The sequence below is a fragment of the Balaenoptera acutorostrata genome, chromosome 7, assembly GCF_949987535.1.
Source record: "Balaenoptera acutorostrata chromosome 7, mBalAcu1.1, whole genome shotgun sequence".
Classification (NCBI taxonomy): Eukaryota; Metazoa; Chordata; class Mammalia; order Artiodactyla; family Balaenopteridae; genus Balaenoptera; species Balaenoptera acutorostrata.
In genome coordinates, this window is record NC_080070.1 from 23,623,779 (window position 1) to 24,160,146 (window position 536,368).

A 536,368-nucleotide genomic window follows, 5' to 3' on the forward strand; every position below is an offset into this window, starting at 1 on the left:
AAAGAATGTACTATGCCTCTGGAGAGACGCCATCCCCACAGAGGTACTCTAGACAACCCAGCTGTTCCCTGGGTGGCCAACGGCAGTGATGTTTGGTTCATCTGGCTGCCATCAATTCTTCCTCTGGTCCACCCTCTCTGGTGACAGACAACAGGTGACGACGTGCCATTTGTTCAAGAAGAGAGGGAAAAGGTGTCACTGGCTTTATCGAGCCACCATCAGTCAGCAAGGAAAACACTTCTGGCCTTCACATGCAACTGTTCTAATCATTATCACCAGGAAACCGACCCAAACATCCAAGGACAAAAGGAAAGAAAGGGGTGGCGGAGGCGGCAAGGAGCGCGTCACTCCAGGCTGAGGCTTGTGGTGGGCACAAGGGGCACAACGCGGAGGGGCAGACCCAAGGGGCTTGGAAGGGCCTGAAGCTGGGGCTGTGGCAGGAGGCACGGGCGCAAGAAGGGCAGCTGCCACATTAAAGTAGCGAGCTGTGCGCAAGCCCAGGGAGTGAGGGCCTAAAGAAACAATTAACGGCTTGGGGCCCCTGCTTCAAGAAGGACAAGCCACTGCAGTAGTGAACAGCACTCATGTGGGGAGGACGCAGATGGACGGGCACCACCACCCACCCTGATGTTTAATGTGGGATGCAATTAACCCCTAGAAAGGGGACTCCGGAATAGAGGTTTTCAAACTAGATCCCCCTAATCCCCCAGGACAGCATTTTACAAAACTGATTCAACAGAGCTGCTCTGGTTATGGGGGACGGACAGGAGGCCCCAGCCCCACCCTAGCACTCCCCTTACAGGACTCCACAGCGCCAAGGAGCACAGTTCAAAGATCACTGAGCTTGAGTAAAAAGCACCTTTTCCTTTTACAAAGCAGAACAAGCCACCCCAAAAGAGAGTTCCTAAGAGGCTAAGTGTTCCTACAGAGATGAACAGTTCCACTTCCCATTGCCACTTTGTTAACTATTTATTGAATGAGGCAGTAATAGACAGAATGGAAAACGACACAGAATCCATGCTCTGCTACTGGGGTCTTGCTTTTCTTCTTCTTCTTCTTGGCAATTTCTCAAACTATTAGGAGGTTATTTCACCACAAAGGAACACGGACTTTAAAGCCCCTGGACAGTTTCACAACGACGATAAAAAATAATAATTAAAAAAATAACAAATTGTAGAACTAGGACTGTTTTATGTAAATCTCCCTCCCTCCCCCCATTACGTACAGAAAAAAACATACAAAGAACATTGGATAGTTTTATATAAAACAAGCAAATACAAGAATCTGAAACTTTTCTCAAAGGCTGAGCAAGACGTGAAGAATCTTTTAATGTCGCATTAAAAGAAAAAAAAACACATTAAATACACTATCACACACGGGGGGCCCGGGAGGAGGGAGGAAGAGTTGTCCCTGTACTCAAGGAGCAGAGATTTGGCCTGTCAAAAAGTCAGGTGAATTTAGCCGCTGGAGACTTGGGGCTTGCAGCTGAGAAATCACAGAATTTAGTCACAAAGAACACCCAGACCAATCAACACCTGTGAGAAGGAAGCTGTGCGGGCCCGGGCCCGGGCCCAGCAGGATGCACCTGGGAAAACTGCAGGGTTCCTTCTGAAACAGGGCCTGATCCAGGAGTGCAGGAAGCACCCTCAGCCCTCTCTCTCTAACGTCCCCCAGCGTGATGGCCAACCTTCCTCGCGCCAGGTGCCCCCGTCAGTTTCAGTCTCCTCTGTTAAGCTACAGAAAGTTACAGGAAAGGAATAAATTGCTCCCATTGGTGTAACCTGGTCTTTGAAGATTTTTCTCTCCCTCCTTCCTTTCCCCTTCCAACCCCTCCCACGCCCCCATTCTCTCCGCACCACGCACACACCCACAGCACACTGAACGCGCACGCACTCCTCAACCCTTAACACTTCTGTTACCTTCAGTTCATATACATGACCAATTCAGGACCGACCTTAAAACCAAAGCGACATGTTAATAATAGTCATGAGATCAAGAAGGTTTCCTGGGGAGGGGAGGAGATGGGAGGCTGAGGAAAACCCTCTCGTCCCTGACTGGGAGTTTTAAGGACATTCATTTGCCCGTGGCAAGGTCAGCACCTGGGCCGGCCCGAGGAGCGTCCCAGCTGCCAGACCACGAGGCCCCTGGACCTTGCAAGCACAGTTTCTGGACCTCACCCCATTCTGGAACATCCTTCCTCAGGCGAGTCCAGCAGGGAGAGTTCTGGGTGGCCACTGGGAGGCAGCTTTGGTGAAGGGCATGGTCACCTCTGCCTGAGTTTGTCAGTAGCTCAACGCATGACCCTGGTATGAACAAAAACCGGTGGCTGTGTCTGGCCACGTACCCAACACCCACTAAACTGGGTGAATTATTTTTTCCACAGCTCACCTTGATCTCATACAGATAATTCCATGCGGGTTTCATACATACATATATATATATATATATATATATATATATATACACACACACACACACACACACATACATACACACACATACATATACATATACACACACATACATACACACACACATATATATACTTTATCTATATATGTAAATGTGTATATCCATATGTACACATATACATATATTCACACTCACACATACACACACAGAAGTATACACACGTTTTCGCAGAAAGAAGTCCTTGCCACAATTTGGCTTTTTTTGGGACAGTGAAATTGACAATGCAGTATCTTGTTCCACCAATCCCAGAAAATCAAGTGGTGCTTTAAAAAAATGCAATTCCAAAATCCGCTGCCTTTCTTCCTTTTTAAAAAAAAGGTTAACAAAACTTTTCTTCCAAAGTCGAGAGACTTAATTCCATTTGATTGCACCTCTGCAAACGTGTAAAAAATTTTGAAGTAGACTAGAAAACGATGCCATGATATGGCTGCATGTCACTGTTCCAACGTCACCACCTCCACAGCCTGGCCGTCCATGGTGACTGCGCTGTCCGATATCCTGGTGGTCACAGGGGCCATGGCCACCTGCACCGGCCCATTGCCCTGGGCGAGGCTGGTTACCACAGTCTGGTACATGCTCACAGGGATCTGGACCAGTCCTGGGGAGACAAGGGGAGACCGTTGGTGGGGATTGGGTGCAGCTTCCCAGATGCTGGCTGGACAGGGCAATCAGCTCCAGCCCTCAGAGTATCACTGTCTGCAGCCTCAGGTAATTGCACACCCACTGTCCAGGCACACATACAACCCTTTTCTCACCCCATTTTAATTCTTTAAAACAGACTATCAGGAAAGAAAATTTGGAGAAATTGTAGAAACATGCCTCAGAACAGGGCCTCCCCAACTTGCCAAGAGATGACTCTGCCTGCCGGCCTACCTTCAACTTTAGGAAGCATATACAGGCCCATCAGGTGTGAATTCTCCTCTCAACAAGTCCATCTCTTCTGACTGCCTTCTTCTCCAGGAAAGGCCACCATTAATTTTCCTTGATATTCTGCTACACTGACTTGTCAACCCTCCGGCTGCCTATGCTCAAGTTCCTCTCAGCTTGAAAAAACTTCTCCCTCAATCCTATCCTGTCTTCTGGCCATTCTCCCTCTCCTCAGAGTCAGCTTATTTAAAAAAGAAAAAAAAAAAAAAAAAAAAAAAGCCTAGGTAATTAGTTTTCTGATATTAGACTTCATAGACCAGTAAAAGTTTTAAATACGTTCTGGGGTCAACTTAAAAAAAAAAAAGACCCCCAACTACCTCCTAATATCACTATTATTTTAGAAAGGAGGGTTTAACAGCAAGAAAGGAGGAAGCAAACAATTTCAGAAAAGGGCAGTCCTCCCTAAGAAAGGAAAGTTGATAATTTTATATAACATATTTAAAAAAAGAGTTCCAATTAAATAAGACAGAATAAATGCACATATAAAATTCCTCTTCCTTCTAAAATAAAAATTATAGTGAAGGAGGAAAAAAAGATATAAATGAGGGATGTCAACATATTTCTGGAAGATGCAAAGCAGACGTAAAGGGGTTCTGACTTATCAGAGAAGGGGGAGCTGCAACTCCTGTGTCCCAGAGAGCTCAGGACATGGAGGCTCAGCCACTGCAGAACGAGAGGAAGAAGCCAGAAACAGGCGTTAGCTGACAGCTTGTATTCAACTGACTGGACCAGTGGGTCCCACCAACCCCAACACCCAGACCTTTGTTGACAGGACATCTGAAGTTCACCCACCGTATTGAGAAACTGACCCGGGGAGGCTGCAGAGAAGACCTACGGTGACATCTGGTGGGTGGGGAGGGGAGGGGAGGGGGGTGTGGAGACAATGAAAAACCTGGCTTGCGGCCCTAATATTTACCACCCTGAGGCTTACAGGCCGCCCAGCTCTGCCCTGCACACCCCGACAATCAGTGTTTCAGTGTCTCACTCTTAGGGAACACAGAGGGAACAGAGACGATGTGGGGAGCAGAAAAAACAAAAACGAATGCCCCCAAACTCTAATATCTTCAGAGAGAGAAAAGGTTTGTATCATAAAAGTGGATAGCTTTATTAAAAAGGAATGAGAGAAAAATTCTTTAAAAATCAAATAGATGAAATCCATGCCACAGAAAGATCAGAAGGTAAAGTTAAGGAAATCTTCTAGAGAGTAGGAAAGATTAAAAGATGGAAAGTAGGAGATCTTAAGAGGTCCAATCTCTGATAAAAGAGAATTCCAGAGACTAGAAAAAACAGAAGGTAGGAAATTATCAGACACATAGTAAGTAAATTTCGAGAACTGAAAAATATGAGTTTCAGATTGAAAAGGCCCACTAGGTGCCCAGCAGGACAGATGAAAAAAAATCCAGACGCTAAGACACAGCTTTGCAAATTTCAGAACACCAGGGATAAAGCAAAGCTCCCAAAAGATTCAAGAAAAAAAAAAAAATCGTCATATACAAAGAACTGGAAATCATAATATTGTTGGACTTCTCAAAAGCAAGCCTGGAGGCTAGAAGATGATGGAGCAATGTTTTCAAATGTCTGAGAGAAAATGCTTTCAGCCTAGAATTCTCTCTCCAGACTATGAAGCGACACCCCGGTCAGTTAAGTATGGGGGCTCTAGAATAAACACGTCTGCAGACTGGTACGGGCTCTAAAAACTGGCCCGCCACGCACACTTTCTTTGGAAGCTCTGAAGGATGTGCCCTATAGAAACGAGAGAGAAAACTTAAGAAGTAAGTGGCCGTGGGGTCTAGGAGACAGAGACTCCACTGCAGGGAGCTTGGGGGCAGCAGGAGGGCCCAGGAAGGGGGCCGTGCAGCACGTCTGAGAGGACAGAGGGGAAGTGGCATGAGCTTGTGGGATAAAGTACCTCGAGGGGTCTTCCAGAATTGGGTAGAACCGGTGATTACTCCTTAAAAAGTAGAAGAAAAAAAAAGCAAGGATTAACCATACCCACTCGTCTTGGCAGTGAACAATTTTTACGTTTATAAAATTTTATGTTTCTAACAATATAAACATAGAAACTGAGTTATCAAAAATTGATAACAAATAACGCCTCAACTCAAGACTATTGTTTAGAGCAATAAAGATACATACCAGAAAAAAGAGCATGAAGTGTTGCCCTTGGGGTACAAATATTTTTTAAAAAAAGGCTTTTAGTCCTTTTTGTCATTTAAAACTATATATCACTTTGATGAAAATAAAAATTAATTTTAAAAAGGGATGTTTTAACAGAATATTTCCTAATACAAAAAAAAAATCAAACATAAAATAAAATGTTATTTTACAATGTCAAATTGTATCTAATCGTTTTCTGGGGGTAAGTGTTGCCAGTTTAGAAATAAGTATTCGATGATGCAACCTGAAATGGGGCCTAAGGTTCTGCTTTGTCGACATTTTTGGGAATCCAGGCTCACCCTGGTGTGTGTTAATGGAAATGCAAGGCATGGCCCACCATCCTCACACTTGAGATGCTGGGACCTAAAAGGAGGAAGGAGGAGGCCAGCTCACACTCGCAAGTGACGCTGGGAGGAAGCAGGCTGAGGGGCCACACATTGGCTTCAGAAGGCTGTCGGGTTCAATTTCTTTCATCTAGACCCTTGCAAATGACTCTTACATGTCTCTAATCAATTCCTCTTTCCGTTCACCCCTTCTTGCCACCTGTTATCTTTCTATAACTCGTCATTCCCCAACCTCAAATTTTCAAATCCCCTGATGTTAAAAAGGTTCCCAAAGCCCATAATAAAGTTCAAATGTTGGGTATGGTATTCAGAACCTCTTGTGATTTGTCCAGTCTCATTTCCCTTACTCCCTGTGCTCTGGGTATCACCCTGGACTTTCTCTGGGCCTTTGCTCAAGTTGTTCACTACCTAGAATTCCCTTACTGCCCACTCCTTCCCCTTTAAAACCCTCCTCTTGGAAGCCTATCCCAGCCCTAGTCAATACTGACAGCAGCCTCCTTGGGGTTCTCAATAAGCGCTCGACAGTGGGGTATAATCTGGCTTGGCCCAGTTAATGCATGTAGATAGGCCTTCCCATTAGACTGAAGGCTCCTTCAAGGCCAGGCTTGGCTCTGGTTCACGTTCTATTCCCCACAGTATGAGGTACAAGGTGTGCCAAACACTGGCATCAACATGGCCTCAAGGGCAGCAGGCCAAGGGACTCTATTGTTGGTCTCAACCAACGTGCAGCTGGGCTCTACTCCCCAGTGTCTAGACTCCAGGCATGGATGGGCCTGAGTGTATCTGAAGACCAAATTACCCCCTTCCATCACCCCAGTGTATCTTGATCATCTTCACTTTCATCCTCTCTTCTGGTCAAAACAGAAAAAGTTAGTGAAATAACCCAAAATGCCCTGTGGCAAAACCAGGACACCTCCAAAGAACCCACATGTTAGTAAACAGCAACCAAAACCAGAAGCAAAGATCAGTCTCATTCCACTGTTGTTGCTTCTGGGCTTGATTCCGTTCCAAAAGCTCCAAGCTTGGGGAACAAGTTACATACTTTACAAATACAGTGAATACTATGGGTGGGGAGCTTCTTCCTGACTATGAGCAACCGTCCTGGGTTAGTGATGGGGTGGAGAGAACCTTGAAGAACTGTGAGACTTAAATCTCTTCTACCCTGGTTTATGATGTGTTCGGGTTACCTAGGGTGCGGGTCCATGCCCAACACTGTTGTTAAAACACTTTTTAGTATCGTGGAAGATTTGCCTCAAAATAAAATGGAGAAAGGTTCAAATGCAAAAATACAAATTGGCTGACACTGCTATAACCAGAATGATCTTTTGAACACAAACTGATCTTGTTGCCCTCTTTTACAATTCTTCAGTGGTTTCCAATGGCCTGTGGGATGTAAAGTCCAGATCCCTTTGCAGGTATTTCAACCCTTCACATCAGCCCCTGTTGCTCAGTTCAGCCTGGTGATCCATGAATCCCCACCCACTGTACATTCCAGGCAGGTGAACTATTTGATTGAGGTTCTCTCCACACACACCTCCATAGTGTGCACACACTGTGACTTCTGCCTGGAATGACTGTCCCTGGCTTGTTCCTTGAATGGGCTTCTATTCTTCCTTCAATAGTCAGCTCCAATCTCTCCTCCTCTGTCTTAGCTCCTCTTTCCCCAAGGGCCCACAGCACTTTGCACTGGCCTCCGTGGAGGCAATGGTCATATTCTTTTTTTTTTTTTTTTTAATTATTTATTTATGGCTGTGTTGGGTCTTCGTTTCTGTGCTAGGGCTTTCTCTAGTTGCAGCAAGTGGGGGCCACTCTTCATCGCGGTGCACGGACCTCTCATTATCGCAGCCTCTCTTGTTGCGGAGCACAGGCTCCAGACGCGCAGGCTCAGTAACTGTGGCTCACGGGCTTAGTCGCTCCACGGCATGTGGGATCTTCCCAGACCAGGGCTCGAACCCGTGTCCCCTGCATTGGCAGGCAGATTCTCAACCACTGCGCCACCAGGGAAGCCCGGTCATATTCTTTATCACTGTTTGCATGTCTTATCTCCAAGGAGACTGTAAATTCCTTAAGGAAGAGATGGAGTCTCCATACTTGAGTCCCTAGCGATCAGCAGGTGCTCAGTAAATGTTTTCTACACTCATGAATGAAACCTGCCTTCTGAGATTTCACAGGTGTCCTCGCCTAGGGACTAAATGACTGAAGTGGGTGAGTCTTCAGGTGATCAGGCTGTTTCAGAATGGGAGCTCTCAGTCCAGAGAAAGCAATACAAAAACAACTACACTCAGAGCTCTTCCAAATAAAACCATTTTTAAAGATTTCATCTTCTGTACTTCACCTCACAGTCAGGGAAGGAGTAAATTTGACCTCTACAACTGGGTGATAAAATGACTCCCATACAAAGCTGTCTCGAGAGTGAGTAACTGGTGACAGCGACTACATATCTAAATAGCTTCTCGGAGGGAGAAATTCCATATACAGGGTCATTTCGTAACCTCGAATGCCTTGAAATCCCAAGTCCATTATTTTCTACATGCAGTTTCAGTCTACCTCTACCTTAAATAAGTGCATTACCATCCCATTGTGGGGATTTTAGAATCTCTGTCTCTCTCACACACACAGCCATTCTGACATGGGATTAGATTAAATCGACTCAGTGTCTCTGACCTAGCAGCCCTTATGTCTGTGGCAAGGGAAAGGGGGAGGGGGCTAGAGGCTTGGAAACCCAGCGTGCACTAAATCGGCCGGCTGCCCTTGGAAGAGAGATGATTAAATGCTGAGGTTCAGTAATCAGGCCAGGATTGTCCCTGCATCTGCTCAGCCTGCCCCTGATTAGCCCTAATCTAGAAGGCGTATGTTAATCTAAGCTTGTATTCTGGGTCATTTTGATTGATTAGGCAACAGGAAGCCCCTCCCATTCTACTTTAAGGACTTGAAGTTCTCCTTCAAGAGAACTTCCTAGTAATAAGACTAGCACAATCCTAGTAATAAGACTCTCCTGGCATTTGTACAGCACTTTTCAAAGCCCTCTCACACCCACTGCATATCACTAGATTTCTGCTAAGACTCTGGAGCAGTAGGCAGGGCAGGTATTCTTCCCTTTCACAAATGATAGGCAAGTTCCTTTGGCAGAACCATGGACTTATCATAAAGGCACGTACTTAACAAAATCCTGAAGATTTTAGTACCCCAATCTCTAGTACCTCTGTCTTTCAAAGCTATAAGAAACCTTAGAGTTCCTCAGTTTAGAAAATCTAATCCCCCTTTTCTTTAAATTCAAAAGTAAACAGATAAAAAGTTTACTTAAAACAAAACACGGACTGAGAGAGACTGAGTGACTTCTTTTCCCCTCAAGATGACCGAGTTTGTGGTAAAGTGAAGCATCTGGGAGCCTTTGCACACACTAGTAAGCCCTTACCATCAAACACTATGTCCAGCAGGGACCCAGAAGGGAAAGGACTATCTCCTTTGGGCTCACTGCTGCCTCTTCACTCAGGCTTCTTGGTAAGGTTTACAGAATTGGCCAAAATGGAAAGAGGCCAGAAGAGACTCAGGAACTTCAGGTCTCAGCACAAGGATTTCCTTGCCAAATAGCAGTCAGCCCCAAATCCTGGAGGAACTGCTGGCTCCAGGACCACATTTCCCTGTAAAAGAAAACGAGACCTGACCCTGCTCTGTTTTTCTACCAGCTGGGTATCATTCTTGAGCCCAAATGGTCAAGCACACTGCTCCCACTCTTCTCCCACCTCAACAAGTGGTGATTACATCCTTCCAGTTGCTCAGGCCAGAAACTTGGAAGTCAAGCCATCTTTGACTTCTCGTGCAATTCATCAGCAAATCCTGTCAACTCTCCTTTAAATATAAACCCAGAATTCAACCACGCCAACTGCCGCCACCCTGGACAAACTCCTATCCTCTTTTGCCTGGACTACATTTTAGCTTCCCCTGTGATCACCCTGCTTCGGCCCTGGCTCCACTGCACTCTGTTCTCCCCCCACAGAAGCCAGAGGGATCCTCTACAACTTCCACACGAGGTGATGGACATGGGGGCACATTCTGAAAATTCAGACATTTGCTTGGCCTTGTTTTCTGCAAAACAGGAGGTCATGAGGTTCTGTAGTGGTCTGTCTCTGATGGTGTCACCAGGGGAGGCTTTGTGGTAGACCATGGGCGCCAACGAGAGTAAAATAAAGGTTAGTGTCACAGCCTTGCACGCTCTGGATTTATCATTCATGAGCTGATCTACTCTATTCCTGACCCCTCGCGAGGTAATGAGTTTCATCACTTACCTACCATGTAATGGATCTCTCACGCGCGCGCGCGCGCACACACACACACACACATACACGTATGCGTATAATTGGAAGTTACTTAGGGGAATTAATTCATTTTTCCCAAGACTAACTTCTTTTAGTATTCTGAGATTTGATGAATAAATCTATACAGCACAGTTAGCTAAATCTTCTTGAAATATTGTTTGGCAATGGCCACCCCGCCACCTCTCCCCACCTTTTTGGCAGCTCTCTACTAAGGGAAAAATAAAGTCCAAATAGCTAATAGATGAGGGATTACACCAGCCTTTCCCATAAATACTCTACATTACCCCTTCATCACAACCATATCTGTCCTCTCAGCATACCCTAACCATCACATGTATTTACTCAGGCAGATCCCTCTGGCCTAGAATTATCCCTGCCAACCTAGGTCCTGTTCTTTCAACAATTTCCCTGTCTTTCAGGGGTTCCCCCAGACACAACAGCCCACTAGGTTCTCTCCTTCAGGGGATTTTACTGCCTCACCATTCATTTGGCACCAGATCTGTGCTAACCTGTTTCCAAATAATTAGTTTTTCTCTATACAAATCTGCTTACTTAGATTGTTGGCGGGACTATGTCTTTGAATACTGAGCAACCTGAACATAGTAGATGTTAATAATTGAATATGACAATTGATCATGTTCTTCATGATTTTCAGAAACTTGATTACATTCCCATTAGCCTTGGCCTCTGCAGCCTGAAGAGGCTTAAAGCCTTTTACTCTGCTCCAGAATGAGTAGGATTTTCTCCACAACATTATTAAGGTAGCACAGCCAAATGCTGTATGGTAGTTCAGGTGCATTTTATGTGAGGGTAAAATAGGAGGTTTTATTTCCATTAAAGGTTTCCTAGTCAGAAAAACCTACGTGTGAATCCTGGCTCCTTCACTTACTGGCTTGTGAGTCTCACTTTCCTCACAGGTAAGATGGTCACTACTAGTTTCACAGCGTTGTTGAGAATTAGATGTGCCGACAGATGTGCCGACATAGATAAAGTCTGGCACAGTGCCTGGCACACAGTAGGTGTACAATCAATGTCAGCTGCTTTCAAAGATGACTTTGAATAAGAGGTTTGATGAAGTCTGGCTAGGGTCACAGATGTTAGACTAAAGCTCTCAGGAAGCAGAAAGGAAAGCAGAGACAGCACAGATCTCCTTTCAGCAGCGATTTGCTCCTGCCAGGAAGCACATCATTCGCCAAAGGCCTTCAAAGATGTAAAGATTAGAGATAAAAACCATGAAATCAGGGCAGATGGGCTGGCAGGCAGCTTCCTTTCTGAATGCAGCTACGGTCAGAACAGGCACTGGAACTGCACCATGACATATATGAAATAGCTGCTGATTCAGTGCATCAGTAAACAAACAACCTAGGCTAAACCATTAATCAGTATTAAGAATGTTAAATATATGATCAGGGACAGTATGATATGATGTCATCATGCTGATAAACTTCTAAACCCAAAAACTAATAACACAGGCTAGAGCCCAGTAGAGCACAGAGCTGCAGGCCTAGTCAGGGTCACCCAGAACCACAGACTGCCCTCCCCCCACCCCACTCCATGACAAGATAGAGCAGGACAGACGGCCTGAGGAAGAATGGGCCTTTCATTTGCCCTCACAATCTGGGAAACCTTTGGGAATTGTTGTTTGCTGTAACTGAATCTTTCAGCCCAAAGGCCTTCCAAGTTGGTCATGGAAATATCTTTAGTTGGAAGAAAAATATTGATAGTTGTGAGAGAAAAACAGCTAAACAAATAAATTATCAAATAAACACAACAGTTGGTGGAAGCGCAATAATTCTTAAAGCCCAAAGGAAAAATTCACAATGTAATGCCTTCTGTGGTTTATGGACATGAAAGCGAACTCTATGTATCAATATTAGGAAAATGCTGGCTTAAATGGGGAACCAGAAGACTGTGACTGGAAGGGATCGGAATAAATAAGAAATGAAACCATGTATTGTATTACCTAAGTCACTTCTGCAGTTTTTAAAGAGCCATCGAGGGTATCTATAAGTGTTTTTAGGGATGACAGGCAGGATGGAAGTCCTTTAAAAAATCTTACATTCAGGTCTGGAAAGAAGTTTACGTCAGTGCCTGACATCTAAGGAAAGCCACTATTATATGAAGAAAAATAGGCATGGTGTGTTCTGGTATAGAAATGGGAGAATATGAAGGGAAATCAGGTAAAGAAGCTAGTGCAGTAGGCAGGTGGCAGGCAGATAAAGAGGCTGAGAATAACAAACATGGACCAGATGGAAAGAGGACAGACGAGGGAAAGAAAAGGAAGGTCATGAAAAGAATGTCGATATCAAATGAAAAGGAGCTCCAGGTAGCCCTCATAATAGTAAGACAAGGGGGAAACAGAAGAAGCATTTCTCTCCCAGTGGTTCTGTTTCTGTTATATTAGCTGCTTCTGGGACATTTAATCTTCCTTTTCCGTGTTTTTTAAGTCCGTGGCTTTTGAGGGCATTTGAGGGATTTATGGATTAAAATATGTATTACATCTGGCAAGTACTGAATATTCTCATGAAGCCAATAGCAGCCTCACAGGTGCCCTGGTGTAATAGGCACTTCTCAGCATCCAAAGTTTTCTCCCCTCTTGCTAGACAATCTCAAGGCTCTCTTGGAAAAACCACTTTCTGGAATAACTTCCATAGCAATGACTCTCTCTGTGTAGGACAGTGTCACTGTGTCCTTAGCCTTGATTTTGCAGACCACCAAGAAAATCCTCTTGCCTGTATCCCATAAGCCAAACGTTAAAAGTGAATTCATTTTTACTTTATTAGTGAATGTATTTCAAAACATATTTTGGAGATATAATTTCACAATTCCCTCTTGAAATTACTGAAGTGCCCAAGAACATTAACAAAATCAGGATTTTGTGCTTCAGAGTTCAGAATCATCATGGTTTATATCCTGGAGACTGAACTCCCAATGTGAGACTGAACAAGCTGACTCCAAGGCCTGTTGCCTGACCAAGAGGGCTTTAAACTGAAAATGGCAGGAGAGAAAAATGTTCAGCTAAAGCCTGTGGGACATGTATATGCTAGGGAGGACATCTGATCAGAGATGTACAGAGAAGGGCAGGAGCTATACAGTAAATTTCCAGAGATCACTGGGAAGGGAGGTAGGGAGAACACCCAAAGTCTCCAAAGTCTATGTTGTGGACAGGGTGTGAGCAATATGTGAAGAGCTGATATCTTTAAACAGGAAATGGAGCCCACATGACAGAAACCTCAGGAGAAAGCTACCAAGCTGTTTAAGAGTTTGCAATAGTCAGGTGTAGAAATGAATACGAGGGCCAATCAGGAGTTATCCAGAGTTAAGAATGGAGAGTTATTTATTTTTCTGTTATTATTTTTAATTTTTTTATTATGGAAAATTTCAAATAGGCACAAAAGGAGAGAGACGAGTGTAAGGACCCCCATCCCCAGCCCCATGTGCCCAGTATCCAGTCCTTGCCTCCTCTATCTGAACAGGTAAAGACGGAGGCAAAAGGCTTCCAAAGATGCTCTCCTGATTTTTCAACCCCTCACTTAGCCCAATCTGTAGAGCACCATTTAGAAAGCAAGCAAACAAACAAACATCACTAGAACTTTCTAAGAGCATGCGAAGGGCAGAATTAAATTTGCTTTAGGCAGTAGGACACCTGAAGACAGCATACTGGAAAGTGGAAATAAACAGTTATGGGGTTTGACGGTCACAAAGAAAGAAATCTATCTTATAAACTTCATTTTAATAGATTATTTATCCTGCCTTTCCTACCTGGACTGTATTTAGCATAACCAAATTGTTAATGGGAACAAGTTCTTTATAAAAGAATTCCAGCTAATAAAGGCAGAAGGAATACTAACACTAGAGAAATCACTATTTTGAAACTCTTGGTGAAATAATGGATCTACACAAAGTCATCAATGGTTACTAAAACCATTAGGTGATCAGGTGATGAAGAGTGTAGAATAGAGGAATCCCACCACCCAGGCAGGATGCAGCGCCTGGAAGGGTATAGCCTCTTAGTTACTCTTACCCTCTAGCCGCTTCCTTCCTTCTGCAAAGATGAACCCCCTGTGGCATTGTGTCAGCATCCACTCGCAATGGGCCATATGCCATACAGAGGCTTGACAAGAATACAGAACTTTTAAAAAGCACTGAGCAGGAAGGGCTGCCAGAAAGTGGTGTGGAGAGGCAGCTGCAGGAAGACTGCCTCCACCCACACCCTGGTGCCTGGGCCACAAAGGTGTCTCTGACATCCACCTGTGGAGGTTTACAAATCCTTCGGCAAACATGCCAGCACAATGAGTGCCGATGATGCACATGTGTCTAAAAGTAGACCTTATAGCCAGCTCTTAGCTGAGCCAAAGGCAGGAGAGGTCATTTCCTCCACACCACGCCGTTAAAATGGAACTTATGATGTGCTTTTCTTGTAGCAGACTTACTTTCTTTCTTCTTTTTTTTTAAACATCTTTATTGGAGTATCAGACTTACTTTCTAATTATGTCTTCTTTAAGCTAATATGAAAACTAATTTGTATTCCTTAAGAACACAGCAGCTGGCTGCGGGTGGAGGAGATGGTCCAGGCTTACCCTGGCTTGCTTAGAGAAACTGTCCAAGGATTTAAAATGTGTCATGAGTCATCTGCATACCAGATAATCTGTGTGTGGCAACTAAGAATTGACTATGTTTACATTTATAAAACCGACAGGCCATTTCTGTCTCATAGGGCTGCTTTGAGGATAAGCAACATTATATTGATATGATTTAAGTTCCTGAGAAAAGAGATACTGTCTAAATTTGGGGTAGTATTATTATTTCATATAGGTTTTCTCCCAGGAGTCAAATCAACCATGTAGTAGCTACTAGAGGCAGACAACTGGAAGAAACAAGCTTAAAGGTCCTGCCCTTGCTCCCCAGAGGAGCTGAAAATGGAAGATGCCACCAGCTCAGTGCTCCACCCCCAGGAGTGTTGTTCACGCCCCATGTCATGCATAAAATGAACAATCCATATACACGCTCTTGGCCCCTGAGTGTTCACATGCCCTCTTGTCAATGAGAAGCTCTGTTTAATGAGAAAAGAACTCTCCAGTCAAACAGTAGGGAGGGATGTGAAAGCTTAAGGAAGGGAAGGCCAGAAAGCAAGTCAGCTGTAAGTGGGCATTCCTAAAATTAAAGTCCTTTCTCATGGTTACAATTCATTATTATCATTATTATTATTGTTTTGTGAGCAGTGAGCAGGGGGTGGGGAAAGGACATGAGATTCTTGGAGGAAAAATAATTTTAAGGTGAAAAGACAAAACTTATAGTCAAGTAACATGGCTGGAAGTTGTTGCAAAAACATTCAGGCAAATTTCCTTTTCCCCTTCCAGCAAGCCTGAAATTGAAAGTCCAAGGCTCACTTAAGCAGTCAAGACATTTCAGGAGGTACAGACCAATCTCTAAACAGTCCTGTACACAAGAACTCACTGTGAAGATGGGCACATTGTATTTGTGCACTGGCAGTAAAGTGGCTATAGAGCACTTGAAATGTGGCTAGTGTAACTGAGGAACTGAGTCTTTAATTTTATTTGATTTTAGTTAATTTCAGTTTAGAGAGCCAGGGCACAGCTCTAAAACTTTCCCAGAGCTTCCAGTGAGCCAACTCCACACCATAAGCATGCTTCACTTGCACACACACTGTAGAACATAAGTGTTGCCTTTGTTTAGATGGAAACTCAATCTGAAATTGGATGCTCTGCACTTACCTAAAATATATTTCCCTGGCATTCCTCTTATTTATATATCACAGGTTTTTTCCTTTGCTGCCCTACCCCATCAACTTATTTTAACATACCCTACCTCCTAGGCCTCTGGGTGAGAAAATTTATCAGCATTTGAGAGTACTACAGTATAGCTATACATTATAGCGCTACAAGTAGTAGGGAGAGGCTGGGCTGGGAAGAGTCAGAGAATTGCTGGACGCCTCTTTAGTGAGCCAATCTGATAGCAGTGTCTTTGTAGTCTCGCTCAGAGCAGTGTCTCAGTTTCCATATTTAGACCCCTTCAATGATTCTCAGATCCATTTGCTAGCTTTACAACGGAAAAGATGTTTTTACCAATTCTACTTTCAAAAACCTCATTTAGGCTCTGAAAATCTCTAAATTGGGGCCTTTCTAATAATGAAGATTTGGTATAATTATAATGTCACAGGCAATTGTGCTGACAAAATAAAACCAATATGTCTCCTTGCTGGGCCTTTGCTCTCAGTCTGACCAACAGGAGGAGAAAAGAGGCTTTGTCAGGAGCAGATACGCAGTGGGAGGCGCCGGGAAAGCAGATCTGCTGAATGAAGCAGGTGCCACTTAGACATTCACTTTACTGACTCCGACCACAACCTCCCCTTCATTTGATAGCCTGCTCTTGGCAGGAGGATGGGGAAAGAGCATCACACAAAAAGGAAGCACGTTCATCCTGTTCAGATTACTGCTCTGCTAGGCTGCTGTTGCGGGGTTCTGCACATTTGCTCTTTATGAAGCAAACGGTAGAGCTGGGAAGTGAATCCCTGTATTTACACAGGTAATCTGAGAGCCAGAGGGCCCCAAACCATACTGGCTGAGCTGTGCAAGCTATTAGAGTTAATAACAGTGTGCTGACATTCCTTCAAAATCCTAATGGAAGCATAAGTAAAAAGAGGAAAGTTCCCTTTACCCAAGAACCTTAAAAACTTTATTCTGTAAGAATTTTTCCTGTTATGATATTCTGGTTCTTGTGTGAACAGTGATTAATCCCCTTTTTACATGCTCAATTAAAACCGTTTTTTTTTCATCCACATGTTGAATAGAAATGACTCCAGTTAAACTTGCCCAATTATGGCTCTGGATTTGGTATGCAAAAAAAAAAAAAAAAAAAAAGAAAAAAAAATCCCTTTACAGAATATTACCTGCAATGACAGGCACCAAGATTCTGTCTTGGTTACAAGGAGCTGGAATCATCTAAGACCAGAATCTGTCTTTCGAATACAAAGACTCAGAAAGATCTGGGGACCTAAAGGGAAGGAGAATGAGATAACGAAACATGTAACTTGGCCTTGAGGACACAGGGGATGGAGAGGATACCATGGTCAGTGGTATCTATCTGCCTGATGGCAGGCACCTTCTTGGGAATCTCTGCTCTGAAGCCCTGACCTGAGTCCTCTGCCTAGAATATCCCTGGCTTGTCAAGTTTCCCCAAGCTGAGAATACCTGACACAGTCAGACCAACCTGGCTTCACATGTGTGCTAATTCCCTCTGGGGTCCCGAGGAGCCAACTCTGAAGACATTCAGCTTTCAACATGGAAAGCATCTAAAAGCATCTGAAAGACATGGCCATGGCTCAGATGAGTACTAAGAATAGAGACCAAAGTATAGTGGTCATTCCATTGTAAAGGCCCTCTTTTTCTCTGCAGGGCCTAGATTAGCAATTCCTGGTATAAAATGATGAATGCCTGAGGCCACCTCGGTTTATGATGGTGTAGTGGAGACGACACATCCCCTCTGGACTTGCAGACTCTGCAAGGAGAAAGATGAATCTAAACATCACAATGACACTTTTTTTTTTTTTTTGGCTGCACCATGTGGCTTGTGGGATTTTAGTTCCCCGACCAGGGATTGAACCTGGGCCCTCGGCAGTAAGTGTGGAGTCCTAACCACTGGGCCGCCAGGGAATTCCCCACAATGAGAGCTATTCTGGAAGGCCTTTTGGACTTCAGGAGGTCACAATGAAGGGAGTAGGAAAGGAGGACAAGCTTCTATGCTATGAAAGGGCTGGGTGAGTAACATACATAGGGCAGAGAACTGTAACCCCCTTTGGGTTCTAGAATCAAGAGCCCCATTACACATCTCCATGCTCCCATTTCTCAAAAGCAGCCACGTTTCATTGTGAAATCTGGAATTCATCCAATGGTAATGGCTTCTTTCAGCCTGTAACCCACCAGGCTCTGGATATTTAATTCTTTTTGGGGTCATGATAAATCCATTAGAGCACCTGACCTGAAGACGGCTGTAGTTGAGAAGAGAAATTTGCACTTGTGGAGCATCCAAATGGAAATGGGCAAGTGGCCTAGGTCATGAATAAGGCGACGAGGAAGTGGGTATAGGTGTTGCCACTGCCTCCAGGCTCAGGTTTTCCTGCTCGGAACTCTGCAGTGCACAAAAATAGGCCAGTTCTTCTTGCAACCCTCTGCCCAGCTGTCCACTGGCTGCGGATTACTGTAGTCACGTGGCAGTTTTTTAGCAAAGGCTGGCTGTCTCTGTGCTGAGAAGGTCACTGGGAAGGGAGGCTCATGACGTATTTCTGCTGCCCTCCCCTGTGCAGAGGGGCACAACTTGCCAGAAGACTACAGTATTCCTGCCACAGTCTTTAGATCAGCGCTGTCCAATAGAGCTTTCGGCAACGATGGAGATGTTCTGTATCTGTGTGGTCTATTACTAGCCACTAGCTGCATGTGGCTATTTAAATTTAAATGTGAATAAATTAAATTAAATAAAAAATTCAGTACCTCAGGCCACATATGGCTACTAAGCACTTGAACTGTGGCTAGTGTGACTGAATAACTGAATTTTAAATTTTATTTAATTTTAATTAACTTGCATTGAAATTCAAATAGCCACATATAGCTAGTGGCTACTGTATGGGACACACTTTTATTTTATTTTATTTTTATTTTATTTATTTTAAAAATTTTTAGGCGTGGCTTGCAGGATATCTTAGTTCCCCGAGCAGGGATTGAACCCGGGCCCCAGCAGTGAAAGCGCCAAGTCCTAATCACTGGACCGTCAGAGAATTCCCGGGACACACCTTTAGATCTTGGGTTTTGATGCCATTTACTTATTGGCTTCTGTTAAGATTCATCATGACACTGACTTCTAAAGTGAGCAAAATATGGCTGTGACCATTCCTCAAAACAAGCCTGCAAAATAGTGAGCCACACCAAGTAATAGTTTAATCAGATAAACAGTAAAGATGATTTTCATTTGTTTTATACCTTCTTTACTTTCTTGGTTGGGTTTATTGGCAAGATGGAGGGAAGGGGGAAAAAGGGAGCCCACAGAGGCAGTAGAAAGAGTCCTGGAGATCTGGGTTTGGTTTCCAGTTTCACTATTTAGTAGCTGAGTGACCCTGGGCAAATCCTAGCTTTAGCTGCCTCTGCAAAACAGGGCTATAAGGTCTGTTCTACTCACCTTACTGGGTGAAGGTAGAACAACGCAGACTGCTTACTTAGTCAACTGCAAGGCAGTGGTAGTAGTAGTAGTAGTAGTAGTAGGAGTATTGGTTAAAAAAAAAAACAAAAAACAAGAAAGGAAGAAAAGGAAAGGAAAGAATGTAGAAAGAAAAGACGAAGATGAAGGCCCTAAATAATAATGCTTAACGCATACAGTCAAAAGGCAAATAAAGAGCAAAACTGAAACAGTTATTTTCCCGGTATGACATCTACCAACATGCTTCCCAGAATGCAAACTTCATCTCAGGAGAAAAGTTAGCTGGCTGAAATGGGGAAAACCCTGTCTGCAAACAAAGCGTGCTTCCCAGAGCAGCCCGGGGAGGACAGACTGCGAAGCGTGCTGTTCCGAGCGCTGCCCTGGCTACTGCAGTTCCCCAGTGTGGCACGAGCTTCTCAGGCAGCCCCAGATGCAGGTCCCGTTCATGTACTCAGCCCTTACTCTTCTTCTTTCTGAGCCACAGCTCAGAGCTCTCCTTATCTTATTTGTTCTAAGAAGTAATCTTTTCAGGTCTCTGAGTATGTCCCACTCCCCCTCCACTTAAAAAAAGACATGATTCTGAAGGGGAAACAGTTGTATTACAGATGAACCTTCATGTGTTTTTTCTTACAGAACAGGCAGTGCCTCAGCTTGGTCTGACTGACACCATCCTAGTATCTTAGCTTCCCTTCAGGTCTCCCTGTCAGTGGAAAAGAGGGCCATTTACTTTACAGGAGGGTGGCCTGCAAACCCAGAGCGCCATAGGCGCTGCTCTCTAGGGACTGTCAGGATGCGGGGCTTGCAGCCTGGGACTCTCAGCTCGCACGAAACACTGGTGCTCAGGAGCGGCTTGCTTCCAGTCCCGGAGGCACTGAACTCCCCGTCTTTGCATTAAAGGTACAGCATCAAAGAACACAACAGTTCTTTTCAAGCTATTATCATGCTTTAATGGTGACTGAATATGCACATTTACAGTAAAACTTTACTTAATACCTTTACTTATTTAAACTTTAATTAAAATACTGAGGCAAAAAGTAATTTAGTGTGCACTAGAATAGCATATTAGCATCTTCTGGAGGGAGCAACGCGGACACATTTCCTAAATTAATTTAATATTTACATCTCCACTGTCTCTTTTAGGAACAAGTCCTTATACTAATGTGTCCAGAGAATGAGGAAAAGGGAGAATGAGAGATGTATTTTATAGTTTATCAAGATGAAGACTGGCATTTTCTCTCTTATTTTTAAAGAAGAGCTGGAACAGAAGGACATGCTGTAAGTAATAATGGATGATGGTGGTGGTGATAATAAGGAAAAAGTGAAAAAAAGTCACCTTTCATGATGGAAGTTGAAATGCTGCTGGAAGAGAACAGCAGCCCTGGCCCAAGGAGAGTGATATAACCAAATGCAGGAGCTATCAAACAACATCACCTTCAATTTCCTTCACTCAAGGTTATAGAAAAGGCTCTGATCTATTCCCATTTTTACAGTATTCATCTCTGGAGCATAAATTCTTCAACTGCATAAGGTAAGCATTTAGATCTGTCCTTAAGACAGGAAAGCAGGGTCTATAACAGTACTATGCACTCTGTACAACTTAACATATTTGGGGGAATGCTGGAGAAGAAACTGATGCTGACAGCTAATAATAATTTCACGTTTACGATGGCTCTATGTGCCAAGCACTATGCTAAGCACTTCACAGGACTCATTTTGTTTAATGCTCACAACTACCTTATGAGCATGGAACTATCATCATCCTAATTTTACAACGAAGGCTTAGAGAGGTTAATGTGCTTGCCCAAGAACACAGAGCTTGGTAGTGGTGCAGCTTTCAGAGTATCCATCTAGGGGCCTGCAGGTCCTCCCATCTCCCTTGCCCCTCCTTTTACTCTCAGTGCCACACCAGATACTCACAAAGTGAAATGACCCTAGCCACACTCTCTATAGCAGAGGTTCTTAATTTGGGGAGGGGGTGGGGAAATGGGAGCTCTCTGTGATCTATTTGCACATCTGATCAAAGCTGTGGACCCCAGAAAAATATAAAACTTTTCTGCAGAATTTCTCAGGGTCCACAGACCCAGGTTAAGGATGCCCTAACATTCATATAATATACATAAAGTAGGTTTCCACAGAAAATTAAAACACACACATGTTGCCCCCTTCAGGTCCAGCTGGGCTTACCTCTTTATAATAAGTACAGGACAGACCTTTCAGCCATCCTGTCTCACTTGGGAGGCCTTGCAGGATAGGAATGTGTGTTCCTCATGCAAGGACCCCACCTGAAAGTCCTGCTCCCTTATCTGAACTCCATGCTTCTGTCCTCATCCATCTACTCTTTTATCCCCCTTGCTAAGAAGGCCAATTTTTTAAAAAAAGGCATTCCAATGAGCATGGTTGAGATTAAATTAACTGGGAAAACATATATATATTTTTAAAGTTTATAAAAAGGTCAGAGAAAAACGGAGGTGAAAGTGATAACATGGTCAATGTGAAAAGAAGATAAAGTGTTTTTTCTGAAAGAATCTGAAAATCGATTTAGTTTGATCTGGCAACTGGAATGGGTAGTAAAATGTACATGTGTTACACAGTGCATCAAGACTGAGTGGGGTCTTTGGGTTGTAGGAAATTTTATATCTACGAACCTTAAGGGGGAACCTCAGCAGCAGGACTGTTGCCAGGGCCAGGCCAGAACAGAGAGGGACGTATGGCATTGAAGAGAAATGAGAAGGGCTGCTCTTTCTGTGAGTATAATGTGAATGCCCTTGTAACCAGCTTCAATTTTTAAACAGACCAGCACCCTAGTCCACTTCTCTTCATTCAGGGCACGAGGAACGTAGCTGGCCCCCGGTCTCAACCAGGACAGAGCAGGTAGTGGATGGTCTCCAGGTGTCGGACAATAGAGAAAGATGTACTTCACGAACGCTCTGGGGAATGAAATCAAGGGCTGGAGGCAGAGCCAAGGGGAAGGCTTCAGTGAGCAGCAGGGGAAGCAAATTAGCCAGTCAACTTGCTCTAAGCAGAAATGTAAACTCCCCTGAGCCCTTTCCCACATTCCCCAACCCTAACACCTCAGTCTCTATTTCCCTGGAAACAGGTGGGGAGGCTGAAAGAGCCCTGGCATAAACTGAAGGGCAGCAGGAGGGCTTGGGTAGAGGATTCTAGAAGGTGAGAAAATAACTCTTCAGCTGCATTTACTCCCTTCTGACCATCATCTACTTCCCCCCAGACAGTGTCCCCTTGTTCTAAACAGCACCCACCCGGGAATTCCCTGGCGGTCCAGTGGTTAGGACTTGGTGCTTTCACTGCCGGGCCTGGGTTCAATCCCTGGTTGGGGAGCTAAGATCCCACAAGCCGTGTGTGCGTGCCAAAAATAAAAATTAAATAAATAAGTAAATAAAAAATAAACAGCACCCACCCATCCCTCTTATATTCACTAAGTGCAAAGCAAGCAGCTCACTGAAAATACTTAAATCTGACAGCCAGCTGCTGACTGCTTCTGTGACTTCTGGAACCAGAGAAACACACAGACCTATAGGCTTCTCCAGGCTAGCAAAGGAAAGCCTGTGTGTGCGTGTGCGTGCATGCGTGTGCAGTGGGTGGGCATGCTGAGCAGGGGAGCACTTGGCATCAGAAACCACCAGAGGATCCCTACAGCCATGCGGAACAGCTGGGGCAGATGGGCACGGTGGCTAAACCAGACAAAGGCAAGTGGCCTTCAGCAGAGATGGGAGAAAGGCCCTGACATTTCCAAACTTATTTGTTCAACACTGGGAGACAATCATCACGCTGTATTTGTGGAGTCCAGGTAGAAACAGTTCCCATCAAAGGGAGGCAGCAGAGCAGAGCGGTTTGGAAACAAACTGCCTGAATTCAAACTTCACTCTGCTACTCTCTGTGTGAACCTGGTCAAGTTACCAAAACTTTCTGTGTCCCAGTTTCTCCATATGTTAAATGGGGATAATAGTGTTTACCTTATAGACATATTCTGAGTTTTAGATAAGTTAATGCATGTAAAACACTCAGCAGAGTGCTTGCATAAGCACGCATTACAGAAATGTTTGTTAAATAAATAAAATTAATGGGACAATGGGACTGAGAGACAGAATGCAAGGCTATCAGCAGAAAAGAATGCTATGTCCTACCTTGGAGTACACCGTAAGTGGGCAGTGCCCCCACCATCATCTTTAATACAAAAATGAAATTGAAGTTGGGGAAAAAAAGAAATTAAAATTTCAAAGTGCAAGAACTGAGCCTCCATAGAATTCTGCATAAACAGAATGGATGGCCACAATTTCTTAGTCTAGAAAGATACATCTGGTTTGGTCTTAAGAGAATGAACACGGTTGCAGCAGGGACAATGTTTTCTCCAGCAACAATTACTGTCCCATTATTCAATTCACTGGGGCAGTATTCAGAGCACTTGTCTCCTACTCCTGGTCCATCTTTGTCATGATGAACACTCCCCATGTCCCCTGCCCCGGGGAAAACTGGGGCAGAAGGAGAAGAGAAACCTTAAATTAGTCAATTTTAAAACTTCTTAGCAGTTCTGCTAACAGGCTTGGTAGGATTTTTTTCTAGGATGAGGCTTAATTTTTCCAGATGAACTTAAAAATTATTGTGAAGTTCACTCTGCAAAAAAACTCTTTGGAATTCTGACTGAATTTTTTTCAAATTTGGAAATAGGCCTTTCACTAGCCGCTAAGAATAACATCACAATAATAAAATATTACAGTATAAAGAACAGAACAGATGAATAGAAACAAAAGAGCCCCACACAAGACCTTACACAGTCTATTTAAGAATTCTGCATAATAAAGATGAGATTTCAAAACAGGTTTAAAAGGATGGATTTCAACCTTTTTTATAGGATAAATGATGCTGGAATAATTAATTATGTAGGGGAAAAAATGATTCAGATTCCTACCTAATGCCATATACCAAAATAAATTCCAGATATTCTATAGTATTTAAAATGAAAATTGAGTCCATAGAAGAACTGGCACATAGATATTGATCTGACTTGGGGCCTATGTAAACATAAAGGTAAAAAGAGAAACAATTAAGGAGATAAAAGTGAAAGTGGGACTTCCCTGGTGGCGCAGGTGTTAAGAATCCGCCTGCCAATGCAGGGGACACGGGTTCGATCCCTGGTCCAGGAAGATCCCACATGCCGCAGAGCAACTAAGCCTGTGCGCCACAACTACTGAGCCTGCGCTCTAGAGCCCACGAGCCACAACTACTGAAGCCCAAGCACGTAAAGCCCGAGCTCCGCAACAAGAGAAACCACTGCAATGAGAAGCCCGCTCACCACAAGGAAGAGTAGCCCTGCTCGATGCAACTAGAGAAAGCCCGTGTGCAGCAACGAAGACCCAATGCAACCAAATAAATAAATAAATAAAAATAAAATAAATAAAATAAAAAGTGAAAGTAACAGAAGTGAAATAAAAATAAACAGGGAAAGCTTGCAACGTATACAATAAAGGGATTACATCTTTCTCTTTCTCTTATCAATTTGGAAAAACTCTTCATATGTTAAAGACTTCAGCAGAAAAACAGGTGAAGAACACAAACAGACAAATACAAAAATACACATGTGTAGATAAAATCATGAAGGAAAAAGTAAAAATATCTATCACTAATATTAAAAAATGCAAATTAAAATGAAATACAACTTATTGCCTACCAAATAGGCACACACACACACACAAAGCAACTTATGCTAATATCCAATTTCAGTGAAGAGTAACGAAGCAGGTTCTAAACAGTTCTGTTGTAAGTATAAACAAGTATGAGCTATGTAGAGAGCAAAGAATCAAAGGTATGGACAAGATTTTATACCAAGATGAACAGTATTATTTTTGTTGTAAAAATATTATTAATAGCCTAAATTATCAACAATAGGGAACTGGTTATTATGATGGATAATATGATGATATATTAGCAAGTATTAAACATATATTAGCAAGTATCAAAAAATATTTAACCACATGAAAATGGTTAAGATATTTCAAAATAAGTTATGAAATAGTACAACATGATCTTAATTAGGTTAAAAAACCTTATGAATGGGGAAAAAAGGCCATATTTTAAAAACTCAACAAAAACAAAAACAAACCCTCAAAATATTAACATTCTATGTAGTGGGATCATAGATGACTTTTTATAATCAGGACCAAAACAACCAAAACCAAAACAAACACCCCCAGCAAATGCTATGCTCCCCTTTTTTCTTGTGGTGTTGTTAGAAAAAGTGTCACCCATTTTAGAAAATGTTGATCCTTTCTCAGCAGCTCTGGTACAAAGCTTGATGGACAATAACTGAAGCAGATGATTCCCATTACCTTTATTGATTAACTATGAACTTCAATTATTTGTTTTGTTTTCCCCCCATCTAGCTTTTTTCATTATTTTTTGCAGAAATAGGAAGAAAGATGAAAGATCTGAGGATCTGGTTCCCTAGAGAATTGCTAACAATGGGCGGCAAGGATGGGTGAGAGGTGAATATCACTCAAGAGTTCTTCAACCCGTGTGAGTCTGCCTTCATTGGTTCTGGAGTCCATTAGCAAAGGGAGTTCTAGGGTATAGAGGATGGCGGAGTAAAAGGAAACCAGTGGGCAATTTTAAATTGTTCAACCTCTTAAGATGTGTTGGGGGGGAAAAGCAAGGGATAACTGTGTTAAAAAGAAAAAAAAAAGAAGAAAGAAAAGAAAAGGTAAAGGAAGGAACTCAACCAGAGGCCTTTCCCAGACTTCGGCATTTCAAAGAGAAAGGCACCTGTGAAAATCTTTGAATTGAAACAAACCATGAAACACCATCAAAAAAGACCAAAGACTCATTTACCACTATTAAAAAAGGGAGAACATAGAGTTTTAAGGGTCTGGAGGAAAAGGAAGCTTGGGGCTCGCAGAGAGAGGGTCCGGGAAGCCCGCGGCAAGAGGCTCTCCAGGTAAAAGCAGAGATTAAAGAACTTGTCTGAAGTTAAGGAACTTCTGGAGAGAGAGGCTTAAAATTTGGATGCATACAGTTTCTTTAAAAGCCGTGTGGATGAAAGGCTCTTGGTGCTCCAGCCAGGCATCAGGGCTGTGCCTCTGAGGTGGGAGAGCCAACTTCAGGACACTGGTCCACAAGAGACCTCCCAGCTCCACATAATACCAAACGGCGAAAATCTCTCAGAGATCTCCATCTCAACATCAAGACCCAGCTTCACTCAACGACCAGCAAGCTATAGTGCTGGACACCCTATGCCAAACAACTAGCAAGACAGGAACACAGCCCCATCCATTAGCAGAGAGGCTGCCTAAAATCATAATAAGGCCACAGACACCCCAAAACACACCACCAGACGTGGATGTGCCCACCAGAAAGACAAGATCCAACCTCATCCACCAGAACACAGACACTAGTCCCCTCCACCAGGAAGCCTACACAACCCACTGAACCAACCTTAGCCACTGGGGACAGATACCAAAAACAACGGGAACTACGAACCTGCAGCCTGTGAAACGGAGACCCCAAACACAGTAAGATAAGCAAAATGAGAAGACAGAAAAACACACAGCAGATGAAGGAGCAGGGTCAAAACACACCAGACCTAACAAAGGAAGAGGAAATAGGCAGTCTACCTGAAAAAGAATTCAGAATAATGATAGTAAAGATGGTCCAAAATCTTGGAAATAGAATAGACAAAATGCAAGAAACATTTAACAAGGACGTAGAAGAACTAAAGAGGAACCAAGCAACGATGAAAAACACAATAAATGAAATTAAAAATACTCTAGACGGGATCAATAGCAGAATAACTGAGGCAGAAGAACGGATAAGTGACCTGGAAGATAAAATAGTGGAAATAACTACTGCAGAGCAGAATAAAGAAAAAAGAATGAAAAGAACTGAGGACAGTCTCAGAGACCTCTGGGACAACATTAAACGCACCAACATTCGAATTATAGGGGTCCCAGAAGAAGAAGAGAAAAAGAAAGGGACTGAGAAAATTTTTGAAGAGATTATAGTTGAAAACTTCCCTAATATGGGAAAGGAAATAGTTAATCAAGTCCTGGAAGCACAGAGAGTCCCATACAGGATAAATCCAAGGAGAAACACGCCAAGACACATATTAATCAAACTATCAAAAATTAAATATAAAGAAAACATATTAAAAGCAGCAAGGGAAAAACAACAAATAACACACAAGGGAATCCCCATAAGGTTAACAGCTGATCTATCAGCAGAAACTCTGCAAGCCAGAAGGGAGTGGCAGGATATACTTAAAGTGATGAAGGAGAAAAACCTACAACCAAGATTACTCTACCCAGCAAGGATCTCATTCAGATTTGATGGAGAAATTAAAACCTTTACAGACAAGCAAAAGCTGAGAGAGTTCAGCACCACCAAACCAGCTTTACAACAAATGCTAAAGGAACTTCTCTAGGCAAGAAACACAAGAGAAGGAAAACACCTACAATAACAAACCCAAAACATTTAAGAAAATGGGAATAGGAACATACATATCGATAATTACCTTAAATGTAAATGGATTAAATGCTCCCACCAAAAGACACAGACTGGCTGAATGGATACAAAAACAAGACCCATATATATGCTGTCTACAAGAGACCCACTTCAGACACCTAGAGACACATACAGACTGAAAGTGAGGGGATGGAAAAAGATATTCCATGCAAATGGAAATCAAAAGAAAGCTGGAGTAGCAATTCTCACATCAGACAAAATAGACTTTAAAATAAAGACTATTACAAGAGACAAAGAAGGGCACTATATAATGATCAAGGGATCGATCCAAGAGGAAGGTATAACAATTGTAAATATTTATGCACCCAACATAGGAGCACCTCAATACATAAGGCAAATACTAACAGCCATAAAAGGGGAAATCAACAGTAACACAATCGTAGTAGGGGACTTTAACACCCCACTTTCACCAATGGACAGATCATCCAAAATGAAAATAAATAAGGAAACACAAGCTTTAAATGATACATTACACAAGATGGACTTAATTGATATTTATAGGACATTCCACCCCAAAACGACAGAATACACATTTTTCTCAACTGCTCATGGAACATTCTCCAGGATAGATCATATCTTGGGTCACAAATCAAGCCTTGGTAAATTTAAGAAAACTGAAATCGTATCAAGTATCTTTTCTGACCACAATACTATGAGACTAGATATCAATTACAGGAAAAGATCTGTAAAAAATACAAACACATGGAGGCTACACAATACACTACTTAATAACGAAGTGATCACTGAAGAAATAAAAGGAGAAATCAAAAAATACCTAGAAACAAATGATAATGGAGACACGACGACCCAAAACCTATGGGATGCAGCAAAAGCAGTTCTAAGAGGGAAGTTTATAGCAATACAAGCCTACATCAAGAAACAGGAAACATTTCGAATAAACAACCTAACCTTGCACCTAAAGCAATTAGAGAAAGAAGAACAAAAAACCCCCAAAGCTAGCAGAAGGAAAGAAATCATAAAGATCAGATCAGAAATAAATGAAAAAGAAATGAAGGAGACAATAGCAAAGATCAATAAAACTAAAAGCTGGTTCTTTGAGAAGATAAACAAAATTGATAAACCATTAGCCAGACTCATCAAGAGAAAAAGGGAGAAGACTCAAATCAATAGAAGTAGAAATGAAAAAGGAGAAGTAACCACTGACACTGCAGAAATACAAACGATCATGAGAGATTACTACAAGCAACTCTATGCCAATAAAATGGACAACCTGGAAGAAATGGACAGATTCTTAGAAATGTACAACCTGCCGAGACTGAACCAGGAAGAAATAGAAAATATGAACAGACCAATCACAAGCACTGAAATTGAAACTGTGATTAAAAATCTTCCAACAAACAAAAGCCCAGGACCAGAAGGCTTCACAGGCGAATTCTATCAAACATTTAGAGAAGAGCTAACACCTATCCTTCTCAAACTCTTCCACAATATTGCAGAGGGAGGAACACTCCCCAACTTTTTTTTTTTTTTTAATTTTTATTAAAGTTTTATTTATTTTTTTATTTTTTATTTTTTTTAAACATCTTTATTGAAGTAAAATTGCCTTACAATAGTGTGTTAGCTTCTGCTTTATAACAAAGTGAATCAGTTATACATATACAATATGTTCCCATTTCTCTTCCCTCTTGCATCTCCCTCCCTCCCACCCTCCCCATCCCACCCCTCTAGGTGGTCATTCTACGAGGCCACCATCACCCTGATACCAAAACCAGACAAAGATGTCACAAAGAAAGAAAACTACAGGCCAATATCACTGATGAACATAGATGCAAAAATCCTCAACAAAATACTAGCAAACAGAATCCAACAGCACATTAAAAGGATCATACACCATGATCAAGTGGGGTTTATTCCAGGAATGCAAGGATTCTTCAGTATACGCAAATCAATCAACGTGATACATCATATTAACAAATTGAAGGAGAAAAACCATATGATCATCTCAATAAATGCAGAGAAAGCTTTCGACAAAATTCAACACCCATTTATGATAAAAAGCCCTGCAGAAAGTAGGCATAGAAGGAACTTTCCTCAACATAATAAAGGCCATATATGACAAACCCACAGCCAACATCAGGCTCCCTGACTTCAGACGATACTACGAAGCTACAGTAATCAAGACAGTATGGTACTGGCACAAAAACAGAAATATAGAACAATGGAACAGGATAGAAAGCCCAGAGATAAACCCACGCACATATGGTCACCTTATCTTTGATAAAGGAGGCAAGCATATACAGTGGAGAAAAGACAGCCTCTTCAATAAGTGGTGCTGGGAAAACTGGACAGGTGCATGTAAAAGTATGAAATTAGAACACTCCCTGACACCATACACAAAAATAAACTCAAAATGGATTAAAGACCTAAGTGTTAGGCCAGAAACTATCAAACTCTTAGAGGAAAACATAGGCAGAACACTCTATGACATAAATCACAGCAAGATCCTTTTTTGACCCAGCTCCTAGAGAAATGGAAATAAAAACACAAATAAACAAATGGGACCTAATGAAACTTAAAAGCTTTTACACAGCAAAGGAAACCATAAACAAGACCAAAAGACAACCCTCAGAATGGGAGAAAATATTTGCAAATGAAGCAACTGACAAAGGATTAATCTCCAAGATTTACAAGCAGCTCATGCAGCTCAATAACAAAAAAACAAACAACCCAATCCAAAAATGGGCAGAAGACCTAAATAGACATTTCTCCAAAGAAGATATACAGATTGCCAACAGACACATGAATGAATGCTGAACATCATTAATCATTAGAGAAATGCAAATCAAAACTACAATGAGATGTCATCTCACACCAGTCAGAATGGCCATCATCAAAAAATCTAGAAACAATAAATGCTGGAGAGGCTGTGAAGAGAAGGGAACCCTCTTGCACTGTTGGTGGAAATGTAAATTGATACAGCCACTATGGAGAACAGTAGGGAGGTTCCTTAAAAAACTACAAATAGAACTACCATACGACCCAGCAATCCCACTACTGGGCATATACCCTGAGAAAACCATAATTCAAAAAGAGTCGTGTACCAAAATGTTCACTGCAGCTCTATTTACAATAGCCAGGACATGGAAGCAACCTAAGTGTCCATCATCGGATGAATGGATAAAGAAGATGTGGCACATATATACAATGGAATATTACTCAGCCATAAAAATAAATGAAATGGAGGTATTTGTAATGAGGTGGATGGAGTTAAGAGTCTGTCATACAGAGTGAAGTAAGTCAGAATGAGAAAAACAAATACAGTATGCTAACACATATATATGGAATCTAAGGGGGAAAAAAAGGTCATGAAGAACCTAGTGGCAAGACAGGAATAAAGACACAGACCTACTAGAGAATGGACTTGAGGATATGGGGAGGGGGAGGGGTAAGATGTGACAGGGTGAGAGAGTGGCATGGACATATATACACTACCAAATGTAAAATAGCTAGCTAGTGGGAAGCAGCCGCATAGCACAGGGAGATCAGCTCGGTGCTTTGTGACCACCTAGAGGGGTGGGATAGGGAGGGTGGGAGGGAGGGAGACGCAAGAGGGAAGAAATATGGGAACATATGTATATGTATAACTGATTCACTTTGTTATAAAGCAGAAACTAACACACCATTGTAAAGCAATTATACTCCAATAAAGATGTTTTTTAAAAAAAAAAGGGGCGAACATAAATGAAATAGAGTAATGCTAGTGCTTGAGTAGTCTCTTTAGTGTTGGGGTGAGATAGGGTCCAGAAAAAAGAAGTCTTCAGATACAAGATCTCTTGTCAGGTCTGCCTTGGTAACTTGGAATTTAAACTTCTGCCATGAAGGTGTCATTATCCTTAACGTGAAAACCACTGACCTACACTGCCCCAGCCATCTCACACTGGTTACTGTACTCTATCAAGCTTCACACACAATGGTCCTCCATCCCCTCTAGTTCCATCCCAGAAGATGCTGAAACTCCTGCTTCAGGTCGGAACAGGCCAATATCCGCATTGTTCTTAGAAGAGTCATCTGCTAGTAGGATTTTTATTTAAGCCATATTCTGGAATCTGGGATGTATTTTTTTTCCCAGTAGTGTCTGTTACCAAATAGCACCTTGTTCTGCTATCATCTTCCTGATAATAAACTCTTCCTGATAATAAATTTGGTCTACTGGCAGATACCATAAGCTTGTCATCACAAAAGTGACAAACAATGCCAATAGGACACAATCTGAAAGAATAATGAAAAAAGAACCCTTGAAATTCCAGACAGATAAACTAGTTGGTTAAATGAGAATATTTTGGTTCCAAGTCCCAGAGTAAATCCTACAGCACTCTGGGTAAAAATGCTAGAAGGCAGAAGGAGCATCAGAATTACCTGGATCATATCCAATGTTAGATTCATCCTCTGGATTCCCAAGGGATAGATGACATGATATGTGCCTTCACCTAATATTACTAGGATAAGGCACAACTCAACAGTCTGCTTTGATATAGCACCAAGAAAGTGGTAAATCCAACTCTCAAGTCTGAGTTCACACATATTGGCAGGTCACAAACTAGGGAATGGTCTGCTTTGGGGAACCACTGGCTTTTTGGATGAGGATCATAATTTTCTCTTATCACAAATGCAGCCAACAACATGAAGTCAACACAACTGATTCACACAACCCAAGCTACTGAAAAGCAGCAGCTTCCAGGAATCAACAGTAGTGGTGTGGTTCACCTTTATCTCATGGCTGAATAGATCTACTTGGCAGGAGCCCCAGAGAGTCCTTACACTTACCTATAAATTCATCTACCTGAAAAGGTGAGGCCAGGGAGGAGCCAGAACTATAAAGCAGTCTCTTCTCCTCACCCGGACAGGTCAAGACCATTGGAAGGGATAACAAAGTCTCCCATCAAACCCACACAGGGAATTATTTTTAGTAGTTCCATAGTGAATAACAGGAATTGCACTTCAGAAGAATGTGACACAGTCAGATATCTTCTGTTCAAGGTAGATGAGGACTGAAATGAGGAATAGAAAAAGATAAGGAAATAGGGGTAGGATTCGAGCTAAAGAGGGAGGCTTTCCTTAATTCCAACTATGGTCCATTTCACCCTGAACATACATGGCTATAAGATGCCCTTTACCTTAAAGTGTTCTGGCTAAGATCAACTTTATCTCTATTTGGGTTAGTTCATGGAAGCCCCTAGCCCTACAGAAAAAGCAGGCTGTAGTTTTAATATGTGATTTTTTTGTTTTTTTGTTTAAGAAAATGATTCTCAGAAGCCACATGGCTCTTTACATTTCCTGTTATTCTTCTCTGGGAGACAGAAGTGCTTTCTTCTCCCCACTTTTGAAGGAGGATGCAGCATTGTGTCTTTCTTCAAAGACTTTTCCAACGAACATGTTATTTAGTTCTTAGGGATCTACCCTAAAAAAAGTGCCAGGGACTTTTCCTTCAGCCACTAAATACCATTAAGGAACTGTCTGCCTAAATAAAAGTATGTCATTATCTATCCTCTTTCCAGGACTTTAAACTACAAATCTCCAAAAACCATAGGGTAGTTAATTTGTCCTACTTAACCTAATTATATGTATATTTGAAAAGCTTAATAAACAGTCACACAGAGTCTCACAGAACAGGACTGGTCTTCCTCTTTGACCCAGACTTTTGAGGCACTTCCGGGCAGCTCAAGACTTCGTTACTGACTCCCAGAGCCTGCTGAAGTAGATCCAAAGAGCTGGGTTGGAGCGGTAAATTTTTGTCATCATATTTCTATGAACTTTATCCCTCTTGTTTATTCAGGATATCACCAATATCCAGGAAGTCAAAGAGCCGGGAAAGAAGGGCAGGGTGGTGAGAAGTTATTGGCTCAATCCGGAGGTCCTTGGTGAGGCCACATTTAACAGGAAGCAGAACCCATAGCATCAATCAGAAAAGCGCCTTTATCACAGCCTGCTGGCTGACCTTGTGGTGAGATGGTGGTGCCTTTCTCGAGATAGTCAGAACATTCCTCGCTACCACAATGCACTCGCCCACAGGAGAGTCTCTGCTATAGTAAAGGACACTGATCTACACCATGGGAGAAAATGGACAAAATGTACCCCAAGGAAAATTTAAAAATCCCTCTCAGCAAGTCCTGTCACAGCAAATAGTCACTTTTCAAATAAGTCATTCAGTTAGGTAGCCATTATTATGGCTTTTTTTCCCTCCCAGGAAACCCCAAGTCTCCTACTAGTGAAAGGAATCAGAGGCTCCTAGAATTTTCCTAGGTATCAATTGCCTACCAATATAAAAAAACTCAAAGTTCAACCTCATTCTGAAGGGTTTGTTGTCAGTCATGTCATGAAGGTTTAAGTGGAAACGGGGAAGAAATTCAATAAAATATTTATGCTCTCTTACCATTAGCATCTTGGACTCCAGTAAGTGCTCCGACAGCTGCTGCGGTTTCCCCAGACAGGACTATCTGTCCCCCCCCTTGTAAGGTGGCCTCGGCCAGGGTGGCGACAGCATGGGCGGCAGCTTCGCTGTGGGTATAGAAGGAGGAGGGGGGATGTATGAGTTGAATAAAGGTATAGCACTGCAGCAAGACAAACCAAACTTTCAACCCTTCCTAGGATCTCTCCACTGACTCCGTGTTTGTGAGCCTACCAGCACATAAGGGATTCCAGTGCTATTGACAGAATCAGAGCAATTTTTAAATGATAATAATAAATAGCTAGAGAAATCCCAAGTCTTTCACGTTTATACAGCTAATGTGAGATTTTCTTGAAACCTAGGAAATGGGTGTTTGAGGACAGAAGGCACGCGTTCCCAGTCTCTTCTTTATCAAGGTCAATTGAGTGCCTGTGAGCCACAGTGGGAGCTCCGATCCATATGCACAATGCAAAAGCCATTCTGGTTGTCAATCACAAGGTTTTCCTTTTCTCTTTTCTCTTTACGGTAACACAAGGCAGACCATCTGAAACTGCCTTTGTATAGCTAAGGATGGATGATAATGTGAGGAGTCAGCAACCTGGCCTTGCTATTCAATTAATATTAAATAATAACTCTAATCAATGCTCTGCAATAACCTATATGGGAAAAGAATCTGAAAAAGAATAGGTATGTGTATATGTATAACTAAATCACTTTGCAGTACACCTGAAACTAACACAACATTGTAAATCAACTATACTCCAATATAAAATAAAAATTTTTTAAAAGATACATAAAAATATATCAAATAATAGCAATTTGGTTTACATCCATGATTCCAAATACAAAGTAATGGTTGACTAGTATCTTGCAAAGTTCAGCCCTTCCTTTTGCTTCATGTACATGTAGGCAGCACTAAATTAACACTTAAAAGTTTAAATTATCACTATAAGCCCCAAATCCTTGACTCTACAAACATAATGAAATAATAAACCTCCCTTCACTGCAAACCAAACACTCTGCAGAACAGAAAGATATTAGCCATCTATTTATAGTAAACACTATTCTAGCAGTTTGTATCCCATTTTTCTTTTCCTTATTGTATGCTTTTACTATATGCATAAATACCCACTTTTATTGATTCTATGATGATACACACTATAAAATGTATTACTGTTTCATGTGCCAGCAAAAAAAGAAAAGTTCCTGGGCATTCCCTGGCGGTCCAGTGGTTAGGACTCCGTATTTTCACTGCCAGGGCCCGGGTTTGATCCCTGGTCAGGGAACTAAGATCCCCAAGCCCCACAGCACAGACAAAAAACAAAAAAGTTCTTGACAGTTGTAATCGTAAGATTATAGTTTACCATCCAAACTTCAGAGATGTTAAAATGTGGAAGAAAAAAAAAAAAGAACCCACCAGATAAATTCATCACCTCTCCTGGGAAAGCACCAGGTACCACTCTGCACAGTTACTGAGGGAGTATCAAAAGTGGGCATGGAGAAGAGGAGGTGGCGTCATTTAGTTTATCAGAGGTGGACAAAGTCCTGGGTTTGACACTGAATAAGCCAGTTGATTCAGCTTTGTTCTGAAGCTGCAGACTTTGCCACAACTATGGCAGTCATCTTGCAAAAACAAGCTGTAGGGGAGGATGGGGTGGGGGGCTGTGGACTGGTTAGGGCAAACGTGTCACGACTGTGGGCAAAGCAATGTGTACCAAACTTAACAGTGTCACTTTCATCTAAGAGAGTCAGCAAACAAGTAAAGCAACTGACATAATCATTCTTCTGGGGAAGACTTCTTGGTCACTATAAGGATGTTAGGAAGCAGTTTAAGAAATCCAATGGACAGAAAAGTCTCATTAAATAGAAAATTCTCCCCTTCTTGCTAACTTGCCTTGCTTTTTAAATTGTTATGTGTGTGTTTAAAAAGTTATTTTTCTCTGATAATAAAATGCATGTAGAAACTTGTAAAAATTCATTTAAGTATAAAAGAAAATTTTTAAATATCATACAGAGATAAGAGCTATTTTCCTTCTAATCTTAAACACAACTTTAAACAGATAATCAGGATCATGCTGTACACACAGTTTTATAGCCTGCTTTTCTTACCTAACTTGGTATTTCCCCATATAAATATTCTTTGACATTTATTCAAAATAATAAGTTAAATGTAAAACTGCTGATTCCCCCCACCTCCTTTTCTAGTTGTTCAGCTGTGGTAACTTTTAATTTCCAGGCTTCCTTTAACTTAGTTCAAGATCATGATTACATATTTCAAATTTATTTACTTACTTTATAAAAAATTTGGGGATGGAATTGAGGTTGAGCAAAAAGCTGAACAGAATCATAGAGTTTCCATGCGATCCCTTTAAAAGCTAAGATCAATCTCTGTGCTAAAACGTACTTCAGATCTGATACCCACAGCCAGTCATTCCATAGTATCTGTAACATGAATTCAGAGCCAAAGTGGACCCTTGATCTGGAATTACTACTAAGGCTATTCTTTACATTTTACAAGGTAGATTTTAATTTTAGGATGCTTTATAATTATTTATTAGAGATAGTAAAACGAATGATTATTTAGTGCCTAGACCCTTAACTTTTAATATTTTTCTGAGAAACTTGTGTCAAATAATATTACCAGCCAATTCTACAGTGTTCAGCTATCACAGATTAACGATAAAAATATTTAACACTCTGACCTGAGACTTCATGGAAAGCCAAAAAGGATATTCTTTGGAAAATGCTTCAGCTGTGTGGTATTTTGAAGAAGAAAGCTGGTAAATGAGAACTGTTTATATGGAAATAGGAGCTGTGTTTACAGGTTACCTCAGCAACTGCTCATTTCCCCACTGTTTTTATCACAATCTCCAATAATCTTATTTCTATGACCATCAAAGGTGATGTCCTGCCACTCTTGGACACATGCTTGCAGTGTGAAATTTCACAGGCTATGAGGGGGAGAGCAGCCACCCAAGCCCTGACCCGGAAGAGTCCCTGTATCCAGTCATACCCATTTTATAATGTCTGAAGCTCTAAATATTTGAAGTCATTTTCTTTAATACCTTTCTAAAATATGTTATGCTGGAAGAAAAGCTGTGAAGCAGCAACAACTAAAGCAATCTGGGATGCCAGGGATGAGGGGTCCGACAGGGATGACAGGTCCACAGGTCGGTGAGGTTAGTTACTGCATGCCCTGTTCAGGAGTCAGGGGCAAAGCAGCAATGGATGGATCTTTTACATGGTGCAAAAGACAATGGTGACGTCTGTGGTCAGCAGACTATCATTCCCGAATCTATTCTAACCACTAGACTTCATGGGAAGCGATCAAACTGTATTGCGAGAAAAAGGTTACCTTCACTTAAAAGGTGAGATAGGATCAAAATGTCTCTAAGCTATCACTTAACAATTTTTCGACAAAAGTCATTTCCAAACCAGAGTTACAAATGAGAAGTTTCTAACACCCCCCGCCACCCGCCACCTTTTTTTCTGTCAACGTTTTATCTGCAAGTGTCCAACCTTCACCTACAGGAAAAAGAGGCAGTTGCATAGTCCCTGTCCTCTACTTCCAGAGAGGATTTCTGATCTAGGTTGTCCATCCCATGTTACTGGACAAATAAATACAAGTTCATATATTAAAGCCATGTTTTATTTTAGTAATATCTCTAATTTTAAGTCAATATTTTCATTTTAAAAAATGGTAAGAGTAAATTTTTCTTTAAAAATATGATTCACTTCTTTTTTTTTAAGCAAAGTCTCTTCACAGCAAAAGAACAGCAACTCTAACTTTCTTGAGCATTTGTTTCCCCACAGCACTGAGTCACAGCACTACACACAGTAGACACTCAGTAAAAACTGTCTTCCTGTCAACAACATCGCATAAATTTCTACCAGGGCAAATGTAGATTCAGTCTACCAATATTTATCATGTATCTATCTCTATGTGCAAGGACTGTACTGGCTTTGCAGGACTTGTGTAAGAGGGAATGTAAGTCTAGGACAACTTAACCAACAACCTGAAACTTCAACTTAATCACTGTATTGCAACAAGCAAACGATGATTTCACTTCCTTTCCTGTCTGGTTGTTCAGGGTGATCAGGTCTTTTTTTTTGAGCTGTGACGCTCTGCTTTTCATTTGTTCACTTTGATTCTCTCTCCATCTCCATCTTCCTAAAAGTGTTGATTTATTCTGTATTTTGAAAATAATTAAAATTAACTAGCTTTCAGATTTTTAAATGACAATTTCTCCATACCCCTTTTGGGTATGGAGGGTGGGCTACAGGTTGTCTGAGCCCAGGGCCCTCATTCTAACTCGCTATACAAAATTCTTTTAACAGCATGGTTGAAAAAAAGGTCTGTCCTGCACCTGTCCTGATCCGCTTTCCCCTCAACAGTTGAGAGAACCCCTCTGCCTTCTTGTTCTCCAGCTGCCATTCCATGTAGCCCGCCTCCCTCTCTTTACTCTGCACCCCCATCTGCTGTTTACAGTGCAGCAGAGGTGCAGGTGATTGTTAGAGAACCATGCTTGCTCCGTCTGCACCTGAAAAAGAGAGGCTGGAAGGGAGCAGCTTTATGAAATCGTTTTGTTACCACAGGAACAAAGACCAGATTCGCAGTGTACTTTTCACTAAGATGACTTCCAGCAACAAATTCTTTGGAGAGGCTGGGAATGGGTCTCATCCCATAGAGAAGCAAACACAAAGGGCTTGTGTCTTAAGTCCAAGCCTCCTGACGTTAGACAGTGGGTTACCGCTCTTGGAATTAGAAGCCCATGATGTTCCCCTAGTAGCCTGCTATAGTCTAGTCTTCACTGCCAGGCTTGGTTTCTTCACCCCCAGCAGAGGCTGCAACACACCATCCCCCAACACTCATCGGGGTGTTGAACTATCTGATTGCAAACAGATTTCAACATCTCTTTACTCCTCCTACATGCCACCGTGAACCGTATCCTCCTTCCTTTGGAGTAAACACTGTAGCCACCTCAGCTGCATCTGAGTTTGTTAACAAGCCCTCAGGGGAAACCATTACCCTCCTTGCCTTTAGAAATAAGCCCTGGTCCCTACACTAAAGGGAGCCAGAATGTGCCTCATGTTTTCCACTATGTACAGGGTTCCCAGGACACTCCCACTTCACTGGAATAGCAAAGGTGCTGGCTCGATGAAATGAAGTTTTTCTGGTCTTTGATGGTGACCTTTTAGATCCCACGCTATAGTGAGTGGTTACTGGACCAAAAGGAAGGAGGGTCTCACTCTGGCCACAGCTTTCAGGAAGTTTATCTGTGTGTCCTCTCTCAAAGGTACAAGTAGGACTGAGTCAAAGTGTAAGGAATCAAATAAGACTTTCATGTTACTGAAAAGTGATATGGTTCAATGGGCTAAGAAAAAAGTTTCTATCCCAGGTCACTCAGGGACTCACTGGTAACTCTGGAAGGACAAGTGTTTGTGTATGTTTCAGTTTTTTATACCTGATCAACCACCAAATCCTGACCATACTTCCTTCAAAATCAGTCACTTTATCTCCACTCTTACTACTAGTTTCCACGCCTTTGACAAGTCATACCTGGACTGCCTCTTCTTAACTGGCCTTCTATTTCTAATCTCTTCTCATTATAAACAATTCTAAGTAGACAAATCTTAAATAATAAGTATAATTCCTGAAATGCTAATTACAGGCCAGACATTTTGATGAGAGTTTTATATACGTCATTTCATTGAATCTTTATGATTCTACATGATGAAAATTATCCTTATTATAATGATGATGCGACTCATGCTCAGGGGTTAAATTTCTCAAGATCGAATGGCAACTAAATGGCAGAGGTAGGATTCAAACCTGAATCTATATGACCTCAGAACCCTCTTCTCAGCCACTATACTATACAGCCTGATGGAAATCTTCTGTACATAAGCCTATCAAGGCTTTCTAGTGTCTACCACAGCCAATCTAAACTTTAGCTGATTTTTGTATTTTGGAGGAAGTGATCCCCTTACTCTGAATTCCTACTATGTTCATAGTCTACACCATACATTTGGACAGTAAATTACACTCTGAGTAATATGTTTGCTAAGTGTTTTACTTAAATCAATCTCCCCATTCACAGTATGATTTCTTTTAAGGCAGACATTATATCTTAGAGCATTCTTTATTTACAGCCTTACCTAGTAGAGTGCTGGCATGTCGCAAGAGTTCAAAGACTATTTGAGGCTAGCAGCTGCTGCACATAATGTTAACAGCAACCTTACCATATGCTGGGCACTGATCGAAGGATCTCACATGCATTGACTTTTCCCATTCTCACAGCACCCCTACAAAGTAGGCACTGTTTTTACCCCCATTTTACATAGAGGAAAGCCTTGGCATTGAGCTCAAGTAAATCACCCAAGGTCAAACAGCCAGTAAGTGACAGAGCTGGGATTCAAACCCAAGTAGCCTGGCTTCAAAGCACACACTCTTAACCATTAGTTAAAATGTCTGGGTCCATTGAAAATAAAATTGTGTAAGCAATGAACAACAAGAAGAAGAATATGGGGATGATTTTTTTCTGTCAACAACGAATAGAAGGAACCAAGCACGGAACAAAACAATTTAGTTTTGGAAATTACCTCTTACTAGAGTATTCCATTCTGCAGTATCCTTCCTAAACATATCTGAAGAAAAAAAATTCAGTTTTTCCCAATAATCCAAAACTTATTTTATTTCAAAGTCACTGATAAGCAAGGGAAACAAATTTCCTGAAAAGTCAGTAAAGTCAGCTCTTGACCAGATAAAACATGGATTAATACCCATAACAGAAAGCAGTTTCTTAGTAGGGTAAAAGGAAAATCAATCCTGAAGCTTCTTGATTTTTTATTACATCCTTTGGTCCCTTTGAAAACAAAAAGTACTTACATCTTGCTGCTTTTGGTCTGTTAAGGAGCACAGAATAGGATAAAGCAAAAGGGACCCATGTCCCTTGACCAGAAGGCTTGAGCTGGAAGTCAGGCTGGACTGGTTGCTGGGGATGGGATAGGATGGGAATGCAGTAGGTGAGGGCTGATTATAAAACAACTTACAGTTTCCTATGGGCTAAGAGTATTAAGTTCCAAATGCCAATTGTGACAAAGTGAGGTACAACATTTCTCTTTACATCTGTATACAGGGACAGATTCGCCCTCCTCTTTTATCGCCCACCCCTGCCTCCACCTGTTGAGTGCCATGGTGACTGTGGCTCCCTGCTGCATCTCCTGAGAAGCTGCCACTGCAGCCTCTGCCAATGATGCCACCGCCTGGGTAGCCTCTGATGCTTGTGTCGTCTGGATGGTCATCTCACCTCCTTGTAACGTGGCCCAATTTTGTTCCACCTGAGGCAGAAAAGGACGTGATAGTTAAAAAATCAAACTCACAGAAGGATTATGATTTCTAAAAGTCATTTTTCTAAAAAACTGCTATGTGCTCAGCCAAATACATACATACTTTTAAATTAACATGAATTACAACACATAGAACAGGGTTTTTAGCATATCTTTGGTGTTAAAAAGGGGGGTATTATTAGAATATATATTTGAATTTGCTTATATTTGCATAAAGAAATTCTGGAAGGACACAAAAGAAACCATTGAAAATATCTTCCTCAGTGTGTGCAGAGGGAGGAGTTGTGGGAATAGGTTAGATAGAAGGCAGAAAGATTTCCCACTGCATCCTTTTACATAATTTTTGAAATATCTGAGTCATATCAATATAGTACCTATTCTAAAATTAAAGTTTCTGAATAAACCATAAGTATAATTCTAAAAAAATTCAAACTGTACCAAAGGGAATATAATGCCAGTACTCCAGACCCTTTACCCAAAGGCCACTGTTGTTACCTATTTCTCTATTTCTCACGCATCTTTGCAGGGATATTCTCTTGATATGTGAGCATATTTACACATACACATACACACACTCAAGAAAAATGGCAGTACATGCTACATGTTTTTTGTACCTTGCTTTTTTTCATAAACAATACGGCTCTGAAATGATTTTATTTTGGAACGTATCAAACTGCTTCACTCATTCATGATTCATAATAATGGCTGCATAGCATTATACTATATGGATACACCATGATTTACTTAACCAGCCATCTTTTAATGGGCATTTAGGTAGTTTCCAGTGTTTTGCTATTACAAACAGTACTGTGATGAATATCCTTATACACTACTTTGTATAGTTTATGTGAGTCTACTTATTGAGTAAATTCCTAGAAGTGGAATTATATATCAAAATTATTTTATATTTTTATTTTTGATGGAAACTGCCAAATTCAGTAAACAATTTTTTTAATGTAGCAAAACCTGCTTTTCTTTTTCTGGGGAGGAATTATGAAGAAATGAAACAAGCAACAAAACAAACAAAAAACATACTATCTGGTTATACAGAGTAGATTAGAATTCAGCTTTTCTAGATCTAGAACAGGGTTTCTCAACCATAGCACTATTAACATTTTGGGTTAAATAATTCTTTGTTGTGAGGTCTGTCCTGTGGATTGTAGGATGTTTAGCAGCATCCTTGGTTTCTACCCGGTAGATGCTAATACATCCTCCCCAGTCATGATAATCAAAAATATCTCCAGACATTGCCAAATGTCCTCTCTGAGGGGTATAAGGGGTTGCCCCTTATCAGTTCTTATCAGTTGAGAACCACTGATTTTAGTACAATGCTTTGCCATTTAGAGATTTTTTTTCAGTCCTGGATACCTGAATCTAGCTACTTCAGTCCATTTTGCTCAATAAATACTGGTTAAGTATCCCCTCGCCCCCTGCCCCCACCCCTCCACCCAAAACCAAAAAGCAACAGGGGCAGTGAAAGCAGTTTTTATTCTAAAATACGGTAGGTGATAAATCAAGCAGCTCAGGTATACTATTTCTCCAGACTCAGGTCTCAGGATGTTAGCTGTGTTTACTGGAGCTCTTTCTGGGGCCCAGTGAGTGGTAAACTTGTGCTTTCATGTTACTGTGTCCCAAAGAAAGTGTCACAAGCTCTAGGAGACACAGATACTTAAAATGCCTCCTGCGGGACTTCCCTGGTGGCGCAATGGTTAAGAATCCGCCTGCCAATGCAGGGGACACGGGTTCGAGCCCTGGTCCGGGAAGATACCACATGCCGCGGAGCAACTAAGCCCGTGCCCCACAACTACTGAGCCTGCGCTCTTGAGCCCGCGAGCCACAATACTGAGCCCACGTGTCACAACTACTGAAGCCCACGCGCCTAGAGCCCGTGCTCCACAGCAAGAGAAGCCACCGCAATGAGAAGCCCACGCACTGCAACAAAGAGTAGCCCCCTCTCGCCGCAACTAGAGAAAGCCCATGCACAGCAACGAAGACACAACACAGCCAAAAATAAAATAAATAAACAAAATATAAAATAAAATAAAATAAAATAAAGTGCCTCCCGCTTTGGCTCTATTGCTATACTTAGATCATAGTGCTCCTCCAAATGTTTGTCAAAAGCTCCCCAGAGAATGAGACATTCCTTTGAGGTACATTAATTTTTGCCCTGAGTTATTCTAGACAGTGGGCTGTGCCAGAAAGCCTTCAGGGCCCAACATTAAGAGCCAGAGATACCCTACTTCCTTCCTGTAGAGCTGCAAAGTTGCCCACTCAGGAATTCACGAAACTCTTGCTTCTTAAGGTATTATCTCTTTGGTCTCATTATTCCAATGAGCATCACTGCAAACAATGCCACTTTAGATGGCGAGTTACACTGCCAATCCATAGATGCTCGATGATTCCACTCAGAACATCAGCTGAAGCTGGCCAGCCCCGTAGCATTTTCCTCTTTCCAGATCTGCCCCTCTATATTTCTGCCCATCACATTGCTGAGTATGGCCTAGGGCAGCTCTCCCAAGTACTCATACTCTACGGCAGCAACTTAATACATATACATTTGGTTACAGCTATATTTGTAGTGAAAATGGTATTAGAATGTTGCCATATACAGTATACTTTAAGGAAGTTAAATTTGTGGCACAAAAGATTAATGGATGGTGGTAAAGGGTGGAGAAGTGGGAAGAAGCAGATGAAGAGATTTCTATTCAGAGTAATGACAGGTAATAAATAAATCAGCTTAGGTGTTAACGCTTCTTTGGAATTTCCTATTCTTGAGTCTCAGTGCTTTAGAGTTGTGTTTGCTTGAGCTCTTGCTGTGCTCCCTTTCCATCTTTTGGGAGCCACTGTGTGGTTATCTATGCCTGGATGTCACCATGTCCCAGAGAAAGGCCACAAACTCTAGAAGGGAAAGATATTCAGAGGATGTACAGTTAGCTTCTGTGCTTTTCTGAGAGAGACCCAATACAGCGAGGCCCTTCAAACTGTGGCTATCCTTGTCCCTCTGGCTACCGTGAACCACCTTGGCTTTTCCACACTTTCACACTGTGATGCACTGCATGTGATGCTCCCTTTGAGAGGAACACAACTCCCATCCTTTGCTTCCTGTTCACCCCTCTAGTCTGAGCTCAGGTGAGATTAGGGCCAAGACAACTCCACTGAAAGACAACTCCCTACAGTCCAAGGCTCAGGACCTCTCCTCTGTGTTCCACAGTACCCTGGGCTTGCTTCTACTAGATCCTTATCTGATTGCCATTTTCTCTGATGTGTTTTTCTCTACCACCTACCTGTGTGCTCCTTAAGAGCAAGAATGGTCTTTACTTTCCTCTACCTATAGTATACATAGTGTCTGGCACAGGGCTCAGAAAGCATTTACTTAATGGATAGATGAAGAACATGTTCCTTTATTCATATTTCCCTACTTGCTCTTCAGCATACCTATATTTCAAATAAATTGATATTCATAAATTGATATTCAAAAAAAAACCCACCTAAAATAAGCTGTGCTACTTCAAAACTGTTACATGTGTTGACGGTTCAGTTTAAAATTCATGTCTCTAATGTCTCTGTACTTTGGTTTCTTCTGTTTCTTCTTCTAACAGAAGCACATGTCCTACTATTATCAGATATCATTTCTCTTTCAAATTCAATTTTTCTGACACATAATGCAATTAATATCACCCATACCAACTGGTGGTCTTACCACAGAATAAATTCTCAAATCCATTTGTATTTGTAAATATGCCATCAAAATGGAAATTGTGTATTTTGAAATCAATATATATAGTTTATTTCATATTATTTTGAAATTCTTTCCTTATTCATTTCTAAATGTTTATGTAATTTGTTCTGTGTCCCTAATTAGTTTTAAGTTGCATTAGGTTAGAGATTCTTTTGGTTTCTTTGTAACTACTTAGATTATTCGATATTCTCAGCACACAGAGTACTCAGAGTTGGGAGACCATGTTATTACCAGAAGAGACAGGCCCACAGAAGGTCCTTCTTATAAATGTAACCAATTGCAACTAACTGGATGTTAAATGCAGTATGATCTAATGTAAGAGCTCTCACTGGCAAGGCTAGGATAACAAAATAACCTTAAAACTTCCAGAAGTATAGGTATTGTTTATTTTTGTAAATAACTTTCTGTTCCTTGGAGAAACAATGCTACATACAGGCAGTAGGATGTTTCTACTGAGTCCCCTGATGCAATGCTTTGCTGGCTTGATATGGTCTTATCTGTCCCAAGTCAGTGAGATATTCTGACTAATCACAGTCCTCACGGCTCAAAACTAAGATGCTGACAACCATGTCAACATCTAATCCGAAGGCACATAGAAGCAAACTATAGAATCTAAAACATTTTGCCACTTTCTGAGATAACCTATGCTTCTTTTCTTCATATTTTTGTTTCACTGTAAGTGTGGGAAGGGGTAGAATTTTTTTAATCTGACTGAATTTGGGTATTAGCCAACAGGTTATTTGTATATGTCATTCACACAGTTCCACACAGATGACTTTAAAACGATGTCAGTGTGCTGGAAAAGCCATAGATATATGACTAAGATTTTTGTATCCTTCATATTTTCCATGAACTTTTTGGATACATTGGTTGTATGAAGTTATTCTGCAAAATGGGTTTCAAAGAATTAGTCTCTAGAGAAGTGTTTAAGCAACTCAAAGTTACTTTCTTTAAAAGAGTACCCAGGAAACATTCAGTAGGGAGATACCGAAAATAACTTTGACTAAGTCAAAAAGTAACAAATCCCATAAATGTACCCACCACTGTCTTTGCTACCTCTTTCACACTTCAAGGAGTGTCTGTCCTCTAGTTTTAGTGTTTGGGGACTGACGAATTTTCCCCTCAGCTAATCCATTCTCTTTCATGATGTTTATATACTTTTAAAAGTAAATCTGTTGACTTCTACCTTTCTATACTGGAAAAGCAAAGGGTAGCTCCTGCCCCAAACCCTCCCAGGCTCCCTCACTGGAAACATTCTCTCCTGAAGCTACAGACCACTTTGCAGCCTCTCTGACAGCAGGAACCACAGTTCATTTATGTAGACGCTTCTCTCTCCCTGAGAGCAGGGTTCCTGTGTAAATCAACTCTACACATCTAACACCTCAACTGTAGCACAGCGGGGGGCTCAACACATGCTGGCTGACAGGAGCCTGCTGTATTTCTCTTCACCTTGCTAGCCATGACCCTGTATCAGTTCTCTCCCTTTCCTGAGATGCACAAATGATAGTGACTTTGTGGTGTTCTGAGTGGAAATATTCCATGGTTTTGAACAAGGGTGAGATAATATTTTTAGCTTTATTTCTGATATTGCTCTTTGACATTTGTTGGCTATTTTTCAAATTTCAGAAGTATAACCTTTAGGTGAAAAGTCCACAGTGACTTAACGAACCCTTTCCTGAACTTCACTGATGGCTCAGAGCTTAGACAACATTTTTCTAAATGCGTTACCTGGCTTCAACACTTACACTGTGCCTTTGGGCAAGTCACCTAACCTTTCAGTTTCATCACGTATAAAGCAAAGATGATAACAGAACCTATACTTCCTAGGGTTGAGGAGTGCTTAGTTTACCGAGTGTCAATAAAGGTTAGCTACCTTCCTTTTAAGTTAACATCCCATAATTATCTCAGTTTTGATAGGGAAGGATTTTCCTGTTCTTTTTTTTTTTTTTTTTTTGGCCATGCCACGCAGCTTGTGGGATCTTAGTTCCCTGACCAGGGATTGAACTCAGGCCACAGCAGTGAAAGCGCCGAGTCCTAACCACTGGGCCTCCAGGGAATTCCCAGGAAAGGATTTTCTTGTGAAGTCTTTTCAAAGGCTCATTTAAAATGCAATAAATCATGTCTACTGATTTACAAATATATATATCCCTTCAAAGAATGTTTTAGTCAGCTTTAGCTTTCATGATCTAATTTTTTTCATAAAGTCCAAATATTAAATTCTTTGGGATTCACAGCATAAAAGTACTAAATCCTATGTTACAAAGATACAACTGTAAGTTCCTGACAGTTATACCTGAATCATAAGGATCCATAAATTTCGATTGTTATAATTAACATACACAGAGTAAGCTACTTCGCAAAACTGACATGGTGTGATGTCTTAAACAGTTTAAATAAAACAATGCTACAGACGTGTAGGCTACTTACAGTCTCTTCATCTTCTGGACCCTCCCTCTCCCTCACCTATACATTTGAGTATTTAAGTGGAAACAGACAGAATCCTTTCTTACCTCTCCATCAGCCACAGCAGAATAATTCACTTGGGCAACAGTGACTGTGGTTGGCAATTCTGAAGCATCAGCCAATGTGGCTACTGTTGCCCCTGTACCAACCTAAAGAAAAAACATGGAAAGTGATGTCAGTGGATGGATCCTTCAACCTCTCCTTTACTCAGAAGTTAAGATTCATTTAATCCCAAATTCAGCAGAGGTAATGATTAATATGCCTTGTAATATGAAATGAATTCTTAAAATCACATCTCAGACACTAACATGAGTTTCAGAGTTTTACTTCAACCATATAAGTCACTATGAGAAGCCATCATGTTTCATCATTGGTGCCCAGTGTCAGTCAACCAACTTTCTACTCTCACCCCAATCTGAATTTTAGACGCTCCCTCTATCTACCAACAAATTGTGTTTCACCTCAGAAGTGGTAATTCAGAAGGAATATTTCCTGGCCACTGAGAGAGTGAAATGGGAAAAAAAAAAAAAAAGCCATTTTTACAGTGCTTTGATTTGGAAATGTCCAGAAATGCTATCTATAGCTTTGTATTTAGCAAAATGCAAACAATTTAAAATATTATTCAAAAAATTGAGTTCAGGTAAGAAGATCTTGGGGAGCTGTATAAAATTCATACAAGAATTTATATGAAGACAACTTTCTCGGGCTTCCCTGGTGGCACAGTGGCTAAGAATCCGCCTGCCAATGCAGGGGACACGGGTTCGAGCCCTGGTCTGGGAAGATCCCATATGCCGCGGAGCAACTAAGCCCGTGTGCCACAACTACTGAGCCTGAGCTCTAGAGCCCGCAAGCCACAACTACTGAGCCCATGTGCCACAACTACTGAGGCCTGCGCTCTAGAGCACGTGAGCCACAACTACTGAGCCCACGTGCTACAACTACTGAAGCCCGCGCGCCTACAGCCCATGCTCTGCAACAAGAGAAGCCACCGCAATGAGAAGCCCACGCACCACAACGAAGAGTAGCCCCCGCTCGCTGCAACTAGAGAAAGCCAGCACACAGCAATGAAGACCCAACGCAGCCAAAAATATATAAATTAATTAAAAAAAAAAAAAAAAAAAAAAAAGACAACTTTCTCCAGTCTGAGGTGAGGTGCCCACTGATCTGCCTCAGAAATCACAATCTGGTAACCAGAAGGTTTACTCACCTGGATAAGCGAGACAGTGCCATCAGGGTTACTAAAGGTCTGGACTACGGTCTGTGATGGTACAAGATGGGCTATACTGTGTGTGGTTGTGGCCTGTGTTTGTGTTTGCTGATCTTCAAAAGCATACAAAAGGTCCTCCCGCCCATGCTGTTTATAACAGTTTTTAACTATGGTCCGTAGTGCCTGGGTCCAAGAAACCTGTCATCAAAAGACCAGAAAAGCACATTAAGTCACAAAAAATGTTGGTTATTCAGTTCTACTGTGGAATAAGCAGCTGCTTATTTATCAAACCAAACCAAACCAAACTTGTATGGAGTAACTCTCTCAGGATTATTTCCCACAGACCGATTTGGACATAAAGAAATTCAGCACCAAGTACCAACAATTTCACGCTGGTTTCCTTCCTGATCAAAGTCTGGTTTAACTTTTGGGTTTTCCTGAGGCCAACTGTTAAACTTCTCACAGAAGAGGGTTACTCTTTCGTCAAGAATTTTATTTAAGATTTTAAAAAATATTTATTTATTTATTTGGCTGTGCCGTGTCTGCTGTTGCGGCACGCAGGATCTTCGTTGCAGCATGTGGGATCTTCAGTTGTGGCATGTGGGCTCTTAGTTGCTGCATGAGGGACCTAGTTCCCTGACCAGGGATCGAACCCGGGCCCCCTGCATTGGGAGTGTGGAGTCTTAACCACTGGACCACCAGGGAAGTCCCTTTATTTAAGATTCTCAGTAGATTTTTTTTTTTTTCAAGATGAACCACACCTTTTTTTTTTTTTTTTTTTTAAAGGGAACGCTATTTATTTATTTTAGTTATTTATGGCTGTGTTGGGTCTTCGTTTCTGTGCAAGGGCTTTCTCCAGTTGCGGCGAGCGGGGGCTACTCTTCATCGCGGTGCACGGGCTTCTATCGCGGCCTCTCTTGTTGCGGAGCACAAGCTCCAGACGCACAGGCTCAGTAGTTGTGGCTCATGGGCTCAGTTGCTCCGTGGCATGTGGGATCTTCCCAGACCAGGGCTTGAACCCATGTCCCCTGCGTTGGCAGGCAGATTCTCAACCACTGCGCCACCAGGGAAGCCCCTCTCAGTAGATTTTTAAAGCTAACTGAAAAAAATGAATATGCAGAACAAGTAAGGGAGGACACCTGGTTTAGTCTTTCTTCTTTTTTAAAATAAGTTTCATTATCAGCAGACTTTACTAACCACATCTCTCTATATTTATATTTTCAACAGTGATGCTTGCTAACCAGAAATAAGGACATTTCAAGTCTTCAAAGTGATTAATACCTTTTACTTCAAGTTTTGTTAGTTTTTCCAAGTACCTTATAAAATTAAAACTGCTCCAAAAGGCAACTATATAGAGAGAAGTGTAAATTCACAGACCCATCCCAAGTCTTTACAGTGATGGAGTGATGAATGGGAAAGGCTATAAATCAGAGAATATCAAACCTCTTTTGGGGGATAGGTTTGACTATTACACAAATGTTTTTAGACTTTATAGCATAAGAAGTAGAATAACAAAAATGAGGTGGTTGATTCAGAATGGAAAAGCAATAGGAAACTCAGGCCAGAGGAACCCTCACCCTCTGCTTTTGCTCTTCTGTGCGGACATCGCTCCGAACGTTTGCCCATGGGATATCTTCAGGCCACCAGATGGGCTTGCAGCTTTCTTTACCCCAGCCTGGTTTTCCCCGACCTGTGGAGTACTTCAGCATCTCTGGAATAAATGCCCGAAGCTGGGCCTGGAAAACAAGAGTGTGGTCATCAGCAGTCATGAAAGACATCTGGGATGTGTTTGGGCCTCCCAACCAATTCTAAGATTATAAAACAGAGAGCCTTCCTGGAGGGTTGTGGAGAGTCCCAAAATGTGACTGTGAGAACCGACTGTTTCTCATAGGTTACTATAGCCCCATGGGTGATAGAGAATTATACATATGTTGGTAAAGTACATCTTAAGCTGTATTTCATACACTTGTTCCTATAAGATCAAGAATATCTGCCCCCATGTTTGATTTCCGCCCCCTAAGGTACTATTGATGCTATAGCTTATTTCCCTTCTAGAACGTCCATGCATTTACGGTGTCAAAGTCAACATGTCTTCAACATGTCGTTCTGGAGGTAGCAATCAGAACAATTAGATGAGAGAAATAAGAGGTGAGGAACAGATAAAATCACCACTATTTGTAAATGGTATGACTGTGTATCTGGAAATCCCCAGAGAATAAAATGAAAAAACTACTATAAACAATGAGAATTTGGTAACATGATTGGTCACAAAATATATGAAAATAAATGGGCTTTACTTAATAAAAAGGGAAAATAACCCTAAAACTCTTCTAAAAAGTTTCTAGTAAGATAGTCCAATGTCTGTGAGTCTGACATATAGATATACGTAATGAAGCATGTGTTGATCTTAATGAATTTCATTCAAATTTATTTTACAAATCAAATCCAGACCAGACAGATGTTAAACCACAGAGACAACTACCTTTCTTTATCTCCTGGCATGGTAACCATGCTGTGTGTGTATGTTGGGGGAGAAGGGGAGCCTACTTTGTGAATATTCTCAATTGCTGACAATGATTTTTGGCAAGAGAAGCAGTTTATCAAGTTATAAGCTTCCTCCTCAGACCTACTGCTTTCCTTTGAACCTGGTGGTCTATAGTACACCAGAGATAAGCAGCATCCTTCATCTAAGGACACACTCATACTGCCTCTTAAGACCAAAAGGAGAGGACAATTTTAGCGTGAGTCACACCCAAGGACATGGGCTTGTAGCCGTAAAACAGAGAAAGAGAAAAATAGAAATGGGAATACTTAAGTATTAATAGAGGAAAGAGTACAGCAAAACTTGTATTAAAGAGCCTATTTAAATATCGTGTTCTCATTTAAATACTATTTTACCAGAAGATGACAGAAATTAGTACATAATAGGGAAGCATGAAACCAAATCAGTAATGTTTACCTAATAAAGACAGTTCTTGCTGACAGTACTTACATCGTTAATTCTTGTCCCAAGCCTGCCATTTCACCTCTCTTTCTAAGTACCCCCCCATCTCCCAGACAGTCTCCTGCCTTCATTTTTTTCAGTTAGCTTTAACTCCTCCTATGGTATTATATACTCCGTTATATATTTGGCTCTGTGGCATCAAGCAGCAGGCTAACAGAAATGTATGCATTTGCAAACCCAGGCTATCAGCTGGCTCATGAGGTCACTTCTTCAGTTATTTTAAGAAAGTGCATCGCAAAGTCATTTTTCCCTTTATCCTGGCTTCCTGGGAGTGTCTTTTTCTAGCCTCAGTTATCTAGAGAAGGAAAAGGCTTAATCCTCACACACAATATTTACATTTCTTCATATAAAGAAATAATAGCTTTCTCAGATGCATAAACAAAATAAACTCATACCACAGACTTTTATAAGTCTTCCCCTTTCTTTTAATCCCATTATCAGTCTCCAAAAGGAGAGTTCTATATATCCATGCCCAGCAGAGTGAGGAGATAATGAAATAAGAAGGCCAAATAACTCTAAATTAACAAAAAATGAAAGTTTTTAAAAGATGTTTTATGTGCTAGAATTTCTGGATGGGAAATGTTTCAAAGCCCCAGGAAGAAGACAGTAGAGGCTAATATGAGAGGCAGGAGAAGCGGAAGCAGCACAAAGGAAAGGTTACTTCCACAGGCAAAAACCTCATTAAGTTAAAAAATGGGCCCAGAGTGAAATTAGTAAGTTCCAATTCAGAGTCAGATCTTAGCTTTTTAAAGTACTATCAACTGTACAAAATTTGTCCCTATATCAAACAAGAGGCAAAAAGCACTTTCTACTACAAAAGTTAACTTTTCAAGCCTGTACAGTTTAGAGATGAAGGACAATCTTTGCTTTTAAGTGCAGAGATAATGTGCCTTCACTGAAAGAAGCAATTTTCCACCAGACTATTTTCATACTGTCCCAAATAACTAATGCTAATAAAGGGATATTAATAAGGGGAAATGAGCTGTCCGGTATAGAAAGAGTTAAATGATTCCTTTCCAGAATTCAGCACTGTGCTCTCATTACCAGTTGGATTAATTACTGGTCCCGGAGAGTTTTGGAAACCCAAGCTACTCAATGCGCTTGTTAAGGAAGGTTTGTCTGTAATCCGCAGGGGAGACAATCAACAGGATCAGCAAAGGTAAAGCCTATCCTCTCCGGCTATCCTTTAATTGGGCTGCAACAAGCTTTCCCAGCCTCTCATTCTAATTTAGGGCTCTAGATGGGCTTCAAGTGCCCGGCGTGGTCAGCAAGCCCACCTCAAACCAGCTGAAAGTAGAAAATACCACTCCTTCCAGGGCACACTCAGCAAAGAAAAAAACTATTAAATTCATGCCAGTGGCAATCAATAGTAAAGATTATGTGGAAACCACAGATGGTTTAAAAAAAAGATTTTCTAAAACTCTGAAAGTTTTAATCTGGCCAAAATGAAACAATATTTCTTACTATGCTAGGAATTTTCCACTTGTAAATTTTGTTACTTTGCTGTCCAACAATGCATTATCCTTATATATTCCCAAGTACCCTTCTCCTCCCATTTCCTCTCTCTTTGCTCTGCATGTACCCGAGATGAGGAATTTTGAGGCTCCAGATGTCCATTTAGGTTCAGTAACCAAGAAAAGGCCTTTCAAACCAAAATGTTTGCCAACTCCATATCTACTGAAGAGATCAGAGAATATGTAACAGATTTAAAGAGAAGGTTGCTAAAATCAAACCACACTGAAAGGTGATGTTTTCTATACCCTACAGGAAAACAGCAATGTAGCAGGGAAGGAAAAGTGAAGAATTTTCAGACTGTGGCTTCATTACTGTAATTTAAAATTATGAACTTCCAGGTTGACAGTCCCAATCATACTCAAATGGATATTTAAAGGGCATTAGAAAATAAAAGCAAAATGATTTTTTTGCTCACTTTTGGGAATTATTTGTACCGCTGACCTCTGTTCATAGAGATAATGAAAGTGGCTTTCCTTACTAGAAACACCAGTCCTATATCCCCATGTTCCCTAGTAGTGCCAGCAGAAACACTGGTTTCTCTTAATCGCATTCTCCCATAAAACACATTCCCATAAAAACATGGGAAGAACAAGTTTGGAAGGAAAGATAAAATTAGAGAATTCAAGGGACAGCCAATGAAGACACTCCTCTCTCAAGCCAACACTTCTGCTTCTCTATCTCCACACCCCATCTACCCATTACATTGTCTCCCTCCCATTAATCAAAATGCTCTTAAAATTCTACCTTCTCTTTGAAGGAGTCTCAGATTAGTCAGTTTCTGCTACCTTATCCTAGTTGTACTCTTTTGTATAAAAATTTAAATAACACAGATAAAGTCAAAGCTCTCTTTTTGATCTACCCTTCCCCAATCTAGTCACCTGTCCAGAGGCATCAATTTGATGAACATCCTTTCTTACAGGCCAAATTCTATGCATTTACATAAATACATGCTGGAAAGGAAGTTTTATGTGATGAAAGAAAACACATGTATTCACATATTTTAGTATAACTCACTTTTTCTACTCAACATTTTGCCATAGAGATCTTTTCACAGTAGAACAACTAGAATAATCTCATTTTTAAAGAAACAGTTGCTTAGTATCCACAGTATAGATTTTTCCATTTTATTTAACCATTCTCCTATTGATAAACATTTAGGTTGTTTACAGTGCTTGTACATGCTTCTTTGAACACACCTGTGAGTATTTCTCTAGCAGAAAAGTGGAACTGCTGGTTAAAGTGTATATGCGTTTTAACATTTTAATAGATACTGCCTAACTGTCCTCCTAAAAGACTGTCAGTCCTATTCCCACCAATGGTACAGAACAATACCCATTATTTCAAAACCTCCCTTCACACGTTAAAAAAAAAAAAAAAAGCTTTAAATCTTTAATTTGTTTTCATGTTTTTCCTTCATTTTGCTTCCAAAAGGAAATGAGAGCATAGCTCTGTCACCTGTATATTGTCCACAGCCTCTAGGCTGGGGCAGGTCCTGACCCCTGCCTGCCGGCTGCCTCGAGGGCACAGGGCGCCTGGGGGTTCAGGTGCAGCCCCAGGGGTCGCCTTCACATTTCTTAATTACCCTGCTTTCTTATTTTGGCTCATCGGATGTTAGGGAAATGATTTAATTTTCATTACTAGTGAGGCTGAGACTCTTTTTATATGTTTACTGCTTATTTTTCCTTTTTACAACTGTTCATAATGCTTTGCTTATTTTTCTAATTATCTTTTTTCTTATTAATTTGAAAGAAATATTAATCTGTTCTAGATATTCTGTCATATAATATGCAACTATTTTTCCCTAATCTAGTTCTGTCCTGAATATGGAATTTATATGCGTGCTCCCTTCTCTTGGTATTCCTGAATATACCCCTTAATTATTTTACTCTCAAAATATGCTGTGTTCTATTATATTCCCTTAATCTCATCCTGCTTACCTGACATTTACAAAATGTGGAATGGCATCATATACATAAACACTTTTTGATCATTTTAGACAGTAAGAAAAGCCTACTCTGCACATAGATTCTGACACAACAGTAGGAGAAACATTTGGGAGCTGTGATCTACAACAGTGGTTCTCAAAGTTGGCTGCACACTGGAATTGCCTGGAGAGTTTAAACACTGCAGAAGCCTGTATCTCATCCCCAAAGATTCTGACTTAATTGGTCTGGAGTGTGGCCTGGGCACTAGGATTTTAAGTTCCCCAGGTGGTTCTACTGTGCAGCCAGTTTAAGGACCACTGAACTAATTTAAATACTTTTTATCCAGCCCTTCCTCTTTAAAAAAATTTTTTTAATTGTTGTAAAATATACATAACATGAAATTTACCATTTTACAATGTACAATTCAGTGGCACTAAGTACATTCACAATGTTGCACAACCATCACCACTATTTCCAGAACTAATTCATCATCAAACAAAAACTCTGTACCTATTAAACAATAATTCCCCATTTCTACTTCCCCCAACCCCTGGTAACATCTATTCTACTTCGTCTTTATGAATTTGCTCATTCTAGATACCTCATGTAAGTGGAATCACAAAATATTTGTCCCTTGTGTTTGGTATATTTCACTTAGCATAATTTTCTACTCTTTAGGTAGAAGAGGCCAGATCTATGCTTTTTCAAAACAAAACAATACTCAAAAAACCTAAACTGATAACTGATGAATGTTTTCTAAGTAAAACATGTCAATCCCTGTGAATAATTTCTTTCAAAGAAACAGTCACTGTGTTGAGTGCTTCTGAAGGTTTCCCCTGAAAACTTGTGAAGAATTACTATCCTGTTGCATCATCACTCCAAGGGAATATTAAAGCAACAAAGATTGCCCCAGTGAGAGTAAGAGGAGGGCAATAAGTTCAAGGGAGGAGAGGAAAGGGAGAGGGGGAAAAGGAGTGGATTTTAACCAGTAATACCGGACTGGTCTTTCCAGAGATATTTTTTCTATAATTATATTCTTTGCCTGGATCTCTTCTAACACAAATTCCAAAAAGATTAACAACCTCCCAAGAACAAGAGACTACCATAGGACTCAAATGTGGTAAAGAACATAACTGATTTTCCACTAGCAAAATCATAATTATTGCTTAAAGACTCTACAAGAAACAATATAAGTCCTTAAACTCAAAAAGTAGTCTGTCGTAGAGAATGGACTTGAGGACACGGGGAGGGGGAAGGGTAAGCTGGGACGAAGTGAGAGAGTGGCATGGACTTATATACACTACCAAATGTAAAACAGATAGCTAGCGGGAAACAGCTGCATGGCACAGGGAGATCAGCTCGGTGCTCTGTAACCACCTAGAGGGGTAGGATAGGGAGGGTTGGAGGGAGACGCAAGAGGGAGGAGATATGGGGATATATGTATATGTATAGCTGATTCACTTTGTTATAAAGCAGACACTAACACACCCTTGTAAAGCAATTATACTCCAATAGAGATGTTAAAAAAAAAACACAAAAAAGTGTAGTCTGTGACTCAGCAGCATTGGCATCACCTAGAGGTTAGAAGGCAGAATCTCAGGTCCCACTCCAGTCCTACTGATTCACAATCTGCATTTAAACAAACAAGACTCTCAGGTGATTCCTATGCATACTGAAGTTTGAGAAGCACAATTTAGCCCATCCTCTGGTCTCTGGTCTGAAGTATCCAAGAAAATTTTGCTGACCTGGCTTTCAAAATCTCTGAAAAAGATGACTTCATTATTTCATTGTAAATGGGATTGCAGAATCTATACCATATTAATGATTTCTTCTCCTAAGCCTTTTCTCAACCTCCTTCAATTCTTACACAAAGAGGCAGACAGAAATGGGATAAGTTCTAGCCACTAGCCACTATTCTTAAAGGTGCCTAGAAATTCAAGTTTTCATTTTTTCACTAAAAATACTACAGAGCTATGTGTTTTTTACCACATACACCGAAAAAGACTTTCTCAGAATCAAGATATATTTATAATAGTAAAAACAGAAGCTTTTCAGATAAACATTTTATTTACTCATATAGAATTATACTTTTACCCAAACCAAAAACCAACAAGCAAAACACAACAAAAACCACAACTACAGACCCGCTTCCTGAAAGAATCAGGACATTCAGCTCACACAGAATGTAAGATACTATGTTATATGTAACTTCAACCTGTTGCAGAAGACAATTTTGATAGTTGCTGGAGCAAGTCAAGAAATTCTTTTACAACAGTAACTGTCCCGTGTAGATTACCAGAGATATTCAGTCTGAGCGATGATGGCAGTATAGTTTTATTGAAAAAAAAGAGAGGGAGAGAGAGTAACGGGGGGCAGGAGGAGACAGAGAGGCAGAAGAAAGCACTGCCAATATGGACTCCACCCTAAGTTCTATGTGTTTGTCACTAGCTTGCTTCATAGGTTGCTTCCTCTCTTTATGCCTCAGTTTTTTAATACATTATGACCTGTGTTGTCCACCTCACTGCTGAGCAAAAAAAAAAAAAAAAAAAATCTAGGTTCATTAACTTTCTCTAAGTGAGAAATGGTATGTTCAGATTATTCAAAAGTTAATATAGGTAACGTATATAACTAGTATTAATAATTAGTAATAATACCTTTGTGTGATTCCTTAGTTTTCAAAGTACTTTCCAATATAACATCTCATTTTTTCTTCCTCCAACTCCATAAGGTAGATGGGCAGGTATTATTCTCACTTTCATAAGATGAAACTGAGAACCAAGGCTACTATGTAGTAGAACGGGGATTTAAAGACTAGATCTTCCAGCTAACTTCCTAATTTGTAAAGAATTAAAATAATGGGACACATAACTTTAGAACAATATTGAATATAATTTACTCTCTTTGGATGATTCAGAACTCATCTTAGGATCGTATATGGAATTATACTTGTAAATTAGGGTCATCAATATAAACACTAGTCATCTCCATAGCATTCAGCGCAGATAAGATGATTAAGAGAGCTGTCTGGTTAACCCAAAGTCCATCTCTATTCCAGTGCACTTTTATAATTCTGGAATTTTATCAGTTCAAGGAAGTCATGAATTATCCATATGGTTTCAACTCTAGAATTGGTGTCCACTTAAACTTACATTGTCCTTTATGGCTACAGACCATATCTGAGCTCTTCCTCCTTGACTATAATAGAAATTACACACACACACTCTCTCTCTCTCTCACACTGGAGAGCAAGGGTTAAATGAGATACTCCTGTAAAGAACTTAGTGTTGTGCCTTCCAACACACAGTAGCTACAGAAGAGAAAAATAAGAGAGAAAGAGAGAGAGAGAAAAGAGTTGACATCTTCACTGGAACGTTAAAAAATCATTGGACAAAACAAAGCAGAAACATCATCAAACTAACACTTTAAAAGATTCAATCTGGGGTTTCTATGGTTATAAAAGAAATTCATGCTTATTAGACAAAGACACTGAAAATCACCCATAATGCCACCACACATATATAATCACTGTTAATATATTGGTGTATATCCATCTAAAGTTTCACACACACTCACACACATACAGGCAAGTTTCGTGTGCATGTTTTAAACAAATGAGATCAACTAACTCAATCTTGTATTCCCTGGGGGGGGGGGGGGGGAATCTACCCGCCCCCGCCCCAAGTAGAAGAAAACAAACAAAAATAAAGCCCTAAACCCCTCAAATTAGAGTACATAAGAAATGCTATTTTATAACTAGTTTTTAATTTAATATACCACAGTATTATTCTACTGCAATAGAGAGCAAAATCATCATTTTTAGTGTCTAATATTTCACTGCACAGTCACTTCTAGTCTCTTTTTTGGGCTAAGCTGCTCTTGCCATGTAAATTCTAAACACCACTATTATAATTTATTCAATCACACTGTTCTCAGATTTTCCTATTGTAAACAATGCCATGAGCATACATCTTTATTTACTTGGAGGGCATGACATGCACATTTAAAATTTTGACAACCTGCCGTCTGGAAAAATTGTACCAATGTATATTCTATTGATGATGCTTTATATTCCCATAACCTTGCCTATCTAGGTTTGGTTTGAAATAGAACCCTGCTTTTACTACCATTAATAGTGAAAGGTTTTAGGATCCATAAGTTAAAAAAAAAAAAAAAAAAAAGAGGTGTTTGGCTAACATTAAGAAGAAAGCAAATATTTGAGGAAAACAAAATAAAACACAATTAAAAAAAAAAAAGGGTTGTGGGGGTAGGAACCCCAGGATCCAACTCCTCAGAAATTCCCGTTCAGCTGGGAGCTGGGTTCTTCATCACCCTGCTCACTCCTCCTCACCATGTTTGTTTTATTTGTTATGTGTTATTTTTTACTCATCCTGTGGTGAGATGGGTAAGGAGGGAATGTACAACAATAAAGAAGATGCATGCTTCCAACAAAGTACCCCTGAGACTAACTCATGACTTAGTACCAGCTTCCCTTGGAGATACCACTGCACCAAGCTCTACTGAGTGCATATTTCATAAAAATGGAAAACAATAGTTTTAAATGTTTTACCTCCAATGTGATAATTAAACTGTTTGCTCTGACTTCTGTGACAGTCCCCAAATTTTCCTAATTATCAGTAGCCATGATTTAATATAATAAAAACCTCAGATTATTTCAACCTAACACACCAAATGTGACAAAGAAGCAAAACATGCCCATCACAGGAGAGGAGTTTACCTAAACATAGTGCACTCCTTCTCCTTAATGACGACTCCTTACTTCTGATTAAGTAAGCTTCTTAATCAGAAGCTTAGTTAGCTTTAGATGTACTTTATATCTGAGATAGAGAGTAGATTCTGTACATTAATCAGATAAGATTCACTTTATGTTTTCTTTAACCAGTCAGAATGGTCCTAGGGATAGAATAACAGCAGGTATGAAATGACAGGAAAAAAGTTTGGATAATGCTTTCCTTTGGAACCATTATCCAGAGATACTTCAAGTGTCCACAGAAAGATCTGTGAATCCAACAATCAAAAGATTACAATTCAGCATTATATTTATAAAATACTGCATTACTTCAAACCAAGTTGTTAGTTCAGACTTAGATAAAAATAAAGTGTCATCTCTTGAGCTGCAGCATCAATGTCTGCACTGAGTGAACACCCACTCAGGAGACTTGTGATCCAGTTACCCACTACCCTGGATTCATTTCTGCTCTGCCTCTTAGGTCATTTACTGAACAGATATTGACTGAGTACTACAGTCGCCCCTAGGTATCTGCAGGGGATTGGTTCCAGGACCCCACCACAGATACCAAAATCTGAGGATGCTCAAGTCCCTTATATAAAATGGCACGGTATTTGCACATAACCTACACACATCCTCCCATATACTTTACACCATCTCTATATTACCAAAATACCTAATACAATGTACATGCTATGTAAATAGGTGCAGCGCTGCAAATTTAAGTTTTGCTTTTTGGAACTTTCTGCAATATTTTTCCCCCAATATTTTTAATCCGAGGCTAGTTGAATCCACAGATGCAGAACCCACGGATATGGAGGGCCAACTGCATTTAGAATACAGATATTGTCTGGTGCCAGGCAGCTGCACTGGACAGCAGTGAAGAACAGAACTAAGCCCTTGCTCTCAATTCTAGCTGAAGAGACAGACCACACAGAAGTGTAAATGTTAACAAATAAGATAATTTCAGGTAGTGGTAAGTGTTACAAAGACAATAAAATAGGGGATGTACTAGGCTGTAACTTGGTGGTGAGGAGAAAGCTTCATTAGATAGGATAATCAAGAAAGGCTTGTCTCAGGAGGTGATATCTGAGTTAGACTTTGAATAAGATAAGGTCAATCATGCAATGATTTGGGAAAACAATGTTTCAGGCAGAGGAAATAGCAAAAGTAAAAGAAAGAGCTTGGAGAGTTTGACAGGAAGAAAGAGGGTGAGTGTGGCCAGAGCACAGTGACTGAGGGGGAGAATGAGAAATGAGGTTGGAAGAGGCCAGGTTAATATAGGGTCTCAGAGGCCATGGCAGAGTCTAATTTGATTCTAGGAATAGTGGAAAGCCATTAAAGGGCTTAAACAAGAGGGTGATATTACCTGATTTAAGTTTTTTTTTTTTTTTTTTAATTATTTATTTATTTATTTATTTATTTATTGGCTGTGTTGGGTCCCCGCTTCTGTGCGAGGGCCTTCTCCAGCTGCGGCGAGCGGGGGCCACTCTTCATCGCGGTGCGCGGGCCTCTCACCATCGCGGCCTCTCCCGTTGCGGAGCACAGACTCCAGACGCTCAGGCTCAGCAGCTGTGGCCCACGGGCCCAGCTGCTCCGCGGCACGTGGGATCCTCCCAGACCAGGGCTGGAACCCGTGTCCCCTGCATTGGCAGGCAGACTCTCAACCACTGCGCCACCAGGGAAGCCCCCTGATTTAAGTTTTTTAAAAAATCTCTGGTGGCTCTGTAGAGCGTGGACTGCAGCAGAAAGGAGATCAATAGAACTGATCAATGTAAACAGTCTATGCATGAGATGCTAAAGGCTTGGGCAAGGGTGGTGATGGGAACTGAGAAGAATGGTCAGACTCAGAATACATTTCAGACATGAAATGACATGACTTGCTAATGAATTAGATGAGGTTTGTGTGGGAGTGAGGGCAAAACCAAGGATTACTCCTATGCTGGGACCTGAGCAACCAGATGGGCCGTGGTGCCATCAGCTGGCGTGAGGCATACTAGGGGAGGAACACATTTGGAGTGGAGAGTGGGGGCAGTCAAAGGTTCTGTCTCAGGCGTGTTAGGTACTGGAGATCTAACAGTGGTATAAGCCGGGGTACAGACAGCATACGGATGGGATATAAAGCCCACAGGACAGGATGAGTTACTTGGAGAAAAACTACAGATAGAGCCCTGGGACTTGCCAGTGTTGATCAGGTGAAAAGAGGAAGAGGAGCCAGCACAAGAGCTGAGAGGGGGCACCCGGTGAGGTAGGAGGATATTCAGGAGAGGGTGGGGTACAGAAACCAAGAGAAGAAAGTATTTTTAGAAGGAAGGAGTAATCAACTATGTTAAATGCTGCTGGGAAGTCTGAATAAGATAAGGAAAGAAAACTCACAACTGGATTTAAAGCCAGAAGTATTAATAAAGGAATAAGGTAGAAAGATATGTTATAAAAAAGGCATTTGATCTCGATCAAGCTATCACTTTTAAAGCTAAAAAAACTTATAAGGGACAGTCTCAGCAAAATCCCTGAGGGATGTTGATTTATCAGGCTAAGTACATTTTGACTTCCCCTCTCAAAGGGAGAGGAGGAAAGCAATGACTCAGGAGGGTGTCCTTCTGAGTTTTCCATTCTTACTCCCTGCAGAAGCGAGCCTTCCTTGGCAATAGTGTGGTGGCATTCAGAATGTATATGGAAAGAGGAGCAGCTCAGCCCAAGAAAGACTGAAAGTTCACTTGCCCCCTGACTGTGATTCATCAAAGTCCTGACAGTCTCCTGCCCAAACCAACTCCAGCTAAAAGTTTCTTTATCTAACCCAAGGGCCCAAGTGAAAGGAAAAAACTGCCAACAGAAGTAGAAGACCATATCCACGCCCTCGGCTGGAGCATTCTCCTGGCACTACATTTTCTTTTCCAAGGCTGCTACTGTTTCACTATCAGACTCCAGCCTGTGTCTCACTCTGGTGGTATATCACTGAGGACAAAACTAAAAAAAGTGATCTGAGGCCCGCCCACACCTGTGCCACCTCACTCCCTGCCCCTTACCTGAGTCATTTTGTCCACAGAGACTGGAATTCCATCGATGGTGAGAGGCGGCAGCTCTGAGTTAACCTCCTGTGGCGCAGGGGCGTGCTCTGCCAGGGCAGACTCCAGGTCTTCTAGGATCATGCTCTTGTACTTACGCACCTGCAGGGAATTAAAGGCAGAAGTAAACAAGATGCCCAACAACCAGGGAGGGTTGGTGCCAAGCAACCAGAGAGCGGGTGGGGCTGGCCTCCCTCAGCCATTGCAGAGCCCTAAGAACAAACACGTCTACAACTAGCAGATAAAAATACCCGCTGGCCCCAAAGACATCACATTGTACAGAATTAAATGAAAAGATGATGAAATTACAGGTAACAATTGTAGAAAGAAACCAGAGGAAAAAAGTTTTACAGAAATACCGCTCCTCAGTTAAAATCACCTTTTCTCCGTAAATGCTAGCCCCAATACCTGTTCCAGATTTAACAGGAATGGCATTCATTATTCTGCATTTCCCAGGCCATTTGATAAAACCTAGCTATGGCAGTTAATTACCAAAATCATTTTCAAGATCACCGAGGCCTTATGTCTCTGAAACTCTAAGAAACCTTTTTGAAACTTTCCTATGCCGTTACTTTCCTGCAAAGCTAGACTACCAAACAAATAGGAGATTCAAGTGTACAGGAGGCTGCACTGAAAGGCATCAGAGAAAAAAACCAAGCTGGGTGTCATAGGTGTCACTATCAGCAAGGCCCAGGGCCAGAGAGAGCACCACAGGTCAAGTCCTCCTCCTTTCTGGTACTCCCTGGTGACAGAGGTGAACCTCAAACCCCTGATGCGTCTGTAACTCTGACAAGCCCAGGTCTGAAGCAGATACTGTTACTCTGACTCCATTCCTTCCACTGCCGGTGAAAGGTCTCTCAAAAAACAGAACTTAACAGCAGCACATTGTACATGTACACATTCTTCTATCATGAGCAGAAACGGTAGACAGACACTGGATCCTACCACCACCAATAATGGGTTCATTCACTTACAAGAATACACAAGGGGGATGAGGATACCTTTGGGGATAACAAAGAAGCCATGGAATTATAGAAATGTGACAAGATGGGATAGAAAATTAACTTGCTTTCAGGGCTCAGGCCATTATCTTAGAAAAAAAGGGTAAGAGAAAATGAGGTTTACCCAGAAGTTATGACAATGTTTGAGTCCTGGGTTTTCTGCTAAGTGGACTGAACTCCAATCACCACACACTTCCTTATAAATATCTCACTATGAAGATTAAAAGAGAAAGATTCCCATACTCAACCTCAAGCATATGGAAAAGTAAAAATTATTGTTGGCTACGATGTACAACTTTTACAGAGTTTTCCAAATAGATCGACAATAAAAGTGATGAAAGAAAAATAGTGCAAACGTGTAGAATCATTATTATCTCTAGAGATTCAATTTTATCCTAAAAGAGAAAGTTTCAAAAATTACTGCTGATATATTTATTGTAACAAAACAGCTGTGTTGTCATGGCATCTTTAAGGATACATATTTTCTGATTTCTAGGTTTCTATATCCTAAGTAGAGTTTTTACACTACCAACTCACAGAAAAACTGAGTAAGCCTACTTTATGGTCTTTGAACTTTAATGTATCAGGTTAAATCATTATATTAGCATGTATTCCCATAGTAGGAGTGAATGAAAATAATATGAGCAAATTTCATTGTGCAGAAACACCTGGCATTCAAAGACAAAAAATCATTAGATTATTACTATTATTACATTATTAGCTAGTTTCAAACAATTTCAGCCATTTGTATGGGTCAGCAGAATTCTAGGAATTCAGATCCAGGCATTTTGCTATACTTACCCGTGCTATATAATTCCTTAAAAAAATCTTGATTAAAAAAAAAAAGAAGAAGCTGGTAGAGCATCCCTCAGAGTAATTTACAACTTCAGGTGTGACCACAATATTTCTAAGTCTGCTTAGCAAAGTTAACTAACTTTCCCAGAATTAAAAAGCTAGGGCTTCAATTCTACCTGATCTATCAATCCTGAGATGAACCCCCACCCCCGCCACATTTATCATTCCTCTGAAATTGGAATACATGTTAAAATTGCTGTAGACCAGGTGTTATGGGGCATAGCAGTCACTGACTGCACATATGTGAACATGGCTGTTATCCCTGGAGGCATGACTGTAATCCCTGGCCTTTTAAATCAACAAACCATTTAGCACCATTTCAGAAAGGAATGTGAGTCTTGGTTGTGGTCTGATAACTTACTTCCCCAGTGATCCTTCTGGTAAGACCAAAAAGCACCAGCATCAAACTTGTCACAGCTTGGAAAAAGTCTCAGAGACAACAGTAGAGCTTTTTTTAAAGAAATGAAGCACCACCCATGCTCTTCATGGCATAGAGGACAATATTACATGAAACCACACATACAATGATGACTCTGAAGCAGGAAGTAATCCAGAAGAATTGGACTGTGAGTGCGAAAAAGTTTTAGGAATAGCTAAAAAAAAATTCAGAAATAGGAAATTTATTTCACTTACATTTTCCTTTTTATGTATTTACAAAAGCAGTATGATTAAAATCTGTATCTAAGTAAGCCTGAAAGAGCTCTTTCAATAAGTATAAAATAAAAATTCTAAGTGATAATAAGCATTGTGTCAGAGTTTGTCATTTTTTTTTTGTACTACATAAATAATGGTGCATCTTATAATTGATGGTATCATAGATATGATGAAATACAGGTTTGTTTGTTTTCCAACTTCCACCTTCTATTCAAAAAACCACAGCTAAAGCCTTTGTCACTTCACACCAATATGTCGCTGTCAACTAACTTGTTTCACAATTAAAGTTAAAAATCACTTAAAAACAAAATCAGATGGTCTGCCTACCAATCTCTCCTCCCCCAATTCATCCTCTATGCTGCTGCCATTTTAAATTTCTTAAACACTGATAAATTATAATGAAATACCATTTATTGAACACTTGCTATGTGTCATGTACTGCATACATTATTCAATTAATTCTCACATAATTCTATAAAGAAACTACCATTATACCCATTTTGCAGATAAGAAAATTCAGGCTTAAGTAACTTCCCCAAATTATATAGCTAGTATATAGGAATATAGCAGAAAATCAAACTAATTTTTACATAGCTTCAAAGCCTCTATGTTCAGCCACTTCACTATCATTTATCTTTTTTCTCAAAAATACTCCTACAGTTCCCCACTTCTTATAAGATGAAGTCCAAACTTCTCAGTCTTGCATTTCAACTGTTCTGATCATTCCCTACTTTCCCAATACTCTCCACTAGGGCCACCAGGTACAGTTGTGCATGCCCAGCTCTGAGAACTATGTGAATAGCACCCTCCTGAGTTCCCAGCGCATAACCCAGAGTCCTACTGGGCAGCTTTGCTCACCATCCTCCCTCTTTAGCTGGCCATCCTCCTCACTAACTTTTGCATCTAGCAAGTTCTTTTCTGTCTCTGGGTCTTTAATTCTGCTTCTTATCCAAATATTATCCATCTTTCAAGGCCCAACTCAACTTCCACTTTCTCTGAGAAAACTTCCCAAGTGTTCTTGCCATAATTCTCTTACTCCTTTAAACTCCTACAGATTCAAATACTCATGTGTCACTTACATTGTTATTTCCAGGGTACACTTGTACACAACTAGTGTTATGACATCACTGAGCACAGGAACCAGGTATTTTGTTTATTTTTAAAATACATATTATGAAACATTTCACATATTCAGACATGTACAGATAATACATTAACAAACATCTTCATAATTAACAGAGATGAGAGCATTTAGGGTGTTTACAGGAGCCATTAGAGTTCTGGGCACAGAACGTGCTTGTTGAGGATTTAGGAATTGGATGCTACAACCGTTAAGGTCAATGGGCCTTCAGTGAGGTTGCAAAAACAGTCCCAGACAAGATATCATAATTCTTTTGCATACTCAAAGCTTTTCTGGATAAAAGAGGAATCTTCAGGAAGGTCTCAAAAAAGATTTTTAAAATTATTTTTTACCTATGAGCCCCTCTGAGATTAAAAATATATTGTCATCTGAGGTATATAACAAAGAGATGCTCAAGTGCAAAGCTGCCTTCAGACTTGTGATCCTGAAGCATGCCTGGCACAGACCCAGGCCACAGGCTGTGGCCCATGAAATCTGTTGGCTTCATTCTGTTCTCTATTCAGTCCCAATGTCAGCCTCTTCCCTCTCCTGCCTCAGTCCAGATCTCAAGTTTTCCCCTTGCCCCCTGGATCCCTAGTTTTGAACCTTGAAACCTCAAAGGACTTAGATGGATGGAATCCTTATCTCGTACTTTGTATCTAACAGTGTTAGTTATTTGTTGAATAAGTTAATAAACAAACAATAGGGCTTTTCCTTTACTAATTTTTAAATATGCTTCCAGATTTCATGTTAACCTGAAGCCATTTTTTAAAAACCTATCTAAGGGCTTCCCTGGTGGCGCAGTGGTTGAGAATCTGCCTGCTAATGCAGGGGACACGGGTTCGAGCCCTGGTCTGGGAAGATCCCACATGCCACGGAGCAGCTGGGCCCGTGAGCCACAATTGCTGAGCCTGCGCGTCTGGAGCCTGTGCCCCGTAACGGGAGGGGCCGCGATAGAGAAAGGCCCGCGCACCGCGATGAAGAGCGGTCCCCGCACCGCGATGAAGAGTGGCCCCCGCTTGCCGCAACTGGAGAAAGCCCTCGCACGAACCGAAGACCCAATACAGACAAAAATAATAAAAATAAATAAATAAATGTTATCATGGTTATAAAAAAAAAAAAAAACCTATCTAAATAAGTGAATGACTTAGAACAAGAAATCATGATAGTATTGGAAAGGTGGAATTAAACAAAGGCAGAAGGATGACTTCAAAGAAGCTGGTGATAACCCCAGAGCTACCTCTTGCTTCTGTGACTGTGACGAATTTCTGTACCTTAGAACTGGTTAGTCATACCCAGAGTATCCCCATCTAAATGCTATGGATTATTGACTCTGAGGAAAGAGCTCCACCTTCAGAAACTCCCATGGAAAAAAGATGGAAATTCTCTCTGTCCCTCAATAAAATTTTTCTAGGCCTATTCTACGAAGCTCATAAAAGTATGTGATAAGGCAGTAAGCCACCAAGAGAATGTCCTTAGGGCACAGCAACTTTAAAATCTACCATTTGCCAATGCCTTTCATGCCAGTTCTCTGTAAACGTTACATATAGGGGAATGATAATAAACTTTAATTAATTTCTACTGCTCCCTAGTGAAGTTGGTATTATCCTTATTTCACACATGAGGACACTGAGCCACAGATAGGAAAAATCAATGTGGGAAACCACTCAAGAAATCAAAGCCTAAACAGAGTTTTCACAAAAGGGAAGTTTTTAGCTACATATGCCCACTCTAGTTAACATCAACCCATGCACAGGATTGAATTAGCCTGTCTAAATGTTGATAACTCTATGTTTTACTATGGGAGCCACACCTTCATTCACTAAGAATGATACTCAAAAAGACCAAAACATTCAATGGAATTATTCTGGAGGTCTTTTAACTTGCTTTGTTTTAAAGAGCAGAAGCTTAAAAAGACAAAAATTTTAAACTGCAGAGGACATTAGATCTGAAGGTAGTAGATCTCAAGCAACTTAAGAGAAATCTTGAGTTTCTAGGTTGAGGAACTCTCATTCTCCATCATAGTCAAAGTCCCTTTCTGAGAGTTTGCCTAATTTTAAGTTATTTCACTACCCCCATGTTACATATATAAACATGGCATATGTCATCTCTGAACCAGCAGCTTCTCCATCCAAAAAATATTTATTATTCATTTGTATGCTAGGCACTGTGCTAAGGAAAGGGCTGGGGACAAAATGGTAAGCAAAGTTATCAGTCACAGTACCCCATTGTTGTATATATTCTAATCTAGTGGAGAAGACAAACACAAAAATAATCACAAAAATAAATGTGTAATTACAAACTGGGACAAGTACTATAAAAGATGACACAATCTAACTTAATAGATCTTTACTTCTCAAGATTTCAATTTCGATCCAATGCAGGATCAGAATTTAGAAACCAAATCTGCATTCTGAATTTCTGAGTGCTGCCAAATGTTTAGGATGCTTCATTCATTCAACAAATATCACTGAGCAACTGTTCATGGCAGGCACAGTGCTTGGCACTGGGAGCATAACGGAGAATAAGGTAGATCCAGTCCCTGCCATCTTAAGAGCTCACAATCTAGCTGGGGACAGACATTAATCAAATAATCACACAAATCAGTAAATAATAAAGCATCTATAATAAGTGCTCAGAGGTGCTGTGAGAGTCTTGGATAGAACAAGGGGCTTTAATCTGCACAGGGAGGTCAGAAAGGCTTCACAGAGGAAGTGTCAACTGAGATGAGTTCTTAAATATGAGTCAAAGTTAATAAGGTGAAGAAGGAGGTAAGAGAGGGCAAATCAGAGGGAAGAGCATACACAACAGCTTTGTGGAGGAATGAAGCAAGGGAATGAACAAAGACTCTGTGGTTGGAGTAGAGAGAGAAGCTGGGGGATGCGGCAAGATGAGGCTAGAGACAGGTGGGAGTCAAGCAGAGGGCTCCTGCCACCAAAAAGGGAACTGGATGGACACCAAGATTGGTAGCTAGGGTCGTGGCAATGGAAACAGAGAAAGTGGGCCAATTTCAGAGATATTTAGGAAATGAATGGAGAACAAAGTAACAGATGGGGTGTGGGGTGGAGAAGAGGAGAGGGAGGTGCTAAAATGGCTCTAGGTTTTTGCCTTGTGTAACTGGATGAGGAGGACAGATATTGGAAACAGACATTAATTTCTTTGGCTGGGGAGAAGAAGACTTTAGTTTTGCTGAACTTGAGATGCTATTAAAATATCCAGGAGGAGATTTTTCTCTTTCCTATTCTCTTTCAGTCAATCTTTTGAAAGTATTTTTGATAATGTCTGTTTTGTGTTATTTGCATCTTCAATATATATGGAAATGACTTTCTTCCTTAAAAACTGCATACAAACATATGCACATATAGATGAAGTTTCTCTCTCTTACTTCCTACTATCTTTCGCCTCATCACTTACTCACCCCCAAGGTTCTCTGGCCTCTTCTCTTGGTTCTGCAGGTCTGACCAGGAGGAGGGAAAGGGAAAGTGACCTTTTCTGTTCAGTGGCACCAGAATAATGACCTTTATACTGCCTCTTTCCCTCCTCAGAAAGAAGCTAGCAGTAGCTATAGTGGGTGCTTGCTTATAACAACCATACTGACCTTTCACAGAACTGGGAAGAACTGGAAGGTATATTTGTCCCCCTTTAGAGGAGTGGGGGAAAGACTAAGAAAATGAGATTAAATTTGAAACTCCACATTCAATATCCTAGACAAACCTATGGGAGATGTTGGGCCCTGGCTCTACTATTCAGAAATTGGGGACTCTTGGGCAAATCACTTAACCTCTCTGAGCTAGTATTCTCATCTGCAAAATAAATACCTACATCTCAGGGTTCCTGTCAGGACTACTGAGAATATAAATCTGCTATACTATACAAATGTTAGTTACAACAATCCTCTGCACTCAGCAATTTCATCAACATGTAGAAAATGCAGATTTACTTTTAAAGTATGATCAAATTCTGTATGGTTCTATAACCTGTTTTCTTCATTTAATAATTCATCATCAGCATCTGAAAATATTAGAAAGATCTATGTCATCATGCTTAATGGCAGTGTAGAAGTCTTATCTATGGACGAGCCATCGATTTATCTGACCAACCCCTTATCTTTGAACTTTTAGGTTATTCTCAATTTTTAAAAAACTACTATAAATAGTACAGTGACTGATATCTTTGCTCATTTAATCAATTATTTTCTTAGGAGAAAATTTCAAAAGGAAGCTGGATTAAAAAGTGTACACTGGGGGCACTTTTTATACCAGTTGCCAAAATGCCCTCCAGAAAATTACACCAATTTACATTGCCTGTTTGATATGCCAACACTGCAAGTTTTATATTTTTTTCATGTTTGCCAACATGAGCCATGTAAAATGACTTTTTGCTTTAATTCCCATTTCTTTGAAAATTTCTGTGGTTGTTAAACATTTGTAGTTTCTCCTTTTGTTTATGTTCTTTTCTCTTTTGTCTTTGGGTATTTTAAAAAATATAATTTTTAAATGAAAAAATTTAAATATACAGAAAGGTGGAAAGAACAGTAAAATAAATGTCTGTACATCCACCACTTAGATTCAATAGTTGTACATTTTGGCATAATTACTTTATCTGCCATCTATACACACACACATTTTTTTGGGCTAACCACTTAAAGTATAGACTTTGCAACACTTTTTTAAAAAAATATTATTTATTTATTTATTTATTTATTTATTTATTTAGCTGCGCCAGATCTTAGTTGAGGCATGCGGGATCTAGTTCCCTGACCAGGGATTGAACCCGGGCCCCGTGCATTGGGAGCTCAGAGTCCTTTAACCACTGGACCATCAGGGAAGTCCCAACACTTCTTAATATTTCAACATGCATCTTGGAAAAATAAGGGCATTCTCATATATAACTACAATACAATTATCACAACCTGCAAAAATAACATACCTCCTTAATACCATCTTCTAATATCTAACCCATTTTCAAACATATCTTTGGATCTTTTTATTCATTAATCTGTTCATATTTTTATTGATTTTTGAGAGCTCTTTATATACTAAGAATGTTAATCATTAGTTCACTCTTTACTGTGTGACCCTGGACAAAATACTTAAGCTCTTAAACCTTCAATTTCTACATCTGTAAAGCACAGATAATAACAGATATATATACATCATAGGGTTGCTGTAATGATTAAGTAAAAATCATAAAGTGCTTAGCAAAAACAGGCACATTGTAAACACTCAGTAAATTGTAGTTGTTGTTATTTTGAAAAATTTTTTTTCCAGTTTGTTGTTTTTGTTTACAGTGGCTTGCCATATATCCCAACTGTGGGCAAGGAGGTAATATGGGCAGAACACAGTATGGAGAAATAAATAAAACCCTGGAAAATATAAGAGAAACCTCAACACCACCTATTAAAAGACCCAGTAGGGACTTCCCGGGTGGCACAGTGGTTAAGAATCTGTCTGCCAATGCAGGGGACACAGGTTCAATCCCTAGTCCAGGAAGATCCCACATGCCGCGGAGCAATGAAGCCCGGGTGCCACAACTACTGAAGCCGCGCACCCTAGAACCCGTGCTCTGCAACAAGAGGAGCCACTGCAATGAGAAGCCTGTGCACCACAACGAAGAGTAGCCCCCCGCTCGCCGCAACTAGAGAAAGCCTGCGCACAGCAACGAAGGCACAACGCAGCCAAATAAATAAATAAATAGGTAAATAAAGTTAAAAAAAAAAAGAGGCCCAGTAAGGTTTCCAATCCCCCTTTGACAAATTTGTAAAATAACTGACAATCTTGAATCTGAAATCCATATTCCAAAGATGAACGGCCCTACTGAATTTTAATTTTCCAGAGTTCCCAGCAGCCTCCAGAAAGAAGAGCAAGAAGGAAGATTAATGATGGCGTCAGGTAGGAGGACAAAATGCAAATACCAAAATTTTAATAATATTTAATGAGATAATACATGCAAAGTGCTTATAACTTATAACCTAGAACACAGCATTCAATAAATGTTAGACATTATTACAAAATCCAAATCATTTCTTTTACTGTTGTTAATATGAGATTATGTGGAATACACTGCATAATTGATTATGGTAAACATGAGCTCTGATTCTTTAATACCACCCTGTGTACTGGTATATATATAAGATTAAAGAATATTCTGTACTTTGAAGGTTTAACAGAAGTCACCCCAAATAATCAGGAGCGTAGTATCCCTTTGAAGGATATGGTTTAATTACTTTTTCAGTTTTGTACATGTTTATTATCCTACTGAGGTTTGGATATATTTTCGTTATTTTATTTTCTTATTGAATTATCCACTTAGTAAGGATTTTTAATTTAAAAGAACAAAATTAATGCATATCATTTCCTTACAATGTTCAATCTATTCTTATCTGCAATTATAACTCTTATCTCACTTCTAAGACTATATTTTTCTTCATCCTTTTTCTCAATTAGCATGCTAGAAGTTTTTCTATTTCATTGGATTTTTCATAGTACCATTTCTTGAATGTAACAATTCTATTTCTGTTTACAAAATCATTAATTTCTTCCTCATGTTTACTTACTCTATTTCTTTCTTAGACTTATTTTATTGTTCCCTTTCCAGCTTCTTGCTTTAGATATAGTTTCTTTTCCTTCTTTCTTGTGTATATAAAAAAAAAAAATCAAGGCAATAAACATTCCTTTGAGCACCAGTGTAGATCATAATTTTTAAAGTTTTTAAAAAATTGTTTTTAAATAGTCTGCAAATTAAGTTGTTTTTTCATATTTCCATGTGGCTGAAAATTCCTGTCAATCTTTTTTATATTAAGTTCTAAATTTTCTACACTTTGGTCAAAAACATGGCCTGTGTAATTTTCTGCATTTTACAATTTATTAAGATTTTCTTTGGGGCCTAATAATAACATATGGTCAATTCTTATAACCCATTCATGTAATTTTTCAAATATGGTATATTCAAAAATATATTTGTAAGATATCAATGTTAATATATCTATCCTTTATATTAACCTTATTAATTCTATTATTCAGACCTCTATGTTCTTATTTATGTTTTTCTTCCTTGATCAGACAAAGATAGCAAAGCCTCCTACTACCACTGTGGCTTCTTTTTATTTTTTTCTCCCATTTCTAACTTTTTGATCTACATTCTTTGCTTTAATGTTACTTGAGACATAAACTGCTTATCAACACTAGAAGACCTATGGTTCTCAGTTAATACTCATTTGTCTTGAGAATCTGGCTTTGTCTGATATTAATGCTGTGATCCATGATTTACATTTGTAGGGATTTGTCTGACATACCTTTGCCTGATATTTTGCTTTTAAAATTTTAACAGCTTTACTGAAATATAATTCATATACCATACATATTAGTTTCCTATGGTTGCCACAAAGTATCACAAACTTGGTGGCTTAAAACAACAGAAATTCATTCTCTTAGTTTCACAGGCTCAAGCTGTTGGCAGGGCTGGTTGTTCTGGAGGCTCTAGGGGAGAATCCATTTTCTCATCTTGCCTAGCTGCTGTCTAGCACATATTCCTTCGCTCCTGACCCCTTCCCTGCACCCACCCTCTTGCTTCTGCCAACACATCTCCTACTTCTACATCAATCTCCCTTTGTCTCCCTCTTATATAAAGACACTGTGATTAGATTTAGGGCCTACCTGAACAATCCAGGGTAATGTCCCCATCTCAAAAATCTTTAACTTAACCACACCTGCAAAGTCCTTTTTGCCATATAGTAACACTCAAAGGTTCCAGGGATTTGGATCTGTATATCTTTGGTGGCCATTCATTAATCAGCCTACCACACATACCATACAATTCACCCGTTTAAAGTGTACAATTCACTCTTTTAAATATCTGTAGGGTCATGTAATAAGCATTATCATAATCTATTCCCCCTAAAAGAAACTCCATACCCACTAGCTGTCACTCTCCATTCCTTCATCCCCCCTCTCCAACCTGGCAACCACTAACCTCCTTTCTGTCTCTATAGCTTTGACTATTCTGGACATTGCACATAAATAAAATCATACAACATGTGGCCTTTTGTGAATGGATTATTTCACTTAGCACAATGTTTTCAAGGATCATCCATGCCGTAATATTTATCAGTACTTCATTCCTTTTTATTGCTGAGTAATATTACACTGTATAGATAATACAACTTTTTTTAATCCATTCATCAGCTGATGGACATTTGGGTTATTTCCACTTTGTGGCTATTATCAATAATGCTGCTATGAATAGTGTGTATACGTTTTTGTATGTAAGTTTTGCTACAATGAACACTGTGTGTATAAGTTTTGTTTTCAGTTCTCTTGGGTAAACGTAGGAGTAGAATTGCTGGGTCATATGTAACTTTGCTTTTAACATTTTGAGAAATTGCCAAAGTTTTCCAAAGCAGCTGCATCATTTTACATTCCCAACAGCAATGAATGGGGCTTCCAATTTCTCAACATCCCAACGCTTATTATTGTCCATAATTTTTCCAACACTTATTATTGTCCACCTTTTTTATTATAGTCATCCTAGTAGGTGTGAAGTATTTCACTGTAGTTGTGATTTTCATTTCCCTAATGATTAATGATTATTTATCAAGTACTCATGTGCTTCCTGGCCATTTCTATATTTTCTTTGGAGAAATATCTGTTCAGATTCTTCGCCATTTTAAATTGGGTTAATTGTTTTTTGTTTTTGTTTTTGTTTTGGCCGCACTGCACGGCTTGTGGGATCTTAGTTCCATGACCAGGAATCGAACCCATGCCCCCTGCAGTGGAAGCACGGAGTCCTAACCACTGAATCACCAGGGAATTCCAGGTTGTCTTTTTATTGTTGAGTTATAAGAGTTCTTTATATATTCTGGATACAAATTCTGTATCAGATATATAATTTGCAAATATTTCCTCCCATTCTGTGGATTGTATTTTCACTTTCTTGATGGTATCGTTTGCATCTACTTTGAACATTTGTGAGCCACTGTATGTCACATAAATTTAATAAAATTGGGTTTTGATTTGGGTTGTTGTTGTTCCAATCTAAAAGCAAATCTTTATTTTTAACAACAATATAAATATAGTATTTATATTTATGGTTTATAACAGAATTAGTTGATCTCACTTATATTACTTTATTCTATACTTTGTGTTTTGTTTTTTTTTAAATTCCTCCCCTTATTTTCTATCTTTTGTGTATAGACTTTTTCCTCTTTAGTGGTCTGGAAGACATATTTTGTCTCTAATTCTACTGGTATTTATTCTTTAGCCTATATTTATCAAGTGTCCGTCAACAGAAAAATATCTCCTGCTTTTTCTCAGTTTTGGCTATCAAATGACCATTTTTTTCCTGTTTCATAGAGTCTGTAACTTTTTGTATTCTATGGAGGACTCCAACAGTTTTCTAACACTTTCTTTTGAATTTTTCAGTGAGTAATTTTCAGAGGTATTTTTCTGAGTCTTCCAGATGAGGCTTTTTCATAGATCACATTATAGTAATAGTAATACTATCTAAAAATTTTAATACTGAAGAAGACATGTCCAGATTTCATGTTTGTCAACTACATGAGGGCTGCCTGTCAGGTACCATTTTGCACTAGAAGCCATCTACCATATTCCTCTAAGGAAAGGTCCTAATATGCATCCTATTCTAGGGCCTCAGGAATTTAAAGGAAAACTCAAAACAAAACTCAAAAATGTTAAGAAAGAACCACAACATCTGTGTGTGTGAAAAAAAATACAATAAAATCTCAACTGATTACTAATTCTGAACTCTTGTAATATCTGTTCAATGTGGGAGATCTAATAAATGTTATTGTAAGCTAATAAATTTTATCCTAGTAAAAATGAAATGCAATTTAAATCTGGACAGATCATCATTCTACAAATGATTCAAAGTTATTTCAGCCAGAAAAAGAGTAGTTCACATAGTATAAGTATGCAAGGGCAAAATACTATTTTTATAAAGTTAGCTATGGATAAATATATAATCAAAATATTCAACTATATTTCAAAATTGAAGCAGTGTTAAATCAATTCTTTGAAGAAATACAAGAGATTTAAAATATGCAACTCAGACTTCCCTGGTGGTGCAGTGGTTAAGAATCCGCCTGCCAATGCAGGGGACATGGGTTCAATCCCTGGTCCAGGGAGATCCCACATGCTGCGGAGCAACTAAGCCCGTGCACCACAACTACTGAGCCTGTGCTCTAGAGCCTGCGAGCCACAACTACTGAGCCCATGTACCACAACTCCTGAAGCCCGTGCACCTAGAGCCCGTGCTCCGCAACAAGACAAGCCACCGCAGTGAGAAGCCCGCGCACCACAACGAAGAGCAGCTCCCGCCTGCCGCAACTACAGAAAGCCCAAGTGCAGCAACGAAGACCCAACGCAGCCAAAAAATTATTTTTTTTAAGTTAAAAAAATAAAATAAAATATGCAACTCAGATATCAGTGATCAATAAAATGCTCCCAGGTTTGCCTCATGAAGTTCACATCTTGAGTAAACACCATTTTGTTTCTGACATAAATCAGTAATATTCTTACAAAATCTTGCATTGGTTTCTTAAAGAACACAACGTCATTTTTTTCCATTGCATCTGATGAGGTAAAATACCTTGTTATGGAAAGTAGAAACAGAAATGATCCTTTTTATTTTGATCTGCATAAAGGAGTTTGAAAACCAGTCCCAACTCCAACCTCTGGATGAAGGGAAGACAGAATACTATTGTGCTAGACTAAGGATCAAAAAAATGTGAACAACAACCCACAGAAAGCAAAGGGTATCTGAGAACACAACTCAAGGTTTCTTACCACATTCTCCAAAGGTGCTGCACCGAACACTTTAAAGACAGGGTTGGGTTTGGAGGGTGAAATACAAAGGACAATAGCTTGCTGTCCCACTCGAGTAGTATATTCATCTAATGTGGCTCGAAGTTTCCTGAATCAGAGAATGAAAAGAAACAAAAACAGTTAAAGAAGATAGAAATTACAGTGATACAGACACAAGATTTACTTTGACTTGGGACAATTTATTCTGATTAGATGTTTCTTTTACCTGAATTGTGAAAAGGGAGTGTGTGAGGTTTAACATCCTGTTCAGTAGAAATATGTAGGTCCCTTTGTCCTGAAGACCCACGACTAGCTCACTGATAGATATAAGGGTCTACCTCAGGTTTACCTCAGGACACAGCCATGACACAATGCTGAATACAGCGAGAATCATACTTCCGGATCTCATCAATACCAAAGGGGTTTTCTCTTACTGCTGCAAAGATTAATGCTGAGATGTCCTTTTATAGACTTTATTATATCAACTCCATGTTTAATGAAGGGGCCTTAAATGACCTGCTTCTAATTTCTTTGACTGATATAATCATTGTTTATGTCTTACTGACATAATTTTATCCAAAAATACTACTTCAAAAATGTTGCCATTTGCAGATTTTCATTGTGATATAAACAATAATTCTTAGTCCCGAAGTATTTTACAAATGAGGATGGAGTAAAAGAGCTTTTTCAAATATATCAACATTGGATGAAATAGAAACACTGTCCTTTCCCTCTGAAATCATGGGAGATTAAAGTCCTACATCCTATAATTCTTCTGGGAATTTGGTCTACCCTTTCAAGGGACTGGTGAGTCATGCCAATTCAAATGAAGCAAAGCCAACATATCACAAGAAAGTTTCCCATCTTTCTCCAAAAGCATATACTATTGTGTCTATGCCCATTATAGAAAAAATATTTCTATAAATAATACATTCTAATTCCTCCTGCCTGTACTATCATTAAAGGAAATGAAATTTATCATTAAAGGAAAGGAAATTTTTTGGCCCATCTAGTGGTATATAACTTCTTTGCTGAAAGCTACTGTTAAGTACTTTCTGGACTTTCCCTTCAGTTTCTTACTTATGTTCTTAATATAGACTATATTTTCCAGCTTTTGTCACATATCATTTCCATGGGCTGGCACTCTGAATTCAACATTCCAGTAAACATCTTAAATATTTGGATATAGTATTTAAAACACTACAAGAAGAAACTTCTGGAACATTTTATAGACTAAATTTCTTATCATATATGAATACATGTTATGCAACCTGTCAAAATATTAAGTCCTCCATGCACCACATCTGTGTAATAATCTTTCTTTGCAAGCTACAAACTCTTCAGAAGAAATAAAACTGAGCAAAGGACCACATACCAAACAAGAAATTTGGTGGCATTCCTTGAAGGAATGAAGATAGAAAATATATTCACTGTCTCCAATTCCTCTCTTCCCATTCTGTCTTGAAGACACTCCAATCCTTTCATCCTTACTGCTCCTTTGAAAACACTCTTGTCAAGTTCAATCATGACCTCCATGTTGCTAAATCTAATGGTCAATTTGCATCTTACTCAACCTGTCAGCAGCATTTGACAGAGCTGATCACATGCCCTCTTTCTTGAAACACTTTTTGCACTTGGTTTCCAGGATACCACTCTCTTGGTTTTCCTGCTGACTCACTGGTTGTTTCTTGGACTCCTCTGATAATTCCTCTCACTTCTCTAACCCCTAAGGGGTAAAGTGCTTCGGTCCACACTCATTCCCTAGGTGATCTCTTCCAGCCTCATAGTTTCAAATACTACCTATGTGCTTATATCTTCAGCTAAGGTCTCTCCTTTGAATTATAGACTCATATATCCAACTGCTTATTCTGTATCTTCACTTAATGGTTAAGAGGTATCACAAACTTAACGTGTCCAAACCAAATTCCTGATTCTGCCCTACCCTCACTCTCATACTTGCTCCTCTTCCAGTAGGTGTCATCTCAATCCTTCCAGGAATCAGACCAGAAACGCTGAGGTCACCCTTCACTCCTTTTTTTCTCTCACACACCACATCCAATCCATCAAGGAATCATATTGGGGTTACTTTTGAAATACATCCAGAACTTGACCACCTCTTACTGCCTTTGCTACTGCCACATTGGTTTTAAGACACTGTCATTTCTGGCCTGGATTACTACAATAACCTCCTAATTGGTCTCCCTGCTTCCATTCTCATTAAATCTGGACAGATCATCATTCTACAAATGATTCAAAGTTATTTCAGCCAGAAAAAGAGTAGTTCACATAGTGTAAGTATGCAAGGGTAAAATACTAGTTTTATAAAGTTAGCTATGGATAAATATATAATCAAAATATTCAACTATATTTCAAAAAACTATTCTCAACACAGTAGCCTGAGTGATACTTTTAAAACATAAGCCAGATCATATCATTGCTTTGACCAAAAGTCTTCATTGACTTCCTACGTCACTCAGAGTAAGAGTCAAAGCCCTTATATTGGACCAGAAGATGCCATGGTGTGGCTCTCCACTACTACTCTGACCACACCTCCTCTCATTCTTTCCCCAGCTGTTCCTCAAACATGTCTAATACACTCCTTCCCACTTCAGAACCTTTGCTCTTACTATTCCCTCTGCCCAAAAAGTTCTTCCCCTAGACATCAACATAGTTGCCCTTATACTTACTTCAGGTCTCTGTTCAAAGGTTGGCTTATGAAAGAAGACCATTCCTATAGAAAAAGAGAAACTACTATATCCCCCCTAATCCCCTAACCTTTCTATTTTCCTTACTCTGCTTTGTTTTTTCCCATAGCACTTTCATCATCTGATGTATTACATACTTGTTTATTTTCTTTTTCCCTCCACTAGAATATAAGCTCGTTAAGGGAATTTATTTTGTTAACTGTTATATTCCCAAGGCCTAGAACAATGCCTGGCACATAGCAGGTATATAAATTTTCTCTGAATGAATTAATGTGATACTATTCATCTGTTAATCATACTGCTAGTTTCATTTATTTATTTTGTAAGAGTACTTTAAAGTCTAATTCTGTCATCAAAGAATTTAACTTGGTGTCCCTTGATGAACCTAATAAGGTATACTCTAACTCTGTCATCCACTCCGTAAAGTATTTGAGGAACAGCAACAACATGAGAAAGGAAGCCCTCACCTAAGCAAACGTGTTTGCTGTCTCTTCCGGATAGACGGATTAGACTCAAACACATGAGGCCGTTTTCGTTTCTTTCCTGTTGCCACAGCAGCAGCAGCAGCCATTCCCACAGGACCTGAAATAAGAAGGGATGCGCTGAGATTAGGCAGAGCCTGTTAGCTATACAAGGCAGAAAACAATTAGAGGTACAAAAAAGTAGCACTTATTTCCTCATATGTTATCAATAAATATAGATACTCCTGATATCAATATACTTCACTACTGTTCAACATGGATCATTTTTTAATTTACCATTAAAACTTACAACAAATCTTTTTAAAAAGTAAATGACTTATACTTCCCCACCACACACCAGCTTGAGTTTTATATAATGTGTTTTTTTGTTTTGTTTTGTCAGCATACCCATACTGTTAAGGCAATATTCTCAAAGGTGCTAGATGAAATTGCAGCATTGAGAGAAACAGTTTGCCAAAACAAAAAAGTCGCAGATTTCAAATTTCGTTTCCATCCCCGTGTCCCTCTATCTACTCCAAGAAACTGCCAAGTTAAGGAAGTCAGAGAAAATCACTCATACCTGGAACTCCAATACCACCACACCACATATAAGAGAAATATCTAGAAGGATACCATCTTAATTGGAAAAATTTTTTTTTCTATATCTGAGAATTATGCTCTAAATGGAGCTGTTGACCACAAGGTCATGTTGATGAAAGCATCCTGGCAGGAAAGAGATGAAAACTGTCCCACTCTAAAGAAAAAATGTTAATAAAATTTGGTCTGGTTTGCCCTGAAACTAATAACTGAAAGAAAGGGTAGGCCTTAAGGAATTATTATAGTCTCTGATTCATGCAATCTCAACATATCAAGGGCATTCCTTTTTTTAAACAAAACAAAAAAACAGACAATCCACCTTCATCCCTATTTGTGAACCCTGTAAAAGGCTTAAATGAAAATTAGGTTTAAGTGCTCACGGTATCCTGGCATATATGGTCTATAAGTGGCTCAATTAAAATAGGCCTCCCTATTTTAATCTAGATGAGCCTCTCTACATGTTGTTTAGTAGTATACTCAGTCTGACTTAAATAAACCTCTCTAAAGAGCCCAAAGGTAATTAAAAAATAAATTAATGCCTTTTACCTTCCTTTCCATCATAAACAGCTGGTAGAGGAAAAAAATCTTATTGACGCATTTTTTCCAACATTTAATTTTTTAAAAATTGAGGTAATAACACTTAACATGAGATTGACTGCCTTAACAAAATTTTAAGTGTACAGTACAGTACTGTTAACTATAGGCACAATGTTGTATAGCAGATCTCTAGAAACGTATTCACCTGGCAGGACTGAAACTTTGTGCTGTTCAACAGCAACTCCCCATTTCCACACCCCAGCCCCTGGCAGCCACCATTCTGCTCTCTGCTTCTAAGAGTTTGAATATGGTACCTCATATAAGTGGAACCATGCAGTACCTGTCCTTCTGACCTGGTGTATCTTACTTAGCATAATGCCCTCAAGGTTCATCCATGTTGTCATATACGGTAGGATTTCCTCTTTCTTTAAGGCTGAATAATATTCCATATATACATACCACATTTCCTTTATCCATTCATCTGTCAATGGACATTTAGGTTGTTTCCACATCTTGACTACTGTGAATAATGCTGCAATGAATACAGGAATCCAAATATCTCTACGAGATCCTGATTTCAATTCTTTTGAATAAACATCCATAGGTAGAACTGCTGGATCATATGGTAGTTGTTATTTTTAATTTTTTTTTTTTTTTTAAAGGATTTTCTTATTTATTTATTTATTTATTTATTTATTTTTGGCTGTGTTGGGTCTTCGGTTCGTGCGAGGGCTTTCTCCAGTTGCGGCAAGCGGGGGCCACTCTTCATCGCGGTGCGGGGACCGCCCTTCATCGCGGTGCGCGGGCCTTTCTCTATCGCGGCCCCTCCCGTCGCGGGGCACAGGCTCCAGACGCACAGGCTCAGCAATTGTGGCTCACGGGCCCAGCTGCTCCGTGGCATGTGGGATCTTCCCAGACCAGGGCTCGAACCCGTGTCCCCTGCATTAGCAGGCAGATTCTCAACCACTGCGCCACCAGGGAAGCCCCTATTTTTAATTTTTTAAGGAACTTTCATACTGTTTTCCACAGGGGCTGAACCATTTTACATTCCCACCAACAGCATACAGGCTTCCAATTTCTCCACATCCTCGCCAATACTTATTTTTTGGTTTTCTGATAATAGCCATCCTAACAGGGGTGAGGTGGTATCTCATTGTGGTTTTGATTCATATTTCCCTGATGATTAGTGATGTTGAGCATCTTTTCATACACTTACTTGTTGGCCATTTGTATGTCTTTAGGGAGATGTCTATTCAAGTCCTTTGTCCATTTTAAAATCAGGTTATTTGTTATTATGCTACTGAGTTGTGGGAGTCCAACATTTTATTATTAAAACTTTAAAATATATTAAAAAAAACTTTAACATATATAGCAAAGTTGAAAGACCTTTACAGTGAACATTCATATATCTACCACCTAGATTCTACCATTAACATTTTAGTATACGTAACTATCCATCTTTCTACACGTTCATCAACCCATACTGGTTTTTTTTTTAATGCATTTCAAAGTAAACTGCAGTATGATCCCCCTAAATACTTCAGTAGGAATATCATTAGCTAGAGTTCAATATTTATTCACAAGTTTTTTCTTTTGAGGTAAAATTTACATATTACAAAATGTACAAATCATTCAATAAATTTTGAAAAATGCATACAACTATGAAACCCAATCCCCTACTAAGATATATAGTAGTATCATCACTACAAAATTTCTCTCATGTCCCTTCCCAATCAGTTCCCACTGTACCTCCCACCATAAGAACACAATTATTGTTTTTTCACCCTATGTTAGTTTTGCCTATTCTAGAGCTTCAAATTAATGGAATCATATAGTATCTACCCTTTTGTGTAAGATTTCTTTCACTTAGAATAATGTTTTTAAGATTCGTCCATGTTGTTATATGTATCAGTAGATTGTTCCTTTTTATTGCTGAGTAATACTCCAGAGTATGAATAAACCACAGTTTATCCATTATTCTACTGATGGTCACTTTCACTATTTCCAGTTTTAGGTATTATGAATAAAGCTGCTTAACTAAATTAATTAATTAATGCAGTTTAAAAAAAATCCCCATTTTTTTGTGTGGAACTTGATAAACTTATTCTAAATTTTAAATGGAAGTGCAAAGGTCTAAGAATAGCCAAAACAATTTCTGTAGATTTTAAAAAGGAGGCAGAGGCACTCATCCTACCAAGTATCAGTAGTTACTATAAGGCTACAGTCTTTAAGACAGAGTGGAACTGACTGAAAGATAGACAAATAAACCAACACAACTGACTCAAGAGTTCACAAACACCCTCCTGTGTCAGAAGACAGAGGTGGGAAAAGGATGGACGATTAAAAGTATGGTGCCAGAGCAACTGACTGTCTGCATGGAAAAATAATGAAAGTAGATTCCTACATCATACTATACATGAAAATAAATTCCAGGTGGATTAAAGGCCTAAATGTAAAACAAAAACATCAATAAAACAACAAAAATAAACTTTATAACACAATAAACTATTGGAAAGTATTTATAAACTCAGGGTTAAGAAGAACTGCTTAAACAAGACTCCAAAAGCATAAACTGTAAGGTAAAACACTAATAATTTCACAATAATACAAATCAAAACCTTTATGGACAAAAAGAAGTAACACAAAATTGGGGAGGGAGTGGGCAACAAACTAGAAGATAATTGCAATACATATTACCAAGAAAACACTAGTACTAAAAAATATCAATAACTCTTAAAAAAAAAAAAGACAACACATTTGGAAAATGGACAAAGGAAATATGTAAAACAAGAAAAGTTAATAGTCAATAAAGTTCTGAGATGATGCTCTATTTTGTCTTCCCTCACTGGCTGGAACCTCTTGTTCAGACAAGCAAATTAAACCAACACTGAGACACTGTTGCATATCCATCGGACTGGCAAAAATGAAAAACAATTGACAATATCAAATGTGATGAGGATGAGAAGCAACAGGTACTCTAGTACACTGCCTCTGGGAATGCAAATGAATAAAACTATTTGGAAAGACACTTGGGATATCTAGTAAAGTTGAAGATGTGACTGTCTTTGCCCTCCAATTCCCCTCCTGGTTATACCCTCAAGCAGTGTTTTTGTTTTGTTTTTTTAAGCAGTGTTTTTCAAACTGCGGATTTCCACCTGTTGGTGGCTCATGAGTAGTTTTTGTTTCTGTTTTTTTAATAAAATGGAATAAAGTTAAGAGATTAGAACACATGAGAATGTGTCACTTGCAGTAGGAGTAAGTATTGCTTCATGAGAAATTGTTATTTTAGTTATATGTGCATCTGTTTATTCTAGATCACAATGTATTACTGTGGGACACTGTCAAAAGAACTTTGAAAACCAAAGCCAAGAGATCTCTCAATGCGTACAAGAAAACATATAAAATAATTTTCATTTGCAGCAATTGTAAATAGCAAAAAATTATAAACAACCTAAGTGCTCTCCCAATATACAACATACTTAGATAATGAATGGAATACTAATTAACAGTCAAAATGAAAACATCTAGCCACATTATCAACATAAATGAATCTCAGAAAAATAATACTGAATGAAATAAACACTGTTAGACAAAAAATATCAGAGTGATAACCATTTATATACAATTTAACACATGCAAAAACAATGCTAAATATTGTTTACTGATACATACACATACAAAAAAATATGAAAGACATGCAAGAGAATGATAAAGACCAAATTCAGAATAGTGGTTACTTCAGTAGAGGGAGAGAAGGAAATAGGATTAGAAAAAGCAGTAACCAGCTACCCTTCCTGCTCCATTTACCTTACACTTCATTATATTCTTCAGAGCAATCAGTGCTTTATGAAATTATTTTACTTTTTTATTTGTACCCTTCTCTCCACCACTGGTCTGTAAGCTCCTTTAGGAACAAGCTCTTGCCAGTCTTGTTCACAGTATCTATATATAATAATATAAGGTATATAATATTGATAATTCCTCAATAACTGTTGAATGATTCAATGGTAAATCATTTCTACCAGTTGGGCCTCAGTTTCCACATCTGCCACATGAAAGGGTTAAAGTTCTTTGCTAATCTTAACACTATGACAGTGCAGTACAGTAATGTCACAAAACTGTGCCTCAAAAGCATCTTCCTTCCTAGGAAAGAAGTTGAACTGGATTTATTATGTTAGGATGCCCTCTTCTGGGAAGTATAAAAATTTCAAAAATATATTTCACAAACATTTTATGTGTGTTTTGTCACTAAGCCTTATTTTTAAATTCACCATTCCAGAAATACACAGTAGATAACACCTGACAGGAGTAAGTTTATTTTCATTGCAGCTGTCTTCTTCACCTTAAATACAGCATATACTAAAAAAAAATTTAGTATTTTGGCCATTTCTGATCATTGATTTCCTGTCCAGCTTTTCCTAAATATCTTCTAACATCAGTGTTCCTTATACAATATTAGACCCATCCAGGCATGGTCTACATGTAGTCTTCCACACAGTGCAAAATATACAATGCAAATAGCAAAGAGAATGATACAAAATATCACTCAGCTTTCAGTCATTTAGAGGCCCAGAAAACCTCAAAACCTTAAATTGGATTAAGATGATCCAGGATTGCTAGTGCCCTCAGGCATTTGGTAGAAGCAAACAAAAATCCTCTCTAGAGGAGGATAATATTATTCTAGTTCCCAAATTATTTCTAAAAATGGTTTTCCAAACACACACACATCCAGCATTCATCCAAATATAACCAATATGTGAAGAGAAAAACCAACATGAACAAGAAACAGCACTAGTAACATATCACAGGAACAGACCCATAGGCACTTCAGAAAGTAAAATGACCAAATGGCCTGTAAAATCATAACGCTTACTTTACTCATGGATATTAACAAAAAAAATTTTTTTTCTATAATAACTGAAAACTGTAATACTGCAAATTTGGGAGGGAGGAAAAAAAATTAGAAATTCTAAAACTAGAAAACAAAACCATTACCAAAATTAATAACTCAATGGACAGACTTAAAATCACCTTAGACATAGCTGAAGAAGAAAATTAATAAACTGGAAGACCGTCTGCAGAAACTACATAGAATGAAGCATGAAGAGACAAAAGGGTAGTAATATAGAACAGAAGGAAAGAGACATAAAGGCTTCAATATGAAGACTAATATATTTAATTGGAGTCAAAGAAGGAAAAGAGACGGAATGGAGGGGATGCAAAACTGAAGTAAAATGTATGGCTAAGATTTTCCAGAACTGATGAAAGACATCAATCCAAAGATTCAAGATGTTAAAGGAACTGTAAACAGAATAAATGAGAAGAAATCCAGAGCCAGATATATCACAAAAACTAAAGACAGAGAAAATCTTAAAAGCAGTGGAGGAGGGGTCTGTATGGCAGATAACCTTCCAAGGAACAGCTGTTAGAATGAAAGAGCTGAATGCTCAAAAGCAAGAATGGAAACCAGAAGACAGTGGAATAGCATCTTCAATATGAGGAGAGAAAATAACTGCCAACCTAGAATTCCACACCTAGGGAGACCATCCTTCAAGACTGAAGGTTAAATAAAGACATTCTCAGGTAAGCAAAAACTAAGAGACTTTACTACTAGTTCCTTCCTACTGAAGGAAATCAAATGTTATCTTTAGGCAGAAGAAAAATTCTCAGAAGGCAAGTTGGATATAAGGGGGAAAATAAACATTGACTATGTATAAAACAAAAATAATGTTGTATAGGGCTTAAAATATACAAAGAATTAATACACAGAACAACAGCATATAGGTCAGAAGCAGGGGAATGAAATTCAAGTGTTCTAAGAAACTTGCATTATCCCTAAAGAGGACAAAAGTACCACTTACATAAGACTCTGAAATAAGTGAAGGATGTATGTTTCTAGGTGTACCACTAATAGCAAAAGTATGTATAACTTACAAACTAACAAGAAAAAAATGAAAAAAAAAAAACTTTTCAATCACTCCAAAAGAAAATTGAAGGAAAAGTAAACGGAACAAGTGAGACAAAGAGAAAGCATATAGTAAACATGATAAATTTAAACCCAAATATATCAGTGATTACATTTAATGTAAATGGACTAAATGCTTGAGTTAAAAGTGAAGAGTGGGGACTTCCCTGGTGGCACAATGGTTAAGAATCTGCCTGCCAATGCAGGGGACACAGGTTCGAGCCCTGGTCTGGGAATATCCCACATGCTGCAGAGCAACTAAACCCATGCGCTACAACTACTGAGCCTGCGCTCTAGCTTGCGAGCCACAACTACTGAACCCGCATGCCACAACTACTGAAGCCCACGTGCCTAGAGCCCGTGCTCTGCAACAAAGAGAAGCCACTGCAATAAGAAACCCATGCACCACAACGAAGAGTAGCCCCGCTCATGGCAACCAGAGAAAGCTCGCGTGCAGCAATGAAGACCCAGTGCAGCCATAAAAAAAAATTAATTAATAAATGAATGAATTAATTAATTTCTTTTAAAAAGTGAAGAGTGCTGGAATGGAGGAAAAAACAAAACCAAAGTTCTTATCACTAATAGTACATGAGTCTGGAACTTAAGTCTCAGTGTAATACAGGTACAAGTTATAAATTTAAGGCTTAAAAAGAAACCATGAAGATATGATATGACAATAAATGTGAGTGCCTGTATCCTAGGTTCTTTCAGATAAGCACAGTATCAAGTTAAGCCAGAAATGAAGAGCTCCCAATACAAACATTACCTGCAGCAGCCAGATGGGCTGTTACTTCATCAGCCGCTGTGGAGTTGAGTATGTCTGAATCATCATACGAGGTGTCCTCAGGAGAAGAAGGTGAGTCTTCATCAGCACTCAACATACTGTGTTCAGTGTAGGTAGCCACATGGACCTGCTGAACTTGTTGGGCCACTGCATGGGCTTCTATGGTAGCCATGTGTTCAGTTTGGGTCACTCCGTGTTCCTCCATGAAGATCTACTGACAGAAAAAAGGCAAAGAACAGGATTCAGTGTGTAATATATTCCAATGCTTAAAATAAGAGATATTTTCCTCAAGAGCAGAGGAACTCTGACAAGCCTTTGATTTTACTACATACCTCACCACACCAAGTCATAAGAAATGGGGAGCATCATTCCAATGTGACATAAAAATAGTAGAATATTTTCCTTGTATGAAACTATTCTGATGGAAATTCATTGTGCTAATTTTATACCTCAAGTCACAAAACAATAAATATCCTTGATATTATATTTAATGATAAAAAAGATACTTAAAAGATCCTGGTGACTAGCATTTGACATTGTGGACATAAAAACAGTAAGTAAAATACTTAACATTTTCTTTATATTTCAAACACAAATGGGAGTTAAACATTTTGTCCCAAAAATGTGATTATTCAAATTGGTTTTTCTGCTTATAAAACTGTGTTTCTTATAAACCCTGAAATGATGCAGTAGTAAGATAAAGGTTTGCTCTCCTACTGTACTTATGATCTGTCCCCTCTTCTCCCCTCTAACCTACAGAGAAGTATACTAACCTTAAAAATTTTTTTGAAGCATACATACATACATATGATTTAAAATAAAAAGAGGTTCACAATACATATATTATTCTTTGACAATATATCTGGACATTTTGACATGTCAAAACATACAAATCTACCAGACCTGTCTAAATAGCCAAAGAACACTTCACTGTATCGATGTGCAATAATTATGCAACCAATCACCTACTGATATATAGGAAGGCAGCTTCCAAATTTTTGGTATTGTAAACATCAGTGAAGTGAACATCCTTTTATATCAAACTATGCATACTGGTCCTCAAAAAACTTTAAGAAGAATTACCATATGATTCAGCAATTCCACTTCTGGACGCTATGCTGGGAGAACTGAAAGTAGGGTCTCAAAGGGCTATTTGTACACCAATGTTCATAGCAGCATTATTCACAATAGCAAAAAGGTGGAAGCAATCCAACTATTCACTAACAGATTAATGGGTAAGCAAAACGTGGACATACATACAATGGAATGTTACTCAGCCTTAAAAAGGAAGAATGCAAACTAGGAATAGAGGAGATCTTCCTCGAATTGTTAAGAAAAAAATCTACAAAAAATCTACAGCTAGCATCATACTTAATGGTGAGAAACTAGAAACTTTCCCCCTAAGATGAGAAACAAGATAAGGATGTCCCCTCTCATCACTCCTTTTTGACACTGTACTGGGAGTCCTAGCCAATGTAGTAAGACAAGAAAAAGAAATAAAACTGTCTTTGTTCACAGATGACATGATTGTTTATGTAGGAAATCCAAAAGAATCAATAACAATTAAAAAAAAAACCTGGAATGAGTAAGTAATTATAGCAATGTTGTAGGATACAAAGTTTATATACAAAAGCCAACTGCTTTCCTATATACCAGCAATGAACAATAGAATTTGAAATTAAAAAAACACGATTACCATTTACATTATCAACCAAAGATATGAAACACGTAGGTATAAATCTCACATAATGTACAAAATCATGAGGAAAACTATAAAACGTTGATGAAAGAAATCAAAGAAGAACTAAAATAGACAGATATTCTAGTTCATGGATAAGAAGACTCAATAATGTCAAGATGTCAGTTCTTCCTAATGATCTATAGATTCAATGCAATCCCAATCAAAATCCCAGAAAGTTATTTTATGGATATTGACAAATTAATTCTAAAGTTTATATGGAGAAGCAAAAGACCCCGAATAGCTAATACAATATTTATTTTATTTTATTTTATTTTATTTTATTTATTTATTTTTGGCTGCGTTGGGTCTTCGTTGTTGCACGTGGGCTTTCTCTAGTTGCCCTGAGTGGGGGCTACTCTTCCTTGTGGTGTGTGGGCTTCTCATTGCAGTGGCTTCTCATTGCAGAGCACGGGCTCTAGGTACATGGGCTTCAGTAGTTGTGGCTCACGGGCTCCAGAGTGCAGACTCAGTAGTTGTGGCGCATGCAGCACGTGGGATCTTCCCGGACCAGGGATCGAACCCGTGTACCCTGCATTGGCAGGTGGATTCTTAAGCACTGTGCCACCAGGGAAGTCCCTAATACAGTACTGAAGGAGAAGAATAAAGCTGGGAGACTGACACTACTTGACTTCAAGACTCACTGTAAAGCTACAGTAATCAAGGCAGTGTGGTACTGGTAAAAGAACAGACAAACAGATCAATGAAACAAATAGCAAGCCCAGAAATAGATCCCCATAAATACAGTCAATTGATCTTTGACAAAGGAGCAAAGGCAATACAATGGAGCAAAGATAGTGTCTTCAACAAATGGTGCTGGAATACTGGACATCCACCTGCCAAAAAAATGAATCTAAACACAGACTTAACACCTTTCACAAAAAGTAACTCAAAATGGATCACAGACCTAAGTGTGAAACGCAAAACTATAAAACTCCAAGAGGATGACATAGGATAAAACCTAGATGACTTGGGTATGGTGATGACATTTTAGATATGATACCAAAGGCACGATCCATGAAAGAAAGAACTGAAAAGCTGGACTTCATTAAAATTAAAAACTTCTTCTGCTCTACAAAAGACACTATAAAAAGAATGAGAAGACAAGTCACAGGCTGGGAGAAAATATCTGTAAAAGACACATCTGATAAAAGACGATGTTCCAAAATACAACTCTTAAAACCGAACAATATTGAAAACGAACAACCCAATTAAAAAATGGCAAAAGACCTGAACAAGACAGCTCACCAAAGAAGATACACCTATGACAAGTATGTGAAAAGATGTTCAGCATCATATGTCATTAGAGAATTGCAAATTAAAACAATGAGATAACACTTTGCACCTACCAAGAATAACTAAAATCCAAAACACCAACACCAGCAAATGCTGATGAGGATGTGGAGGAACAGAATTCTCATTCATTGCTGGTGGGAATGCAAAATGGTACAGCCACTTTTGAAGGACTAAGCCTCAATTTCCTCATCTTAAAATTAGACATCCATCTCTGAGGATATGGTTTTCTTAATTGTGTGCAAAAGATTTTGAGTCAGGCATCTAAAAAGCCTTTCTTTATTCTATTAATTCCAACGGCTCAAATACTGCTCTCCAAAACATTAAAATAAGGAAATTACAGGGAACCAATGCCCCTAACATAATTTCATGAGAGTGCACAAAATGGAGAATGGACCCGACAATGATTCCTCTGAACAGATATGAAAAGCAAGATGAATGCCCGGGCAACATGTAATGAACTCTGGTTCTAAACATCACATCCAAATAAAAAGGCATATCTGTCTATTACCTGGAACCAGTGATGTTCAGCAGATTAGTCAACACAGCATTTAAAAAAAATCATTGCCCCAAACAATAACATAACATGGTAGCAATTTTACTAAAACCTGTTACTTAGCCTGGATCATCACCTGGGATGCAACAAATACTTCATCTAAAGGTTCTTCTTTAATATATGATCTATAAGGGATTGGAGGAGGGGCAGCTTTGTACAGAGGAGTTCCTACTTTTGCCATTATGGACCAGCAGGCGTGGGACTAAAGATAATGGAAGAGAACTCAGAAAAACAGATTTTCTGGTCAGGAGCACGCTGGTAGCTATAGTCAACAATATCTAAGGAGCTACTGGAATTTGGATAAAATGTCTAGGGGTGCTAAATTTAGTCTAATCCACACATAATGAGATTAAGTGTAGAGTATTTTAAAAATCAAAGTTGGAAGAGCAGTCCAGGATATCCAATCAAGGTATAAATAACTAAAAGTAAGAGAAAGCCTTATTCTCATCAATAGCATTACCATATCAAAAGAAAAGCTGCAAGAACCGCCTAGGGGAAAGTCTCAGAGCAAGACTGTGTCTACAGCCAAAACGAGGGACAGGAAAACCAAGAGGCTCAACTTAATTCCTAGACATGTCCAGAATCTAAATTTCATAACTAGGATAGAAATTTTACTCAACACAACAACCTTTCCCAAAAAAGCCTAAAGCCAAAGACAATATTTGATTCTCGGGCAGACAAAGGGTAATAGGTCAAAATTTCACCAGAGCAGGAAAAACTTTAAAACAACTGCACAGGGGCTTCCCTGGTGGTGCAGTGGTTAGGAATCCGCCTGCCAACGCAGGGGACACAGGTTCGAGCCCTGGTCCGGGAAGATCCCACATGCCGTGGAGCAACTGAGCCCGTGCGCCACAACTGCTGAACCTGCGCTCTGGAACCCACGAGCCACAACTACTGAAGCCTGGGTGCCTAGAGCCCGTGCTCCACAACAAGAGAAGCCACCACAATGAGAAGCCCGCACACCGCAACTAAGAGTAGCCCCCGCTCGCCACAACTAGAGAAAGCCCGCGCGCAGCAATGAAGACCCAATGCAGCCAAAAATAAAAAACAAACAAAAAAAATTGCACAAGAAAGTCAAATGGAAAATAGAAGCAAGGTAAAATGTGGTTTAATTCTGAGTAATAAATGGAGCTTAAGACAAGAGGAATCCATTTGACCTTCCTAGGAATATTCTCTTTTAAATAGCCCAAGGGTGATATAGGACTTGCAGAGAAGAAAAAAAAAAAATCCTCACATCACGGGATCTACCAAAAAAAAAATCAAGAAGCCATAGTCATGATGCAGTTTATTGTTTTCCATTTTGACTACAATATAGATAAAAATACAGAAAATTAAAAATGATACAAAGCAGAGTGTAAAAGTTATGAACCATAACAAAGTAAAGGCAAAGATAAGGCTGAGAGAGATAAGGAGGTAGGAGAGGGTAGAGAGGTGGAGGAATGGCTAGGAGCACTAATATCCTATCTTTACACATTAAGGGAGTCAGACCAAGAGCAGATATAAGAATTAGTATTACAATGCAACACAAAAGAAGAGGGCAGAGGAAGGGAGTACTGTGAGGTAATATGCAGAAGGAAGTTTAAAATGCCCAAGTTTGATAAATCAAGAAAAAGTAGTATAGACATATTTCTTAAAGTTATGGAGGTAATACTGCTTGCTAATACTATAAACAAAACAGTTAAACTATAAACAGAAACAGTTAAAGTAACTGTCTCTAAAAAGTGGGACTAGGTATAGGGGAAGAGTGTGGCAAAAGGCCATTGATTTTTTATTATAAATCCTTCTATTTGAACTTTTATCATATGAATGTATTACTTTGACTTTTAACAAAATGAACTTTCAAAACAAATAACTGTAATAAAGCCTCCAAACTGATCATTTTGAAACTTAAAATTAAATGACATGCTAGAGCAAACTGTCACTAGAAAAATCAAGTCCCTTTCTCATGGTAAGTACCAAGAGAACAGCACAGTTCAAGTTTAGAAATAGTCTTGCCTTGAGTGAGGCTAACTTCCTAATTTGGAGCATCTAAAACTAATTTATGACTGCAATCACATAATATTTTTCATTCCAATGTTGATAAAATTTATAGATGTTCATTAATATTAATAACAACCCAAGAAACCCAGTTAATAATAATGCTTTTATACAATATGTGAGAAAAACAAGCTTTACCACACAACTTCATAACGACTTGAGGGTGAGTGGATGGTTTTGTGAAAACAATATTATAAGTTCACTGAAGGCAGGGCCTGGGTACATAAAGTCTCTATGAACAGCAGCCATCATAATTTGTTCCTTAATAAATGCTTGTGGGTAATTGGCTGCACATTATAATTAGTAAAGCTAGACCCAGGCAATTACAGTTTCCACAATTCTCCTATAAGGTTGTGCTGGCCATTCATCTCATCTCTCAGCTTCCAAGTCTTCTATTCTATACTTGTTCTGAACTGCTCTATAGCCAACTCTGGGTTGGGTCGGCCAACCTTATTTACCAGACTTGTCTGCCAGCTTCACATTAGGTTTAACCAAGGGGAGGCAACACGTTAAGATGGGAAGAGGCGGGGAGAAGGGATTTTCTTGCTGTTTTCATTCTTGTTAAAGTTGCTCCAACAAGAGAGGACAGCCTCATGTGCCGACTCCAGCTGTGCCTCTTCTCCCCTGCTGGTTGAGTACCAGCTGCCTGGCATCCACGTGGAGGTGAGATTACCAGCTGTGTGGGGGCCCCTCTGAACTCCTAGGTTCTTCTATTCCGTTCCCCCAGCCCAAGGGGTGGTTATTAAGATCTGGATTACTTTTGCTCTTTTAGTCTTCCAACGCCTGTGTAACCAATTAAATTCTCTGAAGTACCTCACATGGTTTACTAGGCCCTGACTGATACAAAGGGAAGAAAATATGTACCTTTCTTGAAATTACTCATTGAGTGCTGGTAAGCAGCAAAACTTTACACTGATTTATATGTCAATACAATAAAATGTATTGACATTTTTATACTATCAATAAAGTGATTCTAAGGACATTTTTATAAGGCTACCACTAGGGTTTGTTTCCATACGCCAATGGAAGTTGAATACAAAATCTTGAGTTTGATTAATCATTAAAAAGAGGCTAAGTTAGAGAGTATAAAATGCCTCAGGAAGAGAGAAATGGGACACAAAAGTGAGAAGGGGGTACAGACAGAAAAAGAAGTAGGAGATATACAAACACAAACTTTATCTGTTTATGAGTCTGTCTTACCTGCTCTTTAAATAAGATATTTAATAAGTCTAACATTCCAGCAAACCACAAAATCAACATCACAGTAATAAAATAAGTGCTTTTTTATGGCAATAATAGTGACAAACAATCACAAAAAGATTTGTCATATTATTCAATGAATATACTGGATCTGGTATTTGGACAAACCAAAGAAAATGTGGTAGCAATGGCAGCTCTGACCTTCATCTACCACTCTAAGTTCTTGGCAGACTATATGGAGAGATCTATGCCTATCTACTGAAAATCAATAGTAGGTACTAACTATAATTTCCAGTGTGGCTTGCAGAGATTTAGAGTTTTGTTTTCTTATTATACAACTAGGCCCAAAGAATCCAGTACAAGAGCATGCCAAGAGTATGCAAAGTGTCCTCTCCAACCCACCTCGTTCCTGCTAAAAGGCTTATCCTCACTTCCATAGCAGGGTGGTTAAGAGTGCAAACTCTGGAGCCAGAGTACTGGATTCGAATCCTTGCTCTGCCACTCACTACCACCTTAGACAAGTCCCACTTGACTCCTATGCTTTAGTTTCACCATATAAAAGGGCTTAAAACAGGACATGGTATATAATAAGTGCTAGATAAGTGTAACCTATTACTAGTAGTAGTACTATTCCACATAAAGACAGATAAAGCATAGAAATGTCAAAGGGAAAGTTACATGGGAGAAAAAGTGCTTATAAATTGGGAGAAAAAAATTTATACATTGGGAGAAAAAATGCTTATAAATCACAAACTAGGAGTTTTGACCATACAAGGACCTGTATCAGAACATAGTTCTTTTCTGAAGTACAGACTCTTTTGAGGATGTGTGAAAGCTACAGAACTCCTCCCTAGAAAAATGCATATACACACAAAATTTTCCAAAATATTTTAACGTTCTTGGACTCAAATCACAAACAGGTTATTTCACGATGATATAGCTATACCAAAGCTGAAACACTAGAGGGTGCCACAACCAAGGAAAAATGTAAAGAAAGCGCAGGGAATTTCAAGCTGCTTAAAATTCTTCAACTAGAATAAACATCCTTCCACAGAAAATAGTTAGGTGAATCTACTTCACCAAATACTTCAAAATACATCAACTCTTCTATAGGCTCTAGATCAGCACTGCTCAACAGAAATTTCTGTGATGATGGAAATGTTCTAAATTTGCAGTGTGCAAAATAGCAGCCACCAACCACATGTGGCTACTGACATGAAATGTGACAACTGCGACTAAGGAATTACATTTTAAAATTTTACTTAGTTTTAAATAATTTTAATATAAATAGCCACATGTGGCTGTGACTATCACAATGAACAGTGCAGTTCTTCTACATTCTAGTCTTAAGTTTTGAAATTACTTGCTTCTAATTGTTGTGAAAGAAATTTCTAATAGAGTAGGTTCATACAATATTTCAAGCAAATCCATCCCTTGGTGAAAATTCAACACTGCAAAGATAGAAAAAAAGACTGTCCGTGTCTCTCCCTCACCCTGCAGGTGTTCACAGTCAAAAGTAAAGCTTTCTTTTACTCATTATAGAAACCCTGCCTACCCAATTCCCTGACTGTATTTCTTAAAGACCCTGGGTTAAAAGAGCTTAAAAAAAAATAAGTACAAATTGATAAAGTTAACTTAGAAGGCTTTTGCCTTTAAAAAAGCCTTTTCCAGGACTTCCCTGGCAGTCCAGTGGTTAAGACTCTGTGCTTCCAATGCTGGGGGCGAGGGTTCAATCCTTGGTCGGGGAACTAAGATCCCACATGCCATGCGGCATGGCCAATAAATTTTAAAAAATAAAATAAAAAAGCCTTTTCCTTAAAAAAGAAAAAAATCATATTCTAGTGATAATATCACCAAGGGCTAAAGGAGCACTGGGAAGAGAGGACTACAAGGACATCGAGTAGGTACCATGAAAGGGAGGACAGAGTCTTTAGCCAGGAGTTCGTCAGGTGCCACAATGAAAGGAGACTGCAGGCTGAGGCAACAGCTTGTGAAAGCACATGGTACAGCAAGAGGACATGAATGAACACCCAGACTCAGGAGGAGTCTGGGGACCAAAGGAACAGCTCTCGGCTGCTTTCACACCAGAATCTTTCTTTACACTGTAATTTAACCTGCTAAAAATAAAGTGATTCTAAGAACACTGATGCTGACCCACCTGCCAAAGAGGAAAGTCGTCTCCACATTACAGCTTACAACCCTGTGTCTGTCACAGTGCCCTGAGTGAGAAGGTACCTAATGAATGTTGATGACAATGAAAAAAAGGATTAGAAAATGCATTCTCAAATATTCAGATGCTTATTAACAGCTACAAATATAAACAAAAAGCAGGTGAGTTGCTGAAGCTATCCCTGGATCAGAAACATGGTGGATAGGAAGTTTAGTAACGCCTAGGCATTTGCAAATGGGTAAGAATGCAGCTGGCTCTCTTTGCAGAAAAATCATTTCTCCACAGCTGCTCCCCATATTACCAAAATATCAAATAAGTAGCTGTCATGTGATAGCAGGATTAGAGGCTCCCTCAATTTCCATTAAGGAGAAATTACATAAATTGCCCCAAGACTCACCCCTCAATCTCACAAGCACAAAGGACACTTTTATTCAGATCCTGCTTACTGTGAAATATAGCACTGTTGCCTGGCTGCTTCTGTGGTGGGCCTCAATCCTGCTGGATTTGCCTTTACACAACCAACATTCAGTTAAAGCTGTTTCTTAGATTCTTCAATACATGATTTTTCTTTTGAGATAACTGAACTAGGACTTGTTTCTGGATAATATTATGAATGTATAAGTGTCAATACTATGGATCTAGGAATCTCTGCAATTCAATCATTCTCTCATTCATTCCACAAATATTTACTGAATTCTTATCAGGTACTCCTAGATTATTTTAACATTAGTATTCCAAGAAAAACTATGACTGGCAATTCTAATTTTTTATCTTTAGTTTAAAAAATGTATTATCATAAAAGTGACACGTTCTTTTTGGGTAAATGAGAAAATACAAGTCAGGAAAAAACAAAAAAGAAACAGAAATCACCACCACCTGAGATAGCTACATTACCAAATTAACAATTTGGTATACATGCTTCTAGCATTTTCCCCCTGAGTTTCTTATATGCTTTTTTTTTTAAAACAAAAGTGAGGCTGTTGTGTATATACTGTTGTAGAAATATTTTAAAATTTAATATAGAGCAGAATTTTTCACGTTATTAACATTTTACATCATGTTTTAACGTTTACAGAGCATTCCCTATAAAAATGTACAGTAGGTATTTTACTAATTCCCTAAAGTTAAATCATTTAGGTTTCCAATATTTCACTATTATAAATACCACTGTGATGACAAGTTTGATATTCAATAAATATCTGTTGAATAAATGAGTAAATGAATGGTTTACTAAGTTAAGTCTTTGAGTACATACCCAATTATTTCCTTAGCTTTTAAGAGACATAAAACTTTCAGTAGGGCTTCCCTGGTGGCACAGTGGTTAAGAATCTGCCTGCCAATGCAGGGTACACGGGTTTGAGCCCTGGTGCGGGAAAATCCCACATGCCGCGGAGCGACTAAGCCCGTGCGCCACAACTACTGAGCCTGCGCTCTGGAGCCCGTGCGCCTAGAGCCCGTGCTCCACAACAAGAGAAGCCACCGCAATGAGAAGCCCACGCACCACAACAATGAGTAGCCCCCGCTCGCAACTAGAGAAAGCCCTGCACAGCAACGAAGACCCAACGCAGCCAAAAATAAATTAATAAGTTAATAAAATAAATTAAAAAAAAAACTTTGAGTAATCATGTAGTTATGATTCTAGACATGCTATTATAGCAGGCACAGAAAGGTAATGTGGTAAAAACAGTAATCTAAACATAAAGGTAAGTACATAATACTTGGGGGATGCAAGACAAAATAAAAATATTAACCTTAATGATGTAAAAGTAGAGTACGGCTCCCAGAAGCTGGAATATAGAAAGAGGGTAGTGCAGGAGCACTTATAATGCCATTCTACAAAATGGCAAGTTGAGAAAGTTGAAAGTTGGTGGATCAAAAAATAAAAGTTTATCATTTAAAATTATAAAGATAATTATTAAAAAACTTTCAAAAAGAATATAAATATCAAATAATGGGAGATGGAGAAAGGAGGGAGTAGAAAAAGTGACTTAAATTCTTATTTTTCATATCAAAAATGTCCACAGATATTGTGTAAAGTTGATCAATCAAGAGAAGTTTACACATATTATTAAGCCTTATGGAAGTAATTCCAAGAGAAGCTAAAAACAGAAATAGTGAAATGGTTTTTAAAGGTTGTCTCTGGACCGTAGGGCTAGGGATGGAAAGGAAAGAGAAAAGGCAGGAGACATGTTATTTTCATCATCAACTCTTCTCTGCTATTTAATTTGTTAGGAAGCACAAAGAATACCCTGATAAAATTGGCTGAAAAACCTGTAATTATTCACTTTGGATCCCCTAACTATATATATCTTCTTACCTTGACAACCAGTCAGATGCAGCTGCTCACAGAGTTTTCCTTTAACCAGAGGCAAACTTAAAATGCCTAAGACCTTGGAGACTAGTCTGATTTTCTCATTTTACAGATTAATTTGAGACCCAGAAAGACTGAGTTACCCAAAGTCACAGCTCTAGTTGGCGGCAAAACCAAAACTCAAACCCACATTTCCTGCTTTCTAATCAAGTGCTCCAACAGCTCCATCAGAGACCCACCCTTTGTCCCAGAGCACAGTCTCTAGCCATTACTGGCTTGGGCACGTTGACTTCTATCCCACACTATCATGTGTATATCTTCAACCCAAGGGTTTTACTGAGGGGCCAGTGAATTTGTATTATAAAATAACATGCATATTGAACTGCAGTGATTTTTCACACTGCACCTGCAGTCACCCATCCCAGTCCCTCTAACATGCCTTCTGTTCCCTTCACTCTTCAACCCTCACCATCACTGCCTTAGAGGATACAGCTGCTTTGAGGAATAGTTCCTACAGACTGAGAGGCCTGACAGCGTTCTTCCCAGACACAGGAATAAATGCAACTCACGAAGTTGCCAAACAACAATGTCTTTTGAAGCTACTGTCTTCTGTGAGCACCAGGGCAGTCAAATCATTTCATGTTTTTCTTCACCCATATTACATGGGTTTATTTAGCTTATTACCCACTCCCACTTCCAATAGATGGAAAGGGAACAAAACTTTTTTTAAAAAAAAACGGAGGACAAGGGACTTTTTTTTTAAAAAACGGAGAACTGTGCTCACATTTTAATGTTTGTAATCATTATACCATTTTATAAAAATTATTTTAAATTGAATTTTAAATGGTATAAAAGTCCATTTATATAAATTATTATTTGTATAGATTATTATTTACGTAAATTTAGAAACAATAAAAAATAAGTGTATGCAGAAGAGTAAAGATCTAAAAACCAAAACCCCGGCTTCCCTGGTGGCGTATCGGTTGAGAAGCCGCCTGCCGATGCAGGGGACACGGGTTCAAGCCCTGGTCCTGGAAGATCCCACATGCCGGGGAGCAACTAAGCCCGTGTGCCACAACTACTGAGCCTGCGCTCTAGAGCCCGAGAGCCACAACTACTGAAGCCCATGTGCCACAACTACTGAAGCCCAGGCGCCTAGAGCCTGTGCTCTGCAACAAGAGAAGCCACTGCAATGAGAAGCCCACTCACCGCAACAAAGAGTAGCCTCCGCTTGCCACAACTAGAGAAAGCCCGTGCACAGCAACAAAGACACAACACAGCCAAAAATAAATGAATTTATTAAAAAAAAAAAAAATCCCAAACCCCAGTATTGACTGTTTTTTCCACAAATTGTGCACAATTTATGGACAGCGTATGTCTCACTAATTTAAAATAATTAACACTGAATGTTTAAAAGCATGCTTTCACACACATGGAGCTGTGCATAATGGGATCAGTGGGGCAACAGCAATACTGATTAATATTGAAAAGCAGGCTGAGCAGTGAGCCTAACACTCATCACTTCCTGGTTTACTTCCTGCATTTTACTTCTTTTTTTTTTTCTTTTTTTTTGCCACTCCTGCATTTTACTTCTGATCCACTGTGAAACTGAGGGCTAAGGGACACATATATACAGTTTGATGGTGGCAACATCAATTGAGGCTTTTAAAAAAGTCAAACAATGTATATGAAAGCACCTTGTAACTGCAACATGCTAAAGAAACATAAGGCATTATTTTACTGTATTTTATTGTGGAGCAAGAAAGTGATGTAGAAGAGGAAATGATTGCTGCATCCATCCAGCATTTGAGTACCAGGATCTTAAGGGTTGGACCATAAGCAGCTCCAGGTCTAGTCAGAGAAAAACCATATAAACCAAAGCAGCCCTTCATACCTGTTTTGTCTGGTCTGCAGTGTTTTTTGTTTGGTTTTTCAATGTGAATGAATTGCCAACATTTTAAAATAGGGAAATAAGAGTAAAAGTTTCAGACTTCTGACTTCTCTTGAAAAATCAGGAAGATCTGGGGACACCAGTAAGTAGTACTGTGTTAAAAGCTTGGGCTGGAGAGTCAGTTCTGTCATTTGCTAGTATGGTGATACTTAACCTCTCTATGTGCCTCAGTCACCCTATTTATAAACTGGTGATAATGTATTAATACCTTCCTCAAAGTGTTAGTGTGAGGATTAAATGAAATGAAGTAATTAAGTAAAGGACTCAGCAGAGTGCCCCGCAACCCCCATAAATGCTAATTGTTATTATCATTTCAGATTGGCAACAACTGACCGGCTAGAGGGAGAAGAACATGCTCTTATCAACAAGATAATAACAAGACTCTACAATGCAATGTATAAATGCTAAGTAAGAAAATTATAGGGAGAATGGGGCTCAAAGGAGAGGGCTGATAATCCAATCAATCAACAAATATTTAAGAAGGCATACAGATGGCTAAAAAGCACAGGAAAAGATGCTCAATATCACTAACTGTTAGAGAAATGTGAATCAAAACTACAGTAAGGTATCACCTTACACCGATCATAATGGCCATAAAAAAAATCTACAAACGAGAAATGCTGGAGAGGGTGTGGAGAAAAGGAAACCCTCCTACAGTGGTTGGTGGGAATGTAAATTGGAGAACAGCATGGAGGTTCCTTAAAAAACTAAAAATATAGTTACCATATAATCCAGCAATCCCACTCTTGGGCATATATCAGGAGGAAACCATAATTCGAAAAGATACATGCACCCCGATGTTCACTGCAGCACTATTTACAATACACATGGAAGCAACCTAAATGTTCATCAACAGAGGAATGGATAAAGAAGATGTGGTACACATAATACAATGGAATACTAGCCATAAAAAAAGAACAAAATAATGCCATTTGCAGCAACATGGATGGACCTAGAGATTGTCATACTGAGTGAAGTAAGTCAGACAAAGACAAATATCATGTGATATTGCTTATATGTGGAATCTAAAAAAAGGGTACAAATGAACTTACCTACAAAACAGAAATAGAGGGCTTCCCTGGTGGCGCAGTGGTTGAGAATCTGCCTGCCAATGCAGGGGACAGGGGTTCGAGCCCTGGTCTGGGAAGATCCCACATGCCGCGGAGCGACTAGGCCCGTGAGCCACAACTACTGAGCCTGCGCATCTGGAGCCTGTGCTCCGCAACAAGAGAGGCTGCGACAGTGAGAGGCCCACGCACCGCGATGAAGAGTAGCCCCCAGTTGCCGCAACTGGAGAAAGCCCTCGCACAGAAACGAAGACCCAACACAGCCATAAATAAATAAATAATTTTAAAAAAAAAACAGAAATAGAGTTACAGATGTAGAAAACAAACTTATCGTTACCAGGGGGTAAGGGTGGGGGAGGAATAAATTGGGAGATTGGGGATTGACATATACACACCACTATATATAAAATAGATAACTAATAAGGACCTACTATATAGCACAGGGAACTCTACTCAATACTCTGTAATGGTCTACATGGGAAAAGAATCTAAAAAAGAGTGGATATATGTATATGTATAACTGCTTCACTTTGCTGGACACCTGAAACTAACACAACATTGCAAATCAACTATATTCCAAAAAAAAATTTTTTTTAAATTACTGACGACCAGGTTCGTGGTAAGCAAGAAGGCAGAGTCCCACCTCAAAGAACTTACAGTCTGGAGGAGGGAGCCATGACAATAAAGACATAAAGGAATAAACAAGAATTTCTGGAATTGACGTGCTATGCAGAGGATAAAATAAGGCAATATGATAAGAAAATGCCTGGGGAGAGGGGTGGTCTCTGATGAGGCACATCTGATTTGCGACCTGAATGGGTGAGAAGAAGGCAGTCACAGGAAGAGCCTGGTAAAAAGGGAAACGGTGGAGGGAGACAAGATTGGAAAAAATCACGAAAGGCCTTTGTAGGCCTTGGAAAGGAGTTTGGATTTTATTCTGATCAGGAAAGATTTTACGGGAGTAGCTATTTGAGAGGTGTCGCTGGGAGCTGGGAAGGAGGGTGGGGTGGAAGTATTCGGAGCAGAGGAAACAGTGTAGCATATGGAACATGACCAAACATGGAGTACACCAGAGGTTCAGCTAGGGGGAAACCAGATGGTGGGGGCCTATGTGCTGTGCAAAGTAATCTGTACTTCATCTTATAGCTCAGTGGTACTTAATATTATGAAGATCCGTTTATAACAACGGAAGGAAGGAAGGAAGGAAGGAAGGGAGGGAGGGAAGGCGGGAAGTGAGGGAGGGGAACCTCTACTACATGATAATTGTATTTATTCAGAAAACCAGATAATGAAAAGAGTACACTATAAATCACTTAATTTATTTGAAAACTCAAATGTAAGCAATACTTTTGAGAGACAGTACTATCTATTCAGTCTACAAATAACCACAGGTCACAAAAGCCCACTGCAATACCTTCTGGCCACCCTTAGAGTTCTAGGTTATAGGATGAAGCATTGCTAAAGGTGATAAGGAGCAAACACTCCTCCCAGCTGTGTGAAGAATCGCTTGGGAAGGACTGAGGCTAGACTGCCTAGTTACCAAACCAGTCAGGTAACTAATTCAGTGGTCCATGAGGGAGCACTAATGGGGGCCTGAACTAAGACAGTGGGGATGGAGAGCACGTGTGAAATATTTAGGGGGTGAAAATGGAAAGGATTTAGTGAACAACTGGATGTGAACAGTGAAGGAAAGGTAAGTCCAGGATGATGCCAATGTTCTGGCCTGGGTTAAAGAGTGGCTCCTTAACCAAGACAAGGAATAGTAAAAGAGCAGATTTGCAGAGGACGACAGTGCATAACAATATTTACATGAACTGTCCAATGAGATACCCAGATCTGGAGATCTGCTGCAGGAGCCTGTGATGCAGGTGTAAGTTTGGGACTCATCAACAAGGAGATGGTAATCAAAGCACAGAGCATGAATAAAATTGACCAGGAATAATATGTAAAATGGGATGATAAAAGAAGCAAGGAAACTTAAGGATATTTAAAGGAGCATATAGAGGAAGGAAAAAAACGTGTGAACACAAATGAGAAGTTGGAAGGAAAAAAGAGAATCAGGAGATAGTAAGTGTCATGGTAGGCAAATGAAGAGAGAAGTCAACAATATTAAATCCGGTGGAAGAACTGAGATAACGACTTGCCAAGAAATTCAATTCATTCATTCATTCAATACATACATAAAAATCACCTACTGTGTGTCAAGCATTGCTGTAGACACAGGAGACAGCAGTGAATAAAAAAAAAAGTCCTCCCCTTCTTGGATTTTACATCCTACCAGAGGGAGATAAACTAATCAAATATATACATATTTTAGGGAGAGGAGAGGTGTGGACAAGAGAGGGTGCTGGCCAAGAAATGCCTTTCTGACAAGATCTCTCAGTTCACATCTGTAGGAAGTGAGGGAGACAGCATGAAATACTTGAGGGGAAGAGTATCCAAGGCAGCAAGAACAGCAAACGCAAAGATGCTGAGACAGGAGCATGCTTGGTGTGATCAAGGAACAGCAAAATGGCCCATGTGCCTGAAGCACCCTAAGCTAGGGGAGAAGAAGCAGATGAGGTCAGACAGGTTAGCCAGGATCAGGCCTGTGGGACCTTGAGGGCTACTTAAGACCTTTGGATTTTACTCTGAATGAGATGGGAAACCTTTGGAAGGTTTTGAGCAGGGGTTAAGATGTAAACTGATTTTCTTATTTACATTTTTAAAGGGTCACCTGGGCTGCTATATGAGAGTAGACTGAAGGGAGGAAAGGGTGGGAACAGGAAGACCAATTATAAGGCTACTTTAAGATGAACATGGCTTGGACCAGGGTAGAAGCATCAGAGGTGATAAGAAATAGTTAGATTCTGCATGTTTTAAGGGTACAGCTGCCAGGATTTCCTGACAATTGGGATGCATGGTAGAGTGAAAGAGAGAAGTCTAAAAATGACTCCAAGGTTTTTGGTTTGAGCAACTGGAAGAACTTAATAGGCATTTACTGGGATGGGAATGAATGTCAGAGGAACAACTGAGATGTCTATTATATATATATATATATATATATATATATATATATATATATATATATATATATATATCTCCACGTGGAAATGTGAGTAGGATATTGTGAACTGGAGGCTTAAGTTTGCTATTTTTAAAACTGCTTTTAGATGCTTTTAAATGCTTTTTAACATTTATTTTTGCTCCTTTTTGGAAGACTATAATTAAGAATTGCACTTATATTCTTAGAAATATTGAGGTAAACATTTATTATTTAGGTTCATTCATTTCTGGACAAATCAGCTATAAAAGTGCCACTATTACCCTTTCTAAGGTAACAATATAACACTAGGTCACAATTATCTATCATATCTCAGATTTCTGTCAAACATTTTTCTTTATGGATGTCAAAACAGTCTATGAAAACAAGATAACTAAGTTAAAGTAACTATGTTGGAGAGATACAAGGATGTGCTCTATAAATTACTATATGAATACTCTTTCTTTCTTCTTTTTTCCTTTTCTTTCTTTCCCTGATAGCTGTAGTGCAAGCAGAAAGAGGCCAGAACTTGGAGTGAGAAATGTGTGGTTTTGATTTCTAGTTGCATAATCTTGGAAAATCATAAAATCTCTATGAGCTTCTGACTGATCATCTGCAAAACTGACAAGGATGATGCCTGCCTCATGGGTTAGTAATAGTAATAATAGCTAACACTTATTGAGCCTTTACTATGTGCTAGGTGCTTTTCTAAGTACCTTTACATATATAATCACATTATAATGTATAATGTAATCCTCACAACTCTAAGAGGTATTATTATCATCTTCACTGCCATGATGAAGTGAGGCACAATGAGGTTAAGTAATTGCTCTAAAGCAAACAGGAAATGAGTGACAGAAACAAAATTTAAGTCTTGTCAGTGTGCATAATAGTGATTTACAGTTTATAAAACATGTTCATATTTTGTTTTTAAAGGTAGGTACAGCACAGTATTAGAATGATCAATGTGAAATTGCTTTTTGTAGGTCCAAAACAGCCAAATATCAGCAATTTCACACAGTTCAACCAAAACTATTATGCTATAGCCACTTAAAAAAATGAAACATGAAAATGTTTTTTAACTGTAAAACACTACGGAAGGTATCATTTTATTTATTTATTTATTTATTTAAAAAATAAATTTATTTATTTATTTAAAAAATAAATTTATTTATTTATTTTTGGCTGTGTTGGGTCTTCGTTTCTGTGCGAGGGCTTTCTCTAGTTGCGGCGAGCGGGGGCCACTCTTCATTGCGATGCGCGGGCCTCTCACTATCGCGGCCTCTCTTGTTGCGGAGCACAGGCTCCAGATGCGCAGGCTCAGTAGTTGTGGCTCACGGGCCCAGTTGCTCCACGGCATGTGGGATCTTCCCAGACCAGGGCTCGAACCCGTGTCCCCTGCATTGGCAGGCAGATTCTCAACCACTGCGCCACCAGGGAAGCCCCGGAAGGTATCATTTTTAAGCAACAATAAATAGAACCACACTAAGAATTAACACAATTGTGAAAATGATAGTATGAAAGGGAACAGGCAGTAAATACAGGAATCTGTTCAAATTACACACCACTCAATGACCGATAGTCAATCTGAAGTCCGTTATATATCCAGCCCAGGTTTCCATTTGCAGCCTTGGTATTTTTGAGGATTAATCTTCTGAAAGATACGGAGACAATCTCAAGCAGACATCACTTTCCCCATGGCACTCATTACCCCCTGATGTAATATTTATTTACCTTTTTAGACAGTAAGTAAGCTCATGGGGGCAAAGATTTTTCTGTTTTATTCAATGCTTTATCCCACCACCTAGAACTGTTCAAGGCTCACAATAATCACTCAAATTTGTTTATTGAATGAATGAGAAATTAGAACTTCCTAAGCTGGACAATAACATATGAAATAAAATTTAAGACAAAGAGTACTCAGAGATTTTGTAACGTAAACAATAACAATAAATAAACCTTTCTAAATAGAATAATGGTCCCTACCATAAACACTTCATAAAGTGTCAGACATCTAAATTTGAATAGTACCTATTCAAAAATTAAAATCCCCATATTTACTTTGTGAGTAAATTAAAACAAAGTATATCTTGAATTACTTCCAAAATTAAAATTAGAATAGCAAATAATCAAAGTTTCAGGCATAGTAGTAAGAAGGAAAAATTATCTTAGAATCCTGACAAGGAAAGGAAGTTAGAAAAAGTAAAAAAAGCACATGTTTCAAGAATAAAATTTACAAAGTGGTTGAATATAAAACTAAAATGACTCATTTAAAACTGGGAATAACATTTCCATTTATGAATTTGTTTAACCTGTACAAGATTTCCCTAAACTTAAAAGGGGGAAGAAGAAATGCTATCCTAAGTTTCTAATGAAATATAAGCTGCTTAAATAACATTTACACTATATTTCCTGTTCAAAAAAAAAAAAAATCACCAAAATTTTTCCATGACTACGGAAATGTTGCATCCATTTAGAATAAGTTATTTGAAAAATTACAGAGCACTACACAAAGAAAAAATAATAATCATCCTATAAGAATAAAAAACATTTTTCTCACTACCAATCTCTCAACGTGATTGTTGATAAAATTCTAAAATCAGAAGGGGAAAAGGGACCATCAAATGTAATTTACCACAAATATTTATCAGCAGCCGCTTAGTCCTGACCACAAAAGACGTCCTGCAGCTAGCTAGCTGTCAAACCACCAAAAGCTGCTTGTCATCCACCTTCCTGGCGCTTAGAACTAAGCTCACTTGGGTCAAAACAAGTCAACTGCCTTTCTCATCAGTAGTAATATACTGGAATAAAAGTATAATTCTGTCTGCCAAGATTCTGTTCTTAAGAATAGTCTTGTAACTATTAAAAGGAAACATTAAATTAGAGCTATTGAAAAGGGTTATCTGCATCTGTAGCTTGACTGGGATAATACTTCTGAGGTCTTGATGTGTAATCAAACCAGAGGAAAGAGAAGCAACTGGAAAAATTAACAAATATCATAACTCCCAAAAAGAGTGAATAAAGAGTAAACTACTGAAAAAAATGTGTATGCCAGTAGTAATATGTAAATAAAAGTAGGTTCATACTTAGAATAGATTCCATGTGTTGTGCAACAAGGAATATTCACACTGACTTAGCATAGTTACAAATCATTAGTCAGAGAAATATTACGTGAGTATTAAAGGATGAAGTAGACTGATGTGTACTGACACAGAAAATGTCCACAATATACAGCTGTAAACTGGGAAAATAAACAACAAAACAAAACACCCCAGGTTATAAAATCTGCTAGAATAAGTGTGGTCTCATTAAAATAAACAAACAAACAAATAAATTACAGATATGGCTATGGAAAAACAAAAGAATCTAGAACGGTATACTGAAACTGTTAAGAATGCTTTTCTTCTGTGCATAATGGAATTATGAAGACTTCTTGTTTTACAGATTTTTTTTCTCCCTTTAAAACAATAAGCATGTAGTTACTTTTATAATGAGGGGACTGGAGGGGTGGTTAATCCCAGATCTGGGAAAGAAAAGACAAATAGCATGATAAGCCCCTCTACCCCTTCACCGAATGAAAAATCTGAGGGTGACCTCTAAGCTCATGGAATCAGAGAGACTCATATATAGACCATCAAAGCTGCCCAATGTCCTCTGGGTACTCTTTCTTTAAAAAGAATCCTATGTAGAACCTCAAAATATAAGATAAAAGTGGAACACTTCTTATTGAAGGAGCTGGGGAATGCTGACAGCTATAGGCATTCATCCCCCTCACCTCCTGCAATACCCTCTGAGACTCAGGACTCCACAGAGCACAAGTGGAAACTCCCTGATTAATGCAAGTCTTCCATCATGCAGTTGGGAAACTGAGACCCAAGAATTAGTCTCCTGTTAAGATCTCTGCCTTACAGACAGGCTCCAGGGTTATTTTATATACTAGGCATTATAGACACAGTCCTTGGGGCCTGCAAACTTTTCAAATACATACAGAAAAGTTTAGAGAAAGCTGAAAACACAAAAGAACTGGCTCCAAAATACCAAAAGAATGAATAATCAAAATTAATAAATGTCCAAAAAAAAAAAGAAGAAAAATAGATATAAAGCTTCTCAATGTTCAACATGATTCAAGCACACTACAGCTCCCTAGTGGCTCTGCAACTGTACATATTTTTCTATTGTCTGAGGTTTGTGTTTAGCTATACATATCCATCAAAGTAACACAAGCTGGCATCTGCCACTGAGAAAAACAAGTGGAAAAAAAGGCAACAATGGAGGGACATTGTTTTGGAAACTGAAAAGAGACAGAAAAGATATGTTAATCAAATAGGTTGATAACTTGAGATGCAAGGGATAATGAAGTCTGTCCTTGGAGGGTAAAATCAAATTCCAAAAACTCAAGCAGCCTAAAATAATGAGCAAAATATCATAGGATAAATTTTAATAAACATAAACATAATATTTTGAACTTTGGCTTAAAAAAACCCATTGCAGAAGAACATAGGATGGTGAAGACTGTGTCATCACAAGAAAAAACAAAACAAAACAAACAAACAAAAACTCAAGGGGTGCTGGTTCACACTAAATTTAGTATGGAAATAAGCACCATGACAAGCATCATATGTAAAATATGAATAATGAAAGCATCAACCTGATCACACTTGTATTTAGTGCTTGGCACTACACATTTTTTTTTTTTTGAGTAAAATGTTTTATTTTTATTCTTTCTTATCTGTTGATTAGAAGAAAATGAACAGTAATTTTAATATGGGTGTGAAAGGATACTCTACCTGCACTTTACCCTCCCTTCCCTTACTACTCAATATTCACCACTGTCTCTAAGTCAGGAATTATATTCTTTTTGGGATTATGTTTTTAAATTGTCATTTTGGGAGCATTTATATTACCTCAAGACCAAACTTCAGAACTAGACATTTCCTGTTGTCATTGTACTTTTTAAAGACACAGATTATATTTCATTGGGACTGTGAAAAAGCCAATATTATAAGGAACAGTTGGGAAAAAATATATATGTCTAAACCTAGAGAAGAAAGGGCTTTAGGAAAATGACCTCTTATTAAATATTAAAGAATTATTATGAGGAATTATAAATATCATGTGTCCCAATAAGAACAAATAGCCAAGAAGTTAGGGTAGACAGGGCAGAATTGTGGCCAATATAGATCATTCTTCTAACAGGGGTGTGAAAACAGAGCAGGTTGCCAGGAAGCAGTGAGCTCTCCCATCAATAGGTATCTTCATGCAAAGCAAACACAACCACTTGGGGGCATGGGAGAGGTGGGCTTTACACATATACTAACAAGCCAGCATGCAGAAAGTAAGGGAGCAAAAAACAAAACAAAACGACTCTTAAGATTTTGCACCAGGAGATTTTGAACCACGGGGTCCACAAATGTGTATCAGGAAGACTGTCAGGTGAACTGGATACATACCCCAAAGAAGATGTGATACAGTTCCTGACCTTCATCTACTGAGAGAATATAATCTATTGACACATAATTCTGCTGCAGTTTGGGGTATGTACAAATGTACACACAAACAGAATTACATAGATACTATAAAACAAGCTTTAACTAAAGGTTTTGTCCTCTTTGAGAACTGTAACAGCAGAAACTGAAAGGTCTTCCTAGAGAAATGTAGGGAAAAAAACAAAACTCTTCTGCTAGTATAGACTTAAACCATTTTAAATCAGTTTCCTTATTTTTAAATTATAAAGCAAAGAAGGTTTTATTAATGTACTGCTCCTCTAATCCCATCTTGGAAGATCTGTACAGTGAAGCTAATCATGCAACAACTTTACTAAATGCTGCAATCGTAACCATCCATAACATAGCCAAGAGACCCTGGGAAAGGGTTTTAGTTTTGTCTTATCTGCCTTTTAAATCAGTACACTAACTACCAAATGTAAAATAGATAGCTAGTGGGAAGCAGCCACATAGCACAGGGAGATCAGCTCTGTGCTTTGTGACCACCTAGAGGGGTGGGATAGGGAGGGGATATGGGGATATATGTATACGTATAGCAGATTCACTTTGTTATATAGCAGTAACTAACACAACAATGTAAAGCAATTATACTCCAATAAAGATGTTAAAATAAATAAATAAATAAAAATAAATCAGTACACTATTCTAACAAGCATAGCTCTCTCATTCCCCAGGCCAAAGCAAGGAAAAGCAGTAAGGAAGAATAAAGAGAGTAAGAACAGTAAGGGAGAACAAATAAAACAAATAAATGAAAGAAAAAGCAGACAAGAACAAACAAAGTACAAACAGCTGGTATTATTTATGAAGGGACAACCAGCCCTAAGACCTCAATTGCTTGTAAGGGCATCATCCTATCATAGGACAGGCATTCATTCCTTTACATACCTGACAAATGTGCTTTTGAAAAAGCATAAGCAATGTAAAACTACATATGTCAGTCACTTTGGAAGCCAGTTTGGCAGTTTCTTACAAAACTAAACATACTCTTACTATATGATCCAACACACTCCTTGGTATTTAGCCAAATGAGCTGAAAACTTATGTACATGCAAAAACCTGCACATAAATGTTTATACCAGCTTTATTCATAACTGCCAAAACTGGGAAGCAATCAAGATGTCCTTCAATAGGTGAATGGATAAACAAAATGTGGTATATCCATACAATGGAATATTATTCAGCACTAAAAGGAAATGAGCTATCAAGCCATGAAAAGACAGGGAGGAACCTTAAATGCATATTACTAAGTGAAAGAAGCCAATATGAAAATGAAAAGGCTACATACTCTGATTCCAACTATATGACATTCTGGAAAGGGCAAAACTATGGAGACAAGAAAAAGCAGTGATTGCCAGGATTGGGGGTGGAGATGGGGGAAATGAATAGGCAGAGCACAGAGGACTTTTAGGGCAGTGCCAATACTCCTCGTGATATAATGATGGATATGTCATTATATTAATATATTTGTCCAAATCCACAGAAATATACACCACCAAGAGTAAACCCTATAGTAAACTACAGGCTTTGGGTGATTATGATGCGTTAATGTAGGTTTATCCTTTGTAAAAAATGCACCATTCTGGTCAGTGATGTTGATAATGGGTGAGACTATGATGTGTGAGGGAAAGGGGGTATACAGGAAATCTCTGTACCTCCCTCTCAATTTGTTGTAAATCTAAAACTGCCCCTAAAAAATGAAGTCTTAAAAAAATGAAAAAGAAGCCTACAATGACTATTTGTGTGCCGTTTAAACCAAAATACTATGTACTGATTATAATTTTATCTTTTCTTGGCAAATAAACGTCATGGTGGAAAGCACTGATTACTGAACAGTACTGGAATTTCTTTTGACCTAAGTGCCTCTGAACTCCTGTGCACTTTTAGTTAGACCTTTATTAGCATACCATTCCACTGGGAGGAGGGGAACAGGAACAGCATGACACAAAATTTGAGACAAGTGTCATCATAGGCTACTGCTGGCAAACATTAGCTCCATCAAATTATTATTTAAAGTGAAGAAGGAAAAGTCATAGGCATTTCTCTCACCAGGGGCAGTGTTAGGACAGCTCCACCAGCAACACTGTCTCTTCATTAGATGAAGTTGACCCACCCCTGATTTCTTCAGTCTTTCCCCACCACCATGCATCCTATACATTCAAATGTATTCAACAGTATATAACTATTATTAACTATACATTATGTATATTATATATAAATTATATTTTTACACTTATATGTAAATTATAAAATATATATACCATAACATTATATAACTATAAAGCTATTCAGCATTATCTAACTACAGGCTATGATGATTTAGTTTGCAGGAGTTCCTGACTACACCTGAAGATCCCTGTCCCCCACCTCTACCATGGAACATTGGTGTTTGACATATGTATTTTTCCCATTAATATATTTTATTTTTAGAGCAGTTTTAGGTTTATAGAAAGCTGAAGCAGAAAGTACAGTGAGTTCCCATATAACCCCTTCACCACTTCTCCCTCTCCTATTAACATCCTGCTTTAGAGTGGTAAATTTGTTACAGTTGATGAACCAATATTAACTAAAGGCCATAGTTTACATTAGAGTCCACTCTTTATGTTATACAGTCTATGGGTTTTGACAGGTGTATTATGACGTACCCTCCATTTGAGTATCATACAGAATGGTTTTACTGCCCCCAAAACCCCGTGCTCCCTCTCTCCCTTCTCCCAAACCCTGACAACCACTGATCCTTTCACTATCTCCATAGTTTTGCCTTTCCCAGAACTTCATAAAGCTGGAATCATACACTATGTAGCCTGTTCTGGTTGGCTTCTTTCATTTAGTAATATGCATTTAAGATTCCTCCATGTCTTTTCATGGCTTGATAGCTCACTTCTTTTTAGTGCTAAATAATACCCCATCATATGGAGGTACCAGTTATGAATTCTTTCTTTCATGGATCATGCCTTTGGTGTTGTATCTAAAAAGTCATCACCATACTCAAGGTCATCTAAGTTTCCTCCTATGTTATCTTCTAGGAGTTTTATAGTTTTACGTCTTACACTTAGGTCTGTGATCCATTTTGAGTTAATTTTTATAAAGGGTATGAAGTCTGTGTCTACATTCATTTTTTGGCCGGTAGATATCCAGGTGTTCCAGCACCATTTGTTGAAGAGACTATCTTTGCTCCATTGTATTGCCTTTGCTCCTTTGTCAAAGATCAGCTGACTATATTTATGGGGATCTATTTCTGGGCTCTCTATTCTGTTTCATTGATCTGTTTGTCTATTCTTTTACCAATACCACACTGCCTTGATTACTGTAGCTTTATAGTGAGTCTTGAAGTCAAGTAGTGTCAGTCCTCTAACTTTGTTTTTCTTTAATACTGTATTAGCTATTCTGGGTCTTTTGCCTCTCCATATAAACTTTAGAATCAGTTTGTTGATAACCATAAAGTAACTTGCTGGGATCTTAATTGGGACTGCATTGAATCTGCAGATTAAGTTGGGAAGAACTGACATCTTAACACAATTGAGTCTTCCTATCCATGAATATGGAATATCTATTTTTAGTTCTTCTTTGATTTCTTTCATCTGAGCTTTGTAGTTTTCCTCATACAGATCTTGTACATATATTAGATGCATACCTAAATATTTCATCTTTTTCATTTTTAATCAGAAAGTTAAAACCAAAAAAGTACTTAATGTTTAAAGAGATAAGCATCACTCATCTGATAATTTTGTTTACTAGAAAAATCTCTCAGATAAGTTTAAAAACATGTTAAACAATACTACCTAACTCTTCCCAGATGTCACTTACACAGTGTTTCCATACTAAGAAATATGCCATCAATATTTGATATAGATAGTAAATTTACTAGGTATATGTGGAATACCTGGTATATGTAGAATACCTAATATGGAAAGCTCATTTTCTTTTCTTTTTCAACTAAAATATGATTACAGCCCTTATGTGGCTATTTTGCAATTTTATGTAATCCATAAAACTGTGTCCCGTTCATATTAAAAGGTACCCAGAAAATACATAAACTTAAGTGGGAGGGGGGGAATCAAAGGAAAAAAAATTAACTGTGGTATCTCTGGATGGCAGAGCTACAAATTTTTTCATCTTCATACTTTCTTTTATTTTCAAAATTCTCTACAAAGATCATATATTACTTTCACACTCCATTAAATCAAATATTATATAGCATGTAAAATGAGTAAACTATAACTACATGCATCAATAAAGATTAATCTCATATAAGTTTAAAAACATACAAAACAATATGATATCTTTCCTATGGATACAACACATAAAGGTATAGTTTTTCTGTTTTTGTTTTTGTTTTTTAATGCAGGGGAAAGGTAAACATCAAATTCAGAATAATGGTCACAGCTGGGAAGGGAAAGGATGAGGAAGGAATGCCCAGGAGGCATTATTATCTGATTTTTTTTTTAAGTTGGGTAGAAGATACACGGTATTCATTATATTGTTCTATATCCTTATTTATGCCTGAAGTATTTAACAAATTTTTAAAGGTGGCAGATACAGAAGTCATACCAAAGTAGTAGTACTTAACCCTAATCTCCTCAAACTACTTAACTAGGATATGGTACTAGAGGAATAATAGACACAAATATATCTTCCATAAAGGATAAAATTCTTTGAAAAATTTAAAGTAGGAGTCCTGAAAGTGGGTTTTCATGTGTATATTTACAAGCAAATAACAATCTGAAACCTATATTCCATAAAATATCTGCAGCAACCATTCCAATCTGTGCCTTGCACACAGAGCTCAAAATTAAATCTGTTCAGGAAATGTAATAGATAAATTATTTTTAATTTGACCTTATTTTACATTTCCACTTACAACTCTGTTTGAAAGCAGACTTTTTACTTTGGTCAGTTTTAAAACAGTATTTAGTCTTTTAAGGATGTCGTAAAAATAACCTTATTTTTACGACATCCTTTAAAGGTGACTGGCATTTTCCAGTTTGATTTTAAATGGTTTCTAACCAGGACATGGCACCTATGACATGAAGCACAAATAAGTGGCTCTCACATAGTAACACACCCGTGTACTAGCTGAATCCTCTCACGCTGTTACATAGGTATGATGATGACCAAAGTTTAGGTAACGCCTACCTAACCAACTTTTTGGGAGTATCCATTGTAAACTGAAGCAATGACCTTCAAGGACAAAAGGTAAATTCACAAGATGTTTGAAGGAACTTCTTAAAGTAGACTCAGTAACTTTTAACATGAAACAAAAAAAAGTGTGTGGTTTTGATTGTTAGAAGTGCCTTAACTTATCTCTTACAATCTTTACTTGAAATAGGAGTAAAAAGTTTTTTAAAAGTTGGGATTGGTGGTGAGGGTAGAGGAAGGCCTGGGATGGTTTAGAACTAATACTGTTCCTTCCCATTTCCACCCCCAATTTACTGCCCATTCCTACATCCTAGCCCTAAACTAGAAATAGACTGTAACAAACCAATCACTTGAAAACAAGAGGAGGAGGAGTACTATTTAACAAAATTTGAGATTATCAAAATGTAGCTAGATGAACTGAGGCTTACACACTAAAAGAGGGTATATCACACCAATTTATCACCCAATTTCTTGCCCCAAAAATACATAGTAGGGTATTAATAGGACAGGTTTCCTTAAAGAGGAAAATGACTACCTGGGTCTGCAGTTTATATAGTCCCAGGACTTTTAGTCACTATTCTTCAAAAAAAGTGATTTGTTTTTAACATTCACTGTCAGTAACTCTTTTTGAAAAGACTTTACTAGATTAAGCACAACCTACAACCTACTGAAATTTAAATGAGATGTTTGCTTTTCAGATAAAATCCATCTTACTTGAGGATCCTCTCTTAGACTGCTACAAGTTAAAGGACCCAAAAAGTAGAGGACTCATTAACAGAAACCTAACAAGGCTGAAGTTGTTAGCTGTGTAGGAACTTGTACATGTGTATCCTTTTCCTGTGCATTCCTGAAATCAGTTAGTCCTAATTTCAACACCATCTTATTTGTAGTTATTTCATCATTTGCATTTACCAAGTATATTATCATCCACATTCCATTAGCTCAACTTATTCTCACCAATGTCTGTGGGAAAGCTGCCTGATCAAGATTGCTTGGATGCATGTAGGCTGCTACATAATTTTACTCACCAAGTTTTGTCCTGTTTAAATGTCATCAAATCACATTCATAAAACAAATATATTTTGAGCACCTTCTCTGTGAAAAATCCTGGATCAGAAACTGAAGGGGGACATGTGGGGTGATTAGTTTAACCCTCAAATAGCTTACAGCAGCAGTTCTCAAAGTGAACCTTATAACCCTGGGAATCCCTGTGATTTCTTCAAGGGATCAGTGAGGTCAAAACTATTTTCATAATAACTAAGACATTCTTTGCCTTTTTTCACTGTACTTATATTTGCACTTAGAATGCAAAAGCAATGGTAGGGTAAAACTACTGGCATCTTAGCACAATTAAAGGCAATGGCACCAAACTGTACTAGTCATCATTATATTCTTCACCTTCATGTACTCACAGTAAAAGGAAAGAGTCAATTTCATAATTTAAGAATGTGCTGATGAAAGAGTAAAAATTATTAATTTTATTAAATCTTCACCCTTGAATTCATGTCTTTTTACTATTCTGTGTAATCAAATGGAAAGTATACATACAGCACTTCTGCATTCGGGAAGTGTGATGGCTATTTCAAAAAGCACATAAACCATGCTTTGAGTTGCAAACTGAATTACCCACATTTTTCCCCAAGGAATACCATTTTTACTTGAAAGAGTAGCTGACAAACTATATGGCTATTCAGACCTGGGTAACTGATAGTCATTTTCTCAAAAATTAACAAAGTGAGCCTATCACTTCAAGGAAAACAACTGAGAGCATTTGTTGTCAATGATAAAATTGGGTATTTCAAGTGATAATTAGAATTTTGGAAAACTTGTATCTGCCACAGTGAGCTTGACAGACTTCCATTACTTAAAAGTCTTTTCTGATGAGATCAGTGGTAGTGTTAATGAATGTGATTTTTGTGTCAACATTTAGAAGATCTGCATAACTCAGTAAACTAATATTTTCCAAATGACCAATGTATGATGTTACAAAATCATGCATGGATTAAAAGATCCATTCAAAGTGTATGATAAACCAACAGATTTTAACATAACAAAGCACAGATATGGTTTCAGATTCCACATTGTAATTCACCTTTAAGAAATTAACACTGTTGAGTTTTCATGTAATATCAAAGAATATCATCCACAGTAATCTGAAAAGGTTCTTAAAATACTCTTCCCTTTTCCAAACAGATCTTCTTATACTTTAACCAAAGCTGTAACATACTGCAGCAGACTGAGTGCAAAAGCAGATAGGAGTATCCAGCTGTCTTCTATCAAGCCAGACACTAAAGAGATTTGCAAAAACTGTAAAACAATGTCACTCTTCTCACTAAATTGTTTTTGTTTTGGACAATATAGTTATTTTTAATTAAAATGTTTCATTTACTTTATCATGTAGTGGGTATATTATTTTAAAATTAATAAACATTTTTTAAATTTCTCAGTTTTAATTCTTAATACAGTAAGTATCAAAAGTTATAACCCACATAAACAAAAGCTCTTGAGTCCTCAATGACTATTAAGAAGGGTCCTGAAACCAAAGATTAAGAACCACTGGCCTGGGACTTCCCTGGTGGTCAGTGGGTAAGACTCTGCACTCCCAATGCAGGGGGCCCGGGTTTGATCCCTGGTCGTGGAACTAGATCCCGCATGCAGGCCGCAACTAAGAAGTCCACGTGCCACAACTAAAAGATCCCATGTGCTGCAATTAAGACATGGCAGAGCCTAAATAAATAAATAAATATTAAAAAAAAAAAAAGCACTGGCTTACACTGTAACAAAAAGGAGGAAAAACACCCCCACATATAATAACCCAAGGTAGACTGCCCATCAACAGCTGAATGGATAAAGATGTGGTATATACATACAGGAATATTACTCAGCTATAAAAAAGAATGAAATAATGCCATCTGCAGCAACATGGATGGACCCAGAGATTATCATACTAAGTGAAGTAAGTTAGACAGAGAAAGACAAGTATCATTTGATAATCACTTATATGTGGAATCTAAAAAATGATACAAATGAACTTATTTACAAAAGATAAACAGACTCACAGACTTAGAAAACAAACTTATGGTTACCAAAGGGGAAAGGTGAGGGGAGGGATAAATTAGGAGGTGGGGATTAACATGTGCACACTGTATATAAAATAGATAATCGACAAGGACCTACCATATAGCACAGGGAACTCTACTCAGTACTCTGTAATAACCTATATGGGAAAAGAATCTGAAAAAGAATAGATATATGTATAACTAAATCACTTTGCTATACACCTGAAACTAGCATAGCATTGTAAATCACGCCCTATACTCCAATATAAAATAATAATTTTAAAAAAAAGAGAAATATTGGCTTACACTTTAACAAAAGAGGGGAAAAAAAACCCCACAGATAATAACCTAAGGTAGAATGTTATGGCTACCATAGCCCTCTATTCTTGAATTTTCTAGTTCTTTTTAAACTAGACCTATATTACCTACCTGGCTCTTGAAATAATTTATTTCGCCTTGCTGTCAATATAATCAAAACGAGTAATTCACTTAGCAAGCATGAAAAGGCCTCAAGCAACACCAGAATAATGTTTTAAACCAATTTGATGAGTTTTTCTTCAGTCATTTTCTAAATAAGTAGTCTGAATTAAAACTGGTTTTATTTCCCTGGTATAAACAGCCTATAAAGAGAATTCTTTCACAAAGAACTATATAATATACAACTCTCTTGGAAATGCATCCCACACAATCAAATCAGTAATAGAAAGCTATGAAATTTGGTTCCCTGTCTCTCAACAATAGGGCAAAAAAACTAGAAATCCTACACTGGTGCTGAGGGTCAGGATACAAAACATGACATTCAAAAACAAACAAAAAAAAACACTTTCTAGAAGACCATATGCACAAAAGCAATCATTTGTGTTTTGTAAAAAGGACACACACACACACTTTTGCTTACCCTACCTTGAAGATTACACAAGAAAACTGATAGTGGTAGTTGTTTTGGGGGTGGGAAACTATGGGAAACTCACTTTTCATTGAATTCCTTTTATATTGTTTGATCATTTAACAATGTGCATGTAATACTCTAAAATAACTATTTTAAAAACACCATTTCTACATCATCCATTTCTCCAGTCTTTTATCTCAAATGCAAATTCCAAATACTAGTAGATATGGAAATCATTAAATGCATATTTGTTAAATAAGCAATGGACACATATCTCATATACCTGATGGAAGTATCAAAAGCAACCCATCCATCAACCTGGAAGTGATCAGCCATTGATTACCTGAAAGAGTATCTAGTGATGCCATCCATCTGCCCAATATAACTGATACAGTTGCTACTTCAATGGTAACTCTCTTCCTTTTTATATTCACCCCAGCGTTTGTTTTAAGAAATATTCTCTGAACAACACCAAAGTAGATAAGTTTAAAGATTCCTTTAGGGAATTCCCTAGCGGTCCAGTGGTTAGGACTCTGCGCTTCCACTGCTGGGGGCCTGGGTTCGATCCCTGGCCAGGGAACCAAGATCCCACAAGCCACGCAGCGCAGCCAAAAAAAAAAAAAAAGATTCCTTTAAACCATGCAGCAACATTAAATTCAGCATAAATTTTGCTCCCATTATGCACTAGGCACTATGATTTGATAATGTAACGCTTATAACATACAGTGTAACGTGAAAATGTACACTTGGTTCTAAACACCTAACTACACAATAGAAGTTTAATAGTTACACCAATGAAAAAGAAATGGGGTTTTAATCAATTCTAAATTTAATGAGTCAATCTTATGATGTGGCTACAAATAAACATAATTCAAACTTGGACTACATTAATCATAGTGGCTATACACTGCCCCAAAAAACAGAAAAAAATGGACCCACTGTAGTTTGTACTTATCAGACCAGTTGCACTTGTGCTGGGTTCTAGGCCATGCTTGATATCTAGGGGCCCTGACAAAGTGCAGTAGGGTCAGGGTAGTTTGATAATATGGAAGGCAACATGTAGAGTTAGTTACCATGTGTCAAGTACTTCACCTGAATTTTCCTTAAATCTCCTCATATCAAAGATACAAGTATTATTGTCCTTGTCTTAAAATTAAGGAGATTCAGGCTCAGAGAGATTAAGTAACATGCTCAAGGTTGCAAAATGCTAGGAGGTAGCATTATCAGGATTTAAACCCAAGAGCCCCTTTAGTTGGTTGAATGGTGGCTCCCAAAAAGATATGTCCACATCCTAACTCCTGGAAACTATGAATGTTATCTTATTCGGAAAAAAGGTTCCTTCAGATGTAACTAAATTAAAGATTTTGAGATGAGGAGATCATCTGGGATTATCCAGGTTGGTACTAAATCCAATGACAAGTGTTCTTATGAGAGTGAGGCCAACAGAGATTACCGACAGAAGAGTAGGAGACGGTGTGCCCATGAAGGCAGAGACTGCAGTGATGTAGCTACAAGTCAAGGAATGCCAGCAGCCACCAAAAGCTGTAAGAGGCAAACAACAGATTCTTTCTTAGTGCCTCCAGAGCGATTGTGGTCCTACAAACACCTGATTCCTGACGTTTGGCCTTCAGAATTATGAGAGAATAAATTTCTGTTGTTTTAAGGCACCAAGTTTACTTGTAACTTGTTGTAGAAGGCCTAGGAAACTAACATAGCCCCCAAACTCTATCCTTCCGGCATATCTCATTACCTTTCCAAGAAGGTTTAAGGATCTCCAGATATTTAAACTAAAATAGAGATGACTGAAAGGACTTTATTTAAAAAACAAAAACAAAAAACTATACTTATTTTTGGAAGTCCTAAAGAGCAAAAGTGAGACCAGTAGGTAAAAATTACAGGGAGAAACTTCAGGTGAAATTAAACTTTCTAACCATCTAAAAAAGTATTAAAGACCAAACCGAGTTTCAGTAGTTAGTACCCACCAAAATGATTTCTTATCACTGGATGTGTTCAAGAAGACTGATGACCATGTAACTTTGGGGAGCTGAGCTGGCTTAGATGACTTAGAATCTCTTCCCATTCCCAAGTTCCTAAAAATTATAAAATATTAGATGCTACCACAAAAACCTAGTAATAAGATAAAATATTACGAGTGAATTTTGCAAGGTTTCTACTATCATGTATTCAAATAAATACTATTAGCTAGTTATGTGTCAGGCACTGTGCTTGGTGATGGACACAAACATGATGTCTACTTTCATAAAGCTTACAGTCTCGTGGGAGGGACAGACATATAGCAAGTAATAGACCAACAAATGTAAAATGACATGTATAGACATAAATGGTGAAGAAAAAGTACAAAAACAAGGGAAATGTGGTAAACCTTCCCTGAGGAAATGATGCTTGAGTAGAGACTTGAATAAAATTTGCAAGATTTTACCAGATAAAAGAGAGGAAAAAGCGTTCCAGGCAGAAGGAACAATAGGAAAGGTCTAATGGTTAGGGCAGCATGTTTGATACAAAATGAGTCCAAAGGTAAGTACAGCCACATTGAAGAGCTTTGTCTTCATCCTAAATGTGGGACATGATCAAACTTGTGTATTTAGAAAAGATCAATTAATTCTGCCTGCAATGAGGAGAATGGATTAGTGCTCAGCCAGAGTGGATGCAGGTGGACCAGTGATAGGTTATTGCAACAGTCCAGAAAAGAAACAATAGCAACTCAGACAAAAGTGATAATGGTGGAAATGAAGAGGATAATTTGAGCTTATTTAGAAAGTTAAACAGGATTTGACAATATGGAAAGACCAAGGTTTCTGTTCTGAGAAAACAGATGAAACAGTGATACCCTTCACTGAGGTAAGAAAGAATGGAACAGGGCCAAGTTTGAAAAGGGAATCTCATTTTGGGATGAAGAGCATCTGCGGCATCTGAGAGGTGTCAATTAGGCCACTGGATATAGAGTTCTTAAACTCTGTTGGCAGGCCAAATCTGAGTATACATATTTACATGGAACAGCTGCATATTCTTTTACCTTTAAGGGAAAACAATTATTGTTATAAAATAATCATTATTCTTTAAAAAAAGATAATTTCAAAATTGTGCTAGCCTAAAACACAAGAATCACTACCTTACCAAAGGCCCTAAATTAATACTAACCAAAGATTACCTATTTAAAGGACATTAGATATATACCACTCATTTAGCTACAAAATGGATTTCTTCAGAATGAAAACAATCCATCTTGGTGGATTCTCGAGTTAGGATTAGTGACTGCTCTCACATCTTTCAAACACAAAAACTGAAAAAAAAGTTTGAGGCAAAAAGTTTGTACTTTTTATTCCCAGATTGTCCACCTCCCCCTATGTCTGAAAAATACTGACTTAAGCATCTTAATTGTCAAGTATAAATGATAAAGTTTTTCTCCTGGAAAAGATTCTAATTTTCAAAGTAGAAGAGAAGAGAATAAACAAATCAGACTTTTTTTCTTCCAACACATACCTCCGCAGGCTTTGCATTATACTTAGATGAAAAATGACTAGACTGGGCTTCCCTGGTAGCGCAGTGGTTGAGAATCTGCCTGCTAATGCAGGGGACACGGGTTCGAGCCCTGGTCTGGGAAGATCCCACATGCCACGGAGCGGCTGGGCCCGTGAGCCACAACTACTGAGCCTGCGCGCCTGGAGCCTGTGCCCCGCAACGGGAGGGGCCGCGAGAGTGAAAGGCCCGCGCACCGCGATGAAGAGCGGTCCCCGCACCGCGATGAAGAGTGGCCCCCACTTGCCGCAACTAGAGAAAGCCCTCGCACGAACCGAAGACCCAACACAGCCACAAATAAATAAATAAATAAAGTAGCTATAAAAAAAAATTTAAAAAAAAAAAAAAAAGAAAAATGACTAGACTACTTTAGATATTAATTGTGATAACTAAGGAAATATTTACCCTAGATTTGTTTCCATTTTATATAAACAAACAAACTAGCTACCAGAAAGATGAAAGACAGAACTAAATGAGTAGGCAAGAAAATTGGATTATATTACTAACTTTTCTAAAGAGAATCTACTGCACAAAATCTTTGAGAAAGAGCCAGTATTCTTTACATAAAACTAGAATTATATATATCACATACTTCACTGAGGCAGAGGATGAACTAGACTACATAGCATTTTATATTTATAAATATATTTATATTTTACGTACATAAAATCTTTTGGACTCCCCACAGATAATGCTTTAAAAATAACAAACAAGCATTTTTAACACTCTTGTATTATATGATTGCTGCTACTAATATCAATTTGCTCTCAGTGGGAATATAACAACTCAGAAGGTCCCAGGGTAAAATAAAAGACTAATAATACTGAGACAAACTTGTTCGCTTTAGAAACTATCCTACAAATAGGAATCTTGGCTCTTGAAGTGTGAGGGCAGAGTGGAGAAAAAGCAAGTTAATATGTGAATGAAACTGAGGTTAACCCAGGATTTAGCTCTCATTCTTCACTAAGTAAGCTTTCATAGGCAAGCCCTTCCGCCCTTACTCCAAGTTACCCTTACCTCAGCAAAACCACACAGAGCATGAAACAGACAGTAAGCATTTCCTGGACTAACTTGTATTTGGATAGAAACTTTAATATCTTTTATATTTCATTAAAATGGATTTATAACTGCCCCATTAAGAATGTTTCAGGGCAAAAATAGACAAATCAAACACCCTTAGACATTTTTGGTTCAAGACAGTATACAGAGTATTATTTCATATTATCATATACAGTATGTCCATGCACAGTGTGTGTGTGTGCATGCAAGTACATACATGTACACTTAGGAAAATATCTAAAACCATATAATTGAAATATTGTTAAATATGTATGATTGATTTACAATTAAATTTTCTTCTCTTTGCTTTTCTATAATAAACACGTATACGTAACTTTTTACATTAAGAAAATATATTTATTGTTTACCATGTCATAACACAAGACTCAGAACTAATTTTAGAAGGAATTTTTATTTAGAAGAAACTTTACCATTTCTGTCCTCTTCATTTTTCAAGTGGGGAAAAAGGCCCAGTGAGGATAAGTGACTTGCCTGCCCAAAATCTGATAGTTGACTCCCTATGGCCATAATTATATTATTCATACTTATGTTTATTTTTTATAATTATGAAAGTTAATGCATTTTCATTAAAAATAATCTGAAAAATAATGAAAGCTATAGGAAAGAAAATGAAAATCACATATATGCTTATAAACCAAAAATAACCATTGATTTGGGGGGTTTTTTGTTTGTTTCCTTTCTAAAAATTTTCACTACAAAAATAATACATTTTCAATGTAGAAAAACTTAAAAAATATAAAGATAAAAATTAAGGAAGAAACACAAAAATTTTAACACTCAATCACATAATTGGTGATACTGGAATTGTTTCTTTAGACTTAGTTCCTAAAGCCAGTTTGGGGTCAACAGACTCGTTCTATGATGGTGTTTTTATGTAGCAAACCCTGGTTGATTCTTTAATTTGTGATTATTTTTATATAAAAGATCTATTACTGAAAATTTTATTTCACAATTGTTTAATGAAAGACAAAGGACTAAAAAAAGGTGAACAAAGAAAATACTCCAGTTCTATTTAGGGACAGATTTAGGGAATGTAAACATAATCCACAAACACAAGCCCAATTGCAAGCTGCATAACACAAATTTTCTTAAGATTACCCAATATGTTTATTCATGTAATTCTTCTATTTACCAATACTTTTACAGGGTAACCTATACAGTTGCCAACTGGCATTAATTACAGAAAAAAAATGAATTATGAGCAAATATATTTATAAAAACAAGCAAATCAAACTCACATATTACTGAACCATCATTAACTCAATTAGCAAGACATTTGAAAATATTCATTTTTATCTGATCCTTTTAAAACGTATACCTTCTACATATTTTATAATGTACATAAATGTATTAGTACAATAATAGGAATACCATTTATAAATAAATTTGATTCAGAATGTGTGCTCAAAATTTACTTGTAAGGGTGACAATAAAATTTGGAGATCACTGCCCAGAATCCGGGGCCTAGCTGACAAAACTGTCTCCTAATGTAATTTCAAAGATCCAAAGATTAGAAGAAGAAAGTAAAAATGACCAATTATCTAAAACTTCATATGAAATATTTTAGGAATCAAATAAGTTCTAGTATGAAACATTATTAAATGATTTGCTTAAATTTCCAGATTCTGGGACTTCCCTGATGGTGCAGTGGTTAAGAATCCGCCTGCTAATGCAGGGGACACGGGTTCAATCCCTGGTCCGGGAAGATCCCACATGCCACGGAGCAACTAAGCCCATGAGCCACAACTACTGAGCCTGCACTCTAGAGCCCGCGAGCCACAACTACTGAAGCCCGCACTCCTAGAGCCCATGCTCCACAACAAGAGAAGCCACGGCAATGCGAAGCCCACACACCGCAATGAAAAGTAGCCCCCGCTCACCGCAACTAGAGAAAGCCCATGCAAAGCAACGAAGACACAACACAGCCAAAAATAAATAAATAAATAAATAATTTTTAAAATCCAGGTTTTATCAATGGCTTAAGAAATGTGAACACTAGCAATCTGTTACCATTATATCATTTTAGATCTCAAAACATTTCATAATTGTCATATTTCACACACACCCGATAAGACAGGCCAAAGGCATTTTCATTTCATGGTCAGAAAAATTAAGCAAGGAGAGAATAAATGTGTTGTCCCAGATCACTGGATTGATACATGTGTCTTTTAGAAGTTTTCCAAAGTGCATATAAACAACTACCACCTTAAAAATGAATTTGACTTTGCTGTACACCTGAAACTAACACAACATGATTCAACTATACTCCAATATAAAATAAAAATTAAATTTTTAAAAAATGAATTTGAGTGCAGTCTAATGAACCATTTAGCTTTCTTTCAAAACTCACTTTCTCTTTAAAACAATAGTAATTTGATCCCCGCACAAAGCCTATTGTATAGAGTGCATGAATAGTCATATACAGTGTGAATTCTGGAATATAAAAAGCAAGGAATTCAGATGACTTGACAAAATTCTGAAGCTGGTTAAGCTTTGGTTTGGCATTCCTCCCACCTTCCTTCTGGTGCTCCTACTCCTATCTCCGAAAGGTACCTTACATCTTCCCAAAGTTCCTCACCCCAGACACCTACTCAAAGTTTCTTTCCCTTGCTTGATCTAGCCCAGTCAGGATAACTGATTTCAGCCAACTAACACAACCAACATTTGACTTAATCATTAACATTACCAAAAAGGCCCCTGACTTTTCTGTCTGTCAAGATCCCCTTGAGAATCTCATAAAAGTTAAGGACCCTCTCCCCAGAAAAATCACACAGGCCCATACAGTATTTTTCAAACAATTTCAGGATTCAGGATCACACAGCCAAAATATATCCATGAACCCCAGAACTATAAACCCAGGTTAAAAAACCCTGCACTTAACCTATAAATATCATAAAACTTCAAAATCCTTCAAAAGAGATTATAAACTTTAAAGATTATAAACTCAAATATACGATACTATATATACTCAAATACATAAACTCTAATTGTTAAAATTTAAGTCATCTCCCAAAGTTTTTATGTTGTAATTCCCATGAGAGAAGGAGAGTAACAGGACCTATTTCTAAGCACGGGGCATCTATTAAATTGTGTTTTAAGGCCCTACCCCTATATTCAATAAGACTCCAGAAATCTATTGTGTTTAATTATCATGATTCATGGCAAAACAATACATACACACACACACATAAACACATTCAGAAAATTTATTTTATTTCTTAATTGCCAAATCCAGTTTTTATCCCAGTGAGCTCTGTAGTATTTCACATTGCTAAATCCTCTGTTAAAATTCCATTAATCACTATCCTCAGCTTCTTCAACCCTATACCATTTATCTTATCTCTTCAGCCATTGTTTTTCAACTTCTTTCACAGGCCTCTCTTCTTCCACTTGACCTTCAGATATAGATGCTACCCAAGCCCAAGGTTGCCTTAGTTGTTTCCTCACTCTTGATATTATACTCTTTTGCACTTTCTATATGACATTATGCCAATGAATACAAATCTCCTAATAGATCCCCTCTTCCCCTTGAGCTCCAGTCCAACTCTTCAGGTACCTAACCTATTTGACATATCTTGATTCCCACACCTAGCATCATACCCTATTACCTTCCGCCTCAAATTCTGTTCTCCCTATACATTCCCTACCTTATTAAAGGCATCATCATCATCATCATCCATTAACCAACTATAATCTTTAACTCCCCCATGCTCTTCCCAATCAGGCCACAACCTCATCAGCTTCATTTTCCACTACTCCCTAAGTACAGCAAAATCTGCTTGCTCTTTCTCAAATCAGACTATCGTTCCCTTCATCTAGCCTCTTCTTTTTCATCAGTAAAACAGCTACTCATCCTTCAAAGTCCTACTTAAGCATCCACTACATGAAAAGTCTTCCCTAACCTCACTTACTCTCCCTGTATCACTCACCCCTTCCCCCAGAATTCCCTCCCTCCTTCTATAATCCCACACCACTCTTTATTTTAGTTCTCAACAAACTGTATTACAGTTAGTTGCACTCTTATCTTTCTCCGCTATAGACAAAGCCCATGGTTTATTTGTTACTCTTGCACCTAGAGCATGACTGGAATATAGTATGTCTTTAATCAATGTCTGGGGAATAAATGGCAAAACTCGAGTGAGGACACACTTAAGGTTACTTCTCAGTGGAGGGTACGCGTCATCCTCTTTTGAACATAAAACTAATTAAGTCCCCTAGTCTTTAGCTCCCCATTTCTAGTCCACTGCTTAGTTTTAAGCAATGTTTCATGGGAACATTTCCTCACTTCCTCTTGTTCTTTGTAGGTTTAGCTGCCAGCCTAACCACATTAGCATTCAGTGGCAGCAACAAAACAGACTCTCCAAGTTCTAAAAAGTAAAGACTTTACAACTACCAACAGTAAAATATAAGCTCTTTTTTTAAAATGGTCTAAACATTTATGCATACAAAGTTCATTCTTCATGATTCTGAGAAAGGCTTGGCATAGTTTATCCAACAGGCACCATTTAAGAGTTCTGAAGAAAATGTCCACTTAAACTGTCAGCCAAACTTTTCACATTTGTAACCACAGAAATCAGCATACATGAACTAATCTAAATACTGTGCTTATATACTAAACAATACACTACAAATAGCAGACACTGTATATCACCAAACTGATGACCCAAACAAAAGTAGCTTTTAGCTTCTTTTAAAAATACTACACCTCCAAAATTCCAGCGATCATCCCAATCTGTAAAACTAGATTCTTTTACCAGTATCATCTACCCTTTCCCCCTCTCCTCCCCACCAACTCTCCCCCAACACACACACACACACACACACACACACACACACACACACACACACACACACTCTCTCTCTCTCTCTCTCTCTCTCTCTCTCTCTCACACACACCCCTCCCTTACTAGACATGGCTTCCTCAGAAATTATCTGATGGCTCGGGAGCAGTTTGATAATGAAGGCTACCAAGTCTGGAATTCTGGAGAAGATTCCTTATGGTCAGTTTATTTTCTAAGTGACTGCTGCTGATGATACAATACAGACTGACCTCAAGGATCACAAATGTGGTAGGCCTGCCTTAACCACCCCCTAGTTTTGGTTTGGTTGTTTTTGTTTTGGGGGGGGGGTTCCTTTTAAAAATATACTAGAGTATCTCTATGAAATTTTATTTCTAATTTTTTCTTCAGTTCATATAAACGTTCACATTTTAGGACTAAAGACCACGTGATGAAATCTTTTTGAAGCTTCAGTTACTAAACTGCACTGAGTGGGGTTGAAAACATTTTAGCCTAATTATGAAATGCACTACAGAAAAAATATATATATTCCAAGGTATATATATAATCCACTTATTTTCCTTGAGCAATCAAAAATTCTGTTCATTTTCTAAGTTTTGTCCACATTACATCAAAATAACTTCAGATAAAGCATTCTTGTTGCTCCAGGATTAAGTTTCCAATAGCTCAATGTGGTTATAATCTTCTGGAAACACCTGAAATTGGTTTGTTTCACCTCCTTTACTTTCTCTTCCAGCCTGTTCTCCTTAGTAAAATATTGATGGATAAAAGCACTAGCTGAAAAGCCAAGAAAGTGGATAATCCACTCCCTAGTTAATAAGGAAGGAACTATATGATACATAATGCTCAAAATTTAACATGTATCCAGAGCCTAAAAAAAATACTGATTGGACTTGGTCTAAATAAAATGTTTCTAAAATAAACTTAACAAGTGGGTTTCTTTTTCATTGCTGTTTTACTAAGCATTCATGGAAAATTATATTTGGGTAAGCTCAGGCTGAAAACACTAGCTTTAGCTCTCAAGGAAAACATGAAAGAACAGAGAGAAAATTTCCTTCAGTATAAAACATTTTCTGAAATGTTTTTTACAAATCCAAAGATTGGTATTTACCTGTAAGACTGATTTTCCAAATACTATTTATATATGTATTATTAAGCATCACACATATACATAAACGTCTAAATTCAAATATCGAATTTCCTGGATTAATTACAGCCCCAGCGAGAGTATGCCAAAACTTCTGAGGTTAGAGCAGACACTTCTGAGACTCAACAACCCACAGAGCCTTTACCCTCCAACTTTTCAGAGTGGCACTGAGTAGATGAACAAGCCCACTGCAGCATGAAGGACTGGGCTTGCCTAAAGATATCTGACAGAAGCTGAACCTATGCAGTAACTTCCTGTTCTCCAGAGACTGGAGGGAGTGCTTCTAAAGGCTGACAGTTTACAGAACTTCCAGAAACCAAAAAATCAGCATACCTTTGCAAATACTTGTGAAAAAAATTTTAATTTCAATAATACTGTTATTATTATTCCCCAACAAACATTTACTGAATGCCTTATTACATATACAGAAAGAGGTATAAAAAATTTAACCCCAGACTACAAGGAGCTTAAATTTCCCTTAAAAGTCACCCATTTTCTATCATTTCACATAAAATACTTCTTGAAGTAAGTCTGCTTGAACCTATGATGTATAGGCAATGCAAACTCAGATATTTAAATCATGGGAAGTTGGTCTCTAGCTCCCTAAAAAATTAGAGATGGATACATAATTGTGACTTAATAAAACCAAAAAACCATACAATTTTGGGTTCCACTGGAGTATACATGAATTGGGAGGGAAACCTGAAATCTTTTCTCCTTTAATTCCCTCTGTATCTGGACAAGGGCCCTCATTATCTCCTACTCCTATAGTTACTTCCCTAAATCTGCTGAATTTCCTTAAAATCTGGTAAGAAAACTCCTGTCTTGGGGGTAAGAAACCTTTTTTTTCCCCCCCTAAATGAGAATATACCAAGACTCCCGAGCAAAAAGTAATTTTCTTCATGTATACTGAGTTTGAGATGGGGGGTGGGGGGGAGGAGGAAGGCAGGCAGATGAAATCAAAGGACTTCAAATAAAGATGAACCAAAAGATAGTAAACAGTAATTCTTATTCTGATGGACCTTGTTGAAAGCCACATCTAACTCCTGTCAAAAAAAAAAAGGTCCCACAAAGAACCCAGCTTTAAAGAGCAAAAAAAAAAAAAAAAAAAAAAAGTCCCACAAAAAATTCTGCACACAATTCTGGACCCAAGTTAAGAATAAGTATACTGGGCTTCCCTGGTGGCGCAGTGGTTGAGAATCTGCCTGCCAATGCAGGGCACACGGGTTCGAGCCCTGGTCTGGGAAGATCCCACATGCCGCAGAGCAACTAGGCCCGTGAGCCACAATTACTGAGCCTGCGCATCTGGAGCTTGTGCTCCACAACAAGAGAGGCCGCGATAGTGAGAGGCCCGCGCACCGCGATGAAGAGTGGCCCCCGCTTGCCGCAACGGGAGGAAGCCCTCGCACAGAAACGAAGACCCAACACAGCCATAAATAAATAAATAAATAAATATAAAATAAAAATGTGATTTGAAAAAAAAAAAAAAAGAATAAGTATACTACATTACATTTACATTTGATAATTGTATGTTTGCTTTTGCACTCATAAAATAAGGAAATTACACTTGGATGCACAGATGGAGCTAGTCATACATATTTTCACTACCTATGAAATAACACATCAAGAACTTTCAAACACAATTCTAGGGAGTCAGGCCACTACTGAATTAAGGGAAGGAAAAAAACCCAGCATCTCCAAAGTCCCCCCTCCCCTGAGTGAGGAACAACTCAAAAACTTACTGTTCAAGACCAAAGGAAAAGGAATTTTTTTAAAGGCTGGGCGAAGGTGAAATGGGCAAAGGATCACTGTGAGCTGTGACAGCAGATGATGCCCTTCGACAAAAGGTGTGAGATGTGCATACCCATTCTCCCGCAGAGCTGACAGTCTCACTCACACTACCTTTCACCTTAAGAGTTTCCAATATATTGTCTCTACACACTTAAGAAAATGTGAATTTTGCTCTGACCACAGAAAGAATTAAGCACAAGTGACACCAGCTGTAAAGTAAGCAATTAATATATGCTAATCTAATGTTTAAGAAGGAATGGATACCAGGCAACAGCTCCTCCAACTGGCTGGATATCATTTGAAGCCCTAAAAATATTAAGATTTTTAAACAACTTCAAGTTCCGATGGGCACAGTCAACTAGACTGTCGAAACTTTAGGACGTACAGCAAAGACACAACAGGTGAGAGAGGTGGTGGACATCACCGCCCAATTAAGTGGATAACATGCAAAGGGCAAACCCCTGAGTTCCCCGGAAGGCTGGGGATGTGGGCTAATACCCATGCACAAGGCCATCCAGAGCCCCTGTCGTTCCAGTGGCAAAGGTTCGGTCCCTTCCCGGGGTCGCGCCACTCCCCCTGTCCCTCACCCAGGGGACCAACACCCCAAGCACAGGAAGAACCGAGCCCCCTCCACGGGCAGCATCTCTGCTAGGGAAGAAAACACAATGTCGCTCCTTATTTCTGCGTACAAAAGGACTTCGCGCCCTCCTCCTCGAACTGCCGCCGCTGCCGCCTCCTAACTTGCAAGAAGGTGGGCAACGCGCCATATTCCAGCGTCCCCCAGTCTACCTGGGTAACAAGCCCACGCCACCCCGGCGGGAGGGAAGCTTCGGAGGTTGCCCGAAGAGCCAGCCTCCTCTCCCGCAGGAGACAGCAGCTCCCGCGCCCCGGCCCAACCCGCCGCGCCGCGCCGCCCGCGGACCAGACCCGGGAAGGGCCAAGGAGGCGAGCTGGGAGCCGCGGCTCCCGTCCCGCGCAGCCCGCCCACCTCCCGCTCCCAGGCCGGCGCGCTCTCCCGGGCCTCCTGCTCCCGAAGCCGCGGGAAGGCCGGACCCGGGCCCCGGGTTCCACGGCGGAGAGAAGGCCGCAGCCCCGAGAGCCTCAGGCGGCGGGGGAGGCCGGAACCCTGGGGCTCTCGGGAGGGCAGCGCCTCCCTCCCGAGCCCGCCAGGACGCCTGGGGCCTAGTGAGGCCTGCGCATCCTCGGGGTGGCGGTTTGACTGGGCCGGGCCGGGGCCCCCCGCCCGAGGCGGGCCGAATCCGGCGGGGGCCCAGGCCTGGAGCCGGGGGCGGCAGGGTGCCGGCTGCGGGGCGGGCCGGCCGGCCGGCGGGCGGGCGGCGTGTTGCGGCTGCGCCGGGGCTGAAATAGCTGGAGATTGCGCGGTAGGGCACTCACCTCAGAGCGGCTGCGCTACCGTGGGCCTGCGCCGTGGAGACTGCGACCGCGCCGGCTCCTCGCAGCCTCCTGCCACCAGCGGCAATGGCGAGCGCTGCCGCCTAAGCCGCCGCCGCCGCCGCCGCCGCCGAGGAGGGGGAGGGGAGGGAGAGGAGGCACGCACGCTACGCACGGGCTCGGCTTCCCCGCCCGGCCGCCGCCATGATGGGGAGGTCGGCACTGCCTCGGCGGGGCGTCCCGGAGGGTGTTTGGGCTCGGTCCCCCGCCGTCCCCCGAGGTCTCCCCGCGTTCACATTTCCCTGTAGAGGTTTGGATGGAGCCGGAATCACGAAAGCAACTGGATTAGGGAAATGTGCACGCCCCGGGGAAGTAACGCAGACGACCCAAGATGGTTGCTAATCTGTAAATAGTCACATTTCTCGCCCCCCAACCCCGGGAAATAGGACCTCCTGAGCGTGCCTCGATAATCGGAGAGGGGCTTTCCCACCTTTTCCTCCGCGCTGCCTTGCCAGTCGCTCCCTCACCCTTTCTTTGAAATGACCTTTGCTTCCCTATTTCAAACCCTGCCCAAGTATTTAAAAGCTTAAGTTTTTGTACAAAGCAATATATAAATGTTTTCGCTCATTCATTCGTTTGGCAGACATTTCCAGAGGGCCCATTCGGTGCCAAGTATTTTTCTGGGCGCGCTGGAGATGTACCTGTTAGGAAAAGGAAGTCCTCACTCTCATGAGCGATGAGTGGAGGGACTCAGAAGCAATAGGGACCCCCCAAGCAAGTGCCTGAGAAGTAGGGAGGGGTGGAGACTAGAAAAACTACTGTTAGAGACACAGGAGAGGTAGTTTTTGTTGTTCTTTGTTTTTTAAATTGTGATCTGGAGAGTACCTGCATCAGAGTCATTCAGACTGATTATTTAAATCCTGGGGTCTCTCCAGGATCTTGGCTTCTTAGCCCAGGAACCCGCATTTCTAACACCACCACCCCCACCCCACCCCACCCCCAAATACACACATTCTCCTGGGGATTGTCATACGTACCATAGTTTAAGAACCGTTGCTTTAGGGAATTACTAAATATCCCAGAGTGTCAAAAAACAATTTGACAAAACCAGGATACTTTAATTTTCAAGAAGATTCCATTTACCTCAAAATTCAACATAATTAAACACGGAATGTCTCTTTTGTGCAGCGTTTCTAAGAGAGTGTCACCGCCTGCCACCCAGGTGTTCAAGCCAGAAACCTAGGAATGGTCCATTACTCCTTTCTCCCTGAAGTGCCATTATCAGTTAGATCTTTTAAAACAGTCGTTCCCTGTCATTTTTACCTTGGTCCAGGTGACTCTCATCTCTCAGCAAGATACTGCAATAGACCCTTCATGGTCTCCCTGCCACAGGAATTGCGGTCTCCAATCCATTCTCCACCCTCCGGCTTGAATGGCCTTTCAAAAAAGTAAATCATGTCACTTTTCTGCTTAACAGGCTTAATAAGGTCCCATTACACATAAGTTAAAGTCTACAATTCTTTGAGGTGCCTGCAGGGCCCTTCGTGATCTCAGCCCCTGCTGCATCTCTAACCTCACCTGTCACAGACTTCTCCCTCAGGCTGCAACCAAACTGAGAAGCTCTCAGGTCATTCAAGACAGGAAGTTCTCCCACCTCACAACTTTTGCAAGGGCTGCTCTCTCTGCACAAAACTTCTCTGTCTTCTCCTTCTATTCATCTGCTTAAACCTGCCCCTGAATAATTCCTACTACTCCTTAAGGTCTCCTCCAGAAAACGTTCCCTCATTTCTCCCTTCCATCATCACACCCAGTATTTACCACCTATGTTTATTGAGCCCTCACATTGTGTCAGGCCCTATTTTAAGTCCTTTACACACATTATCTCCTTTCTTATTTAATTCTCAAGTGGAGTCCATGAGGTAGGTACTATTATTATTATCTCATTTTGCTGATGGAGAAACAACGGTATGTAGAGATTGCTTGCTCAAACCCAGACAGTAAAAGGTGGAGCCAGGTCTGAAAGCCATCAGCCTGACCTCAGAGTTGTGCTCTTAACCATTACCATATTTTTTCAGATTGCAGGTTGATACCCACTGATGAAGCACAAAATTAACTTAGTGAGCCATGACCAACATTTCATGAAAGAAATAGAAAATATCAGAGAACATCAAACTTAGTAAGACTCTTGTTCTATGAAACTCATTTCAGATATATAAATGTATGTGCATAGGTGTGTGTGTTTGTGCTAGATCATGCTATAAAATGCATTTCTTCTTGGATTTCAGTTGCAAAAAAGTTTGAAAGCACTGCATTATTCTTTCTACACAGTACTTCTCCAATCATGTATCCTCCACAATCCAGAAGCTGCAGGAGGGCAGGGATTTTGTTTTGTTCATGACCATATACCAGCATCTTGTGCAATGCCAGTCTCATAGTAGATCTTTTTAAAAATTTTTCTTTATTATTATCATTTAAAAAATTTTTTTAGGCCGTGCCGTGCGGCATGCAGGATCTTAGTTCCCCAACCAGGGATCGAACCTGTGCCCCCTGCATTGGGAACAGAGTCCTACCCACTGGACTGCCAGGGAAGTCCCAGTAGATCTTCAATACACATATGATGGAAGACCTCTGTGTCTACCCTCCTCAGAAATACAAATTACAGGGCTTCCCTGGTGGTGCAGTGGTTGAGAGTCCGCCTGCTAATGCAGGGGACACAGGTTCGAGCCCTGGGCTGGGAAGATCCCACATGCCACGGAGCAACTGGGCCCGTGAGCCACAACTACTGAGCCTGCGCGTCTGGAGCCTGTGCTCCGCAACAAGAGAGGCTGCGATAGTGAGAGGCCCGTGCACGGCGATGAAGAGTGGCCCCCGCTTGCCGCAACTAGAGAAAGCCCTCGCACAGAAACGAAGATCCAACACAGCCAAAAGTAAATAAATAAATAAATAAATTTTAAAAAGAAAAGATGACTACTATCTAAAAAAAAGAAAAAAGAAATACAAATTACAAAAATAAATAAATTAAAAAAAAGAAATACAAACGACATCGGCTTATGGCCCTCAGCATCTGAGGGGGTATAGTTCTAGGCCCCCCACAGATACCAAAATCCCAAGATACTCAAGTCCCTTATATAAGATGGCCCACGTAGTATTTGCATAGAACCCACCCACATCTTCCCATTCTCCTGTATACTTTAAATCATCTCTAGATTATTTGTAATACCTAATACAATATAAATGCTATGTAAATAGTTGTAAATACAATGTAAATACTATGTAAATAGTTGCCAGTGCATGGCAAATTCAAGTTTTGCTTTTTGGAATTTTTTGTACTTTTTCTCCACATATTTTCGATCTACCGTTGGTTGAGTCTGAAGATGAGGGACCTGTGGATACAGAGGACCACTGTACTTCCCTAGACAAGTGAGCCTGGGAACCCCAGTTGCTCTATTCAAAAGACTCAAAATGACCTGAGATTCTAGAATCAGTCTCAGAAAAAATGCAGACAAATCTACCGTAAGAGATTAAAGAAGAACTAGATTCCAACACAGTTGGAATGGTCATTTGATTGACTGGTTACCTATAAAAAGTTATACTGTGTGCTAAGTACCAAGTGAGTGGTGATACAGATAGTAAGCACTCAGGTAATCAGAACTGAAGTTATGTGAGAACTCCTAGGGGGAGATAGAAACAAAGAGAGATGAGCTGGGGCAACTGGGGACTCTTCAGGACCCACTGATAAACTTCGTGGAGTTCCAAGAGCAGCAGCAGCTTCCCCATCTCTGCTTAGGAATGTGCACAGCCCCAGCCCAATAAGGATGGATGGGAACCTGACACTGTGGGAGCAACTTCAAGGGAGTTTTGCCTCTTTGGGAATGTCAAGGACTGGCCCAAGCAGGGTCTGCATTTCCAGAGAGTGCTAGCCCAAGTGGCCAGAGCCCATGCTTTCAGAGGCCACAGACCACTACTGGGGAGGCATGTTGCATCATAACATGGGTGCTGGGGTCAAATTCTTGGTTTAAAGCCCGGCCGTACCACTTCCTACCTGTGAGACTTTGGCAAGTGGTTTAACATTTTAAGCTTCCTTTTCTTCACCCATGACGTGGAAATAAGAAGATAATATTCACAAAGGACTCAGGACAGTACCTGGCACTCAGGAAGCACATAGTAAGTGCTGGGTATGATTAGCTCTTCCCAATTACCATTAATCATGTAAATTGCTTGGTACAAAATACAGGTGTGGGGGCTTCCCTGGTGGCGCAGTGGTTGAGAATCTGCCTGCTAATGCCGGGCACATGGGTTCGAGCCCTGGTCTGGGAAGATCCCACATGCCGCAGAGCGGCTGGGCCCGTGGGCCACAACTACTGAGCCTGCGCGTCTGGAGCCTGTGCTCCGCAATGGGAGAGGCCGCGATGAAGAGTGGCCCCCGCTTGCCAGAACTTGAGAAAGCCCTCACACAGAAACGAAGACCCAACACAGCCAAAAATAAATAAATAAATTTATTAAAAAAAAAAAAATACAGGTGTGATAGGTGGTGGCTGCTGTGATGGTGACGATGACGATGATGAATGAGTGTTCCTGAACACGTGTTTCTATCCCTGGGGACTCCCCAAAAAAGTTGGGAAGAGCATTCAAGGGATGCCAAGACAAGGGATTTGTGTAAGGGAGCAGTGTGTAACAAGGTTAGAAATGTCACGATGAGTTCTTTTATACCTAAGGGTGATTTGTGAGAGAGGGGACAGAAAAGACTATTTATTGTTACTTGTTTTTTTTTTATTAATATTTGCTATATTAAGGTAACAACTTTTAAAACCAATCTTTCTTTACACCTTTAAGCTTAATTCATTAATCTCATCTATTTATACATCTAGGGAGTTTTAACAATCATTTTCAAAGGGCCCTCCTCTCACTGAACCCAAGCTCTGCTGATGATCCCCCATAATATATATCTCCTGTTCCAAACTGTTTCCCGTGGGTCTGCCCTACACATGAGACTTCAAACTGTGATCAGGAGCTCATGTCATACAGACGCCGTAATTTCAGTAGGTTAAAGCCTGCCCCCTGTATCTTCCCTCAAAGCTCCTCCTCCTCCTGTGGTCCCTGTCTCAAGTCACAGTGTCTATGGGTTATAACATCTTAGAATCTTTTTTTTACATGACTTCTCAGTTCAATTCAACACATATTTATTGAGCACCTATTAGGTACCAAATGCCTTGGTGATGGGGTTACAGTGGGAAACATGGACCTTGTCTTTCTTGCGAAGAGGCTGATTAATGCTCCTTCAACTCCATTGGAATACACTAAGGTCCCTTAAATAACTGCTTCACTTACAACATTGTCAATAAATTTCCCTAAACATTTTAATCAGCATGTATATACATAATATATTCACTTTGCCTTTTAAATATGGTAATTAAATGCCTGATCTAACAAACAAAACCTCCTCATATACTTAATAACAATAACAATAGGGGCTTCCCTGGTGGCGCAGTGGTTGAGAATCTGCCTGCTAATGCAGGGGACACAGGTTCGAGCCCTGGTCTGGGAAGATCCCACATGCCGTGGAGCAACTGGGCCTGTGAGCCACAACTACTGAGCCTGCGCGTCTGGATCCTGTGCTCCGCAACAAGAGAGGCCACGATAGTGAGAGGCCCGCGCACCGCAATGAAGAGTAGCCCCTGCTTGCCGCAACTAGAGGAAGCCCTCGCACAAAAACGAAGACCTAACACAGCCAAATAAATAAATAAATAATAATTAAAGATGCTAATAATTTAAAAAAACAAAACAATAACAATAACATTGAGCATTCATTAAAAGTCAAACAGTATTGCAAGCTCTTGTATAAATTCATTCATTCCCACGCAACAACCTTATGAAACAGGTACTATTATCATACTTATTTTACAGATGAGAAAACCAAGGCAAAAAGTTCAAGTTACTTGCTCTTAGTCAGATATCTAGCAAAGAACTATTAATCGAATACTCTTATAAATCTAATATATTAAACTTATAAAGGACGTCAGATTCTCTTTCAATATTATTTGCACACTAGTAAAAATCTCTAACACGAGTCCAAAATCAATTATTCAGTTATATATCTTACATTGGAATCACAAGCTAATTTGTCAGGTTCTCTAATTAATACATTATCTAAATCTTACAAACATTGAAAATACCAAATTACACAGAATACTACTAAAGTTAACACAAAAATGAATACTATGGATTTGGTGTATTTCATCTTTCTCGTATTTAATTCTGAACTGTTTTAGGATTAAATTACATTTACCATCCCGAGCACATTGAGGGTACTGTGTCAAGCCTCCCGGGCTTACCTTTGCAGGAGAATGGGGAGTCGTGTCTCAGCAGCCTGAGGTTGCTTTTTGGCCAAGATGTGTCAGATTCTTCTACCACCACTGTGAACACGCCAAGTCCCCTCTGTGTGATGCTATGTCAACAGGGTTCTCCCAGACCCCCCTGTACAGATTAGATTCCCATGATGCTTTACCTAGTTCTTTCTGGACCTATTGATTAGGTTATAAGGTCTGGAAAAAATCTGGTAGCCACCCAGGTTCCCTCCCTTCTTGGTTAGATCCAACTGACCTCTTTATTGGATGATTATATTTGCATTCTTTTCCTTTTCTTGCTCTGCATGCCATAATCCTAAGATCATTCTAATGACAAAAAAAAAAAAAGGTAGGCTGAGACTGTAGAGGGTCCTAATGGCCTCCTTAGGAACTGGTTCTTAACTCAGTAGGCAACAGATAGCTTATGACAATTTTGAGCAAGGCACTAACAAGATCAGAATAGTGTAGATTCACTAGAATCCAAATATGAGTTGAGCCACTGGTCCCTAGAGGGCACTCAAGACTCTTCCCTTCTTCACCCTCTTTAGCATGAAGTCAGGGTGATAAGCAAGAAATTTCACCCCACTCCACCCCACCCCCATGAAGGAAGAAAAGCTTGCTAAAATTGGAGAATATGGACAAGTTACATTTTCTAGGGATAGAGCCTTTAAAGGGTAAAAGTTTCAGCACGAGTGGATGCGGTCTTTCTCCCGTCTTCAACATATCCTGAGTGGTAACAACGGCTGCCCTTGCCCTGCTGGAGGCACCCCAGCCAGCATCCTCTCTTTTCCTCTTCCACGAGCTTACCAGGCCCTGGGGCTACTGCTGAAGGCTTGGGACAGCCCCAGCCTTTGGGCAAAGAGACTGCGGATTTGTCTTTCGCTTCACTTTCCCTGTTGAGAGTGGTTTTTTGTCCCACTAGGCAGTAAGAGTCTAAGACTCATATTTGTGTATTGATGGGGGAGAATAGGCAGACAGAGATGACCAGAGTCCAGCCTATCTTTCCTGACTTCTGCATTGTGGTTTGAGGCCAAATACCCAGCTAATAATAAAGTTCTCTTTTGCCTGGTTGTGTCATTGTTCCCTGTACATGTAAGTCCCCCTGGCACCTCACGGGAAGGGAAGATGGCTGGCCAAGGCAGGATTTAGGCATTCCCAGATCCCCAACCAAATATCTTCTCCTTACTATCCTAATATCAGTCCCTGAAAGATAAGCTGAACAGGCCAGAATTAAGCTGGAGATGGCTAAAATAAATGAAAAGAAAAGGACCAATGAGGGAAATCAAGAAAAATTCGACACTGCTTGATAACTGATGAGATACTGAAGGACTAGGAGGGCAAAGGTCAGAGGTAATTCCAAGGTTTGAAGAATTAAATGATGAAAAGAGGGTGGTGTCATTGACAGTCATCTAAAGGGACAACCTATTTCGATGGAAAGAGGGTGTGTTTAGTTTCAGACAGATTGAATGACGGGTGGCAACAGGGAAGCAGTGTGTTGTGGGAAGATCACTCTCCGTCAGCAGCATGGAATGGAGGCGGGGAGGCTGAGGCAGAGCAACCAGACGTTGAGTGCAAAGGCCCGTGCATGGAGGTGTCATGCTGGAGGTGCCGTGGGACAGAGGGGAGGGAAGGATTTGAGAGACCCTGGGAAGAACGCTTAATCAGGGCTTGGAGACTGATTAGATTTTGAGAGTGACGAGTGAGTGAGTTATCCAATAACTCCCTAAGACTTACCTAGTAGCTTTGGACAGTTGCTCTTTTTAACGGGATTATTCACTCATTTCATTTATTTATTCAACAAATACCTTGTAACCGTCATCTTTGAGTCCCTCCAAAGGGAGGGACTAGCTCAACAGACTCCGCCTTCTCTGGAAACTGCCCCCATTTACAGAATGGGCCCCAGAAGTCACACCTGTACTTCAGAAACACCTCCCCCCATCCCTATTGGTGATGGGTGCAGACATAAAATCATCTGACCCACGCTGTGCCAAGTTTAGAAATTTAGAATGTTTGGCTAAGAGACAGAGACTGGAAGCGTGCTGGAGCTGGGTCACATTAACGATGGAGTTACAGATAAAAAGTCCATGAACACCACTGAGGTCCTCAAGGCTGCGGTATTCCTATTGTGCCTTCTGGCCACAGGTGATTAGTCCAGAAGCAGGTACCTGACTAAAGCTGGACTAATCAGATCCTTTCATGGAGATATTGAAATTGAAATTGTGATCTCTCTCTCTCTCTCTTTCTCTCTTTCTCTCTCTCCTTGACCAACAACTTACTTAACTTTGGGAGCTGGAGACAGAAGCCATTTTCCACCAATGAACTGGGAAACAGACAGTAGTGAGAGAAGAATGAGGCAGACACACACAGAGACGCCAACATCACATAGAATTTCTCAGGGTCCCCACAGTGCTCTAGTCTCTGGTTCTCTTCCTGGGACCCACCAGATCCCCGTCCTGGGGTTCCATAGGTTCCTGAGTATTCTCCTAACAAATTGCCTTTTTTTGCTTAAAGCACTTTGAGTAGACTTTCTAATGGGCAGAGACTCCCAACCTAGAGTTCTAATGAATATACATCTGCTGTTTATGAGACTCTGGGCAAGGCACCAGGGATCCAACATGGATCAGGCTTGGTTCTATACTCAAGGAAATTTGAGCACTGGAGAGAAGGTAAACCCCGTTATCAATAACTATGATACAGGTAGGAAGAGAAAGCCCACTAGAGATGTACGAAGCAAGCTCTTTGGGGGTTTAGAAGGGTGTGGCACTTGTAGAACCTCAAGAGTGAGTGCCTCCTTAAATTCTGCACCTTAGGTGCCTTGCTAGGCTCACCCCACTCCTGGCCCTGGCTTATAGTGAGGGTCAGGATAACTCCATAGAAAAGTTAGTTAACTAAACCTAGAAGCAGCGAGGATTTGGACTTAGTATCAAGGTCATGTACCTCAAGATAAAGTAACATAATAGAAAATACTCTCATGAGAACTCACAAAGTCTGCTCTAGGATAATCAAACTCTTAAGTATGACTTAAGTGTTCAGAGCATGAAGGAAGAGGGGATAGCAAGAAAAACGGAGGCATCATAGAGACAAATTCTGCAGGCACCAAGAAAATAGTGATGACTGTGAATCTGGGAAATGACATAGAGTGGTGCTTAAGAATATTAAGCGAACAGAATAGCATGAACTGAAGGAAGGGCTAAGGTTGGCGCAAACAGTGGAGGCTATTGTGTTAATCCAGACAGAAAGGTGAAAGTCTAAATGAATTGGCACTGGGAATGCACAGACTGTAGGAAAAATAATATACAATTAATATAACTTGGCAGTTGATTGGATGTTGGAGACAAGGGAAGAGAGAAATCAGAAATGCTGTTGAACTCTATGCAGCTACCAAAGGATGAAAAAGCATTTGATGAAACTGTGTCCAAGACATGTATATGAAAAATGAAAGGGGTAGAACTATATATATGATATTCTACCAGTTTTATTTTTAAAGGAGAAAAATATCTAAATAAACATATTTGCTTACATATGCAAAGTATATGTATATATCCCTAAAGGAATCCACACAAAACTTACGGCATTAGTGGCCACTGAGAGGGGAAATGGGTGGCTGGGGTCAGTAGGGGGAGAACATTTTCTCAGTTCACCATCAAACCTTTTGAATCTTGAACCATTTGGTTGTATTACCTAATGAAAACAATTGCTTAAAACTGCTAAACAAAAACAACCCTAAAGCCCAAAGATGATTCTGAAGTATGGGGCTGGTGACAGTAGCTCCATTAACAAAAATAAAGGAGACAGGAAGAGAAGTTCATTTGAGAACACCTCTGAGGCCATGTGAGTTTTTGTGGGTTATATGGAGTGCAAATATCTTCTCCTACTCTGTGATTGTCATTTCACTCCTTCATGGTGAATTTTGGTAAGCAAAATCAATCTTTTTCTTAATGGTTAGTGCTTTGTGTCTCCTGTTTAAAAGATCTTTGCCTACCTTAAGGTAATGAAGAGAGTTTCCTATATTATCTTCTCGAAACTATATTATTTTAATTTTCACATTTAGCTCTACCACCTACATGGAATATATGTTTGTGTAATGGTATGAAGTAAAGGTCAAGCTGCTGCTTTTTTTTAAACATAAGGATATCCACTGGACCCAGCATCGTTTATTGACTGCCCTTTTCTGCTGTGTTCTGCCTTGCCGCCTCATCACACAAGTGATGGTTTATGTGTGAGTCTGTTTCTAGTTTTGGGTTCTCTATTCTGTGCCTTTAGACTTCACAGGTTCTTTTTAATTCATTAAAAAAAAAACTTTAGGAGGGAAAAAGGGATGGGTTGGGGCATTCATTATAAACATATGTAGGGCTTCCCTGGTGGCGCAGTGGTTGAGAATCTGCCTGCTAATGCAGGGGACACGGGTTCGAGCCCTGGTCTGGGAGGATCCCACATGCCGCGGAGCAGCTGGGCCCGTGAGCCACAATTGCTGAGCCTGCGCGTCTGGAGCCTGTGCCCCGCGACGGGAGGGGCCGCGATAGAGAAAGGCCCGCGCACCGCGATGAAGAGCGGTCCCCGCACCGCGATGAAGAGTGGCCCCCGCTTGCCGCAACTGGAGAAAGCCCTCGCACGAACCGAAGACCCAACACAGCCAAAAATAAAAATAAATAAATAAATAAATAAATAAATAAATAAGAAAATCCTTTAAAAAAAAAAAACATATGTAAATAGTAAAATCATTACTATTATTTTATTTGCTTTAATTTCAAAGTTATCTATTTTTAAAAAACAAACATTCAAAACTGCAACATAAACTGTCAACCACTGAATTTTTTTTTCAGTTCTATAGACCATTATAGATGAAGGGGTGATGAGGTCCAACAGAGCAAATGTCAAAATGATTCCCCACTGGAGCACTTTGTACCAACTGTTTAAGGCACTGAGCTTTGAGTATGATCTTTCAAAATTATTTCAACAAAGATTACATGCTTTATTAGAGACTTGTTTACCTAAAAACCATTTGATATACAAATAATTTTTAGACTCCACCAACAGTAGGAGCATACATTTCTTAGTTTAAATGTACTTGTATATGAAATGTGGAATTCAACTTTGGTTTGTATCTTTGCAGGGAAGTATCAGGCACTTAAGTTTTAAATTTGATTTAAGTTTTTGGATATATTACTTGTGGTTCAAACATTAAAATGTATATAAAGGCATACAATGAAAAGTCTCTTTCCACCTTGATCAAGTTTCTATCTAGTTTCCATCCACCTCAAGAAGTAACTACTGCTAGTAGTTTCTTATTTTTCTTCCAGATATTTTTTATGCTTATATAAACTACCATGAAAATATATTTTTCACTTTTTTTTTACAATGATAGTGTGCTCTATACACCCTTCGGCACGTTGCTTTTTTAAAAAACTTAACAACATATCATAAAGATTTTTCCATAATAATACAAAAAGAGTCTTCATTCTTCTATATAGCTGCATAGTGCTCTATTATATACATGCATCATAATTTAATTACCCTGGTGATGGACATTTTAGTTTGTTTTAGTCTTTTGCTATTATAAATAATGCTACAACGAATAATCTTGTCCTAATGGCATTTTACCTGGGAGGGAGTAAAATTGCAGGATACGTTCCTAGAAGTGGAATTGTTAAGTCAAAGAGTTTCCTTGACCAGATGCTGACAAATTCTCTTAGAGATTGTTCCAGCTTACACTCTCCCAGCAACGGATGAAGGTGCCTCTTTCTGAAGAACTTTGCTAACATATCATGGTTACTTGTTTATCTGGAATAATGCAGAGTAGTAAAACAATCAAATATATGTAATCACATTACATGTTATCATTTTTTAAAAAGATTTTTTATGGCCACTTACTGCAAAAAAATAAAAACTTTATCCATAAGTGTAACACGCTACCTACCCCAAATCTTAAGCTCTTTGCTGTGCTCCATTTTTCCTTTCTTTTCATATTGATGATTCTTTACTTCCCTGTAGCCCCAAAATAATTTTGACAACTATTTTGTCAATTTAAAAAAATTTATCACTTTAATAGCATCATAAGCCTTAAAATTGTTTTTATTACATAAAAATGATCCTCCTGTTACCCAGCTTCAACTCAATTCATAGCGGATCTTATTTCATCCACATCTTCTCTACTCAGGACTATTTCAAAGCAAATCCCACACTTCATATCATTTCTCTATAAATATCTCCAGATGCATCTATAAAATATAGGGACAGAACCACACTAGCATTACCCTACCCTAAAAAAAGTAACAATAATTTCTTAATATCATTAAATATCCCATCAGTGTTCATTTTCCCCTGATGTCTCTTTAAAATTTTTTCTCGGGCTTCCCCGGTGGCACAGTGGTTAAGAATCCACCTGCCAATGCAGGGGACACAGGTTCGAGCCCTGGTCTGGGAAGATCCCACATGCTGCAGAGCAACTAATCCCATGCGCCACAACTACTGAACCCCGTGCACCTACAGCCCGTGCTCCATGAGCCCGTGCTCCGCAGCAAGAGAAGCCACCGCAATGAGAAGTCCATGCACTGCAAGGAAGAGTAGCCCCTGCTTGCCACAACTAGAGAAAGCCCACATGCAGCAACAAAGACCCAACACAAACAAAAATAAAATAAATAAAATAAATTAATCAAAAAAATTTTTTTCTCATTTTTATTTAAATCCTGATTTGAACGAAGAATATATATTATGATGGGTTACATTTCTTTTTAAATCTTTAATTTCTTTTAATCTATATGTTCTTCCATTTTATTTTTTCTTGCAATTTTTGGTTGACACCTGATCTCAGATTTCCACCCTCCAGAACGTGAGAAATAAATTGTTGTTTAAGCCACCCAGTCTATGGTGTTCTAGCATTCCGAACTCCCTAAGAAATCTCCACCCATGAACTACTCCCTTCCTCTTCCCCAGGGAAGGAGGTAACACTCATTGATTGTCAATGCTGGAGAAGGACCTTTTAGAGAGGTTATCTTCTGGATGAGACGACCCTGGCCTCCATGTGGTCAGCTCCAGAAAATGATCTGTCCCTGCAGAAGGCGGTTCTATGTGGTGACTCTAATATGCGGGAGGGACCCAGCAAGAAGTGTGTGGCTACAGATCTAAGTCCCGTTCTCCAATCTCCTTTATCTAATAATGTTGATATTTTATCTCTATTTCCGCACTGCTTCTACACTCAGAGAGTGCTATAGACTGAATGTATGTGTGTCCCCCTCAAATTCATACGTCGAAAACTAACCCCCAAAGTGATTGTATTAAGAAGCAGGGCCTTTGGGAGGTGATAAGCCATAATAATAATAATAATAATAGATGGGGCCCTCATGAATAGAATCAGTGCCCTTATCAAAGAGACTCCAGAGAGCCCCCTTACCCCTTCCGCCATGTGAGGACACCACAAAATGATGGCTGTCTATGAATGAGGAAGTCAGCTCTCACTAGACACCAAATCTGCTGGCACCCTGATCTCAAACTTCTCTGCCTCCAGAACTGTAACAAATAAATTTCTGCTGCTTATAAACCACTCAGTCTATGGTATTCTTTTATAGCCGCCTGAATGGACTTAGACGGAAGGAAATTCTAAACACAGCAGATTATCTAATATGTTTGTATGAAAAATTCAATTGAAAGTCTGTTGGAGGGCGCGCTTCATAGGAAACAAATTAAATGAAAAACCAAGGTAAATATTAACTTAGAGGGTGTGTGTGGAGAGGGGAGATTGTACAAACAATGAAATTAAAGCACAGTAAATCAGCAGGCTCAGCACTCATTCACTCCAGGTGCTTACTGATAGCCTTCTACATGCCAGGCATGTTCCTAGGCCCGGGGGACACAGTGGTAAACAGCGTCCCTTTCCTCAACAAATATATAATCACTATTTAAGTCAATAAGTACATAAAATAATATCAGGGTGTATGTGTGATAAGTTTGTGAAGAAAAGTAAAGCTGGAAAAACAGATGGAGGGGGAGGGTGTTATTTTAGCTAAGACAGGCTGGAAAGACTTCTCTAGTCAGGTGATATTTGAGCAGATTCATGACTGAAATAAAGAAGCAGGTCAGACAAACATCAGGGAGGAGTGTATTTTGATAGAGGCAAGAGCAAGTGCAAAGGCCCTGAGATAGGAATGCACTCAGTGTGGTCACAGGTTTGAGGAACCAGGGAGGCCACTGGTGCTGGGGAAAAGTGATGGAGAGGGAAACAGCAGGAAGAAGAGGAAGCCAGGGGCCAGATCCTATAGTGCTTTGCAGAATGTGGCAAAGACTTGAATGATTCATTAGCGTGATAAAGTATGCACTGAATATTGATGTAACTAAAACTCATGATAAGAGGATGGAGGTTGTGAAAAAATGTCAAATCCTCATCTACCATAACAGAAAGTCAATAGATAACATCTAAAATTGGTAAATCAAGCAATCTAAGAATTAGCATATTATTTGGAAATATAGAGGTAAATACTACCAGAAGAAACAGCTAAAAGAGTTGACAGTGGTTGCCTCCAGAGAGAAGCCAGGCTGGATGGCAAGGGAGTGGGGAAGGAGACCATTGTTTATTATTTTAAGGCTTTTAGTATAATGTAATTTTTAAAACGATATGCCACATTGCTCTGACAAAACCAAAAAGCAAAGCAGGAAACAAAAACCACCGAAAAACCAATGAGTGACTTCTCATGTCCTAGTGTCACAGGCAATGACAGGGGTAATCTCCTTCTATTAAGCTGAAAGCTGGATCCTTGTAATTGTCACCCAGTGGCCTAGTTCAGCTGTTTGGAAAGACCCAGAGAAGGCCCCTCCCTCCTCCCCATGAAGGGCCTCAGGTATGTGAAGCAGATCTGTCAGGAGACACCCTGGGACGGCCCAGCTACTTCCAGTCTTCCTCACTAGACATGGTTTCCTCACAGAACCAACTCAACTAGGCAATAAGCAGCAGCACAGATGGGCAGGCTGGGCGCTAAGGCATGGGACAGGGTTTGAACCTAAAACTCAACCGACCAAGGCATTCCTACGCAGCTTCGCCATTCTGCGGGCCACGTTTAGTGGGAGAAGTTAGGAGGGAGGCGAACCTACACTCACAGAGTATTCACTATGCTCTAGTTTTAAGTGCTAGAGGCTTTACATACGTTATTTCATTTAATCCTCAAAAACAACCTGGTGTGTTTAATACCACTGAACGCCACACTTAAAAATGGTTAAGGGCTTCCCTGGTGGCGCAGTGGTTGAGAGTCCGCCTGCCAATGCAGGGGACACGGGTTCGAGCCCTGGTCTGGGAGGATCCCACATGCCGCGGAGCGGCTGGGCCCGTGAGCCACAATTGCTGAGCCTGCGCATCTGGAGCCTGTGCTCCGCAGCGGGAGAGGCCGCGATGGTGAGAGGCCCGCGCGCCGCGATGAGGAGTGGCCCCCGCTTGCCACAACTGGAGAGAGCCCTCGCACAGAAACGAAGACCCAACACAGTCATAAATAAATAAATAAATAAATATTAAAAAAAAAATTCATATATTAAAAAAAAAAAATGGTTAAGATGGATGTGTTGTACAACATGGGGGATATAGCCAATATTTTGTAATAACTGTAAATGGAAAGTAATCTTTCAAAATTGTATAAAAATTAAAAAAAATTTTTTTTAATGTCTGAAACATTTATATTAACATATTTCCATACATATTTCCATACAAATACAAATATAAGATTTTTAGAAATTTCATGTAATGTCTGAAACATTTATATTACCATATTTCCATACAAATAACTCAATGAAAGTTTAGTATTAGTTGTTTTGTTTGTTTTTTTATACTGCAGGTTCTTATTAGGCATCAGTTTTATACACATCAGTGTATACATGTCAATCCCAATCGCCCAATTCAGCACACCACCATCCCCACCTCACCGCAGTTTTCCCCCCTTGGTGTCCATATGTCCATTCTCTACATCTGTGTCTCAACTTCTGCCCTGCAAACTGGCTCATCTGTACCATTTTTCTAGGTTCCACATACATGCATTAATATACGATATTTGTTTTTCTCTTTCTGACTTACTTCACTCTGTATGACAGTCTCTAGATCCATCCACGTCTCAACAAATGACTCAATTTCGTTCCTTTTTATGGCTGAGTAATATTCCATTGTATATATGTACCACAACTTCTTTATCCATTCGTCTGTTGATGGGCATTTAGGTTGCTTCCATGACCTGGCTATTGTAAATAGTGCTGCAATGAACATTCGGGTGCATGTGTCCTTTTGAATTACGGTTTTCTCTGGGTATATGCCCAGTAGTGGGATTGCTGGGTCATATGGTAATTCTATTTTTAGTTTTTTAAGGAACCTCCATATTGTTCTCCATAGTGGCTGTATCAATTTACATTCCCACCAACAGTGTAAGAGGGTTCCCTTTTTTCCACACCCTCTCCAGCATTTGTTGTTTGTAGATTTTCTGATGATGCCCATTCTAACAGGAGTGAGGTGATACCTCATTGTAGTTTTGATTTGCATTTCTCTAATAATTAGTGATGTTGAGCATCTTTTCATGTGCTTCATGGCCGTCTGTATGTCTTCTTTGGAGAAATGTCTATTTAGGTCTTCTGCCCATTTTTGGATTGGGGTGTTTGTTTCTTTGATATTGAGCTGAATGAGCTGTTTATATATTTTGGAGATTAATCCTTTGTCAGTTGATTCATTTGCAAATATTTTCTCCCATTCTGAGGGTTGTCTTTTTGTCTTGTTTATGGTTTCCTTTGCTGTGCAAAAGCTTTGAAGTTTCATTAGGTCCCACTTGTTTATTTTTGTTTTTATTTCCATTACTCTAGGAGGTGGATCAAAAAAGATCTTGCTGTGATTTATGTCAAAGAGTGTTCTTCCTATGTTTTCCTCTAAGAGTTTTATAGTGTCCAGTCTTATATTTAGGTCTCTAATCCATTTTGAGTTTATTTTTGTGTATGGTGTTAGGGAGTATTCTAATTTCATTCTTTTACATGTAGCTGTCCAGTTTTCCCAGCACCACTTATTGAAGAGACTGTCTTTTCTCCATTGTATATCTTTGCCTCCTTTGTCATAGATTAGTTGACCATAGGTGCGTGGGTTAATCTCTGGGCTTTCTATCTTGTTCCATTGATCTATGTTTCTGTTTTTGTGCCAGTACCATATTGTCTTGATTACTGTAGCTTTGTAGTATAGTCTGAAGTCAGGGAGTCTGATTCCTCCAGCTCCATTTTTTTGCCTCAAGACTGCTTTGGCTATTCGGGGTCTTTTGTGTCTCCATACAAATTTTAAGATGATTTGTTCTAGCTCCGTAAAAAATGCCATTGGTAATTTGATAGGGATTGCATTGAATCTGTAGATTGCTTTGGGTAGTATACTCATTTTCACAATGTTGATTCTTCCAATCCAAGAATATGGTATATCTCTCCATCTATTTGTATCATCTTTAATTTCTTTCATCAGTGTCTTATAGTTTTCTGCATACAGGTCTTTTGTCTCCCTAGGTAGGTTTATTCCTAGGTATTTTATTCTTTTTGTTGCAATGGTAAATGGGAGTGTTTCCATAATTTCTCTTTCAGATTTTTCATCATTAGTGTATAGGAATGCAAGAGATTTCTGTGCATTAATTTTGTAACCTGCCACTTTACCATATTCATTAATTAGCTCTAGCAGTTTTCTGGTGGCAGTTTTAGGATTCTCTATGTATAGTATCATGTCATCCGCAAACAGTGACAGTTTTACTTCTTCTTTTCCAATTTGTATTCCTTTTATTTCTTTTTCTTCTCTGATTGCCGTGGCTAGGACTTCCAGAACTATGTTGAATAATAGTGGTGAGAGTGGACATCCTTGTCTCGTTCCTGATCTTAGAGGAAATGCTTTCAGTTTTTCACCATTGAGAATGATGTTTGCTGTGGGTTTGTCATATATGGCCTTTATTATGTTGAGGTAGGTTCCCTCTATGCCCACTTTCTGGAGAGTTTTTATCAGAAATGGGTGTTGAATTTTGTCAAAAGCTTTTTCTGCATCTATTGAGATGATCATATGGTTTTTCTTCTTCAATTTGTTAATATGGTGTATCACATTGATTGATTTGCGTATATTGAAGAATCCTTGCATCCCTGGGATAAATCCCACTTGATCGTGGTGTATGATCCTTTTAATGTGTTGTTGGATTCTGTTTGCTAGTATTTTGTTGAGGATTTTTGCATCTATATTCATCAGTGATATTGGTCTGTAATTTTCTTTTTTTGTAGTGTCTTTGTCTGGTTTTGGTATCAGGGTGATGGTGGCCTCATAGAATGAGTTTGGGAGTGTTCCTTCCTCTGCAATTTTTTGGAAGAGTTTGAGAAGGATGGGTGTTAGCTCTTCTCTAAATGTTTGATAGAATTCACCTGTGAAGCCATCTGGTCCTGGACTTTTGTTTGTTGGAAGATTTTTAATCACAGTTTCAATTTCATTACTTGTGATTGGTCTGTTCATATTTTCTGTTTCTTCCTGATTCAGTCTTGGAAGGTTATACCTTTCTAAGAATTTGTCCATTTCTTCCAGGTTGTCCATTTTATTGGCATAAAGTTGCTTGTAGTAGTCTCTTAGGATGTTTTGTATTTCTGCGGTGTCTGTTGTAACTTCTCCTTTTTCATTTCTGATTTTATTGATTTGAGTCCTCTCCCTCTTTTTCTTGATGAGTCTGGCTAATGGCTTATCAATTTTGTTTATCTTCTCAAAGAACCAACTTTTAGTTTTATTGATCTTTGCTATTGTTTTCTTTGTTTCTATTTCATTTATTTCTGCTCTGATCTTTATGATTTCTTTCCTTCTGCTAACTTTGGGTTTTGTTTGTTCTTCTTTCTCTAGTTCCTTTAGGTGTAAGGTTAGATTGTTTACTTGAGATTTTTCTTGTTTCTTTAGGTAGGCTTGTATAGCTATAAACTTCCCTCTTAGAACCGCTTTTGCTGCATCCCATAGGTTTTGGGTCGTCGTGTTTTCATTGTCATTTGTCTCTAGGTATTTTTTTATTTCCTGTTTGATTTCTTCAGTGATCTCTTGGTTATTTAGTAATGTATTGTTTAGCCTCCATGTGTTTGTCTTTTTTACGTTTTTTTCCCTGTAATTCATTTCTAATCTCATAGCGTTGTGGTCAGAAAAGATGCTTGCTATGATTTCAATTTTCTTAAATTTACTGAGGCTTGATTTGTGACCCAAGATGTGATCTATCCTGGAGAATGTTCCGTGCGCACTTGAGAAGAACGTGTAATCTGCCGTTTTTGGATGGAATGTCCTATATATATCAATTAAATCTATCTGGTCTATTGTGTCATTTAAAGCTTCTGTTTCCTTATTTATTTTCATTTTGGATGATCTGTCCATTGGTGTAAGTGAGGTGTTAAAGTCCCCCACTATTATTGTGTTACTGTCGATTTCCTCTTTTATAGCTGTTAGCAGTTGCCTTATGTATTGAGGCGCTCCTATGTTGGGTGCATATATATTTATAATTGTTATATCTTCTTCTTGGATTGATCCCTGGATCATTATGTAGTGTCCTTCCTTGTCTCTTGTAACATTCTTTATTTTAAAGTCTATTTTATCTGATATGAGTATAGCTACTCCAGCTTTCTTTTGATTTCCATTTGCATGGAATATCTTTTTCCATCCCCTCACTTTCAGTCTGTATGTGTCCCTAGGTCTGAAGTGGGTCTCTTGTAGACAGCATATATATGGGTCTTGTTTTTGTATCCATTCAGCCAGTCTATGTCTTTTGGTTGGGGCATTTAATCCATTCACATTTAAGGTAATTATCGATATGTATGTTCCTATGACCATTTTCTTAATTGTTTTGGGTTTGTTTTTGTAGGTCCTTTTCTTCTCTTGTGTTTCCCACTTAGAGAAGTTCCTTTAGCATTTGTTGTAGAGCTGGTTTGGTGGTGCTGAATTCTCTTAGCTTTTGCTTGTCTGTAAAGCTTTTGATTTCTCCATCGAATCTGAATGAGATCCTTGCCGGGTAGAGTAATCTTGGTTGTAGGTTCTTCCCTTTCATCACTTTAAGTATATCATGCCACTCCCTTCTGGCTTGCAGAGTTTCTGCTGAGAAATCAGCTGTTAACCTTATGGGAGTTCCCTTGTATGTTATTTGTCGTTTTTCCCTTGCTGCTTTCAGTAATTTTTCTTTGTCTTTAATTTTTTAATAAAAATAAGAACTAAAAAAAAAGGTTAAGATGGTAAATTTTGTTATGTGTATTTTACCACAATTTGAAACAAAACCTTGTGTGGAAAGTATTGTCCCCAGTTTTCAGATGAGGAAACAGGGACTCAAGAAATTAAGCACTTGTAAAGCAACTATACTTCAATAAAAATTATAAAAAAAAAAAAAAACGAAAGAAAGAAATTAAGCAACTTGTTCAAACAACCCAAGCAGTAGCTGTCTGAGCTAGGTGTGTCTGACTTCAAAGCCAGTGGTTTTCTGCCCTCTGGGAAGTCTCAGGCGATAAGGTAAATGCCAAATGAAATGGAAGGAATCAGCTCCAGGAGGGGATCGTGGTCTTTCTCTAGAATCTCACAATTTTGCCGGCTGCCAGCTTGGCACTCCTCCCTGGAGAAGCGGGCAAGTGCCGACGTGAGGCTCATTAATTAACATTCCCCTGCGCTCAGCAGCTCTGGGAGGGGGGTCCATCAGTCTGTTTCTCACCCACGAAGGCCAAGTCCACGAGGGCCGACACTGTCTGCAGCAGGGGATAATGCAGGTCTGAGACTTCTCAGCTACTCTGCGGGAGGCTCCTTTCACTTGATTTCAGGTTCCGAATTAGCTGAATTTTTAGATGATGCAAATCCAATTCTTTCCCTGCAGGAGTTGGAGGAAATGACAAGTACTTGACAGAGGGCAAAGAGAGCATCAGCATATCATTAAAATCCAGGTGGGAGAGTGGGGGTTGGAGAAGGGAAGGCTTAGGAGGACAGGTGAAGGTGTGAAGAATACTTACAATAATAATACCATCAAACACTTTTATAAAGCATGCCATGTGGCAGGCACTGTTCTAAGCACTTTACCTGTATTAATTCGTTTAATTCTCATAACCACACTACGGGGATATTATCAGTTAGTTAAAGAGTACACAGTTTATAAAGCATTGAATTATCCTATATGCCAATTTCCACCTGAGAAAGTGGGACAGTACAATTTATAATAGACAAAAACTAAAAACCGCCTAAATGTCCGATAATAGGGAATATTAAAGCCATGGAATTTATGCAGACAAAAAGGATAATAATAATAATAACCATTACTTACTAAGTGCTTGCCATCTCCATGTGTGCTTTACATATATTACCTCTTTTAATCTTTAAACAACCCTTTAAGGGAGGTCCTTATAGGAGCCCATTTTACAGGTATGGAGACTGAGGCTCAGAAGCCTTAGAAGGTTAGCTGGAGTAGATTTGAAACCCAACCCCATCTAACTTCAGGACCCAAGCTCTTACTTATGACATTATCCTGCCTCTGAAGACTGGAAGGTAAAAAAAATTGTACAAAACTGCTACTCACCAGGATTACAATCACATAAAACCTGAGGTCGTGGGGAAATGCCAGTCATGACTACAGTATGTGAATTCAGTAAGGGGGTCACGAGAGAAACGAGTGGAAACTGTTCTCTCTAAACACATTGTTAAGGGAATCCCAGAACAGGGCATTTTCTTCTCTGCTTTCATAGGTAACAGTCCCCCATTAGCTGTCATCATATTCTGTGCTACTTTGAGCATCTGGGCCTTCGTGTCCTGGGTTCCAAAGGGAGAGAGGTGGCAGAAAACAGTATCGAGTTGGCCAAAAACAGCTTACGGAAAAACCCGAACAAATTTTTTGGCCAACCCAATACTTTTCCTTTCCCGGTTCCCCTGAGGCCTGCAGACCTGCACTGACAGCTCTTACCTGAAGTCACACCTGCTTGGAGCAGAAGACTGTGGCCCGGGTGTCTCTGGGCCCTGCATTTCAGTTGAGTCCCAAGCCTTCTGGGAACCCAGGGCTCCACTCACATGCCTCCTCTTTGCCATGGGCACCTGTGTCCTCCTATGTACGATCGATGGCCCAGGGTGTCTCAGGGCTGAAACTTGGCTCCTTCCTTGACTTCCACCAAACAGACCACTTTCCCAGAGCTTCTGTTGGTGTAGCAGAGTTTCCTGATGATTTCAGAGGGCAGACCAGAGAGGTTCACATCGGAACCACACAACTGTCATCCTTCTCCAAAGTCCTTTGCCTTTCTCACCTGTGCTGGCTTCTGGCCACCGCTCTGGCTCCTCTGTGTGTCTTCCGCTTGCCCCTCTCACTCATCTCTCCTTTCACTAGCCTCCTCCCTGTTCAGGAGCAAAGCCAGTAATTCCCCCCTGGCCTCTTGCAAGCCTCTTCCCCTCCTCTCCCTGCTAACTCCATTCCCACAGGTCACACCAAATCCCCAGGAGACTCAGCAAGGTTCCTTTCCTCAAAAGACACCTCCTTTCCGAAGAGGAGTTCTAATAACAACTGTTCAGAAAGAAAATTTGTTAAAAGCAAAAAACAAAAAAACCCTGTTACACTTGAGATCATCAGAAAACAGACTGGGTAAGACAGAGATTTGTGTGCAGCAAGTTGATTGGGACGTGCTCCTATAAGGAGTGCGGGAAGCAGGACTGAACAGAGGGGGAAGTTCAGCTCCAATGCCATTGCAGTAATAGTCTTCACCCAATCCTGCAGAAAGTTCTGGAATAGGATGGCCCTTTGGAGTTAGGCCATTGAGGCAAGGGGGCCAGGCCTTTGTGCTCCTGTCTCCTCATGCATACTGGCGGTCAGTCACTGCGTGCCGGACAGGCCCCTCGGAAGACTGGTCCAGATGGGGACAGAGCAGGCAAACTCCCAGCAGCCGAGGGAAGGAGCGCCTGACTCCTAAAGGGGCCACATGGATGGCAGACATTGCGGTAATAATAATTTTTTAAAATATGAAACAATCTAAATGCCTATCTATTGGGGATTTTATAAATCAATAATGGTACATCCACACCAAAGAATACTATGAAGTTGTTAAAAACTCAGTCTATTTACTGATGTGGAGTGATATTCAAGATATATTCTTAGGTGAAAAAACAAGCTGCAAAACTGTATTATCTTATTATTCCATTTTTGTATTTAACAAACATATATTAAAATATATATATATGTAGTCTAAAAATATCTAGTCCAAACTTTTAATACAGACTGCCTCTGGAGAGGCAATTATACTAAAAAATTAACAGTAAACATTTTTATTATAATAATCTTGAGCATAAAACTCTTCTGGAAAAAAAAAACAAGCCCTAGCCAAATGAAACCAGGTAGCTGTTGATCAAATTTAAGCCAAGGAAGTGACTTTTCTTGCTGCTGACTTGTATTTCTCTCTCCATCAGTTTTCTCTAAGAAATGGCATTTCTCTCCACTTCCTGCCTTAAATTGTGCTGCAACCTGAGCAGCTGTTGAGCAGCTGTCACATCCTGTTCCAACACAGAGGTGGCTGTGAGCACCTATTAGGAAGGCTGTTGGCTTGGTGTCCAGTGTGGGAGGAACAGGAAGAGCTGGGGTTGCCCAAATTCTACAGATTTGTTGCCATGCAACAAACTCCCAGGCTGTGGCCATTGCTCAGCCTCCCTCAGTGGAGGAACTCCGGCCACTCTCTCTTCATCCGTCATCCTAGTCACCATCATCGTCCAAAGAACAATGGCCACTTAGGGAGAGTTTACCGTGTGCCAGGCAATGTACTAAGCGCTTTATATCTCATTTCTTTCTCACAGCAATCTTATGAAGTTATATACAATTATCCTGTTTTACAGACAAGAAACAGAGGTCTGCACAACTTTGTGAATATACTAAAAGCCATAGAACTGTACTTTTATGGCATGTGATTACTTTCTCAAAGATTTTTTCTTATTTATTTATTTAAATAAAAAATACAGAGCTTTTATTAGATACCTTGCCCAGTCTAGATATATAAGATACAGTGATGACCAGCTGTGTAGAAGGCTATCAAAGCTTTTTTAAAACAGAGAGAACTAAAGTCCGTATAGGTTAGACGACTTGCCCAAGATCACAGAGGCAGGTTGTTGTCAGCAAGAAAGAAGCAGGTGGTGGATGCTTGCAGTGTCTGCTACACCAGAACCCCCTGCCAGCATGTGGCAGACGCTGGGGTGCTCAGTGTCCCTGACAGCCTGAGTCTCTGGGGACCCCGGGGGCTCTGGGGTGGGCAAGCCCTCTGGGCAGTCCTTCTAGCTGTGAGCAGCAGCCTCTGAGCTCCTCAGAGAGTGGCCCTAGCAGTGCGGGTGTGGGGAGGCAGTGGTAGGAATGGGAGTGAGAAAAATGAGTGCCATCTATCACAGGAAGTCCCCTGCCGAAAATGCTCCACCGGCTGGTTGGCTGCATCAGGAGCTGCTGCAAATCAGCCATGCACAGGGTGGAGAAGGGGCCGGAGGAGCTGCAGGGGGATTTATGTTGCAGGTGCCCTGGGACCCTGGCATCCAACTAAGGCGATAGAGAGCGCGGGTGCAGGGAGGCGGCCGGGCTGAAGGGGCAGCCCCAGGCTGGGTCGCAAATCTGTCTTCACCCATGCTGGAATCTGTCCTTCTGCACCGATGTGCCCTTCCAGCTGTGTATCTGAGACAGCTGCGTGAGGCTTGCGCTAAGCACACGTGAATGTGCTGTTAACCAGACCGGCAGCATTATCTTGAAATAGTTAGTATGGAAAAGTTTGATGGGTTTGAAATCCTTTGCCTTATCACAAGAAATTTCCATAAGAGCTGTTAAACTCTTTAAAGATAATTTTAACTGCTGTAAAACTTTGAAGGGTGGTAAAAACACTTTTCAATTTTTTATCTCCTGGTTGGGCAAAATTTCTCACTGATGGTGATTACTAAGAACTCGAATAAATCATTATTCAAAAATCTTCATTAGCAATTATTTATCGCCATTGCGAGCATATAAAAAACATTTGAAAGAGTTATGTTCGTGCTATGTTTACCATCCTCACTGCAGAGCAGTGCCACCCAATCAGGCAGCCACATGGGGCCGTCGAGCACTTGAACTGTGGCTGGTTCAAATGGAGATGTGCTGTAAGTGAAAATACACAACAGATTTCGAAGCCCTAGTAAGAAAACAGGCATGTAAAATGTCTCATTAATAATTTTTATATTGATGACATGTTGAAATCATAAAATTGTGGCTATATTAAGTTAAACTATGTTATATAAATGTTTTAAAAGTTATGTTCATGGAACAAGCTCAAGTTTCTCATTAAAATTTGAAAATATTTTATTTGGAAAATTTTATACAAATGCAGTATTTAATATGTTCTCTAATTACTTCATATTTTATTTTTATAATTCTTTAATATCAAGAAAACATAATTACGTTTTCTATCAAGCCCCATACAGATGTCCTCAAATCCCCTCCAGTTTACTTGAGCATGCCATAAAAATGTGAATGCTTCTTGTGAGTGTGATGACATGAAATAATTTAAGAGAAGGTATTTTTGAGCATCTTTCAGGTTTGGAAAAGGCATTTTTGAGCATCTCACCATGCCCGGAGCCATGCTGGATTCTTACACAGAGCTGTACATATGGTATATTGTATAATATACACAGGGACAATTATTCACGGGAAATCTTTGTTGTTCCATTAAGGAAAGAACACCTGGCAAGAAGCCCCCAGCAACTTGCTCTGTTGGCCGCAGAATTCGTGGGCATCTTATTGAGGCCTGGACCAGCCACAGAGCAGCAGGCCAGAAGGCCTCAGTCTGAACACAGTGACAAGGAGAGGTGAGGCTCTTTGATTTTTTGAGCTTTATGTTTAAGTAGAGCCTCTGGACCGGTTCCATATTGCATGTTTCCAGGACACAAGGCTTCCTCTCTTTCCTTCTGTAAACTCCAGAAGCCCTGGCTCAGCTGCTGAGCATCTGTGGGTGGGTTTCCTATAATCCAGATGCTTGAGGCAAGGCGTGTCCAGAAGTCAGAGGCCAGGCTACCTGGGTGATTGTAAACTTGTTTAATTTTTGCATGTGTGGCTTTGGCAAACCATTTAGTCCTCATTATGGGCCAGCTGAATGCCAGGGCTGACTTTCTGTTTCCAGCCTCGCCCCCTTGGGTGGAATCCTGCACTCTCCATAAAGGGCCTCCGCAGTGCAGGACATCCCCTGTGTGCCCCCACTTGTGTTAAGTGGAGATGCTGGCATTTTCTCAGCTCCTCTGAGGTGAAGCCCAGGACAGTCCATTTAGAAAATCATCAGGAGGACTTCCCTGGTGGTGCAGTGGTTAAGAATCCGCCTGCCAATGCAGGGGACACGAGTTCAAGCTCTGGTCTGGGAAGATCCCACATGCCGCAGAGCAACTAAGCCCGTGTGCCACAAGTACTGAGCCCGCGTGCTGCAACTAGTGAAGCCCATGCACCTAGAGCCCGTGCTCTGCAACGAGAGGCCACCGCAATGAGAAGCCCACGCGTGGCAACGAAGACCCAAACACAGCCAAAAATAAATAAATAAATAAATAAATAAATTTTAAAAAAAAGAAAAGAAAATCATCAGGGAGCTCTGAAGGTGATGGAAATCAGTGTTAGATCCCAGACTTTAGGGTCACTTCCCGTAAATGCAGAGAAGCAGTATGGCATCTGTTCAGATGAATATTTCTTTGTCAAATTCTGTGTGGCTTTGGGGCTGTGCTGTGATATAACTGTCATAATTTCTCCATCTTTGCCCCAAAATACCTATGTACTTGTGCCTAAAGCAATTGATATATAAGCATAGGTGGTACATATTACCATAAAAACTATGCATATGTGTGGAGGGGAAGTACTTAGCTATAAGAAGTGTTGGGCTTCCCTGGTGGCGCAGTGGTTGAGAGTCTGCCTGCTAATGCAGGGGACACGGGTTCGAGCTCTGGTCTGGGAGGATGCCACATGCCGCGGAGCAACTAGGCCCGTGAGCCACAATTGCTGAGCCTGCGCGTCTGGAGCCTGTGCTCCGCAACGAGAGAGGCTGCGACAGTGAGAGGCCCGCGCACCGCGATGAAGAGTGGCCCCCGCTCGCTGCAACTGGAGAGGGCCCTCGCACAGAAACGAAGACCCAACACAGCTAACAAATAAATAAATAAATAAAATAAATTTATAAAATAATGTCTTTGAGGTCTATTTAAAAAAAAAAAAAAAAAAAAAAAAGAAGTGTTGTACTGAGATGACAGGGGTCAAGGGTGTTGTTTACTAAGTTATTTAAATATTAAATAAACATTTAAAGTTTTAAAAACTGTCCAATTTAAAGGGGAAAACTAATAAAGGCCTTTGAAGAAAGCCTGTCAAAAGAATTTCGACCATTTAAATGTCCAACAATAGGGGAGTGATTAAGTAAATCACTGTAATAATGAGTAACCACTTACTGTACACTTTACTCTGTATTAGGTGCTAACCTAAGTGTTTTATATGCATTATTTCATTTTGTTTAAGTGCTCAAAATAACCCAACAGAAGAGGACTATAGTCATCACTATTTTCATTTTCTAGATGAGAAAACTGGGGCATAGAGACATTAAGCCACTCACCAAAGACCACACAGCTAGTTAGTAGCAGGGGTGGGATCTGAACCCAAGACCGTTAGGTCCTACCACCAACTGTCAACCGCTAGGTTACCAGACAACCCACTATCACACAACCATGGTAAGTTTTCATAGCCATGCACATTACAGGTGGGGCTATAATGGTTAGAACCTTCTAAAAAGATGGCAGTTTTGCGGCATCTATCCCAATGTTAAGGTGCACATACCATTTGTCATACAGTTCCACTTCCATCCAAGAGAAACTGCACGTACATAAAGACAGTTGCACAAGTGGTTGGAAACATTGTAAATGTCCATTAACAGGAGAATGGCAAGATAAGTTTTGGTACATCTATAGATGAACTATGTGGCAGCTTTCTTAAAATGAAGTGGATTCCTATGGAATAAGGAATATGTCTTCAAGACTTAAAAAAGCTAGTTGTAGGACCATTTTTAAAAAGCTGTTTTGTATGAGTATAAAGAAAGGTCTGCAAGGATAAAAACTAAACTGTTAAAAGTGGTTTACCTCTGAGGCATGACAGGAAAAGGAGGAGTGGAGGGAACATTTTACTTTTTCCTTTTTATATTTCTAAATTGTTTTAATTCTTTACAGTGAGTGTGTATTACTTTTGTAATTAAAAAATAATACAGAAAATTTTTAATGTTCTCAACCAATTTTTAATGATATGGGAAAATATGGTAACAAGTAAAAAAAATTAGAGCATGAAATTATTTATACTGTATGATCTCAGCTACAGAAAAATGCATTTAAAATCCAGGAAGGAAATATATCAAAATGTTAATAGGGATTGCCTCTGGGTGGCAGGATTAGAGGTGGGTTTTTTTTTCTTCTTCTTCTTTTTTTTTTTGCTTTACTTTTCTGTACTTTCTAAATATGCCTTATTATTTTTGTAGAAAAAAAATTAAGTAGATCTGCCAAAGGTGCACGGCAGGTTGTAAAACACAAACAGCTGCTACACATGCTGGGTGGCATGACGATCTAAGATTCCCAGCCACCTAGGGGAAACTTCCTAACTGCAAGGGGACAGATGAGGAGAAAGGACGGTTTTTCTCCATCTTGCTTTTCTGATTAAATTGCAAGAGGGGAAAAGAGGAGGAGATACCAAAAGAAGGTAGAGTCTCCCAGCAAAAAGAGTGAGACTTGGAAATGGGGCCAGAATGAGGTTGTGAAGATGAGAGCACTGGGTCCCCAAGGGAAGGTTTCCGATCCCGGAGGTCAGTGATGGCTTTTGGCGGGAATGGGGGGATCACTGTGCCTTTAATAGTTTCTGCATTCAACAGCTGAGTGGCGGGAAGGCAGGCACCACACCAGCTGAAGGGGCTTGTGCTGTTCCCAGAGACTGGCTGGGATGCTGCTGTGACACTGTGCAGAGGTGGGGGTCACAGTGGTGATGGCTGCAGGGGAAAACAGCTCCGTTACTTGACCCATGAGACCCAGTGGGTCCAACATTCCTGAAGCACGGCTCTGAGACTGGGATACCTCCTGGAGCCCAGCAGTCATCACGGCAAGCTCTAACATTCCGGGGAAGAGTACATTTCTCTTCTTTTTAAAAAAAAAATTATTTTATTTACTTATTTTTGGCTGTGTTGGGTCTTCGTTGTGGTGCACGGGCTTCTCATTGCAGTGGCTTCTCTTGTTGCGGAGCACGGGCTCTAGGCGCGTAGGCTTCAGTAGTTGTGGCACGCAGGCTCAGTAGTTGTGGCTCATGGGCTCTAGAGCACAGGCTCAGTAGTTGTGGCACACGGGCTTAGTTGCTCTGCGGCATGTGGGATCTTCCCGGACTAGGGTTCGAACCCCTGTCCCCTGCATTGGCAGGCGGAGTCTTAACCCCTGGGCCACCAGGGAAGTCCCAAGAGTACATCTCTTTCTACAAGTAATCATTCTCATTTTGGTAAAGAGCTCTTGGCTTATGTGCCCATTCTAGGCCTGTTTATCATTGGATGTCTTTCTCGCTCTTCTCCTGCTCTGCTCGATAAATCAGAAGGGCTGCTCCCTGAAGGCTGTGTTTCCAGGCCTCCTGTGTCAGCTGAATTCTGGCTTTTAGCGGAGGTGAGACGCTGTTGCTATCGGGAGATTGGAAGACAGGAAGTAGGGAGGAGTCAACGTATTTCTCCTCCTCCCTGTGCCTCAGGTGATGTCTCGGCAGCAGATGAGTTTCCTCCATGACACCAGCTGGGTAATCTGGGGCTCCAGTTACCCCACTTCCTCTCTGTTCCCCCTCAGCGTAGGGGCAGAGGCGACTTCTGTTGTTACCTCTGGCTTGTTTGAATTCACATCCCTTGTTTGGCTTCGCAATGCTTCTATCACACATGTAATCAATTCCCTGCCGTTAACTTCTCTCTCCTGAAAGTACTTTAAAGTGGTTTCTGTGGTCCTGCTTAGATCCTGAACTAACACCTTCTTGGTCTAGGTTTGTCCCCATAATGAGAATCCCAAGATGGGAATATTGAACAAGACGAATTATATGCCAATGGCTTACCCTCCCTCTTACCGTGTCCCCTGGGGAGTGCCCAGTGCTTCTCAGCTTTTACTTTACATACCTAGAACCTGGGGATCTTATTCAAATGTACATTCGAATTCAGTAGGTGTGAGGTAGGGCCCGAGAATCTGTATTTCTAACAAGCTCCCAGGTGATGCCAATACTGCTGGTGCAGACCTGCCTGAGTAGCAAGGCACAGAGGCATCGAGAACTATATTAGGGAGGGAAACACCAGTGTCCTTTCGTAGCTCAGTGGCTGGCGTCCTCTGTGGCACTACCACCAAGAGGCCTAACACTTACTGAACCTCTGTGTCTCTAAGAGGCAGCACAATTCCACATACGAATGTGCTGTTCTGACCTATTTATTGAGTAGGGGACAGAAGGTGGAAGCCAGCTACCTGGTGGCAGGTTGACTGCGTTCAGGTAGCTGCTGGCATCTGACTCCTTCACTGAAACCTTTCCCTCCCCACCACGGCCTCTCCGGCTCCAGCTAAATCATCTGTGCGGTGACTCCACGACTGGAAAACCAGCCCATGTCCCACGCTCTATCAACCTGCTCGGCGTTGCCACCATCCTATGTCACGATGCTGTTACTCTTACTAACATTCCAAACTATAAATAAGGAAAATAAGACGAAAAAATGCTGAAAACTGAGCTGACAATTCAAGTTGCATAAATTAATTATACAGGGGAGACAAAGAGGGGGACCTGCGGGTGCCTGAGTGTCCCTGGGTGGAAAGCTGCCTGCTCATTCCACCAGGGCCTGGAGAAGGTGCTGGGTGATGGGAGCAGGAGAGCCCCCCATGTTTCTGGCCTCTTCCCAGCCCAGGCAGCACCCGCCCCCTACCCCAGCCCCAGCGAGCCTGCCACATGCACAATGTCAGGAGAGTCAACTGCGCACGAAGCGGTTTTCATGCCCAAACATGCTGGAGGCAAATGTGTTCTTCCCAGAGCCTCAGTAGATTCGAGCATGAGCTGAGGAGAGAAAAGGAAAATAGAGGAAGTGAGGTCAAGGTCATGTCCCGATCAAGGCCTGGGCCTGGCCTCTCCCTGAACCCAGACCTGGCCTTTGGACCTTAGGGGAGGGGTGGGGGGAGGCAGGAACCAGAGGGAGGTGGGAGAGCAGAGGCTGAGAGGCCGAGCACAGGAGGATGAATTTTTGTGCGTGGAAGAGAGCGGGCTGCCAGGCAGGCCCCTTCTCTTCCCTCTTTCCTGTGTTTTAAAATGAACGCAGGATTTTGTTTTTATTCAGGTATGGTGAAGCCAACAGACCAGGAGACGACTGCCATTGACAAAAGTTTGTTACCCACAGTTCCCAAGAGGAGGGGTTGCCACGCCACCCAGGGGCTCGCAGGGGGGCCCAGGGCTGTCAGGAGTGAGGGGAAAGCCTGGGCCAGAGCCTTCACGGCGGTTTCTGTGGATGAGGCAGGGCAGATGAGCTGGGCAGGCTTAGGATGGGTTGGTTGGGATAATTTTGGTGGGCGCTGGCTATAGGGGTGGTCCTCAGTTGTCTGGTCCCTGGCCCTGGGGTGACTTAGGGTAGGGGGTAGTGTCCCCGACCACAGGAGTATGATAAAGGGAGAAGCATGGCGGGGATATCAAAGATGTGCTCACACGCAAGCTGTTCACTATTTCTAGAAAATAGCTAACCTTGGGAGGGGCAGTTCCCACCCCTAAGGTGTCAAAACATCATAAAATACAGAACATAAAAAGCAGAATGAAAGAACATGCCAGAGCATCTGTGAGTCTTTGCGGGGGCTGGAGCCTCTCCGAGTTCCCCACCCAGTAGGGTAGGGCACGAGAGCCAAAATAGGGACGTGAAAGTCGGATGTGTCCAGGTTCCATCAACCACCCCATTCAGCCTGCAGTGGGGGAAACTTGCGCTTTCCCCCTTTTCTACCGGATACAGTAGGGGTTGGACTCGAGCTTTGGCATCAGACAGACCTGACTTGAATTTCACCTGGTCCTCAGGTACTGCTGTGTGACCGTGGGTAAATTACTTCACCCCTCTGTGCCCGAGAGAATCGTCTTACAGAAGCTTCTCTACTTTGGCTTCTGGCTCTGTGTGTTCCACAACTCCTGCCTCAGAGAGCCCTCCAGCAACAAAACGCAGATTTCCTGGCTCCTCCCAGACCTTCTTGCGGCCGGTGCCTGGGCGACACTCAGTACATGGTAAAGAGATAGCCAGACCAGAAGTGACTGTGTCAGGGAGAGGTTTCAGGGAGCCGTGGGGAGACGCCCGGGCAATGCCGGCTCACTCCAGGTGGGCGGGGGCCTGGCCAGGCTGGGTGAGCCTCATCTCTTAGGTCGGAAGTGGGTCCGAGGCCCCGGGACACAGAGCATGAGCAGCTCTCCCTGGTGCCACTCGCAGGGGGCCAGCACCCCTCGGCTGGGTCCACAGACCCACTGGAGCCTCAGTACTGAAGTCACAGGTGTTCAGTGAACTCAGGACAAAGACCCATTTGCAGCTCTGTTAGGCCCAGGATGAGAAATAAATCCACATCCTCAGAGGAAAATGGAAATATCACATCCTTTTCAAGTTCCTGCTAGCACCTGTACATTCCAAACTGTGGAGAATGGACCATTTACTTATTTATTTCTTTAAGAATGGACATTTTTAAAAGTAAGCTGATTTTTCCTGGTCATCTTTTCTCAACAAATTCCATGAAGGCTGAAAATCTAGAGTTCATCTCCTCTAATACTCCTTAATCCTGCCTACTCCCAACACAAAGATGTCTTTGTATAATTTCTGATGAGAGAGCGTTTCACCGAGGTGATTTCACAGAATTCTGGAGCCGACGTGCTCTCGGCCCCTGTCTCCCAGCTGTGATGGAGCAAGCTCAGACTTGGGGCCCCAGGGCACCCCTGCTTTCTGAAATGCCTGACTCATCCTACCCCACTTCACTTGAAGAAAGTGAAGTGAAATTATACCCTCCCACACTCCTTTAAAAATGTATACTCTAAATTCCAGTTGTCGTAGTAACATCTTCACGCTGCCCTGGTGCCTTTTATATATTTCGGCACTGATGGACCATCAGTTACCATGAGAACAGGAGTGGTTTCCAACACAGCGAATCTTGTGGTGCTTATCTTTGTGTCTTATAAAAAACAAAACCCTCGTCCACAGGGACAGCCTCAGCAGAGCTCAGGTAGTTTACCGATGGAAGGACGCCATCCTCAGTCAGTGGATCCTAGAAACCACTAGAGGTTCACTTTATTTGTTCTCTGAATTGTATTTTGAAGAAAAGGTGTGTGTGTGTGTTTTTTTTAAAAGATTCAGTTCCTCTATTAATTATCACTCTTAAGTGAGTAGATTGGTTTTAAATGTATATTCCTACCCTCAGCCTTGAAGACAAATTTGTCACTCCCACCCCACAATTGTAATCATTCCCTGAGCCGTGCTTTGCTGTACTCCCCCACGCCCAACCCGGCGACCCATTGGTGAGCAGGCAGTGCCAACTGATCAAGTGTTCCCTGCTATTTCAGACCCAAGGTCTGTGCATTTATCCTTTCTTTCATAGCTGAATGTTTGGAAAATGTAAGCCCTTTGAGTTCAAGGACATAACACATGACTCTTCAGAACTCTCTGCACAGTCCTATCTGTTAATTGATTTGACTTTAAGCTTTCTATTCTGATGTACAGAATTAAGTTTCAGCTGAGAATTTTAAGTCATTTCAGAGGATTTGTGTGTGGGTACAAACTTGAAGGGAGGAAGAAACCAACCCCACAGTCTGAATAGCAGGCTGTGTCAATGACACATTCTTTAATTAGTCCTATCGATATAACTAACTTGTATCCTGTGCTTACCACATGCTAGGCACACGGCAAAACACGTGACATGTATTATCTCATTTAATCCTCATAATACCCTATGATGTAAATTCTGTTTTTAATCTTTCATTTAACGAATGAGAAAACAGAGCCACAGATATTAGACAACTTGACCCAAGTCACACACTAACTACCCAGTGGAGCTGGGATTTGATTACAAGCATCTTGCTCCACAACCCATGCACTCGGTCACCAAGCCAAGTAAATCTACTTTCTACAAAGACATCCTCAATCCAAGGCCAGCTGTACATCTGTGCAAACTCAGCAGCACAGAGACCCTGTTGTAACTGGTCATTCCCTGCGTTCCATCTTTCTGTGTTACCACTTTGCCACTCCTGCCTGGGCAGAAGCAACCGAGGCTCCACTACAAGTGTGAGAATCATTGCCCTGTGAATCAATTCCTGGTCTTCTGGGAAACAAGATGGCCCCTCAAAAACCAAGTCTCCGGGCTTCCCTGGTGGCGCAGTGGTTGAGAACCTGCCTGCTAATGCAGGAGACGCAGGTTCGGGCCCTGGCCTGGGAAGATCCCACGTGCCGCGGAGCGGCTGGGCCCGTGAGCCACAGTTGCTGAGCCTGCGCGTCTGGAGCCTGTGCTCCGCAGCGGGAGAGGCCGCGATGGTGAGAGGCCTGCGCAGCGCGATGAAGAGTGGCCCCCACTTGCCACAACTAGAGAAAGCCCTCGCACAGAAACGAAGACCCAGCACAGCCAAAAATAAATAAATAAATAAATTAATTAATTAAAAAAAAAAAGTAACTGAAGTGAAAAACCAATTGAGGACACAAAACAAGGCAAAAATATTAAAAAAAAAAAAAAACAAAAAAAACCAAGTCTCCATAAAAGGATTTCAATTTTTGACCGAATACTCCCACTCATGGGAATTTATTCTAAGAAAAGTATTCAAAACAAATCTATAGGGACTTCCCTGGTGGCCCAGTGGTTAAGACTCCACGCTCCCAATGCAGGGGACACGGGTTCGATCCTTGGTTGGAGAACTAAGATCCTGCATGCCGTACGGTACAGCCAAAAAGAAAAAAAGAAGAAGAAGAAAAAAAAATAAGCCATTCATTTTGACCAGAGGCTGAAACCAGAAGGAGAACTTAAGCTGATCCATCAAACAAAGCAAAGCTGGGCAAAGACTTTCTTCTTCCCACCACTGCTCCCATAGTAACTCCTTCCCCTCTTTTCATTGTCTCTCAAGGTCAACAAGTAGCTACACCTTCACCTTCCATATCTGTACTGATTGGACAGTGGTTTCCATCTGTGCCCATGTGGTGGTAGTGTATACACACACACACACACAGTCTGGCTGTACTGTAGCAACATAGCAACAGGCTGCCGTCGTCACCTTGGTGAGTTCTTGGAGGTTGACTTCGGCGGTGTGGATGGAGCTCAGAAGAACAGAAGCCTACAGACTGCTGAAGAGTTCAGAGTGGAGGGTACAGGGAGACTGAGAAGAGACCAAAGGGCTCTGGGCAGCTCAACTCCCACAGCCAAAGGGTGGACCCAGATGGGTAGACGGTGCTGTTTATAGCTCTCCTGCTGACCTATCTGTGGCAAGTACAATGGTGACTGTTGCCCCAGAAGCCAGGGACCAGGAGGCCCAAGAAGACGAGGTCTGAGGGACCCCCATGGGGGCAGCGGCCCTCAGTCTGCACTCTCCTTGTGCTGAGACTGCCTCGAGCCTGACCTCTCATTCACAGCGTCTCTGCCTCACTTATCATTAATGCACTTTACATCCTAAGCAGGGAGAGAAAAGACAAGGTTGAAATATCTGGGGAAGGCTGTTCACAGAGCAACAGATCCAGGTGCAGATGAGCAGGCAGGAAGTGCAGACTCCAAACCAGGGAAGGCAAGAGGGGAGAGTTTTCTGAGGGAGGTGGTGGAGGTAGATGCAGGGTAAAGGGGAGGATGGTCCCGTGGCAGGTAATGTGGTTCAGGGCCTGGAGAGCGAGCTGTGCAGGAGGACACAGAGAGCACCGTTCTCTCCATATCACAAGGAAAAGATGAGAAATAAGGCTGCTGGCAGAGTGAGTGAGCTGGGTGAGGGGGTGGTCCTGGAGGGGGATCATGCCTGCTCCCACCATGTCCAACTGGAAAGAGAAAGTCTTTTGTGGGAGGTCTGCCCTGCATACGCCCTCCCCTCCCACCTCTACCAGAGATCTACAACAAAAAGGGAAAATCCTTGATTTTTGTGTTTTTTTTAATTGTGGTAAAAATATGTAACATTTATCATTTTAACCATCTCTAAGTCTACATTTTAGTGGCATTAAACACATTCACGGGACTTCCCTGGTGGTCCAGTGGTTAGGACTCCAAGCTTCCACTTCAGGGACACCGGTTCGATCCCTGGTTGGGGAAATAAGATCCCGCAAGCTGGCGCGGATAAATAAATAAATAAATTCATTAATTAATTCACAATGTTGAACAACCACCACCACTATCCATTAGAACTTCTTCATCAACTCCAACAGAAACTCCACACCCCTTAAACAACAGTGTCCCATTCTGCCCTCCCCTCAGCCCCTGGTAACCCCTATTCTACATTCTATATCTATAAATTTACCCATTCTAGATAACTCATGTGAGTGAATTATACAATATTTGTCCCTTTGTGTCTGGCTTCTTTCACTTAGCATAATGTCTTCAACATTCATCCACATTGCAGCATGTGTCAGAATTTCATTCCTTTTCCAGGCTAATAATCCGTTGTATGTATAGACCACATTTTGTTGATCCATTCATCTGTTGATGGACATCTGGGTTGTTTCCATCTTTTGGCTATTGTGAATAATGCTGCTATGAACATGGGTGTACAAGTATCTGTCTGGCTCCCTGCTTTCAATTCTTTAGGGTGTATACCTAGAAGTGGAATTGCTGGATCATATGGTAATTCTATGTTTAACTTTTTGAGGAACTGCCAAATTTTTCCACAGTGACTACACCATGCCTTGAGCTATTTAAATGAAAAATGAATCTATTCCAAAAGCCTCATGTCCGCTTGGCTTGGAAGCATGGTCTAACGTCCAGGTTCCGGAAGGCCACAGCCTCACTGGGCTATGAAATGTGGGTGCCCCATCTTAACGACAGGGTCAATGGAGAACTGGTGGCATCCAGGAGAGGGTGACCAAGAGGGGTCTTGTCAAGTAAAAGTGGTTGATGGGAATTCCCTGGCAGTCCGGTGGTTAGGACTCCATGCTTTCAGTGCTGAGGGCTCGGGTTCAGTCCCTGGTTGGGGAACTAAGATCCCCCAAGCCGCACAGCTTGGCCAAAAAAAAAAAAATAGTAAAAGTGATTGAAGGGACTGGGTGTTTGGCCTGGAGAAGAACAGGTGTTCCTCTACACAAGGAGCTGTCTCCAGGTGTGTGAAAGGCCGTGACATGGCAGAGCGGACAGGCCTTTCTGTAGCCATGGAGGGAGAAGGGGAGCCGGGAGAAACCCACCAGGAGACCGACTTTGGCTGAACACTGCTCTGAGGGCCGGAGCCCACCGTGGCAGCAGTGCCCACACCCTGGGCAGTGGCGGCAGGTGGGAGAGGGGATTCCTGGGATGGGTCATCACTAAGGCTCCATGAACTTGGGAGGCCAGGGAAGAAGACAGCACAGAGCAGTAGCTCACACTTCCTGGGCTTCTTTCATTGTGGTTGTTCTGCCTTTGAACAAATGAGAAGGTTGAGGTGGGAGGATTTTTTGCAATTGAAAGAAATCTCACACTTTCCTTTTTACACAGGAAATCAGGAAGCACACAGTCTCGATACAAACGTAATTGCTGGATTATGGATTTTGCTTTGATAAATTTAAACAATCAAAATAAACTACTGAAGAAGAGTCATCTTATTTGAATGGTTTCTCTAGGAGCTGGAGGTGCAGAAGAAAATGGTATCAGAGATAAGAGTTTTGAGACTGAAAACTGCTTACTCGGGTATCCTTATGGCTTTGGACACCTCTACGGGTGGCTCAATAAATAAAACCTGAGCACACAGATGCAGCATCTTGAGGATGCATTTCTTCTTTAACCAGATTCGCAGGACCTCTTGTTTCTCAGCCTTATTTCATTTTTAATTGTTTTCTGAGTCCTTTTTATGTCTTACAAAAGTAACGCACTAATACAATAGTTACTAGTGCTGTCCAGCAAATATTTCTGGTTTTCCTCTGGGGCGTGTTGGGCATTGAGATTCCCCACTCCCTTAAAGGTAGGTGTGGCCATGTGACTTGCTTTGACCAATAAAATGAGAGAAGCAACCTGGGTCACTTCAAGGTGGGAACTTTAAGGGCCTGTGTGCAATTTCCACTTTCTTTCCTTGCTGCTGCCCGGCAGCCTGCAACGCTCCACGTGGTGGTGGCTGCATAAGCCTGGGTCCATGAGTGAAGATGATGAGAACAGGCCCCCAGCTTACCCTCAATGGACACGGAGCCTGAAGGAGAAAGAAACTTTTGGGACAGCCCTCCATGAACTGCAGCCTTAATAAGAAATAAACCTTTGTTGTTTTAAGCCACTGAGACCTGGAGTTTGTTACCATAGCATAATTAGCTTGTTAGAAAAATCCTTCAACAAATATTTATGTGCCAAGGTGCTGTCAGTATAGCTGGGACCAAGAAAGCCATCAATAAGCCACCAAGCCCCACTTATCAGAGAGCCATTTCCTAGCAGTGAAGATAACCATTAAATAATGAATTGTACAAGTCACCATTCAATTGTAAAAGTGTGGAGAAGCACAGGACCCTGAAGAGTGTGTACAGCAAATGATCTAATTTGGCGCGGGGTGGGTCAGGGAGACTTCTCTTGGAGGATATAAGGCTGGGATCTAAAGGCTGACAGGAGTTACCTGGGCGAAAGGGAGAGCAGTGTTCCAGGCAGAGGGAAAGCAGGAGCAAAATCCCTGAGGCAGAAGGGAGCTTGAGCAGCAGGGATGCCGAGAACAGGCCAGAGAATTGCTGGGAGGCAGGGAGGCAGGGGCCTGACCACGCAGGGGCTTTGGGTCACGGTGGGAAGTTTGGTCGTATCCCACGAGCGACGGGGTAGGCACGGGAATGTTCGTAGCAGAAGAATAATGTGAGCTTAACTGTATTTTTAAAGAGCAGTGGCTAACATGGGATTTGTGGGTGGTAAGAAATGTCAGGTGGGGAGAAAATCAGTCCCTAGTTGGCCCTGACCCGCAAGACAAAACACGGACGCAGCCCCCAAACCCAGCAGCGGTGGCTCTACCTGCAAGTGGGCCCAGCCGCCAGGAGCCTCAGGCCACTGCAGTGACCCTGTTGCAAGCAGGCAGCGTCTCGGGCTGTCGCGGCTCAGGGACACACGCTGCATCCTCCCACCACCAGGGGGCGATGAGGAGACGAGGGCTACAGCCTGTCGGGCGGGACGCAGACCGGGATTCTGACACCAGCAGGCTTTGGTTTGTGCGCCACGGAAGCCCCTGTCCCTCCCTTCTACATTTACTCTCATTTCCTGTTTGGTATATCTCCTGAGACCAAGAGGACCCCTTGTCCAACAGATCATGGTCCGTGTTCCCATTCCCCATCCTCTCTGACATCTCTGCAGCGTGCAGCCCCACAGACTCCCTTTCTTCCAGGTTTCCTCTCCCTTCTCGTTCTCCGACTCCATCTGTAACAGTTCCTCTTCTTCCTTCTGCTCCTAAATCAAAGGAGGCGGTCCGCAAGGTTCCCAACTCGCTGCTCCTTTCTTACCTCCGCACTATCCTGACAAGCTCTCGGTCCCAACCACGCGCTTGCACTGAAGTTGCAAACGTCTAAACCTACACCTCTGGCCAGCCGCTCTCTTCTGAGCCCTGGTCCCCAAATCCCGAGTGCCTGCAGGGCATCTCCCTGAGTTTTCCACGCCACCTCACGTCCCCAGGGAGGTGGTCTGATTCACCTAGCTCATGTTTTACAGCCAGGTGACCAACCCTGGTGCAATCACAGAGGGTGGGAGGTAGTGGGTGGGAAGGGGGCGAAAGAGGTAGAGAGCACAGCCAACGTGGGGAGGCAAGGGGAAAACCAACATACAAATAGAGACGACAGGAAGAGGAGAAGTAAAACAGATATAGAAGTACAGGCAGAGCTAGAAGGAGAGCCAGGAGCGACAGTGTCAAAGAAGCCCAGAGAGAAGAGTCTTGAGAAGAAGGGAGTGGACGCAAACAGGCTTTGGCAATTACCAAATTCCATCCATTCAAAGGCACTTTCCCCACCCCACCCCACATTTGAACAGAGTGTGTCATACAACTGGAGGCATTTCATTGTTAATTGGTGGTGAGTCTCCCACCCCCCCCACCCCCCCGCTGCCGCCTCGTTCTTAGTTGTACAGAAAATGATAGTATGGTTTGCAATTCTTGGAATTTTAGAATTAATGGAACAATGACATTTATCAAGCAATTTCACTGGAGCAGTGGAGGCAGAAGTCTGAATGTAATGGGTTGAAAAGAGGACATTCCACAAAACAACTGGGTCTAGGGAATTCCCTGGTGGTGCAGTGGTTGAGAGCCCACCTGCCAAGGCAGGGGACACCGGTTCGAGCCCTGGTCCGGGAAGATCCCACATGCCACGGAGCAACTAAGCCCGTGCGCCACAACTACTGAGCCCGTGTGTCACAACTACTGAGCCTACGCTCTAGAGCCTGCAAACCACAACTACTGAAGCCCACGTGCCTAGAGCCCGTGCTCCACATCAAGAGAAGCCACCGCAATGAGAAGCCCGCGCACCGCAACCATGAGTAGCCCCCGCTTGCCGCAACTAGAGAAAGCCCACGCACAGCAACGAAGACCCAACGCAGCCAAAAAAAAAAAGGGGGGGGGGGGAACATCGAGGAGTTCTGTGGCCTAGTGGTTAGGATTCAGGGCTTTCACTGTCATGGCCTGGGTTCAGTCCCTGGTTGAGGAACTGAGATCCTGCAAGCGGAGCGGAGCGGCCAAAAAAAAAAAAAAAAAAAGTCAATGTCATAAAAGACCCACCCCCACCCCCGCGAAAGGGAGGAAACTGTTTTAGATTAACGGAGACTACAGAGACACGATAGCTAAACACAATATGTGATCCTTGATTAGATCACTGATCAAAAACCAATCCAGCTAACTGGGATAATTAGGAAAAAACGAAGACGGACTGTACTGATGTCAATTTCTTGACCATGAAAATCCTATTGTTGTTATAAATGAGAATGTCCTTGTTCTCAGGAGCTAAACTATTTAGTAATGAAGGATAATGATGTATGCAACTTACTTTAAAATAGTTCAGGAAAGAAAAGCGTATGTATATATGTATGTATATATACACTTTTACGTATTTTAACATTTTGCCACATTTGCTAGGCATGTAAAATACACATAGATGCATATATACTACATATACATTATATGTATATGCTGCTTTATGTAGAGATCCACAACTTAACAGTTTGCCACATTTACTTACTCTGATTATCTGTATATAAGAAATATATATGTAGATATATATATGTTTACATGTATGTATTTGTATTATATAGATACACATTATATGTGTATACACACACACACACGACAAAATGTTAGTTCCTAAATCTAGATCAATCGTTCTCAACTGGGGATGAATTTGCCTCCCAGATTTGACGATGTCTGGAGACGTTTGTGTCTGTCTCAGTTGCAGGGGTGCTACCAGCATCTGGTAGGTAGAGACCAGGGATGCTGCTAAACATCCCACAATGCACAGGACAGGCTCCCACAACAACGAATTATCCAGCAGCCCAAAGTGTGAATAGTGCCATGGTTGAGAACCCTGGTCTAGGTAAAGGGCCTGGGTGTCACTGCACTTTCTTTCAACCTTTTGGTAAGCTTGCAATTTAAAAAAATACAAAGTTGATGTAAAAAAAAAAAAAAAAAGCGAGAGAGGAAGAATATGTGACAGAAAGGTAAGGAAGTGAAGAAAAAAGTGTAAGCAGATTCTTTCCAGGATTTTGTCTATAAAGGGATGGATTACAGCTGGAGGGAAAGAAAGAAGGCACTCCTGTCCACCACACTGCCAGTCCCGCCATGAAGAGTCACCCTACATGCCCTGCTTATAGCACCTGACCAGCAGACCTGCACCATCCTCAGGCACAGAGGTCAGACCAGTGGGATACCCCAACCCCTGACAGCTCATCCACTGGCTACTACCACAGAACCTGGTCTATGGTAAGACGAGGTGGGTCTCTGATTCTCTCCCCTGTAAAGACCCCGAAAACGAGGCACTTAGGAAGCTGACGCTTGGAGGAAGCACAGAAAGAGACCACGGGGTAGAGCTGGAGTCACAGGGCTCACGACAAGCTGAGGTTGTAGAAAAACAGAAACCTAGAGTAAGCAGAACTTAAGAAGCTGAGAAAAGACGTGTGCAGCACGGGGGTGGGGGGTGGGGGGACAGAGGTCAGCAGCTGGTAGAATCACTACAGCGGCGCAGGAGTGAGATCACCGCCAGCTGCTGAGCTCCCTGACTCCGACCTGAATCCTGGCCCCCGAGGGTCCCGCTGGACCCGCAGGTTCTCATCCTACGTCTCCCTGGTCTCTGTGCTCTTGTTCAGTTCCTGTGACCTGTCATGCTCCCCCCCTGCCTTTGCAGAGGCTCTGCCCCCTGCCTAATTTAGTCCTAGTTAACGCCTTCCTAGGACAGATCCAGGTTTTGTGGCACCCTCTTTAAGAAAAAACAACAGCCAGAATACAAGATCAATAGGGCTTCACCAGCTCTCCCTGACACCACCTCTTCCAGTCTCAACTCTAGCATCACTTCCTTGGTAACATCTACTTGCCCTCTCTCCCTCCTCCACTAGGTCAAATCCCTCCAAATGTAATTCTGTGCTGTCCAACCCAATGGTCACTGATTACATGAGGCTATTTAAATTTAAATGAATTACAAGTAAATCAAATAAAATATCCAGCTCTTTAGTCTGCACTGGCCATATTTCCCATGCTCAAGAGCCACAGGTGTGGGTGGCCATAGTGTTGGACAGAACGAATATAGGACATTCCCATAGTTGCAGAAAATTCTGTCAAACAGTGCTGGTCCACATTGTCATAGCACTAACCAGTGACTATTCACCCCCGTCCACCTCAAGGCTGAGCTCCATCACACGTCTGTTGGCCTGATTGCTGTCACTCCAGTGCCTGGCACATAGCAGGTCCTCCATAAACGTTCATTAAATGATTTGATGACTGTGCCATTCTTACCGTTACAGGCATCTCCTTTCAAACCCCGTTTCCAGACTATGGTGAGCCCCCATCTCTGCTTTTTAAGGTGGGGGAGCCCTTCCTTTTCTAGGCTGAGGGAAAGGAACTGGCAGAGAGGGAGAGCATGAAAGTACAGGAGAAAGACCTGTCCTAAAACAAAAATACACACTCTCCCACATATGGAGATATATTCATATCACCACGTAAGAAAAAGCCCAAGAATATACCAAATATGCCAAAATGTTGGTAGAGCTTATCTCCAGATGGGTTAATTGGGGTGAATCTAATTACCTTCTTTGTGACGTTTGTTTTTCCAGAGTGTTCCCTGTGTACGTTATTAAAGGGATAATTAAGTAAACTCTACACCCAAAAATGGAAGGGAAGGGATTCAGAAGCCTAGTGGAAGTAAGTCCAAACATGCAGTCTTCCCCAAAGACTATGTGAGGGTAGACAGAAGGTTGAAGGGAACTATTCAGCTCTGAGAGCCTCTGATTCCCCATGAAGGGGAAGAGGAGGTGAAGGATGAGGCTGGATAAGTGGCTGGGACTAGAGCTGTGGTCTCCCTTCTAGCCCTGAGTCTAGTGCCTGCCAGATGGGGCTGCTGAAAACACGTTGTTGAAGAATAAAAAGAGGATGGAGAAAAGGCCACTGTCCTGGGCACCTGTTCTGGCAACTGGTACCCACCCTCACCTCCTTATCACCCAGGCTTTTTGGACCTTTGCTAGCTAGCTGTCATCAACTTGTTAAAATGAGATATATTCACATACCACAGAATTCACTATTTTAAAGTGTACAATTCAGTGGTTTTTAGTATACTCACAATGTTGTACAACCATCACCACTGTCAATTCCAGAACACTTTCATCACCCCAAAGAGGAACCCCTACCCATTAGCAGTCACTTCCTATTTCCCTCTCCCCCTGGCAATCATTTATCTACTTTCTGACTCTATGGATTTGCCTATTGGGGACAGTTCACATGGAAAGAATTACACAAGATGTGGCCTTTTGTGTCTGGCATATCTCACTTAACACAAGGATTTCAAGGTTCATCCATGTTGAAGCAGGTATCAGAATGTCATTCCTTCTACTTTTTATTTTTTAAAATATTTATTTATTCGGTTGCACTGGGTCTTAGTTGCGGCTCCCTGGCTCCTTAGTTGTGGCTCACTGGCTCCTTAGTTGCAGCACGCAGGCTCCTTAGTTGTACCATGCGAACTCTTAGCTGTGGCATGCATGTGGGATCTAGTTCCCTGACAGGGGATCAAACCCGGGCGCCCTGCATTGGGAACACGGAGTCTTAACCAGTGTGCCACCAGGGAAGTCCGTCATTCCTTTTAATGGCCAAGTAACATTCCACTGTATGGACAGACCACATTTTGTCTAGCCATTGTTAATGGACATTTGGGTTGTTTTCACTTTGGGGCTATGATGACTAATGCTGCTATGAATGTTTATATACAAGTTTTTGTGTGAATGTATATTTTCAATTCTCTTGGGCATATACGTAGGAGTGGAATTGCTGGGTATATGGTTGATAGTAACTCTACTTATAACATTTTAAGGAACTGCCTAACTGTTTTCTACAGCAGCTGCACCATTTTACATTTCCATCAGAAGCAGACAAGGGTCACATTTTCTCCACATCCTCGCCTACACTTGTTATTGTCCTTCTTTTTAATTGTCATCAATTTTGCAAGGGGCACTGCCATTCTAAAAAGTACCCTCTCTCGGGAATTCCCTGGCGGTCCAGAGGTTAGGATTCTGGGCTTTGACTGCACAGAGGGCCCAGGTTCAACCCCTGGCCGGGGAGCTAAGATTCCCGCAAGCTGCGTGGCTCTTGGTCCTCTCTCCACAGGCATTGCCAAGTCCTCCTTCCTGCTCTGGGGACATTGTGCTTGTCCCTGTAGTCACCGTTCATGGGGCGCTGCCTCCTCCCCCCACACTTGAGCAGAGCCTTCCTCACAGCAAGGACGCTTCCTCCACAGAGCACGTGTGGCCTGTGTGTGGACTTTCCCATCACGGCTCCTTTCACACGCTCCCCTTTGAATCCTCATCCACAGGAAGGATCAGGATCCTGGCTGATCTGAGTTTGGCGAAATAAAAATAGCAGCGTTCAAGGACCTATTTTATCATCAGAGGTGCTCCAGGTGTCCTAGGAGGGCAGTCCCACCCTCCTCTTAATCACCTTCATCAACTGTATGATGCTTTATCGAAGTTGAAATAGAAATGTAGCTGCTGTCACAATGGAACCTGGGCGTCAGCCCCCTTCACCAGGTTGGGAGCACCTGAAGGGTAGGAGCCCTGTCTTATCCTCCTAATGCCAAGCATAGGAGATACTCAATAAATTGTTAAAATGAGATAATTTTGTTGAAGAAAGTTTTAAATGGAATATTTCACCAAAAAAATTGAATTTCTCTCGAAGTAAAATGTGCCACAACTTTTATATGGCTTGCGTGTGATAGTTCATGTCATACACTCACTATACCACCACCATAGCTATTTAATCCAAAATTCCTAACGGCTTCTCAGAACCCCAGCGTTGCAATGAGGACAATACTAAATAGCCTTTAGCCACTCTGCTAAAACCTGGGTGGAGACCCCGAGTGCACAGCGCCCCATCCAATCAGGTCAGTACTTCTTCTGTTCCAACGCTTACAGTCCTTTCTGCTCATCATTTAACCATCTCAAAAGAAGAAGGCATTGCCACCTCCAGATGATCTCCTAAGCCTGTAAAAGTCTGCTGACTGGCATGTCTGTCCTCCCCTCAGCGATGTTATCCTGCTGTGCTGTGGACAAGATCAGAAGGCAGCAATGCAGATGCCACCTCCTCAAGCTTCCCATAAACATAACTGCTCAGACACGAGCTCCTGAACCCAGCCAGGTGAGGCAGAGGAGGGCCTTAGACATCCTACACGTTCAGAGATTCGTCAAGTCTTTCGGCATCTGGTGTGGCAGCATGAACTAGAGCAGTATCTCCAAGGGTCTGGTCCAGCAGCAGCGCAACCTGGGAGTTTACCGGAAACACAAATTCTTGAACCCTGCTCTTCCTACTGGGTAGGGCCCAGCAATCTGCGCTTTCAGGAGTCCTCATGTGACCACGGTGCACACCAGGTTTGAGAAGGACTGGACTAGAGTTGGTGTGTCCACAAACAGAAACCGCTCGGATCCAGCCCAGCAATCTCAGCAGAGTGGGAAGGTGGCCCTGTTTCCCAGGCCTGTAGACAGAACAGAAAAGGTCCCTTCAGGTTAAGAGGAGGACCAAGTTTCACCTGAGCTGAGCCAGGGCTCCTCTGGCAACCAGCCAAGGGCTCACATTGACTCCACACGGACGGTACAGCTAGACAAGTGTCATCCCCAGCAAACTCATGTGGGTTCCGAGCACCTCACTTCTCTGGTACAAAGATTCACGGGATTGCCTTTTTTCTCTGATATTTATAAAATCCTGAGTCCTGGGTTGCAGACTTCCTTAGCAAGCTTCATGAACGTTTGAGATCCTCACAAGGCAGGCTGTGACATCGTTATAAGTAATTCAAACAAACTAGATCGTCTCTGGACTGGTGCTGCCTAGGGGAATCAGCTTCAAGCTCAGAATTGTGAATGGAGACAACAGTGCAGGTGTCAGCGCCAGGGGAGGTGGCAGGGAGGTGGCAAGACGTGCCAGGAAGACAGAGCAGGAGGCAGGGATGGGAGGCTATGTGATTTAAAGATGGTGCTTACACTTAAAAATGCCTTTCCTTCCAAGTTTCACATTTGGGGCCGAGCAGAACCAACTGCAGTTTTCTCTTTTAAGTGTCTCCACACAGGCTGGGGAGATCCCAGAATATCATCAGCAGAATGCCCAAGGAAGGCTTCCCTGGTGGCGCAGTGGTTAAGAACCTGCCTGCCAATGCAGGGGACACAGGTTCGAGCCCTGGTCCGGGAAGATCCCACAGGCCGCGGAGCAACTAAGCCCGTGTGCCACAACTACTGAGGCCGCGTGCCACAACTACTGAAGCCTGTGCGCCTGGAACCCGTGCTCCGCAACAAGAGAAACCACTGCAATGAGAAGCCCGTGCACCACAACGAAGAGTAGCCCCCGCTTGGCACAACTAGAGAAAGCCCGCGTGCAGCAACGAAGACCCAACGCAGCCAAAAATAAATAAAATAAAATAAATTTATAAAAAAAAAAGAATGCTCAAGGTACATTTCTAGCACCAACTCCAAAACTCAGAGTCAGCCAAGTTTAAAAGAAAGGCTGCAGAAGGTGGGAAGATGTAAATGTGTAGAAAAAGATGAAGAAGAGTCGGGTGAAAGAGAAAGGAGAGAGGGACGGGGGCTGATTGGCCTCCTTCTCCCCGTGCTCCAACCACTGACGCTGTCAGCTCATTTGAGCCGCTGTTCCTGCACACTAGCAGGTTCAGAGCAGGACTGACAACCCTGGTCTCTACCGCTGTCTGTGGCTAATTCGAATCAGACAAGAGTCAGACCTCTGAGAAGAAAATTATAGAAACAAAATATTTATTAGTTTTCCAGAAAAAGATGAGGAAAGGAAACTGTGCCCAAAAGAGGGACACATAAGCAAATTCTGTGCTTTTTGCCATGTCTTCTCTAAATAACAGACCCCCTTTGGTAAAAGAAAACAACTCACGCAAGCTAGAACTGCCTTTGGAGAGCGAGGTTTAATTCTGACCCAGACTTATAATAATTTTTTACAGTCCTATCAATTCCACCACCGTGTGGGAATTACTCAGACTTTTTTTTCCCCTCTTAACTACTGAAAAACCAAAGTGGCTCACCATACCCGGGTTTAGCTGAGGAAGTAAAATGCATTTAGCATTAACCACCACTGAAAAGCACACTTAGCTTGCATCTCAAATTGTCTTCAGTAAAGTCTATTTTGCTTGCAACAGTGGTATTATCCTGATTTCTCTTCCCCAAATTCTGTCCTCTGTAGTAGAGAGAAGCTGGGAAACGCTCTGGCTTAAGTCTTGTTTTCCCCCTTCTTTGACTTGGTAGCGCCTGGCCAGCGGAAGCCGCGCAGGTGCAGGCAGCCGGCGACGTTGTGGACGATGTAGTAGAGGTTCAGCATCGCGGCGGGGCTGAAGATGTCCACTTCCGGTTTCTTCTGCTTTTTCCCATGGGACTTGCCTCGGCCTTTTCTTTTCCCTTTACCTGGCTTTCAAAGACAGGTATATATACGGGGCAAAAATTAGTTTTTATAACATTGACATTATATAATTTTCAACATTTCCTACCGAACTTTAGAAAAAAAATTCCTAAAAGGAGAAAACTGTGACAACAACAAAAACTTGCATGGAGTGGGAAGAGAAGTCATATGCAGTCTGATTCAACAAATGCCTATCAAGACCCCCAGTTTAAAAGAGATCCAACCTGATTCAAGCGCCCAGAGACTGGGAGAGCAAGGCAGAGAAACTGAGGTACAACCCAACACCTAGACATTGTGGGCTGTGTCATTCAACGAGAGGGTGAACTATAATGAGGTGACCCAGGGCGAGGAGAGAAGGCGAAGGGACAGAGGGCTCCGAGGGGAATCAGTGTACGGGGAAGGGAAGGCTGGTGCCAAGGGTAATTCTCATGGTTCACGGCTCCCCAACTCTCACACACCTCCCCAAAGGAGACACTCTTTTAGCAGAGAAGCAGCATTCTCCTGCTTCTTTTCTTTCAAAAACAAAACAAAACAAAACAAAAACTAAACCCCCCACCGCCAAGAAAACTAAAAAAAAAAAGACCCAACCTAATGCAACTAATGTGTGGACTCTGCATTTTGATTAGAACAAACAAGCCATAAAAAGACATTTTTTCATTTGCAAATATTTTCTCCCATTCTGAGGGTTGTCTTTTCGTCTTGTTTATGGTTTCCTTTGCTGTGCAAAAGCTTTTAAAAAGACATTTTTTTAGGCAATTGAGGACATTTGACAATATCGAGTAATTGTTAATTCTATTAGGTCTGACAATGGCATTGGGTCATGGAAGAAAATGTTCCCACATTTCAGAGATGCACATTAAAATCTGTAGGAATGAAATGAAAGAAGGCCTGAGATTTGCTTTAAAATACTGCACCTTCCTCCTCCCCCCCCCCAAGTAAAGTATAGATGAAGCAAAGGTGGCAAAATGCTTATAATTTCTGAATCTGAGATACGGCTATATTGGGATTCATTTTAGTATTCTATTTTTGTGCATGTTTGGAAATTTTCCTAATAAAAATTAAATTAAAACAGAATAATTAGGATCAAATACATATTTTGGCATTTGTTATGCGAGAGTCTCTACCTCATTAAACAGTCACGAGGATTAAGTGAGACACGAACATAAGGCACTTAGCCAGTGTCTGACACGAAGAAAGCACTCAGTGAAGGATGTTGCCATCACCTTTGTCACTGCTAATCCTCAGAGCTGTGTTTCAAGGGAGGGAGGTATCATTTCCGTCTTAAAAATGGAAATGCAGAGGCTCCGCAAGGTCACAGTGCAAACCAGCATCCACCAGGCTTGGGGGCTGTGCTCTGGCCACAAGCACACTGCCAGGTTAATGCCCTCCCGGCAAAGGAATGGCTACCATCCTAACCTGGGAATAAACTATCTTCAAAGTTTTGCTAGAGCTGCACAAAGCTGAATGGAATTCTCTATGTCCTATGACCCACCCATACAGAAAATAAATGATGGGAATGCATTATTGAAAAAGTGTCTCTTCTAGGCAAGGGAAAGGAGGAGTGTATAAGTTATCAAGAATGCCTGCAAGGGCTAAATGTTTGTGTAAAATAGATGTCCTGTTCATAGCATCTCACTTTTAAAATGTCCCAAGTTAAACAAAGAGAAACATAGTCAATGTGTCAAAAACACTAAAATACATTTTGTGAAATGAAATGGAGGACATTCCTAGACACAAAACCCAGAAATGAAGATGAGATATATCTTGCAACACAGTGGCCCAGCTTCTGTGAGGAAATCCAAATGAAGAGAAACAATATGGAGTCCCATATGATAACTGCATCTCCTGATAAAGCATCACCTTGGGGTGTGGGATGTGCACTGCCATAAGCTCTTAAAGATTTTGAGTCTTGCCTTCCTTTCTGATTTTATACTTTTTTGCATGTCAAACACGCTTGACTTACCTGGAATAAGTGCCCCCGAAAATGTATGTGTTCTAATCTCTAAAATGGTTTGAGAACTAAGATTCACACCAAAGTTTGACATTTTTATTCAAAGTTCTCTTCTTTTTGTAGATGATTCTAAAATTCATATGGAAATGCAAAGAACTCTGAAAAATAAGAACAAATTTGAAGGACTAATACTACCTTATTTCTAGAATTATTATAAAGTTTCAGGATGCAGACAGTATGGTATTGGTATTAAGATTAATAGAATAAAGAGTCCAGAAATAGATCAACACATACACAAACAATTGATTCAACTGATTTTCAACAAAAGTGCCAAAGCAATTCAGCAGAACAAGGATAATCTTTTCAATAAATGGTGCTGGAACAATGAATATCCGTTTGCAAAAAAAATGAACTTCGATCCATATTTGCACCATATGCAAAAATTAACTCAAATGGCTCATAGACCTAAATATAAAACCCAAAACTATAAAACTTATAGAAGAAAATATAGAAAAAAACCTGTGTGACCTTGGGTTAGGCAAAGATTTCCTGGGTATGATATCCAAATTGATGTCTGTGAAAGAACAAATTGATAAATTCAACATCAAAATTAAAACTTGTGTTCTTCAAAAGATATAGTTAGAAGAATGATAAACAAAGCCACAGATTGGGAGAAAATATCTGCAAATCATAAGTCTTGAATGTGGTGATGGCTTAATGAGTGTATGCCTATGCCAAACTGAAACTGTACATTTTAAATATGCACAATCTATTGTACATCAATTATACCTCAATAAGTCTGTTAGGAAATTATTGTAAGGGAGTGAAATTTTTCAGTTTCTGAGCTGGTTGGGTTGGTTGAATACAACTCCATGGCTCTTGACTATTCTTGGGCTCAGAACACAGAGCTCCTGACTTAAAACTCTCCAAACTCCTTAATGAAGACCATTCCTTCTTTCTAGTTTCCAAACTCGCCAAGCTCTTCCCTGATTCCTCCTCTTCCTGCAGATCTTCACAGAGGGCATAATTTGTTTCTTATCTTTGTGCTAGCCTCTGCTCAAATACCACCTCTTCAGAAAAACCTCTCAGACATCATGCCTCTATTCTATCTATAATTAGGGTGACCATATAATTTATTGCCCAAAACAAGACACTTCAACAAACATTAACTGGCACTGTCCCAGGCAAAGGGGGAGGAGGTACAGATGGCCTCTTAAAAGCCCTCCCAGGGCTTCCCTGGTGGCGCAGTGGTTAAGAATCCGCCTGCCAATGCAGGGACACGGGTTCAAGCCCTGGTCTGGGAAGATACCACATGCCACAGAGCAACCAAACCCGTGTGCCACAACTACTGAAGCCTGTGCGCCTAGAGTCCGTGCTCCGCAACAGGAGAAGCCACCACAATGAGAAGCCTGCACACCGCAACGAAGAGTAGCCCCCGCTCGCCGCAACTAGAGAAAGCCCGCGCGCAGCAATGAAGACCCAATGCAGCCAAAAATAAATAAAATAAATAAATTTAAAACAAAACAAAAAAACCCCTCCCAGCAGTGTCACTTTCTATCTCTTTACCCTAAGCACTCACTAGTTAATAATATTTTTTTGTTTGTGTATTTATTGTATGTTTCCCTAACCAGAGGTTTTGTCTGTGAGTTCACTGAACTTTCAGGACCTAGAACAATGTCTGGCATATTGTAGGGATGAATAAAATATGCTGAGTGAATAAAATGCAACTCAGGGAAAGCAAATGTAGATTTCTCCTTCTCTGGATTTTAAGATGCCTCCTTCATTCATTCAACAAATTTTTAACAAATACTTCCTGTGCATGAGGCCTCAAGTTAGATGGAGAGCAAAGCAGATCTCAGCTCCCGCCCTCAAGAAACTTACAGTCCAGTGAGGGGGAAAATCACAAACACATTTAGTCACCAACTATGCTGTGAAGGAAGCCCAGGGTACATGGCATTATGATGACATGGGATGGGCAGGGAGTGACCTCGTCTGGGACATGAAGGAAGAAGGATTCCTGAAGAATGGCCTGTGGGCTGAGGGGTAGGGAATTCCCAGGCAGAGCAAACAACCTTTCAAGTCAAAGGGACCAAAAAAAAAAAAAAAAAAAAGGTCAATGTGACTGCCCTGTAAGCAACAACCATGGGGGCAGTGAGAGGAGTTGAGGCTGGAAAAGTAGGCAGCGTACAGCTCTGGCCTGTAGGCCTTGCAAGCTAAGGTTTGACCTTTATCCAAGGAGCAGTGAGAAGCCATCAGCTTAAATGGCTTTACTTATTAAACCATTCTGCTTCAGTTTCCTGGCCTCTGAAAGAAAATGGCAGTGTCAACCACGTGAAGTAACCAGGGAATAGCTCTCAATTTAAATCAAGAGATACTTATTTAGTGCTTTTACATGCAACACACTGCAAGAAACACAGGTTTACCAAACACATTTCTATACTACAGTCTAATGGGGGTGAGGAGTAAGACTTTCCAAGAAACAGGCAAAGCACAGTAAGTGAGGTGCAGAAGGCTATGGGTGCCTAGGAAGCAACAGGGGAGCAGGAGGTATTTCAGAGGTGGGTCCGTCTTTAAGTAGGTTGATCATTCGAGGTGGGGAAGGTGCAGAAGACTTCCAGAAGAATGTGGGTCTATGTGGGATGTGGTTTTGTTTTTGTTTTATAAAGCAGAGAAGAATATGGTAGATAAAGCTCAAGAGGTTGAGGCCCCCTTACCAAGGGCTCCCAGTGCCAAGCTCAAGCAGAGCAGTGCCTAGTTCAGCAGACAGTGGAAGTCCCTGAGGACCTGGTCACAGCCATTATGGGATGATCAAACTGGCAGGGAAGGACAGAGGAGATGGACAGCCCCTGAACAGTGATAGGGGGCTACTGCCAGAACCAGGCAGGTGGTAGTAAGGAGGGTCTGACCAACAGTGGCAGGCAGGTCACAAGAGACTGGATGAGGACTCGGGAACAGGAATGCTTTCGAGTTTGCGGCCAGGAGAATGAACGTGCCATTGGGAAGTGCAGAGATGGTAGTGGTTAAAAGAGCTGGATTTTGAACACAGTTTGAAAAGGCTCTCTGATGGAGAGATCCAGCAGGAAGTTGGAAATGAAGGTTTGGCGTCAGCGAGGTTTGGTTTAAGATGTAGCTCTGTCAGCCAACGACTTGGGGTTCAGATGGAAGTAAGGATGTTGCAAGATTTCCTGGGCATAAACCCAAGAACTCCCTGCACAAAAGGTCTCCTTCCAAAGCCTTTCCTCAAACTGAGGTTGGAAAGAAAAATCACTCTCTACAGCGGGCACTCCGAGTCCCACCAAGGCTCATTTTCTAATTCCGTAATCCACCGAGAGGAATCCCACCTGGGACCCTAGCGGGGGCAGCAGAAGCTACATGCCTGGCCAGTCACATACTGGCGCCCTGGGCATTTTCTGGGTGTGAAAATTGCTCAACAGAAAAATTGCTCAACAGAATCAAGGGACTGCAGTCAACCAACACACACACACACACACACACACACACACACACACACACACACACACACACACACACACACACACACACACACACACACACACACACACACGGCTCAGCCTGATTCTGCGGTTGCTGTCCCCTTCGGCGGGCGCAGACCACCTAGCAACCCCCTCTCCCACCTCATCTTGACCCAAAGCGTTCAGATCACTGGATTGGACACCACCACCAACGCGAGGAGATAAAGGCACCAATCTCGTGGCGCGGGCAAATCTTAGTAAAGCGTGCCTCTACGAGGCAAACGGTATTAACCTAGTTTAACAAGAGCCTGGGAACCTCTTACACTTAAATAAGACGTGTATTACCATGGTAATGCTTTCTCAGTTGAGCCGGTGAGTGTGGCATGGGTTCCTAATCCTGAAAGATACCCCAGTTCTCCGCGTCGCTTGGGGGCGGCGCCCCCGCGCCCATTCCTGCGGCTCACTGGACTGCCACCTCCGCTCTCGCCCCCGAACCGCCGCAGGCCCGGGACCTCGCCACACTTCTCAGGAGCCCGCGCCCGCGGCGCGGCGCGAGGAGGCCGAGGCGCTCAGGGGAGCCCGGCGGGGTGAGGGGGCAGTCAGCCACTGGGCCGCCGCCACTACACGCTGGGGCACCCACCGCAACGAGGTTGCGGGCTGCGCGTCTCGGACGAGCGCGCCTCGGGCGGGCTGGGGCGCTGGGCTCGCGGGTGCCGGCGGGCGGTGAGCACACACGCCAGGCGGCGCACGCCGCGGGGGGCGGGGCCGCTCAGTGTTTACCTGTTGCCAGGACACCGGGGCCTGGCGCCCAGCCGTTGGACGGAGCCCGGCCCACCCGCCCGCAACCGCCTTCGTGATAGCGGCTGCTGTCCCCTGCTGGCCGCGCCGCCCTGGCTGGGCCATTTCACCTCGCGCGACTGCGGGTAAGGTTGAGAACGCCCGGAACCCGGGCTCCGCGCGGGGGAGGCTGTCTTTGGGCGACCGAGGAGGGCGCAGGCGAGCTCCTGGCCAAACCCGGCCGGGCAGGCGATGCTCCGCGTGTACCGTACTGGCCTTGGAGTGGGCGGACTCGGCTGTGCGTGCGAGCTAGGTCACTCACTGGCTGACGTTGGAGAAGTTATCGAAGACTCCATGACCTTTTTTGGAAAATGAGATAAAGCCTTTGAGGATTGAAATGAAAATAACATGGGGAAATGTTTGTAAAAAAGCCTGTCATAATACAAACATTACAAAATGTTTTTTAAAAGCGCCTGAAAAAAGTTCTTATACCCGTCGTGGGATTACGCAAGGATACAGTAGATTCAGTTATGCTTCCAACCTTGAGTTCATCCTGACATCCTCCTCCCCGCAGGAGAATACACAGTTTAGGAGCTGGACCCTCATTCATTTTAATGACTCATTTCTTTTTATTCAAGTTATTAGGCATCTACCATGTGCCTGACACTCAGTTTTGGGCCCTGGGAATTCAGCCCCGAATGCAGAAAAGTTTTTTTGGGGGGGGGGTGTCAAATGGGGGACGTGGCAGACATTAAAAATGATAGGTGCAACAGGATGTATTACATATTGGGTGTATTAAATTGATACGATGATAGCTGACTACTCTTTTAGACTGGTGAATGGGGAAGGTCTCTCTGGGGTTTCACTGAGATTTGGGTGATAAGGAGGAGTCAGCTATGTCAAGATCAGGGGACAGGACATTGCAGGCCCAGGGCAGGAGGAGGAGACTGGACCCAGAAGCAGGGGTGGGGTCCTGAAAGGCTCTGCAACCAAGGGTAAGGTGTTTTTTTGTTTTCCTTCTTTTGATTGATGACCTCACTTCCAAAGGGGAGTATTTGTGTACCAGGTTCTCATGCATTTGCTTTCTCTAATCATCAACAAAGCAAACCCAAGTTCCAATGACTTTTAATTTGTCTGGTAGTTTTTTTGAGTACATAGGCCCTTGATATGGCAAATTCTCCTGCCTTCTGCCTGTGCTTTCTCCTCTGCTGGCACCTTACTCCCTGGGTAGGGGTGGCTCACACTCCCTGTGTACACTTCTTTGGGTCATCACAACTCTCTCAGGTTAACCCCTATCGGGCTCACTCCCAAATCTGTTCTAGTCCTACTTTTCCTGAGTTCCAGATTGGAGGTCTGAAAAAAAAGATAGAAAGCACAAGAAAGCATGATTTGTCGGTGGACAGGTGAAACATAAAATGAACAGTCTAGTGACGATTGGTACAACTTCAATGGCAGCACCATCTTCCATTGACTAAATGGGTCGTCAGCCTTTGCACTGGAGAAAGCCTTAGCATTGACCTGAAGGGAGGTGAGGAGGGCTGCTGGGGGGTGGGGCTGAAAGGCAGACTTTCTTATAACAAAGAACGCAGGTTACTGTTAGAATCAAAGGAAAATGTCATTGACAACATAAGCATTTTTCTTAAACACCAGTCCACTTAAGAACCTCTTAATGTTTAGCACTTAAGATCTGTTTATTCTACAAGAACCGAACAAATCTTCCTGTATAAATTGGAAGATGATGTTAAATTTAGATAACTATTCAAACTCACATTGGAAAAGTACTAGTTAATTTTATGTTTATGAGTACACATCCTTATGTCTTCTTTATAAATAGTAACATTAACTGTGCTGCTCTTTAAAAAACAAATTACCAGAATTAAGGTGCACATTCTTAGAATATTCAAACTTAGAATATTCTATCACTATCTTTCTTAGAAGTTACATTTAAAAATTCCTATTTCTTCCTCTCTACTCTGGTGGTCTCTCTTCCTCCCTGCCTTCCTCCTTCCCTTCCTTCTCTTTTTCTTTTTATCTCATTAAGTTCAACAGTATAGCACTGTTCACTTCACCCACTATAGCCCTAATTTTGAAGAGGAGGTTACAGAAAAAATAAAATGTTCTTTGTAGATAATCTCTGGTCAGTTACTAGGGTCCCAGCAATGAGAACCTTGGGGTACAGTAAGACCAGGCGGGGCAGACTCAGGAAACTATCTAGAGCAGGGGTTGGCAAACTCAGTAAATATTTTAGGCTTTTCAGTTCTCATGTCCTCTTTTTTCCAACCACTCTGCTGATGTAGAATGAAAGCATTTATAGACAACACGTAAACAAATGAGTGTGGCTGTGTTGCAATAAAACTATTATGGAAACTAAAATTTGAATTTATAGAATTTTCATGTGTCATAAAGTATTTTTCATCTATGGATTTTTCCCCTCAACCATTTAAGAATAATAAAAAAACCATTCTTAGGGCTTCCCTGGTGGCGCAGTGGTTGAGAGTCTGCCTGCCAATGCAGGGGACACGGGTTCGAGCCCTGGTCTGGGAAGATCCCACATGCCGCGGAGCAACTAGGCCCGTGAGCCACAACTACTGAGCCTGCGCGTCTGGAGCCTGTGCTCCGCAACAAGAAAGGCCGCGATAGTGAGAGGCCCGTGCACCGCGATGAAGAGTGGCCCCCGCTTGCCGCAACTGGAGAAAGCCCTCGCACAGAAACGAAGACCCAACACAGCCATAAATAAAAATAAATAAATAAATAAATAAAAAACAAAAACCATTCTTAGCTCACAGGCTGTATAAAAATGTTGGTGGGCCAGTTTTGGCCCATGGGCTATAGTTTGCTGATCCCTGAGCTAGAGAATTTAAATGCTATTTATTATTCTTGCTGGGGGATTCTTTAATAGGGAGGGGAATGAGGTGGAAATAACCAGCAATTTTTGAACACTCATGTTTAACAAGCATTATTCTAAGCACTATTATATTGACACATTTAATCCTTACAACTCTAGAAAGTAGGTAGTGTTATTATCCCCATTTATAGATGGGGAATCTGAGACATAGAGAGATGAAATAACTAGTCAGTTATCACACAGCTAATGGAGGCAGAGCCTGGGTATAATAACTCACCAAGTTGGGTCCAGCACTGTCAATCTGAGCCCTTATGCTGTATGGCCTTTCTGGGTAAAACATCTCACATCTTCCAGCAAAGACATATTTTCACAGGCATCCACATGGAGAATCTTTGTCCTGACAGCTCCATTAAGCATTTGAACAAAAAGTTACAGAATGTTCAAAGTAATGTTTCCATTTGGAGGCAAGGGGACAGATGGCGCTATCTTATTTAGGAAGAAAGTCACAGTCACCAAAGGTGTTTCAGCAGAGGTGGGATGACTTTTGTACTCTTGCAGTTCCTTTGAAAGACTTTTTCTTTTCTATAAAAGTAAAAATTTAAAATTCTTCCTTTTTGAAATTTAAATCTGGCTAATTACTGAAGGAGCAAATAGGCTGAACATCTCCCCATGGCCCACTCAGGCCCAATCTCATTCCATTTACAGGATCTGGGGGTGTCTGGCCAGAAAAACTGCTTGTAGGAAATTACATTTCAGATTGCTTTGGCCTATTGCTATGAGAACTGAGTGAATCTCCCTTCACCTCATCCGCCACCACAACATACACACATGCACACGCACACACACACACCCTATTCTTCCCATCTATACCCTTTCGTATAACATTTCTTCCTAGCTAGAAAATGTCTGAAAGTATTAGGGAAGAATTATTTGATTTAATTATTTGATATATTAAATTTATAGTCATATAAGAGAATATTGATATAGAAAAATAGATCTCCAGGATAAATGATAAGAGCAAGAATAGAACAGTACATTGTGCTCCTAATTGTAAACAAAAAATGTCGATGAGGAGGAGATGGGTATTATCATGGGAATTTTCTGAAAGAATAAAAAATAGAAAAAAATATTGGCAGTGATTACTTCTGGGGAACAAGAGATCTGGGTTGCGAGATTACATTTTTCTTTGTGTACTTTGAAAATCATTTGAATTTTTTGCATGTATCTTCTTAACAAAAATACCAATACATAAATGTATTCTTCAGTTTTACACATGTTCCCTCATGTCATATCCTCTACCCAAGCCTAAAACTCTTTCTTTACTTGAATCTCCTTTGACTACATCAATAGCTGCAAGTATTTTCTAGATAAAAATAACTTCCCTGGGTCTTGCCTTAAACCTCTAATACTGATAGAGTAAATGAATCCATATTGCTATTTGTTAGTGTCTGATGAGTTTTAGTGGGTTGAATGGTGGCCCTCCAAAAGGTATGTCCATGTCCTCATCCCTGAAACCTGTGAATATGGCAAAAGATAAGGATATTTAGATTGCTTCCCTGGTGGTGCAGTGGTTGGGAATCCGCCTGCCAGTGCAGGGGACGCAGGTTCGAGCCCTGGTCCGGGAAGATCCCACATGCCGTGGAGCAACTGAGCCCACGTGCCACAGCCGCTGAGCCCACGCACCGCAACTACTGAAGCCCACGGTCCTAGAGCCCATGCTCCGCAACGGGAGAGGCCACAGCAGTGAGAAGCCCTTGCACCGCAACGAAGAGTAGCCCCCACTCACCGCAACTAGAGAAAGCCCGCGCACAGCAACGAAGACCCTATGCAGCCAAAAAAAATTAATTAATTAAAAAAAAAGTTAAGGATATTTAGGTGGTTACAGAGCTCATCAATTATAGCATCCAATGAGATCAAAGTCGTGAGTTTGATTGTTGTATAAACAAGTGTCATTTTTGTTCCAAAAGCACAGGTGAACTTTTTTTTTGCGGGGGCGGTGCTGCACAGCTTGTGGTGTCTTAGTTCCCCAACCAGGGATTGAACCCAGGCCCCGGCAGTGAAAGCACTGAGTCCTAACCACTGGACCGCCAGGGAATTTCCCCACAGGTGCATTCTTAATCTCAGCTAGTTTTATTGTAAATATGGGTCATCTCAAGAAGGACTAGAGGAATTAATTCTAACTTACCACTACTTGGGGGAAAAACAGAAACCATCAAAACACTTGTCTTTATATAACAATGATTAATAATTTTTAGGTGGAAGAGCTGGGGATCTATGGGCAAGGAAGGTCAAGAAAGCCACACTGCAAGTATCAGCATAAAGCACTGAAATGAGTGTTTTCAAATATTCACTGGAAAGCTGTTGATATTCTCAAGAAGAATCTCTAGGGAGTTCCCTGGTGGCATAGTGGTTAGGGTTCCAGGCTTTCACTGCCCTGGCCTGGTTCAGTCCCTGGTGGGGGAACTAAGATCCTGCAAGCTGTGCAGTGCGGCCAAAAAAAAAAAAAAAAAGGAATCTCTCAGATAGTCCCACCACCAATCTCAAGAGCTCCCTGGAAAGCTGCTCTGACTCACTGTCTACCCATATGTCTGGTCGCAACTTGCCTCCCTATGGGTAGTATGCTTCTCTGGACCAATGCTAGGCTCACCTGCGTGAATTGCTTTTTGCCAGTGGACTATGAGCAATTTAACTTGTGCCACATCCAAGCAGGAGCTTTATTTATTTATTTATTCTTCTGTGAGTAGTGTTTGTTCAGTTGGAATTTCTTCTTTTTTTAAAAAATATTTATTTATTGGCTGCGTCAGGTCTTAGTTGCGGTACGCAGGCTCCAGAGTGTGTGGGCTCTGTAGTTGCAGCACGCCGGCTTAGTTGCCCCACAGACTGTGGGATCTTAGTCCCCCAACCAGGGATCGAACCCGAGTCCCCTGCATTACAAGATGGATTCTTAACCACTGGACCACCGGGGAAGTCCCCAAGCAGGAGCTTTAAATGTGTTTTCGTGGTATGGTTTGGTCTTTTGCTCCTGCCCTTTACTATGAGAACAGTATGTCCCAGGTAAGGGCTATTCCATCAACCTATTGCCAGAATGAGACAACATACAGAGCAGAGCTAATCTAGCAAGTCAATTGAGTTGAGTAGAGCTGCAGCTGCTTGCCAGAACCAAGAACAAGAGAAAAAGGTTTGTCATAAGTCACTGAGATTTTGCAGTTGTTTATATCAGTCTAGCCCCAGGGAATACTAATACAAGATTTTATATATTCGTCTCTTTAATTATACCCTTCCTTTCTAGATATAATGTCTTTAAGATTCTCTTGTGTTGAAGAAGTTAAAGACCAAATTTCTAACTCCAGTTCAATTCTTTTTATTAAAGTGCTTCAGTAGAGAAACAGTGTTATCAACAATCAACACAAACTTTACTGAAATATTCACAAATAAAAATCTTCTACTTTATAAATCACTCAAATAATGTTCTTCTATGTTGTAACAGTAATCACCATTGGAGGTTGGTTACTCTGATTTATTCCTAACCACACACATGTATTCTCAAATTGGGAGATTCAAATCAGTTACTGTAACATATGGGGCTGGCTATCAGTACCTGAATGCTAGTCCCAGAAAGTCGGTAGAAAAACGATGTGATTTGAAACTAATCATTTATCCTTGGTGCCTCAGTTTTTCCATCTGCACTGAGAATTAATTTTCCCTTAGAGAAGATTTATTAAAAAATATGAAATGTTAAAGCTTAGCAGACATCTATGCCTTGGAAAGAATTCACGTGCATATTTTTAAGAGGATAACTTATCTGTTCTTGATTAAATTAAATACTATATACTATTTATTCAAAATAAATAGACTGATAATTGTTCTTTCCTTGAAAGTTGTCTTTTCACTTAAATCACATTAAAATCATAGGTTAATAGGGTTCAATAGGGTTCAATAATTATATACTGAGTAAATTATTTTAATTGCAATGAGGACTGCTGTCCTACTCAGACAAAATTTACAGACTATTTTAAGTTTCATCCATTACATACTTACATTCTTCATGACCTCACCATAAAAACAGAAATCCTGCTACCCGTAAAGCACAAAGAGGTGAAATTCAAGCTATAATCAGAATTTTGGTATAGTTCCTTTGGAAATCATTAGCAATCTATCATGACTTCAGAAGAGACTGTGGTTGACAAAGGATGGAGTAAATAAGCTGATTTTGACTAGACCTCCTGGCACAATTAAAGTAGCCTGGTGCTATCATAAAAAAGATTCAGTTGTGTCCATGTTGCAGGGTGGGGGCATTTAAAGTAAAAAAGCTTGAAAGTATAGATGCCATAATTTTGAGGACAGAAGAGAAATAAGATGATCCTGATTGAATCAAAAACTTTTCTAAAAACCATGTTTCGGTTGGGAAGACTGTGATTCTGCTGTAAAAGGGAGAAGTTTAAACAGGTTGGTACATCAACCCTTATATTTTCAAAGAAATGTGTAATACTTCTAGGTAGAAACAGTATTGCTAAATACCCACATGACACTTTGAAACTGCTAGCAGTAAAAAGGGGAAAAAAAATCATTAATCAACATAAGAGAAAAAGAAAAATTAACCTGTGATGCTCTTGCTGTTCTATTCAATTAAAAAATAAATCGATCATGAGCACAAATGGACATGCCATCTCAATTTATAAAACCTCCTGTAGATAACTTGTCATTTAAAAATGAATTGGATGAAAAGAATAATTTTCTGCAATGTACTCAAGTCATTTTAAGACTGAAATAGTTTCAGGAAAACATGAAACATCCTTAGAGGAGGCCTGTTTCGTACTGGTTGTGGCAGAGCACTCCATGCCCTATACAGAGTACACAAGGAAATACTTTTCACACTGAACATGGATCTCTTAATAAAGAAAAAACACTACACAATATACCTTTCTATAACATGCAGTATTTAGGTAATAGTAAATCATCATCCTTCACAAAGAAGATGCAGTTGCTCTAAAAATCATCTCAGAGCTAATGATTTTAGAAAGAGGTGAGTGTCAGAATTTTAAATTTAAAATACAGACTTAATTTCAAAGTTGGGTTTGCCAAACCTCTGGTAATCCAGGGTGAGCAAGAAGGAAATGATCTCCTATTTTATGACCTGCACTTCCCATTACCTATGATGAATGCCATGAGTCAAATGCCATAGTAAACTTCTCACTTTTGGAGCCAGCAAGGCTAGCCTGGTTCTAGGCAAGACTAAAGCAGGGAGTAGTCCCACAAAAGAGCCTGTCCAGGACTGATCCAGCAGGAGATTTCAAGGGCAACTGGGCACCCAAATGACCCCAGGGCAATCAGATCAATTTGTTATCACTCAGGATCCCAGCCTTGTATTATCTCCAGGCCTAACTGCCCCCATAATAGTCCTGAACTACACTGGATGTCCTAAGGCTGGGTCACCGCTACCCTGGACAAGCACTCCTAGAGCTGGAAACAAAGGCTGAGTGGGCAGGGTAGGCAGAGCACCATTTATTGGAGCCAACCCCCATCTATCAGATGCTTGTTGACAAGAGCTCAGTCAGTGATTCTGGAGCAGCTCCTCCCAACAGATGGGCTGTGAAAAAACCTCTCTCTCCAGCCAGAGCTCATATGAGTAGTGGAAATCCTCAGGCAGATCCAACCTCTGCCCCAGCACACTCTGCAAGCAGTTATCCACAGGTGAAAACTCAGAGTCCTGGGGTCTGTCATACCGGCGGCTGTTAAAAGCCTCAATGTTGGCCCTCAAGGTGCATTCTTCTGCTTGGAAGTCCCACGGCCTGGCATCGATGTCTGTGTTGGGAAGATTAGAAAGAAAAAGATGTATACACCTCAGGACACTGCTCCTGTTAGCACAGAGCATGGTCTATGGGATACCAACAGTGCAACTGCTCAGAATTTCCTTTTTTGTAAAGAGCAATGTACAAAGTAAGTATATAACATGCTGCCAGTCAGGTTTAAAAAATATACACATGCCCACATACATGTGCTTATATATGCAGACACTATCTTTGGAAGAGTCTAGAAACTGGTTAACAGTGATTACCACTGAGAAGGAAATGAGGGCCCTGAGGGAGGTAGACTTCTTTTTATTGTATTTCCTTTCCATTATTTCACTTTCTTACTAGTTATATGTATTATATTTTCCAAAACAGCAACTCAGTTCCCTTTATTGAACTTTCCTTAGGAATGGGAGTTTCCCACTTGAACAAAATCATAGTTTTCAAGGAATGGTAAGAGGCAGGAAGGGGCACAACAAGGAGAATCAGAATGAACCAGTTACTGAAGACTTTCCTGATTCCATGGAACCTCCTCCAGCACACGAAAAATCTATATGCAGCTTATGTTAAGATTATGAGGTGGGGCTTCCCTGGTGGCGCAGTGGTTAAGAATCCGCCTGCCAGTGCAGGGGACACGGGTTCAAGCCCTGGCCCGGGAAGATCCCACATGCAGAGCAACTAAGCTCGTGCGCCGCAACTACTGAGCCCGTGTGCCACAACTACTGAGCCCACGCGCCTAGAGCCCATGCTCCGCAACAAGAGAAGCCACCGCAATGAGAAGCCCACACACCGCAACGAAGAGGAGCCCCCACTAGCCGCAACTAGAGCAAGCTCGCGCACAGCAACAAAGACCTAACGCAGTCAAAAAAAAAAAAAAAAAAAAAAAAAAGCAAGCAGACAAATCCAGCAGGATTCTACAGAACAACTGGCCTAGTTCTTCAATTATGTCAGTGTTATGGGGGGGAAAAAGAACCCTGCTAGATTCAAAACAAATAAAAGGATATAACAATCAGATGAAATTTGTGGTCCTGGGTTGGATTATGACTTGGAAAAGAACAGCTTTAAAGAACATTTTGGGGCAACTGGGAAATTCTGAACATGGACTTGATTATTAGATAAAACGAAAATGTACTGATATAGAAAGGTAGAAATAATGTTAACTAAAAAGAGAATATTATACACAACACTGTAAAGCAACTATACTCCAATAAAAACTAATTTAAAAAAGAGAAGATTATAAAATAGCATACACAATTTGCTTTCATTTAAATAAAATGTAGGGCTTCCCTGGTGGCGCAGTGGTTAAGAATCTGCCTGCCAATGCAGAGGACACAGGTTCGAGCCCTGGTCTGGGAAGATCCAACATGCCGCAGAGCAACTAAGCCCGTGTGCCACAACTATTGAGTCTGTGCTCTACAGCCTGCGAGCCACAACTACTGAGCCCACATGCCACAACTACTGAGCCTACGTGCCACAACTACTGAAGCCCATGCGCCTATAGCCCATGCTCCACAACAAGAGGAGCCACCACAATGAGAAGCCCACACACCACAACGAAGAGTAGCCCCTGCTCGCCACAACTAGAGAAAGCCCGCGCACAGCACGAAGACCCAATGCAACCAAAAATTATAATAATAATAAATAAATAAAATGTATGTGTATATGTAGAGGAAAAAATCTGTATGAACATACAATAAGATTTTGGTGGCGATCTTTGGATGGTACAAATATGGCATAAATATGGTAATATTGTAAAATGTTTGCTTCCTTGTATTTTCTAACTGCTTTGTAATAATAAAAGGTTATTTTTTTAAAAAAAATCTCTCAGAGAGACTGTCATACAGAGTGAAGTAAGTCAGAAAGAGAAAAACAAATACCGTATGCTAACACATACATATGGAATCTAAAAAAAGAAAAAAAATGGTTCTGAAGAACCTAGGGGCAGGACAGGAATAAATACGCAGACATAGAGAATGGATTTGAGGACACGGGGAGGGGGAAGGGTAAGCTGGGACAAAGTGAGAGAGTGGCATGGACATATATACACTACTAAATGTAAAATAGTTAGTGGTAAGCAACCGCATAGCACAGGGAGATCAGCTCTGTGCTTTGTGTCCACCTAGAGGGGTGGGATAGGGAGGGTGGGAGGGAGATGCAAGAGGGAACGGATATGGGGATATATGTATACATATAGCTGATTCACTTTGTTATACAGCAGAAACGAACACACCATTGTAAAGCAATTATACTCCAATAAAGATGTTAAAAAAAAAAAAATCTCTCAGAGAAACCTGTCACTTAAAGGAATGTTTTGAAAAGGGGTAATTATCCCTCAATTGACTTGTTTTATAAAATGGATTTTCATAGTTTACATGGGACAGGGTACGTGCTGGAATTTGAAGCAGCGCCTTAATGTTTGTTATAACAGCACCTGACTATAATCATATATTTTCTCATCTAAAATATGTAACAATTCATACCAAAAGAGTAGAGATGTTTGTTTAGTTTTGTTTCAATCCTGGGCAACTCCTAGAGGTCAAAAGCTCTGAGAATACTCACCATTCCCATAAGCCCAGTCATCATTCATGCGGTGGCGTACTTTCTGATAAATGGCTGACATGGTTTTCATGTTGCTTTTCCTCCACTGGCGCCCCAGGTACTTGGTCTGTATTTTTAGCAGCTTCAGCACATAAAGTTGCAGCATGGCCTGTTTGACCTTGAGGGCCCGCTTTAAGATTGGAGCAGATTTAAACACTACCAGCATCTGCCCATTTAAAGAGGGATAGGAATGAAGAAAGATAAGGATCTAAAGTTTCTTGGAATTTACAACTCACAGACAAATTAAGCCAAACCTGGCTAACCTCAGACTACCCTGGGGAGCTTTGGAAAATCTATGGTCCAAGCTCCACTTAGACTTAGTCTTTAACAACAGAGGAAGCACTACATTTATATTTCACAATTCAAAATTTCTAATATTCAAAGAGCAAAAAAATTTTGTCAGCCACACATCCCCTTTCCACTGTTACCAGCTTCCTGTGTATCTTCTGGAGATAATTCTATGTATGTGTATGTTACTTTTATTAACAGAAATGATAGCAACTACATACCCTTTCACCTTGTTCCATACCTTGATTTTTTTTTCAATTTTATTTATTTATTTATTTATTTTTATTTTTTTAATATTTTTTTATACAGCAGGTCCTTGATTTTTACTTAACAATATATCTTGAAAATTATTCCACAGCAGTACAGAACCGTCGCATTCTTTTTAATGGTTGTATTAATATTCTATTATAAGGATGTACATAAATAATTTAACCAGTTGGTATTAATGAGCATTTATGTTTTTTCCAGTCTTTCATGATTACAAATACTGCTGCAGTGAATAATCTTAGACTTGTATCATTTGAGATACGTGACTATAATCCAAAATACAATGCTAACTTCCCTACCAGAGCTGCCCTGAGGGAGGGTCCATATTCAGCTCCCTGAAAAGAAATGGACTGGTAAATAATTATCATAGAAAAAGTACCCAGAATTAGGAGGTGCTAAGTCTTACGGAGCATTCAGTGTCTATCTATAAAGCTCGCAAAGCGAGAAGTCCATATTTACTAAAGATAAAAAAAACCCCAATTAGGTGGACACCATGATCTGAAGCTCCACTCACCATGGTTCTGGAATGCTTCCATTTGGTCAGTTTATTGAGCAGCCTCAGAAGGTTGATGCAGGAAAAGAGGTTCCTCCAGCAGAACTGGTTGTTGTCTCCAGCTTCCTGTAATAAGGCATGCTCATCATTATCTCAACACCTATAAGGCATTCCTTCCCACAGAAGTATGGAAGTCACGGTTGGTCAGTTTAGGTGAGGCCTTCCATATGAAATGCTACCTCCTTTCCATCCCACTCTTCATGTAGTGAGGCCCCAAGGCATGCAATATCCTTCATCTGAAAACACACAGCTGCCAATCCTGGAAGACTCTACCTAGAGCAAGTACTGGCTAGAAAGATGGTACATGAACATAGAAACTTCATTTAAGCAAGCTTTCTTGTGTAGCTTTCTGCTTTAACATCAGAAAAGAGATGATAGAATTTTGCCCTCATATACTCTGCACTTAAGTAAGCTATGTTTATAATTGCTAAGAGTTATTCTGGTAGATTTCAAACTATTGGGTTAGCCAAAAAGTTCGTTCGCATTTTTGTAAGATGTTACAGAAAAACCCGAACGAACTTTTTGGCCAACCCTATATATTGTATGGATCTCAAATTCATTACAATTAATTCTTTAAAAAATCAACCTCCACCCTCCTTTATCAAACCATATTGCAGTAAACTGCTTAATTCTCTAGCATGGAAGGAAAAAAGGCAGATGGTTAATTGGAACCAGGTGTTTCTCTTGAATGTTTCTTGATAGCTTGTGAGCACCCAACCAGAGATAACAGATGGATGTCAGATCAGAAACAGGTAACTACTCATAGAAACATCTTTCAGGGACAAAAATAAGAGTCTGGGTTTTGGGGCTTGCACCTATATACTGGTGTCAGAAGCTATATAAATCAATTAACACACTTGGTGGTCAAACTAACATCTTGGAAATTTCTCATGTCTACAATGTGAGAGGAGAATGTAGGAGTGGGAGATGTGTAGAAGTGAACTGCTTTCTGGTGAGTGGAAGATTACCCCCTACTCTCCCAAATTAATTTGAAGCAAGCAAAGCAGACATACATCAACTGTGGAATGAACAGCCAAGACTTTTGAGAATATTAGGCTCTCCTAAGAAAGAAATAAGACTGAGGATCAAAAAGTTGCAGGGATACTTTTCGGAAATATTGTTTAGAAATAATGTTCTCCTGCAAATTCCCTGGTGGTCCAGCACTTAGGACTCGGCACTTTCACTGCAGGGGCCCAGGTTCGATCCCTGGTCAGGGAACTAAGATTTCACAAGCCGCGCGGCATGGCCAAAAATAATAATAATAATAATGTTCTTCTTCCTCTAGTAAATGTTCAATATTGTGTTTAGAACTAGTTCCAGGAAAGCTATCTGTTTTGTTCTAAGAGAAACTTCCATGGGAGCCTCCACTCTAGTGCAAAACAGATCAGGTTTTATAGATGTTACCTTTTGTGTGGCTAACAGAGGAGACAGACTTCTAAATGTTTATGTTTTAAGAAGAAGCAGGGGAAACAAAAACATAAGAGAGAAGTAAGTATATTTCAGCTGTGAGCTTTCTTCTTCCTGACTTCTAATACGGTAGCCACATAAAAAGACTTGCATCCCTTGTGGGATATGGGAGTAGTGGCATGGTCTTGGAGAAGCAGCACTGGAGTAGGCATCAGGACACCCGGGTTATGGCTTCAGTCCTGGCTGTATCACCTTAGGCAAGTAATTTCCCTGTTTCCTGTAAGAGGCTGAACTAAGATAACCTTTAAGATCCTTTTATCTCTGACCATTCAATAATTCTGTGGCTTACAAGTTAAAGTTTTGAGGGAGAGAATGCTGATTGTGGCTGCCTTTTTCTCAGAGCTGAGTCTCAAGAGTCCCAAGAGCTGCCCCAGTCCCCTCCTGAAGGTAGTCTCACCTGCCCAGGGCCCTTCCCTCTGATAATGCTTCCCTGATGTCTATAACTAGCCCCACTTCTTGCATCACTAGATGCTGCCTGGAGTGGGCACTGAAAGCACACATGCTGGTCAGTGGCTCTCCCTGGAGAGCTGAGTCCAGGCTTGTTGTCTTCTTTGCTGGAGCCCTGCTCAAGCCTTCTCCCTTCTTCCAACCCAACAAATAATCTTTTTCCCAGAAAGCCTTTAGGTCCATGGGTGCCCTTTCAGAATTGCCTGTCTTGAGAGTTTTTTCTTTTTATGTTCATTTAAAGCAGGTTTGGGCTTCCCTGGTGGCGCAGTAGTTAAGAATCTGCCTGCCAGTGCAGGGGATATGGGTTCGAGCCCTGGTCCAGGAAGATCCCACATGCCACGGAGCAACTAAGCCCGTGCACCACAGCTACTGAGCCTGTGCTCTAGAGCCTGCGTGCCAAAACTACTGAAGCCCGTGTACCTAGAGCCCATGCTCCACAATAAGAGAAGCCACCACAATGAGAAGCCCGCGCATCACAATGAAGAGTAGCGCCTGCTCACAGCAAGTAAAGAAAGTCCGTGCGCAGCAACGAAGACCCAAATCAACCAAAAACAAATAAATAAATGTATAAAACTAACTAAATAAAGGTTACCTTCTTCCTTCCTCTTTTTTTTTTTTTTTTTTTTTTCAGGACTCAGCATATTAAGTAAGATGCAAACTTCTGCAGGGGGATATATTTTGTGAACAGCAGCACTTGGCTATATTCTCTTGTTCCTGGTACTTAGCAGTATCCAAAGCAAGACCTTTACTCACTTTCAACCAGCTAAAATTAAAAAAGAATTGCCCATGTTCCACTCTCACAAATAAATATTTGTTTGCATACACATTTGGTCTGAAGATTCAGTTTAGCAACCACAATCCTACCCTTTCAGAGCATCTCTAAGGCACTACAAGGGTTCTGCTCTCAAAGATCCATCCATAGCTCAGCTGAGTGAGCCAAGCCAAATAAAAACCCATGCTTTGGACTTCCCTGGTGGTCCAGTGGTAAAGAATCCGCCTTCCAATGCAGGGGACGTGGGTTTGATCTCTGGTCGGGGAACTAAGACCCCAGATGCTGCGGGGCAACTAAGCCCGCGCGCCACAACTACTGAGCTCTGGCGCCTCAATTAGAGAGCCTGCGTGCCGCAAACTACAGAGCCCATGTGCTCTGGAGCCTGCGCACCACAACTAGAGAAGAGAAAACCCACACGCCACAACTAGAGAGAAGCCCGTGCACCGCAACGAAGAACCCACGCGCCACAACGAAAGATCCTGCATGCCTCAACGAAGATCCCGCGTGCCGCAGCTAATACCCAACACAGCCAAATAAATAAATAAATAAATAAAGTTAAAATGTTAAAAAAAAAAAGAAAATACATTAAAAAAAAACAGGCTTAAGACAATTAAGTGGATAATTAACTCAGATGACTGTGGAAAGGAAGAACAGAGTGTTTCTTTTGTACTGAGGAAATCAGATTGGTTAGAATCTGAGCACTGGAAGAGACTTAGCTGTTCTAGTCCAATTCTGTTATCCATAGAAGCAAAACCTGAGGCCCAGAAAGAGGAAGGTGGTCTGGCCAAGGTCACATGGTAAGTGCCCCAACCAGGGCTTGAACCTAGATTTCCAGTACTTACTGAATTCTAACACTTTGTCTTTGTTTACTGTTCATCTTCTGATTAAGTTACTGCTAGGTTAAGGACCCAGATCTAGGTATCATAAGAGTTATGATTCTCAAAAGTGATGTGAGGAGGTATGGAGGAAGGAGAAAAGAAAATTTCAAAGTCATCTGGGGAGCTTTAGCAAACTACTTGTGCCCTGGGAGGGACCTGGGCATGTGAGTTAAAAAAATCACCCCATTACAGAAAGGGTGACAACCAGGAAAATTGATAAAATGCAAAAAAAAAACATTTATCCATGGTCCTTCCTCTGTATAAATACCTCATGGAAAATGGATATATACCTTATGGTATGTTCACATTTTGTCTAGGATAGAGAAACAATAATGCTACTGGTGTTATTGGTTTTAAATAGTGATGGTGAATGTCAAAGCAAAGACTTTTATTTAAGGAGGTCACAAATCACTGGTTAAATAATGCCTAAAAGGAATGCTAGAGACCTTAATACCTGAACATAAAGAAAACAAAAATCAAAACAATAACAAAAATCTTCTGGAATATCTGTAAATATCTGGATTAGGAAGTTATAAAACTAATAAAGATAGATGAAAGGATCAGGTATATAAATTTAAGTGACATGAACATATTTTTATAGGTATTTCTGAATATAAATCATACCCAAATTTGAAGAATTTTGCAATGAACTACCTTTTAAGAATTAACTTAATAATTTCACTTGCCTAGATCTGAAAGGAAATGACAAATATTTCTTTGCAAATGGCTAGGTCATGCAAATTCTTACCCTCTGCTTTGGACAACACTTCACCACTCCACCTGCTTCCATATCAGTAGAGGGTAAGACTGGGCAAGATACTAAGAAACTTCTAGGTCTGATACTCAATGACTCCAAAATACAGTGTATGTTTAGTTAGAAATTATAAATGCATTGTTGTAATAACATGATATATGTTATAAAGTACATCTAAAGTAAAAAAGGATATTAATACATATAAAAAAGATCTAATATATCCCACCCCTAAAGCATCATGTTGCACACCCTATTTTTCATACCATTGCTCTAAACAACCACCCAGATGCTGAGCATCCTACAGTACTTGAGGCCATACCCACTGCCTTCTCTAGCAACCTCCTTCTAAAGACCATACCTAACTTCCACACAATCATACATTCACCATCCTTCTCTTATGTTTGGAATTTAATTTTAATTTTTTCCTAGTTTAGTGGATTGAATTTGAATACAGACTTTTGGAGATCTAGAAATTGTAACCCTTCCTGCACCAGGTAGGTGAGGAAACTCTTCAGTACATGAGTAAAGATGGCCTACTGTAGAGCTAGATGTTTTGACAAGATGAGAAGACCGTAGATATTAATGTGCCATTAACTTTGCCTTTATTTCATGTCCATTATATGTGTAGTTGGAATTCCAAATGAAGTTGAACTCAGTTCAAATACAGAAAACTGAGAAAATATGAATCAAGACTACCTTAGCCAAGTAATTCCACTTCTAGGAATCTATCTTAAGGAAATAATCAGAGATGAGGTCAAAGATTCATGTGTAAGGATGTTCATTTTGGATTTATACAAAGAACACTGAAATAAATGCCCAACAATAGTAGAAAACAATCATTTTTAAAAAATTAAGTAGTGTAATATTATATGTAGCTATTAAAAATTATGTTCTAAGAATGTTTAATAAAATCATATTGTGAACATTTAGATTTTACTATGTGAATTGAAACATATGTAAAGTCCTTATTTTCTTAAATAATATGTGTGTGTGTATATATGAGTGAATATATAAATATATATGGTTAACTGTAGCAAAATAATAACAGTGGTTTATTTTCTTTCCCATATGTTTCTGTATTTCCCCAATTTTCTGCAATAGTATATTGCAATACTATATTCAATTTTAAAGTCAGAAAAATAAAATTGAAATGTTACTTAAAGAAAATCCTATACACTTAAAATGCCAGTACATTTTCTGTGCTTACAATTAATTCACTGAGCCTGAAAAAGACATAAGTCTTACTCATATAAACACTAGTCCTTTCTGAGTGCAGAAGCCATCAGTTTAGATAAACAGACCACTATACTGAGGATCTATGTGGAGTAAACTTGCTAGTTAAGTCCATGACTGAGCTCAGGGAAGTACTTCTAAGTTCAAGTAAAAAATTTAAAAAACTGTGGTTACCAAATGAAACCACCAGGCGCCACTGTTGCTTCACAGAAAGGACAGGAATCCCTAGCATGAATCTGTTTTTCATTAAGAATAGATACATGTTTTTACCTACTCTTAGATACAATAAAGTCTTCTCAGAGGCATAACAAGTATTTCAATAATTTTCTGTTCATATCCCAAAAGGTCAATCAGAAGAGATAAAGTTTAGTTCCCATCAATTCCTACTTATGGGATTGAGAAAAGAGAACACATTATATCAAGAAATTGATTCAGGTCATAAAAGCTGACTTTACGTTTTGAAGTACCCTACTAATAGTAGCGCTTTAATGCTATCCCTGTACCACTGTTTCTGTGAGAAAGTGCATTCCTCATTGCAACTCTGAATGACAGGGCTGCATGTCTCCACCCTGGCTCTGCTACTTTCAACTATAAAGTTTTGGCAGCTATTTAACTTCTCCATCTATAAAACACTGAATACCAACCTCATACAGTTGTTTTAAAGACTGAATAACATCATAAACAGGGTTAGACAACTTACTACCTCTCTCTGCAGAGGTAAGAAGCTCCCAGCTTCCTTGGCTGCTGAGACCACATCCAAGTAAGACAGGGAATCTCTGCCCCGGTGCTTAAAAAGGTGCTAGACTTAGTGTCTCAGGACACGGGTCCTTCTCTAATTCAGGGTCTGTCATGAGGAGTGGACCTGACGAGTCACTTCATCCACTGGGCCCTCAGGTTTCTCATCTTTGAAATAGGGGGTTTGGCCAAATGGCTCTCAGGTCCCCTCTAGCCAAGAATCCTATGGTTCTGTAAAACTTGTGCCACAGAAGGTACCATTCTACTTTTGCACAACAAACTTCTCTGATGTGACATCTTGCAGGTACTAAAGTTGGGGGACAAGGGGTTGGGGCACACACGGGTGCCATCATCTGATCATTTATTAAGGTCCTTCCATGTACTGAACATGGTGCTAGACTCGGGGGATATAAAATGAAGATGATACTATCTCTTCCTTTAGGGAGTTTTCAATCAAATGGAGAAACAGATACAGATAAACAATTACAGTGCAACAGGGTGAAGGTATGGGCTGAGGTATATCTAAAGAGCTGTAGAGATGAGATAGGCACTCGAGTTCAACATGCTGGTCATGAGTCAGTTTCATGGGATTCAGAATAACTGAGGGACTTCTATGATTTGCCTAGAACTGTTTCCAGCATGAGGAACTTTCTGGGTCATCCTTCTGTGGCCATATTGAATTTTGCCTCAGAGAGACCTAGGTAAGGTATTTTCTGAAGTACACACCCCTGGGTATTTTCTGTAGCACAGCAGAAAGAAGACAGATAATTGATTTAGGCTAGACCAGAAGAGATTCTCCTGCCATTTATCACAGATGTTCACACTCAATTTCAGTCCCATTATCTTTCTAAATTCCCTCTCCTCCTTAGTGTTTTTCACTGACCCTTTTCTCTATAAAATGCTACACTCAGCTTCTCCAAATCTTTCTCAACTGGGTCAGCAGCTCTAGACCCCTACTACCTCTGTGCTCTTGCCAATATGCCTCTACTGATCTGAGACCCCCAAACCAGGGCATTAGGGGGCTAGAGAAGAAAAGGAAGAGCAAATGCCAACCTCTGCCACCTGGTAATTTCAAAGGGTATCAAATCCCCACTTGCTTACCAGACTCTCCGTAGTAAGCTCTGGCAAATCCTGGATGATACAGCATGGGTAATCCAGGACCGAGATACTGCAAGATGCAGAGATAAGGACAGGCTTTAGGTAAATGGCAATGGCAGCAAATGGCTATATCTGAAAGGGCAAGAGGTATTTCTCTTCAGCAGGCCGCATCTATTTCCAAAACTGCTTAGTGATTTCAGCTGAAACTGAGGGTTCTGGTGCCAGGCAACTCCAGATCCAGTCTCCTCTCCTCACAGCCATGAGAGGAACCAACAGAATTCTTTCAGGCTGGCCCCTATCTGGCAGAGGCAAGAGAAACCAGAAGGAGAGCCTCTGTATAGCCACCTTTCTCCTCCCTTCTTTAAAGGAATACATAAGCTTGTGTGCATTTGCGTTTCTGCATTTAAGTGTATGCTTGTGTGTATGCGTGTACATAAAATTGTGCTCCCAGAGATGCTGCCCAAACTCATCCCAATAATAACCACCTGTGGATGTGAGAATGAAATGAAGACCTCTCCTGTGTCCCTTACCAGATGTTCCTGAAACTCAGGAGCTCTGGGGAATGATCACAGAAGCCACTCCTAGAGGAAGCTTGAGACAGAGGCAGCTTCCTGCAGCAGGGCCAATCTAGTAGCTCAAGAATGGTAATAGCATCTGCCCCCAAAACAGACAGTGGGGAACTGCAAGGGAGCTGGAGGCTCTGCGGTGAGCCCAGGGAAGCAGGCATGAGTCAGCAGGGGAAATAAGGCACCACATGATGACAGGGACACGGTCACTCGAAATGACGGCTCTCTTTCTTTCCTCTTCTCCCTTCTTCACTGGTACAATGCAGAATTTAGACTAGCTAATCTCTAATGCTCCTTCTGGCTCCAACATTCCATAAGGTTTTAAACACCAATCCATCCGAACTAGAGTAGTTGGAAATGAGTAAAGGATGTTGGCAAAGCATAGGCTATAAAGAGGAATATGAGGTTCCTTCAACCTGTCTCTACATTTCAAAGTCAAAACTTCTATCCAAGCAAAACGTAACAATTTATTTGACAAGAAATGTTGACCTTGTCCAAGAAACCCACAAAGGTAACCTAAGGGAACCAAGGTAGGAGAGGAGAGGGCAGTGGACCTACCTACTGGATTCTCCCAGGGCTCTGCACTACTCCATTAGGATAAACATTCTCAGCTGGCTCATCTACTTATCTACCCACCTCCCAATGACAAAGCCCCATGGCAAAGTAGGTACTGGCAACCAGGAAATGAGGGTGGGAAATCAAGGATGGATTTGTTCCAATCTCATTGTACTGAATTCTAGCCTAAGGGGGCATAAAATAAAGTTACAAGTTTCTAGGATATCTAGATTTTAAGAGCCATGAGGAAACTGCAATAACGAGCTGTAGGTGCTCAAGTTCTCAAGATCATGCAACAGTAAAGCTTACAGGTAATGCATGAGAGGACCACTGTATCCAGGCCAAGCTTAGCAAACGGTGTAGTCTGGCACTACCGCTCTTCCAACTCCAAATTGAACCTGATGGACACCTATTGGATTGTCTGCCCCCTGCTTCTAGGCCCATGGTACAGGGGGCATTTAGTTCCTGAACCCCACTCCCCAGTCACAGTTGATTGATCCAAGGGTGGATCAACCCTGGGAATGTAAAACAGGGATTGAGAGCCAATTCAATCTCTGAAGTGGCACAGGAATATGTTTAGTTCATGTGGGCATATTTCACTAAGTGGCCTAGGAAGCAGACAAAACTATTTGTCAATGAGAGAGGAAAAACTGGAGTGGAGGTACAGAGGCTTGGTGGCCATAGATGGAGGTGGAGAGCTTCCTTGGCTCCTTATGCTACAGACCAACCCTGAGGCCCAGAGCTGCATCTTGTCCTAGGTTCCTCGAGATGATATACTGCCCATTTTCTCCTAACAAATTCCCATTCTGTGTGAGCCAGGTCCAGCTCTTTTTGGTTCCTTATCACTAAGAGGGTTGACTGATACACACAGGTACCTTCATGAAGCTGTGACCCTTACCCAGCCCGACCTACACTTTCATTTTCCCTGGTAACCCAACTAGTATGTCTTAAGTGTCTTTTTTTTTCTGGCCGTGCCACGCGGCTTGTGGGATCTTAGTTCCCCGACCAGGGACCAAACCCGGGCCCTCGGAGTGAAAGTGCAGAGCCCTAACCACTGGCCAGGGAATTCCCGTAAGTGCCATTTTTTTTTTTTTTTTAAACATCTTTATTGGAGTATAATTGCTTTACAATGGTGTGTTAGTTTCTGCTTTATAACAAAGTGAATCAGTTATACATATACATATGTTCCCCTGTCTCTTCCCTCTTGCGTCTCCCTCCCTCCCACCCTCCCTATCCCACCCCTCTAGGTGGTCACAAAGCACCGAGCTGATCTCCCTGTGCTGTGCGGCTGCTTCCCACTAGCTATCTATTTTACATTTGGTAGTGTATATATGTCCATGCCACTCTCTCACCCTGTCACATCCTACCCCTCCCCCTCCCCATATCCTCAAGTCCATTCTCTAGTAGGTCTGTGTCTTTATTCCCGTCTTGCCACTAGGTTCTTCATGACCTTTTTTTTTTTCCTTAGATTCCATATATGTGTGTTAGCATACTGTATTTGTTTTTCTCTTTCTGACTTACTTCACTCTGTATGACAGACTCTAACTCCATCCACCTCACTACAAATACCTCCATTTCATTTCTTTTTATGGCTGAGTAGTATTCCATTGTATATATGTGCCACATCTTCTTTATCCATTCATCCGATGATGGACACTTAGGTTGCTTCCATGTCCTGGCTATTGTAAATAGAGCTGCAATGAACATTTTGGTACATGACTCTTTTTGAATTATGGTTTTCTCAGGGTATATGCCCAGTAGTGGGATTGCTGGGTCGTATGGTAGTTCTATTTTTAGTTTTTTAAGGAACCTCCATACTGTTCTCCATAGTGCCGTAAGTGCCATTTTTAAGGGGGGTGGTGCCCAAGTCTCTCTGCAGTTAGGAAAAACCCATTCTCCAAGGCTTCCTCCAAACAGGAAAAGTAAAGCACTCTCATCTATGTTTATCTTAACTAATGCTTATAAAAGCTCTATGATATAGTCAGAGTAGGTATTATTCTTATTTTAAAGATGAAAATACTGTGTCTCAGAGAAACAAAGTGTCTTACGCTTGAGATGACACAGCTAGCAAGTGGCAGATCCAGGTCAGGAATCCAGGTCCCGTGACTTCAGGTTCTGTTTGTGTGTTTTAAACTACATATAAGTAGGCTGCCTCTCCAGGGTGGAGTTTCTGGCCGTGCTGACAGACTGGTGGGGCAATATCTCCTAGCCCCTCTCCAGTCACCTCAAGCGTCAGGTCAGCCTTCTTCTACTTTACGAACTTTGCCTCTGGTAAAGCACTTCTGGTCAACTCTACTGATTATCATGCTTCTAGTTTTTGTGTAAGTAGCAAACTGAGGAACAAGGATCTACTCTGTTAACCCCCCAGGTCCCCACTTGGCTGGAGCAATCCATAGCAACTGTGATCAGAAAGCAATCTATGTTTTAACCCTGCCTCTGCTGCTTACTTAAGGGGTCTCACTAGCATGTTATCCTTAAGTAAGTCAATTAACCTCTCTGAATTTGGTGAAATGGGAATAAAACTTATTGTGATATGTCTTAGCACTACTGAGGAGATTAAATGAAATAATGGATGTGAAAATCCTATATTTTTTTAAACTACAAATTGATCTATCTAAGTAAGGTTCTATTATTTATCTTTAGTTACAAATTCTGTATAACACTTTACAAAGTAGTGTGATTGATCCAACTTATGATTTACACCAAAATTAGGGCTGACCAGACAAGTAGGATGCTTCACAAAAAATATTTTCTGGATCCTTCTGCCACAGGGCTGAAATTTCATCGTTGCAGTTTCATTTCTTTGAGTCATGGCATTTTCAGTTTTCAAAACTATTAAAATTCAAATATCTTTGTGAAGAGGCCAAACCATACACCCCACCAGTAACACTTCAAGGAAATTAAATTTGACAGTGACAGCTCTAAGATAGAAAGGACCAGGGACACCAGGAGAACAGAAAGTCAGCTCTGAGACGATGTAACTTCTCAACCATCCCAAATATCCCTTTGAAATAAACCTGTCCAGAGTTCTTACCTGTTTTTGGCAGTGATGTAGGACAAAATATTTTGATTGAAGAACTTCAGGATCAATGGAATGCAGTTGGCAAATACCAAATGTTGTGATACATATTCAAACTGAATTAAAAGATCAAAGCAGAAAGGATGCTTATTTGGGGGAGAATAGAAGGTCTGTATGAAAAAAAAAGAGGCAAGTACAATTCTAATATCCATTCCTAAGAATATCCACTGTCCACTTGTGTTATCAGTCTTCCTGTCTGGGAAGTGGGAAGAACCATCTTCAGCCAGCCCATCCTACAGAGAAGGGGACAATCCGCAGTGTGTGTATGTTGCAAGCACCTGACCAAAAGCACAAACATAAACAAGCCAGAAAGAAAATCCCACTCCAGATAAATAGAAAGAATTGCTGTGAGATTTGTTCCTAAGCTCTACAGGAAAGGAAGGCTCCCTGAGGGAGTTGTCTTCCATACCAAAGCTCTGGCTCATAGGGTTTCAATTGTGATTGATACAGCAGGAACAGGTGCAGCCCAGCAACTGCTGGCATCACTCAGTCAGGATGGATACGGCACACAGTAACCAAATGAACCACTGGAATGTGGGCTCCAGCGTGAGTCTGGTTCACTACATTAGCCCCCATACTTAGAATATCAGTATTTTAATGAATGAATCAACAAGAGTCCTTCAGTCAACAGATACTGCACTGAGAATAAATCCAAGATCTTTTTGATGGGCTGGACACCAGAACATAGGGCTACATTTTGCTCTCTTGAATCTGGATGGGGTTTGCATCCAGGAAGACCTATTGCGGCAGTGTCATGGAGTTGTGTCACCTGGATTTTGCCCATGATACACTGAGGAACATCAGCCACAGTTTGTCTCCAGATCCAGAACCTAGACTGCTGGGAAGTGTAGAAACTGGGTTGAAAAAGCAGAAAACTGTAGTGTTTTAAATCCCTTAGCTCTTCCTGATCACCGAGAAATAGCCATGGCAGCAAGCTAAGCTGCCCTTTGCTCAGGTGTGTGGTTAGCAGTGGGGAGTCAGGTTGTGTTGCCCATTTCTCTCTTCTGCCTTAATACTTTCTCCCTGGCAGCTGACCCAGGGTATTTTCCAAAGCCTCAGATGGAGAAGCCAATGCATACCTACTATCAAGTGATGGAAAACATTTTTCAGTTTGAGACATGTCTGTAGCCTTGTCAGGATGCACTGATGCAGGGCAAGACCCATCAAGCCACCCACCTGTCTGGCTGTTGATCCACATACTGCCCACCAAGAGAAGCAGACAGAAGCACACATACACAGTTCTCTTTCTGCTAGGAGCACTATTTCTCATCCATCCCTACTCCTTCCAGCGCTGCTGCTGCTGCTCAGCAAACACTGGCAGAAGAAGTGTGAGTACTCAGGGCACCTAACACACCCAAAGGTGCCTCTGAATCTATGAAAGTGGAGAAATAATCCTGGTTGTACAGTCAAACCTGCCATGGACACATACCCTGCAGGGGCTTCCCTGCACTCTGAGGTCCTGCTCTTCTACCAGCGAGCTTGGTTCTGACTCCTTAGGAGGAAAATGAGGCAGAGGCCCTGTGCAGGAATGAGAAGGCTCCCTGGCCTCTCCATGTCTCACCACAGAGAACATCCATTCACTGCCCCCATGTTCTCCTATATCCTGGCAACACCCATAGCACCAAGTCCAAACTCTTTAGCATGGCAAACAGTGCTTTCATAGGGAAGCAGGTTCTTAACCTTTTTTAGCCTCAGTGGAATAAAATAAGACCCACCTCGTAGGGTTGAGAGAATTAAATGAGATCTTACGTGAACTTAACAGAGTGCTGGCCACATTGTAAGTACTCAAAACTGTGTGCTAGCGTATGTATTATGACCTGCTCCCTGCCATCCCCTCCAGCTTCGTGTATCACCAGACCTCCCCACTCCCTCCACTCCAGGCAGAACTCCAGCAACATTTAATTAGTTTCCAAGGTACTCTGCTCTCTCCCTTCTGGACTTTCACAAATTAGCTTTTCTGCTTGAAATGTTTCCTGCTACCTTTCCCTGACAACTCCCGTATCCTGGCTAACATCTGTTTCTTTAGGACTCAGGTTAGAAGTCACATCTTCTCCACCTCAGGTTGGATTAGGTGTTTCCATAGCAGCCAATGCTTACCTGTATAACAGCACTTATCACTCCATAATTGGCTATTTATACATCTGTATCCTTTACAAAACTTCAAAGCCCTTAACAGCCAGAAGTGTGCCTTATATAGAATTACATCTCAAATGTTAGAGAAGTGCTTCACGGGACTTCCCTGGTGGCGTAGTGGTTAAGAATCTGCTTGCTTGGGCTTCCCTGGTGGCGCAGTGGTTGAGAATCTGCCTGCTAATGCAGGGGACACGGGTTCGAGCCCTGGTCTGGGAAGATCCCACATGCCACGGAGCAGCTGGGCCCGTGAGCCACAATTGCTGAGCCTGCGCGTCTGGAGCCTGTGCCCCGCGACGGGAGGGGCCGCGATAGAGAAAGGCCCGCGCACCGCGATGAAGAGCGGTCCCCGCACCGCGATGAAGAGTGGCCCCCGCTTGCCGCAACTGGAGAAAGCCCTCGCACGAACCGAAGACCCAACACAGCCAAAAATAAAAAAAAAATAAATAAAAATAAATAAATAAATAAATAAGAAAATCCTTTAAAAAAAAAAAAAAAAAAAAAAAAAGAATCTGCTTGCCAATGCAGGGGACATGGGTTTAAGTTCTGGTCCGGGAAGATGCCACATGCCACAGAGCAACTAAGCCCGTGCGCCACAACTATTGAGGCTGCGAGCCACAATTACTGAAGCCCGCGCGCCTAGAGCCCATGCTCCCCAACAGGAGAAGCCACCACAATGAGAAGCCCACGCACAGCAACGAAGAGTAGCCCCCACTCACCACAACTAGAGAAAGCCTGCGAGCAGCAACGAATACCCAACGCAGCCAAAAATAAATAAAAGTAAATAAATTGAAAAAACAAAAAAGGGCTTCACATAGAGAAAAGTATGCTCAGCACTCCCCCACTTCCCCTTTCTGTGGCATGTTTGAATCCTGTCGTCCACTGCTTCAAAGCTGGCTGGGTATATTCCCAAGAAGCTAGGGATTCCTATGCACAATCCCTGGATAATGTTCAAAGGACACAGACATTTGCAACTTTCTAGGACAATTCCCCACTTCCTACCCCAAGCTTGTGCAACAGGTATCTGGATTCCGTGGACAAAGAAAAGGCTGAAAGATGCTTAGCTGGACCTCAAAGGCCCTTTCGTTCCTCCTTTGGGAGACAGGACCTGGAGGACACCTGAGACATGTGGAGAAGCGCTCTAAGCTGCTCACCTGGTAGATATGATTCAGTTTGAAGTGTTTGAGGAGTAGCAGGAGCAGGGCAGAGATACTCTTTACAATGATCTCCTTGTGCCTGTTCACATCAATGCCCAACTTCATGCTCTGGAGAACAGTGATGCTACAACGGGGAAAGGAAGAGTCAGTGCAGAGGGTGACCTTAGAGCGAGGCCTACAAGGACCCAGGTATTTGGGTCAGATACAATAAACACGAGAGCCAGAACTTGAGAAATCTGAACTGTGCTAGGGAAAACTCCAGAGTTCCCACTTACGAGTCAGGAGAAAAGCTCCTCTGATCTCTTTGTTTCTCTCTCCTTTGGCAAGCTCATCCCTTGGCAATGTCCACCCACATACATGTGCAGCCAGTAACTGGCACTGATGTTACCCTCCAGACTCTCAATTCTGAGCTGAAAAGAGCACAGCAGAGAACACTGCAGTGGAAAGGGGCTACTGGTGGCAGAGAGGCGGTCTCTTTGGAGACGATCCCTGTAAGTGTTAACAAGGTGAGGTGGGGACTAGAGAGACCCTGCAGACAAGATAGCTAATATTTAGCAGGTGCCCCAGTTGAAGCACTCACGGCATCTCCTCAGGCAGGACATCTGCCAGGATATTGATAGAGTCTGTCTTAGCCTTGGAGGTAGGGGCTGCAGCCAGTAGAATCTTAAGTAGAGCAATCTGGGAAGTAGAAAATAAGGAAATCCACCCCATTCAACAAGGTTATTCTTCCACAATTCAACAGCCCTACAAGAAATGTTTTAAAGCCTTTCTCTAAGTTCTTCCCTCAATAACCAAATCTGCCCGGCCTCCAGAAGGGCAAACAGGTGCCCTGCCCTGACAGGCCTGCCTGTGAGGCTAAGGAGCCAGAAGGGAGCTTATGGGCTGTTCTGCTTCAAGACTGCTCTTTCCAAAGAGGACTGAAGGAGCAGAGTGAGAGGGGCAATGCCTAGAAATTAGGTGGGAGGTATAAGCAAGATCTCCCTCCCCGACCGTTTTCCTTCCTCTACCTCAGACCATCAGCGTCCTCACCATCATAGCCTGAGGCCAACTAGGACACCAGAGGCCACGGCAGACCTCAGGGGGACTAAGGCACTTACTTAGGAGGAGGGCCCCCTATGCATCCTGCAGGGATCCCACCTCATTCTCCACCCCTCCCAAAGAAGGACTTGGGAGTATAGCCAAGTCCTTCTTCCTCTGGGAGGAGCCCTGAGGAAAGCTCAGAGAATGCCTTGCCTGAGGGGTGAAGGCTCAGGAAGCAAGATCAAACGACAGATGGCTCAGCTTAAGAGGGCTCTCAGCTATCTATTCCTCGCAGCTGAGAAGGGCAACTCTGGCCCAGCCATCTCCTTACCATGTACTGGGGGAGGCTACACAGCATGCCCTGGTAGAGGATTTCACACGGCGTCTCTGCTACTACCTCTTCCCCCTATGGCAAGAAACATACAGTTTGCCCAGGCCATTTTCCAGTTGACCAAAACCTATGTTTCCTTGGTTGTGGAGGGTGGCAGGAAAAGATCTGGGAGTCAGATCTGGATTCCTACCCTAGCTGTGTTAATGATTCATTGTAGGACCTTGGGTAAGTTACTTTCCCTCTCTGAGACCTAATTTCCTCTTTCTAGGATCAGTGGGCTGGTCTGGATGACCTCTGAGGGCTCTTCCAGGCCTGAGAATCTATGATTTTGGTTGTCCTGTTATCTGGAATCAATCCAGAATTCTATGTCACTTTTGCTAGGTCAGGAGTCAGAACTCCCACCAGCGCAGTGGTTAAGAATCCGCCTGCCAATGCAGGGGACACGGGTTCGAGCCCTGGACTGGGAAAATCCCACATGCTGCGGAGCAGATATGCCCGTGCACCACAACTACTGAGCCTATGTTCTACAGCACGCGAGCCACAACTACTGAGCCCGCGTGCCTAGAGCCTGTGCTCTGCAACAAGAGAAGCCACCGCAATGAGAAGCCTGTGCACCGCAACGAAGAGTAGCCCCCGCTCACTGCAACTAGAGAAAGCCCGCGCGCAGCAACAAAGACCCAACGCAGCCAAAAATAAATAAATAAATTTATTTAAAAAAAAAAAAAAAGTACTCCCATCAAGGAGTTGGCTCAGACTGCTGCTTTGCTGGACATACTTGGGCTTAGCTCAGGCCACAGGTACACCTGGGACACTGGAACTGACACCCCACACAGAGGCACTTCCTATGGTGTCAATCTGAGGCCATCTGAGAGCTCTGGGCTGCTCCAAAGCCAGAAAGGAGAGGTAGGTGACTCAATAGAGAGGGTTAATAAAGGCCTGGAGAGGCAGGAAGGGGTATTAGCAGGGAAAATTTTAGGTGGAAGCTATTTTCTTCCCTTCTCCACTACCCTCTACAACATCCCTTCCTCCTTTCTGACCAGGCCCCTCATGCACAGCTCTGTCCTTGTGATGACCCCATTTAAGCCCTTTATCAGAGTAGCCCTTTATCAAGAGGCTACTCAGGCCACTGTCATCTTTGGCCAGTGCAGTCCTTCCTCCCCCCAACGTCGCTCTATTACAGGACAAGGGTCACTGCCATGAGACCCTAAGGCAAGGAGGAGTAACCAGGCCCCTTCTATCCCACACAACTCGGCTGCTGCTTAAATGGATAATAACCCCGGCAATCCTGCATGTTTGCCTTGCTGTTCTCTAAAAGGCCTATTTCATACATTCTCCCCTCTCTTCAAACCAATCCCCTCATCCCACAGCCCCTCAACACTTACTGACCCTACCTCTCACTTCATGGACAAAACAGAAGCAATCAGACAGGCACAGCCTCATTTTCTCAACACCAAATCTACCAGAGAGTCTCTACCTTCCTCCTTGACATGAAGGATGAACCACCTGTGGTCCTATCAAAGGCTACCCTCCGGTGGTGCTCACACCCTTTTGCTTTATCGAATGCATCAGTTCTGTAATTATCTCCTTTCTCCTGGATCAACTCCTTTAGGACATAAACACACTCCAGGATCTCCTAGCTATAAAGCATTCCCTTGACCCGCATCCTCCTTCAGCTACCATCCCATTTCTACCTTCCTTTTCACAACAGAACTTCTATGTGGTTTGTCTGTGTTGACTAAGTCTACCTCCTTTCTTTACATTCCCTTTTCAATACACTCCAACTAGGCTTCCAGCCCCACCACTTCACTTGAGGTTGCTCTTATCAAGGTCACCAGTTATCTCTATGTTGCCAAAGTCAATGGGCACCTCAGGTCTTATCAAGCACCATTTATCAGCAACATTTAACATAGCTGATCACTCCCTTCTTCTTTAAAGACTTTCTTTTTTTTTTTTAAATAAATTTATTTATTTTATTTATTTATTTTTAGCTGTGTTGGGTCTTCATTGCTGTGCGCGAGGGCTTTCTCTAGTTGCGGTGAGCGGGGGCTACTCTTCATTGCAGTGCACAGGCTTCTCATTGCGGTGACTTCTCTCGTTGCGGAGCAAGGGCTCTAGGCACGTGGGCTTCAGTAGTTGTGGCGCACAGGCTCTATGTGGGATCTTCCCAGACCAGGGATCTAACCCGTGTCCCCTGCACTGGCAGGCGGATTCTCAACCACTGCGCCACCAGGGAAGCCTTGAAAGACTTTCTTTGCTTAGCTTTTATGGCATCACAATCTCCTGGATTTCCTCCCAGCTCACTAAGGGTTTTCCTTTTATTTGGCTCCTTTCCTGACTCATCCCATCCTTGACATATTGGTGTGCCCCAGGGCTTTGTCCTGGATTCCATTTTCTCTCTAACTTTACTCCCTCCTCGGGTTATCTCAGCCAGTTCGATGGCTTTTAACACTGTCCATGAGTCAACAGTTCCCAAATTTATTTCTCTAAGTCAGTCCTCTCTCTAGAACTCTAGACCCATATACCTAATTGCTTGGCTGCTCTGCATGGGTGTCTAATGGACATCTAAATCTTAGTACAACCAAAATAGAACCCTTGATAAGACAGAACTCCTAGGAATTCCCTGGCAGTCCAGTGGTTAGGACTCCACGCTATCACTGCTGCGGGCCAGGGGTTCAGTCCCTGGTTGGGGAACTAAGATCCTGCAAGCCGCATAGCACAGCCCCCCCCCCCACCCACAAAAAAGAAAAGAAAGAAAAAGAAAAACAGGGGGAAAAAAGTACATTAAAAAACCCAAAAAACAGGGCTTCCCTGGTGGCGCAGTGGTTAAGAATCCACCTGTCAATGCAGGGGACATGGGTTAGAGCCCTGGTCTGGGAAGATCCCACATGCTGCGGAGCAGCTAAGCCCGTGCGCCACAACTACTGAGCCTGAGCTCTGCAACAAGAGAAGCTGCCGCAATGAGAAGCCCACACACCGCAACGAAGTGTAGCCCCCGCTTACTGCAGCTAGAGAAAGCCCGCGCACAGCAACAAAGACCCAACGCAGCCAAAAATAAAAATAAATTAATTAAAAAAACAAAAACAAAAAAACCAAAAAACAGAACTCCTCATCTTGACAAATGGTACTTATTCTTGATTGCCCTTTATGTCTCTCTATCCACAGCCAATTGAACTGCACCTCCTGTCAACTATACCTCCAAAATATAAACCAAATTCATCCACTTCTCCCTATCTCCACACTTCCTACCCCCGTCTAAAACACCATCATCTCTCACCTTGACTATTTTAAGAGCTTCCCAACCTCCCTGCTTCCACTCTTTCCTCATCCAGCCTTTACAGAGTAGCCAATGGTTTTTATTATAAAAAGATAGATCATGTCACTCCCCGGTTTAAAATCTCCAAAGGCTTCCCTTTGTCACGTGAATCAACTTCAAGCTCCCTATCTTTGCTTAAATGTCCTTTGTAAAGTGGCCCCAGGCCACCTCTCTGACCCCATCTCAGACAACCCTCCCCCTCCCCACTGTGCTCCAGCCACACTAGCCTTCATCCACTACCTCTAACATTCTGAGCTTGCTCTCACCTTCTTAATAAGTCTGTTCGCTCTGCTTCGAATGCTCTTTCCCCTGATGTTCTTACGGCCAGCTCCTTCTTATACCTCAGATCTTAGGTAACTATCACCTTCTCAGAGGTCTACATACCCTGACTGCCCAATCTAAAATAGTCTACTACATGATATGTCACCCTATTTAAATTTTATTAACCATATCTACCATTCTCTGAAAGTCTTCTCGTTTCCTTAATTACTTATTATCGTTTTTCTCCAACTTTAATGTATCGTGAAAGTAGAGACCTTGCTTTGCCTAGCATACAGTAAGAGTCCAACAGCATGCACGCGAGTTCTGCGACAGCACTGCAGACAGATTTCCTCCTGTGCAGGATCCCCCTTGACTCACCAAAGACATGGGGCACTTCTCTAGCTCCTCCTCATTCTTGATCTGAACATCTGCGATGGAGATGTACTTGTGCTGGGAAACATAAGACATCAAAAAGGGGCCGAGGGCCTCAATCACATGTGTACCAGTGATCATTTCCCCAATGACAAGGAAATGTCCTGTTTATGGGTCTGTCAGCCCAAATACACCACGCACCCTTTGAAGGCAGGAGCCTTATTTACCTTTGCATCATGAACAGCAGCAAAGTGCTTCAATACAGTGTTTATTCCATATTTCCATGTTTGAAGGGCAGCAAATACCTTAGCATTTACCTTCAACCAAAGTGCAAGGGGAAGGACTTCCCTGGCGGTCCAGTGGTTAAGACTCCATGCTCCCAACACAGGGGGCACGGGTTCGATCCCTGGTTAGGGAACTAAGATCCTGCATGCCGCATGGTGCAGCCTTTTAAAAAAAAAAAAAAACGTGCAAGGGGAAGCCAAGAATAGGCCCTTGCCCCCGGACCACTGCCCTGAGAGTTTTGCTGCATGTGCCTGTATGTGCGTCCGTGTGTGTACAGAGTGATGATGGGGTGGGGTGGGGATCAAGGTCTGTGCAGGGAATGACTATTCGTGCACACACACACTTTGGATACAGAGCAGACTGCTACTCAATCCTGGGCCTGTGGAAGTTAGTGAGCCTCTAAGGAGAGAGAAGGAAAGGAAAGGAAGCAATAAGTGGGAAGAGAGAGAAGGGTGGGAGGAGGGAAAAGGAATGAGAGGAAGAAAGAAGAACTTGTTCATCTATCTAAATGTAGGACACTGAGTAGGTAGGGAGAGACCTGATTTTTTACCTCTTTGGCCAAAATGCCTGTGGAGGAAGTACAGAATAACAGGTTCAGAACGTGTCTGGTGGAAGAGCACCACCCATGACCCAGGACCCTAGTCATCCAACTTGCCTTGATGGCTCCCTATCCCTGAAGACTGAGAGCCCACCCTGGTCACCTGCTTGAGGGTCTTCACACTCTCATGGATGGGCCTGGGCAATCCAACCAAGGTATCTGTGTCCCTGTGAAATGCAAGACACACCAGATCATAAGGGTCAAAAGTATAGAGAATTACCAATACCCCCTGGAGTCATGTGGACCATGCCACTTTCACCATCTGGTACCCTGGATCTTTCTCTGCAAGCTACCAGGTCCCCCATCGTTGCTTCAGGACACAAAAAGAATAATGGTACAGAGAAGTGTCCCTGAAAATTAGGATTTCTGTATAGTCTTTAGGGGACTCACTTTGTCTGGGAGCAGGTTCCTACTTAAAAGGGCATGTTGCCCAACACTTTTGACAGTGAAATGGTAGTAACAATGGTTTCTCAGGTTTTGTAGTGACCAGTGAGGATTCAAGAGGGTGGGGGAATGGGGAAAGATCTGTTCCAACCATGTCGCTTCTTAACAGAATTCTGGCCCATTACAGAAGGGCTTGCAGGGGCCATCTAATAACATTCTGACAAGGAAATTGATGTTCAAGAGGGAAATGACTTGTTGCTCAAGGTCCTACACCTGGATGAGAACATAAAAGTTCTAGGAAACTGGAAGGAAAAAACTCCATGGCAAGAACCCAAAGCAGTCACTGAGAGCTGCCCATGGCTCTGGGTTGTATAATCACGACCAGGCAACATCTCTCACTCTAGGCCACCCGTTCCCCTGGCCCCCTAAAAACCACTCTATAGCCAGTTCTGACCATCCAGTCACTTACTGCTCCAGAGTGAATCCGATGAACTTGTTCCTGCTCATCTCCAAGAAGTGTTCAATGTCCTTCTGTCTGAGAGGACGGTGGAGAGACAAATCCCAGAGAAGGGAAGAAAAGCAAACCTTGAGAGAAGGACCCTTACTGGGCTCCTACTCCTCCAGTTGGAGAACTGGAACAGTAGGGGAAGACAGCAGGGAACTTCAAACCCAGGAGTTCTGACTCCCAGCCCAGCTTATTGAGCCTTGAATACATAGACCATTCCACCCTGGGCCTCCAGTGACTGAAACCCCAAAGCTCAGGGTGCTTGGTGTTATCAAACCTACCTGACCTTTGGGGTCCACGGTAGGCCCTTGGGAAAGGCCACCCGCTCAGCAGAGAGGGGTGCCTGTGAGGGTGGAGGTGGCACTAGAGGGTCCTGCTCTAGCAAGTCTAACTCTCCATCCAAGGTACGCTCTCCTTCGCCAGCAGACTCCTCTTCCTCCTCTGTGGCTGGTTCCTCAGTCTTAAAGAGATCTCTTTCGTTGTAGATGTCCAGGCTGTCCTGCTTAGTAAGGAGTTGCTGGGGGGTTGGAGGGGAGTGGGTGGAAGGAGAGAAGGAAGGTGTGCAGAGATCTCACCCTGGGCATCCTTGTCTGAGACCACCCCAACCCACAGGCTGCTAGGCTTCAGGGAACATGGAAGTAAGAACCCACATCTAGTGAGACCTTTCCCTTCCCATCTCAACCCTACTGTCCCCACCAGGCCCAATTCCAGGACAAGCAGTTCTCACACAACCACGCCAATGGCTGGGAAACAGAGCATAGATAATCCCAAAGTCACAGTTACTTAGCTTTCAGAAAGCACTGATGCCTTTTTTTTTGCCAGCACTTTCCTTCCTAATTATGCTCTACTTAGGTGAACATTCAATTAGTTTGCCTTCTGTGAGCATACACCAGCTGGCTGACTGAGGAAGAGGAGGACAGAAGCTTGCTGCTAGGCAGAGGGAAGCAAGTCTGGAATTTTAAATCTTGTCACAGAAAGAAAAAAGATTGGACAGAAATAGGCCAAAAAGTTAACAGTGATTGCCTCTGGTTGTTAAGATTGTGGGTGACTTCTTTTTTCTCCCTTCTTCACATTTTTATATTTGTTCTAAATTTTCTATAATGAGTAAGCATTACTTTATAAAACAAAAAAATAAAGGTTAAAAAAAAATCACATTGCAGATAATGTAGACTAGATTACTGAGTGTGACTGTCCGAGCCCGTCACCTGTAGTTGGTGAACTCAAGTAGGTCAGGCGGGTAAGTTCATGGGAGCGTGGTCAGCTCTCAGCGCAACTTGTCATTGTGACCTTTCTAGGGATGCAGACTATAGAACCCTAACCAGTCACCTTGTAAGTGTAAGCCTCTGGTTCCAAGGCCAGATAAGAGCATGGCTGGCTCAGAGTAAATCTTACTGCGAAGACAATGATAAAGTGCCTCAACCAGGTACCTACGCCCAGGATTATACCCCAACTGTTGCTCAGGGTGCTAGGGAACTCCAGGCACTGAGGTCTAGACCAATAATCCTTAGCAAGACATGGATTTATGATGTGATATCACAGTGTTACATCTTGACAGCCCAGGACCCTGTCAGGGCTTGGGAACAGAGGCCGAAGTATAGACTCCAAGATTTCAGGTTGGTCTCAGGGCCAGCCAGGGGCAGGAGAGCTGGGTCATTTACTGCTCTTTCCTACCATATCCAGAGCTGCTTAGAATCTTGATTTTTGGCCAGCTAGGGTCACAACACTACTGTCTGCTTTAGTCCATACCCTTCGAGAACCACGGCGGCCTCGCAGTTTGGAGGGTGGTGGTGCCAGCTGAGACTCCCCCAGGTCGAGAGTGTAAGAGGGCGGGGAGGCAGCACGCATGCTCTTCACCACCTGGATACTGTCCTCAGCCAGTGGAGGCAGGCCCAATTCTTCCCGCTTCTGTACTTTGAGAGCCTGCAGTTGCTCAAATCCACCGAGGGTAAACTAAGGGTTAAACAGGAAAGGGGCAGAGAAGAGAGGAAGGGAGGGAAGTCAGAGGGAGCAAGGTCAGGGAAGCACGGATGGAGAGGAAGAGCCACAACCTCCAGTCCCCTCAGACCCCCTCCTTAACTAGGAAGTAATAAAACAGGAGGAGGCAAAAAATGTGGTCACCATCCCCAGTCTCAGAGGTGGTTACTATCCCTCAGAGCTCAGGGGTCAGGATAAAGCATTATTTACTGACCCAGGGCTGGAAACATCACCAGAAATAAGGAAAAGGACCACCGGGGGCCTCCACTGAAAAAAACAGGAAAATGTACCCCCTTTTAAGGAGCAGATCTAGATACTACAACCCCCCAGAATCACTCAAGGCCTGCCCTGGAGGGTATGTTGTTCAGCCAGTCAGAGGAAGGATAGGGTTGAAAAATTAGTAACAAAACTGCAACCATACACTTATGAGGACTTCATTTTTTAAAAGCAAATCCTCTATTTATCTGGATGGAGAGCAGGCACTAAACCCCACATTTTACAGCTAGAGAAACTGAGACACAGAGAATTGCCCGAGGTTTCTCAGTATCAGCAGAGGCCAGATCTCCCAACTCTCAGCCAGGGTTCTTTCCATGAAACATTAGCTCTATCAGGGGAAGGTGCAATGACACCCCAACTCAAAAAGTGGCATCTCCCATCAGTCCAACAGAAATAGGTAACCTACTCTGAAACAGAACATCTGATTTCTCTAGGACAGCCTTATTGCCCCTCCACTGGTTAACAGCTGCCCTATTCTTCTGCCTAGCTCCAGCCTCCTGGAATCAGACTAGAAGAAACTGAGGTGGCAGAGGGCACTGCTGATCTGATGAGATGGGAGAGGGGTGAATCAGTCACTCACCATGACTACTTTCCAGAGCAGAAGCAGGACCTTCTTTATGGGGAAGTGGGGAGCCAGGCCACTGCAGAACTTGGTGACCATAGAGAAAAGCAGAAGGGCAAAAGGCTCCTCATTATGCATGGAGAAGCCTGGGGGTTGTGGAGAGAGGCAAGTGAGAAAGTGAGGATGAAGCAGCTGAAACCCAGTCCCTGTAACCCTGTTTCTGGACACTGAGGAAGGCACTCACCTTCCCGCAAAGAATCTGAGTACTTGGTCCTTAGAAGGAGGCTTAGAGAGCCCCCAGAGTGAACCCCCCGAGGGCAGGATAAGGGAGGTCATGGAGTTAAAATGGTATAGTTCCCAAAGCTTGGGGGTGGATATCAAACTAGAAGTAACAGTAATAAAGATAATAAATGGTAATAAAGATGCTTCCTGGCTGAGGAATTCAATGCATTTTGTAGATCACAACTCACTTTCCCACATCAACAAATATAGTATATATTTTAAAATCCCAAAGGCCTTCATGTCTTATCCCTGACTGATGACAATACCAACTCATATTTTCAAGGTAAGTCAACTCATATTTTTCACGTGGGATTTGTGATCGAATGGGAGAGGGATGACTATTCCCATTTATAACCAAGGAAACCAAAACCAAGATATAGAGAAGACATATGACTGGGCCTAGCTCATAGACACAGGGACAATCAAGCCAGACCCTCAAGCCCACCACAAAGTATCTCTGTCCTAAAAGAAGGATGTTAGTTCTAAAAAAAAAAAAAGAAGATGAAGAAGAAGAAAAAAAAAGAACTGTCTGTCTCTCCTAGGCAGATGCTATGCCTCCCCTCCGCCACAGGCACCTCGAGTGCCACTTCTTACTCAGTTCAGTGCGGAAGGTCTCCCGGGCTCTCCTCCACCCGTAGGAGTCTGTCTCTCGCTCCAGGCGGATATTTTCCACCATTAGGTACATGACACTCAGCAGCACCCTGAGGTTATAGAAGGGTCACAAGAGGTTCCCAAGGCAGTTTCCAACCTATAGTCTGAGACCTCAGGGATGGTCTCTGAGGTGGCCCAACCCAGTGGAATTAGCAACTTCTAGTGGCCTGGGTGCATCTGAAATTTGGGCAAACGTAACCCATTGCTAACCATCCCCTGTTCCAATCCCATGGGCAGGCCCACTCACCGGAGCTCTGTGCTATCAGCAATGGAGATGGCTGGTTTCCGAAGAGCACTGCTACAGGCCTGGCTGTTGCTGCCACAGGGACGAGGGAGAAAACGGGAACCCGTAAGGCCTCTTTACTCCGTGTTGCACACTTATCATATGCACAAACATGAGTACCTGCCATTCCCTGGCTATGTAGCTAAAGAAATTGGTCTAAGGTAGAGGAGCCCATAGAATTCTCCTGCCACCTAGACAAACCCTTATCTGTGGTGAAGATGGGCAAGGGCAGGGTCTATGATATTGGCTCCTCTTAAAATCCCCGCTGTGTCTAGTACTGTGCTGGACACAAAACAGATGCTAAGCAACACTTGGTGAATAATAAACAGAATTCGCCCCACTAAAACTCCTGGGTGATAGGCATGAGACAATATGAGGGGTCACTATAGTGGTAGCGGCAGATAAGGCCACGTCTAGAGCTGTAACCGTGAGGGAAAGAACTGGGCACAGCAACAGGAATTGGTTCCGTCCCTCTTGGGTCATGTTCTCAGGTAGAACAGTTTCCTTCATGGAGTCCACAGTTAGGCTGAGCTAAGAAGGTATCTGGATACAAAAGCAATACAGGATCGGCCCCTGAAGCCCAGGATTGAAGCTGTAAGTGGGGCAGAGTCTGCTGATGAGCCCAACCTTAGGGAGCAGGACAGACTATCAGAGACCACGGCTGGATGGAGGGGGACTCTCAGTGAGCTTTGGATGAGGTGTGAATAGACCCAGCTTCCACAGAGGGCCCTACAGTGAGGGAACCAGCATAGGAGATGAGGCACTCTTCAAGGAAGGGGGTCGCCAGCCCTCCCCTAAGGCTTCTCACTCGATTTCCATGTGGAGTAGCTCCAGGAAGGCCGAGAAGGTCCCCATCTGATAGAGCAGGAAGCAGTTGTACCTGGACCAGTGGAGTACATCGACTTCTGAATCACATTCCCCAAAAGTGCCTAAAGGACCAGACAGTGCCACAGGGGTTGAGGTGGAGGGGGTTATCCCAGTTCTTTCCACCCTGCTCCATGATCTGAAGGCTATCTTCCAACACTCTGCCCAACAATTAGGCTGACAAAGGTAGGACAAGTGCCCCCCAGAACTTCCTGGAATGAGGCAGGGGAGAGGAGAAGCAGTCTCCAGGGTTAGGTCCAATGTGCTCATCACTGGTCTGTCTTAAGTTTGAGTTCCCTGAGAAGCAGATCCAGAGATAAGGATTCAAGTGCAAGTAGTTTATTTGGGAGTTGACCCCAGGAACCATCGGTAGAGAAGTGGGGAAGTGAGATAGGGAAGAGAAGGCAGCCAAGAGCTCAATCCCAAGTGGGGAGAAGCTCTGGAAAACATAAAACAAACAACTCAGAATCATCCCACCCAAGAGGGGTGAAGTGGTCAGGCTATTCATCCACTAACTCCTGGCAGTCACTGAGGAATGCTGCTGGACTAAGGGAGAACATTAATTCCCTAGCACTTCCTGGCTGCCCTATGTGGGCTGCACAGAAAGCCCTCAGGCAAAAAGATGAAGGTACTGGCAGCTGGAACTTGGCCAGAGCGCCAGACCCAAGAGATAGGCTTGGGCACTGCCTTGTTTACTGCAGTCGTCCCTTCACCAGATGTCCACTCTCTTTCCTCTCCATTTATGATTTTTCTTTTACAGTTTTTTAGCTCCCAACTAGTTGGTTCTGCCAACAGTCCTCTTATTTCTGACCTCAGGGCTTTCTTTTACTACTCCAGCTAGGCTCATTTTTCTTTCCAACACCTGGCTAATAGGTCTCTTCTGGGAAGCTTTCCTCAGTTAATTTCATTGAGTTCTGATTCTCCAAATTACTCACAGCAACCATTCCTGCTGCTATGTTGGCTTGGACCTTCTAAATGCCAATGAGAAACAATGCAGAGGGTCCATGTGTAAATTGGTGGCACCCTCCCTGCCTCCTCTCAGTGTCAGAGCCAGGCCACAGCTGGTAAAAGAAACCTCCATGCTCAGCTGGTGGTACATTGCCAGCTCTGGCCACAATGACCTTCTTGCTAGTCTCCACATAGGATTACAGCCCAGGCTAAGGAAAAAAAGAACCTTATAAGAAATTCTGGCATGCCTGGAAAGAGAAAGGCCGATTCCAAGGGATCCAGAACAGTACCTACCATCATCTCCTCATCTTTCGCATAAGCACAAGGTTACTTCTAGCACATGACAAGATCTGTCCTCGAGGGGCAGGAACCTTGCTTTCCCAGCGTGGCTTGCCTCATCCTAGTCCTGCTAACACCGTCTCTCTCTCTCTAGTGTCCACCCCTCTCAAGTTGGCAAAGCTGGCCACTCACCTTGGGCCAGGTAGAGAACAGCTCGGGCCACCTTCAGTCGCCGTTCCCTACTGACCACCTCCAGCCGGTCCAGGAGTCCCATCACATAGGTCTTCTGGGCATCTTCCTCCAACTCCAGCCACTCCTTACCCTGCACTGGGAACAGAAGGCCATACAGATCTAGTGTCAGCTGTTGCCTCCCCTTCCTGGAAAGGCTCCTGAGAGCATATGTACCTCTGATCTCAGTCCCCCAATAAATTCTTCTCTTCAAAAGCTTTCCTTGTTTAGCTGAGAAAGAATAAGGGATGGGAAAAGTAAAAAACCCAAATGTTCTGGCCTGAACCCACTCTGTAGCCTCATCTTCCTCCACATCCCCTCCATTTCCACTTCCCCCTCCCCAGCCTATACGGTTCTATCTCTCTGCCTTTCCTCAAGGAGTTCCCTCTATCTCCCTATGTATCCAATTCCTATTCATCCTTACAGGTTCAATACAAAATCACCTCTTTCCCACTAATGCTCCAGCCAGAAGCTCTGTCCCCCATGATACTTTTTACTTCTCTAACGACACTTCCCATTTTCCTCTTGGCCTCAGCCAGTTTTGTGACGTACACATCTCCCCTCTGCTATCTGACTATAATTTCTTTAAAGATACTGTAAATTCACCTTCACCCCTGCCTCCTGCATCTCTGGCACAAAATGGGTACTCACCACACATTAGCTGAGTTGAACACTGAATTGCCACTGACCAAGTAAGGAAATGGAGGTCTGAGTGGATCACAGGGTGGGCACATGAAATTATTACCAGATGCTATGAGGAGTGAGGCAGAATTGGAGACAGGAATTGAACGCTAAGGTCGAAGACTAGGCTGGGCACAGGGTTACCAGGCAGCAGGGAACCAGTCCAGCCCCACCTCCCCATTCCTCTGTTCTCTGGGCCCTTGACATCAGGGAAAGGGACCCAGTTCAGGCTTCTCTTGCTTCCACTCCATGACCTCTCCACTTGAGATATAGGAAACTCTGTGTCCCATATGCAAAAAGGAATAGAGAAGTTATATGGCTATGGAGAGGATGAAGAAGGATCATACTTTGTTTTAGGCTTTTTCTAGATCAGCCTTGAATATCATGGAGAGAAAAAGCAGATCTCTATGAATAAGGATCTGGGATCACCTTGGGTCTTGAAATCTTCTTCAAAGCACCTCCTGTTAGTGGTGAATTCCGGGTTTTCAGTGTAGCTATACAATTCTGTGGCAGGAAAGATAGGACAGAGTCACAAACATTCAGCAGATCCTTATAGAAGGGGCCTGGGGTGGAAAAGGTGGCATGAAAGAGCTAAAGCTTCCAACACATTCCTGTGTCCAATTCAATCCAGAGTCAGCTTCCTCCTTTTTGGAGCAGTTAAAAATAGCCACTTGGGTCCCTGGGTGATTAAACCATCAAACCTGTCCTCCTCCTGCCAGCTGGCTGCTACAGCAGAGAAGGCAGGCTCCAACATTTGGTGAGGGCCAGGAGGAGGGCTGGAACAGAGAGGGCTGAATGTCATCACTCCTGGTTCTTAGGGCTGCAACCCCTTCTGCTTGTCAACCCAGACTGGGACTAATCCTGTCTCTAGGGAAAAGGGGGGCAACACAACTCCTGAAATTTAGAGGCAAGATCCTTGTGCTATTCAAGGAGCCAGGTCATTCTCTCCCTGCTGAGTTTCTTCGAAGGGTACAGAAGTTTATGTTCCTGCCCACAGCCACCCGGGCAGAGGCAGAATCAAACCATATAGAAGCAGCTTTGATTGCCAAAGGGCGGCCTGTGCCCAGGAAAATCTAACTTTGCTGACAGCAGCCTCTCAATACAAAATGCAGACAGCTTATGAGAAATAAAAATGCCCTTTCCTACACACACATACACACACACACACACACACACTCCAGAACATCACACCAGTACGCTCAGAAGAAGTGAAGTCATTAAGTCAATAGGTGCTTCCTCAAAACTCTGTTCCCTAACTAAGACCCTTGCTGGAAATTTAACTAGGTCACAGATAATTCACAATGCAAGAGAAATTCACTTATATTCCAGCCAGCTGTCTAATGGTCAAGAAATACCTTGTCTGGGAGCCAGGGCTTTTGAGTCCTGAGTTCCAAAATCCTGGAGTGACCAGAAACAAATCCCAAAACTGTTTGTTAAATTCTTCAGTCATTAGTGAGTAGTGTAGATATATATATTTTAAGAGTAGAGCACAAACCCAGTTAAAAAAGGGAGCAAGGCTCTTAGGTACTAAACTTTGCTTTTGTCTTATTTTTAAAGTTTAGATCATGAACTTTCATATACTACCGGTAAATACAGAGTACATAAAAGACACCGTGTTTATCTTCTACTCAGATTAAACAAATGTTAACACTTGTCATATTTGCTTCAGACAGCTAAAGTCCCTTCTTCCTTCCCAGTCTTATTTTCCTCTCTAGAGATAATCACTATGATGAAATTGGTATGTATGCTTCACATGCCTATTTTTATACTTTTAGTACATATCTATGTGCCTGTAAACAACACATGATATTGTTCTGTTTTTCAAGTTTTTATCCAAGCAGTATCATATTGTATAAATTATTTTTTCTTAGAAGCATTTTTTATTATGTCTTTCAATAGTTTACATGAAAAGCAGTGTGATGAACACATCCATTCACTTAACTGACACGGTTCTCAAATCAAGTGTGCAACAGACTTCCCAGAAACATCTTTTAGACTTGTGTGTTTAAGCAGTTTTTTTGATGCATGTATAAATTATTTTGTCACTGTTTCTTCTCCCCTTTAATATGTTTTTAATATTTATTGACACTGAAGCATATTGATATAGATCAATTATTTTAATGACTATACAGTAGCCTAATATATTGATATACTACAGTTTATCCATTCCCCTACTAAGTTGTTTTCAATTGTTCACAGTGGCGACAATAAACATCCTTGTAAGTGTTTTCTTGGGCCCAAGAATTTCTTTAAAGTGTGCATCTAGAATCATTGGGTCATAATACGTGTGAATTCGACTTTGCTAGATATAACCAAACTGCTTTCCAATTTTATACTGTTCCCTCATGCCAAGCCATGTATAAAAAGTACTCATTTCTCTGTACCCTCACCAACCCCAGGCTTTTAAATTTTGCATCTGATGATTGTTGAATAATATCTCACCATTTTAATTTGTTTTTCCCCATTTCCTAACATAATTGAATATCTTTTCATATATTTACTGACCACATGGTTTTCTGTTCTGTGAATTCCTGTTCATATTCTTTGACCATTTATCTATAGTCTCTATTGGGATGTTCATTTCTTTCTCTCTCTCTATGTGTGTGTGTGTGTATGTGTGTATTCATATTCTGGATTCTAATCCTTTGTTAGGTATTAAACTTAGCTCTCTATTTCTGTCACTCATCACAAAATTTATTCCCTATGCTTATTCACAAGAACTTCTTTAAAAGCATTTGTCTCTTTTCTCTGAAAAAAGCCTGTCTTAAAGTGTCACTTTCATGTGACAGAATATTTAACTTTCACACAATTTCCACCCAAAGCTCATTTATTAATAATTGGCATTTGTAGCACATGTAACATGGAGGCCCTTAATGCAAGGAGATCACGTTTAGCCAAGCTAAGAATCCAGAGAGAAGCAGCCCAGCATTGAAAGAAGAATGGGATCACTTAACACCAGCTCAGAAATATCCAAGCAGAGCTCCACTGTGATGGATATAGATGACATGTTCAGCTTTGCTCAGCTGGCCAGTTGTCTATACAGTTTTTCTTCAGACATTGCTGAGACTTTAATAAGGGGCAAGTATTAGGGGAAGGGGGCGAGATGGAGGTAGAAAAGAAAAGGAGAGAGAGATGGAATGGGAAAGCAATGGAGTGGGTGGCAGAAAGAAGCACACAAAGATATGGGTGACTGTGGGAAGAGAAAGAAAGGAGAAATGGGGAGAAGGTGGAGAGAAAACAGATTTGAGAGTGCACCAAGAGAATAAAGAAGGGTGAGCAGAAAACAGGGATAGAATGAAAGAATGGAGAATGCCATACATAGCCAAGGAAGCATTCACAGAAAGAAATGTGAAAGCAAACAAAGAGATACTGACCACTGGAAGGTGTAGAGAAGTGGGAATGTGGAGAACAGTCTGTGTTCTATAGCCACTTGCTGAGAACAGACAAGCTGCCAGGGGAGAGCACAGGTATCTTCCCTCTCCTCCTGGCCAACCTTCCACTCTTTACAGACCCATCTATCTCATACCTGACGACTCTGCTGCGTGCCCGTCTGTGTCTCCATACTCAAATTCCAGGGTAGGGCAGTCCACAGAGCCCTGTAATGGAGAAATCTGTGGTAACTTGGGAAAAAGGTTGACAAAAGGAGATCATACCCTCATTTCATTTTCCACCTCTCTTGGAGGCCGAAGTTAGAGGAAGAAGGCAACTAGGAGAGTTCCATCTGGGCCTTTCATCCAAGAAGTACCCTCCTCCAAGCCAAAATTAGAGGCTCAGTGTGGGGCTGGGCTGAAGATTCCTATATAGAATCAGAAACTCTGGGCAAAGGACCAGGATCATGAACAGATACGAAAGCTACAATCTGTGCCCATATCTGATCTACATAAACACAGACCTGAAGAACATCTAGCTGATCTCTAGAAAAACAAGACGGATGAAAACAAAAGAAGTAAACTGGATTCTGACTTCAGCTCTGTCATTAACCCATTGTATGATTTTGTATGATTTCATTCTGTGGATCATAGTTCCTCATCTATAAAAAGAGGTCCTTCAGTTCCAATATTCCACAATTTTAGGACTGTCAAATAAGGTAGCATTTCTACTTCAAATTGTATTAAAGGCTAGACTTCCTATGATGTTGTATGTATAAATTTATAATACCCTTTTAAAAGTATTTTTAATACAATCTTACCCCCGAACCTCTTTAAGCATTTTGGGATAGATTTTTCCTACCAATATATTAATAAATATGAATTTTAAAAAATTTGGATTCCAGCTCTTGTCACATACTATGTGACCTTGAACAAGTTACTTAACCTCTTTGTGCCTCAGTGTGGTATAAAAAATGTATTTGGTCTTTGCCCCCTCACCCACCTTCCTGGCACAGAGCTCTTAAAACCTTTGGAATTTCCTGAGTAGTAGGAGTGTCTGTTATTCATAAGGAGCTCCTGTCAACCATACTTGAGTTTATGCTAATGAGGTGACTCAGAGTGAGAGTTTCAAAAAAGGGACTCCAGGGAGGGGAGGAGGCTGGAGACTGAGTTCAATCAAGTGGCCAGTGGTTTGACCAACCATGCCTAGGTAATGAAACTCCATATAAAAACTCTGAAACAATGTGATTTGGGCACACCAATGTGCTAGGAGGGTAATGCCGCAGAGAGGGCATGGAAATTCTGCACCACTCCACCTCCATACCTTGTCCTATGCCTCTCTTCATTTTGTTCCTGAGTTGTATTCTTTATAATAAAATTGTAGTCATAAATATAGCACTTTTCTGAGCTCTGCGAGTTGTTCTAGCAAACTATCGAACCTGAGGGGGACAGCCATGGTAACCCCTGAATCTGTAGTTGGCCGGGCAGAAGTGCAGGTAGTCTGGGGATTCCACTGTGGCTGGCATCTGAAGTGAGGGCAGTCTTGTAGGACTGAGCCCTTAACTTGTGGGGTCTGTGCTAACTACGGGTAGTGTCAGAACTGAATTGGTATCAGGGAATTGTTGCAAAATGACGTACTCAGTTTTCTCATCTGTAAAACGAGGATAATTCATAGGGTCATTGTAAGGACTAAATGAGATAATAGAGGAAAAGCACTTAGCACACAATCCAGCACCTGGTAGCATTATGTGGACAGTTACTCTAAGAATTTTACTTACTCTACTTATGATTTTAATATTATATTATAAAGGCATTTTTCTCATACTATTATTATTTTTTTAAAGATAAAGGTTTACTTTTTTAAAAATTAATATTTATTTATTTATTTATTTAGGCTGCGCTGGGTCTTAGCTGTGGCACACAGGATCTTCGTTGCCACATGCAGGATCTTTGTTGCAGTTTGCTGGATCATTAGTTGCGGCATGCAGAATCTTTAGTTGCGGCATGCATGTGGGATCTAGTTCCCTGACCAGGAACCCATGCATTGGGAGTGTGGAGTCTTAGCCACTGGACCACCAGGGAAGTCCCTTTCTCATATTATTATAACTGTCACTTTAAACAGCTAAGTGAAGAGCTCCCTGATGGCCTAGTGGTTAGGATTCTGGGCTTTCACTGCCACGGCCTGGGTTCAGTCCCTGGTGGGGGAACTGAGATCCTACAAACTGCACGGCACAACCAAAAAAAAAAAAATTTATTAAAAATAAATAAATAAACAGCTAAGTGGACAGATATCTATTGGCTTACTTAACCAATTATCTATTGTTGAACATTTGTTTTTAATTTTTCTTTACTATATACATGAAGCTGTAATACACTTATAAATTTTTTCATATTTAGGATCTTCTCTGACAGTTTTTTTTTTTTTTTTAACAATGGTTTCATGAGCAGTGATGGGGGGCCTCTGTGTTTTGTTTTGTTTTTTTTTTAATATATTTATTTTTATTTATTTATGGCTGTGTTGGGTCTTCGTTTCTGTGCAAGGGCTTTCTCTAGTTGCGGCAAGCGGGGGCCACTCTTCATCGCGGTGCGCGGGACTCTCACTATCGCGGCCTCTCTTGTTGCGGAGCACAGGCTCCAGACGCGCAGGCTCAGTAATTGTGGCTCACGGGCCCAGTTGCTCCGCGGCATGTGGGATCTTCCCAGACCAGGGCTCGAACCCGTGTCCCCTGCATTGGCAGGCAGATTCTCAACCACTGCGCCACCAGGGAAGCCCTGACAGTTTCTTATAAAGGGAATGAATGCATCAAACCTTATGAATATTTGTATGGCTCTTTGTACATGACAAGTTGTTTTCCAAAACCACTTTATGAATTTACACTGCCAAAAAGGTGATTTATGTTTAAATCCACTATAGCAAAGATTTCCAAACTTCTGGATTACAGGGACCAGTAAGAAAAAAGAAAGGTGGATGGTGGAGAATGACATAAGGTTGTTGATGTTTTATTTTCTAAGTAGAAACTTTAAAAATCTCTTATATATATAATTATTAAAAATCGTTTAATACCCCCAAAATGCAAAAGACAAAATATCAGAATAAGAGCCATTAAAAGCAGTGAAGCTTTTTTTGACTGTAAGTCAAAGTATAAGTAAACTTTACATCATGTCCCAACACACACAAAACTGGAACAGAAGTTTAACAAAATAATATTTACCACTACTATATGTGATACATCAGTACTTCCTATTAGTCTATTTCTTTAAAAAAATGTTGGGATTAATCTCCAAGATTTACAAGCAGCTCATGCAGCTCAATAACAAAAAAACCAACAACCCAATCCAAAAATGGGCAGAAGACCTAAAGAGACATTTCTCCAAAGAAGATATACAGATTGCCAACAGACACATGAAAGAATGCTCAACATCATTAATCATTAGAGAAATGCAAATCAAAACTACAATGAGATATCATCTCACATCGGTCAGAATGGCCATCATCAAAAAATCTACAAACAATAAATGCTGGAGAGGGTGTGGAGAAAAGGGAACACTCTTGCACTGTTGGTGGGAATGTAAATTGGTACAGCCACTATGGAGAACAGTATGGAGGTTCCTTAAAAAACTAAAAATAGAACTACCATACGACCCAGCAATCCCACTACTGGGCATATACCCTGAGAAAACCATAATTCAAAAAGAGTCATGTACCAAAATGTTCATTGCAGCTCTATTTACAATAGCCAGGACATGGAAGCAACCTAAGTGTCCATCGACAGATGAATGGATAAAGAAGATGTGGCACATATATACAATGGAATATTACTCAGCCATAAAAAGAAATGAAATGGAGGTATTTGTAGTGAGGTGGATGGAGTTAGAGTCTGTCATACAGAGTGAAGTAAGTCAGAAAGAGAAAAACAAATACAGTATGCTAACACATATATATGGAATCTAAGGGGAAAAAAAGGTCATGAAGAACCTAGTGGCAAGACGGGAATAAAGACACAGACCTACTAGAGAATGGACTTGAGGATATGGGGAGGGGGAGGGGTAAGATGTGACAGGGTGAGAGAGTGGCATGGACATATATGCACTACCAAATGTAAAATAGATAGCTAGGGGCTTCCCTGGTGGCGCAGTGGTTGAGAATCTGCCTGCCAATGCAGGGGACACGGGTTCCAGCCCTGGTCTGGGAAGATCCCACATGCTGCGGAGCAACTAGGCCCGTGAGCTACAACTACTACTGAGCCTGCGCGTCTGGAGCCTGTGCTCCCCAACAAGAGAGGCCACGATAGTGAGAGGCCCGCGCACCGCGATGAAGAGTGGCCCCCACTTGCCGCAACTAGAGAAAGCCCTCGCACAGAAACGAAGACCCAACACAGCCATAAATAAAAATAAATAAATAATTAATTAATTAATTAAAATAAAATAGATAGCTAGTGGGAAGCAGCCGCATAGCACAGGGAGATAAGCTCGGTGCTTTGTGACCACCTACAGGGGTGGGATAGGGAGGGCGGGAGGGAGGGAGATGCAAGAGGGAAGAGATATGGGAACATATGTATATGTATAACTGATTCACTTTGTTATAAAGCAGAAACTAACACACCATTGTAAAGAAATTATACTCCAATAAAGATGTTTTTAAAAAAAAAATGTTGGTCTCAACTCACAGGTTACTCCCTACAGTTTGAAAAACATTGTTTTAAATTACATACACCCTTTAAATTTAACGTATTGAACTACATTTTATGAAAAACTCACTTCAATGCCTTGAATTTTCCTCATTTTGCTACAAACCAGTTAAACTTTATCAAGGACTTTGGGAACCACCTAAAGCAAGGAATCTGGCTATAAGAGGTCTGAGGTGAATCCTTTGGTTAGGTTAAGAATCTTTTTATTAAGCAAACAATCATTCTCTAGCTTCCTTTTAAGCTTAGGCTATCCATACACTAAGCCATTGGGAGAGGGTAGGTCAACGGTGCCCCTATAAACACAGTGATGTACGAGGCTCTGTTGACTTGTGCCAAAGGTAATTCTCTTCCAGTAATTCCTGAAGCCCTAGAGAGGAAAGAAAATCATCCTCCCCAGGACTGTCTTCCACAGGAATGCAAAAGGAGGGAGGGAAGGAAAAGCAGATAGTCATCTATCTGAGAGTCAAGCAGAGAGTCTGGCACCTGGGTGTTGTGATAGGGGATGTAGTGACAGGTAAGAGCAGCTCTCCTGCTGCAGTGGAAGGCGAAGGAAAGCTAATGTTTCCAGCCAACCTTTGGGCAGGCAATGAGCTCAGATGGTGAGGATCACTGCAGTTGCTCATTTCCACATGAAAAGTGCAGCTGCAGACAATCAGGCGGTAAACTGGGTAAACTGTGGTGCAGGTGGAAAGCTCTGAGTCTCTGGATACTGAACTCACTGGCAAGAGTAAAACTATCAGAGCCTTTTCCTGAAGGAAGACTTGATAGGTAGGGAAAAAGCCTCCTGGTTCAAGAGGAGTTTTAATTCACCCATAGAACATATCATTCTGAAATTATTTTATTCACTCCCACACTGTCTGTCTCTCCACCCCAACTGTGGAGAGACTGCTGTATCCCTAGCACCTAAAACAGTGCTGGGCATATAGAAAGGACTCAACAACTATTGAATTAATAAAAGACTCATCCCCCTGCCCCATCCCCCAAAAACCATCTGAACAAGAACGATGTCTCTATCGGGGAAGGAGAAACAGGGTGCCCTAAAAGGCCAGATTCGTACTGAGGCAGGGAGGGAGATGATATGGTGTATAAAACCCTGATCCAGTATGGCAGGAGGGCTGAGCTCTGCCTCTGAAAGGTGGTGTGATTTGGGGGCCAGTCTTTTCACCTCCTCCACTTCTCTCTTTTATAAAATGGGATGGATTCCTGCTTGTCTGTATCAAAATGGAAAGCATACATGAAATCCCTTTGAAACTGAAATACAATTCAAATGGTAAACCGTGGACTGGGATGCCTAAGATCTGGCTTCTACTACCAGTTCTGTCCCTTGATGATGATGATAATACAGTACTAAGAGCTACTGTGTGCTAACCAACTACATGCACCGTGCCTGCACTGAATTAAACATTTAACATTCAATTATCTAATTTTGACTTTATCGCAACCTTCTGAGGCAGGTAGTATTAACCTCATTTTACAGAGGAAGAAACTGGAGCTCAGCGGCTGGCAATCTGCCAAAATTCACACCGAGAGTAAATGGTAGGGTTGGGATTCAAAACCTCAAAAACCTGCTCTGACTGAACCCAAAGCCTGGTACCCCTGGCCACTGTGCCAGATGTATGACCTTCGGCAAGCTACTTCTGTCTCCCACTTCCGTCAAAGCAAGGGCGAAAACCCGGTGACCTCTACAGACCCTTCCACATCTGACATTCTGTGGTCTGATTTCCCGCTCAGATCCGGTTCTGCTCTTGGCTAGTTGATGGAAGCTGGCTGGATGAGGGGGTTGGAGTGAATGTTAATTCACTCCTTTCATCCTCCTAGTTAGGGTTTCTTTTAAGAAGAGGGAACATTCATACTCCTCTCTGTGGGTCTGTATCGTGCGGGGGTCCATCCACTCGCTCCGGTACTGCCCCGCCTGACTCCTGTATCATTAACCCTTACGGGGAGGGGGCCTGATGTCCGTGGAAAGTGCTCCCTCAAGGGCTCGCCAGCACACGGGGGAAAGGAGAAGGGCCCAAGTCACGCGGCTGCTCTGCTCGGCTCGGGGCGGGAGGGCGGCTGCCCCCACGCCGGCCCCTCTTCACTGCGGCCGGTCTCCGGCCTCCCACCCCTCAGGCCACTCACTTCACCTCTCCGCGCCTGTTCCTCCTCTGTAAATCGGCCTTACGAATTACCACTCCGGGGGGCTACAGCGATTAAGTGAGATAAATATGTGAAAGTATATCACGCTCTATCTTCGCGCCCCCAGAGGGAGGCCAGAGGGCTAGAAAGCCCCCGACCCGCGGCAGAAGACGGGCGGAGAGGGTCAGGGGCTGCAGAGCCCGGAGTTCAGGCTGCGGCGGGCCCCGCAGGCGCCCGCTCCGAGAGGCGGCACGGGGCGCGCAGGGGTCTCCCGGCGGCGGAGGGGGACGCGACCGAAACACCTCAGCCAACGCTTCTCCCTCCGGGCGTCTCCCGGTCCCAACTGAAAGCTCTCCGGGCTCCTCACCTCCGACTCCCGCCGCTGGCTTCTGAACGTTTCCCGGCCTTTAGGCGCCGCCGGCTTCCCTTTGCCGCCGTCGTTGCTGTTGCCGTTGCCGTAGCCATTGGCAGGCGGGTTCCCGGCCCCGGGTGCCGCGGGGTCCTCCATGCGGGTCTCCTCAGCAGCTCCCCTCTGCCGCTCTGCGCTCTCTGCCAGGGGTTACCCCACAGCCGCCGCGCGCCGGGAGCCAGACCCCGCCCCCTCCACAGCCATTGGTTGAGACCTTTCTCCGCAGCCCCACCCTGCAGCGCGATTGGCTGTTCGACCTCTCTGAGCGGGACTTGGAGGGGGCTCATTCAAGGGGTTTTTTCCCACTCCCGCGGCGTCGCTGGTAGCCTGACACTCATGGGTCGGCTATTAGCTCCATTTCCCACGTCCTGGGCCTTGAGCTCTAGGTGGTCAGCTCTGCTTCTCACTAGGTGTCCCTCAGCCCTCACCCCCTCCCAAATAGCGACCTTTTCGGGGAGCTCTAGTCTCCGCCTCCTGCTCCACTGCAGTCTTCGTTTCCCCAGTATCACAGACCTCTGCCCCCAAGTCCTGGCTCCTGAATACTTCCCAAATCCCGCTTCAGTCGAAGGGGAGGGATGGCACCGCCGGGTGGCCAGGGACACCGCAGGAAACGAGCGACTCTCCCTCTCTGGAAGCTGAGATTTCAGAGGCGAACTCATTCCACTCGGAGTGAGGGCTTGACTGGGAGACTGGGGGTTGAGGGGTGGAGTAGGGCGTTTTTACTTAACTGAAATTGCTGGTGCCTTTCCGGGCTGTTCCTGGCCATCTGCCTTTCTCCGCTGAAGGGGGGCATCTTCCTCATGGTGTGAGCTAGGGAGTAAAAGTTGATTGGAGAACAAATCCCCAGCGCCACCTGTTCCCCAGTCCTTTCCTTCATTCTAAGATCCTTCCTAAGGGCTCAGTGTTACCTGGGGCAAATGAGGCTGTGTGGTTTGCCCACTTTGGAATTTACGTTAAAAGCGTCTTACAGTAAACATGTGTGCAGTCTGGGACAGTAATAGAAGCCCCAAACAAGATGGGGGGGATTGTTGAACTGCCACTTTGTTCCAGGCATTGCGCTAGACTCTTTCCAGATATATCTCTCCTACAGGTTGTTTTCACTAATCCAATATTACTGACAAGGAAACCAGGACTCTCAGAGACTAATTCCTCCTTGCCTGCAGTTCCCAAGGTATCATATTCCAATATCTTGTTTCAGTGTCTCTCACTGGAGGAAACTCTGCTCTTCTCTTGGCTAACTTCTATTCTTCCTTAAAGATTCTATTTAGTCATCACCTCCTGCTCCAGAAAGCCTTTCTTTTGACCCTCATCAACCCACTCAGGCTGTGCTGGTGTCAGCCAAGTCTGCCTGGATCCACAATCCTTATATTTTCTACTATATCCTCAAAGTAAGGGGCCCAAAGGAATTATCCCCCCTTCTTGTATCATATCTCTCCCTCACACTTTCCTCTGCTAATTAGTAGGTGACAGATCAAGGCAGAGTTGAGAGTGAGCACTCCTTGGAGATTTCTGAGTTCCTTTCTCTCCCTGGTCTCCAACATCTCCTTACTGTACCCACCCACAATTTTCCCTTTCCTCTCCCATTCCCACCTCCCACCCACCTCAACCTGGATATAAGCTCTCTGAGAGTAGCTTTTGTTCATCTGTGTATTGCTCATTTCTGTGTTTAACACAGGGTTTCTTCTGTACTATCGACTGAAAAATGTCTTGTCGTGGGGAGCTGTTTTGTGCACTGTAGAATGTTTAGCAGAATCCCTGCCTCTCTTCACAAGATGCCAGCAGTACCCTCCCCCTAGCTGAGACCACCAAAAATGTTTCCAGATATTGCAAAATATCCCTGGGTGGGGTTGCGGGGGGCAAAATCTTCTGTGGTTGAGACCCGCTGGTTTAAAGAGAATTGAATTGATATGAATTTCTAAGAAAGTCCCTGGCTCAAGGCCTAAACTATTTGATTTTGGAATTTTTTTCAGGGTATAATTTTGTTAAACTCTTAAAGATTCATACTCTGCTTTAAAATTCACAACCCACACCTAGCTCATCACTGCTTCAGTGTGGTAAACCTGCCACAGCACAGCCCATTGGGGCTTCTATAAAATAATTAATTTTCTACCTTCCCTCTTCCCAGTACATCTCCTCCTAAGCAGTCAGAGCTCTAGGATTGACAAGCCCAGAACTTCATATTCTTTTGTGAGCCTAGTCAATCATCAGGATCCCCAGCAATGGTGACATACAGGAGTGGCTACTTTTGAGGTTTTGTTCTTTTTCCAACCTATCCCTAGGGCCAAGGGAGCAGAGTAATCTTTAGTTGGGAGTAGAATTGAGGACAACAGCTCTCAAGTCCCCTCTGGCCTTTATGTAAATCCATTTGCTGAGCCTAGAGCTCCATCTGGCTTCACTTTGGGAGATGGGGTTTAAAAAAGCGGTGCTATGGAGATTGCAAAGAATCAACATGGGGAGAGACCTCAATCCAGTATCTTTTCCACACTGCAGTGGAATGGGAGCCAGTAAAGATCAGACATCTATCTGATCATTAGAGGCCCAGACTTTCAGAGCTTATCATAAGGAGGAAGATATCTGGAAACAACTACTGGAAGAAGTAACAAGAAACCACACATTAACTGAAAACTTTGAAACTCTGGGCCATGTAATTGGCACACACACTCAATTTCTTTTAGTTTATTTGTCAACAAAGAAGTGACAGCCATCAACACCACTGACCACAGGGGTACCCATAAATATACCTTGGAGCTAATTAGGGACTGGTCCACATCTTGCAGAGATGGTTCCAGTGTGGAATTATTTCTAAACCTACACTACCACTTTCCCTTGTCCCCAAACTCAGGTATTCTGAGGCTGCTGGCAGAGGGCTAGAGGTATAAATAGGTATAGTTACAAGGACCAAACATACCCCTTTCCCCATATAAGCACTCCACTTTAATCCAGAGGTTGGATATGTGATTATATAGATAACACCTGGCATTGAAAAAGCTTAAAAATAAGCTTGCAGGAAGTCTTAAAATACCTAGTTTTTGAGGGTATCGGGCAGCCAGGATAAAATAGTACAATAGAAAAAGGATAGAATACCCTCTTTGCCCTATAAAGAGCACATGTGGGTGTAATGAGGCAATTCAGACTGTAGGGCCCTAGGCTGAGACAAGGAATCGATATTCATGTAGTACCTAGTGTTTGCTGGGTCTGTAAGCAGTATTTTAAAAATTAAATCAGGTCATTAAATCTTTACTCTAGGAGATAAGCATTATCCATTTCACAGGCAAGAAAACTGAGGCTCTGAATGGTTATATCATTTGGCCCAGTCACACAACTTGTAAATGGTAGAGCTGGTCAAGTCAGCCTGACTCCAAGCTCTTTCCACAGTATCACGAGATTGAGAAACTGCACAGCAGTGGGCAGCCTGGGATTACCCTGTGAATCTGAAACTAAGACCGAGGCACTCAAGTTTCCATCCTTCACAAAGGAGGAGTCAAACCTTGCTGTAGTGGAGCAAATCCTGTCAGCTGGCTCATAGGCTCCATGCTAGCTGCTGCATTCTCCTTTGAGAATGGGCCACCTTTGAACCCTTACCAATTGCCCAGGCTATTCCAGCCCTGCGGCCCTTAGTTTAGACAAACAGAAGTCAAAGTGGCATGAGATTCTGATAGGGAAGAAAACATCTTGCATACAGGATATAGAACTCGTTTAGGTTGTCAACTAAAGAAAGTGGCTATCTTTAGTAGCTATTTCTCAAAAATGGCTACTCTACTGGTAGTTGAGAAAGAACAGGCAGTTGGACTTATCCTCTGGTTATGATTTAGTCAGGCAAAACCTGACTTAGAGACAATTCTCTGCTAGGTTCATTTCTTTCTTCTCTTTGGTTGGATGTCATAGTCAGGTCCTGTAGTCAGGGTCTTTTGGTCCCAAACCACAGGATGCTGCCTTTCTGTGCTCTCCAGCTTATGGCAGCACACAGAGGGCTTGGGGGACCAAGAACCAAGGTTTAGTTTCTCTTCCTTAAGCCTGTACTTCTCAACTCCCCAGAGTGGTCGCTTTACGAAAGCAGGTTCTTTATACACATAATGGGGTGGGCAGTGGGTGAAGGGTGATATTTATGAGTGGAATGACGCACCATGGAACAAGGGACTCAAGGCTAAGGACACTTAAACATGCCTATTGGTAAGTGCTTCAGCTTTTCACATCCTTGCGCTACAGCAGGCTCTCTAGCCTGTTGCCCAGAAGCCTCTCTCATCTCTAAATTCCTAGTTCACTGAAGCAAGGAATACTCTCAGTACAAGAATCCATTTTAAGAATATTTTATTTATCTTTTGAGATTACATATTCATTATTGCTGATCTAATACAATCACTTAGACATAAAGGTTTCCAGGAGCCTCTCAGATATGGCAATCTTTAGAGGTTTTATTTCCTTTCAGTAAGATGACAATGAGAACTAGATGATTTTACATATATATGTATGTATATATAGTTTAGAACTCGTCCACATATAATTTGCTGGTGTTGCCTATTATTTCCTGTAATTTTCCTTTATTAAAAAAGCTTAATGCAACAATGCATTTTGATTTCTTTTTTTAAAACCATGACAAAGTTAATTTTGAGAAAACCACAGGAGCAGCAATTTCAGATCTGTTCAGAGAAAAGCCAAGCAGCAAAAAAGCTTTGCAGGAGTATGTGGCCATGGGGAGCCGTGCTCATATGGGAGGGCAGGATGAGGAGGTAGGAGGGCAGAGGGAAGGTAGACCAGATACTCTTTTTTTTAAATAAGAAAAAGAAAACAGTATTTCCATTAAGAAGGCAAAAAACCTTGAAAACTAGCACAAATTCATTGCAGAGAAAATGGTAAGATCCCCACATGCCAGCGCCACATATAAAGAGCTAATTAGTCTTCTTTCCCACGCTTCCAGACACCTAGGATGCATCTAAGGTGAGAGCTCGAGGGAAGAAGATGCATTTGTTCTGATTACACGGGCAGAAAGAATAACGACCAAATTCCAACACCAAGGTAGAACCCAAATACTCAGGAGGCCTGGACCTCCTTTTCCTTAATGGTTATGACACAGAGGTCCCCAGAAAGAAACGAAGAGTGGTCACCTGAAACTCAGAGGCAAATACCTCACCATGGGTAGCAACATGGGCAACCTAACCTAGAAGCCCAGTGTGGCTCTTTTTCATTTGGAATGGGTCTCTTCACATTTTCAAGGCAGAGTATGTTCTGTCAGGATCAGCACATCGTAGCTCCACAGGCAGCCAGGCTTTGCTGAGAAACAGCAGGTTATGACTTTGGCTTAAGAACATAATAAGCTAGAGTCCAGATATCTGCCTAATAGAATCTTCTCTGGATATAAGAAGAGATACAAATTTCATCTTCTGAATCTTCTGTTAAAGGGATCCAATTAATTAATACAAAAGCCAGAACTGGGTGGGCAAAAGGAAGAATTGAATGGCCTAGTGGGATTTTCAGCATTTATGATCTTCTCCATGAAAGAATATAGCCATGCATGTGGCATTTTTCCAGTACTTGCTAAGACATACGGCCTCTGAGGAACTAGATTCTATGGGCTGAGACTGTGTACTATTTAATGAGGCAAACAACCATTTACCTAAGATCCACCTCCCTACTTCCAAAGGGAAGGTCACTTCCAGACTAGCTCTGTAGGTATATGTGAAGACCAGGAGAAGTTGGAGAAGGTAGAAATCGGAGAGCAGAATTAGGGTGGGAAGGTTATGGTGATCGTGGGTGGTCTGGTGTTTCCTTGGGTCACCTCGGTCTTGAGACTTTGAGGCAGACCAGGATAGGGGAAAAATGGAAAAACAAAACTGAGAGTGTTAAATAGGGTTGGCAGGGGGAAAAAGGACTCATTTCATTCAAGATTCCTAGGACCACTCCAGACTTTAACTCTTAGAACAAATCTGGTCCCAATGGAACCCTTAAGACCAACAGGTCAGTCTCTAAAAGGAATCCAACTCTTAGGTGGGACACAAAATTTCAGGCTGCTCACATTACAAATTTTTTGTAATGTTGGAGTTACTCAAGAAACTACCTCTGCAATACAGAATCCCAAGATGGCCAGAACATAAAAAGATATCCCAGCAGAAAAGAAACACCACAGACCAAATTGCAGAGACATTAGATCTCAGTTTCATATTCAATGGCAATGGCCAAAGGGATGAATGTCTGGCGAGGTTCAAACTAGTCAAACTAGCTTTGATCATCTGGATTCAGTTTACGGTGTCATCTTTGTATAGCTTAGCCAGTTAAGCTGCAAAGCCCTTCCCAGGAGACAAATAAATATATTCTGCTTCTTTAGGGTGTTGAGCTGTGGGTCTGAAAGATCTGTCGCATTTCTGAAGACCTGCTCTCCCAAATCCCTTGGAAAGTAAGCCTTTCCTTGCTCAGTTTCAGAAGGAGTTTTAGGCAATAGGAGGAAGTTTCAGGAAGCAGTGTTTCACAACAAGCCTCCTTTTCTGAGACAGTGCCAATCTGTAGGGAGCTTCCTGGGAAACTATCCAGTTAAATGACAAGGAAGTAAAATTATGGGCCCCAGTGGGGCTGGCCCTCACTTCCTGAGCAGAGGCTAGTTGGGTTAGAAAGAGGGCAAAACAAATGTCTGATAAACATCAGAGCTGCTGAGGAAATAATAGAGGCACATTCCTCTTGGAACCTGAAATTGTTACAATGGACATAAATATTCAAGGAGAAGAAAGGAGTCCTGGGTAAGGAAGGAGACTCCCAGGCAGCACAGGCACAGCTGAGTTCTTGGTGTAGCTTGCCAAAGCCACAACACTCCTTCCTTCCTTCCATTTTATAAAGAAGGCAGTGATAGTGATGGTCAAGGCTGGGAACCCAGGCCACGTTAATTCAGTGGCTTCCAAAAGGCCTCAAATGGGGAAGGGCCAAAGCTGAGAAAGGCAGCTGCTAAAAATTTATTCCAGAAAACCTCAGAGAAGGAGGAGTCTGGAATCCATGGACTAACTCCTGAGCCTGGACCAGAGAACAATGACCAGTGCTGAGGATTCTGAGTCAATGGGGAATGACTCAAAAGATCCACTGGGAACCCCATTTCTTTCCTTCCTCAGCCTGTCCCCTGCGGCTCTCACAGCCCTCAGGACAGCAACCACACTCTGGGCCAAGGCGACATTTATTATTTAGGTTAATAAATAAATAACCTAACATATAGGGTGAGCACGGCAGGCAGCTGATTGGAGAAGCAGCTTGCTGGGTTCTTTCCTGTATAGGAGTGGAGAAAAGACTTGGAGTTCTATTCCTTAAAACTTCTTCTGGCTTGAGTTACAGGAACTTAATACCTGCAGGAAAAAAGAAAGATGAGACTGTGATGTTATCAGCTTGTGGGGGTGCTGGGACATGAAGAGCCTGCCTAAAGGTATAACGGGGAGGCAGGGACTTTTCTGCAGTATATGGTGAGGGTAGATAAATGTGGTGCTTTTTCACCTCAATGAAGATGGCCAGTTTTTCTCCATACAGGGGTAAACATCATATCAAGAAGATGAAATGGCAAATTCAGGAAAGGGAACACTATTTAATGTCTGGAGAAGGCCTCAAAGAATCCTTTGGGGGTGGTAGTGAGGGGGAGTGGGTTTATTTTCCTGAGTTCATGTAAATATGGTGATGGATGAAAAGACCAATTCCAGTGCAGGAAGCTCATCACTACTCAGGCTTCCCTATTTTATGGGGAATCCAAGGCACCTGTAGTAATTGGGCTTGAAGGGCCCATTCTTGTTGAGCCCCAGATACTTGGCCTGTTCATCTGTCAGCTCGGTCAGGTGGGCATCAAAGGTGGGCAGGTGTAGGCTGGCCACATACTCATCTGAAACAGATCACAAAAGACCTGGTATAAGCATTCTTGCCTCTTGTCTGGCTGTTCTCTCCAGCCTTAAAAAGTTGGAAGACACCTTCTAATTCTCGGAGCTGAATGAAAAATGCTTAACTTTTGCTCACTGGACCTCAATTCTAAGGAATGGTTGCTTGAGCTTAAGCCCAGTGCTTTTCAAAGTCATAACATTTCTTCCTTACAAGCTGTTTCAGCCTTGAACCTTTCCTTCTCCCCAGAAAAGTGAGAAATGAAAGAAGCAATAGGCCTTAGAGTCTAAAAGAAAGGATGGGACAGTGGGTGGACTAAAAAACAGGAAGCACCAACTTTAGTTCTGCCTTGAACTTTATATTTTAGGTCACTCAGAAAAACTAACACCTAGGGAGCTCCGAAAGGAGTGACTGAGAAGGACACTACACCCTTAGTTCTTATGGGTTTCTATTTACATTCTCTTACCTGAATACATATTGTTTATTCAGAATTTTGAGTCATTTCCTATGTATTTGTTTGGTCTCCCTAACTTCATTATACATTCCGTTATGGACTGTTCTACTTTTTTATATTCTTCCAAAGTGTCTATTAAAGGGATAATATGTCAACTTCTCACAGTTGCTGTGCATCTAATGCTGAAGCAAAACAAAACCAGAAGCTGATTTATTCCCTGATCTTTGGCTTGGGAGTTTATAAACATACAGTATCAGTTCAGGTGCTTGAAGCAGGTTCTTTAAAAATTTAAGACAGTTTAATGTTTCTCCTATACGAAAGGGCCACATAACTAAACTCTTAACAGAAGCTATTCAGAGTCTTCCCTTTGGCCTGAAGCAACAGGGTCAGAGTTAGAAGGTGTAGTATGAAAGTCTTCTTGGTCTGAGAAAAGTTTGGTAGGAGCTACTTAGCAGCCTAGAACTGGAGTAAGTCAGATGTCACAAGGTAGGAGATGATTCCTCTTTCTTGGGGGGGAAGAGGTTTTTTTTTCCTTTGAGATTTTTTCTTGTGTAATAGATACTTTGGGAAAATCCTTAAAATTCACAGGCAGGTAAACTAAATCACAGCAAAATGTCCTTACTTCATTAGGACAACCTATTTGGAAAATGTGATAAATCAACTGTGGATGAAATCTAAGAATCCTAGCTCCTACTTTACAAGATGAAGATATCTTTCTTCTATCCCTAAGAAATATAATGCCCCCAAACTTCCCTTAGCCTCTGACTCTGAACTACTTGGTAAGGACTGGGATAGAAGAGCTCATGCTTACCCATTTTCTTGGGCAACAGGTAGACATCCTGCTTATAGCGACCCTCAGGAGCATTGTAGAGTTCTATCAAGGCAAGAGCCTAGAAAAGCAGAGAAATCGATGCTGACATGCCATTCACAGCAATCTACCCCATATCAAGTGAAACCCTGCTGCGCTAATGACTCTCTGCAGCCCACTGCTTCCCCACTCTGGAGGCCTTACCTGAGTAGTTGCAGTGATCGAGAGCACAAATGTAGGCACTGTGGAGCAGCTTAGGTTCAGCAGACGGCCCTAGAAAGCAAAGGTTAACACACAAACGGGTTGGTTAGATGAAGTCTCTGGCTTTGAGGAGTGAGGGAAGAACACGACAGCCATTTTCCAAACACTTCCCAACTAACATGCTGGACAAAAAGCAGGTGTTCAATCAGTGGAAATGAACTGATTGACATTTGAGTGAAATGTTAAAAAATTCTGGAAAATCTGATGAAGATAGTAAGATAAAAGATCTCTGCGTTTATGTAAAAAGGAATAGAGATAGTCACATGATACTGGGGCTTATGTCAAGGAAGGGTATATTTCCCTTGAATTTTCTACTTGCTACAACAGAATATCTTCCCTCTGAGGCATCGATATTCCTTCGAAAAACTGTCCTAAACAATGATCTGGTCAAATCCAAGGGCAATCTCTCCAGGTTGTGATGGGAGATATTTTTTGACTTAGGAAGCTGTGATGGTTTCTGTGCTTTTTCCTCAACCTGGTTCTCCTGAATTCAAGGGCAGTCATGTATTTCCAGTGGGTGATTCAGAGAGTTAGAATAACTAGAACCTTCCCCCAATGCCATTCTTTCCTACTTTATTTCCTAGGAAGCTTGACCACCTTTTTTGCTCAACCATTGTAGCCAAAAACAACTATGGTGCTAGCTTTTGTCACCAAAATTACTAGATGGGACCTAGAAATAAGTCACCAGACAGTGGGCTGACTTTAAAGCAATTGGTGAATATTTAACAACCTGCCGATCCCCTTCCTGTACACACTCCTGTACATACTTTACAGATGCCCTAAAGTATTTGAGAAGGTGAGATAAGGTGAGAAAAGGTGAAGAGAATAGGAAGAAGACTCAAAAATAAATTTAAAGGCCCCTAAATGAAGACAGTATATGCTTTATACTTTCATATTCAGTTTCTTTAATTAAAAAAAAAGACTGAAAATCAAAACTCAAGGAAAGTATTATTGTCCTCTTTGTAATCTTGGTATCTTTCCCTGAAGAAGAGAAAGTGTTAAGGTAAAAACAGGGGGCATTGTTACAGCTGTCAGAAATCTAGGATAGGAAAGAGAAGCTGTCAAGAAAGGAAAAGTGGCCAAACATTGACATGGGAGTCTAAGTGGCCTGAAAGTCAAGACTCAGGCTGAGCTAGAAGAAGCCAGGAAAGGGAAATATCAATCACACAACCAATACATAGCTGGGTATCTACTACACGTCTGGCTCAGTTTAGGGGAATGGACACTCAGAAACAGGGAATCTATTAGCAAAGACATGACCTTCTCAGAGTTTGCCTAAGATTATCTTAGTTACAGTCAGGAATATCTACTTTGTGCTTCCTGATTAAACCATCCCACAAATGACATTATCTCTTTATAAGCATCACTCAAAGTGGCAATGGTTCTATCCATTAATTCCTTCCACAGTAATAAGTCATTGTCTGACTCAACCTGTAGAGTGACATAGAGAGACAGGATAATTGGTGAAAAGTGGGGAACCAAAATAGTTTCTTAATTGCTGAATGAAAAGACCTTTCACAATTAGATGTAAAATCCATTGGTAAAGTAGTTAAGCTTATTCTTAAGAGGAGTTGAAAGTATGAGAGAACATGAGGGGGAGGAGACCTGGGTACTGCAGTCTCTCCTGTCAGGGGTGAACTTCTCCAGCCTCAGGTCTTACCTCTGCCAGCAACACTATCCTCTTGCCATCAGGCCATATTACATGGTCAACTTGGGATCTCACTCGCTCCCAGGTCAGTTCTGGTGTCCGAAGACTCGCCTGGAACACATACAGCAAGCACGTCATCAGCCATGCCAAGTCCCACTTTCTGGATGGAAAGATGTTGAAGGGAGCCATTTCAAATAGCAAGTTGAAAGAAGCAACCAACATGCCAGATGGAGAATACCTGTCCTGGGTTGGTTAGGACTGTTCCATTTCAGGGAATTTAATCTTAGGCCCAGCCAGGGAGAGATCACTCAGGATGTCATTCCACAACATATACTGTGAGCCCACTCTCTGCTGAGCACAGTAAAAGGTGCTATGGGAAATACAAAAGAAACCAAAGACATGGTTTCTGCCTTCAAAAAGCTCATACTTTAGTTCGGGACACAAAACAATATATATGTGAGGGGATAAAAGCCTTTAATACTTATGAAGCAACATGCAAACAAGTGCAAATTAATACAGTGCAAACTGAATACTTAAGTGCTGAAGAGACACAGAAAAAAGGAGGGTCAGAGCTGAGTGAGATTAGTTAGAGAAGAATGAATGTCCTACACATAGCATGCCGGGGCCCACGGTTCTGCCCTCATGTCCCAACATCCCAGGTTCCACCTTCTCAATGATGGTAGTTCACCCTAAAGTTACAGAAGCTTTGTGACCTAAGTGCAAATGTGAGGTAGCCTTTAGAGCAATGCTTAATGGTAGAGTAAAGCTCCCAATGGCTCACCCTCCTTCCATTTCTGTGTATTGTATATTCCGAGAACAAGAGAAGAAATGTTAAGTTTATTAACAGCAGTAATCAAATAACAGGCACAGGGTTTAGACTTAAGACAACTTCCTTCTTCCAAGAGGCAATGCCTAAAATAGAAAGGGAGTCTGTACTCTAAGACTACTCATTGGCTCAAGTTGGTAAAATTGAGAAGTTCTGCCAAATAGTAGTTATCAGACAAATAAAGAGAAACACTTCAGTTATATGACAATCATTTACTGGAGTACATACTGTATTCTAGGCATTATAGCAAAGAACACTATTATAGATAAGACCGTGGACTCCTCTACTAGACTGTGAGCTGTTTATTGACAGGGGCTGTATCTTCTTTTCTTTACTAATCTAGTGGGAAAGAAAGACATATAATTATAATTATATTCAGTATATTCAGGACTTTATTAATGGTCTGGACCATTTCTTTATTAGGTAGATAGGAAATATAAAATTTCTTCAGATGTCAAGTTTCATAAATTAGTTCAACCTTTCTAGAGGGCAATTTGGCAGTAGCTAACAAAATTTTATATGTACCTAATCTTTGACCAATCAAATTCACTTTTAGGGCTCTATCCTATAGAAATACTTGTTCAAGTTCAGAAATATAAGTGCCCACGAATGTTTAACCCAACATTATTTGTAATAGCAAAAAATGTAAATCAACATGGGAATGGCTAAGTAAATCAGGATAATTCCATACAGTGGAATATAGTGTAATTCTCAAAAAAAAAAAAAAAAAGAAATTAGTAGATCTGTATTTGTTAACACGAAAACCATACATTATTAAGTGAAAAAATCAAGTTGCAGAAATAATATGCTGTAACCTCAATTTTGTAAATTTTTTGCTTCTTACTTTATACATATTTATATTGCTTGAATTTTATTTATTTATTTATTTTTGGCTGTGTTGGGTCTTCGTTTCTGTGCGTGGGCTTTCTCTAGTTGTGGCAAGTGGGGGCCGCTCTTCATCGCGGTGCGCGGGCCTCTCACTGTCGCGGCCTCTCTTGTTGCGGAGCACAAGCTCCAGACGCACAGGCTCAGTAGTTGTGGCTCACGGGCCTAGTTGCTCCGCAGCATGTGGGATCTTCCCAGACCAGGGCTCGAACCCGTGTCCCCTGCACTGGCAGGCAGATTCTCAACGACTGCGCCACCAGGGAAGCCCAATGTTGCTTGAATGTTAAATTGAGGAAGTACTACTTTAAAATTAGGATTTTAAAAAGAAATTTTATAAATAAACACTTAAATAGAGTTAAAAAGAATTTAAGCAAATAGGCCATTTTGGGACGTTAAGGATATACAGAGTAAATCCCTCAGCCTTTAGGAATATCACCATGGAGGACAATAACCATGTAGAGCCAAGAGATACTCCTTGGTAACACTAGCAATTTTATTGAGATAATGGGACTTTAAAGTATTTCAAGTTCTTAGCGTTTCATACTCCTAATCTTCCATTGGACAAGCAATCTTGATGACTGGAAGTAAAGAGCTGACACAATGATAACAAGAGTCTCTTGTCTTAGGAAGTATTCCCTGGGAAAAAAGATGTGGTGGAATCAAGGAAAGGGAACTTCTTAGGAACATCATAAAAATGATCAGTGCTTAGTAGAGGCAATTTACTAGAGCACTGGGATGGCTATGATGCAAGCAAAAGACCTGAGGGTTTAAAATGGGGTTTGAAGGGCAACTTGGTTAAGTTATCCCCAGCACTGCCCATGCAGTTCCAATAAACTATTAAAGTCTATTTGGCATTTACACTCCTTGAGAGAAGGGTTTCTTATGGCTAGCACAGTTTTACAAGAATTTCTCTTAAAGACATCCAATGTCTTTTCTGTGGATTTACAGTCACTAAGCAATCTACCAGGAAAAAGGTCCCCTATGCCCACTCCCTTCCCAAACTAGGTGTACGTCCCACTGTAAAGCCAAGAACAGTTGTCGTTCTAGTCCTGCGAAGCATGGAGTCAGTAGCAAGTCTCAGGCTGTAATTCTTCGGCTGGCAAAAACTTTTTTTTTTTAATTTATTTACTTTATTTATTTATTATTTTTGGCTGCGTTGGGTCTTCATTGCTGCACGCAGGCTTCCTCTAGTTGTGGCGAGCGGGGGCTACTCTTCATTGCGGTGTGTGGGCTTCTCACTGCAGTGGCTTCTCTTGTTGCGGAGCATGGGCTCTAGGCGCTCAGGCTCAGTAGTTGTGGCGCAGGGGCTTAGCTGCTCCGCGGCGTGTGGGATCTTCCTGGACCAGGGCTTGAACCCATGTGCCCTGCAGTGGCAGGCGGATTCTTAACCACTGTGCCACCAGGGTAGCCCAGGCTGGCAAAAACTTTTAAAGCATGTGCACATACTGGTTTAACCACCTGAACTGTGAAGCTTATAATCACACAGGCTGTCTATGTGATATATACGGGTAAGCAGGTTTCTTTTCAAGAGAAAGGAAGTATGTGACAGAAAGACTTGGACAAAAGGCAGCTAACAGCACATCCCTATCACAGGCCCCCTAAGTATTCATGGTATTATTTTTCAGAAAAAAATACAGCTTTCTAAATGACCAACTCTTTCCATGAGCAATTGCTTCCTAAAAATGCAGCAGTCAACATCTCAAGGTTAGGTAAACTGTAAATTCCTCCACAAAAAAAGATCCTTACATTTTTGATCACTAAAAAATCTGGATAAAAATTTACCAAATCATTTTCCTTCCCAGTTTTGCTGAGTTAACTTATAGTGATTCCTCTCTTTTTATCACACTCTGCATCCAATCCATGTAGCAAAGCCCATTGGTCCTACCTTCACAATATATCACTTCTTATCACCTCCATTGTTTATCCATCTAATCCAAGCTACCTCCTTCTATTGCTGGAAATACTGAAAGAGTTTGCTATCGTCCCTATCACCACTCAAGCTCCAGAAGTGTTTTCTTCATACAACAGCCAAAGTAATTTTTTAAAACATATGTCAGATTTCATCAGTCACCCACACAAAGCCTTCCAGTGGCTTCACTTGTACGCAGAATAAAATCTAAATTCCGTACCATGGCCTACAAAGCTCAACATAACCCGCTACCTCCTTGCTGTCTCTTATCCTCATCCCCTTGCCCATTCTGTTCCTGCCACAATGGCACCTTTTCTGTTCCTCAAACACTTCAAGCATGTTTCTACCTCATGGTCTTTACTCACCATTCTCTGAATAGAATGGTCATTCAAGTTTTTGTTCAAATGTTATCTCCTCAAAGACACCTTCTTCGATCACCCTAATTAAATAGCAACCTCAATGTCCTTATCTTTCTGTTTTACTTCAGTATTAGGCACTAACTGAAAATAACTGTCTATTTTTTTTTTTGGCTGTGTTGGGTCTTCGTTGCTGCGTGCGGGCTTTCTCTAGTTGCAGCGAGCGGGGGCTACTCTTCATTGCGATGTGCGGGCTTCTCATTGTGGTGGCTTCTCTTGTTGCAGGGCACGGGCTCTAGGCGTGCGGGCTTCAGCAGTTGTGGCGCATGGGCTCAGTAGTTATGGCTTGCGGGCTCTAGAGTGCAGGCTCAGTAGTTGTGGCGCACGGGCTTAGTTGCTCCGCAGCATGTGGGATCCTCCCGGACCAGGGCTCGAACCCATGTCCCCTGCATTGGCAGGCGGATTCTTAACCACTGTGTCACCAGGGAAGTCCATAACTGTCTATTTAGTAATTGTTTCCCACACTAGAATATAAGCTCCAGGAAAGCAGGCATATTGTTCACTGTTATTTCTTCAGCCAATTAGTACTTAGCACAGAGCAGAGCGAGTACTCAACACAAATTTGCTATGTAGTGAATCAACATGCTGGAATCAGTTTAGTTGAGTTTGCTATTTCCTTAAATTTCACTTTGCATGCCCTGTGACACTACCATTGAAAGTTGCATAATTAAACTTTTCCAAAGTCATTCTGAACATCTCCCTTTCTGGACTGCTTAGTCATATACTTTCTGCTAAGAAGAGCACAAAGAGAGTTGAAAGATGGCTCTTGGCTAGTGTCAGTGGCAGATACTGGGGCTACCTAGCAACACCTGCAAAAGTAGGTCTAGTCTCAATGCAGCAGCCAGGGTGATACTTTTAAAATAAAAAATCATCCTTTTAAAACAGAAGGCATAAATCCTACAGTGGCTCCATATTCCTCTCAGAACACACTCAGGAGTTTCTTACAAGGGCCTCTGAGGTCTTATAAGATGTGGCTCGTTACCCCTCTGACCTCATTTTCCACTCTTCCCTGCCCCATGCTCTTCTGCTCTAGTCATACTGGCCTCACTGTTGATCCTCAAACCGCTAGGCAACTCGCGCATTAGGGCATTTGCTCTGGCTGTTCCCTCATCTTGAAATGTCCTTCACCTAAAAGTCAACATGGCTAATTCCCTCAGATATGCTCAACCATCACCTTCTTAATGAGGCTTATACCTTGATCCCTCTATCTAAAATTACAACCCAGCACTCTTGATTTCCCCTTACCATGCTCTGCTTTTTCTTTTTTCTACGGTGCTTTCACCTTCTAACATACTATAAATTTTACTTATTATGTTTATTGTCCTTTTTTTTTTTTTTTTTAAAGAAATTCATGTTCTTTTATTTATTTATTTATGACTGTGTTCAGTCTTCGGTTCTGTGCGAGGGCTTTCTCTAGTTGCGGCAAGTGGGGACCACTCTTCATCACGGTGCGCGGGCCTCTCACCATCGCGGCCTCTCTTGTTGCGGAGCACAGGCTCCAGACGCGCAGGCTCAGCAATTGTGGCTCACGGGCCCAGTTGCTCCGTGGCATGTGGGATCTTCCCAGACCAGGGCTCGAACCTGTGTCCCCTGCATTGGCAGGCAGATTCTCAACCACTGCGCCACCAGGGAAGCCCTATTGTCCTTCTTCTCACTAAAATATAAGTTCCACGAGGGCAGGAATCTTTGCCTGTTTTGTGCACTGATCCCAAGCATATAGAGCAGCACCAGGCATATAGCAATCACACAATAAGTATTTATGATTGAAGGTAAAGAGTCTCCTGGCCTTTATCCTGAGAGATTACTTATATCTGGGCTGCCTTTGGAGAAGAGATTACCACCACAATTTGAAGGTAATCTAAAAAGCATGAGGAGATCATAGTATAACATACAGAAAAACAGGGAATTCCCTGGTAGTCCTGTGTTAGGACTCGGTGCTTTCACTGCCTGAGCCTGAGCCCAGGTTCAATCCCTGGTCAGGTCAGGGAACTAAGATCCTGCAAACTGTCAAGCACGGCCAAAAAAAAAAAAAAAAAAAAAACACAAAAAAACTGGACTAGAAGTCAAAAAACCTGAATTTTGTGCTTCAGTTTCATTTTTGAATCAACGGCTATGACTGAACAGTGTACTTAAGCTTTTATTTTCCCAACTGAAAATCAGGAATAAGAATACTGCCTCGTGGGGTGGTCAAGAGGATGAAATGAGATAAAGTAAAAATATAAAAATTACATGACTGCATTTGAAATTATCTTTATTTTAGAGCTTCTTGAGGGTTTAGAAGGGAAATTCCTTCCCCGTTCGCTTACTCAGAAGATTTCACTTCAGGGCTCAGAGCATGACCACTTCCCTTTAAGCTTTTTCCATCTGGGGGCTCTACAAGCAGATCAGTCCAGAAAAGGACAGTCATAGGCTAGATAGTTTTAGAAATATTAATACCTCTGACCATTTAGTAAACGGGCAGTATGGCACAAAAGTGAAACTTAACCAAAAAAACAAACCAAACAAAAAAAAAACAACAAAACACCCCCCCAAAACAACAACAAAAAATCCCTCAAAAGCACAAACTAAATAAATTACTCATTTTAAGCAAAATATCATGGAAAGACAGAGTAATGGAGCCATGCCACTCCAAAACCTCAAAGGTAGAAACAGGCTTCGGGAGGTTGTTTTTCCAGCTATTTTTAATAACAGAAGAATAGGGCACAGAGTTAAAAAGAGAAACCATTTAAAATAGATATCCAACAGGCTCTCAGTATACCAACTGATCCTTACCTGGCAATGCTGAAGCTCAATCAGAGCAGCCCTCAGTGGAGATGAAAGCATGCTTTGCTTGAGCCATTTACCCAGAGAGAAATATAGTTGTGTCAGAAAAATGCCATAAAAACTTAAAACCAGAGTGAAAGTCACACTGAGAGATACTTTGGTAAGTCTGAAAAGAAGTAAATAACACTTCTATTAACTATTACTTGGGCACCTTAATAGGATCAAGTGTTCTGTTGGATCAGAAAATTTTAGGTGACTATAATAAAACTAGAGAACCAAAGCTATAGGTTTTCCAGGTTTGAGGAACACATGCTACTGAATTGATTGTGACATCTATAGATCCAATACTACAGTTTGGAAAATATGTTAAGGGGAGACCTAGCCCCATAAAAGAGGGAGAGAAAAGGGAAACCACCATATTTGACAGACACAGTCAGTCTTAAGCAGTGTTCTCAACCCAGCCCATAGATTTCCCTCCCTTGACTTGTTTCCTTGGACCAACCTACTAATCTCACCTTTATGGCAAAATCAAATCTCTCCAAAATACTGACTAGCATACTGACTCACATTTATTGTATCCTTTTTGTAGTTTTGAGTTTACCCAGCTCTTAATCCTAATCATAAAGATAAAATGGCTTACAGTACAGGTAGGTATCAAGCTTAGGTGGAAAAAAACCCAATCATTTGAAATGATTAAGTTGAGATAAAGAAGCTTTGTAGAATCCATACGCACAAGCCATAAGGCTAGTGAGTGAACAGACTGTGAACAGCTCTACCAGTACAGTCATGCTTAGGATGGCTGGTGACCCTGCTCGTTCTTCTTCTAGTTTATGTTTCTTGGGAAGGAGAGAGAGAAAAAAAAACAAAACCCAATGATGAGTCACTTGAACTTACCACATCAATCTCCGTGTTGGAATGTCCCATGTTACAAACGATGCAGCTATTCTTCATACGGTCTAAGTGCTCTCTGGTTACCACATTCTTGTTACCTTAAAAACAGAAGAGATAGCCACATGAAAAGGAATGAAGTTGGACCTCTTCCTCACACCATATGTAAACTTAACTTAAAATGGATCAGAGACCTAAATATAAGAGCTAAAACTATAAAACTCTTAGCAAAGTATAGGAATAAATCTTTGTGACCTGGGTTAGGCAATGGTTTCTTAGATAACACCTAAAGCACAAGCAACCAAAGAAAAAATAAAGTAAACTGGAATACACTGAAATTAAAAACTTTTGTGCTGCAAATGATACCACTAAGAAAGTGAACAGACAACCTACACAATGGGACAAAATATTTGCAAATCATAAATCTGATAAAAACTCTTACAACTCAATAATAAAATTTATAAAGAACTCTTACAAATCAATAATAAAAAGACAGCTCATTTTAAAAATGAGTAAAGGATCTGAATAGACATTCTTAAAAGAAGATGTACAAAAGATGTGCCAACACACTCATGAAAAGATGCTCAACATCATTAGGGAAAGGCAAATCAAAACCACAGTGACACACTACTTCACACATACTAGGATAGCTATAATCCAAAAATCAGACAATAACAAGTGTTGATAAGGATGTGGAGAAACTTCAACTCTCATGCATGGTTGGCAGGATTGTAAAATAATGTAGTTACTTTGGAAAAGTTTGGCATTTTCTCAAAATGTTAAAAGTAGTTACCATATGATCCAGCAATTCCACCTGTAGGTATATACCCAAGAGAACTGAAGACATGTTCACAGAAAAACTTGTACACAATGTTCATAGCAGCATTATTCATAATAGCCAAAAAGTAAAAACAACCCAAGTGTCCATCAACTGATGAATGGATATCACTGAAATGTGATATAACCTTAAAATGGAATATTATTCAGCAATCAAAAGGAATGAAATACTGATACACACTACAACATACATGAACCCTGAAAATATTATGCTAGGTAAAAAAAAGCCGGTCACAAAAGACCACATATTGTATGATTCTGTTTATATGAAATATCTAGAACAGGCAAATCCATAGAGACAGAGAATTTAATGGTAGCCTAGGGCTGCGGAAAGGCGAAGGGTAGAAAGAAGAGTGACTGCTAATGGTATAAGATTTCTTTTTGGGGTGATGAAAATGTTCTGGAATTAGATAATGGGATGTTGTACAACTTTAGTAAAAATCACTGAACTGTATGCTTTATTTTTTAAATATTTTTTTTGATGTGGACCATTTTTAAAGTCTTTATTGAATTTGTTACAATATTGCTTCCGTTTTATGTTTTTGTTTTTTGGCCCCAAGGCATGTGGGATCTTAGCTTCCCCGACCAGGGATTGAACCCGCCCCCCCCCCCTGCATTGGAAGGTGAAGTGTTAACCACTGGACCACCAGGGAAGTCCCTGAACTGTATATTTTTTTATTTTTATTTTTTTGAATTTTATTTTATTTATTTTTTTATACAGCAGGTTCTTATTAGTTATCTAGTTTATATATATTAGTGTATATATGTCAATCCCAATCTCCCAATTCATTACACCACCACCATCCCCCCACCCCCCGCCACTTTCCCCCCTTGGTGTCCAGACATTTGTTCTCTACATCTGTGTCTCTGTTTCTGCCTTGCAAACCGGTTCATCTGTACCATTTTTTTAGGTTCCACATATATGCATTAATATACTGTATTTGTTTTTCTCTTTCTGACTTACTTCACTCTATATGACAGTCTCTAGATCTATCCACATCTCTACAAATGACCCAGTTTCGTTCCTTTTTATGACTGAGTAATATTCCATTGTATATATGTACCACATCTTCTTTATCCATTCGTCTGTCGGTGGGCATTTAGGTTGCTTCCATGACCTGACTATTGCAAACAGTGCTGCAATGAACATTGGAGTGCATGTGTCTTTTTTGATTTTGTTTGTTTGTTTGTTTATACTGCAGGTTCTTCTTAGTCATCAATTTTATACCTATCAGTGTATACATGTTAATCCCAATTGCCCAATTCAGCACACCACCATCCCCACCCCACCGCGGTTTTCCCCCCTTGGTGTCCATACGTTTGTTCTCTACATCTGTGTCTCAATTTCTGCCCTGCAAACCGGTTCATCTGTACCATTTTTCTAGGTTCCACATACATGCGTTAATATACGATATTTGTTTTTCTCTTTCTGACTTACTTCACTCTGTATGACAGTCTCTAGATCCATCCACATCTCAACAAATGACTCAATTTCATTCCTTTTTATGGCTGAGTAATATTCCATTGTATATATGTACCACATCTTCTTTATCCATTCATCTGTCGATGGACATTTAGGTTGCTTCCATGACCTGGCTATTGTAAATAGTGCTGCAATGAACATTGGGGTGCATGTGTCTTTTTGAATTATAGTTTTCTCTGGGTATATGCCCAGTAGTGGGATTGCTGGGTCATATGGTAATTCTATTTTTAGTTTTTTAAGGAACCTCCATACTGTTCTCCATAGTGGCTGTATCAATTTACATTCCCACCAACAGTGCAAGAGGGTTCCCTTTTCTCCACACGCTCTCCAGCATTTGTTGTTTGTATATTTTCTGATGATGCCCATTCTAACTGGTGTGAGGTGATACCTCATTGTAGTTTTGATGTGCATTTCTCTAATAATTAGTGATGTTGAGCAGCTTTTCATGTGCTTCTTGGCCATCTGTATGTCTTCTTTGGAGAAATGTCTATTTAGGTCTTCTGCTCATTTTTTGATTGGGTTGTTTGTTTTTTTAATATTGAGCTGCATGGGCTGTTTATATATTTTGAAGATTAATCCTTTGTCTGTTGATTCATTTGCAAACATCTTCTCCTATTCTGAGGGTTGTCTTTTCGTCTTGTTTGTAGTTTCCTTTGCTTTGCAAAAGCCTTTAAGTTTCATTAGGTCCCATTTCTTTATTTTTGATTTTATTTCCATTACTCTAGGAGGTGGATCAAAAAAGATCTTGCTGTGACTTATGTCAAAGAGTGTTCTTCCTATGTTTTCCTCTAAGAGTTTTATAGTGTCCGGTCTTACATTTAGGTCTCTGATCCATTTTGAGTTTATTTTTGTGTACGGTGTTGGGAGTGTTCTAACTTCATTCTTTTACATGTAGCTGTCCAGTTTTCCCAGCACCACTTATTAAAGAGACTCTCTTTTCTCCATTGTATATCTTTGCCTCCTTTGTCACAGATTAGTTGACCATAGGTGCGTGGGTTTATCTCTGGGCTTTCTATCCTGTTTCATTGATCTATATTTCTGTTTTTGTGCCAGTACCATATTGTCTTGATTACTGTAGCTTTGTAGTATAGTCTGAAGTCAGGAAGTCTGATTCCTCCAGCTCCGTTTTTTTCCCTCAAGACTGCTTTGGCTATTCGGGGTCCTTTGTGTCACCATACAAATTTTAAGATTTTTTGTTCTAGTTCTGTAAAAAATGCCACTGGTAATTTGATAGGGATTGCATTGAATCTGTAGATTGCTTTGGGTAGTGTAATCATTTACACAATATTGATTCTACCAGTCCAAGAACATGGTATATCTCTCCAGCTGTTTGTGTCATCTTTGATTTCTTTCATGAGTGTCTTATAGTTTTCTGAGTACAGGTCTTTTACTTCCTTAGGTAGGTTTATTCCTAGGTATTTTTTCTTTTTGTTGCAGTGGTGAATGGGATTGCTTCCTTAATTTCTCTTTCTGATCTTTCGTTGTTAGTGTATAGGAATGCAAGAGATTTCTGTGCATTAATTTTGTATCCTGTGACTTTACCAAATTCATTGATTAGCTCTAGTAGTTATCTGGTGGCATCTTTAGGATTCTCTATGTATAGTATCATGTCATCTGCAAACAGTGACAGTTTTACTTCTTCTTTTCCAATTTGTATTCCTTTTATTTCTTTTTCTTCTCTGATTGCCGTGGCTAGGACTTCCAAAACTATGTTGAATAATAGTGGTGAGAGTGGACATCCTTGTCTCGTTCCTGATCTTAGAGGAAATGCTTTCAGTTTTTCACCACTGAGAATGATGTTTGCTGTGGGTTTGTCGTATATGGCCTTTATTATGTTGAGGTAGGTTCCCTCTTTGCCCACTTTCTGGAGAGTTTTTTATCATACATTGGTGTTGAATTTTGTCAAAAGCTTTTTCTGCATCTATTGAGAAGATCATATGGTTTTTATTCTTCAGTTTGTTAATATGGTGTATCACATTGATTGCTTTACATATATTGAAGAATCCTTGCATCCCTGGGATAAATCCCACTTGATCATGGTGTATGATCCTTTTAATGTGTTGTTGGATTCTGTTTGCTAGTATTTTGTTGAGGATTTTTGCATCTATATTCATCAGTGATACTGATCTGTAATTTTCTTTTTTTGTGGTATCTTTGTCTGGTTTTGGTATCAGGGTGATGGTGGCCTCACAGAATGAGTTTGGGAGTGTTCCTTCCTCTGCAATTTTTTGGAAGAGTTTGAGAAGGAAGGATGTTAGCTCGTCTCTAAATGTTTGATAGAATTCACCTGTGAAGCCATCTGGTCCTGGACTTCTGTTTGTTGGAAGATTTTTAATCACAGTTTCAATTTCATTACTTGTGACTGGTCTGTTCATATTTTCTATTTCTTCCTGGTTCAGTCTTGGAAGGTTATACCTTTCTAAGAATTTGTCCATTTCTTCCAGGTTGTCCATTTTATCGGCATAGAGTTGCTTATAGTAGTCTCTTAGGATGCTTTGTATTTCTGTGGTGTCCGTTGTAACTTCTCCTTTTTCATTTCCAATTTTATTGATTTGAGTCCTCTCCCTCTTTTTCTTGATGAGTCTGGCTAAAGGTTTATCAATTTTGTTTATCTTCTCAAAGAACCAGCTTTTAGTTCTATTGATCTTTGCTATTGTTTTCTTTGTTTCTATTTCATTTATTTCTGCTCTGATCTTTATGATTTCCTCTACTAACTTTGGGTTTTGTTTGTTCTTCTTTCCCTAGTTCCTTTAGGTGTGAGGTTAGATTGTTTATTTGAGATTTTTCTTGTTTCTTGAGGTAGGCTTGTATTGCTATAAACTTCCCTCTTAGAACTGCTTTTGCTGCATCCCATAGGTTTTGGATCGTCGTGTTTTCATTGTCATTTGTCTCTAGGTATTTTTTGATTTCCTCTTTGATTTCTTAAGTGATTTCTTGATTATTTAGTAACATATTGTTTAGCCTCCATGTGTTTGTGTTTTTTACGTTTTTTTCCTTGTAACTGATTTCTAATCTCATAGCATTGTGGTCAGAAAAGATGCTTGATATGATTTCAATTTTCTTAAGTTTACTGAGGCTTGAATTGTGACCCAGGATGTGATCTATTCTGGAGAATGTTCCGTGCACACTTGAGAAGAAAGTGTAATCTGCTGTTTTTGGATGGAATGTCCTATAAATATTAATTAAATCTAGCTGGTCTACTGTGTCATTTAAAGCTTGTTTTTCCTTATTAATTTTCTGTTTGGATGATCTGTCCATTAGTTTAAGTGAGGTGTTAAAGTCCCCCACTATTATTGTGTTACTGTCGATTTCCTCTTTTATGGCTGTTAGCAGTTGCCTTATGTATTGAGGTGCTCCTATGTTGGGTGCATATATATTTATAATTGTTATATCTTCTTCTTGGATTGATCCCTTGATCATTATGTAGTGTCCTTCCTTGTCTCTTGTAACATTCTTTATTTTAAAGTCTATTTTATCTGTTAAGAGCATTGCTACTCTAGCTTTCTTTTGATTTCCATTTGCATGGAATATCTTTTTCCAATCCCTCACTTTCAGTCTGTATGTGTCCCTAGGTCTGAAGTGGGTCTCTTGTAGACAGCATATATATGGGTCTTGTTTTTGTATCCATTCAGCAAGCCTGTGTCTTTTGGTTGGAGCATTTAATCCATTCACGTTTAAGGTAATTATCGATATGTATGTTCTTATTACTGTTTTCTAAGTTGTTATGGATTTGTTTTTGTAGGTCCTTTTCTTCTCTTGTGTTTCCCACTTAGAGAAGTTCCTTCAGCATTTCTTGTAGAGCTGGTTTGGTGGTGCTGAATTCTCTTAGCTTTTGCTTGTCTGTAAAGCTTTTGATTTCTCTGTCGAATCTGAATGAGATCCTTGCCAGATAAAGTAATCTTGGTTGTAGGTTCTTCCCTTTCATCACTTTAAATATATCATGCCACTCCCTTCTGGCTTGTAGAGTTTCTGCTGAGAAATCAGCTGTTAACTTTATGGGAGTTCCCTTGTATGTTATTTGCCGTTTTTCCCTTGTTGCTTTCAATAATTTTTCTTTGTCTTTAATTTTTGTCAGTTTCATTACTATGTGTCTCGGCGTGTTTCTCCTTGGGTTTATCCTGCCTGGGACTCTCTGTGCTTCCTGGACTTGGGTGGCTAATTCCTTTCCCATGTTAGGGAAGTTTTCGACTACAATCTCTTCAAATATTTTCTTGGGTCCTTTCTCTCTCTCTTCTCCTTCCGGGACCCCTATAATGCGAATGTTGTTGTGTTTAATGTTGTCCCAAAGGTCTCTTAGGCTGTCTTCATTTCTTTTCATTCTTTTTTCTTTATTCTGTTCTGCGGCAGTGAATTCCACCATTCTGTCTTCCAGGTCACTTATCTGTTCTTCTGCCTCAGTTATTCTGCTATTGATTCCTTCTAGTGTATTTTTCATTTCACTTATTGTATTGTTCATCTCTGTTTGTTTGTTCTTTAATTCTGCTAGGTGTTTGTTCTTTAATTCTTCTAGGTCTTTGTTAAACATTTCTTGCATCTTCTTGATCTTTGCCTCCATTCTTTTTCCAAGGTCCTGGATCATCTTCACTATCATTATTCTGAATTCTTTTTGTGGAGGGTTGCCTATCTCCACTTCATTTAGTTGTTTTTCTGGGGTTTTATCTTTTTCCTTCATCTGGTAGAAAGTCCTCTGCCTTTTCATCTTGTCTGTCTTTCTGTGAATGTGGTTTTCCTTCCACAGGCTGCAGAACTGTATGAACTGTATACTTTAAAAGAGTGACTTTTATGGTATGTAAATTACATCTCAATAAAAAAATTTGATTGTCTTGGTTGTATGATCTTGTGAATTTGCTAGAAAACATTGAATTATACACTTAAAATGGGTAAAATGTATATGGTAAGTGAATTATATCTCAATAAAGCTACTTACAAAAAAAGAGATTGAAGGATTGATGTGAAACAAGAACAGTTTCTTTTTTCTTTTTTTTAAAAAATAAATTTATTTATTTATTTTTGGCTGTGTTGGGTCTTCGTTGCTGTGGGCAGGCTTTCTCTAGTTGCGGTAAGCAGGGGCTACTCTTCGTTCTGGTGTGCGGGCTTCTCATTGCGGTGGCTTCTCTTGTTACAGAGCATGGGCTCTAGGGCACACGGGCTTCAGTAGCTGTGGCACACGGGCTCAATAGTTGTGGCTCGTGGGCCCTAGAGTGCAGGCTCAGTAGTTGTGGCACACGGGGTTAGTTGCTCTGTGGCATGTGGGATCTTCCCGGACCAGGGATCGAACCCACGCCCCCTGCATTGGTAGGCAGATTCTTAACCACTGTGCCACCAGGGAAGCCCCAAGGACAGTTTCTTATGGTCCCTCTTTGCCCCCAGCTCTCCTTGAGACTACAAATAATAGTTTTATTCTTTTTTTTTTTTTAATTTTTATTTATTTATTTATTTATGGCTGTGTTGGGTCTTCGTTTCTGTGCGAGGGCTTTCTCTAGTTGCGGCAAGTGGGGGCCACTCTTCATCGCGGTGCGCAGGCCTCTCATTATCGCGGCCTCTCCTGATGCGGAGCACAGGCTCCAGACGCGCAGGCTCAGTAATTGTGGCTCACGGGCCTAGTTGCTCCGTGGCATGTGGGATCTTCCCAGACCAGGGCTCGAACCCGTGTCCCCTGCATTGGCAGGCAGATTCTCAACCACTGCGCCACCAGGGAAGCCCCTAGTTTTATTCTTAAATATTCGGATTTTCCTCCTTTAAAATAGAATTATAAAATAAACCCAATATTCCAATGGCTTTTGGTTCTAACATAAAGATAAAATATCTCAGTCCAAGGAAAGTAGCCATATCTGCACATTCCTCTCTAAAACTCAAAATCTACCTCTTTGGGAATTAACACAACTACCTTTTCCACTTTCTCTAACTACAAAGAATTTTGCTCTAGCCTTGCTTTAATTACAGGGACTAGAGAGAAATACACATCACTTTTGGAAGTAAAATTTTTAAAAATGTACAAATTTAAGATCTAGCTTCCCAAATAAAACTCACTGGTAGCCATCTCCTAGGTAGCTGAGGATGGATGGAGATATGGAACAGTTAAAAAGACTAGAGAGAAACTTTCCTCTAGGGATGACCTAATGGTATACTTTTGGTCAGAGTTCTAAAGAGGTAGGAAGAATGTGAAAGATTGGTTTTGTGGACTACTATCTCTGGCTTTTAGAGTTTGGTTTTGTTCAGAACATTTCCAGTCATTTTTCACTTGTTCCATGAAAGTGTTCCCAAGTGCCACCCCACCTTATATGTCATAATCATACCTGTACAGGTAATAACAATATCCACTTGTCGGATGACCTCATTTAATTTCACCAGTCGAAATCCATCCATACTGTAGAAATAAAGCATGATCAATTAACCTAAAAAAGCAGCTGGGGAGCCTTCTGCCACATAACCTCAAAAGCTATTACCCAAGTTGCTTTGGTACCTACATCACTTTTTGATACAGCTGGACTATTCTTAGTGAAAAATTCAAACTCTTTCCTTAGTTCATACAGGACAGAAATAAAAGGTTCTTTCTAACACTGGGACCTAATTCTTCCTGATAATAGGAAGGCAGAGTTAACCATGAAACCCCAATCAGGTTTCTAGAAAGTGCCATTTTACCTGAACCTACTACCCCATTGAAATTGCTCTCCCCAAGATCATCGATGATCTCCTGAATGCCAAAAACAATTTTTTCTTAGACTCTAATATTACTTGATATCCTCTGCTACATTAAACATTATTTGCATTCTTAAGGTTCTATACTCTTGGAGTCCATGATACCATTTTCTCTTGGTTTTCTTACTTTTCTGATTGCTCCTTCTCGATCTCAGTCAACCTTTAAATGTTGGTACTCTGTAGGGTACTCTTTTCTCTATTCTTTCGGCACTTATCCATTCCTTTCCCTTGGCTACAAATGATGCCTCACAGGTGGCTGATTTGCACAATAACATCCTTAGCTTAGATCTCTCCAAAGCTTCAGAGCCATAGATCAAATTATCTACTGGATAGCTCCTCCTCACGTCCCACAAGGACCTCAAACTTATTGTGCTTGAAAACAGACTCATTATCTTACCCACACCACCAATCCTGTTTCTCTTCTTCTATATTTTCTATCTTAATCAACAGCATTACTGTTCACCCAGCTCTACGAGTCAGATAAACTAGAATGTCCTAGCCTACTACCTCTCCCTAATTAAAATTGTCACCAAATCTGGTTGATTCTTTTTCCTTAATTCCTTAAAATCTTAATTCTTAATCTATCCCCTCTTTTCTAGACGTGCAGGCCTGATGTTCAGGTCTTATTATTTCTTGCTGTAGTAGCCCCTAGCCCCATCTCATCGCCTCTAGGTTTATGTCTCTCTAATTCATTTTGCAGAGTGATTTCCTGAAATGCCATCTGGCTCATGTCACTTCCTTGCTTAAAATACTTCGGTGACATTGTCTGGTATCAGGATAAGACCCAAATACTTATGTTGATATATGATTATACTGACATATGATTCCTACTCAGGTATTACCACTCCCCCAAATTTATCCTATCGGCCAGCTCCATTAAAACACTTCCAGCTTCTTAAATATAAACATGCCATGCTCTCTACTTCCTAGGTGACCTTGCATATGTTCCCTGTACCTGAAACTTACTTCCAAACTAAGAAGTCACTTAAATAAGTTTTAAGACTCAGCTCCATTGACACCTCTTTCTACCCTCACCACCCTGCTCTTTAGTTAGATATTCCTCCTTTGTGCTCCTACAGAAGCATGTGCTGTTTATCTCTATCACAGCACTTACTACACTGCACAGAGGTTATTTGTCTGTGTGCTTCTAAAAGCAGGGACCTTGTCTCATTCATCTACTCATCTTTCATCCTCAGCACAGAGCACAGTACCTAACATAGAATAAGTGATCAGTTCACGTCTATAAGATAGTTTGAATCAGTACCTCAGTCAATATTAAAGCACATTCAGGTTTCTCTAATGAACCCTGAAAAAGTGCTAGAATGGTGATAGTTTCCTTCGTGTGCTGGAGCCCTGACTCAGACAAAGCCAACAACTCTGTTGGGGAAAACTGTGTGTTGATGGCTACGGTGTGTGGGGAGTGGTAGGACAGGAGAAAATGGTTATGGAAACATCTTTATGCCATGCCTCGTCTATGCTGGGTGCCTTCCTCTGGAGGGTTAATGGTAAAGACCGGGTGGGTTATTCAGGCTACAGACACGGGGACTTTGCAGTAGTTTTCAGGGACAGTGGTATTTTATCCTGCTGAGGGTGGCAAGAGACAATTTTAATAATAGCTACCACTTAGTGAGCATTTATTATGTGACAGCACCTCTATACTTTACATAATTATATATTTATTATATAATGTATGATCATATGTAATAATTATATCATTATTTTCTGAACTTTCACAGTTGAAGTAGATAAGATTACCCACATTTTTAGATGGGAAAGGAACTATTTTTTTTTTAAACTTTTAATTTTGGAATCATTTCAAACTTAAGAATTATAGGAATAGTACAAACAACTCCTATATACCCTTCAGTAAGAGTTAGTAGAGTTTATCCTTCATTTAGATTTGTCTGATATTTCCTCCTGATTACATTAGGTTATGCATTTTGGGGAGGAATGTGACAGAAGCGCTCTTTTCAGTGCATCACTTCAGAAACGATCTGATGCCAGCCTATGTCTTTTTTGATCATTGTTTTCAAAGGGAGAAGGATGGCATGTGGAGCTGATAAGGGGCTACTTGCTCTCTGGCTCAAGGCGACCCCTGTTACTATTGCCACAGGAGTTCTAAATTGTAGCTTCTGACAGTCTCTGCTCTCTCAGAGCAGAGCTCCTAGATCTTTGAAAGACAGGTGCTTACAGTTAATAGCAGCCTCTCAGGATCTGGGCAGCTTCTCAGGATCTAGACCCCTCTAAGATGAAATGTGGCATTAACTAGGCCATTCTTTGGAGGCAGTTAGAAGATCATATGTTAGACAGTGGTGAGAGGAAAAAGCAAATCTCCTTTTGTATGCTTACCAGGCTTGAAGAGCACAGATGGGGTCAATCTCAGTTACATACACAATGGAGCCCATAGCTTTTAAGGCAGCACAGCAACCCTTCCCCACCTGAAGAGAGGAGAAAGTACACATAATAAGGAAAGTCATAAAGAAAACAGTTTCTCAAAGCTTCTGGTAAAGTGTACCCCCCTTTCCGCCCCCAAAAGGAATTTCACTGAATAGATTCACGCTTAGGGAAAAATAAGAAAAAAATAAAATGAATGCAGTTCATAAACTCCTAAACCCTGCTTAGCACATGCATGTGCACAAGAACACCCACACTCAACGATCTATAATCAAAACACAAGCTAAAAGAACATCACAAACAGTGCACTGGAACAGTCAGAAAATCAACTTAAAGAAAAAATAGCAAAAATGCAAAGGGAAAAAGAAAGATTGTACTTTAACCAGAGGGCCTCTGAAGTTACTTTTTTCCCATTTAAAGTGGTAAATGAATGTACTTTTATGTCCATACAAGTGAAAAATTCTAGTATATTTCAGCAAAATACATTTTAAACACCTAATAATTGAAAGGTTAAACCTTACCTCTCCATAGCCACAGACCACCACCTGCTTCCCACCAAACATCATGTCTGTTGTTCTTTTAAGTCTACGGGGGAAAAAAATTAAATCAGAAAAATCTCTTGTTTCTCCCTTGAGATTAGATTGAGCCCCTTTGTTTTCATGTTTGGGTTTTGGTTTTTTTTGGTTTTGGGTTTTGTTTTGTTTGTTTTTTTTTTAATGTTGAAAGCAAGCCTGGTTTCTATCTTAGAGAAACTATTTAATGACTAGAAAGAAACGTTCAATAAAATATGTATTTTCTTATCCATGCTATCCAATCAATTCCATCTCTATGTGAGGCCTTTTTTCTTTTTGTTCCCCTTGTTTTGGGAGTGGTACAGAAGGGAAGAAGCTATAGACCACAAAGTAACTTTTAAACATAAATGTAATTTTTATTTAGCAGGTGACAAAGCTCTGGCTTAATGTGAATGTTGTAGCTTATTGAATTAGACACATAAAACATAACGCTGATAAATGAGTCCTACATTTAGTAGTATCAAAATTGCCAATAGGTCCCACATTAATTCACCAGGGAGGGTAATGGGCAACAAGGTGGAGAAGAGCCTTGAAACACACCAACACTGACTACATGAGGTAGTGAGTTTTCTGGGCTGAGTCCTTCTCAGACATGTTCTACCTCTTTGTCTCTGATTCTCTATGAAGCTAGAATAAAGGTCCTTACTGTTTTCAGGGTCTCTTGGAAGAAGTTGTAGGAGCAGTTTCTGGTTTCTCTGTAGGGTCAGTTGGTCTCCCTTCTCTAGGAAGCCCTGGCTAGGCAGAAGAAACTTCAACTAAAACCTGCCATTCTGAGACAGACGGTTCCGACAAATATTTGTAGGTCTTTCTACTCATCTGTTAACTTCTCCTGCTGAAAAGTCTATAAATGCCCCAAAGGCAAAGTAGAAATCCTATCTTTTTAATGATTTGACAACTCCACTCACTAGGAACTAGTATAACTCCATGAACTCCAATGAAACTCAATAAATATCAATTAAGTGCAGAGGCAGTTTCTGTTGAGTGAAGAGGGTAAGTCTGGCTGGGCTACCACCATACTCAAAAGCCATGGCTTAGAATGGTCCTTGACTGGCTCAGCACAGCAAGGAAATCAATAATCATATTTCTGAGCCTCCTTTGCTTTGACTACCCACAAGTCTTTCTGACTCTCTTCCCAAAGGAAGATGACTCTCTCTTTGTGACTACAAATGACTGTGTGGTGGAAGGGAAACTTCATCAACACCACTACTCTGCAAATGATAGGATGACAGACCAGGATGGATTCCAGTTAGGCAGTGATTTCCTTGTGATCTGAGGGACCCAGATCTGCCTCAAGGTTCAAGGATAAAGGATAGAAAAGACCTCCGTCAAGGAAGGACTTTTGGGGATATGAGTGTAAGCTGTCTGGCGGTGTATAAGAGTCATGCCAAGTCTCTGACTTCTCTCTAATTCTTCTAGCCCCAGAACTCTCTAGAAGAGTTCCTGAAATACGATCTGTTTTATGATCTAAAAATCCTATCTGGGATATCCTTTTTCTTACTACCAAGTCTTCCTTCCTCAGTCTCCATAAGGCTGCACCTGCCTTGCTTTTTGGCATTGCAGACCAATTACAGAAGTGTCCTCTAGGACTGAGTGGGGCCATTCCCTCATAGCTTATGGTGCAGTGTGCAACCAGCTCAGAGCTACAGAAGCTCAATCCCTAATCCCTTCCTCATATGGACTCTCTATTTTGCAGCCTTCCCTGGAGCACACTTTGCCTCTTCTTTAACTTCTCCTACTCTCAACTCCTCTGAGTCTACGGTCGTACCACCCTGAACGCGCCCAGTCACATCTCAACTCCTCTGAGAGGAGCAACTGCCCATGACCCAACTGGAAAGTTTTTCACCATCTGAAAATGCCAACAAGCTCTTACTACTACTCAGCAGGTTTCCAGTAGATGGGTGATGTTTTCCTATTTCTTTATTAACTTTAACTCCAGCTCCACTGCTTCCATCTTACTTTCACTTTCATACATTTCTGATGTTAAAGTATCTTTCTTATCCACAGAGTAATCACTGCTTAGGAGGGACTCTGTCCATGTTTATGAGTTAGTAGAGGTACCTTCATGCATCTTTTACTAAATATAGGCAGATTTTAGGCTCACAGATTTGGGAGTTGAAAAATCTATAAGAAACAGTTGTGGATGAGTAAATATTTTTGTGAGTATATATCCAAATCATTATTATCAGGTGCAAAGCTGTGCATCACAATAACAGTTATATGTGGACAGAACTAGGGACAGTCTGTAAACAGCCTGATGGAGTAAGGATTCACTCAAATGTCCAATCTATCTGATAATACTACTGACTCTATAGGAGTAATAATTAAAAATAGCTTGAATTTGCATTGAACACCCCCCTCCACCCCACAAAAAAAAAAAAAGATCTCAAAGTAAAAGTCTTCTTATAAGATCTAACTCAATCCTAAACTTACTATATCGGGTTCTAGAAAGAAGGGCAAGGGAACTAACATTGATCCCCAGCATTCATACCTTATCTCATTTAATCCTCACAATAACTCTGTGAGATAGGTCTTACTGTCACCATTTTACAGATGAGGAAATAGGCACAGAGAGGTTAAATAACTAGTCTGAGGTCTTAGAGTTAATAAATGATAGAGCCAATTGTTAAACCAAAGTCCTTCTTGCGCCAGTGCCTGTGGTGTTGCAAATTGCCTGGGGTTCAGACTAGTAATGTGGCCCACAGGCCCTTTCTTCACTTTTCCATTAACTAATACATGATGGAAACCACTTGGCTTGGCAATATTCTAAACCAACTTAATGGTTTCACATAGGGAATTACTGAGTCTTCCCAGCAAGAATGAAGGAATTTCAGGACACAAGTGTAGAAACAGAAACTGGACACTGGACAAACACAGTTTTTGGTATATTATATATAAGTAGATTTTGTCAGACTTGCAGTCCTTACAGATTTGAAAAACTACAAATGCCACTGGGAAATAACCCTGTGCTCACCACAGCTTTCCAGATGGCCAGAGAATTGTATGATAGTTGGAGCTTAAGAACTGACAACATAACCTGGAAGAGAAATACCAGGAACCTTTTCCTAAACCATCAAAGATACTTACTTATTTATAATGACTTTAGTTACTGACTCCCAGGCCTGATAGGGTGACAAAGTAAAAACTCTGCCACCAATAGATAGGGGCTGGTCTGACTTTTTAAGTAAAATAGATTTGCTTGAAATAGTGATAGCAATGGTAGCTCTGGGTCATAAAATATTGAGTGTGATGTAACAGTGACAGCAATGGTAGCTTTGGGTTACAAAATATTGAGTATGATGTAGTAATAGATCCAGAGGTGCCACACGAATCATTTCTAGAAATAACCAAAACCAAAATATTTAGAACCTCAATTCAACAACTCAAGTTCATCCCAAAGACAACAAAACATTACCCATCAAGAATTGATTCACGGCAACAGTAGAGGTTGTCAAATTTCTGTTTGGTGACTGAGTCATTGACATTCATGGCTGGAACACATAGTTTCCCAGCTTTGGATAGCTGGTACAGCCTGAGGATGAAGGAAATCAAGAAGAACATAAAACAATGAGATATTGCAATCTACCATCAGTTTCATATCAAATTTCACAAATAAGTTAATTGAGCAGGCATGAGAGCCTGAGACACAACTAGTTTCATCCTATAAGGTGTATACAGAGAAATAAAGAATACCTTTCCAGAATCTGTATACAGCTTAGAAATAAAGATATTAATCAAAAGGCACATGGGGAAAATCTTTGACCCACCACTAAATTTTAAGCATTAAAATGTAAAATTTTGGGCTTCCCTGGTGGCGCAGTGGTTGAGAATCTGCCTGCCAATGCAGGGGACACGGGTTCGAGCCCTGGTCTGGGAGGATCCCACATGCCGCGGAGCAACTAGGCCCGTGAGCCACAACTACTGAGCCTGCGCGACTGGAGCCTGTGCTCCGCACAAGAGAGGCCGCGATGGTGAGAGGCCCGCGCACCGCGATGAAGAGTGGCCCCCGCTTGCCGCAACTGGAGAAAGCCCACGCACAGAAACGAAGACCCAACACAGCCATAAATAAATAAATAAATAAAAATTAAAAAAAAAAAGATAATCAATATAAAAAAGAAAAAAAAATGTAAAATTTTTAATTGCTTATTAGTTTTATTTCCCTTTTTAATTATAAAAAGAGAAACTTTAAGTACTATTTTAATCCCACTACTCTAATGCAAAAATTTTAACTTTCAAATAGTTTAACTTTCCAATAGTCTCAATTTTATAACTTCAATACATATACCTATAATTATGTATATCTGTATATAGGGGTTTTATTTAAACTGAGTCAACTAAAAATTAGAATCAGGAGTTTTATTCAAAATTCATCCCTTTCTAAAAGTTTGAAAATATGGGACAATCCATAGTTTTATACATTCAAAAAGATCACAGTATATTGAAGCAGTATGGTGGCTTATTCAGAATTTACTTCCCTAAAACTTTCAGTTCTTTCTGGGTAAAGAACAGGAAACAGAAATGGTTACAATTTTACTCAGGGAATTAATGCTCATTTGAGAAACAGGAAGCTAAATCCTTGTTCTCTGTGTAAGAACATAAGCTCTATGAGGGCCCAGGCTTTTGTCTGTTTTCCCCACTGCTAGATCCCTAGCATGGTTCTTAGAGTAGTTCCTGGTTCACTGTAGAAGTTCAATAAATAGCTGTTGAATAAATGAATTCGTCCAAAAAGGACAAGCGGTCATTGTACTACAATGACTAGAAAACATGAGGACTACACTTATTCCCCTAGCTACTCCCCCCTCACTATTTTAAGTTTGCTATTTGTGTTGTTAATTTAAAAAACAAGTGTGCAGACTCATATCTCATCATTTCAGATCAGGTTTCAATTTTTAACATAATGTATTCTATAAGTATGTGATTGTAAGAATATATATCCAGGGGCTTCCCTGGTGGTGCAGGGGTTAAGAATCCGCCTGCCAATGCAGGGGACACAAGTTTGAGCCCTGGTCCAGGAAGATCCCACATGCCGCAGAGCAACTAAGCCCGTGCGCCACAACTACTGAGCCCGCGTGCCACAACTACTGAAGCCCGAGCTCCTAGAGCCCGTGTTCCACAACAAGAGAAGCCACTGCAATGAGAAGCCCACGCACTGCAATGAAAGAGTAGCCCCCGCTCACCGCAACTAGAGAAAGCCTGCGTACAGCAACAAAGATCCAACACAGCCATAAATAAATAAATAAATAAATAAAAATTTGTGAAAAAAAAAAAAAAAAGAATATATGTCCAGGCTGCACAAAACCAGGCATACCCATGTCAAATCTTACCTGTGGACTCCAGTAACACTCTCTTCCACTATGCCCTTGATTTTCTTAAACATGTTGGGATACTTCTTATAAATCCAGTGAGTAAGATCCCCTCCATCATCCAAGATCTGCAATAATAAGCATCAATAATGTCATATTTCAAATTTCCCAAATGGTTATGCAAAGTAACTTAAGAGTCAGTATAATGACCAACAGTCATTACACTGAAGAAAAAAAAAACAGTGAGGGACTTCCCTGGTGGCGCACTGGTTAAGAATCTGCCTGCCAATGCAGGGGACATGGGTCCGAGGCCTGGTCCGGGAAGATCCCACATGCTGGGGAAGAGCTAAGCCCGTGCGCCACAACTACTGAGCCTGCGCTCCAGAGCCTGTGAGCCACAACTACTGAGCCCACATGCCACAACTACTGAAGCCTGCATGCCTAGAGCCCGTGCTCCGCAACAAGAGAAGCCACCGCAATGAGAAGCCCGCGCACCGCAATGAAGGGTAGCCTCCACTCGCCGCAACTAGAGAAAGCCCGCGCACAGCAACGAAGAGCCAATGCAGTCAAAAACAAACAAACAAACAAACAAACAAACAAAAAAACAGTGAAATGAAAGGCCAACTGTAATTCTCACAGCCAAGTGACCTTCCCAAATGACATACCCACTAGGATCAAAATATACAGCAGCGCAATGAGGATTTTCTTACGGACTAATAGCTTAAGTGATTACCTAGACCATTAGCTCTTGGCTGTACTGTTGGTAGTCAGAAAGCCTAAACTTGATATTAGCATATTTATATTGGTTGAATTCAGGACTTTAAATATCATCAGTAAAAGCTTAGTTTAAATAAAGCCAGATAATTAGTCTCCCTCCCAGAAAAATGGCTTACAAACGTGTATTCGTTAATCCTTTACGTCTCCCAAAGTACAGGCACTCTCCTATCCAAAATGATCAGGCAGCACTGTAGGGTTTTGCCTAGCACAGCCTCACACTCTCTATAAACCAAATTAAAAATAACTAGGGAACTGTGCAGCATGTAGGTGCGCAAGCATGCCTCTGAATAGCTCATCACTATTTCAGGTTGGGATTAAAGATAAACACAATGCTGTGCCCACTGGAGCTTTCATCAGCAGAGGAAAGTTTCTGAATTATAAATGAGCTAAAGAAAGACCGGATTAGAATACTATTAGGCAGTAGGCTGTGGCATTTCAGCCCTTCATCTAGCTGTTAGAAACGCTTGGCAGGACTTTCCAAGTTGTTACACCCACCCTCCTGGAAAGACCCACAGGACTAAGCTGCCCTCCACTGGCAAGCACCCATTTTGCAGTCCCATCAATTATCAACTCTACTACAAGTGCCAAAGATGCCATACTGGACCCCTGGGTACACAAAATCTCCAACCTCATGTCTACCACCTGATCTATTTTGCTTCTGCTCGTTTTTTGTTTTTTTTTGGCCGTACCGCTCGGCTTGTGGGATCTTGGTTCCCTGACCAGGGATTGAACCTGGGCCCTTGGCAGTGAGAGCACTGAGTCCTAACCGCTGGACCACCAGGGAATTCCCACTTCTGCTCTTGTTGTTGATCTATTTTCTCTGATTCCACTAAACCTTATTTGAGAGCAGGGATCCAAGGCAGGATTCTTATTAAAACTCTTACACTTGCTCCATACCATAAGATAGTGCTCCATTTTCTCCCAGTAGAAACCTTCAGAACAGATTCCCTAAGAAACGGAAAGGCTCCTCTGAGTTTCTCTCTCCCTTTTTACATGTATGAAATCCCTCATGGAGTTTTTCCTTGCAGCCTCTGATCCCTAGCCACACAAAAGATCAGAGACAAAAAAGACTGTGTCTTAGTCTCAGTATTCTCATCTACCTTTCCCTTTTAACACAGGTGTTGAATACAGGCAGGTAGGTGCTATCCCCAATATTTATTTAATGAATGTAGCCCATAATTCTCACCCTGTCGTCCTACTGCAGAAAATTATTGTCACCTGGGAATCTTCCTGAAGTTGGCAAGCAAGTAAAAGCACTAGATCTTGACAGGATCCAAAAAGATATGGATCCTGTTTCCAAGTTGTTCTTACCCTTGTCTTACTCTCTTCGTCAACCTTTCCAGCAGTGTGTGCTGGCTCTACAGTCTATAAAAGCTCTCCATGTACAATCGCCTGTCCTCCTTATGTTCATGACTATAAAATTAATGTTTTATTTCCAGTAGAACCCCCCTGGCATATCTTCTTTAGCACCTGTCAGTCACACTCCCTTCTGTCACCGTTAAACTCCGCTGGAATGAGCTGACTCATCTTATAGCTGAGTCCTCCCTCCCTTTCAGGATACAAAGGTTTTAACCCAGCTTCCTCAAACCAACACTTGGTGCAATGTGACCTGGATCACAGAATCCAGAAAGACAGGCTGCTTCTCTCTGCTGTGTCCCAGGTGAAGCCTGCTCTGCAGTCTTTAGCAGTAAGCAATAGTTGGACTAGAGCTTCAAGGATTCTTGTTTCAGTTGATTCCCTAATTTCTCCTCTCACCCATATGCAGAAAGGTTTGCAAAGCAGGAGTGCATCGTACTTTGTGAAGCTTTTTGCTTCCCCTTGTGAATCTAATATGCTCTCAGCCTTCAACACTTGATCTTTTAAAAAATGAAACAAAAATAAAAACTAAGCAAAAATTAAGACCCCAAAACTTTGCCTATTCATCTTTCTTCAGGTGAGAAATGAATAAAGAGAAGAAATTTGAACTTGGAATCCCTTCAGGTTTACTATAAATTTAGCACGTGATTCTAGAAAGAAACCTAAGTACCATAGGAGCTGTGTGTGCATGTGTGTGCTTTAATCATTGATGTTGTCGGGCGGGGTGGGTGGGGGGTAGGGGGTGGTGGTAAGCAGTGGTAGGGGATGGTAACTCATTAATCTTACTTTTTAACCAGTCATGTGTGAACCCTGAGCAGTATTTTAATGTTGCTGATGAATATGAGTGCTTCTGAGATCAGCACTGACAATGAAAAGCACTTTGAGGCTATAAAGAGGTTGAATATTCTTGGGATGTCCTAAGCATAAGCATCTAGTTCTGCCAGAAGCCTAGGTACATCAGATGGAAAAGGAAGCATTTGCCTTCCTTCCTGTTGGGAAACCCTCTCCCAGACCACACTCTCCCTCTCTATACCTCCAGGCCCCAACAGAATTGTGTTGGCAGAGATCTAACCCACCATGTTTGGCTGCCAGCCCTCCACATTCACACATCTATCAATGCACCACCAGAAGTCATCTTCTGACTCTCCTTTCCAGGCAAACACAGGAAATCCTGAGAAAAAAGAACAAAGAGAAACCATTAAAGCCTGAAAAAGGGCTGACCCTAAATTTTGGTAAGAAGATGCTGGTTTTCCCCAATTCCAAGCTCTCTCGTTCTGCTATACTTCTTGGGTTGACTTTCTTCAATGATTAGTATTGTCTTCAGTCCTTTTACACTCGCCTTTGTCTTTGGTGGTCATTTCACTCCTGTTAGACCAAAGAGGACAAACAAAAGGGCCAAGAGTATGACAGATGCTAAAAGTATGACTAAAGGCAAAAAAGAAGAAACCAGAAATATGTACTTCTTCATCCAGTCCAACTGGAATTCTCATCATTTCCCAACTACATTTTGATCTTTCTTGTTTCTATACTTTAGTCATCCCATCCTCTGCATCAGGAAAACTCTTACACTCTTCTCCCTCTGTTCAAGTGTTGTTATACTTCATTGTCCAGTTAAGTATCATGTTCCTAAGGAAGCCTTATAACTCAGCTGAAAGTGATCTCACATGGAATCTGAACTTTTATAAGCCCCTTGTTGGTATACTAAATGTGGGTTTATGATCTGTTGTGGCATTATCATATATGCCCTTGTACTATCATTATTTATATATGTGTCTTTTCTACTTAACCACAATATAAGATTCTGAGGGCAAAGACACTCTCATTTGTTCTTAAAGTAGGTCAATAAGCATTTGTTGAAAAAAAAAAGAGAAATGAATGTACATGTACAATTAATTGGACTATATATTTATATATGTGTACTTTCTATACATATTTTATACATTAATAAAAATTTTACAAACGAATGACTGTAAATGAAAGAACAAATAAAACGCTCAAAGTGCTTGCAAAAAGAGAGGTATGCATGCACTATAGAGCTTTCCCAGAATTTCTCAATAGCTCTGAAGCAAGTGTTTGGTATCCTGATCTGTGTTGGGCTATCAGAGAGTGAAGGCAAGGAACTGGCAAAGTCCAAACTTCTCTATTTCTTTTGTCCTTCAAGTGTCAGTGGTTGTTGTTATCAAATATTAATCTGCCAGGTCAAGTCCTGTTTACCGCTGAAGCAGAGCACCAAACATTAACTGCTGAAAACCAGTCAGACCACAAAATTATGCCTGAAGCATTTTCTTTTCTAATCCATATGACCTTAGACAGTGAATAATGTTCACTGGTGCTCTGACAAGGCAAAGCATTAACTAATAATGTGATATTAGACATAAGATGATATTTGTGACTGTAAAGCAACACAGTTACCTCGATCATATTTAACAAGAGAAGCCCAGAAAGAGGGCAAACTCATCAAGAATAGGGACCCACCAAGACATGTAAGCAACCTAAGTGTCCATCAACAGATGAATGGATAAAGAAGATGTGGTGTATACATACAATGGAATATTACTCAGCCACAACAAAGAATGAAATAATGCCATTTGCAGCAACATGGATGGACCTAGAGATTATCATACTAAGTGAAGTAAGTCAGAGAAAGACAAATATTACATGATATCACTTATATGCGGAATCTAAAAAAATAGTATAAGTGAACTTATTTACAAAACAGAAGGACTCACAGACACAGAAAACAAACTTATGGTTACCAAAGGGGAAGGGGGAGATTAACAGATACACACTACCATATATAAAACAGGTAAACAACAAGGATTTACTGTATAGCATAGGGAACTGCATTCAATATCTTATGATAATCTATAGTGGAAAAGAATTGAAAAAAGATAGATATGAAAAAAGAAAGATATAGATAGATATATATAGATATATATACACATACACAGTGAATCACTTTATTGTATACCTGAAACTAACACAACATTGTACATCAACTATACTTCAACTAAAAAAAGAATATTTCTTTCAAGACAACTTTAAATGTCAACTTTCCTTACAGATATTTATTGAAACAATGGAACTTTCTGGAAACTTTAGCCAAAGACAAAGAGAACACACAAAAGATCTTACCATTTTCTGCTAGAGCAGCAGCCACTTCATTGAGAGTGGAATAGATATTGCAGGCAGCCCATCGGCACTGTGCCCCCAGAGCGCCCAGAGTTTCCATAAGCACCTATATTAAAGAGAAAGCAGGAGATGAGCAAGCATGGGCCAAACAACTGGTCAAGGAGATTAAGTTTATATATTTGACAATGAGAAAGTACATTAGGAATAACTAACGCCCATGATTTTCAAACTGTGCTTTACAGAAACTTCAATACTTTGAGAAGAGGGCAAGGGTTGGGGGTAGGCATGGGGAAGGCTCCAGCTGAGCTGTATGCTTTTACTCATTTAACATATTGGGCCTCCCTGTAAGATTTAATTAAACCAAGGCTTTCAGTGCCAAACATCTTTTTAAAAACCACAAATTTATAGCTCTGCTTCTCCTTAGGATGTAGAAAGCTGCAAGAGAAGCTTCCACCTTAATAAGAAAAAGCTGGATAATCTACAAAACCATAACTTTTCTTGAGTACATCTAAGAGCTGAGGTCATAATGCAACCAAGGAACTCCAAAGAGCAACAAATCCCTTTAAGGAGAGCAGGAACACTGTTTCACCCTTGTCAGAGCACAGAAGGAAGGGGTGGCTGCCATACATCATGGTAAGAAAAAATAAGCTAAAATTTTAATGAATTAGTAAAGGCTGAGTGTGGGAAAGTATGTCAGTTTGGAACTTCTGGTAGCCCCAGGCACAAGGAGAGTTCATACTCACATGCAAGCTCTTTTCCAGGGGCTTCCAACCAGGGCTCACAAGAAAGATTGGGGGCAGGGAGCTGATTGGCTGGGCTCAAAGGTAAGCATGAAACCTCGGCACTTCTCCACAGTCTTCTCTCATAGGAAGCAAAAGCCTTAAACTGTAGCAAGAGGAGCAGGAATTATGCCTGCCATCAGGGACCAGGCAAAGAGCCATTGCTTCTGGGGAAGGGTGGAAGCAAAAACTCTGTGCTCCTGGGGGAGTAGCAGAAAATCATCTTGGGCCCAGGACCCTACATTGATACAAAGTAAAAATCTGCTACCTCTCCAGGAGGGACGGGAAAATATCTCTGCTCAAGACCTACCACCAATACAAGGCAAAATTTGGCTGCTACAGAGAGGAGTGGCAGGAACACTGAAAAAGTCCTACCTTCACAGAGGCCTGCCTAACACTGAGGCTGGACCAGAAAATCTAAGAACCCCACTTGCCCTCACCTTGAGCCTAGCTCCAGGAAACAAGGAGTAGCAGTCGCGTGCTGCAGCGGGGACATGCACTTGAAGACAGAGCCCCCCTGTGGCAAGCATGTGCAGAAGCAGCTGAAAGCCCGAGGGTGAAGTGCAAACACTGAGGAGTACGAGAGCCCTCCAGCCTGGGGGAATTTGTAGCCTTTGGTATGGAACAACAGAATTGAAATCCAGCCCAATTCATGGCAATAATGGAAAATAATATACTACCATTCAATGTAAAATCGCAAGGCACACCAAAAAAAGTGAAAAAAAAAACCAACCCATTGTCAGGAAAGTATTCAAGAGAACCAGACTCTGAGATGAGATAGATGTTTGATCAGACAGGAACTTTCAATTAACTATGATTAATATATTTATGCTAAGGGGTGTAGTGAAAAAGAAGGACAACATCCATGAACAGGTAGGGAATTTCAGCAGAGAGATGGGAACTATAAAAACAAGTCAAATAGAAATGTCAGAATTTTTTTTTTTTTTTTTTAAGGATCAGATTTAAGAATTCTTTCATTAGGCTTATCACCAGACTGGGCATATCTAGGGATAGAATCAGTGAACTTGAAGATAGATCAATAGAAATCACCAAACTGAAATACAGAAAGAAAAAAGAGTGGGGGAAAAAATCAGAAGAGAGCATCTAAGATCTATGGGATACTATCAATGGCCTAATTTACAGAAGGAGAGAACAGGGCAAAAGATATATATGAAGAGTTAATGGGCAATTATTTTTGAAAATTAATGAAAGAGGATCCAGGAACAATGATATCCCAATAGCAAAGAGCACACTAGTGTACAGATCCACTAAAAGGAAAAGGAACCAGGGCTCCTTGGAGAAATGGCTGATTCCAGGGATAGGACAGGGAAGGTACAAAATGAGCTTAGATCATCTTGTACGAGAAGAAAGGAAGTGCTCAAAGAAAGAAAGGGATATGTCAAGAGACAAGGCACAGAAGCCAGACTTAAGGAGTTCCTCTTGGCCAAAATTGGAACAATTTTTATCATAATAAATAATGATAGTAATGGATTATAACCCATTAAATAAAATAGGAAACAATGACTCCACACAAATACATAAATGAATGAATAAATGGAAAGTTTGATGAAGAATGGGATATTTACACAGTTTCGTATTACTACCTCACAAAATACTTATTAATTACAAAAGGGGAAAAATAACTTTTACACTAGAAAAGTCTGGCAGACACCACCTCCATCAAGGGATCAAAATGAACATCAGTTATGGGACAAATCGAAAACAAGTGCCATCCAATAGGATTAAATGAAAAAAGCACAGCATCATTTTCTACGTACTAAGGACATACTACAGAATAATTTGTCTATAATCTTCAAAGTGTCAAGGTCATGAAAGTCAAGGAAAGACTGATGAACTATCCAGCACTGCAGGAGACTAAAGAGATGACAATTAAATGAGACACATAACTATGGACTGGATCCTTTGGTTATAAAAAAGTATTATTGGGACAATTAGTGAAGCTCAAATGGGACCTGAGGATTAGATGGCAATAATGAATCAATGTTAATTTCCTAATTTTGAATGGCTGTACTGGTTGGACAGGAGAATGTTCTTGTTTGTAGAAAATATACACTAAGGTATTTGTGGGAGCATCATAAGGTTGGCAACTTACTCTTCAATGGTTCAGAAAAAAAGTTATCTGTACTGTGTTTGCAACTTTTCTATAAATCTGTGTGTATTTCAATTTTTTTTTAAATTATTAAAATAAATTTAATCCACTGATTTGATTCTGACTTACTTTCACTTCAGTATGTAAGATGGAGATAGGCTTCTTTATAAGAAGGTAGTATAGGGACTTCCCTGGTGGTCCAATGGTTAAGACTCTGCATTCCCAATGCAGGGAGCCCAGGTTCAATCCCCGGTCAGGGAACTAGATCCCACATGCCACCACTAAAAATATCCCACATGCCACCACTAAACAGATCCCACATGCCGCAACTAAAGATCCCACACACTGCAACGAAGATCCTGCATACCGCAACTAAGACCCAATGCAGCCAAATAAATAAATGAATAAATATTAAAAAAAAAAAAAGAAGAAGGTAATGTACCACCCTACTGCTTCAATTAAGAGCTCTTTTAACAAGGATAAATCTTTGGTGAAAAGGTTTGTTTTAAAATTTCCTGACAGTGCTTAACTTTGGGTACTGATAATTTTCATTTTTAAAAATTTGTATTTTCTAATATTTATATACAAAATAAAAATTCTAATTAAAAATATGCTCTAATTAAAAAAAAAATACGTGCAAACAACTCCACTAGGCTAACTCTCTCACATAATTCGTCTAAGGCCACAGCAGAACTACTCTTATATCTTAATTTCTTTACCTTTCAATATCCAATCCAATTTTTTTCTATCCTGTTTTAATTTTCACCTTAAAGAATTTCTGAATTTCTATAACTAGGATTCCTCAACGTGCCAAACAAAAGAATGATACTGAGACTTACCTACAAAGCAATATAAATTAACTAGAAAAGTGACTAGGACCAAGAATATAAGAACTATTTAAAGAACTATGAGTCAAGACTGCTGGCTATTAGGGCTCAAGCAGAAGTGAAGGCTGGTAGAAGTGGGAGGAGGACAGAGCTCAGAAGCTGGTTTAACTCGACTTTAAATCATTACTGTTTAGAGAGAGTAGCTAAGGAATCTGGTTGGAAGGAACTATGGAAAAACACCTAAAAAATATAAATATTTAGATCCAAGTCTATTAGAAACATGGACAGGAAACTGTTAACTATGATAGTTATTTCTGGAGCATGGGATTATAGCAGACTTTGTCTTTCTACATTACAGATTGTGGTAATGCTTGAATATTGTAAAATGAACATGAATTACTTCTGTAATCAGAAAAATAAAATAGAGATTAAAAAAACAAAGCAAAATTCCTTTGTAATTATTTTTTTAAAGGAAACAGAAAAATGTGGGGAGGGAACAATAAAATAATATTAAAATTGGTAAACTAATTTTGATTACTCCATTCAGGAAAAAGAAAGAAGGTAAACTTGAAGAGTGGTAATGTTTATGAGCCAGGGGGTAAAAAAGAAACTAGATGTAATTTAGCAACATGAGACAGTACAGAAGCACTAACTATTTTAAGCCACCACACTGAAGTCTCATGTCCCTGACTGGGGAAGCCGAAAAAAGGTTCCAAGAGTGTTTCTGCCTTGATTCATTAGTCTATAGCTCCAAAAAGTGATAGCTTTTCAATTTATTATACTAATTTTGGGGTGCCAAGGTATCCTTTTCCTCAGAGAACACATAACCCAGAAAAGTCTCACAGGGAAGATGCTAACAGTAGTTGTATCTTGAGGAATCTCTGCTGTTCTGAATAAGGAACGTGGCCACATAGTGTTGTGCTTACGAGACAATCTTTTGGAAGAGATCTAGTCATACAAACGACCTGGATCTTATAAATCCCATAAAAGAGTCCAGACAATTTCTTAATACACTGATTTCCTGTAGTGGTCTCATTACGGTTGGCAACTTAGTATGTATTACATCTTTGATGATGGCGACTCTAAGTCCGTGGTTCTCAGCAGAGGAACTTTGGAAAACCGTGGGGGCATTTTTGGTTGTCACGGTAATTGGTAGGGGAGTGTTACTGGTATTTAGTGAGTAGGGCCAGGGATCTTGACATTTCGAAAGTGTAGGACAGTCTCCCAGAACAAAAAAACCATGCCATATCTGGTACAATTTTCAAGTGTTCCAATGAAAAGTTCACATGAGTGAGAAATCTATTTATAATTATCTGAGTTTAGAACTTTATTCCACTTTACATATCAACAAAGGTATTGTTGTAGTTTTAATACAAAACAATAATAGTTTTTCCAAGAATGCAACAAGTGTATAAACCAAGAGAAAACTCATATATATATATTTTTTAATGTAACCTTATTTGGAAATAGGGTCTTTTTTTTTTTTAATTTATTTTTATATTTATTTTTTGTCTGTGTTGGGTCTTCGTTTCTGTGCGAGGGCTTTCTCTAGTTGCGGCAAGTGGGGGCCACTCTATCGCGGTGCGCGGGCCTCTCACTATCGTGGCCTCTTTTTGCGGAGCACAGGCTCCAGACGCGCAGGCTCAGTAGTTGTGGCTCACGGGCCTAGTTGCTCCGCGGCACGTGGGATCTTCCCAGACCAGGGCTCGAACCCGTGTCCCCTGCGTTGGCAGGCAGATTCTCAACCACTGCGCCACCAGGGAAGCCCGAAAACTCATATTTTTGATATTGTTGTTATTCAGAAATTTACAAAAAGTTGTTTATAATTTCAGAAAATTATATAATTTGGCAATATTTCTCTGATGCTCTGGAACCAGTAACACATTTCTATGTATATACATTTGTAGCACTCACATTCAAATAATGCTATAAGTAAGTACAAATATCTGACTATTCAACTCTACTTGTACCCAAGCACTTACATATTGAAATACACGTTATTTTATTATAAATTACTTTCCTTTTATTCTTCCTTCATATTTCAGTAAGATTTTACATTTATTTTTTAAAAATTATATGTACCTAGCTATGCTATATCTGAATTTCATTTCAAGAAAATACTGGGCCGTTGCAAAACATATTTTTTAATCAAAAGGGGTCAGTGAATCTGACAAGGGTGAAAATTACGGATCTAAACCAATCACGGTAACCCCAGTTCCTTTGCCAGGACTGGTGGGGCATGAGCATGTGATCCAGTTCTGCTCAGTGACATGACAGAGTACCCTGGAGGACTTCTGGGAAAGGTTTCCTTGCTCTTGGGAGAGAGGAAGAAATGGTCCTTCTTCCTCTTCATGTCAGTCTGGGATGGCTTAAAGAGCTGTAACCATCTTGCTATCAGCCTGAGGATGAAGTAAGCACAGAGAGGAGGCAGCTCCAAGAGAATCACAGATAGATGAAACTGAGCCCTGAGAGCCTTCATCTGAAGTCCACCTTACCTCTGGACTTCTAGCTATGTAATGTCATGAATTCCCTTATGTACAATCCAGGTTGAATCAGGTTTTCTCTTATTTGCAGCTGAAAGCAGCCTAACACAGAGGTGTCGTGTAGAAATGACACTGGAAGGGAAGATAAGGGGAAGCAGTGGAGAAGACTGGAGAAAGAATAAGCTTGGGAATCCGATATATTGAAGTTTAAATCTCAATTCTGTGGTTTACTAGCTGTATAACCTTGGACAAATTACTTAACCTCCCTGAGCTTCAGCTTCCTCATTTATAAAATGGAAACAGGAATATGTGCTTTTACATGGCCAGTATGAGGGTTAATGAGCACTTGTTAAGCTCGGAACTAGTGCTTGGCATGGTGCCAGCCCTCAATAGCTGGTGGCTGTTATTAACTATTGTTATGTGGAGAAAGGAAAAGGACTCACAGCAGTCTGAGCAGTGATGTGTGTGCAACCCACAATTTTGGCTCCAGCCAAAGGTTTCTCTCCTTGAGCTCTCTTCCTCAAAGCCATCAGCGCCGGCATTTCTGAAAAGGCCCAATACACATGCAGCAATTTTAGAGAGGAGGGATGAGAGGTAAAGAATAACAGAAAAATGTACTCTCTTAAGATAAGATCCTTCCCCAATCAGGTTCTCTGTTAGATTAAGCTTCTCAAGGGATCAAAACTTTAAACTTGATTTTTCTGTTATAAGAGACTTCCAGAGGTAAATGGTCCAATGTTTAATTCCCTATATCCCAGTCCCCCTTATCTAGTCTCTCCCCCTTTTCCTTGTACAGAGGTTCTTTCTAGACCCTCTAGAGTTTACTCCCTCCCCACAGTGTTTCCTGAGCCCATATTTCTTTTGTTATAAGTATTCTTCAAAATCACACTGAAATTTCACAAACTACTAGACCCCAGGATGTAAAAAGGAATTAACATGGACAAAAAGACACAGGCAGCTTGAGAGGAAAAGGTGTTTACTTTCTTTACCTTGTTCAGCAATTTCAATTTCTCTTCGTCCAAACTCTGCCTGTTTGATGTTCTTGACACAGAAGTCACTGTTTCCCTTAGAGTTCTTTTGCTGCTTGTCCCTGGGAGATGTCTCATCATCAGAGCTATCTGTATATGAAGCAGCTGGAATGACAGAATAAAATACCTTTAGAGGGAAAAAATGGCTTCCTCTAAAACTCCAAACCATGGAGTGAACTGAGGCTTTTCTAGTAATCCAGCACCTTGTAAATTTACACATTTGGTAAGCACCTAAGTGGCACCAAGGAGCTGTGTCAATCATCACCCATGGAAAGTGCTATCCACAGGCCAGAAAGAGGAAGCTGAGAGACGTTGCCAAAGACATTCCCCCTGGGTAGCATTAACTTGGAATCTAAGGCTAACTTTATCTTCAGAACATGCAGAAGTCCTTGAAAATGAAAAAAGAGAGAGGTTATTCCACGATAGCAATAGGTTCAAGTTCTTAATGCATGATCATGGTGATTAACCTGTGGGTTTCTGGGATCCTAGCTACCCTTCTCTGCTTGCTGCTTAAACACCTGATGTAATTTGTGTTTCAGTACAGTAACTGAACAGATAAGAATTAGAAAACAAGGAACCCATGGGAAAGTAATTAAGAACCACACAAAAAGTGTTTGTCTGACAAAACAGAGCTTTCTTTTTTAAGACTGGCTCTGATGAGGCTGAACTATGCCTGCAGACCCAATTAGACATTGACAATGAAGTATTCAGTGTGTTCTCCCTTCTTGCTGGCCTCAGTGGGTCCTGCATTAGGCATTTTAGATTCCCAAAGAAGCAGATAAATCCTCTTTCAGTATAATTAAATGCTCTGATGACTAATCCATTTAGCAACATACACTAGAGGGTGGAAGGTCTAAGACTTTTGATTGTGGCTAATAGGCAGCTACTGCTGCTGCCATTCCCATGTTTGACTGAGGTCTTTTTAGTCTTCATATAATTCTGTAGTTGCTAATCATTTGCTGGATGATTTGAAGTAATCTCTTTCTTTGATTTATGTTTAAGTTCCTGAGGATAGTTTCTTCCTAAGCAGTCCTCAAGGTTTTGGGGGGAGGAAGGTTGGGGACATAAAGCACTGTCTATAAAGCATTATATATTTCTCAATGAGATAAGAAGTACTTCCATCACTTTTAAGGGGAGAAAGCTGCAAAAGCTCAGAGCTCCTAGGGTCTCCTGATCTACTTATATCCAGAGAATTAAGGCATTTCTGGGATTTCTTAGCAAAGGGTCTATCTCTGGGAGGGCTGTAAAAGGCAAGTCTGACCTTGCCCAGTTAATCAAGCATGGTGCTACAAAATGTTTGGGCAGCAGGGGCCCGAGTGTCTCTCTTGGAGCTGGAAAACTGCCCTAGAGCAAAGTCCCAACACGAGGCAACAAGAAAGAACATGAACACCAGGGGAGGTGGGGGAATTAATAAATCCCCAAAGGGACTTTTGTTCTTGAAAGGAGATAATCTGTACAAAAAGTCTATGGTTCTCCCTCCTAGGGTGAGTGAGAGCTCAAAGTACCTTTGGCAACAGAGCCCAGAAACAGTTTCTTGGGCAGTCACCTGTTTCACCAATCAATACTCAGAAATGGCTTATGAGTCAGAGGCTTAGGGGAACCATGCTTCTATCACCTGAGAGAAGAAAGATAACAGCCATCCTAATCCTGATCCAAATTTATAGAAAAGTTGCTTTTGAAGAAAGTCTTCACATTCAGAGTATCCTGAAATTTCAAATCCTTTTCCAGAGCCATGATGATTTTTATGCTCCCTAATGGCCATTTAAATACAGTGGTTAAGTGTTCTGGAGTCAGAGAGATTTTGGTTGAAGTCTCAGTCTCTGCTTCTGGGTATAAAGTAGAGGCAATACCAGAACGTTTTTCATAGGGTTGTTAATTCATTCATGTATCCAGTCATTCACACATTCAGTTGTTCATTCAATGAACTTTTATTGTGCATCTACTATGTACCAAGCACAGTCTAAGTGCTGGGGATACAGGACGGATATCGACTGTCTTTGCCTTCATGGGATTTTCAGTCTAGTAGGTGAGTCAGACATGAAATAACTAATTACAGAATTAATTATTTAGAGTTATTCTTTCCATATGGTTGTAATATGTGCTATGAAGCAGACTATATAATATGCAGACATGATTTGTCAGAGTCAAGTTGTTGAGAAGATTAAATAAAATAATGTACGTAAAGTGCTTAGTGCAATGCTGGCATAAAGTAATTAAGCACTCAGTAAATGATACCTGATATTATTACTGGTTTTTGTACATATTTTAAATTCAATACCAAATATAACATCTTTAAGGGTTCTTACTTAGCTTTAGGATTTTGAATGGGAAAGGAATGACATACATACAATATTATTTAGCAGTTTCTTTTTTTCTCTACCTCCGTCATCTATTAATTTACCCAAGCAGCAGGTGGTTGAATGGCAGTGATGAAAAAGGTTGAGACTGGAGTCCTAACTCTACCTAGAATAGCTCTCCTCTCCCTATGCCTCTTCAGCTTTTAAGGACGAGTCAGGGGAAAAAAGCCAACCAAACAACAACAAACCCCCCTAAAATTCTCCTTAAGAGAAGTACTCAAATTTTTGGTTTTCTTCCAACTCAAAGAAAAAAATTATTTATACTACTTCCCTTTTCTAAAGGGAAAAAACAGTATTTTCTTTTCTTAACAGTAGTCAACTGGTTATAGTTAGTTCAACCAATCTTTTTCTTTGAGCCAAAATGGATTTGTTTTCAAAGAGCCCTTTATAGAGACCTGTTATCAAGTGAGATCCAAAAGTATCAGTTGTCTAGACTGTACTAATATGTGAATGCAAAATGGCTGACACACTTAGACCAAGAGAATGTTATTGTTGCAAACACAGTGGAAAGATTATTCCTGAACTACCATTTTTTTTTAATCCATAACTCATTTCTGCCACTATATTTAAAGTAGCATATTCATAAAAATAGTTGAGATAGAATTAAAAATTCTTCCTGGGAAAATTTAGAGAAACCCAACACACATATATATATATATATATACACATGCTTGAACAGTTTCTAAAGTGTTTGGAATTGTCAGCACATTCTGAAGCCCAGAGTCATAATTTAGTTAAAAATGAACAACCGATAATCAAGACAATCACCTACTGAAGTACAGGTCTGAGACCTTAGCTCTAGCTTCACCTCTAACTGGTTAAGTGACCAATTTTCAATTTATCCAACCATAAAATAGGGAGTGTAATAGATCCTCTCTCGCCCCATGCTCTCCCTTTCCCCTAACTCCCACCAGAAAAATCTTATGACTAAATGAGATAATCACAAAAAAAGGGTTCAATTTCTAGGTAGAAAAGTAATACTAAGTACAAAATAACTCTATCATGGGATGTTCTCTTGTTTCATGGTATCGCAGAATCAAAACATAACTTGGTGAATCACTAATCCACAATCGACCCCATGGAACTGGCATACATATGTTCTATGGCTCAAGCCTGATTAAGCCTTACCTCCTAGCAGCTGTGATATTGTGGGTTATTGCTAGGAGAAGAAGCAGTCAGACTTTTCGCTGAATTAGTCGTATTAGACTATTTTAAGTCAGGCAATTCCTCTTGGGCCCAATCTATTCATTTGGTAATGGAATAACAGTAATGACCTGTGTGTCAACGTGCAGCAGATTTCATTGATAACACTCTAGAAATATGTGAAAAGCTATGTTAGCAACCAAAATATAGACAAACAAAACTTTGTTATTTGGAAAAATCTGAAAATACTTCAAGCTTTAGGAGAACCAATTATGAACTAAGGAACTTTACTCCTCTTTCCTTACCCTTAACCAATTAACTCACTGCAAAGACAGCTTTTTCAGAAATATATCACTGAGAATGATCTGACTTTGAAAAAAAGTCTCTTCTATTCATTTGTTTTTAAGGGTTTTGTGCTTAGAGAAAGAGTTTTTAGAAGTTTGTTTTTTATAAAATAATTTCAAGGATTGATGTAGCCCCTTTCAGTCTGGGTTCCACTAGAATTAAGCCCTAATGTCTTGAAGCATCCACTGAATATATGAATTAACTTCTCTCCTCTGCATCTAGCAGGGTACTAGTTATGATCCCTCCTTTGAAGAACCATCCTTTTCTGTGTTCTATGATTCCCAGGAGGAACCTGGTTGAAAAGGCCAGAAGAGGTTCCTAAATAAAAGCATGGCAAAACTTAGTATTAGGATCATTAGGAAGGGAGAGTACGCCACAGCCTAAGTAAAACTCTAAGTATCTTCATCAAAACAAGCACTTTGAAAAAAAAAAAAAAACGAGCACTTTGGACAGGAAGGTATCTTTTTTTGAAATGTCATAAACCTTCTAACTCTTCACATACAGAGAGTGTATCAGAGGTGTATGCTCCTTTACAGGGGTGTAAAGTTGTATAATAAGAATGTCTCTGGACACCTTTCCCCAATATGTATTTACTGAGCACCTCTTATGTGTCAAACACAGTTCTAAGTGGTGGGAATAAAGCAATACCCAAGAGATAAAAATCTCTGCTCTCATGGATCTCATATTCAAGTAAGGGAAGAAAGACAACAATAAATTATATGTTATACGATAATAAGTGCTATGGAGAAAAAGAAAGGAGGAAAATTTGATAGGTGTAGGGTGTCTGTACAATTTTAAAAGAGGATAGGTCTCAGTGAGAAGGTGATCTTTGGTTAAGAACCTAAGGAGGCAAGATACCCAGTGAGGGTATCCTAGAGCATTCCAGGCAGAGGAAATAGCAAGTGCAAAGGCCTTAAGGCAGGAGAATGCCTGGCATGTTTCAAAATGATAGTTAGTAGGATAGCACGACTGGAGTGAACAAAATAGCCAGGGGAGGAGGAAAGTTTGGGAAATTAGAGATGTGATTAGAAATATAATGTGTGGGTGGATGGTATAGGGTCTTGTAGGCCATTGTGAGAACTTTAGCTCTTACTCAGAGCGAGACTGGGAAGCCACTGGAAGGTTTGGAGCTAAGAAGTGATACGATCTGACTTATTTTAAAAAATGAATCTGGCTGCAGCATTGAGAATAGACTGAAGAGGGGCAATGTTGGAATTCAGCAATTCAGTTTTTAAGACATGGGAGGGCTGAGATGCCTATAAAACATCCAAGTGAAAGGACTGAGCAGGCAGTTGAATATCTGGGGCTAGTGTGCAGAGGAGAGATTTGGGCTAGAGATAAAATTTGAGAATCAAACACCAGTATATGGTATTTAAAACTATGAGACTGAATGAGTTCACTTGGGAAGAGATAAACACAGAAGGGAAGAAGTCCAAGGATCAGTCTTTGGGGCTCTAACAATGTTAATTTCTATAGTCAATTAAAATATAACATATGCTGAAAATGGGTTCCAAGTTCTTACTGACATGCATTTGCATATCTTCTCATATTTAGAAAGCTGTAATTCTGTTATTCCTGGCTTTTCATTTGATGAGTATGGAGCTTTTTCTGTGTTACCTCATATAACTTTCCCATTGCCTCTGTTATGAGCATTTCAGGCTGTCAGAGTTTTCCAGGATCACACAACAAATCACACACTGATCAAAGTCTAGAAACTTGGGCTTCCCTGGTGGCGCAGTGGTTAAGAATCCGCCTGCCAATGTAGGGGACACGGGTTCGAGTCCTGGTCCAGGAAGATCCCACATGCCGCCCACACGCAGCAACAAAGACCCAATGCAGCCAAAAATAATTAAAAAAAAAAAAAAAAAAAGCCTAGAGACTAGGTCTCTCCTAACTCCCAGTCCAAGACTATAGGCAGTAGGCATCTCCATTCACAGTCTGTTTAAAAGGGTTTGACAATTGCTCATGTGGAAACAAGAGAAGGTAACAGTGTGTGTGACACAGCTGCAAAAGAAGCAAACATAATCTTAGGTTTCATTTGAAAAGCACTGAGTTTATGGAAATAACACCTACTATAGATTATTTTGGACCATACCTAGAATATTATATTCACAGGCATAATATTTTTAAAAGGACACAATCTGGACTATATCCAGATGAGGTTAACCAGGACAGTGGGATGCCCCCCAAATCAGGCAGCCAAATATGGTGATTTTTATTTCTAAATAAAATCTTTAAATATTAGGGATTGTGTAAGAGCTTATTGGGAGTTAACTTACTAGATCAAGCAAGGATCAACCTATGATCTAAAATGCTCCCAAAGAGGCCAGATGGCCATTTGTCAGGGATGCCATCAAGGCAATTCCAGCATCAAATGGGAAGCTGAATAACTGATCTTTAAGTTATTTTCCAGGTCCCAGGATGTTTCGACTCCATACTCCCGAACTTAGTACCCTTAAATGGAGATATAAGGTTGATAATTTTTTTTACTATAGAAATGGCAATTTCACATAGTTCAACCTAAAAGGTCCAATCTATGCAGGGTGGTGACACCAGTCAATATCACTCACCAATGAGCTATACCAGGCAACTATGTGTTCACTTAAAAAAGAAAGGCGTCAAACCCAGTCTTCTGGGTAAATAGATATTTTGTAAGTACCCTCCCTGCATAGGGGACTTCTGTGGGAAGGCAGGCATTGGTTTTCTCTGCAGGAACATAGTTGGAAATGTGGATCCAGTGTGTAGGGAAGAGATTGAGCTGAAGTTAAATTTTAGTACTATTATTATTTAGTTATCAATCTTTAGATAACATGCACAAACTCAAGAGTCTAAAATGTACACACTCTTTTACAATTCACATTTGCACAACTATTATAGTTTCCAGAGTTATAGTAACTGGTTCATGAATTTTCAACAGTTATTGAAAATTATTTATTTAATTATTTATTATTCTGCTGGTTATTTTAGCAGAATAAGATAGGTACAAAATTCGTATCTTTAGACCAAAATCCCTAGGGATTTACATTATGTGATTGTGGGGGAAATGTAAAACAAGAAATGTAAAAAGTGTAAATAACAATCTACCCAATCTAAAAGTTACAGTGTCTCAAATAAGCTTTCTTCAACTTTACATAACAAACACTACTTTCCTATTTGTGTGAAAAACAAAATTTCAGGTCACGATGAAAATTTTCTAATGAATGTTCTATTTATAATGTGAAGAGGTAACTAGGATAAACACTCAGCTTCCTACCACATTCCTACATAAGAGCAAAATAAAATAGCTCCATATTAGATCAGACATAAACTGGGCGCTGATGAACAAATGGTCAATAGCTAGTGGGAAGCAGCTGCATAGCACAGGGAGATCAGCTCGGTGATTTGCGGCCACCTAGAGGGGTGGGATAGGGAGGGTGGGAGGGAGACGTAAGAGGGAGGGGATATGGGGATATATGTATACATATAGCTGGTTCACTTTGTTATACAGCAGAAACTAACACAACATTGTAAAGCAATTATACTCCAATAAAGATGTTAAAAAAACAAAACAAAACAAAACAAACAAAAAACAAATGGTCAGTGCTGACAAAAGGTCTCACATGTTAATATTCATCTGGCATTAAATGCTAACTCAAGCCCAGGGCTCATATATTGGAATTAATGCCACTGCCAGGAAGGAAGGAGTAACAGACAATACAATGTCACAGCTTAGAAGAGAAGGCAAAGGGCTCACTTGAACTAGCTACAATGATTTCACTGTTTCTCGGGGCAATTAAGGTTTCCCAGATGGATGTATGGGGAACCCCTCTTTTATTTTCAAAGAATGGAAAAAACACAAGTCTTCATACATGCTGCTCAGTGAAGGTCATCAGTGAGCAACATACTCTCACCCTCTGAATAAGTCAGAGCTCAGTTTCCTTAATCACCCTCTTCTGCCTTTACTGGAAGAGGAAGCCTCTATTAAGCTCCACTCTGAATCCCCAACAGGAATCCAAAGTTTCCATCCAGAATTTTGGTCCAAATTTCCACTGAGAATCAAAGTGTTTATACCAAAACATAGGCTTGATCATTCTTAATTAGCCTGGGATAGACAGGAGGGTCCGTTGATCATACTTAAGTAGCCTCCACAAGTGGGTCCATAGCCGTTCAGTCCTCACCTGAGCTATAGCTGTCAGTAGATGACTGAGAAATGGAGCGAGACAGAGAGCGACGTCCAATTTTGGTGGGACGTTTGTTGAATTCTTGCTTCTGGTCAGCAAATTGGATCTGCTAAGAAAAAGAACTCTAGTTACACAAAGGAAAATAACCTTCATTTTGAGACAGCAATTCAAGGCTTGCATTATAGGATCTTACCTTCCCTCATAGCTGATCTGATTGCACTAACCCACATTTGGAATGTTAAGACTCTTGGAGAGAATGATTTTTCATTCTTTACTTACTCTGTTTCTATGAAATTTAGATCCTGGAACCACTCTCTGACTATATACCTCTTGCAATCAAAGGGAGAAGGGGATGTACTGGTTAAAATAAATTTTTAGAAAGTCGAGTCATATTCAGAAATCCTTTCTATAGTTTCACTGAAAATTAAAGCTGGAAAGAATCTTTGAGACTATCTATTCCAATCTTCATATATCTAAGATGAGAAACTGCAAGATACAGAAAGGTAGAGTGACCTGCCTTCAGGTTTTAAGATTCTCAGGAAATAGTATGGTATAATAGAAAAAAAAAAAGCTTTCTATTCATACAGAGATTTCTGGAACTGCATTTAAACCCTGGTTATGTCACTCATTAGCTATATGCTGTTCATCAAGATGTTTTTGTGACCCTCCTCTTCTCGTAAATACAACAAAGATGAAAGAACTTACTTCAAAAGTTTTAGAGAGGGTTATATGAAACAATGTATGCAAACCGTGAAACATAGCAGGTGATTCAATTAATACCTGGTTCCCCAACTCCCACCCCTACAAATTCACTGTTCTTGTAACTCTTGCAGGTAGTCACTCTAGCTTTTTAAAGGCTTTCTAAAATGCATTAATTAGCTTTTCAGTACTAATAAGTATAGTAAAAATTAATCTATTATTTAAAAAAATTTTTTTAAATTTTGGCCACGCCCTGCAGCTTGCAGGATCTTAGTTGCCCAACCAGAGAATGAACCCAGGCCAGGGCAGTGAAAGCACAGAGTCCTAACCACTGGACCACCAGGGAATTCCCTAATTTATAATTTTTAATGTTTGGTATCACAAAATACTAAAAGCCACAAGGTTGATAATTTGTTAACTATAACAGATGTAGGAGTGGATAAGTGGACTGAATATGTATAAACCTCAATACTCTTGGAGGTTGCATTTTGGACAATATCTGATCATGACTTTTTTGTAATTTTATCTCTTTTTCCTACTGTTCAAGGTTCAGCTGATACTTTATAACACTTCACATCAAAGCTCATACCATTATTCAACAAATATCTTTCTTTCTTTTTCCCTAATTGAATGTTTGCATAATTGCTTAGATGTAGATCCAATTGGCACCAAGGCAGGAAAAATCAAAGATCTGACAACTGATTCTGCTTTTCATGATAAAAAGATGGTTCCTTGATGGGCAGAACACAGATACGGCATACCAGAATGAAAGCAGCACATTTCCTGCAGTTAGAGGTAACTACTGAGTCATTTGAGTATTCAGACAAGGGGACCAATGCCAAACCAAATTAGCTTAGCATGCCTTTTAGGGGAATTCATAGCATTTTCATAGCTATAACAACAAATATAGCCTGTGTAGTACTTTAGAGTTTGCAAATTGTTTTCAGCAATAAGAAAATTCTTTGGATCAGAAGCATTTCCCAAAATGAAAAATGGCAAAATTATTTTACTGAAGTAGCAATTTATTCCAAAAAGATAAAGTGCCCTTTTATGCAGTTCCATGGAATGTACATGAACTTCCATGTACTTCTCCTATCACAGTGAATACAACTATCTACCTGTATCCTGTACAAACTAGGCTCCATAAAGGCAGGAGCCATGTATCTTATTCACCTTTATATCCTCAGGCGAAAACGCCTGACACATAATAGGCAACCATGTGCCAAAACGATGAATCTTACTCTATCTTCAGAGTCTGTACTTGATTGAATATTAAGTAAACATGGTAACCATAAGCCAAGTCTACAGTTAAAAGAATTTTTATGGGTAAAAAAAAAAAAAAAAAAAAAAAGTGGGGAAGGGGAAGAAGGTGGGTGAGAAGATGGGGAGGGGAGTAGCAGTCAAGCTCAAAACCCTGGCTTGCATTTCACCAACCTTGTTCAAGACAATAATACGTCTTTATTCTTTTTTAGAGGCCCATCTAGGAAAAGGAGTAGTCATTGACTTTCCAAAGGCCACAGTGAGTCACTAATGTCAGTAGTGCCTACTTTTAAAAAAGAGTAACAGACAAACCCTGCCTTAGATTATGTACCACCCCCTCCCACTCACACACCACTAGAGGGGGCCAGTCACTCTACCTCTCTGGATTTGTAGGATGGGGTGGGTGGGCACACACCCATTTACCCCAATACCAAACCATGTAGCCATCTAGCTGCGCCATCATTTCAAACCAGTTACCTTAAACTGAGCTCTCTTCTCTATAAAGTCCCCTCCATTTACAGTACTTCCTCCTACCCAAGTCAAGTTTAGGATATCTTTTTTTTTTTTCTGGCTGCGCTGTGCAGTTTGTGGGATCTCAGTTCCCGGACCAGGGATCAAACCCATACCCCCTGCAGTGGAAGCGCAGAGCCCTAACCACTGTCCCGTCAGGGAATTCCCGAGTTTAGGCTATCTTTTGGCACTCAAGACTAGGCTAGGTAGGCTTTCTGCTCTCAGAGACATAGGGTTCTAAATCTTGTTTACTTGTCAGACCCTGAACTCGAGTTTCTTTAAGACAGAAGAATATTAAAAAGAGACTAATCACTTACATAGAATAAGTTATACAATTTCCCCAAGAAATAAATGTTTATCTTTTACTGACAACCCATCCCTGGTGCCCACCTCCCCTTAACAGTTATGTGCCATTACATTTTTCACTCCTACTTGTAATACAGTAATCTTCCCACCCCGGTTGGGATACTCTGGTAGGTTCTACCTCTAACTTTCCTACCTTATCTGAAATCAGAGAGTCCTTTAAGGGAACCCTCCTTATCCATTTGAGAGAAAATTGCCTAATTCCAACAGGCAGCAAGGCGAGGAAGGGAAAGAGACTGTTAGGAGAGGCGCAGCTCACCTTACGCCAGAAGAAGGGACGAAAGCAGGAAAGGAGGGCAAAAGCAGCTGGCCTTTTACAACAGTGGCTATAGCGGCAGCAAGACTGGTAAATAAGAGCTTAGCCTCACCTGGGCTTTAATCCCAGAGTTGCCATTGACAATGTATTTCTTCTTGTTGCTCAGCATAGTGACATCACCAGCCCTACTGCCACCTCTCCAGTCCAGGGGCCCTTGTGGCTAGGCCTTTAAACTTTCCTCATCAGCAATTCTGTTGGCTCTGGTTCCAGCTAGCTTTTCTTTTTGTTGTTTTGGTGGTGGTGCCTTCCCTGGAAACCCTGAAGCAGCTCCAATGACCCCTCCAGCAGTAGAGCCCAATTTAATAAGGCATTTCTGTTAGTGGCTCATCAGCCATTCCTAATTCTGGTGGCTGTTTTGCTTTTATTATTATTATTTTTTCCCTAAACACCTAATTACACGGATCCTCTGACCTCTAAACTTTAACAAGTCCCTTGACAAGGCCCAACTTGCATGTGCATAACAATAGCTTATTTATATAACCGGTGCACTTTTTTACTTGCTATAATTAACTTGCTAATTAGCTTCCTTTTTAACCTTACCTCCTCCTTTTCCATGTCAGATGACTTTAGTTAACCTAGTCTCATTAGAAAAAAATTAACTACAGAGCCACTAAAACAATGAGGGAATTTATAAAGATGGTAAGAAAAAAAAAAAAAAAAAAAATGGAGCCAAGTGCTCAGGCAGCCCCTAACCTACACTCTGTGTCCTTGGGTTAGTCAAACTGGGAACACAGGTTTCAGCTCTGTCACCAAGAAAATCAACTTTCTCAGACCACTGCTTTACTCTTAATTGTTCATCTTTTTATGCAGGTTTTGACATTCAGTTTCTAGTCCCATCTCAAGATTGTTGCTGATTAGGTGTCCAGTGATCTGCTTGCTTTTTTCAAAAACTGTGTTTTGTGAAAGGTGTGACTGGCATAGGGAGTTTTCTATTTCCCCAGGGCCCCCAGAATCATAATGACCTTGTTGCTTATCAAATAGAGTCAAATGAAAGGGCAAAGAATCACATTATTTATTTGTTGGTTTCTGAAAGGGACCCAGTGAATAGGAAAGCTACATTCAACTATATGTTACAGAGATTGGGGTGGGAATGTGATTTGAATTCTTCCTTTAGAATGAGTGCTTGTTCATAACATAATGGCACATGTGATGATCAGTAATGTCTTAGCATCACTGAAATGAGGGATCACATGTCTGCTACTCCATGAGAAAGTGAGCTCCTCCAGGTCAAGCATCATGTTTACTCATCCTTTTATTCTTCCTGCCAAGTACAACATTTGGCACAGGGAGAAAGGTACTAAATATATATATGAATAAATAAATGAAAGATTTGTTTTTATGTGTACAGCTTTTCTCCCTTAATGGAGGCATAGACTCTGATTGATTCTTTGATTTATGCATCAGAAACTTATTGGGTTCCTAGAGTGTCAGGCGTTAAAAATGTAGAACAAAACATATAGTTCCTGCCCTCAAATAGTTCATGGAAGAGTCAATCACAGGTACAGAAAGATATACAAGCCTGTACTATAACAGAAATGTGTTCAAGATTCAGTGGCAGCATACAACTTGGTAAGATAAAGTCAGCAGGGTATGTTAGGGAAGTTTTCCTAGAAGAGGAGTTTAATCTGATACTTGACTCAGGAGAATGAATTTGCAAGATGAGTGAAGTAGGGTGGCCCTTCTAGGTACATAGAACAATATTCACAGAGCAAAAGGAACAGGGAACTGCCAGGAGCCCAGTATGACAAAGAACCAAGTACATGTATATAGGAAGTTAGAAGTAGTAGGGCATGTAGCTGAAGAAAAAACAGGAGCTAATTTGTAGAGACTTTTATGCCATGATAAATCTGATAACTTTACAATTCATAAAAATATGCCACAGAAGATATAAAACAAAATCTTGCACAGAGGTGACTCCCTATTAATCATGGAAAGATTCTATGGGCTAATGCATGATAAGAGTGACCAGTGTGGAGAAAGGAACTGGAGAGACATATTCTCCTGGGAAGGCTGATGGTACAGATGAGAAGGGTAGGAGAACAAACTACTGGCTGTATATCTAATAGACAATTATGCGTCGTGCATTTCCCCAGAGACCATTTCAATTTATTTGTTTATCCGCTTGTTATTTTCAGTAATTTACTATCATTGCTCATCTCCAAGATATGGGAGTTTGACCCTAGAGAGAACAGGTAATTTATTTTTGAATTTGAATAGAAGATGAAAGGGGGTTAGTGATGTTAACATTTGCATGCCTACAGATGTGTCAGCAAATGGAGAAGAGGTTCATTATTGGAATGTGACCCTTGAAAGTGTCATATTGACAATGCCACAGAAAATCACCGCTGCGTGGACCAGGAATCGGGCAATCAAATTAGGTTAGTTAGATCCCAGCAGAAGTCAAGATCCTTCCACATTTATTTTAATTCATTCTCTCTACCTTATTTCCTCTGGTCTTCATAATAGATTGTTAGTTACATATTGATCTCCTCATTAGAAAACAAGCCCTCTGAACCAGCCCTCAGTTGTGAATCATTTCTGTATTTCCCCCCAGTGTCATCCATATAGATGGTGTTAAGATAATAGCTTTGGAAATTATTTGGATTTGTTCATGTTCTTTGTAGTTATACCATTTTAAATTCCCTAACTATAAAATCCCGGATATGATTTTTTTTAAAAAAAACGAGTGCTTGTTGAACACAAGAAAGAACATAAGATGGTAGATTTTTTTTTTTAGGATAATCTTTATTTTGAGAGAAAAGGTCCCTGGAAGAACAAAATAAGGGGAGGAGAACTAATATTTATTAAGAGCCTACTACGCACAGGCCTGTGTATATGTTACTTCTGTTAGTCAGTATAAGAATCTTAAAAATTTGGCATAATTATCCCCATTTGACAAATTAGGAAAGTACAAATGACTGTATTGAGAGAACAAATGATTTGCCTGAGGTCTCACAGCAAGTAAGTGGGACTAGAATGTGAGCCTGTGTTTATACCAGAGCAGAAGCTCTTTCCACTACACCAAACCTTATGATATTGATCAGTAGACCAAAAACTCCCCTGGGTGTACCAGCCCCACCTCATTCCTCTTTTTTTTTTTCTTTATTAGTCATCAATTTTATACACATCAGTGTATACATGTCATTCCTCTTAATTTATCTTAAATTTATTTAATTTAAAATTGCTCCTTAAATTTACTTTCTTATTGGATTGGGTTTCAGAAGGGACATCATCGCAGATAATTTTGGGGCTCTGATCAAACCACAAGTCTGAAATGGCTAAATCATATAAGAATTTGAAATCTAACAGCGCTTTAATTGGCAACTTTGCCCAATGCCACTACCAAAAATTGAAACGGAAATTAATTGAACTCAAATATTGATGTTCACCATCATCCATGACAATCTTGATCTCTAATTCACAATTTCATGAAATGAGACAGACCAATATCTTTTTGCTTGCTTTATGAGTCTCTAAACTTCTGCTCTTCCTAACCAAGGATATTCACCCTAGAACACTCTTAGCTGGTTCCTCATTTTCCTCACTCAGGTGAAAAGGAACTCCTTGGTCTAATGGCTTAAGTCACTAGGCCTGAGCAGAGGGAGCTGCAGCTCTATACCAAATACAACCAGAAGGCAATTTAGGGTACTATGACTGACAGGAAAAGCCTTACCACTTAACAAGTTCATCTATCAAAGCAGTTCTCAAATTTTAGGTTCATCAAAATCACCCAGTGAGCTTATTAAAATGCATTGCAAGGCCCCACCCCAGGGTTTCTGATTTAGTAAATCTGGGTGGGGACCAAAATTTTGCATTTCTAACAAGTTTCCAGATGCTGCTGCTGCTGCTGCTGATCTGGGGACCACAGTTTGAGAACCACTGCTCTAACACTCTCTCCAAGCATGAATAAATTCGCCCGAACTCTCTTAACTCTCTCCTTAACCAACCATTTTATCCTATCTATGGCTATGACCATGGAGGCATATTCATAGGCAGAAAAGAAAAGCTTATTTCAAAGGTCAGAGAATGGAATGAGGTAATCCTTTCTTTATACACAGCACAGGATATAAAGAGAACTGGGTCTAATTCTGATTTCTACAATTTAAGGCTAAGAATAGACGGTTAACGCATTAAGAAAAATAGGACTCATGGGGAGGATAGAAGATCTGTTTACCCTATAGAGGAGCACGCCAAGAAAAAACAAATTAATTCCTTTTCAAGTACAGAAAGTAGTACTACAAAGGATGGTGATCAGAGGTTCTTTTTTGTATCTCCATTTCTTAACATTTCTAGTACTTAACATCTGTAATCCTCATTTGTAAAATAGGAACAATAATACCTACTTTGTCTATCTCAAATGTGTGCTGAGAAAATAAAATAATGTATGTGAGAAGGTTTTGGAGGCAACATAATGACACACAAATATAAAATATTAACATATCTACTTTTTTAGGTCAAAAGTTCTTCACCTAGAGTCCATGGATGTCTAGATGCTCTAAAACAGAATGCAAAATGTTGAGTATGTGTATACTTTCCTAGGGAGAGGGTCCATAGTTTTCATCAGTTTCTCAAATGGGTCTTTGCTTTAAGTGTCAATCCTGACCCAGAGTTATAGTGAAGCTACCTCTACCGCCATTTACCAGATACCTTAAAGGTTTTTGTCTCACTTCCAAATAGATATGGTTCAAGCATTCTTAGAGACATCTCTCTCTTCCAAGCCAAATGAGCTGCTGGAACAAATTCTTCATCTATAAAAGGGATTACTTCTAGCCGAAAGAAAATCGGGTAACCAGCTGGCTGGGTACTCAAGAAAGTGAATTAGATTTCCTACGGAAAAGTACCAAGTACTACAAAGAGCTTGAGTGGGAGGAGGAAATATTAAGATGTAGAAACTTAAAAAAAGGTTACTGCTGATCTCCATGCACATAAGAGGAGGTATTTTCACCTACCACTAGGGACTAAAGATTTCTCAGGGGAAGTGAAAATATATTAATAAAGACAGTCTTTAAAAGGATGAGTTCCCCAACCTTTTAGCAGTAAAACTGCCTGAACAAGGCTAAGAAAATCTTTCACATGAAAATAGCTGGGGAGCAGAGGCTCTAGCAGAAGTTTTCCAGTGAATGATGGAATGTTAACTCGAAGGTCTACCTTGTCAATTCTCAAGACGGGTTCTTCAAACTTCGTCCTGGCTTATTTCCCTGCTGGGAGTCAGAGATGTGAGTACTGTCAACCGCTGTCTGTGGTCTTGAGTCCTATTCTCTGAGGGGTATGCCAGTCCCTTTTTGCTACTGATCATTAACAAGAAGGGAGGTATTATAATGCACCTTTCTCTGCTAAATTTTCCCCCTGAAAGAAGGTTTGAGAGCCTTGTCATACTTCCTTTGGGGGCAAGGATAGTCTCAGTGGAAAATTCATTACATTAATATGTAAACTGGAACATGAGTTATTTGTTAAAGCTGTCTTAAATGGAAATTTTGACCCACTGTGGGAACTGGCTCCAGGGTTTCCTCTTGGGGATTAAAAGGCACTCTAACATTTCACAGGTAAAGTCTGGAAATCTATAGGCAACACACTAGAGGGTGCTCAGTGGCTCACAGCGGAGGCTAAGTGGATACTGGTGGCAGCCTAATGAAGCACTCTCAGACCAGGTCAGAACTTAACAACTTACGTGGTATCTGAAAGAAAGCCTCAAGAGGTTAATCTTTGGCAAGGGAAAGATAACAGATGAAAAAACTGAGTTATTGAGGCCAGCCCCTCCCTACTTTTTCTCATTGTTCTTAAAAAATCTACTGATCAAAGGTATTTTGCTGGTTTTTGAGAGAGAAGGGCCAGGAAATCGCTAAGTAAAAGAGGCGCCGTATTGAAAACAAAGCAGAGCTGTGCTTTATTAAAGAATGTTTTTTAAAAGCTGGGAAGTCTTAGGTGGTATCGCTTGAGCAATAGTCACACTAACTCCTTTAGGACAGTTATCTTGTTCACTTAAATAAAAAGAAGGTGAGTAGGTAAAAGTCCCGTAGGAGCTCCTCTTGAGAGGATGTGCTCAGCAGATAAGATAGCGCCGAGATGTATTATTATTTATAAGAATAAGAGTTACTATAACACTTTCGTTGATTGAGTTGACACACCAGTGTTCTGCAGAATTCTTCTGTAATATTCCTTTATAGAGGTACCAAAGGTTAATATCTTAATGTGGGCCCTCACCTAAGAAAACCAGAATTCCTGCTCCCCTTTCTTGTTATTAGTGAGTGCTGGAGGTTCAAAAACAAACTTAGAAATCCAACTAGAATTATTATCTGAATTTTTTCCATTAATTCTAATGTATCTGTGGGAAGGAAGGTGATCTCCACGTCTTACTCTTCCGCCATCTTGCCCAGACCCCCCCCATTAATTCTAAAACACTGCGTTATTTGAAATAAGCTTGTGGATGGGTAGGATTTCTTTTGATCAAATGTCTTAAAACTGAGCACAAGGTTCTGGAACAACATTAAGAACAACAAGAGGAATAACCGCAACAAAAATAATATTTGTTATGGGAGTTGAAACATGGGCTAGTCAGTTGGGCCTTTGTTAGGTCTACTATATATCAGTCTCATTACTGATGGTTATTTCTCTAAGCCCATAATTCCATAAACACTGAAAAGAACTTGGAATATGTTGTATACAGTCTAACCAGTTTTCAACACTGAAAAGAACTTGGAATACGTTGTATACAGTCTAACCAGTTTTCAACAGGGAAAAATATATACATTTAATAAGTATGTGTGTGTGTGTGTATATATATATATATATATAAACATAAGCAGTATATAGACTGTAAGAAATCAGGCTAAACCCGGAAGAAAGCCTACAGGAACATAAGGATGGTTGCTGTTTTTAAATCAAAAGTTAAAATTGGATCTAAAATACTAGGTTTTATGTGCTAGTTCTTATCAACAAATTAAGTCCTTATTATAATTATATTAAAAATATCAGGCAAAAAAGATATTTTGAAAAATAGTACCAAGGGAGCTACATAGGGACTTCCCTGGTGGTCCAGTGGTTAAGACTCCACTATTCCACTGTAGGGGGCACGGGTTCAATCCCTGGTTGGGGAACTAAGATCCCACATGCCATGCGGCATGGCCAAAAATTTTTTTAAATTAATTAATTAATTAAAAAAGAGAGCTATATATTTCCTGCCTTTTAGAAACACACATATAAAGAATATTTTGGGAACTGCTTTGGCTGGTGGGAGAAAAATGGGAAGATAGGGGATAAATGTCTTAAGTCTTTTCAGGCTTGAGAGAGAGCACCATTTCTACAAGTTGTTTTTGTTTTTGTTTCCCTCACTATTCTTTTTCTTTACCCTCATGAGAAGTAAACTAAGCATCAGTTTGCAAATAGAATGCAAAGCAATCACAGTATAACACAATCCATGCGGTACACCGGCAGCAGTGGGGAAGCTCACCCCAGCCCAGACAGCCAGGCAATAAGCTGACTCTGGCCAGGCAGCTCTCAGACCTTCCCAGCTCACTCATAATTTAAAAAAAAAAATTTTTTTTAAGAAAAAAGAAAAGAAAGCTGCAAGGGTGACCCAGGACATAGGAATTAATCAGAAATTAGAGTAATAACTGTTTTCCCAACCACAGGTCTTGGTAGGGACTTTGCACAGCGATCCCTATCACCTGTCAGAAATGGCTGCCTCATTATCAAGAAACAGAAGGAAAAGCAAAGTGACCAAAGAACTCACCATCCACTCAGGCATGTGAAAAGCTGAGGTGCCCTCATTACCGTCCCCATTCTCCATAGTGCAGGCTTGGGTAATCTATGTCCTGAAGCAAAAGGGAAAGTGGTTTGGAAATGCCAGGGTTTTCTGAGTGCCCAAAAGCAGAGCCAAACCTAGTGATTCAGAAGTTCACAATATCTAGCAGAAGCTGCATCCCCTTTCACAGAGGCTTCCTATTAAAATCAAGATCATTAGTCAACTGTCTGATAAATCCCTTACTGGCCAGCTGCAAATCTTCTGATTCAAAATCAGAGCCGATGCAAGGTTCTACACCCAGGCACTACACCCAGGCACCCAGGCACCCAAGGTTCCTACAGGGCACTCACTGTTTAATGCTACCCAGACAGTATCCCCACCTCCCCCGTGGGGACTTTCTGCAGCAACAGTCAGGCTTCCTCTTTTTCCAACCCCCCCCCCCATAAGGCGTTAACTTTCTCCCGCCCCTGAGGACGCGTCACTGGAGGTACTGATACCAAGATCAATAAGGATCGAGGTCAAGAAGGCACACCCATTTCTTGAGAGTTGCTTGATTTGGATCTGCACAGTAAACAGGCGTTTCCTTTCGATCAAGAGTTCCTTATGGCTTTCAAGTTTAAACAGTTATGCGGAAGCTCCCCATCTGCTCACACCAGGGATCTGGCACCAAACTCAGACATATCTCAAGTTAAATTCTTATTGCACAGGAGATTTGGATGGAGCCAGGGAAGATCTCTTGCAAAATCAGAACTTAGAAGCTCTGAAGAAAGTTCTAGGACCACAACTCCCTCTGCTGGCTCCCTGTGCTATGTACATAAAAGTCTAAGGGTCTTCAGCTACCAAAAGATAGGCGCCCACTGTAAATTACCTGCTTCCCTGAGGCTAGTCAGGAGCTACCACAGCGTAGGTAGGTAGGTTTGGGGGAGCCAGGGTTTCCAATCAAGACTAGTGCTGTCTATTTTATACATAGTAGTTTGTGCCTCTTAATCCCCTACCCCACTTTCCCTTTGCCCACTGGTAACCACTAGTTCGTTCTCTATGTCTGTGAGTCTACAAGGATATACTGTACAGCACAGGGAATATAGCCAATATTTTAAAATAACTTTCAATTGAGTATAATCTATAAAAATATTGAATCACTATGTTGTACACCTGAGACTAATATAATATTGCAAATCAACTAACTTCAATTATTTTTTTTTTCGTCGTGCTGCATGGCTTGTGGGATCTTAGTTCCCCGACCAGGGCCCCCAGCCATGAGAGCGGGAGTCCTAACAACTGGACCACAAGAGAATTCCCTATACTTCAATTTTTTAAAAAAAGACTAATGCTGCCTCGAAGTCCCTATCCAATGCTGTTTCTTACTCACAGGTCTGGTTTCAGAAAGAAACAGGATGCCAGCACAGTACTCTTATACACTATCACCTTAAGGGACCTCAGAAGCTGCTTCCTCCTCATGTCCCCATACCAGCTCCCTTCTCTTTATACACTTCAGAAATTTGGAAATAAAACAAAACTAGAAAAAAGGTGACCTAATCTATTTACCTTCTTAATTAATTCCTAGAGTATATTATCCAATAAGAGTACCATAGATTTCAGGCACAAACGAAGCCCAACAAGATATGCCTGCTCTGGTCCCCTTCAAAACCAGGGGCTCCTTACAGTGTTAATTCCCATTGCAGAGGATAATTTCCCTGGAGCTGATAGTCATAATATTGTGATTGTGATTTTAGGTTCATTGCCCTTTTGGGCTTTCGCCGGTTAAGAGAATTGTCCTTTGGATATGGAATGGAGGAGAGGAAGGTAACTTCTAGGGGAAGATGTGTTATTGCAAGATGCCAGAAAGGGCAGAATTCAAATGACTGACCTGGAGGTCTGGACTGGAGAGAAAGGCAATTGAAAACAGAAGGGGACTGTTGGACCAGGTGAATGCAGAAGTGTCAAAGGATTAGAGATCACAGGGCAGGTAGAGATCAGATGCAATAAGAAAAGAGAACAGCAGGGGTGGAAGTAAAGGAAGCTGTGGTCATAGAGGAGCTATGGAGTGAAGCAATTTGAGTGACAGCAAGATACAGAAGGTCGATGAAATGCAGGAGAGATTTGAGGTCAGGGTTTAAATTTTGATAAAGCCCTCTGTAATCAGATTGTCAATTTCGATAAAGCTTCAGCTCTCAGCAACCTCCAGTTATTGTCCTCTGTCTGGTCTTCCTTTTAATCCAAACTTCTTAATAAAATGAGAAGTTAACATTTGTTGCCTAAATTTCCAATGATATATTTCATTTGATTTTTTCTTTCTTTTGGCCATGCTGCGGCTTGCAGGATCTTAGTTCCCTAATCAGGCATTGAACCTTGGCTGCGGCAGTGAAAGCGGTGAGTCCTAACCACTGGACCGCCAGGGAATTTCATCTGGGCTTTAAATGCAACATATCTAAAATCAAAATGATTGCTCCATCTTTCCTTTCCCCCCACTCTTCAAACAATAGTTTCTTCTCCTTACTTTTGTACCACTGTTCCCTCAGTCATCCAGATATAAAAACCTCAGTCATCTTTTTTTTTTTTTAATTTTATTTTAATTTATTTTTTATTTTTGGCTGCTTTTGGGTCTTCGTTGCTGCATGCGGGCTTTTCTCTGGTTGCGACGAGCAGGGGCTACTCTTCGTTGTAGTGTGCAGGCTTCTCATTGTGGTGGCTTCTCTTGTTGTGGAGCACGGGCTCTAGGAGCGTGAGCTTCAGTAGTTGTGGCACGTGGGCTTCAGTAGTTGTGGCTCGTGGGCTCTAGAGTGCAGGCTCAGTAGTTGTGGCACACAGGCTTAGTTGTTCCGTGGCATGTGGGATCTTCCCGGACCAGGGCTCGAACCCGTGTCTTCTGCATTGGCAGGCAGATTCTTAACCACTGTGCCACCAGGGAAGCCCCCTCAGTCATCTTTGATTTCTCCTTTTCCCCTAGTTTCTAGAACACTCAGTTGCCAATTATTTTTGAGCCCTCCGACACCAAGCATCTCATCTCTCCCACCCGATCCATTTTCATTGCCTCCTAGAAACCCTCTACAAATCCTTTCCAATAGGATCTTCCACCACTTATCCCTATATATTCTGTATCCCCAGGTAAGCTGTATTACCTGTTATTTCCTGAATGTGAAGACTGTACAGCAGAGCATCTAAGAGCTCTGGTTTTGGAGTTAAACAGACCTGGGTTCGTATCCTGGCTGCCATGTAATTAACCTTTCTAACCATCCAGTTTTCTAATCTGTACAGTGGAAATAATAACAGCCATCTCACAGGATTGATGCAAGGATTTTAAAAGTTTGCATACACTGAGTACTTAATAAATGGTAGCTCTTACTTGTGTCATTGTTATGCCATCTCCTTTCCCACCTCAATGCCTTTGCTCATGCCATTTTCTCAGATTGAAATGCATTCATTCTGCCTTCACTTCCATCATCTTCACATATTCAAATACTTTGAGGAATTCCCTGAAGGTCCAGTGGTTAGGACTCCGTGCTTCCACTGCAGGGGGCACAGGTTCAATCTCTGGTTGGGGAACTAAGATCCCACATGCCACACACCATGGCCAAAAAAAAAAAAAAAAACACCCCAAAGACGAAAAACAAATTCTTCGAGGTTTGGCTCAAATGATTGTTCTGCCATGGAATCTAACCTAAAAAAACAAAGGAATCTCCCTTTTCTCTAATACTGTTCCTTGGTCACATCACTATTTTCACCTTTCCTCATATTACAATTACTGGAATATGTGCTGTCCCTCATTAGTTCAGGCTCTTCGGGGGCTTAGCCAGCTTTGATTTGCCTACAGTGTCCGGCATATGGTAAGGGCTTAAGAAATTGTCAAATTTTGTATGCTGTACATATACCTTATAGTACTCTGGGGCAACTTGCATAACCAATGTGTTAAATACATTTATGTCCATTTTATAGGATTTGGAACACTATTTTATACCTTTAGGGGCTTAGTTATACACTACTGAGCAAAGCTATGACTTACTTGTGGTGAGTCCTTAGTAGGGTTTTAATCCTTAATTATAATATTATCTCTGCAAGAACATACAATCTGCTTTCCATTGCTTGATCTGCATCAATTGTAATCTATTATGATCTGCATCATAATGAAGCTTTTAGAAACAAATCAAGGCCAAAGGACTATTTCACTGCTAGAGTAGAGCCCAACCCTTAAAATATGTCAGTGATCAGCAAAGTACTAGATTCTTGGTACTCCTGTTGATGTTTTCTGCATAATCTGTTATTAAATAAATGGGGAGAGGGAGGGATAAATTAGGGGTTTGGGATTAGCAGATACAAACTACTATATATAAAATAGATAAACAACAAGGTCCTGCTGTATAGCACAGGGAACTATATTCAGTATCCTGTAATAAACCATAATGGAAAAGAATATGAAAAAGAATATGTATATATGTGTATAACTGAATCACTTTTTCTGTACACCAGAAACTAACACAACATTGTAAATCAACTATACTTCAGTAAATAAATAAATAAATGGAAGGTGACTGCCCTCATAGTATTGCTAAAACATGGAAGAAGATAACTTTTAAAGAAGACAGGGTTGGGAATAAAAGAATAAGCACAAGTAAAATATATCACTTCAGCTAAACTAAATGTCATTTTAGTCGTGACTTTTTTTAGAATAGGTTTTAACTAAAATAGACTTCATTTGAAAACTGCAGCCTTATTATACCTTTCTGTAATGACTCTGAAACAAAAATAAAACAGTAGCTATTACAATTGAGAACTGAAGGTCTATTAACTGAGTGGGACTGCACAAGGCACAGGGTATAGGTATAAGTACTAGTTATAAAGTTGTTTTCATTCTAATTTAATTTTACCATAATGTGCCTTAGGGGTCTCACCCCTGCGTATGATTATCTATAATAATCACCCTGAACATTTAGGAGTTTGCAACTTGAAAAGGATACACAAACTGCACCTGCTCCTGTAGCCTTCAAGCTTTACAAAAATTGACCAAGTGTGTGAATAGCTCAAAAGAATCTCATTTTCACTCCAAGAAGAAGATGGACTTGAAGTTCTGTGTGCCAGTGGTGTTCCTACCAGTGGTGATTTGATACTAGTATCATCATTAAATTAATGAGGGCAAGCCAGATGACTTGCCGGAGTGAATATATGCTTGGGGCTGGAGGGGAAAGGACAAAAAGTTAATAGTTCCAGGGGCCAAAGTCAAAAAGAACAAGAAGTAATTACAATGTGATGAAGAAGTAACTACAATGGCAGAAAAGTTTTAAACAGGAGGCAATAAATCTGGAGCCTAGAGAGTCATAAGGCACAGGGCAAAGAATACAAGAATGTGACCCTGTCCTCTATTCCTGGCTTGTCCCTAATGGTTTTATTAGACTTTAGCAAGTCACCTAAGTACTCCCTTCTTCAGTTTCCTTATTATAAAATAAGGGGGAGGTGGGTAAGAGGGCACTGTGGAAGGTTAGAACTGGTTCCTTCCAGTTCTGACATTCGGTATTTCTAATCCGTCTGGTTTCTCTGAGGCCATAAGAAAAAGCAATAACTACTCCTTAGTCACCTAAGTTACAGCTTATTGTAGAGGCTAAGATTTCTAACCAGCAGAGTTCAGAGTTCCATCTGGTCAGTTATGAGGTTGGCTGAAATTGCTAGACTTTAAATCTCCTTTGCCCCTTCAAACTTGAAATGCCCATGCTACCCGAGCAACTGGAGTTAAGTCCTACTACCGCCCCCCCCCCGCCCACCAACTTAAATGTTAGGCATCCTATCTCTCAGTTCCTCAGTGATCTTAAGACTCACATCCCACAGGTATTTTATATTCCACATGGAGGCATCATCATTACTGGTAAAGACTACAGGCTTTAAGAGTTGGATAGACTTGGGTTTAAGGCTAGCTCCATTACTTACTAGCTGTGTATCTTTTGGTAACCTATATAACTTTTTGAGCCTTTGCTTCCTCATCTGTAAAACAGGATAATAAAACCCTCCTCAGATTGATGTTATAAAGATTAAAAAATACATAGAATACATAGAAAGCACTTAGCACAGTGCCAGGGAACTATTTTGTCCAAAACTAGACATAGCAGAGTAGTACCAGATGGGTTTGAATCTTGACTCATCACTTACCAACTGCATAACCTTAGACAAATTACTTATCCTCCTTGTGCCTCAGTTTTCTCATCTTTAAAATGGGAACATTAAGAATATCTACCTTATAGGATTGCTGAGAAGATAAAATAAATTAACATATATAAAGCGCTTAGAACAGTGCCTGCAACTTATCAGTGCTATTTAAAATTTACTATTATTATTAATAAATATAACATGTACATCCCTCAATACACCCAAATTCATCTTTTCTTCTTATACATGGTGAATTCATTCAATTGAACCACAAATATTTATTGGGTGCTTATCATGTGCCAGGCAGCATAGAAAGACAGTCCCTGCATTCATGGTGCAGGAGAGAGACAGGCAGTTCAATAATTACTAAAAATAAAGTGTGAAAAATGATAAGGTAAGTACAGGCTGCTATGGGAGTATATGGCAAGGGTACCAATCATGTGTACTGGGAGTGTCACATCAGAGAAGCTCCATTTAAGCTGAAAGGTAATGGATGAGTAGGGGGTACCTGGTGTACATTTGGTGGGGGAGGGGGAGTGAGAAGAGTATTCCAAACAGGAGGAAGAATATGTTCTCCACATTATCTCTTGCAATCTGTCCTATCGTCTTCACACCAGCTGTCTAAAGCCTGACCATCATCCTATCCATCTAAATCAGTGCTTCTTAAACTTCAATGTGCCTACAAATTATTTGGAGATCTTGTTAAAATTCTGATTCTGATTTAGTAAGTCTGGAATGGGTCCCAAGATTCTACATTTTTAACAGCTCTCAGATGATGGCAATACTGCTGAGACTACACTTTAAAACGGCCTAGGTAGCTCCATCCCTGTCATAACCTACTTCAGTTCGTTAAATTAACTTATTTATATGTGATTATCATCAGCACAATTATTTTACACATCACTTCCTTGTTCATAATGCCTCAGTAGCTCCCCATTGTCTTCGAAATAAAATCCAAACTCCTCAGCATGATACACAAGACCCTTCATGACAGCCTCCGTGTATCTCCTGAGCCTCACTCAGTTCTCTGAATTCCCCCAGATCCCCACTCAGAACACATATACTCTAACTTCCTTCAGTACATATTTCCAGCTCCAGGTCTAGGTTAAGAATCAATTCTAGGGAATTCCCTGGCAGTGCAGGGGTTAGGACTCTGTGCTCTCACTGCTGAGGGCCGGGGTTCAATCCCTGGTCGGGGAACTAAGATCCCACAAGCCGCATGGGGAGGCCAAAAAAAAAAAAAAAAGAATCAATTCTATGAGTTACTGAATAATCACCCAGACTGATCTCTATTATGGCACGTATCAGTGCCGATAGTATAATTGAACATTTATCTGTTTACACACCAGAACTGAAAGAAATTTGAGGGCAGATATTATGTGTCTCATTCCTGTATTCCAAGCACATAGCAAACCACCAATGAATATGTACTGAATTTTTAAAAAATGACTTAATCAAAGAACCGCTAGCTCTGAGTAAAGCCCCGAATGAATAAAATATACCACAGGCACCTGAAGGGTAAAAGGAAAGAAAAGGGACTCAGGTATGAGTAAGTATTGACAAAACCATAAAAAGAAACTGCATCATAACAAAATTATGCCTAGTACCCCTAAATGTACCTCCTTGCCACTGACTAATCCAGTCACTGTTACAATTAAGCAATACAGAGACTACAGTACACTAAAGCAGGCACCAAGCCACCTTTCCCACTCCCTGTTAAGTCCTCTAGAATCTGGGAGTGGAGTGTGGACTTGAATCCTCAATCTCCCTGACACAGCTAATAGAGCTCCACTTAGGTCAGAGTTCAATTTGCTGCATAGTTAGCACCTCTAGCTAAAACTGTCCTCAAAAAGAGGTCAAGCTTAAACTTGAAAGCTTCTTCTTAAACATGAAAACAACTAGAGTAAGAGCGGACAAGGATTTGCATTCAGGACCCTCAATTTTATCACAGAGTGGGAAGTAGGGGAAGGGTAGGAAGGATGCAGGATGAAATAATGAAGCATAATGCCATTAAATAAATGTGGAATGTAGACTTCTCACTACATTATTTTTTATAATAAACTTTAAATTGAGGCATAACGTATCTACAGAAAAAGTACATAAGTCAGAAAGTTACAGTTCGATAAAATTTCAAAAGTCAACACACCTATGTAACCACTACCCAGATAAGGAAATAGACCTTTACCAGCACCCTAGAGTCTTCCCTCATGTCCCCTCTCAGTCATTACCTTCACTCCTCCTTAAAGGTAATCTCTGATTCCTATCACTACTTACCAATTTTGCCTATATTTAAACCTGATGTAAATACCATAAAAGATGCATTCTTAAAAGCCTGGTTTTTTCCTACTCAATGTTTCTAACAGTTATCCAAGTTCATTGATTTAGCAGTAGTTCATCTATTTGTATTGCCTGAAAGTACCCCATTGCATGACTATTCATAATTTATTGAATCCATTCTCCTGTTGAAAGTTGGTTTCAGTTTGGGGGCCTTAAATAATAATGTTGCTATGTATGTTCTTGTGTATGTCATGTGGTACCCATATGAAAATATTTCTGTAGGATATAGGTACGTAAGAGTGGAATTGCTGGGTTATAGGGTATGCATATGTTCAGCTAGGTAGATAATGTCAAGCAATTTTCCAAAGTGTTGGTACCATTTTATACTCCTACCAGCAGGATATCAGTGTTCCAGTTGCTTCATATCCTTGCTAGTGCTTAGTATTTTCGGTCTTTTTACATTTTAGGCATTCCAGGTAATGGTGTCACACTGTGATTTTAATCTGCATCTCACCACCACCACTACCATTATGACCACAACCTGAGCACATTTTTTTATGGCGTTTATTTTGTAGAGGTACATTTCCTCTATAGCCACTTTGTTGAGAGTTTTTTTTTACCACGAATGGATGTTGAATCTTGACAAATGCTTTTTCTGCATCTACTTAGATGATCGCATGATATTTAGCCTTCATTTTGTTAATCACATTGATTGATTTGCAGATACTGAACCATCCTTGCCTCTCTGGAATAAATCCCACCTGATCATGGTATATGATCCTTTTTATGTATTGTTAAATTTGGCTTGCTAATATTTTGTTGAGGTTGTTGAGGATTTTTGCATCTATGTTGATCAGGAATATTGGCCTGTAACATTTTGTGTGTGTGTGTGTGTGAAAAAATATATATATACGATTTGCCATTTTAAAGTGTACAATTCAGTGGCAATAATTGCATTGTTGTGCAACCATCACCACCATCCATCCCTAGGACTCTTTCATTATCCCATACTGAAACTCTATACCCATTAAACAATAACTCCTCATTCCCTTTCTCCCCCAACCCTTGGTAACCACTATTCTACTTTCTTTCTCTTTGAATTTGACTAGGTACCTCATACAAGTGGAATCATACAATATTTGTCCTTTTGTCTGGTTTATTTCACTTAGTATGTTTTTAAGGTCTATCCATATTGTAGCATGTATCAGAATTTCATTCCTTTTTAGGCCTCAATAATATTCCATTGTATGTATACAGTACATTTTGTTTATCTATTATTCATCCATCAATGGACATTTGGGTTGTTTCCACCTTTTGGTTATTGTGAATAGTGCTGCTACAAACATAGGTGTACAAATATCTGGTTGAGGCCCTACTTTCAATTCTTTTGGGTATATACCCAGAAGTGGAATTGATGGATCATATGGTGATTTCTGTTTAATTTTTAATTTTTATTTATTTATTTATTTATTTGGCTGCGTCTGGTCTTCATTGTGGCACGCAGGATCTTCGTTGTGGCATGCAGGATCTTTCTTTGCTCTTTGTTGTGGCACTTGGGCTTCTCTCTAGTTGCGGCACGCAGGCTCCAGAGCACTTGAGCTCAGTAGTTGTGGTGCGTGGGCTTAGTTGCCCTGCGGTATATGGGATCTTAGTTCCCCAACCAGGGATCGAACCTACATCCCCTGCATTGGAAGGCAGATTCTTAACCACTGCAAGTGGTTAAGTCCCCTGTTTAATTTTTTGAGTATCTACCATACTATTTTCTACAGAAGCCACACCGTTTTACATTCCTTCAGCAATGCACAAGGGTTCCAACTTGGAGAAGTTGGAACTCTTGTGCACTGCCAAGAATATTTTTATGCTTATTGGCCATTTGGATATCCTCTTATGTGAAGTGGCCTTTCAAGTATCCTGCCTATTTTTCTTTCGTGTTGTCAGTCTTTCCCTCATTAATCTGTTTAAGTCATTTACAGATTCTGATTATGAGTCTTTTGCAAACATCTTCCACTTTGTGGCTTCCACTCTTACTGTTTTCTTTTTTTTTAATTTTTGTTTTGAAATAATCATAGACTTAGAAAGAAATTTGTAAAAATAGTGCAGAGAGCTCCCATATACACTTCACCCAAGATCCTCTAATGTTAACAACTTGTAAAACCAGGGTAATTATCAAAACTAATAAATTAACGTTGGTACAATCCTATTAACTAAATTACAGACTTTATTTGGATTTCAAATGTTTCTCCAAATGTCCTTTTTTAGTTCTAGGACCCAATCCAGGATCCCACATTACATTCAGTTGTCATGTCTCCTTAGTCTCCTCCAATCTATGATAATTCCTGTCTTTCATGACCTTGGCAATAGTAGTTGACTGAATCCTGAAATAAAGCTATGCATTAATTGGATTTAAAACAAAACAAAACATCTGCTCATCTTTTCTGATTAAATTTTTAGTCCCCACCCCAGTTTTACTGATATAATTGACATATAATATTGTATTAGTATAAGGTGTACAACATAATGTTTTATTTTGTTTTTTGGGGTTTTTAAAAAACTTTTTAAATTTTTTATTTATTTATTTATTTTTATTTATTTATTTATTTTTGGCTATGTTGGGTCTTCGTTGCTGCGCGGGGGCTTTCTCTAGTTGTGGTGAGCAGGGGCTACCCTTCCTTGCAGTGCTCGGGCTTCTCATTGCGGTGGCTTCTCTTGTTGCAGAGCATGGGCTCTAGGTGCACAGGCTTCAGTAGTTGTGGCACGCGGGCTCAGTAGTTGAGGCTTGCAGGCTCTAGAGTGCAGGCTCAGTAGTTGTGGTGCACAGGCTTAGCTGCTCTGCGGCATGTGGGATCTTCCCAGACCAGGGCTTGAACCCGTGTCCCCTGCATTGGCAGGCAGATTCTTAACCGCTGTGCCACCAGGGAAGTCCCAACATAATGTTTTGATATATGTGTATATTCTGCAAAGTGATTGCCATTTTAAGTTTAGTTAACACCTATCACCCCACATAGTTACAGATAATCTTTTCTTGTGATGTTATCTGCTCCTCTCTTTTGGTTACTTTTTAATAGAATGGAGATACCAACTTTATATAGTAATAAAGTTTAAACAATTTTAAAGATCAGCTAATTCAAGTTCCTTATTTTAAGGATAAAGAAGTAAAGAACTAGAAATATTACTTATCCAAAGTCTTACAGTACTCCTTTTCCCCACTGATTTTATTTGGAAGGTGATATATTTTTGTTTGTGACTTTTAATAGATTTTTGGGGTGCTTTAAGTGCCTTAAGTGTTCGGAGACCCTCTCTTCTTAGCATGAGCCAAGTGGCTCCATTTCCATTAAGAGATCAACAGGGATTAAATGCCTCCTGAATTGCCGCTCATTTTCTGATTTTTCTGGAATGAAGATGTATTACTCTTATAAAAATAGAAATAAAGAAAAGAAATGTGTGGTAGACAGAATAATGCCCCCCGCCAAGATGTCCACATCCTAATCTCCAAAGCCTGTGAATACATAGTATGGGTAAGGCTGCAGATGGAATTAAGGTTGCTAATTGGTTGACCTTGAGATAGGGAGATTATCCTGAATTATCCAAGTGGGCCCAATATAATCAAAAGGTTCCTTATACTTGGAAGAGGGAGGCAGAAGAATGAGAGCCAGAGAGATATTTAAAGATGCTATAATGCTGGCTTTGAGAATGGAGGAAGGAGCCATAAGCCAAGGAATCCTGGCTGCTTCTAGAAGCTGGAAAACGCAAGGAAGTAGATTCTCCTCTAGAGCCTCTAGATGGAATATAGCCCTGTTGACATTTTGATTTTAGTCCACTGAGACCCATTTTGGACTTCTGACTTCTAGAATTATAATTAAATACATTTGTATTATATTTAAGCCATAGAAAATTAATAACATGAAGGCTCTGAAATTTTAAGGGGGAGAGGGAGAGATTAGCTGTTTGGTCTTAAATATCTCATTTTCAACTAACTACCCATGAATGCTCAGTTTGGCTAGCAATATTTTCATAACTTTTTAAATTCTGCACATTACAACGACTAACATTTTAAAAAGTGCTTGGAAATAAGATTCCAGTTTTACCAAATCCTTATTTTGTATAAGAACACTGTCAATGAGAGAGAGTGTTAAGATGTGACTGGAGAGGTAGGCAGGGACTGACTGACCACGTAGGGTTTACAGGTCACGGAAGAGTTTTAATTTTATTCTAAGAATGATAGGAGGCTACTAGGGATTTATGTTTTTAAAAGATCACCATGGCTGTGTAAAAAGAGAAAAACTAAATGAACATGAATGGAAATGAGAAGAATAGTTAGAAGGTCATTAAAACATATGAAAGATGATGGTAGCCTGGATGATGATGACAGCAGTGAATGGATTTAAGACATATAGGTTGGTTGACTCAACTGGACTTGGTAACAGACTGAATGTGAAGGGTAAGGAAGATGTCAAGAATAACCAACAGGTTTCTGGCTCAAGCAACTGGTTAAATAGGGATGCCATTGATTAAAATGTGGAAGAATAGGGGAAAAATAGATGTGGGAAGAATATCAAGACTTCAATTTTGGCCATGTTAAGTTTGAATACAGAGTCTGGAGCTCAGAGGAAAGTCTAGGCTGGAAATATAAAATTGGGAGTTATGATTTCATCGTTTCTATAATTTAAATCCCATGTATAGACAGATACATAAAACCATGGGAATGGATAAAAATTGTCTAGAGAGGAGAAAAAAGCAAACAAACAAACAGAATTCAAGTCTGAGCCCTGATCCATGATCTACCATACAGGATAGAAGAAGAAAAGCCAGCAACTGAAATTTAAGAAGCAGCAACCAGAAAAGTAAGAGGAAAAATCCAAAGAGAATGGTGTCACTGAAATCAAGAAAGGAGATTTTTTGAAGACGGAAAGTATGGTCAGGTATTTCAAATACCTGCTGAGAAGTTTAATAAGACGACAGCTGAAAATAGTTTGTAGGATATGGCAACGTGGAGGTTTTGATGACTTGAGGGAGTAATGGAGGTGAAAGCAGGATTAGGGAAAACTGAAGAATGGCTGGGAGGTTAAGAAGGAGAGATGGTTTGAACAGACAAGTCTTTTGAAAAACTGGGCTGTGAAGCAGAGCAGAGGTATGTTAATAACTAAAGAGGGATTACAAGTCAAAGGAAGTTTTGTGTGTGTGTGTGTGTCTGTGTGTGCTTTTGTTCACAAGATGTTTACTAAAGCTTGACTGAACTCTAAAAGAAATGATCCAACAGAGGGGGAGGATAAAAATGTGTGCGTCTGTGTGTGTGTATGAATGTGTGTACGTTTAGAAGTGTAAATAAAGTAAAGAGAGGGGTAAATAGGGTTGCCAGATAAAATTCAGGACATCCAGTTATATTTGAATTTCAGATAAACAACAAATAATTTTTCAGCATAAATGTGTCCCAAATATTGCATGGGACATGCTTATACTAAAAACTATTTGTGGTTATCTGAATTTCAAATTTAACTGTGCAATGTGTTGTTGTTTTTGCCAAGTTTAACAACCTTAGGGGTAAATCAAGAAGAAAAGTCTCAGAAGAAAAGAGAGAATGGGATCCAGGGCACAAGTACTTCTTCCTCTGTTATAGAAAGAAAAAAGAATAGATGTAGCAAATTTACAGATGATGGTAATAAGATGAGGGAATTCACATCTAAGAGGTTCCTGCCCCCCAACAATGAGTCATGACATAATATCAATTAAGGGAGGTGTTGGGGGGGTAGTTCCCTGGTGGTCTAGTGGTTTGGATTCTGTGCTTTCACTGCCATGGCCTGGGTTTGGGGAAATAAGATCTCACAAGCCGCGCAGCACGGCCAAAATTCAAAAAAAAAAAAAAGGTAGGTGGGGAGGAACAGCTGTAGGAGAACTGAAAAGCATTAAGAGACAATTGGTTTATAGTAATTTAAAAACAGACAACTTGGGACTTCCCTGGTGGTCCAGTGGTAAAGAATCCACCTTCAACGCAGGGGACGTGGGTTCGATCCCTGGTCAGGGAACTAAGATCCCACACGCCGCGGGGCAACTGAGCTCGTGCGCCTCAACGAGAGAGCCCAGGTGCCACAAACTACAGAGCCCATGTACCCTGGAGCTTGCGAGCCACAACTAGAGAGAGAAAACCCACACGCCACAACTAGAGAGAAGCCCATGCCCTACACTGCAACTACAGAGAAACCCGAGCAGACTGCACGCTGTAACGAAAAAGATCCCGCATGCCTCAACAAAGATTCCGTGTGCTGCAGCCAAAAGAAAAATAAGAAAGACAAATAAAAATAAATAAATAAATAAATATTTTAAATAAATAGGGCTTCCCTGGTGGCGCAGTGGTTGAGTCCTCCTCCCAATGCAGGGGACACAGGTTTGAGCCCTGGTCCGGGAAGCTCCCACATGCCGTGGAGCAACTAGGCCTGTGTGCCACAACTACTGAGCCTGCGCTCTAGAGCCTGTGAGCCACAACTACTGCAGCCCGTGCACCTACAGCCCATGCTCCGCAATAAGAGAAGCCAACGCGATAAGAAGCGCCACAAGTAGAGAAAGCCCGTGTACAGCCACAAAGACCCAACACAGCGAAAAATAAAGCAAATAAATTTATCAAAATAAATATATAAATCCACTGAAAATCTACATTTGGAAAATTAAAAAAAAAAAACAGACAACTAGCAGCCACTGAAAGTTTCTAAGTAGGGCAGTAATATCTCTGCAGAATGATACGATAAAAATATGCTAAAGTAAGATGCATTCAAGGGAGGATGTGGCTGAAAGAAATGAGAGCAACTTTAAGGTCAACTTGAAGATGGTTAAAGTCTGTATTTCCAGATTACTATTACATGAATGAAAAAGAAAGGAAAAATTTGAGAAATTACATAAAGGAAGAACTAGCAAGATCTAGACAAAGATCTGAATCCAGAGTTGAAGGAGAGAGATGTTCCTATAATATATATGTATATGAGAAGCCATGTTCAACATAGTACATTCAAATTCTACGCACTCAGCAACTTATATCATTACCGCTTTTATGTTTGTGATAATAACCACTATGATTATTTTTCCCTACCTGATAATTTACTGCCAAAAAGTTCTAATTGCTTTCCAAAATTCTTTCGTCTTTTCACTTTTTCCCATGAAAGCCAAATAGGGAATATTCTGATGAGTTTCAAAGCAAAATCAATCAAGCATAGTTATGATTAGGAAACAGATCTTTTTACCTCCAAGGGCAGGATATAATATATTTAAGAGATTCCTTATAAGAAGCAAAAATTGTCCTAGAATCTGAACATTAAAGAAAACCTACTATGTGGATTGCCCCCCACCATCCTCCATATAACAAATAAATTACTGTCTAGCAGCCAGTTTTTGAAAGTTGTGTTGATGACTGAGCTAATGTCTGTAAGATACTTTAATGTCATTGAAGGAAAGAATATATAAAATACAGTAGATTCTCACTATTCACGGTAGTTATATTCTAATAAAGTCACGACAAACACTGAATTAGCCAACACTGAAGCATTCGTCCTATGGGAAATACAGGGTTAGGCTCCTATGAGTCTCTGATCACATTTTTGTCAAATGATCAACAGATAAACTTGTTTTATATGTTTCTGTTTAAAGACACCTTACTTAACATATGTTGTTGATTCATTAACACTGAACTCACAGCCAACAGCACTATAACTCATGGCTGCATGAAGCTTATCTAGCACACATTTTTCTCTATAAAACACATCACAGCCTTTTTTGTGCTTAGGAACACTAGACAGCACTTTAGCACTACATTTGGGGGACATTTTAAACAGGGAAATCACCAAGAAAAAGCACAAAAATAAGTGGCACTAAGTAGATCATGTAAAGCAGGGGTCCCCAACCCCTGGGCCCCAGACAGATACTGGTCCGTGGCCTGTTAGGAACCGGGCTGCACAGCAGGAGGTGAGCGGCGGGCAAGCAAGCGAAGCTCCATCTGTACTTACAGCCTCTCCCCATCGCTCGCCTTACCACCTGAGCTCCGCCTGTCAACATTATGGTGAGTTGTGTAATTATTTCATTATATATTATAATGTAATAATAATAGAAATAAAGTGCACAATAAGTGTAATGCGCCTGAGTTATCCTGAAACCATCCCGCTGCCTCCCTGGTCCATGGAAAAATTGTCTTCCATGAAACCGATCCCTTGTGCCAAAAAGGCCGGGGACCACTGATGTAAATCAGGCCAAGTTTTTGAGACCAGACTTATTTTGCAAACAAATTAGTCTTAATTTGGTTATATTTGGTAGAAATGAAGGTAATTTTAGAGAGAAAAAGATGTTTCAGTGAATGCTAAATCCCAGTTTTGATAACGGAGGTCTGTATTTACTAAGACTCACCTCCCAGATAGTTCCTTACTGTTATGTTATATTAATGTAAACTTTAATTAAATTATTAAAGGACACTTTCTAAGTTTGTTACTGCAGCTTATCTCAGTAATCTATCTTTGGATGAAGATCAAATGCCCCAAGACCTGCAATCAGGGGATTATGCATACTGGAAAAGACATAATTTAAAGGACTATCTCCAACCTGGACGGAAGCTCCCTTATCAGGTACTCTTAACTAGCTCATGCACAGTGAAACTGAAAGGAATTGACCCTTGGATTAATTTCCACTCACAAAGGGCCCTGCTTGGTCCCTGCACTGGACTGGCCTATAGAGAGGACAGCTGACCTCAAAATCACCTTAAAACAATGCTCAAACAGAGAAGAAACTACACTCATACCAGGGCTAAAAGATGACATCAGAAGTAGACAGCTTGCCCAAGATTCTCGACCTGACTCGTATGATCATTTATAATGTTTTCTTGACTTCTTGGACCTCTGCATATGAATCAAATGTTTTTCTATCATAGGCATGATCCTATGCTAGTTTTAAAAATCAATCCAATTGTTGATTTTGTGGCCAATTACCTGTGTCTAGTACTTCTGGGTTACCGGGATGGATTTCTCCACTCCAAGGCTCTAATTGGTTGGCTCTTAGGAAACTTGTTTATTTATTTTTGTTTCTTTTTAAAAATTAATTAATTAATTAATTTTTATTTTTGGCTGCGTTGGGTCTTCATTGCTGCACGTGGGCTTTCTTTAGTTGCGGTGAGCGGGGGCTACTCTTCGTTGTAGTGCACGGGCTTCTCATTGCAGGGGCTTCTCTTGTTGCGGAGCACAGGCTCTAGGTACGCAGGCTTCAGTAGATGTGGCATGCCAGCTCAGTAGTTGTGGCTCATGGGCCCTAGAGTGCAGGCTCAATAGTTGTGGCGCACAGGCTTAGTTGCTCCGCCGCATGTGGGATCTTCCTGGACCAGGGATCGAACCCGTGTCCCCTGTATTGGCAGGTGGATTCTTAACCACTGCACCACCAGGGAAGTCCCAGGAAATTTATTTTAAAAGAAAAATTATAGTCATGTTCAGGCCACTATCGATATTACTAGATGGAATCCCCTCACCCGGCCAATTAATAATGCCTGCTCTGACCCTGGCCGTAAATATGAATTTTCCTCTATTACTCAAGTTCAGAGCAACAAGGAAGATTTCAGCCAAGGAATAAAACCTCCCACAATTATGGGATGGATTCATGTAGTTAACACCAAACTATGGTAATTTAAGTTTAAATGCCCCTCTGTGTTGAGAACAATTACATCATATTAAGGATAATCAGTCTAGCAACATTGGGAAATTAAGCTGGGTGTCTCATGGACAATGCCAACATATAATTTCCCTTAAAGATAAGGATTGGTACAGAACACACTAAGTCAGACAACCTGGACATACTGGGCCACACCTAATGGAAGTTCTTTGCTTCTTACTTATGACTTTACTAATACTGCTAGCTATTTTAGTTGTATTTTGCCTGTTTTACAAAGTTGTTGTTTCTTACATTACCAGTGTGTGACTGAGCCTCTGAGAAAATGATGATATATAGTTCCATATAAGATCAATGATTGGGCTTCCCTGGTGGCGCAGTGGTTGAGAATCTGCCTTCTAATAATGCAGGGAACACGGGTTCGAGCCCTGGTCTGGGAAGACCCCACATGCCGCAGAGCGGCTAGGCCCGTGAGCCACAATTACTGAGCCTGCGCGTCTGGAGCCTGTGCCTCGCAACAAGAGAGGCCGCGATAGTGAGAGGCCCGCGCACCGCGATGAAGAGTGGCCCCCGCTTGCCACAACTAGAGAAAGCCCTTGCACAGAAACGAAGACCCAACACAGCCATAAATAAATAGATAAATAAATAAAATTTAAAAAAACAAAACAAAACTCTGTGCTCCGAGTGCAGGGGGTGTGGGTTCAATCCCTGGTTGCTTCACGGTGCAGCCAAAAAAAAAAAAAAAAAAAAAAAAGATCAATGATTGTAATAGTGTAACTCTAGATATGGGAAGAAGCAACAAGAGGGAATATTTTCCTGGACCACAAGAGACTAGTAAGACAGGTGGTCCAGAGACTTTTTGCTACTCAAAGGCCTAGTCCAGTAATAGCACATTGAGTGGTCTATCAGCAAAATCTTCGCCAGACCTGGGAATGAGCATTCCTAGTACTGTGGGACAAAATGGTCATGAAATGCCGCAAAACCATGGTCGAATTTATGACCATGAAGGGGCCCTGCCGACTGGAAACTGGCACTTGCCATCTACCTCTACAAAGATTAAATCATGTGCTGCTGCAGCTGCTGACTTTCAGCACCCTCTGAAAGGAGTTCAGGTTGGAGATAAGGAATGAGGCACTCTGTGCTCTGGGAAAAACTGACAGAACAGGCCTTCAGATAGTTAGATTCTTCCAGGAGAAGATTTTATGAGCTCAAATTCTTGCATTTTCCCATATCTAGAAAAGCAGTGAAATCATTAACAGTGACATCTGCTTTAACATTGAGGAGGGAAATGCATTTGAAAGTCAAAATGGAGTAATGATGGTAAAACTAGGTGACCATTGTGGATGTGATTTCAGATGCATTCATTCCTGTATTGCTGCAAACTTGAATTTTCTAAGCTACGTCAGACTCCACGAGGATTTAAAAATTCCCCTACACTCTTCAATGAGATTTTGGCTAAAGACTTGAGAGGATTACACCTGGATCAAGGTTGAATAGAGGCCTTTCCAGCCAAAATGGAAAAAGCATCAGAAATGACAAAAACTTAAGTGACCTTCTTAAGGACATTATTAAGAAAACTCTCACCAAGCTATGAAAAAAACTCATCTAAAATGGGACAAGGTCTTTCCAGTTGCTCTCCTCTGTATACTGGTGGCCCCTAGAAGCAGGCTAGAATTGAGCCCTTATGAAATTATACACAGGAGACCACTCTTAGCTCCTAAGAGTAAAAAGAGGAACATTTCTAACACAGGAGGTAAAAATGAAACAGTATGTTCAACAGACTGGACAATTCTGAACTGCTATGTGTGAGTTTGTGTTCCACAGGTCTCCCCCTCACCTGGAAGCTACCTTACATCCCTTCAAAGCAGGAGACCAAGTGCTGCTGAAAGTGTGAAAAAGAGCAATGACCTGAGCAACAACTTGAAGAAAAATGGAAGGGATCCTATGAGGTTCTTCGTACTACTCACACCTCTCTAAAACTGGATGGAGTATAACCGTGGGTACATCATACCAGAGTAAGAAGATTACCAGAGACTGACCAGCCAAGCCTGCCTACAGCCAGCAAGTGTACTCCCAAGAAGCAGACATCTCACCCTTTGGGAAACTTTAAGTATTTGTTCCAACAAGCGGAATGAAAGTTCTGTTTTCTTCTTTCTCATACCTTCTACCTATAGGTTCATATGCTGATTCTTTCGATAATTCTAACTGCTAGATATGTGGTCAGCTTCCTATTACTGGGTCTTCAGGATTGCCTTGATGGGTTTTCCCCATACAGGGAATGGTTTGAAAACAACTGGCTACAATAAGACTCTCTGAAGTGCTGGTTCTAGACTGGGCTTCAGACTTATTTTCCTGAATTCCTAAGGAAATGAGATCTATTCTTTCCACTAAAGTTCTAGTTATCACTCCTCTTACCTCTAACTGGTTTTGCTGCACCAAAATGGCAGAACAAGGGATGAGATCTTAATCATGTAAGACTCGAATCCAGGACTTGGAACTCAAATACTTCTAATTCGTTATCTATTACCCCAAATTTAGGCAGGACTATGCCCTATTTCAGCAGGAAGTAGTTAGAGTGTTTATCGCCCCGTTCCCTAAAAGATTTTGGGAAAGATAAAACCGAAGTGGGGATTAAAACTGAGTTCCCGGGCTTCCCTGGTGGCGCAGTGGTTGAGAGTCTGCCTGTTAATGCAGGGGACGCGGGTTCGAGCCCTGGTCTGGGAGGATCCCACATGCCGCGGAGCAGCTGGGCCCGTGAGCCACAAGTGCTGAGCCTGCGCGTCTGGAGCCTGTGCCCCGCAACGGGAGGGGCCGCGATAGTGAAAGGCCCGCGCACCGCGATGAAGAGCGGTCCCCGCACCGCAATGAAGAGTGGCCCCCGCTTGCCGCAACTGGAGAAAGCCCTCACACGAACCGAAGACCCAACACAGCCAAAAATAAATAATAAATAAAAAAAAAAATAGATAAAGTAGCTATGAAAAAAAAAAAAAAAAACTGAGTTCCCTTAAAACTGAGCTCCTCTGCTGAGTTTATGATTAACATCCCTATCCAAAATGATTATTCCCTTCCTTGTCCAACACCTGTTCACCTCAAGACTGGGGAGTTTCAAAGAAAAGGGGAGATTGATACTGAGCAGGGCTCTGTGGGGTTCCTGGGCACAAAGCCTTTCTGTGTCCCCCATTTCTTTGATCACAGGAAATAGCCTTCATTTAGCCTCCATGACCTTCCCCAACTTGCAAAGGGCAGATTCAAGCAGTTGTTTATTAGGGAAGGGAGGGGGATGCAAGACAATGGAGAAACAAACAGTCAAGAGAAACAATAGTGCAGCCTTGGGGCAAGGTCCTGGTTCCCCATCAATGGATACACACAAAGACATTTTTGAGCTGTTTTGCAGATACTGAAACCCCCTCCAGGTGGGAGAAGTTGATTAACGATTAATGATGGTATGCTGCCCACAAGCACCGAGACCCCAGACCAGTTGGAACCTGAAGGTTGATGATGCTGACTCCTACTTACCTCACCACCAATCCATCAGAAGAATGCAAGCCCATTACTGCCTTGATCCTTATCACCTACCCATGACCACGAGCCCTGTCTATAAGACCTCTCCCTATTCTCCAGGGAGAGGGGCACAGTTCTTAGGGCATTAGCCTGCGCTGTTTCTTCTTTGTCTGGCAAAGAATAAAGCTACTCTTTCTTTCTCTTCCAAAACTCTGTCTCTGTATCTCATTTTGGCATCGGTGTACAGAGAGCCAATATTTTGGCACCAAACTCTTCCAGAAAAACCACAAATGAAAAACTGAATAAAACAGAAAGACAAACCTTTAGGATTAGAGGTAGAGTCTACTCAGGAGTTATAAATTTTGTTGAAATAATTAGTAGACAGTAATGGGGCCTGCTGTTCTTCTAAAAATAATAAGAATCTCCTTTAATTCTAATTCAGATAGGTACCTGACAAGGAGAGAACGAAAAAAATCTACATGACCTTCATGGTGGAAATCCCAAACCTATCAGGAAACAGGGCAGCCAGTGCAATCTGAAAGCCCAGGGATCCAATGATTGAGACCTGATTCTGAGCTGTTCTGCTTTTTTTTTTCTCTCTCTTTTTTTGTCAAGAAAACAATAGAGGCATGGGCATTCATAAAGAGAGCCTTGCTAAGGGATTTATGCAACAAAGTAATCTTAGGAGAAAACTGGTTCTAAATTCTGATAGTCAACAACTCTCCTCAACTACTTATCTACTTGTCCCACAGTTCAGTGTAGAATCCCGGGAACTTAGTCTCTTTATAGGAAAATGTACTCTGACCCACCCATTCAATGAGGCCCTTTAATTCAAGAAACTGAAACCTACCTCTCTGACTAACCAGTGCAACAGAGGGCCATTTTCTTAAGGTAGTCATCAAAATTATCAAGGATATTCTGATTGTGGGATAACAAGACCATGTTAGCTCTCAAAAGAAGAGTGATTTGAAGGTCATCATTGTGCTACCCAACACAGGGCAAAAAGAGAGCATGACATTTTTCCAGGTGCAACCTAACTTTGGCAGGAATAGATTCTCTATGGTAAAAAATTTTACTTTTGTCAAAATATCTGGGAAATCTCTAAATTGACTACTGTTCAGACCTCCTAGATCATCTATTACGGTGACTAACATATCACTAGTACTTACAATGAGACTTGCTCCAAACGTATTACTTACTGAGAGAGTGAAATGAAGTAATACATAGCACATACACCTAAGGGAAATGTCTAGGGATGGTGGTACTCTGTTTATAAAATCCTGGGTACCCAAATTAAAACACAGACAGAAAAAGAATAAAGTTCTTCCTAGATTCAAAAAGGTCAGCTCAAGAGCTCACTCTTAAGGAAAGAAAGGGAAAGCAGAAGAACTATAGCTGAACACAAATAAATACAGAATGTGTGTGCAAACTAAATTCAATTAGCAATTACCATTCTAAGGTAACCTGAAGAAAATGACAAAGAACACAATCAAGATTGTAAGTGCATGGAGTTGTATAAAACATTTTATACACAATCCAAGTTCATCCTTGAGGTCTCAGCTCAAATGTCACCTCTTCAAGGCCTTCCCTGATCATCCTATTTGGTCCTGCCCCCATCACTCTGAACCACTACCTTATTTTATTTTCTTCAGTTATCACTATCTGAAATTACTTTTGTTTTTCCCTCCCCATTCTGGAATTTAAGCTTTAAGAGGACAGGGACCTTATCTGTATTGTTCACCTAGCATAACATCTGATACATACAGGTATTCAATATATATTTATTGAAAATATATGGCCTCTACCTTGGAAGGCCTAAAGTTCAGTAGCAAGAGAATAACAACCAAAGAGCTGCAGGAACACAGCTCAACACCTGTGAGATCTGTGAAGGCTTCACTGAGCAAATAATATTAGATTTGGGACTTGAAGAAATAATAAGTTATACCTAACTCTGTAAGTCTCCAAACTGTCATGGTGCTTTATGTCTTCATGTTTTTAATAGCAACAACAAGAAAAAAGATACTAGTTATAAAGAGAAAACTGACAGCAGAGTATTTTCTGGTGGAAGGAAACATAAAATAGAAAAATGGCTTAGATCATGTGTCAATTTTTTTAGGGCCATGCGACCCTCCTTAGAAAATATGATGAAAGTCACATACCCTCTCTCTAGAATCTACAGTGTTTGGTGTCTGCTTACACAAAATTTGGTATACAATTTCAGAGAGTTCACAGATCTATTCAGATTGACAATCTGAATTCACTTAGGCCTAGGTGAAGACAATAAATCCTCCAAACAGTAATTATGGAATTGGAGGGAAAAAAACAAGAACAAAGGCTATCATTTATTGTATATACATTTACTATATGCCAAGCAGCACTGCAAGAGATTATATACATGACTCATTTAATCCTCAGGACAGTCCTAAAGATAGGTTTTTTAAATCTAGATTTTATTTTTTGATTTGTTCATTTGTTTTTCACTAGGTAACAAAGGTTCATGGCACAAACTTCAAGAGACATAAAGATTATATTGTGAAAAGTAAGTCTCTCTTTCTGTCCCTTTCCTTCAGCACCAGATTATCCACTCTAGAGGGAAATTCTCCTACTTGCGCATTCTTCTAGAGCCCCATCTTTTGCATATAAGCAAATAGGTTAAGTAACTGACTCAAGATTACACTTATTACACTTATAAGAGGCAGAGCTAAGACGTAAATCTAGGTACATATATGTGTGTGTGAGTATTTTTTATTAATTAATTAATTTATTTATTTTGGCTGCGTTAGGTCTTCGTTGCTGCACGCGGGCTTATCTCTAGCTGCGGCGAGCGGGGTCTACTCTTCCTTACGGTGCACAGGCTTCTCATTGCGGTGGCTTCGCTTGTTGCGGAGTACAAGCTCTAGGCGCGTGGGCTTCAGTAGTTGTGGCACGCAGGCTCAGTAGTGTGGCTCGCGGGCTCTAGAGCGCAGGCTCAGCAGTTCTGGCACACGGGCTTAGTTGCTCCACGGCATGTGGGATCTTCCCAGATCAGGACTCGAACACGTGTCCCCTGCATTGGCAGGTGGATTCTTAACCACTGCGTCACCAGGGAAGTCCCTGTGTGTGAGTATTTTTGTTTCTTTTTCTACACAAATAGTAGCATATCGGGAATTCCCTGGCGATGCAGCAGTTAGGAAGCCCTGCTTCCATTGCAGGGGGTGCGGGTTCAATCCCTGGTCGAGGAACTAAGATCCCGCATGCTGCGCAGTGCGGCCAAAAAAAAAAAAAAAAAAAAAATAGTAGCATGTCATACGTAAACCTTCCCCCGCCAACATTACCTTGAAGATTGTTCCATATCAGTATTTATAGAGCTGCCTCACTCTTTTAAACTCCTGAACATTATTCTATTCTATAGGTGTACCAATATTTATTTACCAGTCCCCTACCAATGGATATTTAGATCATTTCCTATCTTTTGCTATTTGCATATCACCATGATAATACTATAATGAATATTCATCTTTATATGATATTTCATACATGTGTGAGAACATCTATAGGATAAATGTCTGGAAGTATTAGTTATTATTCTCTTTTTTGGAAAAAAATGACTGTTGCCACTCACCCCACCCCAAAATCTGGATGCAATAAGAAAGGAGGGGAGTGTATCTACCAGCCAGAAGCTAGCCAATTACTTCACCTTAGTTTTTCAGGCTTACTTGTCTACATGGGTATAACTCAATACCCCTTTTTCCATCTTTTCAGAAATTGTTTTGGAATCCATAGGGGAGGGAGCCCCGGTACTCAAAGTAGATTAATGTATAGTATTTATTTGAAAAGCTTTGAAGTATAAAATGGGACTTGGATGTAAAAGTAAACAGGGTAAAAAATACAACTGAGGGACTTCCCTGGCGGCGCAGTGGTTAAGAATCTGCCTGCCAATGCAGGGGACACGGGTTCGAGCCCTGGTCCGGGAGGATCCCACATGCCGCGGAGCCACAGCTACTGAGCCCGCACGCCACAACTACTGAAGCTCACGCACCTAGAGCCCAGGCTCTGCAACAGGAGAAGCCACCGCAATGAGAAGCCCGTGCACCGCAACGAAGAGTAGCCCCAGCTCGCCACAACTAGAGAAAGCCCACGCGCAGCAACAAAGACCCAACGCAGCCAAAATAAATAAATAAATTAAAAAAAAAAAACTGAAAGAAGATTCAAATATTCCTTATTTAGTGAAATAAATTTCTTTTAATTATTGGTGTTGGATGTTTTCCATCATCATTTCTCCCCCGACAATATAAAAATCCAGACATTTATAGCTATACACTCATTAGGCTATAATTAAATCTTTCCAAGGAGTGTAATTGTTCACTATCACTGTAAAAAAACTTGACGGAGTGGTGAAAGTTGAGGAAGGGAAGCAAAACCTTCCCATTAAGCAGCAGATAACTGAAAATAAAGACCAATGAATCCTACAGTATTTACTAAGTGATTTCAAGTTTAGACCAGTAGTCCTGAGTTATTTACCATGTCTCCATGCAATTTCTTACTACAGCTAGTTTTTTAAAAAATAGACTTTATTTTCTAGAGCAATTTTAGGTTCACAGCAAAATTGAATATATAGATAGTTCTCATGTATCCCCTCCCCTCTAACACACACAGCCTCCTCCACTATCAACATCTAGTCCCAGAGTGGTACGTTTGTTATGATGGATGAACCTATGCTGACACATCATCACCTTAAGTCCAAACTTTACATTAGGGTTCATTCTTGGGGTTGTGTATTCTATAGATTTGACAGATGTATAATGACATGTATCTACCACCATTATACTATCATACAGAATATTTTCACTGGTCTAAAAATCTTCTATGCTCTGCCTATTCATATCTTCTACCCTCCACTCCTGGCAACCACTGATCTTTTTACTGTCTCCATAGTTTTTCCTTTTACAGAACGGCATATAGTTAGAATCACACAGTATGTAGCCTTTTCAGATTGGTTTTTTTCACTTGGTAATATTCATTTAAGGTTCTTCTGTGTCTTTTCATAGCTTGATGACTCATTTCTTCTTAGTGCTGAATAATATTCCACTGTCTATATGTACCATAATTTATCCATTCACTTGCTGAAGGACATCCTGGTTGCTTCCAAGTTTTGGCAATTATGGGTAAAGCTGCTATAAACATCAGGGTGTGGACATAAGTTTTCAGCTCACTTGAATAAATACCAAGGAGGACAACTGCTGGATTGTATGGTAAGAGTATGTTTAGTTTTGTAATAAGTTGCCAAATTATCTTCCAAATTGGCTGTTCCATTTTGTATTTCCACCAGCAATGAATGAGAGTTCCTGTTGGTCTATATCCTTACTGACATCTCGTGTTGTCAGTGTTCTTGATTTTGGCCATTCTAATTGGTGTATAGTGGGATCTCATTGTTTTAGTTTGCATTTCTCTGATGACAATGATGTGGGACATCTTTTTATATGCTTATTTGCTATCTGTGTATCTTTTTTGGTGAGGTTTTGTTAAGGTTTTTTGCCCATTTTTTAATTGGGTTGTTTGTTTTCTTATTGTTGAGTCTAAGAGGTCTTTGTGTATTTTGAGTAACAGTCCTTTATCAGATAGGTCTTTTGCAAATAGTTTCTCCCAGTCTGTGGCTTGTCTTCTTATTTTCTTGATACAGTTATTTTTAATAGACCAGAAAATTATAACTCAGAAACCTGATCAACGCATACAGTAGGAAGTGGCAAAGCCAGGACCTAAACTCTGCTCTTACCACCATTCCATGTTGTATTTGCTAGGACTCACTTGGAAAAGGAGACAGAATACTGAAGGAAAAAACAAAGCAAAACACCAACCACCACCACAACCATTCTGGTTCTGAAAAAAGGAAACCACACACCCTCCCCTTCTCTTATCTCACAAATTCCCCCTGATAATCTCTTCCATCACCACGTTTCAGTTATCCTCTATGTGCTAATAACTCCTAAATCTCTACTGAAAGCCCAAATCTCTCAGATCTGTATATCCAAATGCCTTTTGGACATCTCCACTTATACACCCCATGGGTTCCTCAAACATAGCCTGTCCAAAATTGAATTCATCATTTAACCGAACCTGTTCCTCTTCCTCCCAAATTCTCTATCCCAATAAATGGACCTCCATTTCAGAAACCCCAAAGTCACCCTAAGACCACTTCCTCTTAACCTGCCGTTTCATTTGCAGAAGTAGCCTCAATTCATAAAATTCTGTCCTTTGTCCAATGACATCATTTTCTCACAATTCATCAACCCTTTTTTTAGTTTCACTTCCCTCCTTGTCTAGCCTAGATTCCCTAGTCCGTCTTGAAAGTGGCTCATAAATAACTTCATTCCCTCTCTCCCTTCATTACTTTTGCCAGGCAAAAACCTCAGTCCTGATTGACCCCTACTAATCTATCTACTTCATGTTGGGCCCCAAGCTGCTAAATTTTGCAAGAGAAAAACCACGTGACCAAGCTGACTGGTTTCACTTTAAATTCACCTTCCCCAAAGTCAAATGGGCATCAATAGCACCTCAGCCATCTTATGAAGTTTCTTTAGTGGTAAGTACTCCCTCTGTCCCCTCCCAGGAAGAATAGTTCATGTTTGTCCCCTCAAACTTCTACTCTCACTTTCAAGTGACAGCCTTACCTTATATAGATAAAAGAGAATAAAAAGAAGAGGAGGAAAATATCTGATATAAACTTACATTCCCATCACCAGGCCTAGCTCATTTGCCCCAGCTTCACCTTCTTCCCCACTTTTACTGAAATAAGGGTCTCACCTTGTGCTCTACAGTCCATTCCATCTCAAGTTCTTGAGGACTTGACTCTTTCCACATGATCTGGCCCTTACTTATTATCTTTCCAACCCCATCTCCCATCATTTAGCCTCTGCCTAAAAATACTCCACTAAAAACCAACCTTCTTTTCCAAATTAGGGCCTTTGTACATGCTCCCTATGCCTTCTTTCCTTCATAATTTGCAATGTTTTGGTTAACTCAGTTGTTCGTCTATTTCTCCTGTGCAGTTGACTCACCACAACCACCACGATGGCCCTAGACAACCACTGATCTGTTTCCTGTCACTACAGAGAGATTTGCCTTTTATAGAATGTTATATAAATGAAATCATAAATATATATACTCTTTTGTGTCTAGGTTATTTCACTTAGCATAATATTTTTGAGATTCATCCACATTGTTCCATGTGTAGTTCATTCTCTTTTATTGCTAAGTAGTACTCCTTTACATAGATGTACTTTAGTTTATCCATTTACTTGTTGATGGATATTTGGTGTTTTTCCAGTTTGGGGCCATTATGAATTAAACTGCTATCAAAATCAGTGTACTAGTCTTTGTGTGAACATAGGATTTCATTTTCTTGGGTAAAGACAAAGGTAGGGGTAGAACTGCTGAGTCATTTGGTAAGTATATATTAAATTCATGACAAACTGCAAAACTGTTATTCACCAGTAATGTATGAGCATCGCAATGGATCCATATCCATATCAATACTAGGTATTGTCAGTCTTTTGAATTTTAGCCATTCTAGTGGGTGTATAGTATTTCACTGCGGTTTTAATTTGCATTTCTCTAATGACTCATCATGTTGAGCAACTTACGTGCTTACTGGCATTTGTTGAGCATCTATTGAGGCATGTCTGTTTAAATCATTTGTCCATTTAAAAGACTAAATTGTGTATCTTATTATTGAGTTGTAAGAGTTCTTTATGTATTCTAGATACCAGTCCTTTGTCTGGTATATATATTGTGAATATTTTCTCCCATTCTGTGGCTACCCTTTTTATTTACTTAACTATGTACTTTAAAAGAAATAGAAACAAATAAGGAATTTTTGCTTGCCCCAAGGTCATGAAGATTTTTTCCTTTGTTTTCTTCTACAGTCTATGATCCATTTTGAGTTAAGTGTTACATATGGAATGAAATAAAGGTAAAAGGCCACTTTTCTCCCAAATGGATATCTAATTGTTCAAGTACCATTTGATTAAAAAAAGATCCTTTCCCCACTGATTTCCTTTGGCTTCTTTGTCAAAACTCAATTCATTGTCTACGTGTGTGTCTATTTCTGGACTCTCTATTCTGTTGCACTGACCTACATATACCTATCCTTTTTCCTTTAGTGTCAGTACCTTCTGTGGAGTGAGAAAAGGTAGTAACTGGAGTCTAAAAAATTTCAATTCTTTCCCATCTCTCCAAGTCCTCCTTCTCTTTTTCTTCTTTAAGCACTTAGCACAAAATAGTCTTCAAAGTCAAAATTGCTAGCACAGAAGGTACTATAATCGTCCATGTACGTCAAATATAGACTGACCTCAGGATGACGATTTTATTCATACAAAATGTAGAACAAATAAGAAAAATATGGAAGTTTTAATTCCAAATTCACTATGAACAGTCCACTAAAAACAAACAATATCCTAGTGCCCTCTAGTGGGGAAAAACTGCAGGGATATAACAAACAGAGAAATGGGCTAATAAAACACCATTCAGAGGAATACTGAATACCAACAAATATGATTAATATTTTCATTTATTCTCCTCACTCTCTTTTTTTTTTTTTTTTTTCCCTCACTCTCTTTATAACAAAATTTTTTTTTAGGTAAAAAGGAAAATGCTTTGCTATCTTAAGCTATTTTAATCCAATGTGCATGCAGTGAAATAGAAAATTGGTTAGAAAAAACAAAACAGATGTTTGAAATTTATATTCCCACAGTGTACTTCCCTATACAAAGGAAACGGGGACCAGAGGTCAGAGAAAAAGAGAAAGGATTTTACATAATTGATTGAGCAAGGATGTAAATTAAACGGTTTCAAGACATGTAGTTTAAATACACTGTCAAGATATATATGTTAATATATACTTGTATACAATGCAAGACATAATAATGTATAGTATTAGGCACATACACAACACATTCTCTGGAATGGAGCACAAGAAGTTTATACATTTATATATTTTAAATATATATAATAAACGCTTTTTAAAATGTAGGTCAATCGTTTTGAAACAGTGAAATGGAATTCTACATACTTACTCATGAGCCCCTCAAATAGGTGGCAAGAGAGATAACTTTCTTGAGAATAGTTCCAACAGTTGGTTATAATTAATTAACTCTTAAGTGCCACAGGGTACATAGATACATTAACCTCCAACATTCTCAAACATGCAAAAGTAGAGAAATAATAAATTAAAAGTACTTTTTGGACTTCCCTGGTGGCACGGTGGTTAAGAATCTGCCTGCCAATTCAGGGGACATGGGTTCGATCCCTGGTCCGGGAAGATCTCACATGCCGCAGAGCAACTAAGCCCATGCGCCACCACTACTGAGCCTGTGCTCTAGAGCCCGCGAACCATAACTACTAAGCCCACGTGCCACAACTACTGAAGCCCGCACGCCTAGAGCCCGTGCTCCGCAACAAGAGAAGCCACCGCAATGAGAAGCCCGCACACCTCAACAAAGAGTAGGCCCTGCTCGCTGCAATTAGAGAAAGCCGGCGCGCAGCAATGAAGACCCAACGCAGCCAAAAATAAAATAAAATAAATAAAATTTAAACCTCTAAATTCTGGCAGTAATTTATTACGCAACAATACTAACTATAATAGATGTTACACAGTAGTAGACAAGCTCTCCACTTTATATTATTTGAAGTCAATATAGAATCTTGAAGATATTCTGCTTCACTTCTATTTTTCTTTTTTTCCCCTTGCCTTAGAATTTCAGAGATATTTTTGTTAAAATTCCAAACCACTCATTTCATAGGTGTAGAAACTTATGTCCAGAGAAGTGAAATCACAGAACAAATTACAGATCAAACTAGTAGTAGTATATAGATCAAAATACATGCTTCTTGAGTCTCAATGTAGTGTTTTTTGTCCGTAACCAAAACCTCTTTGTATCTTCTCCTTCCTTTCTTTATTCCACTTTTTCTTTGTGGCAGAAGGGCAGCCAAAATAATATCAATCAACCAGCTTTTTATGCTTCCCTCCAAAGAGCCCAGACCTATTTGCAATTCAATGATTTAAAGCGCATTTCCCAGTCCTGCTTGTCTCTACTCCTGCTGAGCCTCCAGCAATGCATGGTGCCAGCCTCCTGGGCCAGTTGATAAGTGTGTGTAGATTATCACCAACAGAATGCAAATTTGCTACTAAGTGTACCTGGGTAACAGGGGAACAATGACAGGAGGGCATTATCTGAGTAATAAGACTTACAGAAGAACTTCCAGTAAGTAAGACAGCAAGAATCCCAATCTCACCTGGACTGAAAACTGCTATCTTTCGGCAACTGTAAAATGTAAAAGTTACCTGCAAGTCTAACAATTTCCTAACAAAGGTCTAACTAGCAGTTAGACAGGCTGGTGTATCAGATAGGGTCAGGAAGGAACCAAGAAAAGAAAATTAAAAAACAGAAAATAAACCAAATGGCACCAGAAAAACAGATGGTAATAAAGAAAGAAAAACAAAGTAGGGTGAGGGTGCATGAAGGGAGCATAACTATGAAGTTATGCAGGTATCTTTCCCTACCCCAGATTAGAACTACAGCAGGATTTGTAGTTTTTCATTTATATTCAACTGATTTCTATGTATTAATTTCTGTAGTCTGGTCCCAAAGTAGGATTGCTAATAAAAGGGACTTAAAGTTACTAAAATTTCAGCTTAAAACTATATGAAACCACTCAAATGTCCATCAACAGAGTTTTGATATATCTGTTAAAAAAAAAAAAAAAGAGGAAGCTTTTTTGTACACATACGGAAGGTACATATTATGTGACCCTTGGTGTAAGAAAGGGGGATAAGGATAAATATATGTATTACTTATATTTGCATAAGGAAACAATAAGAAATGATGACTAGGCCATGAAAAAAAAGTTTTTGGCTGTCAATACATGTAAGTTCATTATCAACCTTACTGCCCAGTTAGAGACTTAAGGTCATTATAATGACACTTCTTATTTAACTTTTCCTCTCTTCCAGCTTAAGAATGAACTGGACCATCTGGATGAGAATGTTTAATTTTAGTGCTGGTTGGCACAATAGGGTCTGATGCTGATCGGTTTCCAAAGTCTCCTCAGATCAGATAAAACATGATTTTTTCTCCATATCTGGATTAAATGAGTAACTGCAATGTGCTTTCTTTCTCTTCCCCCAATAATGTATCACCCTATGTTTACCTCCATTAACCTCTAATTAATATTTACAATTTAAATTAATATCTTACAATCTGATTCTAAGTACTTACCTAGTTTCTGTGCCAAGTGTTTTAGGCTTCAGCTGTTCTTGTCCCTCCAGTTGTAATTGTAAACGCTTGTAAGTTATTGATTGACAAGCTAGCTACATGTATCTTTGCATAGTGCCTCCAGTGCACATTTAATTAGACACTCTGGAACGACTTTTTTTATGCCAATCCCCAAAGTGTAACTCTATATAACCAAAAATCCTTAACTTTATGTCATGCCATAAACCTTTTCCTAGGTTTTCCAGTCCTGAAAGACAGCTTAGAGTCTATGAATTCCAATAGTGACAGTTTCCAACACGCAAACAGAGAAAAAGTTATTAGTCAGCAACATCTCTCAGCTGCTGGGAAAAAAGGGCCAACACAAATAGCTATAGGTAACATATTCTAATCTCAAAGAGTCAAGAATCAAGACCAAGAATGTACACACAATATTCTCCTCCCTCAATTTCTACCCTTTCTTCTAGTCCTTCCCAATTACCTTCACCACCCTTTCCTTCCCTTCCTCTAGGGAATGAGGCTCAGGCAGCAGCTGGTTTACTCATAGCTAGCTTTATTTGATTTACATGGCAACAGAAACACACAAAAAGTCAGGCCCAAAAGACAGCTATTTGTTCTTGATTGGTTCAAATTCTTTTCACCCAGGTAAAAAGACCCTCAAACTAACAAAAAAGAATTGGGAGAAAAGAGAGGTGAAGGAGGATTTTCTAGTGAAAAGCTAAGAGATGGGCCTGGGGAATTGCTAACTGTGTAAATTTCTAGGTGCTGTGCTTCTGGTTTCTGAATCCTGTTACTAGTGGCCATGGTCCCAGATCTAGAGAACAAACTAAGCAATGGTTACAATGTTATTATTTAAAGACCTTTCATCTGTTCACATCTTTGGATCTCAGAATAACACTGCCATTTCAACCTTCCAGCTTGTATAAACTAGTGCCAAGAGGAAATTACAGGCAACATCAAGAGTGGATACACCCAAACTCAGAAATATATCTCTCTTCACAAACAGAAGGAAAAGGGAATGATTATTTTTTTTAATCCACCCCACCCCTAGGCTATGAAATGAATATCTTTTTAAAAACTTCAATTATAAAAGTCACTCATGTTCACTGTGGAAAATAAGAAGAGACAAAAATCAATCGTAGTCCCAACACTCAATTATTATCATTGCTGACGTTTTAGAATGTATCCTTCTGGTAAATTTTTATAGGCAGAAAATGAGATCACGTTATAACCTTTTTTCATGTAATATATTACTACATATTTCATGTCTATAAAATCATTAAATACTGTAACTGAGAGCATGGGTTTTCAAGTCAGACAAACATAACTGGGTCCCGGCTCTCCTACATATTGTGCAATTTTAGATAAGTTATTTAACCTCTCTCAATGCCTGAGTTTCCTAATATATAAAATGGAAACAAACTGCTTACCTCACAGACTTATTCTAAGTATTAAATAATAATAGATAAGTGATAGATAGAATAAATCTAGTACATAGTAAGCACTCAACAACATAATATACGTTGCATACATTTTGTATTTCTACAACATTTTATTAAAGTAGCTAGTCTTCCATGGAATAAATGTATCCTAGTTTATTAAAAAACCCCTATTGTCAAAATAAAGTTGTTTCTAAATTTATAATATTATAAATATCAATAACAATGCAACAAACACTAAATCTAAATCTTTACATGTCTGTGATTTTTTTCTTTAAATTCCTAGAAGTAAAATTATAAGTCTAAGGGAATAACATATTCTCTATTGCCAAAGTGCCCTCCAGAGAAGTTGTACCAGTTTATAATCCCATCTGCATATATAAAAATGTCATCTCACTCCTCCATCCACATAGAGATTTTAAAATATTTTTAAAATATCACACATATCTTTTTATAATCTATGTTTTAGAATTAAAAATACAGAATTCTGACAGAAAATTCCATCATTTCAGAACCATTGGAGATGAAAGTTTCCCTTCCTCCAGTTCTTTCCCTATTTGGAGGTCAATTTTTTTTTTTTTTTTTTTTTTAATTTATTTATTTTATTTATTTATTTTTGGCTGTGTTGGGTCTTCGTTGCTGTGTGCGGGCCTTCTCTAGTTGCGGCGAGCGGGGGCCACTCTTCACTGCGGTGCGCAGGCCTCCCATTGCGGTGGCTTCTCTTATTGTGGAGCACGGGCTCCAGGCGCATGGGCTTCAGTAGTTGTGGCACTTGGGCTCAGTAGTTGTGGCTCACAGGCTCTAGAGCGCAGGCTCAGCAGTTGTGGCGCACGAGCCCAGTTGCTCTGCGGCATGTGGGACCCTCCCGGACCAGGGCTCGAACCCGTGTCCCCTGCATTGGCAGGCGGACTCCCAACCACTGCGCCACCAGGGAAGCCCTGGAGGTCAATTTTTATGTAGTCAAATGTATTGCTCTTGTGAATTCTGGGTTTTATGTCAGAAAATAATCACTGATGGCTTCCTTCAGTACATTTATAATCTCACTTTTATTTATGTATGCTTAAAATGTAGAAGTTACTCATGAATATGTTTATTAAAAATTCAAATAATTCATAAATATAAAGAATGAAAAGTGAAATTCACCCTTCATTCTTTCCCAGCAGTGACTGTGATTATTAAAGTTCATCCTTCCGGACCTTTACCTATGAATTTACAAACAGATAAATTCAGTTTATTTTTGTTTGATATAAATATGGTCATATATCATCATACTACAAAAAGCAGCTTGCTGACTTTTTTTTTAAGTTACCAGAGTATCCTGGATGTCTTTCCATGACTGAATATGTAGATCTACTGATACATCATTCTTTTTTTTAATAAATTTATTTATTTATTTGTTTTTAGTTTTAGCTGCATTGGGTCTTCGTTGCTGTGCATGGGCTTTCTCTAGCTGCAGCGAGCGGGGGCTACTCTTCGTTGCGGTGTGCGGGCTTCTCACTGCGGTGGCTCCTCTTGTTGCAGAGCACGGGCTCTAGGCGCACGGGCTCAGTAGTCGTGGCTTGCGGGCTCTAGAGCGCAGGCTCACTAGCTGTGGCTCACGGCCTTAGTTGCTCCATGGCACGTGGGATCCTCCCGGGCCAGGGCTCGAACCCGTGTCCCCTGCATTGGCAGGTGGATTCTTAACCACTGCGCCACCAGGGAAGCCCCGATACATCATTCTTTTTAAACACTGGGTAATATTCCATTGAATGAGTGTACTATCATCAATGATTGTATCATTGATGATATAATGATTAAGTATCACTTAATCATTCCTCTGTTACTCTGTTGTTTCCAACTTTTCACTATCACAAACAATGCTGCAGTAAAAAAATTCTTGTACCAGTTCCCTTGTGGATTATGTGGGTACTTCTCTAGGATAAATACTAAAAAATGGAATTGGTGAGTCAGAGTATTTCTAATTTTAATAGCTACTACCAAAGTGTCTTCCAAAGAGGGTGCAGAAATTTTTCTTCTATCATCTGTGTATGAATGTACCCATTTCTAAATACCCTTGCCAAGACTGAATATTACTAATCTTTTAAAATTTTCCAATATCATGGTCTGAGAGACAGAAATGGTCTCTCAGTTTAATTTGTATTTCTCTAATTACTAGTGAAGATGGGCATCTTTTCATATTTTTAATGGCCATTTGTAATTTCTCATCTGTGTAATTCTAGTTTATATCTTTTGCCCATCTTTCTATTGGATGGTATGTCTATTTCTTATTGATCCATAGAAATATTGTATATAACATGGATATTCATTTTTATCGTATATATTACAAACATCCCCTCCCAGTCTATAGATTAATTTTCAGCGTTGTTTATAGCATCCATTTTTGTATAAACATTTTTTACTTGGATATTGAGTCTTATTTAAGAACTGCTTTCCTATCCCCAAGAGACTGAACATCCAAGGGAAAAAATGTTTATAACTCATTGATCCTACATACTATATCTGTATTTACTCAGAACTATCCTCATTGAATTTCCCTGTTTGCTTTGCCCCTTCCCCAATTTACTAACATTATAACAAATTCTGTTCCTTTTTGTCTAAAATGATTCAGAACAACAATAAAAGTGGGTAAAGACGTGTAAGATACCTTACACAACTTAATTAGATCTTCACAAATAAAACCATACAAGTGGAGGTCATCCCACCCATTTTACAATTGAAGAAACTGATGACAAATAGATTAAGGACTCTCCAAAGGCTACTCAGCCTAACAAAGGCTAAATTTAGGATTTTAACCCAGATCTATAGATTCCAAAGCCCCATTCTCCTTTCAACAAACCAAAATTGCCTTCATTCCTGCCATACTTCAATACATGTCCACATACATGATTATCATAATCTCTATGCTATTATCTAAGAAATCAATAGAAGAACATTAATAGTAGATCCAGGACTAATTCCTGCAAGGTATTCTCACTGGGTTGACAATGAGCCTTTGGTCATCACTGAAACCCAATCCTCTGGCCTAGGTTTTCCAAAGGGTATTCCAGGCAGGTATCTTATGTTTTAAAAAGTCCGTATTCAAATCAGTTTGAGAGACACTATAAGAAGTACAACAAAAGACCGTCTCCATGTATAAAAAAAAAAAAAGATAAGTTAAAGGAGAAAAATGAATTAAGCAAAATATGAGGATAAACATTCAAGATGAACTATTAACTAGGGATGTCACAAAATAGAAGAAAAATAGGTATACAGCAGTACAAGAAACATTAAAGGAAGTCCTTCAGGCACAAAGAAAATGAAAAGATGGATCTACACAAAAAAATGAAGAACACCAAAAATGGTAACTATGTGGATAAATGCAAGATTTTTTTCTTATTATTTAGATCTCTAAATGTTTATAGTCTGCACACCCTTGCCAAAACTTTTTCTCTCCTGTTTTCTTGATGACAGCTATTCTAACAGATATGAGGTGATACCTCATTGTGGTTTTGATTTGCATTTCCCTGATATTAGTGATGTTGAACATCTTCTCATACCTGTTGACCATTTGGATGTCTTCCTTGGAAAAATGTCTATTTAGTTCCTCTGCTCATTTTTATTTATTTTTTTTATTTTTTTATTTTTTTGGCTGTGTTGGGTCTTCGTTTCTGTGCGAGGGCTTTCTCTAGTTGTGGCAAGCGGGGGCCACTCTTCATTGCGGCGCGCGGGCCTCTCACTATCGCGGCCTCTCTTGTTGCGGAGCACAAGCTCCAGATGCGCAGGCTCAGTTGTGGCTCACGGGCCTAGTTGCTCCGCGGCATGTGGGATCTTCCCAGACCAGGGCTCGAACCCGTGTCCCCTGCATTGGCAGGCAGATTCTCAACCACTGCGCCACCAAGGAAGCCCCCTCTGCTCATTTTTAAATGAATTATTTGGTTTTCCTTGTTGTTACTGAGCTGTATGAGTTCTTTATATATATTGGCTATTAACCCCTTATCCAATATATGGTTTGCAAATATTTTCTCCCATTCTGTAAGTTACTTTTTCATCTTGTTGATTGTTTCTTTTGCTGTTAGAAGCTTTTAAGTTTGATGTAGTCCCACTCCAGTTTTGCTTTCACTGTTTGTGCTTTGATGTCATATTCAAAAAATCATTGCCAAGATCAATGTTGAGGAGTTCCTTCCCTATGTTTTCTTCTAGGAGTTTTATGATATCAGGTCTTATGTTTAAGTCTTTGATCCATTTTGAGTTAATTTCTGTGAGTGGTGTAAGATAAGAGTATAATTTTTTTTCTTCATGTCTTTATACAGTTTTCCCAGTACCATCTGTTGAAGAGACTATCCTTTCCCCATTGGTGTTCTTGGCTCCCTTATTGAGTATTTTTTGACCGTATATGAGGGGGTTTATTCTGGGCTCTCTATTATGCCTCATTGGTCTATGTGTCTATTTTTATAGCAGTATCATTCAGTTTTAATTACTATAGCTTTGTACTATAGTTTGGAATCAGGAAGCATGATGCCTCTGGCTCTGTTCTTCTTTCTCATGAGTGCTTTGGCTATTCAGGGTCTTTTGTGGTTCTATACAAATTTTAGGATTTTTTTTTTTTTTTCTGTGAAAAGTGCCATTGGAATTTTGATAGAGATTGTGTTAAATCTATAGATGGCTTAGAGTAGTATGGACATTTTAACAATATTAATTCTTTCCGACCCATGAATATTGGATGTCTTTCCATCTGTTTGTGTCTTCCTCAATTTCTTTCAACAAAGTCTTGTACACTATTGGTAGGAATATAAATTGGTTTAGCCACTATGGAAAACAAGATGGAGGTTCCTCAAAAAATTAAAAATTGAGCTATATATGATACAGTAATTCCACTTCTGAGTATTACCAAAGGAAATGAAAACAGGATATCAGAGAGATATATGCAATCCCATATTTACTGCAGCATTATTCACAACAGCCAAGATACGGAAACAACTTAAGTGCCCATCAACAGATGAATGGATAATGAAGATGTGATAAATATGTATATACAATAGAATATTTTTCAGCCATGAAGAAGAAGGAAATCCTGCCATTTGTGACAACATGAATGGACCTTAAGGACATTATGCTAAGTGAGATAAGTGAAACAGAGAAAGACAAATACTGTGCAATATAACTTATATGTGGAATCTAAAAAAGCCAAACTCATTAAATCAGAGAGTAAATGGTGATTACTAGAGGCTGGGAGGTGGGGGAATATGAGAGAGGCTGTTTAAGGGTCTAAGCTTGCAACTAGTAGATAAATAAGACCTGGAGACCTCACGTACAGCACAGTGATTATAAACAATAATATTGTATTATAAACATCACACTTGCTAAGAGCCTAGATCTTAATTATTTCCACCACAAAAAATAAGAGATAATTATGTGACATGATAGAGGAGCTAATATGAGAATGGTAATCATACTGCAATATATAAATGTATCAAATCAACATGTTGTATATCTTAAACCTACATAATGTCATATGTCAAATACATTTCAATTTAAAAAATGAATGTAAGATGCTTCTATAAAAATAGTTTACAACAAACAAATAAATAAAATAAAATTAAAAGGTACTGTTGAGTTATATGCAAAAATAAAGTGGATGACAGCAATAATATAAAGGATGGGTGGGGAGATATAGAAGTATACTATTATAAGATTAATACTATATATGAAGTACCATAATATCACATAAATGTAGTCTCTGGTAAGTCAAAGATGTGCCTAAAACAACCACTGAAGAAAAGAAAAGAAAGAATTATAGCTAATAAGCCAACTGGGGGATAAAACTAAATGATTAAAATATATTTAATTAGTACAAAAGAAATAGGAGAAGGGGAGCAAAGGGTAGATGGGAAAAACAGAAAACATACAGCAACATGGCAGATTTACACTCAACCATATTAACAATCACATCAGGGACTTCCCTGGTGGCACAGTGGTTAAGAATCCGCCTGCTAATGCGGGGGACACGGGTTTGATCCCTAGTCCAGGAAGACCCCACATGCTGCGGAGCAACTGAGCCCGCGTGCCACAACTACTGAGCCTGCGCTCTAGAGCCCACGAGCCACAACTACTGAAGTCCATGCGCCTAGAGCCTGTGCTCCACAACAAGAGAAGCCACTGCCATAAGAAGCCTGTGCACTGCAACAAAGAGTAGCCCCCGCTTGCTGCAACTAGAGAAAGCCCATGTGCAGCAACGAAGACCTAATGCAGCCAAAAAATAAATAAAAATAAAAATAAAAAACAACAAAAAAAATCACATCAAATGTCAATGGTCTAAACACCCTAATTAAAAGGCAGAGCAGTGGTTGAGAATCTGCCTGCTAATGCAGGGGACACGGGTTCGAGCCCTGGTCTGGGAGGATCCCACATGCCACGGAGCAACTAGGCCCGTGAGCCACAACTACTGAGCCTGTGCATCTGGAGGCTGTGCTCTACAACAAGAGAGGCCACGATAGTGAGAGGCCCGCGCACCGTGATGAAGAGTGGCCCCCGCTTGCCACAACTAGAGAAAGCCCTCACAGAAACGAAGGCCCAACACAGCCAAAACTAAATAAATAAATAAATTTAAAAAGGCAGAGATTGTCAGATTGGATAAAAGCAAGACCCACCTATGTGCTGCCTACAAGAAATACACTTAAATAAACATAAAGATACAAACACAGTAAAAGAAAAAGAGTGGAAAATATATATGCTAATACTAACTAAAAGAAAGCTGAAATGACTACCTTTATACACATTCTCAGGTGATTTCAAATCTGACTGTCTGATGAGACACTCAATATTCACCAGCTTCCATCTTATTAATCATACCTACCTAATTCATTTCTGAGGATTAAAGGCCTGAGTCATTAAAAATTATATGCCCCATTTAAGCAGATTTTCTGCACACTTTACTCAGGGAAAAATGTTGAATGCATTTTCCCCTACATAAATTATGTCTTCTGTTTATGATTTACCAACATTTAAAGCTAGTATATAAATGGATGCCTCTCAGTCTCGCACGCTAGTGGTGCATAATTCCTGAAAACAGCAAACTTAAGCAATAAAGACATCCACGCACTGTGTCCCCCACCCTTCTTCAGGCAATTATTCTTGGGGGAAAGAATCCCAGAGTTGCAAATTCCTTTTATAAGCCTATGTATTTTAACCTGTTTTCATTAAATACAGAAACTAGAACACCTCTCCCTCAGTAAATTTAACGAAATGATTGTTTCAAAATACTCTCTGTTTTGTGACTTTTTAAAAAAAGTGTGCATATTTTAAAAATTGAAATATGGTTTCTTTTTTTAAAAGGTTGAAATGGCTGGGAATTCCCTGGTGGTTGAGTGGTTAGGGCTCCGCACTTCCACTGCAGGGGGCACAGGTTCGATCCTTGGTCAGGGAACCAAGATCCCACAAGGTGCATGGCTTGGCAAAACAAACAAACAAACAAACAATCAAAAACTAAAAAAAAGGGCTTCCCTGGTGGCACAGTGGTTGAGAATCTGCCTGCCAATGCAGGGGACATGGGTTCGAGCCCTCGTCTGGGAAGATCCCACATGCCGCAGAGCAGCTAGGCCCGTGAGCCACAATTACTGAGCCTGCGCGTCTGGAGCCTGTGCTCCGCAACAAGAGAGGCCGCGATAGTGAGAGGCCCGCGCACCGCGATGAAGAATGGCCCCCACTTGCCGCAACTGGAGAAAGCCCTCACACAGAAACGAAGACCCAACACAGCCATAAATAAATAAATAAATAAATAAAATATTAAAAAAAAAAAAAAAAACCTAAAAAAAAAGGGTTGAAATGGCTATGTTAATATCAAGTAAAGTATATTTCAGAGCAAAGAATATTACCAGGAACAAAGGATACCATTTCTTAATCAGAAAGTGGTCAGTTCATCAAGAGGACATAATCCTAAGTGGTTCTATATCTGATAACTAAGCTTCAAAATAAATGAGACAAACGCTGATAGAACTGCCAAGAGAAATAGATAAATCCACAATTCTAGCCAGAGATTTCAATACCCCTCTCTTGATTGATAGAACAGCCGACCAGAAAGGATTATAGAAGACTTAAACAACACTGTCAACCAACTTGACCTGACTTTTATCAAACACGCAACCCAAGAAGAGCAGAAAATACATTCTTTTCAAGTGCACATAGAACATTTAACAAGATAAAACATTCTGGGCCAAAAGACACGTCTAAATAAATTTAAAAGAATTCAAGTCAACAATGTACATTCTCTGACCACAGTGAAATTGAACTAGAAAACAGTAACAGAAAGATACCTGGAAAATCCCCCAAACATTTGGAAATTAAAAGAAAAAAAAAAACAAAAAGGAAATTAGAACATATTTTAAGCTGACTAAAAACATAGCTTATCAAAATTTGTAGGATACAGCTAAATAGCACTTAGAAATATATAACACTAAACACTTCTACTACAAAAAAAGAAAGGTCTCAAGTGAAAAACCTCAGCTTCCACCTTAAGAAACTGGAAAAAGAAGAGCTAATAAAACCCAAAGTAAACAGAAGAAAGGAATAATAAAGATCAGAACAGAAATCAATAAAATACAAACTAGAAACTAAGTAATAGAGAAAATCTTTGAAACCAAAAGCTAGTACTTTGAGATGAATGAAGCAGATAAACCTTTAGTCAGATTGATAAGGGAAAAAAAAGAGAGAAGATCCAAATTAACAATATTGGGAATGAGAGGTGACATCATTATAATTCTATAGATATAAAAAGGAATACAAGAAAATATTATGAGTAACTTTTTCTAACGGAGTCAACAAATTTCTTGAAAGACACAAAGCTCACTCAAGAAGAAATGAATAAATCTGAATAGCCCTGTATCTATTAGAAAAATTGAATTTGTGGTTAAAAACCTTCCCCCTCAAACACAAAAAACAGGCTCAGATGGCTTAACTGGTAAATTCCACCAGATATTTAAAGAAGAAATGATACAATTTCTACACAAACTCTACAAAGACATAGTAAGAGAAGATACCTAGAGAATAATTTTTCTCACTAACACAGATCCAAATATTCTTAACAAATTTTTAGAAAATCGATTCCAACAATATATAAAAAGAATAATACATCACAACAAAGTGGAGTTTATCCCATAATGGAAGGTTGGTTTGCAATATGAAAATCAATTGATGTAATTTACCATATTAATAAACTAAAAAAGAAAAACTATATGATCATCTCAATAGGTGCAGAAAAGCATTACATACAAGTCTTTATATGTACATATGCTTCCATTTTTCTTGGGGGGTTTCTAAGAGTATAATAAGCTGGAATGTCATTCTGCCCCATATAGAATTACCCTAGCAGGCAACTTTTGCTTGGGGACTCCACATCTGCTGAAATTTCCTCAATTGTGCTGTGGTCTGAAGTTCTTCCCACCCAATCCTTCCTTCACAGCTGTTCGCCCTGTATCACGTTCTGAGGGCTCTCCGTGCCTCTCCTGGCTCCCTTCCCTCTATAGCTCACAGGTGCTTCCTCCAATAAATCTTGCACCTCTAAGCCTGTCTTGACATCTGCATCTTGGAAGATCCACACTGACATAGGGAACATAAGATAATTTAATTGAGGAAAGAATCAGCTACCTGTTTAAATTGGTCCTGACTCCACATTCTTCATACCCAACATTATGTTTAACGCTGCAACATGGATGGTTTCTCTTGATAAGCAGTTAGAAGCCATGGAGCCCAAGCATGAGGGAAGAGAAACAAGTTTTTTTAATCTCAGCATACTGTGGGATCTTTTAGCTATTTCACTTGAACACTCAAATAAATACATTTGCCTCAGGAAACAAAGATGTCTCTAAGTGAATCACCATACTTATCCTTGTCCTGTCTTGAACTGAGAAATAACTCAGAGATCTGGTCAGCACTGAAGGTAATTGCACCACCCTCTCGCATTTAAAATGTCCTGAACAACAAATATGTTATCAGCCCAAGGCTTCTTTGTCCCCATCCCTAAGGAAAATCTCAAATCTCACCCTAAGAATAGATGTTATGCCATCTTGTAACAGGCAACACTCAGTTAGATAGGATTTCATCTGCATTTTTTCTGAAGTTTACATTTGGCTTACTTCTACCATCATTCTGTTCCAAAGGGATAGCCTTATGAAATTTGCCAAAGTTTCTAAATTATTGAAACAAACTGAGAATGCATAAAGCCTATAATAATCAGAGGTTTTACTTTAGAACCTCAAGAATCATGTGGCCTTATTGTGTATAGTGCTCGACGTACAGGGCATGGCTAATAAATGCTAAACCAATCCTCCATAACCTGCCTTCTAGGACAAAAACTCTCTTTACTCATATGACCAAAATATTCCACAGCAATGTTTCAAGGGAAAGAGCTTCTTAAATCTTATATTTTGGCCTTACTGCTTCATACTATAAAAAGTTCTGAGGGATGAAGGTGACACCATTACCCGAAACTACATCAGGACATTACTTTTAGAAAGGTATAAATTCGCCTGCCCTTAGTTTCACCTTCTTACTAAGTTTCCTAGTCTAGGCTAAATAATTCCTCTCTTGCTCTAATGTTAATAATTTTCAGATATTTGGGAGTGTCTCTCTCCCGGATCTCGTAGTTGCCAGATTTCAGTCAACCCTGCATGCATAAAATCTTTAAATGATCTTCAAAAATTCATTTATTTATCCCTTTCAGCACTACAGTTGCTCTCAGAACTCACCACCTTCTGTTTCTATTATGCTGACACTGTGCTAAATGTAATACTCCCAGTGGGCTCTTGCCAACTCCCTATGCTGTGGCACAATTCTTCTTTGTTCACTGCCTAGAATAGCACTAGCTTTCCTTTGACTGCCAGATCACATTTCAAGCCCAAACCAAGTTTGTTATCTGCCATTACTGTCAAGTCTCTCTTGCCCTCTGGGGTTTCTTTCTTTTTTTTTCCCTGTCAGATCACTTGTATCTCCTCTTCAGCCTCTGAAACAAGAGCAGAATTGTGCCTTAATGCTAATTTCCCAGACAAATGAATATTGTTCATATTTTGGCCTATTAGTACTAGAAATTGCTTATCGATAATGTTCATAACTGAGATTTTCCCCCCTGCTGGATTCCTACTTAAGATCTTTCTTTGTTAAATCTTCACTCAAACCTATATCCTCCTTCTAGTAACTATTTTAGTTAAAACAAAATAGGTTGTATACTCTCCATAGTTCATTTAATTCAATAAACTTTTACTAAGCACCTACTAGATGTAGGTGTTGTGGATAAAGATGAATATATACTTTTGCCCTCAGTTCACAATCTTGTTTTAAAGAAAGACACATACGTATATATTTATAATACAGTGTAATAACACAATAATGGAAGATTATACAAACTACAAAGATCAGGAAAGGTGATAACTTTAAGAATGAATAGGGGCTTCCCTGGTGGCACAGTGGTTAAGAATCTGCCTGCCAATGCAGGGGACACGGGTTCGAGCCCTGGTCTGGGAAGATCCCACATGCCACGGAGCAACTAAGCCCGTGAGCCACACCTACTGAGCCTGTGCGTCTGGAGCCTGTGCTCCGCAATGGGAGAGGCCGAGACAGTGAGAGGCCCACGCACCGCGATGAAGAGTGGCCCCCGCTCGCCACAACTGGAGAAAGCCCTCACACAGAAACGAAGACCCAACACAGCCAAAAATAAAAAATAAATAAATAAATAAACAACTTCGTCCCGTGGTTGATGCAGTGGTTCTCAGAGCCACTGCTTTAGATAAAAAAAAAAAAAAAAAAGAATGAAGAGGAATCCATCAGCCCTGGAGGAAGGAGAGGACATTCCAGTAAGAGAGAAATTCCAAAATAAAGGCAAAGAATGTTGAATAGTGCGGAATGCTTGGGAAACAAGTAGCATGGTGTTATACTGGAGCATAAAGGGCAGGCAAGGGGAAAATGGCAGGAGATAAAAGTAGGGAATTAGAAAAGAACCAAGGTAGTAGACCCTGAAGTGCCTTGAAGCTCAAGCTAAGGAGTTTGGACTTAATCATGTAAGCAATGAGCAGAAGTTAAAGAAATATAAAAAAGGAAGATACGTGACCAATGTTCTAGAAGAATCACTGAACACAAGTACAGAGAAGAAAATGGAAGGAGGGGGTACAGAGGCAAGAAAATCTGTCAGGTGTCAGCTACAATAGTCCAGGTGAGATGTAAGCGCTTTAAATTTGAAAATTTCCAGAAGGAAAAAAATCAAGATGGTTATCAGCTTAACGTTTACTGAGTATCAACTATGTGGAAGGTGCTATATTATAAGATTCCTGTATTTTATCCCATTTAATGGTTACCATAACCCTGTCAGGTAGATACTAGAGTCTTTTTTTAAAAATTTATTTATTTTTGGCTGCGTTGGGTCTTCGTTACTGCGCGCGGGCTTTCTCTAGTTGCGGCAAGCGGGGGCTACTCTTTGTTGCAGTGCGAGGGCTTCTCATTGTGGTGGCTTCTCTTGTTGCGGAGCATGGGCTCTAGGCACGCAGGCTTCAGTAGTTGCGGCACGCAGCCTCAGTAGTTGTGGCTCACCAGCTCTAGAGTGCAGGCTTAGGTGCTCCCCGGCATGTGGGATCTTCCCAGACCAGGGCTCGAACCCATGTCCCCTGCATTGGCAGGCAGAATCTTAACCACTGCGCCACCAGGTAAGTTCCGATTCTAGCATCTTAATCTAACACATGAAGGACCTGAGACTCAGGGAAAACAAAGTTCAAAAATGCAACAAATAAACCTACCACCAAAAAGAGTCAAATTTAGTAAAATGTCTGCTCCCTTCAGCTGGTAAACCTGTCAGTACATATAACTTCTACACTTTTGGGATCTAAAATTTAAATACCACATTTCATCAAATCTAAGATGCTATCAATTGGAAGACTCACCATTATTTCACATACCAATAAGAAAAAAGTATTACCAATTAAACTGACATCTCAACTTCAGAGATATTAAGGTGAAAAAAAAAATACTCCTAAAATCAATAACTATGGTATCTTAATTCTGATGGCAACTGCTAGTCCTTTTATCAGTCTCTCACTCTGTGTTTTCCATTATATCTCTTTGACCTCAACTACACCTCTGGAAACTTGACCCTTTTATACTATCCCAATCTGTTAGCTCTTGCCTTTTAGCAAAAACTGAGATTAGAATTTAGAGACACGAATTTAGAGAGGCAGCAATTCTACAACGTCATAGCACAGACAGGAACAGAGAAGGCAAACTACAGGAGTAATTCAGGAATTTGGGGACTGGTAGAGGATAAGAGTCAAGGGGGCTGAAGGTATTTACAGGTGACTAACTGAAATGATAAATCATTTGTAACTATCAGTATTTATAATTCAGTGCTTTAAAATACTTATATCCCCAAATGTAGCAGACTGAGAACCACTACATGACCATAGAATATCACTGAAATTGTCTGTAATGATCCACACTAGCCTGCCCATATCCTGTGGCCCATGTGCCCCAGCACCAATACCACATGCCCCTTATCACAGCAAACTATTATTCATTAAAATAATGGTTTATTTTTTTGAAATCACTTTAGAATAATTTCATTATCTGAATGTTTCTGGCTTTTAAACTCACATGAAGAATCTTCTCCTAGGGACTTCCCTGGTGGTCCAGCGGTTAAGACTCTGCGCTTCCACTGCAGGGGGCACAGGTTCCATCCCTAGTTGGGGAACTAAGATCCCGCATGCCACTCAGCCAAAAAAAAGAAATCTTCTCCTATATATTCAATTATGTGCTAAAACATCCTTTAGAAAAGTCATTCTGGTGTTTCGGATTTAAATGATCTAAACTACAGAAATACAATAAAGCCAGAACAGATCAGATCCCAAACGTGTGGATAAAGAATCATCTTCTATATATACAAAGTTGTGTACTTCTACACTATATGGTTGGTGATAATGGTGAACAGGTACAACACCCTCCTGACAAGTCATAAGAGCATGAAAATATTCCTAAAAGTTGGGAAATTCTCATCTAGACTATCACCTCCGTGGGATATGAAAACTTACTAGTGGATTTTTTTTTTTTTTTAAGACACCAATTGTACTTGAACATTTGTTATTTTATTTTTAATTTATTTTTGGCTGTGTTGGGTCTTCGTTTCTGTGCGTGGGCTTTCTCTAGTTGGGGCAAGCGGGGGCCACTCTTCATCGCGGTGCACGGGCCTCTCACTATCGCGGCCTCTCTTGTTGCGGAGCACAGGCTCCAGACGCGCAGGCTCAGTAGTTGTGGCTCACGGGCCCAGTTGCTCCGCGGCATGTGGGATCTTCCCAGACCAGGGCTCGAACCCGTGTCCCCTCCATTAGCAGGCAGATTCTCAACCACTGCGCCACCAGGGAAGCCCAGTGGATTTTTTTTAATGTGTCTGAATATAAAGCAGCAGTCAGCAAACTATGGCCCATAGAAAAAATTTGGCATACTGCCTATCTTTGTATAGGTCTTTTTTTTTTTTTAATTTATGAATTTTAAAATTTTAATTTATTTATTTATTTTTGGCTGTGTTGGGTCTTCGTTGATGCGCATGGGCTTTCTCTAGTTGTGGCAAGCAGGGGCTACTCTTCGTTGCAGTGCACGGGCTTCTCATTGCAGTGGCCTTTGCTGCTGCAGAGCATGGGCTCCAGGCACACTGGTTTCAGCAGTTGTGGCATGCGGGTTTCAGTAGTTGTGGCTTGCGGGCTCTAGAGCGCAGGCTCAGCAGTTGTCGCGCACGGGCTCAGCTGCTCCGCGGCATGTGGGATCCTCCTGGACGAGGGATCGAACTCGTCTCCCCTGCATTGGCAAGCAGATTCCTATCCACTGCACTACCTTTGTATAGGTCTTTAAGAATGGTTTCTACATTTTAAAATAATTTTTTAAAATCTTAAAACAAATAATATATCATGGCACATGGAAATTACATGAAATTTAAACTTTAGATTTCAGAAATAAAGTTTTATTGGAACATAGCCACATTCATTTGTTTACACATTGTATATGGCTACTTTTGTGATACAACAGCAGAGCTGAGTAGTTGCAACAAGAATGTGTGGCCTGAGAAGCCTAAAATCCTTACTGTCTGACAGCTTACAAAAAAAGTTTGCTAACCCATAACCCCCCCAAAAGTCTTATTTTATTGTATAATTCGGTGATGACAGTGAGTTATTTCCAAATGGGCATAAGAGCTTGAACCAACAGCAATTTGGAAAATGATGACCTTAATCGATTAGCGTTAACAAAGCTTAAATAGTTTAATAAGTAAATTAGTCCTAATTAAATCGGTAGAATGGCAGGTATCAAACATACTATTGCATATGTGCCACTTAAAAGAATTCATCTCTTTGGTTTAGTTCTTATAAGCCCTTACCCTGCTTTTCTTCAATTATCCCCCAAGCAACCTTTTGTAAGAACTCTCCGAATCTCCCCTAGGAGTTTTAGGGAAAGCCACATAAAGGTATAGTATTTTGTCACTGCAACCCTACCCAGGCACCTTCCATAGCTGTTATATTTCCATGTTTCAGGAAAACAAAACAAAACAAAAAAGCGTATCCTCATGAAATGTCAGCTGAATTATGGCCAGTAGATGGAGACAGTTTCTCACCAAACTAGAGAAGCAAATTTTGATTTCAAGTTGTAGTGGAAATTTAAACTATCTTTAGATCCTTACCTTGAAACATTTAGTTAACTAGATGGGACAAAGTGATTTTTTTCCTAGTTCAGCACTAAAACCAGACTAACTCATATTTCTTAAATCAGATTTCATTAAGGGATCAGAAATAGAAAGGCTGGTTGTTGAACACTCCATTCCCTATAGAATATGAACCTACTTTATCGACCAGAATCCAAAATCTTTTTCTCTCGCTAATAAAAAAGGAATATTTTCCAATCATTTACTCTCAGCGAGATTAGCATCTTTCCTCTCAAATCAAACCTCAGGCCCTCTTTTGTACTACTCTCAAGCTGCTTCTTTACATAAATTGGGAATAACTTGCTATTCAGCAGGTAGCAATTTGATAAACAGTTCCAAATCAGCTTATCAAATACTATTTACCTTCACTAACAAAAAATACCCTTCACAAAGATTTTTCTCATTTTATAGACAAGAAAAAAAAAGTTTATTTTATATACTGCAAATTGTGTATAAACACCTGTGTAAAACCACAGGAACAGAATTGTGGTTCTAATTTTTGGGCCACTAGTCCAGAGTTAGAAGGCAATTTTTCTAGCAGTAGACAGGAGTAAGGAAGCTGGTTCTATTAGGCATCAAGCAAAAGCATTGTAATCTCAGGCACTCAGTACCTAGAATCAGCTCTAAACCACCTAGTTATCAGAAGGTTCTGAAATTTTCATTTTACCTTTCAGGTTATGTGGAATAGGTATAAGCACCTTAACCTTTCCATTTTAATAAACCCCAGGCATTTACTCTCTATCAATTTCATGGATCACCCTAGGAAGCCAAAATACTTAAATCTAATAAAGCCAACATGGCACCAGAAAATTTTATCTTTCTTCCCTGGTCTGATCTTGCTTCTGATCTTTTGATCAAATACCTAACTGGAAGGAAAGTCTGTGGTTGATGGTATATTAAGGGGTCCAATGGTTCTTCACTGGCTCCTTTATGTAGCCTCTCCTCTACTCCTCCTATTAGTTCCTTGATTACTTTCAACCAAATATCTGTTTTGAGAAATCTTAAGATTCCCCCAAAATAAGAATCTTGTACTAACCACATTTCCAAGTCTCCAATCAGTTTCTTTAAGTCACTGGAGGTAAAGGTGGGAGCAACAGAGCCAAGAGGCTGGCATAAGGTACTAAGATTCCAGGGTCTAAAATTACCTATATATTTATCCAATATATATAGCAAATAAAGACAACAGTTCAAATGCAGAGAACCTTTAGAAAAACTGACTAATCTACTTTCATCCTGACTTTGGCCAAATTACCTAAATCAATGCCTTTAACTTCATGTATGTTCATATAAACCCCCAGCAATACCAGCAACTGCTGGGAGAATAAAGGATTGAGCAACCTTCCAGGGATGCCTGTGGTTTCTCTGGCCATTCACTGCCTTCACCTTAAGACAATAAATAAGCATAATTCTATAATTGTTTTTACTAAACATTCATACATTTAATTACTGTGTGCCTACTATTCGTTGATTGTTGTGTTTTAATTTTCTTCTCTATATAATGGAAAAGTCCATGAGTCAGCTCACTAACAAAGGTCTGGAGAAATACCAAATAATGCCTAGATGGGGACCCAATTCTACACTCCATACAATTGATCCCCCTACTGCCTATTTTTCTGCTTTCAGAATCTAGGCTTCTTTTCAATATGCTATTGAGGACCATTCCCTGAGCTTAAACTAGTTGCAGTTTACTGTTCTCAACCTAGGGACATAGACCAACTCATATGTAACATTTTTAAAGCTGCTGCTCTGTGGTGGACATCCCTCATAAAACGTTAATCACAATAAATTTAGTTAAATCCTTTAAAACCAGATTGTTGTAGCTTCACAGAAAAAGTCTGGCTGCTCAGCTTCAATTCCCTAGAGAGAAGGGAGAGGCTCTACTCTATTATGAAACCAGCTTGCCTAATAAAATTCCCTTTCAGAGAAAGAGGTCAAGGAGAATAACTGCTGTGCTATTTTTCAATTCTTCCTTCCAAGAAATTACTGTGATTGACAGATGCTATTTCTTTGAGTTCCAGTGGCCTACTGCCAAGATCAACTAATTGTTCCTTAGTTAAAAGAATGATACCGGGCTTCCCTGGTGGCGCAGTGGTTGGGGGTCTGCCTGCTGGTGCAGGGGACGCGGGTTCGGGCCCTGGTCTGGGAGGATCCCGCGTGCTGCGGAGCGGCTGGGCCCGTGAGCCACAACTACTGAGCCTGCGCGTCTGGAGCCTGTGCCCCGCAACGGGAGGGGCCGCGATAGTGAAAGGCCCGCGCACCGCGATGAAGAGCGGTCCCCGCACCGCGATGAGGAGTGGCCCCCACTTGCCGTAACCGGAGAAAGCCCTCGCACGAACCGAAGACCCAACACAGCCAAAAATAAAAATAAATAAATAAATAAAGTAGCTATAAAATTAAAAAAAAAAAAAAAAAAAAAAGAATGATACCAATCCACCAAGCTACACAACTCACCATAATCATAATACTTTACATATGTAAAAGTTTTATAATTTTCAAAGCTTACACACACACACACACACACACACACACACACACACACACATACTCTCTCTCTCTCTCTCAAGACCCCACTGGGGATGTAGAACAGATATTATCCTCATTTTCAACACTGGGAAAATGTAACAAAAGCAATATATCACTTGTCCAGTGTTAGGTGTTGGATCTAATATGTTGTTTTCCTATAGTCCTGCAATTCCTACACACTACATATCTCTGCAATCTCTTTAGTATGTCTACTAATCTTATTATCTGCCCCAACTTATTGAAGCATTTACTAACAGAAGACAGCATGTTCAGTCATGTTAGTGTAGTACAGATTCGTGTGGTGTAGTAGAAAAAGTGGTCTTTGGAGACTGAGATGGGTTCAAAGTATTGCCACTTAAGGTATATGACTTAGGGTAAATTGATAATTAGCCTTAATTTCTTTATCTGTAAAATCCGCATACCATCTACCTCACAAAACTCTAAGTTAAATTAAGTGAGTTAACACATGTTAAGCGCCTGATACATAAAAGGAACTCAAATGTTAATTCCCTTCCCTGGAACAGTCCTAAACAGATCACCAGCCCTTGAGAGAGTCTAACTTATCTGATTTCAGCAACCTCTAAAAATTAAGGGATGAGGATTAGGGAGATTGGAACATTAACACTTTCTTGGCACTTCCCTCAGACATGGGGTTTTTTGGCTGTCAGTCTAATGAGCAGCTTTTAGAGATGCAGTCAAACCAATTAAGAAAAAATAGAAAAAGGCAAATGTGTCCAAATAAATAACATTTATCATGGGTACACAAAGTAATTGTTCTACCAAGTAAACATATATTTGGATGGCAGCTAGAAAACACCATTCAGCCTCCCAATAAAGAGCTGAATTAATGTTACGTTTCCTACAAAATAACTGGTTAATCCATACACAAAGAAATAATATGAACATTAATCTAAATAATCCTTCTCCACTACGACCAAATAAGCCAAATGGGATGAAGCACTTTTCACAACCAATAAATGAATAATCACATTGACTATGAAATAAGTTCCTAAAAGTGAATTAACAGTCTCTCAAATGAATTTCTTAGTTTAGAACAAATCACATCTGAGTCTTATTCTCAATACAACACATAAATTCATACTAAGCCATCTCTTTCCCTGGATTTACTATATTTTGATAAATAGTTAGAAAATAATTCCAATAAATATTTCAAAGCCTTCAACATGTTAAGCCCCTCACATATAAGAACCCATATTTGTTGTTGCTGTTTTTATTGTTTTTGTTTGAAAAAAGTTGGATGTGTGCTGGGTTCCCTCAGATAAATTTTATTCTCTGGTCATAATCACTTCGTGGTTTCTACTAGAACATTTTCAAGGCCATATTCAGACACTGATATTAGTTGAAGGGGCATAAATATATTTGCAAATAACTTTTATGTGCTGCAAAAATATTTCTTCTCTCTCAGATATAGGAAATCAGTAACATATTATTTATTAAAATAAATTTAGCATTGTTATTCTTGGTTTCCTTTTCTAAAACTTCCTTTTCCTCAACCGTTGAAACTGAGCTTCCAAAAAAAAAAGAAAAAAACCTGAGCTTCCCAAACAAAAATTTCAAAGATAGAAATAAAAGAATGCTACTAGATGTCTCTGCTGTATCAATCTGAAGAAAGGTGGTTAAGCAATATGCTTCAAAGGTAATGTTTCTCCAACACGTTAGATCAGATGGACTCAATAAAAATACACAGAACATTCCATCCAAAAGCAGCAGAATACACAATCTTTTCTCAAGTACACAAGGAACATTCTACAGGACAGATCACATGCTAAGCCACAAAGCAAGTCTCAGCAAATTTAAGAAGACTGAAATCACATCAAGATCTTTCTGACAACACTATGAGACTAGAAATCAACTGCAAGAAAAAAAACTGCAAGAAACACAGATACTTGGAGACTAAACAATATGCTACCAAACAACCAATGGGGGACTTCCCTGGTGGCGCAGTGGATAAGAATCTGCCTGCCAATGCAGGGGACATGAGTTCGATCCCTGGTCCAGGAAGATCCCACATGCCATGGAGCAACTAAGCCTGTGTGCCACAACTACTGAGACTGTGCCCTAGAGCCCACGAGCCACAACTACTGAGCCTGTGTGCCACAACAACTGAAGCCCATGTGTCTAGAGCCCATGCTCTGCAACAAGAGAAGCCACCGCAATGAGAAGCCTGTGCACCGCAACGAAGAGTAGCCCCTGCTCGCCACAACTAGAGAAAGCCCATGCACAGCAACAAAGACCTGATGCAGCCAAAAGTGAAAAACAAACAAACAAACAAAAACAACCAATGGATCATTGGAGAAATCAAAGAAGAAATCAGGGCTTCCCTGGTGGCACAGTGGTTGAGAATCCGCCTGCCAATGCAGGGGACACGGGTTTGAGCCCTGGTCTGGGAAGATCCCACATGCCACAAAGCGACTGGGCCCGTGAGCCACAACTACTGAGCCTGCGCGTCTGGAGCCTGTGCTCCACAACAAGAGAGGCCGCGATAGTGACAGGCCTGTGCACCGCGATGAAGACTGGCCCCCGCTCACCGCAACTGGAAAAAGCCCTCGCACAGAAACGAAGACTCAACACAGACAAAAATAAATAATAAATAAATAAATAAAAAATTAAAAAAAAAAAAAAAAAACAAAGAAGAAATCAAAAAAACAAAACAAAACTGGAGGCATATGAAAACAATTCAAAATCTATAAGACACAGAAAAATAAGTTCTAAGAGGGAAGTATATAGCAAGAGAAGCCTACCTTAGGAAACAAGAAAAACCTCAAATAAACAACTTTAACCTTTCACCTAAAACAACTAGAAAAAGAAAAATAGGGAGTTCCCTGGTGGCCTAGTGGTTAGGATTCCAGGCTTTCACTGACATGGCCCCAGGTTCAATCCCTGATCAGGGAAACTGAGATCCTGCAAGCTGCACAGCCAAAAAAAGAAAAAAGAAAAATGAACAAAAACCATAGTTAGTAGAAGGAAAGAAATCAAAAAGCTCAGAGCAGAAATAAATGAAATAGAGACTAAAAAAAAACCAATAGAAAAGATCAATGAAACTAAGAGCTGGTTCTTTGAAAAGATAAACAAATTGATAAAACTTTAGTCAGACTCACCAGGAAAAAAAGAAAGCCCAAATAAATCAGAAATGAAAAAGAAGTTACAACCAACACCACAGAAATACAAAAGGGATTACTACGAACAATTATACACCAATAAAACGGACAACCTAGAGGAAATGGACAAATTTCTAGAAATGTACACTCTCCCAAGACTGAATCAAGGAAGACATAGAAAACATGAACAGACTAATTACCACTAATGACACTGAATCAGTAATAAAAAAAAAACTCACAAAAAACAAAAGTCCAGGACCAGACAGCTTCACAGGTAAATTCTACCAAACATTTAGAGAAGAGTTAACACTATCCTTCTCAAATTATTCCCAAAAATTGTAGAGGAAGGAATGCTTCTGAACTCATTCTACAAGACCAGCATACCCTGATACCAAAACCAGACAAAGATATCACAAAAAAAGAAAATTACAGGCCAATATCACTGATGAGCATAGATGCAAAAATCCTCAACAAAATATTAGCAAACCAAATTCAGTAATACTTTAAAAGGATCATACACCATGAAAAAAAAAGAAGGTAATGTTTCTCAATCCAGAAGTCAAGCTGTAAAGCTGTGGGGACTTCCCTGGTGTTCCAGTGGTTAAGAATCTGCTTTCCAGTGCAGGGGACGCACGTTCAATCCCTGGTCAGGGAACTAGGATCCCACATGCCTTGGGGAATCTAAGCCCACGTGCTGCAACTACAGAGCATGCATGCCACAACTAGAAAGCCCGTGCACTGCAACTACTGAGCCCCCATGCCACAACTAGAGAGAGAAGCCCATGTGCTGCAACGAAGAGCCCACACACCACAACGAAAGATCCCGCATGCTGCAACAAAGATCCCATGTGCCACAGCTAAGACCTGATGCAGCCAAAAAATTAAATAAATAAATAAATAAATAAATATTTTTAAAAGTTGTAAAGCTGTGATCCAGATAACTTATTTGTAATAATACTTAATACTTTTATAAATAAATTAAGTTCAAAGTTTTCTCAATTAATGCCACTTTCATTCTCATATTACATTCAATTTTATTGAGTGGGAGAGAAAGAAGTGACATACAGCCAGTCAGCCAGGAATTTTGCAAAACCAGTGGACTCAATTATACATGTTACAGCCTTAGTTGTGACAATTACAGATTATTATAGTGCCTGTGAGTTATTTTCTTTTTCTCATGCATAAATTCATAGTAATGATGGAAGCAAGGAGAGATGAAGAAACTAGGACAACTGCCTCTTCAGGGCTCAAGTAGCATGCTATGAACACGTTAGTAACCACACAAAACAAAATCACTTGTCCTAATCAAAGGGAAAGTGATGGCAAACAAATGTTACAAGTACTGTTCCTCCTAAAAATGTTTAAGATTTCCAAATTCTATGAATCTAATTGTTTTATAATAAAATAGAGGATAATAAGAATTTGTTCATACTTATTTGCTTTAATACCATCTATGAAATGATGACCTAGGGAAAAAAATTAAGATTGACTTTTCTAGGAATAAAGTTTCATTAAAAAAAAAAAAAAAACTGGCTTAGCCATAATTATTTATCATCAAAACATGACAGATTTTGTGACACTAAATGAATAATTTTACCACATGACCATAAATTCTTTTATGAGCACCCTCCCATCCTGCAAAAGTCTGTGGTTAGGTCACTAAAGGTAATTTAACAGCACAGGCTCTGGAGAAAGAATACATGATTTGAATCCTGGCTCTAACATTCACTAGTTGTGTAACCTTGGGCAAGTTACTTAATCTCTGTACTTCTATTACTTCATCTATGAAATAGGAGGATGATAATAATCCTACCTACTTAATAAGGTTGTGGTAATAAATTATATATATATTCCACATAAAAGCGCTCAGAACAGTGCCTACCATATGGTGGGTACTTAAAGTTAGTTTTGCATTACTGTCTTGCAAATTTTTTTTTAGGATTTTGTAAAATAAATGGATAAACTCTGGGGAATGTATGCTTGACGATGATGTAAATGTTCTTTGCCATTTATATTAAGGGAGAAAAGAACAGGTTGCGGGTGGGAGAAGATGCTTTTAAATGTTATTTATCTTCTAGCAAAGAAGTAAAAACAAAGATTCTGATTTATTCCTTTGAACAAAACTACAATGAAAAGACTCACTGGAAATAATGGGGTAAACAACTCCATGCCTTCTAACAAATAGCAATTAAATAACACTTACTTTTTAAAAACTCCTTTTTCTTTCACATTCATTAGAATATTTTTCACTGTTGTATTATCTTTTCTCAGATCAAGCAGGGAAGCCATACTTGACACTGTTCCTCTGTCATGTCTCTAAGATGAACTCATATTTTAAAATGTCGCTCAGAACACTCATTAATTCATTCATTCATTTAACAAACATTTATTGAAAGCCATGTGCTAGGCACCAGGGACACAAAGATGACTAAGACATGTCCTCATCTTCAAGCTTAGTCTATTAGAAGAACAAACATGTAAAATTATTAGGTAAGGAATAATGTACAATGATAACAGCAATGGATTGAAGCATATTAAAAAATGTTTAAATCTAGGCATTCATAATGATACCAAAAACAAAGCAAAACAAAAAACCCTAACTGGTCACCACTGGCAAATGCTAGTGAACCAATTCATTATTCTGAAAATTGTTGAATCAAAAGAAAGAATCAAGCATTCATCCTGACTTTCTTATATGAACTATACCACTGGGTAATCACATAGTAGATAAGGGAGAGTTTCTCTTTATGGAAGTATCCCATCTAATAAATAAAGAATAACAGATTAGAATATCACTATTTTGCAGCTCTTAATGATTTAATGGATCTAATAGCTACTGACATCATTAATAGCTACTGGCATCACAAAAAGAGAGTCAGTACCTCCTGATAGAAGTACTTACCGCTCTTGAAGAAGTCTGAGCAAACTTCTAAATTTAAGTACCAATTTAAAGGAAATGCAGAAGGGAAAGGAACATGCTAAAAGGCACCACAGAGATGTGATCAGCAAAATTCAGACTCAAGGAAACTCTACAAGACAAATGACTCAGTTTTTACAAGAAAAAATTACGAAAGAAAAAAAGAGAGAGAAAGAGATGGACAGTCTTAAAAGATAAATCAACCAACTGTACTGTACAAATTTATTTGCATCCCAATTCAAACACACTAGAAAAAAAATATATGTATGTGTGACACAAGTGGGGAAACGCAAACACTCACTGGGTTTTGATGCTATTAAAGCATTATTGTTAAATTTTTAAGTGTAAGAATGGAATTATGGTTATTTATTCAAAGCCCTTATCTTTTAGAGATGTATATGGTTATGTTTATAGATGATATTATAAAATGTCTAGAATTTGCATCCAATAATCTAGGGAGGAGGCAGGAGTGAGTAGGGGTAGTACTAGGTGGGTAATGGGGTACATATTTGACATTGTCTACTATAAAAAACATTAAAAAGAAACAGTAAAGATCAAAATAACATGAGAAAGAGAGAGGCTGACTGTATGTAAAGCACTTAGGCTGTACATCACAAGTACTACTTATAATTATTATAAAGCTTAAGGATTGGATTAGATGACCTCTCAGGTACTTTTCAATTCTGAAAAGTCTAAAATGTTATGACTAGATTATTTTTAAAGGTCATTTTTATCTCTTAAATTCTTTGGTTCTTCCCCAGGGATACGGCTCAATTTTCTTCTCCCACTGGTTAACAATATCACACAAAAACAATGAACAACAACTACTTTTAAAAAGCACATGAACTTGGGCTTCCCTGGTGGCGCAGTGGTTAGGAATCCGCCTGCCAATGCAGGGGACACGGGTTCGTGCCCTGGGCCGGGAAGATCCCACATGCCACGCAGCGGCTAGGCCCGTGAGCCACAACTACTGAGCCTGCGCGTCTGGAGCCTGTGCTCCGCAACAGGAGAGGCCGCGACAGTGAGAGGCCCGTGCATCGCGATGAAGAGGGGCCCCCGCTTGCCACAACTGGAGAAAGCCCTCGTACAGAAATGAAGACCCAACACAGCCAAAAATAAATAAATAAATAAATTAATTAATTTAAAAAAAAATAGCAGCTCTAAGAGAACAGAAGTAAAAAAAGAATTCTTAAAAAAAAAAAAAAAAAAAAAAAAAAAGCACATGAACTGGAACTGACTCCCAGTTCAATGCTTGGAGGTTTTGGCTATCCCACCCACCTCAATTCTGGAGTCTGGCTGTTCTACTGCTTAAATACTAGGTTAAACAGCCAGTACTGGTTAAACTCATGGAAAATTTTGCTTTATCCAATGGTGATAACTCCTATGCTTCTTTTATCCTACACATAAATAGTTTGGGAAGAGTGGTCCAGAACCCCATGGAGATAGTGAGGCACTTTCAGGAGGTGCCTGAGATCAAAAGTATTTTTGTGGTAATACTAAGATGATATTTTCCTTTTTCACTCTCATCTTGTAAGTGTACAGCAGCGGGGTTTTCCAGAGGATACATGATGTGTGGAAATACACCAGACCAAATGCAAAAGCAGATACAAAATTCAAGCTGTTTTTTAATGAAGCCAGATACCAAAGAGATTTGCAAAAATATAAAACAATGCCTTTTTTCTCACTAAATGTTTTCTTGTTTTGGAAAATATATTCTTTTTTTTTTTTTTTTCAGCCATGCCACATGGCACCAGGGATTAACCCCCTGCAGTAGAAGCATGGAGTCTTAACCACTGGACCGCCAGGGAAGTCTTCTTCATGAAAATGTTATTTATGTTAACATGTAATGGGCTGATTATTTTTCAAATAAAATATATACATATTTTTTTAATTTCTCAGTTTTAAATAAATAGTAACATGATGTATTTATTATTGTTATATTAAATAAATAAATAAATTTAAATTCTCAGCTTCAATTTCTAATATAGTAAATCGTGATGGATATAACCCTCTTACACAAAAGCTCTTTGGGATCCCCACATTTTAAGAGTACCATATGACCCAGCAATACCACTACTGGGCATATACCCTGAGAAAACCATAATTCAAAAAGAGACATGTACCACAATGTTCATTGCAGCACTATTTACAATAGCCAGGATGTGGAAGCACCCTAAGTGCTCATCGACAGATGAATGGATAAAGAAGGTGTGGCACATATACACAATGGAATATTACTCAGCCATAAAAAGAAACAAAATTGAGTTATTTGTAGTGAGGGGGATGGACCTAGAGTCTGTCATACAGAATGAAGTAAGTCAGAAAGAGAAAAACAAATACCGTATGCTAACACATATATATGGAATCTAAAAAAAAAAAAAAGGGTTCTGAAGAACCTACGGGCAGGACAGGAATAAAGACGCAGATGTAGAGAATGGACTTGAGGACACGGGGAGGGGGAAGGGTAAGCTGGGACGAAGTGAGAGAGTAGCATTGACATATATACACTACCAAATGTAAAACAGATAGCTAGTGGGAAGCAGCTGCATAGCACAGCGAGATCAGCTCAGTGCTTTGTGACCACTTAGTGGGGTGGGATAGGGAGGGTGGGAGGGAGGCGCAAGAGGGAGGGGATATGAGGATATATGTATACATATAACTGATTCACTTTGTTATACAGCAGAAACTAATACAACATTGTAAAGCAATTATACTCCAATAAAGATGTTAAAAAAAAAAAAGAGTATAAAGGGCTCCTGAGACCAAAAAGTTTGAGAACTACTGCACTAGAATACATAGAACTCTAATTATGTCTGTCACTACATCACCTTACATTCCATTTTATGCTGCATAGCCTCATTTCTCTCATTTCCACCCTACAAAGGACACTGCTCTAAAACTAGTTGGTTTGGTATACCTAAAATTTAAAATTTATGGGGGGGAGGTGTCCTGGTTTAAAGAGAGAGAGGATTACTGCTCACAATTATAAAAAGATATGAAGAATCCTAAGAATCACTTGGATTCTACAAGGTCAGGAAGAACATTTCCCTTTGGAGGGAGATTAGCACTTAGTCCAAGAACCTAAACTCTTTCTTTTGTAGTCTTTTTTCCTTTTCATTAAGACTTGCCAAAGTTAGAGTCCTCAATCCCAGTTCCCTGACACAATGGGAAGACTTTGGCAAAACCATGCTTCCTGGTCAGGGTAGGAAAGCTGGTCATCTCAGGACACAGAGAGCTGTTCATTTCCTTGCCTTGTGGATTCTCCATTAGGAACTCTATGCACTGATCTCTGCCCAATTCTTCTAACAAAAACCTGAAGTTTAATTCAGTTTAACAAAGTTGGGTGAGCTCTTGAAGAAATGACTCAAGGAAACCACAGATGGGAAAGAAAGAAAAGAATGAAGCCTTAAACATAGCTGATGTTAGCTGTAAATACATACAGACATACAATACATGCATGAGGAAGGCTATATACATAAACATATCAGGCAGGACACAGATATGAGAGAAAGAAAAGACGGTAGCCCTGAAGAGCTGATGCTGGCTATAAATACCTACTTACAAACATACGTATAAATGCAAATACCTAGAGTTGGCTGTCCCATCCTCTCACTAACCCTTGAGCAGCACTGGACTCCTCGAAATCATGTCTTCTAATCTTTTATACTCCAAGGCATTTTAACTGGATTTCACCTTTATAAAAATATTGTGGAAGACATCTGAAATTTGTCCACTTTCCTAGAGCTATAATTCTCTAAATTGATACAATAAAAACCGCACTACTCCAATTTGAAGAAAAAACCACTCCAGAAACTAATGATTTGAATTTTCTTTTCTTTTTTCTTTTTTTTTTTTGGCCGTGCCACGCAGCTTGTGGGATCTTAGTTCCCCGACCAGGGAATGAACCCAGGCCCTCAGCAGTGAAAGCATGGAGTCCTAACCATTGGATCACCAGGGAACTCCCTGAAATTTCTATTTCATGATATACTTACCTGCTATGAAAAAAATTTCTTTAAAAAACTTTTTTCATTCCCACTCCTTTTCAATTAATCAACAATTGCATACTGAACATAGAGGGGAAAAAAAAAAGCAAGAGTTAAAGTGATAACCTAGAATCCTATCCTCATGCTCAGAAAGGTGAGAATCACACTGCTACAGAACAAGTCTCCATACAGATATTCCAAGCTTTTTCTATCCCAACTAGAGGTTGAATTTTCCTATTCCTCACTTTTGTCAGATGACCCTACTTCCTCTCTGAGAAGACTGGTAAGCTCTCTCATCTTAACTTCAGATTCACTCTCTACTCAAAATCAACCCCAACCCCTTATTTTTCTTTCCTTTATTACGTCTATCAACAGAATTCATGTCCTTCTCAATTCCCTTAAACTATTCAACTAGAACACAGTCTTCCTGCCACAGGAAATCTTGAAAATAAATTATTTATAATAAAATAGTATTCAAATTAAAAAATTCATTAACCAGGCTAGAGGACAGTGCTTTTTTTTTTTTTTTTTTTAAATGACTCCATTGTGGAAAGGTTTAAAGATATTTAAATGGTTTTAATATTTGGATCTCTGTTTTGTTTTTTAAAGCCTCAGGATGTCTCTTTATTCTATTTGTGGGAGGTTTCTTTCCTGAGGTCACAAGATCAAATTAGACCAGATTAGTAGACTGGTTTTAAAGTAAAACATGACCACCTGATGCTATTTGGAAGCTAATATGAAACAAGATAGTGATATGAATTCAGGTCTCAGGGCCTGAATACAAGAAGTATTACAAGAAGTATACAAGAAGTATTGCTCTAGTCATAAAATAACAGAACATAATAAATCTTTTTGTTTTAAAGATAACCAGTGAATGCTACTAGAATCAAAGCAAAAGGAATTACCTAAAAAACACCTGAAATATAAAACTTTAATCTCCTGAAATGTTTGAGAAGAAGGTGAAGTTTAACCCAAGTCTGGAAAATTCTAATCGCTACCTTACCTTTGACAAATATACCTGCTTGGTTTATGTATTTATCACAAAACATTTTAAGTACACTAAAAAGTATAGAAAATAGGGGACTTCTATTTCCAGCCAATATGGGGTAACATGTAAAGGATTTACGCACCTGCCTCAAGAAACAAAAGAACAGACAAAATATATGAAACAACGGTTTTGAAGACACTGCTCATCAGACTATGAATGAAGGACAGTGATGCCCGAGAGACAGGAAATAAGTGAGGTGAGTTCTATGAATACCTCAACTTACTGCCTTGAGACTATTTTCAGGGCATAGGTCAGGGAGCAGGAACCCAGACAGAGCCCAGCAGACTATCTCAGCTGAGGAGATGGAGCTGAGACTTGGCAGGACAGAGTGCTGGAGAAGAGAGGCTGTACAGACAGAACACTCTGGAGATAGGTATTCAGTATACCCTCAAGAATTCAGCAGAGTACTGATCAGTGATTGCATGTAAGGAACCATTCAAAGGAGTTAAGAGGGTACACTAACTGGCACTCAAACAGAATAGGAATAATGCCTGTTCCTACGAACCAGAATGGAAAACCCCATAATTTACAGAGCACTGGGTAGAGTATTCAGAAGGGTCTTGGAGAAATAATTACCCTAGATGGAAAACTGCTCTGGCTCCACCTAACAAATCCTAAAAGCAAGACCAGGAAGGGTCAAGCTGTATCAATAACTTAACTGTGATACAAAACAAAGAAAAAGAAAAAGACTCAGTATCCAACAAGGTAAAACTCTGGAAAAATGTCTGGAATCTAAGCAAGTTTACCAGACATGTAAAGAATCAAGAAGATATGACCCATAAAAGGAGAAAAATCAGTCAGCTGAAACCAACACAGAATTGACATAAATGTTAGAATTAGCAGACAAGGGAATTAAAACAGTTATTATATGTGTATTCTATATTCAAAAAACTACATAGAAATATGTAGAATATTTCTTTAAGGAGAAAGACTATACCAGATGAAAATCTCAATCTGTACAAAGGAATGAAGGGTACCAGAAAGAATAACTACATGAGTACTTATATAGGTTTTTTCTTATTATTTAAACTCTTTCTGAGATAGTTTACTGTTGATATGAAATGGCATGGGGTTCATAATAAAAGGAGAAAATGTATGACAAAAATAGCACAAAGCCTGAAAGGAAAGAAAGGGGAGTATTTCTTCTATTGTCTAAGAACTATTGTAAACTTCTTTTTTTAGTTTATTGTAAACTTTTTATACTGTAGGTGAGGTGGTATAACATCATTTAAAGGCAAACTGTGATAAGTTGAAGATGTATACTACAAGTCAGATTTAAAGCAGCCAGTAAAACAAAACAAAACAAAAAGCAGCCAACAAAGGAATAAAAGAGAATGATAAAAAATAATGAATTAATCCAAGATAAGACAGAAAGAAAAAATTGTAACTAGAACAGATGGGACAAATATAAAACAAATAGCAAGATGGTTGGTTTAAATCTAACCATATCAAAAATCACTTTAAATATAAATGGTTCAAAAAAGTCAACTGAAAAACAGATTGTCAAATGAATTAGCAAAGCAAATCTCAACTATATGCTATATACACTTATTAGAATGGCTAAAAATAAAGACTTGTGATACCAAATGTTGACAAGGATGTGGAGGAATTCAAAATCTCCTATACTGCCAGTAAGATTGAAAAATGGCAAAACCACTCTGCAAAACAGTTTGGCAGTTTCTTAAACATACACTTATATGATCCAACTATTACACTCCTAGATATTTAACAAAGAGGAATGAAAGCAGATGTCTACAAACACTTCTACAGAAATGTTCATAGAAGCATTTATAATAGCCCCAAGCTGGAAATAACCTAAATGTCTGTCAATAGGTGAAAAACAAAGTGTGGTCTAGCCATACAATGGAATACTACTAAGCAATGAAAAGGAATGAGCCTTTGACTACTCACAATATGAATGAATCTCAAAAGAGTGATGCTTAGTAAGTGAAGCATAATGTTCCCCACCCTCAAAAAAGAGCATATACTGCATGATTACATTTATATAAACTTCTAGAAAATGCAAACTCATCTATTGTAACATAAAACAGATCAGTGATTGCCTAGGGATGAGGTTAGGTGGTGGGAAGGGGCAGAAGACTTTAGGGGTGATGGATATATTCTTTATCTTAATTGTGATGACAGTTTCATGGTTGATTACCTACGTCAAAATTTTTCAAATTGTACACTTTAAGTATATGCAGTTTATTGTATGTCAATTATACTTTTATCAAACTTAAAAAAATTCCGTCTGTGCCTCTTTTCTATTGGGCAGATTTTTATTTATAATTGAATATGTTGAATGATTATAGGTTTATTCAGGTTTTTATTCCTTCCTGAGTCAGTTTTGGTAAGTTAGTTTTATTTCTAATTTCTATTATTATTTCTTCTTTGACCTATGAGTTACTTAGAGAATGCTTTTAAATTTCCAAATAAATAAAGTTATTTTGATCATTGTTTGGTTTAATTTCAATCTTAACTGAAATGAATAAGAGAACATAGTCTGCATAACACCATTCACTGGTTTTGTTGAGACTTGCTTTATGAATTCAGTATGCATTCAATTTTTTAAAAACTACTTAAAAAGAAAGTATATTCTCATGTATTATGTGCAGGGCTCTGTACAGGCCCACCAAATCAAACTTGTTAGTTGTTTGTTCAACTCTTCTCAAATTTTTTGTCTGTTTGACCATCAATTATTGAAAAAGATATTAAAATTTCCTGCTTTGTAGATTTATCTTTTTCTTATAATTGTATCTCTATATTTTCTTCCTGTATTCTCTCTATATACTTTGTATTCTATCTGTATTCTATCTATATATATTTTGAGGCCATAGTATCAAATGCATACTGATTTGGAATTATTATAGCTTCCTGGTTAATTATTCCTTTTATAATATTTTGTGATGATTTTTAACTATAATAATAATTTTTACCTTCAAGTTAATTTTGCCTACTATTACCCTGCTATACCAACTTTCTTTTAGAATATGTTTTTCCATACCTTTACTTTCAATCTCTCTGATTCCTTATGTTTTATTAGGTATGACTTTTATAAACTGCATAGAGCTAGATTATTTTCTATTTAATCTGACAATGTTCCAATTATCTATTACTGCATAAAAAAAAAACTACCCCCAAACAGTGGTAAACAATGATCATTTATTATTCTCATGATTATGTGGGCCAGAAATTATAGTAGGGCACAGCTAAGACAGCGTGTCTCTGATCCGCAACGTCTGGGACCTCAGATGGGATGGATGACTTGAATGGATGAAGATGGTTGGGATGTCTCAAGAGGAGCTATTTGTCTGGGACCTCAGTTCTTCTCTCCAGATGATGTTAGCTAGGGCTGGACTGTCCAACATGGTTCCTTCACACTCACAAAGCTGACAGTTAGTTGATGCTGGCTGTTTGCTGGTAGCTCACTGGGGCTAACCAGGGCCTACATGTGTCCTCTCCACTTGGCTTGGGCTTCTCACAGCATGATGGCTGGGTTCTGAGAGCAAGTATTCCAAGAGGCATACATAGGCAGAAGCTGCAGGACTTCTTATGACCTAGCCTCAGAAGTCCCATTCAATTGGCCAAGCAAGCCACTAAAGACAGCCCAGATTCAAAGGGAGGAGAGAAATGGACTCCACCTCTGAATGGCAAGAAGGGAAGAAATCGACAATGGCCACTTTGGAAGCAAAGCTACCACAAACCACCCTCTGGCCCCAACAAGTCCCTCCCACATGCAAAATACACTCACCCTCTCCTAAGACCTCCAAAAGTCTCATCTGATTATGGCATCAGCTTGATGTCCAGAATCTTGATATCTAATTCAGGTCCAGATGTGATTGAGGTTCCTCAGATGCAGTTCCTCAGGTACAGCTACTGGAGTATAATTCCTCTTGATCTGAATAAAGAGACAAATTATCTGCTCCCACACACTCAACATACAAATGTACAATAGTGAGACTGACTCAGGATAACCACAATAAACACTCTCATTTAAAATAGGAAAAAAAGGGGGAAGGAACAGGAGACACATAGCAGTTTTTTTCCACAGCAATTCTGTAATTTAATCAGACAAATATCACCAGTTTCTTGGTTACAGCTCAGCCCTACTCCCTGAGAGTGATTCTTCAAAACTCTTGGCTCCACCCTGAGTTATCCTTCCTTTAACATAAAAGATGGTTAATATTTGCAGGGGAGTAGCCTTCTCAGCCTATGGTATATGGTTGGGAAGTCCAAAGGCCTATTTTTACTTTTAATTGTCTCTGTTCCTTTTGCTCCATGCTGAAGCTGCTGCAATTAGTACACACAATTTATTAAAAATCTTGCAGATTTCCTATGAATCCTATAGGAAGTTCACTCCAGTAGACAGAGCCATACCCACTTTCTCTCTTTCAATTTCTGTGTAAGCTACTGTAAGAAAACACCCTTAAAATCCTTAGAAGCCCTATTGTTTAACTAAGAGGGTCTAGGAGGTATTCCCTTAAGATCTTTAGACATCTTTTTATCTAGCTGAAAGTTTGTATGAGGCACTGCTTTAAATCTTTCCGAAGTCTTAACAAAGGGATTTACAGTTGCATTCTTGAGGTCTTTACTTTGAGGTCATGTTTCATTGGCAGCATGTTGAATTTTATCTTTACTCTGAAGCCATTTCTTTAGAAGTCATTGGCTATCTGGAGCAACTAGGGATGAGAAAAAGTTTTATTTCCTAACATAACAGATCCTGGGTTAGAAATATTTCCCCTCTAAGTTCTGCTTAAAAACTGACTAGTTCATTTTTTAGCTCATTCATCTCTGTATTTTTACCTTATCATAGGCAGATAGAAGTAGCTAGGTAACACTTTTCAGCATTCTGCCTAGAAAACTCTTTAGACAAAATGAATTCATTAGATACATTTTCTATCTTCCATGTTACCACATGTGACAGTGTTAACAAACCTTGTACCACCATCACCACATAACAAAGGTTCCCTTTTATCCAGCCTCCTGTAATACTTTTCTGTGTTTCAAGCCTTCACTAACAGTCTCCTCAAGGTCCCTCCAGCTTCTACCCACTGCCAAGTCCCAAAGCCAATCCATATTTTAGGTTACAGCAGCACCTCACATCCAGGTACCAAATTCTATTTCAATTATCTATTGCTATAAACAAACTACCCCAAAGCTTACTGGCATAAAACTACAACTATTTTATTATGCTCATAATTCTGGGGGTCAGGAATTCAGACAAGGTACAGTAGGGATGGTTTGTATCTGCTCCACATCTGGGGCCTTAGGTAGGGTGGCTCTAATGGCTGATGATGGCTAGATTGGGTCCGTATGCCTGGCGTCTGGGTTTTTCTCCATATGATGTCTGCTGGGACTGGAATGTCCAAGATGATTCCTTCACTCACTCACATGGCTGGCAGCTGATGCTGGCTGTTGGCTGGGAGCTCAGCTGGGCCTTTCCATCTGGCTTGGGCTTTTCACACATGACAGCTAGGTCCCCAGATTGCGTGTTCCATGGGAGAACATTCCAGAAAAGAATGTTCAAAAAGGCTAGATGGAAGCTGCAAAACTTCTCATGACCTAGTCTTGAAAGTCCCAGAATGTCACTTCTGGTACATTCTATTGGTCATACAAGTCACTAAAGCCAGCCCAGATTCAAGATGAATGGAAGAATAAACTCCACCGGTATGTGGGAGGATGGCACACATGTCAGCCATCTTGGAAACATGATATAACAGTCTTAACTGGTAAGTGTAATTCATTTACTTTAGTATGATTACTGATGCATTTGGATTTATTTCTACCATCTTTTACTGTGTTTTTTATTTATCCTATATTTTCTACTATATTTATCACATTTTTGATCCCTGCTTTCTTTTACATTGAACAAGTATACAAATCATAAGCTTAATAAATTATCACAAAGTGAAACAACCATGTAACTACCACCAAGGTCAAGGAATGTAATGTTACCACTACCCTAGAAACCGCCCCTTTGCCCACTGCCTAATCACTATCCCTTACCTCTTCCTCAGAGATTACTATCATGACTTCTAATACCTTATGTTAGGGGTTTTAGCTTTACATAAATGAAATCATATAGTATATACTCTTTTGTGTCTGGCTTCCTTCATTCAGCATTATCATTATTCAACCATGATATTGTGCATACCAGCAATTTATTCATTTCCATTGCTTTACAGTATTCCATTGCATGAATATACCACAATTTATCCATTCTACCATTGACATTGTCCATTGAATTTTAAATTTCAATGATTATATTTTCTAAAGTTCCATTTTTCAAAAAAAGTCTTTAGGACCCCTTTAGCTGTGGGAATCCTGTGTGGCTTACATTGAAGATATTCCTATAGAGAAGTTTTGCATTTGCTTCATCCTGATGCCAAGGGACTGTCACTAATTCAGGACTACTTCATATGTTAATTTCTTGGCTTTAGGTTCCCTGAACTGCAGAGAAAGAGGGACACTCTAAACCAAAGTTACAATAGGAGAAGTTCATGGTAACAAATTCTCAGAAAAAACTTTTTTACCTAGAGTTCATGCAGTGTGGATAAACTTCCTTGATATCTATGTCACTGAAGAGATGTTTTTCTACATCAGCTTTTCGATGATATGGCAACCTTTTGAGGAACTAGCTTTATGGGGGGAGGCAGGAAAGTCCCCTGTTCCTATATGGCTCTTAAAACTGAAACCTCTTATTTACCTAGGGCAGCCATAGTTTTAGCTTATGTACCTACCACTTTGGTTTTAAATACCCTCTTCACTTTTTCCCCTGAGGATTTTCCCTACTTTTTTCCCCCACAAGCTCAGCTATTGGATTTAAAATAATGTTTATTATATTCTATCTGGCATTTGACTAGGAATCTTTAGTGCGCTTTTCGCGTTCTATGAAATGTAAAGCATATGACAGGGAAAACAAAAAGGCCACAGGAAGCAAAATTCAAAAAGAGAATAAAGAAAAATTTCTGCTTTTTATCACAGGACAGGACAGAGCACTCACAGATCCAAGGTTATCTGCACCAAGAAGATTCTAACTAAGGGAATGTATATACTTTATTATCCTGTCTGAATCTCTTTGTGCTCTAGTGGTTAATCGAAGAGGACACCAGTCAAGCAGGTATACCAAGGCAGTTCTAAACACAACTGACATTACATTTGGAAGGCATAATCCTTCAATCAAGGTGATTATACTCTGAGGAAAGGTCTAAGGGAACTGAAAAATGAAGTATTAAGATATACCTAATAGTCTCCTAATGGGCTTCATCTTCTTTTCAGTAACTTTGGCTTCTACCAAGTACTGTATAATTACATGAGTCTGCAGGAATAAAGAGGACCTCAGTAAAAAACTTTCCATCAGTAGTGTAAGTAAAAACACTATTCAGTTAGGAAGTGAGTAGCCAGGGGAGAAAACGGAAATAAGAAACAGTAAATGAAATTCAGACACTAGGACAATATCAACAAAGAATATCTTTTAATATCCATAAAGAAATCCATGTAATATTACAAATTATTTGATATATACTATGTACAAAGCCTTGTATTAAATGATAGGATACAAATATGAATTAAGAATCAAGCAAATTTATCACACAAGACAGAGCTATAAACTTTATAAACTTTAAAGTGACCTCTAAAAATATGGAAACACAAAAAGAAATCATTTAGGAAGGAAAAACCTTTAAAAGTTAAGAAGTATACTTGTATTGTATGATCCCATTTATATGAAGTGTCCAGAATTGGCAAATCTATAGAGACAGAAAATAGATTAGTGGTTGCCTGGAGATGGCATGGGGGGTGGAGTGGGAGGAGTAGGGAATGACTACTGCAAGGTTTCTTTTGGGGATACAGAAAATGTTCTAAAAGTAGATTATGGTGATGGTCACACAACCCTGTAAATATTCAAAAAACACTGAATTGTACACCTTAAATCAATGAACTTTATGGTATAAAATTTTACCTCAATAAAGCTATTAAAAAAGAGAGGTCTATCTATTTTCGAAAAGCTAGAACATCCTACCAAAAGAGAAATTCAGCTCTCCAAGCAATATTCAAGCCCTTTTTTATTTGTTTGTCTATTTAAATAAATGAAAGATTGAAGCCCAGCATTAATGCTGTCTCCAAAGAAGAATAAACCCTACCAAAATTCCCTAATGCCTCCTTCAAAGTTATAGCTTTTTAATACATAGGTTTTTTCCACCTGGTTATACCACAATACTCTGTCAAGATGAACTTCTTTAGGGTCTAGCTGATAAAAACAAGATCCTCAAGATAGCATAGGAATTTAAAAATCATCCCACAACTGCCAAAATTCAGACTTGGAAATTACTAATTTAAATTAGAACTTAGAGTAAAAGGGGAGTAGATTGAAATAGCAAGTTTGTCTAAAAAGTCTTCAAAAGAAATTATTCTCGGACTTCCCTGGCGATGCAGTGGTTGACAGTCAGTCCGCCTGCCGGTGCAGGGGACATGGGTTCAAGCCCTGGTCTGGGAAGATCCCATATGTCACGGAGCTACTGGGCCCATGCGCCACAACTACTAAGCCTGCGCTCTGGAGCCCGCGAGCCACAACTACTGAGTCCGCAAGCCACAACTACTGAAGCCTGTGCACCTAGAGCCCGTCCTCCGCCGCAAGAGAAGCCACCGCAATGAGAAGCCTGTGCACCACAACAAAGAGTAGCCCCCGCGCACAGCAACGAAGACCCAACGCAGCCAAATAAGTAAATAAATAAAAATTTAAAAAATAAAAACAATGGCATAAAAAAGACCCCAAATCTCAAAAAAAAAAAGAAATTATTCTCACTTTCACTTTCTCTAGACATTTCCCCTCATCAATTTTTTCTTAAAATAGATAATTTGATACTTTCAGTGGTTTTTCTCCCATGCTGTAAGGACTGTGAAATAAATAGGAAGTGGTACTACCATTCATCCAATCATGCAAGACTAAAAACTTATCTTCCTCTCATAACACAGAGCATCCACCTCAACACACAAATGTCACCAAATTCCATCACTTCTATCATCTTAATATTTCTCTTATTACAGTTCCTCTTCTCTATATCCTGTCTTAGGTCAGGTCCTTATCCTCTCTTACTTAGATAACCACAACAGCCTGACAGTTCTCTTTGTGTTTAATACTAGCCTCACCCCCACCTGCAATGTATTATCCATACTACCGTTCAAATCTAATAAGACTAAAGTGAACTCAATAAACTGGAGGGCTTGCTTGCTTGCGCATGCGCACACACACACAAACACATTCTCTGTCTCCCTCCCACTCTCCTTCCCTCCCTTTAAACTAAATTGATATTTTATTTTATTTTATTTTATTTATTTATTTATAAGTTCATTTATTTATTTTTGGCTGCGTTGGGTCTTCGTTGCTGGGCACAGGCTTTCTCTAGTTGTGGCGAGCGGGGGCTGCTCTTCGTTGTGACGCGTGGGCTTCTCACTGTGGTGGCTTCTCTTGCTGCGGAGCATGGGGCTCTAGGGGAGTGGGCTCAGTAGTTGTGGCACCCGGGCTTAGTTTCTCTGCAGCATGTGGGATCTTCCCAGACCAGGGCTCTAACCGGTGTCCCCTGCATTGGCAACTGGATTCTTTTTTTTTTTTTTTTAATTTTTTTAAAGTACATTTTTTAAAAATTAATTAATTTATTTATTTATTTTTGGCTGTGTTGGGTCTTCGCTTCTGTGCGAGGGCTTTCTCTAGTTGTGGCAAGTGGGGGCCACTCTTCATCGCGGTGCGCGGGCCTCTCACTATCGCGGCCTCTCTTGTTGCGGAGCACAGGCTCCAGATGCGCAGGCTCAGTAGTTGTGGCTCACGGGCCCAGTTGCTCCACGGCATGTGGGATCTTCCCAGACCAGGGCTCGAACCCGTGTCCCCTGCATTGGCAGGCGGATTCTCAACCACTACGCCACCAGGGAAGCCCCGGCAGGTGGATTCTTAACCACTGTGCGACCAGGGTAGCCCTACTAAATTGATATTTTAAATTAAATTACTATTTTCTGTTCATGTCACTTTATAACCCATTTTTTGTTTTCACTTAAAACATAATGGTCATTTACCTTTTTTATTAAGTATCCTTGTGCAACATAGTTTCTGATGGCTGAATATTATTACATAGAATATTAATATTATTCTATGGATATACCATATTTTACTATGTCTTCACAACATAAATAATATTTTCATGCTGTACTAGTAAACAAAAAAGTTTCTCTTTAGGAGTTCCCTGGTGACCTAGTGGTTAGAACTTGGCGCTTTCACTGCTGTGGCCCGGGTTCAATTACTGGTTGGGAACTGAGATCCTGTAAGCCACACTGCATGGCCAACCCCCCCACAAAAAAAAAAAGAAAAAGAAAAAAAAAGTTTCTCTTCAACATTTTCTTTTGCTTCTCTTTCCTTTAAAACCTATTTATATCTAAAATTAAAACTATGCTATTTTTGTTAATATAAAACAAAATCATCTTTGTTTCACATCTTTTATAGCATTTATGGTATTTATTACATTCTAATTTGAGAAGTTATTATGTGATTTATTAATTCCACTCTATTATAACCCTCTGAATGTATGTACTATATCTTATTCAGCTTTGGATGCCTCTCCCCAACAATATCTACCCCAGCATCTAACTCAGTATCATACTTAAATTAGATACTCAATGATATGAGTGATATATCCAGATAGAGTTACCCTGATAAAAACATTATGTCCATTATGCTATCTAGATCTCTGTGAGATGACACTTTAGTTCAGGGCTCTTCCAAGGTATGATTCCTTAGCATTTCCTGTGATTCTGAGAGTTACTCCTATTATCTTTATAATATCCTCCCCCCACCCACCCCTTTCCTTTTTTGCTTAAGTCAATTTGCAACCAAAGAAACCTAAGTGATAAAGGCTGGAACACTTTGTAATTGCTCAACAGACATTTGTTTGTTGAGCAAAACAGTGAGTGAACATACTGAAAGCCAGTTAAATACGCAGTGAGAAGGAAGAAAAGGATACAGGGATATACTGAAACAGGAAGATACTCACTACACCTACAGTAACTCACCTTACCAATACAATTAGCTTCATTTTGGACAACTTTTCACTATTGCTCCCATCCTTATAGTTGTTCTGGCCAGTGGCTTTGAAGTCATCCTTAACGCCTCACTTTCTTTCAAACACTCATTAAATGCATTCACATCTCCTGTTTGCTCTACCTTCGATATATATGCAGAATCTAACCACTTCTCCCATCTTCACAGGTATCATCTGGTCCAAACTATCATCATCTCTCATTTGGTTATTGCAATGACCTCCCAATTGGTCTCCTTGCTACTACCCCAGACCCCCTTCAGTCTATTCTCAACTTTGCAACCAGAATGATATTGTTAAAACTTAAGTCAGATCATGTCCCTCTGCTCAAGACTTTCCAATGGTTTCCTATCGCACTTAGATCAAAAGCCAAAGCCTAAAATCCTTAATATGACATATTAAGACCATACGATCTTTCTTACTTATCTGCTAGTCTCATCTCTACAACTCCCCCTCTCTTTCTCTACTCTAGCCACACTGGCCTCTTTGCTATTCCTTAAAATTGCCTGGTAGACACCCCCCTCAGAAGCTCTGCACTTGCCATACTCTGCCAGAACATTACTTCTTCACTCTCTTATATCAATAGAAAGCAGCTCCTTTAAGTTCATGCCATTCAACTGTATCATCTCTTCCCCTCCTAGTTACTGCCATCTACTAAATTCCTCTCTCTCATTCTAGTCATCCTAAATTCCACCACTCACCTGGGTTTATTAGATAACAGGTAAGTGGAAGTTGTTGGGTGGGACTTCTGGAAAAGAGGTTGTTTTTTTTTTGCTTTTGCCCTACCTCCTTCTTTCTGGTTATAATTTGGAAAGCATGCATTGAGCTCCAACAGTCATCTTAAACCATAAAATTGTCCCTAAGGATGGAAGCAGCACACTAAGAATGATGGAACAAAATGAGTTGGGGCCCTAAGAGTCTGGGTCCCTAATCTTTGGGGAGCTACCACACCAACCTTATAATGCTTATCTCTGTATTTCTTTATAAGTTAAATATCGTACATACATTCTGAGGGTTACAGTTGAGTAGAATTAATAAATCATGTATATAACTTACTCAGAATGTATAAATACCATAAATGCTGCAAAAGATTTGAAACAATGATGATTTTATATGAACAAAGATAGCATATTTTATGAGAAAACAAACCCATGAGCATATAAGCCATTGTTATTGGGGGTTAGTGTCATACGAAGCTGAATCTAATTCTAAGTAGCATAGTTTTTCCAGTGCACATTGCCCAGGGTTCTGTTAATAAAGAAGTAGAAACTGGACATTGAGTAGACAACTTAGAAGTTCTGCAACACTGGGTGATTTCAATAATTCATGGGTGGCCCATTAAGACCTTGGTCTTCAAGTTTCTTTATCTTATCTCTAATGATGTTCTCCTCCATTTTACCTCAGTTAACCGCTGCCAAGGTCACACCCCAAATCTTATCAACGCTATAAATTGTTCCATCTCCAAAACAGCTAATTTGTATATCCTGCTCTCAGACTTCTCCTTTTAGCTCACTTATTTAATTACTCTTACTATGACCTCACATTGACTTTAGCTCACTGATCCTTCCTGATCCTTCTACTTTCAATCTTTTGGCCATCTCCTTTATGCCCTTTCCTTCTTATTCATAATTCTTTATCCTTACATTCCATAAATCATCATTTTAATAATACTCCTTACATCCTCTGGGCTCCATACCAGTATACCCAATTTGTCTACTAGCAATCTCCATTTAGATGTCCCACAGACACCTCAAAGTCAACATGTCTAAAATTAAGATATCTTCTCCCACCACCTGTTTTACCTCCTAGGTTGGTGAATGGCACCACCATCTACCCAAATGTCCTAACTGGCCATAACTCTCTTCCCTCTCTTTCACTCCTCCCCACAATAATCAGGGCCTGATCCTACCTCTGGAGTAACTCTGAAAAAATCCATCTTTCCAATCCCAATTCCAGGCCTCTAGTTTGTGCTTCCATATCTGAAACAGATTACTTACCATTCTTTTTTGCATAAGGTACTGTTCTTCCTGCTTCTACTCTGATGCATTCTCCCCATTCTCCATACTGCATACAAAGTAATCTAAAATGCAAATCCAATCATGGCACTCTCCTATTAGCTCAGAGATACAAAGGAAAGTTTCAGGAGCCATGGCAGCACAAGGGAGTGCAGAGACTAAAGTTGCCAGGACATTTTCTGGTCTCTTATCTCTCTGCACACTACTAGCTTCATTCCCTCAGGTTACTTTAAGTCACTGGGAACGTGGTCAGCAGCAGCTCCAGGGTAATCCCAGAAAGTAAAGAAATACAATTTGATATATGCAAATAGATTCCATTTTTATTCAAAATATTCACTGCCCCTCCCTGGTGGAGGATTAGACATTCCTGTCCAGTTGATGTCAGGCTTGGGCATGTGACTTGCTTTAGCCAATGAAATGTGAGGAAATGATACATTCCGCCTCTGAACAGAAGCTTTCAGAGCAATGGTATGGTTCTACCAAGTCTCATTTTCCTCTACCACAAGGGCAGCGTCTCAGATAAGAGCTGCATCTCTAGCCTTGGTCCTGGAAGAGAGCCACATGACAGATACGCAACATGAGCAAAAACTAATCTCTTGTTATTATAAGCCACTGAAATTGGGGAATTATTTGTTACCACAAGATAATCTAGCCTAAACTGATTTATACAGTATATCATAGGAAGGACTCTGGCCTGGTTTTGATGACATGCTCTGCTTAAAACCCTTTAAGGACACTCATGTGCCTACTGGAGTCCAAATTCCAGCATACAGTAGTTATAAAGGTCCTTTCTGATATGGTCCTAACTTGTCTCTCCAGCCTCATTTCTTGGGACTCCCCTTTATATTCCATATTCTAACCATACTGGCCTATTTTAAGATTTCTCAACACATAATGTTGGCCTTTAACTTCATGTATTTGTACATGCTGGTCTTCATAAAAAGAATGTTATTCTTCCTATCCCACCCCAATCAACCCAAAATGTCTATACTTCCTTCAAGAATCCACTTAAACAGAATTTCCTCTGTGGAGGCTCATATAAACCTGCCTCCATTAAACAAAATTGGTTGCTCTTTCCTGCACCACAGGATTTTGAACATCCTCTAGCAGCCCTTACCTTGCTATTCTGTAAAAATTTACATTTATCTTTCCAACTTTTCTTGAAAGAAAAGACCTTGTCTTATTCATCTTTGGAGTCCAAGAATCTAATGCAGTGCTTGGCACATAATAGAGGATCAATATAAGTTTATGAAAAGTGCTAACATACAGTCTTTTTCCAGCAAAGTTGTATACAAAAAGATGAGACAGGCCCTTCTACCATGTTAAAAGATAATACAAAAAATCGAATCTATTCCACTCTTATTTTGCTTCCATTTTCTTTATCAAGAATAATCCTCCAAAAAAAAAAAAAAGAATAATCCTCCATATTGGAAAGAGCACAACACATACAGTTAAGAGGAAACCGAAGCCTGAGATAGAAGAAAAGATAATAAAAGAGCATCTAGTAGCTTTTTAGTGTTCAAATCTCTATGACCAGATAAGTTATAGCCTAAGACATTGAGATCTCCATGATATCTCACGGAAAATACAAGAGACACTAAAAGACTAGAAACAAGAAAATTCTATTGCAATTTTCTCAATTTCAAATGATAAATAAAAGACCAGATTCTAAAAACTACAGATTAAGAATTTAACAAGGTTTCTCACACCATATACAAAAATAAACTCAAAATGCATTAAAGATTTAAATATAAGACTTGAGGGACTTCCCTGGCGGTCCAATGGTTAAGACTCCACACTTCCAATGCAGGGGGCGCGGGTTCGATCCCTGGTCAGGGAACTAAGATCCCACATGCCACACAGTGCAGCCAAAAAAATAAAATAAATATGACTTGAAACCATAAAACTTCTAGAAGAATACATAGGCAGTACACTCTTTGACATTGGTCTTAGCAATATTTTTTCAGATGTCTCTTCAGGCCAGGGAAACAAAAGCAAAAATAAACAAACGGGACTATATCAAACTAAAAAATTTTTGCACAGCAAAGGAAACTATCAACAAAACAAAAAGACCGCTTACTGAATGGGAGAAGATATTTGCAAGCAAAATATCTGATAAGGGGTTAATATCCAAAATACATAAAGAACTCATGCAAGTCAATATCAAAAACAAACAAACAACCCAATTAAAAAATGGGCAGAGGGACTTCCCTGGTGGCGCAGTGGTTAAGAATCCGCCTGCCAATGCAGGGGGACACAGGTTTGAGCCCTGGTCCGGGAAGATCCCACATGCCTTGGAGCAACTAAGCCTGTGCACCACAACTACTGAGCCTATGCTCTAGAGCCCGCGAGCCACAACTACTCAGCCCGCACGCCACAACTACTGAAGCCCACGCGCCTAGAGTCCGTGCTCTGCAACAACAAGAGAAGCCACCGCAAAGAGAAGCCCGTGCACTGCAACGAAGAGTAGACCCAGCTCGCCACAACTAGAGAAAGCCTGCGCCCACCAAAGAAAACCCAACGTAGCCAAAAAATAGAGAAAGAAAGAAATTAAAAAAAAAAAAAAAAAAAAAAAGGTCAGAGGACCTGAATGACATTTTTACAAAGAAGACATACAGGTAGCTAACAGGAACATGAAAAGATGCTCAACATCACTAATCAGAAGGGAAATGCAAATCTAAACCACAATGAGATACCATCTTACACCTGTCAGAAGGCCAATATCAAAGACAATAAATAACAAGTGTTGGTGAGGATATAGAGAAAACAGAACCCTCATGCACTGCTGGTGGGAATGTAAATTGGTGCAACCACTATGGAAAACAGTCTGGAGACTCCTCAAACATTTACAAATAAAACTACCATATGACCCAGCAATTCCATTGCTGGGTATTTATCCAAGGAAAACAAAACACTATTTCAAAAACATATATGCACCCCTATGTTCACTGCAACATTATTTACAATAGCCAAGATATGGGAGCAACCTAAGTGTCCAACAGATGAATGGATAAAGAAGATGTGGTATATACATACAATGGAATATTTCTTATCCATAAAAAAGAATGAAATCTTCCCATTTGCGACAACATAGATGGACCTAGAAAGTATTATGCTAAGTGAAATAAGTCAGAGAACGACAAATATTGTATAATTTCACTTATATGTGAAGTCTAAAAAACAAAACAAACACACATAACTAAACAGGAACAGTCATACATACATAAAACAGATGGTTGCCAGAGGGCAGAAGGGGTGGGGAAAGGAGAGAAATAGGTGAGGCAGATTAAGAGACAGAAACTTTCAGTAACAAAATAAATGAGTCACGGGTATGAAATGTACAGTGTGGGGAATATAGGCATAATTATGTTATATCTTTGTATGATGATGACAGAGCAGACGGTAACTAAACTTGGCATGGCGATCATTTTGAAATGTATAAAAATATCAAGTCACCACGTTGTGTACCAAAAAATAACATAGTTTTGTGGGTCAATTATAATTCAAATACATACAAACAAACAAACTCATAGAAGAAGAGATCAGATTTGTACTTACCAGAGGAAAGGAGTGGAGAGAAGGGGAACTGGATGAAGGCAGGCAAAATATACAAACTTCCAGTTACAAGATAAACAAGGACTAGGGATGTACAACTTGATAAAAATAATTAACATTGCCAAACATTATATATGAAAGTTGTCAAGAGATAAATCCTAAGAGTTCTCATCACAAGGAAAAAAAATTTTTTTTCTATTTCTTTAATTTTGTATCCATATGAGTGCTGGATGTCCACTAAACTTATTGTGATAACCATTTCATGATGTATGTAAGCCAAATCATTATGCTGTACACCTTAAACTTATACAGTGCTGTATGTCAATTATTTCCAAATAAAACTGGAAGAAAAAAAAAAGAAGAGTTTAACAAGGATTCCCAGCAATATTATATGTCAGCCTACGGCAAAATAGGGAGGGGGTAAAGAGAGCACCAGAAGCCAGAATGGGTTCAATAAGAAAAAAATCATGCTAACCTAATTTAAAAACTACTAGACTGAGAGATCAGAGAAATAACATAGAGTAGGTCAAATACATCTCGTTGAAATCAAAACAAAGTTACTTATGTTCATCAGGTGACAGATTGAGAATAGGTTGATTATTAATCAATGGCTTGATATCAATCTGAATGGAAGGCTCTCATGTTGTCTCAGGGCTCTGTATTTGGCCTTACTTCAGTCAATGTTTATCAACACCTGGGAGATTTAAACAGTAGCTTATAAATTCTCCTAGTGATATAAACCTGGGAAGATTAGATGATACCATGAAAGTTGTAATCAAAAATCAAAAATATCTGAACAGATAGATAGAAACAATGGGGTGAAAATGCAAAATGAAATTTATCAAGGATAAATGTAAATGCATTTATCTAAACAAAAGTATGCTACTAGTAAGAAATCAATTTTAACATTAGTTGATAATTAGTTGAGAGTTTATTTGACGGTAAGCTCAAGATGAATCTTCAGTGTGAAAGTGTCAGCTTATAAACCTTACACAAATTCAGTTAATAAAATAACAGTATAGTGACCTGAACAGAGAAGAAAATCACTATAGGTCAGGTAACTTCCTGAGAATTATAATTTAGAATATGACCTCTTACAAGTGATAACTGACGACATATAATAGACTCAGAAGAGGATAACCAGGATGGGGGTAATGGGGCTGGCAAACTAAATCATATGAAGAAAAGAACTAAGAGAATCAGGAATGATTTCCACAGAGATGAGATCTGAGGTAGGAAAAGTAAATCAGAACTGTTTCTGGGGGACTTCCCTGGCGGTCGAGTGGTTAAGAATCGGCCTTCTAATGCAGGGGATGCAGGTTCGATCCCTGGTTGGGGAACTAAGATCCCACATGCCATGGGGCAACTAAGCCTGCATGCCACAACTCCTGAGCCCATGCGCCACAACTAGAAAGAAGCCCATGTGCGGCAACAAAAGATCCCGCATGCCGCAATGAAGATCCCACGTGCTGCAACTAAGACCCAATGCAGCCAAATAAATTAATTAATTAATTTTTTAAAAAATAACTGTTTCCAAGTTCTTTGAATGACTGCTATTTTGAATAGCAGGAATTACGTTTTATACATTTTGTACTTATTCCCCACGCACACAGTTCCAAACTTTGCACATAATAAATGCTCAGATATTTGAAGTTCAAAAATCAACTCACCTGTTGATGGCTAAACCAACAAAGACAGTTGTCACACAGGAGTATCTGACGTGATCTCAATGACAGCTCAACAAAAGGATAAGGCTAGAGGAAAAAAACTTAAAAACCAAAGTAAAAAGCCTTAACTGAAACAAGATGCATAGGATATCTGAGGCACATTACCCTGAAAGTTAGAACTTCTGTCTTCTATTAGATGATATTCTTGACCATACCACTAGTTATATTTCAGTTCCTCTTGTAAATATTTCCCTACAATAGAGAGTCATTTTTTCACTCTTCCTTTACAGAGAGAAAACTGAGGCTGACAGAGCTATTTGCTTGGCACCAAACCATATGACAAGGGTTAAACTTGAATCAGACCTCTAAGCTTTTTACCCACAACCTCCTTGATAAAACCAATGGACTCATTAGGTATGTAGTAAACAAGTACAGTACTTAACTTAGCAACTCAACCTCGACTTGGTAATACTTTGGTTTCTCTTTTATTACTCCCTCCAGTCATCCAATCTCTAAATCCACAGAGTAAGCCCGCATTAAAACTATAAAAGATATAAAAATTTTTATTTCTTAAAGATTAAATGCTAAAACAAAAAACTGAGATTTGAAACCAAAGATTTGTCTCTTTCATGCTGCTTAAGGAGTAGCGATGGCACCATCGGTTCTACCATAAGCAAATCTTGGCCAACAGGGTATGCTAGGCACACACCACACTGTTTTTCTGGAAACCTAAGTGGCTTCCTTTGTGCACCGAAGAGCTGCAGCAACGTTAGTGCCAGAAGACAGTGTGAAAACCTTTAACTTTAGTAGAGGAAAAAGAGGTGTTCATGTATATGAAGAAGATAAGCACATGAGAGATCCATTTTGTTTTATATACATATTAAAACATGGTGTTAACTTCTCAAAAAACTAAAAGAAGGCTGGAGTGGCACAAGACTTGGTGGTGTCCAAGGAGGAGTTACACCAGGTTCTTAAAATAGCAAACTGCTAGTCATGTCTAGTAGTAAAATCTCTAAAGGATTGCCTTTACAAGTGCCCAGGCTTTCTACTTCCTTCCCAAGGAGACTCATTTACATTATAATGGTTGCCAAGGTTACCTTAATTCCATCAAGCTCCTTTCTCCAATTGCTAATCTGGAGCTCCGGCCTGGGTGGTATACTGGGTGGTACACATTAACCAAAAAACCTCAACTGAGGCCAACTCAAAACTCAGGCTACTCAAAAGTTCATAACCCACAAAAGGAGAGTTCTAACAACAAAAACTGCCAAAAGGTAGGGCTCTTTGTTTCCTGTACTTATTCTACCCAAGATCTTACTGCTACCTCAGGGAACTCTCTAGGAGTCAATATTTCTACCTGCCCTAACCAGAGATTCTTGTAGGAAAAGCAAGACAAATAACATAAATTTAATAAAGAGTAATGGATCAATAAAGTGATTACTTTATTACCAGTATTTTTCCCCTTACTTTAATCAAATAAAGGCCATTATCTAAAAAGACATTGAAAATTCTCTCATATGACTCATCACTATTATCTTCTAATATAGTGCTGGCTACACAAGTAGTACCTAAACCAGACATAAATAATGAGGCTAGTACATTCTGTATTAAAGCAACAACCAAACAGAACATATAGTAACAGAAAAAGCGAAGAAAGAGGTGAAGACCAAAAAAAAGAGCAAGGTTTCAGAACCACGAACTCGAAATATTCACTTTAAGTACAGTTAAATTAACAAAAAAAATATGGTCCAATGATAATTTGTTATGAGAAGTATTACTCCCAAAGATAGCAACAATGAAAGACACAGGGATAGTGGTCTGTAGATATCCTCCTAGTCAGCCATCAGATGCTTCAAAGATCACCCACAGGAGAAATGAAGTTCCACGTTTACATATTTTTATTGTTTATTCTTTTATCCCCATTCTCATCATCCCCTCGACTTAGGCAATCATTGCAATGTACTTAATATGTTTAGATGTTTTCTTACAAACTGCATAATGTGTTTTACTTACGTACCTTTTTAAAATTTATATAAATGCTATTGTTACATATCTCAGTCTGTTTCTTTCTGTTTTTAATCAGCACTACATTTTTAAGGTCCATCATGTTGGGCTTCCCTGGTGGCGCAGTGGTTAAGAATCCGCCTGCTAGTGCAGGGGATGTGGGTTCGAGCCCTGGTCTGGGAAGATCCCACATGCCACGGAGCAACTGGGCCCTTGCGCCACAACTACTGAGCCTGCGCTCAAGAGCCTGCAAGCCACAACTACTGAGCACGCATGCCACAACTACTGAAGCCCTCACGCCACAACTACTGAAGCCCGCACACCTACAGCCCATGCTCCACAACAAAAGAAGCCACTGCAATGAGAAGCCCATGCACCACAACAAAGAGTAGCCCCCGCTCACCGCAACTAGAGAAAGCCCGCATGCAGCAACAAAGACCCAACGCAGCCAAAAATAAATAAATAAAGAAATTTATTAAAAAAAAAAAAAGATCCATCATGTTGTCATGTGCACATCTAGTTCACTGCTTCAGACTGCTAGATAGTACCCTGTGGTATAAATCTATCACAATTTACTCAACATTAGGAAAAGAGTATGGACAACAAGATTGTTTTCCATGGGCACAAATAACAATGTAATGAACAACCAACCATTTATGGACCTGTGTGAGAATTTCTTTCAGATATATACCTAGGAAAAGAACTGCTGGATCACAGGGTATGCAAAATGCATAATCTGATTAAGTACTACCTTCCAAAATGGTTAGACCAGTCTAACCATTCCACCAACAAGGAACTAGGGTAACTGAGCAGCCACTAACCAGGCACTGGACTAGGCACTCCAGATCCTTTTTCTCCTATAAACCTCATCCTCTTCAGCTAGTCTTTGCTCCTTTGCTTTTCCTATCAGCTGTCACCACATCAAAACTATGAAGGTAAGGATTTCCTCCCTTTCTCCTCCCTGACCATCAAGTTCCCTATTCTATTCCAACGATGCCTTGGGCTCCCAAGGCCTCCACTAACCATGAAACTTATGAAAACAAAATCAAACAGCAAATGTTATTTTAACAAGGTTTAATTCTCAAAAAGTCATTAATTGAGGTTTACCCATTACACAGAACACTAAGAAATTCCTTTTGTATACATTTCAGGGCCATTCCTATTTTTCTCTGAGGATTCTTTCTATAGTCCATCTTCTTTCTCCTTTTTGGGAAGCCTTGGAGGAATAGCTCCATTTATTTGGAATTCTTCATCCATAAAATAAGGGGAGCTGGATTGCAATCAGTGTTTTCAATCTATTCTCTGGAACTCTGAGGACTCAAGAGGATCATGTCAAGACAAAAGCAGGTTACCTACGCCTCTTCAATTAGAACAGCAATATAAAAATTTTTTTAATTTATAAATTTTGTTTTCTATAATTTTTGTTTTCTGTAAAACAAAACTTATAGATTAAAAAATTTATAGATTAAAAGGTTCAGTCTGGAAAACTAGTTCAATAAGAAAAGATTTATTCACATGTAACTAGTTGGGAGTATTAACTGGTATAACCTCTATTGCATTTGGCAATACTCACAAAATAAAAAACATATACATACCTTTTGAATCAGAAATTTCACTTGTAAGAATTTATTCTATAGACATTCACATATGTGTTCAACACCTATATACAAATATATTCATTATAGCTTTGTTTGTAAAGGCAAAATATATTGAAAACAACTCTTGAAGGACACATAAAAAACTAAACATTCTGGTTGCCCCTAAAAAGGGCAATCAAGTGGCTAGAGGACAAGAGCTTTATTTGTGCAATATAATCTTTTTATATCTTTTGAATTTTATACCATTACATATATAATCTATTAAAAATTTTATTTATCACTTTAAAAACCTACATTATCTTCTGAAGTTTCTTCTAGCCCTCACATTCTGATTTTAACATACTGACTTCCAATCAAATAGTATTTCTTTCAAGTGTTCAGAAAAAGAAAGCAGCTGAAGGGTAACAAGAAGCCAGCTTTCATTCGGCCACGTGGTGTGTCTATACAGGGTGATAGTATTAAAGTTAGTCTTGGCACTGCCACCTCCTTTAGGATGAACTGTCTTCTAACTGGATCTCACCTTAGTTTTTATCCATATCAACTTCCCTTGTGTTCATCAAGCGAGGTCTATCAAATGAATTGCTTCGTCCCTAAGAACTGCTAGAAAGAAAGAATATATCCTCCATACAAATAACAGATAACAGTGTCGATGAAGCTCAAAATGTATTTAGTTTTTTTTTTTTGGCCTCGAGGCTTGCAGGATCTTAGTTCCCTGACCAGGGATTGAACCCAAGCCCTCGGGCAGTGAAGGCGCTGTCCTAACCACTGGACAGCCAGGAAATCCACCCCAAGTGTATTTACTTTTAATTACTTTTGAACCTCGCTGTTCAATAGATAGCCATTAGCCATATGGGACTAGTGAACACTTGAAATGTGGCTAGCCCAAATTCAAATGTGCTGTCAATACATAATACACACCAGATTTCAGACTTAGTACTAAAAAAAAGTAAAATATCTCAAGTTTTATATGGATTACATGTTGAAATTGTAACATTTTATATTTATAGGATTAAATACAATATATTATTGAAAATTACTTTTACTTGTTTCTTTTTACTTTTTTTAATGTGGCTACCAGAAAATTTAATTCTACTCTACTTTCTGATTAATTCAGAAACCCTTCCACACTTCGGATTAATTCACTTGCTCACATTCCACAAAAAAAAGTATTCCAAAATGTCACCATTTTAGTTAAACTTCTGAGCCCTTTTCCTTTTCCACTCCTCAGCCTGTCACCTAGCCTCAGAGAAAATAGAAGGGTAGTTATAATGTTGCCTTTAGATTTGTTTATAAAATTGTATCTTCTTTGAAATAAAGTTTGCAGATAACATTGTTCTGGCCAGGTTAAATAAAAAGTGACCCACAACTTAATGAAAACTGACGGTTTTACAGCAGTATGTATGATACAACAAAGAGACCCAGATGGAAAATTAAGACACCTGGGCTCTAGTTTCAATAAAATTGCTCTTTCTTTTAAAAATATTAACAATGTACCAATCAAGTACAAAATAATCCAGTGTAAAATATCTAGTTTTTAATCATAGCATTTAGAAAAAAATAGTAATAGTTTCCCTAAAATTAACATGTTATATTAAGAAGTCACTTAATTTATTTTAAACTCTCAGTATCAAGTAAAATTATGGATTTAACTGGATTAAAAGGTATAAAGAGCTATATAAAGGTAAAATTGTTACTGTTGGATAATAATGTAATTTTGCCAATACTTCTTCTTACTGTCCATTTAATAGTGCTTTGTACCCAAGGTTCTCTCATTAGCCATCTTTTCCTCCCTACAATCCTTCTAAATATAGCTACCATTATAATAAGGACCTTTATGACAACTTCCAAAGCTATATCTTGACTCCCACCCATTTCCACTCTGAACTCAGTTCTTGCTATCTACAAGACATTTTCATTTAGATGTTACAAACACAAGGTAAATATTTCAAACAAAAGGTAAAAAGCTGAACTTAAGTTCTTATTCTGTATTGCTTTAACCAAGCACTCACATGTTAGTCAAATAAGCATTTGGTTAAAGTATTATAGAATAAAAACTCAAGTTCACATTTTTACATTGTGTTTGAATTGACTAAATCATAATATTTAAGCAGAAAAGATACGACTATAAACTAAGTTTGTTTCCTGTTTTTCTAATTCTGACTTTTTACCCCTTTGAAAATTCATGAAACATAAAGACCTAAACAAGCATGTTTTTTTTTTTTTTTTAACAAGCATGTTTTGAAACACATTCTAATCTCTGCTCAAGAATATTTCTTTATTATCTTATAACTCTAGAATTATATTTTCAGATATAGAAACTGAGATTCTGCCCTGGCAAAATGCAGTGTTTGTTTTTTGCATTTATAGCTGTCTACTCTGGAGCCTTGGACAAGCACTAAGTAGAGTGCTTAATAGCATTTAACAAACATTTATTTTGTTTTATTTTATTCGGCCTTCCCATTAGTAAACTATAATTGCTTACCACAGTGCTATTATAAGAACTAATTCATATTTATAAGTGCTCTAAAGAGAGTATTCTTTGATACTCTGCTACATCTTGGCAAGGACCCAAACTTCCTAGGGTGCCCTTCCTTTTCTTCCCAAGACTGGGACTGAGGCTTCAGGAGTCTAACTGTGAGTCCCAAAATATCCATCACCTTTGCTTCCTTTAAGCCAACAGCCCTCCTGCTGAGTCTCTCAGTCTTCAAGTGGAAATACATATCTACCATGATCTCTGTTAAGGAACAGTTTTGGAGAAAAAGAGTAGATAAAACTAAGATCTACAAAGTAGGTTTTAAGTCAAAGGAGTCTTAACTGGTTTAACATGATGCTCTTGAATAAAACCAGTGTTGCTTTAGAATTGTCAAGTATCATCATGTCAATATATACTACACACTGTTTTTGTTCTGTCTAGCCAGAGAGCCTGAAAATCCTTGGGCTCTTCCCAAAGGCTTAATTGTCACTGCCATCTGTCAGAGAATCTAACCAAGAATATTACATACAAAAGCTGAAAAATTAATACTGAAGTTTTCATGTGTGTGACTGCATCAGGGGTTAAATTCATTCAAGGGACACAGGTAATAAACTGGTAAGTATGTTATAAATCAGTAGTCCATGACTGGGGCTCAGCTCTATAATCACAAACATTTATTAAGCACCTATTATATGTGAGCATTAAATTGTGAAAAATCCACCAATAGCAAGACAAATACCAATGAACAAAAAGTGGATCAGCTAACCAAACAGAAGAGATTAAAAGATACTACTACCCCACGGTAAGGAAAAAAAATCTCAATGATTTCTTTTTTTTTTTTTTTAATAAATTTATTTATTTTTGGCTGCATTGGGTCTTTGTTGCTGCGTGCGGGCTTTCTCTAGTTGCGGCGAGTGGGGGTTACCCTTTGCTGTGGTATGAGGGCTTCTCGCTGCGGTAGCTTCTCTTGTTGCGGAGTCCGGAGTCCGGGCTCCAGGGCGCATGGGCTCTAGTAGCTGTGGCATGCGGGCTCAGTAGTGTGGCTCGTGGGCTCTAGAGCGCAGGCTCAGTAGTTGTGGCGCACGGGCTTAGTTGCTCCGCGGCATGTGGGATCTTCCCAGATCAGGGTTCGAACCCATGTCCCCTGCACTGGCAGGCGGATTCTTAACCACTGTGCCACCAGGGAAGCCCTCAGTGATTTCTGAGATAGGCAAAAGATCCTAAAGACCATAAAATGTATAAGCCACTATGATAACTCAGAAGACAGTGGCAGAAAAAGAATTTAGGATTAGCTGGATTAATGGGTATATTCAAACTGGAAATAATTATTTTTGGGTATTATCATTATCAAGCTATGTGAGTTATCATCATTATTGATGGGATTCAGAACATGTTACCTCAAAATATGGCACCTTGGCATATTGAATATTTAAGGCCTTGCTAACTTTCCCCTAGTTTACTACCCTTAGCTCATACCCTTTTGTCTTATCACATTTTGCTACGACTTTCCATTCTTCATCAAAACTAGTATTAAAACATTCAAGTTTAACCAAGTCAACTACAAATTGGCACTTGCCATTGGCACTTGCCATCTACCTCTACAAGGATTTAAATCACGTGCTGCTGCAGCTGCTGACTTTCAACACCCCCTGAAAAGAGCTCAGGGTTGGAGAGCATAAATGAGGTACTCTGTGCTCTGGGAAAAACTGGCAGAACAGGTCTTCAGATAGTTAGATATTTTCGGGAGCCAATTTTATGAGCCCAATTCTTGTATCTCCTCGTATCTAGAAAAACACGAAAATCCTTCATGGTGACGTCTACTCCTCGTGACTAGCAGTAACCTTCACTAGACTAGCAGAAACCTTCTGCAAAAAATGTGTGCTTGATTGCATGTACTCCCCCTGCACCAAAATCACATATATACTGACCTTCCCCCCTACCTCTTTGGAGCAGTTTCTCAGAGCTGAGATGCTGTCTCCTGGGCTATAGTCCTCATTTTACCCCATATAAAACTAAACTCACAACTCTCAAGTTATGCATTTGTTTTTAAGTCGGCAACTATTTCTTTGGGTTTTCATTTCCTAATGAAGGCTCTCATCTCAGGTAAAACATATTAGGGACTTCCCTGGTGGTCCAGTGGTTAAGACTCCATGCTTCCTTTGCACTGGGCACAGGTTTGATCCCTGAGTTCGATCCCTGGTCAGGGAACTAAGATCCCACATGCCGCAGGGCATGGCCAAAAAAACAAAACAAAAAACATATTAAATAACTTCATATGCTTTTCTCTTGTTAATCTGTCTTTAATCAGTGTAATTTATGCAGCCACAGCCAAAGAGCCAAGGAGGGTAGTAGAAATAAAAACTTTTCCTCCCCTACAGTTTTGGTGATCATGAAAGGACAGCCAGGACACCCCACTCACCACAGAGGATATAGCTAAAAACCTGGGACAACTGACAAAAGCCAGTGAAAGGTAAGAATTCTTGCGGTTGAGAGAACGTAAACTCCTCCTTGTCAGATTAGCAGGAGGAAAACATTTCTAAGAATTAATTCTTCAGACTGTGACTCTTGTGAATTGGGTTTTGCATACCCATTGGTTATTGATCCCAGAAACAGTCATTGTTTTCCTGTATCTCTGTCTTTTGTGTCCTTTGTCATAAGGAGGTTCTTTATACCACCTGCAAATATAACAGGTCTTTACTTTCTTAGGCTATCTTGGGGGGGTTGGGGAGAAGGGGTCTGCATCTTTTGTACCCTCTTTGGGGATGCCTCTTAAATCCATAGTTAAGATATAAAAAGGCTTATTGGCTTTAAATCACATTGAAATAGGTATACTAATAACAATTTGGATTTTTATATCTAAAAGGATTTTTAAAGAGCATTCATCCTAAACAAATGCCCTTTTGGTACCTATGGGAAGATCAGATTTTTTTTAAAAAAGAAGGAAAAAAAGAAGAAAATACACAAGAGAATGCCTTGGCTGGTCTGAAGGGAGATAGAAAAATTCCTTTAACAAGATTAGGAGGAAAGGTTAACATAAATCTTGGTCTTAACATAAATCTTAACATAATCCTGGTCTTAACATAAATCTCAAGACCAGGCTTGAGATTTATGTTAACACGGATAGCCAGGACACAGTTTTGGCAAAGGCCTAGAAAATGTACAGGCCTTGCCATGCTAAGCCCCTTGCAAATATATTTTGGACTCCTACTGCAAAGAATTCATTGAACTTTTTAAAAAAAGAGAGGAAGAAACAAATAATGATTACCCCAGAATTCTGACAATAAGCAAATATGCCCCTGAAATCCTTCTTAGAGAAAATTTACTTGTTTTCACAGAATCCCTTACCCAAAATTTAGTCCACAGCCTCCATAAGATTATTTATCAAGGATGAAGGAAAATCCTAAAAGTCTTCTCCACAAATATTTATTAAAAAAAAAAAAAAAAGCTTTAGCAATCATTAAGCAGGTAACCTAACTTGTTCCATCTTCCAGAAACATACTTGGATTAGAAAAAATAATAAAGATGAGAGTCAACTCTTAAATAAATGAGTGAATTGTGTGTATATGTATTTATACTTAACTCATGGCTAATTAGAATGAAAGTTATAAGGTCTCTGTTTACATCTGTCTGTAAGTTTTTACATGTTTACATGTGTGTAATGTATACATATTTTTCTACCTCCAAATGGTATTACCAATTTATAAAATCCAAAGGAGTTCTATTCAAACTGGCCTAGAGATAGAGTGCTTCTATAAATTAAGTATTCCAAAACTCTCAAAAATATAGGAAGTAATCCAAATGCTCTTTTCAAATTAATGTGATCTGGGATAACCTTTGCTTAAAAAAAAAAAAAGGCTAATTTAAAATTTGGAGTTTAATAAAAACATGTATATTTTCAGAGTTGTCAGTATTAAAATACAGATAGATACACAATTTTTCCTACCCAGGAAAAAGCTTACTAGTCAAGAAGCTAATACTATCCCTACTAGATGTTTAGGGTTATAAAACTATAAATCCTACCTAAAAGCAAAATGTACAATAAAAGTGAATTTTTAAAATTAATTAATTTATTTATTTTGGCTGTGCCGGGTCTTAGTTGTGGCATGCGGGATCTTTGTTGAGGCAGGCATGCGGGATCTAGTTCCCTGACTAGGGTTCGGACCCGGGTGCCCTGCATTGGGAGCGTGGAGTCTTACCCACTGGACCACCAGGGAAGTCCCAAAGTGAATTTCTTGATGTATGTCAAGCATGGCAGAAATAAAAAAGCCATGTTTTACTTTTCAGATTCCTTGCTTTTGTTTTTTTGTTATTGTTTTGTTTTGTTTTGTTTTATGGCCACGTCACAAGGCTTGTGGGATTTTAGTTCCCTGACCAGGGATTGAACCCAGGTCCTCAGCAGTGAGAGCGTGAAGTCCTAACCGTTGGACCGCCAGGGAATTCCCCTTGCTTCTGTGATTTTCTTTTGATATTTGCCTGATTCATCAAGAAGAAAAAAATAACTTACAATGATGGCTAGCTTTTCATGAAATTATGTTTAAAAAATTCATAATTTTTAAATTATTGTTAAAATAAGTAAGGGTAATTGTTAAAAACAAGTACATAGGACTTCCCTGGTGGTGCAGTGGTTAAGAATCCACCTGCCAATGCAGGGGACGTGGGTTCGAGCCCTGGTCCGGGAAGATCCCATATGCCGCGGAGCAACTAAGCCCATGCACCACAACCACTGAGCCTGCGCTCTAGAACTCGCGAGCCACAACTAATGAGCCCAAGTGCCACAAATACTGAAGCCCGTGCGCCTAGAGCCTGTGCTCCGCAACAAGAGAAGCCACTGCAATGAGGCCCGCGCACCACAACGAAGAGTAGCCCCCGCTCCTCGCAAACTAGAGAAAGCCTGCGCGCAGCAATGAAGACCACACATGGCCATAAATAAATAAATAAATAAATAAATTTATAAAAATTTAAAAAATAAAAATAAAAACGAGTAAATTAAATAAATCTAAGTGGGATAAAAATTTATAAAGGAACCTTTTAACACTAAATATGTTTTATAATATGTTTACTTAAAAACAGTTTCCAAAATCTTTTTGGTAACTTGAAACCTTAAAGCTATATATACTAAGTTAAATGACAGATATTCATTGAATATTTAGGTCCAGCTCCGAATAAGGTAAAATGCTGAAATATTAATTGCTAAATACAAGTTAATCTACTTCTGGCTTAATTTTTACAGAAAGATAAAAAAAATTTGGTTCTGTTAGTAAACGTGTCCTTTATCACACTGAAAAACTGTACTATGAGGAAACAGAATACACCTATAAAAAATGTGAGATATGGTATATTAATAAAATTTGCTAACCTGCTATAGAATGCTGGTATGTGAGTCAATTCATTATCTACTTCCTAGTTTTCTCAGTAAAAGAAAGGTTACTAATGGTTAAAAATTATAATGAATATACGTAAATGAAACTACTAGGAATAATGAGTTAAAAAAACTCGATGCAAAATATGCAAGAAAAGTAAGATGTGTTTTTAAATTTTATTTATTTTTGGCTGAGCGCGGGCCTTCTCTAGCCACGGTGCGCGGGCTTCTCATTGCGGTGGTTTCTCCTGCTGTGGAGCACGGGCTCCAGGGCACACGGGCATCAGTAGTTGTGACTCGCAGGCTCTAGAGTGTAGGCTCGGTAGTTGTGGTGCACAGGCTCAGTTACTCCATGGCATGTGGGATCTTCCCCAACCAGGGATTGAACCTGGGTCCTCTGCATTGGCAGGCGGAGTCTTAACCACTGCACCACCAGGTAAGTCCAAGATGTGTTTCTGATAAGGAAAAGTATGAGGTTTGAAGGATGTGTTTTTGCTAGGGGAAAAGAGAGTTTTGTCTTAAACTAGAATGACTGATTGTTCCAGAATAAGAAAGATGAACTAAAAAACTAAATGAACATTTTAAAATGTGTAGAACGTTTGTGGAAAGGAATTTTATGTGTGCTCAAACTGCTAAGCTTGAAAGGACTTATTTACAAGTTAAAAATAAAAGATGAGCCTTAATATCAAAAGTATACTAATGCAAAACTAGAATGACAAAGTTTTAGTGGATTACTGTCTGCTCTTATTAAGAAACTGTAAGGTTTTTCTTTTTTTTTTTTTAATTAATTAATTTATTTATTTTTGGCTGTGTTGGATCTTTGTTGCTGTGTGTGGGCTTTCTCTAGTTGCGGCGAACCGGGCTACTCTTCGTTGCAGTGGCAGGCTTCTCATTGTGGTGGCTTCTCTTGTTGCGGAGCACGGGCTCTAGGCACGTGGGCTTCAGTAGTTGTGGTTCACAGGCTTAGTTGCTCCGTGGCATGTGGGATCTTCCCAAACCAGGGCTTGAACCCATGTCTCCTGCATTGGCAGGCGGATTCTTAACCACTGCACCACCAGGGAAGTCCAAGAAACTGTAAGGTTTTTCTTTACCTTTAAGTAATCTGCCTAAGAAACAAAGATTTTATATCTTATCAAAATAATGTCCTGTATTTCATGTTATCTTTATCATGTCTTTGATTACTCAAAAAAAAAAGGTCTTCGCAGTACTGAATGAGCTAAAATTTTTTCTTTTCTTTTTTTCTTTTACAGCTATATTACTTCCTATATTTGCCTTTAAAATCTTTTATTATCACTTTGGTTAAATGGATAACTAAGTATTGTATCATAGTGACCTCGGACCCTATATAATCAAATATTCAAACCTTTTGAGATTTTTGACAAACTTCCTAAAATCAAATTCTAAATGAAGTCTTTTTAATCTCAAACTAGAGAGTCCCAAAGGCTCCTCAAAAATCAAAGGATTTGTTCTTTTACCTTGTAAAAAGAAATGTTAAAAAATAATAATAATTTCATTTATTTGATATATTATGTTGCATGGAAAATGCTGTCAAATAAAAAGGGATGCTTAAGCTTACCTACGTTATATTTTTTATAGGTAAATGTTAATAATATAGGTATTCCAGAAATTGCATGAAGTTCATAGAAATCTGTCAATATCTTCATTGTCTTATTATTATGCCAAAATGTTGTATGCCATAGAAATATCCAGATTTCCTTATCAAATGAACTTTCATCAAATCTTTAACCTCAATGATTTTAAATTTTTTGTTATGCACAGAGAGTTTTTGTTTTACTCAGATTCTTCTCTGAAAATGTTTGAAACTGCTAATCCAAGATCAAGCAAAACACAAATTAATCACCTGGGACTGAACGAACTGATAAAGAAGGATTTTGACTTTTTATGGCCTTCTTGTTTGAAATTTTGCTGGCTCTTTAATGTTCTACTTTCCAGATATAAGGAACTCCTTTCCCTTTTCTCTTAAACTATCTATAACTTACAGCAATCTTATAGATTATACCTTGGTAAACTAAAATGTAACATTTATATTTTCTCCTACCTGATTCCTCAGGTAGGAGAATATATAAATTTTTTTTTGGAACACTTTTAAGTGTTCTTATTTTCATGGCGACATAGTTATTTTAATAAGTTAAATAAGAATCTGTTCTCCTTGAAACAGGACACAAGATGCATAACATCAGATACAATTAGACAGCTTCATGAAACTAAGGCTGACTTTATGGCGCCAATGCTTACAAAGCCCTCTTGGAAAAACCAGGCTGGTAACTGGCACACAGAGTTCTCAGGCTCACAGGTAAGTAAGGAAGGTCACTTCCTGCCAGGCCCATGTGAATGACAAATGTTGCCTGCCAAATCAGTAAACAAAGGATGTTGCAGCCATCAAGCCACAACAGCCAACCCCCCCCCCCCACACCCAACAGTGAGCTCTGAGGGAACTCAGGATGGAGACAATACCCCCTCACCAAGCCCTCAGCCACTATTGCCATCCCCAATGGTGCACCCTGAAAGGACTCAGGATGGGAAAGAACAAGATACTGGCCCTAGATAGCTAAGGTGCATATCAAAGGAATGATTTCAATGAGCTCAGACTCTTGCATCTTCCCATACATAGAAAAATGCTAAATTCATTAACCTGAGATAACTGGTTTCCTTTAATTAATGGTAATCTTTTGATGTTCTGACTACCTGGTCTTTGTTGCAAAAACCCCTCCGTATCCTGGCTCCTCCCTTACCTCTTCTTCAGAGCAGTCCCTCAGAGCTATCTGAGAGACTGTCTTCTGGGCTTGAAGTCCTCATAAAGTCTGCTGAATAAAACATAATTCTCAACTTTTAGGTCATACATTTTTTTTCCAGTTAACATCCAAGAACCTACCAACCACCAGCTAACATCATACTTAATAGTAAAACACTAAATACTTTTCCTTTAAGATTGGGAACAAGGCAAAGATGTCAGCTCTCACCATTTCTACTAGAGGCTCTAGGAAGTGCAATTGGCAAGAATAAGAAATTAAAGGCATACACATTGGAAAAGAAGTAAAGAGGTCATTTGTAGATGACATGATCCTGTATGTAGAAAATTTAAAGAATCTCCAAAAACCGACTAGAGTAATAAACAAGTTTAGCAAGGCTGCAGGATACAAGATTGACATACGAATATCAATTCTACTAGTAGGTATATATCCAAATTTCAGTTGGATATATACCAAATTGAAAACAGGGATTCAAATAGATCTTTATATACCCATGTTCATAGCAGTATTAGTCATAATAGCCAAAAGGGAGAAACAGCACAAATGCCCATCAACGGAGGAAGGGATAAACAAAATGTGGTATATAGATACAATGGAATATTGTTCAGCATTAAAAAGGAATGAAGGTATAATTCCTTGGCAGTCCAGTGGTTAGGACTCCGCGCTTTCACTGCTGAGGGCATGGGTTCAATCCCTGGTCAGGGAACTAAGATCCTGCAAGCCGCATGGTGCAGCCAAAAAAATTAAAAATAAATAAAATTAAAAATTAAAAAAAGAATGACAACGTTAAAAAAAAAAAGGAATGAAATTCTGATATATGATACAACATGGATGGATCTGAAAAACATTATACCAAGTGAAATAAGCTAGATACTAAAGGATAAATACTGTATGACTCCACTTATATGAAGTACCCAAAGGAAAATTCATAGAGACAGGGGCTAGGAAGAGGAGGGAAAGGGGAGTTATTTAATGGGTACAGAGTTTTTCTTGGGGATGATAAAGTTTTGGGTATAGATAGTGGGGACAGTTATAGAACATTGTGAATGTACTTAATGCCAATGAATTGTACACTTTAAAATGGTTAAAATGAGGGAATTCCTTGGTGGTCCACTGGTTAGGACTTGGCACCTTCACTGCCGTGGCCCCGGGTTAAATCCCTGCTCAGGGAACTACAATTGCACGAGCTGAGCATTGCGTGTCCAAAAATAAATAAATAAATAAATATTAAAAAATAAATTGGTTAAAATGATAAATGTGTATATTTTATCTATCACAGTAAAAAAAAAAAGTCAATTGTATTTCTATATACTAGTAAAACAATCTGAAATAAAATAAAACGATTTCACTCATAATAGCATCTAAAAAAAATACTTATAAATAAATTTAACAGAAGAAGTGTTAAGCCTGTACACTGTAAAGTACAAAACGTTGCTAAGAGCAATTAGCGAATAGCTAAAAAAAATGGAGAGATGTTTCACGTTTATGGGTTGGAAGGCTCAATATCATTATGATGAGAATTCTCCCAAAATGACTTATTGATTCAACACAATCCCTATCGAAATCCTGGCAAGCTTTTTCATAGAAAATGACAAGCTTATCCTAAAAGTTATATGAAATTTAAAGGACCTACAAAACCCAAAATAATTTTGAAAAAGAAGAACAAAATAGGAGCATTTATACTACCCAATTCCAGTACTTACTATAAAGCTACAGTAATCAAGAAAGTATAGTATTGGCATCAAGATAAATAAGCAAATCATTGGAACAGAATATAGAGTCCAGAAATAGACCCACATATCTACAAACAACTAATTTTCAACAATGGTGTCAAGACAATTCAACAGGGAAAGCATAGTCTTTTCAACAAATGGAGCTGGGACAACTGTATATCCATATGAAGGAAAAAAGATTAGGCCCATATCTCATCCCATACAATAAAATCAACTCAGAATGGATCACAGACCTAAATATAAAATCTAAAACTATAAAACCATTAGAAGAAAACAAAATATTTTTGTGACCTTGAGTTACTGATTTCTTAGACATAACACCAAAAGCACATTTCTTAAAAAAGGATTAAATTGGACTCCATCAAAATTAAAAACATTAGCTCTGGGCTTCCCTGGTGGCGCAGTGGTTGAGAGTCTGCCTGCCAATGCAGGGGACACGGGTTCGAGCCCTGGTCTGGGAGGATCCCACATGCCGCGGAGCAACTGAGCCCATGAGCCACAACTACTGAGCCTGCGCGTCTGGAGCCTGTGCTCCGCAACCAGAGGCCACGACAGTGAGAGGCCCGCGCACCGTGGTGAAGAGTGGTCCCCACTCGCCACAACTGGAGAAAGCCCTCGCACAGAAACGAAGACCCAACACAGCCAAAAAATAAATAAATATATAAATAAATTTATTAAAAAAAAAAAAAGAAACATTAGCTCTTCAAAATAAATCATTAGGAAAATGAAAAGACAAGCCACAGACTAGGAGAAAATATTTACAAATCTTGTACCTGATAAAGGACTTGTATTCAGAATATAGAAAGAATTCTTGCAACTTAATAATAAGAAAACAACCCAATTTAAAAATAGGCAAACGATCTGAATAGATTTCATCAAAGTAGATATACAAATGGTTAAGAAGGACATGAAAAGATGCTCAATGTCACTAGCCATGGAGAAATGCAAACTCAAACCATAACGAGATAGCACTACATAACCACTAAAATGGCTATAATCAAAAAGACTGATAATGCCAAGTGTTAGAAAGGATGTAGAACAACAAGGTCATACTGTATAGCACAGGGAACTATATTCAACATTCTGTGACAAACCATAATGGAAAAGAATATGAAAAAGAATATACATATATATGTATAACTGAGTCACTTTGCTGTACAGAAGAAATTAACACAACATTGTAAATCAACTATACTTCAATAAAATTAAAAAAAAAAAAAGGATGTAGAGAAACCAAAACACATACATTGCTGGTGGGAACGTAACATCATACAAACACTTCGGAAAAGTTACCATTTTCTTAAAAAGTTAAACTTAACACATAACCCATCAATTCTACTCTTAGATAGCCACCTAAGAGAAATTAAAATATATGTCCATACAGACTTCTCCATGATTGTTCACAGCAGCATTATTCAAAACAGCCAAAACTTGGAAACAATCCAAATGTCCATCAATGAGTAAAATGATAAATAAAATGTGGTATAGCCATACAATGGAATGCTATTCAGCAATAAAAAGGTAAACTACTGATATACAACTGAACCTCAAAAACTTTATGCTAAGTGAAAAAGCTAGATACAAAAGACCATATACTGCATGATTCATTTACATGAAATTTCCAGTAGAGGCAAATCTATGGACAAAGAAAGCAAATGAATGATTACCTGGGGTGGAGAGTGGGAGCAAGGATTGACTGCAAATGAGTAAAAGGGATTTTTGGGGGAAACAAAACTGCTCTTAAACTAGACTGTGATGGCAACTTTTTAAGATATTTCATACCTGTTAGGGTAGCTATTATAATAACTAAGTAAGTAAATAAATAAATGATATTGAGGATGTTAAAAAATTAGAACTTTTGTACATTGCTGGTAAGAGTGTAAAATGGTGTAGCTGCTATGGAAAACAGTATGGCAGTTCCTCAAAAAATTAGAAATAGAATTAAGACATGATCCAGCAATTCTACTTCTAGGTATATACCCAAAGAATTGAATACAAGGACTCAAAGGTATTTGTACACCAATGTTTATAACAGCATTATTCACAACAGCCAAAAGGTAGAAGCAACCCAGTGTTCATCAATGAATGAATGGTTAAACAAAATGTGGCATATACATACACTGGAATATTATTCAACCTTAAAAAAGAATAAAATTCTGACATAAGCCTCAACGTGGATGAACCTTGAAGACATTTTGCTAAGTGAATTAGCTAGACACAAAAGGGCAAATACTATATGATTCCACTTATATAAGGTACCTAGAATAGTCAAATTCATAAAGACAAAGTGGAATGGTGGTTGCTACAGACTGGCAGGAGAGGGGAATGGGGAGTTAGTTATTCTTTAATGGGTATAATGAAGTTTCAGTTTGGGAAGATGAAAAAAGCCCTGGAAGTGAGCGGTGGTGATAGTTTCACAACAATGTGAATACACTTAATGCTGCGGAACTATATAACTTTAAAATGATTAAAGTGGTAAATTTTATGTTTTACATATCTTTTGCCATAGTGAAAAAAAAAACTCTACAGATATATTTATTAATAGTCATTGAACTGAATATACAATGGGTGAATTTTACCCTATGTAAATTTTTCCTCAATAAAGCTGTTAAAAATTTTAAAGAATACATTAGGAGGAACTTATCCAAGCAAACATCAAGAGTTATTATAAAGTTCTAGTAATTAAAAAAAAAGTGTGGTATTGGTAAAGAGATCAACAAAGAGACCACCCAGAACAGAATGGATACAGAGCATATGACAGAAAGTGGCAACATATATCAATGGGGAAAGGATAGACTTAGTCAACAAACAGGGCTGGGACAATTGGTTATCCATATGGAAAAATAAAATAAAATAGATCACTATCTCACACCATAAACAAAAATAAATTCCAGACAGATTAAAGACTAAATTGTGAAAAAACAAAATTAAACATGTTAGAAGACTATATAGAAGAGTATATGACCTCAAGATAGGGAAAAGTTTCTAAAACAAGACTCAAAAAGGACAAACTACACAGAGGGAAAAAAAAACGGATCGACTTTACATTAAAAAATTTAACTTCTGTATGAAAGTCATAAGTTAAAAAAAAAGCAAGACACAGACTGGAAGATATTTGCAACACATATATATGATGAAGGATTAGAATGAATATATTTAAAGAACTTTTACAGGGACTTCCCTGGTGGTCCAATGGCTGAGACTCCGCGCTCCAAATGCAGGGGGCCTGGGTTCGATCCCTGGTCAGGGAACTACATTCAACATGCTGTAACAAAGAGTTCGCGTGCCGCAACTAAAGATCCTGTGTGCGGCAACAAAGACTCGGTGCAGCCAAATAAATAAATATTTTTAAAATAAATAAATAACTTTTACAAATCAATAATAAAAGCCAATAAGATCCCAAAAGAAAAATGGGAAAGGATATGAATACAGACCACAATTTACAAAAAAGTAAATCCAAATGGACTACAAACATATTAAAAGATGCTCAATCTCACTTTATCCAAGGAAATACAAATTAAAACAGCAGAGATACCATTTCACAACTACCAGACCTTGGTAGTTCAACTGAACAAAAGTTCAGTGCCTGACAATTGCACATATTAGTAAGGATTCAGAAAATAGAAATTAATAAAATCAATTTAGAAAGCAATTTGGGAGTATCTGGTAAAGTTGACATACCTGAAGCAATTTTGCTTATAGGGATATATCCTAGAGAAACGCTCAAAAGGAACTGTGCATAAGGAAACATGATTAAGGATGTTCACTCCAGAAAAAAAAAAGGAAACATTAAAGGGGAATGGGTAAAAAGTGGTATATTCATACAATGAAGTACTACACAGTAGTTAAAATTAATCAACAGGAAAATCTACACGTTTCAGACTGGTTAAAACTCAAAGTTGAGTGAAAAAAGTAGGTTGCAGAATAAATATCTGCTCTATAAAACCACTTATGTTAAGTTTATAAACATGCAAAACAATGCTATATATCGTTTACTGATATACAATTGATACTGATAAACTATGTAGCAAAAGTATTAAAACATGAAGGGGAATTATAAACAGTAAAGTTTGAAGAGCAGTTACCTCTGTGTTGGGAGAAAGAGAAGGAAAGAAAGAAAGGAAATAAACAGAGAAGGGGTACAAAGAGTCTTCCATTTTATCTACAATGTTTTATATCTTTTAAATAACATCTACAGGGCTTCCCTGGTGGCACAGTGGTTAAGAATCCGCCTGCCAATGCAGGGGACACGGGTTCAAGCCCTGGTCCGGGAAGATCCCACATGCTGTGGAGCAACTAAGCCTGTGTGCCACAACTACTGAAGCCTGTGCACCTAGAGCCTGTGCTCCTCAACAAGAGAAGGCACCGCAATGAGAAGCCCGTGCACCGAAACGAAGAGTAGCCGCCGCTCACCGCAACTAGAGAAAGCCTGCGCGAAGTAACAAAGACCCAACGCAGCCAAAAATAAAATAAATAAATTTATTTTTTTAAAAAATCTACAGAAAATTTTGCAAAATGCTAACATATGTTAAATTGGGCAGTGAGTACAATTTTCTCTGTACTCTTCCATATGCTTGGTTAAAACAATTTTTTAACAGGCTTTTGGTCAAATGAATACATATACATGTACCAGGGAGCAAGAGAAAAATATTTATCTCCTTTTGGAACCTACATTTATAAAACTATTCTACTAATGTCTCTCTGGTGCCTTACTCCCTCAGTGTGATAGAAACTTTTAAGTATTTAGGCACAAACATGCTGTACAGTCGAGTCTCTTTTTCCCTAACAAGATACTTCTCTCCAAGATGCTACCCAAGCCAAATCCCTGGGTACGTGGATACCAATGATCTATCAAACAACACAGTGTGTAACCCCCAGCCCACATCCATATAGTTTTTAAATCCTTTAACTTACAACTAAATTATTCCCCTGAGTCACTCTGAAGCTTCATCACAGATCTTTATGCAAACCTATACCATGAATGATCCAACAGGTTAAACACCCCCAAATTACATCTCTTTCTAGTTTTAACATAATTTTCCCTCTCCACTCTACATTCTTCAATCCCACACACCCACAGAGGACTCAGTACAAGTCTTCTACATAGGTACAGTGTTTCTAGATCTTCCAATTCCGGGCAGATTTATGTGACTCAGATAGCATCCAGGGGCATTGAGCATGGAACTCTGCTTAACCAGCAATCTAGCATACAAGCTCCTGAGAGAAAGAGAATAACTTTCCATCCAAGCATGATGAGTACATCAAGCTGAAAATGATGCCCAGGAACAAGCAGTTCCAGAAATAGGAATTCAAATAAAACTTTATAGCATTCACTGTTCTGCAGACCCGGTGGCAGCCCATCTATTTTTGCTTCATTTTCTGGCTCAGATAAAAGTACCTTAGAGAGTATACTCATCCCTTCTCCTCAAAATAGCTATGGAGAACACTACTCAAGTCCTATGAAAATCTGAGTTTTACACATTACCTGTTGGGGGTGTGTGTGTGTGTGTGTGTGTGTGTGTGTGTGTATCTCTCTGTATAGGACCGGGCCTCAGGGTGCATGTGAGTCTGGGTTGGGTGTCTCTGTGGGTATAAGTCCAGGATTCTGTGGAGACGCTCTCTGTGGGTGTGTGTGTGTCTGTGTCTGGCAGCGGGGGGGGGGGGGGGGGGGGCGGGGGGGGCGGGGGGCAGTGTCTGAGTGGAGGGGTCTTCAGGGGTTCTGTGTATGTGGGGGAATCTCTGTGTATGTCTGTCTTTGTATATCTGTGCCCGTCTATGCTTCCGTCTCTGTGTCTATCAAATATTTCATTACAAGTCTTATAATGTTTTATTATAAATTTCTGCCCTTCCACAAAACCCTAAAATGATTTTCTTGCCTCTCTACTCTGAGATTTCATAAAAGAGAAACATGAAATAAGCCAACTGCTAAGCCAACATTATTCAACAATGAATAAAAAACTAAGGTTCTGGTGGGTATGCACTAGTACAGAACCAATTGCCTGAGATTGTGCATTTCCAACAAGATCAAAGGCGATGCCAATGCTTCTGATCATAGACTGGTTTGAGTAGCAAGGACCTAAAAGATTCCAAACTTAAGAAACTGTCTTTATGATTAGACTTCCCATGTAGACTTTCCAAAGTCTCCTGACATGTATTTCAGATTAGCTTGAAAGTTCTGTTCTGACCATAAACTAGAAGTTATCATTTTGTTTTAAATGAGTCTCTTGTGAGTTTGGTTTGAATGAACCAGTCCTAAGAGGTGAATGAACTCTAAGTGTACTAAAAATGTGAATTTCTGGATTTGTAAAGCTGGAACATGGAAACCTCACAAAGGTTCCACTACACTGTGAAGCTTCCTGGGTGGACAACCAACTCATTTTCCTAAGGTGATATACCTCCATTTCAATGCTGACCTCCACAAACTCCAACAATTCCTGCTTCCAGTGGTGCTCATACTAAACTAGATTGTACTTATTTATTTTCCTATCCACATTCCCTACCCTCTTCTTGAGGGCAAGAATGTTATTTTGATTTAATAACCCTACCACTTAGCAGTGTTCAGCACACAACACATAAGTGGTTTTTGCACAAAAGAAGCTCAGAATGTACTGGGGGAGATTATTAAACAAGCATCCGGAAGGATAATCTTTTCTCTCTCACAGAAACAACAGACATGAATGTAGTAAAAATTCCTTTAAAAAACTGTTAAGAAGCACAAGTTAAAGAGGAAAAAAAAAAAAAGAGAACAAACCCGAGCAAGTATAATATTAAATTTTATTTGGGACCAAATAGAGCTATCTTATATTCCAAATAGTCCCTATCTTATATTACAAATAAAAATAAATTCCAGATGGACTGAAGACCAAAAGATAATAAACACAACCATGAAAACAGCTGAAGAAAATATAAAAGAACTTGTTTATAAACCTGGGGTAGGAAAGGCCATTCTGAGACACAAAATGTTTAAGCCATAAAAGAAAAAAATGGCCAATCTGACTACATAAAAACTTTTAATATAAACAAACTTACAAGTCAACAAGAAATAGAGTAGAAAAAATATCTGCAACATATACACAAAGAATTAATACCCAGGGACTTCCCTGGGGGTCCAGTGGTTAAGACTCTGTGCTTCCACTGTAGGGGGCGTGGGTTCGATCCCTGGTTGGGGACTAAGATCCTGCATGCTGCGTGGCACGGCCAACAACAACAACGAAAGAATTAATATCCAGAAAATATAAAGAATTCCTACAAGCCAATGTGAAAAAGGCAAGTCAATAGGAGGACAGAGATCTTCATCTATTTTGCTGAATACCCAGCACTTGGCACATAGTAATCCCTCAATAAATATTTGTTAATGAATAAATATGAACAGGTAATTACAAGAAAAAGAATATAAACTACCAATTTATTCATGAAAATATTCTCAGCCTCACTATAAGCAGAAAAAAATACTAATTAAAAGCAATAGTAAATGCCTTTAAAAAAAGGCATCTTTACATCTTTATGTCTTTTCTTCTTATAAAAGATGTAAAAATATACAGTATTGGTGAAGGTGTAGTAAAAAGGTTATCTTGTATATAGTTAGTTGATGTGTAAAATGGTACTACGTTTTTGAAGGCAACATGATATTATGTATTAAGTTTAAAATGTGGATATCTTTCAACTCCAAAATTCTACTTTTAGGTTATCTATCCTAGAGAAACACTTATACATGTACACAAAAAGAATGCATACAGATAGCTACTACAGCATATAAAAATTAAGTTAAATGTGCATCAACAGAATAGTTTAATAGACAACAATGGTATAGACTTTGGAAATCAACTCAGCAGTCAAAAAGTATGAGATACATATATAAGTAATAATATGTAAAAAGCTCCAAGACATTCTGTTAAGTGGAAAAAGCAACCTGCAAAACAATGTGTGTATATATATATATATATATATATATATATATATATATATAAAATGTACTTTTATTTATGTACAAGTTATTATAAAACTACCAATTTCTCTATGTACAATATGAATGTAAAGTTGAAAAAGATAAGTTGATAGCAGAGGTCTCTGGGGAGGGGAACAAGACTGGCTGAGGGCCAAGGAAGGAGTTTCCTTCATTAGATTGAATTATTTCACAAGAATACATTCAAGCATTACTTGTGTAATTAAAAACAACTTTTTTTTAAAAAGGCAAAAAATAATGTAACTACCATTTTACTGATATGAAGAAAACAAGAACATATTTTGAGGATTGGACAGGAGATAAATATTCCATTTTCGACATTAGTTCTGAAGTCCAACTGCAAGTAGGGAGTTGTACACACACAAGATTGGCACTCAGGAGAGGGGTCCTGGCTAAAGAAATAATCCGGGGAGTTGTTGGTATGTAGATGATACTCAAAGGCACAGGAATGCTGTGGATGATTTAGGGAGAAAACACAATGGAAAGAGCAGAGCACCCAGGATCAAGGAGAAAGAACCCATAAAGAAGACTGAGAAGGAGCAGCTGGGGAAATAAGAGGAAAACTAGTAAAGAGGAGGGTAATGGAAGCCAAGAGAGGAGAGTGTTTTGGTAAGAAATTGGTGTCAAATGCTGCCAAGAGGTCCGATATGATGAGGGATGAAAAAACAGATAGCCATGTTTCTCAATCTGATGAACATTACCAGCTTCAGCAAGAGGGCGTCATGTGGGTCAGAGTATTAGAGCAGGAGTGGGTTAACGAGTGTGGGAAGACAAAAGGTGTATATAGCATACACTGAAAACTCCTTTAAGAAACTTAGCTGCACAACGGAGTAGAAAGATAGGACAGTAGCAGAAAGGAGATATGGAGGTTAGAGGACAGGGTTTTCAAAATGGGAGAGATTAGAGCAAGGAAATCTGTAGGAAAGGCTCTAGTAGAAAGAGGAAATAACCAAAGGAAGAAGTTCTTTAAGAAGACTGGAGGGACCTCCCTGGTGGCACAGTGGATAAGAATCCACCTGCCAATGCAGGGGACATGGGTTCTATCCCTGGTCTGGGAAGATCCCACATGCCGCAGAGCAACTAAGCCCTCGTGCCACAACTACTTAGCCCGCACGCCTAGAGCCCGTGCTCCACAACAAGAGAAGCCACCGCAAGGAGAAGCCCTCGCACCACAACGAAGAGTAGCCCCTGCTCACCACAACTAGAGAAAGCCCACAAGCAGCAACAAAGACCCAACGCAGCCAAAAATAAATAACATTAAATCTTAAAAAAAAAAACAAGACTGGAGAACGTGATTAGAACACTTGTGGAGGGACTGGCCTTTGACAGAATGAAGGACACATCTTCCCCTATCATAACATGAGGGAAAGAGAAAAAGATGAACCCCAGATGGAGGTAGGTTTGTAGATTTGGGAGGTACAAAGATGAAGGAATTCCCTTTTGGTGGTTTCTGTTTTTATAACAAGTATAAGGCATATCACTAGTTTAAAAAGAACACACATGAAATTAGAAGTAAAAAGATACAGTATGAAATAATCATTTGCAGTGAGTGTGAAAGTAACCTTACTAGAAAATATATAACATTACAAGGCAGCGATGATCAAGCATATGAGGTTGACGACTATGAGTTTATAGTGACATCGATCTACCTGGTTTTCTGATTTTTTCTAGCAACTCTCAGCTCCGTCGATGCAGGCAACTAAAAAGGCAGATGGTTAGGTTCCACCAGTGCGTCACTCAGAGTTCCATAAACAGCAGAAGTCAACTCTGGCTGAGTTGGACAGAAAAAGAATTTACAGAAAGGACATGAGGTAGCTTTCAGGGCTACACAGTTAAAAACACCACCACAGAATGGGCTTGGAAAAGATGTCATGTTTGCTTATGCCAAGCAGGAGATGCTGCAGTTTGGGCTGCACCATTATAGTTCAGGGTACCAAACAGGAGATGCTGCAGCTTGGGCTGCACCATTATAGTTCAGGATACCAAGCAAGAGATGCTGCAGCTTGGGCTGCACCATTATAGTTCAGGATACCAGGTGCCAGGTGCCACTGTTGCCCCTGTAACTTGATCTTGCTGCTAGAGGCTGATGCTACAAGAAGATTCACTGATAATGAAGGGGCAAGTTGTAGAGAACACAGTGGAAAGGTTTGGGAAGATTGGACTGGCTGAGAGGATGAGGAGAGTGTTAAGGGAATGAGTATTAGGAAGACAATGGTTGACTAGGCGTCAGGTAGTGACTGAGGTAAACAGGGATGTGAGGCCTCCCCTTGGAAGAGGGTAGATCCTGGGATCCAAAAGGTTGCAGAATAGTCTCAGCAGCCTAGGTGCAATAACTTAAGCAAATTTCACATGGGCGTTTAATCAGAAAAGTAAGGGGTTGGCAGTGTGGCAAAGCCTCTCATTATTGCTGTGGGCAGTGTTTCATCTCACTGATCCCAAAGGCATCAAAGATTGGCAAAGCCTTGGGCAAGTTAATTACTCTCTTTGGGCCTATATTTTCTAATCTATAAAATAAAGATAATAATATTCATCTGATAAAGTTGTTATGAGGATTAAATGAGATGAGATAGATAGATGACTAGAAGAGAGTAAGTATTCAGTAAATGGTAGCCATAAATGAAGTTATAACTGAAGCCGAGAAAAGAGTTTCCAAGAAAAGGTACTCAACAATATCAAATCATATCTTTTAGAATGATCAGAAGGGTTCACATTGGAGCACTGCGGGAGATAAATCTGTAGGGAAGATGAAGCCAGTTTAAGTCTCAGCTTGCTTAACTTTCAATGACAGCTTTGTAGTATTCAGAAAGGCTTTAAGGAAAAGCCTGACTTAGAGAAACTCAACTAGCAGCTCTAGAACCTCTATACCCTTCCTTAATATAAGTTCTGAGATAAAAAGAAGCAGGTGCCCCAAACCAATCCATTTCTATTGAAAGACCCTTAAAAAAAAAAAAAAGAATAGAAAATCACCAGCTATTAATGCAGTGTCCAAGAGGGAAAATGGTTAACTGAATTGCTGCACAATATAGACAGGGAAGAGGGAACTGAAAATCATACACATCATATGGCTTAAGTTATTGAATTTAATCAAAGTAGTTTTACTTAGAACCATTACAGAAGAAATTTCACTCCACTGCTTTCTCCTCTGCTCAGCTCTCACCAAATCTCGGGCCATAGGTCATTCAGACTATAAAAAGCTCCTCCAAATTCCATAGAAACCTGATCAATCTAACTAAACCTCTTATTGGGGGAGTGGAATTTCAGCTCCTCTAATTGTGCATACCACCTGAACACGATGGCAGACGGGTAGATCAGGGCAGCTGCCAAGATTTACTCTTCTCCCATCCACCTCAGTTGTACCTCTCTGAATTATTTAAACAAGGACTACCAAGAAAGAATGAAGTCTGAATGAAGATCCCAACAAATCTCTTCCTTTTTTTTTTTCTTTTACTGTGGGGGAGGAGAACGCTTTCAAGGAAATGATATAATAAAGAAACTCACTCTCCCTTTTCATGAACTATCCATTTCTTCTATTAACTGGACACTAAGGACCTAAGTCGTCTTCCTCAGGACATTAAATACACAACTGCAACTTCAGCTCTGAGCAACCTCCGAAAACAGCTCTTAATGTTCCGTCTTTCCCAGGAAGAAGAGAATTCAGAAATTATACAAAATAAGGCCTGCCTTCTCAGAAAATTCATAAACGTTCACATAAATAAATGGTAAGACCATTAAATAAACTCAATAAATAAAAAACTGCCTGTTAGTGAAATAACAAACATCCGCAAAAATATACAGATTAACTAAGATTTGAAAGGTTTAAGCTAAGCTTTGAACAGAGAAATACTTCAATTGAAAAGCTATGGAGGGACTTCCCTGGTGGTCCAGTGGGTAAGACTGCATTCTCAATTCAGGGAGCCCAGGTTTGATCCCTGGTCAGGGAACTAGATCCCTCATGACGCAACTAAAGATCCCACATGCCACAGTGAAGATCCCGCGTGCTGTAACCAAGACCCAGCACAGCCAAATAAATAAATATTTAAATTAAAAAAAAAAAAGAACAAAAAGCAATGGAGGGACTTCCCTGGCAGTCCAGTGGTTAAGACTCCACACTTCCAATGTAAGGGGCGCAGGTTCGATCCCTGGTCAGGGAACTAAGATCCTATATGCCGCTGGGCCCAAAAAAAAAAAAAAAAGAAGAAAAGCAATGGAGTTTGTGCATGAGAGTCAAACAGATTAGAGTTCTGTTAGCTCACATCACAGTTACTAAACGTGTAACCTTGAGACAAATTCCTTAATCTCTCCAACCCTCGGTTTCCTCAATAAAACAAGGATAACACTACCTATTTCTGAGAGCTCTTAAAAGGCTTAAATAAAATAGTATATGTAAAGCTCTAATACAATGCCTGGGACACAGCAGGAATACATAACAATATGCTTCCCCTTCTAATTTTCAAAATGTTTAACTAGAGATTGATTCATAAGAGCAGGTGGGTCTTAAAGAACAAGGAAAACTGTTAGCTGCACAGGAAGGAGGAGCATAGCCCTCGGGTACTCCTGATTTATTTGTAACTTTAAAAGTAAGGGGCTTCCCTGGTGGCGCAGTGGTTGAGAATCTGCCTGCTAATGCAGGGGACACGGGTTCGAGCCCTGGCCTGGGAAGATCCCACATGCCGCGGAGCGGCTGGGCCCGTGAGCCACAACTGCTGAGCCTGCGCGTCTGTAGCCTGTGCTCCGCAACGAGAGAGGCCGCGACGGTGAGAGGCCCGCGCATCGCGATGAAGAGTGGCCCCCGCTTGCCACAACTGGAGAAAGCCCTCGCACAGAAACGAAGACCCAACACAGCCAAAATCAATCAATCAATCAATCAATCAAAAACATACGCATCTGATTCAAGATCCTCATTAATAAAAAAAAAAAAAAAAAAAAAAAAAAAAAAAATTAAAAAAAAAAGTAAGAACACATCTCTCAAATTATCACTAAATTACTAATGTGAAAATGCATCATTGATCTTGAAATGCTTTTTTATATACATTTAAGATCCTCTTCTCCCTCTCTCATAATTTTACAATTCTCTCAGATTCTACATTTGTACAATTTTTTCCCATCCTCTTCCTAAAGCCCTGACTCAGACCCTCCTTACTTTGGATTTGGGATGACCTAAGTCTTAAACCAGAAAGACATAACTTAGAGTTCACTGAGTATTCTGACAGACTTCTGGGAGAAAGCCAGAACCCAGTAACTAAGAAGTTAGAATCAGTGTGGCATAATAAAAAGGACACAGGCTTTGGAAACAGACCAAGATTTAAAACAGGGGTTTTAAGTCCTACCTTTGCCACTTGCTAGATGTATAACCTTGGTCAAGGCACTTTACCTTCTCTGGACCTCATTTCCTTATCTGTGAAATGGAGATAATACCACTTATATCTCATTGTGTAGCTGTCAGGATTAGAAAAATACCAATAACATATAAAGGGCCAATTAATGGTAACTGTTATTACGGTCAATCTGCCAAGTGCCTTACTGAACATTTTGCAAGGCTGTACTTTCCTAACTGGCAAAAGGAGTAATACTGCTCCCCTGTTCCCATGACTATATCCAAAAGGTTTCATTTTAGTAGTCCATAATTAACCAAATAAAGAGCTTAAAGAATTCAGGGCAAGAAAGCACTAGCATGGCTCAACTCATTCTCTGCTGACAGCAACAAAGCCAGCGCAAGGTGGATTCATTTGCCAAAAAAAAAAAAGGAATCTGCTTGAACATGGTCATTACTGATACTGACGTAAGCACAAACTAGTTGTGGTTCTTAGGCTCACAGCCTTATTGTCAGAAAGTTTTAACTTTTCTGAAATAAATCCTCTCCTGCCTTGTTTTCCCTGCTGTGCTGTGACATTCCTATTACCCCATTTTCAAGAACACAGGGAAGAAATCCTCTCAACTATTGCAACTGCATTCACTGTGGACTTTATCTTCCTATTTCACAAATCACTTCTTACAGAGATTTTTGGTTTGTTGAGTTCACTTACGAAGAAAAACATATACAAATATATGATAGCCACGGTGACAAGATCTGGTCCCCAGAGCACCACAAATTACAGGATGGAGGTAGATGCCAAAGATAAGATGGGACTGAGTAACCTGCACACCATATGTTCATTCTGGTTAAATGCTGCACTTGGAAAGTCTGGCTCTTATGAAAAGCTTATTTCCCTTGTGTGACTGAACAGAGTAACAGTACTAAGAAAACTGATGACAGATACACAAATGGAGTAAGGGAAACCATCAATGGAAGTATGCTTAAAATAAACAAGCTTGTATGTGACAGTTACAAAATAAAAGCAACAGTCACCAATTACATAGCCAAAGGTAGCTATTTCAATCCTAAGTACCTCGAGTCCCTCCCTACACTAAAATAAAAGCAGAAGGGAGTCAAGGTCAGAATGATTATTTAAATAAATTAAAAATCAAGAAAGGCTTAACAAATCAAAATATCACACTGCAGTCCCTTGGGGAGGTGACTTTCAACTTGAAGAAAGAAGGTCAGTCTCATGCACTTGTTTTAATTTAGCTAATTCGATGTCAAGAAAGTTAAAGATTCTGCCCCCCAAAAGTAGCTCAGCAATGCCTGTAGTTGTGTCATACAGCTGCATCCTTGCCCGGAGCTTTGCCTGCTTAACTTCCAGTACAGAAGTTGGTTTTTGGTTGCAATTAACATTGTAAGGCAAGCTCAGCCCTGTCTTCCATAGCCTTGAGGCTGCTGAGTAAATCTAGAATCATGGGACCTACATTTTGATGCTGGAAAAACAGGAAGAAGGTGGTTCAGCAACAAGGAGAATGATCAAGAAACACATCTAGAATTGGGAAAACCAGACTGATGCTGGCCTGTGATTTTTTCACTGCTTTATATAGAATGTATTGAATAGTATACACCATTTAAAGGAAGCCATAGTGGTGCACTTAAGCCACGATGGAAGGAAGAAAATAATAAAATCAATTCTTAATAATTGCTGTAATTTCTTAAGCCCTCACTATATGTGCCAAGTTCAATGCTAAGCCCTCTACAAATATTTCTAATCTTCAATCGTATTAGTAACCTCACTTTATAAAAGAGAAAACTAAGATGTAGAGAATTTGGAAATTACCCAAAAGCTAGTTAGTGGGGGTACTAGGATTCAAACCCAGGTCTGCTTGACTGTAAATCCCATGTTCTAAAGGTAATTTGAGCCCGCAGGCCACACAAAAAGACCCCACATGCTGCAACGAAGATCCCACGTGCCACAACTAAGACCCGATGCAGCCAAATAAATAAAAATAAATATTAAAAAAAAAAGGCAATTTGTTGGGGAGTTCCCTGGCGGTCCAGTGGTTAGGACTCTGCGCTTTCACTGCTGTGGCCCAGGGTTCAATTCCTGGTCAGGGAACGAAGATCCCGCAAGCTTCATGACAAGGCCAAAAAAATAAATAAAGGCAATTTGTTAAACACTCTTACCCTCAAGAGACCTAATCAAAATACAGATTTTACACAAAGACCCTTAATCACTGGATTTGGCCAAAGTTATAAAGCACCTCAACTAGTTACAAATACATTTCAGATTTCCAGACTCAAATCTAGGTACTACCAGCACTGGTGCCTGTGCTGCCTCTCTTTCCTCCTATAATTCCTCCCAGAGAAGTTTCATAATGCAAATGAGAAAGACACTGTCCTAAAGCACCATTAAACAAATTCATTCAGTCTTGCCTCTGATGTTATCACCCATATTTGGGTAATTAAAATGGAAGGGTTCTCTGCTTCATACCTTAATAATGAGGCTATTACAACCAAAGTTAGGCTGGATACAAGGTTCCAACTCAGCTGAATCCTGCACAGTGAAACCAAGGCAGACTTCACATCACTTCCTTGCTGTTCTGATAAAGCAATTAAAACTAATTCACAAGGGGACTTCCCTGGTGGCCAATGGTTAAGAATCCGCCTGCCTAAGGCAGGGAACACGGGTTCGAGCCCTGGTCCGGGAAGATCTCACATGCCCAGGAGCAACTAAGCCCGTGCACCACACTACTGAGCCTGTGCTCTAGAGCCCACGAGCCACAACTACTGAAGCCCGTGCTCTGCAACCAAAGAAGCCACCTTAATGAGAAGCCCGCGCATCGCAACGAAGAGTAGTCCCCGCTCGCCACCACTAGAGAAAGCCTGCGTACAGCGACAAAGACCCAACACAGCCAAAAATAAATAAATTAGATTTTTAAAAATCATTCACAAAGTAAAAAAACCTATAAATCATTGTGTTCACATTATACCTCGGAAATTAAAATGATAATCCCTTTTCATACGATCCACATCTGTTTTTGCAACATTTGCCCTTTTTCTTCCATACTGGTTTGCTTTATGAGAGGATAGACACACCACAGATAGCCATTGTAAGGGTAATACTGGGAATATCAAACATCTAGGCACACCTACTCCTTGGTGTTCTGAGGCTACGGCCTCTTCAAAACTATATCTGAAAGAAGCTGACAGCTGAGACAGAAAACCCCACAGTGATCGCCTTTCCCAAAAGTAGAAGCATTTCTTCCTAACACTTTCAGATCATAATAAAAGAACCAATAAAACAATCATTCTCTTCATACACAGTCTAATAATCCTGGTGACCAACTACTGAGCAGAGAGGACAAACCTCTGAAGAGAAAACAGTGAAGAGAATCTCTCCGTTACCCTTCTACATTCAGAGAAGACGTAAGGATATTGCAGTATCTGGAATGAAGGGCACGGCATCAATACTGCTCGATGGAAGCGCTTCGCCACAGAAAGGCAGAAAATCATCATCTGTACAGAAACCACACAACTGAGGATCTCAGTACGAGGTAACTACTCCTTATAGAAAAGATCTCCAAATAGAAAAGCTCTTTCCACCCTTATTGCTGGATGAGCTCGCATAAGCAGTAAGCTTTTTCTACACCATCGGGGTCTTCTCCCCGATAGTCTGGAAAATACACACGGGAGTATGTTGGGAGTACAGAGAGGGGTAATACTATTCCAAGGAGCAGGGGAGAGCGCTACTACCTCCATGTTATTCCCAGCTAAGTACGGCCGTACCACCGGGAGTCTTCGCTCCCCAGCACTGGGGCCCGGGTGGGAACATCTCTGAGAGAGCGGGTTTAAGGGGAAAAGGGATCTCTCTGCTCCTACGATCAGAAGGGAGGGCCTGGAGGGTGGTGCCGCAGCGCCGAGAGGATCTGCGGTTCCCCCTCCCACCCTCGCTCTCCGAAAGAGGCAGCCCGGCCCCAATACCTTCTTGACCGTGCGCGGCGCCTCGGTGACGGTGCCGTCGGGGCTGACCAGGGCCTCGCCGCCGTCGCGGTGCCTCTGATGCTGGTGATGAGGGTCGCTCCGCTTCATGGCCGACGCCTGAGGCACTTTCCCAGCGGCGGGGCTGAGAGCCGCAGCGGGCCCCGATCCCGGGCCAGGGGCCGGCGGCCGCTCCGCCGCGGGAGCTGGAGCTTCAGGGTCCCCGCCGCCCGCTGCGGGGGCCATGGCACTCACGGCCGCCGTGCTCAGTCCCAGCTGCGGCTCCGCCTCGGCGGGGCTCAGGTCCTTCAGCTCCACCTCAGGCACCTTCGCGGCAGCCGCTGCTGACACGACCTGCACCGACATCACCGCCTCCACTGCAACCGCCGGCTCAGACTCCAGCTCCTGCTCGGCCCCGCCTCCCGCCTCCCTTCCCCATCCCTCCCCCATTCCCCCACTCCTCCCCTTCATCGCCTCCGCTCCCACCCCCTTCCTCTGCCCGCCCGCCAGCCAGCCCCGGCCTCTCCCCCACCGTCCCGCCCCGCCCCGCCCCGCCCTGGCTCGCTCGCTCGCTCGCGTGGAGCCACGGAACCTGTAGTGCGCTTGCTCGGGGCCGCATGAGGCGAAAAGACAGTCGGACCTCAGCCCCCGACCACCACTGCGCGCCGCCGAGGGCTGGGCGCACGATGCCCCCTGGGAGTTGTAGTCCCAGTCCCTCTTCCTCCAGCAAGCGGGATTTTGTAGTAGAGATGGAGCTCTAGTGCCGGTGACTAACGGAAAGGAGTGACAACGGGTGACACGACATGAGGAAGAGAAAGTCTCCAGAGGAGTTGAGGCTTCCGGGGAACAAACGCTAGAAACCCTAGCTAGAAACACACTAGCTTGTTTAAGATAGTGGGGGAGGAACGACTTTCTACCCTAACATTCATTGTAAATTGCCTCCGAGTGTGCAAGTCTACGATCACGTGAGCAGGCATTTAAAGGAAAAGCGGTGTCACGTGGGGAGAGCGCCGACTTCAGGCTTAAAGTGACTTGATTTTTCTGCATCAATGAAATCGGGACCCTAACAGCTTTCCGAACTTTAATGGCTTTGTTTTTAGAAGGAATAAATTAGGACCTTGCCTACTGTGGTGATTTCTAGAACATTCCGAGCTTGGAATTTAACATCAGTCCAAAAAAAGAAGTTAGGTATCACTAGGTCAAAATTTCAAGGCTAAAGAATTACACGTTGGGGACTTCCCTGGTGGCACAGTGGTTAAGAATCCGCCTGCCAGTGTAAGGGACATGGGTTCGACCCCTGGTCCGGGAAGATACCACATGCTGTGGAGCGACTAAGCCTGTGGGCCACAACTACTGAGCCTGCGCTCTAGAGCCGGAGAGCCACAACTACTGAAGCCTGAGCACCTAGAGCCCCTGCTTGCCCCAACTAGAGAAAGCCCACGCGCAGCAACGAAGACCCAACGCAGCCTAAATAAATTAAATTAAAAATTTAAAAAATTACCTGTTGCCTTAAACAAGGCCAATTCTTTTGCCCTGTTAATTAATTACCTCTTTTTTTTTTTTTTTTTTTTTTTTTTGCCCGTCCCCACAGCTTGCAGCGTCTTAGTTCCCCGATCAGGGAGTGAACCCTTGGCTGTGAAAGCACGGAGTCCTAACCACCGGACGGCAAGGGAATTCCTGCCCTGTTAATTCTAATAGATGTCCAACCCAAGTTCGTGTGCCAGTGGCACAATGAGGTCAAGTAAACCAAAATGTCAAAGTTTGGAGCAGAGGAAAGTTTATTGCAAGGTGCCAAGCAGAACAGGCAGCTAGTGCTCAAAAAGCCCGACCTCCCTGATAGACAAAATTTAGGGCTGCAGGATGTGTGACTTAATTCTGATTGGTGGGTGGTGAAGTAACAGGGTGATGTCTCCGGAATCTCAACCTTCTGGTTCCATCCAGTCTAGGGTGCCCATGCTTGTGGTCACGTTCATGTAGTCACTATCCTCCACCTGGGTAGGGGTCTTAGTTTCTGTAGAACTCAAAGATACGTATCAGATTGTTATCTATATTCCTTCAGGAGGAACTGAAACTATGTCCTGTGACTCTATTGTCCTATTAATGCTTGAGCCTGCTCTTTGGAATTTGGGGAAGACCTAGGAGATTAAAGCCTTTTCTTTTTTCTTCACTACAAACAAGAAACAGGGGACACGGAGGAGCACCCGAGAGGGCACTGCAGACTTTTGCTGAGTTTCAGGGAGATAATATGAAATTCAGGTAAGAGTGTATCAGCAGAGAGGAATATTAACTAAAATATGAATTGTGATTTCTTTAAGTGATGGGATTTGGGGTGAGTTTTTTTTTTTTAATTTTACACTTTATTTATTTTTGGCTGTGTTGGGTCTTCGTTTCTGTGCGTGGGCTTTCTCTAGTTGCGGCGAGTGGGGGCCACTCTTCATCGCGGTGCGCGGGCCTCTCACTGTCGCGGCCTCTCTTGTTGCGGAGCACAGGCTCCAGACGCGCAGGCTCAGTAGTTGTGGCTCACGGGCCTAGTTGCTCCGCGGCATGTGGGATCTTCCCAGACCAGGGCTCGAACCCCTGTCCCCTGCATTGGCAGGCAGATTCTCAACCACTGTGCCACCAGGGAAGCCCTTGGGGTGAGTTTCTTTTTTTTTTTTTTTTACTTTGTACTTTTCTGTATTATTTTAAAATTTTAAATTTATTTTAAAAGGTGTAAACCTAAAGACATGTATGGCAGTTTTATTTTTAATAATGAAAAGTTATCTGATACTAATGTCCAACAACAGAGGAATGGTTACAACCTTTAAAATTAAGTTGGCCAAGAACTTTTTTTAATGATGAAGGGAAATAAATACTTATGATAAAATAATAAGCTAAAAAGCAGGAAACAGAATTGCACATTCTATTAGATTTTGACTATGTAAATAATGCTTGAAAAAAGCAATACATTAAAATACAATTGACTCTGGGTGACAGATTATGGGTTAGGTCATTTCTTCTCCGTTCTCAGAGAAACTGAGGCAAAGGGGATCTTACAGTTTATGGTTGTTCAGAGAGTAAATGATTGCCCTGACAACCCCAGAAGGCCACTGGACATCTAGTCTTTGGATCAGCTATTTTTCCCCTGGCAAGAAGGAGAGGGAGAAATCACCTGCCTTGATCTCCTTCCCTGTGCTACTGCTATCTTGGAAATCTGTTCATTTGTGGAGTTGTCCTACACTGAATGGAATCTTTTGTATCCTGGCCTTCAAAAATTTGTGCCTAACACTGTGAGTTGGAAGGCATCTGAGCACTTCCGTTTCCACAAAGCCCACAAGTCCACCAGACGCAAGGGCTTCTTAAGCTTTCTCTTCACACTCTGTCTTTCAGAATTTCCTTCCTATTATAAAGAACCAGCTTAGAGCTTCATCCTCCAGCTGTCAGAGAAGAGATTAGCAGCTCTATAACTGATTTCTTTCTTCCCCCTAATGCACAAGGGAGCTGTGGTACAGCCACCTGGCCTGTGTTGAAGCTCATAGGCAGCAGCTGCCTACCTGGACGGCCACTAGACTTGATTACTGAGGGGATGAACTAATTCTTCAGTGGGATGTGGTTACAAAACATAAGGAGTTGGAGCACTGGAAAGAAACTGATATTCATCCTCTATTTATCCAGGCACCATCCACTGTTTGAGGCCAAACATCAGGGCACATTCCTCACCCATTCTCAACTCTATCCTACACACCTGCTGCTTCCACCATCTTTGTTACTGAGGGACACGGCACAGTTGCAGATGGAAATACCATAATGGAAACAGGATAATTAAGCACAAGTTTATGAACTATTTAGTTGATGAAATATTTAGACTACAGGTCCTCTTCCCTCACCTGGCTCATTCAGCTTCCAGACCCTGGCAGGCAGAAATGTATCTTTCATTCAGGAGACTGGAAGAACTTCTCTAAGATAATCTAACCAGTCCAAGAGAGAAAACTTGAAGATATAACACTGAGAGTTCCCCAAGGAAATAGGCCAACCAGATCACCCTTGGTGAAGACCACACCCATGTTCGCAGAGTTTCCAGAGAACTACTTAGTGCTACACTCTTAAGTATGAGTAGATAAAGTCACAGGTTATACAAGAAAACCTTTAATATGGAAGACAGAGATCAACATAAGCAAGCAGAAAAAAACAACTGGGAAGAAACAGAGGCTATGCATCAAGAAGAAATCAAGACCCCCCCCCCAAAATCATCAATATCCTCAGAGACTTAAGATATTTTATTCGTGAAAGAACATGCTGTTTCAAGAAGTGAACATTCAGAAAACAAACATGAGACCTTTAAAATGAAAGTATACTAGCAGAAATTTTTAAAAACTCAATAAATAAAAAGAGGAAGAAATTGGGAATTCCCTAGTTGTCCAGTGGTTAGGGCTCTGTGCTCTCACTGCCAAGGGCCTGGGTTCAATCCCTGGTTGGGGAACTAAGATCCCACAAGCCACACGGCACTGCCAAAAAAAAAAAAAAAACAAAGGAGGAAGAAATTAAAAATAGGAAAGATGCAGTTTATCTTTGCTCAGATTGTTGTGAAATGGTGCCTTATTTCATGGTTTTTATTTTTTTTTAATTGAAGTATAGTGGATTTACAATTTTACGTTAGTCATGGTTTTTATATTTGTGTCCAGTGCACGTTTTAACATGATAGGTACAATGCATTGGGTAGCCGCAGTTTTCTGGAAAAGCTGATCTCTTAGGAATTGTTTTTCAGATCTTCAATACACATTTTTTCTCTAATTTAAAGAAAAAAAAAAAGAAAAAGAAAAAGAGCTTCGCTGGTGGCGCAGTGGTTAAGAATCTGCCTGCCAATGCAGGGGACACGGGTTTGAGCCCTGTTTTGGGAAGATCCCACATGCCGCGGAGCAACTAAGCCTGCGTGCCACAACTACTGAGCCTGCACTCTAGAGCCCACAAGCCACAACTACTGAAGCCCATGCACCACAACTACTGAAGCCTGCATGCCTAGAGCCCGTGCTCTGCAACAAGAGAAGCCACCACAATGAGAAGCCCATGCATCACAACGAAGAGCAGCCCCCGCTCACCACAACTAGAGAAAACCCGCGCGCAGCAACAAAGACCCAATGCAGCCAAAAATAAAATAAATTTTAAAAAATAACAATCACTAAAAAAAAAAAAAAGAAAGAAAGAAAAGAAAAGAAAAGGACTTAGAGGGTCAGTCCAAGAAGACCAACACCCAAATAATACGAGTACCCGAAAAGTGACAAGGAAAATTGGGGGTGTAGGAGGGGGGAATTCAAATAAATAACTAAAAAATTTTCCCAAAACTGAAAAAGGAGAATTTCCATAATGAAAGGGGCCACTAGGTGCCAGCCTAATAAATGAAAATAAACCTACATTAATACACATCACTATTAAATTTCAAAACTCTGGTGACAAAGAGATAATCCTTCAAATGTCTGGAGTGGATCAAGGAACATTTTCACAAAAGCTCAAGAGTCAGAAAGATACTGAACTTCTTAAAATGAACTTCTGGAAGCCAGAAGATAATGCCTTCAAATACTACAGACCCTCTGTTTGCCTTCTCCAGAGAATGAACTGACAACCAGCCAAAGTTGGGAAGGGCAGTCATCTCCTGTTCAGAGTTAGGTAGGGGATCAGAAACCAATCCTTCTGCTTTCATTTCTACCTTCTAAAGTACCTGCTGCCTCCAATTCAGAGCCTTTTAGGGGTGCTGCAATATAAGTTTTCCCTAGTGCTGGCTAAAACTTTATTTTAGCTTTTTCAAGACTGCCAAATTGCCACTCATTTGCTTTCCAGCTTTCAAAACTGTCACTATTGACTCCTGCCCCCTCCATCTCTTTTTCCCTCCTTGTAGGCAGAGTGAAAAAGAGCTAAATCCATATTCTCTATATTGGGAGGTCAAATGATAACACCTAAAATGAACATTCAAGAGATGGCATTATCATGTTATTCAGACATATGGAAGTAAATATCATAAGGATCATCTAAAATAAAATGGTTGGCTCCCAGGAACAGGAAATTATGGGGTACTGAGATAGCTGCTTTAATCAACAAGACCTGTAGAACTATTTGACTTTTCAAACTGTCATGCATAATTGAGATGAAAATTAAAACTTTAAGAGCAGGGACTTCCTGGGTGGCACAGTGGTTAAGAATCCTCCTGTCAATGCTGGGGACACAGGTTCAATCCTGGTCCAGGAAGATCCCACATGCCTTGGAGCAACTAAGCCTGTGCGCCACAACTACTGAAGCCCGTGCGCCTAGAGCCTGTGCTCCACAACAAAAGAAGCCACCACAATGAGAAGCCTGCACACTGCAATGAAGAATAGCCCCCGCTCGCTGCAACTAGAGAAAACCCACGCGCAGCAACGAAGACCCAACGCAGCCAAAAATAAATAAAATAAAATTAATTAATTAAAAAAAAAACTTTAAGAGCAGGCAAAACTATATTGTACAGAACAGGGAATTATATACATTATTTTGTAATAACTTTTAATGGGGTATAATCTATAAAAATACTGAATCACTGTGCTGTACACCTGAAACTAATATATTGTAAATCAACTATACTTCAATAAAAAAATAATTAAAAATAAAAAAAAAGCAGACAAAAGCAATACATAGTTTATGGATGCATAGCTTCATTTGCACATATGAAAATATAAAAATGGACTGGAAGGAAACCCACTAAATTCAGACAGTTGTTTTTCTGTGGAGGAAGGGGAAAGTGGGAGGAAAAATGGGACAGGAGTGTTGGTCAAAGGGGACTTTATAGCTAAATCTGTTATACTGTATTTCTTTTTAAAAAGTAGGCTAGAAGCAAATATGATAAAATGATTTTTTAAAAGTTATTTCTGAGTAGTGGGAATGTGGGTGTTTATTATTAGGTTGTTCTTTGTGCTTCTCTATCTTTTCAATTTCTTCGATTAAACAATGACTCACACAGGCAGAGGAAAGGTTGGGGCAGTGCACATACTACTTAAAAGAATCTGGTACCAAAAGGGGCAGGCCTCACAAGCTGGGAAGATGGATGACTGAGTTTGAGTGTAAGGGGGGCCCAATGGAGCAGCTGAGGGCAGAGCCTGCTGAAGGGGTGAAAACATGGAGACCTCAGGGCAGCAGCAAAGCCACAGGGAGTCCCCCAAACCAAGCTCCTCTTGGACCCTGATGAGTTTCTTCCAGGGGTCTAATTCAGGAGTTTTGGTAGGAAAGTGGCCACTATTGCTCAGTCCCAAGATCTGGCGCTCCTATAAAAATACTGCAATGCACAACTGGTTTGTGGGAGTGTCCACAGTCATGGATTTGCAACAGCTGCCTGTCTGCATTCACAAAAGGTGGGCTCACAGTGCCCTCTAGTGGTCACAGGCTCTATCAGCCTCCACAGTCAAACTGAAGAGTAACATTTCTCAGCTTTTTAAAGCCCAGAATAAACTCCCCCAATACCCCATTACCCATCCTTTATATAAGTAATACTACTAAAGAAAGAAGAGATGGAGGGAATGTACGTGGAGATAAAAAGAAGAAAGAAAATTGTTAACATTTCCCCTTGTTTCAGAAAAGATTAGACAACACTGATCATTTTTATTGTTTTGCATACTGCTGTTGATAAAGGTTTAAAAATAGCTCTACTACTGAAGACATACAGATGGCCAACAGGCAAAAGAAAAGATGCTCAACATCGCTAATTATTAGAGAAATGAAAATAAAAACTACAATAAAGTATCACCTCACACCAGTCAGAATGGCCATCATCAAAAAGTCCACAAGTAGGGAATTGTTGGCGGTCCAGTGGTTAGGACTCCACGCTTTCACTGCCAGAGCCTGGGTTGGATCCCTGGTTGGGGAACTAAGATCATGCAAGCCGCGTGGCACTGCCCCCCCGCAAATGTTTATAAACAATAAATGCTGGAGAGGGTGTGGAGAAAAGGGAACCCTCCTACACTGTTGGGGTGAATGTAAATTGGTGCAGCCACTATGGAGAACAGTATGGAGGTTCCTTAAAAAACAAAAAATAGAATTACCATATGATCCAGCAATCCCACTCCTGGGCATATATCTGTAAGAGATGAAAATTCTAATTCAAAAAGATGCATGCACCCCAATGTTCATAGCAGCACTATTTACAGTAGCCAGACATGGAAGCAATCTAAATGTCCATCGACAGATGAATGGATAAAGAGGATGTGGTATATATATATACACACACACTATGGACTATTACTCAGCCATCAAAAAGAATGAAATAATGCCATTTGCAGCTACATGGATGGACCTAGAGATTATCATACTAAGTGAAGTAAGACAGAGGAAGACAAATATCAAAAGATATCACTTATATGTGGAATCTAAAAAAATGATACAAATGAACTTATTCACAAAACAGAAATAGACTCACAGACAAACAAACTTACGGTTACCAAAGGGGAAAAGCGGGGGAGGGATATATTAGGAGTTTGGGATTAACAGATACACACTACCATATATAGAATAAACAAGGACCTACTGTATAGCACAGGGAACTATATTCAATATCCTGTAATAACCTATAATGGAAAAGAATCTGAAAAAGAAATATATATATACAACTGAATCACTTTGCTGTACACCTGAAAGTAACACAACATTGTAAATCAACTATACTTCAATTTTAAAAGAAAAAAATTAGCTGTACTACTGTTGAGAGGAGCAGTGATGTCAAGAAGGAGCAAGATGAGTGAGCACAAGGGGATACAGGGTGGCCAGAGGGAACACAGCAGGGGAAACCTGGATGGGAGGAAAAACCAAAGGTCAGAACTGAGAGTGGAAAGAGTCTGGACTGCAGAGTCAGGAAGGCCCTGGACCCAGAGTCTGTCACTTACTAGCTGTGAGGTTGTGGGCCAGTCATTTTGCTTCACTGAGTTTGTTGCTGCAGAAAACTAGTTCCTCTGATCCTTCTAAATTAAACAAGAGGCAGTAGACTGCAGTGGCCAAGAGCCAGGTCCCTCTGGAGCCAGATGGCTCTGATGGAATCCCAGCATTATCACTTACTCTGTGGCCTCAGGCAAACTATTTTTTTTTTTGTAGGTTTTTTAAAAAATTTATTTATTTTTATTTTATTTATTTTTGGCTGCGTTGGGTCTTCGTTGCTGTGTGCAGGTTTTCTCTAGTTGCGGCGAGCGGGGGCTACTCTTCATTGCGGTGTGCAGGCTTCTCATTGCGGTGGCTTCTCTTGTTGCGGAGCAGAGGCTCTAGGCGCGCGGGCTTCAGTAGCTGTGGCATGTGGGCTCAGTAGTTGTGGCTCACGGGCTCTAGAGAGCAGGCTCAGTAGTTGTGGCGCACGGGCTTAGTTGCTCCACGGCATGTGGGATCTTCCCAGACCAGGGCTCGAACCTGTGTCCACTGCATTGGCAGGCGGATTCTTAACCACTGTGCCACCAGGGAAGTCCCTTGGGCAAACTATTGAACCATTCTGTGCCTCAGTATCTTGGGGGTGTTAACAGTGCCTCTTAGGTCTGTTGTGCTAAGGTATATACTTAGGTATATGTATATACCTTACGCACTTCATATACTTAGGTATATGAAGTGCTTAGAAGAGAGGTAGCAAGCATTGAATAAGAATTAGCCATTATTAGTAGTATTATTATTACCATTATACACATGTAAAGTACCTAGAAGATGATCAGTATTAGTTCCCTTTCCTCTTCCCCTGGAATTTGGCTCTGGGCAAATTGCTTGTGTCCCCATCACTTGAGCTACACCCCCAAACAAGCATGGCCAATGCTCCACAATACCCTCTGAGTTGTCTGTGGGTACCATCCCCTTTCCTATGCAGATCTCCTTTCCACAGGATCCTAAGCCTAGTTTCCAGTTTTCTACTGACATCTTTTTGGAGGAAGTGAGGCTAGCAGCCTTCTCTCAGGGAAGCTGGATTCCTTTGACTGCCCAAAGGAGGAATCTGTGGATCCAAATGCACCTGATCCCACAGACATCCCTTGTTGAGGCAAGAGGTCCCCAGAGGGGGGCCCAGGATTGCTGAGGAGCCATGCCCATCGACACTCCCCAGCAGGGGGACACTTGCTTCCAATCATCAGTCCAGGGACAAGCTGCATGTTCTTGCTCATTCGTCTTATGATCAATGCCCAGTGAGGCAGCTGTGGCCAGAGCTTTTGTCCTTATATAGAACCAACTGGCCAGGAAGGACAGCCAGCACATTAAGCTGACATCAGCCTGACATCTGTCAGCTGTGACCTCACTAGCACCAAGCTCTTGGCCTTTCAGAATAGCTTTCAGAGGAAGTGGAAGACAAATTAGATCAGGACCAGGTAAACAGGTCAAGACGGGGCCTATGGAAAGAAGCACATCAAGAGTTTATACAAAAACCTTTTATTTACTGTTTATATTTTGTCTCCCTATCCCTACCCCCTGATCTGGAACCCAGCCAGCTGCTAAGGCTTCCTGCTGTCTGGTTCTTGAAACTGGGGCCTCGGATGGGGGTTATGAGAGGTGGGAACGTCTTTACCCACTGGTTGTGGAAGTTGAAGGAAGCTTTCCTGCCTGGCTGAAGTGTCAGCAGCTTCCCAGGGGAGCCCCTCAAGTCAGAGGATCCATCCCCCACTGGACAGATACAGGAAAAGATAACATGCATCTCTTGGAGGCCCAGAGGCTCCCCGTCACTCACTGCTTCTATGCCACGCCAGGCTCCATAGCTGAACTAATCTCTCACCTGGAGATGGAGCCCAGCAGCAAAGGGGTGGGGTTTGGGGGCAGGATAGACAATGCTGCGATGCTGGGTCCTAATCAACAAACAGGAAACAGGAAGAGGTTGGCCTGGTTGAACTGAAATGGGAAAGGCGAAGAAGGGTGCAGGAAAACCCAGGGTGGCTTAGTGGCCTGGAGTGGAGCCAGCTGGACACTTCATAAAGAAAGGTCACAGGCCCTGTGGGAGTAAGCACTCCCAGCCCCGCAACCACCCTGAAGAGGGGGAAAGGAGCTCTGTCCTCCCATGGACAAAGGGCTAATGACACAAGCAACACTTTTGGTCTGAGAGTGCCAGGGAAGGGCACCCACTGGCACCCGAAAGGGCAGCCTGCCTTGCTGGTCACCACAGCCCACTCTGAGTACTGTCACCCCTGCCTGCACCTTTACTGCCCACCACGAGCTCTGCATACCCCATGACCCCCACTGGAGACTGACGCTGCCAGCCAGGTGGGGCAGAAACAAGGACCCTGAGCTCCAGGGCCCCGCCCCGGGTAAGGCCTGTCCGTGGAGATGTCAGGGCTCTTTCCCACAGTCCTGCTGCCGTGAGCCAGACATACTGAACTCTCCTGGGAGGGCACTGGGCCCTCAGGTTCTCGGGAAGAGGAGACCCTGGAGAAGCACTCTCAGGCAGGAAGAACAGCCTCCGAATGGTATTTGTTCCTCCTTCTTGTCCCAGGTCCTGCTCTCCGGGCTCAGAAGTCTGAGTCTGCGTCCATGAGTTCTGCCTCCATCAGGTTGGTGCGGGAGTGAATGGGCCCTAGCCCCTGCCGTCGGCCCTGCGCCCAGGCCATGGGGGCTGGGGCGCTGGGCTCTGGGCAGAAGGGGTTGGAGACCAGGGTCCAGGCTCCCTGTCGGTAGGAGTCCCCAGCTCCCCAGGCACCCGCGGCCACCAGGCACTTCTGCCGGGGCAGCTGGGGCAGCCGAGGGACAGCACTGGAGGCAGGGGCAGGGCCCGGGACGGGGTGGTGGAGCTCAGGGGGCGACACCAGCGGGCACACCTCCTTCTTCCTCTTCCTCCGCTTCTTCCTCCGGCCCAGGCGCTTCTCCAGCTCTGGGGAGATCTCTGCCTCAACCAGCCACAGGTTGGCTTTTTCCTCCGGGGGTACTGACAGTGGGAGAGAGAACGTGAGCCTGGACCCTAACTGTGTCCACATCATGCCTTCTCTCCTCGGGGCCCTACTCTTTTAGCTCAGGAACCCACACTTTAGATCCTCCAAGGCTTTTCCCTCCCCTCCCCTGCTGGCAGCCCCTGGTACTCCAGTCCCAGGAACCTCCAGCCTCTACGTCCCCCACCTTCCTACAGAAGCCGGAACCCCATACCTGGAGTTGCCACAGGGGTGACAGACACATCCTGGGGCAGTATGGCTCCTCTCCGGGCCACCATCTTGGTGACATGCTGGGCCCAAGCAGAGGACACATCGGCCGAGGGCTCATTGAGGTCAAAGGCCAAACCCGCTGTGGGGATGGAAGGAAAGGATAAGGTACCATGACCGCCCAGGCCCTCACAATGACCGCTCCTCCCTTATTTAGCACCATTCACCATCCCCCAGCCCGTGGCTCCCACTTGACTTAGCACAGAAAGCCTGCCCTAGTGAACACAGCAATCTCTACACATCCCCAGCCTGAAGAGAGGGGCCTCACAAGAGGCCAGAAATCCAGTCCCTGGAACCTAACTTCCTGTAGCCCAGGGAGAACAGCTGGAGAAGACGGTTGAAGGCGAGGGAGATGAGTCCTTTGGAACCAAAGCACCAGCAAGCAAGATCCAGGGGCAGGAACAGAGAGGGGAGAGTGGCCTGGGATGGGGGCAGGGTGGGGACTGGAGGAGAACCAGTGTGTGAGAGAGAGGAGGGAGCCATTCCTCACAGCCTTCCAAACAGTCCATGAGGCCACACCGGCCTAGAAGGAAACTGGGAATGGGGTGGAAGCTCACCCACAGGCCCGTCGTGGGAGACAGTGTGCATGCTGAAGGAGAGCTCCTGGCCTGGGTTCTGCAGAAGCTCGTGCCGCTTGGAGAAGGCCTTGGCGATCATCTTGCTCTTCTTGATCCGTCTGGGCTCATCGTCACTCTGCCCCGTCAACCTGAGGGCAGAAAGGGTGGGGGAAGGGGCATAGAGGAGCAGCTGCTTCCCCTCAAATCTTGCAAAAGACCAGCGGATCCGTTCCATCCAGGAAAGGAGCCTCCAGACGGCCTCAAGGACCCTGAGGGGTAGAGGCCTTCTGTGCCAAAAAGGGGGCCTAGAATGCAGGGCTCCTGTGCTCCGTTCTCAAATCACTCCACTCTTAGAAGACACCGGCAGCTGGCTCAGCCCTTGGCCCATCCTCCCAAGGACAGGAGGTGTCACCAGGGGGCAGTGGTGAGCCGCAGAAAAGGCTGCTTTCGGCGGCTCAGGGCAGGCCCTTAGAAATCACACCTGCTCAAGGCTGTGCTGGGACACGTGAGACCAGACAAAGCCTAACAGATGCCGAGGCTGAGAGAACAAGGCAGCAGGGTCAGGACAGGCTGCTGCTGACCCCACCTGCACCAGGTGCGCCTCCAGATGAGCAGCGTGGCCTTGGTCCAGACCCACGTGCTCATGGCAATGCCGGTTCCAAACATGGCAAATAGGTTGATCTTCTCCACCAGAAGGCTAGGGCGATTCTTGATCTCACAGTCGGGGATGGGTTTCTTGGTGGGCAGCCCGATGGTCACATTGGCCTGGCACCTGTGGTGAGGGGTAGTACACAGTTGAGGCTTTCTAAGTCTCCTGGGTGGGTGCCCAGACAATCAATCCAAACACTTTAGAAAGAGGGAAGCCCACAGCCCTGATTTGCAATCCTGGGTGATCATTAGAGTCACCTGGGAGCTTTTAATGACTCCTGATGTCTGGGCCACACCCCAGACAATTAAATCAAATCTCTGGGGGAGGGACGTAGGCATCGGTGTGGTGTAAAGCTTCCCACGCTGGAAGCTGCTGGAGCCTTTAAGGAAGAGTCTGAAGCAGTCAGATTTTAATGAGCACTTTAACTGCTATTCTTGGTATCAGTAGGTACTGCAATTCTTTAAGCAGCTGAGATGTGTTACCTTCTCAGATTCATCCTCATTGTGACACAAAAAAGCACAGGCAAAAGCAGAAAGCATTAATGGGTTGTTAACCTATGGTAGAGAGGTAACTACTTCTGTGCAGAGATTTGCAATAAGCTCTGTAAAGAGTCCATGAGAAATAGCAAGCAACTTCTGTGGCCAATGCAAGAGTCAGTTGGAGAAGCCAAAACTCAGGATGGCTTAACAGTTACAAACATACCAGCCAGAGAGCCTTGGGGGTGAAAGGGGAGGGTGGAGCTGGGCAGGGACCCAGAGGGCTGTCCGCCACGTTTGCAAATTACAGAACAACTATCAGCTTAAGCGCCCAGAGCAAGATGGGCAGTTTCTCTTGTCATCTGAGGCAGGGACCTGGCAGACCCCTGCTGGACAGCAGAGGAGGGTCTCCAGCTCCCACCACTGCTGCCCCCAAGCCCCCAGCCCCCTACTCACAGCACGTAGTCCCGGAAGCTGCGCTCCCACTCAGCCTGGTTGAAGAAGTCGTAGAAGTGGCAGCTGAAGGTGATGAGCACAAAGCCAAAGGCCAGGAAGCCAAAAATGCCTGCGGAGGGACAGGGGTGGGACAGGGTGTCACCAATCCCAGGTATGGAAGCAGCAGTGGGGAAGAGGGTGTTCGCCCACTCAGGCCTGAAAGACAGCTGAGTTCGGGGTGAATTCGTGCTGGGCTCAGTTTAAGAGCTGTTTTCTCTACAAACTTACGGTTACCAAAGGGGAAAGGCGGGGAGGGATAAATTAGGAGTTTGGGTTTAGCAGATAGAAACTACTATATATAAAATACATAAACAACGTGGTCCTACTGTATAGCACAGGGAACTATAATCAATATCCTGTGATAGGGGCTTCCCAGGTGGCACAGTGGTTGAGAATCTGCCTGCCAATGCAGGGGACATGGGTTCGATCCCTGGTCCGGGAAGATCCCACATGCTGCAGAGCAACTAAGCCCATGTGCCACAACTACTGAAGCCTAGAGTTCGTGCTCCGCAATAAGAGAAGCCACCGCAATGAGAAGCCCGCGCACCGCAACGAAGAGTAGCCCCTGCTCGCCGCGACCAGAGAAAGCCCGCGCACAGCAACGAAGACCCAATGCAGCCAAAAATAAAAAAATAAATAAGAAATTTTAAAAAAAAGATTACATGAAAACTTAAAAAATTATATCCTGTGATAAACCATAATGGAGAAGAATATATCTATATCTGTATCTGAATCACTTTGCTGTACACCAGAAATTAACACAACATTATAATTCAAGTATACTCCAATAAAAAAATTTAAAAAAGAACTGTTTTCTCCAAAATAAGACAAGATTTTGGAGGTGCTTAAGGCCACTCTGGGAGGGTCCCAGCAGGAGGGAAGTAGACATGAGGAAGCAGTCTTGACATGAACTTGAATTCTTCCAACTGAGAAAGAAGCTACCTTCTCTTTTCAGCTGCTACCACCACCACCATCAGCACCAACACACACACACACACACACACACACACACACACACACACACGGCCTTATCTTGCCTCCCTGGCTGCTAACTTGCCCCACAATGTACTTCAGCCTCCAAGACTCTTCCCCAGAGGGTGCGGTGCTGGGATGGCACACTCACCCAGGCGCAGCATGGTCTCGTTGATCTTGCTGGCTGCCTTCTCGCTCAGCAGCCCAGGGTGGTTGCTCTTGATGGAGAACAGGGTCATGACTCCTGAACAGAAGGGAGATGGCAGACATTAGTGGAGGCCAGGCCACTCTCCTGGGAGGAATAGGTGCGTGGCAGGGGCGGGTCCCATGGTCCTGGAGTCCCAGGTCTGATGACTTCTGGGCTGATTTAAAGCTTGGGGAACTGGAGACACTGGAGCACAGCTGGTGGCAGATGAGCCATGGACTGGAAAGACTTGGGCAGGGCACAGATGGTCAGTGGAGACGAAAGATGCCTCAGTCCTGGTCCGGCCTCCCCAAGTAAGGCAGCAGGTCAAAGCTATTATGATGGAAAAGGCCTAAGAAGAGACTCCAGGACAGTGCTGTCCAAGAGAAATATAATGTGAGCCACATTCATAATCTCAAATTTCCTAGAAGCCACCTTCAAAAAGTAAAGGGACACAAATGAAGCTAACTTCAATATATTTTATAAACAATATATCATTGTTTATGACATTATCATTTCAACATGTAATCCATATAACACACTGTTAATGAGATAGTTTGCTTCTGTATGTGCTGAGTCTTTGAAGTGCAGTGTGTATTTTATACTTATGACACATCTCAGTCTGGATTAGTTTCACCACACATGGCTAGTGGCTCGCGCTAGCCACAAAGGATCACACAGATACAAAATATAAATCAGAGGCTCAGCCACTGCCAAAGAGAGGGAAACGAGGTGCGCTGAACAGAAGACTGATAGTGCTGGGGGAGGAAACTGAAGTTTACAAAGAACACTCAACGAAAATGAGCTAAGATACGGAGGCTTATTGTGGAGGTGGCAGATTGAGACAGGGAAATGAGGAAACAGAGAATCTGTGCATGTTGTGAAAACTCTGTGTGTGTGTGCGTGCGCACTCGCCCTATGAGCAGAAAGGAGAAATGAAGCTCCAAAGACTGAGCATGTATATAAATTCAGGGCGCGCACGATTGAAGGCTCCCAGCTGGCCCATATGCAGGCAGGGTGGTTACTCAGGGTGTTCACCACACAAGGGCATCTGGCCAGGGCTGACCAGGGGCTGGAATCCAGCCCAAGCTCCACTCAACAAGCCATGAGCCCTGGCACAAAGCTGGAGTAAGGGGAGCATTTTTCTGGCCCGCACAAAGGTGCTGCCTGCACCAAGTGCCGTGGTGCTGAGTCTGCCCATGGGCACCTTCCCCTTTGCACCAAGGTCCTGCATGAGGCAGCTGAGGTCCCACCTCAAAGGCAGCAGAGCTGGCAGCTCCTGGCTCCTACCTACACAGAGCAGATGCTCAGCACATTTTGCTGCCCGACCAGTCCTGGCCCGGTCCTCACTCACCTCGGATGAGGAAGTAACCTCCCACAATGAGCACCAGGCCGATCGGGGCCAGCACGAAGCCAGCACGGTACCGGTAGTTCTTATAGCCCACAAAACAGATGCCGCTCACGGAGTCCCCATCCACCTAGAGCAGGAAGGGGTGGGGGGACAGAGTCAGTCACTGTCTCCCTCACCCAAGCCTGCCCCACTCAGATCCCCACCCCCTACCAGTCACTATACCTGGGCCACGGCGAGGATTGCCACTGTGAGGACAAAGGGGAGCGACCAGGTGAGCAGGTGGAAGTAGGAGGTCTTGCCCGAGAGAGGCTGGTAGGTGGTCCCCAGGGCTTTGAAGGAGGTGTGCCAGGCATAGGTGAGGACCACAAACCAGACGACGCCGGCCATCAGGGCATAGTACACGATGACGAAGATGATGACACAGGACAGGGTCTCGTTGGAGCTGCACAGACATGTGGAACGTCATTTGGGGCAGTCATTCTGTACTCCCTCTACGAAGTCTCTCCGCCCTGTCCCCAGTCCCCTGGCTTCTAAGGTCTGGAGGTTCCCTAGCAGTCAGGGCTTGGAGACTAGGCTCAGGTCAGAAGTGAAGAGGATACAGAAGATGCCCCTTTGAACAGATGCAAACAGTCCAGGCTCTAATGCTGGAGACCTTGGGTGCAACAAGGCAAAGCTGAATCCCACGCTGAACTCTCCGTTTCAAGACCTACCTGCCCCTTCTGTGGAAAACGCACATCAGCCTCTTCCCCTCACCCTCGCCTCTGGGTCCGCAAGACACCTACGTGGGCTCCCCAAGCCTCATGGTGCCATCAGCACGGCAGACGATCTCCCGACGGGCACCGTCCATGAACTGGGCCAGCCAGCCAATGCTGCCCACGAAGAAACACGCGTTGACGTAGAAGAGAATGACAGCAGGGTAACGATTGGAATTCCGCCAGTCAGCCACAAATGTGGCCTAGAAGAGAGAAGTGGGGCCCATTCTGTGAGGTTAGGGTTATTCTGCTGCCCTTATCTGAACCCCCAGACCCCTCTTATCGCCATCCTTCCCCGAGGACCCCTGCCAAGTCCTCCTCCCCCCTCTCCCAGAGCCCAGCCTCTCTCAGTGACAATCAGCTCCCTTCCTACTTTATAGGCTGCCTGAGGGTCCTGGGCCCTGCCGCTCCCCTGACCCTCCACCCACGGGCCTGCCTTCCGCTGACCAGGGTGAAGAGCGTGCAGAGGCCCGTGACGGCTCCGAAGGCCGCGATGTAGCTGTGCATGTCCTGGTGCTCGGCCTCGGTGAACAGCGGGTTCTGGCACTGGATCCCACAGCCCTCCACGTCCTCATACCAGCTCTTGGGGTTGTCAGTCCGAACCAAGGGAGCCTCACATTGGCCCGAACTGTTGAACTTGATGTTCTGCACCTCATTCTGGCAATGAGAGAAGAGGAGAAAGTGCACAGGGGAGCAGTAGGCTCGGGTGACCTCTGGTTTAATAAGAGGCGCGAAGGTAGCATGGCAGAGAGGCCAAGAGCCCAGGCGCTGCAGACAACCTTCCAGCATTTGAATCCTAGCCTTGCCACTCACGACTGCATAGCCTGGGGCAAATTATTTGACCTCTCTGTTAGCTCAGTTTCCTGATCTATAGGATAGCAATACTTACTTCATGGTGAGGTCTAAGGGTTAAATGAATAAATAAATGTAAGATGTTTATAATAGTATTTGGAAGGTAATAAATAATAATAATTAGTATTACTACCATCATTATTATTATTATTAATGTGCTGTCCTTCACCACCCAGAACTAGATCACATCCCCGGTCTTGGTGTCTCTTAGCTGTTTTACATGTGCAAGCCTTGACTCCCTAAATACACAATAAACTTCCCGAGCATAGGTTTGTCATTCATGACTCCTGTAACTCCCCATCACCTAACGGAGTGGGTGCTCAAAAATCTTTTTATAAATAGATAGATAATCCCTGATAGACTGGCTCAGCTTGGCGAGCTTCAGTTTGGGTCTGTGGCTCACTGACGCCATGGCTGTAGACTTGGGATCTCCCACAAGAGAAGGCGCTGAGCTCCTCTGCCCCTGCTGGGCCCTGTCCTGTGCCTGGTCCCGCCCAGCCCAGACCCTGCCCCACAGAGCACTTACCGGGCAGCCCTCGGGGAAGTGGTCGGGGGTGCAGCGCAGGAAGTCGGGCCAGCCCCGCTCCCTCTCCACGATGGCACAGGGGCCACGGGTGGCCTGGCAGAGGGTGCGGCTGGGCAGTTCCACCCGGTTGTTCTCACACTTTGGCATGTACACAGCACACAGCAGGGGCTGGATCACTGCCCAGCAGCGGGGGGCGTTCCGGAGGCCTGGGGGTAGCAACAGTGTGGACACATTGCAGTGAAGACCCCTCATCACTCTGACCCACAGACAGACACAGCTGCACCGCTGTTCCCCGGGCCTAAGGCATCTCTCTTTGCCACGCTGCAGGCCATGACTGCTCAGGACGGTCAGGCACGGCGTTTCTCAGCAGGGCATTTAGGCTTGACCGTTCTTTGTGCTGCAGGAGTGTCCCAGGTACTGCAGGACATTTGGCATCCCTAGACCCTGCCCACTAAATGCCAAGAGAACCCCTAAGTCCTGGTGACAGACAAAAAATGCTCCTCACCCCTCCCACTCCAGGGTGGGGATTGGAAGAGGCCTGAAGAGGAACGTCTGGGACGCTGGTGATGTCCTATTTCTTGATCTGGTTCTGGTTTCATGGGTGTATTTACTTTGTGAAAATCAAACTGTGCACTTTTCTGTGTGTATATTACAACTCAATTAAAGTTCTTAAGAAACGGCCCCCATTTCCAAATGCCCCGCTAAGGGAATGTTAGCACCTCTGGCTGAGAACCCCAGGTCAATTTACCTTCTACTTTTTCAGGGACATTGTTAAAACCTTCTACAGTCCACAGGGAAGGAGTGTTGTGGGACCCACCCTCACAGGGCCCGTGCACCAGAACCAGGAGTTGCTTCTCCTTGCCCAGACCCCAGGACCCTTGTTCCTCTTACCAAGCTGAGGTGAGACAGAGAACAGGTTGGAGCTTAAGAAGAGGTAGTCAGGGGAACCAGGTACTCCAAAGCCAGAGGAGGAAACAGGAAATCAGATGGAGAGAAACAGAGGAGGCTGTGTCCAGTGCAGGGGGAGGAAAGGTGTTGTCAGCCAGAAAGAAACAGGTGGAGGTCTCCCAGCACCTCTACCCCAGCCCAGGCCTCTACCCTGCTCTCCCTGTGGCTGGGCTCACTCAGCATTCTACCCCCTTCGCCCCTCCTGAGTCACCCCTGCTTCAGGAACACCTATTTCCCAAACAAGAAGTTGTATTAGGAAAAGCTTCTGAGGATGTGAGAGCCAACGTGGGTGACTGCCCAGGCTGGGGGTGGTGAGAGCAGGTAACTAACTGCTCTTTTTAGAAGGAAGGTAATATAGCAGAGGGATAAGGAGCATGGACACTGCAATTAGCCTGCCTGGGTCCAATTCGTGGCTCTATCATTTCCTGGCTGTGTGATCTTAGACAAATTACTTGATCTCTATGTCTAGCCTCAGTTTCCTCATCTGTGAAATGGAGATAATATTGAATAGACTTACCTTGTGGAACTGTGGTGTAGAGTGAGATAATGCATCAAATGTGCTTAGTGCAGTACCTGTCATGTACTAAGCACTCAAGAGATATTAGCTGTCACTATTAGTAATCTGAGGCCTCTGACCATTCACAGCTCTCACTAGACAAAACCTATTCCAAGGGTGCAGAGCAAGTTCCTGTCACTTAAGAAGCAATGTCCTTGGGCAACGGTTCTCAGACCTGACTCAAATCAGAATCACCTGGGGGACCTTTATCACTCTAGATGGAGAACCCAGTCTCAAAGATTTTGGCTGAGAGGGTGTGGGTGGAGTACACAGCAGTGGTTGCCAGGGGCTGGGGTAGGAGAGGGCTCTGCCTACTAAGGGGCAACACGAGGGAACATTTGGAGGTGATGGGACTGTTCTCTATCTTGAATGTAGTGGCTGCATCCGAACTCTATGCGTTTGTCTAAACTCATAGAACTGTGACAACAAAGAAAAAGTGAATTTTACTGGATGTTTATTAAGCAATATATTTTAAATGCGGAGGGGCTCCCTAGAGTAATATGTATTTTAGAGGAGCAACAGGCAGATGCTTAATAAAAATACTGTGGGGACTTCCCTGATGGTCCAGTGGTTAAGAATCCGCCTTCTGGGACTTCCCTGGTGGCACAGTGGTTAAGAATCCACCTGCCAATGCAGGGGACACGGGTTCCAGTCCTGGTCCTGGAAGATCCCACATGCCGCGGAGCAACTAAGCCCGTGCGCCACAACTACTCAGCCTGCGCTCTAGAGCCTGTGAGCCACAACTACTGAGCCCACGTACCACAACTGCTGAAGCCCACGTGCCTAGAGCCCATGCTCCACAACAAGAGAAGCCACTGCAATGAGATGCCCATGCACCGCAACAAAGAGTAGCCCCTGCTCGCTGCAACTAGAGAAAGTCCACGCGCAGCAGTGAAGACCCAGCACAGCCAAAAATAAATAAATAAATAAATAAATTTATTTTAAAAAAAAGGAATCCGCCTTCCAATGCAGAGCGCAGGTTTGATCCCTGGTCGGGGAACTAAGATCCCACATGCCGCGGGGCAACTAAGCCCGAGCGCCTCAACTAGAGATCCCGCGTGCTGCAAACTACAGAGCCCACGTGCTCTGGAGCCCGTGAGCCACAACTAAAGAGGAGCCTGCACGCCGCAACGAAGATCCCGCGTGCTGCAACTAAGACCCAACACGGCCAAAAATAAAATAAAATAAATTAATTAAAAAATAAATATTTTAAAAAAATATTGTGGAATATGGGCTGGCCTTAGTGACTTGCTTGACCAATAAAATGTGGTGGAAGTGACGTTCTCAGACTCTCAAGCCTGGATAATAATAAGAAGCCATTTGGCTTTTGCCTGGGTCTCTCTTGGAACACTTGTTCTTGGATCCCAGTTGCCATGAAGTAAGACCAACTATCCTGAGGCTGTCCTGCTGGAGAGGCCTGGTGGAGAGACCACATAGAGAGGCCCTGGGGCCAAAAGAAGAAAGAGAAAGAGATGCTGGGTTTTTCGAGTTCCTAGCTTTTCCAGTTATCCCAGTGAAAGCCACAGATACCAGGGAACAGAAACAAGCCACCCCTGCTGATGCTGTCCAGACTGCAGATTCATGAGCAAAAGGAATGGTTCTTGTTTTAAGCCACCAAGATCTGAAGTGGTCTGTAATACAGCAATAAATAACTAGAACACACACACACACACACACACACACACACACACACACAAACAATATTGTGTTATCTTTCTGGAATTTGTGATATTTATGATAATTATCAGCTTTTTAAAACGTGTAATGTGTTTTTCTTTTTATCTCATTTTAAATATTGTTTTGTACTTTAAAAATAAATTACCCAAGGAAAAAATAGATTATTAAATAAATATTAAAAGACAATTGAGGAGGCATCTAGGGAAAAAATAAGTTGAATCTTTACCCCATTTCTTACATAAAAATAAATTCCAGATGAATCAAAAATAACTACATTATTTTAAGAAATCAGAGTACTAGAAGAAAAAGTGGAAAATGTTGTTTTAAATCTTTGAGTGGAGAATGCATTTTGAAGTATGACACAAAACTCAGAAGTTTTGAAATAAAAGGTTTAAAGAAAAGACCTCAGAAAAATAGATAAATTCAGTAGGGTAAAAAACAAACAAGATCATAAGAAAAGCAACACACTGAGAAAATATATTTCCAATATGTATCACAGGTAAAGAATTACTTTCCTTACATGCATAAAGCTCTTCCAAATCAATAAGAAATTCACAATCCTATAGAAAAATGGGCAAAAGACAAACAACAGAAAATACAAATGGCCTTTAAAAACATAAAGAGATGTTGTCTCACTCAGTAAATGTGAAATAAAACTACGATGACATATAATTTTTTAACCATTAGAAGGATAAAGATCAAAACATTTGAAAATGCTGTATTGGCAAGAGTGGGGGGGAAACTGGCACTTTTGTATATTTTTAGTAGGACTAAAAATTAGTAAACATTTGTGGAGACTATTAGACACTAGCTGTAAAATGTTATACTAGCAATTCCACTTCACACGTTCACAAAAATCGTATATAAGATTATTCATTGCAGTACTGTTTGTAATAACAAAAGAGTAGAAACATCCTTAATATTTATCCATCAAGAGTAGACCTACTAAATAAAATATCACACATCAATATAATAGAACACTATCCAGGGTTGAACTATTTGCAATAAAATGGAACAATCTCCAATATGTCTTGTTTAATGGGTGCAGCTGAGTGGAGAACAGCCCAGAGAGCTGCTACTGGTTATGGGAGGAAAAAAGAATAAAGACACATGTACATTTGTACATATGTTAGATATCAATAAAAGAATACACACAAACCAGTGTTGGTGGTTGCCTGTGGGAAGCGAAATGGGTAGCTGGAAACAGAAGTGGAAGGATTTAACTTTTGCTACTTTCGAATTTTGTACTATGTTCGTATACTACCTATTTTATTAAAGTAATTAAGCTTAAAAAATAAATACGCAAGTTACTGGGATGGGGGAAGCTCCCCAGCGAAGAAAAGGGAATGAAACTGGAAACAAGAAGAAAGGGGACATCAGCTTTATCTGTTTTGTTTTGTTTTGTTTTGTTTTTAACATCTTTATTGAAGTATAATTGCTTTACAATGGTGTTTTAGTTTCTGCTTTAAAATTGTTTTCTTTCTTTTTCTTTTTCTGTCTTTTTTTTTTTTTTTGGCTGCAAGTCTTAACCACTGGACCGCCAGGGATTTCCCTTGTTTTATTTCTTTAATAAAATATGAAACAAAAAGAAAAAATACAGACACAGGTGTTATATTAGTCTCTGCATTTTTCTATATTTATACACTTTAAAAATAACATTTGCCACAATTTAAACTTTAAAAACGAATTTTTTTGTGTGATTCTGACGATCAGTCAAGTTGAAAACCATTGTTCCAAGGATGGTTTAGCATTAGAAAATTTCATCAGGACCTCCCTGGTGGCGCAGTGGTTAAGAATCCACCTGCCAATGCAGGGGACATGGGTTCAAGCCCTGTTCCAGGAAGATCCCACATGCCACAGAGCAACTAGGCCCATGCGCTGCAACTACTGAGCCTGCGCTCTAGAGCCCGTGAGCCACAACTACTGAAGCCCGTGCACCTAGAGCCCATGCTCCACAAGTGAAGCCACCACAATGAGAAGCCCATGCACCCCAATGAAGAGTAGTCTCCGCTCACGGCAACTAGAGAAAGCCCGCGCATAGCAACGAAGACCCAACACAGCCAAAAATAAATAAATAAATAAATAAATAAATAAATAAATTTTAAAAAAAGAGAAAATTTCATCAATGCAATTTACCATGTTAACAGATTAATGAAGAAAAAATCATATGATCATCTCAATAGATACAGAAAAAGTAGTTGATAAAATTCAATATCCATCCATGATAAAAATAATAATTGGCAAATTAGGAATAGAAGAAAACTTCCTTAATCTGATAAAATGTTTATAACTACAAGAGACCTACACCAAACATCATATTTAATGGTGAAAGGTAGAAAAGCTTTCTCTTCAGAATGAAGAAAAAGTCAAGGATGAAAGATGCTACCATTTAAAAAAAAGTTTTTTTTGATGTGGACCATTTTTTTTAAGTCTTTACTGAATTTGTTACAATATTGCTTCTTTTTTTTTTTAAACATCTTTATTGGAGTATAATTGCTTTACAATGGTGTGTTAGTTTCTGCTTTATAACAAAGTGAATCAGTTATACATATACATATGTTCCCATATCTCTTCCCTCTTGCATCTCCCTCCCTCTCACCCTCCCTATCCCACCCCTCTAGGTGGTCACAAAGCACCGAGCTGATCTCCCTGTGCTATGCAGCTGCTTCCCACTAGCTATCTATTTTACATTTGGTTGTGTATATATGTCCATGTCACTCTCTCACCCTGTCACATCTTACCCCTCCCCCTCCTCATATCCTCAAGTCCATTCTCTAGTAGGTCTGTGTCTTTATTCCCGTCTTGCCACTAGGTTCTTCATGACCTTTTTTTTTTTTTCCTTAGATTCCATATATATGTGTTAGCATACTGTATTTGTTTTTCTCTTTCTGACTTACTTCACTCTGTATGACAGACTCTAACTCCATCCACCTCACTACAAATACCTCCATTTCATTTCTTTTTATGGCTGAGTAATATTCCATTGTATATATGTGCCACATCTTCTTTATCCATTCATACAATATTGCTTCCGTTTTCTGTTTTTGGTATTTTGGCCACGAGGCATGTGGGATCTTAGCTCTCCGACCAGGGATCGAACTCTCATCCCCTGCACTGGAAGGTGAAGTCTTAACCACTGGACCTCCAAAGAGGTCCCAGTGCTGCTACTATTACCATTTCTTTTCTTTTTTTTTAAATGGCCATATTATTTTATTTTTGGCTGCGTTGGGTCTTCGTTGCTGTGCACGGAGTTTCTCTAGTTGCAGCGAGCAGGGGCTATTCTTCATTGTGGTGCATGGGCTTCTCACTGTGGTGGCTTCTCTTGTTGTGGAGCATGGGCCCTAGGTGCATGGGCTCAGTAGACACCTCCAGGACATTGTTAACTAGAAGTGGTAGGGCTTCCCTGATGGTCCAGTGGGTAAGAATCCACACTCCCAATGCAGGGGGCCTGGGTTCGAGCCCTGGTCAGGGTACTAGATCCCACATGCATGCCGCAATTAAGAGATCCTGCGTGCCGCAATTAAGAGATACTGCGTGCCGCAACTAAGACCTGGCGCAGCCTAAATAAATGAACAACTATTTTTAAAGAATGTTTAAGAACAACAAAATAGATAAATAAATTATGATGTATTCTACAATGGAATACTATTCAGCAATGAAAAATAAGCTGCAACAACATGGATGAATTTTACAAAATAATGTAGAGCAAAAGAAATGACATAAAAGAATACACACAGCATGATTCCATTTGTATAAAGTTCAAAAACATGCAAAACTGAAATATACTGTTTAGGGATTCCAAAACTAGATGGTAAAACTATGGAGGAAAGAGGAAACCATTATCAAAAACATCAGGGCAATGGTTACTTCTAGAAGAGGAGGGAGGGGGATGTGATTGGAAAAAACAAAGAGGGAGCTCCTTGGGGGGCCCCACCATCACTTGACTCAGGTGTCACTTTATAATTATTTGTTATTTAGTACCTCTGTGTCTTATTCACCTTCTGTATACATGCTACATTTCACAATTAAAAACTTAACAATCTGACGCAAAAATGAAAACTTGGGCCCGTGGGTATTTCTCTGTATTTTTATACTTTCTAAAAATGTGTATTTTTAGAATGATTCTGATCATCACCCAGGTTTGAGAACAGCTCTAAGGAAATTCTTCCTGATCTGCCCCTGCAAACAACCTACCATCACCAACAATAGACCTCCTCTCAGTCTCTCAACTAGGTGTCTGGGAGGCAAATGAGAAACTCCTCCCAGCTTCTCCAGCTCTTTCCCACTGGCTGCCCCTGGCTGGGTGACAGGGCCGCACACCCCTGTGCGCACACACAGCACAACAGTGGTCAAAGAGGCTACGTGCTGGCTCTCAGGGACCTGTTTCTCTTGCCAGCCGCAGGTCTCTCTGCTTTCTTGCCCCATTTACCAAACCAACCAGATTTGGCTGAAGGTGGACCATGGCCTGGATAGTATGTTTGTCTGGTCAGCTTGGAATGCCTGAGAGGAGACATTTCAAGCTATCCTGGGGAAAGATGCTGAGTGCCTGAAGAAGCCCAAGTCGAGAGAGTGGAAAGACATAGGAGAGACAGACCTGAGTTCTATATAAACCTAGAAATTGGCCCAACCTCAGCTGCAAACTTCCTCACTTGATGGCATGCTTCCAAAGGCTCAGCAATCTAGGCGGAGGAAGCTCATAGTGGGTACCTCTCTTCAGCAACTCTTATTCCAGATCTGCTGGAAATCTCCACATAGACGTCCAATGAAGGCCTCTAATTCACATGGCCCATACTTTCTTCCTAAACCTCCTCCTTCTCTAGCATTCTCCAGCTTAGTGAAAGGGAATGATACCACCTTCCATCCAAGCCTAAAACCTGGGTCCTCCTGCTCACTCATCAGCAAGTCCCATTGGTTCTACCTCTGAAACTCCGGGATCTGTCCACTTCCTCCAAGCTGTTACTCCGGTCCTGACCGCCATCATCTCTCAGCTGGACTACTTCAACCATCCCCTAAACAAGCAAACAGGCTCCAGGATCCCCCTCCTCCTGTGGCTTCTTCACACAGTACTCAAAGAGATCGGTCTAAAATGCAAACATGATTACATCTCTTTCTTGCTTAAAAGCCTTCAGTGGCTCCACACTATCTTCTGAAAAACAACCAAATTTCCTAATATGGGGTATGAATCCCTTTATTTTCAATTCTCTAGGTCTTATCTCTTATAATCCTATCCCTCAAATGCTTTGATCCAGCTCTACTGAAATTTTTATACTTCCTTAAAAGTACCAAGCCCTCTCACCTCTACACCTTTGTGCATGCTATACCCTCTTCCTATCCTTCCCACCCAAATCTTCCTTGGCCCCAGTCATTCCTACTTATTTCTCAGGTTGTGGGTTAAATGTCAGTTCCTCTGGGGGTCTTCCCTTGCTCTCCAGAGTCCTTTGTGTTCATTCAGCATCCCACCCGGTCACAATACCTCTCAGAGGTGTTGCTAAAGCCTGTTTAATTATCTGTCTTCGGATCCTGTCTGAATTCTTTGTCTATTTTTTTTTTCGGTATTCTTTGCCTTTATTTGCCCCAGAACCTGATCCAGAATGACATATAGCAAGCACCCGACACCTAACTGAATGAATGAATGGACAGTTGTGTACTCAGAACTCTGAGACTTTTAAAAAAGTAAAGAAGTCTCTACTTTCAAAAGTTTACAGATGAAGACAACCTAAATCATCTTCACCCACAAAAACACCTCCAAGAGCCAGATGACACTGACCACGTCCAAAGCCAAATCAAGACCACCAGCTCAGGACAGGACAAATCACTAGCCAGAACCCCCAGCAGAAGGCTTGTCTGTGATTCTCACGCTCGGCTCCAGTTCACTACCCGCCCACTGACCCAGCTGGCCCCAACTCCTGCTTCTGGCCCTACTTCATATAAAACATCCAGCAGAAAGACCAGACACAGAAAAAGAACACCCAGAACACATATGGGAATGGGACTGAGCTGAGAGATGAAGGGTGGCAGCAGAGAAGAGCTCAGAATGAACTAAGGACCAGGGTTCAGTGCCGGCACCCCTGCAGGACCCTGCCCCACCAGAGCCACAGCTAGTGAGGTTCGAACCTACATAGCCAGCGGATGGTTCTGACTCCTCAACTTTCCTGCCAAAACCACTTCTGCCTGCTCAGCAGCTGCTCTCAGGAGTATGGGCTGGAGAGAGGTTCATACCCTTTCTGCCTGATTTGATGGTAACTACAGAAGGGCAGCATCACACATGCACTTAATTTAGGAGAATTCGACCATGGGCCCCTGCAAAATAAATAAAAAGAGAGAGAGAATGAACACATATTCTCTCATAGTGTGAGCAACTCAGAACTGGGTGAGATTCTAGTGCCGAGACTTTTTTTTTTTAAAGGAACATTTATTTATTTATTTTTTGGTTGCGTTGGGTCTTCGTTGCTGCACGCAGGGTTTCTCTAGTTGCGGCGAGCAGGGGCTACTCTTCGCTGCAGTGCGCAGGCTTCTCATCTGAGGTGTCTTCTCTTGTGGCAGAGTACGGGCTCTAGGTGCGCGGGCTTCAGTAGTTGTGGCACGCGGGCTCAGCAGTTGTGGTTCGCGGGCTCTAGAGCACAGGCTCAGTAGTTGTGGCACATGGGCTTAGTTGCTCCATGGCATGTGGGATCTTCCCAGACCAGGGCTCGAACCCGTGTCCCGTGCATTGGCAGGCGGATTTCTTAACCACTGCGCCACCAGGGAAGCCCTAGTGCTGAGACATTTAAATTTTCCATACATCTGGCTCCTAAACTCAAAGAAACCTTGTTTATACCTTTCTTTTGTGTATTTTTAAAAATCCTTTCCCTCTTCTGCTCTTTTGCATTTATGTAATTTTAAAAACTAAAATTATATTTTCTATGTATGCCCCTTCATATATACTGTACATTACTATATGTTGCACATTCATACAAACATATTACCATAAAAGAGTATGTATGCAAAATCCCATAGACCTTATGTTGTGGCCATTTATGGATTTTTCAAAGCTACTGTTGGTTACACATGGTTTCTGCCTACATGTTGACCTTAGAACCTGATACCCACAAAGGATGTGGCTCCACCATGGGTACCATCCTCCAGGTTCTTCCTCTGGCATCTGTACCAAGCCAGGAATGACATGACTTTGTCCAACATCCGGCAAAGACTCTGAGAACTCTAGTGGCCAACCTAACAATGACAGGCAGCCTACAAACACTCCCCTATCAGGATCCTTACCCGTCCCTGGGGCAGAACTGAGATGTGGGGCATCCAAGGCCTATCAAAAGACGGAGGTTGCCAGGTCTGCTCCTGTCTTTTGATTTTATTTCCTGTTTCTTCACGGACAATTTTGGAGTCACCCTAGCTACAAGCAAGGGGTGGCAAGGCCAGTTCCCTCCCCTTCTCTTTAGGTCCCCAGCCCAGAAGAGTGACAGGTGGGGAGCTAATCCACTCCACACTGCTAAAGAAGGACCTGCTTGGGTTCAGTCTGCAGTTTTTCAGGCTGGGTCATAATCCCACCATGAGGTGAGGGTTCTGGGACCTCAGACCACCATGAAAGTATCCAGGGGGCTCTAGACATCCCACACTTAAGTGTCCTTCCTCAGCCCAGACCAGCCTGAGGGTCCAAACTTCCAAGGAACCCACAAATAATGGGTTAGGAATCCATGAAGGAATGAATGAAGGAATAGTCTCATTCCTTCACAACCTCGGACAAGGAACCGAGTCCCCATTTTTCAGATGAGGAAACTGAAATCTCCTGTCAAAGCAAGACACGATCACTGGACTTCTGTCTCCCAAAACAAGATTTCTGGAACTTTCTGGTTACCTTTTAATTACTCATCACCAGGGGTTTCTTACCCTTCACAAATTTCACTCAGTTCTTTTCCCCCACCCTCTCCCTCAATGCCTATATCTTCTACCCCTATCTTTCCCTTTTTCCTGCCAATTCGATTTCCCAGTCTCTTCTCCAAGGTCTAAACACCTCCTTGAATTCCCGAGGACCCCGCTTCCATAGTGGCACCTACGTGGAGCATCTCCTTTTCTTAAAAAAAAAAAAAAAAAAAGTCCTTTCCTGTGGCTCAGAGCCACCATCCCCCTCGCTCTCGGGCCCCTCATTCCCCCTTTTCCTCTGCTAACCCACCCTGCTCAGGCCTTTGTGATCCGCTTCCTCAACTTCCTCGCCCTCCCGCCTCATCACCGACGGTCCCATCCTGCATACAGCCTGCCCCCAAAGTTTCAGACTCCGTTCTTGCAACTCTCCCGGGCGCTGCTCCCGCCCTCTCAAAAGCTCAGGCTTGAGCCTATTCTTTCCGAGAATGCCCGCATCCCATCACCACAAACCCCCGGCTCCGGCTCCCGCGCGCTTACCCGACCAGAGCACCAGCTTGCCGTGCGCTTCCTCCTGGGAGTCCGAGTCCCCGGCCAGCAGAGTGGAGGTGGCCCCGTAGGGCAGCGCCGAGCCCAGGCACACGTTGTAGCGCAGCGGCTCGCAGGGGGTGGCCCGGCCGCAGTGGCTCAGCAGCGGCGGAGGGCCGGTCACGGCCGCGCTCCTTCTCGCGCTCCCGCCCGCGCTCCGCGGCCCAGGCCGGGTCGCGTTCCCGCTCAAGGCCGCCCCCCGGCCCGGGCCCCCCAGCAGCAGCAGGAGCAGCAACAGCCCCAGGAGCAGGAGCGCCGGCCCCCGTGCGAGGCGGGCAGCGGCCATGGCCAAACCCGCCAACTCAGCAGAAGCCCTGGCGCCCCCGCCCGCTCTCCGGAGCCCCCAGGCCACACGCGCAACACTTGGGGCCTCGGGGGCAGCTCAGGCGACCTGTGCGCCCCGCGAGTCCGGTGCCGGGCCCCCCCGGACGCTCCGCGCGCCGCGGGCCCTAGGCGCCCAACTTCGCAAACTTTGGAACCCGGGGCCCATGTTGGGCGGTGGAGGCTCGGGCCGGGATGCACAACTCTCTACCCCTTCCCCTGGCAATCCTAGTTATCTTCAGCTGCGGGAGTCCCCTGGGCCCCCAATCTCTAGCCCCATTCCTTCTCCCACCATTAAAACCACCTCCCGGCCCCGCGATGGAGGCCAGGCGCGGGCCGGGGGTGCTGGACTAGGTTCCCGGCTCCACCCTCGCGCCAGCCTGCGGCCCAGACGCCCACTTGGCTGTACTGTGCCGCAGCCCCGGGACTCTCCCCGCCAACTACCCGGCTCCTTTGTTGCTCTAGCTCGCTCGACTCTCTGGAATGCACGGGCCTCGGCGAGCCAAGCCCGGCCCCCCCTCTTCTACGGCTGGGGGAGGGACTGGCCGAGGGAGGGAAGAGGAGGAGCTCGAGCTTCAGCGTCCCAGGCGCCCGGAGAGGCCCGGACCAGGGGCTCTGGTGACCCCGCCACTGCCTCGGGGCAAGAGATGGGTGGCAATCGTGGCCAGTAGTTGCCACAAGACTCAGCAGGCACCTTGATTGGCCTGAGGATCGTTCAGCCCGGTCGTCTGCAGGGAGAGGACTCCTCTGGTTTACGGTGGGAGAGACAGGGGGTGCCTGAAGCCTCTGTTACATCCCGCCCTGCTCCCCAACCCGCCAGTCTTTTCTGCTTTGCGTTAGATCTTTCAACTTGTCCTAGGGCCCCATGGAGAAGACCAGGGTTTGGGGTTCCCACTCGTCCGAGTCCTTCCAGCTCAGGACCTGTGTGAGAGTCTACCTCAGAGTCACTCAGGGCAGCTGCCCCCCACTGCTGTTACCTCGGGGAGCAGGTGTCTGGAAACCAAAAGTGCCAACATCAAGACTTTATTGCTACAAATGTGTGAAGCTCTGAACTGTGGTTGCCAACAGCTGGCCTGGCGTGTCTTTAGTTATGTCCAAAGGAGGCCAGTCCCTCTTTGATGGCCCTTTGCTGCTCATAGTCTGGCCAAGGAAGTTTATGCTGCTCTCCTTCCCTACTCTGCTTATTTTGCCTTTTCTCACTCCTTTGCTTGTCATGTTTTCAGTCACGGAATTTGATTTCACCCTGCAGCGGTTTCCACCTCTTAGTAACCAGGGGTCCAGCTGGAGAGTGGACTTGCATTGAGCAACTTTTCCATGTTGCTGATGGGGCAGCACACTAGGGTGGCTTTTCCTTTCTTACCACTGCCGCTACCCCTTCAGCCTAGCCCAAGTGAACTAGTTCTGTTAGGTTTGGCCATTTTAGAGCAAATTAGCTATTTCACTTCAGCTACCATCCTCAAGTGTTACATAAGCCCTAGAGAGAGAGGATTTAATTCAATTTAGCAAGTCTTTTTCTGAAATCCTGGGATGTGTATAGCACTGTGATAGGCATGACATACTTGAAGAATTTGAGAACTTGGATTTTTACTGTGGAGTCAAGGCTTGCCCTCAAGAAACAGTAATATACTACGACAAAGCAGCAAAGTCTCCTCCTCTAGGGCAAGGACCTTATTCTATTCTCTGTATCCACAAAGCATCCAGTGCAGTCAGGCATGCAATATTAACCACTCGATAAATAAGCTGCCAAAATGAGGTGTACAGTGAGTGTACTATAGGAATTTATAGCAGGAAAAGGTCAGTGTGGGTAGCAGTGGAGGAGGTGGGATTTGAATCCAGCCCTGAAAAGTGAGTAGGAAGAGTTAGAAAAGTAGAGAGAAGCCCAGCTGGCATTACAAGTGGAGGAAACTATGACTATAGCTCAGAGCATGACCAGCCTGGCAATCAGGACATAGTAGGGGGTAAGCAGGGAAACTGACTGGTAGGAAACCGCAAATGACATACAGAGGAATTAAGGTTTCATTACACTGGCAATAGGAAACAGTGAAAAATTTTGACCAGAGGAGTGATATGTTTAAGAACATTAATCAGTCAATGTGAGGATGGTACGAAGGGCAAGAGTCTGGAGACAAGAGACCATTTTGAGGGAAGTCGCTGGTGATTTGTGGAAGAAGTGGGAATAGTCTATGTCATCAGGGTGTAATATTCCTACTGGAAAAATAATTTAAAACATTATGACCTACCTCAGTTATTTATTTTTTTTCTGTGATATAAATGAAATGGCTGTTATGTCTAAAGTTTGAGCCACAGAGAAGGTTGCCTGATACCACACCGTTGCTTTGCTTTAGGAACTTTCTCCACTTGTTTTCTATCTGGTTGTTACTGTGGCAGCTTTGAAGCCCTCTGGGATTTTCTCCGTAGTCCATGCATTAGGGAGAAACCTATGCATATGCTCAGGCAGCCCCTTACCTTTCTGCCTAAAAATGTTAGCAATTCTTCAAGTATGAAGGCTGTACCATCCCTTGTCTGGGATTTCTTGGGAAGCAGAAGAATCTTTTGTGGAAGAATCACATCATTGTAATATAGAACCTTTATTCTAGAGATTGAGAAGAGCCTACAGTGTTGTCTTCCATCCAGAATGTTCTTCCCTTCAGGAGGAGGGAGAAGATGTGCTAATTTCTCAACTCCCTGAGACTCACTCTCCAGGAAGTGGAGATTCAGGATCCTGTCAGACAGCAGGTTCAGGAGAGGATGGAAAATGTTCAGTGGGGACTAGGGAAGAGAGGATTTCCTGGTGGTTCCTGAATGGCATTCAAGGTCCTGGAGAAAGCCCACCCATCCCCTCCTTCAGGCATACCAAGACCGCCAGTGTCTTTTTTTTTTTTTTAATTAATTAATTTATATTTGGCTGTGTTGGGTCTTCGTTGCCGTGCACGGGCTTCTCACTGCAGTGGCTTCTCTTGTTGTGGAGCACGGGCTCTAGGCGGGTGGGCTTCAGTAGTTGCGGCAGGCAGGCTCAGTAGTTGTGGCTCACGGGCTCTAGAGTGCAGGCTCAGTAGTTGTGGCGCATGGGCGTAGTTGCTCCGTGGCATGTGGGATCTTCCCGGACCAGGGCTCGAACCCGTGTCCCCTGCATTGGCAGGCGGATTCTTAACCACTGTGCCACCAGGGAAGCCCCCGCCAGTGTCTTTTAGAGACTCCTCTGAGTGATCTGACACACTCCTGTTCTCCAACCTCATGGTAGCAGGGTGAGAACTGCTCCTCTCCTGAGCCTGAGCCACCACCGCCCAGTCCCTCCAGAGTCTTAACCCTGTGTACATGTCGTAACACAGTCCTTTTGTCAGGTTCAAGAGAAGCTATCCTGTGTGACAGTGTATTACAGTACTTGATTTGTCACAAGTAGCTTCTTGATTTCTGAGTCATTCTCACCAAATATTTTGGCATTTTGAGGTCACACATTCAATGTTGACTCTTTGTTATTTGCCTCTGGGCCCTCCACTTGAAAAGAATGAACATGAAAGTATCTGTGGGCTATCCCTGGGTATCCTTGAGACCTTAGTTGCTTCCTCATGGTTCAGTTGTCACACCTGCCAGAATTTGGAGCATAATTGTTGTAGTGCTCCAGTTCTTTCTTTTTTCCCGTGTTTCTTATTTTACAATGAAGAGCATCAGTCAGAGGGAAAGGACAAAATGGGAAAGGAGCTAGATAAGCTACATCCTCAGAGGAGTACAGTCGATTTGGAGTTAGAGACCTGACTAGCCAACCTCTGAACAACTTAGTCTAAGTCCCTATTTCTTTCTTTATAAAAATGAGATATTATCAGTTGTATTTCAATACATCAGAAATGAATGTTCTGAAAAGGAAATTATGATGGCAATTCCATTTACAAAGTATCTAAAAGAATTAAGCATTTAAGAATAAATCTAACCTAGGAGGTGAAAGGCTTGTACACTGAAAACTACAAAAGGTTGCTGAAAGAAATTAAAGAAGACCTAAATAAATGAAAAGACATTCTGTGTTCATGGATACAAAGACTTAGCAATGTTAAGATGTTAATACTACCCAAAACAATCTATAGATTTAACACAATCCCTATGAAAATTCCAACAGCCTTTTTCACAGAAATGGAGAACTGGATCGATCCTGAAATACATATAGAATTACAAGGGGCCCTGAATGGCCAAAACAATCTTGAAAAAAGATTAATAAAATTAGAGGGGGCTTCGCTGGTGGCGCAGTGGTTGAGAGTCTGCCTGCCAATGCAGGGGACACGGGTTCGAGCCCTGGTCTGGGAGGATCCCACATGCCGCAGAGCAACTGGGCCCGTGAGCCACAACTACTGAGCCTGCGCATCTGGAGCCTGTGCTCCGCAACGAGAGGCCGCGACAGTGAGAGGCCCGCGCACCGCGATGAAGAGTGGCCCCCGCTCGCCGCAACTGGAGAAAGCCCTTGCACAGAAACAAAGACCCAAACACAGCCAAAAATAAATTAATTAATTAATAAAAAAATAAAAATAAAAAAATAAAGTTAGAGGACTTAAACTTCACAATTTTAAAACTTACTACAAAGCTGCAGCAATTAAAACATTATGATAGGGCTTCCCTGGTGGTGCAGTGGTTAAGAATCTGCCTGCCAATGCAGGTGACACAGGTTCGAGCCCTGGTCCAGGAAGATCCCACATGCCGCAGAGCAACTAAGCCCGTGTGCCACAACTACTGAGACTGCACTCTAGAGCCCACGCACCACAACTACTGAAGCCCGTGAGTCACAACTACTGAGCCCATGAGCCACAACTACTGAAGCCCACACGCCTAGAGCCCATGCTTCACAACAAGAGAAGCCACCGCAATGAGAAGCCCACGCACAACAACAAAGAGTAGCCCCCGCTCACCGCAACTAGAGAAAGCCCGCGTGCAGCAACAAAGACCCAACGCAGCCAAAAATAAACAAATAAATAAAAATTTATTAAAAACAACAACAAAAAACCCCACTATGATACTGTCAGAAGGAGAGGCATATAGGCCAATAGAATAGAATAGAGAGCTTAAAAATAAACCCTTACATATATGGCCAATTGATTTTCTAGAAGGGTACCAAAACTATTCAGTGGGAGAACGACAGTCTTTTCAAAAGAAATGTTGGGAAAACTAGATATTTACATGCAAAAGAAGGAAGTTGTACCCTTACCTTACACAATAAACAAAGATTAATTAAAAATGGATTAAAGACCTAAATTTAAGAGCTAAAAACTACAAAAATCTTAGAAGAAAACTGGGGGAAATCTGCATGACACTGTATTTGGCAATGATTTTAAGGATAGGACACCCAAATTATAGGCAATAAAAGAAAACATAGATAAATGGGACTTCATCAAAATTAAGGACTTTGGTGCATTAAAGGATACTATTATTAAAGCAAAAAGACAACCAACAGAATGGGAGAAAATACTTGCAAATCATATATCTGATAAGGGATTAATATCCAGAATATATAAAGAACTCCTAAAGCTCAACAACAGCAACAACAAAACAACCCAATTAAAAAGGGCTGAAGACTTGAACAGACATTTCTCCAAAGAAGACATACAAATGGCCAATAAGCACATGAAAAGATGCTCAACACCATTAGTCATTAGAGAAATGCAAATCAAAACAACAATGAGGTACCACTCCACAACTACTAGGATGGCTATTAAAAAAAACACACACACACAGAGAAGATAACAAGTGTTGGCAAGGACATAGAGAAATTAAAAACCTTGTGTACTGATGGTGGGAATGTAAAATGATGAAACTGCTGTGGTAAAGTTTTGTAGTTTCTCCAAAGGCTAAACATAGAACTGCCATATAACCCAGCAATTCCACTCCTAGGTATATGTCCAAAAGAACTGACAGCAGGAAGTCAAACATACACTTGTATACCAATGGTCATAGCAGCACTATGCATGATAGCCAAAAGGCAGAAACAACCTAAGTGTCCATCGATAGATGAATGGATAAATAAAATGTGGTATATGCAGTTGACCCTTGAACAACACAGGATTGAACTGCGGGGGTCCACTTATGAGCGGATTCTTTTCAATAAATGCTACAGTATTACATGATCCAAGGTTGGTTGTATCTGCAGGTGCAGAACCATGGATATGGAGGGCCAACCAGGGACTCTGAGGATTTTGGTATCTGAGGCAGGTCCTGGAACCAATTCCCTGTGGATACTAAGGGATGACCGTACATACAGTGGAATATTAATTAGCCATAAAAATGAATGAAATTTTGATACATGTTATAACATGTATGGACCTTGAAAACATTATTTTCAATGAAATAAGCCAGACATAAAAGGACAAAGATTGAATGATTCCACTTATATGAGCTACCTAGAATAGGCAAATTCATAGAGACAGAAAATAGAATATAGTTTACTAAGGGCTAGAGGGGAGGGAGGAAAGGGGAGTTATTGTTTAATGGGTACAGTTTTTGTTGGGGATGATGAAAAGTCTTGGATTGAGATAGTGGTGATGATTATACAACATTATAAGTATATTTAATGCCACTGAATTGTAAACTTACAAATGGTTAAAATGATAACTATTAAGTTATATATACTTTACCATAACTTTTTTAAAAAGAAAAAGTAAGCATATTACTAATTAGCTATAAGGAATCTAATGAAGATTAATATGATGTAATAGTGAAAAGCTTGGTCCTTAAGTACTTAATAACTTTTGGTTTCACTTTCCTTTTTTCATCTCCAACATCCAACCTACGGTGCCATTTCAGTGATTCCTGTAAGTCCAACCGGTAGCCAACAGTGTAGAAGTGGGGCTGGTTTGGGAAAGGGTAATCTTGCCCCATTTCAGCCTGTGACTGTACACTGTGATTTCAGGTTTTAGGTCTTTTCTCGGTGGTGACAGTTCTGCTTTTATACTAAAGAATATAGTTTTTCAGAATCACAGACACAGAGAACAGACTGGTAGGTGCAAGGGGGAGGGGGTGGGATGGAGTGGGAGGTTGGGGTTAGCAGATATAAGCTTTTGTATATAGAATGGATAAACAACAAGGTCCTACTGTATAGCACAGAGAACTATATTCAATATCCTATGATAAACCATAAGGGAAAAGAATATTAAAAAAGAATGTATATATGTATAACTGAATCACTTTGCTGTACAGCAGAAATTAACACAACATTGTAAATCAACTATACTTCAATTTTTAAAAAAGAAAGAAAAACAAACCAAAAAAGAATGTAATTTTCCTCTTCTCAATAAATGGCACCACCATTTACCCAGCTGCACCCAGGCCAAGAACCTTTGACTCATCCTTGACTCTTCTCTTTTTCTAACAACCCACACCCAATCCATCAGCATATCCTGTCAGCTACACCTTCAAAATATGTCTAGACTCCAACTACTCTTCATCACCTCCACAGCTGCCAGCCAGTTTGGAGCTCCCATCATCTATCTCCTGGGCCACTCCAAGAGCTTCCTAACAGAGCCCTCTCTTTCCCTGTACCCTTCTACAGCCGATTCTCCAGTCAGGTGCCAGGGTGATCCTTCTAAAACGTAAGGCAGATCATATCATTCCTGTGCTCAGAACTCTCTAATGGCATCTCATCACACTCAGGGTAAATTCCAAGATCTCATCGTGACTTCACCGAGGCCCTGTCGACCCCTGGCAACCTCCTGGATCTCATTTGCTGCTACTCTTTTTCTAGTTCACTCCATCTCAAACATGCTGTTCATTTTGCTGGTCCTTACACACACCAAGCAAACGCCTGCCTCAGGACCTTTGCACTCTTGTTTGCTCTCATGTTCTCACTTCACTCGAGTCTCTGTTCAACTAACCCTCCTCAAGAAGGCATTCCTTATAATGGCTCCAAAGAAGATGAAATACTTAAGTATAAACCTACCAAAAATATGTACAAGACCTGTATGGTGAAAATTACGCAATGCTGATTAAAGGAATGAAAAGACAACCTAAATCCTTGGAGAGACACACCGTGTTCATAGATAAGAAGATTCAACATAGTAAAGATGCCAATTTTCCCTAAATTGATTCCCCTAAACCTCAATACTATCTAAATCTCAGCAAATTTCTCTGTAGACATAGACAAGCTTATTCTAAAAGTTATATGGAAAGTGAAAGGCCCTAGTATAGCCAAAATAGTTTTTGGAAAAGAAGAATAAAGTGGTAGGAATAATTTGATATTAAAGCTTACTATAAAGCTATAGTAATCAAGACAGTGTGGTACTGACAGAAAGATAGATACACTGATTAATGGAACAGAATAGAGAATTCATAAATATGCCCCCAAATATGCCCAGTTAATTTTTGACAAAGTAGCAAAAGAAATTCAATGGAAGAGGGAACCTTTTCAATAAATGGTGCTGGAGAAATTAGACATCCATAAGCAAAAATATGAAACTCAACCTAAACTTTGCAGCTTATACAAAAATTAACTCAAAATGAATCATGTAAATGTAAAGCTATAAAACTTCTAGGAAAGAACATAGGAGAAAATTTTCAGGACTTATGACTAGGCAAAGAGTTCTTAGACTTGATACCAAAAGAATGACCCATAAGAAAAAAAATAGATAAATTAGACCTTATCAGAATTTTAAAAAGTTTAGCTCTGCAAAAGATACTGTTAAGAGAGTGAAAAGAAAAATTATAGACTGGGAGAAAATATTTGCAAATCACATATCCGATAAAGATCTAGAATCTGGAATACATAAAGAACTCTCAAGACTCAGCATTAAAAAAACAAACAATCTCATTAGAAAATGGGCAAAATATATTCTCACTGAAGAGAATATAGAGGTGGCAAATAGTACATGAAAAGATATTCAACATCATTAGTCATTAGAGAAATGCAAATTAAACCACAATGAGATAATCACGACACACTTATTAAAATGGCTAAAATGAAAAATATGATTAACACCAAGTGTTGGCAAGGCTGGGGAGAAACTGGATCACTCATACATTGCTGGGGAACATAAAATGATACAGCCCCTCTGGAAAACAGTTTGTCAGTTTCTGAAAAAACCATACATACACTTACCATACAACCCAAACAATCACACACCTGGGCGTTTAGCCAAAAGAAATGGAGACTTGTTTCCACGCAGGAACTTGTACATCAATATTCATAGCAGTTTTATCTGTAATAGCTCAAAACTGGAAAACTAACCAAAGGTCTTTTAATGAGTGAATGGTTAAACAAACTGTGGTACATCCATACCGTGGAACACTAGTCAGCAATAAAGAGGAATGAACTACTGATACACATAACAACTTGGACAGATCTCAAGGGAATTATGCTGAGTGAAAAAAGCCAATCTCAAAGGATATCTACTGCATGATTTCACTTATGTAACATTCATGAAGTAACATAATTATAGAGATGGAGAATGAATTAGTGGTTGCCGGGGGTTAGTGATGGTGGGGAGGGATGGGTGTGGTTATGAAGAGGTAACACCAACAACATGTCTTGTGATGATGGCACAACTGAGTATTTTTTGGTAACAGCTTTATTGAGGTATAATTCATATATGCAGTTCAGTACCTTGATTGTAGTGATGATTACTCAAGGCTACACATATGATAAAATTACATAGAACTATGCACACATACTCAAATGACTGCATGTATAACTGGTGAAATCTGAATAAGCTCTGTGGATTGCACTAATGTTAATTCCTTGGTTTTGATATCATACTATAATTGCATGAGATGTCAACATTGGATGAGGTTAGGGAAAATGCATGTGGCTTCCCTGTACATTTCCTTGCAACCTCTTGTGAGTCTATAATTATTTCAGAATAAAATCATTTTTTAAAATTGAAGGCATTTTTTGGAATTCCATGACGGTCCAGTGGTAGGACTCTGCACTTTTTTTTTTAAAGTAGCTTTATTCTTTTTTTATTTTTTATTTTTATTTTTCATTTTTGGCTGTGTTGGGTCTTCGTTGCTGCGCACGGGCTTTCTCTAGTTGCAACAAGCAGGGGCTACTCTTCGTTGTGGTGAGCGGGCTTCTCATTGCAGTGGTTTCTCTTGTTATGGAGCACAGGCCCTAGAGCGTGTGGGCTTCAGTAGTTGCGGCGTGCAGGCTCAGTAGTTGTGGTGCACAGGCTTAGTTGCTCCGTGGAATGTGGGATCTTCCCCAGACCAAGGATGGAACCCGTGTCCCCTGCATTGGCAGGAGGATTCTTTCTTTCTTTATTACAGAGCAGGTTCTTATTAGTTACCTATTTTATACATATTAGTTTATATATGTCAATCCCAATCTCCCAATTCATTCCACCACCCTGCCCCCCACTTCCCCCCTTGGTGTCCATATGTTTGTTCTCTACATCTGTCTCTATTTCTGCCTTGCAAACCGGTTCATCTGTAGCATTTTTCTTGATTCCACATATATGCGTTAATATACAATATTTGTTTTTCTCTTTCTGACTTACTTCACTCTGTATGACAGTCTCTAGGTCCATCCACATCTCTACAAATGACCCAATTTCATTCCTTTTTATGGCTGAGTAATATTCCATTGTACATATGTACCAAATCTTCTTCATCCATTCATCTGTTGATGGGCATTTAGGTTGCATCCATTACCTGGCTATTGTAAATAGTGCTGCAATGAACATCGGTGTGCATGTGTCTATTTGAATTATGGTTTTCTCTGGGTATATGCCCAGGAGTGGGATTGCTGGGTCGGCAGGCGGATTCTTAACCACTGTGCCACCAGGGAAGTCCCAGGACTCTGCGCTTTCACTGCCAAGGGCCCAGGTTCAATCCTTGGTTGGGGAACTAAGATCCTGCAAGCCACGTGGCTCGGCAAAAAAAAAAAAAAAAAAAAAAAAAAAAAATTGAAAGCATTTTTAACTACCTCATCTAAAATAGCACCTCTTCCATCAGTCTCTACCCTCAGAGCCTGCTTTTTCTTCCTAGCCTATATCGCTACCTGACATTATAGTAGTATATGTAATATGTAAGATATAACATATTTTGTATAAATCTGTCTTCTCCAGTAGACTTACGAAGGCAGGCACTTGTTGTGTTCTCCATTGTGTGCCCACTGCTAAAATGGCACCTGGCACATTATCTTTGTTGAATGAATGCATGCGTTTACCTGCCTTCCTGTAGGTATACATTTTGTTTATTGTGTCTAAACACAAATTGGCCCTTACAGCCTCCTGCCAGAAAACACCTTTTTCAAGGTATCCACCCCAGACTCTCTATTTAGAGGAATTTCAATTGCCTTTTTCAGTAATAACATTTTAATACATGCAATTCTCTAGTGGGGAATAAGCATTTGATCCCATTCTGTTCATTCCTTCCCTGCTCCAATCCGGACTTCTGGGAATATATCTTCATTTAGAGTCTTTCTGGGATAGTTAAAGCTTCAGCTATGAGAAGGCAGCTAAATAAAGGTCCTTGAATCTGGACAGAATTGACCCTGTGTTCCTCATAAAAAGCTTCAGGAGGTCAAGGCTTCAGACCGAGTTGTTCAAATATGTAAAATGAAGAAATTTTACAGGAAAAAGAAACCATACAAAGAAAGATCATTAAGCTCTCAGCCATCTATCTTGTTACAACTGGTCACAGTATATTTTACTGTGCATCTGTGGTAGGCAAAATAATGGGTCCTAAAGATGTCCACATGCTGGGGCTTCCCTGGTGGCGCAGTGGTTAAGAATCTGCCTGCCAATGAAGGGTTCAAGCCCTGGTCCGGGAAGATCCCACATGCCGCGGAGCAACCAAGCCAGTGCGCCACAACTACTGAGCCTGCGCTCTGGAGCCCGCGAGTCACAACTACTGAAGCCCGCGTGCCTAGAGCCCATGCTCTGCAACAAGAGAAGCCACTGCAATGAGAAGCCCTCGCACCGCAACAAAGAGTAGCCCCTGCTCGCCGCAACTAGAGAAAGCCCGCACACAGCAACGAAGACCCAACGCAGACCAAAAAAAAAAGATGTCCACATCCTAATCCTCAGAACCTGTGAATATGATGCCTCACATGGTAAAAGGGACTTTGCAGATGGATGTGATTAAGGTTAAGGATTTGAGGTGGGGAGGTTAGCCTGGATCATGCAGGTGGACCCAATCTATTCACATGGGTTCTTAAAAGCCGAGAACCTTCCCCAGCTGCAGAAAACAAGAGAGAGAGTGTGGTGAGAAGGACTCGATCTGCTGTTTCTGGCTTTGAAGATGGGAGAACGGAACTTCAAGAAGCTGGAAAAGGCAAGGAAAGAGATCCTCCCTTGGAAACTCCCGAAGACATGCAGCCCTGCCAGCATCTTGATTTTAGCCTGATGAGACCCATATCAGACTCTGACCTACAGAACTGCATGATAATGAGCGTGTGTAGTTTTATGCACTAAGTTTGTGGTGAGGTGTTACAGTGGCAATAGAAAACTAATATAGCATCTTACTGTGATTATAGCTTTGCTATTAGCTTTCCTTGTAAGCAACAGAAACCAAGTTGAGCTTCCTTAAGCAAACAAAGCAGGCTTTTCTGTAAGCACACAAGAACGTCTCAGGGAATCCAAGGGAGGACAGCCGTGGAGCTGCAGAAACATTGTAGGACCACAGTGAAAGCTGCTTCCAGGACTATCCTTCCTCGGCTCCCTTTTCTCTGCCTCTCTGCCCCACCCCCAATGTGTTTCATTCTGCTCTTTCTGTAAATAGACTTTCTCTGCTACTTAGTCCATAAGGTGTAAGAAGCTGAGCCTCAGATTCCTTTTTTCTTCTTTCTCCACCAGACCAGTCAGGCCAGGCTGTGACTAGAATCTCATTTTCAATTCCAAAGTCCCACAGAGGGAACTCCGTTTGGCACAGTTTAGGTTAGATGCCTGTTATGGGTTGAATCGTGTTCCCCCAAAAAAGATATGTTGAATCCTTAACCCTCCAGTACTTCAGAATGTGGCCTTATTTGGAAACAGGGTGGTTGCAGATGTAATTAGTTAAGATGAGGTCATACAGCAGTAGGGTGGGCCCTTATTCCTATACGACTGGTGTCTTTATAAGAAGAAATTGGGACACGGACACAGAGGGAAGATGACCACGTGAAGATGGAGGCAAAGGTTGCAGTTATGCTGCCACAAGCCAAGGAATGCCTGGGGCTACCAGCAGTTGGAAGAGGCAAGGAAGAATCCTGTCCTAGAGGCCAGAGGGAGCACGGCCCTGCCAACACTTTGATTTCAAACTTCTGGCTTCCAGAACTGTGAGATAATAAGTTCTGTTTTAAGCTACCCAGTTTGTGGTACAGTTGACTCTTGAACAACATGGGTTTGAACTGCACTGGTCCACTTATACATGGATTTTTTTCAATAAATATGTACTACAGTACTGCATGATCAGGGTTGGTTGGATCCACAGACGCGGAACTGTGAATACAGAAGGCCAACTGTAAAGTTCTCAGGAGTTTCGACTACATGGGGTGTTGGTGCCCCTAACCCCTGCGTTGTTCAAGGGTCAACTATACTTTGTTATAGCAGCCCTAGGATACTAATACAGTGCCCAAGCCTGATCCAGTCAGTTCTGTCCAGGAGACCAGGTCTTATAGTACAAATATGGCTTCTCAAGACTCACCCTTATGGTTTGGCAGTAGGGGGCCAGTTTCCAAAGAAGGAAGAATCCCTGTGAGCTGGGCAGATGCACTGAAAAGCTGTCCACTCTAGTTCTCGACAGCTAGGACACAGATAATATTCTGATTTTAATTTTTGTTGTTCATTTTGCTTTATAATATCCTTTTACCTTCTGGAATGAACTGCAGTGTATGATGTGAGATATGAATCTGAGTTACTCCTCTTCTGTAATGTAATCCATTTGTCCTAACAACTTTTATTAGTGATTAACCCTTCCTCTCATCATTGTGTTGCTTCTTGTTTACTAGTCAGTGAGTAGTGATGATTAAAAACTTTTCTGGAATCTCTATGCTATTCCATTCATCTGATTGCTTGACCAGGTCCCTGGCATGGTAGTGAGGACTCTAGAGCTTAACTTCCAACCTCAGTTCTACAGTGTGGTTATCCATCTCTGAGGGTTTTATCTATGGCAATTTGGAATATCTAGTTACTCTCAACTTTTTTGGGGGCAGGGAGTGGGTTTACAAAATGTTCTTGATCTTTTTAGAGTAATGGACCAGAAGAACTCTTCTGGTGGAAGAAGCTGCGCTGTTCCCCTTTTTTGAAATTGGTCCCTGGCCCTGTTAACAAATCTGGTCTTTGGGATGAGAACAAGTTAGAAAACAGTAAAGGACCCACATATCAAACTTTGTAATAAATATGTACCTGACACACAGCAAGCACACAATAAATGTTAGGTAATTACTAGAATGAAGGTCAGACAACACCTACGTCAAACTCTTGCCAATATCCAACAACAGTCCATTTCTACATCTCCCCCACCTTTAAGTCATGCATGTAGTGGGAAGGGGATGTGACAGGCTGAATAAGAGCCACCCCAAAATGTCTATGTCCTAATCCCAGAACTTCTGTGTATATACCTTACATGGTAAAAGGGACTTTATAGATATGGTTAAATTAAAAAGAATTTGAAAAAGAACAGATAAATGTATATGTATAACTGAATAATTTTGTTGTACACCTGAAACTAACACAATATTGTTAATCAACAATACTTCAATATAAAATAAAAAGTTAAAAATTAAAAAAAAATGAATCTTAAAATGGCAGATAATCTGGATAACCTAGGTGGGCCCAAATTAATCACAAGAGTCCTATAGGAGAGATATAGGAGAGTCAAAGTCAGAGAAAAAGGAGATGTGACCACAGAAGCAGAGGCTGGAGTTATGTGCTCTAAAGATGGAAAGAGGGGCCAGGCACCAAGGAACGCAAGTGGCCTCTAGAAGCTGGAAAGTGGATTCTCTAGAGCCCCCAGAAGAAATTTAGCCCTGCTCACACCTTGGTTTTAGCTCAGTGAGACCCATTTCAGATTTCTGACCTCCAAAACTGTAAAATAACAAATTTGTGTTGAATTAAGCCACCCAGTTTATGGTAATTTGTTACATCAGCAATAGAAAACAAATACAGAGGAAATTAGAATTTCATTTAACATTCTGCAAAATTTGCACTCCTGGACTCAAGTCCTTGTTTAAATTGTAGGGTTTGAGGCCCACAGACCGTAGGGGTACCTTTCTTGCCATGTCATGCCAGACAAATTCTCACCCTCCTTCAGGCCCTTTCTGTCCACTTCTGCTCATCCAGACTGATCTCCACTGCCCCAAGAATCTTCTTCCACTCACCCACCTTTGAGGCCTAGATTTGATAGCTGTTCTAAGATACTGGTGTTAACCCCACATGTTGAGACTAGGGTTTTTAAACTGATAGAAATTCAGGGAGCAAATTAAATTGAAACGTGAAATAATGTTGAGAAACCTTTAAAAAACTGGGCATTTTCTCTCCCAGCATCAGGCCAAAGAGAAAGAAAGCTAAAAAGACACTGAGAAACGAATCTAGGTAAAAACATTGAACTGCACTATAAGCTCCTGAACATTTAAAGCTCAGGGTCTTTTAAGGCCTGGGACTTGGTGGGAAATTCCCGACTCCTTTTGTATCAATACAAGCCCAGAAGGCTAGATAGTGAGAGACAGTAGAGACTTAAGTAAAAGTGTAGTTTGGAGTTCAAAAAATCTGGATTTGAATCCTGGTTCTGCAGACTAACGTTCCTGGTCTTTTCCTCCAAAAGGGCTTAAACAGCCCCCTACCGGGTAAGCTCCTCAAAATCGGTGAACCGGGAAGGTGCATCACCCCAGCTCCCTAACACCGAGTTCCTGGTCCGCATCACCAAATGAAGGAGCATAAAATGCCACTCTCTGGCACTAAGAAAGCGCGCTTTTTTACTCCTCTCCCAGAATAAAAGGCTCTTACTTTTTTTAAAAAAAGATTTTATTTTTTCTTTCCGTTCTGTTACTAGCTGGAGCTAAACATTGGCTGGGGCCCCAGGCGGCTGCTGGAAAGGCGCCCTCCCAGGAGCAGAAGGCTGGTTTAGGGGAAACTGGGGGCGGGGAGAGAACTCTAGGCTCTGCCCAGCGCGGTAGGGCTTCTCCCATCTTTCCCCGGCCAGGCCAAGGCCCTAGTCTGAGCTTCCCGACTGCAGAGCTAGGTTAGGAGACGTGGGGGAACACTCACCGGGAAGTGGGGTCACGCAGCCCTGCCCCTCCTCGCGGGCGGGGTGGGGGAGGCGCGGGCCAGCCGCCGCGGGGGTGGGGACCACCCACGGCGCCACGGGGCCCCGCCCCGGCCCCGCCCCGCGACGCGCCAGCCGGGCCTCCCTGCTCTCGGCGCTCGCCCGCTCTTCTTCGCGCGAGGAAGCCCTGCGCACGGCTGTAAATTTTTTTCCTGGATCTTCACTAAAGCAAGATGGGCCGCGGTACCCAGCTCTTTCAGATAAAGATGGAGGAGAGGGCTAGAGGGTCTAGACTGGGAGTGAAGAGATGGCCTTCCTCCTCCTCACTCCTCCCCCCTCCCTTCCCGGCGAGAGGGCTACACCGTGATTTACAGACGTATCCTTCCCTAACCCATCCGGAAAGTTTTGGGTAGCAAATTATTTTAGTTAGGAAAAAAAATTAACGTCAGGTTTGGGGATAAAATTATGCCGTTCCCAAATGCGAATGGGGAATCTCTTGAATTTAGACTGGAGGGAGCGGGGTTGTGGGAGGGGAATGGTGCATCTGCTAGAAGGAGCTGGGGTGAGTGGTGGGGCCGGGGAAGTACGGTAGCGTTTAGGAGAGTGTCCAGTCCCCTCTTGGAGGGAGGGCCCACCGGCCGGGCCCTTCTACCCCTCCCTTCCCAGTTGCCAGAATGGAAAATTCATGGAGTCCAGGTTAGCCCAGGTCAACAAACTTTTATTGCCATTTCTGGCTCCCCCAGCCCCAGCAAGATCCCTGCTTACACTGTAGAAATACTGAGCTCTGGTGCAGAGGAATGGGGGGCGGGGGGGTGTTACCTCTCGTTCTCTGCACACTGCCAAGGTTAAAAAAAAGAAACCCACTTACTGGAGAGCGAGGGCCATACAGGGGTGGAGTTCAAGGGGATGTATGGCTCAGTCCCACCTCTGCTGGCTGCAGAAGATAGAGACCATGGTTCCAGACATTTTTTAAAGGAGGGGAGACGGGGTGAATTTGGCTGCTTGTTGTACCCCTTGCAGTTGCTGCCACGTTTCCATGGAAATGAGGGAGGAGCAGGATGTAGCTCACTCTGACTACCTGGGAGGATGGCAGCACAGGCAGTTAGTAAACACATGGTCTTCCACTCCTCCCCAGCACATACGACTGTCCCCAGCCGACCCCCACGCTCACTGCCTGCTCCACTCCCTTCCCTTCTGGAGCCGGTATCATGCCAACCGGACTCCAGGCAGGGCGCGCTGGCAACAGCCAGAATGCGAGTATGTGCGGCAAGCTCAGCGGCGGCCCCAGCAGGTCTGTCAGTTGCAGTGCTTCGGTGGAAAGCCTGTTGCCCCCACAACTCTGTGCCACTGCTGCTGCTCAAGCATCTGCTCAGACAAAACAAGAACAGAAACCCAAATGGTGGAGGGTAGAAAGAATACAAAATGACAATGCTGAGAGCTAGGATGGGGAGAGGAGGCACGTCCTTCCCAGACTTGAGCCACCCGTGTACCCTGCCTTCTGGCGTCTGGAGTTTGCTTCTTCCCACTGGGCCGTCGCTTGTGGGCATGGAACCCAAGTCTCCATGTGGTGCTGAGAGCTGTAACCACTGCCGTTGGTTGATGAGGCTCGCCTGTTGCCCTAACGAGGAGGTGCAGGATGGATTCTCAGTACCATGGGTCAGCCCGGTGCTGCTGGTTGTAGAGCTGTAGTTTGATCTGATCTTTGATCTGACTCACGAGGATCATGGACAGCAGGATTCCCACCAGCTGGGAAAGGTGAGAAGGAATTGGGTCCCCAGCAATGAGTGATGCCTTTGTTTTCTCTAACTCAATTTTCCCAGTGCAGTCGGCACCATCACATCTCCTACCCTTCAGCAACGTTAGTGCCTGACACCCTAGCTGAGCCCCAGGTGCCCTCCCCCAAACAAAGGAGTCTTTACAGAATTGTGGGACCACAGTTTTACAGGGTAAGTTACCTGGGGGATGGCCAGGCCCAGTGCCACACCACCAAGTACGAAGAGGTTGCTGTGTATCCAGTTGACCAGTCTGTCAATACAGCCATTGGTGTAGATGACTTTACTAGCTTCCAAGTAGTCAAGGGCCTGCATACCTTGGCCACACATGGTGTTGATCACTGCCTGGGGAAAGAGTTGAAAAGCCAAGTGGGACTTCCATTCCAATAACTTTTTCTTTGGGGCCCTAGCTGATGGGCTTCCCACCCTTCCTAAACTCCTAAATTGTTAGAGAATATATGTGGAGGATGCTACGTTGGAAGTTGCTAAATGCAGACTTCCCTTCCTCTGAGACGTCTGAGTCCAGTTCTCCTTGCCTTAGAGACCTGTGCCTTCTGAACCCCCAAGTGGGCTACAGGAGTGCAAGATAACAGAGCCATCAGATTGGAGTGAAGAAAAACATCTGACAGCTGTCCTACAAAATTGACTGGCTAAACCAGGGGATGGAGATTCCCAATAGCAGCTGCCCTAATCAGAAAGTAACTCAGATCACTGCAGGAGGAAATGAGGTGGGATATGTGCTCACCTGGTTGGGGGTAGGCAAGCAACAGGAGTAAGGCACAGAGCAGCGCTCACGGCTGGGGTTGTCTTCTGAACAGTTAAAGTACATGTTCAGGGACCAGTCCTTGTAGGAAATCCCTCCACAGCAGCCGAACTGCAACAAAGCCCACCACAGGGGTTAAAATTACCACCCCCATCCCCACACTGAGGTGACAAGGGGAACTCTCAGAGCAACCAAAAGTCTATGGCAAGCTTGCACTTGCAAGTTCACGTTGTGTTGAAACACAACCTGGAACCTGGAGCTCAAGCTTCTCAGTGACCTTCCCCTGAAGAAGTTTTCTCTTCTTAATTTCTATCATTTTATATGTCTTGTTATAACTTGTTGTATATATATTTTGTTTTACACACTCAACTATGAGCTCCTTGAGGGCAGTTTCTGGTTTTGCAGTCCTGTATAGCATAGAGCTTGGCAAAAGTATATGTTCCAAAAATACTGGCTGAAATAAAGGATCAGTGCTACAAACATTTGCCTTAATATAGAGAAAGCACAGGAGGAGGCTCTTCAATATTGTGGGCCCATAATTACACCATGAAAGCAAACAGGATCCAAGTCAAGAGCGTTGCACCAAGCGAAGGGGAACTCAGCACTGGTCTCAAAAGCACTTTTGTTTCAAATTTAAGTTCTGACTCATAGCAGCATTATTTACAATAGGCAAAAGGTAGAAGTGACCCAAGTGTGCATCAAAAGATAAATGAATCAACAAAGTGCGGTATATACATATGATGGAATATCATTCAGCCTTATAAAGGAAGGAGTTTTGGCATATCCCACAACATGGATGAATCCTGAAGACATGCTAAGTGAAACAAGCCAGTCACAAAAGGACAAATAACAGTATTCATAGAGACAGAAATTCATAGAGATAGAACATAGAACGGTGGTTGCCAGGAGCTAGGGGGAGGGGGAAAATGGAGAGTTAGTGTTTAATGGGGTACAGAGTTTCAGTTTGGGAAGAAAGTTTTGGAGATGGACGGTGATGATGGTTGTACAACAATGTGAATGTACTTAGTGCTACAGATCTGTACACCTAAAAATGATAAATTTGATATTATGTATATTTTACCACAATTGAAAAAATCTGACTTTTGAATTGGTAATATTAAAAAATCTGCCCAGTTCCCCCTCCCACTATAAGTAACCACTTATAATGGTTTCCTTCATATCCTTCCAGATTCCTTTTGCAAACATGAATACATATTTTCCTGTCTCTTTTTACACAATTGGTAGATTACTATATATACTGTTCTTTGCCCTTAAAAGTACTTTTAAAGCTATGTGTGTTTTTTTTGCCAGACCCCTTCCCAGAATCCATTACCTGGCAGGTGATGAGGGTGAGGTGTCTCTTGGGATGGCATTAACTTTTGCCCACAGCTTCCCGGACCACTAGATGACCCCCCCCTCTTAGCCCATACCTTCTTCTGGCCAAAATCAATGAGGTTCTGCAGGTCCAAGTCATCTCGGTAGTGCACAATGGCATTATTGATGATCTCACTCACTTTCCCCCGTGCCTGCCAGAAACACGAGGAGGGAATCAGAACACAGGACTAACCCCTAACCTGCTCCTCCCTGCAGAAATAGCAATAGACCGTGGTCATCCTTCTTTATTTAAGTCAGCCTTGAAATCAGAACCAAGTCCTAGTGATGGAAGATGGCCAATTCCGAAGGCTGTGCATCCCTGGGCCCTCAGGTACCTGTGGGCAAGAAAAATGCTGGTCCTGCTGTTGCCTCTTCTCAGAGCCACATTTCAAGATAATCCAATATTTATCTATCTCTGAATACTATTACACAAAATACTTGTTGACTGATGCAAAGCAGCGAAACTAGTGTGTGTGTGTGTGTGTGTGTGTGTGTGTGTGTGTGTGTGTGTCCGGGGGCGGGGATGGGGGCAGTATTTAGTAGAAAAGGACTTACTGAGCTGAGGCACTGACCTCTAGTGGACATAAGAGAATTGCATCTCTTTAGACTCAAAACAGATCTGTATCATATTAGGATTTTACTAAGCCCGAAGGACTAGGACATTCTGAATTAACTCAGTGGCTCTCAAATTCATAGTTCTACCATGGTCTCTTCCTTCCTGCTTCATTACTTTTCTCAAAGTTTCCTATCCATAGTCCTATATTCTGCCCCTGCTAATCATTTGCCCTTTGGGAAAGAAATTCTGGTTCTTAATTAAAAGGGCTGTCACTGAATGGCAGACCACTTCCAGATATGGTAAGAGCTGTTCAAAGTGTTGTTTACTTCCCCCTTTTCTTACTTTTGTTTAGCCCAATAAATAATTTTTAAAAGAAATAAAAGGCTGTTCACGTTGTCTGTGGTCCACTTGATAAGTGAATTTTACTCAATCATTTGCCATTAAAGTTTACAGACTATTTTAACTTTTGGTTCATAGAATTTACTTCCCTGTTGGCCTCTCAGACTATCAGAGGAAAACACCTTACAATCTTGAAATCCTCTTTAAATATGGCAACTTTAAAGGCCATTCATTCATCCCTAAGGATAATCTTTCAGAGGCCAATGCTTCTCAGGGCAAGGACCACTGTGGTTAATTAGTCAGGCTAAGCACGGGCAGGAACCTTCCCTTCCTCCCTCTGGTTCACATCTGAGGAGGCCCTGTGACTCCCAGTGTTACCTTGTCTGAGAAGACGAAGCCCAGGACCCCGGCTGCCAGCTGTAGCAGGAACACGATGGTGAGACAGAGGGAGGACTGTGGGGAACAGGTGGAAAAGGGAGACAGTCTGTTACCATGCTGGGCGGTAGTTCTTTCCAGGGCCATGGCGAGTACTGGGGGGCCACGGGGCACTTCCTCCTAGGTGCCCCACACACAGTAAAGGCAGCTGCCTCTGGGACGCTGTCCTGGGGGTGGTCACCCTGTGCTGGGTCATCTGGGCTGAGCTCTACAGTGAGGAGTCGACAGCACAGGCCTTGGGGGCAGAGAGGGACAAAGGAAACTGAAAGGTTTCAGGAATGAGAGGCACGTGGAGGAGGCGGCCAGGGCATTTCTGGGGGCGCCCCTGACTACTCACTGTCTGCAGGAGGCAGATGTTCTCCCGGAGAGAGCCGATGCAGCCGCAGAAGGTGAGCAGGAACATGAGGACGCCCACCACAATCAGCAGGATGGCAGGGTCCACGGCCAGGCAGGCCAGCGCTGCTTCTGGGGGAGGGGGCTGCCTCTCAGTCTGAGTCTGGTGCCGACTGAGGGGGGTACCAGGGAGGGGGTGGGGTGCCCCCAAAACTGTCCTCTTCCCCTGGTGGGGGATTCTCCAGTGTGGCTGGGGGAAGGTTACAGGAAGCAGTACTGCCCTCCCATGGGGAGAACACAAAGGGCCCAGAAGGGTTTGTGGTGTTTAATTTGAGAAACTAACAAAAAGTAAGGGCCTTCATTCCCAGGCTTAACAGAGGAGGGACCACTTTCGCTCCAGAAAAGAATTAGAATGGCATTAGGCTCATTGGCTTTGCAGATTCCGTTTCCTGGAGACTTTGTGCAGAGGAATAGGAATGGAGGTTGAGTTAACTCCGGAACAGAGCGAAGGAAGGGCTACAGCCCCTGGTTACTCTTTGCACCCAGAAGCCTACCTTCTTCCCTAGACACTTCCTAAGCCTAAAATGCAGGCAGATCTCAGAAGACTCGTGGGAGCTCAGGGAAATCCAGGTGAACTGGCTTGGATGGCCTGATGGAGTAAGCCTCTAGGATTTGGCTAGAGGGTGGCTGCCCCCTCTAGCTCCATAGCTTATGTGGGAAGGAGAGCTGAAAGGCCAGGGCTGAAAGAGGCAGAGAAGAGTCGTGGGGAGATGGACGGGGACCTACAGCTCACCTGCATGCTTCATCAGCCGAGCGTAGACTCCCACGGCAACCATCACCATGGAAATCACCTGTGCAGACAGGGAAGGAGCCACACTCTGAGGTTTTGGAAATCAGGGAGCCCTGATAGCCGTGAGTAACCTTAAAGCAGAGTAGGAGGAGGACGACTCTTCCTGGACCCAGAAATGAGCATCTTTTTCCTCCCTGGCGATACTATTGATAAAATCTGTCAGTGCTTTACCTCCATGAAAAGCTTATACCAAGATTATCTCATTTAATCCTCACAACACGGTTATCTTGTGAGGCAGCTATTATCCCCATTTTACAGATGAGGAAATTAAGGCAATGCAAGGTTAAAACAGAATAGCAGTTAAAAACATGAGCTTCGGAGTGAGTTGAACCTGGGTCTGTGTTGGACAACTCTCTGAGCCTCAGTTTCTGTATCTGAAGATGGTAATTTAAAACAACTACGTTTAATAAGATTACTGTGAAAATGAAATAGAAGAATGCATGGAAAGCATTTAACACAATGCCTGATAATAAATATTATCTATCATTGCTAAGGATTAACTTGCCCAGGGTCACATAGAAACTGTGAAGTTCTGAATTTGAATCCAGCTACACCATAGGGGAGGTCTTAAAGCTGAAGCAGGCCTGAGTAGATGCTCCCAGGTCTCTAACCCTCTTGGAGGTCAATATGGTGTCAAATGCAAGAATGAAAGTACAAACCAGTGTGAAAGAATGCTTGCACATGAATGCGTGGGTGTAAAATAGCAGAACTACCTTGCAAAGGAATCTTTTTAAACCCTGATTCAGTGTGGAACAGAGAAGTTTAGACCTTTCAAACTTCCTGGCTTCTCTCTGAGAGAACAAACCCATCCAAGACCACCAGCGCTCCCTAAAGGGGCCTTCTCTATGCCCGGCCCTATGCCTCCAGGAGTGCAGCGTGGCCCAGTGTGCACATCCTTCGGCCACCCTTCCTTTGTGCCCAGTTCCCAGGCTGGTGCTAAGAAGCAGCTGGCTGTCACCATGGCAATAGCGGGGGCCAAGCTCTGGCTGGAGGGAGTTCTCAGCAGCAGGGACTTGACCAACCCAGTGGTGAAGGAGAGGGCTGGCTGCACTCCACTGTCCTGCAAGACAGAGACCAGCTGAGAAGAAACCATCTTGGGGCTTTGGTGGGAGAAGGGAATTGAGCACCTATAGCAGGTAATAGGGTCAGACTAGCCCCTCAGTAGAGAGACATTTTCCTTGGGAAACTCTACCGGCTGGTGCATTCAGCAGGAAATGGGAAACCCTTGTCTAAAACCGCGCCTTTCAGGACTCTTCTCGGCTTGTACACACAGCCCCTTCTCCTTGGTCCCCAATCATTTGACGCCGCCTCTGACTCGGGGCCAGATGTGTGATGTGCTGGCCCTCACACTCTTTGTCCAGGAGAGAGGGAGCTGCTTGCAGAGAGAGCTGTGTGAGGGGCTGCAGGTGCCAGCTGGCTTCTTGTCCCACAGCACAGCCAGGCTCAGGGAGCAAGGGGGAGTTGGTGGGAGGCAAGGAAACCACACAACCGAGATCCTGGTTACCCCACAGGCCTGGAAGCACAAGCCCTTTGCCAGAGTGATCGGGCATCTCTGTCTGCCCTTTAAAACTCACCACAGCCAATTACGGTTCTGAATATCACTTTACTGAATCATTAAAAAATATGTATCTGGGGCTTCCCTGGTGGCGCAGTGGTTGAGAATCTGCCTGCTAATGCAGGGGACACGGGTTCGAGCCCTGGTCTGGGAAGATCCCACATGCCACGGAGCAGCTGGGCCCGTGAGCCACAATTGCTGAGCCTGCGCCTCTGGAGCCTGTGCCCCGCAACGGGAGGGGCCGCGATAGAGAAAGGCCCGCGCACCGCGATGAAGAGCGGTCCCTGCACCGCGATGAAGAGTGGCCTCCGCTTGCCGCAACTGGAGAAAGCCCTCGCACGAACCGAAGACCCAACAGAGCCAAAAATAAATAAATAAATAAATAAATAAATAAATAAATAAATAAATAAATAAATAAATAAAAAAGAAAATCCTTTCATTGCCTTTCCAGGCTTGCAATTTATAAAAAAAAAAAAAAAAAAATATGTATCTGCTCTTTACTTCTGTTGCTCCCAGGCTCCTCACTGTTTTGTCACATGTTAAATTTTCACTAAGGTGTATAACTTTCCACAAAGACGGTCTCTGATTAAATCCTAACACAGCTAAAACAAGAAAGGAAAAGTAAAGAGATGCCGTGTGTCGCAGGGTAACTTAATTCCATGGGTGGGCTTGTAATTATAGCAGTTGCTCCGTCTCTATCTGTGGTACGTAGAAAAGTGTCCTCCCAAAGATGTCCATTCTTAATTCCCAGAATCTGTGAATATGTAACCTTACACAGCCAGAGGGGCTTTGCCAATGTGATTAAGTTAAGGACCTTGCAACTGGGGAGATTATCCCAGTTGGCCCAATATAATCACAAGGGACCTTATAAGAGGGAGGCAAGAGGGTCAGAGTCAGAGGAGGAGATATGTATGACAACAGAAGCAGAGTTTGGAGTGTGTGCCGTAAGCTGAAGAACGTGAACAGCCTCTAAGAGCTGGAGAAGGCAAGCAAACAGATTCTTACCTAGAGCCTCCAGAAGGAACCATTCCTGCTGACATCTTGATTTTTGCTCAGTGAGACCTGTTTTGGACTTCTGACCTTCAGAACTATGAGAAAACTAATTTGTGTTATATTAAACCGTTAAGTTTGTGGCAATTTGTTACAGCAGTAATAGGAAACTCATACACTATCCAAATCCAATTCATCAGCTGTTATGTAGGAGATACCCTGAGGACTGCAAAGATGAGCAAGATGTGGTCCCTGCCCTTAAGGAGGTGCATCCGTTACCTGGGACGGGGCAAGAGCATCTAGAGCCTAATGCAGTGCTTCTTAACCTTGGCTGCCATTAGAATGGGGGGCACGGAGGAGAACTTAAAAACTGCTGATGCCTAGGCTGCACCCCAAACCCAGTATATCAGAATCTCTGGCACTAGAACCCAGGCAACAGTGTTTCTGAATGCATACCAGGTGATTCCAACATGCAGTCAAGTTCAAGAACCACAAGCCTAAAGCACACTCAGCCAGGGATCTAGAGCAGTAGGTGCTGGCTATGTGAAAAGCAAGATTAAGACATTAATATTATCATTAATATTGAATATGATCATTAATGATACTGCTTACCTGGAACTCACTAGCTAACTCTAAAATTCTGCATTTCTGTCATTGATCTGCCTCTTTATCCTGCAGTCAAGCTTGCCCTTTCACACTTCTATTCCTGCCCACATCTCCCACCCTGAATTCCTCAAAGCTGCTGCCATTCCAAAGTTAGTGCTGCTGCTGTTAACAGCATAGCATTTTAGAGCTGAATAGAAGCTTAGATATGAACTCAGCCACTCACCTTTTTTTTTACAGATGAGGCCAAAAGAGGGAAGTGATATTTGACCAAATGCACATGGGTGCCGTGGCAATATCTGGACTAAACCCCATTTCCAGTCTCAGGTACTGTCTACAATATATCAGTCTTTGCTACAAAATCTTATGACACCCTACAATATCACCAATGATCTCCTTTCATGATGAGAATGGAGATAAAGACACTTCTCTTCCTAGAATAGCTTTTCATATTCTGGCTAGAATGAAGCCTCGCTGGAAACTTTCAAAAGCTAGACAGTTTTTAAAATAGCTGAGTCCAGCCAAAGGCATGTTCTTGAAGAGTTGTCAATCAAATTATATAAAATAATTTGCACGCACCAGTACCTTTATCCTTATGTAAGGTGAGTAATCACCTTATAAAGAAAATAGCCATCCCCTGGGCTCCTTGGAGAAATGGCTGATCCTAGGACTGGGGTGGGAAATAGATAAGTCTGGAGCATCTTGTGGTGCCAGAAGGTAAGGAAATACTCAAAAACAAACAAAAAACAAAAACAAAACCCCACATTCGTGTGGCTATGCCAAAGAGACATCAAAATAAAAGAGTATGGAATTGCTACCCCAAATATAAAATAAATACCCATGAGTCCATACTGATATAAATGACTTAATAAATAAATAAATGAGGGAGAAAAGACAAATCCCCCACGCAGAAGAATCCCAGATACTTTATGGAGGTAGTGCACTGTCAAGAACGTGGAGCATACATAACTCCCCACTTCCAAGTGTGGGCGGCACATAGTAACTTCCTTCCAAAGAGAACAGTATGGAAAAGGGGGGAAAAGACTAACTTTACAGTGGAGAAGCCTCACTACCTCAGCCAGGTGATCAAGGTCAACATCAACAGAGGTCATTGATACATGAGATTAGGTGATGAAAATGGCACTTCCCTTCTGTGCTCCTCCTTCCCCAAACCCATAACCCCAGTATAACCATGAGAAAACATCAGGCAAGTTCCAATAGAGGGACATTTTACAAAATGTCTGACCAGTACTCCTGAAAACTGTCAAAGTCATCAAAAACAAGGAAATTCTGAGAAACTGCCACAGCCAACAAAAACCTAAGGAGACATGACAACTGAATGAAATTCAATATCCTGGATGGGATCCTGGAACACAAAAAGGGCATTAAGTAAAAACTAAGGAAATCTGAATAAAGTATGGACCTTAATGATCATGCCACTAATTGTAACAAATGTATCATACTCATGTAAGATGTTAATAAAAAGAGACACTGGATGTGGGATATATGGGAAGTCGCTGTACCACCTTCTCAAAAGTTTCTATAAAACTAACACTGTTCTAAAAAATGAAATCTATTTAAAAAATAGTCACCCTCAATTTGTTAGTCTTGTAAATCCACACTTTTTAATATCATATTTTCTTAAACTGGGATTCACTTGCATGCAATTTTACAACCTTTAATCAGGGTGATTTCTGCTTACACCAAAACATATGGCAGTGGATCTTAAAACTGTTCAGATGACAAGGCACTAACAGTGCTCTGTTGGTGTACACTATACGATCTTGACATATCAGATTCTTTTTGAAGCTTTAATATGCTACTACTGCTATCTAATTTACAGTCATATTTAACTTTCCCCAATTATCACAATAATGTCCTTTATAACTGTTTTTTTTCCCCCTTTTTTCTGGTTCAGGATCCAGTCAAGGATCATGCATTTAGTGATCAAGTCTCCTTTAGCCTGGAACAGTCTCACAGCTTTTTTTCTTTTCTTTGTTTTTGGTTTTTCAAGACACCAACTTTTAAAAAATCGTGGTAAAATACATATACCACAAAATTACTCATTTTAAAGTGTACAGTTCAGTGGCCTTAAATACATGCATACTGCTATGCAACCACCACCACTATCAGGTTCCAGGACATTTTCATCACCCCAAATATAAACCCTGTACCCATTAAATGGTCATTCCCATTCCCTCCACTCCTCCAACCCCTGGCAACCACAGATCTGCTTTCTGTCTCTATGGTTTTGCCTATTATGCACATTTTCTATAAATGGAATACATAATATGTGGCTCTTTGTGTCTGCCTTCTTTCACTTAGCATAATGTTTTCAAGATTCATCCATGTTGTAGCATGTAAGAGTACTTCAATACGTTTTATGGCCTAATAATATCCCATTGTATGGATAGAACCCAATTTGTTTATCCATTCATCCACTGATGGACATTTGGGTTGTTTCTACCTTTTGGCTATTGTGAATAGTGTTGCTATGAATATCCATGTACAAGTTTTTTTTTTTTTTTTTTTTTTTGGGCCACACCACAAGGCTTGTGGGATCTTAGTTCCCCGACCAGAGATCAAACCCAGGCCCACAGTAGTGAAAGCACCGAGTCTTAACCACTGGACCACTAGGGAAGTCCCCATGTACAAGTTTTTGTTTGAATACCTGTTTTCAGTTCTCTTGGGTATAGACCCAGGAGTGGAACTGCCAGGTCATATGGTAATTCTATGTTTAATTTTTTAAGGAACTGCCAAACTTTTTTCACAGCAGCTGCACCATTCCACATTCCCACCAGCAATGTACGGGGTTCCAATTTCTCCATATCCTTGCCAACACATGTTCTGATATTTTTTCTTTTGACACTGAAATTTTTTTGGTAAGTCCAGGCCAGTCGTTTGGCTTAATGTCCCTCAATTTGGATGTCAGATTGTTTCTTCCCAATTAGATTCAGACGACATATTTTTGACAGGAATATTACACAGATAATGTATCCTCCTCAATGTGTCATGTGAGGAAGCATGACATACTAATTTCTATCATAGAAATAAGGAACAATTTTACTAACAGATGATTCAGCTGTTAGACGTATGTCTCTGCATCTCATAAAATAATATGGCAATACTCTAAATAGTTTCCTAGTTTTCTATAATGTTTGTTGCTACTTGTCCTCTTCCCTTTGCCTTCTGCTTGCACTTGGTGGCAGAGAAGCAGTTGTTGTCTTGGAGAGAAGATGGGAGAAAACAGAAAATGGAGAAAAGCCTTTCCGTTATCTTGACTTTTTTTCTGTAAATCAGGAAAAGACAGTTATGATTTGATGTGAGGAAAACCCTTATTCTAGCCCCTAGGACACTACTTCACGGCCATCAGTACTAAGAGGTAAGTGGTTATAGGGCCCCAAGTTGAGGTCCTGAACAAGAGTTCTTCTCCTGTCTCTAATGCTCAAATGCCGATAATTACAGGCAAATTAGCTGTTGGAATCCATTTTCACTGGATTGTACCTTAAGATCAATGTGGTGTGAAAAGCTCTGAGGAGTGGACCTAGGGAAGGTCCTTAAAGACATCAGTGGAGTCTCTGTTCCTATGATATATATGAAACTTCTCTGTAAACTATAAAATATAAAGATGCCATTAATTGTCATCTCCCTCTAGCTAACAGTAGGAATGTGAGCAAGAGTGTTCAAGGCTGAAGGAAGTCAGGCTCAAGGCTGGCCCTTACCTAGACTCAATCCCCACCTAGTTGCCACTCGTCAGGAGGAGCACTCATCCTAGCTCTCCAAGTCCATCCCCAACAGGTGACTTCTAGGAGCCAATTCTAACAACGAGGTAACAGCTACCTTTTGTTGAGTGCTAAGGGCCAGGCACCGGACTAACCACTGTATGTATACTATGACCACAACCCCAAGAGGGTGTTAGGATCTCCACTTTATAGAACTGATGTTGGGAGAACGCACTCAGTTAGTGAGTGGCTAAAGAGGGACTGGAATGTAGGTCCACATGGCTCCAGAGCCTTATGACCTCGGTCACATGGCTGCCTCCCTCTCTGCCTCCTACCAGGACATGTGTATTCACTTCCAGGCATCATGTGAGGTGGGAAGGAGCTGCCTGCAGTTATCTTGGGTGAGCAGCGTGTAATCTCCAGACTGGGCGGGGCTCAGGCAGGGGGAAGTAAAACAGCATCAGGAGGGCCCTGCAGGACCCAGAGGGAAGTCCCTGGAACGGCGCCTGAAAGGGGCAGACGGGGCATCACCACCCAGGGCCCACCAGCCACCGAGAGAAAGCCCGGCCTGTCCACCTTCCACGTTCTAAAGTCCAGTCTGCATGAACTGGGTGGATGTGTCTCAGAGTCCTCACCTCTTCTTTGGAATAAATCTTTTACCCTCTTCTTCTGAAGGTGGCAGTGGGGAACAGCTGAGAGTAGAGTGATTCCCTGCATGGGAATCAAAACACTGTCCCTTCCCAGAGGGACATTGGGAGGGAGGGGTCTGTACCTCCAGCTTCTCAGTCCTTTCTATCCTTATTTCTGGATGAAGTCAAAGAAATCACATCCTGCTAGCCCTAAAGTAGGGCCTCCTCTCTCACTGCCCAGGATCTGCACACACTGGTCCTTCAGTGGTCATCCTGGCACCACCATTGTTCCTGGGTTTCTGAAGTGGCAACTATCCGTGTGAAACTGGCTCTTGGCTTTCTCCCTCTGGATAGGATGGAATTGTCCTGCTGGAGTAGAGGAGTCCACAGGGCTCTTTCCTCTCCAATGTCTGGGCCAACCCTTTAGCTCCTTCCTTAGGCCATGGCTGGTTTTGGTTTTCCAAGGGTATAAACGAGGAAGGAAAGTTCACAAGTGCTCAAAGTAGTATAAACACGCAAACTCACAGCCTGGAGTTACCAGCCTGACACACAGCCTGCTATCCGGACTCTAAGAGATGCTTTTCTTTTATTCTTTTTAAAGGCTGCTTGAAGTTTATGATTTTCTACTTGGTCCAAGGCAAACAGAGCTATCTGGGGAGTTAAGAAGGCATGCATGTGACTTGACAGCAAAGAGTGTGGTTCTTGTCTTCATTCTTGGTATTGTTGTTGTTGTTGTTATTGTTTTTATAAAAATAATGTGATAGCGACTTCCCTGGTGGCACAGTGGTTAAGAATCCGCCTGCCAATGCAGGAGACACGGGTTCGAGCCCTGGTCTGGGAAGATCCCACATGCTGCGGACCAGCTAAGCCCGTGCGCCACAGCTACTGAGCCTGCACTCCAGAGCCCGCAAGCCACAACTACTGAGCCTGCGAGCCACAACTACTGAAGTCTGCACGCCTAGAGCCCATGCTCCACAACAAGAGAAGCCACCGCAATGAGAAGCCCACGCACCGCAACAAAGAGTAGCACCCGCTCGCTGCAACTAGAGAAAGCCTGCGCACAGCAACAAAGACCCAATGCAGCCAAAAATAAATAAATAAATAAATAAATAAATAAATAAATAAATAAATAAATTTATATATATATATAAAAATAATGTTATAATTCATTTATTGCAGCCTGGTTAGTCTATAGGGAAAGGAGGGAAAAAATGGGGGAGGAAATGGGCTCTGCCTCCTAGCATATTTAAGTAGTTGTGTGTGTGTGTGTGTGTGTGTTTGTGGTGGGGGGATGGGGGCATAAGGGACCCTGTCACTCAGGAGGGGCTTTTGCCAGGCTTGATGCCTGATCATTTCCTCATGGCTTCTGAGCCAGGTTACAACAGATAGTGCTGCAGGTGGTTTGGGGCATCCTGAGTGCCCTGGGGACTCCAATATAGCGGTCCTAGGCAGGCAAGTGAACTTGTTGAAGAAGATACCTCACCAGAGGCCTGGATCAGCCTAGGGAAGACCTGGAAGGGGGTCCACGTGTGCTGTGTGTGGTAATTAGGCCCTGAGGGAGATGCTGGAGGGGATGGCTGCCATTTTTTCTGACCTGGCTTGAGGGAGGGGTGCCAGGCCCACTGCAGAAAAGAACACAGGACAATATTCCAACCAGGAATGCTGGAGGACTTAACGTTGTGCTGCATCCTGAAAGGCTAGTGTCCATGAGAGAGGGAGGAAGGGCATCATGCCTCCACCCTGTAGGCTCTGCTCTCTCATCCCCCATTCAATAAACATTCAATAAGTACCCACTCTCTGCCAAACACAGCTGGGCACTGAGAATCCAGAAGTGAATAAGGCAGTCTCTATTCTCGGGAGCCTGAAGTCTAGAGGGGGAGAAAAATAGAAACACATAATTGCAGCACAGGTAAAGAAAGATCTGACAATCGAAATATGTACGAGGTGCCATGGGAGCCCTGAGGCATCGCCACTAAGGAAGCCTCAGCTGAGACACAGGGGCAGGAGATCTGAGCTTCTGGGCTTTGCCTGACTCAAAAGCCACCCCAACTGCTGCCCAGGGTGGGAAAAGGATCAGCAAGGAAGGAGATGGCTGCTGTAGGCAGCACTGATAATGTTCCTGCCAACATACGCCCAAGATGATAAAGCATGTACGAGCCCACTCTCTTCCCTCTGCACAGAGCTGTCCGATACAGGGAGGAAAAGAAAGTCAACTACTTCTTAACTGAAAGACTAAAATACAACTTCTGTGATCTTGAGGCAACTCTCCAAGCCATGGGATCCTAACAATCAGTAACCCAGCAGCACAATTCTGGGGAGAAAATCAGAACTCCTGGGCAAAAGGGGAAGTGAGATTTGAAACATGAACAGGTGGACTAGGTCCTGGTCCCAAAGGAGCCAGGAGCTTTCTGAGTCAGACACCAAATGCCCCAAGGATCAGGGCTCCTAGAGAAGCAGCAGGGATAGCCACTGCCACCACTGAGTATGAGCCCAGACAATGCTGGCTACCATCCCAAGGTGATCCAGGCCCAGACACAAACACCACCCATACACAGCTCCCCGGCACCTGGCCAGAACATGCACTCTGTCTGGAAAAGGAGTGGGCTGACAGTCCCAGCCATGGCACTCAGGTGCCTCCTGAGCAGAAGAGGGGAATTTGATTAGGATGGTGGAAGCCTGCAAAAAAGAAACCACACTAACCAGTCCCTAAAGGGGGGATGGGAAGACAAATGACCCCTGGTCTGGGGAAGCAGCTCTTCATCTCCAGCTGGCCTTGTGTGGAACGAACTCTGCGGCTCTGGACCTGGGGGGAGAAGTGGCACTAATGCCAAAACAGTATTGTCCCCTGGGAAGGTCAATGTCCCAGGGATACTGGGACACAAAAAAGATGCATCCTTAGATCTAGCCTCAGCTCTTGAAGGAAGAAAACAGTCCCCAAAGTGATGCATTCATCTTTAAATAGTTCACAGAGGCAGAAAAAAATTTCTCCTTTAGAGGAGAAAGCTTAAGGACAGAGAGACAGATATATTGGCTTGGGGTCACACAGTAAGTTGGCGCCAGAAAGAAACTGGGCCCCTTGTCCTTCAGTGTGCCATTTCTAGTGCCAACGACTTCTTGTGAGTCTAAAGTAGGGCCAAGAGGGGGCTCTCCTCTAATTTGGGATGGTGCCAGCTTGGTTAGCCAGGTCCTCTGACCTTGAATGAAGCATTTGTACCAAGATAAATGGGTCTAAGGAGCCAATTCTCTCCCTTGCTGCGACCTCCCAAAGTCATTTATCTGGCAAAAGGCCGGTGGGGTAGAGTGGGGAAGTCCAGGAAAATTACTGAGAACACAAGTGTAACAGATGCACCCAGCTGTTGTAGCTGGGGAGCACAGATAAGGGTGAAGTGCCAAAGGCTCCAAAGAAGACGCAAGCAGAGGCCTGGTTGATAGAGGAAGTTAGAGTGAGGACCTGAGGTCCCTGGGATGCTAGTGCTGGCTCTGAGGATGGCGTGCATTGGCCTGGGACACTCAGTGAGCATGTAAGAGGGTTCTCAGGAACTTGCTTTTAGGTGGGGGGTTCCCCTTAGGACATCCCCCAGCCTGGCAGAGTGTGAGATTTTCTTCCATTCTTGCCTGACCTCCAGCTGAAACAGAACCTACACCATGAAACTTGTGTTGACTAGTTAACTACTAATACTGCTAACACCCCAGCCACAGTAGCAGCCATCTGGGCCAAGGACTTCCCCTAGAGGCACTGTGGTTCAGTAGAAAAAAAAATCACCAGATCAAGTCCACTAACCAGCTGTTGGACCTAGGATAAAACAACATCTCTATGCTTTGGCTTTCTCATATATAAGATGCAAGTACTGGACAAGATGTCTTCCAATTTTTTTCCAGTTCTAAAACTGAGAATTTGTTAGGAGTTCAAACTTCATTTTTCCCAGCACAATGGCTGAGAATGAGCTGTCATCACCACCCTCTGGGATTTCTCTCATTTTTCCCAACGGGCTAGCACTTACGTACTTTGTGTCTGTTCACACCACGGCCCCTGTGAAACCTTTCCAGCAACTGGCTTAGCTGCCTAGTCTGCTCCCTCTCCTAGGAAACGTATTTTAGACTCCTCCCTCCTGCAAGTCTGAACTGTAGGTCTCAGGCAGAGGTGGGCAAGCATAACAGGCTCTTAGAGCAGCAGCTCTGGTGTAGTTGGTGCTGGAAGAGAAATTGGGGAAAGGGGGTGGATCTCCCAATGTTCTCAAACCCAGAGAGGCTCAGGGACTCTCTAGACCTGAAACAGGATTGAGCTAGCATTTCATGATCTGGTCCAGCTGCATTCTCAGCTCCAGCAGAGTATTTGTGGCATCCTTGATCATGCTGGATTTTTATGGAGGAGGAGACTAAGGCCTACAGAGGTGGACATATTGCCCATGTTAGTCAAGTTAACAATTAATGGCAGAGTGGGGATGAGAATCTAGGCAGTCCCGGTCCAATATTTTTTCTACTTTTCCAGCCCCAAGCAGAAGATTCTGAAAGGACCCCTGGACTTCCAGCCCAACATAGGGTCTATTTAAAGAAGCTGAAGACTGTCAAACTCCCCGGGATGGAGCCTGGTCCTGAGAAAGGTGGGGGCAAAGTTTGGGACAGTTCTGGGAAAGACATCCGCACCTGAAGGCCCTTCCTGTCCTTTCTCAGCCTTTGGAGGGAGGAAGGGCAGCAGAGGCCTGCAAAAGGAAGAGGTGAAAGCCCCTTAACTCATTCTCTCTGAGGTAAGGGAGAGAGAAGGTTTGGGTTTCCCTCCTTCCTCTTTTTTCTTTGCCAGGAGGGCCTCCCAGCCCCCAGGCCTGAAAAATCCCCTAACCATGAAGGTATCAGTGGGTCTGGAAAACCCGCTCCTCCCGCTCAAAACCACCTTTTTGGCCTGACACAGACCCTCATCCGATGCCGAGAGGAGAATACCCAGAAGTCTGCACTGAATCCCCTGCATCTCCCCCACCCCAACACGCTCTGCAGACAAGGAGCCACTGTGGTGTCTCTGCTTAGGATAAATTACCCCAAAGTACGCTCTTCTCAGAAAACTCGGCAGTGCCGCTCACCACGTTCGCCTTGAACCGGGCATCCGGGGACGACCTCTCCTCGGCGCGGGCAGCCCACTCAACCCTCCAGGGGGTGCCCTGCAGCCCAGGTGCCCCCACGACCCCCAAGCCTCACCCAGAAGAGCATGTTGAAGAAGAAGAGCAGGTATTTCACCAGCGGACTGACGAAGGAGAAGTCCTCCCCGTAGGCGGCCGGCGCCCCGGGTCTCCGGGCCATGGTCCAGCCGCCGCCGCCCCCGGGGGCCTATCTCCCCGCGGCGGCCGGCCCACCTGAGCGCTCCGCGCCCGGAGGCATGAGTCGTGCCACGGCCGGAGCCCGAGCGGCGGGGGAACTGCGCTGCGGCGGGAGGTGCCCACGCCGTGCCTCCGGGAGAAGCGCGGGCAGGGGAACGGCGCCGCTACTGGCGCCGCCGGGAGTCGCGGGAGCTGCCGCGGGCAGCGCGAGCGGCAGAGACTCCGCTGTGGCTGGAGGACTAGCCCGGCCCGCCGGGCTCCCAGGAAACCGGGCCCGCCCTCGACCTCCATTGGCTCGTCTGCCGAAGCCTGATTTCTCATTAGTCGGTCTCTGATGTCACTAAGTATCCAACCGTCCCTCTTTTCCAAGAGGCGGGGGAGACACCTGTTCTGTGAGGCACAACTTGTTAAAGGGTCAGCGGTACTACCTCCTCCCCCAAGAAGGAAAGCATCCAGGCTGCAGCTACTCAAGGGAAAAAGGATGAGGAGGAATGCACACTGCATCACGCACCCACCTCCTCTACCCATTTGCTGTGCACGTATGTAAACACACATACATTAAAATCAACAAGTACGTACTCTGTATGTTGAGCAATGCGCTGAAAGCTGTGGGAATGCAAGAGAATAGACATATCCCTGGGTGTGTGTGTGGGGGGGGGGAATGACAATAAAATCAGAGAGGCAAAACTAACCTACACATAACAATTGAGAATATTTGAGTAGCTGCAATCCTGTTTAGCAACTATTTATTTTAAATGCTTATTTCAAAACCACTATAACCCAATAGTGGAAATTTGGAAACATCACCAAGAATCCTGCCATCCTAATTCATTACTGTTTCAGTCCCCACCTCCCTATTTGTCTTGATCTACATGAAGACAGAGTTTTTTTTTTGTTTTTGTTTTGTTTTTTTTAAATTTTATTGATTTATTTATTTATGGCTGTGTTGGGTCTTCATTTCTGTCCGAGGGCTTTCTCTAGTTGCGGCAAGCGGGGGCCACTCTTCATTGCGGTGCGCGGGCCTCTCACTATCGCAGCCTCTCTTGTTGCAGAGCACAGGCTCCAGACGCGCAGGCTCAGTAATTGTGGCTCACGGGCCTAGTTGCTCCGTGGCATGTGGGATCTTCCCAGACCAGGGCTCGAACCCGTGTCCCCTGCATTGGCAGGCAGATTCTCAACCACTGCGCCACCAGGGAAGCCCGAAGACAGAGTTTTTAACACGCTTATCCGACCCACACAGGTCGAGAGCAGTGCGGGTGATGGACACTGTGCTGCCTACGTGACACAAACATGAATGCTGTAGGCTGAATGTTTGAATCGGTTCTCTCCCCAAATTCATATATTGAAATCCTAAACCCCTAGGTGATGGAGCCTTTGGGAGACGCATAAGTCATAAGAATGGAGCCTTTATGAATGGCATTAGTACCCCTATAAAAGAGACCCCAGAGAGCTCCCTCACCCTGCCTGCCCTGTGAAGACACAGTGAAAAGACAGCTGCCTATGAACCAGGAAGTGGGTTCTCACCAGACACTAAATCTGTGGGTGCCTTGATCTTCGACTTCCCAGCCTTCAGAACTGTTGAGAAATACATTTCTGTTGTTAGCTACTAGGTTTATGGCATTTTTGTTATAGCCCGAACGGACTAAAACAATGATTTCAACCTCATCAGCTGCATGACTTGGTCAAACTACCTCATCTCCTTGAGCCTCATTGTCTTTAATGTTAAATGTGGAGGGTGCTAGCCTAACAACATTGATGTGAGGATTAAATGAGATAATGCATGCAAGTCACTTAGCACAGATTGGCACCTAGAAGGGCTCACTCAAAGCAGTATATCATTTGAACAGAATTTACAGTCCAGTCAGGAAGTATGATAACTGCACAAATAACTATAACACATTTGGTGGAGAGTTAGTAAAGATATCATGGTAAGTGAAATTAGGGGAGGATAAGATTTAGAATAGCAGAGATGGAGGGGAAGGGTAGTCCAGGTGGACAATAGGTGAACCGGAGCCTGGAGATGCAAAAGCACACTGTGTGTTTAGTGAAAAATAAGCAGACTGGTTTGGCTGGAGCATAGGGTATGCTGAGTATAGCAGTGGAAGTTTACATTGACTGATGCCCATTCATGCTGAACTGAGTTAAAATCTTGGAAATACTTGAATATCAGATTGGGGAGTTAGTGTTTAATTGATTTGGGAATAAGGGTTTGGAAGGGGGAATAATGTAAGACCTGCTTTTTTTTTTTTTCTTTCTTTTTTTTTTCAGTTAAAGTGAGAAAGAGACTGCAGAGAGGAAGGTTTGTTAGAAGATCACTGTTAATAGTCTAGATAATCAGAAATTAGGATCTGATTTAGGGGTAATGGACAGAACTCATGGGAAAGGATAGAAGTGAAGCCACAGGTAAGATAGAATCTCTAAGGCTAGACTATGGTGGGGTATAGGGGTGATAGGAGCACCAGGGGTAGGGGTCAAAAAAGTGAGTCAAGGCCAGGTTACTGGAAGATTGGCCATTAACAGGTCAAGGTGACCACTTGGAAATCAGTTTTACTATGAAGGGGGTGTTGTGGGCAGAAGCCATTTTACAAGAGGTTAAAGAGTGAATGGGTAAGTGAAGGGTGGATACCCATTTTCAGATGTTAGAGAGGTGAGGACTGAGAAGAAGACCAAGCTGCTGATTGTTTCTATTAGATGATTGCCCAGAGATCAGTTTTAGTACACACTGGGCAAGTAGCCCAGTTTATTTTAACCAAAAGAAAAGGAATAATGGGGGATAGAATTAGCAAAATAAATTGGACACAGATCATGGGGGGCCTTGAAATTGTTTACAGTTTACGCTGTAGACCACTTGAGAATTCTAGTGAGCCCCAGGTGTGAATAAGCCATCAGTCCACAATGCCTGTAGGACAGTGGCTGTGTCTCCCTGGCATACAGCAGAGCGTTCCTTGTGGGATGCTCAGAATGTATTCATTGTTGAAAACGTGGCTTTATTGAAGGAGTTTTGGTTGGATACTAACATGCTAAAATCTCCTTTGGGAAGGTTTAGAAAATTTGTTGGTAATGATGGTGAGTAGAATAAGAATTGAAAGAGGGCTAGCTGAATGAGTTGGAGGAATTGAAGTAGGCTTTATAAAGGAGGTAGGGCTTGGCTAAATTAAAGGGGGAAACAGCGTAAGCAAAGATGAGGAGTCAGGAACGAGTTGAGGATGGCATGATGACTACTAAGGAAATTGTACTTTGGGGTGCTTTAAGAAATGAGATTCCAAAAGGTAGGGTCCAGAATGGTTTAGGGGGTCTAAAATTGGCCAGATATCTCTTGTTACATAGTAAATGATCTCTGATCATACATAAACTCAAGATTTGGGGTTTTCAAAATTGTCTACCTATGTTTTTCATGTAAGAAGAACTTTTAGTACAATAAGGACAAAAGTGGATAAGATTATTCTGAGCCTAAGAAGAATTAATAACTCAAGAATGCCTAAGCAAAGGGAATATTAAATTGGATTTATTTTGGATTGTGTTCCTTTCAAATTTATTAGACAATTGAAATATGACTGAGTACAACTGCATATATGAAATGAGAATACGATTGGCAGTGTTAGCAATTTTAGTTAAAGCAAATTTAATGAAGAAAGCAGAACATTTTCTGAAGATCGCATAGGAAATTGTATACTCTTATTGAAGCTTGACAGTTTATCCCCCTTTCAGGAGGTTGGACCCTCCTTGATTACATATTTAGGTTAAGGTGCAACCCAGACACACCTGTCCCCTTCACAAAGTGTTCACAGATGGTCTACCAGCAATTTCTACTAGTATCTATTGGCCAGAACTGGGTGACATTGCCACCTTCTCTGCAAAGGGTCTGGGAATACAGTATTATTAACTAATGTACTACTTCCCCAAGGTGGGGGGAAAACAAAGCTCTATTTTTAAGAAAGAAAGGGAGGGAGTTCCCTGGTGGTCCAGTGGTTAGGACTTGGCACTTTCACTGCTGTGGCCCAGATTCAATCCCAGGTCAGGGAATTAAGATCCTATAAGCCGCCATGCGGTGTGGCCAAAAAAAAAAGAAAAAAGAAGGAAAGAAGGGGAGAAAGAATATGGGGAGAAAACTAGAAAAATATCTGTCAAAAGTGTTTATTGTGTGTTAGAATGTCTATTAGAATATGTCTGTATGTATTAATTTGGATGTTTGCGTGAGCCTAATGTGTGAGTTAAGGTCAACAGAATCAGTTATAAATTCACCCAGTAAATATTTGTTTCTTGGCAAAAAAAAAGCATGTGAAGATGAACGAGCCACTATTACTGCCCTTGAGGAGCTCACACTCTAGCTGGGGAATCAGGCATGTATGTAACTCTAAATGGAACCTTTGGATCATCTACCCCACCCCCAGTTACCCTCAAGTGCTCCATCTCATCTTTGAGGTGGCAGCCATTTTGTACCATGTGATCTTGTCCACCCACCATCCACTCTACCCAGGCACTCCTGACATCTAAACTGGGTCAACCAATTCCTTCCCACTCAAAACAGAGGGATAGCGACTCTCTCTTTGTGTGGCTAAAGCTCTAACAGGTAAACTCAGTAGCTGAGGGACAGCCATGTTTTTGCCATAAGGACCGCAGAGCAAAAGAGAATTGATCTTCAGCAGGTGAATGAATCACCTTTGGACAAGAGCAGAGAGATGGTTGTATGAGTCCCTTCCTCAGGCCCAGTTGCCTGCTTGCCCTTGGGTCCTAGGAGTTACTTTGTTATTTTTAAAATCTTATTTTTTTTATTTTTAAATTTTAAATTTTTAAATTTTTTAGCGGCGCAGCGCAGCCTGTGGGGTCTTAGTTCCCCCACCAAGGATTGAACCTGGGCCCCAGCAGTGAAAGTGCCGAGTCCTAACCACTGGACTGCCAGGGAATTCCCTTTATTAAGCTAGTTTAAGTACCCTTTCTTTCAACCAAATAATCCTTATCAACACACCAGAAAACTATAGGATGCACTGAATGGACAGCTCAGGACAGATCAGATGGATCATGACCAAGCATTCAATCTTTACTAAGGCCCAGTAGCAAGTCAGAGCTGTTTCTTAAAAGGAGAGTCGTTATCTGCAGAGGATAGCACAGCTTTGCTCCAAAATCCTAAAGGTCTATGCTGTGTTTTTCCTATAGGGATCTGCCAAAGGCTTCATGCAATATTTCTATCTGCCCACAGACACTTCCAACACCATCATAGTTGCTAGGTCTCATGACAAGTAGCAGAGCAGCTTGCATGGCAGCCTGGACCTACTGCAGAGCCTTCTCTTGTTCTGAGCCCCACTCAACACTAACAACTTTTTCAGGTCACTCAATAAATGGGCCAGAGTAGCACTCTCAAATGAGGTATATGTTGCCTCCAAAATCTAAAGAGGTACACTAGGCATTGTGTCATTCTTGGAGATAAGAGGGACCAGGTGAGATATCCTGTTCATTACCTTGAAAGTGTTATCTCAAATGCTCCAAACCACTAGACCCCCAGAAATTTTACTTTGGAGGGCTCCAGAATTTTTGTTGGATTTATTTCCAACCCTTTGGCACACATGTATATTACCAATGTGTCTACGTAATTGCTACTTCCTGCTCATTGGGTCCAATTAACATGATATCATTAATGTAATGGGCCTGCATGATGTTCTGTGGAATGAAAAGGTGATCAAGGTCCCTGCAGTCTAGATCATGACATAGTGCTGGACAACTGATACAGCCCTGAGGTAGGACAGTGAAGGTGTATACTGGTCCTGTTGCCTGACAACACACTGCTTCTGATGGCTTTTACTAACAGGCATAGAGGAGAAAGCATGCGCCAGGTCAGTAGCTGCCTAGCAGGTGCAGGGGATCGGTTGATTTGCTTCAGCAAAGAAACCACAGCTGGAACAGCAGCCACAATAAAAGTCACCACATGATTAAGTTTACATGAAACTGCTTCCATTCTCCAAGATTCACTTGTCTTCATAGGCCAAATAAGCAAGTTGAATGGGGATATATCAGGACACTAATACATACATAAGACATTGCACTGCTCAAGTCTTTGATAGTGGCACTAATCTTAGGGATGTGGTGTTGCTTTTGTTTACTATATTGGTAGGTAGAAGCAGTTCTAAAAGCTTCCACTTGACCTTTCCTATTTTTGCCCCCAAGAGACATTTGGCAATGTCTGGAGACAATTTTGGTTGTCACAACTAGGAGGATGCTTCTGGTATCTAGTGGATAGGGACCAGGAATACTGCTAAACAGGGCCAGGACTAAGATGAGGTGAATGACGCTCCCAGGGCACAGAACTAGCTGCCTCCCTCACTTCACCCTCGTCTTGGCTCTGCTCCTACACATCCTACGATGTACAGGGCAGCCCTCCACGAAACAGAATTACTCAGCCCAAAATGTTAATACTGCTAAGGTCGAGAAGCCCTGCTCTATAGTATGCTAAGAAAAATTCATTCAGTCTAGGCCATCTTTAGGTCCAGATTTCAGTTAAGTAACCAAACAAGCTACAAGAGCCATTTCCAGCAACTTGAGCTAACATATTAAATCAGAATCTCTACTTAGGGAACCCATATCAATAAGTTTGGCCTGGTTCAAATTTATATTTCTTTCACCCTGATCCCATACTCTTGGGATTTATTCCTACATGTATTTCCTGGGTTGATATAAATTGGTAAATCCACCCAAGAGGCTCTGGGTCTGTGAACTTTCTCCAGTTTGGGAATTGGTTGATATAAATTGGTAAAATAATGTAATTCTTTAGTATGTATCTCACTTCTTCAGGTTATTCTCTCTACCTCATCCTCTGGGACATAATGTAACTTTTTTAAAAAAAATTATTTAATTATATATATATTTTTGGCTGTGTTGGGTCTTCGTTTCTGCACACGGGCTTTTCTCTAGCTGCGGCGAGCAGGGGATATTCTTCATTGCGGTGCACGGGCTTCTCTTTGCTGTGGCTTCTCTTGTTGCAGAGCACCGGCTCTAGGCGCGCGGGCTTCAGTAGTTGTGGCACGCAGGCTCAGTAGTTGTGGCTCAGGGGCTCTAGAGCTCAGGCTCAGTAGTTGTGCGCATGGGCTTAGTTGTTCCACGGCATGTGAGACCTTCCCGGGCCAGGGATCGAACCTGTGACCCCTGCACTGGCAGGTGGATTCTTAACCCCTGCGCCACTGGGGAAGCCTGACTTGCTGTAACTTAAATCTTATAGGTCTATAAGCAGTGAGAATTAATGGGGATGGGTCTTAGGAGGACCTGCAGTCCTTGCAAGGAGAAAGCCATTATGAGTTCCTCAAGCAAGGGGAGTCTGTCACAAATTCTTAATGGAACGATATCGAAAAAATAAATTAAAATATTGAAGTATAATTGACCTTTGCATTTCAAGTGTTATCAGTTCTTTCCAGGTTTGATTTCATTACATTAAAACAGATGGCGTTTGTCTCTTTTTGAAAGAGAGGTTGGATATAAATTGGGTTTCATAGACTACATTCATCATTCATTCTATTTTGAAATCCACGTATTTGTGACGGCAATTGCTCAGGTAGAGATCACCGCTGGCAGTTTTGACTACTATTAGTCTTAGATTTTCTGTCACCTTGATTAAAGGAGAGTTGTGACTCACCTTTTCAAGGAGATGTATGTGTAATAGGATACTGTACTTTTTGTGGGTACTCACCATGGATAAAAATCTGTGATAATAGGTTTAAACTATTTGACCTGTGAAAAGAATTTGCATCCTTGTATCCAGAATGAAGTTATGCTTATAGGAGTGCTCAGACACAGTATAGCAAACATGCTGTAGGCACTCATTATGCACCAAACATTGTGCTGAGTGCTGGGGTACAAATATGAAAAAAATACAGCCTTAGGCAAAATTTTAGGAGCACACAATCTAGCTGCAAACTCAGCTAACTTGTTCAGATTTGAAACAGAATTTGGCTCTGCTTTACTAATGATTACAGAAAATAAATTTGAAAAGAATCAAGATAATTCTGGAAACAACATACCAGCACCTCTTTCAAAAGAAAAAAAAAATACTTCAAACTGCAACACAGTTAAGACACATTCATTATAAAAAATACAAACAATAAAAATGAAGACAAGAAAAATCATCTGTAAGCCCACTGTCTTACAGAGTTTTCTCTGGGCACATGCATGCACATAACACAAACAGACATTTTTCACAAAAGTAAGTCTGATACTTAATGTTTTCCAGAGACCTAGACAACATCAGGAGAATATCTAGAATTTTTAAAGAACAGGGGAAAGAATTCTGTAATTGCCTTTTGAACTGTCCCCTGGTAATCCTGCTAATTTTACTTATATAGCTATTTTGAGGTTAATTCCTAGTGAGTGCTAACATTGCTTATGTGGAATTTGGTATGTTTGTCACAGCATTTTGCCTGGTGGTTTGAAAGAGAGGTGGAATCTGAAAACCAAGGGAAAAGGAAAAGTAAAGTGACCTTAAAACAATCTTGAATTTATGCTAAGAAGCAGCAAAGGCAAAGAAGCCATTCATAAAAACTTGGTTAAAAATTAAAAAGTGGTCAGGTTTGCCTGGGGCTGAGGGGATTCCCTGGGTTTTGGACTTAGTGCTAAAATCAGGACGGTCCAGGGCAAACTGGGATGACTGGTCATCCTAGACAGAGCCTGGAGTGTAACAGAATCTGTGCTGTACACACTTATTACAGTCTAAAATCTGCAAAGTTCTGGATTCTGAAACCCATTTGTCCCTAAGGATTTGGGATGAGGGACTGTGGATCTAGGTGTGTATAGACTATCTCCAGAAGAAGACACAAGCAATGAGTCAAAACCACGCTCCCCCCGCACACACACACAAGGAAGTAAACAAGGTGGAGGGCAGGGGAAGAAGGGAGAGTTTTCACTGCACATCCTTTTGTATCTTTTGGCTATGAATCATGTGACTGAATTTCCTATGTATAAAATAAATATAGTAAATTATTGAAAAAAAAAGTGGTCAGCATCTGCTACAATTAAGCTTTCTGGTTGTTTATCAAATCAGTGGTTTCTAGTATGGCTTGCTCATTTACTCTCTTTGGCTGTGTCTATAATATTCTTTCTATACATATCACTTCACCCTCTAGGAAAAACAAGGAATAGTGTAAGGCAGACCAAGCTCTTTGGAAACATGCTACTTTAAGAGTTTCCAGAGTGGGGATGTAGGACCAGAATGGTTCAGCCTGAGGAGGGGACCCTCCCTGTGAAGGTAATGGGACTTAACCAGAGGAAAATGACATTTATAACTTACTATGTGTCAGTCACTGTTCTAAGTGCAGCGTTTCTGACAAGTTAGGAAACATAGGATAAATTGATTTTTAAATTGTACGTTATTTAGCTTTTCAAATAATATGTTCAATTTTTTAAAATTCCAGGACATCTTTTCAGTGAAATATCTCTAACTTTGAAGCAATGGATACATTTGTTAATGTGAAAAAAAAGTTTATTTCATATATATATGTTACGGAGCCCAAGTTTGCTCTGCTCGCCACATGGCAGGCCAATAAATCAGGAGACGAGTTGCTGGGGCAAGGAATAACAACTTTAATCGGAAAGCCAGCAGACCAAGAAGATGGCAGACTAGTGCCTCAAAAATACCATCTTCCCTCAGTCTGAATTCAGGCTCCTTTTATTCAGAGGAAGGGGAAGGGGAGGGGCCACTGGAATGCCAACCAATGGCTGAGAGAGACCACTAAGGATCACTCACTAACAGCCGTGCCTATTACATATATATACTGTATATATAATTTTCCCTATATTTCTAGAATTTTTAGACACTCTTTAGTGTATTTATTGTACTTTTTATAGATTAAAATTGAACCTGTTGCTTTAAACTGAGGTTGTCCAAAAGTTGAAGAAAAGATATTGATGATGTTATTTGAAAAGCTAATATAATGTTTAAAAACTAATTTATCCTATGTTTCTCGATTTTTCAAATACCTTGTACTTTATAAGTGTTAATTCATTTAATCCTTCCAATGATGACATGAAGTAGGTGTTATTATCCTTATTTCACAAATGAAGAAATTGAGGCAAAGAGAAGTTGCCTAACTTGCCCAATGTTATAGACGCAGACACAGCCAAGAAGCTGTAGAGTCTGGGTTTAAACCCACCTAGACTACCTCTAGATCCATGCTCATAACCACTGAACCTTACTGCCTCTTACAGAAAAAGTTCTGAAGAAATAGTGACTTGGCACTGACTGAGTCCATATAGGATTCCTGATTCTAAGGAAGGGAAAGGAGGCTGATATTAAATATGTAATATTTCCAAGTTGTGCTGAAGTCTTCATATAGCTCACTCATAATTGCAAATACATTGCTAATGAAAAATGGTAAAGAAATGATATTCTAATATTTGCATCAACCTCCTCCTCAGTCTCCATTTCGAATTACTGCCATTTCCTGCAAGAGTTTTAAACAATATGTTCTAACCTCACCAGGTAAGAAGGAAATGCACTGCTCAGGAAGAGTCCTGCAGAACACAAAAACTTCCAGACAAGTCTAAACAGTGGTTTGCACATTAGCCTCTCTGGAAAATAGGTGAGTTTTCTTTGTCCCACAGTTTCTTAAATTTTTAAAAATATTTGAATGCCTTTAGCTTGGGCTTACCCTCTCCAATTAGCCACAGTCTCCACCACTCCTAATTATATATTCAGCCAGCTTCAAAAATTGTTTTACCTCTCTAGCCCTAGGAGAGAGGGACAGAGACAGAGAAACAGAGAATCTGTACTGCTAGAGTAGTACAGCCAACGAGTAGCCAACAAAGAATGATTCAAAGAATTAGGAGCACGTTGGTAACGGGGATAGAACTAGCTAGAGGTAAGGTTTGCAAGACAGGAACATGTTGTAGGGGAATCTAAAAACTCTAACGTATTGTAGGAATGATAAAAAGATGATCCTAATGAACATGTGAATTGGCAAAAGATCCTGGGAGATTTTGGAGTTCTTTTTGAAGCAGACAGACTGTAAACCAGCAAATGAATGGAGAAGTTTGAGGTTCTTTTGTGTTCACTCAAGAAGTCAAAAGCACTGAGGTCTGTTAGAATTCAGTGCAAAATTCCAGTTGTACTCAACTTCCACTGACAGTGTCATCCTTCTAGATCACAGAGAGTGAAGGAGAGACAACATAGAACTCAGTGAGGCAGCACGGAGGAGCCTCCGGGCAAAGGTGAAGAGGTGAGACTGTGTGTGCCTTTGGAGGAAGGAAGAGCCAGAGAAATAGGGAGACCTTGAAAACCAGAACAGATGGTATTGAGAAGGAGCAATACCCTCAAGGCCTAATGATTCAGGAGTTGGGACTGAGGGGACTGAGGCTGTGGACTGCAGACAAGGCGGTGGGGCCATTTCCTATCAGGAGCAGCCTTACTCTCATATAGGGGTAGAGCACTGTTCATTTTTGTGTCAGTTGAGAGGTTCTCTTCCCCTACTTCTCACTCTTACCAGCTTGCCTGACATTCCCACTGCTCTCTAATCCAATCATAATCTCATCTTATTTTAGATTAAGGTGTTGAATCACTTATTAAATGCAAATATTCCTGGGAAGGACACACAGCCCGATATCTGCACTTCATACCATAGACGTCATACATGAAACAAACAAAGAAACAAGCAATATATATATATTTGGCTCCACTGTGTGGCTTGTGGGATCTTAGTTCCCCAACCAGGGACTGAAGCAGGGCCCTTGGCAGTGAGAGCACGGAGTCCTAACCACTGGACCGCCAGGGGATGCCCTGATGTCATACATTTTTGAAAACATTTATTCTGTATACCTTCCATTCAACCATCCAGAAATCAGAGAATGACTGCACTCAGACAGAATCTCTGGAGTTTGAAATTTGGTCACGCTGACGTGGGGGAGAAACTGTTTCAGACGCTTATGTGAGTAGAACTAAATCCCTGTCCGTTATTTTTCCAAGCCCAGTGTCCATTCCCCTGCTGGTACAGCATTCTAGATTTCCTTTGGGAAATTACCCTACCCTCCCTCTCAGGCTAAGTGTCTAAGGGGGACATGTACTCTTGGGCCCTGGAGTTGGAGCATATGACCCTGCTCTGGCCAACATGAACACAGGGGTGGGTGTGATTCAAGTTAGGCCAATCAGAATGAATTTGATGGAGGAGAGGAACATTACTGAAAGAGCTTTCCTCTTTCTTTTGGTGGAACCCCTAGCATTCCAGGTGTACTGCTGCCACCAAGGGCCACCACACGGATTATGGGTAACACTGAGGGGAGGCAGAGCTGAGAGATGGGGTAAAACTAAGTCCAGACAACATTGTTTGAGTCCCAAGATCTAATAGTGCCTGAAATTTGCCCTATTCTTAGACTTTTCAATTAGGTGAGTCAATAAATTAATTTGTTTTGCTTAAGTCAGATTGAAATGGATTTCCAGTCAGTTTGCAACTGAAAAAGAGTTGCTATAGAATGAATATCTGTGGCCCGACACCATTCATATGTTGAAACGTAATGCCCATTGTGACGGTATTATGAGGTGGGATCTTTGTGAGGTGATCAGGTCACCCGACCTAATCGGGAACCACCCAGAGAGCTAAGCTCCTTGCTTCAGCCCTGTTAGGACACAGGGAGAAAACTGCCATCTAGGAACCAGGAAGCAGATTCTCACCAGACACCAAATCTGCTAGGTGCCTTGATCTTGTTTTCCCCTGTGAGAAAGAAATTTCTGTTGTTTGTAAGCTACCCAGTCTGTGGTATTTTGTTACAGCAGCCAAATGGACAAAGACAAGTATTGAGTGGCCCAGCATTCCACCCTGTTGTGTGCTGTGGATATGAAAAACGTTCACCTTTTCTTAGGAATCCAGCCCATATGCAAGATCCCTCAAGATGGGAACTTCCCTGGTGGGCAAGTGGTTGAGACTCCACGCTCCCAAGTCAGGGGGGCCGTGTTCAATCCCTGGTTGGGGAACTAGACCCCACATGCCACAACTAAAGATCCTGAGTGCCGCAACTAAGACCCGGTGCATCCAAATACGTAAATAAATAAATAACTATTAAAAAAAATCGCCATGATGTAGCCAGATCTAGGATACCTGTCTTTTTTTAAAAATTAATTAATTAATTAATTAATTTATTTATTTTTTATTTTTGGCTGTGTTGGGTCTTCTTTTCCTCGCGAGGGCCTTCTCCAGTTGTGGCAAGCGGGGGCCACTCTTCATCGCGGTGCGCGGGCCTCTCACTATCGCGGCCTCTCTTGCTGCGGAGCACAGGCTCCCGATGCGCAAGCTCGGTAGTTGTGGATGCCTGTCTTTATAGCTTAGCCATTGACTTCTTTAACTCCGGCAATTGCCTGATGACCTTCTTTCAGCAGCTCCAGCAGAGAGAAGCACAGCGGGGCTGCTTAAAAGGTAAATTCCAAAGGCTGATTATGCCAACAGCTAACCACAGTTAACTGCGGTAACCAAAGTTGGCCAGGGCAGTCCAGAGGCAGATGACCCACCCCAGTACTGAGGGCAGCTTTCCTGCAGTGCTAGACCCCAGAAAGAACCCACCACCAGTTCCTTACTGAGGTGGGAAATAACCCCGAGAAGCTTGGCTTTCTAAGTTTGGGACAACCAAGAAATGAGTCAGCTTTCTGTAGAAAACCCTCCTTCCCACAGTCTGTGATTCACAATCTCTACCAGGCCCCCACTCCCACCCCTACACCAGTAAGGGCTATGCATTTCTTTCAAGAGCACGATAATACCTTATATTTGAAAAGCCCTGAAGTGCTGTACCTCTTTCAAAGTACTTGTGCATTCATTATCTCATTAGGATACCAGATTTGCTATTTTTTCCTTTAGATTCATTTTTTTTTTTTAACTCAAATCCAGTGGAGAAATTCTGTACGTGGCTTTCAGTGAGCCTTGAGAGGAGAAAATAAGAATTTAATCCAAGAGCAAAGCTTTCCTAGAGCCGCAAATATAATCCTTTTCTCTCATGCCAAAAATAACAAGAGGGCAGAGGCTAGATTCTAGAGGAAAGAACACCGAGTGGCAGTTGAAACCTGGGTTCTAGTTCCAAATCTGCCACTAAGAAGCTGTGTGACTTACACAAGCCCCTTAATCTCTCTGGGCTTCAGTTTCTTCCTTTGTAAAATGGTGGCATTGAGCCTTTCTGGGGAGGTTGGCCTTGATATTTCCTGAAGGCTCTGAGCGTATATAGCTCTTGGGGAATAGAAGAGCCTAAAGGGACTAATTTATAAGCAAGTTGGCCCATTTTAATAAGGCCAGCTGCTCTTCTGGGATGTGCAGAAGAAAGCCCCTACCCAAGGTGCTAGGACCCATAGCACAGTACGACATAGAGCTGACAGGGCTGAGTCCCCAGAGACCCCCAAGGCCTCCCTCACAACAGCCTCTGATGGTGGTGGTTGGTTGGTGGTGGTTAGTTGGTTAAATGAAGGGTGAGCCCCTGACTACCACTCACAAAGTGCTGGCCTCCTGATTGATCAGGAAACCCTGTGGCCTGTGGAGACACAGATGTCAGTATGATTCTTAGAACAGAAAGGAAGTGGAGCCCTGGTATTTTCCTAGAGACGTGGCCTGTGTAGGGCTTAGCCGGCCAGGGTGGTAGGCCCCACTTAGCAAACAGAGACCAGCCCAAGAATTTTTCTTGCTGAGTTCAACCTTCTCTTTACAACCCTTTCCTCCAGCAAACACTACTCTGCCCAGCGGGGAGGTGAATGGATCCCTAACCCCCGTGGGCCCTGAGGTATGACTCTGCTCTCCGATATATCCTGGCTCATCCTTCCTTTTCCAATGACGGCTTTGAGAGACTGGGATGTCAGTGATTTATCTCCCCCGTGCCTGAATTATGCGTCCTTTGAGAGCAAGGACTGCAGTACATCAGAGTGCCTCCTCCGTTACTCGGCGCGGCTTTGGCTCTAAGCCTGCCTGCAGCCTGTCCCCCACCCCCAGCAAAAAGACAAAATGAGGCAAACAGCTGCCACCACCACGAACAACAGCAAAACCCCTAACCATCCCGCTCTGTATCTCGTCCTCAGGAAAATTTTCTTTGTTCCCAAAACTAATTTTCAAGCTAAAGTGCTGATAGCTGCTAAGGCTTATTAATTACCCACTCCCTGTCACTGCTCCAAATATGTATTTGCATTTTAACAGGGACATTGGATCCAATTTGTCAGAAACAATCCCATTAAAGGAACAACTTGTTTCAGGGTCCAGCATGAGACCTATGATGGGAGATATTTTTGTGCTTGAGGAAGGGCGTTTTCAGTCCTTCCAGTTACCGAAAGGAGGCTGGGTACTGTGAGGTCAGCGCTGTTGGAGGGCAGCCTGGTCAGTCAGGACTTGCCCTGAGCCAGCAGTGTCATCCTATACATAATCAGACCTGCAATTTTAATAGCCAGAACAAAATCTGCCACATTGCCTTTGCCAGCCTCCCTGCATTTCCTAATGTTATTTTGTTGTTTCTGGGATCTTCTGTCTTTCTCCTTAAATCCTGGCCCAGCCTCAGATGCCCCTGGCTCTGTATGGGCTGTACTTCCTGATGCTGGGATGTGGAATCTTGGCATCCTCTGAGAACTCCTCAGATTCCTGTGCCCTGTGCCCCTCCACACACCAATCCTATGCCCTTTATAGACTCTCCTGCTCCCCTAATCCCAGGACATCATGGCCTGAGCTTAAAACGGGACCAGAGAAAGGGACCATGATCCCATTAAGTAAAACCAAATTTGTATTAATCCCAGGAGACCAGCTGAGTTGCCAGAGCTTCCAGTTCTGCATTACAAAGGTACAACTTTCTATCCCAGTTGTTTGCGGACTGTGAGTTTTGGCTCCAGGCCAGTACTCTCTGCCACTCACCTCTGTCCCACCCCACTCCCCATAACAAGGTTGAGAATGTCCCTGTGAACAGGAGCTGGCCAGTTCCCTCAACTTGGAAGTCAGCTTGATTCTTTGAGGGGAAGGGTTAGAAGGGTCAGACCCAGCTCGGGGACATCCTTAAGTGATCAGATGCTCAGAGTTTTGCTGGCCTGTTTTGGTGTTCATATACAAACATAGGCAAACTATGAAAGAGTTTGCACTGATGTATAAAATGTGGTGGCTAAGCTAAAGTAATAATGCAAATAAACAAATATAAGGAAGGTTAAAATGTCTCTTAAGTTTAGAATTCTAAAATAACACAGAGTCCCATGGGAAAACCAATACCACCCCATCCACTGTCCTTTCCCACTTCCACAGCCTTGGGGGTGAGTCTTGGAGCCAAGGAGAAGGGAAAGAGCCAGCTCTCTTCCAGTCCCTGATTCATCCTGCCTGGATCTGCGTGGCCCATGCCTAAACTCGTTGGTTAGAAATGTGGTCACTTCAGTTATCTCCTGTCCATTCATCTTGCCCTCTCTTCTTCCTGATGTTGATTTAGTGGACGACACAGTAAAAGCCATGGTGAGCCCTCTGGAGAGGAGAAGCACCACAGATCTTTGTTAGGTCACAATGTAGAGATTAGTGATTAGCCTCATTAATGATTAACGATGAAGCAACTATGGGGTCCATGTAAAAGGAGATATTACTGAAAAGAAAGGAGAAAGAGGGAAGGCTAGGGCTGAGGCTGAAGGAAATCTACCAACCAGTGAAGTGCAATCATCACCTGAGAAAGGTCATCCCTCAGCTGTGTCTGTGGTTGAAGTAGATTCTTGCACCTGGGTGGATCCAGGCAGACCTTGCCCAGCAATAAAACTGGAGCAGCCAAACCGACTTTCTTCCTAACCCCACTTATTTTATACGAAAGGAGCTTTATCATCATCTCTAGGCTTCCAAAACCTCACCACTCTTTCCCAGCTTATTATCCCTGAACCAGCCTTGGGCTAACATGGGCTATGGAAAAGATTCTTCTCTCAGTTCTTTGACTCACACACTTGCCAGCAACAGTCTATGACTGCCAGCACCAAAAGGGCAGAGTGACTCTGGGTCAGCTTTGCTTCATGCAAAAATAAAATATAGAAATCCAGATATTTTCCTCAAATGATTAATTTGGGAGGTGATTATGTATTTGTTATTATTTATTTATTTATTTACAAAAGCAAATAAATGCTTTGAAGTGTTTCCTCAAAGAAACACTCTGAAGTGTTTCTTCAGCTTTTCTATGGTTCTGGGTTTTTTGGTTGTTGTTGTTGTTTTTCTTTTACTTTATTGAAGTATAGTTGATTTACAGTGTTGTGTTCATTTCTTCTGTACAGCAACGTGACTCAGTTATACATATATATATTCTTTTTCACATTCTCTTCCATTATGATTTATCACAGGATATTGAATATAGTTCCCTGTGTGGTTCTGTTTTTTTTTTTTAATTGTCATTGGTATAAAATTATATAATCACTTTACAAAAAACTTGGGAAAAAACTGAAAAAAGGAAACAATCCTACATGACCCCCCACCCTCTTAATGCATCTATCACATGCTAGCATTTAGAGATTTTCTTTCTTATCTTTTCTCCTATACACATTTTCCCTTCTAAACATTAAAAGGATTGTTTTGTTTTAAATTTGAAAAAAAAAGTACTTCAGGTACATGATAAAAAATGTAAAGTAAAAAGTAACAATCTCTCTCCTCCAGCTTTATCCCCAGTGACCGCTGTCAACTCTTATATATCTTTTCAGGAAATAGCTTTTTATATAGGGTGCGTGGCTGGGTTGGCATGTGCTGTGCGGGGCTAGGGGTAAGCAGTAGATTTGCTCCTATTTGGAGTATGGGCACCTGAACCATGTGAGCAGCCCCTCCTTAGTGTCAGAACTGTAATATGTAAAATTTGGGAGCTGCAAGGGATGGTGTTTCTGGACATGTAACTAAAATAAGAGACAAAAAGAACTGTAGAGAGAGCCCGGGTGCTATTAGGAATTCTGGATGTAGCTCTTTCTGAGCTTGATCCATGACCCTGGCCTTCCTATGATTTAATTGTTTGACCTTTCTCAAAGTTCATGACCAATAAATTTCCTGTCTGCTAAAATTTATTTGAATTGGGTAGATGTCATGTGTCAACAAATTAGCAATTCATCATAAGCATTTTTCTTTCTCTGTACAGTCTTCATGTCCATACTTTTTCTTCCAGTTTTATTGAGATATAATTGACATAGCACTGTATAAGTTAAAGGTGTACAACAGAATAATTTGACTTGCATACTTGATAAAATGATTATCACAATAGGTTTAGTGAGCATCCATCATCTCATATAAATACAAAATTAAAGAGATAAGAAAAAATACATATTTTTCCTTGTGATGAGAACTCTTAGGATTTCCACTCTTAACAATTTTCATATATAACATTATAATTAACATTAACAGCAGTGTTAATTATATTATCATATCATACATTACATCCCTAGTACTTATTTATTTTATAACTGAGAGTTTGTACCTTTTGACTGCCTTCATCCAATTCCCGCCTCCCCTTCCACTCCCCACCTCTGGTAACTACAGATCTGATCTCTTTTCTATGAGTTTGTTTATTTGCTTGTTTGTTTGTCTTTGAAGTATAATTGACCTACAACACAATGTTACTTCCTGTTACACAACATAGTGGTTCCATATTTCTATACATTTCAAAAAGATCACCATGATAAGTCTAGTTACAATGTCACCATACAAAGATATTACATAGTTATTGACTATATTCTCCACACTGTATATTTCATGCCCATAACTCATTTATTTTGCAACCGAGATTTGTATCTCTTAATCTTTCTCACCTATTTATTTTCTCCCCCCACCTCCCTCCCCTCTGGCAACCACGTTTCGTTCTCTGTATCTATAACCCTGTTTCTCTTTTATTATGTTTGTTCATTCATCTTTCTCTGACTTATTTCACTTAATATAATACCCTCTAAGTCCATCCGTGTTGTCGCAAATGGCAAGATTTCATTCTTTTTTATGGCTGAGTAATATTCCAATGTGTATATGTACATATGTATTTATATGTGTATATACACACTCACATATACACATTTTCTTTGTCCATTCATGTATGGATGGGCACTTAGGTTGCTTTCATATCTTGGCTATTGTAAATAATGCTGCAATGAACACGGGTGCATATATCTTTTCGAACTAGTGTTTTCATTTTCTTTGGGTAAATACTCAGAAGTGCAACTGGCAGATCATATGGTAGCTCTATTTTTGATTTTTTGAGGAATCTCCATACTGTTTTCTGTAGTGGTTGCACCAATTTACATTCCCACCAACAGTGCACAAGTGTTTCTTTTTCTCCACATCCTTGCCTTGTTATTTGTTGTCCTTTTGATAATAGCAGTTCTGACAGGTGTAAGGTGATATCTCGTGGTTTTGATTTGCACTAATCATTCCCTAATTAGTGATGCTGAGCGTCTTTTCACATGCCTGTTGGCCATCTGTAAGTCTTCTTTGGAAAAATGTCCATTCAGATCCTCTGCCGATTTTTTAATCAGGTGGTTTATTTTTTTGATGTGGAGTTGTATGAGTTCTTTGTATATTTTGGATATTAACCCCTTACTGGGTATATTGTTTGCAAATGTCTTCTCCCATTCAGTAGGTGGCCTTTTTGTTTTGTTGATAGTTTCCTTCACTGTGCAAAACTTTTTAGTTTGATGCATTCTGTTTATTTATTTTTGCTTTTGTTTCCCTTGCCTGAGTAGACATATCCAAAAAAATATTAATTAAGTTCATGTCCATAATTTTTAAGGATAAACGATAGCAACAAGCAACAAAAAGAAAAAATAGATAAATTGTACATTATCAAAATTTAAAACTTTTGTGCTTCAAAGGACATTATCAAGAAAGTGAAAAGATAATCCACAGAATGGGAGAGAAATTTTTTGCAAATCCCAGACATGATAAGGGACTTGTACCTTAGAATATATTTTAAAATCTCACAATTAAATAATAAAAAGACAGAAAAACCCAATTTAAAAATGGGCAAAAGATTTGAATAGGCACTTCTCCAAAGGAGGCATACAAATGGCCAATAAGCACACGAAAAGATGCTCAATAGAGAAATGCAAATCAAAACCACAACAAGATACTACTTCACACTCACTAGGATGGCTGTATCAAAAAAACAAATAATAACAAGTGTTAGTGAGGATGTCGAGAAATTGGAACCCTCATATACTGCTGGTGGGAATGTAAATGGTACAAGTTGCTTTGGAAAATAGTGTGGCAGTTCCCCAAAAGTTTGAACATGGAGTTACCATATGACCCGGCAATGCCACTCCTCAGTATATACCCAAGAGAAATGAGAACATGTCCACACAAACATTTGCACATGAATGTTTAGCAGCACTATTTATAATAGCTAAAAGATAGAAACAACTCAAATGTCCATCAGCTGATGAATGGATAAACAAAATATGATGTATCCATACAGTGAAATATTATTCAACAATAAAAAGAAATGAAGTACTGAAACACTACAAATTGGATGAACCTTGAATACTTTATGTTGAGTGAAAGAAGCCAGACACAAAGGATCACATATTGTGTGATTCCATTTGTATGAAATATCTAGAATAGGCAAATCAATGGAGACAGAAAGTAGATTTGCCTAGGGATGGGAGATTGAAGGGAAATGGGGAATGACTGCTAATGGGGGTGATGAAACTGTTCTAAAACTGCACTGATGGTTGTGAAACTCTGTGAATATACTGAAAACCATTGACTTGGACACTTTAAATGGGTGAATTGTATGATATGAGAATTATGATAAAACTGTTATTTTAAAAAATAGCCTATTGAGTGGCTATGTCAATGGGATTATTTACATAGTGGTCAGGTACAAACTGTTCCTCTATTATTTATAGTACTCTGTGTTTCATATCATTTAACAAATATTTACTGAGCATCAGATGTGTTGGGAATATAAAAAAGCAGAAGAGCATCGCATGCCCCAGCCAAGGAGGCAGCACTCGTACACGGAAGGTAAGTAACTGGGCAAAGCAGAACATAATAAATGCTGCTGGATTCAGAGGCAGGCTTGCTGTCACAGGCTTTGCACCCTAAGGAAGGCTTCACTGAGAATGGAAAACACTGAATCTTGAAGATAAATGGCGAGAAACAAAATATAACAGTTATCATTTGTCGAGCACTTACCCTGGTGGGCACTCTTCTAAATATAACACATAGAGGGTGGAACTTTCAGAATGGCAGGGCAAGGAGTTAGGTGGATCCTCTCCCCAGCAAAACAACAACTTAACTGGTAAAAACTGGAAGACAAAACACACTCTGTCATTTAAAAATCACTTGAAATTGTTCCAAGAGCATAGAGCAAACAGAAAAATATTATACAAGAAACCCACATTTTAGGAAGAATGATGAGAGTCTATGGCCTTTGAGCCATGACCCATTATTCCCTTAGCCTGCCTCTCCCAGCCCCTTGTTACAGAAGCTCTCCCAGGGAGCTCTGCTCTTAACAAGAAGATTCATCCCAGCTCCCAGTCTGTGGCTACAGTTTCACCCCGGGAGAAGCAGACTGTCAGAACTTCCATGCCCCTAGTTCTCTGTTGTGGAAACTCTATTACAGGCATGGCAGGCTGAGAATACTGGGGCCCCATCTCTCCATCCCTCCCCCAAGCCAGTTTGTAGAGTGGGGTTCTAAACCAGGAGGAACAGGCAGAGAAGATCAGTATCTTCCATCCTCCACCCCATCCCCTCACAGAGCAGCATGTTGCTCCAGGAAAAATGGGGCCCCACCCCCAGCTCTGATGCAGTGGCACACGGGTTCTGCCAAGGAGGAAAAGCAACTCAGAAGGACAAAGAGCTTCAGAACTCCGCTTGAGACTGTATTGGAACAGAGCCTGGAGAAAACTCTGCCTAATGGTGTTGTGGAAAACAACAGAGATCTTGATGTAGAGCAATTAAGAGGAGCTGGTTGCTCCATGATACAAGCAAAACGGCAGAGTGGCTAGAAAGTTAATAGAGAACCAGGGAAAGAAGAAGCCCATAAGAGCCTTCCTGGAAGCCCATTCGACACTAGGGATCAAGCAGGCTGAGCACACGTGCCTAGCTGCTCCCACTCAGGGGCAATCAGGGCAGGGGATGGGGCAGACTGGAAAACTTCCCCAAGCCACACACTGGCTGTTAACACAGGGCCCCTTATCGCACAATGGGCTTAAACACAACCTCTGACCAAACAGTGACTGAACAATAAGCTACTCCGACCAGGGGCAGCTCCTCGGAAATTAGTCTTAAAAGTAAAATCACACTCATCCCTGGCAGTTGGGATGACTGTGGGCATGCCTGAGGCTGCACCCTATCAGGAGTGATCAGAGAGGGAACATCTAAGCTGCTAGGTGCTGGACAAACATGGGTCAAAAAAGTAAACTCCCTGAGTGTGACAGCAGCCTCCAAGCCAAACACATATCCAATGATAAAGGGTAAAAATATAACTGGCCTTAAGGGGCCTTAAGTACAACCTGTGACCGATAAGTACCTGAGGCCAACCCCGGGCAACCCCAGCTAGCCAGGGTAAAAGATAAAAACAAGGGGAAACTGTCTGAGCAGGGACATCAGAGACTGCACACCACAGGGGAAATAGACTTGGCAAAATTAGTTCAGCCAAGCCATTAAACAAATAAACAAATGATGAAGCAAACAGTAGCTACAACCCTCTGGGATGGGAAATCAGCATCCATAGTTGCTACAATCTATTACCAAAAATGTCCACTTTTCAATAAAAAAGTATGAGACATACAAAGAAACAGAAAAGTGTGACCCACACACAGGAAAAAAAAAAAGCAGGAAATAGAAACTACCTTGAGGGGTTCAGATGGCACACTTAGCAGACAAAGACTCCAAAGCAGGGCTTCCCTGGTGGCGCAGTGGTTGAGAATCTGCCTGCCAATGCAGGGGACACAGGTTCGAGCCCTGGTCTGGGAAGATCCCACATGCCATGGAGAGACTGGGCCCGTGAGCCACAATTGCTGAGCCTGCGTGTCTGGAACCTGTGCTCCGCAACAAGAAAGGCCGTGATAGTGAGAGGCGCGCGCACCACGATGAGGAGTGGCCCCCGCTTGCCACAACTGGAGAAAGTCCTTGCACAGAAACGAAGACCCAACACAGCCATAAATAAATAAGTAAATAAATAAATAAATAAAATTAAAAAAAAAAAACTCCAAAGCATTGATTATAAATATGTTCAAAGAACTAAAGGAAACCATACCTAAAGATTTAAAGGATTTATGATGACAATGTCTCATCAAATAGAGAATATCAGTAAAGAGATAGAAGCTACAAGAATCAAATGAAAATTCTGGAGTCAAAAAGTACAATAACCAAAATGAAAAATTTACTAGAGGGGCTCAACAGTAGATATGATCTGTCAGGAGTAAGAATCAGTGAACTTGAAGGTAGATCAATAGAGATTATGCAGTCATAAGAACAAAGAGAAACAAGGATGAGTAAAAATGAACAGAGCCTTGGAGAAGTGTGAGACACCATTAAGTGCACCAGCATATGGGTAATGGTAGTACCAGAAGGAGAGGAGAAAGAGATAGAAAAAAATATTCAAAGAAATAATGGTTGAAAACTTCCCAGACTTGATGCAAAGCACTAGCTGACATATCCAAGGCATGGCCTGGTTTCTCTTTGTAGCTCATAGCCAAATGCAAGAGGAAAGACATAAATTGAAAAAGAAAACATTTCCTAAATATGACACAAAAAGCAAAGCAACAAGAGAAAAAAAAAGTAGATAAATTGGAATCATCAAAATTTAAAACATTTTTAAATTAAAAACATTTGTGCTTTAAAGGATACTATCAAGAAAGTGAAAAGACAATCTGCAGAATGGGAGAAAATATTTGTAAATCATGTGTTTGGTAGGGGACTTGTATCTAGAATATCCTACAACTCAACAATAAAAAGAGCAATAACTCAATTAAAAATGGGCAAAGGATCTGAATAGACATTTCTCCCCAGAAGATACACAAATGGTCAGCAAGCACTAGTCATTAATAGGCATCAAAGGGTGAATTTTATGGTATTGAGTTATATATCGTTTTAAAAAGTAATGGAATAAAATAATATGTATAGAATTGTATTGTTGGGGCCAAAACATGTAAAAATGTAACATGTTTGACAATAACAGTGTGAAGGAAGCTGGTGGGAGCAAAGCTGTATTGGAGTGAGGAAATGACACCAGATGGAAACTCGAATACATAGGAAGAAATAAAGAGAAACAGGAATATCAGTTTGTTCTGACATTCTACTATATCTATATAGTAGATATAGTAGAACAGTAGGTTAGTAGAACAAACTCTGTAATATATACTTGCTCTCCTTCTCTAAGTCTTTTTAAAAGTAATAATAATAATAATAATAATGTTATAAGTCATAATCCTAGTTATTACCTTAAAATGTATATCTCAGAAATAACTAATTTTCTTGTCAACTGCATTATTATGAACTTTCATCACATTTTTTTTTAAATTTATTTATTTATTTATATTTTATTTTTGGCTGTGTTGGGTCTTCGTTTCTGTGCAAGGGCTTTCTCTAGTTGCGGCAAGCGGGGGCCACTCTTCATCGCGGTGCGCGGGCCTCTCACTATCGCGGCCTCTCTTGTTGCGGAGCACAGGCTCCAGACGTGCAGGCTCAGCAGTTGTGGCTCACGGGCCTAGTTGCTCCGCGGCATGTGGGATCTTCCCAGACCAGGGCTCGAACCCGTGTCCCCTGCATTGGCAGGCAGATTCTCAACCACTGCGCCACCAGGGAAGCCCTCATCACATTTTTAACTGTGGTCATTTTTAAGTCTTTTGTCATTTGCAGACAGTTCTGTGTGTACTCTGATGCTATTGCAAATATGTTCCTATAAAAGGGTTTCGTCTTTAAGAAATTCATGGAAAAGACTCTGACAAGTACAGGTTTCTGGTAACTGACTGTACTGCTGAACTGAATGAATAAGCAGAACTGAATTTTCAGAACTCTAATGAAAAACTGATGAACTCATAAAAGTGCTAACAAAAGATCAAGATGAAAAAAAAATTAATTACATGGGACTGAGTGAACTGATGAGGATGTGTATAATATTTGTGACTTTCTGTCTGAATTAAAAAAAAAAATCCAACAAGGACTCAGAGGCAAAGAATATACAAATCAATTTTCACTGCAAAGTAAAGGAGCTGTTACAGTGGAGGATTACTGGACTGAATGTCAATATTATGACATAGTATGAGTGTGTTTCATGTTTGGTAATTGCAATCATTGTTGCTTTTGTTGTGGTCATCCATGTACAATGCTTGGTGTCAGTCTATTTATCTCTTGTAAAAATAAAATATAGTGTGTGTGTGTGAAAAAAAAAAGTAATAATTATAACAATGTATTATTGGGTTTATAACATACATAGATGTAACAATAATAAAACAAAAAAGAGAGAGAAGGGGATGCAGTTATTTAGGAATGAAGTCTCCATATTTCACTGGAACTATTTAAAATATAAATCTCTAGGTCTGCTGAATCAGAATTTCAGAGGATGGCCAGAGCTTTCTCGGTCTGTACTGTGCCTTTGTGTGAATTCAAAGGCTCCTCTTCCTCTCATCAAATGTAGCTCCATGCCAGGGTCAATGGCTTAGCAAGCAGCACATGAACTGCCTCAGCCACCCACCCACCCTTCTACACCGAATGATCTGCACAACCGTATGAGAGAGGTGACCCCAGGCAGGACCCACATCTGTTATTTTAAGACTGTTCCTCTAATAATTCTAATGCATGAGCAGGGTTGACAACTGCTGGGTTAGGGAAGCATTCGAAAGGAATCTGAAATATCAGGTAACAGGTAAAATATGAGATGTGATTGTTAGGGAGGATTTGGAGGGGGGACTCAGGTTTTTGATCCCAAAGACTGAGAGAATGTTAACAGAAATAGAGAAGTTGGAAGGAAACACCTGATTTGGAAGGACTAGGTTAATCGTGCTGAACTCGAAGTCATGGCAAGACATTAGGAATGTGCGGCTGATAGTTAGAAGAAAGATGGTCCCAGAATTGAAAGACTGTCTATTTAGGGATCATCACATAGCATAACAGTAATGAAAATACATAGTGTTTATATAGAGCCTACACAGTGCTTTCCTTTGTGCTGGACAGTATATATAAATATAAGCAGCAGTGGGCATAAGGGTGATGACACAGACAGTCGCTGTCCCATGAGGAGTTATTTACTCCTATGTGTTTGGCCAGCGGTCTGGGATGGGTCAGATGAGAGCAGGGATCAGGAAGTGAGGTGGGACTGGGAGGGTGGTCGCGCACTCGACTACAAAGCCTGTAAGCAGTGCTGACAAGCAGCAGGTAGCTAAGAGTGGCTGCCACCTGAGGTCTCAGGGCACGACCCTAGGATCTTAAAACAGGTAAGTGCTGATATCATCATGACAAGTGGATGATCAAAATGTCAGTGGCTTCCCAAGTTCCACGGTTAGCTGTCAGGGGTTCTCATGTGTGACGAACCCCTTTTGCACCTCTCATCCCTAGTAGAGCACATACGGAATTGACATTCACCAAAATCAGAAGTCTGGGTGTGTTGGTATGTGGACCCAGTGGACTGGCTCTGTTTGATAAGGTGACTCAATACCTAGAAACTTGTGTAGCTTGAACCATGGATAATTTCCTGTAGATAAATAATGAGGCATGAAGAAAAGCGGGAGGGTATAAACAGGTTTGGAACTGTCAGGTTATTTGGGGAGAGGCATGCATCAAGTCCCAATTGCAGTATTAATGACATCTGTCTCTACAGTTATGTGCACACAGTTATAATCATCCCCCTGGAACTCTGTGCTGTGGACAGGCCCCAGCCAGATTCTGGGCTTGGCCAGACTGGAGAGCAGGTGTAGGCAGTTAGCCAGCTTACCTTTCTGGGCCTTACCTTCAGGGCCACCATTTCTGTAAGGCCACCTCCTTCAGCATCCAAGCTGGTTTATAGCATCATTATGTGTAGTTCTTCCTGGAAATTTGCACACAGGTCAAATCCAGAGCTAGGAAGCCGAGTCCATGAAAGACAGGCTCACTAACCCCTTTGTTAGCTGCAGTGGTCGTCGGCCAATGCCTGCTAGGGTATTTTTTATTCCAAATTGTCCCATGAGGAATCCAGCAAAGTGGATTCCGTACAGGGTCTTTCTGGCTGCACTCTGCCATTTCAGAGTTTCCCAGTAAGGCAGGAAAACAGAAATAATTCTGATGATCGTTGCCCAAAAAACATGGGGCCTGGAGGGTCAAAAAAATTAGGCAGCTACAGCAGAATGCCACGAAACTGCAGGGTCTTTGGTGTAGTTGGGAAGGTAAGGGGAAAACACCCTGGACACGGCCAGCACTGGGGAAGGCTGGCAATGGCGCTTATGGGCTCAGAACTGTGGGCTCCACTGGCTGTGAAAGCTGGAATTCACCTCTGGAAGGAGAAACTTTCTTTATAATGCCGAGTTAGCCAAGCGGAGAGAATGCAGAGTGCCTGTAAGCTTTTCCTTCTCGCCTGACTGGGAATCTCAGAGTTTGCAAGTTAGTTACTGAGTAACTGATAGAGGCAGTTGATGTGACCCTAAGGCCTTTCATAGAATCAGCAATTTAAAGAGCTGCAGGCAGACAGTGAGTCCAAGGTCAAAAACTGGAGGAAACCAAATCCTGGGCTAAATTGCAGAGCTACAGGGCAGAGAGAAACCAGTCCAAGGAATGTGATGCAGGAGGCAGGTGAATGGAGCAGGAGAGAAATGAATTTGTGCAGGATTTAAATCTGGCTTCGACTGTCTTGATGCAATGGGAACGGAGCCATCAGGGACCCGATCCGACTGGACGCAATGAGTTCTGTGCCTTTAGAATGACTATGAGCATGGAGCCTTGGAGCAGACTATAAGCTGTCATTCCATGAGTCTTCATCTTCTGCTTGTCACCCAGGAAGTATATTACTAATTATATAGCCTTTGCAAAATCTTCTGAGTGGCCTTCCTTCCTCTTCCCAATCCTGTGGGCAGAGTTTGGGGGTCTCTTGCTCAGCACTTAAAGCACACCTCTTTTTTGCATGTATCTCGCTCTACTGAGAGTATTTATTTGCATAGCTCTTTCCCCTCCCTAGACTGTGGCTTATTGAAGGTAGAGCCATTAGAAGTGCTTGACTTGGTGTTGGGAGCATAGAAAGTGCTAAATAAATATCTAGTGAATGAAGGACTCAACCCGACTGAGGGTACACAAGCAATAATCTGATCCTCCTCCCTTACTTCAGTCTCATCTCTGATGGCATTGTTCCGTTCCTCCCGAGCTTGAGCGAATAGGTTGAACTTCTTTCTATCTGAAGTTCCCAGCCAAGAATGCATCTGCTGTGACCACATCTTCGTGCTTTCCCTGCTGCTGTCCCCTCACTCTGGAATCCTTTTCTTCCCTTTTTATGCTTTTGGACATGCAACTTCACCTTTACCTCTCTACCCCCTGGATTGGAAGCTCCTTGAAGGCAGGACTTATTTGTACTCCCAGCAAAGCCTGACCCGGGACCTTGCACTCAGCAAAGGCTCAATCAGCTTTTGCTCAGGGAAGGAATGAGTTACTTTGGCTTTGACTGAAGTGACCTTCTGGCCTCCATCAGGCAACTTCTCATTCTGTCTTGGTTGATTGCCATTTATTTAAGAGGATTTTCTTTAGCGAGAGAAGATGAATAACTAACTGAGCAATGTGAAAATTCAGTGTTAAGCAGGAGTTTGATCAAGAGTAGTTGGAAAATTGTTGGATTGATCAAGAGTGGCCGGCTACTTCCTGTTCACTGTGACCATTTAGTTAATAGCATGAAGACATCTTGGACTTACTACAGGGGAGTTCTTGGCTCGCCCTTATTCCATGAGAGCCAAATGGATGGGAGGAGGAGGGCAGTGTGGAGAGACATCTCTACCCCACTCTCCATTGCATCCACTCCCTGTCCCAGCCCTGGGACAATGCAGGTCGACACAAAACCATAAAGTGGTTAAGGTTTGGCTTTGTTTGTGCCCTACCTATATGCCTCTTTTCTCTCTTTGTCGCCTTCTAACTTTTTCCCAGTTTATGGACTAAATGTTTCTGCTCTGTTCCAGGGCTGAGGAAAGGAAATTTGATCAATCAGTAACCAGGATTAGAAAGCTCAAACGCTAGCAGAGGCCAAGGGAAACAAGCCAAATCAGCTGGGCAAGAGCAGTGACCACGGCCTGATTAAAAGGGCAGCTGCTTCCCTGCTCAGGGACATGATTCCAGGGTTGCCTGATTTTGTGTTTTGCATAGTCACCCTTGTTATGAGCCTTGGCATCATCAGGAAAAATTTTCCAAGACTGGGAAAAGGGCAAAAGAGATTATTGGGCATCCTTTCAGTGGACTGTGTCCTTTCAGTGAACTGCATCCTTCCAGTGGACCACAGGGTGTGGTCTCTTGTGGACTCTTCAGGGATCATCTGATTCTCATAGGAGTTAGCACCGTTGATGGATCTCGGGATGGGGAGACTATCCTGTATTATCCAGGTGGGCCTAGTATAATGCCCAGGGTCCTTAAAAGTGAAAGAAGGAGACAGGAGAGTCAGAGTCAAAGAAGAAGATGTGACAATGTAATCAGAGAATATGGGGTGCTGCAGAGTGAAAAAAACTCAACCAACCATTACTGCCTTGAAGATGAAGGAAGAGGACCAGAAATCAAAGAGTTGGGGTGGCCTCTAGAAGGTGGAGAAAGCAAAGAAACGGATTCCCCCCAGAGCCTCCAGAAAGAATATAGCTTTGCTGACACCTTGATTTTAGCCAAGTGAAACCCATTTTGGACTTCTGCCCTCCAACTGTAAGATACTCCAACTAAACTGTAAGATAATTTGTGTTGTTTTAAGCTACCAAGTTTTTGGTAATTTGTTACAGCAGCAGCAGAAAACTAACACCAGGGTTGGTTTTGTTTTTTTGTTTGTTTGGTTGGTTGGTTGGTTTTACAACCTGTAGAGGTAGAAGTTAAATTGTAGAAAATTGAGAGAAATACAAATGCTTCCTGTCCATAGTTATGCAAATGATTTCTGTTCATAGAACTGTAAAAATATGCTGTCTACTGTGTTAAATTCTCATTTGAATTTTAACATCCTATTGGTTTTTTTCATTCATCAATAAGTTGAATAAAGTCTTTGACGTGTTAATTTTATATTTGCATAAGCCCATGTTATTAAATTAAAAAAAAATCTATACTCCAGTATAATTCATATACATTCATATTATGTTCATACGCTGTACCTTGTGCCTTTGAATTTAAGCTCTAGTAATACTTTTGAATCCACTGTGATATCCCTCACTAATCTGATTTCTATTTTTCAAGTAGGCCAATTATCACCAATTTCAAAAAGGCATGTGTTAGCAAGGGCTGTGGTTGGGATCTCCATGGGAAGGGGTTACATTTACCAAGATTTTGACCAGGATGAGGTAATTCATTAGCCTTGGGAAAGTGTCAAACAGTGTATTTTTTTCATAGCTAAAGCCTTAAGGAGTATTTTCTACTGAGGCAATAGATATGTATTTTGATATTTCTTTTTGAGAGACATGCTAATATCTTCCATAGCATCTACTGCTGAATGTATTTATCAACAGGGACTGAGAAGATCAAAAGCACTACATGCATAGGAATTCCTTGGTGGTCCAGTGGTTAGGACTCTGCGCTAATGTCCTGCAGGCCGCACGGCATGGCCAAAAAAAAAAAGAACAACATGCAGAAGTAACTGGTCAACCTTGCAACGCGGGGTGGTGGGCGGATTGGAGGGCTGAGTGATAGGGTGTGAGGGATGGAAGCCTTCTCCACAAAGCCTGCCACAGGCTCAAGGGAGACGTAGCAACTGCCGCTCCTGCTGTGGGGGGCAGAGACCAGCCCCATAGCTGGAGACTCGAGGCTCAGAGATGTTAAGTGGCTTTGCTCAGCATCTTACAGAGAATGAATGGCTGACCACTGAACTCAGATCTTTCCCATCCAAAGCCCAGCTTTTTGGTCACACTCCGTATTTCAGGCCGGGGCTGTGCCGTACAGAGCATGTAGTATAATGCCCTCAGTACGAGCAGTACTGCTCCAAGAAGTTTTGGGTTGTCACAATGGTTGCGGGGACACTACTGCCATTTAGAGGGCACAGCCAGGCCTGCTAAGTTATCCTGCAATGAACGTGACAATCCCGCAAAATGAAGAAGTGTCCTGCATCCTGTCCAACTTTTGAATGTATCAGTACTCATGCAGCTGAAAAACTGTCCAAAGGTTTCTGAGCCTAAAGCCTAACTCTCTTTTGTATATAAACACAAAATATTTTTTACATGGTTTAAAAGTACAGTGAATTTCTCAGGAATACAACAACTATGTAAGTTAAGGGATGATGGTACTTTGTTTTGTTCAGAATTTTGTCTGAAGTTGTTCACCGATTTGGAACATCGTGTCAGGGACAGCAATGTATGGGATTAGAGTTGTCAGTACAACCAGTTGTGTTTGTCTTTATTTGTGGCTGTTTGAATTTATAGTGAGTCTGCTTTAAGCATCTATTATTTCATTACATGTTCTAGTATAGTTGTACTTGAGCATTTGTTTCATTTGCAATTATACTATTATCAGATTCTTATTTTATTTGTAATTATAGTAATTATTTACTATAAACCATTATTCTTTTATTTCTCCTTTATACCATGGGGGCAACAGACTGATTATCTTTTGAAATTATCTGTAGATTTAATTTCATTGTAGTAAAGGGGGGCGGTGATACAAAATATTTGTTATAATAGGTGGGGAGATTAAACCACTATAGTGGAGTGAGCACTTGGCCAGGAAACAACAAAACCTTTATCGAGGATCTTGGTCCTGCCACTTATTTTGAGCATGTCACAGTCTCCCAGAGACTGCTTCCTCTTCTGTAAAACAAACATAACCTCAGCCTTCTACTTTTCAGAGTGCTTGTATTAACCAAATGACATCATGTAAATAGCACACAGGTATAAGGATCATCTTTCAATGTAGCCCATGAATAGAACATGCTTTTTGGAAATTAAATTGAATACTGAACAATGCTCTTATTACTCAGGGTAAGTAAATTTAGGCTTAAATTGTTTGCCTAAAAGCGTTGAATAGGCACTTGACAAAAGAAGATATCCAAACCATATGTCTGATAAGCCCATGAAAAGGTGCTCAACTTCATTAGTCATCAGGGAAATGTAAATTAAAACTACAAGGCAATACCATTACCCGCCCACCAGGATGACTAAAATGAAAAACAATATACCAACGTTGCCAAGAACATGAAGCAACAGAAGCTCTCACACACTGCTGATGGGAATGTAAATTAGTACCTACAACACTTTGGAAATCTGTTTGCAGTATCAGTGAAAACAACCCTACAAACTGGCAATTCCACTTTTAGTTATAAAGCCAGAAGAAGTACCCAGAAATGTGTACTTACATTTCCCAAAAGCTATGTAGAAGTTATGTAGAAGAATGTTTATAGAAGCATTCTTTTTTCAAAAATTGAAGTATAGTTGATTTACAATGTTGTGTTAGTTTCTGGTGTACAGCAAAGTGGTTCACTTATACTTATATATGTTTATATATATTAAAGCAATGAGAGTGAACCATATGCAACAACATAGATTAATTTCACAACTTTCAGCAAAAGTCATATACACGAGTACCTATTGTTTGATTCCTTTTACATGAAATCCAAAAGCAGACAAAATTAATCTATGATGTTAAAAGTCAGAACAGCGTGGGACTTCCCCGGTGGTCCAATGGTTTAGACTCTGCGCTTCCACTGCAGGGGGCACGGGTTTGATCCCTGGTTGCGGAACTAAGATCCAGCATGCTGCCCGGCCAAAAAATAAAGTCAGAATAGTGGTTACCTGTGGGGGTGAGATGTGACTGGACGGGAGCATTAGGGAAATGCTAATAATGTTCTGTTTCTTGATCTGGGTGCTGGTTACAAGGGTGTGCTCACCTTGTGAATATTGATTGAACTGTACATTTATGATTTGTGCATTTTTCTATGTTTATTTTCTTTCCTTTTTTCAAACATCTTTATTGGAGTATAATTGCTTTACAATGGTGTGTTAGTTTCTTCTTTATAACAGAGTGAATCAGCTATACGTATACATATATCCCCATATCCCCTCCCTCTTACGTCTCCCTCCTACCCTCCCTATCCCACCCCCCTAGGTGGTCACAAAGCACTGAGCTGGTCTCCCTGTGCTATGCAGCTGCTTCCCACTAGCTTATCTATTTTACATTTGGTAGTGTATATATGTCAATGCCACTCTCTCACTTTGTCCCAGCTTATCCTTCCCCCTCCCTGTGTCCTCAAGTCCATTCTCTACGTCTGCGTCTTTATTCCTGTCCTGCCCCTAGGTTCTTCAGAACATTTTTTTTTTTTTTTTAGATTCCATATGTATGTGTTAGCATATGGTATTTGTTTTTTTCTTTCTGACTTACTTCACTCTGTATGACAGACTCTATGTTCATCCACCTCACTACAAATAACTCAATTTCGTTTCTTTTTATGGCGGAGTAATATTCCATTGTATATATGGGCCACATCTTCTTTATCCATTCATCTGTTGACGGACACTCAGGTTGCTTCCATGTCCTGGCTATTGTAAATAGAGCTGCAATGAACATTGTGGTACATGACTGTTTTTGAATTATGGTTTTCTCAGGGTATATGCCCAGTAGTGGGATTGCTGGGTCATATGGTAGTTCTATTTTTAGTTTTTTAAGAAGCCTCCATACTGTTCTCCATAGTGACTATATCAATTTACATTCCCACCAACAGTGCAAGAGGGTTCCCTTTTCTCCACACCCTCTCCAGCATTTATTGTTTGTAGATTTTTTGATGATGGCCATTCTGACTGGTGTGAGGTTATACCTCATTGTAGTTTTGACTTGCACTTCTCTAATGATTAGTGATGTTGAGCATCCCTTCATGTGTTTGTTGGCAATCTGTATATCTTCTTTGGAGAAATGTCTATTTAGGTCTTCTGCCCATTTTTGAATTGCGTTGTTTGTTTTTTTGATATTGAGTTGCATGAGCAGCTTGTAAATTTTGGAGATTAATCCTTTGTCAGTTGCTTCATTTGCAAATATTTTCTTTATTCTGAGGGTTGTCTTTTCGTCTTGTTTATGGTTTCCATTGCTGTGCAAAAGCTTTTAAGTTTCATTAGGTCCCATTTGTTTATTTTTGTTTTTATTTCCATTTCTCTAGGAGGTGGGTCAAAAAGGATCTTGCTATGATTTAGGTCATAGAGTGTTCTGCCTATGTTTTCCTCTAAGAGTTTTATAGTGTCTGGCCTTACATTTAGGTCTTTAATCCATTTTGAGTTTATTTTTGTGTATGGTGTTAGGAAGTGTTCTAATTTCATTCTTTTACATGTAGCTGTCCAGTTTTCCCAGTACCACTTATTGAAGAGGCTGTCTTTTCTCCACTGTATATTCTTGCCTCCTTTATCAAAAATAAGGTGACCACATGTGCATGGATTTATCTCTGGGCTTTCTATCCTGTTCCATTGATCTATATTTCTGTTTTTGTGCCAGTACCATACTGTCTTGATTACTGTAGCTTTGTAGTATAGTGTGAAGTCAGGGAGCCTGATTCCTCCAGCTCCGTTTTTCTTTCCTAAGATTGCTTTGGCTCTTTGGGGTCTTTTCTGTTTCCATACAAATTGTGAGATTTTTTTGTTCTAGTTCTGTGAAAAATGCCATTGGTAATTTGACAGGGATTGCATTGAATCTGTAGATTGCTTTGGGTAGTATAGTCATTTTCACTATGTTGATTCTTCCAATCCAGGAACATGGTATATCTCTCCATCTGTTTGTATCATCTTTAATTTCTTTCATCAGTGTCTTATAGTTTTCTGCATACAGGTCTTTTGTCTCCTTAGGTAGGTTTATTCCTAGGTATTTTATTCTTTTTGTTGCAATGGTAAATGGGAGTGTTTCCTTAATTTCTCTTTCAGATTTTTCATCATTAGTGTATAGGAATGCAAGAGATTTCTGTGCATTAATTTTGTATCCTGCAACTTTACCAAATTCATTGATTAGCTCTAGTAGTTTTCTGGTGGCATTTTTAGGATTCTCTATGTATAGTATCACGTCATCTGCAAACAGTGACAGTGTTACTTGTTCTTTTCCAATTTGTATTCCTTTCATTTCTTTTTCTTCTCCGATTGCCATGGCTAGGACTTCCAAAACTATGTTGAATAATAGTGGTGAGAGTGGACATCCTTGTCTCATTCCTGATCTTAGAGGAAATGCTTTCAGTTTTTCACCATTGAGAATGATGTTGGCTGTGGGTTTGTCATGTATGGCCTTTATTATGTTGAGGTAGGTTTTATCATAAATTGGTGTTGAATTTTGTCAAAAGCTTTTTCTGCATCTATTGAGATGATCATATGGTTTTTATTCTTCAATTTGTTAATATGGTGTATTACATTGATTGATTTGCATATATTGAAGAATCTTTGCATCCCTGGGATAAATCCCACTTGATCATGGTGTATGATCCTTTTAATGTATTGTTGGATTCTGTTTGCTAGTATTTTGTTGAGGATTTTTGAATCTATATTCATCAGTGATATTGGTCTGTAATTTTCTTTTTTTGTAGTATCTTTGTCTGGTTTTGGTATCAGGGTGATGGTGGCCTCACAGAATGAATTTGGGAGTGTTCCTTCCTCTGCAATTTTTTGGAAGAGTTTGATAAGGATGGGTGTTAGCTCTTCTCTAAATGTTTGATAGAATTCACCTGTGAAGCCATCTGGTCCTGGACTTTTGTTTGTTGGAAGATTTTTAATCACAGTTTCAATTTCATTACTTGTGACTGGTCTGTTCATATTTTCTATTTCTTCCTGGTTCAGTCTTGGAAGGTTACACCTTTCTAAGAATTTGTCCATTTCTTCCAGGTTGTCCATTTTATTGGCATAAAGTTGCTTGTAGTAGTCTCTTAGGATGTTTTGTATTTCTGTGGTGTCTGTTGTAACTTCTCCTTTTTCATTTCTAATTTTATTGATTTGAGTCCTCTCCCTCTTTTTCTTGATGAGTCTGGCTAATGGTTTATCAATTTTGTTTATCTTCTCAAAGAACCAGCTTTTAGTTTTATTGATCTTTGCTATAGTTTTCTTTGTTTCTATTTCATTTATTTCTGCTCTGATCTTTATGATTTCTTTCCTTCTGCTAACTTTGGGTTTTGTTTGTTCTTCTTTCTCTAGTTCCTTTAGGTGTAAGGTTAGATTGTTTATTTGAGATTTTTCTTGTTTCTTTAGGTAGGCTTGTATAGCTATAAACTTCCCTCTTAGAACTGCTTTTGCTGCATCCCATAGGTTTTGGATCATCGTGTTTTCATTGTCATTTGTCTCTAGGTATTTTTTGATTTCCTCTTTGATTTCTTCAGTGATCTCTTGGTTATTTAGCAGCATATTGTTTAGCCTCCATGTGTTTGTGTTTTTTACGTTTATTTCCCTGTAATTCATTTCTAATCTCATAGCATTGTGGTCAGAAAAGATGCTTGATATGATTTCAATTTTCTGAAATTTACTGAGGCTTGATTTGTGACCCAAGATGTGATCTATCCTGGAGAATGTTCCGTGCGTACTTGAGAAGGAAGTGTAATCTGCTGTTTTTAGATGGAATGTCCTATAAATATCAATTAAATCTATCTGGTCTATTGTGTCATTTAAAGCTTCTGTTTCCTTATTTATTTTCATTTTGGATGATCTGTGCATTGGTGTAAGTGAGGTGTTAAAGTCCCCCACTATTACTGTGTTACTGTCGATTTCCTCTTTTATAGCTGTTAGCAGTTGCCTTATGTATTGAGGTGCTCCTATGTTGGGTGCATATATATTTATAATTGTTATATCTTCTTCTTGGATTGATCCCTTGATCATTATGTAGTGTCCTTCCTTGTCTCTTGTAACAGTCTTTATTTTAAAGTCTATTTTATCTGATATGAGTATTGCTACTCCAGCTTTCTTTTGATTTCCATTTGCATGGAATATCTTTTTCCAATCCCTCACTTTCAGTCTGTATGTGTCCCTAGGTCTGAAGTGGGTCTCTTATAGACAGCATATATATGGATCTTGTTTTTGTATCCATTCAGCCAGTCTATGTCTTTTGGTTGGAGCATTTAATCCACTTACATTTAAGGTAGTTATCGATATGTATGTTCCTATTACCATTTTCTTAATTGTTTTGGGTTTGTTATTGTAGGTCTTTTCCTTCTCTTGTGTTTCCTGCCTTGAGAAGTTCCTTTAGCATTTGTTGTAAAGGTGGTTTGGTGGTGCTGAATTCTCTTAGCTTTTGCTTGTCTGTAAAGTTCTTAATTTCTCCGTCGAATGTGAATGAGATCTTTGCTGGGTAGAGTAATCTTGGTTGTAGGTTTTTCCCTTTCATCAGTTTAAATATGTCCTGCCACTCCCTTCTGGCTTGCAGAGTTTCTGCTGAAAGATCAGCTGTTAACCTTATGGGGATTCCCTTGTGTGTTATTTGTTGTTTTTTCCCTTGCAGCTTTTAATATTTTTTTCTTTGTATTTAACTTTTGATAGTTTGATCAATACGTGTCTTGGCGTGTTTCTCCTTGGATTTATCCTGTATGGGACTCTCCGCACTTCCTGGACTTGATTGACTATTTCCTTTCCCATATTAGAGAAGTTTTCAAGTATAATCTCTTCAAATATTTTCTCAGTCCCTTTCTTTTTCTCTTCTTTTTCTGGGACCCCTATAATTCGAATGTTGGTGCATTTAATGTTGTCCCAGAGGTCTCTGAGACTGTCCTCAATTCTTTTCATTCTTTTTTCTTTATTCTGCTCTGCGGTAGTTATTTCCACTATTTTATCTTCCAGGTCACTTATCCATTCTTCTGCCTCAGTTATTCTGCTACTGATTCCATCTAGAGAATTTTTCATTTCTTTTATTGTGTTGTTCTTCATTGTCTGTTTGCTCTTTAGTTCTTCTAGGTCCTTGTTAAACGTTTCTTGTATTTTCTCCATTCTATTTCCAAGATTTTGGATATCTTTACTATCATTACTCTGAATTCTTTTTCAGGTAGACTGCCTATTTCCTCTTCATTTGTTTGGTCTGGTGGGTTTTTACCTTGCTCCTTCATCTCCTGTGTGTTTCTCTGTCTTCTCATTTTTCTTAACTTACGGTGTTTGGGGTCTCCTTTTCGCAGGCTGCAGGTTCGTAGTTCCTGTTGTTTTCGGTGTCTGCCCTCAGTGGCTAAGGTTGGTTCAGTGGCTTGTGTAGGCTTCCTGGTGGAGGGGACTAGTGCCTGTGTTCTGGTGGATAAGGCTAGGTCTTGTCTTTCTGGTGGGCAGGACCACGTCTGGTGGTGTGTTTTGGGGTGTCTGTGACCTTATTATGATTTTAGGCAGCCTCTCTGCTAATGGGTGGGGTTGTGTTCCAGTCTTGTTAGTTGTTTGGCATAGGGTGTCCAGCACTGTAGCATGCTCATCATTGAGTGGAGCTGGGTCTTAGCATTGAGATGGAGGTCTCTGGGAGAGCTCTCACCAATTGACATTACGTGGAGCTGGGAGGTCTCTGGTGGACCAATGTCCTGAACTCGGCTCTCCCACCTCAGAGGCACAAGCCTGACACCCAGCCGGAGCACCAAGACCCTGTCAGCCACACGGCCATGTACTTGGGGAGTTTCTTGCCTTTGGGGAAGTCTGAGGTCTTATGCCAGTGTTCAGTAGGTGTTCTGTAGGAGCTGTTCCACATGTAGATGTATTTCTGATGTATTTTTGGGGAGGAAGGTGATCTCCACGTCTTACTCCTCTTCCATTTTGAAGGTCTCCTCTATGTTTATTTTAATTTGATTAATTTTAAAGAGTTGATGAAAGAAAAAAATAGTGTGTACCTAGGCTTGTGCTGCTTTGGTCATATGCTTTGCTTTTTCTCCTTGTGACCAAGCCCTGGCATGTTTGAGGTTCCATTTGTGACCACACAGCAGAACAAATTTAATGGGCTCCTACAGGGGTCAAATTCAGCTTCAAGGTCCTGCAATCCAAGAATAAGGGGAGGTCAGGTCCACCCTTATGCAAAATACTAGAAAGGCATTTACATAGTTTGTTAGTTTTCAGTTTTTCCTTCTCATTCTGGAAGGCGGGGCGGGTGATGTGAAAAGTGAGAATGTATCACACGAGATGTTTGTGAAAACACCTTGTACACTGGGAAGCATTAGGAAAAAAGTTATTAATAGAGGGCAAGGGTAAGTGGGATGACTGGCTTTGGGAGGTAGAAAAGAATGGTAAATTAGAAAGAGACAACGAATAGCTCTGGTGGTATTTTTATTTTCCTCCTTCTCTTCCCCCTCCCTCAGATCCAGACGAAGTTTGAGTCTTTTGGGGCTGTATCCATCCCTGGCGTTTGTTCTCCTCGCCAGGTGGAGTCCCGTTCTCTGCCGCGAGAGGGCGGTATTGCTACACTGAGCTGGGGTCTCAACTGCAGAATTAAGAGGATTTTACCGTTAGCGCTGAGGGAGTGGCCTGGGTTTAATCCGGTTTTGAGGACAAGACCGCAAACTGGGCAAGTCCTCCTTTGTCCCGTCCTACCCCAAGCGAGTCGTGGGGAAATTGTGGAGTTGGAGGGCATGGAAGCATTTTGCACGTCGTATTTCATCTCTGGTGTATTCAAATGCATAGCATGGGACTGGGAAGTTCAGGGGTGCTTTTTTATGGCCTGCTAGAGGAGAATAGAATAGCCTTTGCAAGAACTCCTCGCAGAACCCAAGCCTCTCTGGACTAGATTCGTGGGGGCTTTCAAAAGCGGAATATTGATACAAAAGACTCCTCATCAACATTTTCCCTGTTGAGAGATTTTACCCTCCCCAACGCTCCAGCCCTGTGACTTCTCCTCTCCAACTCCACCTAAATTACGTACACCAGAGCCGAAAGGAGCCTAAATGATCATGTACTCATGTGATTCTCAAATTATGCACAAGGATTGCCTGCACCAAAATCAGCTAGGTGCTTGTTTAAAATTAGATAGGACCCTACCCGAGAGTTACTGAGTTAGAACCACTGGTTGGGCCAGAAACCTGCATTTTTAAAACAGGCACATGCATTGATGCCCCCTCCACTACACGCAGGTGGTGGTGGACACTAAATTTTGAGAAGTTCTTATTTAGTTCCCTCTCCTCAATTTGCAGAGGAAGAAACAAAACTCAGACAAAGGTCAAGTGACTTGCCCAAGGTTACCCAGCTGGTTTGCATCATCCCTACAACTTAAATAAAGACCCTGAACCCTGACCTCACACTAGTAGCCTTTGCTCCACTTTTCTGAGAGCCCTAGAGTTTTGAAGCGGTGCCATGGGGGTTCAACAAATATTTGATTGTAAGGTAACCTGCTTAAAAGAAAAAAACAAAAACAAAAACCTGTTACCATTGGCGACTTCTTATAGTGTGAATCAGGATTTTAAAAAATATTATGTCAAAAAAAAAAGTGGTTCTGAAGAACCTAGGGGCAGGACAGGAATAAAGATGTACACGTGGAGAGTGGACTTGAGGACCCGGGGAGGGGGAAGGGTAAGCTGGGACAAGGTGAGAGAGTGGCATGGACATATATACACTACCAAATGTAGAATGGATGGCTGGTGGGAAGCAGCCGCGTAGCACAGGGAGATCAGCTCGGTGCTTTGTGACCACCTAGAGGGGTGGGATGGGGAGGGCGGGAGGGAGATGCAAGAGGGAGGGGATATGGGGATATGTGTATACGTGTGGCTGATTCACTTTGTTATACAGCAGAAGCTAACGCACCGTTGTAGCGCAATTATACTCCAATAAAGATGTTGAAAAAAAAATCATGTTAGCAATTGTATCCTTTATTCCTATTTAATATTACTGAGATCACCACAAAAGCCCCACTGTTAGGGACTTCCCTGGTGATGCAGTGCAACCATTCAACAGAATCCGCCTGCCAATGCAGGGGACACGGGTTTGATCCCTGGTCTGGGAAGATCCCACATGCCGCGCAGCTAAGTCCATGCATCACAACTACTGACCCTGCGCTCTGGAGCCTGGGCGCCACAACTACTGAAGCCTGCGCGCCTGGAGCCTGCGCTCTGCAACAAGAGAAGCCACCACCGAGAAGCCTGCGCACCGCAACGAAGAGTAGCCCCCGCTCACTGCAACTAGAGAAAACCCGTGCGCAGCAACGAAGACCCAATGCGGCCAAAAAATTAAAAAAAAAAAAAAAAAACTTAAAAAAGTCCCACTGCTAGTACTAACTGGCTTAAATAAAATAAACTATGTAATGCCACTTTCATCTGTTTTATATGTTGGGATTCTGTGTAAAATTTCATTTGACAAACAATTCTGCTGCTCTATATGAAATTTATTGGGCACTCATTAAACTCCACAAACACAGTGTTAAGCACTGTGGAAATAAATAAAGACCACCCAAATGAGAAGAAACAGAAGCTATTTACTCACAGCTTTGCTGTAGCTAGGGAGTCAACCATCATGTGTATTTGGCAGATTCAAAGGCAGGCAGGGGAGTGGAAAAGCTTTATAGTAAAAAAGGGAAGCCCTGATAGGAAGTTGTTGGCCTGGGAAAGCTGGAGGTGGGCTGACTAGATATGGGGTGTCCTATGTGATTGGTTTGGGGAGCAAATTTGGCTTTCTCTGCTTGGTCCTGAGTTGGAAGCCAGGGCAAAAATTAGAGAAGTTGGCAGTCATTGACTTGGTCAAGTCCTGACTGTTCTGGGCCAATCCCTGCAGAGGTTGTGGTTTGACTTCCTAGACTGGTTGCTGTGGGTCAGGGTTCAGTTATCATATAAGGTCTGGCCATTGTCTGTCTGTATTTTCAGTCTTTCAGCAGTATATGCTGTGTTTCACTTAAGTCCCATCACAACCCCATGAGATTGTTAATATTATTATAGTTGCCGAAATATTGGCTTCCCTGTGCACCGATGCCGAACAGAAATACGGAGACAGAGATTTTGGAGGAAGAGAGAGATGGCTTTATTTTTCTGCCAGGCAGAAGGGAAGACACAGCAGGCTAGCGCCTGAAGAACTGTGGCCCCCTTCTTGGGGAAACGGACAAGATTTTATTTGTGGGGCTCGCAGTCCGGGGTATATGATAAGGATCAAAGTAGTGAAGGTCTTGCATTCTTTTTTTCCCTTGCATTATTTCAAAACAGTCATAGCTGGCGTCAGGCAGCCTGGTAATTGGGTCCGTTTGTCTGGTTTATTGGCTGGTGACCTTCTTTCTGAAATGCAAAAGCTACAGGGGGTGATCTGTTACAAGGGGGCGTAGGGAATGTATGGTGCTGGGATGCAATAGGTTAAGGAGTGATAGGCACAGGATGTAACTCACACAGAGTCAGGGGTGATAGGTGCAGAAAGTAATTTACATAGTGTCAGGGAGTGAGGTTAGCTTGGTGAAGTACAAACCTAGTTACAGACACTATAGATTAGTGACAGTTAAAATAAAACTAGGAGCGATTAACTCTTTCAGGCCAGGTTATGTTTCTTCTCTAGCCTGTTCACTGTTCCCTTTATTTTCCTTGTTCTCAGGAGAGGGGGAAAAAAAAAAACCCTGTCTTCTATTTTTATCGCAACATTATTTCAGCTTTATGAATGAGAAGTGGAGTTGCAGAGAAGTTAGGAAACTTGCCTAAAGTCAAGCAGCTAAGAAGAGGTAAATCTGGGTCTTGAACCTAGGCAGACTGACCACAGAGCACTGGGTTTTTCATTAATATGCCATATTTCTGTCTCTGCTCTACAGAAAAAGAATTGTAGAAGTTGACAAGCTGTTTAAAATTCATATGAAAACACAAAAGACCTAGAATAGCCAAAACAACTTTGAAAGAGAATAACAAAGTTGGAAGACTAACATTATTGAGTTTTAAGACTTCTTATAAAACAATGTATAGAGAGTATACATACACACACACACACACACATATATATATATATACACTGTCATATATATATATATATAGAGAGAGAGAGAGTTTATTTTTGAAAAATATCCAAAGACAAGACAATTCAATGGAGAAAGGGCGGTTGTTTCAATGAATGAGGCTGGACAATGAACTTCAATCTATACCTCATACCATATACAAAATTAAGTCATAATAGATCATAGACCTAAATGCAAAATCTAAAACTATAAAGCTACTAGTAGAAAACATAGGAGAAAATCTTTGTGATCTTTGATTAGACAAATATTTCATAGATATGACACTAAAACACAATCAATAAAAGAAAATTTTGATAAATTGGATTTCATCAAAATTTAAAACTTCTGTTCTTGAAAAGACACTGTGAGAAGAATGCAAAAACAAGCCACAGACTGGGAGAAAATATTTGCAAAACACATATCTGATAAAGGACTTGTGTCTCAAATATATAAAGAGTTTTGAAAACTCAATAATAAGAAGAGACAACTCAATTTTTTTTAAGTGAGCAAAAATTTGAACAAACATTTCCAAGAAGATATATGGATGGCAAATAAGCACATGAAAAGATGCTCAACATCATTAGTCATTAAGGAAATGCAAATTAAAATCACAAAGAGACATTGCTGCATACCCATTATTGTATAGAATGCCTGATTAAAAAGACTGATCATACCAAGAGTTGACAAGGATGTCGAGGAACTGGAACTCTCATAAATTGTTGGTGGGAGTGTGAAATGGTACAAGCACTATAGAAAACAGTTTGGTAGTTTCTTAAAAAGTTAAATACATCTACCACATGATCTAGCCATTTCACTCCTGCATATTAAACTAAAAGAAAAGAGAGCATGTGTCCACACAAAAACTTATGTTTCAATGTTCATAGTAGCTTTATTTTTATTTTTTTTATTTTTATTATTATTATTTTTTTGGTCCACGTCATGTGACATGCAGCATCTTAGTTCCCCCACCAGGGATTGTGGCATGTGGGATCTTAGTTCCCGCTGCAGTGGAAACTTGTAGTCTTAACCACTGGACCGTCAGGGAATTTCCTTATAGCAGCTTTATTTTCTTAAATATTTATTTATTTTATTTATTTATTTTCTTTATTTTTTTTGGCTGCATTGGGTCTTTGTTGCGGCACTCGGGCTTCTCTCTAGTTGTGGCATGCAGTCTTCAGGGCGAGCAAGCTCAGTAGTTGTGGTGCCTGGGCTTAATTGCCCCACGGCATGTGGGATCTTAGTTCCCTGACCAGGGACTGAATCTGCATCCCCTGCATTGGAAGGTGGATTCTTTTACCACTGGACCACCAGAGAAGTCCCCAGCAGCTTTATTTTATTATTTCCAGAAACTCTATTCTGTTTTAATGTAAAGCATCATAAGTCAATAACATTAAGAATTATATTCATGTACCTACAGAATAGGGGGATTTGTCAAATCTGCTCTTTAATATCTAAATAATAGCTTGAATTAGCTCTCTGATGAAAATAAAATGTCACATATGTAATTTGAAATTTTCCAATTTTCCCTTTAACCAGTAAAAAGAAACAGGCGAAATTACTTATAATAATATATTTTAAAATGTAATATATAAAAATATTGTCATTTTAAAATTAATTAACATATTAATAATGAGATATTTTACCTTTTTCAGATTAAGTTTGTAAAATCTGTTGTGCATTTTACACTTACTGCACACATGTTAAATATTGATTGGAAAGACTTTATCTGTACTTAGATTTCATAAAGTTTATAATCAAATTATTTGACTCATATACTTGATTTTTTCCAAACATACTTATTTTCCAAACATTTAAATGTGTCATATTTTAAAATTAATGTTTAAATAAAATTAAAATATAAATTCCACTGTTGTCCTAGCCACATTTCTTTTTTTTTTTCTTTTTTTTTTTATACAGCAGGTTCTTATTAGTTATCTATTTTATACATATTAGTGTATACATGTCAATCCCAATCTCCCAGTTCATCCCCACCCCCCCACGGCTTTCCCCCTTTGTTGTCCATACATTTGTTCTCTACATCTGTGTCTCTATTTCTGCCTTGCAAACCGGTTCATTTGTACCATTTTTCTAGATTCCACATATATATGTTAATATACGATATTTGCTTTTCTATTTCTGACTTACTTCACTCTGTATGACAGTCTCTAGGTCCATCCACGTCACTACGAATGACCCAATTTCGTTCCTTTTTATGGTTGAGTAATACTCCATTGTATATATGTACCACATCTTCTTTATCCATTCATCTGTCGATGGGCATTTAGGTTGCTTCCATGACCTGGTTATTGTAAATAGTGCTGCAATGAACATTGTGGTACATGTGTCTTTTTGAATTATGGTTTTCTCTGGGTATATGCCCAGTAGTGGGATTGCTGGATCATATGGTAATTCTATTTTTAGTTTTTTAAGGAACCTCCATACTGTTCTCCATAGTGGCTGTATCAATTTACATTCCCACCAACAGTGCAAGAGAGTTCCCTTTTCTCCACACCCTCTTCAACATTTGTTGTTTCTAGATTTTCTGATGATGCCCATTCTAACCAGTGTGAGGTGATCCCTCATTGTAGTTTTGATTTGCATTTCTCTAATTATTAGTGATGTTGAGCAGCTTTTCATGTGCCTCTTGGCCATCTGTATGTCTTCTTTGGAGAAATGTCTATTTAGGGCTTCTGCCCATTTTTTGATTAGTTTTGACACCAAAAGCATGAGGAGCAAAAACAACAAATAGATAAATTGGACTTTATCGAAATTTACAAATTTTGTGCTTCACAGGACACTGTCTTAGTCCATTTGAGCTGCTATAACAAAATACCACAGACTGAGCAGCTATAAAGAACAGAAATTTGTTTCTCACTGTTCTTGAGGCTGGCAATCTGAGATCAGCATGCCAGCATGGCTGGGATAGAACCCTCCTCTGGGTTGCAGACTTCTCATTGTGTCCTCACATGGCACAAGGGGCTACGGAGCTCTGTGGGGTCTCTTTTATAAGAGCATAATTCCATTCATGAGGGCTCCACTCTCATGACCTAAGCACCTCCCAATGGCCCCATATCCTAATACCATCACATTGGGCATTACAGTTTCAATATATGAATTTCGACGGGGCACAAACATTCAGCACACACCATCGAGAAAGTGAAAAGACAACCTACAGAATGGGAGAAAATATTTACAAATCATATTGGATAAGAGACTTGCATCCAGTACATATAAAGAACTGTTATAACTCAATAATAAAAAAGATAACCCAATTTAAAATGAGCAAAGTGTCTGAATAGGAATGAAGTATTGATCCATGCTATAGTGTAGATAAATCTTGAAAACATCATGCCAAGTGAAAGAAGCCAGTCAAAAACGGCTACATAATATACAATTCCATTCATATGAGATGTGCACAACAGCGAAATCTTTATGTAGAGAACATAGATTAGTGGTTGCTTAGGGCAAGGGTTGGGAGAGAAGGGCATGGGGAGAGGAGTGATAGCTAAAGGAGATGGGGTTTCTTTTGAGGTGATGAAAATTGTTCTAAAATTGGTGATAGCTGTACATATTTGTGAATCTCCTAAAAATCATTGAATTGGACACTTTAAGTGGGTGAATTATACCCTATATGAATTATATCTCTATAAAGCTGTTTAAGAAAAAAAAAGGGGGGGGGGAATTTATTAGAAAGATACAGGCTCATGTAACCCTAGGGTGGGGCTGAACCTGCTGGGCCC

The 536,368-nt window shown here is 41.1% G+C and overlaps 6 protein-coding genes across 26 annotated transcripts; all 6 read right to left on the reverse strand.

The window, feature by feature from the left end:
- Positions 1 to 928: 928 nt before the first annotated feature.
- Positions 929 to 134,828, reverse strand: NRF1 (nuclear respiratory factor 1). 12 transcript variants are annotated; one of them, XM_057549770.1, is made up of 13 exons: positions 134,558 to 134,828; positions 97,858 to 97,934; positions 88,858 to 89,086; positions 80,999 to 81,113; positions 77,809 to 77,935; positions 63,338 to 63,478; positions 50,698 to 50,856; positions 49,121 to 49,318; positions 47,961 to 48,062; positions 41,545 to 41,702; positions 34,347 to 34,471; positions 5,309 to 5,350; positions 929 to 3,070 (listed from the first exon to the last, which is right to left on the reverse strand). In XM_057549770.1, exons 3-13 carry the CDS (start codon positions 89,078 to 89,080, stop codon positions 2,907 to 2,909), a joined length of 1,554 nt encoding a protein of 517 aa, XP_057405753.1. In that variant the 5' UTR covers positions 89,081 to 89,086; positions 97,858 to 97,934; positions 134,558 to 134,828; the 3' UTR covers positions 929 to 2,906. The 12 variants fall into 12 exon arrangements, with proteins under 12 accessions (XP_057405753.1, XP_057405751.1, XP_057405756.1 ...); XM_057549768.1 differs by having other exon boundaries at positions 88,858 to 89,089; XM_057549773.1 differs by lacking the exon at positions 134,558 to 134,828 and adding an exon at positions 107,786 to 108,016.
- A 47,098-nt stretch (positions 134,829 to 181,926) lies between these two features.
- Positions 181,927 to 189,217, reverse strand: SMKR1 (small lysine rich protein 1). Its single transcript, XM_028165166.2, has 2 exons — positions 188,859 to 189,217; positions 181,927 to 183,098 (listed from the first exon to the last, which is right to left on the reverse strand). Exons 1-2 carry the CDS (start codon positions 188,859 to 188,861, stop codon positions 182,904 to 182,906), a joined length of 198 nt encoding a protein of 65 aa, XP_028020967.1. The 5' UTR covers positions 188,862 to 189,217; the 3' UTR covers positions 181,927 to 182,903.
- A 6,263-nt stretch (positions 189,218 to 195,480) lies between these two features.
- On the reverse strand, positions 195,481 to 241,352 carry STRIP2 (striatin interacting protein 2). 4 transcript variants are annotated; one of them, XM_007177171.2, is made up of 22 exons: positions 241,140 to 241,350; positions 234,125 to 234,194; positions 231,028 to 231,102; positions 229,882 to 230,016; positions 228,407 to 228,527; positions 227,563 to 227,631; positions 227,259 to 227,365; positions 226,401 to 226,528; positions 225,317 to 225,520; positions 223,852 to 224,087; positions 223,535 to 223,600; positions 222,739 to 222,848; positions 222,634 to 222,650; positions 221,805 to 221,876; positions 217,853 to 217,927; positions 217,082 to 217,179; positions 216,499 to 216,625; positions 213,170 to 213,270; positions 209,018 to 209,084; positions 201,592 to 201,696; positions 200,484 to 200,688; positions 195,481 to 197,937 (listed from the first exon to the last, which is right to left on the reverse strand). In XM_007177171.2, the coding sequence occupies exons 1-22, from the start codon at positions 241,278 to 241,280 to the stop codon at positions 197,687 to 197,689; spliced, it is 2,580 nt and encodes an 859-aa protein (XP_007177233.2). In that variant the 5' UTR covers positions 241,281 to 241,350; the 3' UTR covers positions 195,481 to 197,686. The 4 variants fall into 4 exon arrangements, with proteins under 4 accessions (XP_007177233.2, XP_007177234.2, XP_007177235.2 ...); XM_007177172.2 differs by lacking the exon at positions 222,634 to 222,650 and having other exon boundaries at positions 222,785 to 222,848; positions 241,140 to 241,349; XM_007177173.2 differs by lacking the exons at positions 234,125 to 234,194; positions 241,140 to 241,350 and adding an exon at positions 230,095 to 230,877.
- Positions 241,353 to 245,472: 4,120 nt separating this feature from the next.
- AHCYL2 (adenosylhomocysteinase like 2) lies at positions 245,473 to 423,944 on the reverse strand. 4 transcript variants are annotated; one of them, XM_028165190.2, is made up of 17 exons: positions 423,534 to 423,944; positions 297,649 to 297,757; positions 289,608 to 289,751; positions 289,062 to 289,162; positions 282,423 to 282,525; positions 280,364 to 280,458; positions 277,176 to 277,282; positions 275,267 to 275,383; positions 271,804 to 271,867; positions 271,238 to 271,326; positions 268,486 to 268,556; positions 259,876 to 259,970; positions 252,195 to 252,293; positions 250,478 to 250,546; positions 250,277 to 250,355; positions 248,898 to 249,018; positions 245,473 to 248,497 (listed from the first exon to the last, which is right to left on the reverse strand). In XM_028165190.2, the coding sequence occupies exons 1-17, from the start codon at positions 423,894 to 423,896 to the stop codon at positions 248,491 to 248,493; spliced, it is 1,833 nt and encodes a 610-aa protein (XP_028020991.2). In that variant the 5' UTR covers positions 423,897 to 423,944; the 3' UTR covers positions 245,473 to 248,490. The 4 variants fall into 4 exon arrangements, with proteins under 4 accessions (XP_028020991.2, XP_028020990.2, XP_007177237.2 ...); XM_028165189.2 differs by having other exon boundaries at positions 297,649 to 297,760; XM_007177175.2 differs by lacking the exon at positions 423,534 to 423,944 and adding an exon at positions 300,852 to 301,245.
- Positions 423,945 to 433,891: 9,947 nt separating this feature from the next.
- Positions 433,892 to 454,904, reverse strand: SMO (smoothened, frizzled class receptor). Of its 2 annotated transcripts, none has more exons than XM_057550419.1 (12): positions 454,042 to 454,904; positions 442,470 to 442,675; positions 441,539 to 441,748; positions 441,122 to 441,294; positions 440,562 to 440,781; positions 440,343 to 440,466; positions 438,956 to 439,048; positions 437,794 to 437,902; positions 436,799 to 436,984; positions 436,213 to 436,361; positions 435,603 to 435,737; positions 433,892 to 435,387 (listed from the first exon to the last, which is right to left on the reverse strand). In XM_057550419.1, exons 1-12 carry the CDS (start codon positions 454,373 to 454,375, stop codon positions 434,975 to 434,977), a joined length of 2,352 nt encoding a protein of 783 aa, XP_057406402.1. In that variant the 5' UTR covers positions 454,376 to 454,904; the 3' UTR covers positions 433,892 to 434,974. The 2 variants fall into 2 exon arrangements, with proteins under 2 accessions (XP_057406402.1, XP_057406403.1); XM_057550420.1 differs by lacking the exon at positions 454,042 to 454,904 and adding an exon at positions 443,361 to 443,466.
- Positions 454,905 to 471,256: 16,352 nt separating this feature from the next.
- Positions 471,257 to 490,016, reverse strand: TSPAN33 (tetraspanin 33). Of its 3 annotated transcripts, XM_057550476.1 has the most exons (9): positions 489,668 to 489,751; positions 479,542 to 479,624; positions 476,925 to 476,982; positions 476,136 to 476,263; positions 475,742 to 475,816; positions 474,525 to 474,620; positions 473,077 to 473,205; positions 472,515 to 472,676; positions 471,257 to 472,305 (listed from the first exon to the last, which is right to left on the reverse strand). In XM_057550476.1, the coding sequence occupies exons 3-9, from the start codon at positions 476,971 to 476,973 to the stop codon at positions 472,204 to 472,206; spliced, it is 741 nt and encodes a 246-aa protein (XP_057406459.1). In that variant the 5' UTR covers positions 476,974 to 476,982; positions 479,542 to 479,624; positions 489,668 to 489,751; the 3' UTR covers positions 471,257 to 472,203. The 3 variants fall into 3 exon arrangements, with proteins under 3 accessions (XP_057406459.1, XP_007177242.2, XP_007177241.2); XM_007177180.2 differs by lacking the exon at positions 479,542 to 479,624 and having other exon boundaries at positions 476,136 to 476,260; positions 489,668 to 490,016; XM_007177179.2 differs by lacking the exon at positions 479,542 to 479,624 and having other exon boundaries at positions 489,668 to 490,015.
- Between the last annotated feature and the right edge of the window lie 46,352 nt (positions 490,017 to 536,368).

What these genes read in the sequence shown, in the direction of transcription:
- NRF1 (XM_057549770.1), bottom strand. Translation starts at nt 89,080, where the DNA reads ATGGAGGAACACGGAGTGACCCAAACTGAACACATGGCTACCATAGAA. An exon ending in CTGCTGTGGCTGATGGAGAG is followed by an intron (nt 41,703 to 47,960) that starts GTAAGAAAGGAT and finishes TTTCTGCCTCAG; the next exon opens with GTGGAACAAAATTGGGCCAC. An exon ending in GTCACCATGGCACTCAACAG is followed by an intron (nt 34,472 to 41,544) that starts GTGGAGGCAGGG and finishes CTATACCCACAG; the next exon opens with CGAAGCTGCCGCCCATGCTG.
- STRIP2 (XM_007177171.2), bottom strand. Translation starts at nt 241,280, where the DNA reads ATGGAGGACCCCGCGGCACCCGGGGCCGGGAACCCGCCTGCCAATGGC. An exon ending in TGCTCTGGAAAGTAGTCATG is followed by an intron (nt 225,521 to 226,400) that starts GTGAGTGACTGA and finishes TTTAACCCTTAG; the next exon opens with TTTACCCTCGGTGGATTTGA. An exon ending in GTAGCCTCCCCCAGTACATG is followed by an intron (nt 217,180 to 217,852) that starts GTAAGGAGATGG and finishes TCTACTTCCCAG; the next exon opens with ATTGCTCTACTTAAGATTCT.
- AHCYL2 (XM_028165189.2), bottom strand. Translation starts at nt 423,896, where the DNA reads ATGTCGGTGCAGGTCGTGTCAGCAGCGGCTGCCGCGAAGGTGCCTGAG. An exon ending in CCAACACGGAGATTGATGTG is followed by an intron (nt 252,294 to 259,875) that starts GTAAGTTCAAGT and finishes TATGTGTTCCAG; the next exon opens with GCGAGTCTTCGGACACCAGA. An exon ending in CCTGTTGCCCAAGAAAATGG is followed by an intron (nt 249,019 to 250,276) that starts GTAAGCATGAGC and finishes GATCTGTTTCAG; the next exon opens with ATGAGTATGTGGCCAGCCTA.
- SMO (XM_057550419.1), bottom strand. Translation starts at nt 454,375, where the DNA reads ATGGCCGCTGCCCGCCTCGCACGGGGGCCGGCGCTCCTGCTCCTGGGG. An exon ending in CAATCCTCGCCGTGGCCCAG is followed by an intron (nt 440,467 to 440,561) that starts GTATAGTGACTG and finishes TTCCTGCTCTAG; the next exon opens with GTGGATGGGGACTCCGTGAG. An exon ending in CGAGACCATGCTGCGCCTGG is followed by an intron (nt 437,903 to 438,955) that starts GTGAGTGTGCCA and finishes GTCCCTCCGCAG; the next exon opens with GCATTTTTGGCTTCCTGGCC.
- TSPAN33 (XM_007177179.2), bottom strand. Translation starts at nt 489,769, where the DNA reads ATGGCCCGGAGACCCGGGGCGCCGGCCGCCTACGGGGAGGACTTCTCC. An exon ending in GCTTGCCTACCCCCAACCAG is followed by an intron (nt 472,677 to 473,076) that starts GTGAGCACATAT and finishes CTCTTTCCCCAG; the next exon opens with GCAGTGATCAACACCATGTG. An exon ending in TGGGCCTGGCCATCCCCCAG is followed by an intron (nt 472,306 to 472,514) that starts GTAACTTACCCT and finishes CACCTTTCCCAG; the next exon opens with CTGGTGGGAATCCTGCTGTC.